Source organism: Lepidochelys kempii, chromosome 17 (genome assembly GCF_965140285.1).
Source record: "Lepidochelys kempii isolate rLepKem1 chromosome 17, rLepKem1.hap1, whole genome shotgun sequence".
NCBI lineage: Eukaryota > Metazoa > Chordata > Testudines > Cheloniidae > Lepidochelys > Lepidochelys kempii.
This window is the reverse complement of record NC_136396.1, coordinates 4,801,102-5,214,220: the sequence shown is the minus strand read 5'-3', so window position 1 is coordinate 5,214,220 and position 413,119 is coordinate 4,801,102. Positions and strand designations below refer to the sequence as shown.

At 41.3% G+C, this 413,119-nt stretch overlaps 10 protein-coding genes, 1 long non-coding RNA gene and 4 other non-coding genes across 35 annotated transcripts; 9 read left to right on the top strand and 6 right to left on the bottom strand.

Moving 5' to 3' along the window:
* Nucleotides 1–34,002: 34,002 nt before the first annotated feature.
* LOC140899536 (uncharacterized) lies at nucleotides 34,003–37,941 on the bottom strand. The gene is made up of 2 exons (XM_078849203.1): nucleotides 35,163–37,941; nucleotides 34,003–34,582 (listed from the first exon to the last, which is right to left on the bottom strand). Exons 1-2 carry the CDS (start codon nucleotides 35,740–35,742, stop codon nucleotides 34,062–34,064), a joined length of 1,101 nt encoding a protein of 366 aa, XP_078705329.1. The 5' UTR covers nucleotides 35,743–37,941; the 3' UTR covers nucleotides 34,003–34,061.
* A 6,662-nt stretch (nucleotides 37,942–44,603) lies between these two features.
* On the bottom strand, nucleotides 44,604–77,829 carry GDPD1 (glycerophosphodiester phosphodiesterase domain containing 1). Of its 6 annotated transcripts, none has more exons than XM_073315218.2 (10): nucleotides 77,495–77,708; nucleotides 65,521–65,563; nucleotides 60,134–60,269; nucleotides 59,568–59,613; nucleotides 57,153–57,271; nucleotides 52,446–52,535; nucleotides 50,222–50,355; nucleotides 48,941–49,000; nucleotides 47,855–47,906; nucleotides 44,604–46,702 (listed from the first exon to the last, which is right to left on the bottom strand). In XM_073315218.2, the coding sequence occupies exons 1-10, from the start codon at nucleotides 77,631–77,633 to the stop codon at nucleotides 46,580–46,582; spliced, it is 942 nt and encodes a 313-aa protein (XP_073171319.1). In that variant the 5' UTR covers nucleotides 77,634–77,708; the 3' UTR covers nucleotides 44,604–46,579. The 6 variants fall into 6 exon arrangements, with proteins under 6 accessions (XP_073171319.1, XP_073171318.1, XP_073171321.1 ...); XM_073315219.1 differs by having other exon boundaries at nucleotides 46,617–46,702; nucleotides 47,855–48,033; XM_073315217.2 differs by lacking the exon at nucleotides 60,134–60,269 and having other exon boundaries at nucleotides 77,495–77,829.
* Nucleotides 77,830–79,360: 1,531 nt separating this feature from the next.
* SMG8 (SMG8 nonsense mediated mRNA decay factor) lies at nucleotides 79,361–88,594 on the bottom strand. The gene is made up of 4 exons (XM_073315312.1): nucleotides 86,888–88,594; nucleotides 85,056–85,201; nucleotides 82,685–83,560; nucleotides 79,361–81,069 (listed from the first exon to the last, which is right to left on the bottom strand). Exons 1-4 carry the CDS (start codon nucleotides 88,566–88,568, stop codon nucleotides 80,872–80,874), a joined length of 2,901 nt encoding a protein of 966 aa, XP_073171413.1. The 5' UTR covers nucleotides 88,569–88,594; the 3' UTR covers nucleotides 79,361–80,871.
* A 773-nt stretch (nucleotides 88,595–89,367) lies between these two features.
* Nucleotides 89,368–100,144, bottom strand: PRR11 (proline rich 11). The gene is made up of 10 exons (XM_073315255.1): nucleotides 100,052–100,144; nucleotides 97,624–97,738; nucleotides 96,994–97,141; nucleotides 96,136–96,258; nucleotides 94,271–94,498; nucleotides 94,039–94,134; nucleotides 91,824–91,936; nucleotides 91,643–91,702; nucleotides 91,461–91,557; nucleotides 89,368–90,397 (listed from the first exon to the last, which is right to left on the bottom strand). The coding sequence occupies exons 2-10, from the start codon at nucleotides 97,731–97,733 to the stop codon at nucleotides 90,329–90,331; spliced, it is 1,044 nt and encodes a 347-aa protein (XP_073171356.1). The 5' UTR covers nucleotides 97,734–97,738; nucleotides 100,052–100,144; the 3' UTR covers nucleotides 89,368–90,328.
* Nucleotides 100,145–100,761: 617 nt separating this feature from the next.
* SKA2 (spindle and kinetochore associated complex subunit 2) lies at nucleotides 100,762–122,608 on the top strand. Of its 5 annotated transcripts, none has more exons than XM_073316196.2 (7): nucleotides 100,762–100,867; nucleotides 114,620–114,709; nucleotides 115,641–115,748; nucleotides 117,279–117,365; nucleotides 119,075–119,114; nucleotides 121,380–121,512; nucleotides 122,298–122,608. In XM_073316196.2, exons 1-7 carry the CDS (start codon nucleotides 100,835–100,837, stop codon nucleotides 122,422–122,424), a joined length of 618 nt encoding a protein of 205 aa, XP_073172297.2. In that variant the 5' UTR covers nucleotides 100,762–100,834; the 3' UTR covers nucleotides 122,425–122,608. The 5 variants fall into 5 exon arrangements, with proteins under 5 accessions (XP_073172297.2, XP_073172296.2, XP_073172295.2 ...); XM_073316195.2 differs by having other exon boundaries at nucleotides 115,572–115,748; nucleotides 122,303–122,608; XM_073316194.2 differs by having other exon boundaries at nucleotides 115,572–115,748.
* A 9,284-nt stretch (nucleotides 122,609–131,892) lies between these two features.
* TRIM37 (tripartite motif containing 37) lies at nucleotides 131,893–180,052 on the top strand. Of its 4 annotated transcripts, none has more exons than XM_073315504.1 (26): nucleotides 131,893–131,978; nucleotides 132,082–132,179; nucleotides 134,603–134,704; nucleotides 136,000–136,040; nucleotides 137,129–137,245; nucleotides 139,837–139,924; nucleotides 140,418–140,540; nucleotides 141,903–142,026; nucleotides 144,510–144,577; nucleotides 146,954–147,078; nucleotides 149,226–149,276; nucleotides 151,399–151,480; nucleotides 154,448–154,524; nucleotides 157,236–157,415; nucleotides 158,126–158,240; nucleotides 158,527–158,739; nucleotides 159,169–159,305; nucleotides 159,987–160,072; nucleotides 161,610–161,810; nucleotides 165,616–165,927; nucleotides 169,600–169,731; nucleotides 173,206–173,392; nucleotides 174,277–174,395; nucleotides 177,317–177,469; nucleotides 178,697–178,781; nucleotides 179,306–180,052. In XM_073315504.1, the coding sequence occupies exons 1-26, from the start codon at nucleotides 131,972–131,974 to the stop codon at nucleotides 179,307–179,309; spliced, it is 3,027 nt and encodes a 1,008-aa protein (XP_073171605.1). In that variant the 5' UTR covers nucleotides 131,893–131,971; the 3' UTR covers nucleotides 179,310–180,052. The 4 variants fall into 4 exon arrangements, with proteins under 4 accessions (XP_073171605.1, XP_073171604.1, XP_073171607.1 ...); XM_073315503.1 differs by having other exon boundaries at nucleotides 177,296–177,469; XM_073315506.1 differs by lacking the exon at nucleotides 165,616–165,927 and having other exon boundaries at nucleotides 177,296–177,469.
* A 5,576-nt stretch (nucleotides 180,053–185,628) lies between these two features.
* Nucleotides 185,629–295,828, bottom strand: PPM1E (protein phosphatase, Mg2+/Mn2+ dependent 1E). The gene is made up of 7 exons (XM_073315508.2): nucleotides 295,462–295,828; nucleotides 198,677–198,795; nucleotides 192,290–192,489; nucleotides 190,146–190,334; nucleotides 187,796–187,939; nucleotides 187,313–187,406; nucleotides 185,629–187,010 (listed from the first exon to the last, which is right to left on the bottom strand). Exons 1-7 carry the CDS (start codon nucleotides 295,743–295,745, stop codon nucleotides 185,953–185,955), a joined length of 2,088 nt encoding a protein of 695 aa, XP_073171609.1. The 5' UTR covers nucleotides 295,746–295,828; the 3' UTR covers nucleotides 185,629–185,952.
* Nucleotides 202,534–204,267, top strand: LOC140899660 (uncharacterized). The gene is made up of 2 exons (XM_073315517.2): nucleotides 202,534–203,117; nucleotides 203,699–204,267. The coding sequence occupies exons 1-2, from the start codon at nucleotides 202,760–202,762 to the stop codon at nucleotides 204,235–204,237; spliced, it is 897 nt and encodes a 298-aa protein (XP_073171618.1). The 5' UTR covers nucleotides 202,534–202,759; the 3' UTR covers nucleotides 204,238–204,267.
* Nucleotides 295,829–295,850: 22 nt separating the features above from the next.
* Nucleotides 295,851–309,997, top strand: LOC140899661 (uncharacterized). The gene is made up of 4 exons (XR_012155418.1): nucleotides 295,851–296,302; nucleotides 299,466–299,644; nucleotides 303,616–303,738; nucleotides 308,775–309,997. It is a non-coding gene; the product is annotated as an uncharacterized LOC140899661 (long non-coding RNA).
* RAD51C (RAD51 paralog C) lies at nucleotides 298,851–328,965 on the bottom strand. 9 transcript variants are annotated; one of them, XM_073315510.2, is made up of 10 exons: nucleotides 328,782–328,965; nucleotides 326,064–326,322; nucleotides 325,623–325,789; nucleotides 324,849–324,982; nucleotides 322,285–322,416; nucleotides 320,027–320,093; nucleotides 316,090–316,150; nucleotides 312,885–312,945; nucleotides 309,510–309,638; nucleotides 298,851–300,451 (listed from the first exon to the last, which is right to left on the bottom strand). In XM_073315510.2, exons 1-9 carry the CDS (start codon nucleotides 328,897–328,899, stop codon nucleotides 309,534–309,536), a joined length of 1,104 nt encoding a protein of 367 aa, XP_073171611.1. In that variant the 5' UTR covers nucleotides 328,900–328,965; the 3' UTR covers nucleotides 298,851–300,451; nucleotides 309,510–309,533. The 9 variants fall into 9 exon arrangements, 8 of the variants coding, with proteins under 8 accessions (XP_073171611.1, XP_073171614.1, XP_073171610.1 ...); XM_073315513.2 differs by lacking the exon at nucleotides 312,885–312,945; XM_073315509.2 differs by lacking the exon at nucleotides 298,851–300,451 and having other exon boundaries at nucleotides 309,309–309,638.
* A 3,417-nt stretch (nucleotides 328,966–332,382) lies between these two features.
* TEX14 (testis expressed 14, intercellular bridge forming factor) lies at nucleotides 332,383–411,301 on the top strand. Its single transcript, XM_073315548.1, has 31 exons — nucleotides 332,383–332,518; nucleotides 356,651–356,765; nucleotides 358,311–358,476; nucleotides 359,419–359,555; nucleotides 360,482–360,563; nucleotides 361,178–361,308; nucleotides 362,870–362,983; nucleotides 363,453–363,576; nucleotides 370,937–371,115; nucleotides 373,310–373,461; nucleotides 376,803–376,993; nucleotides 377,196–377,346; nucleotides 378,500–379,497; nucleotides 381,193–381,299; nucleotides 383,324–383,403; nucleotides 384,843–385,115; nucleotides 386,584–386,684; nucleotides 388,824–388,943; nucleotides 389,509–389,587; nucleotides 390,470–390,560; nucleotides 392,515–392,577; nucleotides 394,544–394,671; nucleotides 395,121–395,311; nucleotides 401,416–401,515; nucleotides 401,953–402,039; nucleotides 403,140–403,217; nucleotides 404,833–404,950; nucleotides 406,168–406,263; nucleotides 407,397–407,506; nucleotides 409,642–409,705; nucleotides 410,207–411,301. Exons 1-31 carry the CDS (start codon nucleotides 332,383–332,385, stop codon nucleotides 410,241–410,243), a joined length of 4,599 nt encoding a protein of 1,532 aa, XP_073171649.1. The 3' UTR covers nucleotides 410,244–411,301.
* Nucleotides 336,889–337,104, top strand: LOC144929534 (small nucleolar RNA U3). Its single transcript, XR_013634815.1, has one exon. It is a non-coding gene; the product is annotated as a small nucleolar RNA U3 (small nucleolar RNA).
* Nucleotides 339,513–339,728, top strand: LOC140899923 (small nucleolar RNA U3). The gene has a single exon (XR_012155510.1). It is a non-coding gene; the product is annotated as a small nucleolar RNA U3 (small nucleolar RNA).
* On the top strand, nucleotides 342,137–342,352 carry LOC140899919 (small nucleolar RNA U3). The gene has a single exon (XR_012155506.2). It is a non-coding gene; the product is annotated as a small nucleolar RNA U3 (small nucleolar RNA).
* Nucleotides 348,335–348,550, top strand: LOC140899924 (small nucleolar RNA U3). The gene has a single exon (XR_012155511.1). It is a non-coding gene; the product is annotated as a small nucleolar RNA U3 (small nucleolar RNA).
* Nucleotides 411,302–413,119: the final 1,818 nt, after the last annotated feature.

Below are 413,119 nucleotides of genomic sequence, written 5' to 3'. Positions count from 1 at the left end.
CTTGGTCAACTCACTTCTCTCTGAATTTATTCCTATCTGAGGTACTTATCTGGTCCCCTTTACCACAGTATCTGAGCAGCTCACGGTCTAATGTAGTGAAGTCAGACACATTGATGAACATAATTTGTTGGGGAAGAGTCAACATGTTTTTTGTAAAGGGAAATCTTGCCTCACCAATCTACTAGAATTCTTTGAGGGGGTCAACAAGCATATGGACAAGGGGGACCCAGTGGATAGAGTGTACTTAGATTTTCAGAAAGCCTTTGATAAGACCCGTCACCAAAGTCTCTTAAGCAAAGCAAGCAATCGTGGGATAAAAGGGAAGGTCCTCTCATGGATTGGTAACTGGTTAAAAGATAGGAAACAAAGGGTAGGAATAAATGGCCAGTGTTCAGAATGGAGAACGGTAAATAGTGGTGTCCCCCAGGAGTCTGTACTGGGACCAGTCCTATTCAACATATTCATAAACGATCTGGAAAAAGGGTTAAACAGTGAGGTGGCAAAATTTGCTGATGATACAAAATTACTCAAGATGGTTGAGTCCCAGGCAGACTGCGAAGAGCTACAAAAGGATCTCTTGAAACGGGGTGACTGGGCAACAAAATGGCAAATGAAATCCAATGTTGATAAATGCAAAGTAATGCATATCGGAAAACATAATCCCAACTATACATATAAAACGATGGGGTCTAAATTAACTGTTACCACTCAAGAAAGATCTTGGAGTCATTGTGAATAGTTCTCTGAAAACATCCACTCAATGTGCAGTGGCAGCCACAAATTTGAACAGAACGTTAGGAATCATTAAGAAAGGGATAGATAAGATGACAGAAAATACCATATTGCCTCTATATAAATCCATGGTACACCCACATCTTGAATACTGCATGCAGATGTGATCACCCCATCTCAAAAAAAAAAAAAGAAAAAGAAAAAAAGATATTGGAATTGGAAAAGATTCAGAAAAGGGCAATAAAAATTATTAGGAGTATGGAACGGCTGCCATATGAGGAGAGATTAATAAGACTGGGACTTTTCAGCTTGGAAAAGAGACAACTAAGGGAGGATATGATAGAGGTCTATTAAATCATGACTGCTGTGGAGAAAGTAAATAAGGAAGTGTTATTTACTCCTTCTCATAACACAAGAACTAGGGGGTCACCAAATGAATTAATAGTCAGCAGGTTTAAAACAAACAAAAGGAAGTATTTTATCACACAATGCACAGACACCATGTGGAACTCCTTGCCAGAGGATGTTGTGAAGGCCAAGACTATACCAGGGTTCAAAAAAGAAATAGATAAATTAATGGAGGATAGATCTATCAATGGCTATTAGCCAGGATGAACAGGAATGGTGTCCCTAGCCTCTGTTTGCCAGAAGCTGGGAAATGGGCGACGTGGGATGGATCACTTGATGATTAGCTGTTCTGTTCATTTCCTCTGGGGCATCTGGTATCAACCACTGTCGGAAGACAGGATACTGGGCCAAACTGACCTTTGGTCTGACCCAGTATGGCCGTTCTTATGTGTTTAACACCTCTCTGAGGCATGGAAGTGCTATTATACATGTTTTATAGATGGGGTACTGAGACACCAAGAGAGCAAATGACTTGCTTAAAGTCACACAGAAGCCTGTGGGAGAGTGCGGAATTAAACCTAAGTTTCCCAAGTCCCAGGCAAGTGCTCTATGCACTAGATCATCTTTCTTCTCTTCCTACCCCAGTTTCCCCATGTATAAATGGAGAATTAACAAAATGTACCTACCTTGTACATATTGTAAGTTCCAAAGAGAGAAGCCACTATATAAGTGCAAGATACCATTCTAGTGCCTTGCCCCATAACATCAAGTAGTGGCTACGCCTAGGTGAAAGGGGAATTGTTAGGCATGTCACCAATCACTGTGAAAACACTTTTTACTATCCAATCTATTTAATGTAACCAGTTCAGAGCACAAGATCGTTCAGCAACTCCTACATCAATATGTTATACAGTATATAAAAATGGTTTCTTTGTATCTTCATATGGTGAAAAGAACATAGGGTATGAAGGGAGCAGCCCTCTCCATGTCCCCCCACCCCAAAGAGACGTGTGTGTTCTAGAAATTAATTGTGGACTCGGACTGCTCCTCCCAAGAGGATTTTTCCTTTTCATAAAACATGTGATTTTGTTGTTCTGTTCCTGAATTTGCACTTTATGGGTCAGACAAATACAGCAAGGTTTATTTATTTATTTCTCACAATAAGCTGATTTATAATGGAAATTCCTGAGTGAACCAAACAAAGCAGCACAAGAGATGGTCTCTACACTGGCAATAGTAACTTGCCTGAAGGATAAGTGATTATCTTCCAGGTCAGCTTGGTGACCTAGGCTGGATTTATTTATTTAAAATGGCTCAGTACTGCCGTATACTAAGCCAGTTTTGCTCCTGCTCAGATGGATGTGCTGTACTACATCAATGACCAAAAACACGGCAGGGGTGAGAGGGATAGAGAGTTGCTGGATCTGGACTATTCTAGGCAACTGCATCTTTCTCTCACACTTGCAAAAACGCTGAATTGTCTGAACAGCACGTAGAGAAATCATGAAGCTATTCAGAAAGCAGAGGTAGAGGCTTCAGTAGGAATGATATAAAACAGAGGGGGGCATCCAGCGTGGGAGGTCCCTTATGCTCCCTATAGCTCTGCTTACTGCTGATAATAAGTTAAAGCAGGTCAATGCAATGGGGCAATTCCCTTAGAGGGGGAACGGAGAAGCCAGTTAAATGTTTACAACCCACAAACCCAATCACCATAACCACTGATTGCTAGAGAGCCCTGCCTGGGCCAACATTCAGGACAATGGGTAAAATCTGCAGAAGTGCCTACACGATTTAGACATCTATTTTCAAAGTACTTAGGCTCCTAAGTAACTGCTGAAAACAGACCTTAAGTACCTAAGTCACTTAGGCTTGTCTGAAAAATGTATCCACCATATCTTCCCTGCCATTGCCAACACCTAAAAGCAAAGCATTTTACTTGCAACCCTTATAGTAAATAAATACCACCTGCATCTAATAACTATGCAAGGAAAGTTTTCAGAAGTTCACCAATGTATGCAAAATGCAACACATGGCAGGGCCCAAGAATGATAATTTTATAGTATTGGGGAGTGCCCAGAGGTAGATATTTATTGACAAGAAATCAGTTAGAAAATTAACTAGAAATGTGGTCTCTTTGGATAGTGTCACTTCCTCTTATGCTCCCTGAAACAATTTTTCTCTTCCCTGCCAGGCCTCTCACACAGAGCGGCCCTGAGTGAGTGCAGGCGTGACAGGATTCTTATTCACTCTGAAAACTGCCGATGAGGCAGATCTATCATCATCATACTACTCAGCAAAAGCGGACTAATCAGATTAGTCCTTTCACATTAAAAATAAAGGGAACCTGGTGAGAATTGTTCTAACCCAGAGACGCAGCTTTGATATCCCATAAGATCTAATCCAGCTCTCACTGAATTCAATGGGAATCTTTCCTTTGGCTACATTGGGAGTGGGATCAGGCGATAGCTAGAGCCCTGCAAATCCATGGATATCTACAGGGCATCCACATCATATCCATGGGGCATGTTTGCAGATCATGGATGGATGTGGATCCACATTTTGTATCTGCACAGGGCTCTAGCGATAGTGACTCTGCAAACTATCTACTTCCTCAGTGCTTTCTCAGCGGGCTCAGTGCTGTAAGCAGAGTCAGCTCTGTTGGATTAGAGAGCACTGGTTTCCCTCTATGGTAAAAAGTGCTTAGGGGGTTATATGCTCAGACCTGAATTCAGGATTAAGATTACATGATGACAGGAGCAAGACAGGTAAACATATAGGGAAATCTGTTCTTTGCTCCCTATTCCTTTGATGTAGGCAAGTGCAACAAGTTCCCAACTGTCCTGAATTAACTGAGCACCAGCATTGATGGTCATAAGACAACAGAACCACACCAAAATTCCAAACTTCTGATTCAGTATTTGATACTAAATCCTAACTAACAGATCTTGGAGCCCAGAATGCGTGAGCCATGCACTTTGCCATCCAAGAGCAAGAAAGTAGGAGACGAAATGTGCTCTTACTTGGGCCAAATGCAGTTGGATTCCAAGGCAAAGAACCAAACCCTGTCAGAAAGAAACATTAGTAAAAAGACCAGCTGGAGGAAAACGACAGAGTAAAAGACTGGCAAGTGCTTTACCTTATTTCCAAGGTTTATACAGCAGCCGTCTGGCTTCTCATCCTGATTGCTTTTAAAATCATGTATGTAAAAGAGACAGTGTAACTTTATCTCTTACTTCCCTTCTGCAGGAATGGTGGAGAATATACTAATAGGCTGTTTTGTCCCTCTCCCTCCCTCCCATACCATAAAGCCAATTCAGATCTCATTTCTGACTGACCCCTAAGACAGCAGCACTGGCTCTGTACTGCACCATTAGTCAGAAAAAAAGCAGCCAGTGGAGTGTCTCAACCAAAAAGGATGCATAAACGATGTCTAGACAGGTTTCAGAGTAACAGCCGTGTTAGTCTGTATTCGCAAAAAGAAAAGGAGGACTTGTGGCACCTTAGAGACTAACCAATTTATTAGAGCATAAGCTTTCGTGAGCTACAGCTCACTTCCTCAGATGCATATCGTGGAAACTGCAGCAGGCTTTATATATACACAGAGAATATGAAACAATACCTATTCCCACCCCACTGTCCTGCTGGTAATAGCTTATCTAAAGTGATTTCCAGCACAAATCCAGGTTTTCTCACCCTCCACCCCCCCACACAAATTCACTCTCCTGCTGGTGATAGCCCATCCAAAGTGACAACTCTTTACACAATGTGCATGACAATCAAGCTGGGCTATTTCCTGCATAAATCCAGGTTCTCACATCCCCCCCCACCCCCATACACACACAAACTCACTCTCCTGCTGGTAATAGCTCATCCAAACTGACCACTCTTCAAGTTAAAATCCAAGTTAAACCAGAACATCTGGGGGGGGGGGTAGGAAAAAACAAGAGGAAACAGGCTACCTTGCATAATGACTTAGCCACTCCAAGTCTCTATTTAAGCCTAAATTAATAGTATCCAATTTGCAAATGAATTCCAATTCAGCAGTTTCTCGCTGGAGTCTGGATTTGAAGTTTTTTTGATTTGGATTTGAACAAAAAAACTTCAAATCCAGACTCCAGCGAGAAACTGCTGAATTGGAATTCATTTGCAAATTGGATACTATTAATTTAGGCTTAAATAGAGACTTGGAGTGGCTAAGTCATTATGCAAGGTAGCCTGTTTCCTCTTGTTTTTTCCTACCCCCCCCCCAGATGTTCTGGTTTAACTTGGATTTTAACTTGAAGAGTGGTCAGTTTGGATGAGCTATTACCAGCAGGAGAGTGAGTTTGTGTGTGTATGGGGGTGGGGGGGGATGTGAGAACCTGGATTTATGCAGGAAATAGCCCAGCTTGATTGTCATGCACATTGTGTAAAGAGTTGTCACTTTGGATGGGCTATCACCAGCAGGAGAGTGAATTTGTGTGGGGGGGTGGAGGGTGAGAAAACCTGGATTTGTGCTGGAAATCACTTTAGATAAGCTATTACCAGCAGGACAGTGGGGTGGGAATAGGTATTGTTTCATATTCTCTGTGTATATATAAAGCCTGCTGCAGTTTCCACGATATGCATCTGAGGAAGTGAGCTGTAGCTCACGAAAGCTTATGCTCTAATAAATTGGTTAGTCTCTAAGGTGCCACAAGTCCTCCTTTTCTTTTTGATGTCTAGACAAAATCTAGAGGAAACAGTCATGATGATCTCCTCTGTTAGTTGCTTACTCTTCCTACCCAGGGTCATTGAGCAATGGCACATAGGAACCACAATTAGAATGGGGAGGTATCACAGGCACCTTTAAGGGGAAGATTGGCCCAGACACACCTGTGCCATAATTAATTAGTTGCTTCTTACCCTGAGAGGGGCTGGATTAAAGAGGGTCAGGTGATAGTTAATGTATACCTGGGCTTTACAAGAGGGCTGAGAAAGCTCAGTTTGGAGAACGGAGCCATGGGGAGCAGGTAGGTTCCCAGGGAAGGCCCTGAAGATGGTACTCTAGGAGAACCAGCCTGGGAGCTAAGCGCTCTATCCCAGAAAGAGGCCCTGGGAACAAGACCCAGAGGGTGGACTGAAGAGAAGACCCCAGGCAGAACAAAAAACAAAACAAGAGCTTTGACTTCTGCTACTCCAGAAGGGATTATGTTTTGTTTTTTTAATCAATTGGCCAGAAGGCTAAACCACATCTCCAGCATAGACCAGTATGTGGAGAGCTGAGGGGACCCACCTCAGGTAAGGAAACTGAGACAGGGCGCGCCAACAGTGCCATTGTTGACCAGCTAGGGGTGCTATCAGCAGCTAAAACCTATGAGAGGAGGAGACACTGAAATGGAGTTAGTCTAATTGGGGAGGGAAAGGAATAAAAATACTTCTCACTTATACAGCCCTTTCCACCGTCAAAGCATGTTAATGTTTATAACTTATCAGCTTTCACAACATGCCTGAGGTGGGTAAGTACAGTCTCCATTTCACAGATGGGGAAATAGGAACAAAAAGTTTAAGTGAGATTATATCTGAGCAAGGGGCAGAAATTCCTGGTTCCACTTATGCTCTCATGACTAGATCACTATCTCTGCTGAATATAAAAGAGAAAGTTTACTATTTGTGAGCAAAGATCCTGGTCATCTGCAAGGATTGTAAAATGGCTTTAAAAAGCCTCAGTCGACCCTGAATATGCCAGTAAGTGTGGCTAACTTTAAATGTATATTTTATATGTTATTTATTTTTACACACACAGGCTCAGAATACAACACTGCTACCAAGCTATGGCCCTGTGCTATCATCATTACAATGGAGGGGAGTGCAACCAACAGAGTCTGTGTCTTTTCAGCCCAGGAGAGCACTGTCACAAAGTTCTAGGAGCCTGAGGATACATCTATACTGCAAATATAAACGCCTGATGCTGCATCTCAGACCCCAGCTCAATTGATTTTGGGTTTGTGAGGCTAAAAATATCAGTGTATATGTTCCATTCAGGCTGGAGCCTGGGCTCTGAAATCTAGTGAGGGAGTGGAGGGTCTTGCAGACTGGGCTCCAACCAGAGTTGGACTATCTACACTGCTATACCTAGCCCCACAGCCCAAACCCTGTGAGCCCAAGTCAACTGGCCGAGCTCTTGAGACTCAGTACTGCAGGTTTTTTTTTGCAACATATACATACTCTAAGTCCTGCTAAAATGTCACCTCAAAAATGTGTGGAATGGTAGATTATGTTCTCAATATACCACTCCCACCATCACCAATGGTTCACATTCTTTTCTTCTGCAGTAGACACAAGCACAGCTGGGTGGTAATGAGTCAAATACAGTTAACAGTGCATCATGGCAATCTCACTCAGTCAAATACAGGACAACAACAAAGTTATGATCCTAGGCCACGCTGGTAGCCACACAATCTAGCACTACCCATCTTCTGTGCTGGTGGCATTTGCTCTCTCTGCTATTGGCTGATCTCCATTACATTAACACTTTTTTGTAAGAAAAAGCCTTTATTATTTTAACAATAAAAGCACAAATACGGGCAGAGAGGTGCACACACGATGGTCACCACCAGCCAACTCACTGTCCACTCTACCAGACTGAGACCATAGCAACAGGAGTCTACATCCTTCCAATAAGTCAACACTTCGAGCCAAATTCATTGCTAGGATAGGCCTATTGAAGTTAGTGGAGCTGGAATTTGAGCCTGGCATTTAAATAATCAGGGAAAAAACATGTTTAAAAAAAACTAGGGCGGGCGGTGTCCTGGAGTGTAATCCTGCAGCACCCCTTTCTCACAGCTAACCATCAATGAGATAATTGCTAGAACACGGGGGAGGGGAGCTGTGTGTGTGTGTTTTACAGACATGTGTCCCTTTTTTAAGGGCATACTGTATAATATTCCAAGAATAATCGGTTAATGACATCTTCTCTATAGGAACTAAAACATGACAGGTGTTTTGCTGAGCAGACTTTGATGTTTATCCAAGAGCTTCTTGGGCAAGTATTCACTCACGCCTCCACGCACACACCCAGACCCCCCGGCAGCTTTTCTCATGAGGGTGCTCACCATGAAGGAAATACAGTCATGATTGGGACAGGAAAATAAGCAACATTTAGTCCATCCCAAGCACTGGCATCCTTATAGATGCATGCCAGATAATGCTGCTGCCTGCAGCAGTCCACACACAATGGCTGAAAACATAAGTAAGTCTAGTTTTTCCTCACACATATTGCAGTTAAGGGGTCTGGCCTTTTTCATTTCTTTTTCAGAAAGAAAACACAGCATGGAAACTTTTTTGAGAGGATGAAGATGATGAGAAATGCTAATCAGTTAAATACAGTATTGGAGAGGGAACGCTTAGACACAGAGTATTTAAAAAAAACTGTCTGTTTGGAAACCAGAGACTCCCTTCTTGGGTATCTCCAGTCATGAATATATCAAGGGGATACTGATGTACCTGCTCCCAGGGTGTAATTCCAGTGCAGGGAATCCAACTTTGAAGAGCTCTTTGTTTCATCAAGGTCATGGACTGTAGCCACCAGGCTCTCACTTATGGTTCTATTCAACTCCTTGACGTCACTCATTCACTTGTCATGGATAGATCTTTAGGTTGGGTAGCCACAGGATGGAAGTTATTTTGGGTGCTGATTTGTGCACTGCTGCTTAAAAGAGGAAGGATGTCTTCTGGTGAATGCACTGGTCTGGGACTCAGAAAATCTAGGTTTAATTCCCAGTTGTGCCATTGTCCTTCTTTGTGACCTTGGGCGAGTCACTTAACACACAGATTATCAAAGGCTCTTAGTACCCAGCACTGTAACCAAAAAAAAAAAAAGGCAGTGGGAACAAGAGATGTTCAGTACCCAGGTTCAAAGAATCAGGCCATGGATCTGCCTGGGCTGGGTAAACAGGGATAAAAATACTATTTTTTTCATATCTTGTCTAGTCAGATGCTCTTTGGAGCTTGGATCATGTCTCACCATGTGTATGTACAGCACCTAACCCAAAGGGTCCCAATCTCAAGACCACTGTAATATAAAGAACTTCAAAGAACATTTGGTAGCAAATGATTGTTTTGGAAAGACGGTGTCTTGTACATGACTATCAGTCATCAAATTGTCTGCACTATGCATACAACTTGAGTGTTTTCCCCCCACTTGATTCTAATATTTGGGTTTATTTCACCCATCAAGGCAATGTAGCATGATGAGAATCCAGCGAGCAAGAGGCTTGTACTTCATATTTCTCCAGTGCCCACCTGTGATGGAAAAGATTGTACAGTGACAGTTCTGTCATTGACAAAGGAGGATGTACATGAAACTGTACAGCATTGTGGTCTCATTTTATTCTGAGGGTGGATAGTTAGAAGATTTGTTATCTCCAGCATCTAAATCAGGTGGGGTGTTTTTTTTTGCAGGCATGCAGTTTAGTCAAGGATGGGCCCCTACCTAGATCTGTATTCTTTTTGGGAACGTGCTGCGGTAATTGGTCAATTTTAAGGCTATTCTTGTAATAAAACTTAATTATCTGGCACTTTCTATTTCAAAGCTCTTTCACATTAGTTAGTGTAAGCCGCCACCACCACCCACCCTATGCACAGCAATACTATACCCTTCTGATTTAACACCAACCTGTAACAATGCCAGACAGTCACATTTTATGGTATTCCTGTGAAAGTTGTAATTTTCGATTCTGCCTGAATCATGGGTCAAAATGGGACTGAATCTCCGCATCTCTATGAACGGCTGCCATCTTTTGCCCAAGAATCTGAATCTTTATTTAAAAAAATTAAGGTTTAAGTCTTATGGATGCAAAGAAAACCTTCAAAATACAAACCAATTTAAACTAGACACAGCAGTATCTGCCTAAGTCTGCAGATGACTGACACAACAGTTCTAAGAGAGGTGAACTGCCCCTAGTATGAATTCTAATAATGATCAGTTAAACGTCAACCTTTTTATTTCACTGCTGATCCAAAAATGCAGGAAAGAGGAGGGATGCTCCTATGAAGATCTGCACAATCTGCTGCGAATGGTGTTTAATTCTGGCATCTCATAGTTTTTGGGTGGAACCTTAGAATATCACCATCTGCTGATGTTTCCCCCCACCCTTCTCAGTCTGACCAGTTGCTAGAAACAGTCAAGCAAGGATAGTCTATCCTATTGATGTAGCACTGGCAACCAGAAATCCTTCAGGAGAGAAGATTCTGTAGTGTCAGGCAGATCTAGAATGGCCTCTCTCACGCTCAGAGAGATGAGGATAAGAGCTAAGTTGTGAGAGGCCCTGAAATCAAGTGTAATTAACCCAAATTTGGACACGAACAATCAGGGTAATCCAGAAAAGGGGTTTAATGAGGATCGAGGCAGAGACAACAAACCCTTTAATTCCACCAAGATTCCAGTTAAACACTAGATGATGGGATGGATGTTCCACACAGTCTGTCAATACTGTTTCTTAATCAAACAGAGTAATCTCTGCTTTGTGAGGTGGACATGTACTTCCTTACGTATAAGCTCCGTATGGCACTCCTGGGCCTTCTGGCCCAAAGAGACAGCAGAACACTAACAATGGAAATAATGACAGGATGGCAGCAAGGGTAGTTTGCATTTTCTTCTGTTCATTTCTCTCTCCTCAGCTCCAAGGTCACAACCTCAACACAAATGATAAAGTCAAAACATGCAGCAGATAAGCATCAGCCCCTCTCCTGCTGTGAGACAAACTGCATCCGCTTTAGTTCTCTGGATTCACCTTACGAAGCCATTTCACTTCTCTGGGCCTCAGTTCTCCCATCTGTATAATGGGGATATTACCCTCCCCATTTGTAAACTTCTTCAAGATCCCCTGAGCAAAGGTGCTGTACAAATGCACAAGATTATTTACAGCAATTACTAGCTTTGCTCAGAAACTACTAGATGGTACTATAAAAGGCTTTGGAAAGCAACAATTAAAGACTAGTGAATCAGGGAAAGGCAAAATGCCAAGTGTGCTGCACCTGCCACACTCCACATACCATAGCCAGCTTATCCAGAAAAGCAGCAGAGTTTATTGTTCTGCTGAAGAGCCATCAATACCAAATCAGTCATTGCAATGATATTAATCATATTTTAAAGTATCTTTTACAGGGAAGTATGCCAGTCTGTGATGTATTACAAGTCTTCCCATCAAAACAAGACTAGGTGCATGCTACAACAATTCAGATCCTCTCTAAGGAGGAGACTTCTGTGAAGACAGTTCAGAAGTTGTATTTAAAAACTGAGATGGGAATTTAAAGGGATACTGACATATTAGAAATATTGTTTTGTTATAGTTGTTACTTCAGTTATTAACTCCTTAGATTGTTAAAACAAATAATTGATACAAATTTAATTTATTTTTCCATCAGTTTATGTACTTGCTTTACTTTCTACATTTCAACCAGCTTGGAAGATTAAAATGGATTAGTCAGTGTCACTTTTGTTTATAGACAATTTCCACTCCATTTCACTTTCAGGTCTCAAGCATTAGCACAATGTTTGGGTTGGGTTTAGGCATTCTCTACATAAAAAAATCCTTTCAATTCAATTCATAATTTATATTGAGGGAACATTTGTAAGTAGTTATGAAGAATTAGTATACATTATATGCATGTTAAGAGACATGAGAAGCAGGTGTAATTTTCGGTTAAATTTTAAAACTCCTTGAGCAGGTGTTACAGATGGTTGTAACAAACCTTTGGATTTTATAACAATTGATAAAATGAGAAATAGTTGTTTTAGTAAATTATTAATTATCTCTCTATGGATGTACACTTTATTATTCACACTATGCATGTGTGTGTGCGTGTATATACATATACACACTTTATACAGATATTTAACAAGATCTATGTTTTAGGCCTGACCTACTTAACAGTGTTACCTCAAAATCTGATTGCTGATTGACGGAACATCTTCATTTTAAAAACTAGGTGCTTATATGGCCTCTGATCAATGTAGCACTTGAATGCCTCACAGACATTATTTTATCTTCAAAACATTTTTATGTGACAGTGTTATTCCCCATTTTATATATGGGGAACCTAAGGCACAGAGAGAGAAAGTGACTTACCCTCCATCACACAGGAAGCCTGGAGAGGAGCAGCAGCTGAACCCCCATGTCCCAGTCCAGTGCCTTAATCACAAGCCCATCCTTCCCTGCCTCTCTGTATTCTAGAACTCATGCACTGTTTAAAAAATATCCAGTTTGATTTTCACATGGCCACTGAATTGAAAAAACAAAAAACAAAATGTTACTTTGGTTATGTTCAATTCCCCTTTCACAAGTTCAGCTCAATACAAAGGACACATGACATTGAAAACAGAAGTCATCTTACAGGACTGCCTAGAACCTAGTTGCCTTCCTGGTGCCCGATTCTGCAGCCTTACTCATGCGAGTAAAGGTTGCAAGACCCATCCCTTTACCAAAAGGCCAATGAACAGCTAAATCTCTTCTTTTCAGTCTTTGAGGAGCTGTCAGACAGCAGCATCCTTGCAATGCAGAGAAGTCAGTGCTACTGCTAACGCATGGCAGGGAGAGCAAGCATTATAGCTGCAGGGTACCCACCTTTGCTTTTCATGTCAGTATCATTACAGCTGAGCCTAGAATTCAATAACCAGTTAAGACAGACAACAGTGTGGACTGCCAAACTACAAGAGAAAACTGAACATGCAGAGAAGGTGCATGGCTGGCTGGGAGAAGGGATTTGAAACAAATCAGCATTTGCTTTTGCTCCTACCAGCAAAACCTGCTTGGGCTATAAATAAATAAGAACTGCAGGAAGAACTAATACACACACACTTACTTACAACCGAACAGTTTGGGTAACGTGATACTAGCCCTTACCCTAATTGGCTAAACTTGACAAAACTTCAGTAGACTAAAGTGAGATAATAAGCAATCACTCAAAAGGTATAGTAATAAGATACAATTCTTCATCCCTCAGCTATATTCCTATCCCAGGTAAACTACAAGTCAAACCTGTAATTAAACAGGAGTCACAGTATCAGGACATGGTAACATTCTCAAGTTATTATTTAAAGTTATGTAGCATCATAGGGTGTAAATGGCATTCAAAACAGAGAACAAAGACACAGGCCCTCCCTGAATGATCTTACAATCTAGGTTATGACCTGAAATAAGGACACCAAGGAAGAGTTCTTCCCATCCAAGACAACTGACCATTTGCTGCAGACACAAATTTTTTTCTATTTGTAGTCCCCATTCCTCTTTCCCTTTTAATAGTGAAATATCCTCACTTTTCAAATGGTCTTACCCTATTATGCTTCTTCTGTGTTCCTTACATTACTCTGTTATCTGAATGTGAATCCTTCTCATGCCATCAAATTTTGTTTAGGGCATAAATGCAGCTCCACCATCCCGGTCTATCCTGGACCACTCTTTCCAGTCCTGTTTTTCCTCTCTAAGTATTGTCTGATGGAGGGATTCTTTTGATCATCCCCTTTTGCATGTTCCTCCAACTACCCAATGGCTTTCCTGCCATGGCAGATATTGTGGCTTCATTCTTAACACACGTCCCAGATAGTTCCATCTTCTTTTCTCGGTAACTTTAGAGATAAGGAGTTGTTGAAAACATTGATGAATCTCAGCATTTATTATAAATTCATTCCACTGAATATCTAGTATTTTCCAGAGGCATTTGCTTTCAAAGACATTTAGATGTCCATCTGTACCTTTGGTGGATTTCCAGCTTTCACATCCAGAGATTACGGTAGAAATAACATTTGAGCTGAAGATTGGTAGTTTGGTCTTTAAATTGTAGATTTTTGATGATCAAATCTTGTTTGAACTGCCACTTTGCCAATTCTTGAGATTATTTCCTTCTGAATATCCCCACTGGCTCGCATCTTGCTGCCAAGGTATGTGAATTGACTCAACTCTTGTATGCCTTTGCCTTCTTAGGTAATGCCTGAGTTGGGAGTTGCTGGAGTTCTCATTAGATTAGTTTTTTTCCATAACTAATTATTAACCCTGTCTTTATTTTTAAACAATGGTGGACAGTCTTTTGGTCTTTGCTTGCATGTTTGTTGAGCTGTTGCTTAGAAGAGCTACATCAACAAAATCTACATCTTGTAGGAGTACTGTTGTTAAGCCATGCAATGCCCATTTTGTATCCATCTACACTTTTTCTCATCATGAATTACTGGCAATATCAAACAGGAGAGGTGAGACTGCATCCTTATTTCATACTAGTGTCTATGTTAAATCATTCACTCAAGTGTGCATTTATTTTAACAGAGCAATTTGCACATTGATATAGAGCCTTGCTTATGTTAATTACTTTTGTTGGCTTACTATAGCACAGGGGTCGGCAACCTGTGGCACGCAAGCCGATTTTTACTGGCATACTGCTGCCAGCCAGGGTCCTGGCTGCCAGCCCTGCTCAGCCCACTGCCGGCCTGGGTGAATGGAACCCCAGGCCAGAACGGAACCCCAGGCCGGCAGTCAGCTGAGCAGGGCCGGTGGCCAAGACCCCGGCTGTCAGGAGCCGGCATACGGAACCCCAGACCAGCGGCGGGCTGAGCCACGCAACCTGCTGCCGGCCCCGGGTCCCGGCCACTGGCCCCGCTCCATCTGCTGCCAGTCTGGAGTTCCGGCTGCTGGCCCCTTGCCAGCCGGGGTCTCAGCCGCCGGCCCTGCTCAGCCCACTGCCGGCCTGAGTGAACGGAACCCCAAGCCAGCAATGGCTGAGCCAGGCCAGCAGCCAGGACCCTGGCTGGCAAGAGCCGGCAGACGGAACCCCAGACCGACAGCAGGCTGAGCCACTGCCGGTCTGGGGTTCCGTCTGCCACCCAGCTCAGGCCACTGTCAACCCGGGGTTCTGGCTGCCGGCCCCTTGCCAGCCAGGGTCCCGGCCATTGGCCCCACTCAGCCTGCAGCCGGCCTGGTATACCAGCTGCCGGCCCTGCTCACCTCGCTGCTGGTCTGGGGTTCCAGCTGCCCAGCCCCCTGCCAGCCGGGGTCGGGCCTCCAGCCCTGCTCAGCCCTCCTGCTGGCTTGGGGTACTGGCAGCCAGCCCAGGGCTCTGCTCCTGGCCTGGGCCCAGTGCTCTGCAGCCCTTATCAAAAATTACACTACAATTAGCTTAAAAACTTGAAAACTTTGTATATTACAGTAATTGTTAAAAAATGTATAATGTTAATAAATACATAGGTTTGATGAAACTAAGCAGTTGTACTCATGTGCCTGTGCTTAATTTGTGTTTTTGATGATTTACCTTCTAAAAAAATCTTGCATGTCTCGCACCCCCAGAAAGGGCATCTCGCATTCCCAGGGGGTGCATGCACCCCAGGTTAAGAACCACTGCACTAAACTGATAAGATCTGCATTTTAATTTAATTTTAAATGATGTTTCTTAAACATTTTAAATACCTTGCTTATTTTACATACAATAGTTTAGTTATATAATATAGACTTATAGAGAGAAACCTTCTAAAAGTGTTAAAATGTATTACCAGCATGCGAAACCTTAAATTAGAGTGAATAAATGAAGACTCGGCACACCACTTCTGAAAGGTTGCCGACCCCTGCTATAGCACTTCAAGAAACTGCATTATCCTACCTAGTAAGTCATCTGCCTCCTAAATTGGAATGTTTGGAGATTACCAGGACAAACTAGTCAATCTTACATTTATTAAAAACTTACTGAACTGATCTCATATCTGTTAATGTTTTGTAAGCTACACCTTTAATAACATAAAATGTTTGCCGAAAATTGTACTCTCAGGCGATTGCTGAGAGAAAAAAAACTTTTCATTAAGTCAAAGGAAGTGTTCACATTAAAGAACTGTTTGGATACCAGCATAATAAATCCAATAGCATGTATACTTTGCCACTTCTCTCGAAAACCTTTAACTGAAGAGCATTAATAGATTAAGTCTCACAAACACCCCTCTGACATAAGAATTATTATCCCCATTGTATACAGCTGGTCAAAACTTCTTGAAGGGCAAAGGCAGACATCCATAGCTTCTGTATTTTCAATAATCTGTGTTTGGTTTGACCGGAATAGCTGGACCTATAGAAATTATTAATACTGCAGCACAAGAGAATCGAAAAACTGCACATATTTTTGGGAAGCTTTGCTGACCTGCCTCTACCTCTCCAAGTGCTGCTATCACAAAACTGGACATTTTATAAAAAGACCACCACTGGTACAGAGTGTAGTCCAGTTATGACAGGAGATTGGAAGCCAGGACTCCTGGGTTCCACACCTATATATGCCAGTGACTTGTGCAGCACGGCTTTGGACAAATAATTGCTCTGTGCACTAGTTTATTCATGAGTCAATGGGGATATTATTATTTATCTACATCACAGTAGTGCAATAAGACATAATTAATGTTTGCGAAGTGCCTCAGGATTGGTGTGTGGAAGATGTGGGAGGGCTAAGTATTATTAATTATGGTATTTCCTGCAGCTGTAAGTGGCACAGCCAGTCTGGTGACACTTGAACTTCCTGAAGTGAAGTCACCCCCAGTTTCAGGAAGAGGCCTACATATAGTGCCAACAAGTGAAAAAGCTCTCAAACTAGACTGACTGATGTTGACATTGGGTGATGTCTCAAAGCAAAAAGCCTGGATATATTGTGAGGCAGATATCTTGGGCTATGATCCATGCTTCAGCAAGCGTGGAACACAAAGGCAAGCAAGACACCACCGAGAGAAGAGAAGAAAGTTGCCAGACTCACTCATCCCACAATGAACAAGGGCAGGGGCTGAGGAGTGCAATGGTAAGCATGACTTAGGACCAAGACATCAGCTGTTTTCAGACCCAGATGTCATATCTAGCAGTTCACCAGGGAAACACCTCTAATCCCCCACTCCAGGAGAGCAGACTACAGTTTTAATTCCACTAGTAAGACAGAGAAGGCACCAGACCCTCAATCGGTGAAAAAGTCATAGCTCCACTGAAGTCAATGGAGACATGCTGATTTACATCAGCTGAGGCTCTGGCCCAAAGAGGTGAAAAGGCCCTATGAATACAAGAGAGCCAGAAGAATCTCATCTTTGTGCTCCAGTTTCTTCAACTGTGCTAAGGAATAGCCTTGGCAGAAGAGAGGATTTTGGAAGGAAGAGGTAACTTTTACCCTGAGCCTTTAAGATTGTGGGATCTCAGAAAAAAAGATAAGGGGGCAAAAAGGGGAAATCTGAGGGGACAAATCTGCAGGGCTCCAAAATGAGGAAGAAAATAATGTAAAGAATATCTTGACACTACTTTTGGGCAATGGGTGAGCCCTCAACCCTAGCCAAAACTTCATTGGCCTAGATAAAGCCTGTAGAGCCTCACTGCTGACAGGTAATGGAGATCTCGCTTAAGCTCAAGTCATCAAGGCCTGGTATTCATCTTCCATGCCACATGGGTGGTTTAGATGGTGACTGATGTCCAATGCAGCCATCTCTTCATTGCAGATGGATTTTCTACCACTTCCTTTGTGAATAGAGAAGCATCCATGAGTATGATGGAAGGCAGTGCCCAGGGCGACAGCAAGGGAGAATGCCTTTTTCTTCTTCCCCAACCTTTGTCGAGAACCAGAAGAGGCCACTTTCCAAAACACTTGCCAGGGTCTTCATCCATGTGACGAATTAACTTATGAAACACTTTTAGTACCACATACTCAGTTATTCAGTGAGATGTAACACCTTTGAAACAATGTAGGTTTACAGGTAGTGATGCTGCTTTTGTCAATAAGAGACCCACCATCTCAGTGCCCTGTCCCCCCATTATTCCCACCTCTCTCTCTCTCTCTCTCTCTCTCACACACACACAGAAACCCAATGATACAAAACTGTAGACCAAAGATCCAAGAGGCAATACAACTACACACCTAATTCTGCCACTGCTACTCAGACTTTGACACCCTGTAGTTGAAGTCTAGCCCCTGGAAGTGAGCCCTAACAGATAAACCAAAAATAGTACAGAATCGCACTCTAGTGTCCAAGACATCTTCATTGAGGGATAGGAGTGGAACACTTCACTTTTATTTTATGCTTGGTTTCCCCAGAGCTTAGTCTGGTCTTCCAAACTACTTAGAGGTCTGCTTTATTGGTCTGTGTGTTGGGACAGGAATGCTTTAGCTAATCCAATGGGAATGGAAAAGGAGCCTTAGCTCTCCTCTGAACTTACCTCCAAATATCTTGGTTGCTAGGCCCTTATATTAAGGAAATCAGAGATCTTGGCCCTGCCAATCCCAGCAAAACCCTACGCCAAGTAAATAGGGGTCTTCTGCTGTGCAGGGGAAATTAGGATGCCCCTTGTAAGTGGAAGCCTCTTTCAGATCATTAGTTCTTTGGTATCTACTGTTTTCAGGGTGTCTAGCACAGTCAGGCTGCAACCTGTTTGAGGCCTCTAGGCATTACTGCAATATAAATGTTATATACAATAACCATGAAAATGCACTGGCAGAAAGCTACCATTTGGAGAAACTGCCAGATGACCAAAGAGCGCAATAGCAGAAGACTAGTGATATTACCACCACCATTCCCCATTTACCTACTCTCCACTGGTTGGGAACACTAAATATGCTTTCTGTACTTGAGGACAAAGGGCAAACACAAGTAGCAGATTTCTGGTTTTTGCTCCAATCTGCTTTGCTCACCTCTGTCCTGCAATACCATCTTTTAAACCAGAACATTTGAAATCCTTTGTGGCTCCAAACAAACATAAATGCAATGGTTACAATCCTGTACTGTATTATGGATGCCCAGCTTGGTCCACAGCTTCTCCTATCATTTCAAACTGTTCTGTCTTGCTGGATCAAAAACGGAAGCTTGTCCAGAGCACCACACAGCAGGGGAGCCCTAGCTCTGATGCATCATGCCCCAGGACCCCCCATCAACACACTTGGGCGGGGGGGAGATCTGCTCCACACCTAAACAGGGTTGACAGCTGTTGCAAGGACTGTACCATTGATCCAAGCTACCTGAGGGGGTTGGTTTTAAGGGCTATTGTGCGGCAAGCCATAGAGAACTACTTCCTCTGTGCACAAAACTGCATGTGTGGAGATGACAGTCGCCCCCTCCCGCCTTGTGATTTCTCCTTTGCACCACAAACAAGGCAGTGATTTCATCTCCTCCAAAGCAGACAGAACCGCAGCCTCCAGCCTGAGCTGGGAAAGGCCCAGTCTCCAGGGGCCCACTGGCAGTGTTAGTAAATAGACCCAGTCACATGGCATTTAGAGCTGGTCAGCAGCTCACCCTCTTGGCTGTCCTAGCAGCCACGCAGGGTGAATAGCCCTAGTCTAGAACCCTCCCCAGAGGAGCTGCTGTGTCTGCTCCTGGAATCATGCCTCTTACATCCCCCCGCAAAAAAAATCATTTCTCTATTTCAGGCTTAGCTCTAATGAGTCTCAGGATTTCAGATTCCTCAGCCTTCTGCTATGCATTCAATTGCTACAGCCATCAGCTGAATTCAGAACTACTCTCCTCTGCCTAAGTATTTATATCAACGTATCATCAGTGTCTGACCTCCGCATATACACAACAGCAATGCCTGTAACTGCATCAGATTCAGACAAGTGGGTTTTCCCAAAATTAAATCATTAGAATAGGGAAAAGGTGAAGACACCCCCACCTTAACTGTGTTTTAAAAAGGCAAGCTAATTTGTGCACTTTCTGCCCCTTTCAAGCTCTCATACCTGTTGTCTTCACATCCCCAATCCTTCCAATGGCCCCCAGGAACAGTCCCTGCTTTGCAGAGCCTGGATTGCCTGCTATCAACCCCAACAGTGAAATGCAGCAGGCACAGGGTGTTTGGTAGGAGCACTTGTGAGAGAATGGCTCAGAATGGGGAAGGTGCAGTTTCCAAATCTGGGATCCCTTGAGAAAAAAGGACATAGAGAGCTACCTCTCCTCCAAATTATGAAGAGGGGATGAATGCTGAAAGGATGCAAGACGTCTCCCTCCTCCACCACCATCCCCCGAAAATCAGTGCAATAGCCTCCTACAGAGATGCTTTTACCTGGAGCCCCTCATTCCAGGGGACAAAGAGCATCCGATTAAAGTGAAGGGAGAGAACTAAACGCATCTATCCCAATGCTACATTCTCCAGTCGCAGCAGCTGGGTTTGTCACGACCCTCCCTCCCCACGCCCAGGCTGCCTCGGCCTCTGGGCACAGATCCAGCCCCTGGCAGAGAGCGCCCCTTGCCCCGACACACCCCCATACAGACCGTCCGGGGATCCGATCTTTTTGTTGCGCAGGTTCCTGTGGTTAGGTGACAGATTTTCAGAGCGTCCTCAGCAGCTCGCTGCCTCAGTGCCCCTGCGCCGCCTCCGTCCCCTCCCCCAGCCTTCCTACTCCCCCGTGTCTCTGACGCAAACCCTCCTGCGCTCCCCCGAGCGCCTCCAGTCACTCACCAGCCCCGGCGCAGCAGCCGACCGTCTCCAGTACAGGCGGAGCGGGGCAGCTGGAGAGAACCAGGATCCTCCTCTCCAGGCAGCTCGGCAGCTCCCTCCCACTTCCCGCAGGCTCCCTCCTGCTTATAGCGGCTCAGTGGAGCCTGCTAGCCCTGACTGCCATCTGGCTGTGCCTATACTTACCAGCTAGCACATAGCAACATCCAGACGGTTGGTTGGGGCTAAGCCCAACCCTTTTTGGGGAGACCAATGAAGCAGCAGGGCCAGGCCCATTTCCCCTCCCCTGCACTGTCCTGGAGTAGTAGGTTGCAGGGAGCAGACAACAGCTGGGGAGCAGACAGCCAATGGGAAAGACGCTGGCCCTGCCAGCATGGGAGCTGGGAGGGAAGATAAACAGTGGCGTTTTCTCTTAAAGCTACAGGGCTGCAGGAGCAGCAATGTCATCTTGCAAGGGGCACCTGCTTGCCCGGTGCATCAGGGCACCCAAAGGACAGCAGAGGTAATCATCTCTGAGACAAGGAAATAACGCACTGCCCTTCTTCCTCCCAACCAAAGCTATAGGACTAGGGACAAGAAAGGATCTGCCAGCAGGTTTAGAAGAGAAGGCGGCTCAGTACCAGGGTTCCTTGGGGACATTGAGAAGGTAGGCCCAATGAGAGGAACAACAGAACATAAGGGACAGAGGGGACCTCCCTCTGGTAGAGATGACATGAAGAACCTGCCAAGGACTAAGCTTCGTACTGTGTAATCGTCCATGTCTATTTGGCACAATGGTCTAATTTTCAAGTGGGTGGTAGATTGATGCCAAGGCTGTATGGAGCAATCTTCTTTCACCTAGGGTTATGCCACCCCGCAAACTGGAAGATTCAGTGCATCACCATCAGTCTGTTCTCTAAAGTATATGCAATAGATTATTATTCAGGCTAGTTTTAATTACCATACTTTGCATTGCTATAGCACCTTCCATCAGAGCTTCTCAAAAGAGACTTTACCAGTAATACTATAACAGCAACAATAACCATTACCATTTATATGGCACTTTCATCCACAAATTGCAAAGCACTTTCCAAAGATGGGTACACATAATTATCCCCATTACATAGATGGGGAAATGGAAGCACTGAGAATGCAAGTCACACAGCAAATTTATTGCAGAGCCAGGAAGCGATGTTCCCATACCTAAACATTTTAGCCATAAAGTCATACTCTCCTAACCCAAGGGATAAGGCATCCAGCAGTTCCCTGGGAGAAACTATTCCACCAGCTAATCTCCCTTGTGGTTAGAAAGTTTCCTCCAGCTTTTCAACTTAAATAGGAAAATAGGGGTAGCAGTTACACGGCAAAATAATGCTAGTCAGTGAAATGTTAAATGTATGATCATTATAATTTTTTATAAAAAGTCCACCTGAATTTCTATTAAAATCTCTCTTGATATCCAATGTGCTTGCATTTTTGGGACATCTTTACTCTAGTGCTTCTCTTTCCAAGCTGGAGAAGCAAGGGGTGCCTGGTCTCCCCCAAGATTTTATGAGATTTATTTTCTGAAAGTACTAAAGGTTGGGAAAGTTAAGGGGTGACACTTTCCTGTGTATTATTACAGGTAAGACTAGTGAAGAGTTAGTGTATTATTACAGGAAAGACTGATAACTACAGAGTACCTTAGTAACTACACTGTCTATTGTTCATCGTCTCCATAATATTTTGGCAACAATAACTGGTAGCAGTGACAAAGGATTAAATATGTTGTGTATATGCAGAAGACGACAGCATAGGTACACAGTATATACACACCAATGCTGGCTAGGATGGGGCATTCAGTGTTTTCCGTTGAATTTCAATGGGATTTGGGCACTCAACTATCTCAGGCTCCTTTGAAAAACCCATCCCCAAAAATTTATGGCCAGGATTTCAATAGGGATTTTGTCTGCCACAATTTTTGACTGCCTAACTTGAAACAACTTAAAAGGGGTCTGATTTTCCAGAAAGCAGGAAATCAGCACTTTCTGAAAATCAGGCCCCTTTAAGGTCTCTCAATTTGGATCTCCCAAAATTGAGGCACCCAGAATCACTAATTACTTTTGAAAATCTAGGGCTCTGCCAAGGATTTACAGACAAACCCTGAAGAATTACAGCAATGGATGGTTATAAAGAGTCACTTTCTAGTATACAATATTGAGTTTTTAAATACTGAAGCAATTAGTCAACATCAGTAATAATGATCTTACATTTATAGAAGTACTTTACATTAAGTTCACTTTAACCTTCACCTCTGAGGTTAAATGGAGCAGCTGCCTAAATAACCACATAGCAAAACAACATAATTTAAGGCAGGAAGTGAAAGGGACGACATTTAAAATTACAGAGGGAATTTGGGTAGACAGAATATATTTATCTAAGGTGAAGTTTGGCAAGGACACCAGTTAACAACTCAACTTCTATGAAAAGTGCTACTGGATTGTAAATTACCATCTACAGTCAGGATTTTGGGTTTACATTTAATCTGAAAGACAATCTCCAGTAGCACATTGCTCCCACTTACTACCAATCTCATTTCTTGAAGGTGTTCCTTGGCAGTCTTGATCCCAGGTACTGACCAGGCCCAATCTGGTTTTGCTTGAGATCTTGCAAGATCACAGCACAAGGTGGCATGTCCCTGGGGGGGGGGGGGGGGGGGGGAGGAGGTTGTTTTTTTATAAAAGTACATGAGCGTCTAAACCAGAAAAAAGTGCCAGGGCAAAAATTAAATAAAATCCACACAAAGCACTGTTATGAGTTAAAAAAGTAGGACCTATCCATAACTTAAAAACAAGTTATGTGATCAGAATAATGCTTCCTGCACTACATATTTTTCATGTAACTTCAGTTGAAGAAAGCTTATAGACAGGACACTTTTGGAATGCTGATAGAGGAAGATGCAGCACTGGATACAACACTGACTCAATGTAGTATGAGCCCTTTTCTTCTACAGCGAATGTATCAAGTTACACAGTAGATGTATTAAATTGGAATGTATTTTTCTTTAGGTTTTATTGAAGTTAGTGTTTATCACTTTACAAATATATTCTGTGCTATTGTCTTAGACAGTTCATAAAAATATTTCAGGTGATTCCATTGCTTGGACTCCTTTATGCCATGCATTAGCTACACAGAGGATAATACAGGTTAAATAACAGAAACTTTAAAGGAAATAAACTAAGTTATTTTGCATACTGTACTCCTCTTGGTTCGAGTTATTAAAGTTACCATGGGTTGTTCTCAGACAGTCTCATTTCACAACAGTGAAATATAACCCCCCGCAATAACACCACTGGAGAAGGATTATTGTGCTAGCTAACAGAGGGATTCTGTAACATGAATTTCTCAAGAAGGCATTTCTCTAGGTTGTGGCTATTGCTACAAAGTATGATTTAAATATCCTGTTTGTTAAACAAATAAATTAATAAAAAGATGCAAATCTTACACTAGTTAACAGTGACTTATTCTGACACACTTGCATCAAAACCACATGTTGCAGATTAAAAGGGACATAGTCATGTTAGGTCCCAAGGCAAGCCTGTGGCTGGTCTACCATGAGTGTGACTCTCTCTGGGGAAAAGCTGACTTTAACAACAACAACAAAAATACAACCATGCAACCAAAAAAAAAAAAAAGTGATTTTTGACTTCTTAAAATTCATCAGCAAGAGACAAAAAACCAAAATATCTGATTTCAGTGCAATTTACTGTAAACAGATTAGTGTTAAGTGTACCACAAGTGACAACAGAGCTAGCCAGTGCTAATGTGCAGGAAGTAGTAAGAGCATCTGTCTGAATTTCAAATCACCAATGTCTCCTAAATGAGTAACTAGAAAACATCCAGAGTTGAAACTGCCGAAGACAATTTAAATAGACACATCATGAAGAGAGGCTGGTTTGTAACGGAGGACCTCATGTTAAAGATTTTTTTTAATTTAAGGTGTCAGCAAGTTGCACATCAGAATTTATGGAGTCTGCTCATCAGAAAATATGGGTTTGTCAGTAGGGCAAAAAGAGTAAGAAAGGTGTATCTTGAGAAGCTCACTGTTGTAACAAAGGTGGGGCTGGAACAGTGGTTAATATGAGTTACACTAATGTGAATCCAGAACAGTGCCATGAAAATCAATGGGTTTAATGCATAGGGTTTAAAGTCGAGGAAAAGCTAGTCCCCATATATTCAAAACACAAATTGCTTCACGGTGACCTACCACCAGCTGTGATTATTAAAACTAAAATGTCATTTAATTTTTAAATTTTAATATCATTAATGCGGTTTTACTTTTGGAATTTCACCCGTCTTGAACAATGAAAATTGACCAGTCAGGTTCATTTTGTTTTAGTCACTTTCAGATTCTTGGGTGTCTACTACAAAATTTGGGTTGGAAACCAGGCAAAATAACATTTTTACTTATTTTTAAATGTCATGAATGCATTCCCACTGATATTAGGTTGTGGGAAATTTATTTTCTTTAAAGAAAACCAGAATTTTGGGTCCGACCTACGTGACAGTGTCTCTTTCAGTTTGAGACGGCCTATTCTTTGCAGATTCTCTCTTAGGAGCCTGAAAATGTGGCAAACATCAGTTTTCTTTTCCTCTCTGTTCTGAGTGGATCTTAAATTGATATAGCCAGTGTCTAATGTCAATTTCAATGTAAAATAAAAAGCTTTCCTTGTTGACAAAGCATCACTTACCGATGTCAGCAAAGGCGATTCTGGGGATAATATTTTCCACTTCACTGTTGCTGCAGAGAGAAGGGAAAAGGAAACTATTGTAGGAAACCTTATTGTTTCTGAATTTCTTAATGATGTATTAGAATGAAAAGCAGATTTAAATTCTGGAGGACTTTGCCTAGAGAACTCCTTAACATCCCAGTTTCTCAGGACTCCTGGATTGTATTTGTAACTGATTTGTAATGTGACAATGGAGGCAAGTCATTTAACTGGCCTTTGCCTCCGTTTTCTCATCTGTAAAAAGTATGGATGATACCATCTTTCTCAGAGGCATTGTAAGGCACAACCCTTTTTAAATCACATTAAGATAATCAAATGAAAGGTGCTTTATAAGTTAATAATGATTTAGTCCTCCTCCCCTCCTTCTTCCCAGTCATAGCATCACCATTTTTGGTTCCACAACATAATTTCCCATTCTTCTAAAGGTTTTAAATTATTTGATTGTTTGATACTAAGAACCTCAATCGTTTCCCCTTTAAGTGTTTTGCTTCTTATTTTGTGTAGCAGTATTCTGCCTTTTACAATTAAGAACTGCAGTCAATCACATTAAAACCATCATCCAGCCTAAGTGGCCATAGAAAGTTGGCAAAGCATAGAGCTCAGGATCTGAAACCTGGAGGAACATTCTTCTCTCCCTGCATTGCAGTTTCTGTATCATCTCCCCAGAATCAGCTCACATGCTGGGGAAGCCTGGAGCTATACTTAAAGATGCATAAAAACTATAAAAGGGCTCTGGTGACCTCTTGTGGCAAATTGGGCAAGGACACGTAGATAAAAACCCAGGCTCCACTTGTGGACAGACTGCTAGCAGAATGCATTTCTGGTATAATGCAGTGACATGCATTACTGAGCTATATCTAATCAAAATGCCATTCATATGTTTCTTGATGGAACATGTTGTAGTCTAAAAGTCATCCATTCCTTCAATGGATCTCAAGTTTCTTTATCTTAATAAGATGAGAATAAAGCCAGGGAAGTCTGCAGCTGTTTGGTTAGGACAACATGTTTTTTCTCTTATTAGCAGATCGTACAGGCTGGTGATGCTTATTTAGTTCTAGGCTACAAACTGATAGCCACCAATATCCAAAAGTAAAGCTTATCTAAATTAGAAAACTTACATCTTTCACTTAAATCTATTTAAAGAGTTTAGTTACACCTTAATGTAAAAAGAAAAGGAGTACTTGTTGCACCTTAGAGACTAACCAATTTATTGGAGCATAAGCTTTTGTGATCTACAGCTCACTTCATTGGATGCATACTGTGGAAAATACAGAAGATGTTTTTATACACACAAACCATGAAAAAATAGGTGTTTATCATTACAAAAGGTTTTCTCTCCCCCCCACCCTACTCTCCTGCTGGTAATAGCTTATCTAAAGTAATCACTCTCCTTACAATGTGTATGATAAACAAGGTGGGCCATTTCCAGCACAAATCCAGGTTTTCTCCGCCCCCACACAAACCCACTCTCCTGTTGGTAATAGCTTATCTAAAGTGATAATGTAAATGTACTTAGGCCTGGTCTACACTACGAGTTTATGTTGGCTTTAGCAGCATTAAATCTGAATTAACCCTGCACCCATCCACACAACGAAGCCATTTTTTCGACATAAAGGGCTCTTAAAACCGATTTCTGTACTCCTCCACAACGAGGGGATTAGCGCTGAAATCGACATCACCGTTTCGAATTAGGGTTAGTGTGGATGCAATTCAAAGGTATTGGCCTCCGAGAGCTATCCCCCCGTGCACCATTGTGACCGCTCTGGACAGCACTCTGAACTCGGATGCACTAGTCAGGTGTACAGGAAAAGCCCGGGAACTTTCGAATCTCATTTCCTGTTTGGCCAGGCGAGCTCATCAGCACAAGTGACCATGCAGAGCTCATCAGCACAGGTGACCATGCAGTCCCAGAATTGAAAAAGAGCTCCAGCATGGACAGAACGGGAGGTACGGGATCCGATCGCTGTATGGGGAGAGGAATCCGTGCTATCAGAACTACGTTCCAAAAGACGAAATGCCAAAACATTTCAAAAAAATCTCAGAGGCCATGAGGGACAGAGGCTACATCAGGGATGCAACACAGTGCCGCGTGAAACTTAAGGAGCTCAGACAAGCGTACCAGAAAACCAAAGAATCAAATGGACACTCTGGGACAGAGCCCCAGACATGCCGCTTCTACGCTGAGCTGCATGCAACTCTAGGGGGGGGCCCACCACCACTACCCCACCCCTGTCCGTGGACTCCGATGATGGAGTACTCACCACCATGGCTGAGGATTTTGCAGATGGGGAGGAGGAGGAGGAGGAGGAGGACGACGATGAGCTTGAGGAGAGCACATAGCACATCGTTCTCCCTGACAGCCAGGATCTTTTTATCACCCTGATTGAAATACCCTCCCAACTCAACGAAGCCAGAGAAGGGACCTCTGGTGAGTGTACCTTTTTAAATATAATACATGTTATAAAAACAAGAATTTTTTAATGATTAAGTAGCCCTGAGGACTTGGGATGGATTCATGGCCAGAACTGCTACTGGAAAAGTCTGTTAACGTGCCTGGGGACGGAGCGGAAATCCTCCAGGGACATCTCCAGGAAGCTCTCCTGGAGGTACTCTAAAAGCCTTTGCAGCAGGTTTCTGGGGAGAGCAGCCTTATTCTGTCCTCCATGTTAGGACACTTTACCACGCCATGCTAGTAGCAAGTAATCTGGTTATCATTGCATGACAAAGCCTGACAGCGTATGGTCCTGGTGTTTGCTGGCATTCAAGCAACATCCATTCTTTATCTCTCTGTCATCCTCAGGAGAGTGATATTGTTCATGGTAACCTGGTTGAAATAGGGGAATTTGATTAACGGGATATTCAGAGGTGCCTGTTCCTACTGGTCTGTTTGCCTGTGGCTGAAAAGAAATCCTCCCAGTAGTTAGCCACATGGTGGGAGGGGAGGCCATTGGCGCTGAGCTGTTCACATTTGGCCAGCAGGGATCTTCCCTGATACCAGTCAGGCGGTGGGGGGAGGGGAAAAGCGATCAACCCAAAGAATTGGATGGGGGGAAGGGGTTAGTTTGGTTTCTGCTGCTGCATGTTAACAGGAAAACTGCAGCACTAAATGGCCAACTCAACGGGCTTTGCTCGGTATGGGAAAGGAGGGGGCTGCTGTTATGAAGGTTGCAGAAGCCAAAAGACTATGGCTTACCATGGCTGCCTGCAAGCCAAATTCTGTTGCCCGGCCCTGCATGTGTGATCTCTAACACCAAAGCCACAGGCACTCAATATAAGATGCAAAATGCAACCTTGAACCAAAATCACGTATTATGTAATGTGAATAGTGTTGTTCACCACGAAAGAGTATAGACATTGTTCTGTAAAATGTATCTTTTTAAATACTTCACTCCTTTTTTTTCCTCCAGCAGCTGCAAATGTTTCAAGCCTCCCTCCTCCATCCCAAAGGCTATCTCAGATAAGGCGGCGAAAAAAACGCACACGCGATGAAATGTTCTCTGAGCTCATGCAGTCGTCCGGCACTGACAGAGCTGTGTGGAGGGACACAATAGCAGAGTACAGGATGGTGGCCGATGAATGTGAGGAGAGGTGGCGGCAGGAAGATCAGAGGAGGCATGAGGAAATGCTGGGGCTACTGCGGGATCAAACTAACATGCTCCGGCATCTGCTGGAGGTTCATGAACGGCAGCAGGATCACAGACTGCCGCTGCAGCCCCTGCTTAACCACTCTCCATCCTCCCCAAGTTCCATAGCCTCCTCACCCAGATGCCCAAGAACACAGGGGCAGGAAGTCTCTGGGCACCAAACCACTCCACCCCAGTGGACAGCTCAAGCAACAGAAGGCTGGCATTCAACTAGTTTTAAAGTGGCCTTTTCCTTTCCTCCTACCCTCCTCCCACACGCCACCCAGGCTACCTTGTGAGTTATCGCCCTATTTTTATAATAAATTACGAAAGAATACATGTTTTTTAAATGATAGTGACTTTATTTCCTTTGCAAGCAAGCTGTGATCAAAGGCGGGAGGGCGGGTGGCTACAGGGAATTAGAGTCAACCAGGGGGGCGGGTTTTCATCAAGGAGAAACAAACAGAAGTGTCACACAGTACCCTGGCCAGTCATGAAACTGGTTTTCAAAGCTTCTCTGATGATCACCGCTTCCTGCTGTGCTCTTCTAACTGCCTTGGTGTCTGGCTGCGCATATTCAGCGGCCAGGCGATTTGCATCAACCTCCCATCCTGCCATAAATGTCTCCCCCTTACTCTCACAGAGATTGTGGAGCACACAACAAGCAGCAATAACAATGGGAATATTGGTTTCGCTGAGGTCTGAGCGAGTCAGTAAATTGCGCCAGCGACCCTTTAAACGTCCAAATGCACATTCTACCACCATTCTGCACTTGCTCAGCCTGTAGTTGAACAGCTCCTGACTACTGTCCAGGCTGCCTGTGTACGGCTTCATGAGCCATGGCATTAAGGGGTAGGCTGGGTCCCCAAGGATACATACAGGCATTTCAACATCCCCAACAGTTATTTTCTGGTCTGGGAATAAAGTCCCTTCCTGCAGCTTTTGAAACAGACCAGAGTTCCTGAAGATGCGAGCGTCATGTACCTTTCCCGGCCATCCCACGTTGATGTTGGTGAAACGTCCCTTGTGATCCACCAGAGCTTGCAGCACTATTGAAAAGTACCCCTTGTGGTTTATGTACTCGCCAGCTTGGTGCTCCGGTGCCAAGATAGGGATATGGGTTCCGTCTATGGCCCCACCACAGTTAGGGAATCCCATTGCAGCAAAGCCATCCACTATGACCTGCACATTTCCCAGGGTCACTACCCTTGATATCAGCAGATCTTTGATTGCGTGGGCTACTTGCATCACATCAGCCCCCACAGTAGATTTGCCCACTCCAAATTGATTCCCAACTGACCGGTAGCTGTCTGGCGTTGCAAGCTTCCACAGGGCTATCGCCACTCGCTTCTCAACTGTGAGGGCTGCTCTCATCTTGGTATTCATGCGCTTCAGGGCAGGGGAAAGCAAGTCACAAAGTTCCATGAAAGTGCCCTTACGCATGCGAAAGTTTCGCAGCCACTGGGAATCGTCCCAGACCTGCAACACTATGCGGTCCCACCAGTCTGTGCTTGTTTCCCGAGCCCAGAATCGGTGTTCCACAGCATGAACCTGCCCCATTAGCACCATGATGCATGCATTGGCAGGGCCCATGCTTTCAGAGAAATCTGTGTCCATGTCCTGATCACTCACGTGACCACGCTGACGTCGCCTCCTCGCCTGGTATCGCTTTGCCAGGTTCCGGTGCTGCATATACTGCTGAATAATGCATGTGGTGTTTAATGTGCTCCTAATTGCCAAAGTGAGCTGAGCGGCCTCCATGCTTGCCTTGGTATGGCGTCCGCACAGAAAAAAGGCGCGGAACAATTGTCTGCCGTTGCTCTGACGGAGGGAGGGGCGACTGACGACACGGCTTACAGGGTTGGCTTCAGGGAGCTAAAATCAACAAAGGGGGTGTCTTTACATCAAGGAGTATTTCAGGCAGGACTTCACGGAGGGTTCCAATAAGAAATGGTGCACCTAAGTTATTGTTCTTATTGGAACAAGAAGGTTAGCCTGGCCTCTGATTAATACATGGCTAGATTTACCTCGCTGCACCTTCTCTGTGAGTGACTGCAGTGTGACCTAGAAGAATGAGTCCCCTAGACGGGGGAGGGGGAGAAGCAAATGAATACAGAACAAATCTGGTCTATTTCTTGTTTTGATCCACTCCATCTATCTTTTACATCTTTGGCTGGCAGCAGACGGTGCAGAAGGACTGCATGCTATCCACATCTCATGGCTGCTCGGCAGAAGATGGTACAGTACGACTGCTAGCCATCCTCATCTCTTGCCTGCCTGGCAGAAGATGGTACAGTACGACTGCTAGCAATCCGTATCGCCTGCCTGCTCACCATAAGACGGTTCAATAGGACTGACTGCAGGACTAAAGAGAATGACCTGGTCAAGTCACTCCAAATTTAGTCCCTGCGCCCATGTCTGTCCAGGCGCTCCCAGCCGACGTGGCCAGGAGCACCTCGGACATGACGATGACGGCTACCAGTCGTACTGTACCGTCTGCTGCCACAAGGCAAGGGGTTGCTGCTACTGTGTAGCAAAGCCGTACCACGTCTGCCAGCACCCAGGAGTCATAGGGTGACGGTTACCTGAGCGGGCTCCATGCTTGCCGTGGTATGGCGTCTGCACAGGTAACTCAGGAAAAAAGGCGCGAAACGATTGTCTGCCCTTGCTTTCACGGAGGGAGGGAGGGAACGGGGGCCTGACGATATGTACCCAGAACCACCCACGACAATGTTTTAGCCCCATCAGGCATTGGGATCTCAACCCAGAAATCCAATGGGCAGCGGAGACTGCGGGAACTGTGGGATAGCTATCCACAGTGCAACGCTCCGGAAGTCGACTCTAGCCTCGGTACTGTGGAAGCACTCCACCGAGTTAACGCACTTAATGCACTTAGAGCATTTTCTCTGGGGACACATACACTCAAATATATAAAACCGATTTCTAAAAAACCGACTTCTATAAATTTGACCTTATTCCGTAGTGTAGACATACCCTAAGGGAGTAATTTGTGTGAATTATGCACCTGAAAAAATGTATGAACAACCTCCAACACATAGAGACTTTTTACCTCTAGTGCAATTGAAACTCTATAGTGATAAGCAGTCATCATTTTTTTTTTTTTTTACTAGAAACTCCACACTGGGTGGACTTTAGCCACTACATGCATTAATGGGTGGGAAGGAGACAGACTGTAAGTAACTAAATCATATTCCATTGACTTGACTCACATACAGTCCCTTCTTTAAGAGGCTGTACATCTTATTTGTAGTCATGTAGGCTCAATATTTGTGTTACTTTTCTGTACATCCAAAGGCAGCAAACTGCAGATGGAAAATGTGTGCAGTACAGCCTGCATTAACTGTTGCCCTATCTGACCATTTTACAGATGGAGAAAGTGAGTGCCTTGCCCAGGGTGTTAGTGAATCAGTAGCACAGCTGAACTTGAATATATATTACCTGAGTATTATATAGTAAAATTATATTAAAATTACAATCCCAAATCACTGAGTGTAACAAATGTAATATTTAGGATTTTGGACCATTACTGTAGCATTATTTTTAAGGTAAAAGCCAGGAGTCCTGACTGCCACCTCTAACCTTTGGACCCAGCATCCTAGTTGATCCTGTAAGAAGAATGTGCTCTGTTAGAGACGTCGTAAGTTAATTTAAATGCATTTATCTCCAATATGCAAACTTAAACACCTCAGTAATTTATTTTACTTTTTAAAAAGCTGGTACACAGGCGCATTTGATTGGCTGTGTGTGAATAATTTTTCTGAACTGCTTTAAGGCTGATCTACAAACAGGTTTTTTGCACCACTCTAGATTTTGTTTCACTGATGCAACCGAAATAGATCTAGCTACACTGGTGAGCAACCCCTAACATAAATGCACTTAAACTATTTTAACTTCATTTGGTAATTTACTGAGTTAAACTACATCAGTGTAAACTCTTATTAAACCTGTCTAAGGCCTTGTCTATACTACGAAAGTCGGTTTTGTAGAAAGCATTTTTATACAGTCGATTGTGTGTGTCCCCACACAATGCTCTAAGTGCGTGTAGTCGGCGAGTGTGTCCACAGTACCGAGGCAACCGCCGACTTCCGGAGCATTGCACTGTGGGTAGCTATTCCACAGTTCCCGCAGTCTCTGCCGCCCATTTGAATTCTGGGTAGAAATCCCAGTGCCTGATGGGGCTAAAACATTGTCGCGGGTGGTTCTGGGTACATATCGTCAGGCCCCCCTTCCCTCCCTCCCTCCGTGAAAGCAACGGAGAAACTAACTGTGGTGGGGCTATAGACGGAATGCATATCCCTATCTTGGGACCGGACCACCAGGGCAGCTAGTACATAAACCGCAAGGGTACTTTTCAATGGTGCTGCAAGCACTGGTGGATCACAAGGGACGTTTCACCAACATCAACATGGGATGGCCAGGAAAGGTTCCTGAGGCTCGCGTCTTCAGGAACTCTGGTCTGTTTAAACGGCTGCAGGAAGGGATTTACTTCCCAGACCAGAAAATAACTGTTGGGGATGTTGAAATGTCTATAGTTATCCTTGGGGACCCAGCCTACCCCTTAATGTCCTGGCTCATGAAGCCGTACACAGGCAGCCTGGACAGTAGTCAGGAGCTGTTCAACTACAGGCTGAGCAAGTGCAGAATGGTGGTAGCATGTGCATTTGGACGTTTAAAGGCGCGCTGGCGCAGTTTACTGACTCGCTTAGACCTCAGCAAAACCAATATTCCCACTGTTATTACTGCTTGCTGTGTGCTCCACAATATCTTTGAGAGTAAGGGGGAGATGTTTATGGCGGGGTGGGAGGTTGAGGCAAATCGCCTGGCTGCTGGTTACGCGCAGCCAGACACCAGGGCGGTTAGAAGAGCACAGGAGGGCACGGTACGCATCAGAGAAGCTTTGAAAACCAGTTTCATGACTGGCCAGGCTACGGTGTGAAAGTTCTGTTTGTTTCTCCTTGATGAAACCCCCCGCCCCTTGGTTCACTCTACTTCCCTGTAAGCTAACCACCCACCCCTCCTCCCTTCAATCACCGCTTGCAGAGGCAATAAAGTCATTGTTGCTTCACATTCATGCATTCGTTATTCATTCATCACACAAATAGGGGGATGACTACCAAGGTAGCCCAGGAGGGGTGGTGGAGGAGGGAAGGAAAATGCCACACAGCACTTTAAGCACAGCACTTTAAAAGTTTACAACTTTAAAATTTATTGAATGACAGCCTTCTTTTTTTTGGGCAATCCTCTGTGGTGGGGTGGCTGGTTGGCCGGAGGCCCCCCCACCACGTTCTTGGGCGCCTGGGTGTGGAGGCTATGGAACTTGGGGAGGAGGGCGGTTGGTTACTCAGGGGCTGCAGTGGCAGTCTGTGCTCCAGCTGCCTTTGCTGCAGCTCAACCATACACTGGAGCATACTGGTTTGGTCCGCCAGCAGCCTCAGCATTGAATCCTGCCTCCTCTCATCACACTGCCGCCACATTTGAGCTTCAGCCCTCTCTTCAGCCCGCCACTTACTCTCTTCAGCCCGCCACCTCTCCTCCCGGTCATTTTGTGCTTTCCTGCACTCTGACATTATTTGCCTCCACGCATTCGTCTGTGCTCTGTCAGTGTGGGAGGACAGCATGAGCTTGGAGAACATTTCATCGTGAGTGCGTTTTTCTTTCTTTCTAAGCTTCACTAGCCTCTGGGAAGGAGAAGATCCTGTGATCATTGAAACACATGCAGCTGGTGGAGAAAAAAAAAGGGACAGCGGTATTTAAAAAGACATTTTATAAAACAGTGGCTACACTCTTTCAGGGTAATCCTTGCTGTTAACGTTACATACATAGCACATGTGCTTTCGTTACAAGGTCGCATTTTGCCTCCCCCCACCGCGTGGCTACCCCCTCAACCTTCCCCCCTCCCTGTGGCTAACAGCGGGGAACATTTCTGTTTAGCCACAGGCAAACAGCCCAGGAGGAATGGGCTCCTCTGAGTGTCCCCTGAAGAAAAGCACTCTATTTCAACCAGGTGACCATGAATTATATCTCACTCTCCTGAGGATAACACAGAGAGATAAAGAACGGATGTTGTTTGAGTGCCAGCAAACATACACTGCAATGCTTTGTTCTACAATGATTCCCGAGTATGTGTTACTGGCCTGGAGTGGTAAAGTGTCCTACCATGAAGGATGCAATAAGGCTGCCCTCCCCAGAAACCTTTTGCTTTAGGAGTACATCTGGGAGAACCACGAATGCCAGGGCAAAGTAATCCTTTCACATGCTTGCTTTTAAACCATGTATAGTATTTTAAAAGGTACACTCACCAGAGGTCCCTTCTCCGCCTGCTGGGTCCAGGAGGCAGCCTTGGGTGGGTTCTGGGGGTACTGGCTCCAGGTCCAGGGTGAGAAACAGTTCCTGGCTGTCGGGAAAACCGGTTTCTCCGCTTGCTTGCTGTGAGCTATCTACAACCTCATCATCATCATCTTCTTCGTCCCCAAAACCTGCTTCCGTATTGCCTCCATCTCCATTGAAGGAGTCAAACAACACGGCTGGGGTAGTGGTGGCTGAACCCCCTAAAATGGCATGCAGCTCATCATAGAAGCGGCATGTTTGGGGCTCTGACCCGGAGTGGCCGTTCGCCTCTCTGGTTTTCTGGTAGGCTTGCCTCAGCTCCTTCAGTTTCACGCGGCACTGCTTCGGGTCCCTGTTATGGCCTCTGTCCTTCATGCCCTGGGAGATTTTGACAAAGGTTTTGGCATTTCGAAAACTGGAATGGAGTTCTGATAGCACGGATTCCTCTCCCCAAACAACGATCAGATCCCGTACCTCCCGTTCGGTCCATGCTGGAGCTCTTTTGCGATTCTGGGACTCCATCATGGTCACCTGTGCTGATGAGCTCTGCATGGTCACCTGCAGCTTGCCACGCTGGCCAAACAGGAAATGAGATTCAAAAGTTCGCGGTTCTTTTCCTGTCTACCTGGCCAGTGCATCTGAGTTGAGAGTGCTGTCCAGAGCGGTCACAATGGAGCACTCTGGGATAGCTCCTGGAGGCCAATACCATCCAATTGTGTCCGCAGTACCCCAAATTCGAGCCAGCAAGGTCGATTTAAGCGCTAATCCACTTGTCAGGGGTGGAGTAAGGAAATCGATTTTAAGAGCCCTTTAAGTCGAAATAAAGGGCTTAATTGTGTGGACGGGTGCAGGTTTACATCGATTTAACGCTGCTAAATTCGACCTAAAGTCCTAGTGTAGACCAGGGCTTAGTGATCCTTTGGGGACCCTGTAGCAGTAAAACATCCCTTTGGGACCACAAAGCTGGGTCATTGTAATTCCCTCTTTACAGGACTTCTCAACCACTCACTTGTTTGGAATGCAGTACATTTGCTAACGGATTTGAGCAACTGAGATTGCATACCTGCCTTTTGCTCTTTTCTGTCAATAAAGTGGTGGGTTGATGTTACACGGTCATTTGTTGGTTGTTAAAGCCCTCTGTAGTGTAGGCCCCTGTTCTATTAGAGGTGTCTGTTCATCAAATCTCATCTATGCTCATGTATCAACCACCTTTTGTCAGATGTCAGTGTCATGTCTTAGGTTGGTAGGCAATAGGCAATTTTCTACTTTATTATGAGGGGCCCCTAGGATGGCTAATTATCCCTCCTTGAAATGTTAGTCTCTGTCTTCCCACATTTAAAAAAAATTGCAAGATTTTTTCATCTATCAGGTTTTTTTAATTTGAACACTGCTGGCCAATTAAGGGGCTATATTCTCCTTCTCCTTTCCCACATCTTAGTAAGTTGTATTAACAATATCAAGCATTTTGTACCCTATAGTTAACATTAAAATGTGGCCTATGTACAAATTCATTCTCCACTTACCTAGAGTTCTGTGACCCTTGGAATGTTAATAGAATGCAACATTTTATTCCATACCCATATTTGTTTTTAATATAATAACTCCTTTTGTAAAGAATCCAAGCGTACACAATAGTACTGCTTGAGGCTTTTAAAGCAGGCTACAGTCATGTTGCAGAACCCTGCTGGGGAGGATGAAATGGAGAGTCTTGTATGTCATTCACCATATCAGCACTTGAGTATACGGATGCCTTAAACTGGTTCTGAGGACCTGTTTCTTAAAGATCAGTGAAAGAGTGAGTTTCATTGAAGATTTGTAAACAGGTTGATTTTGCAAGTACAGAACAAAGAGTATTGACTTTTTTGGGAGGGTAGGCTGTTCGAAGACTTTGTCCTGCTACCTTTTCCATTCTGTGGAATACAAACCAGTTCACTTTTCCACAACTATATAGAGAACCATGTCTCAGAACAATGTGGCACAGTGGACTGAGCACTGAAACCCCAAGGATTAATTCTGGCTCTGACACCAGTTTGCTGTGTGGTTTTAGGCAGTTGCTTAACTTTTCTTGTCTCAGTTTTCCTATTTGCAAAAAGAGAAAACCTCTCTCAAAGGAGGGTTATGAGGCTTCCTTGTCTACATGAGACTATTGTCCAATACAACTACATCTGTTTAGAAATTAATGTAGTTCAATTAGTGCAATCCCTTCGTGTTGACACACTTATTTCAGTGGAAGAGTGTCATATACATTTAGCTTGAGTAGACCAGGGGTTGGACTATTTTAATTAAATTGGTTTCTAAAATAATTTAATTAAACTGGTACAATTTTGTTACATATACAAGACCTTAGAGGGCAAAATCAATAGACTAACACTGCCTAACACAACCAAGTATGTGCCTAGTGTCTTGGATGAGTACATACTTGGGGTGGCTAGCACCTCCTGTTGCTCATGCCCTTGTGGCTACACTATTTTTAGCATGCAATCTTGATCAGAGCTAGCACAAGTATGTTCCTTCAAGCTGGGAATTACATGTCCCACTCAAAGTGCAGACATACCCTAAGAAGGTGCCATTGTTATAGGGTCACTTTACCAATTATAGCACTAGACTTTGTTCAACATATAATATTATGAATGCAGCTCTGTCCTTCCTCCCTCAACTCCTCTGTACCTTGTTATTTTAAATGCCCTTTTATTGTATTTTGTCCAAACTAACCTGAAAGTTCTTCAGGTCAAGAATCAGTTTGCTTTCTATTGTCAGGTATCCAGCACACCCTTGGGTACTGTAAAATAATAATAGAGTAAAAAGTAACCAAATTATTTAAGTTGCTCATTACAAAATGCGACATGCAACCATTTTATTGCTTCAACTTATCTGTAGTAGCCTTGAACATTAACCTATTGCAAATTATTTACAACAGATATCTCCAGTACTGCTGTGTCTGGTGTCCCTGAACATTTGACTAATACAGAAGCAAAGAAAGCCATATGTTAGAAGTTATATTAGCTTTATACCTGGGAATTAAGATATTTCTATCCCAAACACAAGTAGTGGAGCGGTAAGTAGGTGTTCTTGGGAATGGAAAGCATCACAACTCAGTATAAAATGGAAAGGTTTATTCATATTTTAGTAAGACTTCATCTGACACTCTTTTTCCTGGCAGTTTAAGAACTACTTCAACTGGAAAGTAAAACAGAGCAAATATTTTAAATATAGGACCATAGAAACTATAGCTTCTTAAATTTCAATATACAACCTGGCTATTCCCCAAAGCCAGCTTTTTAGAAGAAATTATACTTTACCAAATTAAAGTGTCAGACAGCTTTTCCTGCTAGCCAGAGACTGAGCAATCATCTTTTCCATGGGAATTTAAACAAAAACACCACCAACCTGCTTTAAAAATGGCCTATATGTTTATTGGCCTACCACAATCATTACTTTATAAAAATTAACTCATGACATTACATGAAAATAAGCAGATACAACCCTGCAGCACAATATCTATCTTAGTAAATGCTACCTTTAAGCACACAAATATACATTTGTAACAACATTTTCCATTACTCAATACCATTCATCTGAAATGGCTTCAAAAAGTTTTTTGTGTACCATAGGTTGTAATCAACAGTGGTGCTGACAGAAGGGAATAGTGGGGGAATGCAAAAAAATAGCTGCAGGCCAAGCTGTATTGCATTACACAAAAGGAAGTGTGCACTATACCCTAAAATCTTAAAATACTCTTTAGCCTTTTCAGGAACAGGGGTAAATGGTAAATTCAACCTCAAGGTTTCCATATTAGGAAGACCATACACTCCACCTCCACTCCAGATATGCCTTGTATCAGTCTCTCCTCCCCCAGCAATTTCAGAGTTAGATTTTCTAGCAAGAAATCAAATTGAAAAAAAAAAAGTGCTGCCCCAAAGCATGTGAGTAAATATCCTTCCAATCAGCCTGCCACATAAAAGCTACTGAATGCTTTGATCCCTCAAATAGCCACCATACTGCCCTGGAACTTTTAAGATTTCTCCTGAAGTGAAAGAAGATTTAAAACTTAAAATCCACAGCTCAAGTGTTATTCAAAGGATTTCACCCTGCAGAACAGGTGGAATTGTGATGCTCCAGGCCTATAGAACTATCAACTTGCTGCCCCAGGCGGGTAAAAGTGCATGGTCATGAGCATGTTCCAGTGAAGACCTCCTTCAGTCAAATTTAGAGCTATGCTCAAAATATATAGAATCTCTATTTAAATTATGCCTGCAAATTGGTTAGCTGTCATCAGGAGCATCATTTCAACGTATTACTTGGTAGGTTCACACTTTAAGTGCAGATCTTTGAGAGTATCAATACATTGTTTATCATAATTTTGGGACAGTTCTTTATTAGTAGAGTGGGAAGTATTCATCACCTGTAGGGAAATCTGTTGCAATGGACCAAGTATCCTAAAGAGGTTACAAAAAGGCATCTCTGCAGAGGATACATTAAAAGCAGTTTACAGAAGTTACATTGTAAGATCATGTTTCAAACTATCAAGTTACCTTCAACTTCTCATTTAAGTGCAAGTCAAATGGAAAATGGTAAATGAAGAAAGTTAAGATGAAACCAAATTTTTTTTAAAGGCAGTCATGTCACTTTTACAAATAGCTGCTCTAGTTTTCAGCCTGTTGGACCCAAATCCTCAGAGACAGCAGTTTATGTGCACAGAGGATGGGAAAACTGCATTTTTTTCCCCAGAAGGTTGCATACAAAATCCTCCACATCTGCAAAACTGCTACATTCTATAATTTATATTAATCAGCCTAATATATATAAATAGGTCAGAGCAGATGCTCAAATGGCCATGACACACGAGATCATCCTGTTGCTGTTTTGAAAGCCTGAGCTATTATATTACTGCATGTCACTTTACAAATGTGTGACCTTAATTATGGCCTAATTCTGATAAACCTATCAATCACTGCTCCAGATCAATCACCAGCCATAGTGTGACACATTTCTATACAAAAAAGGAACAAATACTTCTTATAGCCAGTAGGGAGGCAAATTGGTGTGTTACTGTCGTTTAAAAACTAAAACCCATAATTTCTACAACAATGTATTTACTAAGAGCTTTTAAGGGGCTGTTATACAAACAATAGGTCTCACGCTGAAGCGCTGAGCACCAGCCAAACTTAAATGGGAGTTGCCTAGTGCATCTCAGATTCAGGTCCAATATGTTCACAGATGTAGCCATTTACTAAGCCCACTTAATATGCAATACCACTATGGTTAACATTAAAATGCTTAATCCATAGTTAATACTCCATGTATTTCAGTTTCTTGGATAAATAGCCCCTTGCCGGGCATATTCCACTGGGCTAACAGGTTAGATTCTTATCTAGGGGCAGTGACTGTCTCAGACTATCACTCTTATTCCTCTTGCTCAATGACATTCCAAAGAACAGTTTTACCTACCTTAAACACAGTGCAACACTACAGTGCAATGCTTGCACACATCAGAATAGTTTGAGTTAGCATGTGCAGGACGTCTTCTATATGAAAGGGCATAATCTAGTTTGGCAAATGGAAATGCCAATGCCTCTTGACGCCTAACTCAATTTGATATGGCTGCTGTTGGAGACAGAATACTGAACTAGGTGGACCATAGGTCTAAGCCAATATGGATATTCTTATGTTCCTCTGTAACATGTCACTTTACAAAGTGCTGTAACATGTCCTGAATCCATTTGTTTTGCTTCCATGTGTACCTGAAGCACAGTGGAGGTCAGAGAAGCTATACTTGGCCAATTTGAGATGGACAGACTAGGAACATTTTAGAATCTTTGTAGCCACTGATGCATTCCTCGTGACATCCCAACTTGCACTTGAATTGTTAGATACATACTCAAAAGCAAAACCAGTGCTTAAAGAGGCAGGGGGGAGGGGAGAGGGTCACAGACTTAGCAATTTATTTATTACATCTAGCTCTGTTGCTGAGGAGTACACTTTAAGCACTGTTTTACCAAAGCTGCTGCTCCCAGATTATGACCACCTTAAGAACTGACCAATATAGTTTTCACTACTTCCCTTCTGTAATATACCCTCCCCTACCCAAAATCCTTTCACTACCTTCAACTTGTCACCTCCCCAGTTACATGGTTTGTTTCCTTGGTACTTTTTCTGCTTGCAAATCATGTGCCAGTTCTGTGTGGTTACAAAATCTGAATGAGTTTATGATGAAGACTCAAACTTTGATCTAATGTCTTCCTGCATTAGGCCAGCAGCCTTCACTGTAGCAGACTATGATAATTCTAACTCCTTATTCTTCAAACCTAGAGTCAGGGACTGTGCATGTTTTAGCCCTAATTGTGCAAGGTGCTGAATACCCTTGGATGGATGATGCTAACAAATATTTCAATTTAAGACCAGCAGAGAGAATTCTCGCACAAACAGTTCCTCCATCATGGAAAAATAATGATTAAAAAAGGCACTCCAACTGGGCCATATTTGCAATCCTTAAGTTTTGGAATGTCTGCTACTTGTGGTTAGATGCTAGGGATCTTCACACTTGGCCTCTCTTGCCTTAACACTTTCACACAACCTCATCTACATTAAGTTTAATATCTGTAGTAACATTTTAAGAGTTTATTACATATTTGTAGATTCATCTCTCTCCTTCGGCCAATGTGTGTCTGAAGAATTTTAAATAACCAAGATTCAAACCAGTTTGTCATTTTAGGAGCATCTTCTGCAGAAGAGCCTTCTTTAAACATTCATGAAGCACCACTAACTCGATTCTGAAGCAGAGTTTTGAAGTCACTGTCAAGCACAGTCAGTCCCAAGAGAACAAACACAGGCAGTGAGATGAGCATATAAGGCAGCGCTTAGTGGGTGAAACATTACTACTCAGCCACATTCAATATCTGCAGATGGACTTTCCCCACTTTGGTTAGCATCAGTGACCTGCTATACTGCATCTTCATCTGTCTGAATGCAAGCATGCAGTGACCACTTCAGAGAATATGTTCAAACCCAGGTCCTTCAATTAGGAGCACACAGTGCATTGCTGGACCTATTCCAAGACCTATCACCGCTATACGAAGGAACCGATGCAGTTTCCCCATGGATTTCTACGAAGTTCACAACAGGAATCATCTCCCAGTCTGAACAACCCTCCAACAGACAAGGAGCAGCACTAGATCACTAATGTTCATTGCATTTCAAGAGTATAGTAACATGATCCCAGAAATCAGTCTTTATTAAAGGCAAGGAAATTAAAATGAATGATTATTCAGATTAGATCTTTTTGAGCAAACGAGTTTTAATGTGTCATTTCATAAGTCTTAACCTATCTTTAAAAAGAACTAAAGACATTGCTTCATAGTTCTGCACCAGCAGCAGGAGAAGCATGTGACAATGTTTTCAAATTAAAAGTGCATGGAGTATTTTGCCACATCCTTCATACATAAGATACCTCTGTCAGAAGAAAGAGAATGCACTGAACAAATGTTTAGAATGACAAGTTCCTGAAAATATCCCCTCCCTCTGCCTCGACAGAGGGACTGATACGCAGCACATTCTCTTGGACAACAGTGCAAGGCTTGACCACATGTTCTTCTGTACAAGTATCTGGCATTTAAACCGCTACACTGATTTCCGGGGTATTCAAAACAATGGTTTAATAGAACAAACATTTCTGTATTCTTGTATAGTTAGCTAGATCAGTAACTGATTTGTTATATCCATAAACAGGATATCACAGCCTTACAAGTACTGTGCAACAGCAGTTCAAAATCTCATTCAGCCAACGTCTTCTGGTGTCCTCTGTGTGCTAAGAGTAATCAAACTTTGGTTCTTAGCAGAGGTAAGTGGAAGTGAATGAATTACATATATTTTCCAGAACTGACCTCCATTAATCCTCATCTCCAACAACTTTCAGATACCCAATAACAGATTTATGGATTATCAAGACACAGGCCATTTACAGACATTGCAGTCACAAGTGGCATTTAAATGTGGGAAGTTTAGTGGTCATAGTGTGTGCTGAGCCCCTGAAAAGAGCTCCATTGTCACAAGAGTGCTGAGGATGACCTGAAATGATAGAACCTACATTTTGTTAACAAATGAAATTTCCTATCATTTCACTTTAATTACTACACTTCTGAATTCAGTATAGAATAATAAAGCAGAACTGTTCATCCATGTTGGGATGTGGGAAATCTGAGTCTCATGGTATGAAAAAATAGCTGAGAAGTCTAAAAGCCATGAATGCTACATTTACAAAGCTTAGAGCTTTCCCCAATTTCAAACAACTTTTGGCTTTAAAGTGAAGGTGATAAATGTCATTCTCCAACAACTGAGATTTTTTTTAAAAATACAGCATGCATGTTTGAAACATGGAAGCAATGCATCCAGAGAAGGAAAAATAAATCATTCAGGTCCAAACACTGGGCTGATCTAGCAAAATAATGATGGGGCAACTTTCCTGTGAATACAGGCGTGGCCAGAAATTAAACTGTAGCAGGCAGCAGGTGCATAGGCTCAGAAGAAGGAGGGGGAGTGTTGCTCATTTCCCGTATGCAACAAAACAGTATTCTACAGCTCTCCATTTCTGCTAAAAAGCAAGACAGCTAGTAACTATACTGGTTACATGCAATTATCTGGCTGAAGCTTAACTGGTCTGGACAAAGATCTAGAAGCTTAGCATACAACAAGTTACTTGAAAATGCATATTTTTCATCTGAATTGTTAGAACATTACTTCTATTTTGTTCTTTTTCACTGAGATGCCAGAACATTGATTGTATTAAGACAAAATAAGATCCACATCTATTTAAACCTAGCTACATATTTGCCAAAATCCCTAATGTGGGTTCACTTAAAACTTCTTCAGAAGAGGTTTCTACCATATAATCTACTCAGGGAAAATATTCCTCAGAATACAGATGACATTTAGTAGCTGTTACACAGGGTGATTATAGTGCACCTGTGAATGTTCATCCATCCAGACAAGCTTAACATTCAAACACTTTACTTTAGAAAGCAGGCCTGCTTGCGCCCTAGAACAGCTAACAGGCTGCACGACTGCTGCTCTGGGGCACAAGATGTGGGGTGGGAAGCTAAGGAGGGAATCAAGATATCCCTTAAAAGTTTAAGGAGGCAGAGAGAAAATTCTTATTTTAAGTCATTCCTTAATTAAAATATTTGTACATATATTATTCCTACATCTGACTAGGTTTTATTATTGAGTGAGGTCACATTCTCAAAGCTGAAGTCCCTCAAAAGAGGTCAGGAGCAGATATTATTGTAGTTTAGTTCCAGTCATGTCTAATGACTAAGTTACTGAGCCTTTTACAGCTCATTCCATACATACAGACCACATCATCCAAAAATACATGAAAACAACAGTATTAAAGTAGTAATGCCAAAACACACAAGAAGAAATCACCAGCTCCATTCTTTATTTGACATGCACATGCAACTCCTGCTGGTGATAATGGGAACAGAGAGTGTGCATTTCTAGGGCAACCTTCTTCCCTTGATATTCTGGATTTCCTGGCTTTTCTTAGTAACATTACTTCATCGGTGCGCATGTCTAAATTTCATGCATATTGAATTTATTATTTTTGGTTAGGAAAAAAAATTCCCTTAAAGATGAGACAGAGCTAATACAAACTACTGCCACTCTGATTGTCAAGATATGTATTGCAAAGTGGTGGCAGTGGAGGGTTGTTTTGTTTTTGAAGAGGCAGGATAATTAAGTAAATCTGTTTAAGGTACTTTTACACAACAAGTACCGACCCAGTGGTTCATAATACACATTAAACGTATATTTGTCTTAGTGAATTATTTTAATGGCAGTTTTCTTCATTGTTCCCAAAGGTCTTATCTTTGGTTCCTCACATTAAATATGATTTCCAATCCATCAACCCAATGGAGATTGTGTGTTAACATCTCAGTCAAGCAATTAATTCCTGTGCTAAACCTTTATGCAGATATATTCAACAAAATTGGTGCAGAGAGTGAGATTAACGTATCTCAGAATTCCTCTGCTATCAATATTACTCCCCAAGAGGCCCTCAAATTAGGCATCCACAGAATGCCAGAATTCAGTTTTAAAAATATCTCCAAATCCTTTCGGAACTACCGGGGGGGGGGGGGGGGGAAGAAGAATCTAAAAAACATTTATTTTCCTTTTGTAAAGATTTTAAACACAGTACTGAATTCTGTTTTCCTCAGTCAATGGTAAGTGCAACCCTCCTTTTCTGGAAAATTGGCTAATGAATTGCCCAGGTAGCATTGTGGGCATTATCTACCAAGTGAGCTACACTTGCTCTGTTACTCATTCCAGATTAGCCCTACTGTACCTCAAGCCAGAACTACCGGGGTCTGATTGTGGTAAAGATTATTAAAAAAATATCTGAAAGAAAACTGAGAAATGAATCCTTTTGTGGATTTTTCATCTTTAGCACCTTTCAAGTTTAACCTAAACTAATTAATGAAGATATATAAATATATGCAATTTATACTACAAGTCTGGAAACAACTACCTTTTTCAATATTATAGCAGTAAAATTGGTTTATAAATTCAGATTTAGGCAAAAAAATGTCATCCCTTGTCAATAATAATTAAAAAAAAAGAGTAACATAACAATATGATAATTCCAGAAGGCAGGGCTAGATTCTAAAAATACTGTACTATGATTTATTGACTAAACTGGATATTATTACACCAAAAAGGGGTCCAAATTATAGCTGTAGACTAACCCCAACATTCTCATTAATAAAGCAATTAAGTAAAGCTATGTTGGTCTAAGGATTTAGTTTTAGTCAAAATACATTACTGTAAGTTACTACCTTTACTGACTACACTTTGCAGGGTAATCTGTCCAGATATCCACAGATCCAACCTCTTACTTTTTGTATGTGCTAGTTTCTTTTCCTCAATGCAGATCACCTGGAAATCAACAGCCAGTTCAATCAATGAGATGTAAATACAATGACGCAGTGCCAGTTATTAATCTCTATCCAACAGCATTTGACAGGAATAGTTTCCAAATGCTATTTCTTGATGTCTGGGTATGGGAACTTGTAATAGGTAAAATACTGCATATTATTTACAAGTACCCTTATCCACAGCCTTCTTTCTATACATCACCATCAGTATAGTGTACGCTTGCTAAACAATCTATTTACAAATGTAAACTATGGTATTAAAATTTTAAATAAATAAAACTGTATACAATCTCTACATCATGTAATGATTTAAGAGTGAGGTAATATAACCCAGCTGATTACATCTTTCACCATTGGGCAAGTGATTTATCCATGTAGTGCTAAAAAATTCTGATGAAGGAATGAAATCCTTGGCTCACTCTGTCCACTTTGTAGGGTCTTGCTTGATTTTTTTTTCCCCTTTATGCTGAATAATTGTGTAAAAACTCCTTAAGCTTTGTTGGATAGTCTGTCATCACTCCAGTTGCTCCCAAATCAAATGCTCTCTTATATTCTTGTTCTTCATTCAGTACCCAAATATACACCTAAAGACAAAAGTACAGAATTGACAGATCATCTAGGAAGTCATCAAAATTAAAAGAAAAAGTACACAAAAATTAAATAAGGAAAATTATGATCTAAAAAGTTTCATATTAGTGAAAGGGGAAGCCAGGTATATCCAAGATGCTCACATCATCATGACATCAACATCATACATAAAAACAGATACCTGACTGCAAATCTAGGAAAATAAGTTCTCTAATGACAAATGATACAAACTTCAACCTCTAACTGGCTATAGAAGAATGTCTCTCTGTTCAGACATTCCCAATTAGTAAAACTAGTATTAGCTAATGCAAAGCTGATAAGGGACAAGTCGTTTAACGGGTTTTGTAGAGATTTAAAAAAATCAAATATGAAAAGAAATGTTTTAATAAAATCAAAAAAGAGTTTTCAGTTAAAAGGGCTTTTCCCAAGCATCTAAATATTTCTTTAAAGTGCATGTGTTAGTGTCTGAGTAACAGAAAGTGAATACAGAATTGAATGTGAAACCTATAAACCTGATTATGAACAGAATAGTATTTTATAATCTATCTTGACTGCCTGTGATAAATAAGGTACAAAAAGTGCACATCAGTGGTGAAAAACTAGTTAGATTTTAAAAATCTATTCAATTTGGATAATCTCTAGTGTTACTAGTAACAAAGGTAAGGAATTTATTTAAAATGCTTTTATTTTGATAAAGTCCCTTTAAATAAATACTTTGGGGGGCAAGAGTATCTTTCTCCCACCTCCACTCCCTGCATGGAGCCTTATTAAAATGTCATTTCATCTGGAAATCTGTTAAAAGCCTTTTCATATTAAAACGTCAAACAAGTAGACAGAGAAAAGTAAACTACAAATATTAATTAGTAATCAGATGCAAGGCTTCACTTAATCCACTGCAACTTTTATAAATACCGTAAGGACTGGACTAAAGAGGATGCCTACTTTAAAATTGTACACACTGTGAACCCCTTCAGTTATTAGGAAGATCTGGCTGATATAAATTCTAACTGCCTTCAGTTCCTATCTTCAGGTCTAATTTTAGGAACAAGGGGAGTGGTAGTGGGAAGATGGAGTCAAACTTTTAAGAATATTAACGAAATACCATGTAACTACAAACCAGCTTGACTTCTCGTTTTATCACACTGTACCTGAATGCCTCGAGCAGTAAGGTGATCAAACAATGCTTTCCTCATTAACAATCTGCAGCAGGGAGAAAAAACTATTATTTTTACAGGACTCAAAGCATGCTAGGCATCTTAGACCATGGCAAATTCTCAACATCTGTATGTTCTGTGGCAACTGCTCCACGTCACACAGTTTCATGGCCCTGCAATGAGAAACTCTGCTTAAAAGCCCAAGTAATGAAAACTTCCAGCCTAGCTACGGCTAGGAAGCACAGAAAACAGCATTCCAAACTATTTGCATTAGCAGTGTATTTTTGTGATTCATTAACTCTTCTCTCCACAAACAAACTCAACTCCAGGTAGGCATCCTCTTTTTAAAAAAGGGTCTTTTCTTCCTTTATAGCAGCACCACTCTACATCAATGTCAGTGAAATATGAATTAAGGAGCACCACCATTAGGCAGGATTCTTATCTGATTTATACCCATAGAATAACCCTCTTTAGCCTCAAGAAGAACTTCATCCTTGATGATAATAAACATGAAACTTTTCTGAAGTGACCTCCCATTAGATCAGATTGCCTATCAGAGATCTTTATTTGGGTTACAGAAGAAGTGAGAGACAAAAAAGACTTATTAGATCAAGTCCAACTCCTGCAACTTTTGGATTTAGTGACCCTGCAGAAGACACACATTTAACAGTATCTTTCAAGGTCCAGCAAAGCTGTATAGGATATCTTGTGGATACCATGAAATGGCCACATGAAGTAAGAGGCCAGATTTTGAACCCACTCACACCCATGTAAATTGAGAGTAACTCCACTAAAGTAAATAGAGTAATTCAAGATTATCTTATGGGTATAAGTGAGATAAGAACCTGCCAAGTGGCAGTGCTCCTTCATGCATATTTCACTGTACAAACCTACAAAAGATATTCCCCATGTGCTGCAGGAGATGCATACTGGCACTGCCTCAAACATACAAAATACCCAAATTTGGCAATATACAAAATATGGTTAATTTCATAATAGTAACTCTGTCCTCCTCACTTGAGGCAATAATCACAATGTATATAGAAAATGAAGTGTGCCAGGAAAAGATTGAAGTCTTACACATCAGCAAGCCAGATAACAAATTTTTGGCTTCTCGTCATCTTCTCTGGTTCTTTCAGCCTAAGAAAAGAAAAAGGATCTTAAATTTACCTCAGCACAGAAAAGTGCCATTTCAAACTATGTTCAAGCAAAGGAAGTGTGCTGGATCAGTCTTGTGACTTCAGAAGCAGTTTCTCTGCACAAGAGTATGGGAAGAAGAATCTTCCTCTGGCTCTGAGACCAATTACTTGGATTGTGCCACATAGGAGAAATGTGTTCCTTTAGGTGGAAGGCAGGAGAGATGGAGACCTAGAGGCAATTTCAACTAATGGTTTGGGCAAAGGAATAAGAAATCAAGAGATCCTGAGATATAACACAAGCTCTGATATCATCATGCTTTCTGGCCTTCATTGGCTCACTTCATCCCTGTGTCAGTTTCCACATCTGATAAAAGGTAGGTAGATGGTGTCAGAATAATTTCTTTTTGCAGCACTGAAGAATGTATTACTATATAAATGCTAGATATTACTCTTTAGCTAGCCTCAGCAAAAGTGGTGTCTGCAAAGACAGCTGCTTTTCTCTGTGGGATGACAGATTAGGGACACTGCTGTAAACAGGAAATGTGCTGGGTGCACATAGTTGAACATAAACACATCCCACTGCTAACCACTAAAAAAAATTCAAGGATGTCACGTACACGTTTCTTAACTAAAGAATAGAAATTTAGCAAGATTTTTGCTTAGACATACACAAAAAAAACCCACATCAGAGAATACATGAATCTTTATCTGTTCTGGTAGAAATACTCTCTCTGAACAAAGATATTATCTTACATTTATATGGTGCCTTTTACCAAAAGCACTTTACCCAATATTATATATAGTAATTATTTCTCTCACCTCTGAAAGGCAGATACCTCTCAGTTTTAATAGCACAGAGCAACACTACACAAACATTTAGGACAACAGGGGAAAACCACACCTGAAAACAATTACCCAAACAGGCCTGGACACTGTAGTCAATCCCCTCTACTCTTGCTAGACATGGGCTGGAATCTTTAGATGTTTAAATGCACTGATTAAATACAGACTAAAGGGAACAGTGCCACATACCAGATCACTAACACCACTTATTTCAGCATTCAGACTTCCTTGGAAGTTTCCCATACAAATAATGCCCCCAAATTGACCCTATATAGCTGGAGAAATATAACTAGATCAGTGTCCAAGACTGCACAGACATTTTATTGCCTTGCTGTTATTTCACTGGAATGACAGCCTGATGAGTGTGTAAATCACTTACTTCAGGATGATTGAGGGCATGGGAATTTCTAAGAATTCCTCCCTGATGGGAATGAATGGCAGCAGACCAGTGTAAAACAAGCCAACAAGAAGCAGGACACGTTTCAAACAGAAAAGGATAGGAATATCAGCATTCTGTAAAAAACATGTAGGAAAATAATGAAAGTTATTTATCAGGTTGCTGAAACTTTTGTATCAAAACAATCTTCAGTGAATGAATGTGTTATAAAGTTTAGCATTTGTGCTTAAAGACATAAAACATCCAGCAGAGTTGCCAACTGTCCAAGTTTGCTGGGTCTGCCCTTGATTTGTGTAGTCCCAGCTAAAGTTGCAAGCAATTGGAAGAGGCAGTAGCTGCTGGAAGATCAAGCTGGGTCAAGGGAAGAGTTTCAAGAGAGCCAGCCATTGCCTGTGATCTCCATCCCCTGCTTCTGTAATCTGGTAAAGTTCTGGTGAAAACTATTCTGGCACTAAGCACTTCCTGTGTATCATATTTCCATTACCACAGAAGCTGTTCATGCACAAAGGGGTGCTGTTGAGCTTCAGATGAGCTGAGCACCCTTCCAGAAAACCAAAAGGGCAGAATCCAGGGCACCACTGGCTGCCTACTGAGTGTGGTTTTGACAGACTCCAAAGCAGTCACCAGCCTGGGGAAGAGGGCTTTGGACAAGAGAAACCAGCTGCCATTCTAGCAATATCCAGCTCAGCTGTGACTGGGAAACAAAGACAATCAGAAAATAACAGACACTGAGGAACAAGAGACAGCAGGATTCAGAGGACAGAAGTGAGAAAGGTAATAGTCCTTACTCCTTCCCCACAATCTACTCCGTAGATTGATTTCTCTGCCCGCCCCACCAATTTTGTTTTCCTCCAGTATTATTGATCCTGTATCACAGATGTATGCAATAGTACTGTGCAGTGGGTAAATCTTGCTAAAAAACAAGCAAGCAAGCCAGGGGCTATCTACACTCAAAAGTTATACTGCTTTAACTATAAAGTGGTACAACTCTCCTATTGCAGACACAATCATACCAGTAGTAAAGGTGCTTGTAACTGGTATAGCTTATTCCTGTACAGGGAAAGGAATAAGCCGTATTGGTATAAGGCACCTTTACACCAGTATAAGCGACTGTCTATATGAAAACTTAGTGCTTGGCCAGCTGGGGTGTAAATCAAACTCGCAGTAGCCTGCTGCACACTAAGTGTCACTGTGGACCCTGTTGCCGTGCACTGTAGGTTCTGTACTGCACTATAAGTTACCCCACTTTGAAATAGGAGTAGATTAAAGCACACTAGGGAACTTTTAGGGCACATCATTAGGGTTCACATGGACAGTTAGTGCACAGCAGGCTAGCGCAATGTAGATTAACACCCCAGCTTGCCAGGCACTGTTTGTACACACAAACCCTAATTGGACCCACACTAGGGGTGTTGTTCAACTTGAGCTACTTTCAGTAGAAAAATTATACTGCCAACAAAGTAGTTAAATTGGTGTAAAGACTGTGTAGATCAAGCCTAAGAGTTCCTCCCACAAACAGCTTACAGCCTAAAGGCATAATACCCAGGACATTATAGTAAAGAACAGAATAGCGCAGAGACAGTTGTGGGTAGGCTTTATTACTTGAATGTTTTTTCACAGAGCAAGTGAGTCTTCACAAAACCTTTGAAGAAGAGTGAGTGCCCTTGGTACACCTCAGCTGGAAGGCCATTGTTGAGACTAGCAGCACAAATTAAAGAGTGTAATAGGACAGCATGGAGTCAGGAGAGAACTTCAGTAAGATTGTATGAATAGGATGGGGAGTGGGAAGAGACGTAGCAGTAAAGAGACTTGAAAGCGAGGAGGAGAATATTCAACTTGATGGGGAAAGACAGCCGAAGCCAGGAAAGAGGTCAGAGAAAGATGTGGAAGAAGAATGTGTGGGTCTTACTCTCAAGCATCAATTAAATACATTCATATGTATGAAAATTAACATAAGTTGTTATTTTAAAAAGTTAGGACAAAAAAGGAAGTGTTAATATTTAGTTTAATTTATATTTTAACGTGTGGAAGAGTTAATACCATATTGCTACCACAGTTCTGACCACAGGTGAAAAACCTGGGTAAATGGCTAAATACACAGTATTTTTCTGTAAATGCTGAATCACTCCATCACCACACAGTAACAGACAGGAGAGTGTAAAGACACTGATCCTTTACTAGGTCATAGTTATTTCTTGGTGCTTACCTCTTTATGACACTTCTCCACAATCTCATAATTGACATTGCCCCACACTGTCAAACGTTCTCGTTTGTACTGGCTCACCAACTCTGAAACCTGTAATCAGTGATCAAAAAGCAGAATCCTGACATTTATTCACTGATACCACCCATTTGAGATGTTTATTCTTCATCACTTGAAGAATTATTCATCGGGAGCTCAATATATTGCAATTTATTATAACAAAGAGTTCCTTCAGAAAAAAAACAACTCTTCATATTCTCTCCCACCACTTTAACACAGTCACTTCTAGGATGGGATACAGCAGCTGTTCAGCACAGCATTTCAGGACAAGAGATAAAGAATACTGAGACATGGCGTTGTTGTTAGTGACTATAAATAGAGCCCCTTCTGGGAACCAGCATCCTGGTCACTTAGGACATGCAGGGGCACTGGGTGTAGTTAGAGTGAGAGGGAGTTAGGTAGTTTAATTGTGTTTGGAAGCTTAATGGAGATCACTTGCCCCTGTAGGGAGTCTGATGAACTAATGAAGTAATTAGCTCATGAGCTGGACAGCTCAGAGAAGGAAGCAAGCAGTAGAAAAGGCTGAGCCAGGGAGCAGGAGGGAAGCCCCTTCTATCTGCTGCTACATTGTGTTGTACCTGGAGGATAAACAAGAAATAATAATAAAAACTCTTAGTGAAGGTACCCTGGTGGAGCACATATGCTGTTTAAAAACCAGGAGGGCTTTACCAGCCAGCCATATTAGGGGGTTCTCTCTTCTATGAAGTGCTGTTATCTTTACCTAAAAAACATATAGTACACAATATCTAGATGCCAGTGTCCACAACAGTAATGGACCTCCATCTTGCATCTCATCTTAGAGATGCCTCTAGCAACATAGCAACCCCTTCCTATTGCCATGATGAGCCCAGGTTCAGTCCTGACTCAGGGGAAAAAACGATTACTCCTAACTGTTGTTCTTCAAGATGTTCACATCCATTCCAATTAGGTGTGTGTGCACCGCGTACACAGTTGTCAGAAAGTTTTCCCTTAGCAGCTCCCGTCAGGTCAGCTGCGGAGTTCCCTGAAGGGGCACCTTCATGGAGCTAAATATATGAGCCTGTCCCTGCTCAGTTGCTTCTCGCCGGCTACTCTGACAGAGGGATAGGGGGGTGGGTATTGGAATGGACACGAACAACACATCTTGAACAACAGTTACAAGAAGGTGAGCAACTATTTTTTCTTCTTCGCGTACTTGTTCACATCAATTCCAATTAGGTGACTCCCAAGCTCCACCCCGGAGGTGGGGTTAGAGTTAAGGAACCGCTGATTGGAGCACTGCTCTGTGGAATGCTGCATAATAGCTTAATGAGAGGTGAACGTATGCCCCAAGGACCAAGTTGCTGCCCTGCAAATTTCTTGCATCGGGACTTGGGCCAGGAACACCATTGACGAGGCTCGTGTCCTCGTGGAATGTGCCGTAAGTGCCAGGGCTGGGATCTTGGCCAGCTTATAGCACGTGCAGATGCAGGACGTGATCCATGAAGATATTTTTGAGATGAGACCAGGAGTCTTTTCATCCGGTCTGCTACTGCTACAAACACCTGGTTTGACTGCCTGAACGGCTTAGTGAGCTCGTTGTAGAATGCTAGTGCCCGCTGAACAGCCAATGAACGTAGCCTCTGTTCTCAATTACTGGCATGAGGATTAGGATAGAAGACACGTAGAAAAATGTCTTTGCTGGTATGGAAGTGACACACTACCTTGCGAAGAAAAGCTGCGTGAGGCCCGAGTCGCACCTTATCTTTGTGGAAGACTGCGTAGGGTGGATTGCAGGTAAGGGCTGTTAGCTCTGACGCTGTCCTGGCTGATGTGATGGCGACTGGGAAGGCTACCTTCCACGACAGAGAAGGGAGCAAATCGCTAATGGTTCAAAAGTGGGCTCCATTAATTTGAAGAGGACCAGACTGAGGTCCCATGGTGGGACAGGCTGTCTAGTCTGAGGATGTAGGCGTTCCAGACCCATGAAGAAATGGCCTACCGTGAGGTTAGAAAATACAGATCTGCCAGATGCTCCCAGCTGGAAGGCTGAGATAGCAGCAAGATGTAACTTGATGGATGACGCTGCCAATCTGTGTTGTTTCAGGTACAGAAGGTACTCTAGAATGAGTGGTATAGACCCCTGTAGTGGAGGTATATGTTGCTGGGCACACCAGCAAGTGAACCTTTTCCACTTAGCTAGATATGTGATCCTAGTGGATGGTTTCACTCCCTTACTGGTTCTGAGCACAGAAGCTCCATGGGGTTTAACCATGAAGCTTCCAGGCCATGAGATGGAGTGACTAGAGGTCTGGGGGGTAAAGGAGACCGTGATCCTGAGTGATCAGATCAGAGGGCAGTGGTAACTCAACTGGTGTGTCCACTGACAGTTCCAGGAGCGTGGTGTACCAGTGTTGTCGGGGCCACACTAGGGCCACCAGATTTACTTCCACTCTGACCCTGCGGACCTTGAGAAGTACCTTGTGCACGAGAGGGATCAGGGGAAAGGCATACAACAAGCGGCCTCCCCAGGGTAGCAGAAACGCATCTGTGATTGAGCCCGGGCTGTGCTTCTGGAAGGAGCAGAGTATTGGACACTTCCTGTTGCTCCTGGTGACGAACAGGTCGACCTGGGGAAACCCCCACCTTTGGAAGATGGAGTGTATGACATCCGGACGGATGGACCACTCGTGATTGCCAAATGACCTGCTGAGGTGGACTGCTAGTTCATTCTGAGCTCCTGGGAGATAGGACACCTCCAGGTGAAAGGAATGGGCTATGCAGAACTCCCACAGCTGGTCAGCTTCTCGGCATAGGGGGGAGGAACAGGCTGCACCCTGCTTGCTGATATAAAACATGGCGGGGCGTTGTCCATCATCACTGCCACGCACTGACCTCTTAGTCAGGCCTGAAAGGTTTGGCATGCTAACTGTACTACCCTGGGCTCCTTGATATTGATATGAAGGGGGAGCTCGTCCTGTGACCATAGGCCCTATATTTGGAGATCTCCCAAATGTGCACCCCAGCCCAGAGCTGACGCATCCGTTACCAGGGACAAGGAGGGCTAGGGGCTGTTGAATGGGACTCCTTCGCACACTGTCCAAGGGTCGAGCCACCATTGGAGGGACTCAAGTACTTGCTCTGGTACCGTGACCACTGAGTCCAGGCTGTCATGCCCTGGGTGGTAGGCCGAATCGAACCAGGCCTGGAGTGGCCCGAGCTTCAGTCTGCCATGGTGGACCACGTAAGTGCAGGCTGCCACATGGCCAAGGAGACTCAGGCATCCCCTTGCTGTAGTGGTCAGGTATCGCCTGAGGTTTTGAATAATGTCTGTTATGGCTTGGGATCGGGTCTCTGGAAGGAACACCCTTGCCTGTACCGAGTCCAGCACCTCCCTGATGAATTCTATTCTTTGGGTCGGTGATAAGGTTGACTTGTTCAAATTAAGGAGTCGTCCCAATCTCTTGAAAATGGATCTGACTAATTGGACTTGAGATTACCTGCTCCCTGGAGTACCCCCCCATAGTAGCCAGTTGTCGAGGTAAGAATTAATTCTCCAGCGGAAGGCTCCTACGACAGACATGCACTTGGTGAACACTTGGGGAGCTGTTGACCGGCCGAAGGGGAGGACCATGAACTGATAATGTTTTTGGTCGACCACAAACCGTAGAAATTATCTGTGTGCAGGTTGAATAGCTATGTGAAAGTATGCATTTTCATGTCGAGAGCGGCTTACCAGTTGCCTGGATCCAGAGAAGGGATAACTGTACTTAGGGAGACTATGCAGAACTTCAACTTTATCATGAATTTGTTGAGCCCTTGCATGTCTATGATGGATCTGAGACCCCACCGTGGCTTTGGGGATTAGGAAATAATGGAATAGAATCCCTTGCCCCATAGCTCCTGAAGAACCTCCTCCACTGACCCTGCTGTGAGGAGCACCTGCACCTCCTGGATAAGGAGTTGCTCGGGAAAAGGGTCCCTGAAGAGGGACGTCCTGGCGGTCCGCAGCAGACTGTGAATGAAGGGCAGATTCCACAAGCAACTGCTTCAATCGGAAATCTTGCTCCTTTAGTTCTGGTGCAGAGAGCCCTGCAGATCTTGCATCTTTCTATCTGGTGCACCTCCTACAGACATGAGTCGTGGGGGTCGCTCGTTGGCATAGGCTTGGCTGCAGGTTCCGCAGGGTTTAAAAGCCCTAGGCTCACGGCATGCCCCCGAGCCCAAGGGAGGGCGGGATTTGGGAACCCCGCTCCCAAACCTCACTATATATACTAACAACTAAAACTAACCACAAATAAACTAAGCTAAACTAACTATATGAAAGAACGCTAAGGGAAGCACTTGCTAGGCAAGAGATCGCAGTTCCAACGACCATCACTGGAAGTAAGAAGGAACTGAGGAGGGGCCGGGTCAGCAGGGTCATATACTGAGTGCCATGAACGCGCCACTCCAGGGGGCTCCACAGCCAACCCGACAGGAGCTGCTCCGGGATAACTTTCCGACAACTACGCACACACCTAATTGGAACTGACATGAACAAGCACTTGAAGAACACCACCTTCCACTGAATCATCAGTTCTACTTCCTGTAGTCTCTTATCCAAGTACAGATAAGATGTGACCTTTGCGCAATTTGATTCAATTACAACTCAAGGTGCTAGTTTTGGGCAGTAGGTACTGTGTTGTGTACCTTTTTAATCAGCACATTGTTGTTCACTTTGATGTCAATGTTGACCGGAGTATTTGGAAATGCCTCAAACACCTCCTTCAGCAGTGGAATGCGATTGTCTTCACCCTCACAGTGGCATTCTGGGAAAGCAAATGGAGTTGTGTCAGTGCTGTGATTTGCCTCTCAATATTTTGCAGTTAAAAGCAAATCTATAGAGCACTCAACATTTTGATGAAGGACCTAAAAGAAAAATAGTTCTGAAAAGCTAGCATACTCCTTGTACTGAGGGGAAAAAAACCCTGCAACTATCTAGGTGAATCAAAATCATTATCAAGGTCAATCCTATGGTCCAGCTTACAGTGCAATATGCTACCCTTGGATGCTCATACTTGGGGGAACCAGTCTCCTCACTGGTCATTTTGGTCAGGTGCCAACGAGGTTACCTTTAGCTTCTTAACCCTTTACAGGTGAGAGGATTTTTCCTCTGGCCAGGAGGGATTTTAAAGGGGTTTACCCTTCCCTTTATATTATGACACGCCCCCCCAAATCTCAGCTGGGCCTCTTGGACCAGCATACTTGTATAGGAATCTGGCAAGCATATACAAATTTAGTTCTAATTTTTAATCTAGATATGTCAGGTGGCACATGGCAAGTATAAAAATCCATCCCATGAAAATGGTGTAGCAGTTTTGTATCACAGGATGATAATTTGTAGTGTTATTCTGCCCAGTAATGGTAAGAGGCCATTTTAAATTTCACATTTAAGGTCACTGAATGAGAAATATTTTTATTAAGTGGAACTAGAATGCATTTTTGTATTTTGCTGTCCAACTGTGTAGTATCATGATAGTGACTATGACATCAGTTCTCATTGCTAGAATCAGTGTCTACTGTACCTATGTCTTACCTCTGGAAGTTGTTCCTCAAACTACCTATGTGCATGGGAATGGGGGAGACTTCCCCAGCAGGCACCCTGGCACACTGTTCTTGTAGGAGGGGCAATGTGGAATCCCTTCCACTGCAATGCTTTCTTTGATCCAAGATATTAAAAATTAGAATAGAACTTCTACCTCCAGTCTCCTCCTCTATCAAGAATGGTTTACATACAGTTCACACCAACCCTGCCATGATGCCAGAGTGTGGTTTGGATGACACATCCTATCCCAAAAGCTATTATGAATTGGTTGTCAATTAGCAGACCTCCAGCACATGAAATTCAAAATAACTTAGAACAAAAAATAATGGTCATCATCATCAAAATTTCAATGCCCACCCTGTTCAAATCCTAAGTTAATGGTCATGGCCAACATACCCTCAACTTCCAACAGCTCCAACCTGCTAAATTTAATGGTTAATAGATAATGTTAAACAGAAGTTGGGACTGATAGAAAGAATAGATAGGTATCATCTAGTTAAGAAAGTGTATTCTCTTCTTAAACTTTTATTTACTGGGGAAGCATTATCTAGTGGTTGGAGAAGGGAACAGGAGCCAGGAAATCCAGGTTTCAGTCCCACAGATGCTGTGTTACCTTGGGCAAGTCAGTTGACCTTTGTACCCTTATTTCCTCATTTGTAAAATAGGATAATTGTGAAGCTTCATTTAGTGTTTTTTAAATGCTTTAAGATTCTTGATGGAAGTTTCAAATATGCCCAAGGTTATTCAAAACAACGTTGAGGACCATTAATACTAAATACAGATACTACTAAGTCCTTCAATTTAGCCCATTTGATAAAGTCTTCAGAGGCTTTGAGGTGGGGTAATTACTTTTAATTTGAATCTGTCAACATGGTGAACATGATCTATTTAAGTAGCAGCCTGAGAACCAGCAGCTTGTTTTCATGAGGAATATGTTCACCATTTTATATGCTTTCCTCCTCTCACAGCTATATTGGTGCTTCTTTTAAACCCATTAACAGAACAACTCACTCTCCCCATTCCTTCTGCTGAAAATGCATTTGTGTCAGCCAGAATATTGTAGAAGTCTCTACCAGAACAGCGTAGTAGATCCAAAAAGTCTCTTGAAGTCACAAGCAGATAGCACACTAGCCAAATGCCATGAGTTGGAAAGAGAAAAACCATCCCTACTGCCATATCAGGGATCATGAATCAACAATCTTAAAAGAAATCACAGGGGAATTGGAAAGTGGATGTACCTACTGCATGCAAGTAACTGAACAGGAAAATCTCTCCTCCCGAGTAAACATCTTAAATTAAACCACTACCCAGTGATGTGGAACATATCAATCTGACCTTAGTAACCAAAAGAGCTTTAAAAAACAAATTTTTTTTTAATCAAGGCAGATGATTAAAACAAACAATCTTCCATTCCATTTTTCAGAATAAGAACTATGCTATTGTTAATTCATGGAAAAATATTATAAATGCTGTTGCAATTTAAAATGATAGGTTTACCTACAAAGAAACAAAAAGATTACCTTTCTGAAAGGTGACATCCAATTTGCAGAGATATGGTGGGAGTTCCTTTAAAAAAAACAAAAATGAACATTAGCATAAATACACAAATACAGTGACTGTTTTTCTTGAAACACATGGAGCATAACAAATTTCAAGGCATAAATCATATAAACATTGATTATCTTGAAAAGATAACTAACATTCTGTATATATTTATAAGGTCTCTTTGCCGCTGTATTAAAAATGGTTTTGCGAGTTGTTTGCACAATGACACAAAGCAGAATGAATATTCTTAGAGCTACCCTAGCAGAGACTGAATAAACCAAAGCATGATTTTGAAATTTTTATCTAAGACCTTGGTAATTCAATTAAAATGTTATTGAAAATGCGTTTGGCAAGAGATGTGTTTTTAAAACAATGGCTCAGTACTTAGATATTGAAGGACACACTACAAATCTAAGACACACACTTTGGAAATCACAAGTGCAGTGTCCTTTGCTTCCTTCCCTAGCGTGATGTCTTAAAGCAATATATATCTGTTGCCTATTTTTTAACCATTAGGTTTTTAAAATTTTCTTAAACTTACCACGTACTTGAGGTCAGATATACTGACGTCAACTCCAGTTGCTCTCTTCAGATTCTCATCATGTGATACCACTACTTGTTCGTCTTTCGTCAGATGGCAATCTAGCTCCAACATATCTGTCCCCACATTAACTGCACTGCAGCAAGCCAGAAAACAGTCTTGAACCATATACCACATAGTTGTGTGGCATACAAAACTAATTTATAAACGCACAAACTTTTATTCAGTGAACTTGGTCCTGGTGAAACCAAGAGACTTTAAATTATTTACATATATACAATTTGAAGCTGGGGAACAGCAAAGTTAACAACTGGCATAAGAACAGTGTCAAAATCAGTGACTAAGCTGGGATTTGAACTTGGAAGCGCCCGACTCCCTGGCCTCTGTGCAGATCACGTATATTTTCCCCCTGTACTGTCTAAGCCTCAACACACAGGCTTGCTAATCTCTCTCAACCCAGAGGTACCAATTATAAGGGTGATAGGGTACTTCACTCTCCATGGTCACAGTTTAATAATTTTGACATTTGATACCTTCTAGCCTCAGCATATTTACTGTTAGGAAAATTATAAATTTAAACTCTCTTTAATGAAAATTATTTGAACGGCATACAATTTTCTTTTAAATTAAAGATTTTTTTAAAGTGTTAAAAAATGTCTTTAAATGACATACAAGAGACAGCTAATTGAACACTTCAGTACTGCGAATCTTTTCTTTTTAAAAACCTTGTCTGATTTAAGTTAGCAGGGACTGGATGGCTCAGGGAATTAGCGAAGGGACATACAGCCTTGCACCTTTTGGATACTGGCCCAAATGCAGCTCACTTTAGTACTGAACAAAAGCTGTTACCATCTGAGAAGTCCCAGGTGACCTATGAGATCACCAAACTCCACAATCAAGTCACTAGTGCACAGGAGCCCATACCACAGAAACCAATTCCATAACTGACACATTTGATAGTCTCAGTTGAGAGGCAAAGGACTAAACAAACCCAGGAGATTAAATTCCCCCTGTATGCCTATAGTGGGTGACTGTAGGAAATAGTTGATGGACATTTTCTTTGTGAAGGGAAAGGTGGAAGAATGGAGAATCCTGAGGAGTATTAATTTAAAACAAAAAAACACAAAATTTAAGTTAGTTTAACTTGATACATCCGTTTATGTTTACAGTTTTATTTCACTTAAATTGAAAAAAAATCCAGAATTAGATTTGAGAGTCTAATTTCTACAGGTAAAATCAATTAGAGCAGATTGGTCAGGAATAATTTGCAATATATTATTAAGATTTACAAATTAAGCCTCTGAAACCAGTTTGTAAAAAAGGTCAATCACTAACTTTTAAAGCTGTGAATATCACTTCCTGGGAAGATATGACCTCATTTTACCACCATCAACAAGAAGTCAAATGTTAACTAGTGACAAGTACACACATTATGTAATGCCTCTTCAAGGATCTAAAATTACTAGGGATGTGGATACAGTAAGGACTCTATTTGTTTCCTGCTTTGTGAGTAAGACTGACAAGGATGGTACATTGCTTGGCATATTACACATACACACTAAAATATTACTTTATTGACCCCATCTGTCTTTTTTAAAAGTAAGCATTCAAACCTCCTATCTAAGCATTCTCCAACTCATTAAATAATTGAAAATGATCACTAACAAAAATCCAGGTTTAGATTTTCAGAGCAGTGCAGAGGACTTTGCCACATATTTTCCATTCTATTATTTAGATTATCACAACCCTAGTATCAAAACTTCTATGAACTCTCAATACAGTGCAGATAAGGCAGAGAAGTATTCTTTTTTAAAAACTGCTGGATATAAATAAATTAAAAATATTAAACTCAAACTGGGCTTCAGTCTCCAATGAAAACTGAATTCATCATCTATCAACATAATAGAGACCCAGGAGATTAAGTTACACCAGACAGTTAAGAAATACAAGCCAAAGTCTGAAAGCCTTTCTGTTAAAACCATTAAATATTTTTCTTAGCTGTCTGACAATGAATCTTAAACATTTTACCAGCGTGGTTTGATTTCAGCATTTCGGCCGGATCCAATGTTCATTCAAGTCAATTGGAGACTTTTCATTGATTTCAATTTGGCATTTTATGATTTAAGCATAACATACACGCAACACTACAAAACAAACACTGTAGCATATTACCATAAGGCTGCTTAACATGACTTCTGACCTAGCTGTGATGATGATAAAGAATCAGGAATCTGTCAGGTTAAAACCTGTCTGCTGTTAGGTACCATTCAGTCTCAATAATTGAGTGCGAGAAGAAAAGAAAATACAATATCAAGAATATTCTGATATTCAGCCTGGTTTCAGTTGACTGGGTCTCTGGAAAAAACAGCATTTCTAGCTATACTACAGGACAGTGGCCAAGTTCATGAGTGACAGTCCAGTATCATATACTACCATTAAATACCCAAACTTTTTATCAAATGATACAATTGCTTAAAAACACAGAGCTATTGTTGAATGGAAGCAGGAAAACAACGGCTCCTATTGTCAATGATCCTACGTGTTTGCCAGCCTCTAACTAGTAGCTATAGCTAGAAGGGTTTCAGAGTAGCAGCCGTGTCAGCCTGAATCCGCAAAAAGAACAGGAGTACTTGTGGCTCTTCCTACTACTTAGTGGTTTCAGCTGAAAATGGCAGTCTGCTCTACAGCACAATCAGAACTTCTCAAACTCACATTGCCCTAAAAAAGACAAGACATTCCCTGACTCAAAAATACAAAGTATTCTGGTATTGCTGGACATCCACTTCAGTACTTGAGATGTCAAACAGACTCATTCACAACCTAACAATAAAACCCCGACCAAGCAAGACTTTTTAGGTTTAGGGATAAACTCACAAAAATACAGCTGTTTGTTTTCGTAAAGCCCCCACTTGTTCCAAGTAGTGAGAGATATCAGAACAGAAGGCTTAAAGATGCATTCCCATTTGGCAATGCCCATAGTTTATAAACACCAGACTGACAAAGCTCTCTTTTATTTCCTGAAGCCCAGCGAACTCGCTAATGAACTCTCTCACATCAACAATATAGTTTTAGAAGAAGAAACTAAAACCCAGTGAAAAGATGTGGCAATCTCTTGATAGCTTCTTTATCTGACTCCTGCCAAAGGTCATGATGCTAAGGTTAATTTTGTATTCTAGATGCAATTAAGATTTCTATTGTGATTCTTGTAGCACCTTGCATGCAACGTCCCAACATAATTTGAAAGATTTTTTTTTAAAATCACGCTGTGTTTAGAAATAATTTTAAACCTAAAATCAGTGTGTGCGCTTATATTATATTTTACAGCATCCACAAATATGTTGGGTGCTTTGAATTACAAATAAGAAAAATGTGGTCCTTGGTCTGAAGAGCCAACAATCTAACTGATATTAACTGTGAATCTGACAGGGATTGATAGTAATGAATTCAAACAATACCTCAAAGTACTATTTTACTCTTACTGTATTCCTTAGGGCAGGAACCACGACCCTGTACACCTCTGAGCATTGTAGGAACTTAAAATGGTAAAATCAAGTTAACCAGGTAAGAATTATGCAACACACATTACTGATATATAAATACACTTAAATGCAGATGAGGAAACATGCAAAATTTTGCCCCAGCTAGTTGTATTTAAGTGAAGAAAACTTTAGATAAAGTTAAAACAAATAGTCAAAATGACAGATTTAAGACAACCTACTACATAGGTTTTAAGAGAAAGCTGAGAATTGGTAACAGCTTGCTTTGAGGAGTGTGTGTTAGCTGAGTTGAAGAAAAAAAAAAAAAGAGAGGCAGTTTAAAAAAACAACAACAAAAAACACCCGCTATGCTAAGGAGATTAGAAGCCCTGTGGCGCTTTTCAATAGTGCTGTTTGGTTAGGAACACTGGCACTGCTGCATACTCTGGAAGAAAATGTACTAACTGTGATGAAGCTGTTAAATACAAATAAAGTTTAAAAAAAAGAAGACATTTCTGCCTCTCTACTCTTAGGTGACTGTGAGGAATGTTGGATTTGTTTTTTTCTGGAATACTGCTGAGAACTTTGTTGTAATTCACCATTTTCGAAGGCTGTAGTTTGAGAGGCTTTAGAAAAGACTTCCCAATATCAACTCAGTTGAAAAACCCACAGGTAAGAGACTTTCATACAAGCCAGGTACACAGCAGGTATGCAAAAAACCATAATATGCACTTCTAATGAACCTTCCATCAATTATCTTAAAGCAGTCTGCACACATTAACAATTTAAGCCTCAACAATCGTGTGAAGAAGGGATTATTATCCCCTTTTACAATGAGGAAACAGAGGTACAGCAAAAGGAGTGACTTGCCTCAGGCTTCCACACCAAGGAATTGAACAAAGAACCCAAGTCTCCTGAATCCCAGTCCGGGGTCTTAATTAGCATATGAATGTGCACTGTTATTTGAAATACACTAGAGTCTTTTGAATTATATCCCACTAGTAACAGCAAATGATAAAAATTACAGAAAGCAACGGTGTAAAGATACTGTAGTTACGAGAGGAAGAGAGAGAAGAGTTTTAAGAAGAGATTTGAAAATAAATGGAAGTCTTAAAATAAGAGATCTAATCCAAAAAGAGAGAGACACTCAGTTCCAGGAATGCTTTTCACAGAGACATGCATGCAGAACTTTACTAACTTGCTGTGTTTAATTTTTGAAGCCAAGGGAAAAAAACACCAGGTTTAACATTTCCTTTTTCTCCCATACACTATTCATTTAAATACAGAAGTCACCAGACAATGCCATGAGTAGAATCCCCTAGCCCACTTTGGTCTCCCCTCTTTGTCCTCTGTGGTAAATCTCTTCAAGAGACATCTGTGCAACACATGAACTATGCAAAAAGCTTTGTAATTTATTGAAAGAACAAAATGAATCTCCATATAGTGGCCCAAATGCAGTGCAAAGAACTGACACCAGGCTACTCTGATTTTCAAATACACTGATGTCAGTACTAACTGCCATCTTTATAACACAAGTCTCATGCATCTAAATATGTAGCTTTTCAAAGGCAGTATTAAAGAAACATGCTGTATGTTTTCATAGTTCGAGCAGGGAGATAGTAATCAGCTTGCCTGGGTTCTGTTCCCAACTGCCACTGTCTTAACATATGATCATGGGGAAGTCGCAACATCTGTGCCTCAGTTTCCCCATCTGTAAATGAGGATGATACTTACTATGTGTAAAGCACCTGGATGACAGATGTTAGTTATAGAAACGTAAAGTATTATTATAGAAATGGAATACTGTATCTTAAACAGTTGCTATGTGCCAAATACAATTCTTTAATGAGTCGCATACAGACAAAATTATTAAATAAGACTATTTTAGGTATTTGTTCCTTTTGTACTTACTGGCGAAAAGCTGTCATTGTGTTTTCCAGGTTCTCTCCAGCACCTGTGAAAACATCAAGAACAAATTTCATAAAAGACATCTTTTTATGATACCCTGAGGGAAAATATACCACTGAACGTAAACAATTCAGTGGGTAAAAAGTGTCAGTTTATGAGGGAATGTGGTCTGGAGGAATGAGCCAGGAATCCTGACACTGACTGACTGTATCATTTTAAACAAGTCACGTCACCTCTTTGAGCCTCAGCTTTCCATTCTGTAAAATGGGGCTAATACTTAATCTCATAGAAGTGTTTTAAGTTTTAGCGTTAGTATAGCACTTTGAACACAGAAAGCACTGAAGTTATTCTTGAGTATTATATAAATTAGAGACTCAGACTTTCCCCAAAGGGCCATATGGGGAACTTGCCAGAGGTCCCCACATAACTGGCATAAAGTAGAGCAGACTACTCAATGTACAGAATACAGATCTGTGGTCCACAAAGACTACTACTCCCAAGACATAGTGCCCTGCCCTGAACCTCTATATCAAAAAAAGCAACTGACGGCTGTTTTGTAGAACTCCCTAAAATGCATTTTATCCTCATTATATATCATCTGCAAATCACCAACAAGACATTTAGAATACTACATACTTCAGACTATTTTTCAATTTGCATTAAAGTGCTAGGTCAATAGCACAGGTGAAATGAACCAGACACTTAACAATTATCTATAATAAGACACTTGCCACAAAACAAGTCTGCTTCAGACAAGAGAACTTTGATTGATATCAGTCAAGAGACTTGGGTTGACTCCCACTGCTAGTACTAAGAATAATGAATCCTGTATGACTTCTTGACAAATTCTGCAGATTAACTAAAACATTGCGAAACTTATTGAACATGCGAACACAAAGCCAGCTGCGGGATTTAAGATTAGCCTAAGGCCCTTTCAAATGAGGGCAGTATGTGCTGTGGAGAAGATAATTTCAGCTTCCAGACAGAGATGGTGCAAACTGAATTCTTTAGAAACTGAGCTGAACTAACATCATCTCAAGAGATGGCAGGCCAACAGTAACACCCCACTACTGGAGAACTTTGTCTCGAGTATCTTCGGTCATGAGAATGGGTTCCATGATATAGCAGTAGAACACACAAGAGATCTACTTCAGGGACGGGGGAGAATGAACACTGTGAAAGAAAGAAAAGGAGGACTTGTGGCACCTTAGAGACTAACCAATTTATTAGTCTCTAAGGTGCCACAAGTCCTCCTTTTCTTTTTGCGAATACAGACTAACACGGCTGTTACTCTGAAACCTGTGAAAGAAAGAGTGTACTGACCATGCTCTTGAAGCCTACTCTCCCTAACAATACCGCCCAGCCAGTGTTCAAAATACTCCTCTTCACTACTATAGCTTCCACTAGAGACACTAAAAATTTTGCTCTAAATGTGTTCCATGTTGATATTGCATGGGGAAGACACAATAAAACTGAAGATGGCTTCAGAATGAGAAGTCAAGCCTTATTTATTTTTGTGAACAAATTTCGGCAATGACTCCACATCAGAGGTTCGCAAACTGCAGTCAGCAAAGCATTTGTTGGTCCACAGGCCTATTTGGTTACATAGTCTTGGATTCTACTTGTTTCAGAATACATCATCGCACTAAAAGAAGGTAAATTAAAAACAGAAAAAAAAATCTTATTACTTTCTCATTTAACTAGTTGCTGTAGTTGCCACACTGTGATATTATGTTATTGTAAACGGGACAGAAGATAGTCCATGTGACACTCTCTAAAGAAGTGGTCCACGCTGTGAAAAAGTTAGAAAACTCCTTGTCTACTCAGGACATGATAATTTTTTAACTACTTATGGTCTATGTCTTATATTATCTGTGTGACACGTTCCATTTTCTGCAATACTGTAGATGAGATTAAAATATTATAAATTTTAAAGAGGGCCTGGCCACTTTCATGAGGCTATTTGTTAAGTGCAGCATGTTTAGGACTGTACAAAACACAGGAAGATTACATTCTTGCCCCATGCAGTTTATGACCTAAATAGACAGGAAACAGCCACAAAATGCCCAGAATGACCAGAGTAAGGTTACTGTAGAATTATGACAAATTTAATTCTACCTGCCAAAAATTCATATTTGATACAAAGTTGGAATTATTAGAAAACAGAAGCCTGTACCTTTACATTTAGGATACTCCCTGAATCAATTTGAGTAAAATAAACAGAAGCCTAATTAGCATCCAAAAGGATTTTTGCCAAGATAGAGGGGCCTGGCATGGGGGTAGTGAAAAGGACATTAGTTTCAGCTGGGAAGAGGGCAGATATACAAACCTATTTTACTCTGAGCCAGGAGTAATCTAAAAAGAGATTTGCAAGATTAAGATGACCCTTCCCTAATCCTGAACAAGCCTTTGAAATTAGCCTAGCATGTAGATACACTTGTTTTTAAACAAGGATCATAGTCCATAAAATAAAATAAAAAACTGGAAACATACAAGAGCTACAGTATCTGGAAGAAGAAAAGGAGTACTTGTGGCACCTTAGAGACTAACAAATTTATTTGAGCATAAGCTTTCGTGAGCTACAGCTCACTTCACTGGATGCATTGCAGGGGGCCCATGCCACCAAGTATGAATACCTGTCCCCAGCCTCTCTCAATTCACAGAGTTTTGGAACCCATGTCCCTTGCCTAGCGAGTGCTACTTAGTTGATGGCGACTCCCTCCATCATAACAAAAGGCCAAGTACAGTTCCACTGTCCTTGATTCCCATAATCAGGGTAATAACAATTTATTCTTCCTGCCCCAATAACAGAGACACTGGGGATCCCACAGCAGCCAAAGTGACCATTTGGGCAGCTATGGCCTCATTCTAGGTGGGGTGGGTGTGCCTATGCAAAATGAGATCAGCCCCTGAAGTTCTTTTCCACAACTTGCCACACTTCACCACCAGATGTCAGGGTGGAGCTCATCCTGACTCTGCTTACATCTGTTTAGCTTGGTAAATTTACAGGTGCAAGTTAAACTGAAATACTTTTAAACTGATGTAAGACTCCAGATACAAAAACTGCATGATACCATTTTAAGTTAACTGGTGCAGCTTCTGTGTTTAGACAAGGCCTCACTCATTTCCACTAGTTCATAGAATTTAACTGCAGAGGTCACTGGCTGTGGGACTCTCAGACTGACAGGTCGAATGGCAACTTTATCCTGGCCACTATGGATGTAGAAGCCCTCTACACCAACATTCCACACAAAGATGGACTACAAGCCGTCAGGAACAGTATCCCCAATAATGTCACGGCAAACCTGGTGGCTGAACTTCGTGACTTTGTCCTCACCCATAACTATTTCACATTTGGGGACAATGTATACCTTCAAATCAGCGGCACTGCTACGGGTACCCGCATGGCCCCACAGTACACCAACATTTTTATGGCTGACTTAGAACAACGTTTCCTCAGCTCTCGTCCCCTAATGCCCCTACTCTACTTGCGCTACATTGATGACATCTTCATCATCTGGACCCATGGAAAAGAAGCCCTTGAGGAATTCCACCATGATTTTAACAATTTCCATCCCACCATCAACCTCAGCCTGGACCAGTCCACACAAGAGATCCACTTCCTGGACACTACGGTGCTAATAAGCGATGGCCACATAAATACCACCCTATACTGGAAACCTACTAACCGCTATACTTACCTACATGCCTCCAGCTTTCATCCAGACCACACCACATGATCCATTGTCTACAGCCAAGTTCTACGATACAACCACATTTGCTCCAACCCCTCAGACAGAGACAAACACCTACAAGATCTCTATCAAGCATTCTTACAACTACAATACCCACCTGCTGGAGTGAAGAAACAGACTGACAGAGCCAGAAGAGTACCCAGAAGTTACCTACTACAGGACAGGCCCAACAAAGAAAATAACAGAACGCCACTAGCCGTCACCTTCAGCCCCCAACTAAAACCTCTCCAATGCATCATCAAGGATCTACAACCTATCCTGAAGGACGACCCATCACTCTCTCAGATCTTGGGAGACAGGCCAGTCCTTGCTTACAGACAGCCCCCCAACCTGAAACAAATACTCACCAGCAACCACATACCACACAACAGAACCACTTACCCAGGAACCTATCCTTGCAACAAAGCCCATTGCCAACTGTGTCCACATATCTATTCAGGGGACACCATCAGAGGGCCTAATGACATCAGCCACAATATCAGAGGCTCGTTCACCTGCACATCTACCAATGTGATATATGCCATCAGGTGCCAGCAATGCCCCTCTGCCATGTACATTGGTCAAACTGGACGGTCTCTACGTAAAAGAATACAGGGACACAAATCAGACATCAAGCATTATAACATTCAAAAACCAGTTGGAGAACACTTCAATCTCTTTGGTCACTCGATTACAGAACTAATAGTGGCAATACTTCAACAAAAAAACTTCAAAAACAGACTCCAACAAGAGACTGCTGAATTGGAATTAATTTGCAAACTTGATACAATTAACTTAGGCTTGACTAGAGACTGGGAGTGGATGGGTCATTACACAAAGTAAAACTATTTCCCCATGTTTATCCCCCCACCCCGCACTGTTCCTCAGACGTTCTTGTCAGCTGCTGGAAATGGCCCACCTTGATTATCACTAAAAAGGTGTCCCCCCTGCTGGTAATAGCTCACCTTAAGTGATCACTCTGGTTACAGTGTGTATGATAACACCCATTGTTTCATGTTCTCTATGTATATAAATCTCCCCACTGTATTTTCCACTGAATGCATCCGATGAAGTGAGCCATGAAAGCTTATGCTCAAATAAATTGGTTAGTCTCTAAGGTGCCACAAGTACTCCTTTTCTTTTTGCGAATACAGACTAACACGGCTGCTACTCTGAAAAGTGTACTATGGTTAGACTGATAGAACATGAGAGACTGATGGCATGATACAAACTGCTTATTTTTTTTATTTCATTTCTTAGCTGTCTCTCTATCTGTCTGTTCTGAAAAATCTCCAGGGATGGGAATTCCACCTCTCTTGGAAGCCTATTCCAGAGCTTAACTAACCTCACAGCTGGAAAGTTTCTCCTAATACCTTATCTAAATCTCCCTTGCTAAAGACAAAGCCAATTATGCCTTTTCCTACCTTCAGTGGACAGGGAGAACAATTTATCATAGTCCTCTTTAAAATAGCCTTTAACATATTTGAAGACTGTTGTCAGGTTCCCCAACAGTCTTCTTTTGTCCAGAGCATAACATGCCCAGGTTTTTAACCATTCCTCACAGGTTAGGTTTTCTAAACCTTTTATAGCAGAGTTGTTCAGAAAATGTACACAGAGCTAATTCAAGAGACTTAAATGAACTTCAGACTCAGAAGAGAAGTAATAAAAGGGGGTTTAGAATCTAAAGTCTTGCCTACATTCAAAGTTGCACCAGTTTAATTTAAATGTACGATTTTAAACTGATTTAGTTATACTACAGCAAGACTGTGTGCGAACACATTTAATTTAATTCAAACATGGCTTATATCAATGTAGCTTAACTCAATTCCTTAGATAAGGCAAAGCCACATAACGCCTTAGTAATGAGGACAAGAAGCTTAAACTATCTTAAACTTTGACTTCATTGTAGTAACACAGTCCATAAGTCCAAAATGTGAAGAAAAAACAAAAGCAAATATCAAGTTAATCTCCAGTAGCAGCATGGAAGTCCACAAATCAGGCTTTAAATGATGGGTGTGGCCAGCCACATGGCACAGGTAGCAGTGAGACAAATAGATCGGCAAGACAGTCATGCTTGTGGGTGTTTTGGGGGAGCAGAAAGAATAGTTTAAAGAGCAGCCAGAACAGAAAGTTGGTTGAAGATTCCAAAGGCAGTGGAGTGAACACAGAACCCGACAGCCAAAGGAGGTAGCTGAGCTAGAACTGGAGTTTTATTGCCTGGCCTGCTGCTAGCCAGATTCCTAGAATAGGGGTTTTTACCAGCTGACTTCAGCTGGTTATGCAGTGAGAAAAGAGAATAATACAACAGTCTAAATGGGATTAAACAAACCCATTAGCAACGAACAAAATCAGCAAGAAAAACGGGAGTTGCACTCTGGCAACATATCTGAAGGTGAGAGGTTTTTCGCAGGAATGGGTGTGTGAAATTCTGTGGTCTGCATTGTGCAGGAGGTTAGACTAGAAGATCATAATGGTCCCTTCTGACCTTAGTATCTATGAATATATGAAGTGATCAGGAATTTTCCACAGCAGAAACAGGAGTCAGATGTCAGCTCAGGAGATGATTTCTCCTAAAGTTTCAAGCATGGAAGCAGGCTACACAGAAAAGTCATGATGGATAGAAAATTCAAACTATTGCCTAGATCCTCCTGGTATTATCTATTTTGTTTTAATTTCTTTTTAAGATACATTTATACTCCAAGCCTTATAATATGGTAAGCAAGCAAGAAAAAGGTACTCAAAGGCCAAAGTAAAGGACATGGTGCAAGAACTTAGACAGCAGAAGGAAGATTAAAAAATGTGTCAGGTTTCAGAGTAACAGCCGTGTTAGTCTGTATTCGCAAAAAGAAAAGGAGGACTTGTGGCACCTTAGAGACTAACCAATTTATTAGAGCATAAGCTTTCGTGAGCTACAGCTCACTTCCTCAGATGCATATCGTGGAAACTGCAGCAGGCTTTATATATACACAGAGAATATGAAACAATACCTATTCCCACCCCACTGTCCTGCTGGTAATAGCTTATCTAAAGTGATTTCCAGCACCTGGATTTGTGCTGGAAATCACTTTAGATAAGCTATTACCAGCAGGACAGTGGGGTGGGAATAGGTATTGTTTCATATTCTCTGTGTATATATAAAGCCTGCTGCAGTTTCCACGATATGCATCTGAGGAAGTGAGCTGTAGCTCACGAAAGCTTATGCTCTAATAAATTGGTTAGTCTCTAAGGTGCCACAAGTCCTCCTTTTCTTTTTAAAAAATGTGTGCATCTCATGAATGTAAGAATGAAATTTAAGACCACGCTGACAGGTTATATTACCCAGTGCAAGCATGTACAGTTTAATGAGAAGAAAGTCCTGTGTGACATCTAGGACACACATAGTTACCAAGTGCTCTGTAGCAGTAGTTCTCAGAAAAAAAATAAGTTTAATCACTGACTCCAGCCACTAATCACCCTGACAAAAATCACTGTTTTTTGTTTTTTTTTTAAAAAGTTACCTTTACCAGAGTCAAAAGAAATTTTACTCTTACAAAATATTTGTCCCGCAGTCTTTCAACTAAAGGATTCATCTCACTCATTAACTAATATGGGTAATTGTTCAAGTACTCACTTAACCATTTTGTTTTTCAATACTACCTAAGAAATTTAGGACTAATGATAAATTACACAGCTAACACCAGGGAAAATGTTTAAAACTTACCTGCTGTATTTTTATGTTCCTCATCAGATCAACAATTTTCTCTTGTGCTAAGTGCCCAATCTCAGAAATATAAAAGGCTACAGTTAATGGTTGAGACAAAGCTTTTTGAATTTGTAGGGAGAAAATCTGGGAGAGTACCAGAGGACTAATTAAGTCCTTTCTATAGAATTACCATGTCATCTTTCAGATTCCAGGGTGGATAAAAATCAATGATTTTTTTTTAAACTATTTTTTTTATTTAAATCAGATTTTTTGGATAAAATGCTTTTTGAGGAAAAAACCTATCTAAAGATAGTTTTAATTAAGATACATTATAGCTCAAAGACATCTTATCATGGAATAGGGATTATAAATTCTAATTCTATAGTATGAGACAATATATTCATATAATGTTTATGAAAAGTTTTGTAAATGAGTTCCAATAGTTCATGGATTAGGGACCCAATCTTATGGGGTTATAGTGGTTTCTGTATAGATTATTTAGGTTTCAGAGTAGCAGCCGTGTTAGTCTGTATTCGCAAAAAGAAAAGGAGTACTTGTGGCACCTTAGAGACTAACCAATTTATTTGAGCATAAGCTTTCTATCTACCCAATGGGACTCAATGCTCAGTCTAGAATATATCATTAGAGATACTTAGTTTTGCAGTTCTCAGACTGTGGATTCATGTCTCCAGAGATAACACGCTCGTTAACAGCAAAAATGCTTTAAAATAAATAATATATAGAGGTGAGAAATAACAGACCCCAACCCTATCATCCCTCTGCAAATTTGTGTACACAAAGTCAATCCCTTACCTCTCTCTAAAAGTGCAAGGTTTCAAAAAGTTCAATGAATGAAACAGGGTGGCCAACCTGAGACTGAGAAGGAGCCAGAATTTACTAATGTACATTGCCAAAGAGCCACAGTAATACATCAGCAGCCTCCCATCAGCTTGCACCCCCGTCCAGCCCCCAGCACCTCCTGCCTGGCAGCAATCCCACCAATCAGTGTCTCCCCCCTCCCGCCTGCCTGCTGCAATCAACTGTTTCGTGTGCGCAGGAGGCTCTGGGGGTGGGAGGATTGATGGCATGGTAGGCTCGGGGGGAAGGAGCAGGGGCCTTGGGGGAAAGGGTGGAGTGGGGGCAGAGCTGGGGGTTGAGCAGTGAGCACCCCACAGCACATTGGAAACTTGTAGCTCCAGCCCCAGAGTCAGCGCCTATGCCAAGAGCAGCATATTAACCTCTGAAGAGCCGCATGTGGCTCCGGAGTCATGGGTTGGCCACCCCTAGAATAGAAGATTTTTGGGGGTGGAATAAATCTGGACAAGGAGAAAAAGTCTGGAGATAAATGTGAGAAGGGAGGGACAGGCAGTAGAAACAAAAGTGAAACTGTTTGAGCAGCATATTCCAGAAGTCTTGAGGTCTTTCTGAGTGTAGCCTTCATTGATTTGAGATCTACCATACCATTCTCTCACTAGAAGGGAAAGCCTATAATGGCAGCAGGCCGTAAAAGAGATGCAGTTTGGGAATAAGAGCCATTCGAGAAACATACGTTTGCTGATGATATTTTAAAGAAAGTCACACCAGTGAACTGCTGGAAGTCACTTAAGTACTTGGATTCAAAGACTGTTTAAGTGATAATCTTACTTTTAATAACAGCAGCTGCTTCTGTCAGTGTAGAAAGAATATTTTCTTCCTTTGGACTAATTCATTCGAAATTGAGAAATTGTTTGGGACCTGAAAAAGCAAGTAAGCTTGTTCTTCTTTTCCAGATTATGAACAAACAGGAAAATGAAGGTGAAGACCACTGAGTTAGCTGCAGAAGCCAATATTTTAAATTTCTTATGTTGACTTGGCTGCCATAGTCTATTAAATTTTTGTGGTGTTTTTTTTTAAATATTTCATGTAACTATTTTAGTTAAAAACAATTAACAAAAACAAACCTGATTTTAAAAAACTTGAATGTTTAAAATCAAAAATTCATATGCTTATTTTGTTAAAATATTATATGTTTGCTGTTGAAGAAAAAAAATGCGGAATACATAACGTTGTTTTAGTTAAATAAAACAATTTAAATATCTGTCTGGTGATGTTCTCCTCCTAATGCAGCATGGCAAGAAAATCCTCCAAATATTAATGATTAACCTGTTGAACTGGAGATAGTTCACCTCTCAATGACTTTGGTAAATGAAATAACCAAACAATATTCATTTTCTCATATAGCTGTAAAACTAATCTGAAAAGTTTTCAAAATAAATCACTTAAAAATGTATAGTGTGTACCTTCTAAAAATGAAACCTACATCTATCTCTGATTGTGAAGAATATGTATAAAGGTTATAGCAACCAAAAAGAATGCATTTTTATGTAGAAATCCATGACTAAATCGAGTCTTCCTGACTAGTGATTTAAATCAAATCCACCCTGTCAGATTCCCTGGAAATGTCTGTTGTAATGTTTTGAAAAAGGAGCCCTAGTTCTGCAACACAATTTCCATGAACTAACTTGTGACAGAGGAACTGAAATAAGAAAATGAACTACTGCAATGAATCATCTTCCTTCCTTCGAAACGCAAAGGCTGGGTTTACAACGTGTGTTCTGACATATTATATGTTTAGGTACCTCTCCACAGTGATTTATTTCTTACTTGGTATGTCAGATATATAGCCAAAGGTACAAACAATTGCAGACCTCCTTCCCTGGCATACTTGGCACTGAGCCAAAGTGGCCACATCTAGAGAGTTTCATTTCACATTCTACTTCAGAGAACATCAATGTGGGGCAGATGAGAGTCATGGACAGAGCAGCAGATGAGTTATAAGATGACAGAACTCTACAAAAACACATATGAAATAAGAAGGCTCTCCTCCCTCAACTTCGTACATATAACAGTCTCGGTACAAACCCCCAATGACCACAAGAAAATATAGTTCATTATCAATTAAAAACATACAAAGTGGAAGCCTATTTGCAATGAGTGTGACTGGTACGCAATGCTTTCAAAACAGGCTGCAACTCAATCTGCACAGCCTGCATGGATTCTAGCATCGAATATCAGGGCTCAGGTTACTGATCTTTCAGATTTACCATTTCAAAATTTAGACCAATGGAAGATTATCTACAAATAATGGATGAGGACTTCTATGCAGGTGCTGTAAACTGAGATAGAAGGGTTAGAGTTTGATCCGCCATCTCAGTACAAAGAGAAACTCAAAGAGGTTAAGAGATATCTTGATTTCTGAATTTCATAGTGGTAACACAGCAAGGTCCTGACAATATATCCAAAGCAGTAGATTAAAGAAGTTTTATTTAGCAAACACTATGTTATATAGGTTTCAGAGTAGCAGCCGTGTTAGTCTGCATCTGTGAAAAGGAGTACTTGTGGCACCTTAAAGACTAACAAATTTATTTGCGCATAAACTGAATGCATTCCACTGTATGCATCCGATCAAGTGAGCTGTAGCTCACAAAAGCTTATGCTCCAATAAATGTTAGTCTCTAAGGTGCCACAAGTACTCCTTTTCTTTTCTACTATGTTATATATACATCCAACACACTTCTCACAGTATCAGTCTTACATGGTGAACTAGCTGTTTCAGTATCCTGAGGTTAGTATTACTGCCCTAGTTGTAGTATACAGCATATACACTGTCCTTCATTCAGTTAAAGGTTGTTTGCATAGAAGTGCCTAACAGATAACCATCCTATTGAATAAGAATTAACTTTTAAAGCTGCTGATTGGTGCAACTATGGAGAAGGTAAATCAATAGGCTGGTTATATGCTAACTAACATACCCTAGAAAACACACTATGTGCAAAATTACTTAGGTCAATCACTAATCAGAAACGTAGATTTTGTAAAAGTTAGGTTTTAGAAAATGTTTTCATTATTTTAATAGGACGCAGAAGTCTGACTCCCAATACCCTGCTCTCACCACTAGAGCACACTTTTGTTTGTGTGTGTGAGAAAAAAAAATGATAGTGAATCTGGGCCCGCTTTGAATATGGGGTAGAAACCACCAAAATGTGGATTCCACGGAAAGCCAGGGGTCTCCATGTGAGATTTGCTTGGAGCTGGAGAATTTGTTCAGCCCTGAAACCAAGGACAATTCGGCGGTGGTGGTGGGGGGGATGAAAATGGGGTGCCGAGGAGAAGATGGGGGGGGGAGACACACTCAGTGCGAACGGAAATCGCTGCGTTGCAGGCAGCCAGAACACCCAGTGTCGGCTATTACCAGCCTAGCAGAGCCAAGCCGCCCAGGTAACAGGCAGATCAGCGTCACACACATACCGCGGCCGCGTCGGGAATGACCAGCCCTGTGCGGCGCAGCGCGGCTGGGGGCTGCTGACCCCGACTCCCGCAAGAACAAGGACCGGGCCCTGGCGAGAGGGGTTTGAGGTGAATCCCCCACCACCGTGCCGGGGAGGAATGGGGGAAAGCCGGGGAAAGGGGTGCTCCCTCCCCCAAGCCTTGAGATGAGAGGTGACCCCGCACCCCTCAGGGTTAGGGCGGGAAACGACCCCGCTCCCGCAGGAGCCGCGCGGGCCCCGGTGCCCGGTCTCACCGCCGCGGTGGGAGATGTGCCGGCAGCGGAAGCGCTGCCGCTTGGGCCGGTGCAGCAGTCCCGGGCACTTGAGCAGCAGCACCGAGGTGAGGAGGTAACCGCCCAGCGTAGACACCAGACACAGGGCGACGCCGGCCATCCTGCCCGCTCCCCCCGAGCCGGTCAGCCTCCGGCAGCCGCGCACGAGCCCGCCCCACCCCGCGCAGCCGCAGCCTCTCCCGCCGGTCAACCCGAGCGAGGGAACGGAGAGCGCAGGCGCGCAGCCGCACGCGCGAGGAGGGGGCTCGGCCCTCCCTTGAGGGAAACTGACTCAGTTCTAACACCTGAGGGCTCATTCTCCCCCCTTCTAGCCCCCAGGGGCCTCAGTCCCCCCCCCCACTCCGAGGGGGGATTAACCCCTCCCCCTGCCATATACACCCAGGAAGGGTTCCCCGGCAGGGTCTCACCTTCCCTGAGATCATTCCCTGCCATACTCACAGAGGAGGGAAATTAACCACACACCTGCGTGGACCCCCCCCAATCCCAGGAGGTGGATTAAACACCTTCCCACAGATTGTATCCCTCTATCACACACATGGGATTAACTCCCCAACCTCTGTCTTCTCTGGGAGGGCTCTTCCCCAAGGACAAATTAATTTCTCCTTTACTTCCTCCCTTCATCAGAGTTGTTAGACTTCTTTCTTTCCCATAACGAGATTAAACCCTGCCACCCAGCATCAGGGAACCTTATGCCATGGAAGGAATTCCCCTTCCCATCCCCCATAGGGGAAGGGCTTGCCCCCATTTCACCTCAGCAGGGGGTGCACCTCTAGGCTTCCTCCCTCAGCATCTGAGGGGAACCTCAAACCCCCTCCTGCTTTCTCCAGTGGTTTAGGCAAGAGCATATCTTTGAATCAACTCTTTCCCCCACCCAGCATACAAGCATTTGTGTCAAGTTTTATAACTTTTCACCCCACAGCCCTTTAACCTCTGCCTAGGGGCATCTCTACATTCTGCACCCCTACCCCCACCCCACTGTCACAAGCAGCCACAGGTGCTACCCTTTCCACCTACTTGGGATGGAAGGGGTAGCACCTACACAGAAATGTAGATGACTGAGAATATTTTGAATAAATATACCAGTCACCTGCACATCACTGGCTTTAATGCAGCCCTAATATGGACACCAGGTAATTCAACAGAGGGTGGCTAGCCTGGAAACAGCCAATTGCTTGTGATTCAACTGGTGTAAAACAAGTGACTGAAGTAAATTGACTGAGTGTGCCTGAAAACCCTTATTCTTCTGGAAAGTGCTAGGGATGTTTAGTAACCAGCACTATAAAACCCCATCTAAAACAAAATCATACTTAAAAGATTATTGCAAGAATGGTTTCTAGGATCAACAAAAATAATCTGTCAAACTTTCCTTTTTAAAGTGACTGATAGTTCAGGTGTGATCAATAAACACCATAAACCCAGGAATTTGTGTAATGTTTTGCTTGTTTTATAGAGGGAGACCTACAGTGCCTATTACATTATCATAATCTTCAATTCAGCCTGGAGTTTAAGTGCACCAGTTCTCACACCACCTAAAAGAGGTTAGAGGCAAACTTTCCCACCTACTGAGGCCAAAACTGGGATAAAGATCCAAAAGTCTGATAGACTTCAGACAATTAGACATTTAAAATTAATGGAGACGGGATAGGAAATTAAGAGTTTAGTATTAAGGAAAAATCTATTCTTCTTTTGCTTGACTTGGAAGCAAGCTGCATTTGGCCATTTCATGTGCATAAAACTGCATTAAACCCCAGTCTTCCCATACTGATCATTTATGAATTTATCAATTATGTCAAAATCTCAGTAAACAGTTATTCCACAGAGACAACATAATCTGCACCATTTTATCCTTGATAAGATATTTCCACTCCACTTTTTTCCTCAAATGAAACAGATTACCTTTCTTTAACATTCAGTAATTTATGATCAATGACAGCATATACACAATCTGAATATGAGATTGACACTCTGAAAACCAAGCCATTCATTTCAGAGTTATTTGAGGCAGAAGAGCCTTCTAGTGGGCCAGCTGCTCTAATCTCTCTACAACTGTATTCTTGTACCTAAGTGTTATACTCCACAAGCGCCTTTCACATATGATATTTGTACAGGCATTTTACAAACACCATCAATTGTTTCCAGCTGTTTTGAGTTCCAGCTGAATTTTCCTCTTCTTCCAGTAACAGTCTAAACATTTCAGTTTGTTTATGCAAATTCTTCTCCTCTCACTGATGTTTCTCTATTCAATCACCATATGAAGAAGCACGAACAATTTAGTAATCTGACTCCTTAAGTTTTCTGCTCCAGGATCTCAAAGCACTTTCTAAATTTTCATGCATTAAGTCACACAGCAGCCCTCAAAGAGCGAGGGAGGCATTATTCGCATCTTATAGTTTAGAAAATGAGGCAGACATTTGAGTAATTTACTTAACATGACAAACTAGAAGGGAAAAGAACTCATGTATCACAATTCCCATACTGTGCTTTAACTGCCCTAGTAGTGCAAACTGGGAGAAATTCTAACCCTTTGATATATGTTACTAGGGCTTTTTTGTTTGTTTTTTAATTTTTAAACTTGTTTTAGAATGGGTTTCAGTTGTCAGTATTTTGTCTTTTTTTTGTTTGTTTTTTTAAAGCACACCTAACCTTGACTTAGTTGTAGGAGCCGATTTCTTATAGCCACAGCTATGGCACTGGATAGATAATTTTCAAAAACAAGATCTGGTTGTATGATCCACGAATGTAGACATATTTTTAATTTGCTTTTTTAAAAATATTTCTGACCTGAATGAACAGGGTTCCTGGCTCTGATGGAATTGAGAGGACAAATCCAAAAATGACAAAAGATATCTGTAATTACATTTTAAAAACTCAAATACAAAGTTTCTGATAACACAATAAGAGTCCATATTTTTGATTTAAAAAGCCAGGTTATAGAGACAGAAAAAGGTTCTCTTCTCACTGTCATCTGACAAGTAAACAGCTTGATTCCAAGCAGGGGTAATTTTAATGTAAATTCCTAAATATGTAATTAGGGACACACAGCTGACTCATCAAAACATGTAGGGACACAGGCTCAGACATATAAAGATAAATTAAAAGTTGATGGTTTCTACATATGAAAACTGAATAGGTAAACAGAGAAAGTTGCCATGTTCCTTTCTCCACTTTGATTCTCAGATCTTTATTCTGAATCTGGACCCTATTCACTTTACATGCAGTGGTTTCACTATACCAAGCAGTGATTACTGTTTAAGTATCAACAGTTAGGAATCAAAATCCATAATTTGGATTGAGAAAAAATGTCACCTTAAACCAGGACCAATGTACCAGAATAATTCTTATTGTGTAATGGCTTTTAGTATTCCTCGAACAACCTTATAACTCATTAACTGCTGGTTTTCTTTAGGAGGAAAACAGGGTCCACGTTCTGTCACATAAGCGTAAGGGAATCGCAGCACCCACAGTCCGTCAGGTGGGAGGGTTATTTCCTGTTTCTCAGGATAAAATGTAGGGCAAGGTGGAGGTCCTGGTTGAACCTGAAAAACAACAGAGTTGGAAATATGTTAAGTGCTTTAAAAGATAAAATCATCAAACTATTGGAATAAAACCCTCTCAAATAACTAAATCCACACTGGTCTAATAAGCCTCTACTAAAATGAGGTTTGAAGCCTCTTTAGCGCATTTCTAGAAGACGGCGTTTAAATGCTGTTCTTTCCAGAAAGGAAAAGTCTCAAACCCCAGTGTGATCAAGATGCTGAATTTAAGATAGCAGATTTGGCATCAGATCACTAAGGCCCTGTCTCACACTACAAAAAAAAATTTAAAGAAAATCTACATTTAGGTATCCAGTTGCATCTGTGTAGTGCAGACAAGATTAAACTGTTTCAACTGTGACTCAAATTGTTCTTCCACCTTGGATTTTTCAGGACTGTAGCATGATTCAAGAGCACTTACAATATTGTTTGGTATCAACTGCACTAGAAGACTGAGCGGTGTCTTAACCAGGTCAAGAACTGATGTGGTGTAATTGTTTCCTTCAGCATATTAGATTTTCACATGGGTATATGAATGATCCCAGAGCACTTTAGGGAAGTAGATTGTTTCTCCCCACAACTGATATAAACATACTGTGTGCTGGCTGCATTTCAGTGATGCTGTATTATTTACTTGAGGTACCAACAAATGAAATTTTTTTGCCGTATTTTACAAAGTGCTATATAAATGGTAAGATTATTCCAGGACAGCGTACTACTGGAAAACACATCTTGTTCATATTTCATTACTTTAAAAAAAAGTGGCACACATATCAATTTCAAATATCAATCTCCTTTTCTCAGCATCTAGAAATACATGAAAATTACATCTTTTTCATTCTACAGATTCTCTGTCCCGAGTTCAGAGAAGAATTGAAGATAAAAATCCATCTTAGCCATGAATTACCATTTTTCTGTGAAGACATTTTAATTTTTAATTCTTATGTTCCCAATGCTCAGCAGTTCTTTTTAAAAAAAGATTATTCTGGTGCATTTTCTGTGGCATATTATTTAAAATGTCTTTTCAACCTATTGGAACCCTACTATGTCATCTGTGATAAAATGTGTATTAAGAAGAAAGTTAGGCTGACAAATGCTAAAGTCACAACAGCCTTGGAGACTCAAGAAATATTTGTTTACAGAACACGTACAGCATTTGCAACTACACAGCAAACTTCCCCACACCACCACTGTACTCAAACCTGATCTGTGAGGACTCTCCCTAAAGAATGAGAAGAGACATGGCATGCCCCATTCAGTCCTTGGCTGAACATATCAAGGAGCATTCCCAATGAGGTGGTGGTTTATATGTCGTCTGTCTGTTGAGAATTTCTGAACTAAAACTGGCCTATGTGAAATGGGTTTGGTGGCAACAATCCAATAATTTTTGGCCAGTACCAATTTGGATTGACCTAAAGAACATTAATTAAATCCTGGTTCAGGTTGAAAGGAAATTCTTGGATTATCTACTCTTACCCTCTGCAACAATGAAGGATCCTACATTCCTTTGTGTGTCTTTTTGTCCCACAATAAGTGTTCTTAATACACTTTTTAGAGTTACATTTTGCAGTTCCTACAGTCACTTACAAATAGCTAGATTCTATTTTTAATTTCTTACCTGAGGTGTCAGTATTATCTGCAGTGGAGCATCTGGCACCACAACAAAGAGTCTTATAAACTGAGCATAATATGGTTTAAGTCCTCGTCCTTGAGTTGATGAGAGGATGTATAAGGGCATATCAGAATTAAGGGCTTTTATAGCCGATTCTTTTGGCCCACTTCCCATCACCTTCATGACTTTCTCCGGCCCTGAACACATGAACCTCCGACCACGGGCGTCTTCATATTCAAATCCAACGAAGGCTCGAGCTATGTCGTCTCTCCGCCTTCCTCTTCCCATTACAACTGCACTTCGTTTGCCAGGAACAGCTTTATTAGGAGCAGGCCAGGAATTAGTGTCCAGATCTCCCTCATCTTCAGCTCTTGTCCTGATGACAATGTCCCAAGGCATTAAGTAGTTTGTTCCTGGTATGAAGCCCTGTTGGTCTAAGCCTGTGTGAAAGTTATAAGCCTTAGCAGGACCAAGTTTGACCAGTGACCAGCTAGAGAATTTGGGAAGAAGCCCCTTAGGGCAATTAGAATGGAGCATGCCAGGAAGATACTCAACCGTGGATGCCTGCCGATCTACCAAGCTTGGCCTCTTCTCGCTTTTAGACTCTGATGCTTGCCCATGAGTCTCTGCATTGTCTCCTCCACCTTGAGGATCAGCTGGGTAGGTGCCCAGGCTATCCGTCGACTGACCCAAACTAAGGGCTAAGCTCAGGCTGGTGCTTTCTCCCTGGGTTTGAGGCTCTTTTTCTTTAAGTTTCTCAGCTTCTCCTTCTGGAGGGGCAGGTGAGGTCTCATTCTTGGCTGGTGCTGGATCAGGTGTACTCGGCTGAAATATTGGGAAGTTGATGTGATCCAGTTTCCCACAACATTTCTCTTCCAGCAGCTGTGAAAGATGGAACACAGTTAACTTGTCATCTGTAGTCTCAATGTTCACATAGCTCTGAATCACAAAACTAACTGAATGCAGTTTAATATAATAAGCTATAGTATTAACAAATCAATGCAACTTGGCCTCAAGCAAATATTTCGAAGCTCTCTTTTGGTGAAGTGGGAACCAGTGCACTTCTGCATGAACTACAGACACTATGCACACGTCCACACACTGTTTTTGTACTACTATAACTATTTTGGTTAGGGGTAAGATTTTCTACATAACCAGTTAAAAATCAGTGCACTCCCTAGTGAGGATAAAGTTATATTGGTATAAAGGTGCCTTACACCTTCCCTTATAAGCTACACCAATATAAGCACCTTGATACTGTAAGAACATAACAATGGCCCTACTGGGTCAGACCAAAGGTCCATCTAGCCCAGTATCTGGTCTTCCGACAGTGGCCAGTGCCAGGTGCCCAAGAGGGAATGAACAGAACAGGTAATCATTAAGTGATCCAACCCCTGTCACTCATTCCCAGCTTCTGGCAAAAAAACCAAAACCAATACTATTATTGCTGAACCCCTAACTAGAAGGTAGGGAATTGTACTGCTTTAACTATCCTAGTATAGTCAAAGTGGTATAAATCTGTAATTGTAGAAAAGCCCATACTTTACTGCTTTCACGGAAAATGAATAGGTTGTTCACCAAGCTATTCAGATGGCTTGGGTCTGATCCTGCAAGGTACTGAGTACTCAACTACTGTTAAGGCAATAGGAGTAAGCTGTTTGGGTCTTACAGGAGCAGGATAAGAAAAAGGTAATATTTACATAGAAGGGAGTTTTAGGCTCTCTCCCATGCCCCCTTTTCACTTAGGTCTCTCTCTCCTTGGGGTCAGAGGACTCACTTTTCTTCCATCAAATCCCTCCTTAAAACAAACTAACGCAAAGACCATTTTAAAAAAGGCAGTGCAGTACTCCCATGCCAGCTCCAACTCTTATTGGAACACTAAGTACTAGTTGTGTCTGCACTGTTTTGTCTGTCTCAGACCTAGGCTCCGATTTTGAAAGGACCCGTTATGATCATCTAGCATCACCTCCCGCATAACACAGGCCACAGAATCTTACCCAGTAACTCCTGCATCAAGCCCATAACTTCTGTTAAAACGATAAAACATGTATTTAGAAAGATATCCAGTCTTGATTTACAAACGTCAAGTGACAGAGGATCCACCACATCTCCAAGCAAATTACTCCAATGGTTAATTACCTTTGCTATTAAAAATGTGCACCTTATTTCTAGTCTGAATTTGGCTAGCTTCCGCATTCAATCACTTTTTCTCTTCCCCCCCCCCATAGACACTTATAGACCACAATCAAGTCACCTCTTAACTTTTTCTTTGGACTCTTTAGGATAAAAGCTGTGCCTTGTTTGTACAGCACAAGCATAGCTATGGCTTAATAAATAATATTTCCTTTTGAAGCAAAAATGGAAAGCTAATGATTACCTGATAGAAGTCATAATTGGCAGCTTTGATATCAAAGGGATCATCCCGGGGTGCTTGTTTCCTCCCACAGTTACAGGCACCAGTGGAGCGAGCCCGGCTGTTGTGATACAACACTGGAGGGTTTCTATCTGGCTCTGGTTTTTCCCCTGAAAAAGTAACAAGATTAATTGGAGTTTGCTTCACCCCATCTGGAGAGCTACCTGTATAATTTAGCCATCTTCAACCCTCTTCTGCAATGATCCCTCACGCTCCCTCCCCACCCCGATTACTTTCCAAAATTGCCAATTTACCATGCAACTTCCCCTTCCCTGTGTTTGTTATACAACTAGTTACAAAGGCCCTTTGTACACACTGAGCTGCCTTTCTTGCCAATTGATTATTGTGCAGGATGTGGAGCTGCTATGTAATAATTTATGTCCCACCCATTTGATTGATATTGGGTTTGCTATATGACTGCAAGGGGTTAATTCAAGCAGAGGATAGATAGTCCCCCATTTATCATTACTTAAAAGACAATGCAACTATCATTTAGTTTAAATTTTACCTCTGACCAAGCTGATTTCAACAATCTGGCTTGGGAGTCCCCATAGGGGGATCCAAGCAGAGGAAACTCGAACAATGAAGTTTGGATGGATAAGAAGATGGTCTCTGAAGGACAGGAAAAAATGAGGCAAAGACTGCTGGGGAGTAGACTGAACCCCAATCCCTAGAGGCAAAGGGCTCAGGAATAAACTAGGACTTCCTAAGTCTTTAGGTAAGGCAAATATGCATATAGACCTTTTATTTTGTTGAAATCCTTTTTTCTCAATATGCCTTGTTCTACTGTTAAGATAAAACAATACATTGTTTTGAATGGCTGTTTTGAGTCACTGTGTTTACCAGTCAGGCTTGCAGAGTAATCCTGGGTGGCACACAGGATGCTGTAGCCCAATGACCAGATCTCAGAGTGTGAAAATTATGTTGTCCTTTCACCAGGTGAAGACAAGAGAATTAACACGAGGCGATGCACTCAGACAGGTTCAAAGGTGCAGCTAGGCCTTAACTATGATACTTACCAGATCTTGCTTGAAAGGACAAATGGTTCTTCTGGCTATTTATATATATTCCTTGAAAGTTCTATTCCTTGCACAGTATGGCTCTACTTTAAAATAGTGTTTGCACCTCCCTAGGAAACCATCTTTCCTACATCCTTCCTAGCAGGAAACATATGTCCAACTGGCATGGAGAGAACCCAAGTAATTAATGAGTCCAATCCTGCAACCCTTATTCACACCAAGTAGCAATTAGTTTGGGGGGAGGTTCTAAATCAAAGTTATATTTGGGGGGAAAGTGATGACTGAGAATAGGGTATGGAGCCTTTAACCTGTAGATTACTAGTTCTAATACACTTGTTTCCACCATCTGATTACTGTTTTTTGTCCTCTATGAAATGAGTTTGGTGGTCCCAGCCCACGAATACATATTGCATAAACCACCACCACAACTGGCAGTCTCTGCACAGACAGCAAGGACTGAACAGACCATGGAAACTCAACTATTTTCAATTCCTGGGAGTGTTAACTCCCAATCAGGATTAGGCAACACGGCCTTTGCTATAACTATTCCTTCAATAAACAGAGAAATAGAATCTAAACCCCTCATTCCTTCACTTTTCATAACATTAACATTAGTCACAAGACTTATTTTTAGAGTCTATGATTTACTGTACTTAATAGTATTTATTTTAAAATAAAGCCAGTTTTAAAATTCAGTGGCCAGTCAGATAAAATGTTTTCCTATGGCTTAAAACTTGTACACTACAAAAGGATCCTAACACAACTGAGCTTAGTTACCTGATTTGGGGAGTAAGTGAAATTTATGCACACAGTGCTGATCAGTTAAACTTCGCTCCTCACACAGCTGATGCCCGTTGCTCCAGAACTTGTAACAGTCTTCATGAAGTTGCATGGCATACTTGTGAAAGGCTGGTCCCCGGGCATGCTGGCTGTACACACGCAAGGCTTGGGCTAGCTGATTCTTATGAACTGTCATAGTGTAGTTGTGGGGCAGGTTGGACTGGTAGGCACTGTGGGCCATGGGGAGAGCCTTTTGGCAACGGTTTTCAGAAAACTTGGTGTCTATATCTAGGTACGCCTCCAAGACTTTGATGCTTCCCATGATTTTGGAGGTCAGTTCCCCAGTGGGGGAAGCTGGGTCATCATCTTTCCCCTCAATGGCAACTTCATACAATTTCTGAGCTGCAGCAACCCACTTCTGATATGTGGGAAGCTCAAAGTGAGAGGGCTGAGGGTTTCTCCCCACACTATCATCGAAGCCTTTCTTACTTAGCACCAGCTCCACATGCTGCCACAGGAACTCCTTGAGGGTGCAGTCCACCAACTGCCCAGAGGAGCTGGAGCTGCTACTGCTACTCTCAACATGGAAGGACAGCTGCTGCCTGCCATGTCTCATCATCTGATATCTCCTGGGCCCCGCCAAGGTGGGTGCCAGCAAGGAATCAGTCTCCTTCATTGTGCAGTTGCCCCTAAGCTGCTCCAGCAGCATGGCCACTGGGTCCTCTCCATCCTGGGCCCCACCAGCTACAATGTAGACAAAGGCCTGGTTAGCAGGCACAGTGAAAAGGCAGTTGATGCTCTGGTTGGTCAGCACCCGACTCTTACGGAAGATGCGGTAGATCTGGTCCTCTAGGGCATGCTGCAACCGCCTCTTGGGTGAATGCTTCTTGGGTGGGGGCTTCTCCAGCTGGCCACAGAGATCTTGCCCCCTGCCCGGTGGGGGGTCCACCTTCAGGGCCCCATTAAGCTGGAAGAGGAAGAGGAGGCGGGGTGGGCACGGTCTGCAGTTGAGCTTCCACTCCTTGCCAACCGGGCAGTCCTTGATGGCAGCCTTGAGGGAGGGCAGCACCTTCTGCCTCAGCCCATCCAGGGCCCTGAAGACCCGGTCATAGGTGATGTCGAAGGAGCAGGTGGGGTGCACCATCAGCAGGATGTGGCAGACGGAGAAGAGGTAGAGGAGGCTCAGGCAGTGCAGTTTCTCCTGGTGCTTCCAGAACTCATGGGCCTCGGCGTGGGGCAGCGGGGCGCCAGGCGGGTGGCCGAGCCCCGGCACCCTGGCGTCCCCGGCGCTGAGGTCCCTGCAGGCCTGCAGCAGCTGGGGGGTGTCGCAGATGGAGGTGAGCACCAGGTACAGCACCTTGCTCTCCTGGCTGTAATAGGCCTGCAGCAGGTTGTAGTCCTGGGCGGCGGCGGCCTCCTCCCCGCCGGCCCCGGGCTCGGCCCCGGGCTCGGCCCCGCCCGGCCCCGCGCCCTCCCGCTGGAAAAGGGGGAAGACCTGCCGGTCGCACACGGTGCTCACCAGCGCCGCCTTCTCGGAGCTCAGCTGCAGGGCCGTCTTGCCGAAGATGCCCACCACGCACACCGCCGCCTCCTCCTCCGCGGGGGCGGGGACCGGGGCGCTCGCGCCGCCGCCGCCCCCAGCCAGCAGCAGCTCCCGCAGGCTCACCGGCACGGTCATCGCCGCGGCAGCGCGCCGCCCCAATAGGCCACACTGCCTTCGGAGCTACTGGGCATGCGCCACAGCGGGGCATGCGCGGTAAGTCGAGACGCCGATGGTGCTCCTGCGCATGCTCACAACTCTGGGCGCTGCTGAGCAGGCGGAGCGCGGCTGCCCTCCCCTTGCCCTCAGACTCTGCTTCCTGAGCCACGTGGGTTGCTAGGTTGGGTGGGTGCCCAGGGAAGGGAAAAAGATGGGGGAAAGTAGGGAAGACGTCGTTCAGGGAGCCGATTGGTTATCCCCAATCAAACAGCAACACCACGAGGAGAGAGACTATGCCAGGAGATTTGCACCCAGCAACTCTCCTTCAAATCACCTACAACCCAGAGGAAATATGTACCCGCAGGAGCCCAACTTCTAAAACCATCCTGCAAACAATTGATTAGTACTGAAGCCCTTCCAAGGAAAAGTGGGGTGACCTTTCTAGGCTATGGAACTCAGCAAGGGGTCTGATGGATCTTTCTACTGCAACTTGCAGAAGCCACATCAAGTGGAATTCTAGGGGCATTTCCACTTGTTCCAGCTCCTTCCCCCTTGAAACTTTGCATACAAGGGTGCTGGAACAATTTTTATAGTGAGAGTGCTGAGAGCCATTAAACCAAACTGTAAACCCTGCATATAATGGAAACCATTTCAAGCCAGGGGGTGCTGCAGCACTCCTAGTTCTAGCACCTATGTTTGCATATTCAATTAACAGGAAATAAACTCCAGCCTGTCAACATTCATGTTTATTTTTACATATAAAAAGAATGATCAGGGCTATTTTAGTGGTGTAGTTTCAAGTTAGTACAATAGGAAATGTGTAATCACTGGTGGAAAATATGCAGTGTAAACATGTAATAATTATAATAAACAAGACTGGATACTGGCAGTTTAAGGTGACTTATAGTAACTATGTATTTGTTTAGGAACCAAGCCTGCTCATTCCATTCCTATAACACCAGTTAGGACCTCTGAGCTTTCCATTTTGAAGCATTTCATTAATATTATTAGTTAATTATCACAACTTTCCTGTGAGGTCAGTATCATAAGCCAAATTTTGCAGATGGGGAAATTGAAACACATTTAGTGACCATGCCCAAGGTCACACAGCAAGTCAGTGGGAGAGTTAGGAACTTAGGAGTTCCTCACTTCCAGTCCCCTGGCACTAAACAGTGTTGTCTCAAATTGGGTATGTTAATGTAAAGACAAGCCAAAATGGTACATGCTGGAAAACAGTAATAATACTTTCTTATTGAGCCACATAACTATTGCAAACCTATTTGTTACTGGAAACATTGGAGTCTTAAATTACTTCCCTCTTTTGAATTTTTTCCCTCTAACATTACAAATATTGCCAAAATCATCTTTAAAAAAAATGTAAGACAAACAACATTAAATTTAAATTACTTCCAAGTACATATGCATCTCTATTACAAAAAGACAACACTTTTTGGAAATTTCAGAAGTCAATGTTCAAAAGGACCAAAAAGACCTCATTCTCTTCTCATCCTTTGAAGAGGTACCCCAGTGTGAAGACCGAGGCACATTAGGACATTCTGGGGAAGGCTATTCCTTCTGTGGATAGAAGACTTCCCTCTTGAGGACCATCAAAATGGCACTTTTTATGTGTGCTAAATTTACTTAAAATAACAAACTCTTTACTCCCCAGTGATATAAAATTGGGATTAGACAAGTAGCAACCTGACCCTCAACTGACATAAAAATATAGCAGCACAGGTCTAGTTCTGTTCTTCAAAGCTGCTTGCAGTATGTAACCGAGCTGGAGAGGGAGTCTTTGGGTGAGCCATCTGTTAAAATAAGAACCAAGTTAGAATTTAGATTTCAGTAACAAATTACATAGTGGGTAATTCTTATTCATTGCATCCTAAGTGTAAGTGAACATCTAGCCTAAGAGGATTCCTAACATGTATAACATTTTTAATCAGGTTTTTTTCCAGTGTCAGCAGCAGTCATATTTTTAGCTTATTGATTTTTGGTGCCCAAAAAGCTGCTTACCACCATGATAGTCATAGTCTTGGAGAACCTCTGCATATTCCCACTTGTGGGGTGTACTCCTGCAACCACTGAGCCTCAGAGACATCTGGAAAGCAGCACTTTAAATGAGCTCCACTTCACGTGAGCCCCAAATGTTTGGAATCAAAGTTATAGAAGTGCCATCCAACCCTTATCACCTCAGTTCCTCCTCCTAAATTTTAAAATCCTAATAGAAAAGAACTCTAAGGGAGAAGGGAACACAGGGGGAGACTCTGCAAGAGTTTTCCCCACATGTAGGAGGATGCTGGGGCCATATTTATGAAGAATTCTGTAATGCTGCTGCTGTGCATCTAATTGAGCACTAGGTTTTGCTTTGAATTAAACTCCAAGATTCAAGTTTGTTTTCTATGCTACAAATAATATTTAGCACTTCTAGCATTCTTTACATTCTCAAAGTACTGAACATATATTAACTAAGTGGTAGGTAGCACAAGGCAGTAGACTGGGTATCAGTCTTCTGTGGTCTGGGTATCAGCTGGCTTCAACTCCCAGCTCTGCCCATGACCTGCTGGTTGATTTTGGTCAAGTCACATCACCTTTCTATGGCTGTTTTCTCATCTGTAAAATGGGAATAATGACCCTCCTTTATAAACCACTAAGATCTATGGGGGAAAGTTTTATTAGAGATAAGTGTCACTATTATAAGTAGTAGTAATTATGGGCTCAGCTGCATGAGGCACACCAAGAGCTTTCACCTCCCACTGCCAAGCTCTAGAGCTAGATAAAAAATATTTTGGAGCAATATCTTATACTGGGCTTTTAAAACTCCGACCAAACTTTATGCAACAAGAAACCGACTTAAACTCAAAGTCTTACCTGAAATTTGCGCCTCAGTGCCTGTGTCATTATTGGAGTCAATCCTGTGCCAGTTTCCATGTTCTCTTTGTTAGTTAATGGAGTTCCACCAGGACTCCTGAAGAGATCATAAAAATTGAAAGGGGCATTATTCTTAGATTTCTGATTAGTTAAAAAACAAAAGAAAACAGAAACCAAGTTACCTCTGAATATTGACTTTCTTAAGATGTTTTCGAAGGTCTATTTGATTTTTGCTGGGAGTGCTGATAAAAAACAACAAAACGTTAAAACCAACATATTTTTCAAGTACTATCAAGGAAGATTATTCTGAACATATACCATCTTTTCCCTGTTTGACATCAAAGAATGTAGAAAGTTCCTTACATTAGGAGGTTTGTACTGGGAGCTTGTAGGAGCTTGGATTTAGGTCTCAGATTAATGCTTTGTAAATCTGAGACTGTAATTAATGCCCTGTGCTTCTTCATTGGTGATCCTGCCTAAAATTAAAAAATAAAAATATTATCAAAAATACATTTTAAAACACCCCACAGAACATACAATCTATTTAATATTTATACCCTGCATGTTTTTAGTGCACTGTGGCTCATCAACTGTTTTGAGTCATTAAGATTTAACGTACCGTGGGCAAAAATAGCCATTTTATAGAAGACTCCTATGTACACACTGTACAAGCAAAAATATCCATACATGGTTAAAATTCATAAAGCTACAGGAATGCTGGATGCTATTACCCTAAACTAAAAAGGAACACACCATGCATTGACCATGGCTCTCTCTGTGGCCATGTGGCAAATCACTTAACCACTCTGCCTCAAATTCCCCTCTGCAAAGTTAGGATAACAATATTTACTCACATATCTTACTGCGGATTTGGAGATTGGGCTCATCAACTGATTAATCCTAATTCAACTTTGGTGTGAGCCCACTGAAGTTTCTGAATGAACTCTACATAAGGGATGGATTTCCTCCAATGTTTGCAGACAGCACTGAAGGTTTATATAGATTGGATAACTATGATTATTAGCTGAAATCTAAAATCTCTCATAATATAGTAATTGAACTACTTTATGAATTGGATTTATCATCATTACCCCAAAATGTGTTGTCTAGAACTAAACTATATAAGCAAAGAAAGAATATGAAGGCATAAATGATTTAAAACAAACATCACAGACATGAGCTGGAAAAGATCAAAGGGCATCGCATATATTCAGCACTTCAATGGAATATTCCTTGAGGCAGGAATAATAGGTGGTGCTTAAGTTTATTTTTAGGAGAATGTTTGAGAGTTTAACTGTCAAATGCAATTTTTCAGCTAACCAGAGTACAGGCACTAGCCTTGGTTAAAACTGTGGCCTGAAAAATTCGATGCATGGCTCTAAATGAGAATAAGAGAAGTTTTGCAGAAGTCAAGAAAGATCAGGAATATGATTCTGGTCTCTACAACCCAGATTCTCAAAGGTATTTAGGCACCTAACCGCCACTGATTTCATTAGATCTACAGCTGTACACCACCTGAGGCTGAACAACAATATAGATTTCTTGACTTAGCAAATGTTTCTTTAGTAAGCCATTAGTAGGGCCATGCCAAATTCACAGTCCATTTTGGTCAATTTCATGGTCATAGGATTTTAAAAATCATAAATTTCATGATTTCAGCTATTTAAATCTGAAATTTCACACAGTGTTGTAATTGTAGGGGTCCTGATCCAAAAAGGAATGTGTGGGAGGCTGTAAGGTTATTGTAGGGGGGGTTGCCATACTGCTACCTTTACTTCTACGTTGCTGCTGGCAGCAGCGCTGCCTTCAGAGCTGGGCAGCTGGAGAGCGGTGGCTGCTGGCTGGGAACCCAGCTCTGAAGGCAGCGCGGCCACCAGCAGCAGCGCAGAAGTAAGAGTGACATGGTATGGTATTGCCACCCTTACCTCTGCGCTGCTGGCGGGGCGCTGCCTTCAGAGCTGGGCACCCGGGCAACAGCCACCGCTCTCTGGCTGCCTAGCTCTGAAGGCAGTGCAGAAGTAAGGGTGGCAATACCACAACCCCCCAAAAATAATCTTGTGACCCCCCTGCAACACCCTTTTGGGTCAGGACTTCAAATTTGAGCAACACTGGTCTCCCCCATGAAATCTATATAGTACAGGTTAAAAGCACACAAAAGACCAGATTTCACGGTCCGTGATGTGTTTTTCATGGCCGAGAATTTGTAGGGCCCTAGCCATTAGTGGCAAGCATTTTTGATATGGTCCTGGGGAACCAGGAATTATTTTGTTAGAACAGAACTTCAAGACACAAATCCTGGGTATAGTGCACAGTCCAACCAATTGGAGTATGCACCGAGAGCAATCTTTCTCCACACCAAAGCAAAGGAGTTGCTGAATCTGCTCAGCAGAACCATTAATCCTGCACTCAGATCCCCAGTGTGCACAGACCCCCTATGGTGCTGGGCTACCCAGCATAGAGGGTTTCTACAACTGCTGCATGAGGCTCCCGCCAATACACATTGGAAGACATTGGTTTGATAGCTGGCAGGATTTGCCCCAGAACACCACTATCCAGTTATACATGTCCTTTGGTTTACCTGGTTTGTTTTTGTGTAATTCTGTGTGTTCTTCAGTTTCACATTCAGGAGATCCTTGAGAGTTATTTGTATGGGCCCATCTTTTACTGATGTAGCCTGAAAACAAGGGGAAGTTGGAACGAAGGGTAAAATCAGCAAATTGCATGGTTCTCATAAGACACATTTCCCTCACTATATACCAAAATCCATCAAAGACCAACTGAAGAAATACAATAATCCTTTTACTCCCTACCTGAAGTGCTTTTGTGCTGTTGCCCCTTTTGAGTACTGTAGGTGCAGGTGGTGGTGGAGGAAGCGGAGGTGGAGGAGGGGGGGCAGATGCAGGTTGCAGCACTCCTGCAGAAGGCAGGGATACCGGGTCTGCCAAGCTGATCTGTGCACAGACAGGAACAGCTAGTAACGGTTTATTACACCTTTGACAAGGAGAGTTTTCTGAGGAACTAACAACAGTCCCACTCATCTGAGAAGAAGAAGAAGAAGAAGAAGAAGAAAAAAGACAAAATATAGAATATTAAATTAACTGTTTAAAGAATAGGAATGTTTAGAGAATGGAATTCATAACTTTTGGTGATCCAGGATGCCAGGCCCACGATGTGCCTGCTATTGGAGTGATCATCCAGCCGGCTAAGTCCTGCCTTCCAGCCTCAGGGTGGCAGCATTTCAGTGATGCTGTATGCGTAGGGAACGTGAAGTGATTTGCAATGAAAGGAGCTAAAGCAGTGGTTCTCAAACCAGCGTGCTTTTCTTTTTTTGAAGAGCTCTGGTGTCAGCCCCAGGTGGCAGGTGCTCGTGCAGAGGGGCTGTGTACACCCAGGAGGCGGGGATAAAGGCGACAGCCAGAGCACTGCCACCCGGGGTCTCTTTCCCTCCCGGCTCAATATCTCACCGGGAGGCAGCCTGTGCTCAACACCCCACCCCCCCAGTTCCTCACCTAGTGGTGGTGGGGAGCCCCAGGGTAGCAGCAGCAGCGCAGAACTAAGGGTGGCAATGGGGTACTAAGTCTGCTGCTATTGTGCTTCAGAGCTGGGCACCCAGCCACTGCTCTCTGCTCTGCCTGCAGAGCTGGGTGGTGGTATATATACGTTGGGGGGAAGGGGAGGGGAAATGACTACAGATACAAAAAAAGGGGGGCCTGATCAAATAAGTTTGAGATCCACTGAGCTAAAGAAATAAAAGATGGGCCCTATAATTTTCAAACCTGAATTTATACATTTCTCTAGCAATTCTATTCTATATTAGGGGTGAGATTTTCAAAAGCATCTCTGTGACTGGTGGGCACAAGCTTCATTGTCTAAATTAATTTGATCATCAAAACTTAGAGAGCATTCCCTACTTTTGTTTATATGTAGTGTCTGACCCCATTATATTCTACTAAACATCATCGGAGGACATATTTAGGCCATAATAATAATAGTTCCTCTGTCGTTAAGGAATGTTATGGGCTGGAGAATTTTTTAAAAGGCAGAAAAGTTTGACCAGTGATTCAGACCACACTCCTGCAACTTCTTCCATTTCAGCAATTCCCTGAAGCCCCCTAAATTTGGGGGAGAGGGTCTCTATATAGACACAGTGGTTTCTGAATGGAGCAAGTTGCAAGGCTGCAGCTTTCATTTCAACAGCATCTTTTACTATGGAAAATTACTAACAACCATTATAGCCAAAACAGTGAAGATCTTTAACAAAAAAATTTATTTCTAAAAATATTTTACCTACCATTGTCGCAAACACCATCTTCAGTCATTGGAAGATGGAGAGATGGAGCAAAACATTACTCTATTTTTTCCAGTTTGGGCACTTTGTGTAGTTAACAATGCTTTGCTCTGTGTATAATCATTTGGCACACAGAGTCCCATTGCCAGATCAGGGCCTTATTCAACCTGTTTGAGCGGGTCTTTTAGTCTCCATCACTGACCACAGATCTTTAAATGCTTAAGCCAGTGTTATTCAACCTTTTTGTGGAGCCCTAAGAAGTTTTGAATGGAGACTTGAACCCCTTTGGAAATCTTAGAAATAGTCTGTGGACCCCCAGATTGAAAACCAGCAGCTTAGCAAATATGAGAAAAATCACACTGCTAATGGGACTAACACGTGACTGACCTGGATCACTCCTTGAAGTCTGGAAAATTCAATTTCCAGCTTTTCCACCTGTTGCTTCAGCATGTTCAGTTGCCGCAGGTAGAGTCGTGAAGGAAATATGGTGTCTTTGATTACTTCAAAACTCTAAGCATCACAAAGAAACCAGGACTATTTTCTGAGTTAAACACAATGGGTGAAATATCAAAAGCACCTAAGGGACTTGGGAGCACAACTCACACCGAAAGTCAGTGGAAACTCTTCTGATTGTATTCAGTGGCATGAAACAACATGGATAGGCCATTTCAAATCTGGTCTAATTTTTTCCCTTTCCCATCCTTTGGTCAGAGTACACCAGAAAAGCAGACCTTCTACATTCAGATCTCATCTTATTATTTGCTAATTTTGAATGTTGCAGGGGGCTGCAAACGGGTAGACCACGAGAAACTGAAGGATGGGCCACATTTCTTTGGAAAGGTGTGGTCCTGCAGATTCTCAATAAAATTTCCCATTTTAACTTTGAATTCTACAGTATGTTTTTGGTCCGACCCATCAGGATCATGCACTCACATCTTCTAGGCTATTAAGAGTTGCAAGCTGGGTCCTAGGTCATTGCAAATCCTCCAGATATTGCAATAAAGTCTCCAACTTCACATACAATCTCAATGTCACCTTAATTTTGGGCATTTTTACCATACCTATTCCCCCAGCAGATACCTCCCATTTGAACCTTAATAATTCCTTCCAAATCTTTCACTAGACATAGATTCTCCAATAGCTACAATTGAATTTTCACCTTAATTTTGGAGTTAGGTGCAGTACACATGCACAGAGTGCTATGGTAATCTCAGACAGGCAGAAATAGAGATTTAGAAAACATACCTGTGCAACACTGTTCTGGCACCACCAGTACAAAGACGATGCTGTCATTGCCAAGGGCCTTACTGCATCCTTTACACTTGGGAGGGCTAATGGCCAGAAAGTGCTACTTTGGCTGTGGGGGGGATTTGGAGGAAGACCATCCAATAACCTGTGGAAGAAAATTTCAAATTTATCTTTACAAGTAAGTAAATCATTTTAGCCATACAAAAATGTAACTGTGGTCAGTCTGTTGGTCATTTAGAAGTGTCAATGTAACAGATGAGTTTGGAGTAAACATCAGTGCAAGGGAAGGGGATGGTAGGAAAATTTGTGTTACACTGTAGGGAACATTCCTGTCCTGACAAAAGAATAAGATCTTCTCAACAGGTTTTTTCAGGCTCCAACTACTGAGATTTTGTGATAACTCTTTTCCAAGCCCAATTTTCTGAGGCATTTAAAATTAGATTGGATAGGAAGGACACTGGAAGATGTACAAGAGGGAACAATTCTGCAGCAGCCAGGCCATGAAGTAGATGGGACTCAACGAGTCTCCTCCATCTCCAATTTCTGTGCTTCAGTATACTTTTTGGAACTAGCAATGGACCTATGAGAATTGGGTTAATGAGAACACTAAATGTAATGTGAGCTCACCTTTGAGGGAGAGGATTCAAGCACTGCAGTTTACTGACATCTCCCTTCTTGTTCATTAGAAGTTTTGCACGGGCCCGCAGCTTCCGCCGGCGTTGCTTATACTTTGCCATTATTTCTAGGGAGCCAAGTTCAAGAGCAGTTAAATCACTCTACAAGAGTGTATAATCCTGCTTTTATTAAAGAGCAGAGCTGCCACAAAAAGGTGAAAAAAAGAAGGGATGCATGTGAATAATCCCACTTCAAGATATTTGGAATTGTCTTGTTTGAATAGAAGTAATGCTTAGACGCATGAAAAAATTAATACCTCCTTTAAAGTATTCCTGTGATCACCTGGACAGAGTTTGTACATGTTAAGACAGCTGATAGAATGACGTTGAAACTGACATTTTAATCTCTCCCATTTTAAACCACCCCATGTGAGTGAATATGGTGGAATTTTTTATAAGGGATATTGGGAAGAGAGGACAAAATCATAGATTTGGTAGAGGAAATCATCATATAATTCTGCACAAGATATGGAAAAATAATATATCCAGGACCTATGTAAAATGTACCACTTGCTCCAAGGCTCCCCTTTGTCTGTTTTGATCTTTGCCAGGACCCTGGTGATGAGTGGAATCGGAGGGAACATGTACATCAGGCTCCCTGACTATGACAGTAGGAAGGCATTGGGCCTGGGTTGGCATGCCCCGAACCCCGGCTTGGTCCTGTCCAGGACTAACGAAGAGTTCGAGAACTGCTACTTAAAGGTAACTAAGAAAACTACTAACTATATACACCTATATTACAGGTTTTCAAAGTTTGCAAGAACAGAGAACGAAACAATGCTCGCCGAAGCAGCAGAAGTTCCAGCACCGTGACTGGCAGCAAGGAGGAACTGAGGGTGGGGGGAGCTGGCGGCACCCCTTATACCGCACCATGTGGACACCACTCCAGGGGGCGCCAGAGCTGGCCCCCTACGGATACTGCTGAGGGAAAAACTTCCAGAACCGATGCATGTGTTGAGCACACACACCTAATATGGAATGGACATGAGCAAGCACTCAAAGAAAAACCTTAGTAATTTGCATATCCAATAATCCCTATGCAAACAGCCATCTCTCCACACTGATCAGTTTAAGAGTAGAGAGCTGTAGTCAGGCCTCATAACAAATAATCTATTCCCTTTACAAAATGCACTGTAATTATTTTTAGGTTTCAAAGTAACAGCCGTGTTAGTCTGTATTCGCAAAAAGGAGTACTTGTGGCACCTTAGACACTAACAAATTTATTTGAGCATAAGCTTACGTGAGCTACAGCTCACTTCATCGGATGCATTTTTAGGTTGTATCAGAGTTAAAATTAAATCACAATCTCAAATGAACAGTAGGTATTCAGTGAAGCATTGTCTCTCATTTAAAAAAATGTTTGCTCACTCATTTGCTACTCACTAATGTGCATTCTCATCATTAGAGTGAAATGGACATGGGTCTAGTGTATGCATGGGGATCCGCAAAGCAATTTGGGACCCTTTGCAGTAAGAAGTCCCACAGTACCATGGCTATTATTACAGCTAGTTTGACTCTATTCACGTGGCAGCCATTCTCCTCTCAACTTCCTTAGAGAAGAATTTTATTGTGGTTAGGATGCCAGACTGGTGCTTGCACTGGGTTCAATTTTTCCAGCTGTAAAATGGGAACAAAATCCTTCTGTTCTCCCACCCTTTGTCCCTCTTGCCTAGTTAGGCGCAAGCTCCGTGTCTTACTATGTGCAGTAGAACCTCAGGGCGATGAACACCTCGGGAACGGAGCCTGTTCGTAACCCTGAACAAAACGTTATGGTGGTTCTTTCAAATGTTTAAAGCTGACTGTTGACTTAATGCAGCTTTCAAACTTTACAATGCAGAAGAAAAATGCTGCTTTCCCTTTACTTTTTAGTAGTTTACGATTAGCACAGTACAGTACTGTATTTGCTGCTGCTGGTTTTTGGTTTTTTTTTTTTTCTTTTTTTTTGGAGGGGGCGGGGTCTCTGCTGCTGCCTGGTTGTGTACGTCTGGTTCCCAATGAGGTGTGTGTGGTTGACTGGCCAGCTCGTAACTCTGCCGTTCTCCTGTGTCCGTACCCAGCACCCCGGGCAGGGCCCTGAGACTGGGACCCTAGACTGCACTGCCTCCCCGCGGCAGGATGCCCCCCCAGCCTAGCAGGGCATGCATCACTCTGGGAGCCCCCGCAAAGCCCTCACGCTTTCCCCACAGGCCCCCTCCCCAGAACCCCTGACCCCCTTCGCGACTCACCCTTGCACCCTCACCCAGAGGAGAGATGCCCCCCCCCTCTCTCTCTGCACCCCCCCTCGGGTGGGGTGGCCTGGCCTCAGCCGCCCCGCCCCTCTGTGCTCCCCGGGTGGGGAGTCACCCCAGCCACTCGGCTCGCCCCCTCTTTCCCTTACTTACCGGCTCATCGGCCCGAGCAACCTCCCTGCGATTCAAAATCGCTACACCAGCCACCCAAAGCCAATCGCAGCCCCGCTCTCTTCTGCCGCCCACGGAGCCCGACACCCGCCGGAGCTATCCAAGCTCTGATTGGTTACAGCGAATTCAGGGCCAGCCAGTCGACGCCAAGAGTGTACGTGATCAGGAGGGGGAGGGGAGAAAAACCAATCCCAGCATAGCTCTCATCTGCCATCAGCACATCCTTCGCCACACGAAGGAAAGCTGTCTCACGATTGGTTGGAAGGGTGTCAGCTCAACCAATCAGTTTGCCAGCTTGTTTGTTTTACAAAAGACCAATCAGATTAAAAAGTGGGAGGGGAGAAGCCAATAAGAGAGAAGTGGACAAGATAAACGAAAAAGAGGCATAGTTTCCTCGCCCCCCCTTCAATAGACCAATCAGAAAACAGTGGTAACCCTTCTATCCAATTATCCATCACTATTAGTATAGCGCCAATCTCAGCCAATCACAATTGCAGTCCACTCTCAGCCAGTCATAATTCGCGGCTCTCCTTTCCTAACCAATCACATGGTGCAGTTTTTCTTCCAACCAACGGCCGCATCCGTGTCATAAGCAGGGTTTACGTCCTTCCCCGCCCAATGGGAGCGGGTCTGTGTCAGCAGCGGGCCAATCACAATTAAGCAGTGAGTGACAGCTGCCCAATGACGACTCCCGGCTTTCCCATCCTGAGAAAGAGGGGGGTGGCTATATCTCCGCCGTTGCCTGAGGAATGTCAACTATTCAACATGGAGACGGCGGTTACCAGGCTTGAGACCATGGTGAGTTCACGGGGCGGGGGCCAGGCCGAGAGCGGGGCCGGCGCCGGCGCGTGAGAGGTTGTGGGGGCGAGGCTGGAGGTAAGCGGGCGCTGGAGCAAGCTGTGGGCTAGGGGGGTCAAGGGGACCGTCCCTATCCAGACTCGTGGGGGCAGCTGGGGATTGGAGCGGGAGGCACAGGACTGTTCCTCCCTCCTGTCGGGCCGGTCCATTCTTCTTTCGAGGGGCAGCGGGGAGGACAGATTCGTCTGGGTCTGTTCATTTTGCCCTCGCCCTGGGGAGGGGAATAGGTAGATCTTGGCGGGCCGCTCCATTCACCTCTCCCCGTCCGGCGGTGGGGGGGGGGTAGAGGGCGGTCGCCTGGGTCGGTCCATTTTCCTCTCAGGCTGGGGAGTGGAGCAGAGCTGGTCTGGAGTGGTCCATTTTCCTCTTTGGCTGGGGAGCGTAGAGGTTGCCTGGACTGGCCCATTCTCTAGGGAGGGAGAGGGCATGGAAATTCCAGCCCAGTACATGTGGAGCCTAGCCTGGCTACTCTGGGCTGTTCCATCATGCGGGGGTGGGGGTGGAGCAGCAGAAAGTTCATTTGGGCCCGTCCATTTTTCTCCTTCCTTGGAGGCAATGGGGGCGGGGGGGCATAGAAGTTTTCTGGGTGGTCCCATTTGCCTCTCATCCCAGTGGGGTGGTGATGGAGCAGAGCTCACCAGAACTGATCCATTCTTCTCTTTATCTGGCGGTGGGATGGGGAGGAAACTGGAGCAGAGCTCATCAAGGCCACTTCTTCCCTCATACAGGGCCCCTCTTGTATGGGGGAAGGAGGGCAGAGCTGTGCTGAAGCTGATCCATGCTCTTGTCCGGTTGAGGGTGGGAAGAGCTCACTTGGGCTGGTCTGCTTCCACTTACTTTGAAGTATGAGTGGTCAAAACTTGTGTGGGACATTCTGTTTCCCCAAAAGCTTGTGGAGGCAGAGCTCCTGTTGGCTCGCCTATTCCCCACTGACCATGCTGATGGAGATCTTTCATGAGCCGTTTCAATGTGGCAAAAAGACTGCTTAGACTGGTATTGTGTGCCCCGCTTAGTGGGGGAAGGAAGATGCTCACTTCAGCCCTTCCAGGCCATACGTCTCTTAACTTAATTTTAGCACTGTTTGATCGAGTCCCCCTCAGGCAGGACCAAGTCATGCTGTGTAAGTAGTTTCCTTTTTTCCTACCTCCAGTCATGTTAAATAGCTGTGCTTTAACACACATCATTTTTATAGTGCAATTAGGCCCGAGAAAGGATTCCCCCTTCATATGCACCAGAGTCCTTCTGTGGTATCCTTCAGGAGGTAGTTCGTGTTAACCTACTTTTTTTGTTTCTGGAGTTCTTATGTTAATTTATTTCAGTACTTACTGGGATTATTATAGGCACATATTTGTCTGTTTATAATTTTGTTTAACATGCTTGGAGATGTTTGGGAATGGTCTGTGCATTCTAATTTATTATGAATATTAATTCTTACATTGTGCCATAAACATAGATTTTATAGGCTTTTATATGAGAATTACACACACTAAAATGTGATTCTGCAAAATATCTCTATATTGTTTCCTTGTGGTATTTGTCAGCAAACTTCCAATTACCCATTTATCTCAATAATGCTACTAGTTTCGGTAACCCATCTAATAGACCATCAATAGCCTCACAGAGAACACACTAGGTTATTGAATACAGGGAGTTAGCTATTGCAGTAGATTAGTACTCTGGTTTTTAATATATGGAAACATGGGACTAAAACTTTAATTAGGTGGAAGGTGAAAATGAGTTTGGTGTTCTCCTGATCCTTATTTATACATTTTAAAATCGCTATAACAAGCTTCTCAAGAGAAACTCAGAACTAGGAGGTAAAATGGCAGAGCTTTGTGGGAAAGTGTTGATGTTTTATGTCCATGCTATCGCTGAATCTAGTCTGTGCTTTTAAGACCTTCACTTTCATAACCACCAAATTAAAGCACTTCCTAGCCCCTTCTATTTCATTTAATAACTTTTTTCAGTTACCTAACTGTCCCTCCCATTCATGTTTTTGAACTTCCACTTCCAATGTAATTATTTCTTTAATACAGTAACAGCAATGAGCAAATGAAGCATTTGTTGTCTGAAAATAAACAACTTGTACTTTTGGCTGAATGCCTTCTAAGCTTGTTCTTCTAATGTGCCTCTGTCATCTCATTGAGTGACCTGCATTACCTTCCTTATTCCAGTCCAATGGCTCTTCTGAGTAGCACTGTAACATATGTAGTGGTTTTATGAGAACACTAGATTACAATTTGGAAAAAAATAACATTATTTGTATCACATTATTAGAAAATATCTGAATCTAATGCTCCAGAGTTAAAAGGTCATGGCATTAAAAATGTACACTATGTAAATCTGAATTTCACAGTATATTTGAAAGATGCATGCTTTGTGTTAAGCTGTTTTGTGTGGGTTTTTGTTTGTTTTGTTTTTTAAATCCCAAGCCATACTTTGGAATCTGGGAAATTATACCTTTATAGCGTCCCATATCCAGTATCTACTAAAGTGGTGTCATCCTATTCAAATAATGTTTGGAATGGTAATACTATACTGTGTTTGACTTGAATGATGTTTAAATTCTTCTCAAATCTCAGAAGATCAATTTTGATTTTAAATGTAGAACTTGTAGTAATGTCCATACAGGTCAATTTGTTTTGAAATCTACCTGTCTCTTCTGTTGCTTTTTTCTTTTTAACCTTGTCCTATTTTTAAATTTACTTCTTTAAGATTATTTTTCTTATGGAAAAACTGCCTAGAAATTATCAATATCCTGAATGTCAAATTTTGTGTCAATATTTCAAATACTCACATTTTAGCCACACTTTGTAGAATCAGATGGATCATGATTTTTGCTTCAGGACACAAAAATAATTGCAACAAAAATAATCAAGTAAATTACTGTTCAGGAATAGTGAGTGATATCAAAGCCCCTTTAAAGTCAGTTAGAATCTTGCCATTGACTTAATTGGAGCCAGGATATCAACCAATGTTTTTATGACCTACTTTCCAGGTAGACGTCTTGATTTTTGCATTAGGATTGGTTTGGACCAAATCATTTATTTATATTTATATATAAAAATTTGCACTCTGTCACTACTACCTTATGCTACCAGTGTTTGACTATAATTTATTCATTTTCTCCTATATTGGCAAGGGCCATCTTGCATTCTTTTGTTTGATTTTAGGGGTACTGTTGACTTGTTCCAAGGGGAGGCATGTCCAGCTGCCTTCTGCAATTAGAAAGGACCATGAGTGACACAATGCAGAGCCATCTTGAATATTTAGTTGTATATTCTCTCTCTCTGTCTTTTTTTTACACGAGATGTTACACAAAGTTGTACCGTTTTACTTTGTTTTAATTTCTTGCACGCAAGCTTAGCCAGCTTTTCAAAACAGTGTGTGTGTGTGTCTTATCTCTCTCTGAAAGCATTAAATTATTAAAATTAATGGGAATTTGTCTTGCTAACTGTCCCTGGTATTGCAGTTTTGTGTATCTTGTTTATCCTTTTGGCTTGTTTATTCTTCCTGTATTTTCTATGAAGTCGTCAGCTCTTTCCATAGACGTGTGATTAAAATAGTACTTCTAACTTCCCCAGTTTCAGTATGTACTTCATGAAAAGCTTTTAGTCTCTAGAGGAACCAAGGATAGACTATAGTTGTTTTGTAGGAAAACTTAAAAAGAACTAATTTTATTAATAGGAATGTGAATGATAATATTGAATAGCCATGTGGCTTAAAAGCGAGTCTGCATACATTTGAAAGACAAATGACCAAATTACAATAAGAAAAGAGTGAATCAGAGGATCCATAATGTGGTAAAATTCATTATATAAAAAGAGCATAAACCTAAGTTAGTTTTTTTTTTGTTTTGTTTTTTTTAAGACTTGTTGCATTTCAGAAGGAGATATGCACCCAAGCTGAGGCTCTGATCCAATGCCCATTGATATCAATGGGAGTCTTTCTATGAACTTCAGTGGGCATTGGATCAGGCTCTAATGAGAGTACTGAACAATATATGGTGGTTGATTATGATTAAAGAAATGGTTGTTCTATAGTAAGTATTATTTACTTTTAAGTCAGACCTTCAAACATTGAGGTAGCATAAAGGTCTGAGGAAAATACATTCAAGTATGCAACATTTCAGTGTTCCTTACTGTAAAAACACAATTGCTAAATTAAATTTAAAATGCTTGTTTGAGAGCAGTCTTGTTCCATTTCTTTCATTGTATTTTTAGTATGTTGGACCTACTACCTTTTACTTCCTGGTGAGTGGTGTCTGTCCAGTGCCCTTTTTATGTTGTACTACTAGTGATCATGCACAAAAAGCAGTGCAATGTTAAAAGGGCATTGGCCAGTGATACTGTCCACGTTAGTAATTTTTTTTTTTTTTTTATGGAATCACAATTTAAGGGTCAGAGTACTTGTGTTTAGTCAGACTGGAAGACTATGCTACAATAATCATAAAGTAGGATTGCCACTTACACATTTTTCACACATGCTGTCTTTATCAAAACTAGGATCATGGCCCAAGAAATATGTTCCACATGCAAGGAAGGGAACATGGTACTGGTTTCCCTAGGAAAACAATGTAGATGATGTCATAGGTGTGGAGTTGGCTCAGGTTGCAGCCATGGTGATTCAATACACCTTCATTCAGTTCCTCCATTTGTCTGAGTCTTGCTGTTAACAATCTTAGAATGTACAGGTGGAGATGGCCATTGGAATTATCTAGCCCTAGAGGTTCTGAAGGTTTTCTCATATTGCAGACCAGATTTTAATAAAGAAAATATCTTTTAGACACCTCTCCCCTAATTCACAATCATGTTGCCCCGCTCCTATTTGTGACCATGTATCATTGCTGTGGTAACCACAGCATTTGCTAGAAAAATATTAGAAAACTAATTGTTAAAATAAACTTAAGGTAATTTAGCAGCTGGAAATAAGAACAACAAATTTCATGTGGCCAGAAAGTGTTCCCTGGATTATCAGTAGTCCATGGACCACAGCTGGAGAACCTATGGCATCTCATTATTCTGTTCAGCTGTATAACGCACATGAAAGAGAGATATATTTGGAAATGTGATTGTCAGGCAAGAGCAGCAGCAGCAAAATGTTCTTAACTGAATTCACAACAGATTTTTGGTGTTTTTTTATCATTTTCTTTTGGTCAAGAGAATCCAGACATTCCAAAATGTGTTAACAATTTCCATGTCCCTGCATGTGTCTAGTAGGCCTGATGGGCATTAACCTTAGCCTGATTTCCATAACCCACAAGACGCCAGCATCTGATATCGGCTTATTTTTACTTAAAGCATATATATAGATGGTGTTGACTAGATGTTCAGGATTCTGGTTTCCCTTGTTTCAAAAAGTGTCAACCTACGAAATAGAAACATTACTTCTGTTCAAAATATAGCTGACGTAGGTTATTCTTACCTTTCCTACGTCTTGCTGCTAACGAATGCTCTGACTTTATTGCACTACTGTACTTTACAGCTAGCAGTGCAATAGTATTGTCAAAGCATCTGAAAGCAGACTACCCAGCAATACCTTGATTCTTGCTCTACAGCTTCTAACAGTTTCTTCAAAGCCTGTGAGTAAATCTGCATTTAATAAATTTACATTTTTTCATTGTTGTAAAATATTCATTGTGCAAAGGTTCCAAATCTATAACAATATGGTGAGATTTTTAGCACTGAAATTAAATTGTATTTTACTATTCTTAGATTTAGAAAATGGTGTATCTGTAGATTTAAAAAAAAAACTTGAATGGGGATTAAAGATCAAATCACTGTAAACGTTTAAAAGAGATGCATTTGTTGAAACAGACACTTATTACATTTTCGCAAAATACGAAACAAGTGCCAGAAGGGGGGGGTGTATCTCAGATGCATCTAAGCTGTTCTGGGAAATTTTTTATAATGGGCATAATTTCTTAAATGTGTGTAGGTATATTTCTACAAAACATGCTGTGATATTTAATTATATTATTTTCATTAACAGCAAGTCTTAAAATATTAGTTACATGATAGACAAGCAATAGTCACATTAAAATTAAATGTCCTCAATTATAGAAGTAACCTGCAGTTCATGGTTCACTATCAGTCTATAAATCTCAGATTCTGCCTTGCTTAACATGCTTTATATTCTTATGAGCTGTGCTTCGTACTTTATAAAGGCACGGATAATTGTAATCTATTCCTTACTTCAAACATATTTAAACTGTATTATCTTGGAAACTAAGTCTTCCTAGATGCTTTTTAACATCAGTCACAGTAATCCGTATTCCTGATGTCTTCATTCTGAGATTATGTAGCTGCAGATAAAGAAGTTATAAACAAACAACAAAGTTATAAACAAAAAACATACTATTTTGATGGGCTGTCATTAGAAACAAAGAATATAAAAAGAAAAGGAGGACTTGTGGCACCTTAGAGACTAACCAATTTATTAGAGCATAAGCTTTCGTGAGCTACAGCTCACTTCAACTTTCTCCCACAGAGGATGACACAATTACCAGGACAGATTTTTTTTTTAAATCCTTACGAAGGTTTTTAAACAATAAAGAGTGTAATTAAGAAGTAGTTTACTGTATATCTTTATGATTAATGGAACTTTTAGGATTGGACCTCAGGAGCAGTTTTGTCAAAGTCAAATGGTAAATTATTGGATTAGTAGGTTAAAGAAGCATTTTCTTCTTCTTCCTAAAATTGGAGGACTTCTCAGTTAAACTCTTCCACATCTGTCCTGTGTTTTAACTACTGTGCTAAAGTTTGCCAAAAGAAGTATCAGTTGTGGGGTTACCAGATAGCAACTGTGAAAAAACGGGACAGGGAGTGAAGGGTAATAGGTGCCTATATAAGAAAAAGCCCCCCAAAACAGGACTGTCCCTTTTAAAATGGGACATTTGGTCACCGTAATCAGTTGAAGAGAGTAAAAGTTTTCGCAAAAAGAAAAGGAGTACTTGTGGCACTTTAGAGACTAACCAATTTATTTGAGCATAAGCTTTCATGAGCTACAGCTCACTTCATCGGATGCATTCAGTGGAAAATACAGTGAGGAGATTTATATACACACACACAACATGAAAAAATTGGTGTTATCATACACACTAAGGAGAGTGATCACTTAAGATAAGCTATTACCAGAAGGAGAGCGGGGGGCTAGAGGGTCCCGCTCCAAAGCCCGTTAATGTTGATAGGAATCTTTTGAAAGAACAAACCAAAAATACTTCAGCATCTACTGATAGTAAAGCCATTCACTGTGTTTGTTTGTATTTTTCCTGTCATCTTCATTTGTTCAATTTAAGAAACCCGAAGTTCTGACTGTAAATGACAAATGAGTCTATATTCTTCATGATTTTAATGTTTCTATAATCTGTGTTTTCTGGGTTACATGCACATAAATTCCTGATTACACAATCTCTTTGTTGCTAATTTGTAATTAAAGGATATCACTGTAAAGATATCATTGCCCTTAATGGAATTTTTAAAGCTGTAAAGAAATAATGTGAGTTATGTTAACTTTGAGTTCTGTTAGAAACACAGGACAACATCAATAAGGAAATACCTTTTGAAATTTGAACTATAATTTAATATTGCAAAAATAGTGACAAGGAATGCAATTGCAAATAATCTAGGTTCTAATATTATTATAATGTAACTGTATTGGCTTGTTGAAGCAACTGGAAAAACTAATATCAAAGTTCAGTCGGTTCTGTGTGTTACAAAATAGGTATTATCTTTGAACATTTGTTTCATGTTTTTCTTTAAACTGTAATGCATTTTAATTTTAAGTTACTTAAATAATCAGCTGGTGTATTTTACTATCAATATGAATTTTAATATTTGTTATGGAAACGAGAGCTAAGTATTATGATTCTTGTGAGTTTTGTCCTAGACCTACCATTTGTGTATATTTGACTTTTTAAAAATTGACTCTGCTCAGGAGAATAAATTGTGGGTTTTTAAAATTTAATCTTGTTTTTTTTTCCCCATTAATATTTTGAAATATTTAGCAGGTATTTTATTGTTAGACTGGAATATTTTTTTAAAGTTTCTTATTAGTACGGACCAGCACCTTCTCATTATATCAATTTAGGATGTGGTTGTCAGATAGGTTCAGCACTTGTATGCTACATAGCAATTTATTTGTGTACTTTGAAATTGAAAACTGTATTTTGAGGAGGTTGGTGTGAAGTTATGGGGTTCATAGAATTGTTTCAGTGTTTTATTTTTGTGTCTTCTCAGAATCTCACTTATGGAGCAAAAGGAACCTTTCAAGAAACTTCAAGAAAGTTAATTTGAATACATAACTTCTAGTGTTTCTTGAGCCTCTAATATTTTTGTTTATTGGCTGTTCTATTTTCTTTTAAAATAAGTTTAATAGTAAATCTAATAATGAGGATTTTTTTCTATTGGTGATTGAGTTTTAAATATCAGACTTTTTGATTCTCTTATTAAAGTAATCCCAAAACAGTTTAATAACTTAAGTGATCTCTGATCACGCACCATGGTCTTCCCCCACTTACTGTTGCTGGGAAACATTTGAGCCTGATGGGTACAAATCATGACATTCCATGTGATGTGTACAATACTATAGTCCTTTTTGGAATAATAATAGCTAATTAAAGATAAATGTTAAATAGCAGCAAATGTTTGGATAAGTGAGTGTGGGGGAAAGGAGGTGCCTCAAAAGGAGAGAGTGGTTCTTATGTATTATTACACATGGTGGCTAATTCTGCATTCCAAGTCTGCATCATTCACCAAAAGGGTCTGATGGATGTAAATCAGAAGAGAGAAGTTAAAATGGCTTTTTTATAGTGACATAAATCTGAGATAGACGGAGAAGCTTTGTCACGCATTATGATTTGTTTAGTTTTAAACTATTTAAGAAGAGTATTATTAAAAGATTTCTAATTTTCAAGACATTGTGTGTGTGTAGATAGACATAAGTCTTAATGGGAAAAGATCTTGTGATTTCCATTATTTTGTGTGAAGCAATCTTCTAACAAGAAAAGACAATTGGATATACTTAACTTCCTAAATATGGGCCTGATCCAAAACCCATTGAAGTCAATGGAAGTTAAGTTGTAGTAGTGCATCACAATTCTTTTTGGTCATTTCAAACAGTTTAACTTAAACTGTAATTATTACTATAGAGAGTGAGAAGTCAGTTGAAACCCACATTGAGTTAAATTAATTCTGTAAATATTTAGTTTATGTTCAAAACAGTCCCTCTCTCAGCTATAATTCCAAATGATTACATGAAGAAATTCAGTGTTAGTTTTGTGAACTGGGCACACTGCCTTTCTATAAACCAGAAATCCCTAATAGACATTAAAATGGCAGATGAAAGTTAATTAAGCAATAATCTTATCCCCTATTTCACAGGACAATTATCCAATTCCCTAGTGACTCATTTATCCCAAGAAAAGAATTGAGTGAAACGTGTTGGTGATGTCATCAGTTTGATTGTCCACTTATCTGCCTGATTTATCAGGGAGCAATTAAATTTGTTGTGAGTATTTTGATCAAACAAGAGGACACATTCTTAAATAAAATATCTGTTGATATAACCAGATCCTGAACTGTCATTGATAGTCTCTACTCACAGCTGTGTTTACACATTATTGCTAATAGAGTTTTTTTTTTTTTATATTGAGAAAGGACAGTGATCAGGCTGAGAGAGCTGTAGAAATCGATGGAGAAGATTTAACACCTTTAACTAGAAAAGTTGGGGGGGGGTGAGAGTATTTTTGTTTCATTAGCAAAGTCTTACATTTGAATGTCAGATACCAAATATTTAGTCTATAAGCAAATGATAAAAACTAGCAATGTTGTATGAAATACTTCTTGTATTAGCTTACTCAAGTAACAATCCTTCAAAAAAAAAGTGTAATAGAAGAGCTGGATTCAGCCCTTAATGTCCTAGTAACAAACTCATGTAAGAGCAGATTTAAAATTGCAGCAGCAGTGACTGTCTCTTAAATACAGTTGCATTATCAAGTCCTGGTCTACACTACAAATTTTTGTTGGTATAAACCACGTCGCCCGGGGGTGTGGAAAATCTTACTCCTGAGTGACATAGTTTTACCGACCTAACCCCTGGTGTAGACCATGCTACATCAACGGGAGGGCTACTCCTGTCAACATTGCTACCCCCTCTCGAGGAGGTGGAGAAACTCTTCCCCCTTTGGCGTAGATAGTGTCTTCACTAAGTGCAACTGTGACACAACTGTGCTGCTGCAGCACTGTAAGTGTAGACAAGCCCTAGGTATGGATGTGCTAGTTCTCTTGTGGCATTTCTGTCCCATATACATTTAATATTAAAATATCACTTCTTTAAAAATGTCAAATTTACAAGTACAAATAGCAGGCTGTATCATGCATAGAAGACAGTGTCTCTCACAAAGGGTTTTCCATTTACATAACACAATAAAACTCAGGTGCCTAATACATGAATGGATCAGGCAAGGTCCAGTTTTTGACAGATGTTTTCTTTGCTTTTTTGAAATAATTTCACACTTTAGATTATAATTTAAAAGCTCCACAGAAGAACTTCACCTTGAGATGTGAATTAAGAAAAGGTAGGGGTGTTTGTGTGTGGTGTAGTAAGAAATTGATGCTTCCACACAGTGGGCAATACAGGCAGTGGTGAAAGACTGTACAAAGACAAGAGCGGGAGGAAGGAAAGAGTAGGTGTGTGGAGTGGGTTAGACAAAGGGAGTAAGGGAGAATAAGGAGAAGTGGGGATTCTACTTGAATAGAATGTTTCTAACTCCTTAGGGTATCTGATGGTAGCCTAGAAAATTTTTCTAGTGTGGTTACTCACTGTGGCAACACAATTATCCAAGCAGCAGGTGTTGGATGTGTTACCTGCCTATTTCTACTAATACAATATTTTGATTGTCATTTTCTTTTTCTACAATATTTGGACTCATTTTAAATTGTAGACAATATATGGTAACGTTTCAAGCTAGATGTGGGGACTTAGCTGCTGTCAAGTTTCACTAATATCTGTGGGAACTGTGCATATGTCTATGAAATAAGTCATCACTATGAAAACCTATCCTTTACACACTTAAAATATTTATTAAATTTGTCATACCATTCAGTCATTCAAAGAAAGCTCTGCATAATAAGATGCCAGTCAAAGGTGGATCACTTTGTACATTATATTTCCTTTAAAGAACAGAAAGGTTGCAGAAAAGCTCTTGTGATTGCTGTCTACATATAATGAATGCTAACACCACAAAGGCTGTTGAACTGACAATAACATACAAAATGTGTTTAAAGAATCAAAAGAAATTTACAATGCATTTTGTCAGTACAAAATGCAAACAGTTAAAGTATTAACTTCAGCTGAAATTTCTAACAGTTTCCTTGAATTAATGGGAGAATTGCAATGGGTTTTTAGTTATAAGAAATTCTTGGAGCTTTGAAAGGTTCAGTGGAAGCAATAGGGAATAACAGCCTTACTTTCATATTTCATTATTAAATATCAATTTTTAGAAGAGTATAGAAAGCCCTTGTTCTGTCATAACATCTAAACCTCAAACTTCACCAAAATAATCTAAGAAACTAGGAAAGTGTGCTTTTACAAACAATACTATTGTGGGAGAAGTTACCAACCCATGAACATCCATTGTATTTTAATTTTAAATTCCTGGAATAAACACCAACATCTCAATGACTTCAGTCAGAATTGAAAACTATTTTCTCTGACATTGTTTGGAAGATACTTTATCTGATATCATAACTACTGTCAGAGGAAAGAAGTTAAGTTCTCTCAGAGAAAAATCCTCCTTAGATCCTTCAAAACCTATTGTATCAGAAAAACAAAGTCAACAATAAACTACGGTAGGCCTAGTGTATGAGTGAATACCTGCGTGTGTGTGTATATATACCATTTGTTTCAGTATCCAGAACTCTGGTCACTGCTTCTGGGTATTCAGCCCACATCCACTGATCTCAGAAGTGTGTTATGAGAATTATTCAGTAAGAAGTCTTTCAGAAAATTCAGGCTCCGCTGTTATGAAAGTCCAAGTGTGTTATCCTGGCCCCACTGAAGTTAATGGCAAAACTCCCTTTGAGTTCAGTAGTGTCAGGATTTCACCCCAAATGGTCTGCATAAAGTACAGTGCACCCAGTTCCTTCTATTTTCTTTTGAATCCTTATATCTCTTGTATCCACTTTGCATTTTCTCAGGAGTCCCCTTTCAGAAATCTAAGGTCATATAGTGGAGCCTAAATGGGGTATTTCTGACAAAGGAACGTTTTAAACCTGTTGTGGAAAAACTGCCATATTTTCTTAATCTCAAATCTTTCCCACTGGCCATTGTGTCTGCCAAGAGGGTTATATTAATATGGTAGCCCTCTTTATCAAAGGGTTTTACGTGCAGTTTCTTCCAGACAAGGTGATTGTCAAACCACCTTCTGGTTTGTTTGTTTATTTATTGATTAATATATTCCAGAGTCCTCAAACAGGTTGGAATAACGTCCTATACCAGCTGTAATCAGGACTCTCAAAATCTACTTTGAACAAAACTAAATACAAATCTAACCATTCCTGATTTCATATTTTCCTAATCAGGAGCAACTGAAAGGAAATTCTGTTCTCTGGCTTTGTAAACAGAAAGATATAAGTAGGATGATCTCTGTATTCTTGTTGATCAAATACTATGAGATGTTCTTTCCCTGCTTTCAGTTCTTTTAATGCAAAGCCTTTCAGTTAGCTCTAAATTCCATGCATTACAATAAAACCGAAGACGTATTATTGATAGATATAGATGAATAACGAAATGTTCCTGCCTGTTTGGGTTCACCTGTTTTGAGCTTGTTTATAGTTCTAAATCAATGTGTTCTAAATCAGTGATTCTCAGACTTTTTTGTACTGGTGACCCCTTTCACATAGCAAGCCTCTGAGTGTGATTTCCCCCCCCCCCCCGCCCCCCCTATAAATTAAAAACACTTTTTTTAAAAAATATATTTAACACCATTATACATGCTGGCGGCAAAGCAGGGTTTGGGCTGGAGGCTGACCCCCCATGTAATTACCTCATGACCCCCAGTTTGAGAACCCCGGTTCTGAATGGTACAGCATGCTATATGGTGTATTATACATGTAATAGAGTGCACCCAAAGAGATATTGCCACAGATGAATGCGTGTCCTTATGACAGGTCCGAGAATGTTATAAATGTTTTTTAATTTACCCTCCCAATTCTGGATCACTATTTTCCTTTGTCGAAACTGCATACTGGCAACAGGGACTTGCATATTATACAGTGACACTTGCGCTGTGAAGAGCAGTGAGCTCAACTGTCAGATAATGCAAGAAAATGCTGCTGTCTGCTCCTGTAAGTTTTTCTTCAAGGACCTTCTTGGCCACTACTTCTCATTGCCTGCCAAGTTCTTATCTAGCTAATTGCTTTAAGGCTACTTATCTTTAATTACGTTGACTATCAAGAGTTTGCAAGTTTACTCTTCAGTATATAAGGTTGGAATAACCTACAAACATTAGTAACTGGGGGAACAGCTCCTTGCTTATAGTACATCAGTCTTTCAAACTGAAACATCTTTATTTCTGGGGTTGGGGTTTTTTTTGTTTTTGTTTTGTTAGTGCAGGAAAGAGTGATTAAATGATATGCTTTTTGTCTGAATTTTTGTTGTTTAATACGTTGTGATTGATCTTCAATGTTTTAGTTCCAGAAGGCAGAATCTGATCTGGATTACATTCAACACAAATTGGAGTTTGAAATAATGAAAAACCTTCCTGATAATCCATCAGCAGAGGTACTATTTTCAGATTAAATTTGTAAATTTTGTTGTATCTTGCACAAATTCACTGTAAATGGGTAATTCTCTAATCATAAAACACATTTGATTGGATATATATCAAAAACTCCTGGTCATTTTGTATGTTTTTGTTTTTATGCTCTATTTTTGCAACATACCAAGACAGTTGATGTAGATTTATTTCAAAATAGCCACATCTTAGTATAATGGAATGCTCCATACTTGTGTTTTGAGAAATCAGCTGGAGTGTTAGCAGACACTGTCAACTTCAACACCCTCCTCAAGACACACCTCTGCTATGACACTTGCAATAGATCAGCCAACAAATGATGACTAGACTCGGGGCTTGTGGGAGAAAGAAAAAGAGTAAGGGGGGGTATAATACATTATTTATAGTATTTTTTGTAAATCTTCCCTCATCCACCCCACATGTTCAGATGCAGTGAAAAAGAATATTGATTTTTTTATTTTATTTATTTTTTTTTACAAGAGGTGGCTTACACGTTCTAACTCAGGAAAATTTAAGAAAGCACAAAAACACAGTATCTTCATTCTATTGTATCTTCTGTGGAACCAGAGAGTTAGTGGCTTATTACTATTTGTTTGCCTATGAAAAGTTATCATGTGGCATGGGTAGATGGAGCAAGAGGTTTCCAAAACATGAAAGATGTCATTTTATGGGTAATGTGCTACTGATTGTAGTTAAGCGCTTCCACTATAAAGTGTCTTTCAATTCTCTTTTTAACAGCTCTAGTTGCCATATACCTTGGGAACATCTAATCTGTTTAGTCTTGTGTAGCCAAACTGATCATCTTTCTAATGTCTTGATAGTTTAAACGTACTTTTCACCTTGATGTAGGAAAATCCAGTGACTCTCTTAGAGGAACTCTCAGTGGTGAAGTCACGTTATAAAATGTTATGTACGCAGCTGGAAGAAATTTCTATAGAGCAAAGAGAGTCTATGAGCTGTATTCACGCTACTCTAGAAAACACTATGAAGATGGTGCAGGCAGTACAGCGACATGCTGATCTTGAGGTAATGGTTTCGGTTTACTGATACGGGCCCCAGTCCTGTGAACGCACACACGTAACCTTATGGATGGGAGTAGTTCCTTTGAAATCAAAGACTAAACATGTATGTACAAAAATGTTACTGGAACAGGGGTTAGATTTTCTTTTTTGGGTGGAAAATCTTCTTACATCTTCTGTTGAGAGATCACATTACTGAAGTAACAGCTCAATATATTGTACTCAATCTTAAAAACGCTTTTGCATTTGAGCAGCCCTATTGAAGTGGGGCTACTCACGTTAAAAGTGGGGCTACTCATGTTAATTAAGGTTTCTGGGACTGGGCCCATTGTTGAACTCAGGTCTGATTCACCATTGTGGTAATCCAAGACAATTCTGGTGGAATTCCATTGATTTCAAGATGAAGTAAAACAATGGTGAATCATACCCCATGTCTCTGAATAGTTTGATGGAAATTGATGTTTCAGACACTGAATTAAATCCCAATTTTTAAACTGATCTTTGAAGTGTTCTCTATTATCTTGAAAGCTGCCAGGTAGAAAGTGAAACTGACTGTAAAGAAAACAAAATGACCAATGTATTTTCACTGTGAGTGGAGGTAAATATAAAATTGTGAACATTCTAAAATTATTTTAATTTTGAATAATCTCAGATGATAGAAAATTTAAAGCTTTATGTAAGCATTATCATATTTTTAAAAAGTTTCCTTGTGTTTCTAAGTGTTGTGCAAACATTGACTACTTAATCCTTCAAAAACCTCTTATAGTTACTTTTGTAGACAGGGAAGGTTAGACCTAGAGAAGTTAAGTGATCAGCCCAACATCAAACAGAATGTTAAACTAAAATATTCCTGGGTCCCAGCCCTGTGTTCAGTACACTGACTGGATGGCACTGCCTCTGTCAAAATATTATACTTAATCTGACCGTGTCCCTAACCAAACATTGTGACTCCTACTTTTATATTCTATATAATATAATATAAATAAAGTTATGCTTTCTCATTATTTAAAAAAATGGCAGTTTCCTTCACCGCTCAGAAGAGAAAATACAATGACCTTTCCTCTCCATTTGTGCCAATGTTATGCTGCCAAGTAGCATGTTGAGAATAATTGTATAGGTTTCTGTCCTGGGGTGAAGTGGTAAAGTCCTGAGCCACTTACTTGTGCCAAGTAGGATTAGGCAACAAATTTTCAGCTAGTAGTTTGTATATTTGTTTGTAGCCGTCTCTATACTTACTATAGTGGAGACTGATGAAACAATTTTAAAAAGCAGGATTAGAATTTTTTTTAAATGGAACATTTATTTTTCAGATGTTAATCTATAGTTCTAACATTAGAATACTATGAGTAGATTTTTATTTGGAGTTTGAACATGAGCTTAATGGTGGGATTTTCAGAAACACTCAGCCTTAACTCTTCTCCCATTGAAGTTAATGGGAGTTTACCATAGTTTTAAATGGGAAAAGGTTTAAGCAAACTGAGTGCTTCTGAAAATCCCACCGTAAGTGGTGAAAATAGCAGTTTCTTTTTCCCCCTAGCTTTCACCTCTGTCTGAAGAAGAACAGACTGCAGCACAACGCTTAGCATGTAAAACGGTTAAAGGAACAGATCCACCAGTGGAAGAGGTAATTGTGGCTTTATATGGCTTGATTCTGCAATCCCCTTACTCCCAAGTAATCTCTGTGAAGTCAGTGGAACTATTTGTGTGAATTAGGACTGCTCCCTTGACTAGCAGTTTTCAGGAGCGTGCCCTGAAATAGTTTCACTTTTTACTTTTCCAGTTTATTGCACAAATGTTTTGTTTTGTTGTGCCCCCCTCCCTCTTCTCCCCCAGGGAATGGTTTTAAGAAAATTTTGTTTTGGAAAAGCAACTTTAATCTCTTACCATTTACTAAGAAAACAGTGACTCTTTGTATTTATATGGTAGCATATATTTTAAATCATGCCGCTTTAGATCACATATAGCATGCAAAACAAACATGAACAGTACCTTGAATTCAGAAGAGCATTCTGTTCTGGTTGATCAGTTTCTTGTCACAAGTGCTCTGTCAGATCATTCAGCTATTAGTAGAATAGCTACTAAATCTTTGGGGTGGGGGTGAAGAGCATAATTACTTCAGTCAAACGCCTAGAATGATTTTCAATATTTATAATTTCCTGTTAAATATTAAATTGAAAACTGGCTAAGAATAACTTAACCACATTACAATGCTGCTGCAATATAATATGAAACGAAAGAAGTCTAACACTTTTAGGCAGAAACTCCGGATTTCTGCCATAAAACCAATCATAACAAAGACTTTTCATGGTATTAAACAACAAATATCAGCAAAGATTTGTCAGGATCTTTGTTACATAAAACCTGGACTTAAATCATATTTGTTTTAATGTATCTTCTTGACCTTGTCTGTCTCTCTCCTTTTTCCACTGCTTATCTATCAATGCCATCTCACTTTCTGTCCTTTCATCACCACTGTTTGACAGTCTTCCAGTATCTTTCTGCTTCAACTCTATTTTTGCTAATTTCATCATTAACATAATTATAATCCTAATTAAATCACAATGATAATAATATCATTTGTATTACTTTAGTGCCTTGGAGCCCAAGTCATGGAATAGGACCCATTGTGCTAGGCAATGTACAAAAGCAACAAAGACCATCCCTAACGCAATGAGTTTACAGTTTAAGTAAAAATCATCATCTTTTCCCTTCCCCTGTTTATCTTGAGTGGTCAAGATACAATTTGTATTCAAATACCCCAGACAAAATTAGGCCTACCCCTGCTCCAATTGAGGTCAGGGGAATCAAGATTGGGCCCTAAATAGGTATTGCATGTTTTTGTTGTTTTTCAAAGAGGAAGAGAAATCACCCCATCTTAAAGGCTCTGTGTTTTGTTAACCCTCTCTTCTGGCTGAGGAAAGCTGGATGCAGCTTCCTCTAGAGCCCATCAGAACTGTTGGCCTGCAAGAACAGCTTTATAAAGCTCTTAAGCATCTCTTTCCCTTCCTTGTGCTGTGTGTGCAGTGCTTTCAGCCACTACCAGATAGGAGAACTGGCTGGCCTGCCTTGACAGCTGATTTCCCCCCCACTCCCTTCCCAAACCTATGTTATCTGTTCGGCACTAGGATTTCTGCATGCTGACTAGTAGCTAGTGTGGGAACTCACCAGGAAGCATTCACTTAATGCTTAGGAATTCTACCATATCAATTCCTTGGCAATTAATTGCCAACAATCAGCCATATTTCTATATTGGTAACTATGTTAAAAACTACAGCTACTACTTCAAAACTGTAGTACAGTATATATGAAACTTGACATTCTGTTTATTTTTAGCCACTTTGTTCAGTGTCTACAGTTCCTATTCCAGATGGGGGTAAGTGCTGACAACCCCCTTCTACTGCTTTGCAGAAATCAGCTTCCTTTTCTGAGCATTAACATTTATTTTTTTTCTGGTTGCTAAAAGTGTGTATATAGGCCCCTCTGTAGAGGGGTGTGTGTGTAGATAACCACATAACTTTAATTGTAAGATATTCAAACACACCAAGTTCAATATTTAGGATATCAGTATGTATCTTAAAAGTATATTGACATTGTTAGTGTATTTCGCTGTGGACCTATATATTGTGAAATTCAAGGTTAGCATAAAAAAATCAACTTTTTTAATAGATATATAATATGCCCACAATGAAGTGTGTGTATGTATATTTTATTTTGTGTGTGTGTGTGGATATTTAAAAAGTTGGAGTTTTTAGGATGCTAGCCTTAAATTTCATAATATAGGCCCACAATGAATACACTAACAATGTCAATATACTCTTAAGATACATATTGATATCCTAAATATTTACCTTGATATTTCAAATATATCTTACAATTACAATTAAGGTTAAGATTTTGTCAGTTATTTTTAGTAAAAGTCATGGACAGGTTGCAACCAATAAACAAAAACTCATGGAAACCTGTGACCTGACTTTTTTTACTAAAAATAATGGGTGTGGAGGAGGGGGACTGATGGGGGATGACTGAAGCCCAAGCCCCACTGCGGGGATGAGAGCCCGAGCTCCGCTGCGAAGGGGGCTCCAGTACTCACCACTTTGGCAGCTGACAGCTCTGGGGTCCCCACCACCTGTGGCAGCTTGAAGCTCCAGGGCCTCTGACAGCTCTGGCCTCACCATCCCAGGGCTGAAACTGCAGCAGAAAATGTCAGAGGTCTCTGAAAGTCATGGAATCTCTGACTTCCATGACCTCCATGACAAACTCCTATCCTTAATTATAATAATCATTACCAAGGAATGGTTGGATAAATCTCCTTCAGTTTCTGAAAGTAAGGCCTTGCAAATAATTTTAGCTGAGAAATGAAGGCTCCTACTACCACTGATGGCAAAACTTCCATTCACTTGTGGGGGAAACAGGATCAGGCCATGAAGTTTTTGGTCTGAGATGTCTGTAGAACTTAGTGCTTTAAGTAAACAGTTAATTTACTGTAGTTATAAAATAAATGAACACAGATGTTAGAAATTAGTTTTTAACATTCACTGTAGAGTATATACTTAAATGTGAGAAACTGAGGGCCAACTTCAACCTCAGGTACAACTCCTGTTTATTTCATTGGGAGTTATGCCAGGACTGAAACTGGTCCTAAATCTGAAATTGTCTTTATAGTTTAAAAAGACAGTGTTAGTCTTAATATGGGAATAATCATTGCTTTGTCCGGACATGAATCTTTATAACAGGGTTTTTCCCAGTGATCTATTGGTAGAGTCTTGTTATACCAAATTGACAGACCCATATTAGGTTTCCATACATACCTACTTTCTCCCCAGGCCAGTAAAAGCCTTAGCAGTCTGGAGGTGTTACACAAGCCGAGGGGAGGGAAGACCATTTAAAAGTGTCCTTTAAGGGTTCTGTGAGAAACACTTTTTCTTGGCTGGGAGAAGGCTGTTTGGTGCCTGGCCACCAGAAGTATCTAAAGTGGGAAAAACTATAATCTTCAGGACTCCTTTGAAGTTCCTAGAGGAACTTGCCAGGCTAGAAAGATATGTTCACTGATTTATTTATTTATTTATTTTATCTGTATTTTGTATTTTTAAAATTGTATTCTCTCACTTCCATGATTTATTAAAGAAATTACCTGTTTTGCTCAGCACATCACTCTGAATGCTACAGCTGTAATAGTGAGAACCGCACATTACTGCGTAGAAATTGTGATGTACTGGAGGGGTGGGTGGTTAACAAGAATTGATACTTTTGAAGCTACTGCTGGCAAGCATTGTGTTGCTGAGATTAAAACCAAATGGAAAGTGATGCCGCCTGTTATATTCTATATGTTTGATATTGCATATGCATAATGATGAACATGCCAGTAAATAAATATCACTTTTCAGCTGGGATGACTGCTTCCAACAATATGTTCAGAACAGTATTCATGTAACTGTTATAGTTGGTACATGGGCAGATATGCCTTTCACCAGTCTTACAGTTTTCCAGTGTCAGTGCTGAGCAAAACTTATATAAATTAGGTATTGCAGCAGTTTGATATACTATGTAAGCAGTATTACATGAGCACTTCTAAATATTAAAGTAACCCTAACTTCACCTGTGTATATTTTTGAGTAATTTTTTATTTTAAAATTGCTAGAACCACAGTTCAAACCAGTGACTAAGGAGATGTTGATGGCTGTACCAAAGATTATCAGAAGCACTGTTAAATTAGTGGACCTGAACAGCTTTTACAGGGAACTATTTAACTACTTTGTTCTAAATGGGAACAGGTAAGCATTGAAGGAGTATATGATTATTAGTTTTTTCAAGCCTTTCATTTTTAATAGTTCATTGGTGTGACTAATAAATCATAACTTAATGTAGGCTTTTTTGAAACCAAACAGCAACTAAATCTGGAGTCCTCATATTGCAGCAAGCAGTTAACTGGTTTCAAAAATTGATCTAGGCTCCTGTTGTCGATTTCTGTTAGGGTAAATGTCCCAAGATGACACGGCATCACACCCCTTTTCCCCCCCCCGCCCCATACTCCTTTTTTGAGTAGGGTTGGTTTAAATGAAAGTATCAATTATCTTTACTCATATTTTAGCAACATTAAACAGCAAGTTCAACAGAAATAAATTGTTTAACTTAGGCCAGGTCTACAACATTAAACTTAAATGTCTATGCTAGAAGAGATTTTCAGGTATAGCTATACCAATAAAAACTCTTAATGTGGTTGCAGCTTATATTGGTTAAAAATGCTTTTGCCAGTATGCCTTATTCTAGTTTGACAAGCTAAATAAGCTATACCTATATAAATACTTTTACACTGGGATAACTATCTACATTAAGGCTTTTGCCCGTACAAAATTATTACAAACCTTCTACCCCCACTCCATACATACATACATACATACTTCTAACTGACATTGCTATATCAGGGAAAGTTTCTAGTGTAGACCTGGCTTAAGATGTTGAGCAACATTTTTGAGAAATTATTTATGAGAAGAACTTGGGCTCTGTCTTTTCAGATTTCAGTAAATACTTTGTTGAATAGTTTGCTCTTGTCTTGCAGAGCAGCATTGAATGTTGCACAGATGAACAAGATGAATATGAAAGCCACCAATTCCCGGCTACAAATCCTGAAAGAACTTTCCATTGTAGAAATTGACAAACAAGGAAATGCTAAGTTAATTGTGTAAATTTAAGCCTAAATGAACTAATCATATTTTGATAGAAGGAATTTGGGTGCAGCTCCTGGTGTATTGGTAGGCAAATAGTTCTCTGTTTATAAAAATGATACACATTGTGAAAATGTGTTGTTAATGTGACTGTATTAAGATTCTCTTTGTAATACCCAATTGTGAATTAAAAAGCATATATCAAGTTTTGTAAACTACTTTGCTTTTAAGATTTGTAGGACATAGTGGACAGAATCACATTTTTAACTCCATCATATTTCAGTACTTGTTTTCCTGAATGGTGATTAATGGCTTCTAACCAAACATTTTTACTTGTACTTGGATTCCTGAGTAAGTGATATGAAAGCCAAGTAGGCTATAAAAGTTTTACTACTTTATAGGTCACAGTTCAGGGCAGCTGGCCATGTAGTCCATCAGTGGCCCAGCAAGGACATGCACTTTCAGGCTTCTGGTTCCTCAGCTGTTACCTGTCCTGGGCGGAGACACGCATCTCACTTCCTCCTGACCAGGATATTTCCAGGCTGCACAGTTCCCTGCCTACACTATGAATTACTCCAGAAGATTGACTGCCTAAGCAGGTTTGCTTTGCCGTCTTTTCAGAGACTGTAATCAGTGTGATTGTCCATAGTTAAGTTACCACACAGCTCTTTCTAAGCAAGCACATTTTTTCTTAAGGTAAGAGCATCAGAGAGAACTTATTAAAACAATAAAAGAACCTACACACATACTAATAAGCTTACCAGAGCATACTCCTACTCGAGCAATGGCTCTGTTGGATGATTAGTCCTTCAAACCCCACCCCATGGGGTTTTCCTCTAGTTACAAGTTCATAACTGTGGTAGTTCAGAACAAGCACACATATGAGTCTGAGAGTCTCTTCTTTATATTGCTTGGCTCTTCGATCTTAGACAGTGGATAGGTAATCGGTAAGACAATGGGTTTCTCCTCAAGGTGTAATTTCAAAAGGCTGGGTCTAAAGGTGGGGAATTTGCATTCTCTTTCCAACTCCCCCACAAGTTTCTCAAGGAAACCTACTTAACTTTTTATAAATTCACTTTGTTTCAAATCACCCTTTTGAAGCTGATAGCATTTCCCAGGGTTTACATTAATCAGGTCTCCTCCCTAGAAGCATTACATACAATTTCACAATAATATATAAACATTTGTAATACAATGAACTCCTAAATCACTAAAACTTAATTCAATAAAGTTTGTACAGGTATTGCAGGAAATTTCCCATCTATCACAGCTTACCTTCTGAATCTCCCAATAACTGATTTCCGTAACCATTTTATAAGTCAATGGCCTGACTTAGTCACCATTCCAGAATGTCTTTTTGAAATGTTTAGCATTCATACGAATAAGATGATAAAACTAGATAAAGCCTGCCATGGTACTGCTAGGCATGTTGCAGCCCACCTCGTGCAGCTCTCCATAATATCAAGTCAATCATGCAAACTACATCTCTTGTACATCAACCACTGATTCCAGCTCTTCTAGCTGCTCTTTTGCAGGTGATATCTAGGCTTATTGGCTCCATAACTATTGACAAGGAAATGCAGCATGACTTTCTCAAGATTCTGTAATTTTTTTGTTTTTCCTTAAGGTTTTATTTTTAAACAGAGGACTGAGGACAGTTTTAGTAAATCCAGAGCCCATTAAATTCTCTAGGGACCACTTCCTGCTGCAGTAAAAGCAACTGTCCAGAGTTCCACAACTTCAGAATCTGTTGCAAAAATACACTGCCCAAGGAATTGTTTTACCCTTTTCAGATACCTGATATGATATAAGAGCTGAAATGCCAAATCCACAACTCGTTTGGAATATTGCATATTTTTTTGCACTGAACAAATAGATGGTGGGTTGTGTGGGTTTGTTTGGTGTTTGTGCATGTGAAAATATCTAAAATTTGTTCCCATCAGCGCCACTCAAAATAAGGCTGCGACTTCAACACCAAGCAAAGAATAGTCTACTCAGCACACTATCTGGCTAGTGTTTTATGTAGTAATAAGAAATGAGATTGAACGCTGACCAAATTATAATACCACATCCGTATTCTATGATGTTATAGAAAACAAATTACAACAATACTATTGGAAGATGATAGATGTGCTGCTTTGTGTGGTATTTTTGCCTATATATATCTGGACTGTTCTGTCTGGCCAAGGCAACCTTGGAACTGCAGTCCTTGGTACATATCTTTATTGTAATTAATTTCCATCAAACCTTTTACCCTCATATTTGTACTTTTTCATGTTTGTATTGGTCGTTTTGTAAACTATTTTAATGCTTCTGTTTGCTTTTTTCTCCACATCCTTGCTCTGGACCCAGTCCCACAAATCCTTCCTGTACAGACCTCCCATTGATTTCAGTGAGTTCTGCATGTGGAGGGCTTGCAAGATTGGGCCCTTTTGTTTCCTCTTTGACATAGGACTATAAGTAACTCCCAGTTAAGTGAATGGGAATCTTTCAGTTGACATTAATGGAAGTTGCATTGGCCCCATAGTCACTATTAAAAGATGATTAATTCTTGGCATGTTTTGTTTGGTATATCAAAGTCACAGGACCAAGGCATAATTTCTAGAAGCATTTAGAGCATTTACATCTCTAAGTCCTTGTGGCAAATTTTACTGTCTTAACTTCAGACTTATTTTAATGTTTTTAAATAGATGTAGTGGATTACTTGAACACCAAGTGTTCATAATTTATAGATTTTGTTTTTTAAAAAAAAGCTTCCTGAGGAATGCTAGTCTGTTTTGTCAGAACGTTGTTCACCAATGTATTTTTAGCCATCTTGCAAAAATGCAGTGCAGTTTAAAACTACAGTAGAACCTCAGAGTAACGAACCCCCATGAATAAAGGTTGTTCGTAACTCTGAAATATTCATAACTGAACAAAATGTTGTGGTTCTTTCAAAAGTTTACAACTGAACATTGACTTAATACAGCTTTGAAACTTTACTGTGCAAAAGAAAAATTCTACTTTTCCTTTATTGTTTAGCAGTTTACATTTAACACAGTACTGTATTGCATTTGCTTTTTGCTTTTTTTCTTTGGTCTCTGCTGCTCTCTGATTTTGTACTTCTGGCTCAAAACGAGGTGTGTGGTTGACTGGTCAGTTCATAACTCTCTGGTTTTCATAACTCTGAGGTTCTACTGTAATAACAATTTATGTACAGTAGGTGGCCAGTATCTTAGTTAGGTCTGCTGGGGGAAAGCTCTCCAAAGGCAACTGTGGAATTCACCTTTGTTTTGAGTATTCTATAGATCAAGACACTGAGTAACTTATCAGTGAGTGTAATAAGAACTGTCAAGGTTCCTCCCCCCCTCTGAACTCTAGGGTACAGATGTGGGGACCTGCATGAAAAACCTCCTAAGCTTATCTTTACCAGCTTAGGTCAAAACTTCCCCAAGGTACAAAATATTCTACCCTTTGTCCTTGGATTGGCCGCTACCACCACCAAACTAATACTGGTTACAGGGGAAGAGCTGTTTGGACACGTCTTTCCCCCCAAAATACTTCCAAAACCTTGCACCCCACTTCCTGGACAAGGTTTGGTAAAAAGCCTCACCAATTTGCCTAGGTGACTACAGACCCAGACCCTTGGATCTTAAGAACAATGAACAATCCTCCCAACACTTGCACCCCCCCTTTCCTGGGAAATGTTGGATAAAAAGCCTCACCAATTTGCATAGGTGACCACAGACCCAAACCCCTGGATCTGAGAACAATGAAAAAGCATTCAGTTTTCTTACAAGAAGACTTTTAATAAAAATAGAAGTAAATAGAAATAAAGAAATCCCCCCTGTAAAATCAGGATGGTAGATACCTTACAGGGTAATTAGATTCAAAACATAGAGAACCCCTCTAGGCAAAACCTTAAGTTACAAAAAAGATACACAGACAGAAATAGTTATTCTATTCAGCACAATTCTTTTCTCAGCCATTTAAAGAAATCATAATCTAACACATACCTAGCTAGATTACTTACTAAAAGTTCTAAGACTCCATTCCTGGTCTATCCCCGGCAAAGACAGAATATAGAATATAAATATAAATAAATAAAATATAAATAAAGACAGAATATAGAACAAATTGGTTAGTCTCTAAGGTACCACAAGTACTCCTTTTCTTTTTGCGAATACAGACTAACATGGCTGTTACTCTGAAACCAGAATATAGACAGATTTCAGAGTAACAGCCGTGTTAGTCTGTATTCACAAAAAGAAAAGGAGTACTTGTGGTACCTTAGAGATTAACCAATTTATTTGAGCATCAGCTTTCATGAGCTACAGCTCACTTCATCGGATGCATAGTGTGGAAACTGCAGAAGACATTATATACACAGAGACCATGAAACAATACCTCCTCCCACCCTACTCTCCTGCTGGTAATGGCTTATCTAAAGTGATCATCAAGTTGGGCCATTTCCAGCACAAATCCAGGTTTTCTCACCCTCCCCCCCCCCCCCCCCCAACTCACGCTCCTGCTGGTAATAGCCCATCCAAAGTGACCACTCTCTTTAAAATGTGTATGATAATCAAGGTGGGCCATTTCCAGCACAAATCCAGGTTTTCTCACCCCCCCCCACCCCAGCAGGAGAGTGAGTTTGTGTGTGGGGGTGGGGGGGTGAGAAAACCTGGATTTGCGCTGGAAATGGCGCACCTTGATTTTCATACACATTGTGAGGAGAGTGGTCACTTTGGATGGGCTGTTACCAGCAAGAGAGTGAGTTTGTGTGGTGGGGGGGGCGGAGGGTGAGAAAACCTGGATTTGTGCTGGAAATGGCCCAACTTGATGATCACTTTAGATAAGCTATTACCAGCAGGAGAGTAGGGTGGGAGGAGGTATTGTTTCATGGTCTCTGTGTATATAATGTCTTCTGCAGTTTCCACACTATGCATCCGATGAAGTGAGCTGTAGCTCACGAAAGCTCATGCTCAAATAAATTGGTTAGTCTCTAAGGTACCACAAGTCCTCCTTTTCTTTTTGAGAATATAGACAGACACAGACCCTTTGTTCTCTCCCTCCTCCCAGCTTTTGAAAGTATCTTCTCTCCTCATTGGTCATTTTGGTCAGGTGCCAGCGAGGTTACCTTTAGCTTCTTAACCCTTTACAGGTGAGAGGAGCTTTCCCCTGGCCAGGAGGGATTTCAAGGGGGTTTACCCTTCCCTTTATATTTATGACAAGAACTACTGAATTAAGTATTTGGAAAATGCTAGAGTATGTGCTTCCTTTGAGCTTGTGAACTGATATTGCAGAAAGTGGAATGATTTTGACTTTCATTTTCTTAACATTTCCTTGTGAATTTTTTGTAAGGAATGTGGATTGACATAATTTAAGTACAAATTAAATATAAATGAATAGTTTCCAGTAAAGTTACTGTACATTACGGTCTGTGAAATGTTTGTCTTCATACTGAACTGGCAGAGGGGAGCTGTTTTATCTTAGTTTGCACTGTGAATAAATAGCGAGCTGTAACAACATTTTTTTAGTGTTCGTGTAGTTCACAAACCTGACGTATTGAGAGACGCATAAAACTCTGAGTAAAGTTTTGTTGCTGGCAGCCACATGTATCTCTGGACAACCAGATTACAAACAGACTAAGACAAAAGCATCAGCTGAGATGGAGTGGCTACTGCCACATGACTCTTCTGTAATAAGGTAAAACACATCCTGGAATAGTATGTACAAAAACTTTCAATAGGATTTGATTTTTTAAGATAATAGTTTCTTTAGATATGTTCACACACTCTCTCCATTGCAATATGTTCTGTTTTCATATATGGTCCCTTTTTATTTTTTTTATTTTTTTTTTTAAGGGAAATGCATGAACATACTAGGAGTTCCAATAGTGATAAATGAAAAAAGTATTTTAAAATTATGGGAAATTTTGCTGTTTCACAAGCTTGCAATCATTTTAGTAATTTCAATGGCCAGTTTCACTGGGTGGTAGTGATCAGTTATTTTATTTCAGTATATGCACTGAAAAAATACAAAATAAAAAAACCTCTCCTGTACTCTAGGTGTCTTGGAAAGCAATTAAAAAGACTGTCTGTGGACTTGCTCCTTAAACTCTATCCAGAAAACTAAGTGGTACATAGTACAGGTACTGCAGATTTTACATAGTATTATATAAAATATTAGTTATTGTATACTACAGTTAGTCCATAAATATTTATTGCACTCTGAAATAATTAACATAAGAAACAATGTGTAGATATCGGAGCAACTCTTGTGAATTTCAAAGTAAATGTCCTTATTCTAATTATTTCAAATTTATCGTTGTCCCCATAACATAATGTACAATTGAATGTGCTTTTTCATAAAACATAAAAAGAAAAAAATAATCTTGTACCAAATTCTAGTCTGCTTCAAGTTGACTTTTTTTAATTATGTCGCCTGGACAACCATAACAACAAACCTCCTGAGGGACAACTATAAACATCAGAAGGGGAAGCTACTGATGCATTAAATGACTTTTTTAGAGAATACCAGAACATGAACTGTTTGCTCAGCGGGGAAGCTTTTCTCTTCACAACTCCTAAATTTCCCTTTAACCTATGCAGTTTTTTTGTATTACAGTCAAACCACATGGTTAAACTGTTCAATAAAACAATCACTTGGTTTCTGATTCAAGCTATCGTGGCATAGTGGTCTGGTGGTTGCTATGCTATCTTTTTATAAACCTTCCTAGTTTAGATTACAGGCAGAAATCAAACAGAATACTCCACACTTTTTTTTTTTTTTAATTTGAGTTGAACTCACTTCACAAACTGATAAAAGATTATGCTTGGTTAGATCAAAACTGTCAGTCACTTTTCTGTTCTAGAGTCAGGCTGCTTTGTTCTTCCCTTTTTTCTGGAATAGTAAAGATTAAATTGCTTCTGCCACTTGGATGAAGTGACATGAGTGATTTGGGGGTGGGCAACACTGTATCTGAAAAGGTGCTGAGTGTGATTTAAAGGCAAATGTAGCCAAAGATAAACCATCGGCAGGGCCACTTTAGAAATTGGTTAAATTCTGAAAGTCTGTCTCTGTCCTTGCAGCTAAACTGTGTTTAGTAGGGATTTGGTTTCAACTGTTGCTGAAATCCAAAGTTTAAGACAACAGAGTTTAGGATTCATAGCACTAGAAGGACTAAGGCCTAACAATAACAAAAAGTCAGTAGGATTGCTGGCACATAGTACAGGTAGTAAAGGTCTAAAACTAAGCTCAAATCCCTAGTTTGAAGAAACAGATGTTCAGAAATGTGTGTGGATTTGCAACAGCTACAGGGAACTGTATTTAAACTTGTTTAGGAGTTAGTGATGTCATCAACTGTAGCAGGGCAACAGAACACTGAGCTGTCTATCTGGCAGGTAGGTGAGAGGGGTGATAATGGCAACGAGAGGCATTTAAAAAAAATCATTTTCAGAGCCGCCAAAAACATGAAATTGGCATACCTATCATGATTTCAATAAATAATACTGAGTTCTTTTTATTTACCTTCTGTGGGTTATTAGCTTTTAAAGCTTTTCTTTGCAATCCTGAGCCTTAGAAACTAGGTAACAATCACGTGTTTTTGTTTTTTTAATCACATGATTGCAAGATTTGAGGATTTTACAAAAACCACCACTATTGTAAGAGTTGACAATATTGACACTTTAAGCTAGTTGGAGCAGAGATGATGTCATGGGCTGGATTTTTCAGAGGATCTGAGCACCCTTAACTCTAGAAATCAATGGGAGTAGCTTGTGCTCAATACCTCTGAAAATTGTGCCCTTTAATCTGTGTGCATACTGTTGGGCGCGAGGGAATTCCAGTTAGGGCATTTGAGGGCTACAGTAATATAAATGTTTAATACATTTACAGGGCCTGATGTGTTTTTAAAATGTTTTACTTTTATCATAGACCTAGAATAGTGAGAAATTTGTATCATGTTCTTTCTACCCTACTGATTATTATGGTAGCCCTTTAAACAAACAAAAAAAAAATCAGCTTACATTAAATAACAGTACAATGTTCAAAGGAACCACCTGGTTTTCACAAACTACACTTCAAACTTATTTTACTGACAAATTTTAAATGTGGCAAAGGAGCCTCTGCTCTCACCCCTGATGCTTTCAAAGAATGTAAGAAGATGCCCAGTCTGTAACACCATCAACTCTCACACTGTAGGTTTGAAACTCAGTATCCCTATCTAGTCACTTCTGGCTAACATGGAAGACACTCTTACAGGAGTGTGAGATTGTGCTGGCTGTAAAATAGTGTACTTAAGGAAACCCTTGCCGTTGCCATTTTGAAAATCAGGAATGGATAGAGCATTTGCAAATACTGTAGGGAACAAACAATCTTGCAGTGGTCAATAGAGGGAAGGAGGTTTGAAAAAAGAAGCCAAGTCTTTCCTACTGGTAGCACAGTGCTTTGAAGATGAAACCTGCTGTATAAGTACAAGCATGCTGTTTTCCATTTCAGTTTCTATTTTTCTATAGCAGAATGCAGGGGCCAGTAGACATGATGGAGGCCATGTCATCCTGCCTAGTGATGCTGACCTATTAATCTCCAGTAAAGACTCGCAGGGAGATCTCTCTAATTTTACTTTGGTTTTTATATATTTTTTTCCTGATGGGTGCTGTAGTGAGGCCCTCTAGCCTTTCTGAGAAACATTTTTAAAATCCCTTTTTGTATGGACTAAATGTGAGGCGGCCACCCCAGTGCTCGTGCTACCGCTTGCGAACTAGGACCGTGTCCTCTTCCTGGCTCCAGTGAGATTGGAGGCTGGGGCTGAAGATGGTGCATGTTGCCGACGCCGCTGCCTGCGGAATAAGGGGGGAAGAGTTAAAGCTTATTTACCAGCCTGCAAAAGTGGGACACGGTTACAGCCTCCTACCTCATGCTGCAGCAGTGTGGGGAGAGGGGGGTTGCACTCCCTGCGGATGCTGCAACCTGCAGCCGTGGGAGAACGGCAGGGGCCTGCAGCCCGTCCTTAATTTGTAATGAACGAGGTGCCGGGGTCAAGCAACTTTTACAATAATAAGCCATGCGGCAAGCCCAGAGGTGCTGGGGCTATGAACTACCGCGCCCTGGCAAACATTAAGCACGGGCTAGACCCTTTGCTGAGGCTGCAACCTGCAGCAGCGGGAGAAGAACGGGCGGGGAGAGGGAGGGAAACCCCTATCCTCTACTGACGCTGCATCCTCAGCAGGTGGTGGGAGGCTGCACGCTCTGCAGATGCTGCTGCTGCAGCAGCAGTGAGGGGGAGGGGGTCTGTGCGCTCTGCAGATGCTGCTGCTGCAGCAGCAGTGGGGGGGCGGGGTCTGTGCGCTCTGCGGATGCTGCAGGTGGGAGGGGGGGCGGGGACTGCACCCTTTGCGGATGCTCCGCCCGAAGGCAGCGGGCAGGCCCCTGCAGCAGCGGCAGGCGGGGACACGGCGGCGCCTGCGCACTGGGGCTGGGAGGGTCACGTGAGGGAGGGGTCGGCCCGGCTCCCTCAGCCGCAGGGCGGGCCGGCGGGAGGCCGCGCTGAGGGAGGAGCCGCCGGCGCCCCTGACCCCCCGGGGCGAACATGGCCGGTAGCTAGCGGGGCCGGGGCGCTGCGGAGGGAGCCGGGCCGGTGAGGAGCAGCCTCTCCCCCGGCGGCTCCTTACGCTCTTTCCTCCCCTTTCTCTCCCGCAGGGGCTGCGGCCGGGACCTGCTCCCCGGGGCGCTGGGGAGCCTCCCCGCTGCGGGCGGGCGCCGGGAGAGCCGAGGCCATGGACGAGCAGAGCGTGGAGGTGAGGGGGTGGGCAGCCTCCACCTGCTGGGGCGGGGCGGGCCCGGCTCCCCTCCCTGCCGGGCACTGGCGGGAGGCCGCCTGCGCTCGAGCTGGGGGTGCCAGGACGCCTGGGTTCCAGCCCTGGGTTCGCCCCGGCTCCTTGTGGCCGTCGGGGCCCCGGTTGCGGCAGGTCGAGGTGAGCGTCGCTCTGCTGCCAGGCTCGCTGGTTGAAACGGTGCTGGCCGCCTCGGGGCCGGCTGCCCAGGGAAGTTGGGCCTGGCCCACCCGCTCGGTTGGCCTGTGCCCCTGTCTTGGGAAAGGGAGGACAGGTGGGTGGTGTTTGGGCTTTCAGAAAGCCTCCGGCAGAGCCGCTCGCGAGGGAATAAGGAAACTAGGACTTGGTCTCTACCAAAAACCCAAGTTGACCTAGCTGTGGGGCTCGGGGTGGGGGGTTGTCCTCTCTTTTCGCACCCCTTCGAGGCGAAGTGAGGCTGATCTAAGCTGTGGTGTCAACACCGCTAGCTCGACGGAAGAATTCTTTCATTGACCTAGCTACAGTCTCTTGAGCAGATGTGTTTGCTACAGCAACAGAAAAAACCCTCTTCTGTTGCTGTAGCACGTGTCCACACTACGGCGTAACTGCAGCTGTGTCACCATCGTGCTTGTAATGTAGATGTATCATGAGTAGTTGTGGGGCGAGAGGTCAAACAGTGCTGTAAATTAGATATTGCCCAAGAGGCAGAAAACAAAGTATAGGTATAAAGTGGGTGTTTTTCAACATGTCACAAGTTAATGGCTGGGTGCCCCAAGGTTCTGCACTGAGACTGTTGTTTAACATATGCATTAATGATCCGGAAAAGGGAGTGAGCAGTGAAAGAGACAAAAAATGCAGGGGACACAAAATTATTTAGGTTAGTCTAGGTTAGAGATGTTTCTGAAGAACTTCAGAGACACATAACAAAGCCAGGAATGGAGAGCATGACATGAGCATGAGGAATGGAGAGCATGAGAGGCTGATTAATTTTAGTTTTGATACGTGAAAGGTAAAATGCACATTGGAAGGAGTAATTGGAACCCATCATACACTCCGCTGCTATATTAGTTGTAACCACACAAGAAAAAGATCCAAACACCATTGTGGATGGTTTTTGTGAAAAAACATCAGCTCCATGTGCAGTGATAGGAAACAAACAATATTATGGTACAGTATAGAAAATACAGAAAATGTTGTTATGCCACTTGTTTAAATAAATAAAAGTTTCCCTCATCTGAAATACTGTATTCAGTTATGGTCACCTTTTCTCAAAAATTATAGCAACAGTAGGATTTCAGAGATAGGAGACAAGTTTTTTGAGGTATGGAAAGGTTTATGAAAGGAGAGAATGAGAAGATTGAGACTGTTTAGTTTAGATAGGAGATATAAGGGAAATTGACCATCGTAGCTCTAGCAAATTAACTATTCAGCTATAGTTACTCTGGAATAAGCGATTTTTGAGCGGTCCTTTGGATTCTTTCCAATTCGTCCACCTCTTTTTCTAAATTGTGGTGCCCAGAATTGGACACAGTACTCCAGCTGGGGCCTCAGCAGTGCTGAGTAGAGCGGGACAGTTACCTCTCATGTCTTACATACAACACTCCTGTTAATACACCCCAGAATCATATTTGCCTTTTTTGCAGTCACATCACATTTTGGCAATTCATATTCAGTTGAATTTTGATATATTGGAGATGGTTCAGTGTGTATGATTAAAGGATTGGAAAACATGTCTTACAGTGATAAACTTAAGGAGCTTGAGCTTTCTAACTTAATAAAGAGAGGGTTAAAGGGTGAGATCAGTCTATAAGTGCCCACATGGGGAACAAATATTTGATGATGTGCTCTTTGGTCCAGCAGGCTATTATAACAACATCCAATGACAGTAAGTAGTTAGGCAACTTCAGACTGGAAATAAGGTGTACATTTTTAACAGTGAGGGTAATTAATTAGGGTAATTGGATGTTTCTTTAAAAATATGCTCTAGTTGAAATAGGAATTATTGTGGAGAAGTTCTATGGCCTTTGTTAACAGGAGGTCAGACTAAATGATCACATCGGCCCTCCTGGCTTAAGAATCTGATTCTGTATGTGTAGAGTGCTTGTTCATTCAGTGTCATACACATACAAGTGGGAATAGTGTCTTTTGGCTACAGACATATACAGATGGAAACAAATAGTGATAAAACAAAGTGAACTAACAGCATGTTCATGGAAAAAGAGAAAATGGGGAAAGTGTGATCCATGGTTGTTTGTCTTGGGACCACCATCGTGATTCAAGTTCAACATGTCATCCGTAGCCTTGCAGAGTAGGACTCATTGTTATTAAATCTGATGGTTTGACTGCTGAACATCTGACCAGCTTCAAGTATATATCTTAACACTGGTGTGAATCTAAACTTTTTTCAGAGCATTGCTGAGGTGTTCCGATGTTTTATTTGTATGGAAAAGTTGCGTGATGCACGTCTGTGTCCACATTGCTCCAAGCTATGTTGTTTCAGTTGCATTCGGGTAAGTTCACATTTTATTTTCTAATTTCTGTGTATGTATAGATTATTAACTAAAGAGCTACAGGGCAAACTTACCTTGTGTCCTTGTTGGAGCACTGAGAGTTTCCTTTCCTTACTCTGTTCTCCTTGTTTCTCCCTATAAAAGTTAGACTTGTACCATGACCAACCCTTTTTGGATCACTCAACGCTGCTTAATTGGCTGGAAGAGTCACTTTTGAGCATTAAGCATACAACAGTCCCTTCCTCTAACATCTCATAAGGGGCCTTTTCAGTGGTGCCTGTTTGGGAAATGAGACCTAGATCTGCAGTACAGAGTTCTGCTAGGCCATGATACTTTTGTCATTTGTGAGGCCCTGTCCATACTAAAGCAGGCTTCTCCTCATCTGAAAACTGCTTAACTTATTCAAACCACTACTATGTCTAAAGTCTCGGATTAAAAACTCCTCTCTGCCAGAGCAAGGTTTCTCAGCCCGTAGGCTACGACCCAAAACTGGGTCACCAGAAAGTGTCAAAGGGTCATGGGGCTGGCTGAACTCAGCTCTGTGCTCTGGATGTTGTGATGTGTTGAACAGTGTAGCAGATTTGGCCCACCGTGGCCCTTTGACATGACAACAGAGGGATGGATGGACCAAATTTGAATGAGGGGCACTGTGACCCCATGCGCCACGTAACAATTCCCAGAATGGGGACCTGAGCCCAGCTGGGCCCCCAGGACAGGAGCTGGGAGGGTGCAGTTGGTGTCACAGTCTCCCGTAGATACTTCCCCCCTCCAATATAATTCACCACCCCACTACCACATGACACCCCATTTGCCATACCCCATCCTGCTCTCCATCTCTTCCAGAATGAGTAGCAGAATATGTGGTTCTTTGAAAAGTAGTGTGTAGAGGCAGAGCGAAATACCTGCAATATCTTGGCTTTTTACTAGAATATACCCCTTAGTGTATGACTGTCTGATAGATTCTGTGGCTTCTGGTGATATGCCAGACATCTCAAAAGTCCCTTTACTGTAACAGTAGAACTGTTGTTAAACCAACACTCCCCACCCAAAAAAAAAAACCCCTTCTGTTTCTTGTGGGGGTTAAAATAGTTACATGTTAAACTGAGATTGCTTGTACTGGCTAAATCCCATGAATTTAAATCATGAGTGTAAATAAGGGAAAAATACAGGAGGATTGGCACAGAAAAAATGACTTCCAGTATAATTGAGACAAAAGTGAAACCAGTGTGTGTGAATGTTCCATATCTTTAACTCTCTTGTGTGTCTCAAACTGTGCCCATTCTCTTTTTCTATAGCGTTGGCTGACTGAACAAAGAGCTCAGTGCCCTCACTGTCGGTAAGATATTTTTAATAAGTTAGAAATACATTGTAACTCTGTAGTCAGCTTTCTTATGGTTATTAGGTGTGTGGGGTTTTGTTGGGTTTTTTTGTCTCTGTAAGTATACCATGTGTATCACAAGTTTCTCTTTTGAAGGTTGTACTTAATGTGATATGAAGCCTTATTTAAACTGGCAAAGTAATTATTTTTAATCTTTTTTTAGTGTGGCCAGGACTGACCTATGTAAAATCTTGATGATCCCCACCATGTTATTGCACCCATTTAAGGGATATAACCACACCTAGCCAGAAGAAGTGGACAGGACTCCTCTCAGAACTATTCAGTGTCACTCCTTGAATGGCCAGCATAGGGACCAAACAACGCTTCTAGCTTTTAGACTGACTGAAATTTACCCTCTTTCTATAGATCTGAGAGACAGACATTTCCAGGAATAAACATGATGCAGCATGCCCAAAGAGGCAAGCAGCATGCACATTCTTAACATTTGTGTCCCATAAGTACAGAGCTTGAAAAAATCCACTTTCTAATGGCAAGTAAGACACTTTTTCTTGTGAGGTGGGTGAGCAACCAATTTCTTCAGAATGTAAGCTCTTTATATTAAAAGCAAACAAACCAAAAACCTTAAAGTTCTAAGCCTGATGGGTTTTGAAAATAACCTTTTAAATGTGAACTTATGCATTGTAGACAAACAGCTTTATTGTATCTGCTACTACTCATATGTTTCCTAGCGAAAGAGTGGAATTGACAAAACCAATCCGTTTCATTAGTGTTCTTTAGAACCTTGAAATCCTGAAACGGAGTTCTTGAATCTGGGGCTTTTTTGCCTTCCTCTGCAACAAGGGGCATGGGTCACTTGCAGGTTTAAACTATATAAATGGTGAATTCTCTGTAACTTGAAGTCTTTAAACCATGATTTGAGGACTTCAGTAACTCAGCCAGAGGTTAGGAGTCTGTTTCTGGAGTGAGTGAGGTTCTGTGGCCTGCAATGTGCAGGAGTCACACTAGATGATCACGATAGTCCCCTCCAACCTTACAGTCTATGAATCTAACTTCAGCTTTTTCTTTTTCTTTTTCTTTTCTTTCAGCGCCCCACTCCAGCTACGGGAACTTGTAAACTGTCGTTGGGCAGAAGAAGTTACGCAACAGCTTGACACACTTCAACTATGCAATCTCACTAAGCATGAAGAAAATGAAAAAGACAAGTATGTAGAATAGACTCTTCTAAAATTTGAGGATTTTGTAGTTTGTCTCAAAAACAGCAAATCTTTAATTGCACCCTCTTAAAATTAGGGAATGGATTGTAGTTCCTAAGTACTGAAAACTGAAATTTGCTACCATGTTGTAGAAGCAGTCAGTAAGTATGCTTCCTTTTACGCTGTCCAGCTGAAAGGTGGTAAGAGGTTGGCAGTTGGTTTTTTATTTATTTATTTATTTCTAGAAATGGTACCAGTTTCTGTAAGTAGCACTAAAAGCTAAGACTTTACAGGTCTTTCTGTTTTTATTACCTTGAAAGTTACAGTTGGATTAGCCTGGCCTAATGTACTTTGAGTGAAGGGCATGGGAAGACTGAGGAGGGCTGCCTCTTTCATATTGCACGTAGCCATTCACAGTGACCATATGGACACTAGATGATGAAAGCAAAGAGGACATTGTACAGATTCCTCTGATAATGCATTCAGAAACCTAAAGGGACTCCTGGATGTGCTAGTACATAAGCCTAGACAAGTCTTTATGTGTTTGTTTCCCCTGTGACATTTGGTCTAAGGCATGCACTGTCTAAAATCCCTCCATGTAGGATTTGCAGTGATGTGGATAACTAAGACTTATTGGTCATGTATTGTGCAACTGTTGCTTGTAAATGCCATTTCTCCTTGGATTTCCTACAGTGGAGAAAGAACTATGTGAACCAACTTCTTAAATCTTCTGATACTGGCATCCTCTGATACTTGGATAGCATGAAAAATACAGTGCTAATATCACAGCAAAAAGGCATCCCCCTTTGGAGAACTGCAAATTGCAATATTTCTTAATATTGCTGATTTGTGTAGTTTGTTTTATTGCTAATCATTATAGCTCATGGAATAGAGAAAGGTGCTGGAGTAAATCTCATTGAGCGAGTATTGAGAGTTGCTGCAAAGAATGGTCGGAATACAGCAGGAAATAAGGGAGGATGTACAAAGATGAAAAAGGGGATAGGGAAAAAAGGAAGGGTAAGAATAGTAGTTTGTTTTTTTCCCCCCCAAAGTAAGAATATTTTCCCACTGAGCAGTGGTGAATAAGGCAATTAAATAATTCATAATTATAACAAAGTATAGTAGTTCTTCAAGTTTTTGTCCATGTGGATCCCATTCAAGATACATGTGTGCCTCGTGTGTACTTTGAGGGCAGTCCACACTGAGAAACTGTCTTTAAGAACCACAGTTACTGTAAGGTAAGTGACTGTTCTGAACTGCATAAAGACATTATTCCATCCTTGATCTTTGTGCAGACTTCTCATTGACATCATTCAGAGATCTGCTGTGATGGTGCTTTATAAGCCTGCTCACAGACTATGAAGAATCTGGGACACTGTAGTGAAAAAACAATATTTAGAACTACAGCCAATGGTTCAGAAATCGGCCATTTTCATGCAGAAAGGTACAGAAAAAGAAAAAAATTGAGCTGGTGAAAAAGATAGCATTAGTTGAAGCCCACAATTAAAGTTTAGTATAAAGCAACCCTTCAGATGTCACATTTCCCAGTTTAACTATCTGATGTCAAATGTATGCAAACTAAGACATTGAAATACTGAATTTGTGTGTATTTAATTTGTTGCATTCTGTGTAAGTAGTCCTTTTTCTTTAATTATTAGTTCTAGTTTCTCTATACTCTTCCAGTAAAGTTAGGTTGATAAAAAGTCATCAAAGAATTCATCTGAATGTGTATATCTTGCACAGAGTCCTGGAGACAGTATTATAACTGACTAGTTTCACCTTTACTGCAGAAGAAGGCTGGGACTTCTTATGATACATGAATCTGCTTTCTATATTCAGTGGCCACATATAGACAGGAAGTATCATACTGTTATATGGGAGTCCCTGAACAGTGTGTTTTGTCATCTGGGTCTGGCACTGATAAAAATTTTACAGTAAAGCCAGGCCTCCATGGCCCTCTTATAACTTGAAAGGAACATAAAGGGAAATCAAGTTGCTCAAGTATCTTGGACCCAGAGTGCTAAGTGGAGCTGAGAAATCTGTGTTTAAAGAAACTCGTCATTTGCCATTTACTTTGAGAGAGTAGTCTTGTTACATATGAACAAGTTAAAATATTCTTCTAGTTCTTCTTCTAGTTAAAATATTGATTCATCACTTTGGCACCTAGGTGCCACATTGATCCACACCTCAGAATACTTTAGGTTTACTCAATCTTTCTGAGTTACTAGATTGTTGGCGTTTCAATCATTTGAAATTTTTAGCTTCTAGAATCAGTGAATTTAAAGCCTGTATACCAAAGCAAAGTATACCATGCAGATAAGATGGTGCTTAAAACAAGCTTCCAGAGTACGCTTTCTTACCTCCAGGAGAAACTTCCTGGGAAGATGATATATGGGAGACGAAGTAAAACGATGGCATGCTTTGCAGTGCAAGAAGAATACAACTAATTAATTTTGCTGTTGGGACACCATTTGTAACTCCTAGATTTTGTGCTTTGCTCTCAAAACCATGTCAACAAAACAAATCAAGCTGCTGAACCTTTTGCAGTCTCCACGCACCACTATGTAATTTCCTATCACTGTTGTGTTTTTTTTTTTAAGGTGTGAAAACCATCATGAAAAACTCAGTGTATTCTGCTGGACATGTAAGAAATGTATCTGCCACCAGTGTGCTCTCTGGGGAGGAATGGTGAGTAGGCTTATAGCATGTCATGTCCACGTGGAGAGTAGGAAATTATCTCAGATCTCCAACTATCTAATACTGTACCAGTTAAATATTCCCAAGTGAGACACACCTCATATTTGGGAATGTAAGTGGTTGAGTGTCACTAATTCAGTTTTTTGCTGGAGTGTTAGCTCAAAATACATATAGCCCTTTGAATATAAAACCATTCCCTCCCCCCCCCCCAACTTAATTAGCCCAAGTATTGCACAGTAAATGCTGGGGCTCATTTTGGATGAGTGCTCCATCTCCAAATAGCTCTCTACAGGAAGCATTTCTGGTGCAGAAGCCAGATCCAAGACTTGTTACTAAGGGAAGTGAAAGACACAGACTTCCTACAGACAATCTGCTCTGGATCTTTCCCAAATTGAATGGTACCACAGAAGGGGAAAAACTCCTAATTTAACAGGGATGGAGTACAGCTAAAATATGATGTTTTGTCGATCCTTTCTTTTAATAGCATGGAGGACATACTTTTAAGCCATTAGCTGAAATTTATGAGCAACATGTCACAAAAGTGAATGAGGAGGTAGCAAAACTTCGGAGGAGACTCATGGAGCTAATCAGTCTAGTGCAAGAAGTGGTAAGAAAATGTTTCAACAAAATGTATACCTTATATATACCCTCTTACACCTGTATAATGTGTTGATTATATTCAGGTTATCTATAGCATAAGAGAAGTAGGTGGTGATATAGTTAAAGCAGTACAATTCCCATAGCATGAGTGCAATCATATGAGTATAAGGGTGCCTTGGAATACTGGTATATGGCGCCTTTTATACCAGTATAACCCTGCCCATGCTAAAGATTGTGTCAGTAAAAAAGCGCCCCCACACACCTATAACTGGTATAGTGTTACATGTACAAAAAGTACCAGGCCTTAGTGGGGTAAGCTGAAGGTCTGAAATTCTGTTGGGGTGTTTCAGCCCCTCAGTTCTGGGGGAGACTTTGCTGATCTCTGTGCAGTTTAGTGTGCAAACCTTTTGAATAAGATAGAAACCAAAGTAAAATAGAATCCCATTTGCTCTGCATGGACATATACTATCCCTTTTTGCACTACTGTAAGAGAAGGAGTTTGCCTATTGCTCTTGGTCATAATTTTCTCTCTTTGTTGTGCTGTGGTGTGCTGTGTACATACTGGTTAGTTAGCCACTCTTCATCCCAGAGATGTCTGACGTTTTTTGGTGCTGTGGTATGTGTATATGGTCGAGATGATTCCAGGATGAAAGGCACTAATGTAAAGTAAACTGTGTGTGCAATCATTTTTCCTTTTCTGCTTACGGATGCTACTTGTTCTATGTAGTACCCCTGTGCAGAAGAAGAAACGAGTAGTTCCAAGAGAGTGTTTAATTTGTCATAGCAAGTATTTTATGTGTTTGTCTATGATGAGAAAAATATATTCCTTTTAGTTTAACCTTCCGTCAACCACCAGAGGGCAACTGCATTCTCTGCTATTTTACTACCAGTTATGCTGTTCATCTGTAGCTTTTACAGTGTTTCAAAAATGGCTTACTATATACCTTAAGAACTCAGTTTTGGATGTGTTCAATAGTCTTCATTTTGATAGTCTGTTAACTTTTCTAGGTTATCCAAAGAAAGAAAACACTTTTGGCATGTCTCTACTTTAATTAGTACTTCTAAATGTATATCGCTAATTGCATAGTAGCAAACCTAAGGGGGAAGAGAATTATAGGCAACAGTGAAATCTTCTTCTGACCTTTAAGTTGCTCATAAGTTTACATAGAGGCTTATTTTCCCAAACAGTTAAAACATAAACTATTTTTGTTCTACATAAAATATATTTCCCCCCTTCCTCTGTATTTCCTAATCCTTGTCAAGGGAAAAGCATTCAGTTGAAATGGACAGGGTATGATGAGAGGCAGAGATATGGACAAAAACAGAAGGTTATTCCTTTTTTGTACGTTACCTCTGAACTGTCCTTTAGGAGAGGAATGTAGAGGCAGTGCGCAGCGCAAAGGATGAGCGAGTTCGGGAAATTAGGAATGCAGTGGAGATGATGATTGCCCGATTAGATACTCAACTGAAGAACAAGCTTATAACACTAATGGGTAGGTATTCACCTTATCTGATGTAAGTGGAAGAAACAGACTGAAGTTGAAAATCTTCTGGCAAATTTTTTTTTCTAGAAACAAAACTGCACCTCCAGCAGTTTCCTGGCTTCAAGTTGAAGACAGAAGACTTCTAAATATATCAGTGTCATTAGTTAATGTGTGGTTACTGTGATATAATGCATTTTGTTAGATGTAACTATGCTCTGATTCCATGAAAAGCTACTGTATATTAACTCAGATTACGTGTACCACTTTGCTAGGATAAATGATCATACAGCCCTTTGAAGATGTAAAGTGCCAAGTATTATTTCCCGATTGCTGTAATTTGTCACCTCTGATATCTACTATCCAAACCTAACTTTAAAAAATATTATTTCTGTATGGAATATTTCTGCTGAGTAGCATTTCAGATTGGTAATTAAATAAATATTGTCCAGTAGTGAGAGCAGGGTATCGGGGAGGAATCAGAACTTCTAGGTTTTGTTCCTGACTCTGTCGCTGACTTTGGTCCAGCTATTTAACCTCTCCCTCTATTTAGCCTTTTTACAAATGGGAAGTAGGTAGAGTATACCCAGGGGAACTTATGCTTGTATAACACTTATTAAAAAAAAAAACACAAAACCATGAGATACTTATGTGTAAAGCAATTTGTAGTGCAGTCTTTGGGTTTCCCTCTGTAAATAATTTATTTTTTAAATAAAACTTGTATTTTAAATATATTTTGTCCCAGATTAGAAACATCTCTACAATTGACTCTTAGGTTCATTCTTGGAGACAACATGGTTCAATGGCTAGAACATTGGACTGGAAATCAGGAGACCTGGATTATATTCCCAACTCTGCCATTGACTTTGTGTGACTTTTTTGCAAATCACTTTGCCTTAGCTTCTCCAATCATACTTGCATTCCATTGTTAACGGCTGTGTAAGAGCTAATATTATAATTATCCTAAATTGGAATATCGGCCTCTTTGAAAATAGGGGAGATGAGAACACTTTTTTTAGGGATTTAGTCATGCAATATACAAAACTAAATCTGTAGACTGGAAACTCATGGAGATACGGACTGTCTCTGAGCCCAACTATAATACGAACCATAAATAATAATAAACTATGCTGAAAACTTACTCTTGACATTTGAAATTTTGCTCAGAAGAAAATATAAAATCAGAACTTTACATACTGGAAAAGGATACAGACCGTATTAAATACATCTTTTCAAAGCTACCATATTTTTATATTGTATAGAGACTAAATCATGATAACAAGTGTAATACCCTATCTACATTTTTAACATAATTACTTAATTTTTAGCAAAAAAAATCCTCTTAAATTCTTCTAATTAAACTATTTCTAAGTTAAATCTGCAATGAGTGCACTTTACCATATCATACTGAATACTTATGGTCAAATAAATTTGTTAGTCTCTAAGGTGCCACAAGTACTCCTTTTATTTTTGCGAATACAGACTAACATGGTTGCTACTCTTAATACTGAATACTGTAATCAATCGCAAAATTTGTTTAGTGGTTCAGTGATTGAAGGTCAGTCATTAAACTGTTTACGAATTCCTTCTTTATATGACAGGTTTCAGAGTAGCAGCTGTGTTAGTCTGTATTTGCAAAAAGAAAAGGAGTACTTGTGGCACCTTAGAGACTAACCAATTTATTTGAGCATAAGCTTTCGTGAGCTACAGCTCACTTCATTGGATGCATTCAGTGGAAAATACAGTGGGGAGATTTATATACATAGAGAACATGAAACAATGGGTGTTACCATACATGTTGTAACGAGAGTGATCACTTAAGGTGAGCTATTTCCAGCAGGAGAGTGGGGGGGGAAGCCTTTTGTAGTGATAATTAAGGTAAAGATAATCCTCTTTATATGGTTAACACAGAATAATACTTTGCACTTATATAGCACCTTTTCTTCAAGGATCTCAGATTCCTTTACAACAATTAATGTGTGATTTGAGAAAAAGCAAATCTAGTTATAGACTCAAAATAAGAGTTGATTTTTCTTTCTTCTTTGTCTTGTCACAGCCTTAATGGTAGTTGATGTTTAAATATAGTGTTTCTATATTACAATGTTTAATTATATTTTCCTTAAAAGGTTTAAGGCCTAGAAAAGTGATTTTTGAATTAGATTTCAGATGTTATAAAAGGAGGTTTGGTCAGATCAGAGTGAGTTCAATGAAATCCAGATCTGCTCTTCTCTCAAAAGCCTCTGTCATTTCTGGGACACCAAGAATGCTTCATTAATGTCTTAAACCTCAAGTGAATCATTCACTGCAGCTCTAATTAAAAAGACAGGCTTCCTTTAAAATGTGTTCTCTATCAACCTTGATATATTTAGAAATCCTTTACCTTAAATTTAGAGCAATCTCCAAAAGGGAGGTTCATTTCTTTAAAAACAAAACAAAAATCAACAACAAAAAAACACCATCACCGCAAGACACATGATCTCATTTCTTTTAAACAGGTCAAAAGACATCACTCACCCAAGAAACTGAACTTCTGGAGTCCCTGCTGCAGGAAGTAGAACATCAGGTGATTTAAAACAAAAACAAAAAAACCCCACCACCACCCCACAGTTAAAATGTTGGAAGCTACATGAAGACACTTGATGAACTTGCCACTTTTGTTACTCTAAATTATGCATTAATCAGTAAGGTTGAACTGGGTTTAGATAAGTCACCCAAAATTCCTTTTAAAAAAAACTGTGGCTTCCATCTCTAAATCAGGAACAACCTTTGATTTAATCTCTTCTGTCTTTTGAATAGCTAGTACAGAAGTAATTAGCAGTTATGAAAAGACAACATTTATTATTTATTCATTTATTTAGCATAGCTTAGTGCTTGGAGCACAAGACTGATTTTTGCCCACAGGTTATGAATAGCAGTAATTAAAACAAAAAAGCAGAACTGGCCAGTTTTCACTCTGCAGTTCTGGAAAGTTATGAGATGCATGCAGCAAACAGCAGCTGTGGGAAGATGGCACAGCATTGTTTTTTTTCCACTGAGTTCACTTTTGGAAGGTTGTTGGGGGGGTTTTTCCCCTCACAGTCAGAGGGTTAGGAATTTTTTGTAAGTGAAAGCTTAAATTCTGCAGAAATTGATGTTAATCCTGGAAGAGTTTCTGCTTGCCCTGAGTTAGTATGTTCCCAAATGGATTTTTCAAGCCTTGTGTGTAATAATTCTCTCATGACACTGGTTGGTGCTTTAAATTTCCAAAAAAAAATCTTCAGAACTCCTGAAGAAGAAATCTTTTCTGTGCATGCACTTAACCTTCTGTTCTGTATTCTTTTTTTCTGTGTTCCAGTGAATGGTATTAGCTCAAATTCACTACCTGTTCTGGAAATGCCCTTCGCCCCTTGCACTTGAGGCAGCTTTTTTCAGAACCATATTTTCATGTCTGATGCACCAGCTAGTGTTCTTCAGCAAATCCTGCTATATGTTGTGTGTGAGCCTGTTTTTTTTTTTCTTTCTGTTTCCACTAGATTCCAAAACCCTTTTTTGCTATAGAGTGACCTCTGTAGATGAGGACTTTTTTTTTTTTAACTTTTTTCACCCTTTTAATGTGGTAAGGATTTCAATCCATGTGCATCTTTGCAGAGCAGTTTTGTATTGTATAGAACTCATTAAAATACAGTGAACTGGAACTATAAGACCATACCCCAAAAAAAGGTAGGTAACTTAAGTCATATTTCAAATATTTACTGTAGCCATGATTCTTAAACAGTAGACAGATGTCTCTGTATCTCCCAAATTTCTGAGATTTACTAGAACTCTTTAAAAAGTTACATTATACGTCCACCAGTTATCAAGAGGCTTTAAATTTTATATTCTTTTTATTGATTTAATATCAAAAATGCATATAATTCTTGTCAAAAATGCATATAATGCGTGGTAGAAAGTTTTACATTTACAGCTCAGGCACACTGTTCCTACCTTTCAATTATACAGAAGAAGTAGAGTATATTTAGTTATTTTTGCAACTACTTAACTATTTAAAATGTCTGTTTCCAGCTGTTCAAAGGAAACAAGATTAGATTATTTCCCCTCTTTCTTTGTTCAGAAGTGGTTGTTACTACTTGAAGCATCTAGTGTTGAAAAGGTACACTTTATTACACGCTTAAAACGTTTTGGCTTTGTGTGCTGAATTGAAGGAAGGGAGGTTACATTTATATTCCAGATTGTTCTTTTGTGAGATAATGTACTTTTTGATTAGTTGATTTGAGTATTGGCTTAAAGCTCATTTGAATTAAAAATGAATATAAAACTGTTTAACAGTGAGAGTGCCACAGAACACTAAGGAGGGAAAGTGTAAAACACCCTCCTTAATGTACTGGGTTATATAATAGATTAAACTTAATCATGTCAAAGCCTAGTCAAGTTTCACCTATACATTGCATAATAACAGAGGTCACAGCTGGTATAGTACTTTGCCTGGGGCAGTGACAAGATAAAACAAACACACCTGTACCTAGTACAAACACTTATGACCTTCAGACTGAAAAGTCACCTTAGTACACAGTAGCTGCTAATGAAATTTTTAAAACACTTTAAAATTGTTTAAATACTACAGCACTATAATTCTCACATTAGGGTTCAAGAGCCCTCAAAATCATGTAAGTAGAGAGAACACTGGCTTAATTTTATTTAATTTCTTGTAAAAACAATTATGGGAACAATATGGAAATTTGTTGCCACCACCACTTTTTTTACAACCTTGAAAACAGACAAATTCAAAGGAAGCTCTAACAAACATAACTCTGTCAATATGGAAAGCACTATTGTTGTCTTTCTCTCTGAACCTGCAGTAGATGTTACCTCCTGTATTGACATGTCTTCATTTAAAAAATTAAGCCAAAATCTGTGGGTTTTCTTTAACGATATTGTAATTTATCTGCTTTCTTCTCTGCAGCTAAGATCATGCAGTAAGAGTGAGTTGATATCTAAAAGCTCGGAGATTCTGATGATGTTTCAGCAGGTTCACCGGAAGCCTATGGCATCCTTTGTCACTACTCCTGTCCCTCCAGACTTCACAAGGTACAGCCTGGCATTTCCTTTATTTTGCAAGTTTTTGTTTGACCTTGAAAGCTAAAGCATTAAAGCAGTTTGGTTTAGTCTTACAAAACAAACAAAAAAAAAAACCCACAACAAAAAATTAACTTCACGAACATCTGAATGGTTTTGAGCATTGTGGAATGGTTAGTGTGGAGAAAAATTCTCCTAATGTATAAAATATTCAAAAACTGCAGTGTAAGAGCAAATTCTGCTGCGGCTTTGGAGGGATGGGAAATAGGGAGTAACTGGAGGATTTGCTGCTGGAGAGCTCCCCAAATCCATCCTAAAAGCTACTTTAACCATTAGGGCTACTGCAGTGGTAGCCAGTGGGGGAAGATTTCTCTCCAGTATTTGGCTTGGCTTCTCAGGCTGAATGCTGGGTCTGTATTTATTTCCATGTGCTAAAAATAATCGATCACTTACCCAATTCTGTTCACCTCCTTTAGAGTCTTGTTTTTATCCTCCATGAGGACTCCACTTGTAATTGATGTTACATCCTAGCATTAGAAGTGGGATCCAGTTGGTGTGAAGAAATAGGTTTTGAATCATTTGTATACTGATGACCCTTCTTACCCTTGCTATTGGGGGCAGTCAGCCTATAATTGTAGGGCTCTCTTACTGGCAAATGCTCAAGTGGCACAATAAACGTGGAAGTGGTCTCATGAGATGCCTGTACAAGTCACCTTTAGTATAAAATAAAGCCCAAATGATCTGCTGGCACAACTCATTTTCAGAAAGGAGCCATTGGTGCTGGTTTATGCAGAAATCTGTGCACTTGTTAGGATGGGTGGCTGCAGCATTTTACATTTAAAACGAACATGCAGGGTTTCTATAAAATTTGGAGATAATTTTGCATTTGAGTAATTTTAAAATTACTCAAATCTTTCTAACCATATCAATCAAACATCAGTTTGGCAGGCTTTTAAAATATAGCCTGAAGTGTGTTCTTTTAAAAGTAAATGTTTATTTTAAAGGAGATGGTAGCAACCGATGGTCTCTTTTACTACAGGTCTGCGCTGAAACATGATATATTTCGGTTGTTTTGTTTCTCCAGCCACAAAGCAGTTCCTTCTCCTTAAATATTAAAAATCTGTAGTTTTAGATTTGCCTTAGTCATCCCTTGCTGTCACAAGGCAAATCATGTTAGGTTTTCTAAAGTTAATAATTGATCATTTTTGGACATTCTTGTCCACCTCCCCCCCCGACCACAGTTGAGTTGTTCCTGTTTCATTTTGCTCAGGGGACGGGAGGGATATGTATGCTTGCAGTGCCACTGGGTGAGTGGGGATCTGACACTGGAAGCCCACAGATGTCCTGTGTGCTCTAAAAATACCCTTCAAAAGCAATCTTTTTTTTTTTGAATTCTTGTTTATATATAAACTTGTGCAAAGCCTTTGTGGTTCGCATAATGTAGCTGATTTCCTTCGTGTTTTCTAAAAGCTTATTACCACTGTGTAAACTGTATTTCTTCCTTGCCAGGTGAGAGGTCATATAATTCAGCAGGACCCTAGAGTAAACTGGAATGTACAAATGTTTCCATTTCCAAGCTGAAGGAAATGCAAACCACATACAATTTAACAAGAGAAAAATAAATTGAGTCTTAAAATTTGTCAGTGTTAATAATCCCAGATGTTACTAATGGCACATGCATATAATACATTAATGTATTCTGATACTCATTTTAAATAAAAACATTTTCACACCCTTCAAAATCAGTTGCTGCTGCTAAAGATATACTTAAAATTGTAATATCTACCCAGGACGTATGTAATATAGTAGAATGTTAACATGCATTGGTATAGCTACTACTGTCTTCAGAAGTTGCAATTAAAAAAAATAATTATTACAGTGGTACTTATGTTCTGTTTTCATGACTTATGTTCTGTTTTCATGTTTTCATGAGACATGACCACTGTTGTGGTGGTATGACTATTAGCCTAATAACCTTTATGTCCTTTTAAAGATCTTGAGTGGGATTTTCAAAAGTGCTTTAGTGATTAGGAGTCCAAGTCCTATTGACGCCCTGATGGGACTTGTGCTTGCTTCTAAGTTACTTAAACACTTGTGAAAATCCCACTCTCTGATTTAATGCTACTTTCTTCAACTCTACTACTGTGTTTTCTCCCCAGTGAATTAGTACCAGCCTATGACTCAACCACCTTTGTCTTGGAAAACTTCAGGTAGGAATGTGTCCTAAGAAATTACCATGAATGTCAAGGAGTGTGTTTCTCGTTTGTTCTATATTAGGTTTTAAACCTCTGAATAGACCTATTGAAAACCACAAGATACCTGTGTGCAAGTGTGAGGAACTGAATCAAATCTCTTGACTTTTGTCTCCAGTAATGATCAGAAAAAGTAGCCACCAGTTCAGTAAACTGACTGCTAAAAAAAAATTCCATGCTGAAGGAAATTACTTCTCTCTAATCACCCCACAAATTTAAAAAAATCTGCAAGAAACATTTACATGATCTCTACATAGGCACTTAAAATTCTGCTCAGCTTGCAAGTTTTGCATCTTTCTAGATCATCTGTTGATTTTTTTTTTTTGGTAATTTTAGTTTATGTTCTGTTTTTGATTAAATTAGAAGTAATATTTGAGGCTAGAACTTTATAGTGCAATTTCCTGTGAATTATGACTTATTTTAGTGAGTAGTGAAAATTGAAAGTAGATTGAAAAGTTGCAAACACCCTTATACTACTTAACTTCTCACTCTTCTCTGGCTTTTTCCCCCCTCACAATAAAAGCATGCTTTAATCTCTCCTGTTGTAAAATCCCATCCCTTACTCCACTTGCCTCTCCCTTTTGTCTCCATGATCACTGTATGCTCTGTTTACAATTGCTGTCTGCAGTTCCTCTTCTCCAGTTCCATCCTAGACTCTTTCTCATACCAGTTTATCCCTACCTACTGTCATCTCTCATTCACTATCAAGGTTGGCTCCTGCCTCTGTATTGGCCCACAAAGCCAGCTTCCATCGCTCAACTTGTTTATATTTTCAAACAAGCCTGTTTGTGCTGTCTCCCATCCTGCTCCTCATGCTTGGGAGAAGCTGTCCATAAGCATCTGTAAAACTAATGCATTATCCTCCTTCAAAACTCATTTTCCGTGATGCCTACAAGAAATTTGACAATGGCTAGATTATTGGTGTGCTGAGATCAATGCCGATCATGCTGACAAGTGTTGTCTCATTGTTTCCTTCTTCTCCCCTGTCTGTCTGTATCCACCTGTTCATCTCTTGTCTTATACTTAGATTATAAGCTCTTTGTGGCAGGGACCATTTTTTGTTTTGTGTTGCTACAGTGCCTAGCACAGTGGGGTCTTAATCTTTGACTAGGGTTCCTAGGTGCTACGGTAACACAAATAATTAACCATTGAGGACAAAGAAATAATACAAAGGTACCTAGACTGGTTGGAAACATGGCTAGTAGAAGATTTAAGGACAGTTGCTGCTAATACATTTGTGGGGAAGTAGGGTGGGAGGGCAAACTTAAAACAAACGTTCATTGGGGAAAATATAGGGGAAAAAGATGGGAAGCAATAATGGCTGAAAGATATAAGGGTGATAGTGGATCTGTACCATAGGAAGGAAAAATAATCATGCATTTTTGTCCTGCAGATGCAGAGGCATCACATCATGGAGCAGAGAGAGAAATTCCTCTCTGTATGGCTCCTGTGTGACTGCGCTAGGGTTCTGGTTATGAGCACTGTATCACCAGAACAGCATTGCCAAATGAGTTCAGATAAAAGCACCAAAATAAAGGGGTGGAAGCGAATGGGTGGAGGAGATGATTTAAGAGGAAAGATGAAGAGTTAACTATATGTAGCCTGGTTAGTAGATATCTGAGTAGTGGGGAAAGAACAAAAGTCTACATCTCTGCTGCTTATGCTCTTTATATATTTGGAGTGGAATTATTAGTGTGGTATGATATGACAACACTAAGTAGTGGGATGGTATGTAGAGAAAATTGGGAAAAGTATCAGAAGAACTTTGCCAATAATGAGATATATTAGGCAGTGGAATAGCCCCAAGGGATGTTGTGGTAGTCTGGCTGCTTGGAAATTATAAAACTTTTTTTTTTTTTAAAGTATAATAGGGAACAAGGTCGCATGGAATAGATTAGATGAAGTAATGGGTCGTTTCCATCTCTAACTGCTGTGATAGCTTCCAAACATGCTACTGCATTTTATGTGGTGCAACAATGGATAGTTCTAACATGTAAATGGAATGATATTTATTCTGTCGCCTCCCCAGATAGGGTTTTGCTCCATCTCACTGTTGAATATTCATCCCTTCTTTCAACAGCACTTTGCGCCAGCGGGCAGATCCTGTGTACAGTCCACCTCTTCAAGTGTCAGGGCTTTGCTGGCGACTAAAGGTTTATCCAGTGAGTTTGTATACTCTTTTTTAAAAATATTTTTCCTAACAAAAATTTATCCACGGGTATAAATACACTAGATAGCGAGCTAGCTTAGACCCCAATCGTGCAAACTCTTAAGCACGTACGTATCGCTGCTCATGTAGACAGGTAACCTTACTTCAGGCATTTCCTAGTTTTTTAGTATTTGCAAGTTTAATATTCTTTTAAGGTAGTTTTGTGTGTGCATGTGTTATTTCCTAGTTTAAAAAACAAAACAAATTTCATCAAGTGATATCATATAGACACCATATGACTTATCAGTAGACCGCGGTCACTAATGGAGTGAGTGATAATAATAGTAAGTTGCCATTCCCTATGGAAGGCAGTGTGGCCTAGAGCACTGGGACTTAGGAAATCTGGATTCTACTACCAGCTCTGCCACTGGCCTGCTGGGTGACTTTGAGAAGTGACTTCCCTTCTCTGTGTCTCAGTCTCCCCATCTGTAAAATGGGGATTATGATATTGACCTCCTTTTGTAAAACAAATTGAGATCTACTCATGAAAAATACTGTATAAGAACTAGATACTGTTATGTGGATTACACTAGAGGGGGATGACACACGCTTGCTGACCGAAGAGGAATGGGGAGACTCAGGAATCTTGGGTTCTATTCCAGGCTCCAAAGGGGAGTGTACTGTAGTGAGCAAAGACTTCTGCCAGTCTCCCCCAAGCTTGTCCCCTCTAACCTTTCCCTGTACCAGTCCTGGCTCTGTCTCATTCCTTTTGCGTACCCAATCCACTCTCTGTTACTCAGGCTTCTCATCTAAGTGCCAGTCTTCTTGCCTAACCAGTTCCAGTTGCCCCCTCTCACTTGTTCATCCAGTCTGTCTCTTCCCAGTGTCTTCATTCTCCATACTTGGACTCCTCTTCCAATCTGTCTCCCATCCACAGCTCCTTCCCGTTCTCTCTTTGCCCAGTGCATCCCAGGTCTCCTGTACCCCGACTTCATGTCAGAGTGTCTCTCCAGCTCTTTTCGCAGTTTCCTTGCCCTGCTTATTTCAGTCTCACCCCACCCCCCCAACTGTTAGTTTCTCTCTTCCCTCCTCATCCTTCCAGTCTCACCAGGCTCCTTGTCCCAGTCTACTGTTTTCCCTGCCCCTCAGTTCATCTCTTGTCTTCTCTGTATTCAAGTCAGGTGCCTTCTGCCTCTGCTCTACCTTGGTCCAGCAGAGGGGTCATTTTAGAGGAGAGGAGACTGGCTCCCTGCTCTCACTTAGAGCCTAGCTCCTCCCTGGCTCAAAGTACCCAGGATCAGCAATTGTAGGGAAAGTGCTTCTGAGTCTCTGTAGCCCTGAGGTGGAGCATGCTCAGTTGCTCTGTGAGGATGGCACATGTGCAGTCTGAGCACTAGGAGCTCTGAGAGGCTCAAGCATGCTTAGTAAAGAAGTCTCTACTGAATGTGTGCAAACCACTTTTTCAAAGGGGCAGATTTTCACAGGAATGGGAAAAGGCGTATCCCTGACACAAGCCATGCCTGCCAAATTTCAAGTCTCTGGTCACGGCATGGATCACTAGAGCTGTTCAAAGAAAATGTCTCCACAATTTAATGTGGGCAAAATGTGTTTTTTCCTTAGCCTCATTCTCAGAAATGACTGAAATTTTCTAGTAAAATTCAGCCTGAGGCAAGTGGAAAACTTCAGCCAAATTGTTAAAGTTATAATAAGCAACAGAAAACAGGGTTTTATAGTGACAAGTATTGTGCAGCCTTAATAGGTGTTGCTACCTGTTGCACCTATAATATATATGTGCTTACTTGTTTGCAGGATTGGGGCCTAAACTAGTTTACTACTTGTTGTACTTATACCCATACATAGTTGGGTCTGTGTGTGCCTGAAACCGTTTTGGGAAGTTGGGAGGAGGGGAGTGTGTTTTGTTTTCTGAGAGGAATTTCTCTTGTACGTTGTCTGATATCCATCGCTGAAATAGAAGAAATATCCAGTGTGAATGATGTTTCTTACGAAATCTCATTGAAGTGCAGCATTCAGACCACTGTGGCATTGGCTCTGCATGAATGTTGGAACATGAAGCTCTGAGTCTTGCCTTTCCCCAATCCTCCCGTTTGGTCAATTCTTTAAGGCAGCTCTGGGTGCTGTTTAAATTGTGCATGGAGTAAAAATGTTCTTATAGTTTACTGATTTGAATACAGCAACAGCTATATCTTAGTCAGGATCAACCCTGTATGTGCCATTGTCAAAAGGTGTAAAAATGCTATTTTTAAACAATGGTATGTTATGACACATTGTCAAAACCCAGGAAATTCAAGATAAGACTAACAATCTTTGGCTTACACTGTTGTGAGGGAGAAGGCTTTGCTGATTTTTGTTGTAATCTGAGTGCTGCTTAACATAACTCTTTAATGAATCTTGGTTAGTTAGTTTTCAATATACAGATTAGAAAACACAACTTCATTTTGCTTCAGCCCCCAAAATAAAAGGGTTTTGGAATTCTGCTCTCTAGTATTTCAGATAACTAGATATTTAATATTAAAAGTCCTCATTAAATTTTGATGTGAGAGGAAAAAGGGTTGTAATACTCTCAAGCTTAAAAATCTACCAGTCACTTTTATTGCCCTCCGTATACAACATTTTATATGAAAAATCAATTCTACAGTATGTAGAAGCACTTGCCAAACTATTTCTGTTTACACTTGTTTGAACTACTGAAATGCAAGAAGAAGAATAGGAATTTTAACTTCCAAGTATTCTATCGTGAGATACAGCCTACCACCCAGTCATATGCACATTTTCTAGATGTGTGTTGATTTCTACCTCCATTCAGGCTATGGTAGCTGTTTTTAGTCAGGACACGGTTTAAGTCCATTTCATGTGTTACTGTTCTGACTGAGGCTGTAGGAAATTGTGTGTTGAGATTCTGAATTTATTTTCTACAATAACAGATGATTTTAATAATTGTACCTCCTAACTTCTTTTTAAGGATGGAAATGGAGTTGTGCGTGGTTACTACTTGTCTGTGTTTCTAGAGCTCTCAGCTGGATTGCCAGAAACATCCAAGTAAGAAAATGTCTATTTACACTTCTTTTATGTCTCTCACCCAAGGAGTTTAAAGAGCTTTATAAAAGTGTATTCAGCCTCATGTCTCTGCTAGGACCTGATCCAAAGCTTACTGAAGCAGATGAAGATTCCTGTTGACTTCACCAGGCTTTGGATCAGGCCCCTTGTCCCATTTTACAAGTAGATAAGATGAGGCGCAAAGGTTAAGTAGGCCTGCAGAAGGACAAACAAGTCAGCAACAGACCTGTCAACAGAACCCAGATCTCAACTTCCAGTCCTTTGCTTGGTCAGCTAGACCACTCTGACTCTAAGGAAAAGAGTTCAGCTGAGAGAGATGCTATAAAATGACCATTGTACAGTCCTTTAGCGCTCTGATAAATCAAAATCATGTTATAACTGCCAATATTCTAATCTTGCCCTTTAAAGTCCACAGTTGCTCCAAAAAATAACATTTTTTACGTGCCTGGCTCCAAAATATGTCTAAATGTCTCAAGACTCTTTAGTTTAATAGGACACTTTCTGCAGCTTTTAACTTCTTCTCAGAACATTTTCTGGTTCTGTTTAAAACTTAGAATGCAACTGCTGACTGGAGGTGTAGAGGCTGTTTTAGCTGCTGGAGGAGCAGGAACTTGTGGGACTGAATCTCTGCTTAAAATTCCTTTTCCTATGAATGACTGACTTGCCAGGCTTAGAAAGCACAATTTGATAGCTGAGTGACATGCTCTGATTGAGGAGAGGAAAGAACTGAAGCTAAGAAATGTGCTGAGCCTGCTATGGAGGGGATATGTTAATAGTGATGTTGAAGGGACCGACAACTGCGTGGGGAGCCTTTCAGGTGAGGAAGAGGCGTTCAGGCATAATTTTGGATTTGAGGTCCGCAAGAGTTCTAAGGAGAGGATTCTAGGCCTATTTGGAGAGAGGCTTTTCATAAAATGGCCGAGCATTCATGCTAGCACCAGGAGACTGAAACAAGAGATACTGGCCGATGTTAGCGGACTTTAATAAGCAAAACATAATTCAAGCTTTTAAAAACCTTGTCTTCCACACATCCAGAACAATAAGATGCATTGTGGGGTGGGGCTTGCCTCTTCACATTAAGACCACTTGATAACACTTAGTACTAGAGACACTCCACCATCTGCAGTGCTCTTGCCATTTCACAATTAGCGTTGCATGGGATGGCGGAGAACCTGCATGTCTTTTTGTATGTATGTATTTCATTGGCACCATATCATTTGAATGTGCCTTCCCCTTTCAACACTGTTGCAGAGGCAGTCTGAGGTTATGGCTACACTACAAGCATTACAATGACACCGCTGCTCTGTAGTCACTTACTACAGTGACAGAAGGGGTTTTTCCATCACTGCAGTTAATCTACCCCCTCAAGAGGCACTAGCTATGTTCACTGAAGTATTCTTCTGTCACCTAACGGTGTCTGTACTAGGACTTAGGTTGGTTTAACTGAATTTGTACAACCCTAAGTGACATAACTAGGTCGATCCAAGGTTGAGGGGCAGATCAGGCCTAAGTGGTGTGTTTTACTATTGTGTTGTCATGGCACCTGTGCAGCTAGGCTGAGAAGGCTGCGTCTTACTTTCTATGGGTGCCCTTAATACAATATCCACCTTACTAAAGAGCGTTTTCTAAGAATTGTGAAAGTAATGATGGTAATTTTCTAATGCTCAGGTGCAACTGCTTTCTGCCATTTTCACATACTTGCAAAGGATAGGAAGAACTGGATAGAAATGTATTTTGTGCACATATAGTCCCAAAATCGCTTTCAACCATTATAAAGTGTATTCAACAGACCCCAAAATAATCTTAAATGAAAGTTTAAAGGACACAGTGAATTTGAAAATCATATTTCAAACTTGAAGCTACATATAATTGAAAGAAGTTAAGGAGAGAAAATATATATTTTCCTCTTTTCAGTTTGATTATGCATTTGACAGTATTTTCTGTAGTCGGTTTGACTGTTTCCTCTGTGCACATGCGGATAGGAGAATTCTCTTTTGTTCCTGTCTGAAAGACAGGAAAATGATTGTAAAACCTTAAAAATCGACACAGGGATTTAAGAGCTGGCAGGGAATCCTGGAGCTACTTTTTTTTTTTAATTGATTAGATTTCAAATTGTCCCTTTTTAATTCACTTGTTCAATTCTATTTGAGAAGTCCGTCTTCATCTTACAGCCCAGCTACTGTCAATCATATTGCACTTATTTCTCATGTAGAATAGACTGGCAAATGCACAGAGCTTTGACTTCAGATTTTATCAGCCCTGACACAGTTAGCCCTTGGCACCAGCAGCCTAGAGTGATAGCTGTGAAGCTGTAATGCAGAATCATTAGGGCCTAGCATTGAGAGAAATCCTGATCTGTGTCATTAAACTGTTTTAGTTTATAAATACACAGTAGTCCTTCAGCCTGTCCTAAAATGTAGTATTTTTTGCCTGTAAGCTCAGCCTTATACCTTTACCTCTTAAAATTTGTATATTACCCAAAAACCATCAACATGCTGTTCACTTTCCACTCTAGATTCTTTTCTTTTCTTGCTGAATCACCTTCTTAATTGAAAATCCTATTTCTTTTTAAAATGTGATGCTCGTAGTAACTTAACTTGACCTGAAACAAACATACCATATGCATTTTTCTTACACTGAAATCTGGTGATGTTTGTTACTGTTCCAACTAATTTCATTTTGTCCATGTTTAGATATGAGTACCGTGTGGAGATGGTTCACCAGTCCACCAATGATCCTGCTAAAAATATAATTAGAGAGTTTGCCTCTGACTTTGAAGTTGGAGAATGCTGGGGTTATAACAGATTCTTTCGATTGGACTTGCTTGCCAATGAAGGGTATTTGAACAGACAAAATGACACTGTAATTCTTAGGTAAGAGAGATGATTGGTTGCATATACAAACCTGTTTTCTGTGGCATTTTTAATAAAAGTACTACAGTTATTACCAAAGTAGGAAATAATTAAAATAATTAGATTAATTTAAAAAATATTATGGAATGCTTTGTCATAAAAGGAAAGGATTTTTAGTTCTCATGAGCTTTAAAGGAGAGTGTGTGTTTAGGAGAGGAAGTGGGAAAGATTTAAGTGCATAAATTCCTTTGAGATGAAGCAGTCATCTGCAAAAACTACACTTGACGCTAATATGCCTGTACTGGGCATGCATAGATAGAGAATTAAAAATTATTTCAGGAAAATTCTGCATGTGTTTTCAAAGGGGATTAATAATGCATTCCATCCCCCTTTGGGTATTGTCATTGAGATTAGTGGAACTTTGAGAGAGGAGGGTGTGGAAGGGTGTTTATAATGGAATTGAAGCTAACTTTGTTAGTGGAAATTGCAGCATTATGGCTAAATATAGATATCCTACACTTCTACTTCAAGTTGGGTTTTTAAAATATCACTTGTGGTTTGTCCATTCTGGTATTTCAGAATTCTGTATTAAAGTATATCTGGAAAAGTGTACAGGAATTAATTTCCCATCAGGCTTAAGCTTAATTTTATCACCTGGTTTTAAGCATTGCATTATTTTAGGTGGGATGTCTCAAGCATTTACAAAATTTCATTTTTGTGGCATTCTCAAGGTTCCAGGTGCGTTCACCTACCTTCTTCCAAAAGTGTCGGGACCAACACTGGTACATTACTCAGTTGGAAGCTGCTCAGACAAGCTACATCCAACAAATAAACAACCTTAAAGAGGTAAGTGTGAGGTTGGATGTGTATTTTAATGCCAAATTCAAACGTGGATTTAAATCTTTGATTATAGTGGCCACTGACCAGTAAGTTTGTTTCACTGTCAGGTTTATTTGGATATAGGTTGCTATTTTTAGAGCACTGATGGCGCTGGATTTTGTTTCCAGTTAGTTTCAATGTCTTTCATGTTAATCTGTTTAAATGTGTGAAATGCTGTTGCTTCTTGTAATTTGTTTTTAACAAATTTTCTTTGGCATATACTTATGTGTCTATTTTTTAAAATGTATTTAAGAGACTTGCAATTGAGCTTTCCCGTACCCAAAAATCACGAGGCATGTCACCTCCAGACACTCATCTTAGCCCCCAGAATGATGATGGTCCAGAAACAAGACCAAAGAAATCTGGACCGAGTCCTGAGGCACTACTTGAGAGTGTCACCACTCCAGCATTAGCAAGAGATGCCAAGGATGATGAAGAGGAGAAAATCCAGCATGAAGATTTCAATGTAGGAATTCTCTTCTGTTCCGTTTTCAGTTTTTATTTCTATCCATTGTACTGTTACAGGAAAATTATAGAAGCATGTGTGTTGTGTTAGATGAACTAGTCTCCACAAGTTCAGAACTAGTGGATAATGAGGTGTAAGGATAGAGACTTTTAGGGACCAGCAAAAAATTGTTTAAGGAGAGAGAGATTCCAAAGGCATGACCATCTGGTAAGCAAATCAGAGAATCTAGCTACCTAAAATGGTACTGTCAGGCAGGCATTTTATTTACTTGTATTGCACTTTCAGACCCTCCCCAGCTCCTGGGTGATATTACTGACCTCTGGTTTTGCTTTCTCAGTTTAGAATGTACTGTAGATAAAAATATAAAAAACCCAAATGCTTTAGATAAAATTTTTGCAGCACAGAAGTTCTCATGTTTTGTTGCTCCAGTATGAGCTCTCGGATGGTGATCTGGATGTAGACTTTGCCGGAGAAGATGAGGTAAACCACCTAGATGGCAGCAGCTCCTCTGCTAGTTCAACAGCTACTAGTAACACTGAAGAGAATGATATTGATGAAGAGACTATGTGAGTGACTGCAAAAACTTACCCAAAATTGTTGTCCTCTTGGCCTAATGTCAGTTCCCATCAGAATAGAATTAACTTACTTTGAATATCACAGTGTCTTTGATTGATGTGTGACAGATTAGAGGCCAAAAGCTGGCCCGGAAATTACACATGTAGTAATGTGGTAGAAATGTAAGATGCCAGGTCTGCAAGCAATTTTTTACTGATTTATTTCTAGTATGTTGGCTTATTCAGTTTAACCTGTTGTCCTTGACCAGCAATGCCATGTAAGGCTCTTTTCAAGAGATTAGTTAGCTCTGATCCTACAATAATTTACCACTGTGATACCCTACACAAATACAAGTGCTGTTTAGAAGTGGAACACTTGGACTTTAGACTATTTAAATACTGAAGAGTTGAAGGACACTGTTAGATCTGCATATTTAACATACTATTAAAGATACATATTCTTCTAATGAATATGGAAGACTTGCAGAATCAGGTTCTAAAATTCCACCTCTTAGAAGTCTTCAAATCTGACATGTTTCCGGTTTCAGAGTCAAGTGATGATGCATTTTGACTTGTTAATTCATGCAGTTTGGAAGCTACAAAATTGTAGTGGGATGTTTCGTTTTTCTATTGAGTTGGCAAACATTGCAATGCCTAACTGGAGCTGATGGTCTGATTTTTCTTCGCACCAAGGTCTGGAGAAAATGATGTGGAATATAATAGTAATATGGAGCTAGAAGAAGGAGATCTTCAGGATGATGCTGCTGGTGGAGCATCAGGTACAGAAAGAAACATTCACAATCTAACTAACAGTAATTTGTCAGGTTTCCTCCCCTGTTCTTTTCAGTGCCACATCAGAGGCAATATTGAGCCGCATATTCTAGAGGCTTTTCTATTTTTGAAAATGCTGCGTCATATGCTGTACACTAATTATTGCAGTAGAGTGCCAGCTTCCAACTGGTTAGAGAAAAAGTGGAGGGGCCTTCTACTGAACATCCTTAAGGAAAAATGTCAGTTTGAAGTTTCTCTGGGAGCCTGGATTTTAAGATGTTTCCATTCAAGTCAAAAGTAGACCAGCAAATGTCTTTGCTTCTACTCTACTGCTGTCACCATGGTTTCTTACTGCTTGACACATTCCTTTAGATTTTGCTACACTGTTAGCTACGTTTTAATTAAGTGAGGGGCGTGAAATGTATGAATCTTTAAATGTGGAGCCGGAATTAAATTAAAATAATTAAATGGTACTCCGTAAGATCACTTGCAGCATAAAGGTGACTGCAATTCAAAATCTAACATGTTTTTTCCAGGATTTCTAAAATGACTGAATCTACATTTAAATGCACTCACGATGCCAGTGCCCACAGATCACACTGCAATACGGCAGCATAGGTCTGTTGGCAGTCTTTAAGGAATGCTGATCTTCATATCCTTGCTCTCTCTTTTTTCCCTTTCAGTATAAACCTGTTGTGCCTTAGATCCAGTCTCTGTCATAACACAGGCAAATTATGCCTCTCTTCAAAACATTTCTTGTCAGGCATTTGAGGAGCCTGACTAATTTATTTAAGTATGGCATTAATCGGTTAAGAACAGGAGTGGAAATGGGGGTGTAATGTCTTTAGAATACAGTGTTATCTAAGGTTTCAGAGGAACAGCCGTGTTAGTCTGTATTCGCAAAAAGAAAAGGAGTCATTTTAGTGGTATTTGTAAATCTTGATGCAAAGAATGTGTGTAACCCATTCACTTTAAAAGGAGCCTCTCACTTTCAATTGCTTATAGTGCTTTTTCACTCTGAGCACCGATAATGCTGTTTTTGGTCACCTGCTTTGGAAGGAAGCCTATTGGGCTGTCTAGTCTAATCTCCCAGATTGGACTCCAGACACAGTGACTGGGTCTCAGATCTCTTATGGGATTGCTAAACACTATGTAATAAGAACATTTCATAGTTCAAAGTAAGGCTCAATTGAAGATCTCCCTAGATCAGATAAAGAAACTCCTCATTTTTATGTTAGTGGGGTTTTGTTTTGTTTTTAAATCTGTAGGAACAGTTAATGTTCTTTGTATTTGATGAAGTCAAATTCTGTTGATTTTTCCATTTTTCGGGCTGTTAGTTTATCAGTGTACTTTGTTTTTCTTCAGTGCTTTTAGAATCCGTACTTTTTTGTAACAAGATTGCTTTTCCTGAGATTTTTTGGAGTGCTTTTTCCATCCTTGAACTGTATCAAGGATTTTCAGCTGCTCTGTTGTGAAATACAGAACCCTAGTACATGCAGACATAATGGTGTATATTTACTTTTCCCATGATGTTCTCTCTTTCAGGTAGTAGCCATGGCTATGCCAATACAAGTGGCAGATCTTCAAGGCGGGGAGGAAGTACTTTAGGCTCAGCAGCCAGCAGCAGTTTACTAGACATAGATCCCTTAATTTTAATCCATTTATTGGACCTAAAAGACAGGAATGGGATGGAAAATCTGTGGGGTCTACAGCCACGCCCTCCTGCCTCACTTCTGCAGAACAGAGGTAAATGGTGCATTTAAATACAATTCTTCCATATGTTCCCTTGACAAGAAGTTAGGTGCACATCAAATCTAAGTAATTTGTTAGAGATTTATGTAAGAACATAAGAACGACCATCCTGGCTCAGAAAAATGGTCCATCTAGCCCAGTATCGTGTCTTCTGACATTGGCCAGTGCCAGCTGCTTCAGAGGGAATGAACAGGTAATCATCCCCTGTTGCCCATTCCCAACTTCTAGCAAACTGAGGCTTGAGACACTTCAGACTATCATTTTGCATCCCTGCCCATCCTGGCTAATAGCCATTGATGGACCTATCCTCCATGAATTTATCTAGTTCTTTTTTGAACAATGTTATAATCTTGGCCTTCACAACATCCTGTGGCAAAGAGTTCCACACACTGACTATGTGTTGTGTGAAGAAATACTTCTTTTTGTTTGTTTTAAATCTGCTGCCTATTAATTTCATTTGGTGACCCTTAGCTCTTGTGTTATGAGAAGGAGTAAATAGCACTTCCTTATTTACGTTCTCCACATTGGTCATGATTTTATAGACCTCTATCATATTCCCCCTTAGTAGTTTCTTTTCCAAGCTAAAAAGTCCCAGTCTTATTAATCTGTACCTTTTCCAATTCCAATATATCTTCTTTGAGATGGGGCAACCAAATCTGCATGCAGTATTCAAGATGTGAGCGTACCATGGATTTATACAGAGGCAACATGATATTTTCTGTCTTCTTATCTATCCCTTTCCTAATGATTCTCATCATTGTTAGCTTTTTTGACAGCCACTGCTCATTGTGTGGATGTTTTCACAGAACTATCCACAATGACTCAGAGAGTTTCCATTAGCTTTGTCTGCATTGCCCATCATGAAGAGGGAATGGGGAAAGGCCACTGGATTCTGTCATTAGCTCTTGATGTATTTTCATAATTTCATAGTAGTCACTGTGTGCACCAAACCACAAAGTACTCTTTGGTTTAATAGCTGCTTTCAGACTTAGAACTGCAGATGAGTATTGAGTCAAAAAAATTTATGTGTGGGGGCAGGGACAGTGTCTGTTTAAAGATAACTCTGGGGGGGGGCGGTGCCTGAAGAGTAGTTCCAACTCCATGCACATCTTGTGTAGCTATCTTGGTATCTATGAAGAGAGTAATACCTTATCCTTATTTAGTACTCTGCTGTAGTAAAGTGCCAGATAAATAATGGATTTCCATCTGGAAAGGATTATGGTGCTATAGACATAAACAGAACAAAATACGATATACACAGAGTACGGAATGGCTATTTCATCTTCTAAACTTTTAGCTGTTGGCTGAAAGTGGAGCGATTGGAAGGATTACATAAGTTAGTGGGGAAGCTATTTCAGACATTTGAGGAGGCATGGAAGAAAGCACTTGAGAAAGCAGGCACAGGACACAAGTGGCAAGATCAGGTGGATTGTAAAGCAAGGAAGGAAGTGTAAGAGAAGTTGAGGGCAGTGATCATGATGGAAGGCTTGAAAAGTGAGAAGGCACTTGAAAAATAGTAGAGGCTGATGCAGAAACTCATGGAGGAAGAAACATGTACAGAATGTCAGAAAGGAAGAAAATAGTGGACAGTTTTTGTGCTGATACTTATTTAATAACTTGGTTAGTATTTTGCATAAAATGTATTTGAGTTATAGTGTTAGGCTGATGTGCCCTAACCTTAATTTTGTGTGAACCAAAGGAAAGATAGATAGCAAGCTGTAAATGTAATTCTGTCACAGCTAATTATTGTTGAAGGTCAGATGTTCCTCTCCTTTTTTAGTGAAGAATCAGTAAATGAATCAAACCTCATAAATAGATTTAGCAGAGTTAACATTTGTTTGGGGCTAATTGGCCCACAGCTAGAATATCTTATTTCAGGTCACTTTGAAATGACCATTTGTTGGCTTAATAGAGCAGAAGAGAAATATATAGTCCATCTGGTACAGATATATGCTCTTTCTCTTAACATGATGATGGCATTTGCACTGTTCAATCTAAAGATAGGAAGTGAATGGTCTGAGTTTTGATAACTTTCAAATTTAGTCTCGTAGTAAAATTCATGCAGTGGCAAGCAGGGTTGTTCAGTCAGTTGTTCTTGTGGCAGAAAGTCTCTCTTCTTAGATTAACAAGATTTTCATAATGATGCAGAGCTTGATCTAGCTTCCAGACTGCAAAGGATATAAAGACAGTGAAGGGGTAAATAAGTCCTATGCAGTGTAGTCAGCTTTTAAAAAAACAAAACAAAACCCACTACCCTGAAGATTGGACCAAAGAAGCAGTTTGAAGCGGAGCATGAGCTACAGGTAATGCAAGGTTGCGTACTGTCAAGACTCTGCAGGTGCTGTCTAGACTCTGCCTTGACTGAACTAGAGAGACCAGGTGAAGTTACTGAAGAGATGGGATGAACTTTCACTGTTGGCAGTATGACCCAGACTGAGGCCTCCACGATAGTGTTGTGGTGGGTAGGGTCTCTGCTTCCTTCAGCCACTTACTGCATTTGGTGTGGTCTTTCTGTTTTGCTGAGATCCTTAAATACCTGACTGTGTTCCTGTAGCTTGTTCAATCACCATGTTGGAACAAGGCTTCTTTTATTTCCAGGGCTTCCTTAGTTTTGCCTCTGAGGGACTCAGAAGCCATTGGAGTTATAACTCTGAGCCAGTTGAATTTGCAGTGAGATACTTAGAATTCTGAAAGTGTAACATATAGAAGATTTCCAAGTTGATCTAATTCTGGCTAATTAACATAGACTCACGTAGATAGTATCTCTTAGAGCTGACCTGGGGCAGCAAGGGACCTAAGGGACTTCCTTTACTTCAGATTTCTCCTCTGAATTGTCAGTTAATGTGAAATGATTATAAAATTTATTCTTATATCCAAGAAATGCACTTGCCAACAAACTGATGAGCAGGTGAACTCAAACTTGTCCAGAGATATGGAAAGGCTCTCCGTCGCCATGACTGGCGCACTAAGGGAAAGCAAAGCACCCAGCACGAAAGAACCTCTGCCCACTGTTCCCATTGAGAGAGCTGCTGAGAGCAGATGACCTATGTCACTAGAGCCCAGAGGAAGGGGATGGAGTTTGATTATGTTAGATGAAATAGGATCATTCTGTGTTGGGCACCCATTTCTTTTTCACACATTAGAGTAACTACAGAGGGCACTGTGTACACAACTGGTCTGAAACTTCTTTGAGCGTGTCTGCACTATACAAATTGGTGCTAGCAGTCTTTTATGGAGTGGGTGAGGGACCTGATTCATGTTGTTGCATGTTGTCTTTTTTTGCTGGTGTGAACAGGAAAAAAGGTGCTATTCCCATTTTTTTAGGCAGTCTTGATTAACACTAAAATTGTTCCCTAACACTGTCCTGTTTTCCATCTGCACTGGCAATAAAAAGTAACATGGATTTCTCCCTGCCCTCAAGGGAAACAGTACTATCACTGATTCTTTGCTCTTATCACATAGGCAGCCTTGTGTCTCTTGCTATGTTAAAGGGATTGTCAGGTCAAATTTGGGACAAATCTAATAAAAATGAAGCATTTAAAAATCTGAAACCAATAGAAATGTTCCAAGATTTTTAAAAGATATTTATGGAAACCGTTTAACAAACATCTTCTTGTAGTATTTGCAACCCAGTCCTTGCAGCAGTTTGCTAGTGCATGGGAGCTTGGATGTGAAACTGACATATCCTCTACAAATCCTTCCAGTCTTAATAATGAAAGAGTTTAAAGAAAAAGAAACTACTGATGGAGGTTACAAACATTTTTAACCTTCGTATTCGTTTAACCTTTCTCTTGTAAAGCATCATCCTACTCTCTAAAAGACCGAGACCAGCGGAGGCACCAGGCAATGTGGCGTGTGCCACCTGACTTAAAGATGCTGAAGCGACTCAAAACTCAAATGGCTGAAGTTCGAAGCAAAATGTCTGATGTAAAAAACCAGCTGTCAGAAGTAAGAAGCAGCAATGCTGGCTCTTGTGAGGGGCAACCCAGCTTCCTCCCTGGTGATCAGGGGCCTTTGGCTGCCTGTGGCACAGAAAGCTGCAGCAAGTTACAAGAAATAGGAATGGAGTTGCTGACAAAATCATCAATTACAAGCTGTTACATAAAGAGTTGTAAGTGTGGGATGCGGGAGGGGAAGGGTTAAAGCTGTCACTGTATCTAGGTGTCTGGGAATAGATATATTCAGCCTTTTTATAGTTTAAACTTTATAGCTGAATTTGTTTATAGTAAATATCTTTTGAGAGGCAGAAACATGAAACTCATAGGGATCTGGGGCAAAAATTGGGGATTGGTCCTGCTTTGAGCAGGGGGTTGGACTAGATGATCTCCTGAGGTCCCTTCCAACCCTGATATTCTATGTTTGATAGAAATTAAATGGCTTCTCTAGAAACTGGTTCTAACGTTTTCAGCAAGGGCATTGTAGTTATTAATAATATTCCAGAATGTGATGAGAATCTTTGAAGCCCACTGCAGATGTTATTTACCTAATTTCATGTTGACCTTATGGACAGGTAGCATGAAGTTTAATCTTCTGTAAAGACAATTTTTGGTGGCAAAGGTTACCTGCAGACTATATGCGGATCACCCCTACACTTTGTCAATTTTGTTACTAAAATGTGACTGACCTTGCAAAAATCCAAGAAATCTCACAGAGCTCCAGAGAGTGAGTAATTTGTTCTCATAGCATGAGAATCTTTTTCTTCGCGTGTCGGTGTGAATCCCACAGTAGGTGCTTGTGTGTGAGATCAGAGTCTTTTGAATAGCAGCGTCACACACGTGTCCCCTGTGCCTCTTTATGCTCCCATACGAAAGTCCTAAAGGCCAGGGCAGCCGCATCTCTCCCTCAGTCCCCTCTTATTGCTCATGGCAGCAAGATGGAACCTAACAAGTGTCTGACCTGGTAGTTCTTAGCTCTGGCTAAATTTCTCAAAATTCTTCACAAATCTTCAGAACTCTTCTGATCTACTATTATACAACCTCTGTGAACACCTTTGACCCATCTAGATTGAATACTGATTGCCAGACACTTCTGTATGCTCCCTTAGTGTACAGGGATTCTCAACATGGTGGATTTGAAACTTGTGGGCTTCAAGCTTGCACATTCTGTGATGGACTAATTACTTCGAAAGATGGACATAGCAGGTGCCTCTTCTGTTTAGGAGAGTCATATATACTAAGTAGATGTTTGGTGTGCATATCTTTGATCACAAGAATGTGTAAGTCACATGGCCTGGGGTTGAAGCTTCATCTCCTGGAGCAATCTATGAAGGCCTTTTCAGATCCTGAGGAGATGGCACCAGAGTCCTGACAGTGGACAAAACAGACTTCATCAAGCAGCTGTCTAGCAGACAAACAACTCCAAAGACCAGTGCGGAGAAGATGGCAGTGCAAGAAAAGACCTGGCATCAGCACCAGTGCCCCCAGCTCTGAAGCAGACTCCAGCTATGTTGCAGATGTTGGCACTAAAGCACACACTGTGATACTGAAGTCTGGTACTGAAGTCCAGCACCAAGAGGAGCCATTTTAAACCGGAGCAGAGACTCCACACACTGCTCAGAGCCTTCCTACAAGAATAGACCATGTAAAGTTTCTGGAGACAAATCCACAAAGCCTTGCATGGGTCTGAGGGCTGATGTTGAGGAGCAGCCTGTGGCACAAAGGAAAACTCCTCCAGCACCAACTCAAGATTGGGTGTTGCACTGCTCAGCAATTATGCCCATAGCAAATGAGCCTCTGGATGAGCTAGGTCTGTAACCTGTATTGAGGCACCTGCTGGTACTGATACAGACCCTGGTACTGAGAACGCCATCCATATTTCTCTGTACTACCCATAGAGGTGGTCTGTTCCTCCTCTCCATCACCGGTGCATACGTTCCCAACATCCTTAAGCAGAGAACCCTCTCCTCTACAATCTGTGATCAGTATCCCAAAGAGGCCTACCTGCGCTCCCTGCAGGACCTAACCACTATCGCAAAAGGAACGGCATTGGACTAGCCAATATCAAGCTAGCCAGTGATATCCCCATGACATGCCACCCTGTTGGGCTCACTGGGGTTTGCCATGTCAGTGTGCTAGGAGCACGCTGGAGAGCAGAAGTGTTCGCTTCCCCCATCACCTCTCTGCCAGACCACAGGGAGGGCCATCAAGAACAAGCAGATCTGCAGGCTGAGGAACACCAATGTCCTGCTTTACCACCAAAAGACTTCTCAGCCTTGTTGCCTGCTGAAGTTGTGTCTTCAGCATAACTTCAAGTTTTCCAAAAGCTCCTTCTGAGAATTTCAGACACTCTAGGGAGGGCTGCATTGGAGAAATGTCGTAAATTTGATATTTTTGACAACTGAGTGTCCATTCAGAATTGCTCTTCCCATAAATGAGGGACAGCTTGACCTGGCTAAAGCCTTATGGCAGACACTTGCCCATGTACTAGGTAGAGAAGCAGTATTAGGTTCCTTAAGCAGGTTTTGAGTTCTTTATGCCCACCCCAATCCAGGTTCCTTGGTTGAAGATCTAATTTATATTGGGATTTTATCTTCGAGCCATGGTCAGATTGTTCAATACATCATTTTACACTTAAGCTGGTTTTCTTGGTAGCTATCATCTCAATATGGAGGGTCAGTGCACTCCAAGCCCTTACTCCTTATGCATCCTTTTATAGAGAGAATGTGATTCTAAATTTGTAATGTGGTTGGGGAGTTTCATCTAAATCAATCAATTAACCCACCAGTTTTCTTCCTGAAATCATTCAGCACCAGGTGAGAGAAAGACAGGTACTTTGGGATTTTTCCAGAGCATTACTTTATTACATTGATAAGACTAAAGCTTTCCAGATGCTCTCTCCCCCTTTTCATGAGTAGCTGGCTTGTCAAAAGGCTCTCTGAGTGGATCCCACTCTGCAACTCCACCCATTATCAACTACTAGTCCACCTCTCCCTTCAGTTGTCAAGTTGCGCTCCACCAGGACACAGGCAGTGTCATCAGCCTGCTTCAGAAATGTGCCTGAATCTGAGTTTGTAAAGTAGTGATGTGGAGCCGACCCACTGACTTTCAATGAAGATTACACCCTTTACATGGCAGCTAGGTCTGGTACTAAGTTTGGGAGAGCAGTACATCAATCCTTTTAACTAATGCAGCTGATGTTTCTTGCCCCCACCATCGAAGGGGAGTACAGCTTCCCAGTCACCTACAGTGGGATCAGCACTGGCACATACTTGTAGAGAACAATTTCTCACTCTGTAGTAACTGTGGTTCTTTGAGATGCTGTAGTTAGGGTGAATCCCATGACCTACCTTCCATCTCTGCTTTTGGATTCCTCAGCTAGCATCTGCTTTAAATTGTGAGAGACTTGAGGGAGGGTTGGGGACTACTCTGCCTTTTACACTCACACCAGGAACACAAGGAGACTAGGGCTGCATGTGTGGCCTCAACAGACACTGCTGTTGAAAAGACTCCGATCTTGTGCGCACATACAGTGGGTTCATACTAACAATCCCATCTCAAAAAATTAAGGTAACCATTCCTGATCTGGTCTCAGGATTATTATTGATTAAGTGTGTGGCTTCTTCTCCACATACCTTCACAACAGAAATAATATGTAATGAAAATCTTGAATGAGTTTGAGAGAGGGGGACAATGTGGTGGCTCCAAGAATAAAGGGGAAGAGAATGTCTAGCGCCTTTGCATCAGTTAATTCCACTTCAGGCCAAAATAAAGATGGGATGATGCAGAGAATTGACTGGATGCCTAGGCAGTACATTCACACGCCTTTCGATTAAATATCTTTGCAGTCACAAGTAAGAAAAGTAATTCACCCAAAGCTACTCGTTCTGGAGCAGCAGGAAGCCTGTCTCTTCGAAGAGCAATGGACTGTGGGGACAATAATCTTCGCTCAAAGGGAGACTGCCAGACTTCCTCTGAAGGTAAATCTGAAATGTGGGAGTGCTTTAAATATGCTTTGGAATGCATCAGGGAAGAAGCTTTTTAACAGCATATCCTTGCTCATAAAGTTCCCGTCTTTGATTAAACTTTGTACATAAACCAGATACTATTTCCCCTAAACATGATTAACATTATTGCACCAATAACATTACACCATCTTACTAAGCCTTTGTGTCTAGCGTTCATGCTCGGTGTTCCTGGGACTTCCATTTTCTAACAGTAACCTGCCTATCTTAAATAGTTTTAATACCCTAAATTGGTGTTTGTAATATCTTGTACTTAATTACTACATTTACAAGCAAGTTACTGCTGAAACTTACCAGCCAGGGCTTAAATTCTTTGTTCTGTTTCCTCTAAAGGAAATACAAGAAAATTCTGCTTAAGTCCTTGTGAGACTTACTCCTGCACCATGTGATAATAGAATTGGACATTATGGCCACCAGGAAAACTCTTACACTTTTTAGTGCAGCTCTACCAGTGGTAGCAAAAGTGAAAACTGTAATGCAGCAGTTCATAGAATCATAGAATATCAGGGTTGGAAGGGACCTCAGGAGGTCATCTAGTCCAACCCCCTGCTCAAAAGCAGGACCCATCCCCAATTAAATCATCCCAGCCAGGGCTTTGTCAAGCCTGACCTTAAAAACTTCTAAGGAAGGAGATTCCACCACCTCCCTAGGCAACGCATTCCAGTGTTTCACCACCCTCCTATTGAAAAAGTTTTTCCTAATATCCAACCTAAACCTCCCCCACTGCAACTTGAGACCATTACTCCTTGTCCTGTCCTCTTCTACCACTGAGAATAGTCTAGAACCATCCTCTCTGGAACCACCTCTCAGGTAGTTGAAAGCAGCTATCAAATCCCCCCTCATTCTTCTCTTCTGCAGACTAAACAATCCCAGTTCCCTCAGCCTCTCCTCATAAATCATGTGTTCCAGACCCCTAATCATTTTTGTTGCCCTTCGCTGGACTCTTTCCAATTTATCCACATCCTTCTTGTAGTGTGGGGCCCAAAACTGGACACAGTACTCCAGATGAGGCCTCACCAATGTCGAATAGAGGGGGACGATCACGTCCCTCGATCTGCTCGCTATGCCCCTACTTATACATCCCAAAATGCCATTGGCCTTCTTGGCAACAAGGGCACACTGCTGACTCATATCCAGTTTCTCGTCCACTGTCACCCCTAGGTCCTCTTCCGCAGAACTGCTGCCTAGCCATTCGGTCCCTAGTTTGTAGCTGTGCATTGGGTTCTTCCGTCCTAAGTGCAGGACCCTGCACTTATCCTTATTGAACCTCATCAGATTTCTTTTGGCCCAATCCTCCAATTTGTCTAGGTCCCTCTGTATCCTATCCCTGCCCTCCAGCGTATCTACCACTCCTCCCAGTTTAGTATCATCCGCAAATTTGCTGAGAGTGCAATCCACACCATTCTCCAGATCATTTATGAAGATATTGAACAAAACCGGCCCCTGGGGCACTCCACTTGACACCGGCTGCCAACTAGACATGGAGCCATTGATCACTACCCGTTGAGCCCGACAATCTAGCCAACTTTCTACCCACCTTATAGTGCATTCATCCAGCCCATACTTCTTTAACTTGCTGACAAGAATACTGTGGGAGACCGTGTCAAAAGCTTTGCTAAAGTCAAGACACAATACATCCACTGCTTTCCCTTCATCCACAGAACCAGTAATCTCATCATAGAAGGCGATTCGATTAGTCAGGCATGACCTTCCCTTGGTGAATCCATGCTGACTGTTCCTGATCACTTTCCTCTCATGTAAGTGCTTCAGGATTGATTCTTTGAGGACCTGCTCCATGATTTTTCCGGGGACTGAACTGAGGCTGACTGGCCTGTAGTTCCCAGGATCCTCCTTCTTCCCTTTTTTAAAGATTGGCACTACATTAGCCTTTTTCCAGTCATCCGGGACTTCCCCCGTTCGCCACGAGTTTTCAAAGATAACGGCCAATGGCTCTGCAATCACAGCCGCCAGTTCCTTTAGCACTCTCGGGTGCAACTCGTCCGGCCCCATGGACTTGTGCACGTCCAGCTTTTCTAAATAGTCCCTAACCACCTCTTTCTCCACAGAGGGCTGGCCATCTATTCCCCATGTTGTGATGCCCAGCGCAGCAGTCTGGGAGCTGACCTTGTTCGTGAAGACAGAGGCAAAAAAAGCATTGAGTACATTAGCTTTTTCCACATCCTCTGTCACTAGGTTGCCTCCCTCATTCATTAAGGGGCCCACACTTTCCTTGGCTTTCTTCTTGTTGCCAACATACCTGAAGAAACCCTTCTTGTTACTCTTAACATCTCTCGCTAGCTGCAGCTTCAGGTGCGATTTGGCCCTTCTAATTTCTTTCCTACATGCCCGAGCAATATTTTTATACTCTTCCCTGGTCATATGTCCAACCTTCCACTTCTTGTAAGCTTCTTTTTTATGCTTAAGATCCGCTAGGATTTCACCGTTAAGCCAAGCTGGTCGCCTGCCATATTTACTATTCTTTCAACACATCGGGATGGTTTGTCCCTGTAACCTCAACAGGGATTCCTTGAAATACAGCCAGCTCTCCTGGACTCCTTTCCCCTTCATGTTAGTCCCCCAGGGGATCCTACCCATCCGTTCCCTGAGGGAGTTTAAGTCTGCTTTCCTGAAGTCCAGGGTCCATATCCTGCTGCTTACCTTTCTTCCTTGTGTCAGGATCCTGAACTCAACCAACTCATGGTCACTGCCTCCCAGATTCCCATCCACTTTTGCTTCCCCTACTAATTCTTCCCGGTTTGTGAGCAGCAGGTCAAAAAAAGCTCCCCCCCTAGTTGGCTCCTCTAGCACTTGCACCAGGAAGTTGTCCCCTATGCTTTCCAAAAACTTCCTGGATTGTCTAAAATTGTTCTCAAATTGAGAATTGCAAATGGGTGTGTATGTGTGGGGTGTTACAGTTCATGCTAATGGGATCCCAGGGAGAGGTCCCAGAATGGAAAGAGATTGAGAACTGCTGCTCTTGTGTATGCACATGGGAGCTAAATCATCTGTACCCTGTGGCTTTCACCATTGCTATCCCCAGAGGTGCTACACCAGTGCAGAGAAACACCTCTATATTTTCCCTGTTTAGACCAGCCACATAGATCAAAAAACAGATAATTTTCTGTATTGGTGAACCTGTGGAATTGCTGACACATGGGAAACTAATTTTCATAGTTCACACAAATCCAAAAGGTTCATCTATACTGGGAAATCTTGTAAGTGCTTTTTTGAACCTATGCTACCAGAAGTGGAAGCTGTAGGTGGCTTTTCTGAACCTGTGCTACCAGAAGTGGAAGCTGTAGGTGAGATGATATGTTTTTGGAAAGCACGCATTAAGTGATCCTAATGGCAAATGCTGCTCAGATGGTGACTTGAAAAATTTTGAAATGTTTCTTAAGTGCCAATTATCTTCACCTTTTCTCTTCTTAGGTTCAGTAGGAAGCTCAAAGTCTGGCAGTAGGCATAGCTCTCCCAGGTCCTTGACTAATGGTAATGCTCCTGATGCACTGCCTAAGCCAGAGGAAAAAGAGTGCGAAGGCTCAGATTCTGATGTGGGCGTTTCGGCTTTAAACGGCTTAACAACTGTGGAGAAGACGAGAAAAGCTGTCGCTTTGGTGTAAGTGCTTTTCTCACTGAATTATAAATGGAATATTCAAAATCAAGCCTTATATATCAAGGAATGTAAATTACTTTGAAGACATTCACATTTTTCTGCTGCTCCCTTTGGACATTCAGCTTTGGCCCATAAGGGAGTTGTATGTCCTCATTTTTCTATTTAAAGAACTTTTGAGGGTCGTAGCAGCTCATTTTAACTAAAGCTGAAGCATCAGTAGCTGTAGACTGCCCATTTAGATTTGCCCATTTAGACTTGCAAGTCAGACTTTTGTCCGTTTTTCTAATATTTCCTACATTAATGTTCTATCCAACAGGATTTTACATCTAGTTTCCTTATATAGGAGAGGCGATTTCACTGAGAATCCACCATTCCTTTCTTTTCCTCACTTCTGATTTTTCTGTGCTTCTCCAAATACAGTTGATAGTTACACAACATGTGTAGTAGTAGTTTTGGTTTTTCTAAATAGCAGGCCAGTGAATGGTGGGGTGGGCTGTGTCTTGGGTTTTTTTGTGCAAACAGACAGTTATGTTGCATTCTGTGCTTGCTTTCTGTCATTGATGTGAGGCAATAGTATGAAAGGGTAGGTTTAAGAAAACTTAAATGTGCATGCTGTACAGAGGTATAAACTCCAGATGCTGAATGTGACATAGCATTGTGGGTCAGGGGAGGATACATTCTTTGGAGAGCATCAATTATGTACTTTCCGATCTCAAAATGGAACCCTGTAAATATTCCAAATAACTTGAAAGTTGGAAGTTCCCAGAAGCATAGGAGAGGCTCCCCTGATGCTAAACTGTGTGTAACACTAGGAGGAGAAGCTGTCACCATGGTTGGACTTAATGCTTTAGGTGCTGATGCTGTTTTTCCCCCAACCCCATTTTAAGGTCAAATTCTAAAGGATGTCATACAGAAGGAACACAACCAACTGATCTAGAGAACAACTCGGAAACTGGGGAGCTACAGGCCATTCTCTCTGAAGGCACCTCAGTAGAGCCAGAGGAAGGTAAAGGCAAGATCAAAGAAAATAAATGCTCAAATACTGTAGTGACACTTTTTAAAACAGGGATAGTTGATTATTTTTTGTCAAGGTCCAAATTTCTTGGTCAAGGTATAGTCAAGGTCCAGACTCCAGAGAAAATAATGATAAATAAAACGGTTTCAGGGTCAGTTCAAAAGCATCTACTGGTCTGGATTTGGCCCAGGGTCTGCCTATTGACTACCCCTTTAAAACAAGAGTGTTTCTGTAAACTATGTGAAAATCTGTTTACTTGGAGGGCTGCAACATTTGGTAGATTTTTAATGAATAAAAGGATGACTTCTCACGTGTATGACAGAGTGGTATGATGGCATTCAGAGAGCACAGAGAAACTTTCAAGGACTTTTTTCTTAGTTTACATTTCTGGTTTATTTTTCTACCTCTGGAGGCTGTTTTCATCTTAAAACTTAACTTTAGAGATGAGGTTTGGAAAATTAGTAACTTAAAAGATGGATTGCACTTGTGTTCCTATTAAAATACAGTAAGAGACCTTATTGGGTATAAGGCTTCTGTTTGCAGGGGTAAGTCTGGTGGTGACTGGGACCATGTCTGCACTGGACACCTCTTAAGTCTAGTTTAAATAGGGTTTTGCGGTATGCAAGGTCCACTACTTCCTCTGAAAATCAGAAGAAATCACACAGTTGTTGAAAACACATTCCTGTCTCTTTCACCTTGTCTTTCCATGTTGGAGAAAATATTGTTGACTTTCTTATTGATATTCCATGCAGAAGTGTTTTTCATATCTTGCTAAAACTCTGCTGCCTTCCACCCCTGCACTAATTTGAATTTCAATGACTGATGAATTGTAGCTCAAAGCCTATATTAAGGTGCCAGCATCCATCTCTATCTGCAGTGTGCAATATTGTGTAGGTGTTGGCATTTACAGAAGGTCTCTCAGTGACATAAAACTGAATTTCTTCTCTTAGTCACTGCAGCGTGATCATGATGTGTTCCTGCAGTCCTCCTGTTACAGGAGGAAGCATTAAGAGGAAAATGTTTTTTTTGTTTTTTTTTTAAATAAAATATTTCATTGTTAAAACCTCAGGAAACAAATATTACGATTTATTTCCTTTCAGAGAGAAAAAATTGCAGAAGCATAACCATTTGTTTTCAGGTAGCTATGATTAGCTGTGAATTTTGAGAACTAGATCTTTCTTTGGGAGCATGTTTCATACCTAAGAGCAAACCCAGTTTCTCCATCTGACTTCAATCTCAGGTCAACATGTTGTGCTTGTGCGTTTATACTGATGTAATTCCAGAACATCTTCAGAGGAAAGGGTGGTTGAAGGGTTCATGTTTACATTTTTCTTAGTTAGCTCTGCTCAAAGATGACAGTGCCTAGAATTTGACAATGTGGGAATGAAGCTTTATTATGCTATTTTAAGAGCCCAGTCAACTTGTGGGTAAGGCAGCTGGAAGAGCACCTGGAATTGCTGTTTTCTCAGAACCATTTGCATTAAGTCTTGTGATAAGATCTTTTGAAGTGAAGGGGTTTGGGCAGGGGGTGAAGTTATATAAAGAGTTGTGGAAATCTTAATACTCACTTAGTTGACCTGGGGTGTATGGCAAGGAGTGGAACATCTTTGTCTGGGGGACTGCGCTGCAAAACCATTGGCATCTTGTTAGTCAGCAGTGCCACTCAGTCCATTAGCTGTCCTGAGCAGCTTTCTACCACTAATCATTAAGGCTACGTTTTAGTCACAGGTATTTTTAGTAAAAGTCAGGGGAAGTAAACAAAAATGATGTGGGTGGTGTTGGCATGTGGCCCGGGATCCCCACGAGGGGAGCGGGGCTGGGCAGCTTGGGACCAGGGCTGAGGAGGGAGGCTGGGCGGTTGCATGTGGCTCAGGACCCCCGCTGGTGCTGGGGCGGAAGGGTTGGTGGGGCTAGCAGGCTCCCTACTAGGCTCCGCACAGCTCCCTGAAAGCAGCTGGCATGTCCCTGCAGCTCCTAGGTGGAGAGAAGGCCAGTGCAGCCCTGTGCACTGCCCCCATGATGAGCTCCTGCTCCGCAGCTCCCATTGTCCGGGAACCACAGCCAATGGGAGCTGCGGGGGCGGTGCCTCCAGGCAAGGGCAGGGTGCAGAGCCCCCTGGTCCCTCTGCCAAGAAGCTGCAGGGACATGCTGCCACTTCTGGGGAGCCCCCTTCTTCCTCCCCCCGAAAGGTAAGCGCCGCCCTGCACCCCCAGCCCTGAGCCCTGTCCCACACCCAAACTGCCCCAGCAGCAGCTGATGCAACTGGCCTAGTGGCTGCCTGATCTGCTCTGCAGCGGCTGGCTCCGGGGCTGCCCGAAGTCTGAGGTCACGGAGCCTTACTAATCATTAGTTTCAAGTGGCTGTCTTCATTTGAGAAAAATGGGATGGGATATATTTGTAGGAAAATCATGTTGTGTGTTTGTGGCCTCTGAATAGGAAAGTTAACCCGATTTCAATGTGCTGCTGCTTGGAGGAGTTGGCCTGTAAGTCTGCTTAAAAGGCCATGACATGTCTTAAAACTACTAAAAAACATTCGGCCTTCGGTTCATGTACACGGTGGTCTATTGAAGCATTGGTAAGAATGAGGAAAGCAGCTAAAACAGAAAGGAAATGCAGTTATACAAGTTCACACTTACACCGTTTAGTTGGATTTTTATAGGGTTGCTCCTTTGAATTAAGTCTCCATTTAATAAGATAACCAGACTGAGAACATCTTTAAAACTGTTCCCCGAACATGTTCTGCTATTGATCTCTTAGTGCTTTTGTAAAGAAGTTTACACACTGCTCACTTTATCTTGTTCTCCTGCCAAGCCCGAGAATTTCACGTTGGTGCGTCTTGGGAAGGAAAGGAAGCTGAGAACTTTATGGCTACAGGAATCTCATTGCAGCAGGTTCTCCTTTGCTCTTTGCAGCTGGGCTATGTCAGAAGCACGTCCTTCACCTCCTGCCAGGCATGAGCAGCGATAGTGACATTGAATGTGACACAGAAAATGAAGAGCAGGAGGATGCCTCATCCACCTCAGATGCGTTTAATCATGCCTTTGATGTCCAGCCCTCAAGTGAAGGTAGAACAATTATATTGTGCAATCAGGGGCAGCTTTCCAAATGCTACTCCTGACATAGTTCTTGTGGGTAAAGGATACTGTTCGGGGCTAAGTTATTCCCAAAACTGTACAAGTCTTAGTGCCAAATGAAGGCTTCCAAATATCAGGTGTTGCTTGAGATCTCATTTTAAAATGGAGGTAAAGAAAGTGGGAGTGAATTTTTCCTAGCATTGAGATCCAAGATAGGACCAGTCTCCCAGCAGAAGTCCCCTTGCTTGAGTTATTTCAAAGTGGACTTGATTAAGCACCAGAGAGTAGACTACATGACCTAACAGGTTTCTTCCATCTGTTACTTGCCCCTGCCCAAGGCTGAAAGCCACAGAACAGGTGTAATGTTATGGCATTGTGGGCAGGATGCAGAGAGCATCTGCTGAGTACAGCAGGTCCTATGGTCACTGCAAAGCTGTGGTATCAGAGTGGTGAGCTGGGGAAGAGGCATGGGAACCTGTGGCTTCAGATTCACCATCCCAGTTGTGAGTAAAGGATACAGCTGCTTTGGGGGCTACAGTAGCAGCTAGCATGTAGGTTGTAGGATTGACTCTGTCCTCTGCATAAAATCTGACTGGCTTTGGGGCAGAAGAGTGGATTTGGCCCCAGTTATGAAAATTCTCAATTTTCATTGCAGAAAATAACAGTAAATGAGTGGTGGTAGCCGAAATGTCCCCTAGTAATGAGTTTGCATCTGAACTGACAGTAAACTGCTTTTGAATACTTTAGCTCAGTTTTAAAAGGACTGAAAGTGTCTACCATTTTGTGCTGTGAAAATGTTCAAAAACCTCTTAAAGGGTACTTGTAAAACCTTCACATGATTGCTAATTCTAAATAAATTTTGGTTAATGGTTGGAATAAATGCCAACAACAATATTAATAATCAGTAGAAGATCAGTGTCTTATTCTGAATTAGTAGTTTACTACAGAACTCCACAGCATAACATTGAATGTTACATTGCTGACTCACAAGAAAATTGAAACCACCACCAATTTGTACTCCACCATCATAGTTTTAAAATTGTAGAGCAGACTAATTCAGAATAAAGGTTCCAACTTTGTATCTGTCTTTCATCTGTTAAGAATCAAATCTTAATCTCTCAAAGAATTGCTGATTATAGATCTCATTAAATTACAGATTTTTAAATTTAACTGGTTTGGCAGCTCAGTCTTTAAGGATGCCATATAATTGTTTTTCAGTATTAGAGCTGTGTTCAGTTTTTTCTGAAGGTGATCAAATAGGCCCTGAAGACCTCAGCTTTGGTACTGGAGAGGACAATGCAAGGTAATTGCTAAAATAAGAACATTGACTTAATGGCAGTTAACTTATTGCAGTTTGGTTTGATAGTATGTAAAAAGGTCAAATCCAGATAAAGTTTTGCTGTGTCAAGAAACTGACACCTCCATCTGAAATACTCTGTGTGATGCCAATGCTCATTTACATGAAGGATATAAAGATGGAAGGGCATTATGTAATAACTAATATCCTACAATTTGTAAATACATCCCACTTTCCCATTGCTGCTGAAAGTAGATGAGATCCTGCTCCAGTTCCTTGATTTACTTAAAACGTCAAGACCTGTTAACTAATCTGCTTTGTCCGTAATGCAATTGCTAGAGGTAACATAGCACCAAGGCAGCGCTGATCCGGGGGGGGTCATTAATTTAGTATTTATGTACTTATCTTGGGAATTTTTAGATTTAAGTACCCTAAATCCTTTCTAATCCATAAAAAATTTATAATAGCGCTGCTACTATGGGTTCTTTTTAATGACTGAGATTGCATATGAACTGTCTCTTTTGGGCTAGGTAGAGGATTGGCTTGTTGACTGCAGAAGACTTTGAAGAGTTGGATTAACACTAGCCTGCTTGTGTCCCTGAGAAGAGGCACACTTCATAATGCTTATTTATTCCATCTGTATTTTTCTCATAGGGTGTGCACGCACTCCATTGTGCTGAATATAAAAGATTATGTAGTTCTTCCATGGCTGTTTTAAACCTGTTAATAGGGCAAGTTGCCCTATGAAAAAACTTAGCAAGACTGTATTCTTCATGGCTTTGGCAGGTTCAAATGCAGATTCTGAACAAATGTTCAAAAGGTGCTAGAGCCTTGTTCACATGTCTCTTTATCATACGATTGAAGCAGAGAATGTTGGGGAATAGCCTTCCCTTTTTATTATTAATGGTATGAAAACATTGTAGTTGTATTCATAGGGATTTAAGCTATTTAAAGGTAGGGTGAAAGTGGCCTGCACCAGAGTTAGTTTGTGTTTTTCTTCAGTCTCTAATTTGGACCAACTGAGAACATTGTTGCCAAACTTTTTACCACTGTGCGTTGCATTTGAGCAGCTAAAATGTTTTGTGAAGCTATAATGAAAGCTGAATAACTGGCTAGTGAAAAAGCATGAATAAATGTTAGTTGTGTTCTTGTCTCATCTGACTGTACTTGCTGAAACATTTGTTTTGTATGTAATGTTCAAGTGTTTAAGTGTGTACAAATCATATAGTTTAGTTTAAAACTGTTTGCACTTTTTGTTAATAAAATGAACACTGAAATACTGTGTGAAATTATTTTGTAGGGACAAGTATGATTGCAGATGCTGATGGGAAAGAAATATGCTGCTACTTAGTTAGAGTTCAGTCTGGGTTTTTTTAAACCTATATTGTAGTGGTGCTGAACCAGTATGTTCAGGCCACAATCTGCTCCAAATGAAACACTGTGTGACTTCCACAACCAGTAGTCCTTAGGCACTCCCTCATGAACCAAATCTCTACTATAATGTGGATTTCTTTAGTCATTGTCTTGAGCTTGACTGCAGTGTTGTTCACTGTATCATCAGTTTGTGTATCAGTGTTCTAGGCTCTCTCAAATACAGTACTCATCAGATAGGCTGTGTGAAGATGATGTAAGTAGAAGCATTCATTTTGAGTAGTTTGAGCTCTCCCATTCTGTTGAATTTTAGCCTTGGCTTAAGTGCTTTTGAATTCATGTTAAGGTGTATTTGATTTAACCCTCTTTCAGTGGTTTTGCTAACTGGACATTGCCTCCCATCCTGATTCAGGAGCAGTCCAAGTTGATTCTAAGCATGTGAGACTTGGGGGAGATAAGTTGACTCCATGTCTCATGTAGGTCTTTGGTTATTCCAGTGTTACAGGGCCCCAGAACCCCATACACTTTGTTCCCTATGTGTCTTGCTAATAACAGCTTTCTCCAAATTCACTAGCAATTATGCTGCCACTTTTATGGATCCAAATCACTGGTCTGTATTCTCATGCATTGAAGTATCAAAGAGCTGAGTCCTTTGTGAACATTTGCCGAGTCCAGAACCATGTCTCCTGCTTGATAATTTAGAAATGAGGACCAACAGCCACCACTAGGGCTATGGGAGAAGCTGATTATTTAAAAGGTTGACCTAGGTGCTACACTTTCAACTAGAAGCTCTTTACTAGGAAAGGTCCTGGGGAGAGAGCCTGTTCTTGGATTAAAAATGAAAGCTAGGTATCTACACTTATTTCCTAGAAAAATCTTAATTTTAAACAGCAAAAAAAACTAACCCATTTGAGCAACTATATAACTCCCTCTCCACTTGTGATTTTTAGTTTCCTAGGAGTGGATAGTATTCTTTACTCCAGTTTCATAGTGAAACTGTCATCTAGAAGCTTTTGCTTACATACTGTTCAATACAATTGAGTGTGAGGGACTGGTGCATTTTAGTTGAAGTGTTAAGACAGCTTGTGAAAAATGCTCAGGCAGCTAGTTTACCAATCATACAGCGACTAATGCCAGGTCTGCAGGTCATTACAGAGCCCAGAATCACCTGGAGTTCTAAGATATAGTCCTTAAAGCACTGTGGAAAATTTAATGCTAACAGCAATGTTTAAAAAATACAGGGCACCTAAAAATGTAGGCTTGAAGTATGCAACTGTTGCACTTCCAGTAATGGGCTATTGCTGAAAATGGCACAAAGTCATCTGTTACAACTAAATGTCATTCAAATTCTGCACCTCCCTTTCTTTGTTATAAAATAGATAAGTCAATATGTGGCTCCCCTAGAGAGAGGTAATAAGATACCAATTCAGGTACAGTTTAGGGAGCTACAACCTTAAAGCATTTATACAGCCTACTCTGAATTCTAGATTTGCTTAAATTGAAGCACAGTGGTCAGATGCCCCTGCTTCCTACTCTGCGTGTCACACTCAGATGCATTTTTAGTAGTAGGTAAAAGCAGCTTAACCCTAGACTGAGGGCATCAATTTGAATTCTAAACAGTAAAATCCCATTAGACTACTGTACAGAAGCAGCTTAGCACAAGGAATGTGAGTTTGATATTTGCCTTTAAATAAGCAGACCACTGAAAAATGTTTTAAATTGTTTTATTAAGATATTGTTAAAATTTCAACATAGTGCTTATCCGTAAACATTAAATAAAATATGGGTGACTATTACATGGATTACAACTGACCTCATGAGCTGTAGAATAAGGTTTGCAAATGGAAAGCTCCCAACGCTGTAGCATAAAAATGATTGATTTACTCACTTCATAAAGAGCATTAGAACTTCCATGAACAAGAGAACACAAAGTATCTCTCAACAGAAGCACCGCGTGTAGGAGCTGGCACCACACCTGGAGCTCTCCAAACAAGTTACTACTTTGAGAAGAAGACAGGCTCAATCTCTGCCAACCCGGCCTAGTCCGTTTCCCCTAATTTGAAAGTAAAGAAATGCAGCAAAGAAAGATGTAAGTAAAAGAAAACAAATGCAGTCAATGTGTAAATACTTAAACTAAATCTTTGTAGGATTTTTTCTCTCTGATGCTTTAATGCTGGCAGCTAGTCTTTTAAGCCTGCTTAACAATGACTGGAAAAGGACATGAATATTTACGTTAGAGGTTGCATTTATGTTTCACTATTATTTATTGCATGCTATAAGGGTAGAAAGTTTTATTTGCTGTTGCAGAGTTATGATCTAAAGAAAGATTGCCCTAAATTGTAGGCATGAACAAAGCTGTAGTATCCCCTTTAATGGCTTTGTCTATGTGACTAGTGTTGAATGAGTGAATATACTGTGCTAAAACAGCCACTAATTTAGATCAATCTTTCTCCGTGCTACAACAGGATTTACTCTGTAGCAGATAGGATAGCATTGTGGACTTGAACTACAGCAGTCTCATCTGTAAACACTGAATTTCTTGTACCTCATGTTTATCTGTCCATAACACAATGCATTTTTCACTGACTGTGTTCCAAAAATGGAGCAGAGTTTGACAATGTACCACTATCAATGTGGTATAAATTAAAATCTGCTTTGACATTGTCCTTAAATGTTACACTGCAGACTAAACTAAATAAATAGTGAATTATTTTAACTTGCAAGGACAATTGATGGCACTTTTAGGTAAAGAAAAGTTATTTACATGTTTCCACTCACCTTTAGTGCAAATCGAAATGGGTTAACAGCTCCCTGGTCTGATGCTATACTGCTCTCTGCAACAGCAGACATTCCTCAAGAGTTGCACATTTAAAAAGTGTACACTGGAAACTATTGGAGGGGGGATTAAATTAATCCCTTTAAAACTCACAGTGAATAGCATACCAGTGAGTTCTGAACAGCTTCAGACAAAAAGCCTGAAGTCCATTTCTCAAAACCAACACAATTTTCACTACCTACCTTTTTATTCCTGCAAAACATGTTTAATAGGTAAACTGAAACTGATGCACATTGTGTTAACTTGAAAAAGGGATACTTCAGCTCTTTATTGAAAAGGTTATACAAATTTTATCACTACTGAGATGCACAATAAAATTACAAAACACAAGTCACAGACTGAATCTTAGAATTAACAGTTAATAAATACATTTATATAGATACTTTTATATTTGTCTATTTATCACCAGATAGACAATCAAAATACAAGATACAGAACATTTAAATACCATTAGTTAGAGGGGAACTTATTGCTTACGTTAGCAAGCAGCAAATAAGGGCACCAGATTTTGAACTGAAGAGAACTACTTCCTATCACCAGTGGCATTAAGAGAAAACATTGCGTTTCACAAAGCACTGCTTTTTTGTCTAGTGTGTAGAATCAAGAGCAGCATATATCAGACCAATAACCACTACTTTTATATGTATTATAGAATTTTAAAAGACTTACCTTACAAATGAATCTATCTACTCTAAATGAATACAGTGAAGAAATGAATACTTGCTATTTATACAATATTTTGCACCGGACTACACAGGAACTATGATGGCAATTTCCCTCCTAAATGGTCTGAGAAGCAGAATGATCATTTGTGAATCCACACCTAAAGAACTACACCCTTGACAAGAGAGCGTACACTCACTCCAGTACTTTTCAACCAGTCTTTCACGTTGGGAAGTTCTATCATCCATAACTTTATCTTGACATACTTACTTAAACAAGGAATTGCACTTACATCACCTTCCAATAAAAGTACAACTATCAAACAGAAGAGACTTTCAATGCATCTTCTACACTAGTGTGAGAAGTTTAAACAATGAAAAGGCAACAGCAAGATGCCCAAAATTGCATACTTTTAGTATTGTGTGGCTTCTCAAATTTCCTTAGTAAATCTGATTAGAAACATACAATACATCTGAAGAGAATGTTAACATCTAAGGCTTTTTAAGATGACAAATGTACAAGTCAATGACTCAATTATATTTATGGTTTTAAAAAACTGCAAAATAATTACAGGAATCTAAAACCACACTTCAACTCCTGTTTGCTTATAGCTTTTCACTATTTCATCAAATGTCTTTTAAAAGACAGACTTAAAGAGCAAGCTGAGATCAGTAAAGTTCGAGTCTCATGGTTTCAAATAATTTAGACTCTTAACTACTTAGCTAGAATTTGTTAAAATATTTAAATGTTAACAGTAAGGCTGATTCTTAAAGTGTTACTGCTAAGATTGAGTGGCATATTAAATCATTGCTAAAATTAAATGCTGTGGGAGAATTACATTTTATATTCATACCAGTGCCAAATGAGTATTCTCATCGTTAGTTATTGTGGCAAATAATAGTGGCAGGATGCCTAATATGTTGTCTGATGCATTCAACTGGAACAGTTTTAAATTACTTTTGTGTTCTAATTAACTATTCCTTTAAGTGTGCAAGACATCACCTCAAGGATAGGTTAGTGGGTGGTTGTTGTTTTTTAAATAATGCTGTTGTTCACTGGGATAAACAAATGGGCACCCCACATTTTTCATCTCTGCAAATCTAAATTTGTTGGAGCAGAGCTCTGGATTGTCAGTGCATTTTACGATCTCAGCTAAACAAAGCAACCACCCTCATTCATCTACATCCCCAGCATTTCCATTCACTTTGGGTTACTATAGCAGTCTCACATCCATTTTCTGACTCTATCGGGAACAACAAGAATTCAGTAGTAGTGATGTCACACTCACTCCAGCATTTTATCAGCCCTAAAAACTTCCAGTTTATTTTAAATTATGCCCTTGCAGCCTGGAAACTAACCTAAAACAAAATCCTGATCAAATTGTTTATTATTCTTAACAAGCAGTTCTACAGCATGATCAGTTTAGTGACAGCATATTGTACCCGGACATCATCTCAGACTGAGTTTCTTTCAACACCTGAGATGAAGGTGTGATGAGGATCTCATACCAATTAACCACAGTCCTGTTAGATTAAAGCCAGTTGACAACAGCCTCCTAAACTGACTGACTAATAAAAATGCCACTAAAAGCACCAAAAAGTTATGAAATCCCCCCATACTGTGTATCTATGTAGCCATAGGGAACAATTTTTTAAAAAAATACAAACACTTTTTTTCATATTCCACATTATATGTTACAGGAAATAATAGCTAAATCAATTGTATGTACCTTAGTCTAAGAACAGAGTAGAGTTTACAGCATGAATCTCTCCGTTCTTAAATTACCTGTTAATACCCTGTATGGCTTTTAGTCTTTTACCTGCAAAGTGGATGGTTTTCTATAGATTTCTCTCAATATTAGTCTAAATAAACAAAGGAAAAAAAATCACCTGGACTTCTGTGGAAACTCTAACCTGACCCTTTACAACATTTGGCATTCTAAAACAGGGTAGTGTTAAAAAAATAGTGCTCCATAGACATATCTCAGGCAGGTTCAACTTTATTTTCAGCTGCATTTTTTTTCAACAGTTTCTAACTGTGTCTATTCACCTGAGCCAACTAACCAGCTTGTCTAGTGAATGAGAATACAGATACTTACGTGCATGTGTTTGTGGGGGTGTACTTAGATAGAGTGGCATCACCAGCAGTTTTATTGTGACAAACTATTTTTTTAATTCCTTTGTCTATTTACATCTGAGCTGAGTTTTACAGGGAACCTTAACACAGATCTAAAATGCTCACCTTTTATTCTGGGATTGACTAAACTAGTTGTCTGAAGGGGGGATACAAGGAGGATGGTTATATTTTTCAGCTCTGATAAAGGTATGGATCTGGTGTATAATTACTCTGTCTTAGACTCAAGAGCATATTCTCACCATAAACTTTGTGACTATTCATCCTCCACCACAGAGAACTTCTTACCAACATCTTAATTTTACTGCCACTTTGGACAGGTAAGGACGGACCTAATCCTTCCATATGGGAAGGTTTGTGAGCAAAGAGATATGTGTGAAACTTTGGTTTGAGCCTGGCTCCACGTCCCCTCTTTGCATTGTAGAAGTGAGAAAAAGCAGAGACTCTTTTCCCCAAGGATCTGAATTGTTCCTTTTCCAATCCAGAAAAGCGTGGAGATAAACCCCCCATTCTGTAAATATGCTGCCCTATGGACCTCAAACTAAGAGAAGCAGAATATCCCCTTGGATCTGTCGGTTCAGCCACTGAAGATCCTGTGCTTTTTGGAGATTCATTCTTCGCTGTTGAGCCATTAACCAAATTGACTCCCTTTGGTAGGCTAGGACTAAACACTTGAACTGGTAACAAATGTTTGGCATTCTGAGGTTGGCTTGTTTCTGTTTTCATCAGGTCTAAATAGCGCTGGTCTTCAAACAGGTTAATTTTGGACCCTATGCTCAAGCTAGTTCTATCAGTGAAGGAATCCACTCGCCCATCATACCCTAGATCTGCAGGCGCTGAGCACTGGTGTTGAGGCCATGGCCGTTTGCAATCTCCATGGTTTTCTTTATCTTCCCCACTATCTTCTTGTCCTCCTTGAAAAGAGTTCTCTGTCCAGTCTGAGTCCTCACTAACATTTACTGCTGTGTTCATGTCCCTGAGAAATACTACAATGACAGTGATGTTGTCACTGGAGCCAGCATCTCGTGCTGATGCCACTAATTTGTGTGCCACCATGCTGCTATCTCCATTGTTCTCCTTCAGGTGGTCAGCCACCACCTTCACTGCCTCATCAGGATTTACTGTGTCATAGAAGCCATCGCAGGCTAAAATGAGGTAGTCTTCAGACCCATCCAGTACAGTGGAGGCGGAGTCTGCATCTCCACAGATATATGGCTTGTGCTCAGCATCCCCTGTGGAAAATGGAAAGCAAAGATATTTCAAATCTCAGGTTTTTGATTGGCATGTTGAGCGATAGGTGGCATCCTGGAACCCTTTTATTTATTCTCAGACAAGGAACCAATTATTCTTTTCCCTAAATTTAGAGGAGTCTCTTGGAATAACAGGCTAGACCAGCATCTGTTTTCCAGAAAAATGGAGAGAGTTGTTCCTGGTTCTATTTATCTGTTGTATTACACAGTGTGATCAATAGAAATCAAAAGATAATTAAAACAGGGAAGAGAAGTGGATGCAAGAATTAAAGTACATTTCCTACCAATAGCTCTGGAGACGGACAAACTCCCATTCACTCTCCAGGCCCCAAACCAGACTACACAGCCACCAAGGGCCTCAATGCGCTTCTTCTCGTCCTAAACCGCAAGGCAATATAAGAGTTGATCAGGTCTCTGTTGCCGTCATCAGACTCTGGGTGCCTTCAGCAATGTATTGGTGTTTTCACATGCACAGCAGTCCTGAGCCCATACTGCAAAGATTAGCACTTCAATTTCTGCAGGGGTTTTATCCTGCCCCCCTATCAGATCAGAACAAAAGGTTTTGACAACTCAGTAATCTTATCCAAAGCAATAGGAGTAACTGGACAGGTGCTTGCTCAGCTGTTCCAAAGGAGATAGACAAGGCGATCAATAATACAAAAGCTCTTTTATATGCGGACAGCAGTCATAAATCTTTGTTTGAAGTCAGAAAATAAATATGAAAAGTGAGAAGCTATCCATCTTCAGTTAAAACAGGCCATTCTTACCTCTCTATCCGGTTTATGAGGCTTCATTAGTTCCACAGCTTGGCCCTGTCTCACAAGCATCACCTGGGAGTCACCAAGCCAAGCTACATGCAGCATATTTCCTCGGATGAATGTTACCACACCAGTGGTGCCACACCGCAGGCTCTGGAAAAAATACGATCTACTAGTTTTAAATGGGCCAATGAAGATGAACTGGAATTGAAATGCCTTGAAACAACTTTCACTGCTTCCCTCAAAGCAGAACATGCTGACGTTCAAATAAGGCTGTTCTAATGGCAGAGAAATGGGGCTGCATTTGTTCTACATTTGCTACCATTCCATTCTCTCCCCCAAAGCCAACATGGCTGAATGCGAGTAACTGAAGTCACAATTTTGTCCTGTATGTCTGGTGAAAGTCTAATGTTCAAATCCTGCACTCTGCCACTGATTCACTTTGTAACCCTCTCGGGCACCCAGTTTCCCATCTGTGAAATGAATTGGTTTAACTTAACTACCTCAGAGAGTGAGTCACTTATAAAGTATCTTGAGATCCACCTTATGTGAAAAGTGCTAAGGAATGTGATCTCTTTGTGACGCTATGAAAGAATTTTAAAAAAAGTAATCAAAGAGCAAACACAATAAGTGTAACAACAAAAGAATAGAACTCCTCCTCCCCCTTCATAAATGTATTTTAGTGGTTGTGAAAGGTGCTGAATTGACAGTCCTGGAGAATGAAAAGCTCTGCTTATTCAGTGGACAACTATGCTGTGAACGGCAGCTGACCTGACTTGGAGTGATCGTTAAACCTCTCTGACCCATTCACTCATTGGCCTCTGTAGTGAGAATGCCAACAAGGGGGCAATTAGTGCTAACTGTAATGGTGGTTTCTGTGCTGTAGACAAACCCACTAGGCAATAGACTCTCACCTTTCCCCAACTTAACACAGTCATTGAGTATCTGGCCAGTGCCAGCCTGAGCTGGATTTGAACCAGTGCCCCATAAGTGGAAGAATGTTATCCCATTCCCATACTGATGTCCTATTTAAAAATATGTGTATACTCAAGGCTGTGTGTGAGCTGAGCTGAGCTAGTGCAAAGCCTTCCCCCTGGAGCCAGAACTGAAGTACTGGGGACAGGTAGTAAGGGAAAGTATTTTCAAGAGAAGGAGAAGGGTGTCTTTGACAGCATAGATTCAACCCAGTACCTACTGGCCATGTTTGTAAAGATTTCAGGTTCATTAATAATCAGTTGGCAAATACACTGTACCATGGACTCTCAGAGGCCTTGTGAAATTTAACATGGAATTGAGGATTTTGACCATACTTACCTCAAGCTTAAAAATTCCAAAGGGACCTGGGCCTGCCCCTGCAGTCTGTACATGCACGTGACTCCCAAAGTTTGCGTGCATCAAGACTGCAGCATCAGGCCCTACGTACATACCTAAGGGCTAAAAGAACAAATCCATTGCTGCTCCTTGTCCCTGGTTAAAACTTTTGCTACAACTACTTATACTTAATTTCTCACAATGACTCATTCTACCAAAACTTCTGTTGGATGTTAAACTCTAGTGCTTCCAATTTGTTCAGAATCAGCTGGCTTTAGTCAGTGACTCTGTGAATTTACACAGTGCCATTGGTGCGCTGGCTGCAGTTCTAGATGCAAGAGAACCAAAAGGTGACTAAAATAAGTAAGGTTCAATCCAATGTCCATTTTTATAAGCCTTAGTAGTTTCCTTTCACATGATGCGAAGTCAGTAACATCCATGAATAAAGCAACACGAAGAAAAAGATTCCTGGGAGACAGCGCTGGGTGTAGGAGAATGTGTATTTCTTGCACAACCTCGGGCCTTTTGCTCCCTACTTTAACTCCACCTCAGAGAGGCTAGACAACCGCCCCTTCCAAATCCATCAATGTCATTTCCTAATCCTTCAGTGAGGGCTCACTGAAATGATTCATGGCAATCCCTGGCCATCTGGTGATTTATCACCCTAAAGACTTGGGTTCAAGGATAGTGGTGGGTTTCCTGCTTTCCAGGTTCATTACAGAGGTGTCATGCGTGAGCTCTAGTGAACAAGAGCCAATGAGGCTATCTGTCAAGCATTCGCTGCAAAAAAAGCTGCCTACCAGATCTGAGGAAGCAAGGGATGTGGTTGTACAGCAATGAAAGGGAAAAGTGATTGTCAAGTCCCATCCGGAACAGGCATGCAGTGGTTGTTGAGAGAGAAGCTGAACTCAGATGTGTAGGATGTTTGCTCTTCATCTCTCCCCATCTTGAAATTCGCATAATTTACTTTCATTTTTAAATAGAAGTTATTAAAAAAATAATCTTCAGAGTCAAAAAAAATTCCCTCCCCCCAATGATACTAACTCACCTCTCTGGCTGCCTTCTGAACAAAGCGTTCATCTGTCACCCGGAATGCTCTACACAGTGCCTCCGCTGGGTCATGTTGAAACATCTCCTGGTGTACCAAATTCACATGGAGATGGATGGAGGCATAGATGGCAGCATCCACCCCTCCATGACCATCAAATACTGCAAAATACGCTTGCTCCTCTTGGTCCTGCCAAGAGACAACCTTGAATCAAAAACTGATGAAGATAAGCAGTGCAGCTGGTTAACTGGACTATCATTAAAACCATTTAACTTGAGATTACTGGTGTCCCCACTGTGCTTTCACATTAGTGGTATAATGCAGTTAGAGAGGCAGAATCTCCACTTGAGAACTCAGCTAAACTCTTTGTTTATCATAATGTGGGAATATGCATACACAGTCAGATTATATAATTGACCAATTGCACTTGCTTAGCATGGGCAGGCATTATGCATGCATCATCTGCGTAGCTCTGCTAATGCACCTCACATCTGTTTTGTTATACCTTCAGTTATTCATGCCTAAACTTTTCTTGAATAAAAATTGTCATTCACACCAAAGTGTGGCAAGACTTTGTGAGCTGAACAGCCAGCCAGCTGGATGAGACCACCATGTGCTGAAAGCAAAATGCATAAATCCAGATTTGACCTCAGTTTCTTAGAGGTGAAATGCTAGGGCATTAAACTATGAAGCCACATAGCCCTAAGGTTTTTATTCAATCCACATCAGTTCAGGTATCTGTAATTAATACATTAATATGTACTGTCTCATCAGGTAGTTAAGTGTGATCACATTCTCAGCTCAAGAGAGGCAGAATACTTCATCTTCAACTCAGGCTTCTTGTCTTGCCCAAACTGCTCACAGAGGAAACAATGCTCCAGGAGCAAGAGACATCAGCGTCTGCATCCAATTTCTACACACAACTCACCAACCCACTGTCAGTGCCCACTCAACCTTGACAGCCATCTAAAGAACTAAAATATTTATACATTGTAATTTTTAAGTGATGGGCTCCAACACAAATTTGAGTGAAGAAAGGTGATAATTGACAGGCAAAGGAAACAAACCTACCTCAGTTTGCATTAACATAATACATCTTAAAGGCAAGAACTATGGGTGCAAGAAAATGCTTATTAAACTGACAAAGCATAATACAAATCAATTTTTCCATCATACTGATCCAGGTTATGTAATTCTTGCTACTTCACATACTTGCCATTTCACAATGTCTGAGATTTTACATCTGAAGAAAAGCTTGCATTAGGGTTTTGCTGATAAGTGATATGAAGAGATGGATGAAAGTAACCCTGGGCCAGGATCTACCAAAAAGTTGGTCCTGGTTGCTTTTTTGTGAACCTGTTCTCCCAGGAGGACTGGTTTTTACCTCCTCTCCTTCTCCTGCTTTTGACTTCTTGATGTTTCTCCCAAAAAACATGGTAGTTCAGCAGCACAGGCCTGGCTCAGCAGGCAACTAAACAGCTCTGAGTTGCACCATTACCTCTTTCTCAGTTTGTGATTCTCTGCTATCTGGGCAATCCTCAGTCAAATAGAGGATCCTGCCTCAGCTTACTCCTTAGTAACACAATGCACTGGCTGCCACAAGGGGAACTCTATGTTACTGTTGAGTCTCAGGCCACTAAATCCGAGGAGCATTGCAGAACCCATACTGCTCTCAATCTCCATGAAGGTGAATGCACCCTATATTGTTCTCTCTGCTCTTCTGTTGCCAGCAGAATGCAAGTTTCTAGATTATAAGAAGGCCACCAGCCTTGTAAATGACAACATCTAAACAACAGGACAAAACTAGTCCAAATGAAGGGTGAAAATCTTACAATAAAATGCAGATTCCAGTTGGACGGGGGTGAAGCCACCCAGTAACTGGACAAGTGGCTACAGTAGGATGGGATAGGCACTAGCTATCTATGAAAGCTTCTGCTTCATCCTATATAGGCCATGGGTGTTCTGTGAGACCCATAAATATTTACACTACACTCCCTGAATTAATTTAGACAAGGCATGTGTCTCTTGGATCCCAACTATCTAAGGCTGGTCATATATACATCTTTCGTTTTCACAGTAAAATGCTTACTAATTTCCCAAAACCCATATTCAGTATGTTAACTCACCCACATCAGCCCCCTTACCTCAAGGTTGAAGAGCATGTTGAAGTCAGGAATGCAGACATGCTTGTCTTCCATCTTCCTGCGCATGTTTTTGATGGCATGGATGGATGTCTCATAATAGCGGTAGGGCCTCCTTTGAAGTGGAAAGTCTTTCACCCAGCTGCTGCAGATCTCATGGAGTTTGCTGAAAACTGAGCGGGCTAACTTCACTGTCTCAATCTCTGAGGAGGCAAAAAGAAATAAAAGGCTTTCTAAAAATGCTATGAGAATTTGTCATTCAAGTGCATTATAAAGATGAAATAAAATCATGCTGGCCAGGCAACTGAGATACACCTCCAATTTGGAAACCCTGGATTCCGGTTCTAAAAGGAAAAGAGAGAGCCACCTACAGTATAATTAGCATTCGCCACGTAACAGCTGATTGATTGTATCCTACCTACTCCTGTGCCTTTACTGGACTCGGCAGCAAGCAATGAATGAGATTATATGCTTCCCCTGATAAGACCCATTTGCAGTTCCAGACAAGATGATGCAACCATGGCTCCTACAATGTCTGGGTTTAAACACTTCAAGGTGCAAATGAGCGACAACATTAAAAAGCAACTCAAGGCGCACGATTCTCCACATTTTTGCTCCAGTTTTGATCAGTGGAGTTACACCCCTATAGAACTGGAGCAGTGCAGCGATTAATAAGGCGTAGTAGGGTTTATAACATTTCTTTTAAGCACATGTTCATGGGTTTTCATTCAAATGGTATATTAACTGAGACATGTTCACAATTTAATGTTATTTTGTTTTCAGGTCCCAAAGTAGGTTGAGCCCAAAAGAAATCTTTGTGAGCAGGTGAAAAGTCCAGAGCAGCCTTCAGTTAAGGGGTGGGTGAGCTGTCACTTCGTAAAATCATTCTTAATATGTGCAGAGTCAGGCACTCGCAAACCATTCTGCAGTTATGAAAGTCTAGTTAGCTTCTTTTACTGGAAGAAAAAGCAGTAAGTAAACATGGGAGAACTGAACACATCTAAGGCTCTTTTCATATTACAGTTTCACCAGTCTGAGTCTCCAGGGTCCAATTTCAGCAGAAGTCTGTGTCTAGTTCCAATCGCCCTGCAGAAGTACCATATCCAAAGGGGGAAAAGGAAGGATGGGAACCATTCCACATCTGATTTCACAGAAACAGTGTCAGTATCAATAAGCAGCACCTTCTAATGATGGCCTAATTAACAGTCACTGGTAGAGTTAGGAAAAATGTAGCAAGCAAGACTCCTGGGATCTATTTCTAGCTCTGCTTATTTTTCACTGTGCCACCATGGGTAAGTAATTTATTCTAATTTCATATATGGAAAACTGAGCCTCAGTTTCCCCAGGTTTAATTACTTAGAGATCTTTCAGATTTTTGTTATTCTGTGTAAGTATTGTTATATGTTCAAGCAGAAACAGAAGACAGAGCATCAGGGAAGACCCTGGATACCTCCAAGGCTTCAGCCACTAGACCATGAGAGTTGGTTCTCCCATGTCCAGCTAAATAATATATAGCAAGGCTGAGAAAGGAATATCCTCCTCAGTGCTGTCAGCAATGTCACTGCTGGGCAACATGTGAAACAAGAACACAAATACTGCCTGAACCATCCAAATCATATCTTCTTCAGTCAGGGAACTACATCCACAGATTTCATCATCCACTCTTTCCCATGGGCATGTTTAAGAGAGAAAACCTGTTGATTTTAATGTCACCTGTTCATTACAATTCAAAAATGCTTCTGAAGGATGAATGGAGAGAAATGATTTGCTGTGCTGAGAGATTAAATACTCTCCCCCTATGAGGTGTGTGCACAGTGGCAGCAGCGTCAATAATTGCTGTTTGAGATTAAAAAAAGGAGAGAGGCCCACAGTGGCTGATCCACCCCCTCACAGCTGTAAATTACTCAATCGTTAATGTTGTGGTGCTGAGCTGGAGCTGCGTCAGCTGTCATCGTGGCTGAATCATGTGGAATTTCATCTCCCTCCTGCTGCTACCTCAATGCTTCTCCAAGAATCTTCAGTGTTGGAAGTACAGTTTAATTGCGCCACTGCTCGGAGGAAACCCAGGTCAGACATTTTTGTCCCTAATCTTGGTTGATTGGTTATCTTTGCAAAGGAGACTGGGGGGTTGGAAAGGCAAATTTGTGTCAATTTCTAAACTCTCCAGTCTCTCACTCACTGTCGATATCAGGCCTGACTCACTGCAGCAGATGGAGGAGAGATTCCCATTTATTTCATACAAATCATTTCTAGTGACAGCCAAATAATCAATGGCAGTGCTTCATCAATGTGTATGGAAAGAAAAGTACAATTTCTGAAGTGATATTTACATTTCCACAGCACTTTTCATCCACAGGTCTCAAAGGTCCTTCTATTAATAAATGCTTTAAGCTAGGTCTCTATCTTTGTTCAGCAGTTTTAGTAATACCCATCACTTACATTAGACAGACAAGTTAATATCTTTTATTGCACCTACATCTGTTGGGTGAGAAATTAACTTTACACAGAGCTCTTCTAAACTGAAGGAGAGCTCTGTGTAAAATCAAAAGCTTGTCTCTTTCACCAACAGAAGTTGGTCCAATAAAAAATCACCTCACCTCACCCACCTCGTCTCTCTAATATCCAGTGACCAACATGGCTACAACAACACTGCAAACGGTACTTATATAATATTGAACATTTTCTAAGTGCTGAACCACTATTATCTAATCCCCAAAACACTGATGTGATCTGAAGAAGAGAGGTTTTTACCCACAAAAGCTTATGCTCAAATATATCCGTTAGTCTTTAAGGTGCCACCAGACTCCTTGTTGTTTTTGTGGATACAGACTAACATGGCTACCCCCTGATACTTGACTTTGAATATGCTAATTCCACACTCTTACTTTCATACATCAGTGGGTTCAATTATACCTTTTTTCTTTTAAGGTAAGGATCCTCCCTGCATCAAACCTCTGATCAAAAGGTTGCCTTCCACATGCACCCCTCTGACTCCTTTTACAAAACTTGAATAGCAGAGGACTCCACAGATTCCATCATCCACTGTCACCCAGCAGAACCAAATGTGCCTCCTGAGGAGAAACTGAGGTGAGGAGACAAATTTGGGCAAATATCAAGTCCTTCTACTTTTTGCATTATATAGAGCAGCAAGTTTGGTGGACCTCTAAAACAAAAGCCTTCCCAGTATAGACTGATGCAGAGGTAGACATCAGAAGCACAAGGTTACAATCCATCTTGTTCTTTAGTCCTGAACTAATCTGAGCAGCTTTAAAGTCAGCAGTATGATATAAACTCAGGTCAAAATTTCAGGTTACAACAGGAATCCATTCTCAAACAACTGTGTCATAGATCGTTCAGGGCTTCCTCTGTTTCTCTCAAAGTGTAATGGCCTCCCCACATGAACACTAGTTAGGATCAGGCACAGGAAAGCAGTCAGTCACTAAATTCTTCTAAGTAACTATCCCAGGTTTCCTAAGTATAAGAATATTAGTCACAAATTAGTATCTGATCTTTTGCAATGAAAGCTCTTTCAGTTCTATGAATTGCTCCAACTAATATTTTTATTCAACACACCAACCCCTCATTCCTTGACTTAGTCATGTGTTTGCAAAACCATGATTTTTAGTGTATTATGTGAGGTGGAATTGCTTAATCTTACATTAACCGTAAATCAACTCATCACTTTGCTTTGGGTCCAGGACACCAGCTTATATTTCTCTTTCTTCACATTTCTTATTCTTTAATTTGCATTTAAGATGTATTTAAACCTCACTTATCTACATACGACCACATCATTCAGATATGGTCCTGCGTGGAGTCCCTGGTTTCATCTGGCTAACTGCTACACCAAGGTACATATCACAATGTATGATTGCTTCTTTGTATTACAGGTTTAAATACATTTTAACACACACCTACAGATGTTTTCATTTAAAACATCAGCTTCCTTAGATATTGTGTGTGGAGGCTTAGTTTGAAAAATGTCAAAATTTCCTTGGAGACTGTCAAATATTTATGAGAGTCTAAGAGATTTCAATTTGGAAATAATGAGGGCTGCTCAGCCAGAACAATGACAAATCTATGCCAGTCGCCTGCTCAGGGTGAGACGCAGCAACACCTACAAACAGCAAAGCCCAGAGCCCATTGCCCAGGTTCCTCAGGTTTGTGGAGGCCTCTAAGAATCAGACCAGAAACTTCCCCTTTAGAGGCTGGAATGCTAAAGCTTTTATTTTCCCACAGTGCTATTTATAGCTTTTTATCAAAAGTAGGAGGGAGAGAGGAATAATAAGGGTTGCTGAATATATGGTTTCCACACCAAATGAAGGACTCCGGTCAACTCATTCTGTGGAATGTTATCCATCTTAATTAGCATCCCAGAGAGCTCTCCAAGGAAATGTAGTCAGCAGAATCCTGAGTGAGTTAGAACTTGTGGCCTTGACCAGACTGATGGGAAAGTCTTGCTATACAATAAGTACAAACAGAGAAAAGGAAAATTCCTTTTGTTTTTAACATTAAGTATTTTTTACATGACAGTCACTGAAACCCAAGACATTGCAAAGCTTTTGTAAAAATAATTACCAGCTGAAATCATTCAGAGTGAAATTCATTCCTTCCCACACAAAGCTGGCTTAAGGCAGATGGATTTCACCCTGCTAATATGTGCTCAGACAAGAAATTCAGGGAACTGAATCCAACCCTAGGCTACTAGAGGCTGGAATGAAGACCCTTTCTGAAGCACACAGGAGGGTATAGACACCCCTCACTTGCATGGCCACTCAATCTAATTCCTTCTTCTGACAAGAGCCTCTCACTGCAGAACTTAAGTAGTGACACAGATGCTGTGTGAGAGATCTGCATCCAAACTAATTTCACCTCAAGCAAATACAGTGGTAGCCACTCCAATGTCTGAGCAGCCTGTGAAATTTTCTGGGGTAACACAATATAGATAATACAGTGTCTGTTATGTGTCTACGTATGTGTAGGGTCTATTGCATATGTGAAGACTTAACAGTTCATATTATAAAACAACGTATTTGAAAAGCAGCCAAACACCTGATTTCAGCTTTTTCCCCCCCATCTAGAAGCATACAGAGAGGAGCTGTTTCTGATGGCAGTAGATTTTTCAGATAGGTTGTTTAAAAATTTATTTGTAATTGTAAAGTCTGTAATTAGATCCTGATACTCATTTGCAATCTTAAAGTGTTTAATTTAAAGCTTTGCAATTCACTTTTTAATACCCTTTGCTCACATTTTGCTTTTAGAATTGTGATTGTGGTAACATGAAAACAGAAAAAGGAACATTCTGATGCTAAATATGTACCTCTTCCCCTCTACTGCCCTCCATATGTCTGTTTGTATAGAATTGGTCTCCTTTGTCCCTTCCCATCATCTCACCTCTGGTGGTGCGAGAGCCTTCTCTTCTACAACTCCTTGTGTCAGGGACAACTTTCCTCTGTCTCAGGGACTCCATCTCTTAAAATCTCATGTAAAAACATTTCTTTCCTCCTTTTATGCCCCTAAATGTTTTCTCCCTCTGCTATGGGAATATTGAATACGAGTAGAGAGGTTATATTACCTCTGCGTTCGGCACTGGTATGACTGCTCCTGCAATACTGTAGCTAGTTGTGGTATCCACACTTCAAGAAGGATGTTGAAAAATCGGAGAGGATTCGGAGAAGAGCCACAAGACTCATTAAAGGACTGGAAAACATGCCTTATAGCAAGGGACTCAAGGAGCTCAATTTATTTCCTTATCAAAGAGAAGATTAAGGAGTAGCTTGATCACAGTCTATATATACTGTACCTACTTGGAGAACAGACGTTTTATAACAGAGAGTTCCTCAATCTAGCAGACAAAGGTCTAAGATGATCTAGTGGCTGGAAGCAAGACAAATTCAGACTGGAAATAAGGTTCAAATTTTTAACAGTGAGGGTAATTAACCATTGGAACAACTTAGAAAGGGACTGTGGTGGATTCTCCATTACTGGAAATTTTTACATCAAGACTGGTTGTTTCTCTGGTGAGATGAGATATGCTCTAGTGAACACAGCTATTGAACTTGACGTAGGAATTAATTCAGGAAAGTCCTATGGCCTATAATATGCAGGGGATCACAATGGTCCCTTCTGACTGAGGACATATGCCCCCTCCCCCCAGAATTGCTGCTTGGCTTGTATTGAGCATGCTCAGTAACATCTGCTGAAGCCACTGCTCTCACTCTGCCCCGCAATTAGTGGCTGGTATGGGTAGTCTCTGCCTTCTGGCCTTAAAAAAAATCTACAAATTCTCTCTGAAATTGTACTGTTTTGCTCTGCAAAGTTTGCTGGGACACAGTTTGCATAAAAGATTGTATCAAAATAAAGTATGCTATAACACATATATGCACTTACGTATGATGCCTTCTGTACTATCCACATGCTTTGGTAAGTAGTGCACTGAAAGATCACCCTGAAGGACTTCATCTGATGTTGCTCTGGCTAAAGCAGCAGCCAAAAATGAAGGGCAATTACTGAAAAAGAAAATCACGAGAGAGATATTTTCAAACTGATTTCACAAGGTAACTGGCAACAGCATAATGCAGAACAACGCTTCCATTTGTAAAGTAACACCTACATTTGAAGGTTGTCCGAGATTTGTGAGCGTACAGCAGATTCTTTTTTGATAGGTAGCATTGCACTTCTGCAGCAGGACCCTTCTGTGGATTTTAGTAGGCTTAAATTTCACTTCCAAGGGCCCTTCTTAAAAGCCTTTGTGCCTCATTTTGCACCTTTAATTTACTCTTCAAAACTGGGGCTCTGTGCACACATGCAGAGCTTATAAATCACACACACTAAATTTACTCTATTTGCATTTACAAACCTGAGCTGAAACCCATGCTGTCTAGTTTCTCAGTCTCTGCTCTTGATTCAAATTCTCAAAGGGCAGGGAGTTTGGAAACTGCAAACGGAGACCTCCAGTTGCTCCTGTTAAACAGTAGGGGTAACATTTGCACGGCTAGCTAAATCAGTTTTTAAACACATCTTTAATAGCCAGCAGGGACCAGGCCTCACTTGTTTAAAAATGAGTTGTTGTCTAGATTCCTCACTACATAGGCTAGGTTAAAATATATCTATTGAATTTGATTCTACCACAGTTTGTCTCATCCAAAATGACTGGCTGAACTATGTTAGAAGCAGTTTTAGCTGGCATCATATGTTTAAGTACAATTCCTTAATCCTTGTCCTGTGTGGACAAAGCCTTAACCTCTGTCTATGGAGATATTTCTCTTTTCATCATAAAACATTTTCTGTATGTTCAGTCAAAGGGTTGAGGGAATTATCTGACTAGTAATCAGACAGATGGGCAATGTCAATCCAGAAATGTCACCCACCCAGACCTGAGAAATCCAAGCATGAGGCGTTCCTCATGGTTCTGATTTTGAGCATAATCTCCTAGTTTCAACTAAAATAAAATTCAGATTTGCAAACATATTCTTTTCAAAATCATAATTGCCCATTGCCTGAAACTACCTAAATAGAACCACAGAGAATTAGAAAACTAATCTCTTAACTGAGAAGGGATAGAGAGAAACTTCTCCTATGGGCAAACTATCCCATCATTGTCTACTACAGAGTTTCTTACACCTTTCTCTGAAGCATCTGATACTGACCACTGTCGGAGACACGAAATTGGACGAGATGGACTCAGGGATGAGCTGGCCATACCTCGTTTCTATCCTATGCACCAAATATGGATTTTGATAGACGTGTCTCTTGAGATCTGAGATGCATAAAGCAGTACTCCCATGTACTCACATTTGGATTGCTGCCAACCAAAGAAAACCAATGCTGTTCTAAATTGACACAATGGTAGCATAATTAATGTAGACTGAATTCCACAAAAGACTTCAGTCAAACCCATTTTGCTCAGTCTCTTTGAAAATCCACTTTAGCACAGTGCTTTCCAATACCATATTTGACAATGAACACCATTACAAACGGTAGATTTAGAATAAGATATGAGATTTGCACAAAGCTAAATCTTCCATCTGTTTTAATAAATAGTATTTAATGTTTACATAAAGTTACTTAAACATAGGATTAGAAATAAATACCAGTTTTTCCCAAAGATACTTTGTCAAGAGGCACATTCTGTCTCCCAAGTTACTCAAAGCCCCAGCTATTCTGAAGTTACAAGATCAATAAGAGTCACTCCTTGAATTAGCAGTTGAGCATTCTACTCATACATTCTACTCCAAACCTCAGCAATATGTACGCTAATGAAGCATGACTACATGGGAACATTAACTATCTTAGGGCTGGATCTTCCCAGCACAAGAGAAGAACTCCGATCCCATTTATATACAGCAATACCTTTTGGAAAGGTACAGTAATCAGCAAGAAGGAAAAGCTCTGTAACTTCCTTTATTTCCAGTGCATGTAGAAGTTCATTCTCCAGATAGCCTTGTTTGTCTTTAGATCATGAGGGATGGTTTTTGTCATTTCTATTATTAATTCCTACACATCTGAAAAGCATTGTAGGTTACCAGTGATATTTTATGCAGTTTTCATGTTACAAGAGAAACAAGAATATGACGACTCCTGAACTAAAAGAATTACAAATAATTATGTAATCAGAGCCAGCAACAATGTTAGAATCTCTATCTGAAGACAGTATGCAGCAGAAATGTTCAAACATAATTTTGCCTAGGCAGAGCCTACACAAACCTCAGCAAAAGCAGGAAAGCTTATGTTGTACATGTGTTTCTAAACACAACAAATTTCTCAGACAGAGCTCACTTTACAGAGGAACATCATAACCTATGGTACTATGCATGGAATATGAGTTGGTTTCCCAACTTCCTCCCTGCAGTACCAATTTGGGAGAGCTATGGAGAAAGCACACTTCTTGCAAAAGGAGTGTGCTTCCCATCACTCACAAACAATTCCTCTGGACAGTTAAGGAGCAGCACTGATGGACATCAGATGGAGAGTCCTGTTAAGAAGATGGCAGGTACAATTAAGATCCTCAAGGACATAAAAAGTTAGGGCAAAAATACAGTAGGAATCTTGTTCCAATGGGGACTCCATGTAAGGGGAAAATAAACACCCTGTCATTAGCATTCACACATAAATAATTGGTTTTATTATTTTACTCTGCAATGGCATGTTATAAGAAGTGAGGTATATTAGAATGCATAGAGGTAGGTGACTGGTCAGAGCCTTTACCAGCCAGCTTGCCAGTAGCTAGCTACATGTCCCCACACAATACAAATGTGATACCTGCAGTCGCGAACTGGAGCTCTTTATCTAAACAAGGCATACAATTCTATTACAATGCCAAACCTACACAAAAGCCACTAAATGTGTTATTAGACAAATTAGAGGTTTTTTAAGTACATCCTTCCTGATTCTTTGGCAGCGTGGGTGTCTGTACAACACCCAGAGTTGCATTTCAACAATCTTGGGATAACTCTGCTAAGGTAATAAGCAAGCTTGAATGTGGGCAGCCTCCATCAATTAAGTTTGAGAGAAACAGTCTGAAGTAGGCTTAACTCAGCCCACATACTATAATGATACTTGCTTACCACACACCTCTGCTCCTTGCCGATAGCACTGGAGTGATGAATTTCCAAACATTTCCCCTCATTTATCTGTGTTCTAAATCTAATACAAAATTCTTACCTAAAAATGGGTAAGGCAGACTAACACTGTACTGTATCAAAGGCATCACAGAGCTTAGACTGACTTGTTTATTAATTCTGATGGACAAGATGGAGAAAACCAGTCTGAGAACAGCTTGCCTTTGTACGGCTGGTTATTCTCTGTTCTAAAGGTAACAGCAGACTGCCACAGAATTAATTGACTGACATTTGTACATCACAAAGCTTCTTATGGAGCCTTTCTAGGCCCTGGTCTACACTAGGAGTTGAGGTCGAATTTAGCAGCGTTAAATCGATTTAACCCTGCACCCGTCCACACGACGAAGCCCTTTTTTTTTTTTTTTTTTTTACTTAAAGGGCTCTTAAAATCTATTTCCTTACTCCACCCCTGACAAGGGGATTAGCGCTGAAATCGGCCTTGCTGGGTCCAATTTGGGGTACTGTGGACACAATTACACGGTACTGGCCTCCGGGAGTTATCCCAGAGTGCTCCATTGTGACCGCTTGGACAGCACTCTCAACTCAGATACACTGGCCAGGTAGACAGGAAAAGAACCGCGAACTTTTGAATTTCAATTTCCTGTTGGGCCAGCGTGGCAAGCTGCAGGTGACCATGCAGAGCTCATCAGCAGAGGTGACCATGATGGAGTCCCAGAATCGCAAAAGAGCTTCAGCATGGACCGAACGGGAGGTACGGGATCTGATTGCTATGTGGGGAGAGGAATCCATGCTATCAGAACTACATTCAAGTTTTCGAAATGCCAAAACCTTTGTCAAAATCTCCCAGGGCATGAAGGACAGAGGCCATAACAGGGACCCGAAGTAGTGCCACATGAAACTTAAGGAGCTGAGGCAAGCCTACCAGAAAACCAGAGAGGAGAATGGCTGCTCCGGGTCAGAACCCAAAACATGCTGCTTCGATGATGAGCTGCATGCCATTTTAGGGGGTTCAGCCACCACTACCCCAGCAGTGTTGTCTGACTCCTTCAATGGAGATGGAGGCAACACGGAAGTAGGTTTTGGGGATGAAGATGATGATGATGAGGTTGTAGATAGCTCACAGCAAGCAAGCAGAGAAACCGGTTTTCCTGACAGCCAAGAACTGTTTCTCACCCTGGACCTGGAGCCAGTACCCCCCGAACCCACCCAAAGCTGCCTCCCAGACCCGGCAGGCGGAGAAGGGACCTCTGGTAAGTGTACCTTTTAAAATACTATACATGGTTTAAAAGCAAGCATGTTTAATGATTAATTTGCCCTGGCATTCGTGGCTGTCCTGGATATACTCCCAAAGCCTTTGCAAAAGGTTTCTGGGGAGGGCAGCCTTATTCTATCCACCATGGTGGGACACTTTACCACTCCAGGCCAGTAGCACATACTTGGGAATCATTGTAGAACAAAGGATTGCAGTGTTTGTTTGCTGGCATTCAAACAACATCCGTTCTTTATCTCTCTGTGTTATCCTCAGGAGAGTGATATCATTCATGGTCACCTGGTTGAAATAGGGTTCTTTTCTTAAGGGGACATTCAGAGGTGCCCATTCCTGCTGGGCTGTTTGCCTTTGGCTGAACAGAAATGTTCCCCCCTGTTAGCCACGGGGAGGGGGAAGGAGCTAGCCACACGCTGGGGGGAGGCAAAATGCGACCTTGGAATGAAAGCACATGTGCTATGTATGTAATGTTAACAGCAAGGTTTACCGTGAAAGAGCATACCCATTGTTCTATAAAATGTGTCTTTTTAAATACCACTGTCCCTTTTTTTTTCTCTCCACCAGCTGCATGTGTTTCAAGGATCACAGGATCTTCTCCTTCCCAGAGGCTAGCAAAGATCAGAAGGCGAAAAAAAGGCACTCGTGATGAAATGTTCTCTGAGTTCATGCTGTCCCCCCACACTGACAGAGCACAGATGAATGCGTGGAGGCAGACAATGTCAGAGTTCAGGAAAGCACAAAATGACCAGGAGGAGAGGTGGCAGGCTGAAGCTGAAAGGTGGCGGCACTGTGATGAGAGGAGGCAGGATTCAATGCTGAGGCTGCTGGAGGATCAAATTAATATGCTCCAGGGTATGGTTGAGCTGCAGGAAAGGCAGCAGGAGCACAGACTGCCGCTACAGCCCCTGTGTAACCAACTGCCCTCCTCCCCAAGTTCCATAGCCTCCTCACCCAGACGCCCAAGAACGATTGCCCAAGCAACAGAAGGCTGGCATTCAATAAGTTTTAAACTTTTAAAGTGCTGTGTGGCCTTGTCCTTTCCTCCTACACCACCCCTCCTGGTGCTTCTCTCCTCCACCACCCCTCCTGGGCTACCTTGGTAGTCATCCCCCTATTTGTGTGATGAATTAATAAAGAATGCATGAATGTGAAGCAACAATGACTTTACTGCCTCTGCAAGCGGTGATCAAAGGGAGGAGGGGAGGGCGGTTAGCTTACAGGGAAGTAGAATGAACTAAGGGGTAGGGGGTTTCATCAAGGAGAAACAAACAGAACTTTCACACCGTAGCCTGGCCAGTCATGAAACTGGTTTTCAAAGCTTCTCTGATGTGCACCACGCCCTCCTGTGCTCTTCTAACCGCCCTGATGTCTGGCTGTGCATAACCAGCAGCCAGGCGATTTGCCTCAACCTCCCACCCTGCCATAAACGTCTCCCCCTTACTCTCACAGATATTGTGGAGCGCACAGCAAGCAGTAATAACAGTGGGAATATTGGTTTCACTGAGGTCTAACCGAGTCAGTAAACTGCGCCAGCACGCTTTCAAATGTCCAAATGCACATTCTACCACCATTCTGCACTTGCTCAGCCTGTAGTTGAACAGCTCCTGACTACTGTCCAGGCTGCCTGTGCACGGCTTCATGAGCCATGGCATTAAGGGGTAGGCTGGGTCCCCAAGGATAACTATAGACATTTCAACATCCCCAACGGTTATCTTCTGGTCTGGGAATAAAGTCCCTTCCTGCAGCTTCTGAAACAGACCAGAGTTCCTGAAGATCCGAGCATCATGTACCTTTCCCAGCCATCCCACGTTGATGTTGGTGAAACGTCCCTTGTGATCCACCAGTGCTTGCAGCACTATTGAAAAGTACCCCTTGCGGTTTATGTACTCGCCGGCTTGGTGCTCTGGTGCCAAGATAGGGATATGGGTTCTGTCTATGGCCCCACCACAGTTAGGGAATCCGATTGCAGCAAAGCCATCCACTATGACCTGCACATTTCCCAGGGTCACTATCCTTGATATCAGCAGATCGTTGATTGCATTGGCTACTTGCATCACATCAGCCCCCACAGTAGATTTGCCCACTCCAAATTGATTCCCAACTGACCGGTAGCTGTCTGGCGTTGCAAGCTTCCACAGGGCTATTGCCACTCGCTTCTCAACTGTGAGGGCTGCTCTTATCTTGGTACTCTTGCGCCTCAGGGCACGGGAAAGCAAGTCACAAAGTTCCATGAAAGTGCAGCCACTGGGAATCGTCCCAGACCTGCAACACTATGCGGTCCCACCAGTCTGTGCTTGTTTCCCGGGCCTAGAATCGGCGTTCCACCACATGAGCCTGCCCCATTAGCACCATGATGCCCACATTGCCAGGGCCAGTGCTTTGAGAGAAGTCTGTGTCCATGTCCTCATCACTCTCATCACCGCACTGACGTCGCCTACTCGCCTGGTTTCGCTTTGCCAGGTTCTGGTACTGCATATACTGCTGGATAATGCGTGTGGTGTTTAATGTGCTCCTAATTGCCAAAGTGATCTGAGCGGGCTCCATGTTTGCCGTGGTATGGTGTCTGCACAGAAAAAAAGGCGCGGAACGATTGTCTGCCATTGCCCTGATAGAGGGAGGGGCGACTGATGACATGGCTTATGGGGTTGGCTTACAGGGAATTAAAATCAACAAAGGGGGTGGCTTTGCGAGAAACTGAATGCCCCCTCAAGGATAGAGCTCAAAACCTCAAGGACAGAACTCAAAACTGGGTTCAGCAGGCCGTTGATTTCACAGAGGGAGGAAGGGAGGAGAAAATGAATACAAAACAAATCTGGTCTATTTCTCGTTTTGAGCCACTTCATCTGTCTTTATACATCTTGCTGGCAGCAGACTGTGCAGTACGACCGCTAGCCATCATCATCTCCTGGGTGCTCGGCAGAAGACGATGCAGTATGACTACTGGCCATCGTCTTCTGCTAGCTGCAGATTAAAAGACAGTGCACTGCCGGTAGGACTCAATCGCCATGAGACAAAACAAGGGAAATGACCTGGCTGAGTCACTCCCATGTTTGCCCAGGTGCCCGCTTAAAAGAGCGCCCAGGACTAAGTCGACAACCGCTCCAGTCATACTGCACTGTTTGCTGCCAAAAGGCAATAAACTGCTTCTGTGTAACAAAGCAGTACCACGTCTGCCAGCACCCAGGAGACATATGGTGACAGTGAGCTGAGCGGGCTCCATGCTTGCCGTGGTATGGCGTCTGCACAGGTAACTCAAGAAAAAAAGGCGCAAAACAATTGTCTGCTGTTGCTTTCATGGAGGGAGGGAGGGAACGGCGCCCTGACAATATGTACCCAGAACCACCCGCGACAATGTTTTAGCCCCATCAGGCACTGGGATTTCTACCCGGAATTCAAATGGGTGGCAGAAACTGCAGGAACTGTGGGATAGCTACCCACAGTGCAACGCTCCAGAAGTTGACAGTTGCCTCGGTACTGTGGACACACTCCGTAGACTACATGCACTTAGAGCATTTGTGTGGGGACACACACAATCGACTGTATAAAAACGCTTTCTACAAAACAGACTTCTATACATTCCACCTAATTTCGTAGTGTAGATATACCCTAGGACTATGCACTGCAAACAGTGAAGTGACAAGTTGGAGGTGTGTGTGTTCTTGATTAGTACAACAGAAATTTCATTTCTGCTGCTTCTGGTAATGCACCTTAGTTGGATTGCTTCTCCCCTACAATGTCGAGAATAACAGAATAAACCGGAGGTGGGGATGCCTGTTTGGAATAGATTTTGAACTCAGTTATACTGCAGTTAAGTCCAGAATAACACCATTTACTTCAGTGGTGTTACTCTGGATTTATCCCAGTGTAACTGAGTTCAAAATCAAGTTCAGTATCTTTGCTTTTAATCACAAACAATGAACATTCAATAGAAAGCTTGCAGGACCACTTAACTCAGGAAGATCATCATCCACAAAGACTAGTACTTGAATTACAACATTCCATCACACTAGATACTCCTAGTCTATCCTCACCTCTCCCTGTACATAGAACAGGAATAGAAATTATGCATTAGATTCTTGGTTGCAGTGCAGCTGCTTTGCACTGCACATCTGTGCCAAAGGATTCCCTCCATCTCCGGGGATTATCCACTGGCTGTTTGGAAAAAAATACAGCAGCAGCAGCAACAAAAAACACATTTTGCCAAATTTTATCAATCACCAAATTATGGCAAATAAATTGAAACAGAGTATGATCCAGCAGTGTAGCAAAGGCTGGAGTTAGGATTCCTGTGTTTATTCATTCCTAGCCATGACAATAACTCAGCATGTGACCTTGGACAAGTCATGTCAACTCTCACTCCTTCGATTTCCTCATCCATAGAGGATGATAATATATCTCTTTGGCATTGTGGGAGGATTAATTAAATGTTTGTAAAGCAATTTGAGATTTCTAGATAAAGATACTATTGAAGGGCAAAGTATTGTTATTCTAATGGAAGATATTTTCGATCTAGCCAAGATTTATGGACCTTTCATATTTTCTTTTTTATTCTATTTTCCCTGCTCTTGAACATCACGCCAGAAACACTTAAGTGGCAAGCCACACAAGGCACATTTTGTCTTTTTGATGTGCACAGCCAACATATGGGCATAACCAATTGCATCCTTTCATCACATTTGAAATAAATAGGTTTTCTGAAAACTTAAGCTTCTCAAAGAAAAACATCTGAGAGTAAGAAAAGATCAAGTTCTTACTTTAAGCTCAGCAATGCTGAGTCCAACTGGAAGTGGCTTCTACAGCATCAGATATGGCATTGCTGATTAAAAGACTAGGAAAGAATAACAACATTACAAGCAAAGGGGGTCCTCTCCTCCTCCTTCCTCACCACCAGTCAAAATATGGAGATTAAGTGACACCAGTCTCAGGAGGCTCCTTGTACTATCATCTTCCAACGTAACTGACTTAGGCATTATTGATGTAAATAAGGCAGAAAATGGGATAAGGTACTCTTGTGGCCTTCAGAGATCACAATGTTCAGTGAGTCACACCATACACTGTAGAGCTAATAGAAATATTAGAAAATATCATCTGTGCTTTAGTTCTCCCATAAGTTATCTGAAAACGTCTCTGTCTGCTACGGTACAGAATGAACCCATAAAACCACAGGCCAAGCAACCTAAAGTATTGCATGTAATTAAGTACAGGAATCTAAGACTAAGGACAGGAGCTGAAATGGACTAAATACAGAGTACTCCTGTGAGGACTATAATGATTTATTGTATCTGTGAAAAGTTTTATCGGAATAACAAGCTAACTGCGCCCTTACCAACAGATAATGCAACACCATGGATGCAATTTGGTGAAAATTCTAGCATTAGTGTAGCCTGTTGCAAGATATTTGCAGGAACTGTATTTTTGCATGACAGGTACAAAATTCATACAGGTCCCCAAAGCATATTTGAAAAACATTCCAATGTCCAGTCAGTATCTCCCAGACAGAGCCTCTTGCAGAGTCTGGGAGCTCTTTGGAAAAGTATGTAAACCAGTATCATTGTAGGCTCCTCTGTCACAAATGGCAGTACTGACAGAGCAGAGGGAATTCTTTTGTGTGGGAGCAGCCCCTGCTATTTACACATCTCTCTGCTGCAAAAGCCAACCTTTCAATATATGTTTTAAAGGCCATCTATAGGCACACTGCACCAGCCAAGGATTTTCTGTTTCTCTCCAAGGTTCAGTGGTTCAGACAGCATTCAGAGAAGGGAAGAGGGAGGAGCATCCTGATAAGCAGGCTGTAGAACCTGAAAGGATTATTGGTGTACTGCAAGCATAATAATAGAATGTAATTCCCAGCTTCCATGTCACTGTAGATTCTCCTCTCTTTACTCACAAAGCAGTAGCTTCCTCTTGTTAGCACACTGATCTGATCTGTGCCAGCTTGTGGCTTTTCACAGCAGGTGAAAGCTCTGATGCTTAGTTTAAGCTGAGGGATCCTGAAGAAATGGAGTATATTTTTCTGATGCAAGGAAATGCTGAGCTAGATTTGAGCTACCACAGTGAGGCAGAAGTAAAACAAATGCATCTTTTGAAAGATTGCATAACCAAAGCTCCGTGCAAAGTCATTTGAACTGACAGTGTTAAGATAGCAAAGATGTTTGATAAATCTGTTTGGGAGAGCTGAAAATGTGCTAGATGAGGAAGCTGCTATCTGTGGGCTTCACAGACAGTTGTCTACTCAAATTTCAAGATGAATCTGTCCTTGCAGTGGCAGTTGTAGGAAACAGTGATAAAATATACAACCATCACAAAACACTGCACCACTTCTGATTAGTTTTTTAATACCCATAACGTATGTGCAGACATGTCATAATAGTATCTGTTAACAGTATTTCCTAACCTTTCAGATCATACCATCACATTCTAGCAATATTAAGGGAAACTGACTGTAGTTTATGAAGAGTTCTTTCAGGTCTGAAAATGCATGAAATCCTGTTATAACTTGCTTTCCCCTTCTGTATGGTCTGGTCTCATTCCTTAAACTCTAGTTAGGACATTTAAGATGCTGAGTTGTCAAATGTAAATGCAGTAGAAAAAATGCTATCTGTACATTGGGAGGATTTTAATGCTGTAAGAAGCAATGGGAACCTCAAAAAGTGAAGAGGTGCACCACCAAATGTCTCATTAGATAATAATGTATTAAGTAACTGCAGTAAGATGCACCAGTGTGTGTATCAGGCTCACCGTAGGAAACCTGTTTGTTTTGTAACATCGATACCTTTTGCATCCCTTACTTCACAAAGCATCCACAAGGGCTGTGATCTAGGAAAACATTCTAATGAGTCAGTTAAATGTAGCAAATCAGAATAGAATTGCTTTCACAGGAATCAAGCTTTGCAAGCTGCTTTTGGATTCTAGGAATTTTGGAGGTGGATGGTGGGGAATAATACAAGGCTTCAACATTGCCGGCAAAAACAACTAAGAATCTGGGCACCTTAAACACTAACAGATATATTTGGGCATAAGCTTTCATGGGTAAAAAACCCACTTCTTCAGATGCATGGAATGAAAATTACAGATGCAGGCATAATATATATATTGGCACATGAAGAGAAGGGAGTTACTTTACAAGTGGAGAACGAATGTTGAAGGCCAGTTCAGTCGGGGTAGATGCGGTCCACTCCCAATAATTGATGAGGAGATGTCAATACCAAGAGAAGGAAAATTGCTTTTGTAGTGAGCCAGCCACTCCCAGTCCCTATTCAAGCCCAAATTGACGGTGTTAAGTTTGCAAATGAATTGTAGCTCTGCAGTTTCTCTTTGAAGTCTGTTTTTGAAGTTTTTTTTGTTGAAGAATGGCTACTTTTAAATCTGTTATAGAATGTCCAGGGAGATTGAAGTGTTCTCCTATTGGCTTTTGTATATTACCATTCCTGATGTCTGATTTGTGTCCATTTATCCTTTTATGTACAGACTGTCCGGTTTGGCCAATGTACATGGCAGAGGGGCACTGCTGGCACATGATGGCATATATCACATTAGTAGATGTGCAGGTGAATGCACATGAATGAGCTCCTAATGGTGTGGCTGGTCCTATGATGGTGTCACTAGAGTAGATATGGGGACAGAGAAAGCAACGTGGTTTGTTACAGGGATTGGTTCCTGGGTTAGTGTTTCTGTGGCATGGTTTGTAGTTGCTGGTAAGTATTTGCTTCAAATTAGGGGGCTGTCTGTAAGTAAGGATTGGCCTACTTACCAAGGCCTGTGAGAGTGGGGGATCGTTTTCCAGGCTAGGCTGTAGATCATTGATGATACACTGGAAAGGTTTTAGCTGGAGGCTATATGTGATGGCCAGTGGTGTTCTGTTATTTTCCTTGTTGGGCCTGCCTGTAGTAGATGACTTCTGGGTACTCGTCTCGCTCTGTCAATCTGTTTCCTCACTTCCCAAGGTGGGTATTGAAGTTTTAAGAATGCTTGATAGAGATCTTGTAGGTGTTTGTCTCCTTCTGAGGGATTAGAGCAAATGCGGTTGTATCATAGGGCTTGGCTATAGACAATGGATCGTGTGATGTATCCTGGATGGAAGCTAGAGGCATGTAAGTAAGTATAGTATAGTATAGTTTAAAAACAAGCCATTTTCCAGGTGTGATTTCTTTCTCTCTCACGCTTTTACAAACACATATAACACACCCCTAAGCCCACCTAAAATATCACACATACACCCCACCCCATCTAAAATACGATTTCCACTATTCTAGCAGACACACTCCCTCCATCCCAGGTTAAAAAATATTGTGTTTGGACTGAACCTCTGCACCCAGCTTTAGGCTGACAGGTTGGGGACCTCAACAGTCTCATCTATAGTAGCTCTGCCAGAAGCAGATTTAAGAATGGCCCTCTGTCCTGCAACATAGAATATAACAGGAGCAAATATTTGCTGAATGGAAAAACACTGCAGCTTACTGACTGGAAAAAGTAACATGGAAAAATCTCTAAAGCCTTCAGAGCAGCATGTAGATGGAGAGGAACAGAAGGCAGACTGAATTACTGGTGCTGAAGAAATATAATATAAATCACAAGTGATGGTGTGAAGCTCCTACTGCATTAGGCTCACATGAGATCTCTCAGTAAGCATGCTCCAGTCTGTAAGAATCATCTTATCACCAGAAGGATAATCAAAATTAGAGATGGAAAGTCCTGCATACCTTCAAAGTCCTTCACTTGATGGCACTGCCCTGGGCACTATGCAATACAGAATTGTTTTCTACAGTATAATTCCTAATGCTTTATCCAATCTAGTTTTAAATAATCCTGTTTTGTTTTAAATAACCCAGGTAATGGAGTTTCCAACAGTTCTTTTGAGAGACTATTCCACTGCCTAACAGAATTGCTGTTAAGAAATTTCACTTGAAGTTCAGACTAAAACTTTCATTTGCTCAACTTCTCCCAATACTCCCTCTCACTCTTTAGTGATTATACCCTTCCAATGCTTAATTACTTCGTATCCAGTGCTTTATCCATTTAAATCATTGGGAGTTTTTCCATTGACTTAAACAGGTACAAGAACAGGCCTCTATTCCCTCAGTTACTAGTGTTGCTCTTTTTTGAATTCCCTTAATTTGCCTACATCGTTCTGATAATGGAATTGCAAAGAAATTGTTCCCCAATCAGCAAAGAGCTGGTGAAATGAGGCATGCCAGAGGAGGGAGCAGGGTTGGATAATCAGTGAGATCTGGCTATTGTCAAGATGCTCATAACCCCTAGTGGGCCATGCACAGTTCAAGATTATGGTAGAACAGCCCCGGGGCCTCTTTTCCTCCATTCCTGCACTAAGTGCATCTCAGCTGCAATGGAGCTTTGGGCCCTGTATCTGGAAATGCTTCCATATGCTGAAGCAGCAGAAGTCATCCTCACTGGGCAAGAGGACTAAAGGTTTTGAACTAATTCACTAGGAACACAGATTGGTCATACCCAATCAGACAATCAGTCCATGATAAATGGAGTCCTGACTAAGGCAGTATAGAGAGAAAATAAGGAGCAAAGAAAAATTGGCAGGCACAATGGCTCCAGTGGCATTTTCCTATTCCTTGGGTTTGCTTGTGTAAGAAGCTTTCCTGCTGCCAGAATCCAGAAAACAATAGACTTACTATTACACAGAAGCAAATACCAACAAACTTGTCATCTGGAGATTTGCTTTCAAACCCATAAATATATTACAGGCACCTTCTGCACTTGTCTTCAATTGAAGCAAGTTGGCTGTGCTTAAAGCTGCTGGGGAAACTGAGGTATATGAGGTTTAGCTGCTGTAATAGCTAGGACTTTAACTTCACAAAGTACAATTTCAACTTAACACACAATTCCCAAAGCTACTTTAACTATGAAGTAAGTATAGTATCTGTAAAATACAGTCATCTAGTTTATTAATTCAGATAAATTGGAATGATTTTATATACAAGTATTTGATGCCATAAACACATTGTACATCACAGTCTAGAATACTATTATAGCAGCTTTGATTTTAAGTAAGAATTTTGCAAACTATCTGGTAATAAAATTGTACCTAGGAAATAATTTTTAATACAGATGACCTGTTTCTACGATGTGCAGTTCAATGTAATCTTCATATATAGCAATAGTCACAACACCTGTACCTGTAAAATAAACTATACAAATCTTTATTTATAAAAGAAAAAAGTTATATTGGAAAATATATTTTGTTTAAGATTTAATAAAGTCAAACTAGGATAAAATGGAAGAGAATACAGGGCCCTCTGACCATTATGTTTATGTAGCTTGATAGCCTATTTTAGAGGAGAGAATAATTTCCATTGTAAAACATGCAAAGTGCAATAATTGGGGTTTTATGAAGTTACTATCTTGTAAATTGTAATAAAGACCTTTGCCTGGTCTGTTGCATTTGCTGCCTGGTGAACAGACCTTACCCTTAATGGAATTCCCCCAGTGGTGACTGTATTCACTGTTTGTACCTCCTATGTTTTAATTATATAACAAATAGTGTACAAAGGTAATGAAAAATTCAGAGAAGAATGGAAGGATTGCAGCGTTAAAGTACTACCCATAACTGATGCTTACATCCCTGGAAGGACCACATTTTGCTTACGTAGTTACGATGAAATTTCATGTCACCTCCTATGTTAGCTTTTATCTTGGAGGGAAGAATCCTTTAGTTTTGTTTTGTTCAACTTCAAGGGAATAAAACACTCTATAGTAAATGGTGCATTGCCTCTAGTGAGGTCTCTCACATCTAGCTATAGCTACGTCTAATATCATTGTATCAGCAAGCCAGCTGCTCCTGTATTTCCAGCTCAGACTGCCTTTGCCAAACTGTTTTTATCAAATTAAGACTTGCAGCAAATCCCAGGTCAATTCACATACACCCAAACAACATCTAATAAATACTAAAGCTGCCCACACCCAGACAAAAAACCAAACTCTCTTCATAGGTACAAACACAGCTACAGAGCTACAGTATACCTGAAGTCAGTGGGAGCTTCTGAGGCAAGAATCTGTCCAAAAGACTAGACAAACTTTGATAAAGGTTGGTGCTGCGTGCATGTGCATATGCCTCACTAGACTATCTACAAAGAACTTCAACTGAGACAAAAAATGTTCATGGCTATCTGCCTTCATTTTATGCAGATATACTGACTCGTTTACCTACATGAGACTCAGCTCCTAAACTTAACTGGGACTGGGCCATGGCTTCTCAAAGTTGTGAAAGAGTTTAATACAGCAGAATTCATATAAATATGTGACAAGTTCTATTCACATTTCTAGTGATACCCAAGGTAACAATATGAAATAATACTTTCCCTTCTAGGTTAGCACCTTCCAGCTAACCATCGCAAAGTGCTTTACAGACTCTCATTAAGGCTCACAACACCTTGTGAAGTAGATAAGTGTTATAGAGAGAGGATGAAGCCTAAAATTACTATAGTATAACAGTTGTGGGTACTTAGCATCTGACGTGTCAAACTGAGCACCTAAAAATGGAGACACCCAAAATTAGTGGACATTTTGCAAATGTAGTCTTTGTGTGATCTTGGGCAAGTAACACAGACAGAAGAATGTGGCAAAGCCAGAAATAGAACACAATTTCTCATCACTCAGTCCTGTGCTTTAACCACTAGACTATGCTCTCTCATGACAAACTGGATTGCTGCAGGAAATATGGTTGTATGAATGAGGAAAAGCTATATGCTGATAGTGACATTCACCCCACTGTCACCCTACCAGTATTTCCAGGCTGTACCATCACCAGTTCTGCCTCCCCTTTACATAGCTTCATGCTGTCTCCCATGTCACCCTTATACATGAGAAAAACTACCTGATAAAATCCAAATGGCCACTGCTTTATCCTCCCTAAGACTCATCTGTGCTACGATGGCTATAAAACCCAGCCCAGATCCTGGCTGAACAGAAAGCAAGCTGTGGCTCTTCCATTTCCTACTCCCTTCCTCCCCAACTTGAACCCCAATTATTAATAAAATTCTACAGTACATGTAACTAAGCCCATTCTTCACCATATTTTTTTGCTTCTATCTTATAAACATGTCCCCAGCTCTTTGTCCGTTTGTGTCTTTAGGCTAAGCCAAGGTATTGAGGGCAGAGATGGTCTCTCTTCTGTGTTGGTAGAACACCCAGCACAGTGGAGTCCCAATCCCAACCGGACCTCCGAGTGCTACTGTAAAATAATTACACTACTAACAACAGTGTGTTCCATATTTATGTGCAGTTTTTCCTATTCCTCTGGTCTTTATATTTGAGAGACCAAATGAATTAATTTTTCTGGTAAATAACTGAAATCCCCAAATTTTATATTTGCTCTTCCTATCAAATTTTGGAAGGCTGTCCAGAGAAGAAATATACATATTAGAATCTATTAAAAATTTTTAGTTAAATTAATAATTACCCCAAAATTCTGATACACAATTTTATCTCATTGAAGTGTGCAATATTTCCCTTTGACGCATTTAACACTAATCCACAGTCCTTTAGGTGACATGCAGAAATAGGATACAAATACACCTGTATTCTTTTCTTATTGTGGATAATTAGAGCTTTGTGGAGATCAGAAATTCCATTTCACAGAAGATTTCTGATTCAGAACAGACCCAAAAATTTCAGAATGCTCCGTGAAATAAAATTCCAGGAGATTTCATTTTGGATCGATATAAACATTTCATTTTGATTATTTTATTTTATATAATATAAAATTGAGAAGAAAAGTTGTTTTGAAGGGGAAAATCAAAACATTTTGTTCCAAAAATATCAAAATGGGACATTTCAGTATCATCTGAACTTTTCCCCCCTTTTTTTCATGCCAAATGAAATTTCAGTGAAATCAACACAGAAAATGTTTAGATTTTGAAGGAACTGCATTTCCAGACAACTCTATTAATAACTTAGCTGTTTATATAATTTTTTTTCACTCCACATTGACTGAAAATTTTGCATACATAACATATGTATAATATAGAAAGCCAAAGTAACAATACAAGAGAAATAGAAAACATAACTAAAAAACATACATAACCTGAATGAAAAAGAACTAAGTGGACAATGGTGGGCATAAATTTCAGATCAAACCAAAGTTTACAGCCCAGGAAAATACTACAGAAATGCTACTAGGTGGATTACAGACTTGAACTAGGAGAAAAGCATTACAGAGGGGATTAAATAATGTGATTTGGTAATAATTAAGCAAAATTATATAGATTTAAAACAAAAATACAAAGAGACCACAGCACAGAAACTACATAAAGAACATTGATTTTGAGATACTGTGAAAAACAATCCTGCTACCATGATTTATCATAGTTGGGTTGGTTAGGGAAGAATTGCTCCAAATGTATGAAGTTCCAAATAAGAAACACATTCCAAGAGCCAGATTATATATTTTTTTCTGAACTGCTTTATAAAGGGGCAAAAGGCTAAGTCACACCATTAGCAGTGCTTCAGTGGCTCAAAAGAAATTTTTTTCCATGTTAACCCAAGCAAGTTCACTGGTTTTGAGATGTTTATTAACAGCAGAGACTGGTGGAGCAGTGTAAAGGAATAGAGCCTAATCATCTGTGTGCCTCAGTATAAAAATCTACTCCTCAAGTATGTTTGATGAAGTTCTTTGTACGGTAAATTCAGGAAAAAAAATAAACCATTAATGAATGACCTCTAACCATCCAAAAAAATCATTTACCAGAAATAGTGCAGGCAAATATAAGCTCTCTCCAAGACCCAGAGGACTGTTACTTCTGTTTCTCTGTCAGACTGAGTTAGGGTGCTTATCACAGGGTGTTCAGACAGTTGCCCAAGTGAAGGTCTTGGACGAGGTCTCAGTGATCTTGAAATAATGCAAGCTGCTGCCAGGGATAAGCCCCAGTAAATTCAAGGAAGAACATCTGATACTTCTCATTATGGAAGGTCAGACTAAATAAAAATTATGGCAGCTGAGTATCAACTCCAAAAGTCCCAATGAGTTCTCAGAGTTATCACAGTCACAAACCTTTCAGTTAAGCAAGGGAGACAACAGCAACATACTGGCTAGTATGTGTATACCATGGGCCTATTACTAAGTACAGCTAGGAGAGACTCACCTTTAGGTCAAGAGGCAAAGACCTGTGTGCACAGTTGACAGTTCTGGGTTCTATCCCCCATGCTCTGTGTATGGTTTCAAGATAAATTATCATGATGTCTGTACATAAACAGTCTCAATTTGTGTTCAACGCTATCTAAATTCCCTTATTCCCTGAAACTGTAGAAATTCTCCTGAGAGTCTCTGAAACCCATCCCTTTTCCTGTTATTGGATCAGGAGCTTTACTCCCATCTTATGCCATGGGTAACATCTTTTGACATACATGGGACACCAAAGTAGGTAGGCTGAGATTAGAGTAAAAAGTATCAGAGACCACTATCCAGATGGAGATAAATTGTACCTTTACACAGAAGTCCCTCCTTCCCATGGGGAAGGGCAAGAGCAGATGGCTGTACACATAGGCAGATCCAAACAGATTTAATCAGAAAAACAACTTCTCTGCTCCCTAGTAAAGTTGTGGAAACATGGAGTACATTGAGGAAGGTTGCTAAACACTCTTGTGTATTATGAAAATAAGCTGTTTTAGTGATCACAAACCATTTATCTCAATTTAACAATTTGTAGTCCTTTACAGACATTAATGAATGATTCATGCTAAAGGGATGTGAACCACAAAGAAAACAAGTACATAAAACAGCTTCTCCAGGGCTGTTTTATGCAACAGAATGTTTTCTGTATATTTTCTATGAAACCTCTCTCTCCTTTATCCTCCCTAAATCATTCTGGGAGTAGGATAATTTCAGAGACATGAAATTGCTTATCTCTACTGATTCCCAAACATGATACCATTTACATTAATACATGCTTATAAACTGCTACATAATAGGCCCACCATGCAGGACACAAGTCTCAAAACCCAAACACATTCCAACACATTCCAAGAGCCAGATTATATACCACTGGGATAAATTAAATTCCCAGAATGAACTCCAATTATATGAGAGTTTCCTTCATTATATAAATAAGCCCTATCTGCAAAGTTTAGATTTGAATCCAAACTTACCAAAGTTTGGAACTGTTTGGATCCAAATTTAAATTCCCATATTAAAACAAAGGTAATTCTGCAATACAGAGAAAGGTGAAGTCTAGTTGTCTGATCATAGGAATGGAACCTAGAAACTCTTGAGTTCCAATAGTCTGACACCGAGTTTTCTAAAAGGCTACAGCGGATGTTAAATTCACTACAGCTCAGTCTCCCCATTTGTAAAACTGGGCCCACACTTCCCTCTCTCATTGGACAGTGGAGGAGGGAGAGGAAAGATGGTTTGTGGGGCATTAAATAATTAGCTCTGTAAAATAAGTCTTCAGTATTATTACAAATTAGAAAACTATAACATTCTAATTATATAGGTTTTATTGGGCAAATACCATATTATGACAGTAATTACTCATTCAACTTATTAAGTACACCTAACAGTTCCCCAAAGTACAATGTGTATCAGAATGCGGAAATAGCCACTCCTTTGATTGGCAGTTATGGGATGCTTACCCTGTAAATTCACTACTCCTGAATTGGTAATTGCTATGTAATTAAATGCTCAGTTACGCTGTAATTAAGACGAGAGAGAGACAGACAAAACTGGAATCATATACATGAATCACCAATAACTCCAAATGTTGAAAGTTCAGTTAATAGGGGACCTGGATCCAAACCACCCCTATTTTTGATTCCACAGGGCAAAAGGTCTGACAAACCACTATTTTTATTTTTCATAAGGCACCTACCCTCTTGGTATCTAGCACATTCTCTGCACAATTTTTTTAATGTCTGAATGATTTTTGTGTCCTGTAACAAAAACCTTCTTACCAACATTGCAGATATAAAATTATCATTACCTAGTTAGGATTCAGAGTAGCAGCCGTGTTAGTCTGTATCCGCAAAAAGAAAAGGAGTACTTGTGGCACCTTAGAGACTAACAAATTTATCTGAGCATAAGCTTTTGTGAGCTACAGCTCACTTCATCGGATGTATGTTTCCCTAGTTAGTATCACACCATTCCAAAGGAATAATGAAAACCATGTATATTCATGCACTGTTGCCCAAGTGATATATTTCCCTATGGAAAACTAATGCCAACAACAACAATCTTCTCATGGCTAGTTCCCCTACTTGACTGGGCACTACTTAAAAGCTCTCCAGGAAGTTAAAGAGTGCCTTATTGATTTCCCTCTTACTTGGTTCTCAGTCAATATGAAACCCAGCATGATTCAATATCTTTATAATAGCTCCATTAGCAAATAAAGGAATCCATTCTTCAGTCTCTGTTGCCTTATTGAAAAAAACTAATTTAATTTTAAATCTGAATAGAAGCCAACACTAGCTACAAATTTTATTTACAGTGTATAAGGTTTTCTTTTGAAATTATTGATTTTGTCCATACAGAACCCTGAAATGTCTTCTAAATCTGATGAGAAAACCATCTTTCTGTTCTGGTGATATTTACAAATGTTCTAATCAACCAACCCAGATAATGTCTGGGGTAGAGTTTAAAAACAGCAGCTCAGGATTCCTGAATATGATGATTTCCCTTCTCACCATATTGTGCTAATGAAATACTTTCTAGAAGAGTTCATGTTGCAGCAGAATTCATTAGCACATGCAGGCTTTATCTGATCATTTGGGTGGTGGTGGGGAATAACTCTCATTGGACTCATTTTGTTCCATCTGCTCAAAACTGTTTTCCTTTATATTTTTTCTTAATATTTCTATCTGGAGAGATCTACTATACAAACTCAGGATATCCAAATAAAGTTAACTAAAAAGGAGCATTAATTTGAGTTTCTTTATTACAGTTCAGGGTTAATCAGCAAGCACAAGTTGTCTGATTACTAAAGGCACAGAGAAAACTGCATTGTACTACGTCATGTAACTACCTTGACTTCAAACAAATAAAATTAAATGCTTTCTTACAGGGTGTGGAGTTCATACCATGATATTCACAGCTCTAGGAGGTCACCGAGACAAATGCTTGTAGAAGGATTTAAAAGAGGGTTAAGAGCCCCAATCTGCAGCACCCACTCAAGCGAGTAGTCCACTGACTTCAGAGGGGTTACACATTAGCAAGGGTTTCAGAACTGTTCCAAGTAATTCTTTGTGCATTATAATATTTACAATGTTGCAAAGGGGGGGGGGGTGGCGGGAATCTAATTTAAAGCTGTAGACTGGCATTTTCCAAAGGGCTAAGGAAGTTAAAAAAACAACTCCAGTTGAAAGACATCTCAGCTATATGGTATTAACTTACAACATTTGACTGGGAAGCAATATTTTCTCCTTCCTTACCCCCATAAAATATATTTCACTGTTCAAATGTCTGTCAGCAGACATTTTTCCACGAGGCAGAAGCTGTAAGTGTTCAGTTTCCAATCTCAGTCTAAAGGATTTCCTAGAGGGACAAGGGCAAAAGATGTGAAAAATGAATACAAATCTCCCCTCATTAATAACCACATTCACAGTTTGAAAGGGAGGTTTGAAAGGGAATAACTGTAAAAAAAAATACAACAAAAGTTGATATAAGGAACCAACACATTTTCAGTATGCTGTACTCCAGTTCCTGCTCTGAGATAATACTTTGCATGCCTACAGCATCTTCTAGCTAAAGATCTCAAAGCACTTTATAGTATTAAGCATCAATGTTCTCCCCCCCTTTGACACCACGCTCATTTCCTGTGAGGAATTATTGGTATGCACTAACAACTCACCCCAGCGCACATTCAGTGGCAGAGATGGGAACAGAACCCAAGAATCTCAACTTCCAAACTCCCTCTCTAATCACTATGCACTTGTGTGTGCCTTTGCCTTTAAAAAGGATGCTTCATGTAATGCTGAAAGAGGAAGTGTGATGATCCAAGGCACAACTCTGTTGCAGTGCTGCAGTACTTGAGGTGATGCTTTTTGTGACCTCAAAACAGATGCATCATGGAGATGATGGACTTGATTGAGTGTTGGGCAAACATGCCCCTGTCAGTCTATCCATAGACAGAAACGTGGGGGGCACTTCACAACACCCTATTGTCTTGTGGGAGTACACAAATGTGAAATTTGCTACACAGGGTCAAACATGATGTGAAGGGAATAGTGCCCAGCAATGATTAGAAAGCATTCATGCTTGAATGCCAAACAGAGTAGAATGATAGGTTAATCACAAAATAAACCTAAACCAAACATTTTCCTTTTATATTTCACCTTCCATGTCCATGATTTATTTAAGGAGAAGCATTTTCCATTTTTGAGGAGAAGAAAGAGGTTAAAAAGCCAAGGGTAAGGAGTAGGTTTAAAAAAAATCACTTTATGATAGTTAAATCCAGGTGTGATGAGTCTGAATTCCCATCCATCGGGTGTTTGATTGCAAAAACAAGCAATAATAGAGAGACCTGGTTGCCAAGCAAGCTAAAATGGCACAGTTCTCTTTGTAGTTCTTCCCCCGCCCTCTCTCTGTTCAGTTAGTTATAATTTGAATTTTGATTTTATCCAGACAGTTGCCTCGAATATTAAATAAGATGTCAGCCACTGAATGACATAATTTGAAAGAAAAAGAATGAGATTTGTTTTGTTTATTAAGCATGGTTTGAGCCTTCAAGACCCACAGCACCATTTAGCTTGCCTGCCGTGAGCATCTATATATAGCTCTTTTATGCACAAAGGTTATATGGATTGATTCTGAATGAGCTGAGGATTTCAAACAAGTCTGCAGTATGCGTTACACAATGTGGCTTCTCTTCTATGTTTAAAGCTATAGTGGATTACCTAATATTTTGAAACACGATGCAAATGTTTTGGAACACATTTTTTAAAGAGCAATCTACACACACGTGCTCCATCGATTATTCTGAGGTCAACTGACGGGAAGAGCTGTACTCTTTTATAGCCAGTAATATTACTCTGCAATAAACCTTGTAAGATTATAAACAAACTATTTATACTACAGATATAAAACAGGTAAACTCCAAATATAAGCAAAAATGCATTAGAAAATGTCTCAAGGGATCAGACAGCAATCAGTGGGGCCCACTGAACCTGATGCTCCCAAGGATCAGAGAGAAAGCAACTGGTTATAAGTCAATAAAAATTAAAATGGAAACATTATTAAAGGCATCTATCCCTTCTCTCCCTTGGGTCCACCCAGTCCAGTTTAACATTCCCTGGGTAAGGGAATCCAATTGTGTATGTGTGAAAATTTTATTTTTGATTTGTATGTAGGATAAATGAAAACAAACAAACAATATTATCAGGAGGTTAATTTGGGTTCGAACAATCAACATATTCAAATCAAAAGGCTTCTTCTGCAAACACAACAGAATTTGTTTGAAGCCTCAGGCACGGGGGCTGAAAATAATATGCTACTGGGGGTTGAATCATCCACACTGATGAGTAGGTTCAAAGCTTCTTCAAATGGAGTAATGTCACAGTTATAATCAGCATTTAAGAGTTATTTAGGAGTCACACTATCAATTACAACGGGTAATGCCTATGCAGGAAGTAACTGATATGCAGACAAAGGGAACACAAAATCAAAATGCTAAAGGAGGCGGCTTTGGGGACTAATGATAATCTTTTATATCTATAGTGCTTTACATCCCAAAATTATTTAGAATTTAAACACAGGGGTCATTTCAACCAGCAGTGAAATGTAGCCACCTCTGGATGAAATGCAACAACTGATTAACAATGGACAACAATATTACATGATTTTGGGCTGGAAGTGAAGAATGCTATTATTCAGCTGACGCTAGAGGGTGATATTTCCTATCCAAATTCCAATTATCAACCTAGAATATTGCGAGAACACTGTGGCTAGCACCCTGACTCTAATCACAAATACCACTGGCTTTTTAAGGGTCACATGCAGCCAGAACTTCCAGCTTCACAGCACTCTCTAGAACCATGCTGAGGCATTGATTCAGTATACCTCTTAAATCAACATTTAATACTTCCTGCTTGAAGCAAAATGTTCCTTGGAGGGCCCCCCACACCACATACTGACCCAAACTTGCATGTTCTGACATTTGGAGTTCCAGATATACTTTGCATTGGATATTTGTTTACTATACTCAGTATAATATGCCTTTCCTTTTTACATGAATTTTCAACCTGCTCTAGAAAGATCCACTGATAGCCCTGATAATTTTGGAGCACTGGAAACCACCAATGCAAGTGGCCAGACTTGCACCATTCCATAAGATCGTGTACCAGAGTCAAAACTGGGTACCAAGTTAAGAAATTCCATCATGCCGGGATTTCATTTATTAGACAATTGGTTGACGGGCTTCTTATCAGTCAGAAATAACAACTAAATTAGCCATGGTCACCAGAAGGCCTCTGCATTTAGTTCTCTGATAGGTGTAAAAGTTGAGTCCCCACACTAGGCAATTTATTATAAGCATCCAAAACCTGGATTCTAAATTGGTGCACTTAATTAGCACATATGTCTTTTACAGGTTATGTCTGCAAAGGTCAACTAAATCTTATTACTAATTTTATCCTACTAAAGAATTATCAGTAGCATGAGGAATCAAAAGGCATTTATGAATAATTACATCCAAAAAACTTAAGTTAAAATAATGTTATTTAGCTTGTAAAGTCAAGCGCCTAAAAGTGAGGAAATGCCAAATTTCCTGTTACCATGCAATAGCTAATTTTCTTCTCCCAGTTAGGAGACTCAACCCAGGCAAGAAAAGAAATGGGGCAAATTTCAGAAGGAAATGCCAGAGAAGTATGGAGAAAGAGATCCTGTGATATGTTTCAACTTCTGCACCACAAGAAGTACCATAGATAATTTTGATGAAGAGTCGCTGTGGTTGATAAGTACGTACTACAGTACCACATACACACAAATCCAGGTGCGCAAAAACCTTAGATGCAGGCAAGCAAATATACATTTTATTTAAAAAATAACGGACCCTGAAGAAGTCAAGTCAAACTACAGGTGTTATTGATGATCATTTTCGTATAAAGCATAACTTATGAAGAGGAGAGAACAAGCAAAGGATACTAACATTTTTAACCCTAACATTTCCAACTTGAAATTAAGAATGTAAGCCAGTGTAAAGGGAATGCACATGCATGATTAAGCAACCAGAATGTAATACAGCTACTAAGGCCTCAGTTTCTGTGTTGAATTTATTATTACTGTCTTCAGCTACCTAATATGGCCTACCTCACTTAAGCACACATTTGAGTGGTTCTGACAAAAATCTTTTACTTATTCCATAAAAAAAAATAAACAGACACTATTTTGGCAAAATACACAAGGAAAACCTACCCAAGATGAGAACTCTCTGTTCTGGCTATTTTCAGAGTAATAATAAAGTCAGACAATCTCGTAAACAATAAAGAAAGTAAACAAAGAGAGGTGTTAATATCAAGCTTTATTAGTAACACAGGAAGGAGAATAAAAAAAATCACTGAAAAAACAAAATTAGTTGGAAAATAAATTTTATTTTCTGTCTTTTTATGAGGGCATTACCAACAATTTCATTTTAATTTAAATTAAAGAACAAAAATAATCTACGCCCTAATATCCATTAACTGATTTAAAATTAATATCCATTAACTGATTAAAACTCAAGTTTTCTTTTTATTGTAATTATTTGAAAGCATTTGACTTTGACTACCATGACTCCCTGAGTCACAAGGTTATGTAGAAAAAACATGCACTGGAAACAATGTTGTTTTTGCTACATTCTGTTGCAGAAAATGCTATCATCCAACTATGTCGATCAGAAGAATAGTCAGACAGACCCGAGAGTGCCTTGGGGACAGGCGCTTTCAAAAGAAAATACTGGTGTGCAACAGTGCACATGTGAGCATTCAGATGATGCACGGAATCAGAGTCTAAAGGGACACAGTAGTGATCAGCTGTAAATGTTTAAACTGAAAATATTACTGGACCGAGAAAAGAAAGCTGGGAAACATAAAATGCTGAGCTCAGAGACAGCTGAGGAAAAGTTTCTGTCACAAACTAAGATTTGAATCATACTACTGCAGCAATAGTAAACCAAAAGATGTACCCTGATAGGAGACCTAGGTCTGTTCCCAGCTCTGCAACTGACCTACTATTCATCTTTTGTCAAGTCGTTTAACCGCTGTACCTCAATCAGCCTAGCTGTAAAATAGCGATAACAGTTAAAAGCTTTGAATGAGTGTGTGAAGCTTAATTCATTAAAAGTCTGCAAAGCACTTTCAGATCCTCGGACATTCCTAGAACGGGTTTAGTAGTAGTATTATTTACAATACAGATGTCCCAGAAAAGTGGACACCCACTTCTGTGAAAAACTCTGCATAGTTCCTTCTGTAAAGGGTCCACAGAATGGTCTTTCTGCAAGTTTTGTGACTGGAGGCAGAACAGGGTCAAAGAATTCAGTCCCAAGGTCCCCTAATGTAGACCGGTTTCAGAGTAGCAGCCGTGTTAGTCTGTATTCGCAAAAAAAAAAAAAGGAGGACTTGTGGCACCTTAGAGACTAACAAATTTATTTGAGCATAAGCTTTCGTGAGCTACAGCTCACTTCATCGGATGCATTCAGTGGAAAATACAGTGAATGCATCCGATGAAGTGAGCTGTAGCTCACGAAAGCTTATGCTCAAATAAATGTGTTAGTCTTTAAGATGCCACAAGTACTCCTTTTCTTTTTGCTAATGTAGACAGGTTTTCTGGGAGTGCTTATGCAGAATGCCAGCCCGAATGTAGTCCAATAATACAATATACAACACGGAAAACAGAATAGTTCTTTGTTTATAAAAATTAACCATCATATTGCCAGAGGTTACATGCCATAAATCTTGCATTACATACTGGCTAACCAAAGTGCTTAAAATTATATTTCATAATATAGATTAGGAATTGCTTATTTTGTTTTCCTCCCTTGTTTTCTAATAAAACTTCTGAACAAGATCAACGTTCAGGATTCTTTTTATTTTACTAAGCTATTTGGGCCTCCCCCTCCTACTCCAATTCCTGTATTCCACAGTACCTCAGGACTGTGTCATTTTTCTTTGTTTCATATCATCAGTAAATGACAGCTGTTGTCATGGACCAGGAATATCTGAGCCCCAGGTGGAACAGACAATAATGCAATTGCTACAATAACGTGGGTACTGCATAGAATACACTGGCAGACAGAGAGACAGAGATATAAGCTACAGCTGCAGTGCTTCAGTGTAGACACTTCCTACAGCAACAGAAGGGGCTCCTCCATCGCTGTAGTAATTCCACTTCTGAGAGACAGTACTTGCTAGGTCAGGGGTGGGCAAACATTTTGCCCGGAGGGCCACATCTGCGTGTGGAAATTGCATGCAGGGTCATGAATGTAGTGCTGGGGCAGGAGGCTGGGATGCAGGAGGCGGCTCAGGGCAGGAGGCTGGAGTGCAGGAAGGGGCTCAGGGCAGAGGGTTGGGGGGCAAGTGGGGTTTGGGCTCTGGGCCGGCGCCGCTTACCTGGAGTGGCTCCGGGGTGGCAGCAGCACTCAGTGGGGCTAAGGCAGGCTCCCTGCCTGCCCTGCCCCGTGCCGCTCCTGGAAGTGGCCAGCACCACATCCCTGTGGCCCCTGGGGGAGGGAGGGGGCAGAGGGCTCTGCATGCTGTCCTCGCCTGCGGGTACCTCCCCCGAAGCTCCCAGTGGCTGGGAACGGGGAACTGCGGCCAATGGGAGCTTCGAGGGAGGTACCCGCAGGCGAGGGCAGCGTGCAGAGCCCTCTGCCCCCTCCCTCTCCCAGGGGCTGCAGAGATCCGGCCCGCAGGCTGTAATTTGCCCACCCCTGTGCTAGGTTGACAGAACTCTTTTATTGGTCTAGCACAGTCTACACTGGGGCTTAGATCAGCTTAACCATGTCTCTCCGGGGTTGGAATTTTTCACACACCTAAGCGATGTACTGGGTCAACCTAACTTTCTAGTATAGACCAGCCCATAGATTATTCTAGGAGGTTTTGAGGAAAGTAGATGGCAACTCAAAGGGGTATGGGAGAGTAAAACAGGATCTAGATCACTGAAAATTAAAGACCATGGGCTTGATCATGCAAAATATTTTGCAGAGTTAAAGGTGCTCAGAACTTTGCAAGAGAACTGAGCTCCTTGCAGCACTACACCCGATTTTCCCCTCTTTTACACTAGAGTAAATCCAGAGCAACTCCACCGTTGTAAATGGAGTTGTTCCAGATTTACACCAGTGTAACAAGGTATAATTGGTCCCACTATCATCTTTGATGTCGTACATATATTCAATAGCTGTTGACTTTCAATTTCAAAACCAAACAATGAAGAAGAAAAAGCAACCTAAATTAGATTAATAAACAACAGCAAAGTCAAATAAGGAGGAATGCACAGGCAGCAATGTGAACTCCCTCAGTGATCAGAGAAGTTAAACAAGTATAACGTTTTAGGGCTTTGCTATAAAACAATAATAGACTAATGATAAAACCTTACCCTTTTAGCAAAGCTGTTTACGTTTTCTGATGATCAGTCTGCTCCTTCTGATCAGGGTTAGGTTATATAATCAGGACATACCAGACTGCTCCTCAAATGACTCATTTTTGTGTTACATTTTTTTAGTGCCAAAGACAGCTATAAGATCTGCTCGTCCTTAAACAAAAAATAAAGCTGGGGCTTCAGGGTATGAAACCCACTCAAGATACTTGCATATGGGTTGGGTGGTAATGGAAGGAAGATGGCTATGACAATGAAACAGATTCACATGCTCAATGCAATAGAGAGATGGAAAACAATGTACATTTGATAAGAACACAAATCCCCCCCACCAGCCAACCTCCTCTGCTGTTAAAATTCAAGACAGGATGCAGTTTCTTACCCAAAGGACAGACTCTGACATGGAATTCTGAAAAATCTCATCCAGAAAAACTGTCTAAACCCCTTGTTTATAGCTAGATATTAATTTCATGATATTTAGCATACGCTTGTCATGTACAGTGCAATACTTCACTTTATGCATATCTTCTGCCATGTAGCTATGAGTCACCATCGATTCATTATATTAGTAAAATGTAAGCTTAATTTAGAAGACAAGACTCAGAGGCGCATATTGTTATGGGCTGGGCAAAACCTTGTTATTGTTGAATTAAAGCCTCACTGAGACTGGAAAATGTGAACTCACCCTTCAATTAACATAAGTGAAAGCATAAATTCCATCTAAGACAAAAGGTATATGTGAACCTGCCCAGGAGCTTTTGGTTGAGTATTGTTCTGGGTAAGTGTGTGGGAAGAGAGATCACACAGAAACTGACATCAGACAAGAACAGACTGAAACTTTGTCTACACTAGAATTTACGTAGATATAATTTATGTTGCTCAGGGGTGTGAATAATCCACACCCGAGTAACGTAAATTATACCGACCTAAGCCCTGGTGTAGACAGCACTATGTCGGCAGGAGAGCTTCTCCCGCTACCATAGCTACCGCCTCTCATGGGAGGTGGAGTAATTAAGCCAATGGGAGAGTGCAGGCACACCACTATAGTGCTTCTAATGTAGACATATGAGGGAAAGGCTCAGCCTAAAGGAGCAGCTGAAAGCAAGTGTTTGACCTTGGAAGAAACCTGGGAAGAAGTTTTTGTGTCAGGGGAGCAAGTTCGAAAAAATGCTCTTGTTCTTGGTGCTGTGAGAAAAGAAACTATTTCCTGCTTTTTTATTCCATCTGCATTCAGAGACACAGGACTTTGTACATTCTTTGTAAATAAACAAAACTGCATGAAAGAAATACGTGAATATCACCAATTTCTATACCCAGCTGGAACACCAAAGAGCCACAAAACTTTGATAAGCTGCTTGGGTCAAAAATTGGGCAACAATATTATATATTTCTTTCAAGTCTTTGATCCAGTGGGGCTGAGCCTACACAGTTTTTGGCAATTGTCTCATGATTTTTTTCCACATTTTTAATGAAGAAAACTGCAGAAATTCTATAAATATTAAGCTAGATGCATCACAGCATACAGTCAGTCTGGAACTCAAAGAAAAGGGGGCTCCACTTTAGACTAAGAAGTTTAGATCTTTGGACATTGAACTGGATGACTTCAGGGAGCACAGGCACTAACGGTTTCATAGAATCATAGAACCATAGGGTTAGAAGGGACCACAAGGGTCTCCACCCAGGGGTTTTAAACCAGATTAAGTCTTTTTTGGTTTCTTGAGTGAGGAATGATCAAAATTTCACAAGTTCTTCACAGAGCAATTTAGGTGTGGACCTAAATCCACCTTAATTAAATATGGTGGATTTCTTTTACAGACGAGGTAACCACAACACTGCAAAGAGTAAGACAAACATACTCTCTCTCTCTCTCTTTCTCTCATACATCTCCCCTACCCACCCACCCACCTAGCCACAGAATAAATTAACTAATCTAGGGGCATTTTAGATCTGTGCTGCCAGAGCCCTGTGATGTTGATTACTAATAGACAGGCTCTTTCAGGATTATCTCAGGACACCCTGCTGGGATGTATCATAACTGACACAGCCTCGGTCTTCCTCTAACAGGAGTTGCTGTGACATGAGGATGCAGAGAATATACCGGGAGAGGTGAAATGGGGGGCGGGGTGTGTGAAGGGAAAGGAAATGGAGGCAATGAGAGCATTAAATCTTGGCACTCCCTCTGCATGTTCCACTAGTTCACTCTGTTCCGCCTTCACAGTTTAACAGACATTTTATTTGCAATGGCAGATGGGACTGTAATTTTTTTTTTTTTTTAAGAGTCAGAGCAGCAGCCTACTTTCACAAGAATATAAGAAGATGCAGATTTCCCGTTAGGTAGTAAACATTTATTACTATTTCATTTCTAGATTAATCCCTTAGTAAGCAAGAGGATCCACAGAGACACAGACCTTTCCCATCTCAAATGAATATGATTCTAATTGCCTAATAGATTGAGTTCATCACTCTGCAACGTCAGGATAAAGACCTCCAATAAAGGTTGTGTCAGTTATGATACTAAACCTGATCCCAGGGAAGGATCCATAATATATCTTCTAAAAAACATTCTTAAAACCTTTCCAGTGACCTATCCTTGATTGCAGCAGCAGCAAACATTTTGATGTTATTAGTTCATAAAATATACACTGCTTGTGAATGATTAAAATAAACTGGTTTAAATGAATAAAACTAATTCACAGAAAGTACACTCTATAAAAGTTGAAAGCACTCAGAGATCTGTCTATAAAATGAAAAGGAGGACTTGTGGCACCTTAGAGACTAACCAATTTATTAGAGCATAAGCTTTCGTGAGCTACAGCTCACTGAAGAAGTGAGCTGTAGCTCACGAAAGCTTATGCTCTAATAAATTGGTTAGTCTCTAAGGTGCCACAAGTCCTCCTTTTCTTTTTGCGAATACAGACTAACACGGCTGTTACTCTGAAACCTGTCTATAAAATATTTCTGAATAGATAAACAAGGATATTTTTCCTCTTCTCAAGAAGAAACAGTTCAAGAGTACATGTCACAATGATGTTAAACACTAATGCAATTCAATATACATCTAAATAAAAAAATAAAGAAATTTATAAAGAAAATATTTTATTTTAAAGCTCTGCTGGAGCTAACTTGGTATAATGCATTATCACACTGTAAACCAGGTAATGACGACTACTTAATTTTTTCATTATAAACCAATAAGATGAAACATTAACAATTCCTTTATAAAAGACTTAAGAATATAACAACCTGTGGAACTCGTTGCCATGGGATGTTGTGAAGCCCAAAAGTATAATTGGGTTAAAAAAAAATTAGGTAAGTTCATGGAGGGTGGGTGCATCAATGGCTATTAGCCAAGATGGTCAGGGATGCAACCCTTTGTTTCAGGTGTCCCTAAACCTTCAATGACAAGGGATGGATTGCTTGAAATTGCTGTTCTGTTCATTCCTTCTGAACCATCTAGCACTGACAATTGTCAGAAACAAAACACTGGGCTAGATGGACCATTGCTCTGACCCAATATGGCCACTCTTATTTGTTATGCTCAAAAGAGATTCAGGACAAAGGGTATCTCCAATATAAAGCTTGTTCAAAGTGGATCACTCAATGGACAGATGTAAGGAGCAGATAAAATCCCAAACATATTCTATAATGCTTATGTCAAGAGCACTGCTACATTCAGTGATACAGCAGAGTCTATAAAGAAAGGACTCTAACAGTGCCTATTTGTCCATCACCAAAAGATACTGTCCCATTCAAGACAGGGATACAGCATTTCCTTTAGTCCTTTCAGAGTAAAGTTAAATTATACAAAAATGTTAAAAAGTTTAAATACAAAAATGTAAGAGCAACATATTAAACAGTTGAAGTCTGTGAGATAAATAATAACAGATGGCCAAAGAGCAAATACACAGCTCATTTCCCTCTTGAGCCTCTGCTACCATTCATAAACCAATGGTCAGCAGAGCCCCTCAGGTAAACACAACACTGTTTACACCCCCGTGGCCATTTATTATTCTATATATTATGAATATGAGATATCTTGTAACAGCAGTTGTTATACACCAAAACTACACTCAAGCTGCAGCCATTCTGCATACAGCATGTCCTCTAATTCTAGCTAAGCTCCAAGAATAATGGCTTGTTTCAGCATTTTCTGTAGTCAGACAAATGCTACTCACACAATTTCTGCCAGACTGAAGCATATTTCCACCTTTTTCAAAAATCATGTGAACAAATGACATTACCAAAGTAGGTAACATCAGGCTTTCCGTTCAAATGGAGCTGTATTTGACCCACACTGGGCTGCTCTGATTCAAGTTATTGAGAGATGAAAAGTATATGCAGGTCTGTTACTGCCTCCTTTTTCTGGAGCAGTTATTTGCTCCCTTCTTCCCTCCTCAGTAGACTGACACTCTCTTGCCTCCACTGGCCTTCTAGAATATATGTCTACACAGCATTCTGAAGCGAGCTTCCCAGCCCAGGTTAACAGATTCAGGCTAGTGGGGCTCATGCTAGTGATATAAAAATAGCTGTACAGACAGTACTTTGGCTCAGGCTGGACCTTGGGCTCTGAAGCCCACCCTCCTCCCTAGTCTTCAAAATGCTCTGTAGACATACTCTTAGTTCCTACATCCCTCTACATTTCCAGAACCAAGAGCCTTCCCAAAAGAAATGTGACTCAGCGTTTGCACTGACTGCTGTGGTACCTCTCTGGAACTGCCATTGACCAGCACAAAGAGAAGTTCTAGGGTGCCTCTGTGATGGAAAGAGTCTTAATGCTTCAACGGGCAAATAAAAACAGAAAATACCTGAAACTTAGATTTGCTATGCAATGACTGATCCCCAGTCTGTCACGCTACAGCATGTGGGAAGTCTGGAGGTACATCAAAGTGTCATGATTAGGAGTATTTTGAAGGTCATGGAATTCTCTACCTACTGGTGTACTGGCAGTACCATCATTAAAGAGGCTAAGGATTGGATTGAGTGAATCTCTAGACTGAACTTTTAGCCATGGCGCCAGTAAGTCCGGGTCATGGCACCTTGATAGGATGGTGTAAATAAAACTTGACTGACTATTGTTCAAGCTATATCTGTTCTGTGAATAAACAGAAGACTTCAGTGTCAAGAGCTGTCTATCTGGCATATTTCACCATACTAAAATTCAACTTAAAGAGCGGTGGAGGGTGAAGGTAAAAAAAAAAAAAAGAATTCTACAGGAATGTTTTTACAATGCAACAATAATTTATTTCAAAGAAAGATTAGAATAAACAGTAGGAAACTGAATTTGTAAACAGTACTGCGTTAGAGTAGTCTAGTCGGAAATACCCTGACTGCTGAACTGATTAGCATATTGAATGCTTGCCTGAGGCATAACCCACATACCACCATTCTAGCGGAAAACAAAAGCTAACATTTATAAGGAAGATGTATTATGATTAAACATGGAACTGGAAGTCAGAACTCCAGAGGTCTATTTGTGTGTGTCCTCAAACAGTAATAGTAAATAATAATAATACCTAGCTTTTATATAGCACTTTTTACCAGTAAATCTCAAAGCCTTTTACAAAGGAGGCAAGTATAACAATCTCCATTTTACAGGTGGGGAAACGGAGGCACAGATAAGTGAAATTACTTGCCCAAGGTAACCCAGCAGGCCAGCGGTACAGCCAGGAAATAGAAACAAGGTCTCCTGAGTACCACTTCAGTGCTCTATCCATTAGGCCATCCTTCCTATCAAGTCACAAATTCTCTATGCCATCTGTAAAATACTATACTTAACAACCTTGACAGGGGAATTCTATACATCTATGCATTTCTAATATGCCCTTTACTGTGCTAGCTGCATGTATTTGTTTGAGATGAAAGGAGCAGATATTTTATATAATATTTATTTAATGTAATCAAAAAACAAACCAGGTCTTTCAATCTGAGGTAGGCATTATAAAAATTAGCATATCCACTATATAAAGAAGCATGTGCAATTAAACCCAGCTCTTCTTCAAAGGAGAAAGGCTATTTCAAGTCACATATCCAGAGCATGTCCCCCTATTAATGACCGTATTAAGGTAACCTGAAGTAACATGATGTGGATCTTTGGACATTGCATCATATTCCTAGAGCATGAATCTCCACTGCCTTGCATTGAAAAATGCAGTCGCACCTGTGCAAAGTGAAAGTAAGACACTACCACATCAGAATTCACCAGTCACTTACACTGGCAGTGTAGTAGCATTTTACACTCACTTCCCATGTGTGGTAAACATATATGAAAGATGCAAGGCAGTGAAGAACTGGACTCTACAATCCTTTATGCAAGTCTGCGTATATGAGGTGGTTCTGTAACCAATTCACATAAACCTGGCAGAGTGTGGCTCCAATAGGGTTTTAAAACAGGGGAGAATTTTTGAGGAAGTTTCCTCAACATAGACAGGACCTTAGAGTCATTACTCTGCTAGCCTCTTAACTGAGCAACATCCTGTTGCCTTTTCTGTGTTCTCTTCACAGCTAGTAACAATTACAACTGGAAGAGTTAATTACTGTACCGTTCAAGTAAGGCTTTAATTTTATTTTTGTTCTTTTCGCTACAAATGCTGGTGAATCACAGGGTCACTTTAAACACAGAATTCACTTTAATGACACTCAGGGACTTTTATCACATGGGCATTTACATCAACAAACAGATAAGGTTATTTTAAAATATTTTCTTGATTATGAATATAACCAGTTGTTAACCATCCCAGAATGAAGTTCTCCCCTTAGAACTCAGGAAGGGTCTTTATGTGTGAAGATGACAGTGTAACTAGAGTCAGATCAGCTAGAATTACATCACAAATATTTAAACATACAGTATGTGGGCTTTAACAGTGGCCTAATAGTGTTTTCAAGGGTATATTTACCATTATTTGGAAACTAGACAATTATCTGCCAATGAAGCAGACGCAGAAGAAAACCACAGTGACTATATTATTCTCTCTCTCAACCTGCCAGAGCTACTTTTCAAAAGTGAAACGAAACTCCAGGATCTGGTAAAATGACTCCTTGTCTCTTGCATGCTCAGGTCTATTTTTCAGATGAGAGATAGTTTAAGTGATTTGTCAAACATTATACAGAAAGACTTGGAAGGATAACCCTGATGTGAGATGGAACATACACATTCGTCAAAACCTCTGGAGTTAGTTATGCCAACGATAACTAATAATGCTTTGAGATCTAGACGGAAAAACAGTAGCTGCTTTTTCTTCTTAAAAAAAAAAAGTTTCAGGAAGCTCTGGAACTTCAAAGAGGAAATTCCACACTATTTATAAAGCTTAAATGACTCAATGCAGAATCTTAAAGCAAGAGAAAACACTGGGTAATGTACTATAGAAAAAAATTTACTTGCAGTGGCAACAGGGATGGACTAGTCTCCTACAAACTTTCACCATCTCTAACTTACATTATTCTGAATGATACACAGTATCATTTGATTTTAAGATAATTTCAATTGACTCTTTTCAATGTCCGACTTTTGCTTTTTTAATTTTCATAATATTGCTATGCTTAGTATGATTTCATATATATCTATCAAACTTGACCAGAGTGATGTGTAAATTATGCACTCCCCCCCCCATTCTCATGAAAAAAATGTTTAATAATAGAGAAACTTGTTCTTGTAAGTAAAAGTCATGCCAATAACTTTCATTCTGCCATTGGATCTTTATTTTTAACCATTTATTGTATGTGTAAAACAGCATCAAGGGAATCAGTTGGATCTTTCCTCTTCAATGGACTGATTATCTCTTGCACTTCATCATTGTGCAAGTCAATGTTTTTGGTGACTTGAACCACAGACAGTGCATCACCATCTTTACTTTCCCATGACACCTGGAAGGGAACCAAACTGCTGTGACAAAAATGGTTATCCTAATCACACTTACCTAAAAGGACTCTGCATTCAAAGCCAATTCTCTCCCCTTCACTTGAAGGACAGAGCTTTGTTTAAATCATCTGTCTTTCCCAGGCTGACATTTTTAGGTCTGGACAATCAATTATTCATTTGCCATTTTTCCACTGTCTTCTTCCTCTTCTAGTGCTTCCATAATTGAAAGGATTCATGGACCTGTGACAAGGGGGTGCCAGCCAGCATTGTTTTCTGAGAGAGTCGATGAAAGACTGTCTTACTACATCGTAACAACCTTAATGCTTTTTATGATTAGTATATTCTCTATCATAAATCCAATTACAAAATTACCACAATACTCTTCAGAAATAACCAAAATTTTACTGTGCTGGCAGAAAAAGTGAAGTATCCACAACTACCTCAGAATCTACTAAAAGTTTTGTACAAACTTTTTAATAACTGAACTCTCATTTGCAAAATATATATTTTAACCCTGAGTAATGATGCTATCAAATCCCACTTTTTTTAGTTTATTACATTTTTAAATATATACTGTATAACAATAATATGAAAAGAGGCTGAAATTGAAAATCCTATATCCAAACACCTCTGAATTTTGGGATGTTGCAAATCCACATTTTACAGCTTGAACCTGTTTCCGTTAAGATATTTTATGTGTGTGTGTATATATATATACACAGCATTTCATCTGAAGATAAATCATTCAGGCTTAAAAAAAAAACCTACTTGCTAGTGATGAATAGTAAACTTCCCCTAGTAAGGGAGAAGACAAAAGCATAAAGTTCTTCAATTTCTTGTGAACGTAAGATTTCATGTTTTATGTGTTTGCAGGCATGCAGATTTGCATGCAGATTTATATAGCATTTTTAATCTGTAGATTCCAAAGCACATTACAAAAGAAGTTATCGTTCTTCCTATTTTACAGATTGGAGACTGAGGCACTGAGTACTGAAGTGACTTACCAAGATCATCCAGAAAGCCATCAACAGAGCCAGGAATAGGACTCTCCCAGGTCTTTTAATTCCCAGACCAGTGTCCTATCCACTGGACCACCTTGCTTATAGTTGAAAATAAACTTTCCAGACGTGAACTCCAATATAAAGCAATGCAGTGCTGTCCTCCTGCATCCACAGACAAACAGCTCCAATACTTCTCATTTCTCATAGCTTTCCTGAGTCTCAACAATGCCAAATTGGTAATTTTCAGTGCTAGTGTTCAAAACTCTCTAGGCAGCAGTGCAGTGAAACTGAGAAAAATCATGTTAATTTCACTATGCTGTAGCTGTGGAAAGCTATAAGCAGTCAGAGTACTGCAGCTGTTGAGTGGGGAAGAGGATCCCAAAACCAAAAGCTGGTGGACACACAGAATAGTCCCCACTCACTCAGGAAGTTCTAGAGTGTGAAATGTGAGAAAGTTCTCTCCCTTCAAGTAAGGAGAGAGGCAGAGACAAAGAAGCTTCACATTTATCACATGCCTCCTAGCTAGAAGCTGATGCAAAAAAATTCCATACAACTGGACTTCTGTTACAATCTTTTGCGCTGGTCTCTGGCTAGGGTATCTGGTAATTTTTGAAGTCCTAATAATGCCACTATCACACAGTTCATGACAACTATAAACAGTGGTACAAACATTTTTCAAAATCTCATTTCATTTTATGCTGCTGGAGCTTTTGGGAGGCTTAAATACATTTCATAGTTACTTGCCCAATAACACCTACTGAGTACGTAGAAGAGCCAAGAATCTATTTTATTTTATGCATTTGTATAGCACATATTGTAGCATGCCAAGCACCTGGAACCCCGGAATCCTAGTTCTCATTCCCCTGCCCTAACCACTACACAACACTGCCTCCTTCCAATATACATATACACACACACACACACACACACACACACACTATATATATATATATTACTGTATTGTACTTATGACCTGATTCTTAAGAACTTATTTAAAAGAAATTGCAAACAGACAAAGTAAGTAGGACACATGGAAGTCTAGATTGGAATAAGCAATTAACAGGCTGACATGTTTGCCTGGAAACCCCCATCCCACCAGTTAGCATTTTCCAGCATCATCATCACTTGCTAGGTGTGTTTTGCTGACACAATGCTCTAGATATTGATGGGATTGGCTGTCAGAGAATCTAGGATGTGGGCTGAGCAGTCAGCAGAGAGGAACTATGGGAGCAGCCAGGCCTGGGAAGAAGGTTTGGGCAGGATTTTGTGTTTCATTTTTGAGTTCTTTATCTGAATAAAAATAAATTCCTCAAGAAAAGGCAACGAGGAGTCCTTGTGGCACCTCAGAGACTAACAAATTTATTTGGGCACAAACTTTTGTGGATTAGAACCCACTTCGTCAGATGCATGGAGTGGAAAATACAGGAGCAGGTATAAATATATGAAAAGATGTGAATTGCCTTACCAAGTGTGACATTAGTCTAACGAGACTATTCAATTGACAGCAGGATACCAAGGGAGGAAAAAATAACTTTTGAAGTGGTAATAAAAGTGGCCCATTTCAGACAGTTAACAAGACGGTATGAGTAACAGTAGGGGGAAATTACAAAACCTAAACTTAATTTCCCCAATACTAATGACCCAACCACTCCCAGTCTTTATTCAGGCCTAATCTGATGGTGTCCAGTTTGCAAATTAATTCCAGTTCTGCAGTTTCATGTTGGAGTCTGTTTTTGAAGTTTTTTTGTTGAAGAATTGCCACTTTTAGGTCTGTTATTGAGTGACCAGAGAGACTGAAGTGTTCTCCTATTGGTTTTTGCATGTTATGATTCCTGATGTCAGATTTGTATCCATTTATTCTTTTGTGTAGAGACTGTCCAGTTTGGCCAATGTACATGGCAGAGGGGCACTGCTGGCACATGATGGCTTATATCACATTAGTATAATTTTATTATTTGGTTCCCACAGGTCTTGGTCATTCCCACAGACAGAACATATCACAGATATTGTGGTGCCTGCCTCCATTCCTCTATTATTTTTTTAATTTGCATACTAGTTTAGATTTTGAAGAATACACACTCTCACTTGTAAGACACTTCCTTCTTACAAACGATTTAATTCTCTGTAGTGCTATTATTTAAATATATCTGAAACTGCCTATATGCAAATATATCCCATCCTTTTTGTTCAATGCCAATGCATATCCTATTACTGCAGGTTTATACAAGGGCTCTGTATAGTTGGGGACATCATAAAAAACAGGGCAAAGTACAGTTTATAAAAAAAAAACCCTCCATACTTTTCCACTATGTTGTCTTTTCACTTTCCCTCTATGTTGTTCTCCCCCGTGTTCTGCATCCGGCCCCTTCCCATGCCTCTTCAGTCCCTATACTGTTCTCTACATCTCTATGTATTAGCTGCCTCGTGAAACTGACTAGACTCCTGATCACGTAACCTCTATCACAGAACACTTCAGAGGCTGGGATTCTAGTCACTTCAACTCTACGGCAAGCGCATACCAAGAGGAAAAGCTGGGAAGCACAACACAGAGACTGGATGGGAAGAGAAGACAGCAAAGGCAAAACACAATGTGAAGGACAATGGGAACAACAGTGCAGCTGCCAAACTGGAAAACCTGGGGGTTGCCAAGCATGACCCGAAAACTCAATTGCATGATACTTTTGCTTTAGCCATCTTTGGATGCACTCAGCATAAATAGTCAGAAATGCACTAAAGGATCCTGCATTTAATCATTATTATTTGTATTCCAGTAGCACCTGCAGGCCCGAGAGCCCCGTTGTGGAAAGCACTGTACAGAGTAGATGGACCCTGCCACAGACAGCAATTTAAATGGACTAGAAAGACATAGGGTGGGGAAGGGGATGTAACACTAATATATTGGATGGAGCGATGACTTGCCAGTATCATGTTAGTTCCACAATATAAAAAAAATACACATGTACACATAAGTCATACATGCACACAATTTATAATCCGAAATCATTAACTGATAACACATACTATTTTGTTCATTCAAATATTTTGGTTACTACTTGATATCAATTTAAAATTAAACCTGTATACTATACACCCTTTCCCAAAATAAAAATGCAATCATTAGCACTGAACTAAAGAACTATTCTAAATCACCTGAAAGCGTGGACATCTTCTATGCAAGAAAAATTCTGCATTATGGTTTTTATTCCTCTCAAAATGACTAAAGCCCAGTATTTACATAAGAATTCCTTAAGCCTCCCAGAGGGTCTACTTCATTACTGACCTGGAGAAACTATTGTATAAGGTCATTTGTGAATATTTTTTATTCCTTACATAAAAGTTGCTATATAGTTGGTATTTGGTTTAGATATTCATCCACACATTAAGTTTCTATCCATCTGAGCTACCAAAATCTCTTTAAACTCCAGAACTAGAATGGAAATCTTACGCGAACCGGCTCCCAGAGGTTTTTAACACTTCCATGTCAGTGCCAGCAGGAAATACCATGGAACACCACACCCCTGTGCAAGAAGAGAAAGGGAAAAAGCAAATGCTGCTTCCCCAGTTCCAGGAGTGCATTGGGCCTAATGCAGCATAAGGGTCTCACTCTGCTGTGGAAGATATGATAGGGGAAGACAGAGCACTTTGGACAGTTTAACAATGGATTCCAGAGAGGCAAACTAAACAACTAGGACTTATTTGTTAGTGATAAACAAAAATCCACTTGTGCAGAGTTAAATCATCTGGTGCCAAATCTTGATGTTGTTACGCAGACAAAACCTCTATTTAAACTCAGTGGTGGTTTTGCCTGCAAGAGATGAGCAATGACCAACTGAGCTGTAAATCATGAAAATGAGAACACTAAAACCATTTTTTCTAGTAAAATATTAACACTGCTGCTATATTTGTCAAGCTGCAACATTCTGAGGGTCCATACACAGAACAGAGCACAAAGCATCCTCAATCTAGGAGCAGCTCCAAAACAAAGATGGCGCTGCCTTGGTAGCCAGCAAATACATATTGATTAATAAAGTAATTACATAGAGGAGAAGGAACACTACAGCTTTAAAATTACACTGTAAGCTATTAGAATCAAAGCAGCAGCAATTAGTTCCTGCATCACATCTCCACAAGTTCAGCATCAGCACAACCACTTCCCTGCAAAAATCTAAAAATATACTACACACAGGTTGTTGAAAAAAATGTGTAGAAAAGCAAGCATGCATGCAGAGCTGGACTGGGCTGTGAATTAAAAAAAACAAAACAAAACAAAAAAAGACGAGGAGATGGTAGCATTTCCCTTAATGTAAAAAAGAGCGGAAATAACTTATATATCGAGCACTAATTGTGCACTAAGTAATTGCTTTTATAGTAGCTGCAAGTATGTCTTCTCTAATCAAAACACATTCTTTATAATGTTATAATGTGTTCAAATGTATATTCAATAAAAAATTACAATATCGCTTATCTTGAAGTTTTGCTGAATTTCAGTTGCTATAACAACATGGGAAAACCCTTTATTGCTGAGGACATCTGTAGCTATTTTTAAATGCAACAGCTGGATGTGTGTCTGGATTTCACTCATAAAAGAAGATAAAGTATTTTTAATTTCCTCTGAATAAGCTTTTAATATAATGACAGAAATGTCAGAGGCAATTAGACTCAAAGAGCTCCATAATCTCTGGTTTGAAAACATGCAGGATGTCGCAGGTTGGCATGATGAGGAGCAATCTGAGAGTGATGAGAAAATCTTACATTATTTTCTTCCACCACCAAAGCTTTGCACCAAACTGCAGTGGCACTGCAAGCCTTTTACATTGTGAAATCTTTCATCTGAGCAGATAGTACCTCCAGGTTTTAAATTTTCTCTCTAAAATTAATGTAAAACAACATCAAGAAGCAGACATCCAAGAGTTTCTATAAAGCAAAATCTGTCAAGCAGCTAAAGTTACTGGAATTCAACAGAGAAGACTAAATGCATTTACAATTTTATAGCTGATCTCATTTCCCTTCACTTGGAAAGCTACTTTACTGACCACACAGGGTCCACAGCAGTCAAAAATAATTAGCTTGCATGGCTGTCCAAACTTATATTTGACAGTACAGTGGGCTCTCAGAAATAACAGAAAAATTGAACAACAGTTTCTAGTGTTTGATTAGCAGGATTATAGGTGGGATTAATGTCTCCTACACAGCTGTTGATACCAAGAGTCACACTAAGCGATTGCTGGGTCAGTCAGGTCAAGAATACAGTGAATTTCCTAATTCAAGCAACATATTTGTTAAAATACTTTTTATTCAGTGCTGGATTCCATCATGATTTATTCTTGGTTTTTGTAGATTCATAAATTCTAAGGCCAGAAGGGATGACCATCATCATATTGTCTGATCTCCTGAACACAGGCCATAGAACTTCCCCAAAATAATTTCCCTTCATCTACTGTTGGTATTCTCTAAATATCACACATTTGCACACCACATCTCTCTCTAGAACATTATTTTAAACAAAGGAAATTTATTTGGCTGAAACAGTTTTAAATCTAAACAAGTTTCAGAGTAACAGCCGTGTTAGTCTGTATTCGCAAAAAGAAAAGGAGTACTTGTGGCACCTTAGAGACTAACCAATTTATTTGAGCATGAGCTTTCGTGAGCTACAGCTCACTTCATCGGATGCAAGACATGCCTATTGTAAGATAAAGTGTATTTCTTAAAGATTATTTTGTTAATTTTACTTTGCAACAGGTTAGGATACTTCAACATGGACATTTATTAAAAGGTCACAGTATTTTACAAAAAAAAGGAGTACTTGTGGCACCTTAGAGACTAACCAATTTATTTGAGCATAAGCTTTCGTGAGCTACAGCTCACTTCATCGGATGCATACTGTGGAAACTGCAGAAGACATTATATACATGTGTATATAATGTCTTCTGCAGTTTCCACAGTATGCATCCGATGAAGTGAGCTGTAGCTCACGAAAGCTTATGCTCAAATAAATTGGTTAGTCTCTAAGGTGCCACAAATACTCCTTTTCTTTTTGCGAATACAGACTAACACGGCTGTTTCTCTGAAACCTGACAGTATTTTACATATCCATAGCCCCTTTCACCCTGAAAGCAAAGGCCAGTTCAAGCAAATCTGAAAACCCTGGGGCAAGCCAGTCAATTGAGCGCCTGTATGCAAGCCCCAACATGAGTGATCTCCTCCAACTCGCTTGCCTGAAACTGCTATGCCAGCCCAACCTGCAGGGAGGGGTTCAGACCCACAGGGTCTGAAAGAATAAGGAATATGTCCTGAACTACTGTGTGATGTTTATGGTGGAGCTAGGGGAATAGTGATAAGGTACCCTGTTCCATAGCAGGAGAAATATGCAATGTGCCTCAGACTAGAACAAGGTAATGGGGCGATATTCTCATTCCCAGAAGCTCAACATATCACTATGTAAGAGGCCTGTTGCCCCCTTACTAACATTCAGTGGGGTGTTTTGGTTGGCTAGCTCCCAGTACGAAAAGGGGAATGGTTGATGGGAAATTAGGACCCTGAGACTGACAGGGCAGGGTGATGTGTTTTCCTTTATCCTTTACCATTTTTCCTTATTCTTTTTTAAAATTAATTGTTAAACAAACAACTTGTATTTACTTTATATTGTATGAAATGATCAGTGGGTCCGGGAAGTGCCCGGTGCAGAAAAAGTACCCCGGAGTGGGGACACCCTAGCCCCTGTCCTAGGTGACCACAGCAGGGTTGGGGGTAGAACACCCCAGGAATCCTGGGCCCAGCCTTGTCTGGGTTACGAGGACTCTGCTAGACAGGAGGGTAGAAGGGGAGTCCTCAAGGGCAGAGAGGCCTCTGGGTAAAGGAAGTGGGAGGGAGGACTCAGATCCTTTCACTAGCCCACTTACCCAGGGTAGTGCAGAAGCCAGGAAAGTTCCTCACAAGAGCAGGACCATTCCCCCGCTTACAACTACAAAGCTTTCAGTCAGCATGAAGCAGCTGATACTCCACACTACACACTTAACAGCATGAGCAGCAAATATACAAGAGAAGGTGGAGACAGAAGATGACTACACTTGAACTACATCTGAAACTGATTAGGCAAAACTAACATAGATCTTACTTAATAGGCAAATTTACAGCATCAGGTAAAGAAGTTACCCAAATCAGGAAAGGCAATTTCCAGCAGAAATCTCCCCTGAGGCAGAGAGAGCTTAGCAGACTCACCAAAAGCCAAAGCAGTCATCAGTGGAGCTGGGATTAGAACTCAGGAGTTCCCTACTATCAGCACTTTGCTCACACCAGTAGATAATACTGTCAGTAGAGAGACAAGGATTAAGGATGTAATTTTTGAATATGCCAAATACCAAACTCCATCTGCTTCCCATTGGATAGCTAATATGGATCTGCAAAGGCTCTGAGAACATGGCCAGTGTTCGTAGAATATCAGGGTTGGAAGGGATTTCAGGAGGTCATCTAGTCCAGGGGTCTCAAACACACGGCCTGCAGGGTTCTTTTGTGCGGCCCTCCAAGCTCCCTGCGCCCCCCCACCCCTTTGCTTACTCCGTGCCGCTCCTGAAGCGGTAGGAACCATACCCCTGCGACCCGGGGGGGGGGGGGGGGAGGCGGCAGAGGGCTCCGTTGCTCTTGTTTCCAGGCACCGCCCCCCGCAACTCCCATTGGCCGGGAAAGGGGTGAGAAAACCTGGATTTGTGCAGGAAATAGCCCAACTTGATTATCATGCACATTGTGTAAAGAGTTGTCACTTTGGATGGGCTATCACCAGCAGGAGAGTGAATTTGTGTGGGGGGGTGGAGGGTGAGAAAACCTGGATTTGTGCTGGAAATGGCCCACCTGATGATCACTTTAGATAAGCTATTACCAGCAGGACAGTGGGGTGGGAGGAGGTATTGTTTCATATTCTCTGTGTATATATAAAGTCTGCTGCAGTTTCCACGATATGCATCTGAGGAAGTGAGCTGTAGCTCACGAAAGCTTATGCTCTAATAAATTGGTTAGTCTCTAAGGTGCCACAAGTACTCCTTTTCTTTTTGTCCTACCTCCAACAGTGACTAGCACTAGATGCAGTGGACATCTATGGAATAACCTATCCATAGTCAGGGCTGAGTTAAGGCATAGGATCACGGCTTAAATTCTCAAAGATTATTTCCTGGAGTACCTTCCCTCCCTCCACCCCCATTCAGGGCTTGGGGCTATAACCCTGTGGAGCTGGGGTGAGGGGGAAGGCGAGCCTCCTTTGGGGCTGAAGATGAGTAGCTAAGCACCTTACAGGACTGGGGCATGTGTGACTTGCCCACGGTCACATACATCTGTTGTAGAGCTGGGAATAGAGCTCCAAGTACAGACCTCCACATTCTGTAGTGCTGTACTCTAACCACTAGACCACACAAAGGTATTTGCACCTCAAGCAGGAGTAATTTTATTTCATACTCATTCTCATACCCTGCATCTAGGTGCTTAAAACATTGCACACTAATTTAAAATAAAATATAGTTATTATAAAGTTACTGAGGCAGCCTACTCAGCCACTGTGAGGAATGCTTTAGTGCCAATGCTCATGAGCAGCCAGCATCTCCCTGTCATGGGTGGGATAAAGCATAGGAAAAGCTATTCCTTCCTCCCTTTAAAAATACCAGTAACATGTCAACTAAAATCATAAACTACAATCAGGGACAAGGAACAAAACTCCACCATGACTTTAGAAGTAGTAACTATACACATTCTAGATGAACATACTAAATTAGTAAAAAGAAAAGGAGTACTTGTGGCACCTTAGAGACTAACAAATTTATTTGAGCATAAGCTTCCGTGAGCTACAGCTCACTTCATCAGTGGTTCTCAGTCCGTTGGCCGCAGACTATGTCTAAGGGGTCCGCGAAAGGTTGTCGTTACCATAGCACAGTGATTTTCAACCTCTGGTCCATGGACCCTTGGGGGTTGGCAGACTATGTCTAAGATTTCCAAATGGATCCGCACCCCCATTTGAAATTTTTTAGGGGTCTGCCAATGAAAAAAGGTTAAGAACCACTATACTACATAAAGGATATTATTTGATCTTTCAAGTTCAAAGAGGGAAAAAAAACATTGAGAATAGCATCTTCTTTTCCAGGTTCTGGTGTTAATTGTCTAGGCATAATTACAGTAAATGCATCCAACGCCCACACCACTTCTAAAAGAGCATAAAATCATTCACTTTGTGTCTGGTGATCAATAATTACTAATGTCATGCAGAGACAGGTAAATTGCCAGTGTTTTAACATAGGACATTTCATAGTCACACAGACGCCTACAGTTTAAGACAACAGCTAATAATACAAAAGGCAAAATCAGTCTCCACTATTTTTCCCAATAATTTGGCTCTGATGCCACAACACATTAAAATGTAATAATTATACACTGAGAAACCTTAATGGATGCAACTCAGATATCAAGAAAATTGCACCTGTTGATTATTAATGTAAGGGATAACTGTGGGAAGTTCCATAAAAATAGAGTCCATTTGCTATATATTTCTTTTCTGTCCATAATTAATCTATTTTTCTTTACAAAACTAGATATTAATTTTTACCCAAAGTTCCAAAAATGACAAATGAATATATGAGAATTTAGTTCTGAAAATATGCTCAAATAAGAATGGAAGAGTACATCCTGTTCTAGGTTTATTAATAACCATTATTCACAGGAGGAATTCAGCTGTGATGCTGCTATTGTATTTGGTATTTATATCCCTTTCCATGTGCAAAATACTTTATAAACATTATCTAATTAGTACCACAGTGATGCATCAGACTTTTACACCTGCTATCCTAGGCCTCTCCCCGCACCTCATCAATGAGCCTGTGCGCTACAGTCTGGTATGCTGTTGCTCACCAACCCTTTCATCTTGTTGTTTGTGCTCAACTTTTAATGGCGCTCAGGCTGTACTGTACACGGTAACTTGAATCAAGTGGTCTCCCTACATAACATCATCCCTAAAAGTAATGGGCACATTGCAGCCCAAGAATCTGAGATCCAGTAATTGCAATAATGGAAACAGGCGTGTTTCACTGTAGATGGATATGCCAGATGCTTTCAAAAGTTGATAGTAATGAATATAAATCAAAAGTTAGGAATTGTAGAAAATTGATAAGGGAAGCCAAGGGATGCAAGAAGAAATCTATGAGCAGATAAGTTTTTTTAAAACTCTATTAGGAACAAACAAATCTTGACAATGATTTTGGTACATTACTAGATGCAAATGGTAGAATTATCAATGATGCAGAAAAATGCAGAAATGTTCAAGAAATATTTCTGTTCTGTACGTGGTGAAAACAGATTATATAGTCTCAACATATGGTGATAACACTCTTTCCATTCCATTATTACTACTAAAGTCAAACATTTTTAAATCAGCAGGTCCAAGAGTTTTAAAAGAGCTGAACTGTTAATGTTGGTTTTCAATAAGTCTTGGAGCACCGGGGAGGTTCCAGAAGACTGGAAAAAAGCTAATGTGCCAATTTTAAAAAAGGGTAAACAAGATTATCCAGATAATTTAGACCTGTCAGTCTGATGATAATCCTGGGCAAGATAAGAGAGCAGCTGATACTAGACTTGAGTAATATAGAATTAAAGGAGGGTAATGTAATTAATGTAAATCAACATGGGTTTATGAAAAATAAATCCTGAAAAACTAAATTTATATCAAGTTTGGTTGATAAAGGTAATAATGTTGTCATAATATACTCAGACTTCTGTAAATTGTTTGACTTGATACTGCACATTTTGATTAAAAAATTAAAATATAAAATTAACATGGCACACACTAAATGGATTAAAAACTGGCTAACTAATAGGTCTCAAAAATGTAACTACAAATGGGGAATTGTCAATGAGCAGGTCTGTTTCTGGTGGGGTGCCCAGGGATCAGTTCTTGGGCCTACAATATTTAATGTTTTTGTCAATGACCTGGGAGAAAACAAAATCATCCCTGATAAAGTGCGCGGAGGATACAAAAATCAGTGGAGTGGTAAATAATGAAGAGGATAGGTCACTGATTAAGAGCGATCTGGATTGCTTGGTAAACTGTATGCAAATAAATAATATGAGTTTTAATACAGCTAACTGTAAATATATACATTTAGGAACAAAGACCGTAGGCCATACTTATAGGATGAGAGACTCTATCCTGGGAAGCAGTGACTCTGAAAAAGATTTGAGGGTCATGGTGGATAATCAGCTGTCCCGTTGTGATGCTGTGGCCAAGAAAGCTAATGCAATCCTGGGACACACAAACATGGGAATCTCAAGTAGAAGTGGAGAGGTTATTTTACCTCTGTATTTGGCACCAGTGTGACTGCTACTGGAATACCGGGTCCAGTTCTGATGCTCACAATTTAAGGAAGATCTTCATAAATTGGAGAGGGTTCAGAGCAAACATACGAAAATGCTTAAAGGATTAGAAAACATGATAAATAGTGATAGTTTCAGGGAGCTCAATCTATTTAGCTTAACAAAGAGAAGGTACAGAGGTGAGTTGATTACAGTCTGTAAGTATCTACATGGGGAACAAATATTTAATAATGGGCTCTTCAATCTAGCAGGGAAAAGTATTATGCAATCCTATGACTAGAAGCTGAAGCTAGACCAATTCAGACTGGAAATAAGGCATAATTTTTAACAGTAAGAGTAATTAACCATTGGAACAATTTACCAAGGGTCATGGTGGGTTCTCCATCACTGACCATTTAAAAAATCAAGAGCAGATGTTTTTCTGAAAAATATGTGCTAGGAATTATTTTGGGGAAGTTCTGTGTTGTGTGTCATACAGGAAGTCAGACTAGATGATCATTAGGGTCTCTTCTGGCCTTAGAATCTACTAATCTAAACCTATGGTGGTTTGTTTAATAACTCTCTTTCTGCAACCATGCTACCGGTGGATTTCCAGACCCCATACCAGCAGTTCATAACCCACTTTGAGGCTATACGTTTGGTAGTATCTTCTGTATAAAAATATTGCTCGGGCATGTAGGAATGTTATCAGGAGGGCCAAATCGCACCTGGAGCTGCAGCTAGCCAGAGATGTCAAGAGTAACAAGAAGGGTTTCTTCAGGTATGTTGGCAACAAGAAGAAAGCCAAGGAATGTGTGGGCCCCTTACTGAATGAGGGAGGCAACCTAGTGACAGAGGATGTGGAAAAAGCTAATGTACTCAATGCTTTTTTTGCCTCTGTTTTCACTAACAAGGTCAGCTCCCAGACTGCTGCACTGGGCATCACAAAATGCGGAAGAGATGGCCAGCCCTCTGTGAAGATAGAGGCGGTTAGGGACTATTTAGAAAAGCTGGACGTGCACAAGTCCATGGGGCCGGACGAGTTACATCCGAGAGTGCTGAAGGAATTGGCGGCTGTGATTGCAGAGCCACTGGCCATTATCTTTGAAAACTCGTGGCGAACCGGGGAAGTCCCGGATGACTGGAAAAAGGCTAATGTAGTGCCAATCTTTAAAAAAGGGAAGAAGGAAGATCCTGGGAACTACAGGCCAGTCAGCCTCACCTCAGTCCCTGGAAAAATCATGGAGTAGGTCCTCAAAGAATCAATCCTGAAGCACTTGCATGAGAGGAAAGTGATCAGGAACAGCCAGCATGGATTCACCAAGGGAAGGTCATGCCTGACTAATCTAATCGCCTTTTATGATGAGATTACTGGTTCTGTGGATGAAGGGAAAGCAGTGGATGTATTGTTTCTTGACTTTAGCAAAGCTTTTGACACGGTCTCCCATAGTATTCTTGTCAGCAAGTTAAGGAAGTATGGGCTGGATGAATGCACTATAAGGTGGGTAGAAAGCTGGCTAAATTGTCGGGCTCAACGGGTAGTGATCAATGGCTCCATGTCTAGTTGGCAGCCGGTATCAAGTGGAGTGCCCCAAGGGTCGGTCCTGGGACCGGTTTTATTCAATATCTTCATAAATGATCTGGAGGATGGTGTGGATTGCACTCTCAGCAAATTTGCGGATGATACTAAACTGGGAGGAGTGGTAGATATGCTGGAGGGGAGGGATAGGATACAGAAGGACCTAGACCAATTGGAAGATTGGGCCAAAAGGAATCTGATGAGGTTCAATAAGGATAAGTGCAGGGTCCTGCACTTAGGACGGAAGAACCCAATGCACAGCTACAGACTAGGGACCGAATGGCTAGGCAGCAGTTCTGCGGAAAAGGACCTAAGGGTGACAGTGGACGAGAAGCTGGATATGAGTCAGCAGTGTGCCCTTGTTGCCAAGAAGGCCAATGGCATTTTGGGATGTATAAGTAGGGGCATAGCGAGCAGATCGAGGGACGTGATCGTTCCCCTCTATTCGACATTGGTGAGGCCTCATCTGGAGTACTGTGTCCAGTTTTGGGCCCCACACTTCAAGAAGGATGTGGATAAATTGGAGAGAGTCCAGCGAAGGGCAACAAAAATGATTAGGGGACTGGAACACATGAGTTATGAGGAGAGGCTGAGGGAGCTGGGATTGTTTAGCCTGCAGAAGAGAAGAATGAGGGGGGATTTGATAGCTGCTTTCAACTACCTGAAAGGGGGTTCCAAAGAGGATGGCTCTAGACTGTTCTCAATGGTAGCAGATGACAGAACGAGGAGTAATGGTCTCAAGTTGCAGTGGGGGAGGTTTAGATTGGATATTAGGAAAAACTTTTTCACTAAGAGGGTGGTGAAACACTGGAATGCGTTACCTAGGGAGGTGGTAGAATCTCCTTCCTTAGAGGTTTTTAAGGTCAGGCTTGACAAAGCCCTGGCTGGGATGATTTAACTGGGAATTGGTCCTGCTTCGAGCAGGGGGTTGGACTAGATGACCTTCAGGGGTCCCTTCCAACCCTGATATTCTATGATTCTATGATTCTGGACTGAATTTACTGGAGAGCTCTCTCTAGCAGAAAGAAAAAATGTTCTATTACCTAATTAATTTTTAAAGACAGTGTTCAGTGTTGCTACCCTTTCTTGGGAGAGAAATCCTATCATTTGAATGTGTCAGATAACCTTGAATGCAGCCTTACTTTGGTTCTAGACTTGCATGCCATCCTACCGGAGTCCACGGCTAAAGGTATGTCTACAATGCAGTCAGAGGCATGATGCCAGCTTGTATAGGAATGCCCAAGCTAGCTTTGATCTAGCTAGCAATAGCATAAGCTGCCATCCATATTGCTACAGCTACTCTGCTATTGTTACTCGAGCTAGCTAGTTTGGGTGTGCGTACACATGGTGCAATCACACCTCCCAATTGTAGGGTACCCTACAAGTCATCAGTTTCAAGATCAGCAAAGCACTGATCACAAGAGTGTCTCCCCACACCGCCTGATATACCGCACATGAGGCAGCAGTTACCAAATGGCCCAAAGCTATCAGAATCTCTCCTCGAGTCTTCAAAGCAGCCAAAAGAGGAGACAGCCTCTACTTCCCAGAAAAAAGAAGACATGGATGGATGACCCAGACGTGCCAGATTCTCATGGAGATGCAGAGAGGTACAAAATAATCAAAGCAAAATGTCTTGAAATTGCACTGTGATGTCTTAGCTCTGTAACGATCCAGTGTCCTGACACAAACCTCAGAAGAATGTTAGGATGTCTCCCTGAGATTTTATTTGTTAACTAAGCAGCTCTCCATTTTGCAAGACTGATTAACAATGTTCTATAGTTTATATTGCTGACATTAATTAGTAAATAATCAAATCATTTGGAGAGTAGAATTGTCTTGGACTGCAGCCAGGACAAAGCAGAACACTTCTGGTCCACCCATATGAAGACAAAACTGAAAGGCTACTAATAAAGCTAGGGATTATGGAGAGTGACATTATGGGAATCCAGAGTAGATGCCAAAGAATACAGGTCTTATGCTGTGGTATATTTGGGGAACCTACTTAACTACACAGTAGGGTGAGGGAAAAACTTAGGGTGGTATGGTAAATACAACCTCTTGAAGCAAATTAAACAGTTTGAGAATGACTTCCATACTAATCAGGTTAACATACTCAAGAGGCTGGAAGGGACATCACCTTGCTTACTAAGATCAGTCTTGACTTTAGAGATAATAGGGGGAGTAATTACAACAGGGGTTCTCAAACTGGGGGTCGGGACCCCTCAGGGGGTCGTGAGGTAATTACATGGGGAGTCGCGAGCGGTCAGCCTCCACCCCAAACCCCACTTTGCCTCAAGCATTTATAATGATGTTAAACATATTATAAAAAGTGTTTTTAATGTATGGGGGGGGTCACACTCAGAGGCTTGCTATGTAAAAGGGGTCACCAGTACAAAAGTTTGAGAATCACAAGCTGGTGAAGGATGGTGTGACTACCACCTCATGTATTAATTCTCATTTTAGTAATACTTAATGAAGCTAGAGAAAAAGTGACAAATAAAATGGCGGTGAGGAGAGATGATCAGTGGTAAGGTCTATTGGGGAAGCCTCAGTAAGATTAATTTGGTAACTCAAGCAGCAGCTGTACTCCAACATTTTAGGAAGTGCAGGAAAGGAGGCATTTTTATACCAAATGAAATTTTAAAAAAAGTCATCTACATACAGTGATACTTTGCAGACATTGAGATTACAGCCCTTTTGGACTAGAAGAGAAAAGCTTTCTGCGACTGGCAAAACCAACCACTATCCGGTCAGAAGCTGAGCTCTTTCCATGAGCTCAAAGCTGAAGTTCAAAGAAGGATCCAAGAAATCAAAAATAAATGGTGGGAGGACAAAGCAAAAGAAATCCTAACATTCGCTGACAGACATGGTATGCAGAGCTTTTTCGGTGAGACAAAGACCCTGTATGGACCAAGCTCATGTGGTCTCACACCTCTGAGATCCGAAGACGGTAGTACCCTTCTTAAAGGTAATGAATCCATCAAAGAGTGCTGGAAGGAACACTACAAAAACCTTCTAAATCAAGAATTGACTGACTGGCGACACCATTGACTCAATCCCTCAGCACCCAATTTGGGAAACTCTTGCCAACCCACCAACACCAGAGGTGGTCTGCAAAGCAATTATACAAACGAAGAACAATAAAGCTCCAGGTCCTGATGGCATACCAGCTGAAGTACTGAAAGTGGGGGGAGAAACACTGACTAACAAGCTTCACTTGCTGCTCCTCAAATCTGGCACACCAAAGAAATCCCTGCCGACTTACATAATGCTAACATTGTCACCATTTTCAAAAAAGGGAGACAGGGCCGACTCTGGCAACTATCGAGGTATTGCCCTCCTCTCCATTGCTAGGAAGATTCTTGCTAGAATCTTATTGAATTGCCTGCTCCCTCTTGCACAGGAAGTACTTCCAGAGTCCCAGTGTGGCTTCAGATCATCACGAGGCACAACCGACATGATTTTGGAAGGCAGGCAGATCCAGGAAAAATGTCAAGAACATTACCAGGAGCTGTATATGGCCTTTATCAATCTGACCAAAGCCTTCAACTCTGTCAAGTATAAGGCTCCGTGGAAAATCATGTCAAAGTTTGGCTTTCCAAGCAAATTTATCACCATTGTAATACTCCTCCATGACCAGATGACTGGCTCCATCCTGTGCAGTGGCTCTATTTCTGAGCCCTTTGTCATCTGAACTGGTGTAAAACAAGGTTGTGTACTGGCACCCACCCTTGTCTCCATTTTCTTAGCAGCTATGAAATCACCAATCCAAGACCGTCTACCACAGGTCATTGGCATCCAGTATAGGATTCACGGCAACCTCTTCAACCTTTCTCATCTCCTTGCCAGAACTAAAGTAATATCGGCAACAATAACCCAAACTCAAGTATGCAGATGATTGTGATGTATTTGCACACTCAAAGGAGGATCTACAAACAGCCCCTAATAGCTTCTCTGAACATCATCAAAACAAAAGTTCTCCACCCTCCAGCTCCCAGTCACTCATCAGACCCAGCAAGGAAGACCTATATCGACAAAGAAAACCTGGAAAGCGTAGAATACTTTGCCTATCTTGGCAGCCATCTCTCACAGAGGGCAGACATAGACATCAAGATTTAGCACAAAATTCACTGTACCAGCCTTGCCTTTGGCAGACTGTCTCGCCGGGCATTCAACAATCACAACATCAGAACACATACTAAATTTTTAGTTTATAAAGCAGTGGTAATCCCAACTCTCCTCTATGGGTGTGAGACTTGGGTAAACCACAGAAAACACATGAAATACCTGGAATGCCAGCACTGGCATTTTCTTTGGAAGATCCTCAACATAAAGTGGGAGGATCATCACCCTAATGTCAGTGTCCTCACAGAGTCCAACATCTTCTGTGTTGAGGCACTTGTTATCCAGCACCAGCTAAGGTGAAGCGGGCACTGTGTGCACATACCTGACGTACGCTTACCAAAACAACTGTTGTATGGCCAACTCACCAAAGGATAAAGGAAACTAGGAGGAGGCCAAAAGAAAGACAGCCTCAAGATAAACATCAAGAGATGTGGCATCAACACTACACAATGGGAGACGGCAGCCCAGGACAGGGATAACTGGCGAAGACTTGTCAGAGAGGGAACTTCCACTTTTGAGGAAAATTGCCTTGCCCTGGTTACAGAAAAATGCCAGAAAAGAAAGGAAAGACAACAGTCATGCAGCAATCATGACCCAACCCTGTCTTCCAACACCACCTGTAATATCTGCCAACAAGACTGTGGCTCAAGAATCGGATTCTTCAGTCACCAAAGGACCCATGAAAGAGATCATCCTCGACCTCGAGGGATTGCCGCCGCTGCCGACTTTCCAGAGTATTTCATTCAACAAGAAGCCTTTGATATTCTTGCAATTCAATAATCAGATTTATGGCTACAATAAGCAAAATGGGAAGGAGTCAGAAAATGGATGTGTTTTACATACAACACTCCTGGTTAAACACCCCAGAATCATACCAGCCTTTTTTAGATGCATCATCTTGACAACCCATATTCAGTTGGTAGTCCACTATAACCCCTAGATCCTTTTCAGCAGTACTACCACCTAGTCAGTTATTCCCCATTTTGTAGTTGAGCATTTCATTTTCCTTCCTAAGTGAAGTACTTTGAATTTGTCTTTTTTGAATTTACTCTTATTGAATTCAGACCAATTCTCCAATTTGTCAAGGTCATTTTGAATCGTAAACCTGTCATCCAAAGTGCTTGCAACCCCTCCCAGCTTGGTGTTATCTGCAAATTTTATAAGCATACTCTCTACTCCATTATCCAAGTCATTAATGAAAATATTGAATAGTACCGAACCCAGGACTGATCCTGGCAGGACCACACTATATATGTCCTCCCAGTTTGACAGCAAACCATTGATAACTACTCTTTGAGTACAGTCTTTCAATCAGTTGTGCACCTACCTTATAGTAATTTCATTTAGCCCATATTTCTCTAGTTTGTTTATGAGAATGCCATGTGGAATTGTCAAAAGTCTTACTAAAAATCGAGGTATATAGCATCTACCATTTCCCCCCAGATCCACTAGGTCAGTAATCCCATTAAAGAAGGAAATTAAGTTGGTTTGACATTATTTGTTCTTGACAAACCAATATAAATGTTTAAGTATCACTTTCATATTTTGAGTGGGATATTTATCAACTCTCTTCTGCTTTTGTAGTTGCTGTATAAAAAGGTTTGGAACTGCAAACATGGTATTTATGTCAACACTGAATAGAGAGCATGCTTCCTTCTGACCCTGAATCTAAATGCAGCATGATAAACACATGCTGCAGAATAGGAGTCTTCTAGCATATCAGAATACCACCCTGCTCACTTAAAGGCTATCAGACTTCAAAATATGCATGTGACAATGTCCACCTGAGTCTAAACTTTAAAAAGACAAAACTGATCCATAAAAGACCAAATTAACAACATTACATTACAGATTCTCCTTCTAACCTTTATTTCTCCATTTTTATTATTAAAAAGACTCTCAACCCAGGGATCTTCAAGATGATATTATCAACTTCACTCAGTTACCCAATCATAGAATATCAGGGTTGGAAGGGACATCAGGAGGTCATCTAGTCCAACCCTCTGCTCAAAGCTTAAAAACTGAAATAAACAGCTGCCCATCAGATAAAAGTAATTATTTTTAGCACATCTAAGGATTAAATTAAAAGAGGAATTGCAGCAGAAGATAGCTTTGAACAACAGTTAGACCTCTTAAATTTCTCTGTAGACATTTCTTTCTCCATGTCTCTAACAATTAATTATCTCTAAAGATAAACAGGGAAAAGAAAAACGATAAAATGTACACCTCCAGACAGACAACTTTGGTTAAAAATAAAACAAAGCTCTTTTCACCAGAAAACACTGTTAGAAATGTGTATCATCTAAAGCATGTCACGTATTCCAGTGCTTGGCCAATCTCATTCTTAAGAATGTGGCTTAATGTGCAGGAAGTCCTCTCTGGGCACATCATGTCATTCCCAATTGATTACCTCTGGCCAGAGCTCAGAGCAGTGCTGGCAGGCTCTGTCCAGTGTTCTCTGACTGAAGGCTGTTATGTGCCAGCACAGAAAAAGAGAGGAATACAGTTGAGAAATGTGAAGAGTATGGATGAGCCTCCAGAAAATTTTGATTTGATTTCATTAAGTTAAAAATAATTCCTGATGTACCAATACTTTACCAGCATTTCGTATGGAGGAAAGAGAGAACACCATTCTTCACATTATTTGATCCAATTTGTACCCTTTTCAATATCAATACAAAACAAAGAGGAAACATAGGGGAGCCAAACTGAATATTTCCCTGAAAAACACCAAGGCAGTTTATAATGGTTCTTCCTGTTGTTATAGAAACATTGAAAGCAAAGACAAATTAAAAAGGAAAATGAACAAATTTGCTTCTATCCACAAAAAGAAAAGGAGTACTTGTGGCACCTTAGAGACTAACCAATTTATTTGAGCATGAGCTTTCATGAGCTACAGCGAAGTGATAGCTCACGAAAGCTCATGCTCAAATAAATTGGTTAGTCTCTAAGGTGCCACAAGTACTCCTTTTCTTTTTGCGAATACAGACTAACACGGCTGTTACTCTGAAACTTCTATCCACAGTAATGGACACATGCATAAGGATTTCATTGCTGCTGCAGTAATCAATTCTGGGGCTGAAATCAGTCACTGAAAATAACAAATGTTATCCCCTAAAAACATCCAGGAAAAAAGTTTGAAATTCACTGTGCCAAAAGAACCTAAGCATAAAAATCAAGAACAAATTGTGCAGTATTAGAAAACTGGCTAAGTCACCATGGCAAAGAAAGCAATACTTTCATGCCCTTAGCCATTCAGGGCATCAACAGATGAAAAAAGGCAAAATGTTGTGTGTGTTTGACTTATTATTCTCCCCATTGCCTATGCATTTGCACTGTGCACATACTGTGCCAATAGTTATCAAGATAAAAGCATCATTCCACTCACTGGACATCCGATGAAGTGAGCTGTAGCTCAAGAAAGCTTCTGCTCAAATAAATTTGTTAGTCTCTAAGGTGCCACAAGTCCTCCTTTTCTTTTTGCGGATACAGACTAACACTGGGACAGTAATTATTTGAAACACTAAAACACAAATTTAATTACTCTCTCTAATACCGCTACAAACTTGCTGAATAGAATGTAACAAATATCACATCACCCACACAAACACAAAATTAAGGTAATTCAGATGTTGCAGGGTTTGCTTGCCCTGCAGTGTCCTAGTATTTTCCCTTGGATTGAGGGGTTGCCCAGCTCGCCTTCCTGGGGTCTGTTGTCTCTGGGAGCTCCTCCCCCTTAAAAGAGCTTCTCTCTCTGTAAGTACCTCCCTGCAAGTGAGTCCTGATAGCCTTTTATCAGGCCCAGGTGTTTGTTATTCAATTAACCAACCATTCAATTAACCCAGGTGAACTTTTTCCCCTTAAATTAGCTCATTACAGGTATCTGGGCCCAAGCTCCCCTTAACAGGGCCAGCAACCCCTTGACAAGGATATTTAGTACAAAGGACTTTGTTCTCAGTTATGCACATTAAGTCATACAGGTGTAACTAAGGGCAGAATTTGGCCCTAAGGTTCTCACTCCATCTTTATCTTACTCCTAGAATATACATTGCCACACCAGAATAGAACAATGGTACCATAATGGAATACACTAATCAGTCATCCTAGCCATAAATGTGGTATAAGTACCTCGACAGATAGGTACTAATTCAGTATCCATCTATTTCAGTATCCTATCTCAGACAGTGGTCACAGCCGGAGGGCTCAGCAGAAAGCATAAACCCTGGTTGGACACTTATTGCGCAATACTCTAGTATAGCAGAAACTTTCATTCCGACTCTGAAGCATGAGAAAATTGAGTCTAATTATTTCAATGTATTACTCTTCTGACATGCTCAAAGTACTATATAAGCTGCAACAGGGCACAATAAAGGAAATTAAAGATGTGGTTTCAGCCACAACTGCAAATTTGTGGCCTCTTGTGGTTTTAAGTGTAATGAACAGTTTTAATCTATAGTGTAAATCCATTAAAAGTCATTTTAAGAACAAAGATAGACTGTCCCTTAAAGATTTACCATGACAGCTACATTCATCAGGTCTTATGGATCTATGACAATGGTGAGACTATTAAGAGCTTGGGACAGAACTTTCTTTGCAAAGCTCTAACTCCCTTCCAGAGGAGTTGATTAGGCCCACAAATTTAAGCACCTTCACTTCTAAATATAAAGTTCAATTCTGACTTGGCCTTTCCACTATGGTAATGAAGCAATGATACTCTATTACATAAATTAATATTGGGAGTTTAGGGCAAGGAGGGTTTAATATTCCTACATAACCAAAGTGGTAGACGGTAAGTGAAACCTTCAAAGGTTTTACCACCTCTTTTGGTTCAAACACCTGTCCTCTCTGCATGTACAGAAAGTCCTTATGAAACTGCTGTTGGAAAGAAAAGATTCAGTGTATGTGCAATAGCCACTTCTCTAAACAAAGGAATCAGCTGGTATAGTTTCTCCGCCTCACAAAAAAGGGCAATAGACCAAAGGCCCTACATTATGGATTAGTGACCTGCAAAATTTCATTTTGGAAAGAAAGCCATTTTAAGTTTAGCATCCATCATTCACCCAGTTCAGTAGTCTCTAGCTCCTGCAGGGCAAATTCCTCTTCAACTGTACTTCTGTCATTTTAGGCTAGAGAAGAGCACAAATGAAACATCTGGGACCACTGATATTTTTGTACTCATACTTTAAAATTGGCTGAAACAGGTTTTTCAAAAAGTTTTATTTTTTAAAGATCACTCTCTGTTTCTTCACTTCCGCAGGTGGGTATTGTAGTTGTAAGAATGCTTGATAGAGATCTTGTCGGTGTTTGTCTCTGTTTGAGGGGTTGGAGCAAATGCGGTTGTATCGCAGAGCTTGGCTGTAGACAATGTATCGTGTGGTGTGGTCTGGGTGAAAGCTGGAGGCATGTAGGTAGGAATAGTGGTCAGTAGGTTTCCGGTATAGGGTGGTGTTTATGTGACCATCGCTTATTAGCACCGTAGTGTCCAGGAACTGGATCTCTTGTGTGGACTGGTCCAGGCTGAGGTTGATGGTGGGATGGAAATTGTTGAAATCATGATGGAATTCCTCAAGTCACCTACTACAGGACAGGCCCAACAAAGAAAATAATGCCACTAGCCATCACCTTCAGCCCCCAACTAAAACTTCTCCAATACATCAAGGATCTACAACCTATCCTGAAGGACGACCTATCACTCTCACAGATCTTGGGAGACAGGCCAGTCCTTGCTTACAGACAGCCCCCCAACCTGAAGCAAATACTCACCAGCAACCACACAACACTAAGCCAGGAACCTATCCTTGCAACAAAGTCCGTTGCCAACTGTGTCCACATATCTATTCAGGGGACACCATCATAGGGCCTAATCACATCAGCCACACTATCAGAGGCTCGTTCACCTGCACATCTACCAATGTGATATATGCCATCATGTCCCAGGCATGTACATTGGTCAAACTGGACAGTCTCTACGTAAAAGAATAAATGGACACAAATCAGACGTCAAGAATTATAACATTCAAAAACCAGTCGGAGAACACTTCAATCTCTCTGGTCACTCGATTACAGACCTAAAAGTGGCAATTCTTCAACAAAAAAACTTCAAAAACAGACTCCAACGAGAGACTGCTGAATTGGAATTAATTGCAAACTGGATACGATTAATTTAGGCTTGAATAGAGATTGGGAGTGGATAGGTCATTATGCAAAGTAAAACTATTTCCCCATGTTTATTTCCCCCCCACACCCCGCACTGTTCCTCAGACGTTCTTGTCAACTGCCGGAAATGGCCCACCTTGATTATCACTACAAAAGGTTTTCTCTTCCCCCCCACCCCGCCTCGGCTCTCCTGCTGGTAATAGCTCATCTTAAGTGATCATTCTCCTTACACAGTGTATGGTAACACCCCTTGTTTCATGTTCTCTATCTATATAAATCTCCCCACTGTATTTTCCACTGAATGCATCCGATGAAGTGAGCTGTAGCTGACGAAAGCTCATGCTCAAATAAATTGGTTAGTCTCTGAGGTGCCACAAGTACTCCTTTTCCTTTTGCGAATACAGACTAACATGGCTGCTACTCTGAAACCATTCATGGACAAGTAAGTCTTCTGGAAAGTAACAAGGATGTTGTCAAGAACTGTAAGTCACAACATTTCAACTACCTGATTTCCCTTATATCTTTTTTGCAAAATCCATGTAATTTTTGTATGCTTATTTTTCAAACATTTTTTATTGTTTTTTCTTTAAAAGAAAGTCCCTGCCAGCAGTCCAGTACTCATAAGCATAATTACAACAACAAATGTGGTTCTTTCCAATATTTAGGAGCAACTCGCCTTTCTTTTCCCTCAAAGAAAATAAATATGATCACAAAACTGAAGCAACAATATACCGTGATATACCTGTGTTATTCATTATAATTCAACAAATAAAATTCAGTTCTCATGTTTGGTCCCTTGCTTCCCAGCCTCAAGTGGAGCTTCCTGAGTCACTCTAGCAAGTGTCTGCAGCTGACTGATGGGCAGTATTGCTGGTTCTTCTTAGCTGAAGGTAAGATCATTACAATGTGGAGCCTTAAAGACAGTAGAAGTAGAATGTGTATTTTCCTTTTTGCGGCAAGGGTGAGCATGCTTATTTAGACTCTCTCATATTTAAAAATCTCACCTTTGACCCCACACGACTCTCCAATTACTGCCCCATCTCCCTTTTGCCTTTTGTCTCCAAGCTCATTGAATATGATTGTTTATCATCACTGCAGTTCCACTCCTCCAATTCCATCCTAAAATCTCCAATCCATTGAACCCCAACTACTTATCTCTCATTTACTATTGAGATATTGACTCTTGCCTCCAAATAAGCCCTTGATGCCAGCCTCCATCGTCCTCTTATTAAATTTTCATACAAACACTTTTGTGCTTTCACCCAGCATAGCCTTCATGCTCAATCCCCATAAACATCTGCAAAATTAACGTATTATCCTTCTTCAGAACCTCCTTAAAAACTCTCTTTTTCAGAGATGCCTACAAAAAACCTTGACAATGGCTAGACTGCTAAGGCCACTGCCAGTCATACTGATCAATGCTGTCTTATTGTTTCCTTGTCCTTCCCCATCTGTCTGTCTCCATCTGCTGTCTCTGTTTTAAGCTCTTAGGGCAGGGACTGTCTTCTTGTTCCATGTATGTACAGCACTGAGACCCAAGAACCTCTTAATGTAAACTGGCAAAGGGTGCAGAGGGCTACAGTGATCTCCTAGGCCTGGTAAGCACATTCTAGTTTACCAAACAGTGTCATATTAGGTTTCAAATAAAAGCCGGAATCACAGTGGTCATCAATATCATTGTAAAATGCAGGTACGGATGTTGTGTAACGAGTTATGTATATACACTGAAATTATGTTCTTAAAGTTTGTGTCTAGGGACTGGTCACCTCGCTCTTAACATGTAAATTATGTATTGTGTAGTTTGCAATAGGTCTCCTCTCACCAGGCTAAAGCAAATGCTAATGAATAAGGCTACGTTTTAGTCACAGGTATTTTTATTAAAAGTTATGGACAGGTCACGGGCAGTAAACAAAAATTCACTGCCTGTGACTTGTCCATGACTAGCACTATATACCCCTGACTAAATCTTGGGGAATAGGGTGGCCTGGGGGTGCCGTGGGGGGGTGGCCCAGAGGGCACCACAGGTGCTGGCAGGGACTTGGAACCCCCGCTGGGGTGGGAGGGGGGTACTGGCAGGTCTGGCAAGCTCCCTACCCGGCTCTGCGCCTCCCCGGAGGCGGTGACATCCCTTAGCTCCTAGGCGGAGGCATGGCCACACAGCTTTGTGCGCTGCCTCCTCCCCGAGTGCTGGCTCCACAGCTCCCATTGTCCAGGAACCGCAGCCAACAGAAGCTGTGGGGGCGGTATCTGCAGGCAGAGGGAGCACGCAGAGCCCCCTGGCCATGCCTTGCCCTATGAGCCGAGGGATGTCGCCACTTCCAGGGAGCCCCCCAAGGTAAGTGCTGCCCAGAGCTCTCACCCCCTTCTGCACCCCAACACCCAGCCCTGAACCCCCCCACCAAAACTCCTGCTGCTGCTGAGGGTGGGACGGCAGCTCGAGACTGCTCCAGCAGCAGCCGGTACAGCTGGTCGCTGCAGAAGTCATGAAAAGTCAAGGAACCCGGGACTTCTGTGACCTCCGTCACAAACTTGCAGCCTTACTAATGAAGGTTTGAGAACATTTCAGACAGACACAAGTAACAGGAAGAAGTGAACACTCAGGTGTTCAGGGGAAACCTATCTGGAAGTGCGCATCAGAGGTTTGCTTTGGTATATTTGGGGGACAAAGATGACACCCTGTCATCCTTCACGTAGGAAGTAACCGGACAGTGAGAGTGGTCTTGATCAGGCATGGTTAAAAATTCTGCAGATAATTTTGGATGAGATTAGCTTAGACAGTAGAGTAACTTGTTCGTTAAGTTTAGTCTCTAGAAACAGTATTATGATTTTGTTTTATATGTAACCATTTTGTTTCCAATAGTCTTATTCACTATCACTTGAATATCTACTCTTTGCTAATACATTTATAATGAAAACTAGAAAAAGTTTATCTAAGTATTGTTGTGTTAAGCAAAGTAGGGATCCTAAATTGAATCTGACAAGCTGATGTGTACTGTTCCTTTGGGAACAGCAGGCCTGGTAATTCTGTCAGTGGTCAGGGGACAAGGGGCTGGACATTACAGGGAACATTCAGAGGACTGAGGGCTGGCTTGCACCTTTTCTTAACCTGTACTGAGAAAGCAAAGCCTGTTGAGGCCTGGAAGTCAGTGTTTGTGTTGTCACAGGCTGGTAGTTTCAGGGTGCTGATCCACAGCAGGCACAGACAAGACTTCTTTATGCTAAGAGAAGGTGATGGTGAGCTGCCTCACTACCCTGGATGCACATAACACAATGGGGTCCTGATCCATGACTAGTGCTCCTAGGCACTATGATAATACAAATAATAAGGGTAGGAGTTAAGGGGCACCAAGGAAACTCCCATAATACTCACCTATATCAACTGCAATTCTTACTCTGGATGGGTTATATTAGTATTATTACTTTGCTAAATTCAGCACAAGATATACAAACCACTGATCCAACCCTAACTAAACAGGAATTGCAAGAGCAACACTGGATTGCTGTTTACCTTATGACTTCTGTTTGCATCTTTCAAAGATAATGATTTGAAAGAAGGCGAAGAAACACTAATTGCTCTGAGCTGTGCCAAGAGTTCAGCCTTTATGTTTCTATCCTTTTGAAAGGATGAACTATGTTTCAGAGGCAGCATGTGTTGCTATGGTAATTATTATTTTACTGAACAGCATACATTAAAAACTGATTTCAAATTGTCAGAGAGCAATTATACCAATTAGAATGTGTGTACTCACATTTCTAAAATATTTCAATTTTTCTTCCTTAATTTTAGTGCTTGTGATAGATCTTGGATTGACAGACCTGGAGAATGAAGTATTCGACTTGATCAAAAGGGTATCTACAGAATGAATAACAGCAGTTCAAATTCTCTCTACATTGCCATCCAATGGGCCACCCAGGAAGTAGCATCAGGAGGAATGAGATGGGAGTTCAGATTCACTGGTCTATTTTGCCTCTCGACTGCTAATCAACAAGGGAGATGTCTAACTGATGATAATCATACCCCTAATACTGCAATTGGATCCCCATGAGCAGACTCTTCTGCCTCCATAGAGTCCCACTGAAGAGAAAAGTACTATAAATGTGTGCAAAGATCCACCCAAGTGGATCCAATTGCAGGATCATGGCCCATCACAGTAATTTCGTTATATAGACATCTGTACACTGGGAACAAAACTGAAAATGCCAACTCTTATCCCACTAAACAACCAGCCATTAGACAGTAATGACTTTTGGACCAGATCCAAAAACATGCAACCTAGATATATGGCAATTTTTGAACTATCCGGGCATCTCTTTTTGAATAGCTAGTTACAAAACTAACACAAAAATGGAAGGAGTTGAGACAAGGAACATACTCACATGACTCCACCTCCTTTTTAGCTTCTAAATCTTTCAGGACAACTGAAAAAATTATTTTTTGATTAGCAGAACTAAGTATATGAAATATCTTTACCTTACTAAACACAAACCCTAAAAAGAAGGATGGTCTTGTAGATAGGGGCCAGAAATGGGAACCAGAAGATCTAAGTTTTGTTCCTGGATTTAGTACAGGCTTCCTGGTTGACTCTGTGCTAATCAATTAACATATAAGCCTCAGCTTCCCCACCCGAAAATAGGAATAATAAAACTTGTGTACCCCATAGAGTTGGTTAATAAGGCTGATATCAAAAAAGCTTGGAGATGCTTGGACAAATGGCACTAGAGGAATGCCAAGAATAATTATTTAAATAGTTCAGAAACAATGGCTGAAACACTTACACTAAGTACAGTGAGATCTAAAGGCATAGCAAAACTCAGCATTTGACATATTCATTATTAATTATAATTACCACTTCTTTAGCAACATCGGAGTGCATTGTGCTTTACAAACAAAAAAGACATAGCACACCAAGGGAACGAGCAAAACTTGTTGGTTACTTTTATTGTTATTGAAATTATTTTCATAGGCTAAAATTTATGTTTGTAGGAGCAAAGTCAGTCAAGACAGGGCAGGAATGAGGCCGCATCAGAAGGCTGCTGGAAACAAATGACTCAAGGAGGGAATTGAAGGAGGAGAGCAAGACTGCCTGTCACATAGGATCAGGAAGGATATTCCAAACAGAGGAGGCAGCAGCTGAACAGGCTCAGAGTTGAACAGAGGAATGTCAAGCTGTGACAAGTTGGCAGAGCACAGGGGATAGCAGGGGAGAAACCAAAAAACGAAGGTAGGTACAGCATTGAAAATGAGAATAAGGTGGTGAATTTGGCCACAAAGAAGATTATAAACCAGTGCAGGGATTCAACAGCAATCATGACATGACTAGAGCAACAGACTGGCAATCTGCCGTTTCCCTAAATAAGGAAAAATTCTAAATACAAACTAATAACCCTGAAGGCATTTCAGAAAGTGGTCACAAAACACATGGCATTCATTTTGGAAAGTCTTGACTTTGTTTGTCCCAGTTCCCAATCCTGTTAATTCTGATTCTCTAGTTTGACAGGAAGGAATCTCATTTGTTTACTGTAGTAATCATCAACTAAGATCACTGTAAATAGGAGGAACCTTGCTAAGGCCTCTTGGATCAAGATGCCATATTGATAAAACATCTGGGACAAGTAAGGTATATTCTGTCAAAGCAGCTTGAGTTCTTTTCTTTTGTATGATCTACTTTCAAGGGAAATTACTATGTAAGAACTATAATGATGATGGGAAAAGGTCATGAAATAAACCAATATTTCATGCAGAAGAAACTTGCAGCATAAATACCATTCTAATGTCTGTTAAAACTAATTGTTGGGTTTGATATTCAGGCAAATTGTAGCAAGTCCATTTAAAATAATCTGCAGAATGATGACTTTCTTCCAAATCTTATAGCAAGATGCAGAAAATTTGGTGGAAAATATTTAAGGTGATTGCCATTGTTCTTGAACAGATTAGTGTTGGACATAGTATATTCTATATTCAGGACAACTTGAATATTTTTTTAATTTGTCTTGCTAATATGTACAAATAGGGACAGATATTAGGGGATGTGTACACAGAAGCTAGAGAGCTAGCCGCCTGAGTAATGCACTTAGGGTTTCAGATGGGATCATATTCACAGCAGGTAGCTCATCCCACTGCTCACACCACTGGGTCCACCCTTCTATTTTTAGTATGCTAGCTTGATCAGAGATAGCATGGGTATGTTTACCTGAGCTGCAAATTACATCTCCAGTTCCAGTGCAGATATATCTTTACAGTGAGGCTAAACTATAAACAGTGCAAGCTAAGGAGTATGTATAAAGGTGGCTGAAAGTTCACCTTGCACTCTGCTGAAGGAATAATCAATTACACAAGTGAAAAATGGGAAATTACTGCCTAGGAAGGAGTACTGCACAAAAGGATCTGAGGGTTATACTGGATCACAAACTAAATATGAATCAACAATGTAATACTGTTGTAAAAAAAGCTGGATATCATTCTGGGATATATTAGTAGGCATATTGTATGCACGACACAAGAAGTAATTCTTCCACTCTACTCAGCATTGATAAGGCCTCAGCTGGAGTAGTGTGACCAGTTCTGGTCACCACACTTCAGGAAAGATGCAGACAAACTGGAGAAAGTCCAGAGAAGAGCAACAAAAATGAAGAAAGAATTTAAAAAAAGGTTTGATTAGTCTGGAGAAGAGAAGACTGAAGGGGTACATTGAGTTGAGAGCATAATTTGGCCCAAATTACATTATATATGATGTAAACATATGGCAAGATTCAAGTCCACAGAGGGTGAAAGAAAGGTTAAAACAATTTCAGGAAGCATGTGACATGAGTATGTGAGGGAAAGGCTTAAAATGCAGAAGTGCGAAGAGAACATGAAGCATGCAAGAGTATGGGTGCTAACATTAGCCAATGAAACAGCTACAGAGAAGCCATAATATTAGCTATAAATGAATCTTAACAGCACCTTCTGAGCCCAAGGTATGGAAGAAGAGGATGGAAGAAAAGAATACTAATAGTTCAGTAGTGGCAGGATTCAGTGCCTGTACTGTTAGCCCAGTAAAAAAGCACTCTGTTCAGCATTCTGAAATGGCAATAGGATGGACGTGCAGTGGCAAACTAATGACTCATTCTTTGAGACAATGTTAGATATTGAAGCACTGATTAAATGATTACACTTCAATGGGCAAATATTTTCTATTTCTGCACAGCAGTAAGGATAAAAGGAAGACAATCCCACAGTTTCTGTCTCCACTTCTGTCAGAGTGTGGCCAATTCATTTGCACAATTGCTTTGGCAATCATCTCAAAATTTCCCATGGACCTAGGGGTGAGCAGCTCACAAGGTCTCTAACTTTCTACTGAAAATGGTTCTTAAGATATCGTGCAGTCTTTTCATAGTTAACAAGTGGTCAGCACATGTGAATCTAAACTAAATCTACCAAGAGGTATTTTAGGGGCTATTTGGAAAGGAAACTCAGCCTTTCTGAATTGAATGGTTTTCTATGGCTGATGACTGTGTTTCCATGGAGAAACCACAGAACACAGACAGCTTTAGTTCAAGTGAAAATTGCTGTAGGCTTATCTTTGTGAAAGCTCTACAGTGGGAAGGATAATTCAGGCCAGTTATTTAAAATTCATGTGCACTCTTTTATACTTAAAAACAACTATTTGTTTTCACTTCAATCTGTGAAAAAGCAACTTAAACACAGCTGTATATGCGCACACCTTCTTTTAAAGTTGAAGAATATGCAGTTCTCAGTAGCAAAGGGTGTGGCCCCACTGTCTTCATAAGAAGTTTAAATAAAAATTCTCAATGTTTTCTAAAAAAAAAAAAGAGAGAAAATACATAGTACAATGATATGAAGGCCAATGCTGTTGGCCAAAGTGGTGGGGTAACTGGGATAAAATACTAACAAAAAGAAAAATGCTATTTCCATCTTTGCAAGCAGTGGTGCTTCAACTGCGAGGTTAAACCTATCCCCGAAGCTCCAATTTCTTAAAGGGAAGGTATCAGCCAGTCCAAGGAAATGTAAAATGGAGGGGAAATGTTTTTTCCTATGTTTTGCTTAGGATTTGATAAATCCTTCCCTGGATATTTAGCAATGAACACTTCATACTCAAAAGAGGATTCCCAATTTGTACCACCAAAAAGTCAAATTGAGCCAATAAAACACAAAAATTGAATAGGCTGCTTTATGCTCATGCATCTTCAAAATATAAATCTAAAATTCAACCTCTTTTCAATATTTTACTTACAAAGGCTCTTCTCCCCACTTGTACAATTAAACTGTTCATGTTGACAAATGGGGTTTTATGTGGGAGTACCTGTTTCAGTTCTCTAAACTGCAGTTTGCAGCTCTCCCCACAGATAGCGCTGTGTTGCAGTTGCATTCTCAAAATAATACTACATAGCAACCTGTATTGCTTTTTCCACTTCCACAGCACTTTACACACAAACTAATAAATCCTTACAATACTCCTCTGAAGTTGGCAAGTATTATCCCTATTTTACACACGGGAAAACTAAAACACAAAGAGATTAAATTACCTGACAAGGCAACAGTAGGAATGTGTCGGGGCCAGGTTTAGAGTTTAGGAGTTGGAGTCCAATCCAGAACCTGTCACCATGTGACCTGGTTTCAGAAAATTGAGTGGATATAATAAATGATCAGAGGCATTTTAAGCGCTCTGTCATAAATATAAAGGGAAGGGTAAACACCTTTAAAATCCCTCCTGGCCAGAGGAGAAACCCTTTAACCTGTAAGGGGTTAAGAAGCTAGGATAACCTCGCTGGCACCTGACCAAAATGACCAATGAGGAGACAAGATACTTTCAAAAGCTGGAAGGAGGGAGAAACAAAGCCTCTCTCTCTCTGTGTGATGCTTTTGCCGGGACAGAACAGGAATAGAGTCTTAGACCTTAGTAAGTAATCTAGCTAGATATGCGTTAGATTCTGATTTATTTACATGGCTGAGAAAATAAGCTGTGCTGAATGGAATGTAGATTCCTGTTTTTGTGTCTTTTTGTAACTTAAGGTTTTGCCTAGAGGGATTCTCTGTGTTTTGAATCTAATTACCCTGTAACGTATTTACCATCCTGATTTTACAGAGGTGATTCTTTTTACTTTTTCTTCTGTTAAAATTCTTCTTTTAAGAATCTGATTGCTTTTTCATTGTACTTAAGATCCAAGGGTTTGGGTCTGTGTTCACCTATGCAAATTGGTGAGGATTTTTATCAAGCCTTCCCCAGGAAAGGGGATGTAAGGGTTGGGAGGATTTTGGGAGGAAAGACGTTTCCAAACGGACTCTTTCCCAGTAATATACCGGTTAGATGTTTGGTGGTAGCAGCGATAAAGTACAAGGGTAAAAGGTAAAATAGTTTGTACCTTGGGGAAGTTTTAACCTAAGCTGGTAAAAGTAAGCTAAGGAGGTTTTCATGCAGGTCCCCACATCTGTACCCTAGAGTTCAGGGTGGGGAAGGAACCTTGACAAGCTCATTAAATCAAAAGAAATTTCAGTAATATATTTTCTTTAGCATTTTCAAAGTGATAACAGATTCCTACAAAGTATCTCAACTACTGGGCATTGAAAGAAAGATGCTCAACTGTTGCAGCACCTTATTCAACAATTGTGCCTTCAAATATTGTTCATCTTAATTTGTATAAATATGTAACACAAAACCCCACTGACCTTTTCCTTCCATTCTCCTGTCATTGCACTTAGCCCACTAGAGGATTCAGTTACCTTTTTACAACTTCCACATTTCATCTAGTTTTCCTCTACTCCATCTCTATTCCCCTTTTCTCCAAATGCTGTAAAGTGTGCTGACTCTAATTGTTTGTGAAGCATTGTACCATATTTTGTATTCTAAAACATAAGTACTTCAGGATAGGGATTCTTAGTTGATTGTCTTGTAGATTATGTCTATCTTTGCAGAAAAGTTTTCAAACCATCTGAATTTGTTCACAACTGAAAAATATGCCTTGTTCATAGCAGATATTTTATGAAAAAATACTAAAATCACATTTTTAATCAAATATGACCCTAATGTAGAACGACCACTTTTCTATGACGGGGGCCAGTAATTCAAGGTCAATCAAAGCTGATAGCACCAGACTGCAGCCTTAATGATTCCCAGTGATGATCCTGCAATGAGGTGTCATATAAGGGTAGCTGTTGGGAGTGCAGCATAACAGGTTACCCTTGGCCAAGTCCAAATTAATGTGGCCACGTTGTGGGAAATATTGGCAGATATTCAAATAAGACAACACAATTTGATACAGTCATATCTTACAACATCACAGATGAAAACTATGTTTAATGTCTACAACCTCATTTTAACCCTTACCCACTCCCAAGAGATGATCTGCACCAAACTGAAAAACCCCTTAATCCAGACAAGCACCCATTGTCTGAGTCAGTCCCCATAAATTGGAGTTTGTAAATTGCACCAAGTTGATAGTATCATGTTTGGGTTAGGAGTCACCACCCACAGAAAGAATTAGGAGTGATTATTTAAATACTGGGCTGTGGATGATGAACAGCAAGAAAACCATCTCTGGCAAGTCAGGAGGCTGTCATTCGCACTCTCATTGTTCCTTGCTCTACTGTGCAATATAAATGTTATTGTCAAATTCTTACAACAGAGGCCCAAAATCAGACAGATAACCTGCAGACACTAATCTGATCTGAGAAGATTTACTGTGATTAAAGAGATTCAGTAGAATTTCATGTCAAAACATTTACCTCTGACTTCAGAATTTCTGTACACGATGAGAGGAACAAATTATGCTGACATTTTTCACTGCAATGACCTTTGCAACCCCTGTAAATACACCAAGTCTTTCTATTCTTATGAATAAAAAATTATTAATTTAAAAGTGACTTTTCTATTTAAAAAACTATGATGAATTATCACAAAATTAGTGAAGTTACTGAAATAAACATGATAATTTCCACAGAATATAAAGTTAAAACATTATCCACTGAAATGCTATAAATTATAGTGAGAGGCTATAATACATCACAAAAAATTTACTGATTCAAAACATGTATCATGGTAAAGTCCAATATTTGCAAGTAAATGTTAATATAATTTGTCATTGATGTAGCTTTTCCATGTAAGTAATACTTGACAGTGAAAGCAATAGAACATTTGCTTATTCAGCTAAAAATCTTGGAACATGTATGATGGTAGGTAGAAGCAAAAAGTAACATTCTGGACACTAAATGACCTGTTTTAATCCAGATTCGGTCTTAGTTTTGTGCTTCTGGACAGAAAGAGGAAATGTTGGATCAAGACGTGATGAAACAGCTTACATGATTAGGACTCCCTGGCTTCAGAGGGTCTTCCAGGCCCCCTGAGCTCTGACAAACAGATTCCCAAAATTCTACCCAAAATCCTAGCACCAACTTCTGTGAGGAGGCCTTGCAAGGTCATATTTAGTCTGTCAGCAGAGGATTGACAGGTGTATTACTCCCCCGCCGGGACAGAAGCTCTCTCAATAACATATACAGATGAATAAAGCAGGAGCGCTACAAGGCTACAAATGTAATCTCATTCATGGTTTCATGACCCAAGGATAGTCATCTGAAGAGAAATGGGAGTATTAATCAGGGTATACCGCTGTTTGTGTTCATTTATTCTTTTACGTAGAGACTGTCCAGTTTGACCAATGTACATGGCAGAGGGGCATTGCTGGCACATGATGGCATATATCACATTGGTAGATGTGCAGGTGAACGAGCCTCTGATAGTGTGGCTGATGTGATTAGGCCCTATGATGGTGTCCCCTGAATAGATATGTGGACACAGTTGGCAACGGGCTTTGTTGCAAGGATAGGTTCCCGGGTTAGTGGTTCTGTTGTGTGGTTGCTGGTGAGTATTTGCTTCAGGTTGGGGGGCTGTTTGTAAGCAAGGACTGGCCTGTCTTCCGAAGATCTGTGAGAGTGATGGGTCATACTTCAGGATAGGTTGTAAATCCTTGATGATGCGTTGGAGAGATTTTAGTTGGGGGCTGAAGGTGATGGCTAGTGGCATTCTGTTCTTTTCTTTGTTGAGCCGGTCCTGTAGTAGTATTTGATGTACTAGTACTACCAATGTGATATATGCCATCATGTGCCAGCAATGCCCCTCTGACATGTACATTGGTCAAACTGGACAGTCTCTACGTAAAAGAATAAATGGACACAAATCAGACGTCAAGAATTATAACATTCAAAAACCAGTTGGAGAACACTTCAATCTCTCTGGTCACTCGATTACAGACCTAAAAGTGGCAATTCTTCAACAATAAAACTTCAAAAACAGACTCCAACAAGAGACTGCTGAATTGGAATTAATTTGCAAACTGGATACAATTAACTTAGGCTTGAATAAAGACTGGGAGTGGATGTGTCATTACGCAAAGTAAAACTATTTCCCCATGTTTATATCCCCACACACACACACTGTTCCTCAGACGTTCTTGTCAACTGCTGGAAATGGCCCACCTTGATTATCACTACAAAAGGTTTTTTCCCCCCTGCTGGTAATAGCTCACCTTACCTGATCACTCTTGTTACAGTGTGTATGGTAACACCCATTGTTTCATGTTCTCTGTGTACATAAATCTCCCCACTGTATTTTCCACTGAATGCATCCGATGAAGTGAGCTGTAGTTCACGAAAGCTTATGCTCAAATAAATTTGTCTCTAAGGTGCCACAATACTCCTTCACTTTGAATGATAAAGATCAAGGACAAATAATGCATTCAAATGATCAGCTCAACCTTTCAGAAACATGCATTCTTTTAATAAAACTTAACAGCAGAGCAATGCTTGACTGCTCATCAGAAAGATAGGAATCTTGTACATACACTTCAACTGTTATTATTTGTTCATTCAATGAATCAGCTCCACTGATCCCTCCAGTAGAACCATTTGTTCATATATTAGGATCTGCAAGTATTCAAAGAAGTTTTAAAATAAGAAAATAAGCTACCCCTATGCAGATTAATATTTAGCCACAGGCACAATAATAAATCTCAAATTCCAGTTAGTGACAAATCTAAACCTTATGACAACAGTAATGCTTGTTTTAAATAAAGTATAAACGTGCCTATTCTACAAATTCAAATACTGTCCCACTGAAATTTTGGAAGAAAAAATTGCTTGTTAGTAAACTGTTTAAGAGCTTGGGAGGAAATTGGGCAAATAGAATGACCATGGTAACATATTACTGCACTGAGCCTGATAGTAAAAGCTACCAACAAAGTTTTCAAGAAAAACAGTATATTACTCTGATCATTAATAAAGCACTAACATTTTGTCATCAAAATGATTCAAGATCAATCTTTGATAAAACAGTAATGTATTTCACATGCAGCTAGTTCAGATGCTCATAAAGCAGTTTATGTTATCTCACATTATCAAAGATATGAAGACAGCCAGGATTTATATAATTATCATTACCAGAAGCAGGTCACTAGGTGGTTGAATAAATACACTGACCCTGTTTGGTACCACTATCATAGGCTTTTTTCCTTCTGACAATATGTAAGCCAAGACAGTTGGCACTCTATCAAGAATTCCAGACTTGGAAGGATTATAGATAAAGGCATACATTGACAGTTAAATGGGGCTGGAATCCTATGCCAGAGAAAGATAAGTAGTATGTATTACTTGATAAGTATTATCAGAACCACAGTCTCTGACATGAATTCTTTTACAATGCAACTATTACTCATATACTGTGGACCTCCTATTACATATTGCCATATGCTCCCAATGAAAGCAAAAGACACAAAACTCTTTTCCTGCCTCCCCCAGATGAAATATACTCACTATGTATTATACTCTAGATCTAAAAGAAGTGATGGGGCAATGCGGGTGGGAAGTTGTTATAAAAGCATTCTGCGATCTAGAATGCTTAATCTGGTGAGCATTAAGACGAAAATCTGTCTGGTGGCTTTGTGCCAAGGGAATCAGGTTATACAGTTCACTGCAAACAGTTTTTTCTTCATGTTAACTTGGTTTATAATTAAGCAGTAATCCCTAAAATATCTTTCCAAACAAGAGCTGTGTCTCCTTAAGCTACAAACTGCAACAAAAAGGGAACCACTGCTACTAGAAGATTGAATTATACATTTTAAATTGAGAGTGGTTTCTTACAACACTCAGCTATAAATTGTGTTGATCAAGGCAAAAAGTAGGTAGGCGCTCTTATTACACTTATTAAGAGTTAGGAAGTCTTATGTGTGGGAATATAACGTGTGACTCAACCCCCATCCTATTGCACCTATTTCAAGCAGCAGTATTTGAGACCTATGTATGCTTACTAAGCAGGTGGCTTAATGTTTATTTCAGAAAACAGACTCCCGGGAGTTACTAGTTCAAATGCTACCAGAGTCAATTCTGCCATTCATCCTTCCAAGGTAGAAAAACAGAGTTCTAAACAATTTACTATGTGTGCGGGCATTTCAGATGAGTCCTTTGAAAATGAGTTTCTATGTGGCCATTACAGATCACAAGGCATTTTTTCTAATGGGAACAGTTTCCCCCAGTATCCTCCGCCTCAGAGTCCCTTCCACACCCCACATCATGTTTATATTTGTACAATGTGGTTATTGGGAAGATGGGATAGGGAGATCACATTCAGTATGAAAGGGGCTCAGACGACAATGTCATGCCTCAGGGCCAGAAACCTATGTGGTCAAATTCCACAGCTGGACTTGATCATTTACACAGCCTCAACTAGTTGAGTTCTGCATAGTTAGTGGTCCCATCTCTGGGGTCTCTTCTGCCCATTTCTGATATCATTTGGTAATAGAACACAAGCAAAAGGATTATTGTATTTGTAATGAAGATCTCAGTAAAACAGCTCTCAAATTTCACTAAGAACCTCTATGTTATTATAGCTTATTACATTACCACCTGCCAAAGCTCAGTGGGTGGTCTCTAAAGACTTATGTAGTCAGGAATCTCAGATTCCTACAATCCTGTCATGACTGTCTATATTCACTGTTTCAAATTTCCCTTCTTTTGCAGACAGCTGCTTTGAAAAATAATTCCCTTGTCAGCTTTCAAATTAAGATTTTGGGACCCAGCCCCTCTGCTCCAGTTTTGAATCCTGATCTAATCTGCCTATCAGGTCCACTAACAGAATACGAGCACAGTCCACAGCACCTGTCTCTTGAGGTTGACTTGACACCAGCTAATGAAAATGAATTTGTAATTTTCATACTTAATTGTGATAAATAACGCTTGAATCAAAGAAGAGGTTATAAATTGGTTAGTCTCTAAGGTGCCACAAGTACTCCTTTTCTTTTTGCGAATACAGACTAACACGGCTGCTACTCTGAAACCTGTCATCTGGTGTAGTAACTAGAGTTCTGAGACATATGTCCCTATGAGCACTCCACATCAGATACACATGCGCCTTATGCACCTTTGATCTGAGATTTTCCGTAGCAGTGCCTGTTCACCCCACACACACATTCCAGACATCCTCTTGCTCTGTACCAAGGATATATAGAGCTGCATGGGCAAACTGCACAGAGGGTATGTCTACACGACGAAATTAGGTCGAATTTATAGAAGTCAGTTTTTTAGAAATTGGTTTTATATATTCAAGTGTGTCCCCCCCCACAGAAAATGTTCTAAGTGCATTAACTTGGCACAGTGCTTCCACAGTACCGAGGCTAGAGTCGACTTCCGGAGCATTGCCCTGTGAGTAGCTATCCCACAGTTCCCGCAGTCTTCGCTGCCCATTGGAATTCTGGTTTGAGATCCCAATGCCTGATGGGGCTAAAACATTGTAGCGGGTGGTTCTGGGTACATATCGTCAGGCCCCTGTTCCCTCCCTCCCTCCCTCCGTGAAAGCAAGGATACTGGGTGAGGAGGCAACGTCAGCGCGGTCACGTGAGTGATCAGGACATGGACACAGATTTCTCTGAAAGCATGGGCCCTGCCAATGCATGCATCATGGTGCTAATGTGGCAGGTTCATGCTGTGGACCGCCGATTCTGGGCTCGGGAAACAAGCACAGACTGGTGGGACCGCATAGTGTTGCAGGCCTGGGACGATTCCCAGTGGCTGCGAAACTTTCGCATGCGTAAGGGCACTTTCATGGAACTTTGTGACTTGCTTTCCCCTGCCCTGAAGCGCATGAATACCAAGATGAGAGCAGCCCTCACAGTTGAGAAGCGAGTGGCGATAGCCCTGTGGAAGCTTGCAACGCCAGACAGCTACCGGTCAGTCGGGAATCAATTTGGAGTGGGCAAATCTACTGTGGGGGCTGATGTGATGCAAGTAGCCCACGCAATCAAAGATCTGCTGATATCAAGGGTAGTGATTTTGGGAAATGTGCAGGTCATAGTGGATGGCTTTGCTGCAATGGGATTCCCTAACTGTGGTGGGGCCATAGACGGAACCCATATCCCTATCTTGGCACTGGAGCACCAAGCCGCCGAGTACATAAACCGCAAGGGGTACTTTTCAATGGTGCTGCAAGCTCTGGTGGATCACAAGGGACGTCAACATCAACAACATCAACGTGGGATGGCCAGGAAAGGTACATGACGCTCGCATCTTCAGGAACTCTGGTCTGTTTCAAAAGCTGCAGGAAGGGACTTTATTCCCAGACCAGAAAATAACTGTTGGGGATGTTGAAATGTCTATAGTTATCCTTGGGGACCCAGCCTACCCCTTAATGCCATGGCTCATGAAGCCGTACAGGCAGCCTGGACAGTAGTCAGGAGCTGTTCAACTACAGGCTGAGCAAGTGCAGAATGGTGGTAGAATGTGCATTTGGACGTTTAAAAGCATGCTGGTGCAGTTTACTGACTCGCTTAGACCTCAGCGAAACCAATATTCCCACTGTTATTACTGCTTGCTATGTGCTCCATAATATCTGTGAGAGTAAGGGGGAGGCATTTATGGCGGGGTGGGAGGTTGAGGCAAATCGCCTGGCTGCTGGTTACGCGCAGCCAGACACCAGGGCGGTTAGAAGAGCACAGGAGGGCGCGGTACGCATCAGAGAAGCTTTGAAAATCAGTTTCATGACTGGCCAGGCTACGGTGTGAAAGTTCTGTTTGTTTCTCCTTGATGAAACCCCCTACCCCTTGGTTCATTCTACTCCCCTGTAAGCTAACCGCCCTCCCCTCCTCCCTTTGATCACCGCTTGCAGAGGCAGTAAAGTCATTGTTGCTTCACATTCATGCATTCTTTATTAATTCATCACACAAATAGGGGGATGACTACCAAGGTAGCCCAGGAGGGGTGGTGGAGGAGAGAAGCACCAGGAGGGGTGGTGTAGGAGGAAAGGACAAGGCCACACAGCACTTTAAAAGTTTAAAACTTATTGAATGCCAGCCTTCTGTTGCTTGGGCAATCGTTCTTGGGCGTCTGGGTGAGGAGGATATGGAACTTGGGGAGGAGGGCAGTTGGTTACACAGGGACTGTAGCGGTAGGCTTGCCTCAGCTCCTTAAGTTTCATGTGGCACTGCTTCGTGTCCCTGTTATGGCCTCTGTCCTTCATGCCCTGGGAGATTTTGACAAAGGTTTTGGCATTTCGAAAACTGGAACAGAGTTCTGATAGCATGGATTCCTCTCCCCATACAGCGATCAGATCCCATACCTCCCTTTCAGTCCATGCTGGAGCTCTTTTGTGATTCTGGGACTCCATCATGGTCACCTCTGCTGATGAGCTCTGCATGGTCACCTGCAGCTTGCCACGCTGGCCAAACAGGAAATGAGATTCAAAAGTTCACGGTTCTTTTCCTGTCTACCTGGCCAGTGCATCTGAGTTGAGAGTGCTGTCCAGAGCGGTCACAATGGAGCACTCTGGGATAGCTCCCGGAGGCCAATACCGTCGAATTGTGTCCACAGTACCCCAAATTTGACCCGGCAAGGCCGATTTAAGTGCTAATCCACTTGTCAGGGGTGGAGTAAGGAAATCGATTTTAAGAGCCCTTTAAGTTGAAATAAAGGGCTTCATCGTGTTGATGGGTGCAGGTTTACATCGATTTAACGCTGCTAAATTTTACCTCAACTCCTAGTGTAGACCAGGGCTAAGTTCCTTCTCTACCCCAAAGTCCTGTGAGATTAAATTCTAAAGCAGAGGGGAAGTAGGTCAAGGGCTACAAGGGTCAAGGGTAACAAAGGTGACTCACAGTCTTGGGCATCAACCACTTTTAAGTGAAGCCTGTCAAACCTGGCTTTACTTAACAGAAATCTACACAGAAATTCTGGCCTCACTGAAGTCAGTGGGAGTTTTGCCACTGACTTCAGTGGGGCCAAGATTTGTTTGTCATCAGCTTTCATGATTTTGTCATGAGTCTAGCAATATTTGCTGTTTTACTTAGAGCCCCTTTCCTGGAGACAAGTGACTACCTGAAATTCTCTGTTTTCATTTAAAGAAAGTAAGGTTCTAGTTCACATCGTTGAGGAGTAAAGCTTGAAAATGTGATCACAGTACACCCTGCTGGCTCAAAAACTAGAAGACCAATAAGAAGAACCCAGAGTTTGTTGTATTTTTAAAAACTGCATAATTCTAAGTCAATCTCATGATTTCTGGGGGGCTGACACGGTTTTTTACATTCAAGGCTGGCAATACGACTTTACTTTTTATTCTACATATTTCTCTCCAAAGTTTTCCCTCCCTCTGAAAATTATGTAATAGCAAAGTCATAAGAGACCCACAAACCAAACAAGGCTACCAATTCTGGATTTTTAGTTTTGGACTACAGCACAAAGTTACTACATAAGTATTTATATTTCACAGCAAAAGTTATTTCTGTAATGCAAAATCTCAAAGCAAATTGCCACTATAAAGACATTAACACTTTGCTTATCTGTTACTGAAACGTCACATAACCTGAGTAGTAAAATTATTAAAAGACTATTAAAAAACCAACCAAACAAAATTTACCTGAGTTGCCATTTGAATTCTATTCCTGCACATCTATTATCCTTACCAGGACTTTAGTAAAATCTGCTAATTTCTTTCTGTCTTCCCACAAAACAGAAATGAATTTGACTGTTCCTAGTTTCTTAATCAGTTCTTCAATCATTAGCCAAAACATTCATTATCACGAAGTCAACATAAACACTCAGCTTTTCATCTGTTGGGAATTACTATTCATGTCTTGATATTCTAAACCTTCTCTATTTCTAATTTGCCTGGGGTCTCATCTTTTACCACCTTTCTCCATTTCCTCAGGATTCAGTAAGATCTTTAAACAAGGGAGTAAATGACCCTGTACTAGTTATCTGATAAGTAAGTTTCTCTAACTATACAGCTGTTTAAACTGATGTTGATGCATTTTCTTCCTCAATGTGTCTTTTGGATATTTTCTTAAGTCATTCTTTATTTGATGTTAAATTTACTCAGGCCTGCTGCCCTGTTTTATGCACTTGGCCTGCCTTATTCACAGAACAGAAAAGTAAAGCCAGCTATTCTGCTTCCTCCAGTGGCAATGAATGGCAATGAATTAATGTACTGCTGCAGCCCAAGAGTTTGAGTCACAGAACATGCTAGTTTATTCCCTGACTGGCAAATAGCACATTTACATATAATATTAAATTTCTAGATCCTGCATTCCTTAGTCACACAAAACTATGGCTTTGGTTGGGTGTGCAAAGAATGCAGAACACATCCATATGTGGCCTTCTCTACATTAGCATTTTTCTTAAACTTACCCAGAGCTGTAGTTATGCTGGTGGTGGCAATAATGGGAGAGCTAATTTAGACAGACCTCTGCAATTACTGTTTCATCACGTTGCCTATATCAGCTCTAAATCATATTACATGATATAGCGATTAAAACACTAACAGCCGCCATACATTAGTGTTTTCGTTGGTGGAGCTGTGGGAAATTTAAAGAAAAATAAGTGTTGATTCAACTTGTGAGTTATACTCCAGTTACATACTTTAGTAGTCAGTTTAGGTAGGTATATTTTCCTAAGAACGAAATGAAGATACTGTTTCTGGTAAAACAACATGTCCTACTGTTTTGCTATCCTTTCCTGACTTCTTGACTATCTTCATGAGAACAATTTTACAGTTCTAAAGAACTATATTTCCCTAACAGCTTCCTCGTGGCTAATCAGTTCCTCAATTCTAGACCTTTCCATGCTTAAATTCTCACATACTGCAAGACCCTGACTTGAACTACAAAACACATCATGAAACCATCAGGATAACTCACACACATATTGTTTTATCTGTGCTACTGGGTACATGTATTTACATGTACATATACTTCTAATTATTATTTCCCATAAGTGATCTTATTGTTAATTACCTAATTTTAACAAACTTGGTTTCCATCCTCTTCAGCCTATAAAAATGCAGATTCGTATTCCCATTTTAATAGGAACCTTTCAGAAAACAGGTTTCATTCTGCACAACCAGATAACTGATTTAGCCCCTTTTAGACGATGTCTTCTCCATGTGCTATCTGGTCATGGACATGACAAAATGACATTGCTCATGTGTACACCACTGACAGGCTTTGTGTTTGCTCTTATTGCTGGCAAGGCATTTGGGACATACTGTTCACGCTATTTGTGCCAGAGGGTAATCTGTCAAAGCTGTTGCTCTCCTCCAAGTCTAAGGACTGTGTACTTTGACTGAGGCCTATACGTGTTCTAAAACAGTGGTTCTCAATCAGGGGTACGTGTAGCCCTGGGGGTACTCAGAGGTCTTCCAGGGGGTACATCAACTAATCTAGATATTTCCCTAATTTTACAACAGGCTACATAAAAAGCACTAGCAAAGTCAGTACAAACTAAAATTTCATACAATGATTTGTTTATACTGCTCTATGTACTATACTCTAAAATGTAAGTACAATATTTATATTCCAATTGATTTTTTATAATTTTATAGTAAAGATAAGAAAATAAGTAATTTTTCAGTAATAGTCTGCTGTGATCCTTTTGTATTTTTATGTCTGATTTTGTAAGCAGTTTTTAAGTGAGGTGAAAGTTGTGGGTACACAAGACAAATCAGATTTCTGAAAGGGGCAGAGTAGTCTGGAAAGGTTGAGAGTCACTGTTCTAAAAGAATCTGAATGAACAGTTCTAAATTATGTGTTACAATAATCTACTGAAGATCTTGATTTCTGGTTTAATCAATCTGTTGAAAAGTCCTTCCAGAAAGCATTCAACAACTCTTGATTTTGGTTACCTGGGCAGTGCAGCAGGCAAAAACTTTTCCCAGTGGGAAACAAAAGAACACATTTGTAGGGTAGGAAAAAAGAATGATGGTTGTAATCTGTTTCTCATCGTTCCCCAGTAGCTTGCAGTGCAGCATAAAGAGCCCCTCTGAAGACAGCCCTGACAGTGGTTAGAGTGCATCAATAGGGGGATAAGAGGGATAGGGAAATATCAGAGCCACATGTGACCCAAAAGTAATATGGTGATGGGGAAACCCAGCGATCTTGCCTCAGCCTAGTAACAGGCCAAAGAAATAGAAGCTAAAGTAGGACAGAACCAACATCTGATGCCTGGACTGAGTGGAGGGAGCCTACTATGAAAGAATTAGAAAAGGTTAGCTTCCAGAAGTCTCTACACATTTCCTATGTCCATTATACTGTCAGGCAGGCAACCACTCCATGAAGGCAGTAGGGAAGGAAAACAGGCAATCTCCTTTTTGGGGCTCTGTGGAACTTAAAGGTTTGGAACCTCTACCATTTATTGGTACTTTGGGGATTTTACTATATTTGTGAACACTATGGGTACCATATGTTTATCTAGAGTTGTGGCATTAGCCTATTCTTTCGTCCCCTTTCTACTTTTTTAATCCTAACTCTTCTTGGTAGCTTATTTTTATATTTAAAAACAGTGGCTTTGAATGCTGAGCACTGCTTCCTTAATGCATTCATCTTCCTTTCTGTGCATCCTCAACAGATGTTTTCTGTGATATCTACCTCTGAAAGGAATTTGCTTGATTTTTAAACAAACTGTCCAATTTTAAACTTTGGTAGGCAAAGCCAAACTCTTAAGTTTAGGGAATCCTAGTGGCTGATTTATTTCCAAATGCATTTGTCAAACTTCAAGTTAGAGATTATACTGAATATATAACAGAAACAAGGAGCAGCACTATCCCGTGCATAATTTCAAGTGCACAATGGAGTAAATATTTAGTTACAAAAAGTACACATTCTAGGAAGGGGATATGAACTGAGGGAGAGGTGTTGTTTTTTTTTTTTAAACAGAATTGTTGCTACCAGTGCCCCATATTCCAGCCTGCCTCCTCTGGCAAGGAAAAATAGGTTTATTCCTGGAAAAAACAACAACATTTGTCACCTGCATGTTCTGAACTCTGTATTCCATTCTGAAGGAGTACCACATTTTTAAAACAGTGTACAAATTTTGTGATGAAGGGGTTGTTAGATCAAGCCTTCAGGTCCACAAATAAATAAAAAAGGCTACACAAGCTGTTGCTTGCGCCCAAATCTATGTATGCACTGGTATATCATCTCCAAAGTAACTGCAGTATTTTAAATACTGGAGTTTCTAGGTGTCAGGTGACACTGCTTTTCATTTCACTGGGTGCTTTTTTGACTAATGTATGCTTGACTTCCCATTATTTTCCAAGGTCATAAATAAAAGGATGACACAAAGAGAAAAGGATTTTTTTTAAAAACCTAAATAAAACACACAAAATATATGCTCAGCACTTAAAGTATTTGCAGGAAAGAGATCCAACAATTGTAAGCGTCAGGCTTTATGAATAAAACCACAGAACTGAAAAAAATATATAAATATTTAACTTTTCCCCTGGCAAATTTTGCTACTTAAGGGCTTTTTGCAAATGTGTGCTCCAGATTTAATTTCTTGTGCCATTATGTAGTAAATAGGATGACACCATCTTCAGAACTTTTGAATTACTAAACAGAATAGAATTTGAAATGGAAATGTTGTAAGTAAGGGAAAGATCAGAGCTTGGAATCCAAAACAAAAAAATAAAAAAAAGACTCTAAAGTCAAGGTAAGGGATGAATTTAATATCTTCTCTATAACATATCTTCAGCTATGAGCACATTCATAACTACTAACATGCCGTCCAGTGCCACAGCAGCAGTGTAGAGGTGGGAACTACAGTAGAACCTCAGAGTTACAAACACCAGAGTTAAAAACTCTGGTCAACCACACACCTCCTTTGGAACCAGAAATACACAATCAGGCTGCAGGAGAGACATACACACACACACAAAATATATATATAAACAAATACAGTACAGTACTGTTAAACGTAAACTACTAAAAAAGTAAAGAGAAAGCAGCATTTTTCTTCTGCATAGTAAAGTTTCAAAGCTGTATTAAGTCAATGTTCAGTTGTAAACTTTTGAAAGAACAACCATATTTTGTTCAGCGTTACGAACATTTCAGAGTTACAAACAACCTCCATTCCCGAGATTCTCATAACTCTGAGGTTCTACTGTATGTTGCTTCATCAGTTTTCTGAAGATATTAATTTAAAGTTATAGTTTCAAATACAAAACCAGGTCTAAAATAAAATCTGTACAAAAACTTACATACTGAGTTTCAGAGAAACAAGGTGGAGAGAGACCAGAAGACCACCTCTGCATAGCAAAAGCTTGTAGCATCCACCAGATGTTGCTCCGATAAAAGATATTACCTCACTTACCTTGTGTCTCTCAGATCCTGAAACCAACAAGGCAACAAAAATATTGAAAGGATATTGAGTCTGCTCATTTTGATTATTAATAAGAAAACATTTAACAGATAAATCAGACAATAATTAAAATAAATGAATTCTGTGCTAAATTTTAAATAATATTTAGGTCACATGCAAAAAAACAAATCAGAAACGTGTTTTGTGTTTATGCATACTACTATATAATGCTGGTATCCCATCATGTAGAAAGTGTCTTTTAATTCCTTATTTGGACTCCTCCCCTCCCCCACAACACAGAGGTGGGTTGGAAAGTATTTTAGGACATTCAATAATCCTTTAGAGATCAATACCTAATCCAGAGAAAACAGTTTTCTCTCTAATCCCAGGAGATAGATTTAGAACTCAATTTGTTCTTTGCTCTCTGTTTTCTATTTCTGTTTACTAAAAAAGGCAACATATGTCAGCACAGCTATCAGTGTGGAATGCCTGTTTTACAGAATTTAAGATTAAATGCATGTGATCTGAAATGACTTCATTTTACAGTTCATACCAATATCCAAAATTGTTATTCTAAAACTAACATACAATTAATTAACAAGATATTAAATATTTTAAGTGATCATTTGGGTCATTTGTAATCAGTGAAATTGAAGAAAGGTTAACACCAATCAGAAAAGCTTAAACCATTTCAAGTTTATTCTCCAATGAACAATGCACCAGGGAAGAGGATCAGATTAGTAAATGCAGGTTCACTTCTCCTTTTCAGCTAACAGCCCGGGGTATACTCTGGGCCAAATTCTCTGTCTCTGTCTGAGGGGTTGGAGCAAATGTGGTTGTATCGCAGAGCTTGGCTGTAGACGATGGATCGTGTGGTGTGGAATTGAGGAATTCCACCATGATTTCAACAATTTCCATCCCACCATCAACCTCAGCCTGGTCCAGTCCACACAAGAGATCCACTTCCTGGACACTACAGTGCTAATAAACAATGGTCACATAACCACCACCCTATACCGGAAACCTACTGACCGCTATTCCTACCTATATGCCTCCAGCTTTCACCCTGACCACACCACACGATCCATCGTCTACAGCCAAGCTCTGCGATACAACCGCATTTGCTCCAACCCCTCAGACAGAGACAAACACCTACAAGATCTCTATCAAGCATTCTTACAACTACAATGCCCACCTGCAGAAGTGAAGAAACAGATTGATAGAGCCAGAAGAGTTCCCAGAAGTCACCTACTACAGGACAGGCCTAACAAAGAAAATAACAGAACGCCACTAGCCGTCACCTTCAGCCCCCAACTAAAACCCCTCCAATGCATTATTAAGGATCTACAACCTATCCTGAAGGATGACCCAACACTCTCACAAATCTTGGGAGACAGGCCAGTCCTTGACTACAGACAGCCCCTCAACCTGAAGCAAATACTCACCAACAACCACATACCACACAACAGAACCACTAATCCAGGAACCTATCCTTGCAACAAAGTCCGTTGCCAACTGTGTCCACATATCTATTCAGGGGACACCATCAAAGGGCCTAATAACATCAGCCACACTATCAGAGGCTCGTTCACCTGCACATCCACCAATGTGATATATGCCATCATGTGCCAGCAATGCCCATCTGCCATGTACATTGGTCAAACTGGACAGTCTCTACGTAAAAGAATAAATGGACACAAATCAGATGTCAAGAATTATAACATTCATAAACCAGTCGGAGAACACTTCAATCTCTCTGGTCACGCAATCACAGACATGAAGGTCGCTATCTTACAACAAAAAAACTTCAAATCCAGACTCCAGCGAGAAACTGCTGAATTGGAATTCATTTGCAAATTGGATACTATTAATTTAGGCTTAAATAGAGACTGGGAGTGGCTAAGTCATTATGCAAGGTAGCCTATTTCCCCTTGTTTTTTCTCTCCCCCCCCCCCCCCCCCGACGTTCTGGTTAAACTTGGATTTATGCTGGAAATGACCCACCTTGATTATCATGCACATTGTAGGGAGAGTGGTCGCTTTGGATAAGCTATTACCAGCAGGAGAGTGAGTTTTTGTGTGTGTGTTTTTTTGAAAAAAGGGGGTCGGGGTGGGGGTGAGAAAACCTGGATTTGTGCTGGAAATGGCCCACCTTGATTATCATACACATTGTGAGGAGAGTGGTCACTTTGGGTAAGCTATTACCAGCAGGAGAGTGAGTTTGTGTGTGTGGTTTTTGGAGGGGGGCGGGGGGGTGAGAAAACCTGGATTTGTGCTGGAAATGGCCCACCTTGATTATCACACACATTTTAAAGAGAGTGGTCACTTTGGATGGGCTATTACCAGCAGGAGAGTAAGTTTGTGTGGGGGAGGAGGGTGGAGGGTGAGAAAACCTGGATTTGTGCTGGAAATGGCCCAACTTGATGATCACTTTAGATAAGCTATTACCAGCAGGAGAGTGGGGTGGGAGTCGGTATTGTTTCATGGTCTCTGTGTATATAATGTCTTCTGCAGTTTCCACAGTATGCATCCAACGAAGTGAGCTGTAGCTCACGAAAGCTCATGCTCAAATAAATTGGTTAGTCTCTAAGGTGCCACAAGTACTCCTTTTCTTTTTAGTTTAATAAAATATTTAGCTGAACTGTTCAGGAAAGTGGGATGGGACAACTCAAGTGAAAAATCCACTACTCCATAAATAGAAGCCATATCTACTCAGAATATACCAGTATTTCTCTATCAATATTTAGATACGTAGAACTCTCAACTCCTCTACTTTGCTCAATGTACAGGATGTATTATAATTCTTAGATATCTCATGCTCAAGAGAAGAAAGTAACAGTAGTACAAAGATTACTTATATTGTAAGCTCTTTGGGGGTGGAATCATGTTTTGGCATATATTCATTCAGTTGCAAGCCCAATGAAGCCCTGATCCCTGATTAGGGCCCTTAGGGACTACTGCAATAAGAAAACAAAAGGTTAACAGTAGCTATAGTTCAATAATAATATTTAATATTCTGATGATATACTGTGCTTCCTATGCACAGGATTTGGGTTTGAACTTTTACTTCTTAGACAGAGAGAAACAATGTGCTCATCATTCCTGCTTCCATTAAGGACAATGACAATATTTCTAAAGATTTCAGTGGGAGAGAATTGAATAAAAAGTTTGGAATTAGAAAAGTTACATAAAATTTGTTGCATTTCCAAATCATTTTGAATGGAACGAACATCAGTTCCTACTTTCTCCCTAATTTTCAGGTCACCTAAAAGATTTTTTAAATTTCTCTTTTTTAAAAAAAAGAAAATGAGAATTAAAGTATTTTAATGAGGTTGTATTAACATTATTATCCAATTATAAAACTGTAAGGACTAAAGATCTTCAATTCCAAACCAATGAGTAATGTAACAAGAACTTCTTCCATGCCAATATGATACACTTGGACAGGTTAATTATAGTCTCCTACTACTTCCTCTGTAGGGAATTGGGAATAAGAAAAGTGTAACTATTAATTAAATACCAGACTAGATCAGTTTCTGGCCATTTATCCCTTCAGGTTGGGGCCGTAGGGGAAGAAAATCCATCCTGGAGAGAAACACTTATAAAGCATACTGTACAATATTCATAAAACTATAGTTAAGGGTCACCTGCCACTCTCTTTTTTAAGGGGTTGATTTGTACCTCCGTAAGAAACTCTTAGCCTGAGGGGACAGCAGAGCCCTAGAGTTTGGCTAAGGAATTAAGATGCCAACTCTTATTCTGATATGTTGCTTTTCTTTTTAGTTAACACATCACTTTGGAAATACAGAGCCTATACAAGCTGGTGTTCTCAAAGGAGATGAAGAGTTCCAATTCTTTACTGTAAATTACACAGCAAGAGAAGTTGAACTTGCATTAAATTTGAAGTAATGAATTTATTGGATTGCTCCTTAAAGGAAAAAGGCCAACAAAAATACAGTAAAGATTTTGCTATATGGGGTCTGGATCTTAATATTCCTAATTTTATTTGTGGAGGGCTGACCACTAATGTATCCAATCTATAGCACACTTCTCTTCCTATAATAAAATCTGCTAAAAAAAGACAAGTATAAGTGCTTCCCAATTCAGACTTGCGTAGACTCAAGCAAGCTTTTCTTATGATCAGAGGGTAACCACAAAGTTTACCAGCCAGCTTTTCAATCCTGCTGGATCACTGGATATCTAGAAGCTTTCCATGCAAATTTCAGGACTGATGGGCAGTGCCAGAGCTTGAAAACCTTGGGTTGTTCAGTCATTAGTTGCCTGCAGCTATGTTTTCCATTCAGTAGAAACATGAACAGAGCTAATACCAAAATCTAGTTAACTTCTTCAATTTCAGTATTAATTATTGAAGTACCCAAGGGCAGCTATTTTCCTTGCCATTTCTAATTTATGATTCTGGTGTTTACTTCTCTACAAAATGCCTTATTAGAACCAGGTGTAATTTTTTCTTCCTAGCGAAGTAAAAAAGGCACAACTGAAATATTTTTGTACAATTAGCTTGCAATCTGCATTCATGTTATAGGATCACTGAATATCTTGTAATGTTAAAGCCACTAAAATATCTGGATAGTAATATTTCAGTTAAACAACAAGAGGCAGACTATTACATTATAGTTTATGACAACAATCAGGTATATTTTAGTAATGTGTCATGGATTACTAACTTGTAAGCAGACATGTACCTTATACTGTCCTGGGACACGTTATTTTTATAACCTCTCACATTACATAATCATGATAGTATTGCATAAGACAGTCTGTAACATGGCTCAAAGAGCTTCAGATGTTTTAGAACCCTAATTCCATATCATCCAATTTTTAACATTTTTTTCTGGACAACTACAATATCACAAAGGAGAAAAACACAAAGTAAAACACAGAGGAAAAAGTGACCTACAAAAGCAAGGATAATTTCTCAGTGACATTGGCAATACAATTTTCCTACATACTACAGCCACTTTTGCTTTTAGTGCAATCATGTGAGCAGTTTGGCAGAAAAACAGTAAGAAGACACGCACACTCAGAACAGACAGTCATTACAATACTTATTAAAAGCGCTCTGGAGGTTTAGCTGGAGGGTCAAGAAAAAATCACCTAAAATCCCTCCTCAGAATTACAACTGAATGGTCTATTACTTCTATGCATATGTGGGGAAGTACCTGCAGAACTGAAGAGGGCAAATATAATCAGGACTTTTAAAGTAAAAATATTCTGGGCAAACAAGTGTTTTATGCACAAAGCTGGAAACACAAATCCTTTGGAGGAGTTATTTCTAATTAACAGTAATAGTAATTAGTAATAATACAATGCACTTTTATTGAGCTTCTCTGGTGAAAGGCTCTAAATTCTTAAATTAATCCTCATAACTTCCATAAGAAAAGGGCTATCTAAATAAACAATTCATTCACTAGTGGTTTGATATGAAGTATCTGTTTTTAACAGTACAGAAAAACACTACACAGCAGTTCAAGACAGGAAGTGTACTATATCTAAGTGAAACTACAGGGTAAATTTAGGTAGGAAGAATACAATTACTTGGGATTTGGCCTGGACATCTGAGTTAAAAATGCCAAACTTATAAAATCTTGCTAAGGAATCTTTAAAGACCACAAGGAATAAGGCTCAGTCTTCCTTCATTCAAAAGACAGAGTCCAAAGAAGTATTATTTTTGAGGCAACGAGAGCACTCAGTTGGCTGAAGATTTTTAGGTGGTTTATAATTATATATGACAAAGGGTGACTGATAAGCTACAGGATACATCCACACACATTACCTCTTAGTAACTCCTCTTAGTTAATGATATTCATGTGAGACTTCAAAGGAGAATATATTGCTTGCTATAGGCTTGATTCTTCTGTCAGTACACATTCAAAATCCCATTAACTTCAATGGGAGTAACAAGAGTTAGACACCTACCAGATACTTCATATCATGATTCTTCCATCACAAGATGCATAAGGTTCACTCCCTAGGTTTGCTGTATTATCAGAAGCCTTCAGTAGAGTAATTGGCTTATAATCAATTTGTGACCATGCTCTGTTTTTTATGGGTGATATTATCAAAAGCACCCGAGTCCCTTGAGAGTAAACAGGACTTCTGCTCCTAAATCACTTTTAGAACTTTTGAAAATCCCATCCCATATCACTAAGTCCTTACAAAATGGAAGTTTATCTTTCCAATACTTAACTCACTTTGAGCTGATGTTCCTTTTTGTTAAAATATATCTAATTTTGATTAAATTAGAACAAGTCTTCTTATAAAAAAACTCACATTTTTATAAAAAGGAAAGAGGGAAGGTTTGATCTGGAGATATTTTGGTAGCAACCCCTAGAAAATATCTCATTTTACAGGGCAAACCCCCTCCCCGCGTACAAATTTAAGGAATGTGGACATTTGGGGTTTTAATGAGGAAACTCAGCCCAAATTTCAAGATCAAAGAAATACAATACTGTACCCTCTGTGTCATATGGCCATCAGAAGGATATTCTGTGTTGTATCTCCCTGTATGAAAATGTTTTGACACAGATATACCAAAACTACTGAGGCTGCAATCGCTAATATTGCCTAAATGTTAAGCAGAAATCTTCCTAACCTCCTTTTGAAAAAGTAAACATAACTTTCTACAATCCTTATATCCATGCTTCATTAGCTCTGTTTTGAAAATTATAATCATCACTGTAAATACAACCTATTTGCAAATAATAATAATTTTCAAAATAAATTAATAAATTGTGTCCATTTCTAAAAGGTTGTGGGAAACCACAACACTTACTGTCAAACCTAAGGACAAAGTTTCATTAGGAGATTAAATTAACCTCTCATAAAAGAGAAGCAGCAGTTCTCAATTAATGAGAACACTGAAGTTTCAGTTTCCTCCCAGTTCTTCTGTCTGAGACATTGTGATTTCGCTCCAAGAAAGAGCAGAAGTTCTGGTATTAAAATCATGTAGATCTCAGGGTATCCCGTAGAGGCCAAAGGTATGTGCATGAGGTCCTAGTCCCCCACACCAGCTCAGGGGCCTCACTGTTGCTTCCCCATGACTCCCTGTCACTGTTCCAAATCCAACCATTCTGACAGGGTTTTTCTTGGCAGCTGCTGTCCCCCACAACTCTCCTTAAAAGTCCATTCCTGAGCCTGAAAGGGGCTCTAATCAAGAGTCGATACAGCCACAAACCTCCGGTGTTTCACACTCATCCAACAGTGCAGTAAACTGAGGGAAGTTAAGTAACAACCAAGGTTATAAAGTAAATTGGTGGCAGAGCTGGAAACAGAATCCAAAATGGTGTTGACACTCAGTCTCTCATTCTGCAATCAATAGACAATTCACAACACAGACGTAATTGATATCCACCGAATCCATTTACTGTCAGCACATGCCAACATCATCATCATTTCTATTCTAAAACCAGGCAAAGGATTCAACAAACCACACCTTAAAAAAAAGGAACAGTGTTCCTTTTGTGTCATTCTTTTTGTTGAACAAGATGGGTAACTACTATAGTTGTATTTCCTACTACATTACCTGTATTCAAACACTTTATTGCAAATGCGTGGAGGCTTTTTATACCATCAATAGAACCTATAGTATAGAACAGGAAGCCATAAAACAGAAGAAAATGTCTTAGTGTACCACAAACATCTGAACAACGTGAAATGCTGAAATATCTATAAGCTTGCCATGTAACTATCTAGGATGACTACAATAGATATAAGGATAATAAAATATTGGTTAATATTACATCAGACAGAAAAGAAAACAACATCTGTCCTCTACAGCAAGAGAGATGTACCTTTATTTATGAGGTAAGAGATAGCTGGAGATCACCCCTTCCCATGGGGGTACATTTTCAAAATGGCTGCTTTGAAGTTTATTTTCAAAACAGACAGTTGGATGTAAACTAATATTAAACTATAGAATGTATTTTTCTGTGTACTTAGTAAGACCCAAGATCTTTAAAACTGAAATTTTTAAAATGTCTGTAAAAATGGTCACTGTTTATGCTGTTTGTTTACAGTTCACGTTCACTCAGTCCAACTTGAACAATTAAAAACAGCTAAGTCAAACTGACTTTCTAGTTCTTGGAGTACTAACCTCATGCTGCAATGTCTTGGTTGCAAATATTGCATAATAATATTTACTTTTGGACAAATAAATTGCACTCAATTAAATGTTTCTATTGATCTTAGGTTTTCTAAAACTTTGTTTTTGTCAATCCTAAACTTGGGGTCTAAACTGTCCCAACAACATCCCTTTAATGTTCACTAGCCACATTTATACTTTTATCTTCTGCAAAGGAAAGTAAAGCGATAATGCTTACATGTTTCCCTTTTCAAGTTAGAAATTGCAATGAACGTTCTGTGTACCTCAAAATAACTGTTTGGTCATTGTCAATTTCAAGTTAAATGGGGCCTAAAATTTAGATTTTATAAAAACATGCTTTTACAGAAGTTAAGACTAGATAAATGCTTCTATATTTTTAATTCCAATAAAACCACTGTTTTTTAAACAAATTTAGAAACAGGGCATTACACCATTAAGAACTTGAAAGTGAAACAAAATATAAACAGAAGTGAAAGTGACTACCAAGATTATTATTGTCCAAGTTGAGAGAAATGCAAAAGCACATAGTGACAGGTCAACTGGATTTTTTAAATTCTTTGACTTTGAAAGGCATAACAGCAACATTTGTTCTTTCCAATGACATCATATGACTTTTAAACAGACAACATCTCTTTGTCTGTTAGAAAACCGATCCTTCACTTACTGTTGTTTCTAGTTCCTTATTCAAGAATCAGACTAGTATTTTGTATTTAAAGTTTGACACAGGAAGTTTTAGAAGGGCATGAGATCATTTTCAGAGGCCTGATCCTGGACCACAGAAGTTAATGGGACCTTTGCCATTGACTTCAACGGGCACAGGATCAGGTCCTAGAGTCTGTTTCTCATTTTTCTCTCCTCACCCCACCCCTCTACCCACTTTACAAATATCCATTTATTTGCTTTTATAGTACAAACTTTCTGTTGTTTTAATGATTTGTGCAGGTTTTGACAGGAAATGGCTTTACAAATATGTGTTGTATATTTTAATAAGTAGTATTAAGATAGTGAATGCTAATTTTTTTCCTATACACAACTTATTGTTACATCTAATTTTAACCACTCTTCCTACTAAAAACTTCCAGAAAAGGTCAGACTTAAGGCCTGATCCTGTTCCCACTGAAATCAACTGCACTGTTGCCATTGATTTGAATGAGAGGAGGATTGGGATCTTAAAGTTTATGATTTGTTCCTATGCAGAAACTTTTCAAAATACACATTTTACACAATCAACAAGCAGTTACATAACAGAATATGAAAATGGATGAAGGCTTTCAAAGCCACCATTCCAATGAATGCTTCGAAAGAGTGACTCCTATTAGATTCTCTCCCTCTTGTACCTTATCTTCTACTGCTCAGTTTGATGTGCATCATTCAGAAAGTGAACAGTACACATATAAAGATTACATACATCTAATTTTCCAAATATATGGTGTGTCTAGAAAGAAACTGTGAACTGGAAATTTCAAGGAGAAATGTAAAGGTAAAAAACAGCAGAAAATCAAGAAACAGGAGCTCTTCTGAGGCTGAGCTACATAGTAAGGTAAAATTGCTAGACTTTGTCATCACTGGAGGTATGATCTCATTTCTGAGCCATGCCCTCTCTAATTAAAAAAAGAGCAAAGTAGGATGCTTGAAATAACTGAAAAACAGCTGCTGAATTTTGCACAGTAGTGGGTCTTGACTGCATATTATGCAACCAGTCATTTAACTACTATACAGTTATAGTCACAGAAAATATGCCTTGACAAAATATACTTCCTTGCCAGTGAGACAGCAGTAAAACATCACTTAATTTTTATTTTCACATTCAATTTAAGACCATCATAACCATTTGTGCCTGTGAGTAACTTTACTCAAATGAATATAGCTACTCATCTCCGTAAGCAATTGCAGAATTCAGCCCTTAGCTTGCAAGTGGAAATCATTCGACTTTGGTTTGTTGTTTTATATACATGTGCTTGTTGAAAAGAATCTTTGGGTTTGTTTTTTTTTGCTAAGAAACTAAAAATGTGCCACCTACATCTGAAGACCATTTAGTATTACTTGCCCTTATTTCATATGCCATCATCACTTAAGAAAAAGCTATTTCAGTCATTTTAGTGCTCGATATTTAATGTAAATCATATTTAGCTTGAGTGAACACTTTGAGAAATTGCTTTTTTATTTATTTTAAATGCTGTCTTACATAGCCGAATATACAATAGCTATAAATCTACAGTTATGGTTGCATAATCTAATACAGAAATTCCATTTGCAAAAATTGGAGGTTTAACAATTAAAACTGAGTAAAACCTCTTCAGACAGAGGACTATTGCAATAACATAGTCCCTGTACTCCCTTGGTTTTGAGGCAGATGCTGCCTTCTGCTTCATGAAACAGGTAGCTAGAAAGAGATTTTGCGCTGCCATCACCAGAAACAAAACTACACCTATAAAGCAGTTCATTCTGAAGCCCATAAAGAGATACACAAAGGTGAAAAATGAGCGGAAGACCAGTCCAGGATCGAGAGATCCTTTCAGAATGTTTTTGCTTAAAACTCTTGTCTGCTGAGGCTGAAAAGAGAGACATACAAATTGTGCTATAGAGCCCAATTCTTCAAGCACTGACTTAATGGAGGAATTCAAGTGTAGAGGGGCTTACAGAATTGGGCCCATAATAATTTTGTTAAACTGTGTTTATTTCTACCAAAAGGCAAATAAATCACCTGTTCCTATTTCTCACATCCTATTGAGATTTAATTTTCCTTTTTCCCCCACACACAAGTCTGGCTCTTAAAAAGATATTTCCAAAATGAAGAGAGGACTTTTCACACCCTTTCTATCACATCCTATGAATTTGCTAGTGTACTGAAGGGAATGACTCTCAGGGAGGTAGTTACGAGGTGTGTGAATGGAAGAGCTTTGTCCTTTATGGTCCTCATTCTGCTGTCCCTGTCATCCACAAATGCGGAAGGCAGATCAGAATTTAAGAGAAGCGGATCATGTAGTTGTAAAACTTGCTTTTCTCTCTCTCTCCTTTTGTGTGTGCGCGCAATGGAGTAACACCTTTCATTAAAATTATCAGCTCAATGTCAGACAGCTCCCCAGCGTGCTGTGCATATTTTCACAGGTTCATTTGTCTCCTCCTATAGCATCAGTTTTAAAAAGATTCTTTTTGAAAGAAATACCATTAACAACCATGCCTATTTCAACCCTACAAAGTCAAACACAATACACAGCACTGGTAACTGATCTTTAGGTTTCAGTCCACCGACTTTTTCACACTGAGAATAGGTCCCATGTGCTTTCCCTTTATGGTCTAGTCTTTTACAAAGCACAGATCTGGAAACTGCCTCTGCCCTGCACAGAACACAGTATACAGTAGGTGGCTTTTCTAGCTCTCTGGCTGACAGTACAAATAGCCCCAAGATCAGTAATAGCTTTCTCATGGGGATTTCTCCTGATGTTGCTTGCCTCTTGGTTTGTAAATACATTGCCTCTTTTTTCCCCTTGCATTAGAAACTAACTTCTTGGCAGCTGATTCCACATTTACAAACCTTCTGTTGGGAACATTCAGTTTCAAACCTCAAACAAGACGCCATGGCAGAATCCCTTCCTGCTCTGGCACAGGTTCATAAGATATTATCCCCTTACCCAAGCTGCTCTATAGACTGATGCCCACGGCTTCAACTCGCTCCCTGTCCCAGCATGATGGAAGGAAAGAGACACAAGGAATATGGGGGAGAGACAGGGCAGGAAGAAACCGGCATGGGTCTCTCACTGCTGACCTGTCCTAGGCATCTCAACACCAAAAGTGGCCTGTTCCCAACCCTTTCCCCTGTGGAGCTCTACCACTCACTGCCCTCCCTGGTCCCCCCTTTCCTACTCTCGTTACCCTCAAAAGTGTCCCTTCCACGCCATGCCCACTCTGCCCTGGTCCCGCTGCCCCTTCCAGACCCCACCCGGTCTGCCCAGGTCCCCCTCAGCCCCTGTCCCGTCTGCCCTGCCCCCCCCCGCAACTCCCCCAGGCCCCCTCAGCCCGGTCTGCCCCCCCGGCCCGGCACTCACTACTTGTAGAGCTGCTGCAGGCAGAGGTCCAGGCACTCGCCCTCCACCTCCTCCTCGATGATGTGCTCGGAGAGCGGCCGGGGCAGCGGCGGCAGCGGAGGGGTGGGGGGCTGGGGGTCCGCGGCGTCGCTCTCCTCCGTCTCCCCGGCGGCTGCCCCTTCCCCTTCTGCCCCGGCAGCGGGGGGCGAGGGGGCCGGCTCTGCCCCGAAGGGCCCTCGGAACTCGCCCAGGAAGAGCTCCAGGAAGCGGCGGTAGGTCTTCTCCTCAGAGCCGCCAGCGGCCATCGCTTCGCATTCCCGGCTGCCTGCCGGCGGATCAGCACTGAGCCCGCAGAGAGCTCCCCGCCCGCCGGCCGGCCAGCCTCCCTGCGCGCGCGCTCCTGAGCCGGCCCCGCGGGACCGCGCACGCTGCGGGGGCGGGGTGGGCAGCGGAGGGGGAGTCGAGGCTCGCGCGCCGCGCGGGAAAAGGAGCTGGCGTCGAGGGAGCTGACGGGGAAAGCGCCACACCGAGGGGGGGGGAGAGAGACAGACAGGGCATGGGAGAGCACGGACGTAGAGAGAGCGAGGCTGTCGAAAGAGGAGCAGAGAGGGAAGAGCGGAAGCTGGTCTCTCCAGTGAAAAAAAGGGAAGGGGAGTAGGCAGAGAGATGGATGGATGGACGGACAGACAACAAGCTCCCCACAAGCGCTGAGAGAGTCCTAGAGAGAGGGGTGGATGCTCAGTCATGCCCATGCTGCCAGCCAGGCCGGCCGGGGAGCTCCCACTTTCTCTCTCTCTACCACCCTGGCACCAACGCTGCAAACAGATAGATGAGAGACAGACTCTGCTGGTATATTGAAGTGGTAAGTGCTCAGAGGTTTTTCCTAGCCCTGGCCGCAGGGCTGTGTGTGGGCAATGGGGGCCCAGCAGTAGGACACCTGAAAAGAACCAGCTTAAAGCGGGGTGGGTGGGTGTGTGTGTGAGAGACTCATACCTCACTGTCCTTGGGAGCAGCCTGTTTTCTCTCTCTGTGTTTTTGGGTTCCTGGTGTGTTATGATTCTGAGAAATAAAATAGTGTTCTGTTGCAACCTTCCATTAAGAGTATTTTTGTTTTTTAATCTAACTTCTCTGTGTGTGTGCTGTGAACATAACAGAGACAAGCAAATTTATCACAGTAGTCTTTATTATAACTTCAACAGAAACTAGAGAAATTCCTACTGTGTAATCGGTTTTGGAATTTCTTATATGTCCATCATCATATATTCTAGTATCTTAGAGGTTACTGCACTAGTCTTTCACTTCTAGGAGATCAAGACAGTAAACAAAATTCTGTAAACAGCAAAGCGCAACCCAGCTTTAATTTTTCTGTAATTAAAGGTGTAATTATCCACATGAGCATACAATATTTTTTGCTATGTTCAGTCTCAAAGTTTTTCAAGTCAAAATTAATTAGCATGGTGGAAACATCAAATTAATAGCCATTGGAAAGGCATTACAAAAGAAAATGACTCATCTGGAATCAGTCAACTGTTGCATATGGAGCCAGACTACTGCAGAGTCAGAAGTTGTCTGATTTATGGGCCTAGTTTCTGCACCTGATCTAAAGCCCATTGAAGTCAATGGAAAGAGACCAATTAATTTAAATGAGAATTAGATCCAGCCTTCTGTGGAATAAAGGAACGTGGAAGTTTATGGAAACAGTCACCAAATTTCAGGCCTCACATTGGAATGAGTGATTTCAGGCAATCACGTTTTCATCTTCTGAAGTATGATTTGACCATTGTTGTAGTTCTGATACTATTTTCAAGATTGAAGTGATATATGAATTATGCTTTCACATTAGATGGTTTGGATAATGGGAATTCACAGTGGTCAAAGATGTCACATAGAATATATCACAGAGGTAGGCGTGTTAGTCTGTTTCCACAAAAACAATGAGGAGTCCGGTGGCACCTTAAAGACTAACCGATTTATTTGGGCATAAGCTTTTGTGGGTAAAAAACCCTACTTCTTCAGATGCATGGAGTGAAAATTACAGATGCAGGCATGAATACACTGACACATGAAGAGAAGGGAGTTACCTTACAAGTGGAGAACCAGTGTTAACAAGGCCAATTCAGTCAGGGTGGACATGGTCCACTCCCAGTAATTGATGAGGGAGTGTCATCCACCCTGACTGAATTGGCCTTGTTAACACTGGTTCTCCACTTGTAAGGTAACTCCCTTCTCTTCATGTGTTAGTGTATTCATGCCTGCATCTGTAATTTTCACTCCATGCATCTGAAGAAGTAGGGTTTTTTTACCCACGAAAGCTTATGCCCAAATAAATCGTTTAGTCTTTAAGGTGCCACCAGACTCCACATAGAATATAACTTCTTAAAAGTTGGTGAAAGCTGATAAATTACTGGAGTCTAATAAATATCCTTCATTTATGAAAAGCATGTTGATTTGTTTTGTTCATTGCTGCTAAGCAAACCAGAGCTATCCGGTCTCTAAACATCCACAATGTGCAGGTATAATTGTCACAGAGATTAAAAATATCCTGTTATCCCTAACATCATATGTACCTTGTAGAATTACAAATTACAGGCCTAATATTAAAAAATATTCTAAATTTTAATTGGTTATAATAAGGACAATAGCTTGCAGAACTTACTGCACCAGTACCCTAGCAATTATCATTGAATCTCAAAAAGAAAAGGAGTACTTGTGGCACCTTAGAGACTAACAAATTTATTTGAGCATAAGGTTTCGTGAGCTACAGCTCACTTCAGGTGCTGCAGTAAATCTGACTCCTGTTCTGGGGAATATTATTCCACGGCCCAAACTAATGTTATGATATCTCTGACAACCTTATTGCTTAATCATGTGGCAAATTTGTATGTGAAAACCACAGATGTAAAAAAGCAAAATGTGTTTTTCATTTTTCACAGCCAAAAATCACTAAAGTGATATATGAATTATACATAGATGTAGCTGATACATTCCTTCCCCCTCCCCCCCCCCCCCCCAGTATTTTCAATATATCACTTACATCCTTTCTAATTTATAATGTATTTCTATAGGTCTGTCAGGCAAGGTTTGAAGAGCCAAATAATAATAATTCTGCTTTCGCTAATGACAGTCCACAGCTGCAGTTGATTTTTTTTTTAAGTCCATGTGTGTACAGTACTGCAACATCAGTGAAAGATTTAAAGGCCTGAAGACAATATAAGTATATAAAAATGGGCTGCAAGTGAGCCACTGATCATTGGTTATAGTTCACTGGTAAATCATGGGGTATTATACAAAATACACAATTCTAAAAATTACCATTACACTAATACTATTAAGAAAGCACTTCATATTTCAACAAGCTGTCTGATCATCTTCATATGACATTACAAAACAGCAATTAAGACTTGCCAAGGAAGGTTTAAACAAAAATTTATTTTGACTCTTGCTTCATTTTGTCTTAACTCCTTAAAAAAAAAAATGCATTTCTTAGTCTATGTTAACAGCATATGAAAATATTTGAGAATAGCAGTTCTGTTTCATATTATGTTAAAGTTGCCAGATGTCTGTGAATCACCTTGGCAGTCCCCATGTATTTTCCATCATATGTATAATTGCAAAGGACACTAATTTAAATTAAATAGCATATAACTTTGTACTTGGGATACTTGGTTAGATTTTGGTACTACATATCACGTTAGCATTATTTTGTTTCTAGTATTAAATTAAGAGGTTATGGATCTAAGACAGGGTGACATTTGTTTCTGGGGGGGAAGATGAAGAACCATTCTCATTAACCTACAGTACAGACCATATGGTAATCGTGGGTAGTGTGACTACATTAGGCAGCCAAGAGTCTGCCATTAATTCACAATAAGACACTGTGGGTGTGCAATTACCACCCAAAGTAGCTTGACTGTTATCTTGCTTCTGTCCCGAAAGGAGAATCCAAATAGTTTTCTGTCTTGTATAGGACTAATCTAGGTCACATGATTGGCTCCTACATTATGTTGTTTTTGTTTTGTTTCCAGCAACCCTGGGAGCTAAATTCTAGAGTGCTTTGATGAACTCCAGACTGCTGAATAACAGTATTATGAATGGTTCCTGTGCCCCAAGCATAGCTGAAGCAAATGGATTCACAAATCAAGGCAGTTTGGGGCAGACTACTTTGGATTGCAGCATATTGTCAAATAGAAGATGAGTTTTAAAGGTGACTGCCAAAAGAAAATCAAAGATGCTTGTGTGATTTTTGACTTCATCATGGTATATGAAAGGTTAGAAAGGTTTTGTTCCCAAAAATGGTTTTTATTTTAGCTTTAGAAATATAAAGAATGTCATGTTGTCCTTCCTAGTTTTGTTGGACAACTAGAGAACAGGAGTAGGAGTTTTCTCAGCTCATGAGTGAAGAAGGGAAGGGTATTGAGACTTCCACAAAGAAATATTTTCTACTACCTGTTTGTCAAGAATTTTCCTAATGTATTGAAGTGACATTACCAAAATTAAAAACAAGGACAAAAATTTCTGCTCCACTGTGTTTCTGCTCAGCATAGCAAAGAGAGAAAAGGTACCAGGGAGCCTGTTGTGGATCTGTCTCAGCCCCAGAGTAGGTAAGAGTTGTCAGAGTGCCCAAAGGACTATATTCCAAGAAGGGATAGCAGTAGCGCAGTGCGCTCCAGCCTCACCCTATCCTGACAGCTTCCTACCTCTTATGCTCAGGTAGAGAGGGTCGACAACTGTTCAGGAACTGGATGTGCCAGGCAAGCACCAGCTGAGAGCTACCCTATGCTGGGGGTATTCTCACCAGGCCAGATCCATTTGCTTTTTTTTTCTTCCAGAGCAGCACAAAGGGGCCAGAATTCATCAGAGAATCTACCCCAAGAAGTTTTAAATGGTCTGACTACAAATTTCTTGCCCCTCTAAATTGTTCGGGTTTCACTCTTTGTACATGTTATATTACAATCTTACTAGGAGTCCAATGGTTCATAGTGTCTTCCAGGAAAAACAGGGTAGGCAAGACCTGAAATGCAAATATAAAAAGCTATACAGAAAGGAAAAACATACAGCCTACCCCACTCCCCCAAAAAATCAACCCTCTACTTTTCAAGCTTTCTTTACTCAACATCTAGAAGCAATAAATAAATGGCACACACTTTTATCCTCTCTCGGTTACCTTTAAAGTGTACCTATTAAAGAAAAAATTCTTTTTAATATCTTCCTGCAGAGATGCTATCTAACCCCAAGGGCCTCCTTTACATAACACATTAGTTTTCTTTATGGCCTATGTGGAAAACAGTGTTAGTAAAACTGACATTTATAATCTGATACTTAAATATGCCACACACCTCATTAACTCTCTATCAATTTGCAGCCAAATGTTCAAAGCACGAAAACAAGAATGAAATTTCATGTCATAGGTAACATTTTTTAATATTACCCACATCCTAATCTCATGGTCAAATCCCCAATTGATTTCCTGAATAAAAAGCAGAAGTACAAGTGAACAGTGTAGCAGGATTTGAGCAGACCTTAGGGAGGTGACCTGAATTGTATGGAAGAGCATGATGAAATGCTTCTTTTTAACCATGAAAGAAACTTTAGTATATTGGCATGTAGAATCTACTTGGGAACATCAAGAAATATTTGGAGGTGTTTCAATATACTTATTGTGATGTGCTCCAATAGTGTGTCATCACAGAAAAGCGTAAAAACAAATTATTTTAACATGATCTTTTAAAAGTCTTTGCTACAAACAAGAAGGCATTTTGGAAGATAACTTTTGTGTCCATGATCAAATGGAGCCTGTCAAAGCAGGCATTACCAAAACTTTTGCACGTAGAATGTAATGTTCTCAGTTTTAAGTGACTACTGCTGTTGGGTTTGACCAGCTTAAGTTTACAACAGCACTGGGTACACATTTGTATCATGAGAATATATTGCATTACACTCTGTAATATACTGTTGAAAGATACTACTGTCCTTGTACTGCATTATTTGTGCATCTTGCAAGCATGAGATGAAAGACAGTGATTCAAAACTGACTTCCACTTTTTCACAAAAATATACCACTATGGTATAATAAATGTCTCTGAAAGGAGTGACGCATAAGACATAAATGTTCTATATTCTTATGTCTCTCAAAATCCAATAAGCCAATTAAAATCATTATAGTTTGAGGAGTAATTGGATCCAAACAAGTGCAGCAACAAAGTGAACCAAGTTAATACAGTGAGAAGGACTCTGTTAACAAGCAACATCAAGCTCCAATTAATTTTTTAGGTTCAGTCTCCAATAACCTACAACTACAACATTTTTCAAGTGACAAGTCTCTGAACACTGAATCCAGAATTTTCTAGGTCTTAAAGACACAGTAATCTAAGTCACTACTGTCCTTATACCACAGTAAGTATTGTATTGGCACATTCCTAAGGATCTGTGTCTATAACTTTGTTCCTTTTCTCCCAGGCCAAGTCTGTTCTTAAGGATTCAAGTCCATAGATGATGCTCAAATACCTAGCTGCATTCCAAAACGAGGGGTTTCTAACCTCCCATTCCTTCTCATCCTGTAGAGGCATTACGCAAAACATTCAGCTTATTTTTGAATAGCAGAAGTGAGAAAAAGTCCATTTGTTACTGAGGCCAGGTTTACACTCAAAAGTTAAATTGACCAGCTATGTTGCCTACATGAGCAATGTAGTTAAGATGATCCAACCCTCAGTGTAGATGGCACTAGGTTAACAGAAGAACCCTTGTGTCAGTCAAGGTACTGCCTCTCGGGGAGGTGAATTAACTAGGGCAATGGGAGAACTCCTCCCATTGCTGTAACGAGTGGCTATGCTGAGGTGCTACAACTGTGCCGCTGTAGCATTTTAAGTGTAGATATAGCCCTACTTAGATTTGAAAAAATAGAGAGGGATGCACAGGAGGGAGAATGAATGAAAAGCAGCACCCCAAAAGGCCTCCCCCTGGAAACTAGTTGCTAACAGAACAAGAAAATCCAGAGTAGCAGAGTCAAATGTGTTGTGGTGTTTCCTTTTAAGCTAAGGTAAATATGTTTATGCCAGAAAATCATCTGTGATTGAAGTGTGGTTGCAGATAAGTGCCAAAGGGATGGTTTCAGTCTCTTGGAAACACTCATGACCACACAATGGGTTGTGTGTGCTGGATGCTGTCAAGGCCTGCGATCATACAACACACACAAGTATACTAGAATCTAGTAAGTTCCCTCTGAGGCTGATCCACTTCACTAATCAGTCACTCATAAGAGTATCCGTTTTCTCCCCTCTGCTAAATGGAGATGAGTGGAGCAGAGCTCTGGGCTATCAGCAAACAACAAGGCTTACTGACAGCATTGCTGTGCTAGGCCCTGCCTTCATACTTTTCCTTTCTATAGCACCTGTCATTTGAGGGATAAAGTAGTAGTATTTTAATCACTAAGAGTGAAATTCACCCCAGTGCAGAGGATCCAGTTTCATCCTAAGGTAAGAGAGAGGTTAAGGGTCAGATTGTTAAAGGTGTTTAGACACCTAAAGATGCAGATAGGTGCCTGGTGGGATTTTCAAGAGTGACTTCTGTGGGAGCGAGGTGCCAAGATGCTTTTGAAAATTTCACTGGGCACCTCTCTACATAGGAGCATATCTTTAAATACAGAAATGTATAAAATGAGTGACTGCGTTGGAGAGATTAATACAACCTGCTGTGTAATGTGTTCCAAATCTTTTACCATGCAAATGTAAGATGAGGCCTGTGGTGGTGTAAAGGTTGTAACTTACTGTTATAATCTCATATTGACATGCAATATTTTATAAGAGGCACCATTTGCATGTAAAAAACCAACTTGTTCTTTTATCCAGAAAGATTTGAAGCTATTTTTTTAAAAATTATTTTGAGAAACACTGAGCAAATGTATTTGGTACTTTTGCTGGTAAAACTCCAGTGACTGATTGATTTGGGGGGTTTAAAATTAATGTGAGATACCATACTAAACTAAAATTTCAACAGCATAACTGCAAAGAAGCTGCATGGGAAGTGCCAAGACCTAATAAGAGCCATTTCATCACCTCTGCATAGTTTCCTTTCTTTCTTATATGAACTATTATATTAAAACTTTATTTTTTAAACATGTCCTTGCTTTCTGACTGGTTGAAACCAAATTGTGATTTCTGTAATTTTACACTTATCCAGTTCCCATTGAAGTCAATGGCAAAACTCTCACAGACTTCATTGAACATAGAAACTGGGCCTTAATAAAATGTACGGCAGGCAAGAATCAGCTATAAAATATTGCTTGGAAAACAGTGCCCTCAGGTAAGACGTAATATATTGTCCTGTTGAAAGTACAGTAATCTTTCCAGTATGATAAAACATTTCTACTCCTTGTACAGTAATTTTCATCTCTTGCTCTTAGCACTGATCACTATTAGTATAATTTCTACATGACTATGTAGACTAGTATTTCTATAATACAGTAGCACAGATGTTAATAAAAATATTTCTTGCTTGCAGAAGACAAGTTTGTTGTTTGGTGCTTAATAGTGAATATATTTATGGATAAAATTCACTTAAGCCCCATTGCCTTAGGAAAAACATCATACCAACCCTCATTACCTCATAAAAAGTTATAAATATAATCACTGTAAATTAGGGCAGAATAATACTGTTTAATGTGTCTTTTTACCTAATTATGATCCTGAACACAGTATAAACAAAAAGAAAAGGAGTACTTGTGGCACCTTAGAGACTAACCCATTTATTTGAGCATGAGCTTTCGTGAGCTACAGCTCACTTCATCGGATGCATGCCGTGGAAACTGCAGCAGACTTTATTTATACACAGAGAATATGAAAAAATACCTCCTCCCACCCCACTGTCCTGCTGGTAATAGCTTATCTAAAGTGATCATCAGGTGCACTGATCACTTTAGATAAGCTATTACCAGCAGGACAGTGGGGTGGGAGGAGGTATTTTTTCATATTCTCTGTGTATAAATAAAGTCTGCTGCAGTTTCCACGGCATGCATCCGATGAAGTGAGCTGTAGCTCACGAAAGCTCATGCTCAAATAAATGGGTTAGTCTCTAAGGTGCCACAAGTACTCCTTTTCTTTTTGCGAATACAGATTAACACGGCTGTTACTCTGAAACCTGACAGTATAAACAGTCTACTAAAACCTTGGTCTCAGTGATTTCCCATTTCTATTTACACATTTCATACCAAATAAAAAAGATGAGCTTAGGAGGAAAGGGGGAAGGATTTTCCCGTGGACAATCTATCAGTGAAATGTTTTACAATTCCATTCTAAACTTAGTCCTAAAAAAGTACATTAATTTTGTAAGTGTTGATAGTGACAAAAGTTAAAAACTAGTCAACTAACCACGATTATAAATGACTAATCTCATCGGACATGATTTTTTTTTTTTCCCCCAGCACCTCTCTCACTAAATGTCCACATGCTGTTTAGAGTCAAACTTTAACATCTCCCTAGGGATAACTTTGTTAACAGAGAGATCACCAAAAAGAGAAAGGTTTCAGAGTAACAGCCGTGTTAGTCTGTATTTGCAAAAGGAAAAGGAGTACTTGTGGCACCTTAGAGACTAATTGGTTAGTCTCTAAAGTGCCACAAGTACTCCTTTTCTTTTTGCAAAAAGAGAAAGTTCAGCTCAAACCTTCTCCCCTGGCCTGGCTGCCTGTTGGATTCCTCTGTCTTGATTGGTCAGCTGTCACCCTAGCTCATCAGTTTTTATAGCACCACTCCCACTTTCCTCATAGCTGTAGGGGGTAATAAGACACTTGACTTGGTGAGTCAGCACAGCAGAACCCACTTTCCAGCAGCATCACATTCTTATAGCATGAGAGCCAGAGAAAAGGACATTTTGGGATGAGAGGATTCAGCTGAGGAATGAGCGTCCAGAATCTGACCACCTGCAGGGCATGCTGCAAACTTTTTATAAAGCTTTCCAACCCTAACCAGCTTCCAGGATCCACTGCCAAAGGAAAAAATACTTTAAATTAACCAGTAAGTGAGCTGGTTTCACATTTTAGATTCCTCTTCTTCCCCCCTATCCCCCAACTGCCCTGGGGCACTGTATTTCAAATTTTGACCTCAGGAGGGACAGGATGAGCCCCAATAGGAGTTTTGCCATTGACTTAAATGGAGGCACATTTTGGTCTCATAACTTGAACCCTGACTCCACATCCACACTTATAGTCAAAACTATTCCACCCCCATGCATTTTAAGTTTATTCTTCTTGTAAGTTAATTGGTTTCTCAGTGCTTCTTAATGAAGAAAATGGTTTTCAAAGCAGAGAACATGGAGAGTCAGGAGGAAATAAATTGTTAATTTTCTCTTCTTAGAGTAAAGAATTTCAAAGCAGCATTCTGCTGCTAGATGAGGCACATCACAGACACCATTTTCTTATTGCCAAACCCTGTGGTAGAGACTGGAATTTTGTTGTGGTAACACACTAGCTCCTCACCCCATAGGCAAGTTTAATGTGGCAGGGCCAAACTGAATAATAGTAAACTCAGCCCCACCTTTACAGTTCCTGCATGAGAGATGACTAGCATTCAAGCAACAAACCAAACAAGCTGATGTTTGTTTTATTCAATGCTGCAAACTTGGCTACTTAGGATCTTAATTTGTGCGATCATAAAATTCTCCCATGCCACTTTTTTTAAAGCACACTGCTGCTTTGAAGTAATATACAAAGTGCAACAAAGGATTCCAGCCACACTCACGAGAAAACACCTTGCCATAAACAGAGAGTTCATGGGAGAGACACTGGGCAAATTTTTCTTACTTACACATGTATATCTGGAATAACTCAATGGACTCCAGCAGAGTTTCTGATGCAGATGCGTATTGAATCAGGCCCACTAAGTCTAGTTTTATCTCAGCCATTAAATCCTCTCTAGGGCTAGCTTATATTGGGCATTTTCACTAGTGTAGCTACAACAGCTTAAGTCATACACCAGTGTGGTTTTCTCCAAGAACCTGCCTCCTTCCTTCCCTAGGCCCCCCAAAAACCCAAAACAGCGGAAGCTACTCACAAGACCACATTGCCTTGAGGGGATGTTCTGATTTGTTAGCCACTAAATTATCACATCTGACACCTTCTAGAGCAATGCAAAAATCCATCAGTTATGAAAACAAAGATGTATTCCTTTAAGCTATCCTTATGTAATATGCACTTTCCGAAAAAATTAATCTGATTGACACCAGAAGCTATAATTTCTTGCATAAAGCTAATGTTCTGAACCCTTCTACACCAAATAGGTCTCCCTTGATATTTAGGCAACAAAACCATATCAAAATATTAGTGCAAATACATATACTTGTAAAATCAGAGGGAGTGTATTTAATGATTAGAGGAAGAGATTGGGAGTCAAGAGGCTTAAGTTCTATTCCCAGCTATGCTAGTTAAACTGTGAGACCTTAGACACTTTAATCTTTCTACATCTCAACTTTCCCATCTGAAAATGGGGATGATAATACTTCCATGACTCACCTAGGAGTTTAGCGAGACAAGGTGGGTGAGATAATCTTGTATTGGACCAACTTCAGTTGTGAGAGAGACTAGCTTTCAAGTTTACACAGAACTCTTCTCTAAGTCATGGAAATGTACTCAGTTTCACTCCTAAATACAAGGTGGAATACATTGTTTAGGAGTTGTAAGGCTTAATTAATATTTGTAAATGACTGAGATCTTTAGATGAAGAATGCTATGGATGATGTGATCCATTGGCTACCATACTGCATTAGGAGTTAGGATTCTATTCCCAACTCTGCAACTGATCTGTAGTATGACCTTGTGCAAGTTACTTTACCTCTCTGTGCTTCTGTTTCTCCTGGCATGCTTTGTCTGTCTTGTCTATTTAGATGGTAAGCTCTTCAGAGGAAGGACTATTCTATGTACAATGCCTAGCATAATTGAACCCTGGTCTCAGGTGAGGTCTCCAAGTGCTACTGTAATACTTGTAATAAAAATAAGTAATAAGCTGAATTTAGCATGAAATATGAGAGAGCTTTAAATACACCCCTTGAAGATGGAGAAATTGTTGCACACTTTAAGATAGAATAAGGTAAATTAACTGAAACAGAGGGTTTTCTTTTTCATAAGTATCCTTACAGAGTAGCAACCATCAGTATCTACATCAGTAGTAATCCACAGTACTTTTTAAAGTGTTGCTACAAGACCTTTAATCAATGCAGTTTTCCATGTGGCTAAGCAGGCATGCGCACTGTGTCAGACTCCCCCTTCTCTAGCACTGCAAGACGTAGGAAGCTATTATTCCCAAATGAAGCATTTGGTTGCTGACATCAGATGCGGTAGAATCCTTTTGTTTGCCTGTGTCTCCTGCATTGCAATGTTTGTCTGAATCACAAGCCCCGCCGTCTTTCTTCCTCTGCGACATAGCTCTCCCTGATTCATGGATTTTTAATTTTGACAATACTTGATTCTCATGATGGCACCTGAATATTTTTCCCTCAGTATTTTATTATGCAAATTACATCTAAATACTATAATGATCCAGAAATCACTGTCACTCTCTTTTTCAGCATTTTAAATAAAGGAGGTTTTGTGACTCACATTCAGCACTGAATTTTGTTTCAAAGCTAAGGCAATTTTAGGATGAATTACTAAATTAAACAGTATAGCTACTGTCTCCCACAACTTGAATCTCCTATTTAGGCTGCTGGCTAGGTTTCCCCAGTAATCATGTTAGCAAATTCTGTGCTTCAAGGGAGTCAGGTCATACATACAAAAGCAAATATTTACCACAAGGAGAGTATCTAAACCTTATATAATGCACCCAGATATTATGGTAATCAGCACCCCCATTTTCTTGCAATGATTAATATTTTGAATTGCCATGCAGTCATTCTAGGTTTATTTTCTGTGAGAGAGACCAAATCTTTGCTGCATTTTCAGTGGGTACATTTATATTCTTCCCTCTGGTTTAGATTTTGGAGTTGCTAGTACATTGCTGGCTTTTAAGAAAACCATCTCTCTTCTCTAAATTAAATTAGGACCACAAACAAAATATGCCCTAGTGATTAGGATCACCATACTAAATCCTTTATTAGAAGAAAGGTAGACCAGAGGCTGAAGACTATCCAGCCATGTAGATTAGACCTCAAATGTTTCCCATTCACCAAGATTGGGTCTTATCCAGTACAACAGTTCCTATGTCCTTCTGCTCCAGTATGTTCTGACCGTGGCCAGTAACAAATGCTTCAGCTGTTAGAAAGCTTTGATTGGTCTCCAACAGGGACATCACAGTAGTTAAGGGCTAAAGCCCTGATTTAGTACAGCACTTAAACACATTCTTATCTTTAAGCAGGTGATTCAGTTCCATTGACTGAGGCCCTTATCCTACAGCTTGTTCCATATGGACAGACCACTACACGGAGCCCTACTGAACTTCAGCTGCACACAGAAGCGAATGCATGATCAAGACTTATGTCATCTGATGTACTGAATTGGATCCCATTGTTCCATGGAGCAAGTGTCTCTCTCTCTCGTGCTCAGACATACAAGTAACAGCAGCTATAATGACAGGTTTCAGAGTAACAGCCGTGTTAGTCTGTATTCGCAAAAAGAAAAGGAGTACTTGTGGCACCTTAGAGACTAACCAATTTATTTGAGCATGAGCTTTCGTGAGCTACAGCTCACTTCATCGGATGCATACCGTGGAAACTGCAGCAGACTTTATATATACACACAGAGAATATGAAAAAATACCTCCTCCCACCCCACTGTCCTGCTGGTAATAGCTTATCTAAAGTGATCATCAGGTGGGCCATTTCCAGCACAAATCCAGGTTCTCTCACCCTTCCCCCCCCCCTTCTTCAACTAAAGAAGCTGAAGTCCCTGGTTGTAGAAAACATTTATTAGTAAAGCCAAATTAGGTCATAAAAATAAACATTTTAATGGCACTGCCATTGTGCAAACTTGGATATTCTGAGTTTAATATTAAAGTAATTTGGGACACAGCAGTTTTGGTTAAAAACAGTCTCTCAGGCTCCCTTGGATGTTGGACCCATGTTTATAGTGCAGACATTTTCATATGTAACACCTTTGTTGAAGTTTATCCTTTGTATCACTGTTTGTCCCCTTCTATCCGTGGCCGTTTTCGAGGGTTAATTTCAACTTCTGCTGGGGTCTGGCTTGGAGGTGGAGGATGCACATCCCGGAAGCCATAAGGCTGTAAGATACAAACAAAACCAACAAAAACAGTGGACCTGACTGTGATCGCAATTACAGTGATGAGAATCAGGAGTAACTCAAACTTAATGGAGTGACACCGGTGCAACCCAACATCAGAATCAGGTCAGAAAAATGTAATTTATTTTAGAGAAGTTGTTTTAAAGTGTTCCTAATCCAGGCTAAGATCAGAATTATAAGAAAGTTCTTTCATCTACAGGCCAAGTAAAAGTAAAATGAGGAGAGAGAGCTTATAAAGGTATTTTCCTAGCCCCAATCAGGCCATCATTTTCCTTTTGTCACCTATCTCCACTATGGCTATGGAGCACTGCTACTTTGTAAATTAACTTACACTGCCTATTGGATGCCAAATCCTTTGGTTCTTACTCAAGCAAAACTCCCTCAGAAGTGAGACAAGCACTGAAGGATTCAGTGCTAGAATCACACTTGCACTCAAAAACGGGAACTTTTAAGCCCCAGGACAAAAGGTTTGTTTTTTTTAAATCTGAAAATTGCAACAAGACACTACATTACTACAAGAAAAACATGTCTGAATCTGTTTTATCAAATTGCTCTGATCATCACTGCAGGAACAAGAGCGCTCGTGACCAACAACTGTGATTTATGGGGCATGATGGGATGTACCTTATCTGCCAAAGCCCAAATGTGGGCCAGAATGTGGAAGTGACCAAAGACACACACAGGAAAAAAAATAGAGATCTTAGATTGAGGATTAATTGTTTAGCATCAATGGCATTTGCTTTAGGATTAGCTCATGGTTCAGAATTTCTGGATTTAAAAAGTTTACAACAAATAGAGATCCAGAAAGTGAATGTTATGTTAAGTGTGTGTCTATCAAAGGACGTTTCAGACACATGCATGTGAGGAAAAAGGATATTATACACTATGAAGTGGGAGCCCTTGATTTGGCTCTCTATCCTCCTGTCTCCAGACAGGACAATGCTATGCAGGAAGCATCTCACACTGACCTCTCCAGATAGTTAAGAGTCAGTGCTGACTCTCACACAGTTGTTCTCTTATGGAAGGATCATGACTACAGTGCAGGGCCTTGGAGAAGGAAAGGGTTTAATCAGGAGGAAATATTGCTGCCCGGATCCTGAATGTTCAGGGAGATGCAGAGAGGCAGAGAGCATTTCTGAAGAGTTGACATTTCCGGTTGGTGCAGTGTGAAAAATCACGTAGAATTACTATCAAGTATGTGACTTTTATAAAATCCCAGTGGGTCCTATGCACAAGACCAATTCAATCCATGAAACAAAGCCAGTGAAAAGGATTTCACTGAACTCCAATCTCTATAGTTCTCGTGTATTTCTAAATGTCTCATCACATACAGTTTGCTGGGGCTTTTTAAATTAAAAAAAAAAAAATTAAAAAGGAACAAATAATAAGAGATCCCACAAGGGCAGAACTTATACCATCCATCTACTATTTTAAGCATCTCATCTGTTCTTCTAAACTGTATAATGGAGAAACTTACAGTTTAGTGTTTCACTGCTGCTTGCATCTAATCTCTGCCATTTACCCTCAGCCCAAAGATTGACCTGTAGCCAAGAATTCATTTAATCTAACACACTAGACTCCTAGGTGAAGCATTCCACTAGTTATGTAAGCAGTGGCATGACAAAGTATGAAGTTCTTGGATACCTTGTGTGTGTGTTGAAGGTACTTGGCTTTCAGCCTCGTGCTTTTCAGTCAGAGAAGAGCTATCATTCTTGTATAGCTTCATGAAGTGTTCTAGTACTTTTAGACAGGGATAACGTGGCCCTGGTGAGTTATTCTTTAATTTATCTCTATTCTACAGGCAGGAGAATCACTAAGGATAGTTAACTTTATAAACCAGTTAAAAGGGAATGTCATCACCAGTCCTGGAGACCTGGAGCTCTTGTGTTCATAGAACTTAAACATTCATTGCCCACTCAGAATTATAGGTTGTGTGTCAGTCTCCCATTGCGAAGCTACAAAGTGACAAAATCTGGGAAAGTTAAGTGAAATTTCATGCTGAAATTCATAACACTTAGCATGCTTTACATGTTCAGCATTAAATAATGAATCCACAAAACCCCTGTGAGACAGATAAGTATTATCCCCATTTTACAAGTGGAAAAAGTGGGGGACAGAGGTGAACTGACTTGCCAATAACCTGGAGGGGTGTCATTGTCCAGATCAGAACCAGGAGTGCCTAGTTACTAGCCAGTGCCTCAGACCTCACCTTTTTGCCTGTCTGTTTACAGGCATGGAAGTGCCTATAACAGTGTTTCTCAACGACCAGTCTGTGGACCAGCACCGATCTCTGAGATCTCGCTCGCGCAATTTAAGGAAGCTGGTCCCTGGTATCGAAAAGGTTGAGAAACATTGCCCTATAAGACCAGCTTTTTGTATCTTGGTGCACATATGTTTGATCACATATTTTGCAGCATTGAATGTCTAACTACTAAGATGATATTTAAGAATAGGTACATAAGATGGCTACCATCAAACCTGAATTTAACGGAAGAAATAGATACAGAATTTATCACTCATGCAATTTATCTATCCTTTGAAGTCTATGCTGAAGAAGTTCAACAATTCTAAAGGACAACATCTGGATAATCTAAAATTTCAAACAATCTTTGATAACAGTGTACGCCAGAGAGCCACATTTTCAGATTGTATGGATGCGTATGGAGGGATGGAGTGGAATTGGTCTATTTTACAAAATAAATCTGACACGAAAAGGCACCTAGAAATATGACTAGAAGATTAAGATATGGTTTAAATGACTTTTTCTCCCAAGGTTTGTAAATGAAATGAACAAAAACTTTGATTTCTGTTCACTATGAAAACCTCAGATATTATGGACACCATTAAAAATCTGCAAGAAATGCCATGGGAACATGTTACCATGAGCACCTGTGACAAACAATTATTACATGTAGCTACCTAAATGACAACTGAAGAGATGAGTTTGGAATTCATTTAATCTGAACAGAACTGAGATATTATTACTTTGTACCTATATAGTGCTTTGGGTCTGTACATCTTATAGCACTTCATAAAGGTGACTATTACAACATGTAATTTGTCACTCAGCATTGTATGAATGTGGCTACTTCCAGTATTGTTTTGAACACAATGTTCTAAAGGACCAAATTGCACCCTCAGAGCTGTATACACCCCTTCTGCAAGCTTCCTTTTGGATAAACCCCTCCTCCCATCTCTGAAGCCCCACCCCAAAATGAATACTAACTGTAATGTGGAAAGGTACAGTCGACTCCTTCTGACTCGGTGATTTGTACAATGTTGCCAACCTGGTCAAACAAAACAGGTTTTGTTAGCATTAGCAAATATACCCTGCTAAAAGATTTAGCAATGTTTCAAAGTGCAATATAAAGCAAGCTTTAGGCCTTTAGGACCAGATTTTCAAAAGAGCACCACATTCAACAGCTCCCATTTAGGTATCTAAATAAAACAGCTATATTTTCAAAAGTTTCACCACTGTTCTCAATGGGAATTCTGGGTGCAAAGCACATTTTCTATTTAGACTGTGAACTCTTTAGGGTGGAGACCTTGCTTCCTTACTTATATGTACGTGAGGTGCTGTTGGCCCTATAGAGATAATAATGGAAATGTTTCACTTCAGAAAGACATTGAGTACAATTCTGCTCCACTCCATTAAGCAATAGATTTGGCTTTGAGAAACAGCTGAAAGACAGGTTTAACTGTATCTAGTATGTTCCAACAAGTTGGAAAACAAACAAGGAGTTTTATCCCAGATGTTTCTCAGGTTTATACATATAATGTAGAGGCTAGGACACTGGATTAGAACACAGGAGACATTTGTTCTATTCCTAGCCATACCACTGACCTACGCAACTTGGAGCATATCACTTACTCCTTCTGTGCCTTTTCCCCCTCCCACTCTTTGTCATTCTTGTCGATTTAGACTGTAAGCTCTCTACTGCAACTATCTCTGTACTGTATTAGTACAGTGCCTGGCACAATGGAACCCCAGTCGTGGCTGGGGCCACTATATAGTACTGTAATACCAAAAAATAACTAGAAAATATCTAAACAGCAAGAGATTTTGTCCCACCAGCCCTGGGAATGCATACCTCCCCAAAGCTTACACCCTCCCTTGAGAAACATAAGGAAAAAGTTCTCCCTTGCAACAATTTGTCACCTTCCACACTGCGATACCCTGCCAAGAATCCTGTTAATTATTTTTAGGTTTTTTTTCTCCCTTAGGTGCCATTCTATTAAAGAGCACGTAATTACAGCCTAAGGAAGAATGCCACTTCATATTAACTATATAGGGAATTCCTCAGAATATTTAAGTGTAGGCTGTACTTTACAAAATAGCCTAAATCTCAAGCAGCATAAGCCATGTTTTTATGACACTCAGTTGGAGTTCTGCTAGCTGCCTCTGAGTCAACTGGTTCTGTTCTCACAGCAACAAGCCCCACTGTAATTAAGCACTGAAATTTCCAGTGCTGGCAGGGTGGAAAGAGAGGCAGGTATCATGTTTAACCAAAGCATAATGGACAAGGCAGGAGTAACATGAGCTCTACAACAGCAGCTACAGAAACAAGGATAGCAAAGCCTACATGGATTGTTAGCTATATCTGGATCATTTACAGATACAGCAGAATTTGTTTATTGCAGTTTGTTGCATGTCTAAAATAGTCAACAGCACTCAAAACTGTAATGGCTTTGCAGGTCACTCATAAGGAGATGCATGCCACATATAAAGGCAAAGAAGAATGTTGTTCTATGCATACTGATCCCTTCTGCTTTCTTTATCTGCTAAATATATCACAGTCGTTCCAGTGGATTCATGAAGGAGGCAGGCCTCACAGTCAAAATGTCACTGCAAACTTTATTTTCAGTGAGTATTTATGATTAAGAACTTTTGTTCCATCAGGAGTCCACATGCTGATGCAGCTTCCCTCTTCCTAAGGGCTTTTTGGCTGATCAGGGATGTCAAGTTAACTCCAAAACAAACGGCCTGGTGTAATCACTCCATGTCTCTCACAAATGCAGGGAAAAAATTCACAGCTCTCTCTCCACAGTTTAAAAAAAACATCAACAACAAAATCCCAACAGCTGGTCTAGTTTGTTCATTGTTTGCAGAGGATTAGGAAGTAGAAGGGAGGTTTCATGCTGCCAAAGTTATATCTACACACTGATATTATGTGCAAGACAAAGTCAAGTGAGCAGATAACAGAAGTGGTGGCGGTGGAAGTCACATTGCAGCAGACAGAAAGATAAAGTTGAACTGCTCCCTGGGGTTGGTGGTGGAAGTCATCCTCTTTGTTTTGAGCCCTGAAGGTTTCCCTTCAATTTCCCACCATCTGTCAGGAGGAGAGCTAAAGGAAGACCTTCAGAAAGGAAAGGGGTGCTTCAGTTCTTAGTAGGGAGATCCTGCTTTGGGAGGCAGAATGGTCCAATGGATGGGGCCAGGGAGTGGAAGGCAGAAGATCTTATTCTTAATTAGTTTTATTACTGTAATGCCTAGTCATGGACCAGAACGCCATTGTGCTAAGTCAATGGTTCTCAAACTGTGGGTCGGGACCCCAAAGTGGGTCACAAACCCGTTTTAATAGGGTCGCCAGGGCTGCCGTTAGATTTGCTTGGGCCCAGGGCCAAAGCCTGAACCCCACCACCCAGGGCTGAAGCCAAAGCCCAAGCCCCACTGCCCAGGCTTTGGCCCCCTCACCTGGGGCAGTGGGGCTTAGGTGGGCTCAGGCCTCAGTCCCCCATCTTGGGGTCATGGAGTAATTTTTGTTGTCAGAAGGGGGTCACAGTGCAATAAAGTTTGAGAACCCCTGTGCTAAGTGCTGTACACTGGCTTGCCCAAAGTCACACAAAACTTCTTTATGCATCAGTTTTCCCACCTGCAAAGTTTGTCCTGGTTTTTTTTTTTTTTTTTCCTTCTTCTAAATACAGGTACTCTACTCCCGCCAGCCTGGTGAGATCCCACCCTGCTGGCATCAAACACCACCACTATGCATTTCATAGAATATGGCATACCATGCGTGAGGTCAAAAGAGCTTAGAAGTGCAAGAACACTGTTCCCACCCCACTATCTTATTTAGTGAAGCTTTTTGAGGTCTATGGATGAAGAGAGCTGTAAATGCCAAGTACAGTCTTTTATTATCCATCAGTCTCCAAATTGCTCTTGAGGCTGATGTCACCAGACTGACATTTTGATGCTACATGACATCCTGTCAAAAACACAGTGTAGCGTTGCAGCATACTGATCACATGGGGAGGTAGGAGTTTGTCAGAAAGGTGACCACCCTACTGACGGCTGACCTAGAACCATTGTAGTACTCTTGGGCCCTACCAAACTCAGATTCCACTTGGCCACTCAGTTCAACCTGAAATAGATTCTCAAATATAAGATGCAGTAGGTACACTTGGTAAATTTACTAGCCTGTACTTTCACTTACCTCTGTTTGTTCTCCCAGTGGAAGATTAAACGGATGGTAGCAGCATGTCCCCAGCTTTCCCCTGAGACAAAAAAAAAAAAAAAATCCCACATGCTGCTTTATTGTTTCCTACAATGCATTAGCTTCAATAAATTTAACAGCAAATAAAAAAAAGTCATTCCTCCACAAAGATGATTAAACACACAAACAAAAAGTGATCTGACTTAATACCCCCAGAAATAAGTGTATAAGGATCTCTTAATTATTTTACCAGTTTATGGGGTCAAGGAATAAAATCTACTCCCCTGGATTTTTGTGTGTGCTTTTAAGATTGAAGCAAAATCTTTATATTCAGAAAAAGGTTTTATATACATTTAGCAAGAAGACAGACACTTGTGATAGCATGAAAGTATGACTAAGAGGAGCTTTCCCATCTTTAGAGAAAAAGGTATAGTGGTTATATGGCAGCATCTAAGTTCAGGGCAGCTATAATCTGGCTCTCAATTCTATTTGTAAACACACAAACTTTGCTATTTTCCTCCCAAAATCTTGGATCATAAGAAGGGAATATTATGACCGTTAAAGTGTTTAAGGCTGTTATGCTAAATTCTCCATTTCTGAGACCCCTCTTCTGACTTATTCAAGGAGTAGAATGCTGAGAAACTTGAGAAATTGGGGCAATTGCCCCATTTCAAGGGAAGGTTTCAGAGTAACAGCCGTGTTAGTCTGTATTCGCAAAAAGAAAAGGAGGACTTGTGGCATCTTAGAGACTAACCAATTTATTTGAGCATAAGCTTTCGTGAGCTACAAGTACTCCTTTTCTTATTTCAAGGGAAGTAATCCCATTATTTCTGTTTACATCTGACCACAAGCTGAAATGTGAATCAATTTACAGATAGCACCAGCAGATGTTTTTCTTTATATGTTCCAGGAGACATTCTTAGTCAGAAGATGGATTGGATTTTAAAACAGTCATCTGGTTAAGTACTGCAAGCATCCCCTATTCATCCCAACGCAACCCCATCACTTCCGAGTCGAGCTAGTATATTTGTCTGTCTCTGACCTATCACCAGTCCCACCCCATCACATCTTCATTACTGCACACAGAATGGGGAAAGCAATATAACTCTGAAAAAAAGATCCTCAAATTAAATAGCTTAATACATCTAGGCCCTCAAGGCACCTTGCCGGACCCCACTCCATCATCTCTATGCCAAAGCAAGATTTAAGGTTGTGTTTCTTGAACATGGTTCTGAACTGGAGGTCAGAACAGGAGTTTTTCAAATGGGTGCAATTTCCATTTTAACAACATTTCCATGCATATTTAATTAAAAAATGACAAAATGAGATGCTTCTGAGTTAAACTGGCTGCAGATTAATATTGGACCTAAAGGATAAGTATACCACATAAAAATGTCTAGGGACACCCAGCTTAGCTCTCAGCAGTAGGAAAGAAAGCTGCCCCCTTCCCAGAATGCTCCTGACCTAGTATCTTGCAGCATCTGGGTTTTAGTCATAATTTAGGGCTTCCCTTCCACTAGGAAACTGAACAATACTTTAGGGATTAAAGCTCTTGTGAACTCTTGAGATTTTCTAGGGCCCACTAATCAATGAAACAACATTCAGTGTGGAAGACAGAAGACAGACAGACAACCAGAGACAGCAGGGCTGAAAATCACTGACTTAGATACAAATAGATTAGATTCTACCAAGCCACTACTCTTTGGCTGTAACCAACATTTGAGGAACAAGTTTACTTTAGCCTCATTGTGAGACCATTGCCATAGATGTACCATCTACACAATGGTTCTCAACCAGGGGTACAACTACCCCTGGGGGTACACAGATGTCTTCCCGGGGGTACATCAACTCATCTAGGCATTTGCCTAGTTTTACAACAGGCTACATAAAAAGCACTAGCAAAGTCAGTACAAACTAAAATTTCATACAGACATTGACTTGTTTATACTGCTCTAATACACTGAAGTATATATAAGTACAATGTTTATATTCCAATCAATTTATTTTATAATTATATGGTAAAAATTAGAAAGTAAGCACTTTTTCAGTAAGCAAGTAGTTTTTAAGTGAAGTGAAACTTGGGGTACACAAGTCAATTCAAACTCCTGAAAGGGGTACAGTACTCTGGAAAGGTTGAGAACGACTGATCTAGAGGGCCTTCAAATCACTCCCCTAATTCTCTACTGCAACACTTAAAATAGGTGGATCTACAGAGTAAATACAAATCAAATTGCACACAGCCTTGTGCCACTTCAGAATCCTCAGCCTCTGAGCTACAGTTGCTTAAAATTGAAATGTGGCTGAGCAGAAGCCCTCTTAGCCTGAATATTTCACCAGCTGAGGACAAACCTTCACTGTAGCAGAAGATGCAATTTAGTTTAACAAATCTATATGGCTGCACACATACTTAGGGCAGACATACAGTTTATGTCTTCTGCAATGGGGAGGCTATGTCACATCAGAAGATCCTTAATTTCAAACTGTGCACGAGAGTTTGACACACCTTGGGAATATCACCTAAATGGACTCCTTCCACATTCTTCATTTTCCATATGATTCAGTTAACAGACCAGTTTTCCAAACACTGGCTGTAAAACAAGGTTAAATCTATTAGCTTTAATTCATTTTGTAGGCAGAAAGGCTGCCAAAAATAATGACTACAGCTGAGAGCAGGAGGTAAAGATGACAAAGGGTCAGATACTGAAAGCAAGGTCTTTATCTGCATGCACAGTTCAAAATCCAGTGTTGTCCAAGGAGATGCCTTGTATTTGTTCATTTTATCTTACTTCTGTCCCAAACGGTTCAAGGGCTGAAAATACATTGGGAACATCTTTCCCTCCCGCCTCCCCCTGCCCCCTTGAATAATCAAGAGAATCATTACTTGATTCACAGAAGGTGAAGCTGTATGCAGAGAATGTTTACCCTTCTAACTGCAACATTAAATATAATATTAAGTTACAACATAAACCAAGACAGACAGGAAATTTAAAGCTTAATTAGGCCAAATCTCCATCCTTCCAGTAAACTGTTCCAGTCTGCCCTATAAGCACAGTAGACAGTCCCATACAGATCATCCTGCTTATGGGATAGACCAGAGTGATTTGTATGGGTATCTTTCCTCTGCTTATAGGATAAATCAAAGTAGTGTGTCCCATACAAAATCTCACCCCCTTTTCATGATTACACAGGGTGAAGGACAGGTTATCTGATGGTTCCAATGTGTGCACCAAATCTGAAACACTTTTGGAAACTATTAATGAGTACAGTTTCAAAGGTTTATTTTGCCACTGTGTTTGAATATATTTAGGGGTGGGGATAGGAAGTTCTCAGGCAATTGTAGGGAAAGAAAATGAAAGCATGGTGGGGCCATTAGCCCTTATGTCTTTGTGGGACACGCTTCAAGACATTAGCTTCAGATTCTGGAAACTAGCTACTGTACCCATTTAGTATAGATTTGCTGCTCTATTATCTCCCCTCAAGAAGCAATTCAGTCAAATTCAGGAGTCCTAACAAAGCTAATTTCAGGTTTTAGTATAAAACATTACTTGGAGTTAAAGAAGGAGAGGGGAAAAAGGCTCGAACTAGTAACATTCACAGTCTGCAACTTAAAATATTATAAAAATCGCTTTCAAAACAAAATTGTAAACAAATAAAAAGTAAATCCTTTTTTAGGCTGGGATCTCAGATGCCATATTTGATCTTATAATTTGTTTTAAAAGTAGCAACTGAGGCCTGTAGTGAAAACAACATGGCTAGTTGTATTTCAGGTCTCTCCAGCAGCAGCAGTAAGCCATCACAGGTTCAGGTAATTTTACTGCCAATGCTCAGCATTTTCCTGCAGCCACAGAAATTACAGCCAACATTTTCAGGTTTTTGTTCATGAAAAACAAACATTCTAAGGATAATGTAATTTTCAACTTGCTGGCTAAACACCTACCTAAAGCAGGTACCAACATTGACTGACTTTGTCCAATCCTTGTTGTCATTTGATTTGTCAAAACTACCTAAAAAAAAAAAAAAAAGAGAGAGTGGGGAGCAGGGGAAAGAGAAGGAAAAAAAGAAAAATACAGGGAAACTGTCATGTAAGAAAATAAAAAACTGATTTTCCAAGTCTGCATCAAAAAAAGCTATATTAATAATCTAATGCTGCCATTATTACTCAAGCAAGACTCCCACTGACTGCAATGGGACTTTTGCACAAGTAAAGAGAGGCTGGGAACATTTACGGTATCACTATCCAAAGCAGATTAGTAGAACTCTGCAAAAATATTTTCAGTCTCCTAGGGAGGGGGGATTGCTCTCATTCAGGACTGCAACTCTAAAGCTAAACCTTCTTGTCATCCTAGATGCACAATCATCATACAAGCTGTTACGTTACACAGACATCCAAACAGTAGTTAGCACAAATTCTATTATTCACATGCATAGGCCCTTTGGCACAGGGGCAGACATCACCCAGTGTGCCATAAATGTACACAGCGATGTACAAAGTGTGCATGTGCTCAGCAATTAGCAGAATCCCTGCAGCTCCTAGTCTAAAAATGCGCAAGTAGGTACAATACAAAGCAATACGCAGGAGAACAGACAGAGTGGGGGAGTGTTGTTACAGCATGAATCTTTGTAGGCGGCTCACAGACAGTCTAGATTAGATTCCTGGTAGAATGGAGGTAATGGTGGGGAAAGAGATAAAAAAGGAGCAAAGGAGGTAACAGCTGACTTGATACACTAGATTTGGTAATTTTGCAGATATTCTTCATTGTAATGTTCATTTCAGTTTACTGAAAAAACCAGCACCTATCCCAAACCCAAGGTCTTTCAGTGTTTGGTTTTATTACTGCTGTGCAATTCTTGCCTGACTAGTTAATTCATTAGACGACTTCCTATACATTGTGATTTATCATTTCTTTAGGAAGGGATGTTTGTGCTGTACTGCTTCCCTGTTCAATAAAACAATATATATGTATCATTTGGGTGAAGAAAAGAGACCTATATGATTAAAGCTATTCTCTTTCAAGTTCACGAGACAACTAATGTATGGGCTGGATGCGAATATGAGAGAAAACTGTACAAAATACAGTCACATAATACATGTATCCCCTGGTGCGTACATATGAAGGAAAGCCCTTCATAATTCATGTGTGTGGCTTACTGTCATCAGCAGGCACAAATGTGTTACACTGGCAGAATGCAGTTATGCTCTTTTCCTTCCTGTGGTTATCTAAGGAAACACAGGAGGAGGATTTATTTTTAGCAGTACAGACAAAAGCCAATTGCATGACAGCATTCTGGATGACAAGGAATCAAGTCACCTGGAAATTGTGTGGACAAGCACCATTTTGAGACTGTGGAAGCTTTAATTCCTGAATAATGCTTCCCTGTGTTGCAAGGTCTCAAAAAACACCCCTATATTTAGCTGTAGCTCCTGAATGCCATCTGCTGGCTAGATGGCTGCACATTTGCAGACTTTCATACTGAGCTAAATGATGCAGAAACAATCTACAGGCAGGAAACTATGAGTTTCCATGGATGCCAGAGCAATGAGCCAAACCACAGCAAAGAAAGTGGTTTTCCTCCCTCAATGTGGTCCTTTCATGAAAACAGTGGTTATTTCCAAACCAGTAGGCCCAATCTAAGACAAATTAAGGATTCCTAGTTTATTTAAATGTGCGCACACATGTGGGGAGAAGCTGAAGGAAGGCACAAGCTCTAGCTCTCCTCTTTCCAGGTGTTTTTAATAAGAGAAGCTACCGGTGACAAAAGACCAGTTCAGCTGGGCAGAATTAAACATCTGTGAAAAGAACTTCACTTTAAGTGATGTTTCACTGTAACAGAAAACAGCTGCCATGGGAAAACATTCCCTCTTGATCTTACTGATGGTGGTAGACCCTCTTCTGCACCCCCTCCATCTCTACAAGGTATAAGCACCACTTTGGTCCTCTCAGATGGAGAGGGCATGGTCAGCTTTGTGTGTCTTTGCCCCTTCCCTCCACAGGTTAGCTATATTGCTATTAACAGGTGGTTGTTAATATCTAGCTACTGTATCTATTAACAGGCGCAAACAAGCTCTAGTTGCATGCCTGCAGTTTTATTTTGCTGTTTTCAGGCAGCAGATAACCGCATTAGTAGTGTCCTGTTGTATACTTTGCATATTGTAAAACTGCATCTCCTTTGACTCAACCTCACCCCCAAACTCACAGCTAACTTATGGGCATTTGCTATGCTGATCAACTGTTGTGCTAAGCCATTCAGAAGCCGCGTTCGCAGGGAGAGGTCCTCAAAGTCATGGCGAAAAGGAAAGGCAATTCCATCCACAATAACCAATCGGACCTAAACATAGAAAGCAAAAAAAAAAAAAAGGTGTTAAGCTTGTATCCTATAAGCTAGTGATGACATCTGACAGAATATTTCAAGTGTGTCAGAATCTATTTCATATAAAATAAAGTCTTATATTTGCTATCTATATGTGCCCAATAACACACTAAGATAAAAAGTTGGACAAAAGTAGTGATTGAGAATGGAAACTGAGAAGAGAAAGTTAAGCATCAGTTGTTACTTTTCAGCCTACTCAACTTGAACTCCTATTATTTTAATTTCACCCTCACAAAACAACAGGATGAACTTCACTGTTAAAGTAACTCATCAAGGTACTGAGGCTGTAAGCAGAGATCAAGCTTGGAAACATGGATTTTAACAGAAATTTACAGATATACTAGGCACTACGCTATGGAGTTCAGTGTCTGTCTCCCCTGTAGATGTTTGCTTTGCTGAACAGTTTCTTTTGGAGCGTGCATTAGCTAAAACTAGAAAACAAACACTGCTACAGGCTCATCACCATCCATAGCAGATGAGGATTTTGATTTATTCCAGTTTCATTTGCAATAGCTGTTATGGACAAAATTGCTTCAAGTATAGGAGGGAGACCTGGTAGTCTTGTATTGTTCAAGTGCCTGGTTGCTAAAACAGCACAATCATGGGATTCTGCAAATTCTTGCATTACTGGGCAAGGCAAAAGCTTGAAAATGACAATGGGAAAACCTTGTTGTTGCACTATTGATTTAACACATCACTGGAAAATAGCTTTAGGGCTGGAACATACAAGCCTGAAGCAAATGTCACTTTGGGAAATGGCACTGGGAATCTGACAGGAAAGAAGAATTTGAAATGGGAGGTGGAGCTGAAATCATCAGAATTAAAACAAGACCCTCTTGCTTTCTCTCATTTTTCCCCAGAGATTCTCTTTCACAAGATTCTAAGTGTCTGTCTGGTGCCTCATATTGGCTATAAAATTCACTCCTGCCCTTATAGGAATGAGCAAATCAGTTTAATAGTACAATAATCCAGTAGACTAGAAAGGCGAATTGTATTATCCCATCTACATGCCTATCAGATTAATAGATACTGAGGTATGACGGTAATTTACCAGATTTATTTCTATTGCATTTGTTACAAAATTAGCAGCACTGTGGGTTTAAGGCACTCAAAATAGACAATAACCTAATCTTGATAACAGTTGCCCTGTCCACACCACGGCAAACCCATTCAAGCTGAAGTTGTTTTTATGACTATAAATCATAGTCTTCTCTTTAGTGTAGACAGTACCTATGGACGTAAATTACACTGTTGCCCACCACAGCTATCTGAAAAAAGGATCCATGTCATTCATAATACAAAATAAAGTTAGGAGCTGTTCTGGAGTTCCCAGACTGTCTCTTAGCTATGAGGCTGCATGGAGAGATTGGGCCAGTTTTAACACAAAATGGCACTGCCACTGTCTGTTAGGTCACATATTAGGCTGCAGAAAGAATCACCAGAGTGTCTTGTAGTTCCCAACCATCAGAATATCAGATTCAAAGCCAAGCATCACTAATCTGCACAGATGGCACAACAGAATGGCAGCCCTTTGCTACTGTGCTAATGAGGCTGTGCGCTCTCCTGGGTGGCCAGCACACCAAGGCAGCTTTAGTACCTGGCAAAGAGAGGGCAATACCAGAGGCAAGTACACTCTGAGCACAACTAAAACTAAAAAGATCATCCAAAAATGGAAAATGAAATATTAGACACAACCCATATCCTGGATAACATTCCTAAACACTAGTCATTTGTACTCTGTTACACGGAGTCACAGAGCAGCTTGCTGGGGAGAGATTTTCCCTGAAGAATCTAAAAATCTTGAAAGGAGGTGGAGGAAATCTGCATTACAATACTGCTACACTCAGAACCTAGGCAACTATTCAGCAGTTGTCCACTATACAATTAAGCTGCATGCTCAAGTTGCTCATAGCAACAGAAAAGAGTCAGCCTCTGGCTGCCAAGATGCTGATGGGTTCTTTTGGTGATGGATTCTGTCCTTGGAGGAGAAAACTGGCACTATGTCATCCTGGCAACGTTACATCATGTTGATGAAGTGCAAACATGACCTAGAGATACATTTTCCAAGGGCATCTGTTGCACTAAGAATATGTAGTATTTGTGGTGTGGTGCCTCAAGAGTTGTAGCATTAGGATAGAGATTAAGCAGGTTAAAAGGAAGGAAGTTATTAGGAAGAGGAAATTGGTAGCAAGAGTTGAGAGAGAAAAAAGAAGCACAAATTTACACATCTGAGGTTTGGCAGCAGCCAAATCTCAGTTCCCAGGTTCATGGTCTGCTTGGAACCTCAGATGGATAGACCTTTTCTCATGCCAATGAACAAACCCTCAATGTCTTCAATACATCTCCAAATACGTAAGGCATCTTTCATCTAAGTCTGCAGTAAGCCTTACCTTTGAATGCTCTGAAAGGAAGTCTGGGAGGAGGTAGACCTGTGCTAGCAGCTCTGTGTAGTCATGACAACGGAAGTAATAGATATGAGAAAGAATACTTTCAAGGGAGAAAGTCTCCAGGGATTTTTGAAAGTCTGGGGGGGGAGAAAAAAAAAATCTGTGCTCAACACATTATTACTCTCATCATTCCTCCAACTCCTGTCTCCAGCACCTAACAACAAAAACAACATTTGAAAATTTGTAAAACAGAAAAAGGAAGTTATCGGTCAACAATTAAGAGTGGAAGGAAATTTCCTTTCCATCTGGCTTGAAAGTGGGCAGCACAATCACCTTCTGGAAATTGTATCAGAAGCGGTCTCAGGATATGCACACTTATTCACTAAAACCTGCAGAGAAGACTGCTGCAAAAATGAAAACTAAGTTTAAAAAAAAAAAAAAAGTGTTCAGTAATGTAACTATCAAGCCAGCTGATCAAAATGACACTTAGTCAAAATTAACCAGACAATATTTAATGTGTGGGTACTAACTCATGTGATATAGGTGTCCCCTCAGATCTGTTAATCATCAACAAGTTCTTTGCTCAATGTGGTCCTAATATTCATATGCCAAGGCTGCTGGACCTGACACCTTGACAACTTGTCCTCCTAGCTTTCTATATGCAAAATAAAGCTTTTAAATGTAATACAGCTTGCCTACATTTAATTAGTTTCGCACATACACCAGTATAAGAATGTTAGCCTATCATACTGAAAGGAACACAGCTTGGTAATGTACCTTCTTCCTGATGTGTTTCAGCAATAAGCTGGCAGTGCTGAACACAGGCAGTTGCAATGTCTACCACTCTCTCTACCATAAAGCTTCCCTCTGTATCAATGAAAACTGCTTCTCCAGCAAGCCCCCCAAAACATTCTGGAATCTGCACATCTACTGCCAGCTGCATACTGTCAGAAGAAACAAAAAGAGTTAAAGATAGAAGGATAATTAAATAATAATATGTTATTGTCTACAATCCCCCACTCCCAATTTATCTCAAAAGTGACAGTTAGTTCTGGTGAGGGGTAAACTGAGCAGGAGATATTACCAATACCAAGATATTTCTGTAATACACCATGGAATCTGGGGTTGCAGCCATAACAACAAGAATAAAAGGACTTTGGTCCTAGTTACATTCAGTATTATTAGATTCCTAGTTGAACCGAGGTAATATAAAAATACCATAACTGGGTTTTCCCAACACCTGGTGCTCCACAGATCTCCGTGATTTTTGTTAGTTGCACACCACCTCCCAGAATATCATCTAGCGCTGAACAGAAGGTGATTATGAAGCCCTGTGATTGTTCTTGTTCCAAGAGTTCTAGTGCTGTGCACTTCCCAACAGCTTCAGGTTCACCAGCAGTCTTTGTTGCATTACTGTGACATTCTCTTCTTACAATTTGCAAGGTTTCTAGTGCCTCCTCTTTAGAGATTCCAATTTCTGAAAAAATAAAAGCATGGGACGGTATATTTTTTTACAAACAACAGGTCCCAGTATAAATAGAGAAGACAGTTTCTGCTGGATTTATAGGCTCTGCAATTAGACCAGTTAAAAAGACCTGCCAAAAAGCATCAATATTTTTGGATTAATGATGGAAACAGACTACTCATGCTTACCTATTTTCATTCTTTGGAATTAAAAACTAGTGGCCTGATTTTTAGAAGTACCAAGGACTCACAAATCCCACTGAAGTCAATGGAAGCTGCAGGCACTCAGCCCCTCTGAAAAAATCAGACCACAAATTTCTTCTTCCAATCACTTAACACCAGCTTTCTTTAATAGTCATTCTCTTTTGGTGATGACAGGATTTTTTTTTCAGAAGATAAATGTTCGTATCATGGCCAGAAAAGAGACTGACTACTGGTTTCTATTCCACTGGAAGCTCATCATACCAACATGACACCACTAATAAGATCTGCAGGAGCTGAACCAAACACAAAGGAAGTGACTCCAACAGCAATTAATGTGGTTTGTTCAAGTTCAGGTGGGAGTGTGCATGCCAAAGAAGGGACCTCCAAATGAGAGACCAGAAGTGACCTATGTCATAGATTTCGATGGGACCTGGGAGGACAAATTTCCTGTTGTCACATCATCAGGGACTAATGTAGTAAGTTACTGCTCACTGGAAAAAATACATCTTCTGGTTAATGGGTTCAGAATCACAGGTAATAAAGACAGGTTTCAGAGTTAGTCTGTATCCGCAAAAATTAGGAGGACTTGTGGCACCTTAGAGACTAACAAATTCATTTGAGCATAAGCTTTCGTGAGCTACAGCTCACTTCATCGGATGCTCTAAGATGCCACAAGTCCTCTTTTTGTTTTTACAGGTAATAAAGTAGTTTTAACTAAATGACAGTGACACCTAGTGGTCATAAGCAGCAAATAACACAGAAGCATATTCAAGGGCCTAAGACTATTTCAAATCCAAGTGAAGTTATACACAGTAATGGAACAATGCAAGATATATTAATATTTCTGATAAACTGCCCATCAACTAAAAGATATATTTATTTCACTTTGATCAGAGAAAAGATAAAAGCTGAGATAATATATTTCATACATTTATCTTAGTGAATTGGAAGATCTATTCTAGTTTCTTGTGATCTTTACCTTTGTAACCAATTTCACACCCCTTTACTTGCTTTAGAACAGTGGTTCTCAAACTTTTGTACTGGTGACCCCTTTCACATAGCAAGCCTCTGAATGTGATCCCCCTAATAAATTAAAAACAAGTTTTTATATATTTAACACCATTATAAATGCTGGAGGCAAAGCAGGGTTTGGGGTGGAGGCTGACAGCTTGCAACCCCCCATGTAATAACCTTGCAACTTCCTGAGGGTCCCAACCCCCAGTTTGAGAACCCCTGGTTTAGAACCTGAGATGTGTATGTGTGGGGGTAACCTGTTACAGCTCTCCTTTCTCAGTGTCTCGTTTCCATTTAGTTCTCAACAAAAGCAGGATCCTCTGTCAGAGTCAGATCCTTTTTACTGAGATATAGGTAAAAAAAATTAAACATGGGAAAATGTTTTCCTTTCACTTCTTCAGACCTGTATGAAGACTGGATGAGATAAGACCATCCTCTCAGGGAGTCCAACCACAATACTTGAACACTGCTGAAGTGAAGTGCTTTATACACATGAACCAATTAATTAAACTAGCCAATTGTTAAAACCCCATTCTTACCAGCAAGGTGTTAGCCTGGTTTCCCATGTAGGCAGTGGAGCTCTGTTAATATCAATTCTCAAAATCACAGAACAGACTGGGGGAATTGGGGAAGGACATTGAAAGGAGCCCCAAGAAAAGTCCTAGGATAGACCTGGGCTGTGATGTCTGGGGATGGAACAATGAGGGGAATCCCAGCCTGTGGGCCCTAAGAGAGGAAGCTCCCAAGACCGAGAGAAGTGGGGAGGTCCTTGGCTGGAGGGGTGCTTGGGGGTGGCTCAGGGTGACACCTGGTCTGTAGAGAAGGGTCTTGGGGAGGACGAAAATGTGCCTGCACTAGAGGTGCTGGGGGTGCTGCTGTACCCCCTGGATTGAAGTGATTTCCATTATATACAGGGTTTACAATTTGGCTCTCAGCATAAAAACTGTTCCAGCCAGCACCCCTGGTAAGGATTTAGAGGTCTTGGGGAGAGAACGCCGGCCTGGGGGTGAGAGAGAGGCTCGTTGGGGGCGCAGATGGGACTTTAGAAGAAGCTACAGAGTGAGTAGACGGTCCGGGTCTGCTGGGAAGGGGCAGTCAGGGCGTGTGCAGGCCTGGGCTGGGGAAGAGCAGGGGCAGTAGGGGTGCGAAGGGAGAAAGCACCGCCGCTGAGCTAGAGCTAGAGACGTGGGGTCGGCGCCCTTGGGGGGCGGGGGTGAAACCAGACCCCTCCCCCAATGGGTCTCAGTCCGGTACCTTTGCTGAGCTCGCAGGGCCCGATCTCCAGCAGCTCCTGGGCCGTCTGGAAGCCGGCTCCGATGAGCTTAGCCCTGAGGCCGGGGGCTAGGGGAAAGCTGCCCACATCCCGCTGCATGATCCCCAGGCTGCGCCCAAAGCCTCCAGAGTTCTAGGCCTGGGCTCGGCTCAGCTCCGCCCCGGCCCGCCCCCGCCTCCGCCTCCGCCTCCGCTCCCGCCTCGGCCAGTCCCCTCCCACCGCCCCGGGATGCCGCTGACGCTGCCCTGTCTAGTCTTAGCTGCGGCCCTAAATCCTTTTCCCGCGCTCGGCCCGCGGCTAGCGACTCCGGCCTCGCAGCAGGGAGCCTCTACTGCCGGGGGAGGGCGCACGGTGTGGGCCATGAGGCGCTCAGCCTACTCATACCGGCCCCAGCCTGGGTGCGTATAGCGGGGCCCAGGTCAGGTGCCAGTGGGTGGCTGCGGCCTTAGTCACAGAGTAGGTTGGGCACCCCTGAAAGAGGGGCAGCCTTAGGGGCTGCTTGCCTCCGGCCCCCAGCATTTGAGACATATCCGTTTCCCCACAACCTGTGTATTCTGCTCTGTCCTTTTTAGATAATAATCTCTAGGAGCCAGGGCTGTCTTTGCAGCACCTAGCAAATCATGGGCACCATTCTAATGCAAATAGTAACGAAAGCTTATGCTCAAATAAATGTGTTTGTCTCTAAGGTGCCACACGTCCTCCTTTTCTTTTTGCGGATACAGACTAACAGGGCAGCTTCTGTGAAACCTGCCATCTATCTTTTGTAGCTAGATGTGCAGCAGTGAAGAAAAGAGGTGAGGTGAAGAGCTACATTTTAAAGTTCCACAACTCTGGTATAAGCAATGATCAACAAAAAGAACCCCAAACATGTTATTTTGAAAAAAGCATGATTTTAAGCCATTCTTAGAGTGGATGGACTCATGGGATCACAATGCTTGGAAGTATTGTTATAGTCACCTACCCTACTCGAACCTACATGTTGGGCCCTGGCACAGCACCCTTGTCCACCTCAGATGTGTGTTTCAATCAGCAACAAAATTTGTAGCTGCTTCTATGAGTGAGAGACTGGCATTTGTAATATTAGTCCAAACTCCATTCTGAGTCAGGGCACATATAGCTGAAAGAGAGACAAATCTTTGCTGGTATAGCAGACTTTAGAGCTTGCTTTATAATCTCTGTGCCCTTAGGGCAAGGAAGTGTGATCAGAATACAAGACTTGACAGGTAAATTATTTCTCCATTTCTCCATTCTCCTTCATCTTCTGAGAGAGACAAGGACAGCCTAGGAATTGCAGGATTTGTCTGAGACATGAGACTACAGACAAGCAGATACTTTAATTTGGTTGCGTTTGAGTATAATGCTACAGTTGCCCCCACAGGCTGGGAAGTCCATTTGATCAGGCAGAAATGTTAGTTTAATCCTGCCATGACTATTGTGAGCAGCCAATTACACAGTGGGGACTTGAGGTCTCCCCATATCTCCAGGGAACAGGGGTCACAATGGAAAATAAAAGTAGTGGTGTGAGAAACCTCTGCTCAGAATAATATCCCAGTCTCGACCCACAGCCCTAATTGAGTTCATTGTTCTTGCTGAAATCTCAACAATGTAGACGTGTAAATTACCATAAGCTTCAAAGTTAAAAGCCCCACTGAGATTAATGAACGCGGCTCATATTTCTTGGTTATTTTTGTGTCTCTGCATTCTGATGCAAGCAGTGCTGCATGGTGGGGGGTACATTTATATAATGATATTTGCGAGAAGGACGGCTGGGAACTTAGGCTGTGGTTCTGCAAACTGATTCGCGTGGCTCCGCTTAATATTTTAAAAATGAAAGATCCAGTTTGAAAATCATGACGCTGCCAGAGAAATGTGGCAAAAATGTACTGCTGCGCCCCTTCCTCAGTTGGCCCCCCGTCCTGTGCACAGAGCAGTGTGTGTTGTGTGTTTACTATACACCCGGCATCGTGTAAAATGCAGGCGGGGGCATGGTGTGCACGTGGCAGGAGTTTGGGTGGATGGCGTAGCCTGTAGCGAGCCCTCCGGCCGCTCCCCTGCCCATGGGGCAGGTTAATCTCCGCAGAAGCCTGGTCTGGACAAACCTCAGGTGAAAGCCCGTGTTGCCCCCGCTTCGCACTACATGCCAGGGAGTTGTGGCCCAGGGGAGCCTCCATACCTCCCCCCAACACCCCGCCCTCCGGCAGCTCCTTGGGCTCGTGGAGCTCCCACCCTTCAGGAGCTATGTCCTGTGGGGGCCTCCGTCCCTCGCCAGTAACGGTCGCCTCCCTCGACGGTTGGCCAGGGCTCCGCGGCCACGAGCTGCCAAGTGGGGACCGAGGTATTGTGGGGGGCGGATTGGAGAGGGGGTCGGGATGGAGGAGTGAGGCGAAGAGGGGCCTGTAGCGGTCAACGGTTGTGCGGGGGTAAGGGGGAGGCGTGCCGGGTGTTTGCTGGCCTGAAGCCAGGTAAGGTGAGGGAGGGAGTGCTTAGTGCGGGCCCACGGGGTGGTGGGGGTGTAGGGCGGGAGTGCGGGGTGCATGGGGTGGTGGGGTATAGGGTGGGGGTGCTGAGTGCGGGGCACGCGGGGTGTGGGGGTGTAGGGCGGGGGTGCTGAATGCGGGCACGCGAAGTAGGGGATGTAGGGCGGGAGTGCGGGGGATGTAGGGTGAGGGTGCTGAGTGCGGGGTGGTGGGGTGTAGGGCGGGGGTGCTGAGGGCGGGGTGGGGGGGTGTAGGGTGCGGGGCACGCGGGGTGGGGAAGAAGGCGGGAGTGCTGAGTGCGGGGCGCGCGCGGTGGTGGGGTGTAGGGCGGGGGTGCTGAGGGCGGGGGGGTGTAGGGTGCGGGTCACGCGGGGTGGGGGATGAAGGCGGGAGTGCTGAGTGCGGGGCGCGCGAGGTGGTGGGGTGTAGGACGGGGGTGAAGGTAGGGCACGCGGGATGGTGGGGTGTAAGGGAGTCTGTTGCGTGCGGCCGCGGTGAGTAGGGGATAAAAGGGGGACGAAGTGCTGAATACGGGATGCACCAGGTGCAGGGAAGGTGCTGAGTGCCCTGTGATTAGAAGCGTTTGGGGGCTCTGGCTGTGAGCAGAAGGCAGCCAGTAACTGTAGCCTGTTTTACTCGCTCTGTACTGTCCTTATCCAGAGCCCTATGATCCTGTAGGTCTGTGCACCTCTCAGGGCTAGGATCATTCCCTTAGATGGACTCTGACCATTGCTTCAGCGGGGTCCTCTTAAATCCTGTCTCACTACCATTGTTTACCCCCGCACACAGTTCAGTCTATTTCCATTATGATGCCACGGGGTCCAATAAGCAAAGTCTCTAATGAGTACATTCGAACCTTCTGTGTAGACCATATTTTCATGTGGGTTTGTTATTATCAGCTGAACTGCAGATGAGCCCATTAGAGTGAGCTTTCCGAGCTCTATCCTTCCCCCTTTCTCTATTTCGCGATGAAGAAGCAGTCGCTTAGTAGTGATTATTATAGCTATTAAGCTATTTGAATCTAAAATAAGTGGATTGTACCATTGCATTTTCTAGCTGTGACCTGGGTTCAGTATAATTTATTAATCTGTTTCTCTGAAACAGGATGGCTCATTCTGTCCCTCTCCCCATACCTTGTCCAGTCCAGCTTGGTACTATCAAAAATGATTCATTGGAAGCTCAACTGCACGAATATGTTAAACAAGGAAACTATGTTAAAGTGAAAAAAATCCTGAAAAAAGGTAAGAGCCGAATTTAGACAAGTGTTGCAAATATCATGATCTTTTATATTTTTGACAATGGATGATGCTTTCTTTGTGTTAGGAAATTAGGATGCCATATGAAAAGCTTACTCCATTTTTGTGATTGATGTACATATTTGGCTGTATGGCACATGGCATTAGTTATTTATTGCAGCCACAAAACAGGTATGAACTGAAAAGTGATAAGTGGAATAGAAAGTTATGTAGTTGAATATAGAACCAGTTAATTAGAATGCTGAGGCTGTAATTTTGAAGAATTGTGGAAGTCACATTTTAGGAGGAAATATAGGTATATGCCTATAAATTTACAGCATATTGGTTCAAACTGAAAAGCATTTCATGTCTAGTTTATTTCTCTGTAATTTTCGGCAGCCTGGTGATACCCTATATGCGAATGTAAATATTTTGCAGATGGTCTAATACTTGACATCTCTTTATTTTGCTATTATTAAAAAAAAACATTGCTTCTGTATTTTCTATCCAAAATCTGACGTTCCTAATACTGGATGTTTACAGTCGTACCGTATCCAAATAGTGTACGGATATTGAAATAGAGAGATGCACAGGGGAAAAACAGGGAGTTTATTCACCCCATAACCAGTTTTAGTGGCTTCAGTGAACTTGAGAAACATAACTGTATTAATACTAAGGGGAGCGACGTGTGTAGGTACGCCTCAACGGCAAAGCTAGAGAGGCTCGAAAAGCAAACAACCAAGTTGATAATATATGGTCCATTATTGCCAGTGACTTTGGAGTGCAGGGTGGTAAGCAGTTGGGCCAATGTTAAGAAAACAGTACCTAATGGGAGGAGAGACTAACAGGGATCTCTGGGGAACAGACGTCATTGCTTTAAGAGTGGATTGCTTACTACCTACATCGTTTCTGAAGCATGTCACACTTTTGGCTCTTGCAATGCGTGCTTCTTGTGCGTAACTGTTCCAATGCGTCCTTCCTACGTAGCCAGTTCCAGTTTGTTAGTCCCGCCTCTATGAGTACGAGCTATGGAAGAAATATCTGATTGCCTGAAGGGGCGTTCCTCTGTTAATTAGAAGAAGTGATTGGTGAAATTCGGGAAAACGTTGATTTGTAATAGAAGCTAAAGAGAGGGCATTTTAAAAAGTTTCTTCAGCTGTTAAGTGCCACAATGAGACATGCACTGAGATATACTGTTTGTCAGTCTTGCTGTCTGTGATCATAGTGAGATTTGATGTATTAAATTACACACTGTAACCACAAAAAATAGGCGTTTAAGGCTGGGTGTGTAGCCGTGGGAGGTTGCTTTTAGACTATACTATCGGGGTCATTTCTATAGTAGATAAGTGTACTTGAAGGTGATGGATGTTGCTAACCTTAAGGATGTATTAAAGTGTACTTTGTGAACCTGAATATAGCTATTCTATGAATAACATACTCTCATATCTCAATATCTGTTCTATGACCTATCAGCCTTTTACCCCCAATCAGGAATATTACAGATTATGTATTCCTTACACCATCCGATCCTAAAACAAACTTCACACCCCTTGTATGTTATTTCCTGATAACAAGTAACTTCTATGCTTCTACTCTGTACCATTAACTTTTTTTAAACATCTTAATTTTTTTTTAATTTGCTTTGGTATAGTTGTTCTCTATTATTGATGATCTTTCCTTCTCTCTGGGGAAGCAGGATGGATAGAACACAGACTGGTTAGTCTGTATAAACTAAATTAAAAAAACAGTTTTTGTGAAGTTGGTGTTTAGCTTTGTTTTTGATGTGTATATTTAGATAAGGGATGTAGGGATTGTAACTAATATTATTATTTCTGTAGTGGGGGAGGATGGGGGTGTTTTTCAGTGAGTTTTCTAATAGCCTGAGAGAAGAAAATGCAGTGTAAAAATACAACAGTTTTTATTTAGTAATTGCTAATAGTTCTTGAACCTCTTATTCCACTTTTTTATGCAGTGTCCCTCTCTTTTGTCCTCCCTCCCATTCTATTTCAAAGGCGCATGGATTATATTAATTCTGCAAATTCTCTCCCCTTTCCCCTTTTTCTTCTTTTCTCCACCCTCTCCCCCTTTTCGAGTAGCCCCTATTTCCACTCCTAATGCTCTGCCAGTTGGTTGGTATGCAACTTTCTCGGAGCCCTTAGTGCAGACCCTCAGGTGGAAGTGAGGGAGGAGAAAAATGGGGCCTACAAAACCCCTGGCAGGTAAGGGGACTGGGAGAGCTTGACTTGGGAAGGAGGGAGGAATGGGGAAGAAGAGTGGAATGGGGTGCACACAGTCTCTACAGTAGTGGAGAGAATGGGGGCCCTGGAATGGAGCGAAGGGATAAGTGGAAGTACACAGAACCCGTAGTGGTATGGAGATTGGAGGAACCTGGCATGGGGGAAATGGAGGGTACACAGAGCCCCTGCCATGGGGAAGTGGGAATGGGGGTGAGAACAGAGCTCTGGGTGTGGGAGGAAATGTGGGGAACTTGGTATGGGGAGAATAAGGGTACAGAGATTCTCTCCTAAGGTATGAATTTGGGGGAATTTCAGGGAGTCCCTAAAAACAGTGGGATGGGACCGGGCACATAGGGAGCTTGTTGGAGGGAATTGAGGGGTGCTAGGAGCCCTTGGGGTGGGCAGTAAACTCGACTTGCACAAACTACAAAGTGTGTTCCCCCCACTTCTGTGAAGAATATGGACATCTGTTGACAAAGAGGCTCTGATTGCAAAAGGTACTATTCATTTTCTTTCATGACCACTTGTTTTAAAAATATGAGTAATTAAGAGGTTAATCAGGGCAGAAGGGGATTGGCAAGTAGGGAGGATGTCTTTGCAGGAGACAGGGCCCGCGCTTAGCTAGAGATGTGCTATCGAAAGGGACTGCTAGGAGGACGACTTTTAAATTGTTTTCTTCCAAGCGCGATGTGAATAGGTGGGGTTGCTGTAATACAGCTGCTGTCTGTCGCTGATGCCCGTTGCTTGTTCCCGCTGGAGAAGCGGTAGGAAGAGAGCACAGATTGGGTGGTTTGTCTGTATTAACTGAATGAATGAAAAAGCTTTAAAATATTACTTTTAAAATTATGCTTTAGGAAGTTTATAATAGCTGGGTTTGTTTCTAAATCTATACAATACTTAGTTTTCTGTGCGTTGTTATGAGGCGTTTGTTTACCCCCCCACACTTTTTTTTTGTGGTGTGGCATTTTGAAAGCCAGTTTAGAAATTAGTGGGTATTGAGTGTCCAAATCACTTGGATGGCTTTGAAAATTCTCCCCAAAGCAGCTTTGAGAGAGACTGCAGTTAAATACCTGTGATCCCGCTACAGATTAATTCTAACACAATACTCTCCAGTGAGGCAAACATATAAAGTACTTGACTCCGATGTAGCTCTCTCTAGATTTGATTTAAGAACATTTGGATCGGTTTGCTAACAGTTATTGACATTTATATTGCTATGAATTATGTGTGCTGCTGTTTCAAGAGGAAAAATTGTGGCGATATACTTGCAAAACTAGAGACTTGCTGTCTTCTGGATACACCGTACACGACCTTGAGGAATTGTGCAGAGCGGAACAACTGAACCAAATCCCGCCGCTCTGTCTCCACTTTGCAGCACTTTGAGGTTGCACTAGTACGACGTAGCAGCGCCGAGTTTCTAATCTGCTGGTACGGTGCTCCCACCCTGTCCGCCGAGGCCCCGCCCCCAATGCCCCACTCCCGGCTCTAGCCTTCCCCAGGGCGCGCTGCGCCTTGCCTTAACCCCCCGCGAGCGCCTCCTGAAGCTGATCTGGGCGGCAGAAGGCACTGATTGGCGAGGCCAGCCAGCGGGCAGGAGACGCGGGGGGGAGGGAGAGGAGTTGATGGGGGGGTGCCGGTGGGTGCTAATTAGTCACCTTTTTTCCCCCTGGATGCTCCAGCCTTGGAGCACCCTCAGAGTCGGCGCCTCCCACCGGTAACGTGAAACATGAAGTCTTTAGGGCAGACGAACTCGAGAGAAACAGCTGCAGAGCACGGTAGATAGAGCTCTGTCTGTGTCGGGCTCTGCCTGACAGACAAACGTTCACTGTAACGTCACGTGGTAGCGAAGAGCCTGTGAGAAGTATCGCAGTTTCAGGAAGTAAAAGCAAGAGGGTTTGATTGGTTGCTAGGAGCTCCACATGCTAATCAGGAGACGTGTTTCTGTAAATAGCGACATAAAAATCTTCTAATGTTCAGCGTTCTAAAGCTGTCTGAATTGTGCTTTAATGAAAGGGGCACTTGGTTTCAGAGTTTTGTCCTGTAGTTTGCTAAGGGTGAAAGCTGTTGTATGAAAACATTCACCATGAGAAGAAAGCTTGTGCTTATTCGCCTGGGTGTGTAGCGGAGGAGCATTTTGTTAAGACTATACTTTCAGGGATCATTTCTATAGTTTGTAACTAGAGAAGTGTAGCCGAAAGTGTCCGACCTCGCTAACCATGAGGAGGAGTTAAAGTGTTCTCTTCTGAGCGTGAAGCGAGCAGACAGTGTTGCTTTAATGCAGCTGCTGTCTGTTATTGATGATCGTTCCTTCTTCCTTTTGGGAAGCTGGGAGGGAGAGAACACAGACTGAGTGGTTAGCTCTTATAAAGCAAGTTTAAAATTAGATGTTTAAAACTTTTAGTTTTTGTAATATGGCACTGTTTATGATGCTGGTTTAGAGTATTTTTAATAGTAAATCTTAAGATTTATTTTGGAAGGTTTCTGGTAGGGTTTGAAACAGAAGTAAAAGGAGTCTGAGAAATAGTGTTTTAAAGATTTCTTATTCAGTAATTACTAAAAGAATTCTAAAATTTTTTTATGCTGCTATATCTCTTTTTTGTTATAATCTATTTCAGAATTTAGGTAGGGGCCTGATTCTGCAAGTTCTCTTCCTTTTCCTCTTTTTTCTTTCTTCTCTTCTCCCCTCTTTTTTCTGAAAGCACCTATTTTCACTTCTACTGCTCTGGCAGTTGGCTGGTGTGTGGTTTGCTCTCCATGGAGTCGGTAGAGTGTGGAATGGGGAGAAAGGAGGCTTACACAGAGTCCCTGCCATTGGGAAGAATGGAGGACCCTGCTGTGGGTGGATAGCAAGCACACAGAACCCTGGAATGGGTGGAGGAGACAATGAAGGGCATGGGGGGAAGGGATTTACATATGTCAACATCTCCCTCACCCCCTGGGTGTTTTCCTTCCTTATTTCTTCTCTTTTCTATCTGAAGTAAATGAAAAATCCACACCCCTGAGTGATGTAGCTGAGCTGACCTAAACCCTGGTGTAGACTGTGCTAGTTGGAGAAGTGGGAGGGGAGAGCACAGAGGGAGTGGTTAGGCTTTGTATACTGAATAAAAGGAGGTTTTTTAGTGTTCCTGAAATCTAGTTATGGGGAAGCTTAGCTATAATAGCTTTATTTAGAAGCTTGTATAACCTTAGGTGCTGGTAGTTTGGTTTTCTTTTTGCTGAGTGGGTTTTGAGTAAATCATTAGTTTACTTGGTTTCTTTCATAATCTGAAGGGGCTTGAGGATCTAAATCCTTCTACTCCCCCTGTCCCCCATGTGAAGGGGAACAGCCTCAATCTTTTGTCTTACTCTGCTTTGTAGTAGAAAGATACTCTATTTAAATAGTCATGATCCATTTAGGTCAATCCTTATGCTGAATGGCGGGCGGGTGTATAAATCATTTGAGGCTCTTGCGCCACGCTCTGTGTGGCCTGTGTTTTTCTTTGTTTTAAAATGAGACTATCTAGTTTTTATGTAAATATATTTGGGTAGTTTCACTCATATTTATATTGCAGTGAATTTCATGTGCTCTTGTCTCACGGCAGACATGGGGAAAAAAACCCTGTGGCAATGGACTTTGCAAAATTATACACTAGTGGTTCTCAACTTGTGGCTCAATCAGCATACAGCTGTGGCTCATGTGGCATCCTCAGGGCCATACAGGTAGTATATATATTTTGTGGAGGTGGCTCACATAACACAGAGAAAGCTGCATATGAAGCCCATAATGGTAAATAGGGGGAGACCCAGAAGATATCTTCTTTCCAAGCGGGGATTGTGCAGGGAGGAACAACAGACTTAGTGCAGCTGTGTTGTCTCTGTCTGTTAGCATTGAAATGGTTCAGAATGCCTTGGTTCAAGTGGCACCAGTTCTAAGAGTAAGGGTGATTTAGTGCAGTTGTTCTGAACCAGGGGTATGCAATGGTCTTCCAGGGGGTATATCATCTCTTCTAGATACTTGCCTAGTTTTACAATAGGCTACATAGAAAGCATTAGTGAATTTGTAACAAATTAAAATTCATACAGTGACTTGTTTATACTGTTCTCTATGCTATACACTGAAATGTAAGTACAATATTTATATTTCAGTTGATTTATTTTTACATGGTAAAAATGAGAACGTAAACAATATTTCAGTAATAGCGTGCTGAGTTGTGACACTTTCCTATTATGTCTGATTTTGTAAGCAAGTAGTTTTTAAGTGAGGTGAAACTTGGGGGTATGCAAGAGAAATCAGACTCCTGAAAGGGGTACAGTTGTCTGTAAAGGTTGAGAGACACTGATTTAGTGCAGTACCACCAGTAACATGGAACCCTACAAAATTTCAGTGCAGCTGAATTTGAGAGCAAAGGAGAGAGCAACAGCTGCAGAGTATCCTAGAAAGGGCTGACCTGTTGGCATTGTCTGTGCCTGACAAGCTGTCATGTGGTACAGAGGAGCCTGTGAGAAGTATCGCAGTTTCAGGAAGTAAAAGCAAGAGGGTTTGATTGGTTGCTAGGAGCTCCACATGCTAATCAGGAGACGTGTTTCTGTAAATAGCGACATAAAAATCTTCTAATGTTCAGCGTTCTAAAGCTGTCTGAATTGTGCTTTAATGAAAGGGGCACTTGGTTTCAGAGTTTTGTCCTGTAGTTTGCTAAGGGTGAAAGCTGTTGTATGAAAACATTTACCATGAGAAGAAAGCTTGTGCTTATTCGCCTGGGTGTGTAGCGGAGGAGCATTTTGTTAAGACTATACTTTCAGGGATCATTTCTATAGTTTGTAACTAGAGAAGTGTAGCCGAAAGTGTCCGACCTCGCTAACCATGAGGAGGAGTTAAAGTGTTCTCTTCTGAGCGTGAAGCGAGCAGACAGTGTTGCTTTAATGCAGCTGCTGTCTGTTATTGATGATCGTTCCTTCTTCCTTTTGGGAAGCTGGGAGGGAGAGAACACAGACTGAGTGGTTAGCTCTTATAAAGCAAGTTTAAAATTAGATGTTTAAAACTTTTAGTTTTTGTAATATGGCACTGTTTATGATGCTGGTTTAGAGTATTTTTAATAGTAAATCTTAAGATTTATTTTGGAAGGTTTCTGGTAGGGTTTGAAACAGAAGTAAAAGGAGTCTGAGAAATAGTGTTTTAAAGATTTCTTATTCAGTAATTACTAAAAGAATTCTAAAATTTTTTTATGCTGCTATATCTCTTTTTTGTTATAATCTATTTCAGAATTTAGGTAGGGGCCTGATTCTGCAAGTTCTCTTCCTTTTCCTCTTTTTTCTTTCTTCTCTTCTCCCCTCTTTTTTCTGAAAGCACCTATTTTCACTTCTACTGCTCTGGCAGTTGGCTGGTGTGTGGTTTGCTCTCCATGGAGTCGGTAGAGTGTGGAATGGGGAGAAAGGAGGCTTACACAGAGTCCCTGCCATTGGGAAGAATGGAGGACCCTGCTGTGGGTGGATAGCAAGCACACAGAACCCTGGAATGGGTGGAGGAGACAATGAAGGGCATGGGGGGAAGGGATTTACATATGTCAACATCTCCCTCACCCCCTGGGTGTTTTCCTTCCTTATTTCTTCTCTTTTCTATCTGAAGTAAATGAAAAATCCACACCCCTGAGTGATGTAGCTGAGCTGACCTAAACCCTGGTGTAGACTGTGCTAGTTGGAGAAGTGGGAGGGGAGAGCACAGAGGGAGTGGTTAGGCTTTGTATACTGAATAAAAGGAGGTTTTTTAGTGTTCCTGAAATCTAGTTATGGGGAAGCTTAGCTATAATAGCTTTATTTAGAAGCTTGTATAACCTTAGGTGCTGGTAGTTTGGTTTTCTTTTTGCTGAGTGGGTTTTGAGTAAATCATTAGTTTACTTGGTTTCTTTCATAATCTGAAGGGGCTTGAGGATCTAAATCCTTCTACTCCCCCTGTCCCCCATGTGAAGGGGAACAGCCTCAATCTTTTGTCTTACTCTGCTTTGTAGTAGAAAGATACTCTATTTAAATAGTCATGATCCATTTAGGTCAATCCTTATGCTGAATGGCGGGCGGGTGTATAAATCATTTGAGGCTCTTGCGCCACGCTCTGTGTGGCCTGTGTTTTTCTTTGTTTTAAAATGAGACTATCTAGTTTTTATGTAAATATATTTGGGTAGTTTCACTCATATTTATATTGCAGTGAATTTCATGTGCTCTTGTCTCACGGCAGACATGGGGAAAAAAACCCTGTGGCAATGGACTTTGCAAAATTATACACTAGTGGTTCTCAACTTGTGGCTCAATCAGCATACAGCTGTGGCTCATGTGGCATCCTCAGGGCCATACAGGTAGTATATATATTTTGTGGAGGTGGCTCACATAACACAGAGAAAGCTGCATATGAAGCCCATAATGGTAAATAGGGGGAGACCCAGAAGATATCTTCTTTCCAAGCGGGGATTGTGCAGGGAGGAACAACAGACTTAGTGCAGCTGTGTTGTCTCTGTCTGTTAGCATTGAAATGGTTCAGAATGCCTTGGTTCAAGTGGCACCAGTTCTAAGAGTAAGGGTGATTTAGTGCAGTTGTTCTGAACCAGGGGTATGCAATGGTCTTCCAGGGGGTATATCATCTCTTCTAGATACTTGCCTAGTTTTACAATAGGCTACATAGAAAGCATTAGTGAATTTGTAACAAATTAAAATTCATACAGTGACTTGTTTATACTGTTCTCTATGCTATACACTGAAATGTAAGTACAATATTTATATTTCAGTTGATTTATTTTTACATGGTAAAAATGAGAACGTAAACAATATTTCAGTAATAGCGTGCTGAGTTGTGACACTTTCCTATTATGTCTGATTTTGTAAGCAAGTAGTTTTTAAGTGAGGTGAAACTTGGGGGTATGCAAGAGAAATCAGACTCCTGAAAGGGGTACAGTTGTCTGTAAAGGTTGAGAGACACTGATTTAGTGCAGTACCACCAGTAACATGGAACCCTACAAAATTTCAGTGCAGCTGAATTTGAGAGCAAAGGAGAGAGCAACAGCTGCAGAGTATCCTAGAAAGGGCTGACCTGTTGGCATTGTCTGTGCCTGACAAGCTGTCATGTGGTACAGAGGAGCCTGTGAGAAGTATCGCAGTTTCAGGAAGTAAAAGCAAGAGGGTTTGATTGGTTGCTAGGAGCTCCACATGCTAATCAGGAGACGTGTTTCTGTAAATAGCGACATAAAAATCTTCTAATGTTCAGCGTTCTAAAGCTGTCTGAATTGTGCTTTAATGAAAGGGGCACTTGGTTTCAGAGTTTTGTCCTGTAGTTTGCTAAGGGTGAAAGCTGTTGTATGAAAACATTTACCATGAGAAGAAAGCTTGTGCTTATTCGCCTGGGTGTGTAGCGGAGGAGCATTTTGTTAAGACTATACTTTCAGGGATCATTTCTATAGTTTGTAACTAGAGAAGTGTAGCCGAAAGTGTCCGACCTCGCTAACCATGAGGAGGAGTTAAAGTGTTCTCTTCTGAGCGTGAAGCGAGCAGACAGTGTTGCTTTAATGCAGCTGCTGTCTGTTATTGATGACCGTTCCTTCTTCCTTTTGGGAAGCTGGGAGGGAGAGAACACAGACTGAGTGGTTAGCTCATATAAAGCAAGTTTAAAATTAGATCTTTAGAACTTTTAGTTTTTGTGATATGGCATTGTTTATGATGCTGGCCTAGGGTATTTTTAAATCTTAATTTTATTATAGAAGGTTTTTTTTATTCAGTAGTTACTGAAAGGTAAGGGCCTGATTCTGCAAGTTCTCTTCCTTTTTTACTTTTTTCTCTGCTCTTCTCTTCTGTTCCCCCCCCCCCCCCCCTTTTTTTTTCCCCCTGCAAGTCTGTATTTTCATTTCTACTGCTCTGGCAGTTGGTTGGTACATCAAAAGCACTAGTGAAGTTGTAACAAATTAAATTTCATACAATGACTTGTTTATACTGAATATAAGAACAGCCATATTGGGTCATACCAAATATCCATCTAGCCCAGTATCTGGTCTTCCGACAGTGGCCAATGCCACGTGCCGCAGGGGGAATAAACAGAACAGGTAATCATCAAGTGATCCATCCACTGTCGACCATTCCCAGCTTCTGGCAAAGAGAGGCTACGGACACCATCCCTGCCCACCCTGGCTAATAGCCATTGATAGACTTATCCTCCATGAATTTATCTAGTTGTTTTTTGAACCCTGGTATAGTCTTGGCCTTCACAACATCCTCTGGCAAGGAGTTCCACAGGTTGACTGTGCATTGTGTGAAAAAATACTTCCTTTTGTTTGTTTTAAACCTGCTGCCTATTAATTTCATTTGGTGACCCCCTAGTTCTTGTGTTATGAGAAGGAGTAAATAACATGTATTTACTTTCTCCACAGCAGTCATGATTTTCTAGACCTCTAAAATATCCCCCCTTAGTTGTCTTTTTTCCAAGCTCAAAAGTCCCAGTTTTATTAATCTCTCCTAATATGGCAGACGCTCCATACCCCTAATATTTTTTGTTACCCTTTTCTGAACCTTTTCCAATTCCAATATATCTTTTTTTGAGATGGGGCGACCACATCTGCATGCAGTATTCAAGATGTGGGCGTACCATGGATTTATATAGAGGCAATATGATATTTTCTGTCTTATCTATCCCTTTCTTAATGATTCCCAAGATTCTATTCGGTTTTTTGACTGCCACTGCACATTGAGTGGATGTTTTCAGAGAACTATCCATAATGACTCCAAGATCTCTTTCTTGAGTGGTAACAGCTAATTTAGACCCCATCATTTTATACATATAGTTGGGATTATGTTTTCCAATATGCATTACTTTGCATTTATCAACATTTAATTTCATCTGCCATTTTGTTGCCCAGTCACCCAGTTTTGAGACATCCTTTTGTAGCTCTTCAGTCTGCCTGAGACTTAACTATCTTGAGTAGTTTTGTATCATCTGCAAATTTTGCCACCTCACTGTTTACCCCTTTTTCCAGATCATCTATGAATATGTTGAATAGGACTGGACCCAGTACAGACTCCTGGGGAACACTGTTATTTACCTTTCTCCATCCTGAAAACTGACCATTTATTCCTACCCTTTGTTTCCTATCTTTTAACCAGTTACCAATCCGTGCGAGGATGTTCCCTCTTATCCCATGATTGCTTGCTTTGCTTAATAGCCTTTGGTGAGGGACCTTGTCAAAGGCTTTCTGAAAATCTGAATACACTATATTCACTGGATCCTCCTTGTCCACAGGCTTGTTGACCCCCTCAAAGAATTCTAGTAGATTGGTGAGGCATGATTTCCCTTATCAAAAACCATGTTGACTATTCTCCAACAAATTACATTCATCTGTGTCTGACGGTTTTGTTCTTTTCAACCAGTTTGCCCGGTACTGAAGTCAGGCTTACCGGCCTGTAATTGCCGGGGTCACCTCTGGAGCCCTTTTTAAAAATTGGTGTCACCTTAGCTATCCTCCAGTCATTTGGTACAGAAGCTGATTTAAATGCTAAGTTACAGACTACAGTTAGTAGTCCTGCAATTTCACATTTGAGTTCCTTCAGAACTCTTGGGTGAATACCATCTGGTCCTGGTGACTTATTACTGTTTAGTTTATCAATTTGTTCCAAAACGTCCTCTAATGACACCTCAATCTGGGACAGTTCCTCGGATTTGTCACCTAAAAAGAATGGCTCAGGTTTGGGAATCTCCCTCACATTCTCAACTGTGAAGACCGATGCAAAGAATTCATTTAAAAAAATGTAATGTGGATAAATGTAAAGTAATGCACATTGGAAAAAATAACCTCAACTATACATACAATACGATGGGGGCTAATTTAGCTACAACTAATCAGGAGAAAGATCTTGGAGTCATTGTGGATAGTTCTCTGAAGATATCTATGCAGTCTGCAGGGGCAGTCAAAAAAAGCAAACGGGATGTTAGGAATCATTTAAAAAGGGATAGAGAATAAGATGGAAAAGAATATCTTCTGCCCTTATATAAATTCATGGTATGCCCACATCTTGAATACTGCGTACAGATGTGGTCTCCTCATCTCAAAAAAGATGTACTGGCATTAGAAAAGGTTCAGAAAAGGGCAACTAAAATGATTAGGGGTTTGGAACGAGTCCCATATGAGGAGAGAGTAAAGAGGCTAGGACTTTTCAGCTTGGAAAAGAGGAGACAAAGGGGGGATAGGATAGAGGTATATAAAATCATGAGTGGTGTGGAGAAAGTGAATAAGGAAAAGTTATGTACTTGTTCCCATAATATGAGAACTAGGGGCCACCAAATGAAATTAATGGGTAGCAGGTTTAAAACAAATAAAAGGAAGTTCTTCTTCACTCCCTCCCTCTCCTCATATGAGACATGTTTACTTTACATTTATCCACATTAAATTTCATTTGCCATTTTGTTGCCCAATCACTTAGTTTGGTAAGATCTTTTTGAAGTTCTTCACAGTCTGCTTTGGTCTTAACTATCTTGAGCGGTTTAGTATTGTCTGCAAACTTTGCTACCTCACTGTTTACCCCTTTCTCCAGATCATTTATGAATAAGTTGAATAGGATTGGTCCTACGAGTGACCCTTGGGGAACACCACTAGTTACCCCTCTTCATTCTGAAAATTTACCATTTTTTCCTACCCTTTGTTCCCTGTCTTTTAACCAGTTCTCAATCCATGAAAGGATTTTGTGTAGTTACCCTTTCTGAAATTAAATGGTACAGTATTGGGCCGCTGTGGTGTTTTCCCCGTTACAGGGATGTTAAATTTAATTATATTATGGTCACTATTACCAAACGGTCCAGCTATATTCACCTCTTGGACCTGATCCTGTGTTCCATTTAGGATTAAATCAAGAATTGCCTCTCCCCTTGTGGGTTCCAGGACTAGCTGCTCCAAGAAGCAGTCATTTAAGGTATCAAGAAACTTTATCTTTGCATTCTGTCCTGAGGTGATTTCTATCCAGTCAATATGTGGATAGTTGAAAACCCCCATTATTATTGAGTTTTTAATTTTAGTAGCCTCTCTAATCTACCTGAGCATTTTGCAGTTATCATCACCATTCTGGTCAGGTGGTCAGTAATATATCCCTACGGCTATATTTTTATTATTTGTGCTGAGTTGTGACACTTTTGTACTATGTTTTATTTTGTAAGCAACTAGGTTTTTAAGTGAGGTGAAACTTGGGGGTTTGCAAGAGAAATCAGACTCCTGAAAGGGGTACAGTTGTCTGTAAAGGTTGAGAGCCACTGATTTAGTGCAGTACTACCGGTAACGTGCAGGGGTGGATTAACTTTTTGTGGGGCCCAGCGCCAAATATACTTGTGGGCTCCCATGGGGAAGGTGCAGGGGGGTGAGATAGTCAGTCTCCAGAGTGAAAGGCGGGCTGGGGGCAATGCTGCACAGCGTGATGGGAGCAGCCCCGCTCTGCGCAGCCCAGCAGGAGGGCACCGTTTACAAACCTGCAGCTGCCAGACACACACTGGCCTTCCCACCCCGGTGCTGCCAGCATGCCCCTTCCCTTTGAGGGCGGGCCCGCACCACACTGCCCCCCGTCCAGTACCCCACCCTTATGCCCAGCGCCCCCTCACCCAGAGACCTCCACCACAGATCTCTATGCCCAGCTGCCACTCATCCCAGAGACCTCCCCCACTGGCCTCCCACCACAACTGCACAGCACCCTGCACACCACACTGCTCACGCAGCGCCCCCCGCCCATAGACCTCGCCACTGCCCACCACCTTCCACACAGACCCACGATCACAGCTGCACAGCACCCCATATTCCTGAGGGGATTCTGCACCAAAAAATTAAAAATTCTGTGCACAATATTTTAAAATTCTGCAAATTTTATTTATCAATAAATAAAGGTGGAGGCTCCAACATGGCAGTGGGGAGTACAGGCCACTGGTTGCATGGAGGTGGGAGATTACCCTGCAGCCTCCCACCACGCCACCCCAAGATAGGAACTCGGCAGTGAGGCTGCACCTGACCCTGCCACAGTGCAAGGGCCAGGCCTGCCACAGAAACACCCTGGGGCCCTGCTCCCCTGTGCCAGGCACACCAGGTGTGGGTGAGCAGGCTCAGCCCAGCAGCAGGATCCAAGTGCAGAAGGACTTAGTGTGGGGGGATCCAGGTGGGGATAAGAGAGTTCTCTGTGGGGCAGTCTGCGTGCACGTGGCTCAGTGGGAGATCTGGATGCACAGAAGCTCATTGGGGGGTTCCAGGTGCAGGGGCAGTGAGACTCTGCAGGGGATCCAGGTGAAGGTGTTTGGGGCTCAGCAGGGGGGTCTAGGAGCAGGGGAGGTGGGGTTCATTTGGGTGGGGGTCCAGGTGCAGGTGGTTGGGGCTCTGTGGGGAGGGTGTCTGGGGGGGCTCATCAGGGTGGTACAGATGCAGGGGAGGTGGGGCTTGTCAGGGTGACAGTTCGATGGGCCTGCTTAACAGGGGAGCCCCAGCTTCTGCCAAAGGGATGCCGCATGCTGGGCTCCAGCTTTCCCCATCCCATGTCCCTTCCCCACCACTCCAGCTCCTCCTCATCCCACCCCTTTCCTCCCCACTGCCTCTTTCCCCCAGCCCCCGTGTCCCTCCCGGCCCCGGTTCCCGATCTCCCTTCGCTTCCCCATCCCATGCCCCTTCCACACCCCTCCATCTCCTCCCCAGGCTTCGGGGACAGGGGGGAAACTGCCCCCCCAACACGAGCCGGTGGAGTGGAGCGGGTTCAGGCCGGGTCGCTCCACTTCCTGCCGCCGGTGATTGCAGGGCAAGCCCGACCCCGACACCGCTCTCATGGGGTGGCAGGAAGTGGAGAGATCCCGCCCTAGCCCGCTCCGCTCTGCTTCCCTGGCTCCCGGACTTTGGGGGAGGGGAGAACTGCCCCCCCGCACTCACCAGCGGCGTGGCTGGGAGCCGGCGGAGCGGGTTGGGACCAAGTTGCTACATTTCCTGCTGCCTGGTGAGTGGGGGCGGGCCCAACCCCTGCTGCAGTCCTCCAGGACGCACAGCTCAGGGGAGGAGGTTTTGGGGGGAAGGGACAGCGTGGGGGCGGGGCTGGGATGGAGCAGGGGCGGGGGCAGCTTTCCTGGCCGGCTCAGCCGGCTGGGGGATTGGGCTGGCCGGGGCCCTTCTTACTCTGGGCCCGGCGCCATGGTAAACCCGGTACTGGTAACATGGAACCATATAAAGGCTGTTAGTGCAGATGAATTTGAGAGCAAGCCAGAGAGAAACAGATGTAGAGCATGCTAGAAAGGGCGGTACTGTTCGCATTATCTGTGCCTGACAAGCTGTCATGTGGTACAGAGGAGCCTGTGAGAAGTATCGCAGTTTCAGGAAGTAAAAGCAAGAGGGTTTGATTGGTTGCTAGGAGCTCCACATGCTAATCAGGAGACGTGTTTCTGTAAATAGCGACATAAAAATCTTCTAATGTTCAGCGTTCTAAAGCTGTCTGAATTGTGCTTTAATGAAAGGGGCACTTGGTTTCAGAGTTTTGTCCTGTAGTTTGCTAAGGGTGAAAGCTGTTGTATGAAAACATTCACCATGAGAAGAAAGCTTGTGCTTATTCGCCTGGGTGTGTAGCCGAGGAGCGTTTTGTTAAGACTATACTTTCAGGGATCATTTCTATAGTTTGTAACTAGAGAAGTGTAGCCGAAAGTGTCCGACCTCGCTAACCATGAGGAGGAGTTAAAGTGTTCTCTTCTGAGCGTGAAGCGAGCAGACAGTGTTGCTTTAATGCAGCTGCTGTCTGTTATTGATGACCGTTCCTTCTTCCTTTTGGGAAGCTGGGAGGGAGAGAACACAGACTGAGTGGTTAGTTCTTTTATGTTGTTTAAAAAAAAGGAAAAGGTTTTTTTTTTAAAAAAAATCTGCTGTGTGTGGTAGGTAACTTATCTCAGTTAGAATCTGGTAAAATAAAAATTTTGTTAATGTTTGAGTGCTCTTTAAGATGTATCTATATAATATGTAGAATTAAGTGCAATAGAAATGTATTTTTAATTAAAATTACTAAAACAATAGTGGTAGCTGTATGGGTCCCAGGATCTGAGAGACAAAGTGGGTGATGTAATGGCATCAACTATGGGAAAGGGACTGAGAGACTTTTTCCACTGGACCATATGAACTGGAACCATGAACATTAAATCTCCCCAAATGAGGGTAAATCCATCCTCATAGAATATCAGGGTTGGAAGGGACCTCAGGAGGTCATCTAGTCCAACCCCCTGTTCAAAGCAGGACTAATCCCCCATAGTTGCCCCAGATCCCTTAAATGGTCCCTTCAAGGATTGAACTCACAACCCTGGGTTTAGCAGGCTAATGCTCAAACCACTGAGCTATCCCTCCCCACATCCACTCATTATACTCCACACCTGAACATAGCCATTATGTGAAGGACATACCCCCATATCTCAATGTCTGTACTTTGACACATTAACCTTTTACCCCCAATCAGGGATATTGTATTCTGTACGCCACCCATTCCTAAACCGAATTTCTCACCCCTTGATAATCTTTACCTTATTCCCTGATAACCAGAAACTTCTATGCTTAAACTCTGTACCGTTTTCTTTTTACTTCAACATCTTCTTAGTAAAATTATTAAATCTCTTATTGGACAAACTTCAGTTGGTGAAAGAGTCAAGCTTACACAAAGCTCTTCTTCAGACTGTCACAACTAAATACAAGGTGGGACACTTGTTTGGTAAGGAGTTATCATACATTGTAAGGGTATGTCTACACTACGGAATAAGGTCGAATTTATAGAAGTTGGTTTTTTAGAAATCGGTTTTATATATTCGAGTGTGTGTGTCCCCACAGAAAATGCTCTAAGTGCATTAACTCGGCGGAGTGCTTCCACAGTACCGAGGCTAGAGTCGACTTCCGGAGCATTGCCCTGTGGATAGCTATCCCACAGTTCCCGCAGTCTTCGCTGCCCATTGGATTTCTGGGTTGAGATCCCAATGCCTGATGGGGCTAGAACATCGTCGCGGGTGGTTCTGGGTACATATCGTCAGGCCCCCGTTCCCTCCCTCCCTCCGTGAAAGCAAGGGCAGACAATCGTTTCGCGCCTTTTTTCCTGAGTTACCTGTGCAGACGCCATACCACGGCAAGCATGGAGCCCACTCAGGTAACCGTCACCCTATGTCTCCTGGGTGCTGGCACACGTGGTACGGCTTTGCTACACAGTAGCAGCAACCCATTGCCTTCTGGCAGCAGACAGTGTAGTATGACTGGTAGCTGTCCTTGTCGTGTCCGAGGTGCTCCTGGCCACGTCGGCTGGGAGCGCCTGGACAGACATGGGCGCAGGGGCTAAATTTGGAGTGACTTGACCAGGTCATTCTCTTTAGTCCTGCAGTCAGTCCTATTGAACCGTCTTATGGTGAGCAGGCAGGCGATACGGATTGCTAGCAGTCGTACTGTACCATCTTCTGCCGGGCAGGCAAGAGATGAGGATGGCAAGCAGTCGTATTGTACCATCTTCTGCCGGGCAGGCAAGAGATGAGGATGGCAAGCAGTCGTATTGTACCATCTTCTGCCAGGCAGGCAAGAGATGAGAATGGCTACCAGTCGTACTGTACCATCTTCTGCTGAGCAGCCATGAGATGTGGATGGCATGCAGTCCTTCTGCACCATCTGCTGCCAGCCAAAGATGTAAAAGATAGATGGAGTGGATCAAAACAACAAAGAGACCAGATTTGTTTTGTACTCATTTGCCTCCTCCCCTGTCTAGGGGACTCATTCCTCTGGGTCACACTGCAGTCACTCACAGAGAAGGTGCAGCAAGGTAAATCTAGCCATGTATCAATCAGAAGCCAGGCTAACCTCCTCGTTCCAATAAGAACAATAACTTAGGTGCACCATTTCTTATTGGAACCCTCCGTGAAGTCCTGCCTGAAATACTCCTTGATGTAAAGACACCCCCTTTGTTGATTTTAGCTCCCTGAAGCCAACCCTGTAAGCCATGTCGTCAGTCGCCCCTCCCTCCGTCAGAGCAACGGCAGACAATCGTTCCGCGCCTTTTTTCTGTGCGGACGCCATACCAAGGCAAGCATGGAGGCCGCTCAGCTCACTTTGGCAATTAGGAGCACATTAAACACCACACGCATTATCCAGCAGTATATGCAGCACCAGAACCGGGCAAAGCGTTACCGGGTGAGGAGGCGACGTCAGCGCGGTCACATGAGTGATCAGGACATGGACACAGATTTCTCTGAAAGCATGGGCCCTGCTAATGCATGCATCATGGTGCTAATGGGGCAGGTTCATGCTGTGGACCGCCGATTCTGGGCTCGGGAAACAAGCACAGACTGGTGGGACCGCATAGTGTTGCAGGTCTGGGACGATTCCCAGTGGCTGCGAAACTTTCGCATGCGTAAGGGCACTTTCATGGAAGTTTGTGACTTGCTTTCCCCTGCCCTGAGGCGCATGAATACCAAGATGAGAGCAGCCCTCACAGTTGAGATGCGAGTGGCGATAGCACTGTGGAAGCTTGCAACGCCAGACAGCTACCGGTCAGTAGGGAATCAATTTGGAGTGGGCAAATCTACTGTGGGGGCTGCTGTGATGCAAGTAGCCCACGCAATCAAAGATCTGCTGATATCAAGGGTAGTGACCCTGGGAAATGTGCAGGTCATAGTGGATGGCTTTGCTGCAATGGGATTCCCTAACTGTGGTGGGGCCATAGACGGAACCCATATCCCTATCTTGGCACCGGAGCACCAAGCCGCCGAATACATAAACCGCAAGGGGTACTTTTCAATAGTGCTGCAAGGTCTGGTGGATCACAAGGGACGTTTCACCAACATCAACATGGGATGGCCGGGAAAGATACATGACGCTCGCATCTTCAGGAACTCTGGTCTGTTTCAAAAGCTGCAGGAAGGGACTTTATTCCCAGACCAGAAAATAACTGTTGGGGATGCTGAAATGCCTATATGTATCCTTGAGGACCCAGCCTACCCCTTAATGCCATGGCTCATGAAGCCGTACACAGGCAGCCTGGACAGTAGTCAGGAGCTGTTCAACTACAGGCTGAGCAAGTGCAGAATGGTGGTAGAATGTGCATTTGGACGTTTAAAGGCGTGCTGGCGCAGTTTACTGACTCAGTTAGACCTCAGCAAAACCAATATTCCCACTGTTATTACTGCTTGCTGTGCGCTCCATAATATCTGTGAGAGTAAGGGGGAGACGTTTATGGCGGGGTAGGAGGTTGAGGCAAATTGCCTGGCTGCTGGTTTTGCACAGCCAGACACCAGGGCGGTTAGAAGAGCACAGGAGGGCGCGGTACGCATCACAGAAGCTTTGAAAACCAGTTTCATGACTGGCCAGGCTACGAAAGTGAAAGTTCTGTTTGTTTCTCCTTGATGAAACCCCCCGCCCCTTGGTTCACTCTACTTCCCTGTAAGCTAACCACCCGCCCCTCCTCCCTTCAATCACCGCTTGCAGAGGCAATAAAGTCATTGTTGCTTCACATTCATGCATTCTTTATTCATTCATCACACAAATAGGGGGATGACTACCAAGGTAGCCCAGGAGGGGTGGTGGAGGAGGGAAGGAAAATGCCACACAGCACTTTAAGCACAGCTCTTTAAAAGTTTACAACTTTAAAATTTATTGAATGACAGCCTTCTTTTTTTTGGGCAATCCTCTGTGGTGGAGTGGCTGATTGGTCGGAGGCCCCCCCCACCGCGTTCTTGGGCGTCTGGGTGTGGAGGCTATGGAACTTGGGGAGGAGGGCGGTTGGTTACGGAGGGGCTGCAGTGGCAGTCTGTGCTCCAGCTGCCTTTGCTGCAGCTCAACGATACACTGGAGCATACCGGTTTGGTCCTCCAACAGCCTCAGCATTGAATCCTGCCTCCTCTCATCACGCTGCCGCCACATTTGAGCTTCAGCCCTCTCTTCAGCCCGCCACTTACTCTCTTCAGCCCGCCACTTACTCTCTTCAGCCCGCCACCTCTCCTCCCGGTCATTTTGTGCTTTCCTGCACTCTGACATTATTTGCCTCCATGCATTCGTCTGTGCTCTCTCAGTGTGGGAGGACAGCATGAGCTCGGACAACATTTCATCACGAGTGCGTTTTTTTTTCTTTCTAAGCTTCACTAGCCTCTGGGAAGGAGAAGATCCTGTGATCATTGAAACACATGCAGCTGGTGGAGAAAAAAAAAGGGACAGCGGTATTTAAAAAGACACATTTTATAAAACAGTGGCTACACTCTTTCAAGGTAAACCTTGCTGTTAACATTACATACATAGCACATGTGCTTTCGTTACAAGGTTGCATTTTGCCTCCCCCCACCGCGTGGCTACCCCCTCTACCCTCCCACCTCCCCGTGGCTAACAGCGGGGAACATTTCTGTTTAGCCACAGGCAAACAGCCCAGCAGGAATGGGCTCCTCTGAGTGTCCCCTGAAGAAAAGCATCCTATTTCAATCAGGTGACCATGAATTATATCTCACTCTCCTGAGGATAACACACAGAGATAAAAAACGGATGTTGTTTGAATGCCAGCAAACATACACTGCAATGTTTTGTTCTACAATGATTCCCGAGTACGTGTTACTGGCCTGGAGTGGTAAAGTGTCCTACCATGAAGGATGCAATAAGGTTGCCCTCCCCAGAAACCTTTTGCAAAGGCTTTGGGAGTACATCCAGGAGAACCGCGAATGCCAGGGCAAAGTAATCCTTTCACATGCTTGCTTTTAAACCATGTATAGTATTTTAAAAGGTACACTCACCAGAGGTCCCTTCTCCGCCTGCTGGGTCCAGGAGGCAGCCTTGGGTGGGTTCGCGGGGTACTGGCTCCAGGTCCAGGGTGAGAAACAGTTCCTGGCTGTCGGGAAAACCGGTTTCTCCGCTTGCTTGCTGTGAGCTGTCTACAACCTCCTCCTCCTCATCATCTTCTTCGTCCCCAAAACCTGCTTCCATGTTGCCTCCATCTCCATTGAAGGAGTCAAACAACACGGCTGGGGTAGTGGTGGCTGAACCCCCTTAAATGGCATGCAGCTCATCATAGAAGCGGCATGTTTGGGGCTCTGACCCGGAGCGGCCGTTCACCTCTCTGGTTTTCTGGTAGGCTTGCCTCAGCTCCTTCAGTTTCACGCGGCACTGCTTCGGGTCCCTGTTATGGCCTCTGTCCTTCATGCCCTGGGAGATTTTGACAAAGGTTTTGGCATTTCGAAAACTGGAACGGAGTTCTGATAGCACGGATTCCTCTCCCCAAACAGCTATCAGATCCCGTACCTCCCGTTTGGTCCATGCTGGAGCTCTTTTGCGATTCTGGGACTCCATCATGGTCACCTCTGCTGATGAGCTCTGCATGGTCACCTGCAGCTTGCCACGCTGGCCAAACAGGAAATGAGATTCAAAAGTTTGCGGTTCTTTTCCTGTCTACCTGGCCAGTGCATCTGAGTTGAGAGTGCTGTCCAGAGCGGTCACAATGGAGCACTCTAGGATAGCTCCCGGAGGCCAATACCGTCGAATTGTGTCCACAGTACCCCAAATTTGAGCCGGCAAGGCCGATTTAAGCGCTAATCCCCTTGTCAGGGGTGGAGTAAGGAAATCGATTTTAAGAGCCCTTTAAGTCGAAATAAAGGGCTTCATCATGTGGATGGGTGCAGGTTTACATCGATTTAATGCTGCTAAATTCGACCTAAAGTCCTAGTGTAGACCAGGGCTAAGAGACATTTCAAGGTGAAGTGCTCAACTAACACCTCTGCAATCATAGGACAAAGGTTGGTTAGTGGGTTATAAATTGTTATTAGTGTTACTGGTGGTGTGTCAGTTTTCTTTCACCATGAGGACTGAGAGGTCAGATATCGAGTGGTCATTGTTTGCAAAGTGGTTTGCTACTGGTGGTATGGTGTTTTTGTCTTTTATAATTTTTCTGTGAGTTAATTCGAGAGCATAGTGATTGATTGTTTCATTTCACCCACATAGTTGTTACTGAGGAATTTAGTACTTTGGATGCGGTACTGGAGTGTGGGAATATGGGGGGCTCAAGGGGCATGGCCCCTCCCCTGCCCCTCTTCATCCTCCCGAACCCCCCCACCCAGCCAGGCTGGCTCCTGGAGCCCAGGCAGGGAGCCCGGGCAGCTGTGGGGTGCTGTGGACCCTCCACCTGCCTGGGGTGGGGGCTCCTCAGCCCATGTCCCTGCCCTACACCCCACCGCCCCATCCAGGGCAGGAGAGTCCACGGCTCCCCACAGCTGCCTGCGTGCCATGCACGGCTTTTACCTGGACCCGGGTCTGGCTGGGGGGCTGCAGCACGGCTATGGTAAGAGCTGTGTGAGCAGTTGTGGGGAGTCGCGCCATGGACCCTCCACCTGCCCTGAGCGGAGTGGGGGGCTGTGGGGTGGGGACATGGGGCGGGGTTTGCTTTCAACCCCCTCACCCACTGACTCCCAGCAGGTGGAGGGTCCTCAGGCAGCTCCCGGCCCACTCCACCTTAGCTGGGAGCAGGGCCTCGGGCGGAAGAGGAGGGGTGACCCACATTTGGGCAGGCTCTGCCAGGCACCCTTAACAAGGTACGCCACATGTTGTGATAGGCATGTGTAGGACCCATGGATCTTGAAAGGTGTGTTGTGAGAGGTATCTATTGATCATTTTAGCAGTGAGATATGTCTGCATGTTATGGCATGGTCTGGTGCCACTTTGAATGGATGGATCCTGGCCTGTGGGGAGTTTACTTTCTGATTATGAATTTGGCAAAGTTGGGGGGTTTGAAGGCAAGAAGAGGGAGTTCAGGAAAGATTTAAACATATCTTTACCCAGTAAAGATATTACCTAACCCACCTTGTCTCTCTAAAATAATACATTTGAAACTGAAAGTACTGACATGTCCAGAGTGTGACTATCAGAAGTTTAAATTCAACAAGTAGGCTAAAATAGCTTACCATTTGTATCAAATGCTCCTTTTTCATAGACAGTAGCTTATTTATTCTTTTAAATTAGGAAAAAGCTTTTTGTTGTGTTGTGTTCATATTAGACAGATCTAGGTTAACTATTTCTGTATTAGTTGCACTTATATATAGGGCCCTACCAAATTCACAGCCATGAAAGACTCGTCACGGACCATGGAATCTGGTCTTCCCCGTGAAATCTGGTCTTTTTTGTGCTTTTACCCCATACTATACAGATTTCACAGGGGAGACCAGTGTTTCTCAAACTGGGGGCCCTGACCCAAAAGAGAGTTGCAGGGGGGTCGCAAGGTTATTTTAGGGGGGTCACCGTATTGCCACCCTTACTTCTGTGCTGCCTTCAGAGCTGGGCGGCTGGAGAACGCTGGCTGTTGGCCAGGTGCCCAGCTCTGAAGGCAGCATCCCACCAGCAGCAGTGCAGAAATAAGGGTGGCAATACCATACCAGGCCACCCTTGCTTCTGTGCTGCTGCCTTCAGAGCTGGGTGGCCAGAAAGTGGTGGCTGTGGACTGAGGGTCCAGCTCTGCAGGCAGCAGCACAGAAGTAAGGGAGGTGGTAGCATACCATGCCGTCCTTACTTCTACGCTGCTGCTGGTGGTGGCGGCTCTGCCTTCAGAGTGGGGCTCCCGGCCAGCAGCCGCCACTCTCCAGCTGCCCAGTTCTGAAGGCAGCACCACTGCCAGCAGCAGGGCACAAGTAAGGGTAGCAGAACCGCAACTCCCCCTACAATCGCCTTGCGACCTGCCCCCGACAGTTCTTTTTTGGGTCAGGATCCCTACAATTACAACATCATGAAATTTCAGATTTAAATAGCTGAAATAATAAAATTTACAATTTTTAAAATCCTATGACAGTGAAATTGACTAAAATGGACCCTGAATTTGGTAGGGCCCTATTTATATAACATTTAATTGAAAAAGTTAAAGATTGATAATGGGGGGATGTTTGAAATTTTATAGTCATAAGAGACATGACTACTTATTTATTTATACTTTTCAGGTATTTGTGTTGACACAATTAACTCCTTGGGCCAGACCGCTCTGTTTACTGCTGCATTGCTAGGTCTTGGTAAACTAGTAGGTGTGCTCTTGGATTATGGATCAGACCCAAATCAGTTAAGTATAAGAGTCAGAATTACATCCTTAATAAATTGAAACAAACTTAAATTTGTTATAGCATCAACTTTATTGTAATGCACAAGTAATAGTTGTCAATGTGTAGATAAAAGAGAGACATAGCCTTCATCCAAACTGTAATTGTTACAGAGCTGATAGTTGGGGAAAGAAAAAGCCCAGGGCCCTGACTTTTAAAAAGTATTTAGGCTTTGCTCTGCTCAGTAGTGCATGGCCTTAAGCCTGTTCTATACTTAAAAGTTAGGTCAACATAGATATGATGCTCAGAGATGTGAAAAATAGTGCCATAACTATACTGACCTAACATGAGGTGTAGATGTGGCCTGGTTGACAGAAGAATTCTTCTGTCAACCAAGCTACTGTCTGTCAGAGAGGTGGATTAAATACAGCAACAGAAAAACACCTTCCATCCTTGTAGGAAGCATCTACACTATGGCACTGCAGCAGTGCAGAAATAGTCAAAGTGATTTAGATCTTGCAATGCTGAGCAGAGCAAAGCCTAGATACATATACAAATTTGGGCCTTGGTGCCTTCCAGCCTAGGCAAATAAAGTGTTTTAGAAAACAGGCAAAGAGCCCCACCTACGAAACTCTTTGGGGAAGGTTGTGAATTCTGAGCTTGAATATGTTAACATTTAAGGGCATGTCTACACTACAGATGCTGCAGTGGCACAGCTGCAGGTATGCCACTATAGTCCCATACTGCAGGTGCTTCTCAGATGCAGGTGCTTCCTACATCAATGGAAGGGTTTTTTTCTGTCAATGTAGGTAATCCACCTCCCTGAGCAGGATTAGGTATGCTTATCTACAGAACTCCAGGGTGATATAGCTAGTTCAATCTGTATTTTAAGTGTAGTCCAGAGCTCTGTGTTTCCAACTAGGTGTTGATATGAATGCATGATTGAAGTGAATGGCAGAAGGGAATACTGTTCACAACTTTTTCTAATGCAATTGTTTGTCCCTCAGGAGGCAGTTTTTTCACTAGGCTGGATCAACAGGATAGAAGTGCACTGATTGTAGTGAGAAGATTATTTTTGCAAGGCAAGTCACTACATTAGTCCCAGCAATAACCACACTTTACAGATAATCAGTGCGCTGTCTCCAGCCAAACAATAGGGCAAGCAAAGGTGTGAACTCCACTTCTTTCTCTCATTCACTTCAGTCAGGAATTAATCTTTAAAATCTAATTGGAAGTTTTTAAACACTAAAAATATTACTCATAGCTTCAGAAGCACCTCCCCAGCGAGAGTAAAAAGGTAAAGCTTGGTTTTTGCAGAAGACAGGCAAAGTGCAGATAAGCGTGTTGAAAAAGAGAGTTTTTCATGCCTGCAGTTTTCTGGTGCCTCTGGTGACGACAAAAGGCCACACAGTCCTCTCTCCATACATGGAATCCCCTTTGGCAAAATCAGGGTAGATTCTTTTGCTCTAGCATATAATGCAATTGTAAGTATGCTCTTTTTCAAGAGGTATCTGTAGTTTACCATAGTAAAGGTAGTTTGAAATTTTTCTGTTCTAATATTCCTCAGCCGCTGTTATGATGGGAGCACCCCCGTACATGCTGCAGCATTCTCAGGAAATCAGTGGATTCTCAGTAAATTGTTGGATGCAGGAGGTGATCTGCGAGTACATGATAAAAATGGAAGAAATCCGCAGTGCTGGGCTATGTCAGCTGGAAAGGAAAGTAGTGCTCAGGTACACATATGTGAACTTCACAACTTTATCTTGGAAATATTGTCTGGGAACAAAAACTCCATACCCAGGAAACAGATGCTTTTTAAGATAATGTGAAGTGATTTGCCTTGTGTTACTTTCCAGTTCAGATTATATTCTGGGGTCCTGATCATGCAAACTCAAAATGATTTCATTGGGACTCTACCTGGGGGAAGAGGTCTGCCTGTACTTACAAGCTTGCAGGATCAGAGCCATAATGTGTAAATGTGCAGTTATGAGAACTACAGTGATAGGTCCTGATCCTGCAATCCCCTGCATACTCATGAGTAGTTCTGTTGGAGCTGCAGTTACTCACGTGTGTAATGGCATGTGTGTAAGTGTTTGCAAGACCAAGGTCTAGAACTATACAATTTCTGGTATAAATATTGCTTATTTAATACTGGAGCAAAATGTTACAAGAAAGCTGTTGTTTTAAAATTATCCCATGTCTTGGTACGAGATAATTTGATGTCTTTCAGTATGCATATTTTATGGAGAGACCTAGTCAGAATAATTCAAGATAGATTATTCCTTTATTATTAATTGTGTTGGAATCCAGTAGTTTTATCATTTTCACCTTGGGAATTGTCAGTTATTGGCATTGCCTCTGTCATATAGAGGGCTTGAGGTTTGGTTTTATTTATATATTCACACCATTGATTTTTCTCTAAATTTACATGTACACAATGGATACAGTTTCTTTTTGAATGTGCTGAATTTTGGTTGATATCTGCATTATAATTTTAGACCATTTATGGACAGTAAAGACTCTCTAATAAAATTTTTAAGATCTCAAATATTCTTGCAGGTGCTAAATATTGCCAACAAGAAGTAAGTGACAACTTTTCTTCATGATCCTGATCTATTAATTTAAAATAGGAACATTTATAACCTAGTAGTTCTTGAATGCTTAATGTTTTTCAGATGTTAGAATTTATACGGCGTTGTGCATCACACATGCAGGCTGCAATTCAGAATTTCCCCTCTGATTTACTTAGAAAGGTTGGTTCATCAAAAGTACTGGTCTGCAACCCATCTAGATTTGGTGGCATTACTCAAGGGTAAGAACTTAACTTCATAGTGATTCAGGGAAATTCCATCCCATACTTAAGTATCCTGAAACTTATCATGTGTTTTGCTTTTTGTTGTCTGTCTCTTTCTTTTTGACTATCTATTTTAAAACCAAAGCTGCTTGTTTAGACATTCTAGTGTATTTGGATGGGTCACCTTCATATGTGGTCATTAGTACTAAATTTTTCTTGCTACTGTAGAGCCAAATGGTTGGTGGTAACTTCAAAATTCTTCTTTATTTAAAAGGAAATGTTTCACTGAATAAACCAGATACAATTCTGTATTTTATTAGTGTTAAGGTATCTGTTACTGTGTACCATAAAATAAATCTAGTTTCTTTATCTGTAAGTCACTGCCAGTCCTTAGAGGATGTGTCTAACCGTTTAACACTTTTTATTGATAAGTCTGATGTGTCTAGTGGGAAATATCTTTCTGTTAAGAAAAATACTTAAGTGAAAAGATTCAAGGTGAATTCAAGATGTCTGCATATTTGCATTGCTGTGCACTAGGTGACTTTAAACAAAAGCATATACAAGATAATAGTTGCACATTAAAATCAAGTTGTTAAAATATGCCTGCCTTTTTTTAAAAATAACCATGTTTCTTGTTTCAGCAGGCTATGGGGTTACCATTGCTGTGCTTGCGAGACTTTTTTTCAGCTCTAGTAGGGGTTGAGGGTGGTGGCCCCCAAGAAAGTGAGAATAATAGTAGTCTCACTATTTCTGACCCAGGCCAAATATCAAATGAAGTATTTGAAAGGCAGCTGCTGCAGGACTTCTGTATTTTCTTTCTTTCTTTCTCTCTCTCTCTGTCTTTGTAAATTATCTCCTTTTGGGAGATGGAATGTAACCTTTCGCAAAACCTTGGCCTTCATTATTAATCTACATGTAGCTATGCTTGTATGTTTTGACATTAGAAATGCCAGCAGTCCTCTGACTAGACTTCTAAAAGGTGGAGCGAATTCATCAAGAAACATCTACAGTTTTGGCTTTGGGAAGGTAAGACACTAGAGACAGTGGGCTCCAAACTGTGTAACTTCTTTTTGTTTGTTGAACACAATTGGAATCACAATGTTTTTATTTAAATCCAAAGATGGTCCCATCTGTGTTGTTTTCAGGCACTGTTAGATATTTCTTACTATTCACTAGATGGTGGGAAATAAATGGGGAGTGACCTAAATGACTGTGGAAATCCTGGCCTATAGTCATTAGTGAGTCCTTGACAGAAGGATTTATTTTGAAACGAAGAAAAGATCCTTGAAGAAGTAGGTTGAAGGATCCCACCTGTGTGACTCTGAGTTGGCTGCTTCTGCTGTGTTCAGTTAAGATTCAGTAGAAAGATCCTTTTCCATAAAGCCCTTAGCCACTGAAAGCCTTTTGGAATGATCCCAATTTTTATGGTTTTTGGCTAATGTTTACTTGTGGTCAGTTGTCATTTGTGTGTATACGTAGCACTGAGGCAACATTTTTCAGCTTCACAACGTTTTTGACAAACACTACCTGATTCTCACAACACCCTAAGATTACATAGCTGCTCTGTGATAGAGCTGGGCATAGAACCCAGGAATTGTTGAATATTTGTCCTTGTTATACAGTGTATGGTTTTGTCTCAGTTTTATCTAACAGGCAGTAGGCAGCTAGGGTACCTGGCATCTCTCCCTATCATTTGGGATAAAGAAGTGGTTCAGGCAGATGATGAGCCAACATTCTCTTTCCACACTGGACCGTACATGATCATGACAAAGTGAGTGGACACTTTAACAGTTTTCAGGTGTTGTTTAATATGCAGCATCATCAGCAAACTACTGGACCAGATGGCTTGTCTGGATTTTTTTCCATGTGTTTATACGGTATGTTTACACAGCACACGGGTTTGTCTACACAGCTGACAGTAAAGTGCTGCTGTGGCAGCTTTTAACGTGGCTGTGTAGTCGCAGCTCCAGCGCTGGGAGAGAGCTCTCCCAGTGCTGTAAAAAGCCCACCTCTGTGAGGGGAATAGCTCCCACTCCCAGCGCTGTAGCACTGTCTACACTGCCACTTTACAGCGTTGAAACTTGCATCGCTCAGGGGGGTGTTTTTTCACACCCCTGAGTGAGGAAAGTTTCAACGCTGTATGTGGCAATGTAGACAAGTCCTAAGCCTGGGCTCTGACTCAGGTTTGAGCCCAAGCTCCCCTTCTTTCCACACACAAATAGAGTCTGCTTGTGTCAAAGCACTCAGGACCTAGGACGCTGCTAGGGGTGTGGGTCAGAACCCGAGTCCTGCTATAACTTAGTCCAAGCCTTGTCATTTTGACACAGGTCAAACCACAGGCCTGAGTCAGAAGGTCTGCATAGTGCAGTATGGACACGTTAGCATGATTTGTGAGACCTGGGTCCAGCAATTGTAAACACAGGTTTAAAATGCAGCTTGGACACTCAAGCGCATGCTTGGAAACACCAGGTTCATAAGCCTGATTCCCACAGACTTGGGTGTACAATTCAGTGTAGATATACCCATAAAGACCCAGTAATCATAGAAGTTGGAGATGGAAAAGTTCTAAGTTCACCCAGTCCATCTCCCTACCATGGGAGGTTTGTCCTCTGTTATACATTGACTAATGTGTTGTCTTGCCTCCTTTTAATATTGATTGACCATTATCATGACCCCCTCCCCATTCATGGTTAAACCAGCCTACACATATTTAGGTCTATTAATGTTTTAATAGTAATAAATGTTCTGGCTAATATTGGCCTCTGGATGGGGCTCATAGACTGTATTTAGGTAGGATGAGTTCAAGCTCCAGGGTATACCTGGGTGTAGCCCAATTGCTCAAACCCAGAGTGAGCTGACTATAGAGCTGCAAGTACAAATCAGGCCCTTCTTCGCCGTTTCTGATGCTGCAGCAAGTAATTCTGCCAGAAAAGGAGCATTCAGTGGGTCAGCTGGGTTGGTGACCCATTCCTTCCCAGAGGATCTATCCTGTCTCACAGTAAGTTAATATTGCCTCCGTGAGGAGTGCTTCATAGTGTCATGGCTTTTTGCCTAGGACTGTGGCGATATGGTTTGTCAAGCTGCACTCCTCTTTCTCTCCCCAAAACACGTCTCTTTCTCACTGCAGCTAGTCTTTGGCAAGCTGAGAGTTTATTGCTTGTCTAGGAAGCTATGATCCTATTGCCAGGGTTATCGAAGCGCTGGCATGTTGCTAACACCAGGAGACAGATTTGTAATCCTGGGAAACTTTGCTGCTATTTGTAAGAGATGCTGTAACCAAAGAACCTATTGGACACATGGAGTGACTAGAGTTTCCTCTTCTCATCGTGTAGTTTAATGTGGGGCAGCAGCAGAGTCACAGTGAAGGAGCTCAGCCTTAAACCACATCAGAATTGTAGTAAGCTACGTTTAGCTGATCTTCTAATAGCAGAACAGGAATATAGCAGGTAAGAGAAAATGCAAAATGCCTACAATGTGTCTGGTCTTTGGGCATCCCTGGGGCCTGCGAGAAAGTACAGGTCACCTCAGCCTAGCTAATGACTGACTCCGAAAATAACGAATCAGGGTTACTCCTTCCTCTGGAAATAGGATTTACAGTTCTACTGTTCTTTCCCCTTTTGAGCTTTTCGGAAATGTGCAGTGGGAGGTGTAATATGGAGTAGGCAGGATCCCCTCCTGACCCATAAAAGTACTTTCCTGTATAGATCCTGGAAAGCATAATTGCAGGTTCTTATTGTGTCAACAATAAAAACATCAGTGGCTCTCTATGAACAGTTTTCTTCCAGCTTGTTTTGCTTATTCTAACAGTAAGTTAAAAACATTGTGGGTGAAAAGATCCAAGAGGCCAGACATGTATTTCTTTTTTAATATAATATCTTATTTGTGTGGTAATATTGGGATTTTTCTCCTTTGCAGTAAACTTCATCATCCTCATTTGCTGCAATTGATGGCAGTTTGTCTGTCCAATGATCTGGAAAAAACCCGTTTGGTGTATGAGAGAGTTAACTTTGGTTCATTATACAGCATCCTTCATGAAAGGGTAAATGGAAAGATTGTTTTTTATTGATTTTTAAAATAAAAATTACGCATAATTAAGAGATTTTACTGGATACCAGCATCCCCTGTGTTCTGAGCTAAATTCATCTCATTGAGAGAAGTATCCTGTACCTAGAAACAAAATGTGAGAAATCCTAACTCGCTTTATGTACTTAGGGGCTTGTCTCATCACATAGCAATAGCCACTCCCTCTAACAGGCTGCCAGTGTTTGCCTGTTACACCCCATCCTGCAGCTATTGAGCCAGCTGGAGAAAATTAATAAAGGAGTGGCTCTCTTGGGTATTAGTTGTGGAGAAAAAGTTTAGGCTATGTTAGCTTCTTGGTAATTTCTTTTAATAAAGCCAAGCTCCAGGAAGAGTTGAGTTTTGACTCTACAGAGTGGGTGGACTGTTTGAGAGCAGGCTAGGATAGGCACCTGTTCCCACTCCCCATAACAGGGAGTATATTCTGTTCTTTGACACATACAATGATGGGTATGAATCCGTTTCTGTTTCCTGAATATTCACAGTGACTTGCCCTCCATTGCAGATACCAGGGAAATGTCAGGATTGGCTGTTAGTGTAGGAGTTCAAGGTTTAGTAGTTTGGTATTAAGCTTGTATGGCTGTGTAACAGCGGTAAAGCCATTATTCTTGTGTTTTGCTCACCATTTACCATATTCCCACATTGTGGTAATTGACTTGGAGACTGAATTATTGCCTCAAAAAACAGAGGAGCATGGTTTTGTTTGATTTTTAATAGACGCATGACAAGGTCTGTATTATTGTTCAAAATAAGGATGTTGGATATGTGCATGTGTGTTGGCAAAGTGCTTGTTTTCTGTATTTGGAAACATCAATAACAGTTTACCTGGAATCACAGAATCCTGCCATTTCTGGCTGGTTGCCTACCAGGGAGAATTCTGAAATCAATCCAGACTGGGAAGTAACCATGACAAGTCTGCTTAATAAAGTTTCAGGGGTTCTGGTATCATGAACTAACAATATTGGTCTTTGCCAAAGACTATTGACTGGATTAGCTTTTTGTCTTTTGGTTTGCACATACCCAGTATAATTCACTAAGTCTATGGGTATGTCTACACTACGAAATTAGGTCGATTTTTATAGAAGTCAATTTTTAGAAATCCATTTTATACAGTCGATTGTGTATGTCCCCACTAAGAGCATTAAGTCAGTTGAGTGCTCACTACCGTGAGCTAGCATCGACTCACAGAGTGGTGCACTGTGGGAAGCTATCCCACAGTTCCCACAGTCTCCGCTGCCCATTGGAATTCTGGGGTAAGCTCCCAATGCCTGATGGAGCAAAATCATTATCACAGGTGGTTGTGGGTACATGTTGTCAGTTTTCCCTCCCTCCCTCCCTCCATGAAAGCAACTGCAGACAATCATTTTGCGCCTTTTTTCCTGGGTTACCCATGCAGATGCCATAGCATGGCAAGCATGGGGCCCGCTCAGTTCACCACTGCTGTTGCGAGCACTGTAAACACCTCACACCTTATACTACAGTATGTGCAGAACCTGGCTAAGAGACAGCAGCACAGGGACGATTGTGAGGAGGACATGGACACAGACATTCCTGAAAGCATGGGATGTGGCAATTGGAACATCATGGCAGCAGTGGGGCTGGTTGATACAGTGGAATGCTGATTCTAAGCCCGGCAAACAAGCACAGACTGGTGGGACTGCACAGTCTTGCAGGTATGGGATGATTCACAGTGGCTACAAAACTTTTGCATGCGCAAGGCTACTTTCCTGGAACTCTGTGAGTTGCTTTCCCCCTCCCTGAAGCACAGGAATACCAAGATGAGAGCTGCCCTGACAGTTGAGAAGCGAGTGGCGATAGCTCTGTGGAAGCTTGCAACGCCTGACTGCTTCCGGTCAATCGAGAATCAGTTGGAGTGGGCAAAACTACTGTGGGGACTGCTGTGATTCAAGTAGCCAATGCAATCGCTGACGTTCTGCTATCAAGGGTAGTGACTCTGGGAAATGTGCAGGTCATAGTGGATAGCTTTGCTGCAATGGGTTTCCCTAACTGTGGTGGGGCGATAGGCGGAATGCATATCTCTATCTTGGCACTGGACCACCTTGCCAACCAGTACATAAAATGCAAGGGGTACTTCTCAATGGTGCTGCAAGCACTGGTGGATCACAAGGGACATTTCACCAACATCAGCGTGGGATGGCCGGCAAAGGTGCATGATGCTTGCAACTTTAGGAACTCCGGACTGTTTGAGCAGCTGCAAGAAGGGACTTACTTCCCAGACCAGAAAATTACTGTTGGGGATGTTGGAATGCCAATAATTATCCTTGGAGACCCAGCCTACCCCTTGCTTTCATGGCTCATGAAGCCATACACAGGCAGCCTGGACAGTAGTAAGGAGCAGTTCAACTATAGGCTGAGCAAGTGCAGAATGGTGGTAGAATGTGCCTTTGGACATTTAAAAGCTCACTGGCTGTGTTTGCTGACTAGGTTAGACCTCAGTGCAACCAATAGTCCTATTGTTATTACTGCTTGCTGTGCACTCCATAATATCTGTGAGAGTAAGGGGGAGATGTTTATGGTGGGGTGGGAGATTGCCAGTTTTGAACAGCCAGACACCAGGGCGATTAGAAGAGCACAGGTAGGCTTGCTGCACCTCAAAGAGGCTTTGAAAACCAGTTTCATGACTGGCCAGGCTATGCTGTGATAGTTGTGTGTGTTTCTCCTTGATGCAAACCATTCCCCTTTGTGGATTTTAATTCCCTGTAAGCCAACCACCCTCCCTCCTTCAATCACAGCTGGCAAAGGAGATAAAGTCACTATTGTTTTGAAACCATGCATTCTTTCTTTATTAGTTTTAAAAAAAGGGAGATAACTGATAAGGTAGCCTGAGTGAGGTGGGTAGGGTGGGGTGGGGGAGAAGGGGAGGACAAGGCCACATTGCTTATTGTAGCCACACTACAAATCAAAACTGTTTGAATGACAGCCTTCCGTTGCTTAGGCCATCCTCTGGTGTGGAGTGGCTGCGTGCCTGGAACCTCCCCACCCCACGTTCTTGGGCGTCTGGGTGAGGAGGATATGGAACTTGTGGAGGAGGGCAGGCAGTTGTACAGTGGATGCAGCAGCGGTCTGTGCTCTTGTTGGTTTTCCTGCAGCTCCACCAGACGCCTGAGCATGTCCGTTTGCTCCCCCATTAGCCTCAGCATTGCATCCTGCCTCTTCTCATTGCGCTCACTAAATACTTTCTTAACTCTGCCACTGAATGCCTCCATGAATTCAGCTGTGTCCTATCAGTGCGGGAGGACTACATGAGCTTGGAAAACATGTCATTGCAAGTGTGGTTTTTTTCACCTTCTAATCTGCGATAACCTCCGATGATAGGGGGAGCATAGAAAAATTTGCACCTGCAGGGGGATAAAAAGGGAGAGTAAAATTTAAGATGATACATTTCTGAGAACAAAAGGGAGACTCTTTCACAGTGAATCAAGCAATTCACAGTAGACAGCACATGTGCTTTAGGTACAAGGTTGCATTTTGCCTTTTATATTGAGCACCTGCCGGTATGGTGACACATCACACATAGCTGGGCAACAGAATTCGGTTTCCAGGCAGCCACGCTAAGCCAAAGGGTAGGCGGGTTTGGCTTCTAATGCCTTCATAACATATGGGAATGTTTTCAAACTGCAGTGCCCTCCTTTCCCATAGCAAGCAATGCCAGTTGGGTTGCCATTTAAAAGGAGGGGCTGCGGTTTTTGGGTGGATGTGCAGTACACATCTCACCCCACCCCTCCACGTAGCTATTTGGGATGATCCCTTCACCCCTCCCCCTGCCACATGGCTATTTTCAGGGATGATTCCTTTTAGCAGCCCGTCATGAACGGGGTCCTTTTACTGTTCCCTTACAAAAATTCCCCTATTTTAACCAGGTGACCCTGAATGATATCACTCTCCTGAGGCTAACACAGAAAGATAGAGACCAAATGTTGCTTGAATGCGACCAAAACCCAGGACCATTCGCTGCCATGCTTTGTGCTTCAGTGATTCCAGACTACTTGCTACTGGCTTGCCGTGGTAAAGTGTCCTACCGTGGAGGATGAAATAAGGCAGCCCTCCCCAGAAACCTTCTGGAAAGGCTTTCAGAGTACCTCCAGGAGAGCTTCATGGAGATGTCCCTGGAGGATTCCCACTCCATCCCTAGACACGTTAACAGACTTTTCCAGTAGCTGTACTGGCCGCGAATACATCCCAAGTCTTCAGGGCAAATAAAACATTAAACACTATTGCTTTTAAACCCTGTACTGTAGTTACAAATGTGCACTCACCAGAGGTGCCTTCTCTGCCTTCAGGGTTGGGGATCCCGCCTTGGGAGGGTATTGGCTCCAGGGTGATGAAAAGGTCCTGGCTGCCGGGGAGAACGGATTCACCGAGTGCATGCTGTACATTCTCCTCCTCCTCCTCTTCCTCTTCCTCATCCACAAAATCCTCCTCCTCTCACATGTTGCGTGAGACTCCCCCTTTGCACGTGTCCATGGGCAGTGATGGGGTAGTGGTAGGGTCCCACCCTAGAATGCCATGCAGCTGATCATAGAAGCGGCATGTATGGGGCTCTGACCCAGAGCAACCATTTGCCTCCTTTGTCTTTTGATAGGCTTGACTGAGCTCCTTGACTTTCACGCGGCACTGCTGTGTGTCTCTGTTGTAGCCTTGAGTCCGGACCTGCACTGCTCACTGGGCCATCGCCGTGAGGACATACAGCTCCCCTCCATGCCAGAGGCATTCGAGGCGGCAGCGGGCCTGTTGACACTCAGCACCGCCCTCGTCTCCCAGGAAGGAGAGGTCGCTGGTACCAATCGCAGGCCCCATACATTCTGTGGGCAAGCTGGCAATGATGTCTGCCATGAGGCCATCCCTGTTGCATTGACTGCCAGCACCGGGGGTTTCTACAGGGGAGATGCTCCAGTTCCCAAGCTGGCACCGATCCCCGGCACCATGAGGCTCCACTCCTTCCTGATCATCACAGTCAGAGACCTTGGAGGCAGAGTCCTTGTGCTCTAGCAGGAGCAGAAGATCCTGCTCCTGCCATGATTGTCATCCTTACCTGGCGCCCTGGCAGGGCCAGTGGCAATCTCCTCAGTGGCCCTTCTGGACACCTGGGGACTATCATCAAAGCCAGGGTTCCAGATTGGCATCAGTGGCCTCAGTTTCGGGCACTCCGACAGGACTCCCACAGTCCTCGGCACCACTCCCGACACCGATTGTGGCGGTGTCCATGCCCCCAATCCCGGAGGGGTTAACGGCCCTGATCCCAGAACTGATCCCTGCCCCAACTGAGGCACCACGCTTGGCGCCGACTGCCATCCTGTATCGCCCTGCCACTGATCAAAACGATTAGTGATGCCACCAAGACACTGTGGCTGCCTCGCTGTCACCTACCACCAAGAGATATGAGCAGAGGTACTTTGTTCCCTCGTGTGGATATGAACATTTGTACACCCACTCCCAGCTGGTCTCCCTGGTAGTGGATGCTGCTAACCAGCATGAGCGACAGGGCTACCAGGGGCCCTCTCCCAAGAACCATGAGGCCAAGAAATTGGACCTTTTTTGGGAGAAAAATGTACTTGACTGGAGGGTTGCAGCTCCGTATCGTTAACTATGAGGCGGTGGTTAGCAGATACAATTATAATACCTGTGGGGCTATGCAAAATTTCACTGAACTTCTGCCTTCTGACTCTCATGCAGAGTTCTCCGCACTAGTAGAGGAGGGCAAATTGATCTCCCGTACGTCCCTGCAGGTGGCCTTGGACACAGCAGATGCGGCCTCCCGCACGATGGCAACTGGGGTGGCCATTAGAAAGAGTTCCTGGCTGCAGGTTTCGGGCCTGCCATTTGAGGTGCAGCAGACGATTCAGGATCTCCCCTTTGAGGGTCAATCACTGTTTTCAGAGAAGACTGACTCACATTTGCACAGCCTCTAGGACTCTTGGGCCACCCTGGAGTCCTTGGATCTCCACATGCCTGAGACCCAAAGGAGGTACTTCAGGCCTCCCCCACCCCCAAAGAATTATCAGCCTTAGGGCAGACAGGAAGGGTCATGTAGGAGGAACAGGAACTCAAGAAAGAGACCTCACCCCTCCTTTGAGCAGGGCTCTGGCCAGTCTAAACCTTCCTCAGGCCAGAGGCAGGCCTTTTGAAGGTGCGCTAGGGGGTGATGCACCAGTGCAGAGACTGGATCCTCCCCACCTTACCTTTTCGTCCTGTCTATCTCCTTTCTACTCTGTGTGGGCCCGCATTACATCAGGGTGTTGGGTGCGCCTCATGGTAGAAAGGGGATATTCACTTCAATTCTCATCCCTCCCACCCTTCTACCCCACTTCCCTGTCCCTCTTCAGGGACGCTTCTCACAAGCAACTCCTTATCCAGGAGGTGCAATTGTTTCTCTTGCTAGGAGCAGTGGAAGAGGTTCCTCGGGGCTACAGGGACAGAGGCTTTTATTGCCCTCTACTTGAAGAACACGTACTTTCATATAGCAATAACTCCGTCCCACAGAAAATACTTCAGGTTTGTGGTGAGCAACAACCACTACCAGTTCACCGTCCTCCCATTTGGTCTGTCAGCGGTGCCTCGAGTATTCACCAAATACGTGGCAGTCATGGGAGATTTAGGTTAGATATTAGGAAAAACTTTCTAACTATAAAGATAGTTAAACTTTAGAATAGGTATCCAGATAAGGTTTTGGAATTCACATGATTGGAAAATTTTAACTATAGGTTGGACAAATGCCTGTCAGGGATGGTCTAGGTTTACTTGTCCTGCCTCATCTTAGGGGGCTGGACTAGCTGACCTCTCGAGGTCCCTCGCAACCCTATATTTCTATGGTTTTATATGTATCAAAGGGCAGATTAGAGCTGAGTTACAACACTGAGTAGTAGGTTTTATCAACTGTTTTACATTCTGTTATTGATGCTGATTGTTTTCCCTCTCTCTTTCCCATGACTGATTGCTTACCTATTTTTCCTTAACAAAAGGAGGAAACATGCAAAATATTGTCACTGAGGTAGAGAAATAAAACACAAAGTTGAGAAATTCCAAAAGCTGTTTTTCTATTACAATGTTAATTTTGGCATGTTGCACATATGTATTATTTTCTGTTCTTTTTAATGTATTACTGTTTGGTTTCACATAGATCATATAATATTCTTCATGAGCAACGAGATTGAGTTAACTTTACAGTCAAAACCTTCACTTTTTGATTTCTCCACCTTTAATGTTACATTAACCATAGCTTTTGCATTACGTTGATCTTCAGTTATCAGCAATGTGAATGCTTAACTCTTCTGTTGTGTGTTTGTTTGTTTTTTTTGCAGCGTTCAGAATTCCCAGTATTGCACATGGAAACAATTGTGCATCTACTGCTTCAGGTTAATGATGCTTTGAGGTTTTTGCACTCACGTGGATTTATCCACCGTTCACTCACCTCTTATGCTATACAAATCGTTTCTGCTGGTGAGGCAAAGTTAACCAACTTGGAGTACATGATAGAAAGGTAAAGAATTATCACATTGTTACTTGAAAAGGTGGATGGGTGACGCCAAATTGAGGACTGAATTCTGTGGTCAGGGTGATCCTGCAGCTCTCCTGATTATTTGTGGGTTGCGGTGCATGAGCAAGGGCACAGAGATCCATCCTAATCTTTCTTTGACAACGTTGCAGATTTGACTGTAGGGAGAGGGGTTTTCACATCTCCATTACTCAGATACATGGTCAGTGCTCATTCAGTGTCATAAGTTTCAGGTGATCTCAATTTTTATGGCTTCCCTATAAATACCTGAAAATAGTGGATAACAATAGAAGAAAGGTCTTGCTCCACTCTAGTGTAAAGGCACTGCAATAGAGACTTGGAACAGAAAATGGAACCTGCATCTAGTGACCATACAGAGACAGAAATCCTATTGGAGACTTTAATTCTCTTCCTCTAGTGTAAATAGTTTCAATGTATTCAGATTATAATAAACCTCTGCTTATGAAATCTGATCCTACAAGATCCTGGGAGCCCCACAACTCCCACTGATATTAGGGATACTCAGCCCCTTGCATATATATATACACACATGGTGCAGTTTCTCTCTGAATAATATTATTTCACTATGAGATCCAGTCGTCTCCCATTACTGTTAATAGAAGGACTGTCATTAGCTAAATGGGAATTGAATCAGACCCAGAAAGAGGGTTCTAATATATATATGCATGTGCTCGCAGACACACCTCAAGTTATCTTTGAAAAAGCATCATATTTCAACTTCTGTAGAAATACAGTTATTATTGGCAAAAAGAAAACAGCTCACGAAAGCTTATGCTCAGATACATTTGTTAGTCTCTAAGGTGCCACAAGTCCTCCTTTTCTTTTTGCGGATACAGACTAACATGGCTGCTACTCTGAAACCAGTTATTATTGCCATATATTAGCAGAGCCCTCTGTTGGTGAAAATGAGATAGAGCAGCCTCTTACCTAGCTTTATCACTTTCCTGTTGTCTTTTCTACACGTTTATTTCCTATGTGAAGGGATATTGTTAATTTGAACTTTTAAAAAAATAATTATTTTTTTAAATGGTTTTAAGTACTAAATAGTATGTCTTTAGTTGTTTTTTTAAAGTTCCATTTAAAATTTTTAAAAGTGCAGACGGGTTTTTCCACTTCCCAGGTGGTGATTATAGGTGTTTGCTGAGAGAAGGAGAAACTGGCTGATAAGATTATAAAGGAAAAGAGTGAAACTGAGTATAAGCCAAAAAAATTGCCCAAAGTACAAAGCAAATTAACTGACAGAAATAGAGAAATTTCCTCTCCACTCCTGTTAACTTCTTTCAGTTATAAATAAGTCTTAGGTCTTACTTGTATTAATGATAGGTACAATATTTTCTGACAGAAATGTGGTTTAAGTTAATTGTTTCTCTTGAATATACATGAAGTGTAGCCTGCAGCACTGCTTTTCACTAACATGGGGTCTCTACCTAAAATATCTGACCATGTTCCCTTGAGCAATATTAAATTAAGGGAAAATGAGCATCTGTAGAATGAGAAAAAAACCTTTGTCCTGGACAATGATTTTTAAAGAACACTTATTCTCAGTTTAAAGTGAAGAAGAATGAGATGTAACTATTGTGTGAGTAGAGGGAAGTTAACTTTTAGTCATTTAGAAGTACTGGCATTACACTGCCAAATGAATATAAACAAGCTAGACGGCACAACTCGCTAGTCTTTCATCTGTGCTATGAATGCTGACCGGAGTGAAATATGTGGTTGTAAAAATACTCCATAGTTTGGACATCTTTAACCTCTGGTTTGTCATTTGAGGATAAAGGTTTGAAAGAGACTGCTATATCTCATTTTTACCAACAGAGGTCTCTTCTATAATGTGCCAATACAAGCTGTTTTTGAGCTGGTTTAGCTTTTTTGGTAAATTTTGTGCATAGCATGGATCATTTAAAATAAATGCATATATGAAAATAAAGAAATGAATTGCTGGATCCCATACTGTCAGAGCTTCCAAAGGAGGCATTGCAGTTGTAGGTCTATTTTTAACTTAACATCCTGGACAGAATGAATCAAACATTCAGCTCAGTTGACATTGGTGGTTTGTTTCCCAGTTTTAACACGATTTATCAAATCCTTTTGTCTCTGACTACTCATCACATGTTATGGTTTCCCAAATTTGACCCTGTTTTGTGTTCTCTTCTGGCAGCAAGGATGGAGGGAACCACAGTGATCTCACACGTGTTCCTGTCCCAGCTCAGCTGTATAAGTGGTGTGCTCCTGAAGTGATCCTCGAAAAGGCCACCACAATCAAATCAGACATTTATAGCTTCTGTACAGTAATGCAGGAAGCCCTAACAGGTATAGTTAAAGACGTTCAGACTTCTGTCACTGAGAGTATGTCTACACTGCAATTAGACACCTGCGGCTGGCCCATGCTGGCTGACTCAGGGTCGTGGGGCTTGGGCTGTGGAGCTGTTTAATTGCAGTGTAGACTTCCAGGCTTGGGCTGGAGCCAGGGCTCTAGGACCCTGTGAGGTGAGAGGAGCCCAGCTGCCCAGAGCTCAGCCTGCAGCCTGAGGCAAAATGTCTACACAGCAACTAAACAGCTCAGCAGCCTGAGCTGAGTCAGCTGGCATAGGCCAGCCGTGGGTGTCTAATTGCAATGTAGACATACCCTGAGTTATCATGGAGTACCCTGAATACACGAAGTGTGAGTGCAATCTCCTTAGGTGATTGCATACCTCCTGCAAAGCTCCTTTAGTGATTAAAGTTTTCTTTTTATGGGAAGGAAAGTTGCAAAGAAAAGAAAACATTACACGTCTTATTTGTATGATCATAGAATCATAGAATATCAGCGTTGGAAGGGACTTCAGGAGGTCATCTAGTCCAACCCCCTGCTCAAAGCAGGACCAATCCCCAATTAAATCATCCCAGCCAGGGCTTTGTCAAGCCTGACCTTAAAAACTTCTAAGGAAGGAGATTCCACCACCTCCCTAGGTAACACATTCCAGTGTTTCACCACCCTCCTAGTGAAAAAGTTTTTCCTAATATCCAACCTAAATCTCCCCCACTGCAACTTGAGACCATTACTCCTTGTTCTGTCATCTGCTACCACTGAGAACAGTCTAGAGCCATCCTCTTTGGAACCCCCTTTCAGGTAGTTGAAAGCAGCTATCAAATCCCCCCTCATTCTTCTCTTTCATAGACTAAACATCCCCAGTTCCCTCAGCCTCTCCTCATAAGTCATGTGTTTCAGTCCCCTAATCATTTTTGTTGCCCTCCGCTGGACTCTTTCCAATTTTTCCACATCCTTCTTGTAGTGTGGGGCCCAAAACTGGACACAGTACTCCAGATGAGTACTGTATAAGTAGGGGCATAGCGAGCAGATCGAGGGACGTGATCGTTCCCCTCTATTCGACATTGGTGAGGCCTCATCTGGAGTATTGTGTCCAGTTTTGGGCCCCACACTTCAAGAAGGATGTGGATAAATTGGAGAGAGTCCAGCGAAGGGCAACAAAAATGATTAGGGGACTGGAACACATGAGTTATGAGGAGAGGCTGAGGGAGCTGGGATTGTTTAGCCTGCAGAAGAGAAGAATGAGGGGGGATTTGATAGCTGCTTTCAACTACCTGAAAGGGGGTTCCAAAGAGGATGGCTCTAGACTGTTCTCAATGGTAGCAGATGACAGAACGAGGAGTAATGGTCTCAAGTTGCAGTGGGGGAGGTTTAGATTGGATATTAGGAAAAACTTTTTCACTAGGAGGGTGGTGAAACACTGGAATGCGTTACCTAGGGAGGTGGTAGAATCTCCTTCCTTAGAGGTTTTTAAGGTCAGGCTTGACAAAGCCCTGGCTGGGATGATTTAACTGGGAATTGGTCCTGCTTCGAGCAGGGGGTTGGACTAGATGACCTTCTGGGGTCCCTTCCAACCCTGATATTCTATGATTCTATGAGGCCTCACCAGTGTCGAATAGAGGGGAACGATCACGTCCCTCGATCTGCTGGCAATGCCCCTACTTATACATCCCAAAATGCCATTGGCCTTCTTGGCAACAAGGGCACACTGTTGACTCATATCCAGCTTCTCGTCCACTATAACCCCTAGGTCCTTTTCTGCAGAACTGCTGCCTAGCCATTCGGTCCCTAGTCTGTAGCGGTGCATGGGATTCTTCTGTCCTAAGTGCAGGACTCTGCACTTGTCCTTGTTGAACCTCATCAGATTTCTTTTGGCCCAATCCTCCATGCGTGATATGTGCTCCTGTAACCTTCTGCATAACCTGCTGATATTTTGGGGAGAAGCTAGGAGTACCCTTTTTAACTAGTGAAATAAACATTGGATTCAGCAAAGTTTCTGGAGGGATAGTGAAGAAATAATAGATAATTTGCCTAAAAGTGTTTGTTTCAATATATCAAAATTTCATTATGGAGTTGTACTTGTACCATTAATCAATGATGGAGGGAAAGCGAGATGACAAAATTGGAGATGGCACAAAGTTAGATAGGCTGGTGTAGACTGGAGAAGAATGGGAGGAATTTTCAAGCTGTTACCTAGCTAAATGAATGGGCAGCACCATGGCAGATAAAATTCCAGGCTGACAATCACCACTGAATGAAGGAATAATTGGAATTAAAGGTACATGTTGCTGGTATCTAAATTTACTATAATAACTCAGGATAAAGACATAGGCATCATTGTGGAGAAGTTAATGAAAACTCGACATGCACTGCTGGTCCAGAAAGCAAACAAAATATTAGGCTCTGTAAAGAACAGAATTGAACATTATACTAAAAATATGCTATGATACAAATGTGTGGTGCGCGCACTTGGAATACTATGTTCAGTTCTGATAATCCTATCTGAAAAATTATATATCAGAAATAAAAAGGGCTCAGAGAAAGGTAACAAAAATGACAGTAGCTTGGAAAGATTTTCATATGAAAAGAAACTGAAACACTTGGGATTGCTTTGTTTAAAGAGGAGGTTAGAGGAGGAGGTGAGCAAACAATGGTTTACAGAAGGTAAATGAGGCACTTCTTCCTATTTACCTTTTCTCGTAATGCTAAAACAAGAGGACAGTCAATGAAAATGTCAGGTAACAAATGAAACCAGATAAAAGAGACTCCTTCTTTACATAGCACACAGTTAACTTATGGAACTCATTGCCACAAGGTATCATAGAGGCAAAGAATCATAGAATATCAGGGTTGGAAGGGACCTCAGGAGGTCATCTAGTCCAACCCCCTGCTCAAAGCAGGACCAATCCCCAATTAAATCATCCCAGCCAGGGCTTTGTCAAGCCTGACCTTAAAAACTTCTAAGGAAGGAGATTCTACCACCTCCCTAGGTAATGCAAAGGGTTTATTAAAATTCTAAAAAGGATTAGACTTTTATATTGATAATGAGAACATCCACAGTTGTAGCAGATGGGATGAAAAAAAATTATCTTAGGGATAAACCAACCACTACTGAGAGGGTTTATGAAGAAATTTCCTCTGGGCAGGTTATTCCATAATTGTCCACTAGGAAATTTGTGGCAGCTTCCTCTGAAGCATCCAGTGTTGGCTACTGTCAGAGACAGGATACTGGACTAGACGGACTGCTGGTCTGATTTACAGTGGCAGTTGTTTCTGTGATTCTTCCCCTTCTTTGGTTACGGCCATGCTGTAAACCATACAGTATTTGTTATATGTTTTACAGAAACTCTTCCCTGGAATGGGCTTGAAAGCTCAGGTATTAGAGAACTCATAGTTTCTGGGCAACATTTGGAAACTGATGTCAGGCTTCCTAACCCGTACTATGACATTGTAAAGACAGGTCTAGAGCCTAAACAAAAGGACCGCTCCCTGAGTCTTCAGGATATTCGCTATATATTGAAGAATGACTTAAAGGTAACTCTCAGGATTGTAGCCTTTATGCTTTTAAAATCGTAATTGGTTAATCAGAGTTAATTGTTTCCTAGAGGACAAGTCGTTCTGTTTAAGTCTGGGTCTGAGTTTTCTTTTGTTTATTTGGGCAAATGAGTTTAAAATAAAAGTTGAAGACATTGGAGTACCAAATAAACTTCTCCTCACAACCTTCCTTATGTTACAGGATTTGATTGAGTCTCGAATTGGTCGCTCTGATGAAAGCTCAACTGCACAAAGGCATGACATATTTCCAGATATAAACATCTATTTGGGGTCCTCATCTAATTACAAGAGGGAAATGCTGGAGCTGCAAGGAGAGGAGATAATAAAGACTGGTACGTTTCTATTCCTGGAGGGCATGTCGAGAGCCTTCACTCTGGTGTTTTCTCTTATCCCCCCAGGATGGGGGGGAACAATCTTAACAACTTGGCCACCGGTACTCAAACAGTTTTGTGCTGCCAGCAGCCATAGGCCAGTAGAAGATTTAGTAAAGTGTGTCCTATCATTTGGAAGGTATAATTCCACTGAGTTAGAGCCAAATCGTGGAACTAGCAAAGCTGTTGTAAGGAATTCCGATAGGGCTTTGGGGCAAGACATGTTTCTCCTTCTTTCCTTACTCCAAAACAGGTTGCAAAGGGCTGCAGTAGATCCCTGCTGTATCCACACTCTCTCTGCAGAAGAGAATTATGGACCCACCTCAGCTCTCAGAGCTCCATGGGCTGCAGGGAATATGGACCCATATGCAAAGTCCCCATATACTCCTTTTGCTTCTGTAGTGGAACCATAGGTTCCAGGCTAGATCTGGTTGGGAATTTTCTGTCGGAATGATTTTCTGACAGAAAATGACTTTTTTGTACAGAATTTTCCATGGGAACATTTCAGTTTTGCTGAAAATTTTTGGTGTATTCATTGGGAAAATCGAAATGATGGTTCTCTGCCTCCCTGACTTTCTGCCTGTCCAGCAACTTTGTTGAGGGGGAAGCCGGGAGGTGGCAAGTGAAGTTCACAAGAGCATTCCAGATGGGTAGAAAGCTGAAAAAATCCTTTTTGGTTCTCCCAAAATGGAATCTTTCTGGAAATCCCTTCCCTTGACTTTTTTGTTCTGGTCTGGGAGGAAATTATTTTCAAAAATGTGAATTTTTTTGTGGGAAGTGATTTCCATTTTCTGGTCAGCTCTGATTAAAGTCATTTACATATGTAGAGGAAGGAAAATGGACATTAATTGTTAAAATGTGACTCTTCCAGGTCAGCACTAAAGATCTTGCGGTGCATTTTGAAATGAATAAGGCATAAGCCTAGTGTCCTACCCCACAGACCCCATTAAACAGAGTCTACTTTTCAAGACAGTATGTGATGATAATAGAAATGTTTATACACAGAGGGGTTGAATGCTGCTACTTGAATAACAAAAAGGGATTTAAAATGTCTAAGCAATATGTGTAATGGAGGCCTAAAAGAGTAGCTTAATATTAACATCTGATTTTTCAGATGGCAGCTTTACTGCACCAAAATGTTCAGTTTCTCCTGCTGAAAAAGAAACCATCACAGATCATGAGGATATAACTTGTATTCAGCCAGTTACACAGGATCTGACCCAAGATATAGCTTCTGAACTCCAGAGGACCTACAGTGTTAGTGATATGGACGACAGCCTCTGTAGTTTTGAAATCAATGAAATCTATGCGTGTTATCCAGAATTACATGAAGATGTTCTGGAAGAACTAGCTGGATTAGATTGTGCTTTGGAAGATCAAATAAAACAGCAAAATGTAGACGAGGACAGGGCCGTCTCCCAAATCCTACCTCCGCCTCCTAAAATACAGTTAGTGGAGCAGCCAAATTCTAGTGAGGAAGTCAGCTCTTCAGAAATGGGTACAGAGTACAGTATAGAGGAGGTAGAGAGACTAACTGAGGCATCTGAGTCATGCATGCTGCCCTGGTTGGGAACAGATGTCAAGGAAAGTGTGCGTAGCCCATCCAAAACTGAGCAGCACATCAGCAAATGTGTCCTTAATCTCAAGATTTCTCAGACTTTATTGCAGCAGGCAACAGATTCCCTTTACAGAACAGAGGTGAAATTAGATAAATTAGAGACTGTTCAAAACCAACACAAGCTGCTTAAGGAAATCCAAGCAGATCAAGTTTCTAAGCAGAAGTCCATAGAGAGCTACTTAGATAAAATTGATGATATTCTCAAAAATATCAAGATCCCCTTTTCAGGAGCTGATGCTTTTTTGTGGAAGGCAGTAGGCCCTCCATCAAGGAACTATATACCACCACCGCTGCGAGTGCCTGCGGTGCAAAGTGCTTTGGAGGTTGACCATTTCCAGGCTATCTCAAAAGCTGTGAAGGAACCAAGGGCAATTCAGAGTGAGAAGGTTGAGTGCTTTGATCAAAGGCATAAGAATAAAGATAATGACTGCCAGGATGATTTCAGCTCCAACATGGCGAAGAGTACTGAGGCTCAAATAGTGCCAAACTATCAGGTAAAGGGGAGAGGAGTATGACTGGCCATATGGCTATTAATCGTATAACTATATTGTATATCAGGAGTGTAGCACTGACAAGATGCACAGGTCTGGATGCTCTTTCAAAAGACGACACTGGTTATCGCTTATTTGAATGTTTGTGTACTATACATGTTGTGCATTGAATAGAAAATGATCAGTCTAGTCCTGAGTGCAGTAATGTCAGACTTTTTTTGCTTTATCAAAATAGTAATTTTTCATACATATATTTCATCTTTATTTATGGCCACATTCTGCTAACTTGTATCCCATGGAGTCTTGTAATTGATAGTAAATGTAGCAAGATCATCTGGGTCATATGTTTAAAAACTGGCCTCTAATTTTGTGCTCATAATTTTTGCATTGGTGTGCGCAAATCTGTTTCAACATACAAATTTTAAAGGCTGATTTTGAAGATGGTTGAAAATGCCCATGTGTAAAAGCATAGGGAGGTCTTAGTTATATTTGCACATACAGTTGTTTTGCTTTTTTATTTATTTGAGTAATCTTCTGGTATGCATGATGCTTCACAGATACAGCAATCAGACAAGGTTCCTGTAGTTTAGTTTAATTGAGACCAATCCAGTGGCACAGTAGAGAAAACATTTTGTCATAAGGTGGTGGGAGGAATATTATGAGTCAGAGCAAGCAGAAAGGGAGAGGTGTTTTTTGGGTTACAGACATGTGAGATGTTGTGTCATGGGGACTTATAGGTGTTTTTGGATGTTGAAATAATGATTTAACATGTTTAGCATGAAAGTGCTGGACTGTTAGTTAAAAAAAATGGGTTTGAAGGATGGATATGAGTCAACAGTGTAACACTATTGCAAAAAAAGCAAACATTCTGGGATGTATTAGCAGGAGTGTTGTAAGCAAGACACGAGAAGTAATTCTTCTCCTCTACTCTGTGCTGATTAGGCCTCAACTGGAGTATTATGTCCAGTTCTGGGGCCACAATTCAGGAAAGATGTGGACAAATTGGAGAGTCCAGAGAAGAGCAACAAATATGATTAAAAGTCTAGAAAACATTACCTATGAGGGAAGATTGAAGAATTTGGGTTTGTTTAGTCTGGAGAAGAGAAGACCGAGAGGGGAAATGACAGTTTTCAGGTACATAAAAGGTTGTTACAAGGAGGAGGGAGAAAAATTGTTCTCCTTAACCTCTGGTTGGCCGTTACGAAAAACTTCCTAATTGTCAGGGTGGTTAAACACTGGAATAAATTGCCTGGGGAAGTTGTGGAATCTCCGTCATTGGAGATTTTTAAGAACAGGTTAGACAAACACCTGCCGGGGTGATCTAGATAATACTTAGTCCTGCCTTGAATGCAGGGGACTGGACTAGAAGATCTCTCGAGGTCCCTTCCAGCCCTCTAATTCTACGATTTATGTACATTTCCATAAATTGTCTAGCACCAGTAATTCCCAGGAGGCACTTGCAGAATTGGGCCCTTTAGGATATAAAGAACCTGTTATGAGCTTTAGAGTGTACTTTTTCCTACTCCAGGGTCTGAACCTGCCACTTTTACTCATGTCAGTAGTGCCACTGAAATGGAGCCCAGTTAATAAAGAGTGCAGGATCCAGTGCTTTGTATGCATTTGGAGAAAACTAAGCTAATAATAAGCACATAGTGCCAGGCAAACTCTGAGTCATGGTGTGATGGCCTGATTTTTCAGCGATTGCATCCACGGTTGGTTGTAAGACGGAAGAAAAATGTCAACTTGCAACACCATAGAGGAACTGATTCAAGTTCTGGAGGAAGTGGAATCGAGGAAGAGAAATGGTGAGTTCTGTCTGTTACTTCAGTTCTAGTCACAAAGAAATAAATTCCTGTAGATTCCTCCCACTAAAACCTCTGTCAAAAGGAGACACCGCTAGGATTAAAACTGGCATTGCGTTTTTCTCAGCAAGCAAAAAGCCATCCATCCAATTAAGAGCCTTCCATGAAACAGACTCATTGTCAGCTACAGAGCTGACAAGATATCAACCAAGAGAGCTTAATACGGAGTCAGAATCTGTCAGTGCAGAATACCTATCCCTCTGGGATCTGTGCTCACCAGCCAAGAGGTGAAACAGGTAGGAATTGATGTGATAAATGATATCTCAGCATCTTACAATGGTTTTAGAAGTTTTCAATTCTTTTCTGTAACTTATACACGAATATCTGTTTGCATATATAACGTGTATGTGGAAACATCAATATACTGAAGGGGAGAGTGCCAAGTGAGTTAGTCTTAAACTGTGAAACTGACTAAGGAAACCAGTCTAGTTTCACTGTCACTGCTCAGTGAAGGTTTTTTTTTAATTTCCAAATAGCATGTCTGTCAGCAACTAAGCAGGATGTTTAAAGTTCCCTTGTAATATTCTGAAGTGCCATTAGCACCACAGTTAAAGGAATTGATTTTCTAATTGTTATTTTTATTTCTTGTCCCCTTTAAAGTACAACAGAATAAGTGTATTTTTGGTGTACGTGCATATTTTTGTTTGTGTAGATAGTAAGGGCCAAATCCTGGTCCCTGTGCATATTTTGATCCAAAGCTTAAAGTAAAGACTTCTGTTGACTTCCATGGGTCTTGGATCAATCCTTGTGATGCGGGTGGTGGAAACTGAATCCTCCCTCTAAACCCAGTGGCAAAGAACAGAGAACCTGTGCAGCCCTTCAGTAGCAGCTAGTGCAAACCTCAGCATTATACTCCATTATATGCAGTTCCCCTGACCTGGTGAGATAAGCTGTATTTTGTTCTTCTTATCTCTCTGTACCTAATATTTCCATACAGACATCAAAGTAAACGACAAAATTAAGTCAGTGGCAGAGCTGGGAATGGGAATAGGACCAGACACGTGTTCTAACCCTAGAAAGACTTCATAAGGTTAAACCAGCTAGAAAAAATCATGTTGCACTAACCTGTTAGTTTTTTTTGGAAAAAAGAGTAAGTAAAGGTGACCCTATGGATTAAAATCCCCTTGTTAAGGAAATAAATTACCAGACGACAAATGGGAAAGATTTGTCATGGGTTAAAAACAGGTGACATAGTCATGTCAGTCACTGCACTTTAGAATGGAATCAGGTTAATAGTTGGGTAGCCAAGGAATTGATAATGGGACCATTGGTATCCAAAATGGAGGTGCCAGGTGTTTTCAGCTCTCCACTGATCAGCTGATTGACCTACAGAGTATATATCTATATGACACTTAGAATCATATAGAATCGTAGAAGATTAGGGTTGGAAGAGACCTCAGGTCAACTTAGCCCAACTTAGCCCAACTCCCTGCTCAAAGCAAGACTTGGTGATGAGGAAGGCATAATGCCAAGATTTTTTGGCTTGTCCTTTGGAGATGCCCAGAGCCTTGTGGGATCAGATTCTAAAGCACTGATGGTGTCATGCTAATCCATAATGGGCTTAACTCATCCACTGCAATCTAGGCCATTGGGAAATCAATGTGCTAGTTCTGAGGGGCTTTTAGAACCTGTATGGTGGGAGACCTAGACTACGTCTACACAGCGGAGCCTATGCCAGCATGACTGCTTTGTTTAGATGCAGCCTATCCCAACAGAAGTTTTTCTGACACCACCTCCCCAAATGATGTTACCTATGTTGACAGAAACATCTACTCTGGAGTTTTTGTTGGCATAGCTATATCATTTTTTCACACCCCAACCAACATAGCTATGCTGATATAATTTTAAAGTGTCGACTTTGCATCCCAAAGCTCTTGGTGTTTTGCTAAATGGGGAACGGTTAATGATACATTTCTGTATTTATTAACAGAGATTTGTTTGATGCATCTTGTAACAATTTACTGTAGGTTTTTTCCAAAATCAGCATCTGAAATTTATAACACAAGGAGAAGTGAGGAGCAAAGGATGGTGCAGTCAGAATGGACGAGTGAGTAAACAGCAATGTTGATTAAACACTGGAGTTAACTAACATGTCCAAAACACGTTATTAGACCTTCCAATGACATTTTGTCCCTCATGAAAGAGCTTTATGCTGCTGTTGGGGCTCCTAGAATCCCCCCATATCGTCCTGTGTTTAGACAGTCCTAATCCCCCCCACCCCCACAAGCTCCCTTTGTGCCACTCTCACCTTCTGTTACAGGTATTCCCTGCAACTTTGCCCAGCCAGAGGTTCTGTGTGCCCCTTTCCTCCTCCTCCCATATCAGAGTCTCCCATTCTCTCTCCCCACCCCTCCAATAATTCTTCTTTCTGAGTGGAGATAAATCATTCAGGGTGTCAACCTACTCAACCCAGTTGGGAGGATAGTCAGAGAGGAAATAGAAGTATTGTTATGCTGGAAAGTGTTAATGGGTGCCATGGACAAGTTGTTTGATCTGTCAACAATTGCTTGAGGTGCTTGAGCTAGCCACCAGTTCACACACCCTCCATTTTCTCCCTCTCAGTTTTCTAATTTCCCCTCACATTAAGTGGGTTTTGGCCATTGATACTTAAAACATTCCCTGAAATTTTGGAATTGATCACAGGTGGTGTTCAGAAATTATCACTTTACAGCAAGACAGACAGACTTATAAGTGCCATTGAGTTGAGTGTAAAGTCTTTGTAGGCACCTAAATAAAGGCAGCCTGATTTTCACAGGTGCTGAGCACCTGCAGCTCCAATCTACTTCACTGGGAGTTTTGAGTAAAAATGGAATAGGGTACTCGAGATAGAGCCCATAGTCCAGGCAGTTAATTGTGTCTTCCTTTCTGTTTTTTCTGTGGTTTAAAAAAAAAAAAAGATACAGTGTATGCAACAGGGGCATCTTCAGTGTAGGGCATCATTCATCTTCCTCTTGAGGAAACACTGTGCATTCTGAAGGGAAGTCCTGTGTTCCCAGTACATCCAGCATGTGTGGGTTCAGTATAACCACATTAAGATGCTGTAGGAAACGTTAGCCCACTGTTCTTGAAGGAGTAACAAGAACAGCCTGGAACGAATCCAGTGAAGTATATGAATGGGATTTCTCCCTTGTGAGTCATTGCAACAGCTGCTAGATGGCAGTATAACATGAGTAATAGAAAGTTCCTATTACCAGAGATTGACCCATTCAAACATTCCTTGGTGAATGTGTATGTATAGAGGTTTCCCCATCAGTATCTGCAGGATTTAAGCTTTCATTAAAACAGAAATAAGTTTCTAGCCAGTATGATTGTAAAGTAAAACCTTTTGGCTGTGGCTCTGGGGCAGTCTGCAGTCAGCCTGAAGCAACAGAGGGGAAGGACTGAACATCCAAATTGCAGGCAAGTTCTGCAGGAGGTTACTGAGAGACCTTAGTTTGTGACCAATGTTCTGAGAAGGTGAGCTTTGAGTATATACTTTTTGCCTAGCTGAAGTGAAGCAAATGGCTAAAAGAGTGGCGTCTGGGCAGCTGGGACTTCTCCCTCCATATCCGCCAAGTGAATGTACCTCAGAAAGCGAGGCAGAAAGCGTGAAGGAAGCCTTTCCACATATCACCTTCAGGGGCCAAGAATGTGCTGGCCGGCAGAGAAAGGATGATAGGTGGCACACAGGCGATGGCACTGAAACCCAGGATCTGGGCAGGAAGGAGATGGATGAGTCAGAGGAGAGTGACTTGGAGTCTGTATTCAGAAGTTTTACAGGTAATGCTGATGGAATTGGTCTTCCTGCCTTTCCAGTCAGACTGTTATGGTCACAGATGGCATGGCACAGGGAGATTGGAGATTATTTGACTTTTGGAGTGATCATTGGCCACTGTTGCTTCTAACGTTGCCCTCTAAAGAAGGTCAGTGAAGAGTACAGACTATGCACTGAACTGAGAAGTATACACTAAGGGGCAGATAAGGGGTCCCCTCCAGGGAAGTACTGAGCTCCCTCAGCTCCCATGGGCTTTGATGGGAATTGAGGGACCAAAGCCCTTGTCATGTTAGAGCCCATAGAGAGGGTCACATGCCTATATTTTAATGTCTGTGTATGTCTATAGAAGTCTACTGGACAGTGATATGGTAGCTGTCATGGCAGATGGTTAATCTGATTCCTGTAAAAAAGTCACATGACACTCACTTTATCTCTTCCTGAGCTGTGGTCTCCTACAAGTTTGGGGTAATATGAGGTAATCCAGTAGATGCATTGCCATGTTACAGCCAAAATAGATTAATGTGGCTTCATCAGGTGCTCCAAATATGGATTTCCCCAGCCCCTGCATTGTATCTGAATTGGCCCCAACAGATCTCCAAAGGGCTTGTGAATTGGTCCAGAGACACTGCTAATATACTCTCCATTTTAAAATTTGTAGCAATCAGGGCTATATCTTCACTTCCTAAGTGGATTTAGCTACTGCTAAATATGGTGTGAAGACATTAAAATACCACCCCCCACCCCACACACAGAAAGGCCACTGCTAAGTTCACAAAGGAAGTTTTAGCAATCAATATCTAATTGACTGTGGACCCCCACTTGGAGGCTCTGTCCCTGAGATCTCATGAAGAAATCAGGTTGATGGCTTGCAAAAGAGGAATCCAGCTGCTATATGTCTCACTGTAAACTCATGTTCCTCACAACCACACTGGGTAATGACCAAGGACAGGCCTCTTGGCAAAGACATGTACACAGAACCATAGATGAAAATGACTGTGTTTTGTCAGTGAAATAGTCACACCCCACATGAGACCAATGATCCGATCCCTACACCATGACAAATGCCACTAGCAATAGGACAGAGTTCTGACTGACTTGTCCTATGGTTTGCATTTTATGTGCATGGAGCCTGAGATTTGTTCCTTATACAATGCATTGTTGCTGCATGGTGCTAGCTTAGATCCTAATAAATTGCTAATTGAGATTTTCAAAAATGAATCATTAGTGACATGCACATGGATGCGATTTTGAAGAAGAACATTTTCAGGACAATCCTCAGTGAAGATTCACGTTTGGCTTTATGAATTGGGCATTTAATTGTTATTATCTTTCCATTTCCCGATAGATCATGTAGCTTTATGGCTGTTCATAGATTTATTCACATTTATATTCCATCAGTTGCACAAACCATTCAAGCCACATTATCCTTTACATAATAATTGTGTTCCATTCTGACATGCTTCAATTTGTTAGGCAGAAGTTGGCAGTCTCTAGCAAAAGATGAGCAAGCAGAGTGCGGAGCAAACCTTCCTAAGAATTCAATCAGTACAACAGAAGCTGAGAATCCTTGCTGTGTACGTACAGTAATCCAAGAAATATAATTACTATTAGTAATCTATGAGATCAGTTTTGTGACAGGTAGTTGTATATTTGTTTTGTTGCGTTGCATACTGAAAAATGAAGGCAGCCAGATATTGCTGATCTTTTAGCTATGAGTTCCCTAGGAGTCCTCCATTTGTTGTTTGGGCCTGTAAAACCACTAAAGCAATGTGAGCAGTGGAAGGGTAGGCTGAAATATACTGCAATCAAATGAAATATCTAGCATCGAGAATCTAAAGAAACTGGGAATAGGAGAAGAAAAGGTATGTCCAAATCTGAAATTGAATTGTGCTTTTAAAAGTAATTTTCAGAGTGGTGGCAAAGCACATGTATGCCTCTGCAATGTAGAAAAACTAGGCAGGAATGCATCCCAAAACACCTACAGAAATCCTTTTTGCATGCAAAGCCCATAGAGAGATGAGATTTTGCCCCCTCAAGTTTGCGATATGTACGATTATTGTATGGCTCAGTCAATATGTGATGCACATTTTATATCGCAGAATTACAGGTTTTTTAATACTGTGAAACACCAAGAGCTGCTTTTTATAAAATAAAAATAGTTTCTGCTGTATAGACAGTTATTACAATATATATATATATATATATATATATATATATATATATATATATATATATATATATATATACCCCCAAAAGAAAAGGAATACCTGTGGCACCTTAGAGACTAACTTGTTAGTCTCTAAGGTGCCACAGGTACTCCTTTTCTTTTTGCGGATACAGACTAACACGGCTGCTACTCTGAAACCTGTCTATATATACCCCAATGTCTTTAGGCACCCAAAGATGCAGATAGATAATTAGTGGGATTATCAGTTTAGGGACTAACTCCCATTGAAATCAACGAGAGCTAGATTACTGACATGCTTAGTCACTTCAAGTGCCTAAATACCTTTGAAAATCTGGCCTCATTGATTAAATTGCCCAGGTAATAATAATACTTCTCCCCTAAACCCACCTCCTCCCCAAACTCTTGGGAAAAGAGATGGGCCTTACAGTACATCTGGCAGGCCAACAAGATCTGTTTTACAACATGTCTGGGAGGTTTAACAGCACATTAGAACAGTTTAATGAAGGAAGTGAATAAAAACTCCAGGGCAATTTAGGTACCGTCAACAGTATGTAATTATCCAAGTTGGACTGTTGCCAGGGTAGACACTTATTCCAACAAAAAATGCCATTGGCTATTTTAGTGACCTTAAGAGATCAGAAAAATAGTCCCTCTGGCAACACAGCACTCTCTGACACTGCTTCAGGCATCTGGACTGATTCAGAGGGAAGAATACAACATACTGAATTGACAGTTCCACTTCTCATGGTACTAGGGCCATGTGTACACTACAGAATTATGTTGACCTAACTTACGTCGGCATACAGCCACTGCAGTTATTAAATTGCTTGTGTGTGTGCACAGTTGGCTCCTTGTGTCAGCAGTGTGCATCCTCATCAGGAGCATGTGTATTGATTGTATTGTCAGCGTGGGGCACTGTGGGACGGCTCCTGAAAGCCAGTAACAGTCAACATAAGCAAAGCAGTTTCTACACTGATGCTTTGCCAACCTAATTACCTTGACCATGACTCTGCGCCACTCAAGGATGTAGTGTTACTAAATCAGTATAGAGGGGCACTTACGTTGGCAGGAGCCAAATTTAAGTGACTACACTTCTGCAGCTAGGTCGATTCAAGGCACCTTACATTGACCTAATCCTGTAGGGTAGACCAGGCCTTAATGTCCTGGTGGGAGGTCTTTCGGAGCACTCCTCTAACATAGCTCCAGCTCTGCTTACCTGGGATCTGATGGGCCCACTGCACCAGGTGGTACACTAGCTGCTGGCACAATAGTCCCATAACAGCTGAAAGGATAATGCCAGAGTAATAATGTAAACGTAATAGCTATCCTAAAGGTGGACTTATTGAAAATGTAAGCAGAATAAAAGTTATACTCCTGAGTGAAGGAAGCTCATTGGTTTCAGTCTGAAATTACAATAAAATAACAAATGTTATTATTTAACGTTGTTGACTAAGAATATATTATACAAATATGGACATTGTTGTGAAGGCATCATAACTATGATATTTTATAACATCTTTCACAGGAGCATTCAAGTGAATTAACTTGTTCCCCCAATTCCTCTCCTGATATATCAGATGAGTTTTTCACTCCTGATCCGGATTATTTTTTCTCTCCAGCTGCTCAGGAAAACTCAGAACGAGAGGTAAAAGCAAAGTCTTCCCAGGAGTAAAATGTATCTCAAGCTTAAGGAAAAATAAAAACACCTGTGGTTCTGTTTATGTTGGTGTGGAAAAGAGCTATCTTTATTGTGACATCTTTATTGGCAAGCACTCCTTTTCCATACCCTCTGATAAATCTCTCAACAATTATCCCTATTCCTTAAAAAAAAGCAAAAAAACCCCCATGTTCTCCTGGCTTATTTTTTACAGGGAAATTAAGGCTTTTGTGTAACCTTAAAAGTAAAAACTCTGCTGTTAGGCCAAGACATTTTTTTGGCCACTCTTACACTAAGTTTCCCCCTCCCAGCACTCTTCATTTACTGTTGCATGTTTGGGAGACAGTTTTTATTCATTTCCTAGAGAAGATGAAATTATTTGTGAAGGATGTCAGATATAATGCATGCTGTTCATTATTGCACTAAAAATGAAAAACTCCTGAAAGATTTGCTTCTTTCCACGCTGATTAGGGTGTACATTGCACAGTGACAAGAGTTCTCCTATTATAGCTTGCCTGTGAGAAATTAAATTTGATGCATTGTGTCTCTTCAGACCTCAAGTTCTGAAGATAAGTTAGAAGTAACCCAAGAAGCCTGTGTACAAAAACCAACCTCTACGGATACAGGGTCAGGTAATACTTAGCTTCGACATTCTGATTACCTTCTCCAGACCTGAGGAAGAGCTCTGTGAAGCTCAAAAGCTTGTCTCTTTCATCAACAGAAGTTGGTCCAACTCACCTGCCTTGTCTCTCTCATATCCTGGGACCAATACAGCTACAACAACACTGTTAAATACATGTTTCCTCCTTGCAGGGATACTTCCGTGTCCTTACTTTTGTGGTGCAGGACTGCCAAATGTTGGCAGGCCTAATATTTAGTCAGCAACTTTCCCAGTAGGAAGCTGAAACTGGATTCATTTTGGCCTGGTTGCCTCCATTCCCAGTGAGTTTAATGGGAATTGAGGGCGCATGGTATCTTGTAGGATCAGGCCCATACATGGTAATCAGTGACATGTTGGAGTTGTGATGTTTTGATCATACACTTGTAGTACTGCAGCCAGAAATCTGTTGTGACCAATTTCTTTTGTACCTATTGCTGAGTTGGCAGCTTTGCATAATGTACTAGCAAGAGACATGGACATTGAATTAGAGGTTTTATATCTACGCTAATATTCCGATTGCCAGACTTCTCTTGGGTATGAGACCTGTTAGATCTGAAATAGTATGTCTGGAATGCAAAGAACAGCATTGTATGTCTGTTCTTTTGTCAGTCCTTATTCAATGAGGATTTGTAAATGTTTCAATATCCTCAATCCCCCATTGGCAGGATGGCTGGCAGCTGGAATATGTTTATAAAAATGCATCTTTAAAAATGCATTTGACTCTTAGAACAACCAAGACAGAGGTCACAAGAACTGAAAATATAATAAAGTTGTAATTTCCTGTTCAATAAGTTATGTCTCACTTTTTTATTTGAAAACCCAATAACAGGGAACATTTGCTATTTGTATTCAGGAGAGAAAATATTTATCTGCAACGCAGCAGTAAAAGGTCTTGGCAGTAACGAAGTGGGAATGAATCAAGTCAACCATACTCCTGTAGCCAGGTAGAAAGACTTATGCCACTTCAAACAAAAATTAGGCTATACAGAACATGCTCTCTCTTTATTAATCCTGCTGAAATACCTAATGCTCAAATAAACTGTCCATGGTGTTTTTTTTAAATGGTGATCTATGTATTTTCTAGCCAGGAAATATTGGAAGGGCTTTCACAAGCTGGATGAGTGAGGTTTTACCTTTTACTGTGTTACTATCCCTATCTTTGCTTAATGAGGGAGTTATGATAAAAAGAGAAAAAATAATTTTATGTGTGTTAGATGTAGTACATATACTGAAATGCCACCATCTTAAACAGACTAATGCCAGGTAATTAAGATCAAGAGCTCTTGCCTTGTGTTGTGCCTTAGTATTGCAGCTCAGGTGGCACTATTCGTTGTTGTTTATATTGTGGTCGTACTAGATGCTGTAGAAACCTGAAGAGAGACATGGCTCCTGACCCACAGATCACCGTTTAAAAAGACAAAAAAGAAATAGAAGGAGGTGCATGTGGTAGGGGAAGGATGGAATAGATGAGCGCAATGGACAGGGGTTTGTTGGTTCATGTTCTTTTGCTTGGTTTAATACATTTGAAATGTGAAACTTCTGCAACCTGTAAACACCTGATAAATTACAAACAGAGGCACAGCCAGAGCTTGGCTTTTAATTGAAACCATATTGCTGTGTTTTTACTTACATTTCAAATAATATTGCAATGGCTCCCTAGGCTTTGCTGCCTGAGGGCCTCCTGTTGGACTTCACCTCTTACTGGACTTGCCATGAACAAGTCAGACGCTATTCACAGATGGCAATTCCTTGCTTTAATCTGCATCCTGGATGGAGTTGATTATGGGAGACATAACCATATGAGAGTGGGCAGAGACTCAGTCCACCTGAATTAGTACTGCATTTTGCACCAGTTTGCTGTTTAAGTAACTGGCTGGGCAAGTTTGCTGCATAGTAGAGAGCATGCCTTGTACAGGACACACTGATCAAAAGGATTGTCCTATAGTACACCCCATAAAATCCACAAAGCTATGCAAAATAAGGGAGAGTTAATGTGTGGGTATGTGGGGCGCAGGGAGGTAAGTCCATATGCAATATCCCATTTGTATGCACCGTTTCTCACAGCTGGGCTGTTACTTGGAGTGATTCACGCTGAGTAGGGGCCTTATTCATGGGTGACTCAAGAAGCTTTCTACCCCCTTCTGCACCTTCCTGGAGGAATGGGGTGTAGCTAGTGAATGTTACAGCCAGTGGCAGCACAGCTTCTGTGGGAAGGGAGATCAAGAGTGTGGTGCAGGGTGCAGAGGTGCACAGATGCCACAGGGATGGTTTCCCTGTCTCCTCTGTGGAGTTCCACTTCTCCTCCTCTGGATGGGAGGAGGCAGAATTTGAAGTAGACTTGTCCATGACCCCTGTCTGCAGTTAATAGTTCAGTATTTGGAGACTTGCAGCCATGTTTAACTCTCAGATGGGGTGTTTATGTTTCCATTATTCTCATTTGTTTGTATTACAATAATACATAGAGGCATCAGCCAAGATCAAGGCCCCACTGCACTAGGTCTTGTACATACACCTAATAAGAAAGAGTCCTAAAGAGCTTAGAATATAGAAAAGACGGACAAAAGGTGGGGAAAAGGAAGTAACGAAAAGTCTTAAACAAGTTTTGATTTAATTTTCAAATAGTTTTGTTTGAAATGACTGGCATTTATAATGCATACATTGATTGTGTAAGATACAGCACGGATTCATATCTACTATATACATAATCTTTTTTCCTACTCCTCTATACCTATGCTTCAAGACTTTAAGCAAGTTCTGATTTTGATGAGCTTCACGCTAGCCCAACAGAGCTAGTCTTTAAAGTTTCTTCAGTTTCCTTTATGCTCTTTAAAAAAGTTTATTTTCGTGATTTTTCAAGAGAATAGATGACTGTGAGCTCTTAATTTTTTCTCTTTCCAGTGCTGAAGCATCACAAGAAGTGATACCTAAGGAGACACTGAAAGAGTTCAAAGAGAAAGATATGTAAGGACACACACTGTTTCATAGTGAAACTGTAGCAAGTCAATCATTACCATTATAAGGGTTTTCTGTTTATTTAAAGTAAGAAAATGTGATGTTCAAATTCAGAAATTCAAAAACAGGATGCCATGCAAATTGCAGAAATATTATTTCATCATGATCAGCAGGGTGGGTAGGTACAAAAAATCAAACATCTACAGTTGACCTTAGCTTACTTCACAGTATTTTTATATCCGTGAGTAATTAAATTAATGAAAGAGAATGTCAGTTGGGTGTTGTGCATCGAAGTTAAAGTATTAGGAAATCACTGTTCCCTCTGAATATGTTAAATTGAAGATACAAACAAAATAACTTTAAATCATTAGTTTCCAGTTAAATACCTTTCACAGCAAACAAATATAGATCCCAACTAACATGATGGAGGTTTTTAACCTATTATTTTGGTAGGATAGGAGCACTTGGCAGAATGGATTTTGTGGACTGTGATTTTAAATTGAAAAGCGAATTTTTAAAAAAAAATATGGGTGAAAGTCACATATAAACTTCTGAGACAATGGTCCACAGCTGAAATTTCCCTTCTGATCAACAAAGCATATTAAAGCACAGTCTTAACTTCAGAGAATAGCTGGTGGGGACGTTGGGTTTCTCGGTTTGGCCCCAGTCCTGCAAGCAGTTAAGCCCTCAAGAAGACACCAAGGTCTCTTTAGAGTATATGTGTGTAAGTTCCACTTAGTCCAAGTAATTCACTTGGAGGACAACTAAAGCTGTAAGAACCAAGAACGCTAAACTAGTCTGTGTTCCACTGAAGTCTCTTTTGTTCGTTCAGTCTTGAGATCCTTTCCTGAGCTGTGGAGACCATTTTGTTAGCATTCTCTTGTAGAGGGGGTAACCTACTACTGAGCACCTTGTGGATTAAAATTATTGTAGGGAAGAGGTTTTGAAAAGAAACTCAAGGTCGGTAGCTCAGTTATCCTTCCTCTTTCTAAGCTCTTCTGGGTCTCTGGACTAGGTAGCCCAGGAGTCAGCAATCTGTGACATGCGTGCCAAAGGCACGCGAGCTGATTTTTAGTGGCACTCTGCTGCCAGCTAGGGTCCCGGCTGCTGGCCCTGCTCATCCTGCTGCTGGCCTAGATGGACGGAACCCTGGGCTGGCAGTGGGCAGAGCAGGGCTGGCGGCTGGGACCCAGGCTGGCAGGGACCGGCGGATGGAACCCCAGACTGGCAGCAGGCTGAGTGGCTCAGCCTGCTGCCAGCCTGGGGTTCTGTCCATCTAGGCCAGCAGTGGGATGAACTGGGCTGGTGGCTGGGACCCCAGACTGGCAGTGCAGGCAGCAGATGGAACCCCAGACCGCTGCCGGTCTGGGGTTCTGTCCGCTGGCCCCTGACAGCCGGGGTCCCGGCTGCTGGCCCTGCTCAGCCTGCTGCCGGCCTGGGGTTCCGTCCTTCCAGGCCAGCAGCGGGATGAGCGGGGCTGGCGTCCGGGGCCCCAGACTGGCAGCGCGGGCGGCAGACGGAATCCCAGACCTGTAGCGCACTGAGCAGCTCAGCCCACTGCCGGTTGGGGTTCCGTCTGCTGCCTGCATTGCCGATCTGGGGTTCTGGCCACTGGCCCCTGCCAACTGGGGTCCTGGCTGCCGACACTGCTCAGCCCACTGCCAGTCTGGGGTTCCGTCGGGGGGCCCCTGTAAATGTAAAATTTATTACTGGCACGTGAAACCTTAAATTAATGAAGACTTGACACACCACTTCTCAAAGGTTGCCGACCCCTGCTGTAGCCTTTTGAGAACTCCGCATGCAGTCATAAGGAATGTTTCACTTTCCTCTAGAAAACCAAACAAGATTAAACAATTCTAAACAACCTTCTAGAACCTGAGAGTAGCATGATGTAGTAACACAAAATGTGTAAGGAGGTAACAGTTAAAAATAGGTCTTCTAACCATCTGACTCTCTTTTACTGTCAATCCTCTAGATCATTAACAGATATTCAGGATTTGTCCAGTATTTCATGTGAGCGAGAGAATTCTTGTAAGGATATAACTTGTAAAACACCCAGAGTGAGTCATGCACCAACTTGTGTCAGCACTCCACTCAGCCCAGGTAACTGCAGAGCAGAGAGGATCAGAGAATTACTCAACCTTTTGGGGCTAGGAATCAAGATTTCCACTACATTTTGATTATTGAGCTTAAATATTATTTTAAAAAATAACATGTTGCTTTACCGTGCTCCATATTCCTTAACTCAGTATCTCTATCAGTTGAGTAGTCAAAGATTCATGAATGTGTGTCGTCTTTGTCATTGATGAACTGGAGATCCCAGTCACAATCAGCAATAATACCACTGAATTTCTGTGTAGGGAGCAACTATTGTGGGCAAAGATTTTTCAAAGTTTGGTATGCAACCACATATGTAAATTAACCATGCAATTACATGCCTGATTTCTTTAAAAATGTGACTCTGTGTATATTAAAATGCAACAGCAGTGTAGTTACAACAAAATAAAAAGCAAAGTCCACTTGCTAGCTTTTCTCTCGCCTTTTCTTCTCAGGGAAAAAAGTGTCATCAACCATCAAGAAATGCAGAGATTGCCATGAAATTCCCCTGGATACCTCTTGTTGGGCTACTCGGGAGACTTCCCTAACAGTGTCTAGTAGCTTCTTTACAGCCCATGAAAAGGAAAAGAACTCAAAAACCCCCTTTCTTTCTTCAGAAACCTCCTCCTCTGGATTGACTGAGCCTGTAAGTGTAGGAAATTGTACTTCCTTTATGCCAGCTAAATTCCTAAACTCTGTCCCCTCTCATATATTTTCAAAATACCTTAATATAACTGCAAGAAGTGATACTTATATGGAGTCATTTAGTTTTGTAAAGATTCTGGGTTAAATACTATCTCTGTTGGAATCAATGACAAAACTTATTGACTTCACTGGGCTCAGGATGTCAACTTCTGTTTTTAATAAGAATGTTAATATGCTTTGTGGAGTCCGGTGGTACCTTGAAGACTAACAGATTATTTGTTAACAAATCAATTTATTATTTAACACATAAATCTGTTAGTCTTTAAGGTGCCACCGGACTCCTCGTTGTTTTGGTGGATACAAACTAACACAGCTACCCCCTGATACTTGAATATGCTTTGTGAGTATAATTGTGTATGATAATATCTTCAAACAATTTGTGAACCCAGGATAGGCTTGGTATGCTATGAAGGACATGATAAAATTGAGAAAGTAATTTGTTTCATCTGTCTTATTTTTTGGCATCTTATTGGTAGGCAGGAAATCTCGCACTCCTCAGTGCATCTCACCCATCAATGTCTCACACAGCTCAGTATATAGAAATACAAAGAGGAAAGTAAAATCTTGCATTGAATCTGAGCTCTCCTAGAAGTTAGCTGTTATATTGCTTGATCTGGAGTGTACTGAGCAGTTTGTTTGATAAAGAATGAAACTGGGAACTCTTGGTACTAAGATCAGTCCCTTCCTGCTCTCAATCCAAAAGACTTGTGTGCATGTAGAAGGTGGTATCTCAGAAGATATCAGTACCGTAGTGTTTGCAGCTGATTTATAAACCCCTTGATCTTTTTGTCTTGGTGAGGGTGAGAATTACATCTGCTCAGAAAGAGGTGTCAGTTTTCAAATTTGTAAATTTCAAGTTACACTTAGGAAGGGTGTCTTAAAATGGGGTTGGGGAGGGATGCGCAGGCAAAGAAGAATGGTTTCTTAATAAACAAGTTACAAATTGAAGCATCCTGGGCATAAGGGTAGTTTGGATGTTCACAGCATTCAGAAAACCATTATATTAAGGGGTTTAATTTGTCCTTTTACTACATGCACAGGATTGGCGTTACATTGTCAGTTCTGTTGTGTCAAAAAATACCTCACTGTATAGAGACACCAGATTTCCAAGGAAACATTAGCGTTTTCCACTGATCTTTTTGGAGCTGAAAATATTCTGGTGCCAGAACATTAGTTTGACTGCTATTCAAGAGGATTATATATAAACAGTTGCCTTAATGCCTTTCTTATTGTTATTCATTGGGGAGGTTGTCATTAGATTAAAGATTAAATTACGGTTTGTTCATCCAGAACAATGGCAGCCAGATTAACTGTCTTTAGGTCAGCTCTGCATCTTTAGATTTGCAGGGCAGATAGCTGGAGTTCATTAAATACATTAACAGCACAATTCTGCCTTGACTTGCGCTGCAGAGAAATTTACATTGCTGTCACTTACTCTCCTGAAAAATCGCTCTGGAATGAAGTTTTGGTACTAAGCCTCTATTTCCATTTTGAAAACGTGGTCTTGTCTGTGGTTACACACCTTCCTCCTTGTGTATATTACTGGGACATTTTTGTATCTAGTCACGACTAGCTTTTATAATTATAGATTTGCATGCGCATTCACACACACACACACACACACACACACACACAGAATCCTTTAGGTGAAACTAACGGGTTCATCTCCTCTCAGGGGATGACAAAACTGGCCTCCTCACGGAGTCCTGTCCAGTTGTCTGTGGCTGGAAGGATGTTGATAATGCTACAATGAAGAGTTAAAACAGATGAAAATGGGATAATCTGATAGTATCATTAAGGACTGGTAGAACACTTAGCCCTGGTCTACACTAGGAGTTTAGGTCGAATTTAGCACCGTTAAATCAATGTAAACCTGCACCCGTCCACACAATGAAGCCCTTTTTTTAGACTTAAAAGGCTCTTAAAATCGATTTCCTTAATCCACCTCTGACAAGTGGATTAGCACTTAAATTGGCCTTGCCTGGTCAAATTTGGGGTACTGTGGACATAATTAGATGGTATTGGCCTCCGGGAGCTATCCCAGAGTGCTCTATTGTGACCGCTCTGGACAGCACTCTCAACTCAGATGCACTGGCCAGGTAGACAGGAAAAGGCCCACGAACTTTTGAATTTCAATTTCCTGTTTGCATGGTCACCTGCAGCTTGCCACGCTGGCCAGAGCTCATCAGCAGAGGTGACCATGATGGAGTCCCAGAATCGCAAAAGAGCTCCAGCATGGACCGAACAGGAGGTACGGGATCTGATCGCTGTATGGGGAGAGGAATCTGTGCTATCATAACTCCGTTCCAGTTTTCGAAATGCCAAAACCTTTGTCAAAATCTCCCAGGGCATGAAGGACAGAGGCCATAACAGGGACGCGAAGCAATGCCGCGTGAAACTTAAGGAGCTGAGGCAAGCCTACCAGAAAACCAGAGAGGCAAATGGCCGCTCCGGGTCAGAGCCCCAAACATGCCGCTTCTATGATGAGCTGCATGCCATTTTAGGGGGTTCAGCTGCCACTACCCCAGCCGCGTTGTTTGACTCCTTCAATGGAGATGGAGGCAACACAGAAGCAGGTTTTGGGGACGAGGAAGATGATGATGATGAAGTTATAGATAGCTCACAGCAAGCAAGCGGAGAAGCCGGTTTTCCCGACAGCCAGGAACTGTTTCTCACCCTGGACCTGGAGGCAGTCCCCCCCGGACCCACCCAAGGCTGCCTCCTGGACCCGCCAGGCGGAGAAGGGACCTCTGGTGAGTGTACCTTTTAAAATACTATACATGGTTTAAAAGCAAGCATGTTTAACGATTAATTTGCCCTGGCATTTGCAGCTCTCCTGGAAGTACTCCCAAAGCCTTTGCAAAAGGTTTCTGGGGAGGGCAGCCTTATTCCACCCACCATGGTAGGACACTTTACCACACCAGGCCAGTAGCACATACTCGGGAATCATTGTAGAACAAAGCATTGCAGTGTATGTTTGCTGGCATTCAAACAACATCTGTTCTTTATCTCTCTGTGTTTATCCTCAGGAGAGTGATATCATTCATGGTCACCTGGTTGAAATAGGGTGCTTTTCTTAAGGGGACATGCAGAGGTGCCTGTTCCTGCTGGGCTGTTTGCCTATGGCTGAACAGAAATGTTCCCTGCTGTTAGCTGGGGCCGGGGGGGGTTGAGGGACTAGCCACGTGGTGGGGGGAGGCAAAATGCGACCTTGGAACGAAAGCACATGTGCTGTGTATGTAATGTTAACAGCAAGGTTTACCGTGAAAGAGTGTAGCCATTGTTCTAGAAAATGTGTCTTTTCAAATACCACTGCCTCTTTTTTTTTTCTCCACCAGCTGCATGTGTTTCAATAATCACAGGATCTTCTCCTTCCCAGAGGCTAGTGAAGATTAGAAGGCGAAAAAAACGCCCTCTTGATGAAATGTTCTCTGAGCTCATGGTGTCCTCCCACACTGACAGAGCACAGACAACTGCGTGGAGGCAGACAATGTCAGAGTGCAGGAAAGCACAATATGAGCGGGAGGAGAGATGGCGGGCTGAAGAGAGTAAGTGGCGGGCTGAAGAGAGGGCTGAAGCTCAAATGTGGCGGCAGCGTGATGAGAGGAGGCAGGATTCAATGCTGAGGCTGCTGGAAGATCAAACCAATATGCTTCAGCGTATGGTTGAGCTTCAGGAAGGGCAGCAGGAGCACAGACCGTGGCTACAGCCCCTGTGTAACCAACCGCCCTCCTCCCCAAGTTCCATAGCCTCCTCACCCAGATGCCCAAGAACGCGGTGGGGGGGCCTCCAGCCACCCGGCCACTCCACCCCAGAGGATTGCCCAAGCAACAGAAGGCTGGCATTCAATAAGTTTTAAAGTGCTGTGTGTCCCTGTCCTTCCCTCCTCCACCACCCCTCCTGGTGCTTCTCTCCTCCACCACCCCTCCTGGGCTACCTTGGTAGTTATCCCCCTATTTGTGTGATGAATGAATAAAGAATGCATGAATGTGAAGCAACAATGACTTTATTGCCTCTGACAGTGGTGATCGAAGGGAGGAGCGGAGGGTGGTTAGCTTACAGGGAAGTAGAGTGAACCAAGGGGCGGTGGTTTTCATCATGGAGAAACAAACAGAACTTTCACACCGTAGCCTGTCCAGTCATGAAACTGGTTTTCAAAGCTTCTCTGATGTGCACCGCGCCCTCCTGTGCTCTTCTAACCGCCCTGGTGTCTGGCTGTGCAAAACCAGCAGCCAGGCAATTTGCCTCAACCTCCTACCCCGCCATAAACGTCTCCCCCTTACTCTCACAGATATTATGGAGCGCACAGCAAGCAGTAATAACAGTGGGAATATTGGTTTCACTGAGGTCTAACTGAGTCAGTAAACTGCGCCAGCACGGCTTTAAACGTCCAAATGCACATTCTACCACCATTCTGCACTTGCTCAGCCTGTAGTTGAACAGCTCCTGACTACTGTCCAGGCTGCCTGTGCATGGCTTCATGAGCCATGGCATTAAGGGGTAGGCTGGGTCCCCAAAGATACATATAGGCATTTCAACGTCCCCAGCGGTTATTTTCTGGTCTGGGAATAAAGTCCCTTCTTGCAGCTTTTGAAACAGACCAGAGTTCCTGAAGATGCGAGCGTCATGTACCTTTCCCGGCCATCCCACGTTGATGTTGGTGAAATGTCCCTTGTGATCCACCAGTGCTTGTAGCACTATTGAAAAGTACCCCTTGCGGTTTATGTACTCGCTGGCTTAGTGCTCCGGTGCCAAGATAGGGATATGGGTTCCGTCTATGGCCCCACCACAGTTAGGGAATCCCATTGCAGCAAAGCCATCCACTATGACCTGCACATTTCCCAGGGTCACTACCCTTGATATCAGCAGATCTTTGATTGCGGTTGGCTACTTGCATCACATCAGCCCCCACAGTAGATTTGCCCACTCCAAATTGATTCCCTACTGACCGGTAGCTGTCTGGCGTTGCAAGCTTCCACAGGGCTATCGCCACTCGCATCTCAACTGTGAGGGCTGCTCTCATCTTGGTATTCTTGCACCTCAGGGCAGGGGAAAGCAAGTCACAAAGTTCCATAAAAGTGCCCTTACACATGCGAAAGTTTCGCAGCCACTGGGAATCATCCCAGACCCGCAACACTATGCGGTCCCACCAGTCTGTGCTTGTTTCCCGACCCCAGAATCGGCGTTCCACCGCATGAACCTGGCCCAATAGCACCATGATGCCCACATTGGCAGGGCCCATGCTTTCAGAGAAGTCTGTGTCCATGTCCTCATTACTCACGTTACCGCGCTGACGTCGCCTACTCGCCCGGTATCGCTTTGCCAGGTTCCGGTGCTGCATATACTGCTGGATAATGCGCGTGGTGTTTATTGTGCTCCTAATTGCCAAAGTGATCTGAGTGGACTCCATGCTTGCTGTGGTATGGCGTCTGCACAGGGAACTCAAGAAAAAAGGCGCAAAACGATTGTCTGCCCCTGCTTTCACAGAGGGAGTGAGGGAACAGGGCTCTGACGATATGTACCCAGAACCACCCGCGACAATGTTTTAGCCCCATCAGGCACTGGGATTTCTACCCAGAATTCAGATAGGCAGCGGAGACTGCGGGAACTGTGGGATAGCCACCCACAATGCAACGCTCCAGAAGTCGACAGTTGCCTCGGTACTGTGGACGCACTCCGCCGACTACATGCACTTAGAGCACTTGTGTGGGGACACACACAATGAACTGTATAAAACCGCTTTCTACAAAACCGACTTCTATAAATTCGACCTAATTTCGTAGTGTAGACATACCCTAAGGAGACCCATCACAATGTTTGTCTGAAGGGTGGCTGCTGCATTTGCTCCTTATCTTCCTATTGTATTCTGTGCTGCACACTGAGTGCATGATCTGCCTCTGGGGTTATGGGCCAGCACTAAGAATAGAACAGTTGAACTTTATGCTAATTGATTATTGCCTCCTCTCATCTTGGGTTTAGCAGAGGAGAAGAACACAGAAAAACAGTTTGTACTCCTATGCTTCATTTATACATGGTCTTTTACAGAGTGGTTTGTCAGCACTCAGTGCTTCTTCACTTTTGAGAAAGCCCAGGAAAGAATCTCGTAACCCATTTCCTGACACTCAGCAGAGTGACCTACGGAAAGGTACAGCAGATTATTAAAGAAATCTCACAGCTGCATTATTGTAAGGAACACGTTTCCAACCTGGCCTTAACCAGATCTCTACTTTTGCAGGGGCAGAGAACAGTGGGCAGTTTTTCACTTGCAAATGATTGAATTAAGTAACTCAGATCCCAGATTTCCTGTTCGCACCTGCAGATTAAGAATTTGGACACCTACTGTGATAGACCTAAATTATAGGTGCAAATAATTGTTGGCTCCAAATTGCATCCACAAAATTGAGGCCTGTAACTGCAAGTCTAGCTTTATGTCTAGCTTTAAATTATGAAATTATTGAAGGGTATTTGGTAGAATGTGAGTGAGCCCAGCTCAGGGAAGGTTTGTTAGATGTTGTCGTAATCAGAACTTGTATTATAATTATTATAGTCATCACTATTAGTTGATTAGACATTTTTTTCCAGCTGATTCGAGCCCAGCTTTCTCCCCGACATCAGACCACTTAATTAATGAGCTGCCTCCACCAGCCCAGGAGCTACTAGATGAAATTGGTAAGCAGCGTTAAAACCAAAATGTTTTGGGGCTTGCCAGTTACATTTTATATCCAGGGTCCTCCTCCTATGAGTGATCAGGATTTCCCAGCATGATGCACTAATACAAAATGCATAGGTGACCATATGGGAGATCTCGACCCAGCTGTTGCCAGGAGATGAGTAACAAATTAGATGTCAACAATTTAAATAATTGGCACCAAACTTCATAATGAATTGGGCCTTGGGGCTCCTGACTTGGCAGATTCACAAACATCACAGAACAGTTGTGACCAGTAATCCTGCCAGGTGATGGCAGTCAAGTTGCTGAGCATTGTTGTAATTTAACATTGAAACAAGTTCCACAAGTGAAGTAAGGCTAAAATCTTCAAAGATGCCTAAGGGATTTGGATACCCATTCTCCATTAAGATTAATGGAAGCTGGGCATCCAAATCCCTCAGGCATTATTGAAGAGCTCATCCTAAATTATTTAAGTTTCTTCTCTTATTTGGACATACCGCCAGACAGAAAATACAGTGGAAAATTTTCCATTGTTTCCCCCAAATATTCCCTTGGTTGTACAAAATTACTTCCTTCATCTCCCCCACCTCACTCTTACATTCAGATAATTGAGGATTATAATTGAATGTTTTTGTATTCCCAAACAAAGGCCAAATACATCCTCAAAGGAGTCTCTATTTTTTAGGTCACAGTGTTCGGTAAAAAATGGTTCTGCCAGGTTAGCTTCATTTACAGTTTGTTACCATGGTTCAGCAGCACCATGGAGAAGTCACTGCTTTTACATGTGATACTGAAGGTGACAAACAGATTTGAAGTCACATATTGCTTCTGGTCATGTCTCCATCTAAATCTCTTTGTAAAAGTTGGAATTTTATTTTTATATATATACCTAAAGCAAGCAAATGGGAGGTTGGCACAGAGAAGGTAGCTTGTGATCCTGTGCCAAATTGTAAGATTAAATTATGGATCAGTTTCAGATTACATATTCTTTATCTTGCATGTAAATAGAAAAAGTAACACACTGCCCCAGATAACATGGAATGGATTTTGAAACAATATCTGAAGCAGTAAAGAAAGAAGTGCTACTTTTTTTCAACAGAAAATTTAAAGCGGCAAGATGCCCACTATCAGGACTTTGAGGAGAAAGGATCCCATACCCGCAACATGCCAATGAATGGTTAGTTGCTGATAATAGAGAGCAATGAGATTGAGATTGCAAATACAAATAAACTTTACGTTGATGCAGAGCAGTTCTCATTCTAAAATTGAATAACTCAAATAATGACTACTGGTATGTTTAGCTGTTGTGCTAAACTTTTATTTGCTGGCTTTTTAGGATCTGTGGTTGCCATCCTGACACAGAGGTTTGGAAGAACTTGAAAATATTTCCAGACTGGACTTGGGTATCATCCTTCTAAATCAGAACCCTTCAAATCAGTAGCAGAGGTTCTTTCCCATTGTTGCAATCTTTCTGTCCACTGAGCTCTCACTGAAGTCTGAGAGAGTCTTGCATGGAGAGAGGCTGCAGGATTGTTCTCTTTTAGTGTAACTTTAATAGTATCATGACACTACAGTTTTCATCTAAGATAGGCACTATAACCCAGAAAGGAGGGATAATGAACAGCTGGCTCAGGTTTTGCAGCAAAAGAGAGCTCAAGTTGTCAATCCGAGAGCAAATCAGTAAAGAGTGCTCCTTGCATTCTCCAAGGGTGCATCCTAATGATGTGGCAGTTTATTTTGTATTTAGATTACCCTTTCACAGTTCTTATAACTCTATGATCTCATACTCCAAGAAAATTGCAGCTGTTTGGCCAAGATTACAGAGCACATAGTGCTCCAATATCATCTGGTTCGCAATCTGTTTTAAGAGACCAAAGAACAGAATACTGAATTTCTCATGCCATTGAAACCCAGAATGATAATAGATGGGAGTCATGTTTTAGATGTGCAGCTCAAGTCACCAGGTGAATAGAAAACCTAAAATTTAATGAATGAGCTCTGCATTTGTTATTAGGAAGGCAGAAGGAAAAGGGGGAAAGCAGGTGAAAGCAAGTCAGAAACCTGAGTAACTCTGTATAGAGGCTAAAAAGATACTTGAGTATGATACTGGTGTTTGTGTTGCCCTACAAGTTGTGAGAGATCTTTACCCATTTAAAATAGTTACCTAGGATAAAGAAGCCACTGTGAGTGTTGATTCACAGGGGTATCTTGTTCTTAGATGATGAGGAATGCAGCATTCTGTGTTGCTTGCCGGTCAGTCAGCATGGGTTTTTGTATTTGCATAAAGTATAGCTATTTCAGATTTCATTCTAGTGACAGCCTGCTGCTGCCTGCTTATCATAGCTTAGCAGAAGGTTGCTGTGAATTAATTCATATGCTACAGGGAATAAAATTTACTAAGATAAGTCTAGGGAAAAATAAATAGTGTTGGATTCTGCTAAATGGGGCAGCAAAGCCAACATCTACAGGTTTCCTTTTGATTTTCTGCCATATCTAGAAGGGCAGGGGGGAAAGATTAAAGATTTATTTCCTCATGCATTTTCCATTTTACCATGCAGCAATATGTTAGCTTCTGTGAATATAGAAAGGTGGTAGATTTCACTACTTATGTGGGTCTTGCTACTGGCCTTTTCTAAAAGTAGATCCACAATGGACTTGTTTAATTGAAAATCAGATGATTTGGGGCAGGCGAACGTTTCTGAAGCACAGTAGGATGTACAAATGCATTTTAATTTCTTTAACCACTTCACTTGTATCTTTAACATTAAAAGTCACTCTGTTTATGCAAATAGTTCTCACTCAAATTAATCCAGAAGACAAAGAGGAGGAAGAAGAAATTGAGAATAAGGGAGAGATAGATCACAACGTATGGACTAAAGAGATATTGAATCTAGCAGAAGAAACAGAAAGGTACTAAAAGAGAAGAGTAAGGAGGCTGTTTCCAAAGCATTTTAGATCTCAGGAGGCAAAGTATTAAAGTAGAGTTCAATATGTTACATAAGAATGGCCATACTGGGTCAGACTAATGGTCCATCTAGCCCAGTATCCCATCTCTGACAAGTGGGCAGTGCCAGATGCTTCAGAGGGAATGAACAGAAAAGGTTAATTTTGAGTGATCCTCTCATCCAATGCTGTAGTCTAATCCCATCTTCTGGCAGTCTGAGGTTCAGGGATACCTGGAACATGGGGTTGAGTCAATTTTCTGTTGCTTTCCTTCATGTGTTATATTTAAATGGGACTGTTTTACATTTGACTATTCCTCACTTTCACCTACCTGTATTTTACCAACTTCTTTCCTATCCCCTTTATGAGGGTACAGATTTCCCCCTTTAATAAATTAATCCCTAATGGATGTCTCTGCCCAAATTTTGTGCTCCTCTGCATCTGTTGGCTTTCCCCTAGCCCTTAGTTTAAAAAATCTCTATAGCTTTTTACATTTTACATGCCAGCAATCTGATCCATTTTGGTTTAGGTGGAACCCATCCTTTCTGTATAGGCACGTCCTTTCCCAAAAGTTTCCTCAGTTCCTAATAAACCTAAAACCCTCCTCCCTACACTGTTGTTTCATCCATGCATTGAGACCCTGCAGTTCTACCTGTCTTTCTGGCCCTGCGTCTGAAACTAGAAGCATTTCAGAGAATGCTACTATGTTATAGGAGATTCCGTGCAGATAGCAAGTTGTCCCCCTCCATTATCCTGAACATTACTTCTGACCACTGCTTACTCCTCTAGTACACACCTGATAATTCCTGCTCCATGTATGATTGCACCATTGTAATGTTTGATAACAAACATTGAGGACTTGATTCTCATTTAAATAAAGGGCCCTTTATACTGGGCCTTAAGGGGGATATAAATCCTTAACATCCGAAACTCTGCAACTCTGTGCTGGTGGATAAGAACCTGCAAGTGAAACTGACTATAAATGATAATAAAGCTGCCAGGCCTATTTCCCCAGATATGAGAAACAAGAAATAAATAACATGAATGGTGAAAAATAAATTAGATATTTAAAATAAATGTTCTTTCAGTTTTAGTAATCTTGGGTAATTCAGGTAAAGAAATTGTTTGTTCAAAACATAAAGTATTTAACTTTACAGACTCCTTTTTAATCTCTCATTCAATAGAGCTCATTCTACTCTTGATGATCTCTTAGAAAAAATTCTCCAACCAATTCCAGAGGATGACGAAGTCCAAGGAGAACCTTGGGGATACCTTGTTAGGTTAGGAGATAATGGATATTTCATTCATAAGTATATTGTACTTTTATTTTGTGCATGAGACTATGCTGGGCCCTCTAGAAAGCAGATTGTCATTCTGGTGGCAGCAATGCTCTAGAGAACTTAGCAGGAGACATCAGGATTTGGGACTCTCACTACTAGACCTAGAGAGAAGTGACTGTGTTATTAAGGTAGTCTCTGGTAGGTGGAAAGTAAAAGTAGCTGTGAAACGGCATGGATCATCTTTCTAAAAGCTGGAGGTGACCTGCCATATTACTAGAGTTTGAAAAAATAGAAAAGAAGAATATATATAAAAAGAGAAGAGCCATGAAAGTTCTTTAGATTAAGGGATCTTATAAACAGAATGTTCTGATGAGGGCAATCATTTGTCAGTACAACTTGGGAAATAATTATGAAAATGGCAAATGTCATAGAAACATAGTTTAAAAAAGACTTTGTGTGTGTGTCAAATAATCTTTTCCCCCTTGTTAGCACCAGCAACCAGAGCCTAGCACATGCTGTGATAGTTGTGAGCAGTTCTCAGAAGATTCTGCCCCTTCCTTACCAACTGTCAAGTGTAATAGTCACTCCTACAATACAACTCCATTTTGGAGTCAAAGGAATGCACACAGTCCCATGTGGATACACATTAATTTGTTTGGCATCAAAATTTCTCTGCTCACGCAGCCCAAATATCCTGATGGAAAGGAAAGACATTGATGGAGGTGCAGGTAGGGTTACTTCAGATACGCACAGTCATGTTAGATAGAGGGCCTGATCCAAAGCCCATGGGTTTTGGATTGCTCCCATATAATGTCTAAGGTTTCAGGCATCTGCTGAGAGAAACCAAAGTGAAATACTGTATGGTGTCTACCTGCCGCTGCCTGCTGCTGTAGTACGCATCTGTCTTAAGTGATAATTCCTGATCCTCAACGGAGGGGGATGGAGGATCACCGGAGTCTGATTGTAAATGTAATGCACAGCTGCAAACTGATCTCCTGGCTCAACAGCGGAGGACAAGAGCAAAAAGCAGATGCTTAGCTGTTTTAGGGACTTATATATTAATGGTCTCTATTAAACTTCCCCCAAATAAAATATAAAATTGTGACTTGACACACAAATCTCTGTCATTGAAGGGCAACAAACCTTAAAGATCAAGGAGATGATGAAATGAAGAGTGGACTAGAGGAAGGTGGCACCAGGGCAGAAAGCAGAGAGACCAAAAGCTGTTCAGGGAATACCGAAGGTCTTTCTTAATTTGTAAAGATATAATATACTGTGCTTGGCAATGACTTGTTTATTATCCTGGCAGCAATGAGTTTATTAGTAATAAATATCTTGCACTGAGCAAGGCTGTTAGCTATTGTTCTCTTACTGATTGCTTTGCCCTTTGGAACACACTGATACCAGTTCTGTCCCAAGCTTTTAGAACAGAGGAAGCTGCTTTGGGGTAAAATTCTGTTTTATTATTAAACTTTGATTTTTACCAGCGTTGATCAAAGGTGTTAGCCTGACAGCCCATTGCTCTCTTGAGTTAAAGAACTGCTTACATGTGGGTAGTGAGAGTGCAGCTTCCCACACTGAGCTATCAACGCGCTTTGGAGGAACTGTGATCACACAGTGTCCATATCCCATTTAATCTGCTAAGGCACATTAAGGCCTTCACATTATAAAGGCTTTCAGCTACTGTTTGTGTGGGTTGGGGTTGAACACGTGACTTCCGCACTAACACTACCACGTCCCGGAGGGTTTGACTACACTGCAATAAAACACCTCTGGCTGGCCTAGGTCAGCTGACTCGGGCTCAAGGGGCTATAAAATTCTGGCCTAGACACTCGGGCTGGAGCCTTGGCTCCGAGACCCCAACATCTACACTGCCATTTTTAGCCCCGCAGCCTGAGTCAGCTGACCCATGCTCTAAAACACAGTGCCATGGGGTTTTATCACAGTGTAGATATACCCTAAGTCATCCTTCCCCTTTCTCCTCTCCTACTAGCTAGAGGTGGCGGAGGAGAGGAGTTGGTGAGGAGGACATACGTTCTTCATCAGGCGAAGGAGTCAGATCAAAGGAGCTTCCTTTGCTTTATATGCCTCTTAAAGGCGTAGTGGCCTTCCGTTGAGTAGTGCTTGTGGCACCTTGCTGCAGCTGACTGACTTGTATCATCCACACTGTCTTACGCAGGTTCTTTAGATTAGGAGGAAGGAGCTACCTTTTACCACGTGGTGATAGCATGGCAGCTGAGGCACTTAGCTGTTGGTGTTACCCTTCCCTAGTGATCAACAGCCTGCCAGTGGGGCAAACTGGGAAGAATGTATTAGGTTCTAAAATTCAAGAGCTGATTTGAAAATATAAAACCCAAACAATGGGGTTTTACTCCAGTGGAGCTTCCCCTAGTCAAACAGTGTGACTAATAATATACCCTTAGCCGGTCAAAGTTCCTGGACTTGAGTGCGGTTGTTGAGAAGCAGCCACATAATCATTAGGCCAGCTGACCCCCAGCCTGGATACAAGGAACTGCAGAAATGAGAGAAGCGGGTAGGGATGGTAGTGACAGGAGAGCATCCCTGTACTCTGGCTGTCTTAGGCAACTGCACTTGAGTATAATCCTGTCTAGATCTTCATTGGAAACAGTTAAAAAAGATGTCCTGGAATTTTACAGCTAGTGAGTAATGTCAAATTAGACAGTAACACTTTCCTATTGTTTTCATTCTTTACCTGTTAAGAGAACTTCATTTAACATGGGGGAAGTTCGTAGGTTTGGATTTGTTATTGTATAAACAAACATGGTAGAATCTAGGGTCTCACTGCAAAAACAGGCTAATGCAGTCTTAAGGTTGTAGTCCTTGACTTTCAAAAGTGACTTGTGATTCTGAGTGCCTAGCATGAGAAGACTTAAAAGAGCCTGATGTTTAGAGAGTGGATGCTGAGCTTTCAAGTTGGGGGCCCAAAAGTTGCAGTTCCCAAATTACTAGTCACTTTTGAAAGTGTTGGCAATATATTTAAACACACAAGTCTGGAAACGAAAGGGTTAAATTCTAACTTTACACCTGTGTTAACAGTCTAGGACAATTTCAGTGGGGCTACTCCTGCAGGAGTTAGGGTGGCAGAATCAACCCCTGACTTGTTCAGTGCTGCCAGGAATGTTTTCCCCAGCAAAAGGTTCTGCAGAGAAGGTATAGTACAATCTACCTTTATAAGCACAGTAACAGATAGCCACTGGTTTCTGAATATAACTGCAGCTTAGTGGGCCCATTGAAGGGATTTTTAGCAGCAATCTCTGCAGCTTTTTTACATGCTGACAAAAAACCCCAAAGCTTTCCTAATGAAGTATTGTGGTGTAGGATGCGTGTGTTCTTATTGCTTCTGTACTTCCTTTCAAGCTACAAATCCTGAGGATCCAAAACCCAGCTTATGGCAGCGGCTGCCTTGGCCTTCTCCATTCAGGTAAACTTTTATTAGATATTTGTATGTGTGAAAGTCAGTTGTTCTGGTGATACCACAAATATGTGCTCCACTGTACTTTAGCTAATACAGTTGAAAGACAAAGAAGTTTCTCAACCTGATATTTGGCCTAGTGAGCAAAATAAATGGGATCAAAACCTAGCACAGTTTGGGGGTTTATGTTAAATTCTGCCCTAAGGCCGAGAATCTCAACAGTATTTAGCTGCCTAACTCATTGATTTCAACTCCCATTGGGAGGAGTTAGGTGCCTAAATACCTCTGAGGATCTGGGCCTGAGGTAGTGCCTATGCAAACCAAATTGTCACTCAGGTCGAAGTGAGAGAACTTACGCATTCTCCTTTTACTGCGTGTGCTAGGTATACCTTTTGTTCCAGCGCTCTGGAGACCGACATAATGCTTTAGAATCCCATTCCCATCACTGCTTATGAATTGCTCATACAAGAAAAACGTATTGTTTTGTTTAATCTCATTTTTTTATTTCAGGGTAATTGTCCTGGATCAGAGCAACGCACCTAAGTGATCAAAGTCGATAGCATATAAACCTTCAATAAGTTGTTTGACATCTTCCTATTTCTGTGATGTGCAATGCTGTTCACCAAATAAGCAGTCTTATAGTTCTCAGACTTCCTTTAATTGTAACAATCGATACAAAGAGACTGAATGGTTTGCTCTCCAAGTACATCTGGTATATTAAGTTTTGGTTCATTTTTTTTAGCAATCGCTTATAAATGAGAGGCAGCACTCTGAATTATGCTGTAAAATGGATTTGTTTTCCAAATATAACTGTGCCTGTTAAGCCTTCTACAGCTTTGTTTTCTCCCTAGCATGCACACTCACTTTCATAAGTTAAAGCATTTCTTGCTCTGTTGCATTATGCAGTTTTCGTTATTGACAAAAATGAGTCTCTTTAAATTGCTGCTGCTGCTCTTGCTCTCCTTAGCTTTTCAGTGCCAGGGAGTGGAACATGGTGTTACAGCCCATGTGTGCATTGCTTCGTTTGCTCATTAGATGTGACAAGGTAATTTCTTGTTTTCTCATTTTGTGGAATTCTTGTGACATAAATTGAACTGACTGAAATGATTTAGAGGATTTATCTTTGTGCAAAAGTGAATGAGAAAAAGTGAGTACTATGAAGGCAGCATAACATACATTTCTAGCTTCAGGCAGCGATGTGTGAATAACTGGTTGATAGTGTCAAGACCTCTCTTATTTAATCAAACCATGCCTCTGATGGGCCTGATCCAAAGCCTATCCAAAAGAAGAGTCCCATTGATTTAATTGGACTTCCAACCAGGTCCTAAATGGGCACAAGTACTTTAGAACTGAATGTCTGTTCTACAGCACTGTGTTGGTTCAGTAACCCTGTGAAGTTTAGAGCTGCTGCTGGTCACTTCAGCATAAATATTGTGCCACTTTATGTTAGGTTTTTAGCTGCACATGCTGTTATTGTGCACTTCATGAGTCTGTCTCTCTCTTCCCTGATTTTTTATGGTGAGATATTATGCATGCCTGTAGCCGTTACATGGTTTACTTATCTGAATGTTAACAATACTAATAAAAGTCTTCTGAGTTTAGCATGCTGCAATGTGGTATTTCTTGCTACTATTTACTGCCTTATATAAATGTATTTCTGTTTTAGATCATACATTTGGCTAATTTTTCAGTTCTGAGCTATTTCTGAAAATAATAATTAATAATTACCTACCTCTTATGTAATGCTTTTCATTAGTAGATTTCAAAGTCTTCAGAATCTTTTTTTAATGACTTTCTCCGCATAATCCTCCTGGGAGGCAGGGCCCGGATGTTATCCCATTGTGCAGGTGGAGAACCGAGTGGCAGAGAGGTGAAGTGACTCAACTAGCATCACACAGGAAGTCTAGTGTCATAAATATAAAGGGAAGTGTAAACCCCTTTGAAATCCCTCCTGGCCAGGGGAAAGCTCCTCTCACCTGTAAAGGGTTAAGAAGCTAAAGGTAACCTCGCTGGCACCTGACCAAAATGACCAATGAGGAGACAAGATACTTCCAAAAGCTGGGAGGAGGGAGAGAAACAAAGGGTCTGTGTCTGTCTGTATGCTGGGTCTTTGCCGGGGATAGACCAGGAATGGAGTCTTAGAACTTTTAGTAAGTAATCTAGCTAGGTATGTGTTAGATTATGATTTCTTTAAATGGCTGAGAAAAGAATTGTGCTGAATAGAATAACTATTTCTGTCTGTGTATCTTTTTTGTAACTTAAGGTTTTGCCTAGAGGGGTTCTCTATGTTTTTGAATCTAATTACCCTTTAAGATATCTACCATCCTGATTTTACAGGGGGGATTTCTTTATTTCTATTTACTTCTATTTTTTATTAAAAGTCTTCTTGTAAGAAACTGAATGCTTTTTCATTGTTCTCAGATCCAAGGGTTTGGGTCTGTGGTCACCTATGCAAATTGGTGAGGCTTTTTATCCAACATTTCCCAGGAAAGGGGGGGTGCAAGTGTTGGGAGGATTGTTCATTGTTCTTAAGATCCAAGGGTCTGGGTCTGTAGTCACCTAGGCAAATTGGTGAGGCTTTTTACCAAACCTTGTCCAGGAAGTGGGGTGCAAGGTTTTGGGAAGTATTTTGGGGGGAAGGACGCGTCCAAACAGCTCTTCCCCTGTAACCAGTATTAGTTTGGTGGTGGTAGCGGCCAGTCCAAGGACAACGGGTGGAATATTTTGTACCTTGGGGAAGTTTTGACCTAAGCTGGTAAAGATAAGCTTAGGAGGTTTTTCATGCAGGTCCCCACATCTGTACCTTAGAGTCCAGAGTGGGGGAGGAACCTTGACATCTAGTGAAGCAGGAAATTGCACCTACGTCTCCCAAATCCTAGGCTAGTGCCCCACCGACCAGATAATTCTTACCCAGACTTTGTCAGATTTTGTTGGTGTTCTTTCAGTGAGCTCTTTTGGGGAAATGAAGTCCTTTTTCCAAGCTGATACCATGAGGTTTTCTTCTCATTCATCGTAATGATACTGACAGAACAACCAGCAACTGTGAGGTCATGGTTTCCAAATCTGCATCCTGAAGTTTGTTGTAGGCACAATTCCATGTTTCACTCGGTGGTGCTCAGTGCACTGCATGCGGGGTGGAGATTTCACTTGAACTTTTGTGCATTACATAATTATTTTTTCATCAAAGTTTTCTGTGGTAGGATTTTATTTTCTGCAGATGGGCTCATTTTATTAGCTTTTTTACAAACGCTTAAGTTTTCTATGTCTACATTCTGTGCCTTTGCCCCAGGCAGGTGGACTCTGGACTTGGGATAGTGTTGCTGGTGCAAGACTTGGTATGTGTCTACATGGGACTGTGGAAGGCATCATAATACGTTGCAGTCTGCCACAGGATCACGAATGGACAGTAGTGACAAATGCACA

Coding starts and splice junctions, on each gene's coding strand:
- GDPD1 (XM_073315217.2), bottom strand. CDS start 77,829: ATGAGCCCTCAGGTGTTAGAACTGAGTCAGTTTCCCTCAAGGGAGGGC. Junction 50,356..52,445: donor TGGAGAAGTGTCATAAAGAG/GTAAGCACCAAG, acceptor TGTTTTTTACAG/AATGCTGATATTCCTATCCT. Junction 47,907..48,940: donor GTTATCTGGCTTGCTGATGT/GTAAGACTTCAA, acceptor TCCCTGCTGCAG/ATTGTTAATGAGGAAAGCAT.
- SMG8 (XM_073315312.1), bottom strand. CDS start 88,568: ATGACCGTGCCGGTGAGCCTGCGGGAGCTGCTGCTGGCTGGGGGCGGC. Junction 85,202..86,887: donor TCACTTACTCCCCAAATCAG/GTAACTAAGCTC, acceptor TTACTTTTTCAG/GGGAAAAACCAGAGCCAGAT. Junction 81,070..82,684: donor AGATAATACTGACACCTCAG/GTAAGAAATTAA, acceptor GTTGTTTTTCAG/GTTCAACCAGGACCTCCACC.
- RAD51C (XM_073315510.2), bottom strand. CDS start 328,899: ATGCAGCGGGATGTGGGCAGCTTTCCCCTAGCCCCCGGCCTCAGGGCT. Junction 320,094..322,284: donor CAAATGCCCATAAGTTAGCT/GTGAGTTTGGGG, acceptor TTTTTTTTTTAG/GTAGTTTTGACAAATCAAAT. Junction 309,639..312,884: donor CTGTACCTTTCCACATTACA/GTTAGTATTCAT, acceptor TGTATCTTACAG/CCTTATGGCTTCCGGGATGT.
- LOC140899660 (XM_073315517.2), top strand. CDS start 202,760: ATGAAACTTAAGGAGCTGAGGCAAGCCTACCAGAAAACCAGAGAGGAG. Junction 203,118..203,698: donor AGGCGGAGAAGGGACCTCTG/GTAAGTGTACCT, acceptor TCTCTCCACCAG/CTGCATGTGTTTCAAGGATC.
- TRIM37 (XM_073315503.1), top strand. Junction 151,481..154,447: donor GGCGACTAAAGGTTTATCCA/GTGAGTTTGTAT, acceptor CTTCTTTTTAAG/GATGGAAATGGAGTTGTGCG. Junction 157,416..158,125: donor AATGACACTGTAATTCTTAG/GTAAGAGAGATG, acceptor GGCATTCTCAAG/GTTCCAGGTGCGTTCACCTA.
- PRR11 (XM_073315255.1), bottom strand. CDS start 97,733: ATGGCAAAGTATAAGCAACGCCGGCGGAAGCTGCGGGCCCGTGCAAAA. Junction 97,142..97,623: donor TTGAATCCTCTCCCTCAAAG/GTGAGCTCACAT, acceptor TTTCTTCCACAG/GTTATTGGATGGTCTTCCTC. Junction 94,135..94,270: donor ACAGCACAAAAGCACTTCAG/GTAGGGAGTAAA, acceptor CCTTGTTTTCAG/GCTACATCAGTAAAAGATGG.
- TEX14 (XM_073315548.1), top strand. CDS start 332,383: ATGGCTCATTCTGTCCCTCTCCCCATACCTTGTCCAGTCCAGCTTGGT. Junction 360,564..361,177: donor ACAGTTTTGGCTTTGGGAAG/GTAAGACACTAG, acceptor GTTTTGTCTCAG/TTTTATCTAACAGGCAGTAG. Junction 381,300..383,323: donor GGAATCGAGGAAGAGAAATG/GTGAGTTCTGTC, acceptor AATTTACTGTAG/GTTTTTTCCAAAATCAGCAT.
- LOC140899536 (XM_078849203.1), bottom strand. CDS start 35,742: ATGCAGAGCTCATCAGCACAGGTGACCATGATGGAGTCCCAGAATCGC. Junction 34,583..35,162: donor AGGCGGAGAAGGGACCTCTG/GTGAGTGTACCT, acceptor TTTCTCCACCAG/CTGCATGTGTTTCAATGATC.
- SKA2 (XM_073316194.2), top strand. CDS start 100,835: ATGGAGACGGCGGTTACCAGGCTTGAGACCATG. Junction 119,115..121,379: donor AGTTCCTATTCCAGATGGGG/GTAAGTGCTGAC, acceptor TAAAATTGCTAG/AACCACAGTTCAAACCAGTG. Junction 121,513..122,297: donor TTTGTTCTAAATGGGAACAG/GTAAGCATTGAA, acceptor CTTGTCTTGCAG/AGCAGCATTGAATGTTGCAC.
- PPM1E (XM_073315508.2), bottom strand. CDS start 295,745: ATGGCCGCTGGCGGCTCTGAGGAGAAGACCTACCGCCGCTTCCTGGAG. Junction 198,796..295,461: donor CTGCAGCAGCTCTACAAGTA/GTGAGTGCCGGG, acceptor TTTCTTTTTCAG/TAATTGCCCTTCATTTTTGG. Junction 192,490..198,676: donor TAGTACAGAAGGCATCATAC/GTAAGTGCATAT, acceptor TTGCCTCCTCAG/AGATTGAGACAGTGAAGTTA.